Consider the following 576716-nt stretch of genomic DNA (forward strand, 5'->3'; position numbering starts at 1 on the left):
AGTCCCTCAAGCAGCTAGCCTATGAAAATTGGTGGTGACTGAATGCCTAACATAGTGAATGCTAGTGGAAATGGGGTGGGTTTAGAAGTTAAAATGTACTTAAAGAAGTTAGATATCTTCAAGTCACCAGAGCCTGATGAAATACATCCTAGAATACTCAAGGAGCTGATAGAGGATGTATCTGAGGAGCCATTAGCTATCATCTTTGAAAAGTCATGGAAGTCGGGAAAGATGTCAAAGACTGGAAAAGGGCAAATACAGTGCCCATCTATAAAAAGGGAAATAAGAACAAACCAGGAAACTACAGACCAAGTCAGCTTAACTTCTGTGCCAGGGAAGATAATGGACCAAGTAATTAAGGGATTCATCTGCAAACATCTGGAAGATAATAAGGTAATAGGTAACAACCAGCCCGGATTTGTAAAGAACAAATCACATCAAACCAACCCGATAGCTTTCTTTGAGAGGATGTCTTGTGGATAAGGAGGTAATGGCAGATGTGGCATACCTAGACTTTAATAAAGCATTTGATATAGTCTCACGTGACCTTCTTATCATTAAACTAGGGAAATACAACCTAGATGAGGCTACTATGAGGTGGGTGCATAACTGTCTGTATAACTATTCTCTGAGTAGTTATTAATGGTTCACAGTTATGCTGGAAGGGCATAACAAGTGAGGTTCTGTAGAAGTCTGTTTTAGGATCAGTTCTTCATCAACAATTTAAATAATTGCCTAGAGAGGGGACATGACAGTAGTTTGTATGATAGCCAATCTGAACCTCACCTGCGTTGTGTCTCATTTGGTGATCTACATTGGCAGTCACAATACTGCATCAAATAACATTTCATGGTTCCTGAAAACTTCAGGGAAGGGAGCTAAATGAGAGGACTATCTTGTGCCTTTCCTGTTTCTTAAGGAGGACAAGGAGAGAATACTAGAGGTGAACAGAGGCTAAGGATGTGGTATGGGTGGGTGAGGGATTTTTAGTGAACACTATGGTGCCTACTTCAAAAGAAGACTCCTACTACTAATTTAATTGATGTCTAGTTAGGGTAGGCAGGAGGGGTTTTCACTATAACTGAAAGATAGTGAATGAGGAGGGAGAGAATGCCCAAAGAGTCATTATTGCACAGTCACAACAAAGTTATGCTAAGCAAGAAGCTATGCTGCTGAGGAGGAGGGGTGTAAGCAGTGATTAGGGTGACCGGATGTCCCGATTTTATAGGGATCATCCTGATATTTGGGGCATTATCTTTCATAGATGTCTATTACCCCTCACCCTTTGTCCTGATTTTGCATACTCACTATCTGTTCACCCCAGCAGTGATTCAACATAACTTCCTCCTCTTCTGCCCTTTGTGCCCACCCCCTCCCTTATGGTGCAACTGCACTGAATAGCAAATATAATGAAGGGGAGGAGAGAAGCTAAACATAGTGTATGCTGCAAACATGAAGAAGTGCAGTGCTGTGCATTTTAACAAGAGGGTTTGCTGAACTATACAACGATTAAGCATTGATTGCTTCATTAGTGTATGATTTATGCAGCACATTGGTGTGCATGATGCTTTATATTCCTTGATTTGAAGACGTAAAGCACAGACCAAGGAGGAAATAAGGGATGCAATATAATAACTTCAATTTGTCCTAAGTAAAATTATCACTTGACTCAGTGTGAGTTCTCCCCGTTCATGCTGATGTTGGTAGCTGAAGGAGAGATTTGAGATAAGATGGTCTTAGGCTCCCTCGTGAGGATACCTTTGAAAATGACAACCTAATATACTCCAGCAATGCTCTTCACACATTTAAAAAGAGGGGGGGAACCCGTGGATGCTGCACATGAGAGCGGGGAACAAAACACACAGGTGGAAGGGATCCAGCTATGGAACCCACTTCCAGAGGAGAGAAAGATGATCGTTAGCAAAATGCTGCCAAAACGTCCTCCTCCTTTGCATCATAAGGATAAGAGGGGGAAAGACACAGCTCCTGTAGGTGTTCTGGGAACAGAGCATTGCTGCCCCTAGCGCCTCTCCTCCCTGTTCTCGAAGCAGGGAAGCTGGAGCCATGTGCCCTCCTCCCTCCCTGGTGCTCTGGGACTGGGGAGGCTCGGGCTGAGCAGTCTCCTTCCTCCGTGGGGATGGGAGGCTAGAGCTGCGCAGCCTCCATCCTCCCCAGTGCTCCGGGGCTAGGGAGGCTGGGGAATGCATGCACTCACCCCCTCCCTGTGGTGGTGGTGGTTGAATGCGCTTGGCCATGCTGCCCCACCTCCTCTTTAACCCAAACAAAAAAAGAGAGAGGAAATTAATAATCATAATAAATGAGTAATAACTTATCCCAAGCAGAGGGTTGATCCCCACAAGGAAAAGGAGCCAAATATGCTAAGAAATCCAGCAGGGAATGCCACAGTTCAGAGCAACTGTATGAAGTAAAATGCAGGACTATGTAGCACTTTAAAGACTAACAAGATGGTTTATTAGATGATGAGCTTTCGTGGGCCAGACCCACTTCCTCAGATCAAATAGTGGAAGAAAGTAGTCACAACCATATATACCAAAGGATACAATTAAAAAAATGAACACATATGAAAAGGACAAATCACATTTCAGAACAGAAGGGGGATGCGGGGGGGGGGGGGGAGGAAGGAAGGTAAGTATCTGTGAGTTAATGATATTAGAGGTGGGGATTAACTCACAGATACTTACCTTCCTTCCCTCCCCCCCCACCCCCCCCCCACCCCCCCCGCATCCCCCTTCTGTTCTGAAATTTGATTTGTCCTTTTCATATGTGTTCATTTTTTTAATTGTATCCTTTGGTATATATGGTTGTGACTATTTTCTTCCACTATTTGATCTGAGGAAGTGGGTCTGGCACACGAAAGCTCATCATCTAATAAACCATCTTGTTAGTCTTTAAAGTGCTACATTGTCCTGCGTTTTGCTTCAGCTACACCAGACTAACACGGCTACGTTTCTATTACAACTGTATGAACTGTATTATGTTCCCCCTTTGGGATCCTGTATTTTACTTTTATATGTTGTGTTTTAAAAAATCTTTAAGTCTCAAATATTTTAAATAGAGTAAAAAGACTGCAAACAAACAAACAAATAAATATTCCCTCTCTGTAGTTCCTCAAGGGCACCCACTCTATGCTCTTGGCTTCTCAACTGTCACCTCTCTTGCACAGAGACCCATGGCTGCACAGTTTTCTGGGTACACTGTGATATTCCCCAGCAAGCCAGGCTGTCTCAACAGGCCTGCCCCATCTCCACTTTGTTTTACCTAGAGACTACAAAGTAGTGCCTGTGTGGAGCAGCCATGGCCAACCAAGGGGCATGGGGACCGGGCGTGGATGGCACTATCTGGTGTATCAATAGTCATAAGTTACCACACAGCTCTTTATAAGCAAGCATGGCTATTCTTAAAGTGAAAATACTACAATGAAAACACTAAAACAATAAAAGAACCGACCAGCATGCTAAAAAGTTTTCCCGAGGCCACCCAACACCAACTTCAGATAGATGTTATTCTTTCAAAACCCAGTAAATGGATTTTCCTCTTGATTACAAATTAATAATTGTATCAGATTTGGAATCAGAACACCCATGAATAGGTTTCTCTTTCTTTACACACCTGGGACATTTGGCCTTAAAACCTTGGGGACAGATAATCAGCAGATAATGGTTCTATTTTCAAGGCATAGCTTCACAGGCTAGGTTTTTGCACAACCAAAAGTGGGAATTTGCATGTGCTTCCCCCAAGAGATTCATCAAACAGACCATATGACATTGTCCCAAACATCCACTCTTGACTGGCACAATTTAGTAAATTCATCTGAAGTTTATAACATATCCTGGGTTTACCTCCACAGATGCATACAATCCTGGCCCAAAATAATACATCAACTTTGCATTTAACACAATTTCTTTGATTTCTCACAGGGAGTTCATTCTGCCTTTTGATTTTACATGAAAGCTGGCCAGATACTGTGGGGATTGGGCATCATTATGAAACCTTGAGAAACAAGGTTGAGAAATAATTTAAACTACATAATCATAAACTGCCTATCATCCAAAAGCTATTCTATCTTTTGAAAATTACTGTGAAATGTATTAGAGGAAGCAGTTTTCTAATGCAATATTGTATGCTATTCATGGGCTCTGCATCCTAAGATTCCCAGAACATATTTCTGTCAATATACAAACATAAATCCCATTACAATTATTAGGATTCACATGCCGAGATTAGAATTCTGCTCCTAAATGCTACAGTGTTTGTGCTTCCTGTAACATATGCCTATGGGTGGAACCCAGCAAATCTGTGAATAGCTGCTTTGTATTGGATATCTGCATCTGGGGATGCAGATGTGGACATATGTGGACCATGTTTGCAGATGATGGATCAGATACAGATACATGGCATGAATTCCTGGCTCAGAGTCTTGCTCATCTGTTCAGAGGAAAATTTACCAAGCTGTGAAAGCTGGCACTTGGTAAAATAATTGCTTAATACCCACTATGACCCTATCCCCAGAGGACTAGCAAAGCTGAGATACCCATCTGTCTAGCTCATACCTGAGAGTTCATCTATAAAATTGGCCTGATTCTGTGGTCTGTATGGTCACTCTCATATATAAGGTAAAGACGCAGGCTAAGTCTACACTTTGAGCTGCAGATATGATTCTCAGTTCAAAGAGACATCCTCATGCTAGTGTAATCCACACACAGCTCTCATGAAGCTAACATCAAAAAGTGTAGACCTAGCAGAAGCAAGTGGAGGCACAGACTAGCTGCCCCAACTATGTACCTAAGGTCCAGTTGGCTTAGTACTCAGGGTTGCTAGCCCATGTCACTGCTTAGGCTACCTCAGCTATGTTACTATTTTAAGCATGCTAACTAGAAGGGACTAGCTAGCATTGGGCTAGAAGGGACAGTGGGGGTCACAGAGTCCAATCCTCTGCCAACATGCAAGGATTGGATGGTTTATACACAACATAGATCAGATGGCTATCCAGCCTCCTTTTGAAAACCTCCCATGAAGGAGCATCCACAACCACCCAAGGCAGTCTATTCCATTGTCCTACTATTTGTACAGCTAGGAAAAAATTTCCAGAGATTTCATTTAAATCTCCTTTGCCATAGTTTGAACATATCACCTCTTGTCATGCCCTCTGTGGAAAAGATGAATTTTTCTCCATCTTTTTCATAGCAGCCTTTCAAGTATCTGAAGACTGCTATCACATGCCCTTTGAATCTCCTCTTTTCCAAACTAAGCATACACAGTTGCTTCAGTCTTTACTCAGCATGGCTTGCATTCCACCCCTTTGATCGTATTTGTTGCTTGTTTGGGGATCTGTAACAGAAGGCAGGCCTCCCCACCAAGAGCACCTCCTCTCGGTCACCCAGCAAATTAGCTTTTTTGGTGCACTGGTCACCCATTGTTACTTGTTATTCTCCACCACTCTAGATCAGGGCCCACCTCTTTTCCAGACCATGGCACACTCCTACAAGGATACTGCCCCCACACTCTGGATACCTCACCCTCAATCCCCCTATTCCCACCTTGCCTCAGCGACCCACTGCCAGGCTTCATCTAGCCCCTGCTTTAGTCTGTAATGGCCACTCATGATTGGCTAAGGGGTACAGACCTGCTGTTTTTGCCTATCCTGGTTTCCTCCCCACAGCCCTAGTATGCTATGGCCTTGCTTCAGGCCCTGCAACCTGGGAGTTCACCTGGCTGGAGCTTCCCCAGCCCTGCTCTAAATCAGGACACCTCTGGCTTCCCTAACAGCTAGGTTATGTCTACACTGGCACGATCTTGCGCCAGAAATATGCAAATGAGGCTAAGCATGGAATATCGTTGAGCCTCATTTGCATATCTAATGAGCCACCATTTTTGCGGAAGAGGCTCTTGCGCAAGAAGGGGCAGCTACACTGCCCCTTCTTGCGCAAGAAAAACCCTCTTACGCTGATAATTTTCAGGAATAACGGCATTGTGCAACAACATTGCACAGGAAGGTTTATCTTGCACAAGAAGGAGCAGTGTAGACAGCTCCTTCTTGTGCAAGAGCCTCTTCCGCAAAAATGGCAGCTCATTAGATATGCAAATGAGGCTCAGCGATATTCCACACTTAGCCTCATTGCATAGCTCTGGCGCAAGATCGCACCAGTGTAGACCGTACTGGGTCAGACCAAAGGTCCTTCTAGCCCAGTATCCTGTCTACCGACAGTGGCCAGCACCAGGTGCCCCAGAGAGGGTGGACCGAAGACAATGATCGAGCAATTTGTCTCCTGCCATCTCTCTCCAGCCTCTGAAAAACAGAGGCCAAGGACACCATTTTATCCCCTGGCTAATAGCCTTTTATGGACCTAACCTCCATGAAATTATCTAGCTTCTCTTTAAACTCTATTATAGTCCTACCCTTCACAGCCTCCTCTGGCAAGGAGTTCCATAAGTTGACTACACACTGTGTGAAGAAGAACTTTCTTTTATTCGTTTTAAACCTGCTACCCATTAATTTCATTTGGTGTCCTCTAGTTCTTCTATTTAGGGAACTAATAAATAACTTTTCTTTATTAGCCCTCTCCACACCACTCATGATTTTATAAACCTCTATCATATCCCCCCTCAGTCTCCTCTTTTCTAAACTGAAAAGTCCCAGTCGCTTTAACCTCTCCTCATATGGGACCCGTTCCAAACCCCTAATCTTTATAGCAATGAAGGTAGGTTTAAAATTGGTGGAAAAAATGTTCCATTTTTTAAAGGGAAATCTTTTTAATGGTCTGATTCAAAATAAGCAAAATTAACTACAGTCTTTCTGGGCAATTTTTTCAGTCTCTGTACTTTTTTTCTGAAAGTTGTAAAGTCAGGTTGTTCTTAGCACATTCAAAGGTAAGAGAGTCTTAACTCACAAAATGGAAAGCAAATAGAGTAAGAGCAGTATTAATGGAACTGCAGACATTGCAAATACTAAGAGCATAGCTCGGTGAATATATATTTTTGCATTAATAGTTTATTTACCAAAAAAATGCAATTTCAATCAAACTGGAACTATTTGTGAATTTGATCTAGATGCCATTCACAAAGCAGAAGGAAGTGATAGTACCCTCTTGATAATTTTTAGCCAGGGCACTCCTCAGGGAGAGATGGATTTGAATGTAGATTTCCTACTTCATAAAACAATTCCCCCAACCACTGAGCTCTTCTACAACAGGACTTTTTCATTCTCTCCTGTTGAAGTTATTTCACTTTGTATAATTAATTAAATGCTCATTGGCACAGGAACTCACCTGCCCATCTGCTAAGTAAGTGGTCTAACCACTACCTTATACAATAATTTCACTTGCTTGGTCACAGATGAGTCAAGTGTTTAAACAAAGTGAAATCGCTTCAGCAGGAGAGATTCAGGGACCCCACATACACCTGCACTCCAGAATGTTACAGATGAGTAGTTAAGGCACACACCTGTGATACAAGACTCTGGGTTCATCTAACCCCAAAACATCCTTTTTTGATTCACTGAAAATTCTTCAAAATTTTCTGCATCAGTTTGACTCAAACCATTTTTCTTCCTGATGTTTTGGAATTGCCAGCTCTACCTAGGAAATTTACTTGGAGGAAAATTAACTCCAGAATAGGGGATCTTCAAAGCACCTCCATTTGGAGCTTACTAATTATCTCAATGTCTCTAACAGCCTCATCAGTATCACTCAAAAACTGACAAAAATCTCCTCTGAAGGAACGCAGATAAAATAATTAACAATTAAAGTAAAGTGAATTGTATTATAGGAGCAAGGTTGGGAAAGCACCTGCAAATGATTTGCATGAGTATAAAAATGGACCCCTTGCTTTTCTACATATTGTGAATCCAATAACCTTGAAGAACATAGTGGGAGTGTTTAGCACTGCAAGCTGGCTTAGGATTCTCAAACTTTTGGTTGGTTTGTCACAGAAGCAGCTACAGCTGGGAGCTGTTCCCAAGAGCAATGGTGCCCAACCTTGTACTGAGGTGAGTGTTTGTGAGGTTGCTATTGATTATGACTCTCTCTCTCTCTCTCTCATATATATATAATCTATATATATGGAGCAAGAGAGTATAAACTGTGTTAGTGTCCTGAATTTTCTCTTAAATTCTTAAGTATATGCCCCAAAAGTAGAACTTCAAGCACGCACTCATATTTATAAATTCTCTAACTTCAAGTGAAGCAATACTTGAACTGAAACATCTGCCTATACTTTCTCTTGCAGGTTATTCCTAATAGGGGTGTTAATCTCTGAAATATGGACTCAAGACAGGCCAGGTAACTAGATTTGACTTGCATTGAAAGGGGGGTAAATGGGTTTCAGCCCCCTCTGTAGCTTTTCAGTAAATAATGGTGGTCTGCTTCCTAGCACCATGGTCGTGCTAAGAGAAGGCATCTGGCTGCTATAAGTACTAGCCAGGTGTACGGCAGTCGTGCTTCTGACTCTTGTCTGTCAGCCTGCTCTAACATAGAAAAGCATGTCTCAAGGCACAAACTTATCTCTAGATAAATGTATATACTCAAAACTCCTGTAAAAATATGGCTATGCCTAGACTTGTGCATCAGCTTAAGGAGACATCCCTGCATTAATTCAGAATATGTACCCTAACTCTTTACCCCCTCTCCATATATCTCATCAAGCTGGGGATTACACCCCTAGCATGACTACCAAAATAGCCCCCCACATATGCCTATTTCCTCACTGGGGTCAAAGCAGTAGTATGCTCTGAGACTTCCTATTGGATCAGATCCTCTTTCTGGAGGAGGTAGTTATTTCATCCCACCCTCTAATATGAGGAAAAGCAAGGTTGGTTCTACTCCCAATGCAAGGATAGACTCTAATGGGGTCTCTACTTGTCTCAGTCTACACTGGCACATTCTCACGCAAAAACTCTCTTGCAGAAGAGCTCTTCAGAAACTCTTCCAGAAGAGAGCCTCTACAGTGGCATGTGCTTATGTGCAAGAGCATCCATGCCAATGTAGATGCTCTCTAGTGCAAGAAAGCTCTGATGGCCATTTTAACCATGGGGCTTTCTTGTGCAAGAAATTAATGTTGCCTGTCTACACTAGCCTTTTCTGGAAGAGCTCTTCCAGAAGAGGGCTTATTCCTGAGTGGAGCATCAGAGTTCTGGTGCAAGAAGCCCTGATTTTATACACTAGAATGTCAGCTTACTTGTTCAAGAACACATGGCCAGTGTAGACAGGCAGCAAGCTTTTGTGCAAGAGCGGCCACTCTTGCACAAGATCGTGCCAGTGTGTAGACAGCCCAAGAGTAGCTTTAAGAATCTTATGTGGGGTTACTTTAGGTGTTTCCTAGTGAAATACTAACCAAAGTGACACTGCTTCCAACTAATCCTATAGGAAATGGAATGCAGAGTGCCCTGATTAGCAAGCTATAGTGATTCTATCTAGCATCACAATCCCCTGCATCTTATTTGTCTGAGTGCGCTTACAACTTGCAGAAGACTAATGCCTCAGCCTTGCAAACAGCTATTTTTGTAACTGCATGTGAGTAGTTTGTGGCTATACACTTAATCCTATGTAAAAGTGAGTCTCACAGAGCAGAGTCTGTGGGACTGAGTCCCTAACTTACAATTGGTTTTGCTCCTAATAGGCCTCCTGACAAGCAGTGACCCTGTATTCACATCAAGGCCACAAGCTTAGTAACAATCACAGGTTGAGAGAACACAATGGCCTTGCAGGCTGAAAATAGAGGCACCCTAGCCCTCTAACTGTAAAGTGTTATCTGTGATATCCAGGGCCTTATCACTCATAGCGGTCCCCCCTCCCCCCAATAACTGATCCTTTGCTCACAAGAACTAGTCACCAGTCTCACCAAATGCTCCTGTAACACACAGCACTTCAGTGCCCTTATAAAACAAAGGAACCTGTGAAAATAGCATTAGAATCTATCAGGAGTGCCAATGCGATGCAGGGGAGCAATTGCCCTGGGTTGTGGCAATTTAAAGGACCAGGGTTGCCACTACTACGGTAGCAGGGGCTGGAGCCCTGGGTGGTGGTGAGAGTTGTGGGAGTAAAGGGTAGCCACATGCCCTGTCCAATGAAGTCTGTCACCAGCTCTGAATGATATGGCCTCCTCTTGACTTTAACAATGTACTCCTGACTCAAAACTAAACTTTCACCCAAAGTTTTCAGCTTGTCCATTAAGCCTGGTTGACTTTCCTTTTCATGAAGCAAATCCACTGCTAGGAGAAACTTAGAGCCCTGGAATCCTTCACCTTCTCTGCAACTTGAAATACACTGAACAGACCTTAGCTCTTCAAAACAGGGTTCCCTTCCCCTGTTAGTCACTGGTTCCTGTTTAATTTATTTAGGTAGTTATGGCAGATAAAACAATGCTTCAGTAAGGAGAGATCTAGACTATAAAACAGCTGTGGCATAAATAGGAGTAAGTTTCCTTCTGAAGGGTCTACCAACACTCAGACAAGTGATTGGCTTCTAACTACAGACTTGCAGAACATACACTAAAATGCATATAGATTATATACAGGGATTGTAACATGTTGCATGTCCCTTTCTAGTAAACTCATGAATCCCTGTGCCATCTACCAGTTAGTCTCAGGGGTCCTTACGACTTATATGGACTTTTGCTTTCTCTAACTTGGTGAAATTACAGGTGGCATGGTCTTAACATACTAATATGAGCTCCTGTTTAGCCCCAGAAGGGGAAGCTTTTCAGTAGTGAGGAGGGTGACTTAAAGCACTTTGTATCTTGCTTCCAAGTGACTCATTGTAACTAAGATGTCTTAACATCTCTCTAGGCTCCCTGAGTTCAGAGTGCCTGGGGAACCTCCTGCGGGTCATACTGCATTCAGAGTACTTTGAGGACAAGTATCTGACCTTTGCTGCTGTTGGTAAGATGACCCAGTGGCTTAAGGAAAGGCTGGGCAGGGAGGGAGGAGGCATACTTACTAGCTTTTAATAGCATACCCCACTTATCAACACCAAACTCTAGTCTACCTAACAATAACATGCATTGTGGCTTGAAGTCTGTCAATCTCTTTTTTTTATATATATATATATATATATATATATATATATATATATATATATATATATAAAAAGAGCATTTGCACTTGGTGTCTCTCTGTAAGACTGTATTCAGTAATTTCTAATGAGGCCACTTAGGGATTTGGGGCAAATTCATCAGGGATGGTACTTGGTCCTGCTGAGAAGGCAGGGGACTGGACTCTAGGACCTTTCAAGGTCCCTTCCAGTTCTAGGAGATAGGCAATCTCCATTAATTTAAAAAGGAAAAAACAAAGACTTGTTGATAGGGGAGCTCCTCTGAATTGGTCAGACTAGCTGGACTGACTTCTGTGGAAAATCCTCACTTGTAGTAGGAAGAATAGGTACAGTTACCATGACATCTGTGGATATGGTAAGTCTCCAAATCTGGGTTTATTAAGATAGGTCATGCTATACTTCATAGGTGAGATCCTAGGTAAATGTCAGGACTAATGTGTCTTTAACCTTACAACTCAGTTGTTGCCACTTGACTGCCTTCAAGACTGCAGAAGTATAACTGAATTCACTTTTTCACATCAAAGTGAATAACACTCCTAGCACTGTACTTCCTATGGATAGCCTGGTGGCAAAATGTGCAAGTAGGCCCTTTACACTTCTGACAACATGCAGAGGACCACAGCAAGATGGAAGCCATGAGTATATGTAACTCACCCTTGATTGCCACCAATCTGCTAGACTGCTGACTTGTGGGCTTCATGCTCAGTATAGTTCCTGAGTAGGAAATGAAAGGGTCAGGAGAAATTTAGACTCTATAGCACTAGTCTTACAGCTGTGATTCAGGGCCTTGAGTGCCAATGCAATCAGAAGTCTGATGTTGGTCATCAGCAATCAAGATGGACACCAAAGTAATGCTCACAGTAAGGTAACCTTGGAATGGCTCTGGATGACCTGGGTAACTGCATGGCAATGTTGAGGACCCAGAGTTGTTCTGACAGCTATAATCTAAAACTTTCAGATCAGTTTGGCATAGCCCAGGAGATTGATGAAACTCTAGCAGCACAGTGTGGCTACACCATAGAGTATAACTATTGGGGTAACATTGAATTCCGTGCTTCTATTCTAAGCTGCCACACTCATATTGAGGTAAGTCTCCTGGAATTAAAATCTAAAAGTAAAGCATGTTAAAGTCCAAGTTTTACAGAGTAAAGCAGTATATTGCTACATAACTATTTATTGGTGCCGATTAGAGCTGTGGGGAGAAGGGCACAGCAGTGGTCTTTCTACCACAGTATGCAAGCTAATATGCAAGCATGAAGATACTTTTTCTATAGAAGAAATAGTACCCCACCAATAGATGAACAGGCAACTCTACCTGCCCCACTTGCAGCAAGTAATCTTGCTCTGCAACTTGGTATCTGAGTAGCTATATTACTCAACCTAATCTAGACTTCCCTTATCCTTAAGTACCTGTTTTAATGTGATAACTGTTAGTTTGGTACCCTGACCCCTTTCCATCTATTTTAAACATCCTTAATGTGGGTTCATACCTAGTTCCTCTGTCTGAACACCGAGGACATAGCTGTAATGCCTAACCACTTCATTATGGAACAGCCTCTGTATCCCCATGGGGGTGGGTGGGAAGGAACTCATCAAGACTCAAGATACTTGAGTCAAAGCTGTCACTGTCTCTTCAGAGTGATGTATACACAGTAGCTATACAAATCCAAGCAGCCACTGATCCTGACATGAAAAATGCTGCAACTCACTTGAAGACTGTGCATTGCCCTTACGGTCCATGGCATTCAAGAGAGCTAGTATGTGAAACCAACTACATGGAGGTAAGCTCACCCACTGGTCTTCCATGGGGGGGGGGGGGGGAAGGGGAAGAAGGCACTTCTAAAAGTGTGATCTGGATGTCCCCTGGGATGGGAACCTGAACCATCTGGCTGGTAAAGCACTTACCACACGCAGTGCATTCTGCCTGTAACAGAAGTCCAATAGTCCATGGCCCCCCTGAAGACCATCTGATTCATGAGTATGGCCTGAAGAATCACTCCACCTGTGAAGTTGGGTGGCCAAATGTTGTTGTGCTCATCAATTTGGCTCTAAATGAGCTCCTTTCTCCTGGATACTGTTTTGAATCCTCAAATATGGGAGTCCACCATAAGGACAGGGAGAGGGGAATTAACACCAGTCTTTGGCTTCCTAACAAGAAATGTGAAGTAGAGGCACACCGCACTTGTGGTCCCTGAGTTGTACAGCTGCCCAGGGGAAGAGATGCCACATAGATGATCTAGCAAAGATCAACTAACATGTGTCCAGGTGCCCCCTGCTGCCTTGTAGCTACAAGGCTTCCATTTGCTGGTGCTACAGAGCAAGGTGCTGACACCCAGGTGTTCCTCCTCTTTCCACCTCTGTCCACCTAAGGTGGATGCAGGACCTGAAACAATCCTCATCCTCTGCCAAAGGCCTGCCCCTTTCTAACCTCTCCCCAAGCTACATAACCTGAGGATTGTAGAAGAATAGGTTGGGGTATGGGCACGCCTTCTCACAGTAGGAAGCAAAGTGCCGCTGCCTCCCTGGAGGGACGGGGCATAGCAGACCAGGACTGGCTCACTTGGCTTCCTGCAGATCCCACTGCCACTGAGGGCAGAGGTGGGTCCAGGGAATATGTTCCCCCAAACAGGCCCACAGATGGAAAGGCTATGCCTGTACACCTTTCTGCAGAGGAGGGGAGAGGGACTACTTGTTTCAGATGCTGCATCTGAGGACTGCAGTGTCAGGGTGGAAATTTTCTGAAAGATAGTACATGGTCTAGGGCAAGTGGCAGGAGAGAAACTGAATGTGCTGAATCTCCAGAGTGGGACTAGGCTTAGAGCAGGAAATTTAAATGACTCTCTTTGAAGAGGCTATACATATAGTATCTCAACTTCCCCAGCTCATACTTGCAGGAAGTACCAAGAAATAATACTATGCATGGTTGCTGTGATCTTGTTCTTGCAAAGTGTTTCAACAATGCATTGACTTATTTCTAAAACTTTGAATAGTGTATTTTAAATGCCTACCCTTTCCTGGCTAGTCAGATCCCTAAATTTCATAAATAGATGGAAAAATTAGAGGTGGCACTTCTGTCACTAGACTAAAATGGAAAGAGGGTATCTGGCTTCTCTACACCAGTCACCTAAAAGACTGGCAAATGAAGGACCAAAGATCAGACTCAAGGGAAGCTATTTTCACCAGGGGAATGTGACTACTTGTGGGGATTAAACAAGACATCAGTGTCACTAATGGCAGCTGTTCTCTTGGAAGGTGTCTGTCAAGAGGAATGTTCCACAGATAACAGACTTGCTCCAAGATGAACCTGAGGACTGGGCACTAGCCTTTCCAGAGGTAAGACTAACTAGACATGGCATTAAAGTAATGATGTACAATTATTCCAACAATGTATTACCCTGAAGTAAGCCTCCAACATGCAAGAAGTAAACAGAATTCCTGGTCTAAACCTGATGTCAAAATCTATTTTACATCAGACAAAGTATACCAGACCCCTTCTCTCCTTGACAATGGCACTTTTGAGGCAGGTGTAGACATGTATAGTCCTATTAGATATCACAAGGAAACAAGCTGATGCTAGCCAATATGGGGAGGGATAGTGAGTAATCAGCTACTTAACTCTTCCTTTCTAAGATAAGGTGGGGGGGGGGGGGGGGCTGGATCCCTTTCTGAAGGTGATACAATGCAAGACACTACCCCATACATCTGTCTCACCTAATGTCCTGGGACAAACCACTACAACACTAGTGCTACATAAGCATCTACTAAAGAGCACTTGCTTTCCAGGACTGCAAGATGAGCTCCTTGAAAGCTGCTTAAGGGTAGCTTTGTTCCAGGCTGGGTAGGGAGGATAGAGACTCTTGAAGCCTGACTTGTTTACAAGTCCAGTTGTGGCAAGGAATGTGGTACAGCCTGATATACTCCTGTGACTGGTAAAGACCTATGGCTTGAGCATTGCTCTGTCTCCCTTAGGCAACAGCTGGGGTAGTGTCCATTTGGCAAGTAGTATTTCATCTGCCCACTGGAAGGAAGGCTCTGTTAGCAAGTGATGCTCTGCATGCTGGCTATGGACTCAACACCACAGACACTAGGATTTTGCTGAGAGCTCCATTCAATGCTGCAGAAGCTCAGCTAGTCAAGGTTGGTGCACTTGCTTGTTACCTGTGGTGTCCTGTTGCATTGCACAGCTTGAACATCTACTCTTGCAGGTTCAAGGAGTGACATTCTCTGCAGTGAGAGCAAGTACATTCTACAAGCAGCGATGGATGATCTTGATGGTAGATACTGCTGTGGCCTGTCCCGTAGGTGAGACTCTCCTGATACCGATCTGATACTTAACACTCTTCAGCTGCATCTAGACTGGCATGATTTTGCAGAAATACTTTTAACAGAAAAATTTCCATTAAATATTTCCGCAAAAGAGCGTCTAGACTGGTATGAATGCTTTTGTACAGAAGCATCCATGCCCAGTATAGATGCGCTTTTGTGCAAGAAAGCTCCTATGGCCATTTTAGCCATCGGGCTTTCTTGAGCAAAAAAATAAGGGGCTTGTGTACACTGGCCCTCTTGCGCAAGAGGGCTTATCCCTGAGCAGGAGCATCAAAGTATTTGCACAAGAAGCACTGAGTTCTTAAATTAGAACATCGGTGCTCTCGCGCAGATTCAAGCGGCCAGTGTGGACAGCTGGCAAGTTTTTGTGCAAAAGTGGCTTTTTTTGCACACTCTTGCCAGTCTAGACACACCCTTCAGCTTTGAGAATTAGCGGATATTGATGGAAATGCCTGACTAATGCTATTCTTCTTAAGATGGGGTGGATTATACCAATGAGACCATTACATGGACCATTCCAAAAAACCTCCAACCCCTCTCTGCTGGGGCAACTATCTTCAGTGACTTGCTTGTTGAAATGGGTGTGGATCTTCACAAGCTTGCTGCCAGAGAAACTGCTTCCAGGAAATATGTGCTACTGAACAGTACAGACGCCATTACCATTCAGATACCCATAGGTGCAGAAGGTGGCTATTACAAGGTTAGTGGATGCCTTTTGGCCTGAGCTATAAGCGAAGGGGGAAATTTCCCCTTTCCCCCATAAATGAAAAGGGACTTTAGCAGATGAGGGGTCCTACTGAACATTGAAATAGGAGGCACGACTGAGTTTCCCAAGTCAGTGCTCCTAATACTGCACCTAGTCAGAGATTGGATCTTCCAATTGGCTGATGGCTGTCTAGCTTAATATCAGGCACTGGAACTACTGTACCTCTCTGAACCAATGAGGTTCCCCACTTGCTACTTAATGACTGACACTCCCCTTTTATACAAAGCCTGACTTGGGAGGGGCTTTCATTTGGAAGAACAGTCCTAGAAGTACAGGGAGTGAGCAGTCTCGAGTTGAGAGCTACCTGCCCCTTGAATTTCTGCTCCTGGGAAAGCTTTCCAGAACTGCAACAAAAGCCACAGTTGTGCCAACTAGTTATTAGGTCACTTAATGTAGCTTAAGCTGCATCTCCCCTGTCCTGGTGACTAATGCAGTGGGCTAAAATTTCTCTTGACCTTTCAGACCCACGTGAGTGAGGGACAACATGGGACAAAATACAACATTAACTTGTTTTTGGAACATCAGTGGGAAGACAACAGGTGGGGAGTGACCAAGCATACCATCATCAAGAAAATAGAAACTCCATTTAAACTTGTACCACCCACAATTACAAACTGTAAGTAGCTGGGATAGCTCAGTGGTTTGAGCATGGGCCTAGTTCAACCCAGGACTGTTAGTTCAATCTGAGAGGGGCCATTTAGGGATCTGGGGCAAAATCTGTCAGGGATGGTACTTGGTCCTGCCATGAGGGCAGGGACTGGACTCAATCTCTCAAAGTCCCTTCCACTTCTGAGAGGTATCTCCATCTTCCCTCAAGAATAAAGACTAACCTTTTGCCTCTCCTTCCTAGATACCAACTCCAGCATTAGGCTGGTCAATGTGACTGTAGGAATATTCCTGCCAGATGTGGAACTGGTCAACTTGACCATAGATGCTACAACTGTAACTGTCCCTGAAGCACTTCAATATGGATACAAAGTTTATGAAACAAGATACCCTAATGGAAGCAAAGGCTATGTAATAGAAACACCATTTGATGTGCCCCTCATTAAAAAAGAGGTGGGTCTGTATCTGTACCTAAAACACATGTTGAAACACTGTGTGCTGACTGGAGGATTTTAAATGTGACTGCTGTCTCTTTCAGTACTTAACAGAAGACACTAGACTATATACGCTGAATGTCACACTTGGCTTTGATGTACAGCCAACACATGAGACCTTCAGTGTCCCAGTCATAATCATCTCTCCTGTACAGGATGCAGGTAATAAGACCAAGATAATGTTCAAACCACTCCAGTGAGACTCGGGGCTAATGCAACTCCAGCAGAGCTAAACTGTCAGAACTGCTAATATGACTTTCATCAAACATTCCTTCATTACAGTGTTGCCTAGTGCAAGGGGATTCTGTGACAAAGAGAACCTGTATCTAACAGTTATTCGTGGCAACGTGGATCAAAACTGGCTGCCCTTCATTTCAAACTTGAGCCTGTCACCAGAGGCTGCTCAGAAGCACAACTACAGACTAGATGACAATGGCACACACTTCACCATTCGTGTTCCCCTCTATGCACCTCACATCCTATATGAGGTAAGGAAGACAAAATGAGCATGGTGTCTAGCCCCTAAAAGAGGGGGAAACCCTCCCACCAAGCAGCCTGGTCTTGGCATCTTCAGAGGGCTTAAGCTCAGCTGTGGGGCTACAGGCTCTCTACCAGAGAGCCTCTTCTGAAGGTACACAAATAAGGAAACATTTGTGTAGCTGTACAACAGGCTACAGACTCTTCTCACTAGTGAGGTCATATAAACTTCACAAAGATGGACTTGTACTGACCTATAGAATCTACCCTTAGATGTAGGCACAACTTAGCCATATTCTAAATCTGGCATAGAACACAGGTTGATTCTCATTGTCAAGTATAGAGACTCTAGTTGTATTAAGGAGGTGATGCTTGATAGCACATGAGCATGGACTCCTGCCTATTCAACCACTTCTCTAAAAGATTGAGCCTCTGTCCTACTAAATCATAGCCCTCGAGCCCAGGTATGAGGCTGTTAACTGAAGTTTGAGGTTCTAGTTTCCTTTCTGGAACCATCTTGGATCTGGTTTTTACCCACTACACTACTTCCACTTAAGAGATCAAGGCAGCACTGTACCTTCCTTACAGCTGCTTTCTGCAGGGTACAATTGGCTACTCTCCTCCTAAGTAGGTCTACAAGTTTGGCTTCCTGAAGGTCAGACAGGACCACAGTTCCTCATGATGCAATACTAGCATGTATCACCAAGCTACTTGCCAGTAAGTGCTAATCCTAGCTAGAAATTGTTAGTGGCCAATCCTATAGGCATCTAACTGAGCACAAAGCTTTGAAGGTCCTAAATTTTGGATTGGTGTACTTAAGTACAAACTCTCAGAGGGATTTTAAAATCATCATTGTAGAACTAAAGATGGCTGGGCTACTGGACATGGTAGCTGAATAAGAACAAATCTTGAAGTTCTCATGTGTGAACTAAATGCCTCAACCTCAAGTGTACACTACACTCATAATGGAGCCATCTCTTCTCTACTTCTGGATACTGGAGTCTAACAAGACTATCCCAACAGTACTCTACTAAACTTGGTAAAACAGACTGACAAAGAGCTCAAATATGCCATTATGTGGCTGCTTAGTTGCAGAAGTAGTAAATAGACTACACTACTCCAGGAGGATGGTGTCCTAGTTAACTAGTTTTGCAAAATAAGTAGCATCTCCTTTCAATGACTTGTGATCTGACTGACTTTCCAGCAAACATTTTCTACTATCCTGGGCAATAGGCTTAACCAGGTGAGCAAGGTTAGTCCATGGCATCCAAGCACTGCAAAGCCAAAATCTTCTCCTATTGGAGTGTCAGGGATGATACCTCTGGAGCACTGTCACCTAAGTGACATATACAAAACTCTGGTCCTGGTGAGGACATTGGTGACAAGACTATCTTTAGCATTAATTGACCTGGCATGGCAAGTCCAACTCCCAAGTGAGTCTAATCAATAGATTAAAATGTATTGTGATCTCTCTTAGGAAATTCATCCTTCTGGAATAAGAGCTTCTCTACATTTAACAATGAAGGATAATACTCTTGCTGATATGACAGACTTCTCAATCTCTTGCAGATTTTCACCTGAAGAACTAATAGGTAAAAATCCTTGTCAGCTTGAAATAACTAGCTAAAATGACCTAGATTGTTCCTGGCTTTCTCCTGGGGCTTGGAGAGGGGGGCAGGAAATGCTTGAGTATAATGAAACATGCTTGTTTTCAGAGTGTCTGCCAAATGGAACAATGTCTATCACTGCACTGAAGTTAGCAGGCATCGAAGACCTGGACACAAGCTTGTTTGTATTGAGAGACAGACAATGCAGGCCTGCTACTGTGACAGAGAAGAGTGCAACATTCATATTCAGTGTGAACACCTGTGGAACAAGTAGAAAGGTAAAGGAATCATACTGACGTGTCCAATGGCAGGAGCCATAGGACCTGTTCAGCAGAACATAGCTGTGAAACATTCATAGATGGCTTTCTAGATATTAGTGACACCTCCATCTAACAATATTGACCTTTTCTGATTCCTGCATTCTCTGGCTTATCAAATGTCTCAGGATTCTGATAAACAGAAGACAGCAATTTTTTTGGTTGCCTACATAGTTTGCTAAACATCTGGTTCTCTTTACCTGCCTCTGAGAAGCTGGTGGTAATGAATCTACTGTGGTGACCCAATGACAAACAGGAATGGCTGGCAGGAGAGCATTGACTACAATGCAAGTTGCTTCCTGTACCAAAGACTCCTATCTATAGATTACACAGGAATGAAACTTGTGTATAAACTACACTAACTTATGCACAGCATGTGTCTGTTAACTGAGCAAGACAGGTTGCACAGTGCAGCTGCTATTGTCACTAGGGACACTGGCCATACTGGATCACACTGACTTGTGACAAGTGGTCAAAGGCCCAGCTAGTCCAGTAACCAGTCTTTATGCCAGGTGCCCCAGAGGGAATGACCAGAACAGATAACTAAGTGGGCCACCCTGTCACCACACAGCCTAAAATACCCAGGACTTGCAGGCTTTTATGCTGTTTGGTCTGACTGAAGACTTGTGCAATGCACATCTGTATTGCAATATCAGGGGAGGGGAGGAGAGGGGTGAAGAAACAGCCACTCAACACTAGGATTGGCGAGTACTTATGATATTCCCCTTTAGCTATGCAGTCAATGTGGTATCCAACAGTAGCATTTGAAGCACTTGGGTACCTCCTAGCAGCTTAACTTTTTTTTATGGTCTCAAGCTAAATCCTGGCTTCTTTCAGTTTGAGAACACAGTTATGATCTATGAAAATGATGTTTCCTACTTCAGACCTGGCAGCACTACACCAATATACCAGTAAGTAGTGTATCCTTGGGGGGGGGGTGGATTCTCTGTATAAACAAAGTAGTCTAAACTTTACTTTCTGTCCCCACACAGATTAAAGTGCGAATGTCACTATATAATAAATGAGACCATTTTTGTCCAGTATGGCACCAAAAACAATCCAGCACCCAGTATAAATCCAGGCTTTGGCACTCTGGCTCTGATCTTGCAGCTGTACAGAGGTAAGGGGACAACACTGAGCTGGCTTTCCAGTGGAGTGGCTGGCTATTAGAGTAGCAGGAAGTGACTTGGTAGGATAGTGACTTGTGTTACAGCTACACTCAACATTCTTACCTTCCCCACACATGGGTTCCAAAAGGCACCCTCCCTCTGTCTACATGCAGGATAAATAAACCACTTCCAGGAGTGTCTTTGCCTTCTAGGATCCCATAAGGGATAGTTCTTCCCTGTCCCCCGTCCCCCCCCCCGTCCCCCAGTCAAAGTACTATGTCGCACCTTTGAGGGGACCCAGGTGGGGACTCTTCTAATCTTTCTCAGCCACCCATGTCCTTATAGTACTTAATAGTGAGTTTCAGCTCTGAGCCATTTAACCCTCTAGTATAAGGCAGTATCCCACTTGGTTAGATCTAGATGAGGGGTCTGAGCTGGAAAAATCCCACAGCCTTCTTCCCCCAGTCACTCAATTCCCATTCTCCAAAGATTGTTACTTTGTACCCATATAATATATCCTTAAATTGCCATTGTAGTGAAATGAAGGGTGATGTTTGTTTGGGTTGGTGAGGCCTTGAACCCTCAACACCCATGGCTGAGGGATTTCTTAATGCATCAATACTACATTCACTCTTCCAGATAAGTCTTATTCTGACTCCTACATGGAAACAGAGTATCCTGTGGTAAAATACTTGAAAGAGGCACTGTATTTTGAAGTGGAACTGCTCCAGTCAGAAGACCCACAATTAGAGCTATATCTAGAAGACTGCTGGTCTACCACTTCCCAGGACAGAGACAGCAGCCCACAGTGGTCTATCATTACAAACAGGTAACAATATCCTCCTCACCTGAGTCTCATGCCATACTCGCAGCTTGCAACAGAAGGGAAGATGCTGCCCTGCTATGGCTCCTGTCTTTCCTGCTGCCACAGGCTATGCTGCTTGTGACCTAGTAACAGGCCTCCTGATCTTCTGCTCAGTCTTCACTGAGTAGGGGGAGCAGGAGCTTCTCACTTGGAGTGATAGCTTTGGCAGCAGCTGCTGTACTGAAGTGCTCAAGCTCTTGAAGGCTCAGCTTAGACAGTACCACCACTCCAAGTATGGTGGTAACACTCTTCACCCCCACTCCATGTGCAATGCACATTCTAACTTATTTCCTTCTGAGATCATGAATTGCAGTACTGCTTGATCTGCATGTTGGCTTTAAGCATGAAACAATTCTTGGTGTTCAAAATGCTTAATCTATCCTGGCTGGAGTATTGACTTGTTTTTTTTGGTTTGGTCACTTAATCCTACATTCTAGAATAGTTGTACCTTGTATCCTTTTTTTGGGGGGGGGGATGCAGCAGGGATTGGCTTCCTCTAAACTTCAGCCACTGTATATGAACCCTTTAAACTCAAATTCTAACGTTAGAGCTATAGAACTGCAGCAGTGCTTTTGGGTCTGCAAACATTAAAACCTAGTGAAATCTAAGACACAGGCAGTAAATATCAGGAACACAAACTTGGTATTTGACTGTCAGGCTCAAATTTGTATATCAAGGTTTGAGTGTGTAAATTGCAATTTTGTTCCACTCAAATTTTAAGCATCTAAATCTGAAAGCCATTATCTTCCTCTCTAGAAACTGGTTGACTTAAGAGTACTGTAATGGTTATCCGCAGAAAACTGATACCCAGGGCCACTTAGAGAACTCTCAGGTGCCTAAAATTGCCCCCTAAATCTGAAAGGACACTCCTTGTTTCCCTGACATATTGACCAAAACTAGAGGGGAAATCTTGATTACTCTGCCCCTTCTGACTTTATTCCACGGGCACAAAGATTGTATAATACAAACCCTGCCTTGAAGAAACTTCATAAGGGCTTATCTATACCTATATATCTTTGTAGTGTGATAGACAGATACTAAAATTGCCTACTAGTTGATGTGGTTTTGTCTAGCTCATACTGTAGCAAGGCAACTAGTAAATCTCATGTAGCACTCTTTCTAACTAGCTTGCAATCTAAAGCCTCTAACTTCACTCTTGCTTCTCCAAGCTGTGAAAATGCAGAGGATGCCTATCAAACAACCTTCCACAAAGTAGATCGTAACTCAAGAGTGAAGTTTCCCACTCATCTGAAGAGATTTGAGGTGAAAATGTTCACTTTCATGCAAGATGGAAAAGCATTACTGGAGCAGGTGAGTAGCTGCCTTTAAGTACGAAGGCACTAATGAACCTGGAATACCTGTATAAAACAAGTACTGAACCAAAGGCTTAACCTGACTCCTACCCAACAAGCCTTCCTGGAAGCTGCAAGTGACCCTGTGTATTGGAACGCAAGATGAGAAATTAATCAAATGGCTGCTATACACAATGATCATTCCTTTCCAAGTCACTGAAATGGTAACCATGTTATAGCAACATCCTGTTTATATTTGGAACTATCTTGCAGATATACTTCCACTGCAGTGTGGTGATATGTGATGCTAGACGACCAGCTTCAGATGGTCTCTGTGCAAAGAGATGCATTCCTAGAAAACAAAGGTTTGGTAAGTAGATGACACTTAATCAGTACTCAGGATGTGAATATAGGCAGAGCTGATGGCACACTAGTGCCAAAAATATTGACTGCAGGTATAGATTCCCTCAGACCTGCTTATATTAAGCTTTTTCTAATTGTCTCAGGCTTCTGATCAGCCTACAGCAAGACTTTTTTTTTTTCTTCTCCCCTCCTACCCCCCTCTGTTCAGGTCGTAGTGTTGAGGCCTATCATATGCATGGGCATGTGTCTTCTGGAGCAGTCCTTATGGAAAGTAAAAAATGAACTTGCTGCTACAGTCAAGGTAAAACAAGGACTTTAACAGACTACAGTGCTACAGCAACCTATTCAACTACAGTGTAACACTTTCTTCATTATCTGCAAAATACTTGTATAGCTGATCTAAATGCACAAAAAAAATGAGCTAAAGCTGTCTGGCTTAGCCTTTTTCTGGAAACTTTAGATACAAATGCCAAATAACTAGTTAAGTTCTCAACTTTATTCTCCTCTTACCTGCTTGAGCTCTCACTTTAATAGTGGTGTTTCAGACGTAAGCACATACCAGAGCCTGGACAAGCTTCTGCTAGCCACCTCTTTGGTAACTCTATAGGAGGTGCAAGGAAGCAAGTCTCAACACAAATCAGTTGGATACATTATGTTTAAAGTTGCTTAAATGACTAACTGGGATATGCTACTATAACCAGAATCCTGGTGGGCCATACATTACTGAACCAAAATACATGTTCATGCTGCTACTGGGAAGGTTGACTCAAGAGGCTGTTTCCCTCGACTAAGGCCTTGTTTAGTATTCTGTTTTGAGCACTTTAAGTGTCAAACCTGCTCTGTCACTGGATTCAGTACCATTAAGCCACTGCTCCTTCATGCCTGTCACGTTCAAAACCATGCTGCTCTGAAGATAGAATTAAAAATTAGACACACAAAGCTAAGAATATAGATGAGCGCCTCTAATCAACTGTTCCTATTTCTATTCTCAACTTTTTTTCTACAGCTCACAGGTCAATAGGGCTGACATTAAATGTGTGCAAACTTGTAACTGGATCAAAAGATGTCAGCCCTACAAAGTGACAAGCACATTTGGACTGATTGCCTCCATCTTTCATTATGGAAGCTGCATATGTTAATAGCAAGGGTCTGTACTGACATGCAATGGCAAACACTGCAGCTTACTTGAGGTAAACACTACTCAAGGCAAGGTCTCAAACTATTAATCTCTATAGTACTTCAATCACAGTCTGTCACTTGATCTACAAGCTGTGCTTTCTCTAGGCACTTAGAATTAATCTGCTAGCCTCCAGCTAGCAAGTTCCATTAAATTTATAGAGGGGCTAATGTAGGACTAAAGTAGTCCTGAGCAAGTGGGTATCACAGAGTTGATGGGATAATACGTGACTGATATAGAAGGGTACAGCTTCCTCAAGATGGATAGGCAGGGGAAAAATGAGTTGCCTTGTATAGCAAATTTATACACTGAGTAACCAGGTTAGGCTAAAAGGGATTTAAAGAGGTGATGTCATGCTATGGGTCTACAAGCCCAAACAGGTACCTGAGGCTTTTAAATAAACAATTTGGAGTGCGGTATTTGGTAGTCTCCCAACTTGTCTAGTTAGGACTTCAACTAACACAGCAGGACACAGATATCTGAAATTTTTGAACTGCACTAGGGACAAACTTCTCTTTCATATTCAGAAGGTTGAGCAGCTGGGGGCAAGCTGTGTTCGATTTGACTTGAACAAATAGGGAGGAACTAGTTGAAAGTGAAAGGCAGCTTGGGTGAAAATGATTGTGAAATATAACTTTACCTGTTCCTTAGAACTGTGGAAGGGAGAACAACACACTAAAGCCAAAGGGCTTTCAGGCAAACAGATTTTAGTAAACTCAAATGCTGTGTCTACATTGGCCCCTAATCCATAATAGGGATGCAAATGTAGCACTCTGGAATAGGCAAATCTGCAGGGGATTTAAATATCCCCCGCAGCATTTGCATTAACATGGCTGCCACTTTCCAGCTTGTAGATAAGCCGGAGAAAAGCGCCAGTCTGGACACGATCCTCCAGAAAATAAGCTCTTTCAAGTAGGAATATTTTCCGGAGGATCACATCCACACTGGCACTTTTCTCCAGCTTATCTACAAGCTGGAAAAAAGCGGCAGCCATGTTAATGCAAATGCCGCAGGGGATATTTAAATCCCCCACAGATTTGCCTATTCCAAAGTGCTACATTTGCATCCCTATTACGGACTAGGGGCCAATGTAGACATAGCCAAAGAGCTGGTAGGTAAGGTCCCATGGGGGAACAAGACTAAGAGGAAAAACTGAAGACAGGTGGCAGTCTTAGGGCTATTAAGGGCCTACAGGAAAACATTTAATTGCATAGGAAAGAATAGCAGGAGCCCACCTCAAATCAACCAGGAGCTCTTACATGATCTAAAATTCAAAAAGGGGTCATAGTCAAGTGGAAGCTAGGCCAGATAACAAAGGATGAATAAAAGCAAACATAGGTATGCAGGGGCAAGATTAGAAAGGCAAAGTCACAAAACAAGCTAAATCGAGCTAGCACCAGAGTAGCATTAATATATTCTACAAGTGTATATTAGAAGTAAGAGGAAGACAAATGACCAAGTCATTCTATTGTTCAGTGATGAGGGAGAAATAACAGGAAACATGGAAATGGTAGTGGTGAAAATGAAAACACAAGTTCAATGGTAATGGAATAGCCACCATAGCAAATGCTAGTGGAAGTGGGGTGGGTTTAGAAGTTAACATTTAAAAAACACATTAAAATGACTTGGACTTTAGATGTCTTCAAGTCACCAGGGTTGGCTGGAATGCATCTTGGTATACTCAGGTAAGTGAGGCACCTGAGCCTGCAACATTTCTGGAAAATCATGGAAGTCAGATTCCAGAAGACTGGAAAAGGGTAAATATAGTGTCCATCTATAAGGCAATAAGAACAATCCAGGAAACTACAGCCTAGTCAGCTTAACTTGCTCCATTATTTACCGGACACAGCAGTTGTTCTGGAAATTAAGGGGGTCTGGGGGGGGGGGAGGGCGCGTTAGTCAGCATAGATTTCTAAAGAACAAATGTCAAACCAATCTGATATCCACAAATCTTGATAGCTTTAAGATAAGGGAGAAGTGGTGAACATGATCTACCTAGGCTTTAAGACGTGACAGTCTCACATGACCTATAAGTAAACTAAAGAAATACAACCTAGCTGGGGCTACTATAAGGTCAATACATAAATGGGTGGATAACTGTTAATGGCTCACAATCATGGTGGAAGGCCATAACAAATGGGGTTCGTCAGATCTATTGGGCAACTTTGTCTAAATACCTCTAGTTTAGATGGCATAGTACAATTAAGTTTGTAGATGATACCAAGCTGGAAAAGTTTGTAAGTGCTCTGGAGGCTAGGGTCATAATTTAAAATAGCTGGCCAGACTAGAGAAATGGTCAGAGGTAAACATTAAAACTTCATCCTAGGGTCAAATGCAGACTACTCCATGTAGAAGGAACAACTAGTTTCACACCCCCAGACTGGGAAGGAGTACTGCTGAAAGGGATTTAGGGGTCACAGGCCATAAGCTAACTAGTCAACAGTGTCACACTGCTGCAAAAGTAAACACGATTCTGGGATGCATTAACAGGGCTGTTGCGAGACAGAAGAACTCCGTCTCTTGTTCTACTCTGTACTAATTAAGCCTCAATTGGCATATTGTGCCCAGTTCTGGGCACCACAGTTGGAGAAAGTCTAGAGAAGAGCAACAAGAATGATTAAAGGTCTAGAAAACATGATCCATAAGGGAAGACTGAAAGAATTGGGCTTGGTTAGTTTGGAGAAAAGACATAACAGTCTTCAAGTATCTGAAAGGATGTTACAAGGACGAGGGGGGGAAATTGTTCTCTTTGGCCTCTGAGGATAGAAGAAACAATAGGCTTAAATTGCTGCAAGGGTGGCTTATCTAGCCTAAGGGCTCATCTAGAGCATGCTAAGTGTCAAAAGACTATTTCAAATTCACTTTTGAAAGTGGAACCTTCTTTTCAGCACCCCCTTTTTTTAAAGCAGCTTTTCAGAAAAGGGGGTGGAGGGTTGCAGAAAACAGCCTCCAGGCTACTTTCACTCAAGCTCCACTTTCAAAAGAAGATGCGTAAATTCTGGTGGCATTTGCATATCCCCTCACACTTCAGCATAGTCTAGACCAGTGGTCTCCAACTTTTTAACCAAATTGAAAAAGTGATTGTGTAAGATCTACTTCAAACCCAAATAGCCTTGCCTGGCTTCCTTCCCACCCCTTCTTTGAGGCCCCACCCCTGCTCCAGCCCTTCTCCGAGACCTCACCCTGCTCACTCACTCCCCGCTTCCTCCCCCATCCTCATTCACTTTAACCAGGCTGGGGTAGGGGGTTGGGGTGCAGGCTCTCGTCTTGGGCCGAAGGGTTTGGAACGAGGGAGGGGCTCTGAGCTTAGCCTAGGTTGGGGGATTGGGGTCCATGAGTGGTTTCAGGGTGCAAAGTCTGGGAAGGAGTTTGGCTGCAGGGGGACTTATGTCTGGGGCAGGAGGTTGGGTGTAGGAGGAGGCTCAGGGCTGGGATGGGTTCAGGAAGCAGCATCTGGCAGGGCACTGTTTAACTCAGATAGCTTCTGCGTGTTGGAGCAGTGGCGTTAAGGCAGGCTTTCTCCTGCTCTGGCCCTGCACCAATCCTGAAAGTGGTTGGCACGTATAGCAATGGCTCCCTGAAGCCATATGCTGCTGCTTATCCACTGAGCCCATACCTTCTTCAGCCATGGTTTGTTGTTGTTGATCAATGAGAGCAGCAGGAGCAGTGTCTGCAGGCAAGGACAGCATGTGGAGACCCCCTGCTCTGCCTTTCTCAGGGTCTTCTGGAACATGCCAGCCACTTCCAGGAGCAAGCAATTGCCTCAGGGAGAATGCCTAGCCTGACATGTCTGGAGTCATTTTAGAACTCACTACTCAAAGAATTAAATTTAAGCATAAGAGAAATTAAAATTATGAAATGCACAGACCAGTCAAAAAGCAAAAATACCACACTTTGCAAGTAATAACAGAAGTAACAACCCCCATGTGTGTTTTGGGTCGAGAGATGCAAGGGAAGGACAGTGCGTTTTTTGTGAGAATGACAGACACACACACACACAGTGTGTGACAGAGATTTGCATTGCCAACCTCCCTCCATGTCCTTCTCTCTGTGTGAAGACAGGGTACAGGAGTGGCAGGTAGGAGGGACATCCTGACATCAGCACATCCCAACCCCCCTTCTCCCTCTCACACCCTGCACAGCAAGCAGGAGGCTCCCGGGGGGCAGCTCCAAGGCAGAGGCCAGGAGCAGCAGGACAGTGAGTTGAGAGGCAACTGAAGTGCCAGTGCTTGATAGCTTCCTGGCCAAACCGGTCAAGATCGCCTGTCCAAGGCTCCAAGGTCTACTGGTAGATCCTGATCTACTGGTTGGTGACCACTGGTCTAGACAACACTCAGATTGGTGAAACACTGGACTAAATTGCCTTGGGAGGTTGAATCTCCATCACTGAAGATATCTCTGTAGCCTGCTCTTAAATATCTGTCAGGGATTATCTAGATGTTGCTTGGTCCTGCCGTGAGAGCAGGGGACTGGCTTTGATCTTCCATGGTCTCTTTCAGCTCTAGTGTTCTGAGATGAATTGTTAAACTATAGAAGGCTGGCTCTGAGTGTGGCTTTCTTGAATAGCATAGCTGGGATCACACAGTGATCCAGTTTTATTTACTTATTAGAATCAAGATGAAATTTTGACGTGATTAAACTAGTGAAGCAGTTCCTGCTGAAGGAAAAGAACCTTCTCCCATGGACTCTGCCATATTAATTCACAAGGGCAAGAAGGCAGGCTTTTGACTTGATAGTAAGAACTATCCTTGCACAAGTTATGTTTTGTGGCTTTTTTTTTAAGTCTTGAGGTATCAGGCTGTTCTAGGTTACTTCAGGCTTTGTGTAGCATAGGAGCCAAACTTTTTGAACTTCCACTGATTTCAATATCCCTTAAATAGAAGGAATTACAGATTTGAATTTCCCTGGTTCATTTACCCTCAATACCAGAGGAAGTGTGCATTGGCTCTGCTTCCAACAGGCTTGTCCCCATGAGTTGGGAGCAGGGGCGCAGCTCTTCCATTTTCCCTCAAGACTGTAGGGCTGTGTCTAGACTGGCATGATTTTCCAAAAATGCTTTAACGGAAAAGTTTTCCATTAAAAGCATTTTCAGAACAGAGCATCTAGATTGGCACGGACACTTTTCCGCAAAAGCACTTTCTGCGGAAAAGCGTCCGCGCCAATCTAGACGCGCTTTTCTGCAAAAAAGCCCCGATCGCCATTTTTGCGATCGGGGCTTTTTTGCAGAAAACAAATCTGAGCTGTCTACACTGGCCCTTTTGCCTGAATGGGAGCAGCATAGTATTTCTGCAAGAAGCACTGTTTTCTTACAGTAGGAAGTCAGTGCTTTTGCAGAAATTCAAGCAGCCAGTGTAGACAGCTGGCAAGTTTTTCCAGAAAAGTGGCTGATTTTCCAGAAAAACTGGCCACTCTAGACACAGCGTAGATGTAACTAGGAAGGGATGGCTTAACTCTAAACTATTAAAATCCCACATAGCCACAAGGCAAGTTCTAGAATCTGGTGGTACATTTAAAAAAAGATCCAGTCAATAGGTTTTTAGCTTAAATCAGATGAGTTTTCTATGTTCAAATGTGTATGAAACTGAATTTTTTTGTAGCTTACTAAAGTAGAAAATTTTAAGCTTAAACTTGGTGCTTTCCTGGGGCCTCTAGCTCTGTTAACCCAGGGCGAGTGGTGAAAGGACCAATCATTTAAACAAGTGAGCTCAACTACATTTTTCAGAGGTGGGGGTGGTGGTTCCCCTCCCTGGGAAGGAGTTAGAAGGATGGAGCACAAACAAATCGCTTTGCAATGAACAACTCTAAACAATTACACATTCTAACATATGTTAAGATGCAGCTAATTCTAGCGGTCTATCACTGGAGACAGTTGGTAACTAATTACCAAGAGCCTCATTGTAAAATGAGGCAACATCTTGCCCCCTACTTAATTCAAACAAACTAATCTGGGGGTCTAGCTATGTTTAGGCACTTGCTCAAGTGAGTTCTATGAATTATATCTCTGGCATATTTCTTTCAACTAGTCACTACTAATCAATGTGCTTATCTGAAATACCTTGCTAGCAAGCTGAACAAACAGTATCTGCTGTCTTGATTAGTCTGTATTACTACACTCCCTATCCCTCCCCAAACAGCTTAAATGAACATGATTGTTGTTCCTTTATCAACATTTCTGAAACTGTCCTTAAACTTGAGTAACAGACATCCACACACTCCTGTTCATGTGTTTTGAAGAGAGTAACATAATGTCGGAGTTAAGCCTTGTAAATAAGGATAAAGGTTCTGTGGAGGCTTGAGGGAAAACAAATCCTACTCAGGCCTCCAGGGATGACTAAATCATGTCAGTCACAAGCCACTAAGACTAAAAGTATCTGGGTGAAGTTGACCCTATATAAGAAGTCTTCAGACTTATGACAGACATGGTACCTGAAAATTGCATCATAAGTCAAGTTCATAACTCAGCTGCAATATACTCCATTGTAGGCTCGTGCATTGTAAAGTTGAAAGCAGTGTCATAAATACAAGCCAGGGTGCCAATTCAGAAGCAAGTGCTGTTTGTTAGCTGAACAAAGTTACGCTACCTGAATTTTGACTGAAGTTAAGGGCTTCAACCTTCCATAAGGTCTTGGCCTACCATTCCCTTGACCTTTTCTGATAGGTCATCACCTTTCTTTACAATTTGTCTGGCTTTAGCATCTGACTACTACTGCTTGGAGCTGATGAAAGATTCCCATATAGTGGGAGCCAAAGGTAATGACCTGCCTTCCCGCTGCCCCACTAGGGTTGCCAGATGGTTTCAACAAAAATACCGGATACACTTGACATTACATCACAATCTACATTACATCTTATTTAGAAAATAGTGGACATTTATATTTTCTCATTTATGTTTTCAATTTGTTTCCTGAACAGAAAGCTCAAATATTGGACTGCTGGTTCAAAACCAGACAGTGGCACCTCTATGCCACACTCCCACGTTCTTATTAAGATAGCATCATTGTAGCCAGGGGTAGTGCTGGTAGCAGTAGTGAAAGCAACTGTTAGACAGTGGCTGTCTACACTGGCATGATCGTGCGCAAAAGCAGCTGCTCTTGCGCAAAACCTTGCTGCCTGTCTACACTGGCCGCATGTTCTTGCGCAAGTAAACTGACATTATAATGTATGAAATCAGGGCTTCTTGAGCCAGAACTCTGGCGCTTCCACTCAGGAATAAGCACTTTTGTGCAACTGTTCTTGCGCAAGAGCCCAGCATAGACTGGCAAAATGAATTTCTTGCGCAAGAAAGCCCTATGGTTAAAACGGACATCAGAGCTTTCTTGCGCAGGAGAGCATCTACACTGGCATGGATGCTCTTGCGCAAAAGCATATGCCAATGTAGATGCTCTCTTCTGGAAGAGTTTTTGCACAAGAACTCTTCCGCAAAAGAGTTCTTGTGCAAGAAGCTGCCAGTGTAGACGTAGCCACTAGTGTGTATCTCTATAGGGTTCAGACAAGTATGTGGTCAATGTAGCTCAACTGTTTTCTGGCTGCCATGATCAGTGCTCTGTGCTCCTACACAGACAGCTAAGGGAATACTACCCTTAGCTCTTAATGTAGACAAACCATTGTCTGAATCTTAAGCCTTAAAACTACTTAAGGCACTCTGAAAAGCTGGAGGGTTACAATATCACTTTAAAAAGTGGGCATGAAAACTGTAACGCTTGTTATTGATCTAGCTGAAATCCATGTAGAGGTAAAATTGCCATTTTTATTGAAGCATGCCTGGCCTATAAATCAAAGGCATACATTAGCCAACCAAATGCCTGATTTGCAAGGTAGGCCATGTCTAGAGAATAAGGGATTAATTCATCTGACTAAAACTGTATGGCTATGGCTACACGCGCAGTTTCTTGCATGAGTAATATGCAAATGAGGCTAAGTGTGGAATATTGCCGAGCCTCTTTGCATACCTAATGAGCCACCATTTTTTTTCAGAAGAGGCTCTTGCGCAAGAAGGAGCATCTACACTGCCCCTTCTTGCACAAGAAAATTCCTCTTGCATAATGCCGTTACATCTATTACTTTTCAGGAAGAATGGCATTGCGCAAGAGTGTTTTTCTTGCGCAAGAAGGGACAGTGTAGACGCTTCTTCTTGCACAAGAGCCTCTTCTGAAAAAAATGGTGGCTCATTAGGTATGCAAATGAGGCTCAGCGATATTCCATGCTTAGCCTCATTTGCATATTACTTGCGCAAGAAGCCGCGAGTGTAGACATAGCCGATGTGTCGTGTTGGAAAGGTGCCCAGCTGGCCAATTCTGTGAGTGGCCTGTCACCATCCCTTAACACTGATAGTCCAAGTGCCAATTAGGGTTGAAAGGTTCATTGACTTTCATACAAATGAATGATAACATTGCATAGCATGGGCCCTAACAATTTCCTGTGGAACCCTACTAGAAACATGCCCTTGACTACTTGTATGGTTGGTACAGTGAAAATTATTCTAAGGCATGACTCATATCCATGCTGTTACCTTTTGAAATTGTATTTATAAGAATGAAAAGTGTTTTTCATACTGGACAAGAGTTTCGTAAACTGTCTAATGGTACAATTGTATTTCTATCAGTTGAATCATCTTTGCTCCAGCATTTTGCCTTGGCTGGATGCTGTTAGACATATAGTCATCTGGGTCATCCTTCTTGCCTTCTGAAGTGTAGGCATAACATACTCTGGAATGATCCCTGGTATTAAGACACTTACTTAAATGAATCTGTGGGCCAGAGGAAAATCTGCTCAACAACCTTTATGTTCTTGGGTGCAAGTTTAACTCTTTTTTTCTATTGCAATTTCCCTGGCTCCATCTGGCAATCGGCCTATCCTGTTATGAGTTCTTATTCTCATATTGCCTCAGACTAATAGTCCATCTAGCACATGCACTTGTAGGAAATAATTCAAAAAGAAGGAAGAGAACCAGGCAACTTCATGAGAGGACTGGTGTTCTCATCGACTACTGCCAGTCAGGTATGACACAGCCAGAACTGGACAGTGTGGTGGCATATCTGATGCTCTATGCAAGATGATTCATGTAACATCATTGGACAGATGACTTGCATATGACTGGGAGATACATATTCAGCATGTGACCTTTTTGTATTTGAAGTTGGGAATATTGACCTATGTTTCATATTCATATCTGTATTTGCTGCTTGGGGTCACTCCCACAGGCACTTTTTTGGGGCAACAAGGAGAGAGGCCACAGAGCTGATGCTCCATTCTCACAAATGAAATATAAAAACAGTCTTCAAGCATGTGGTACAGCCTGAGAGGAGTGGAAATGGGGCTCTACAGAACCATTTGACATGATAGTGAGCCTCTGGTTAAATTCTGTACGCTTCCAGGAGAAGCAGGTTGAGTCAAGTGAGGAAACAAGCCTTATACAATCCTAAAGACAGGTGGGGGGAGAAGAAACTACCTTACTGCCTTCAGCTAATTGCTGCAAACAACTGAGTGAACTGTAGGAAGGAACAGGGTCCAGGCAGAAATGGCTTCTGAAGAAGATTCAAGCAACATTCAGGATGTAGTTGCACTAAAATATTTAGGAGTCTTTACACTAAAACGAGCTATATGGATTTAGCTTAGACTGCTAAGTCTTGAAAGCAGGAATAAGGGATCTTCCGGAAAAGGGTTTATTTTCCGGAAAATCACATCTACACTGGCGCTTTTCTCCGGCATAACCCCAAGCTGGAAAAAAGCGGCAGCCATGTAAATGCAAATGCCGTGGGGATATTTAAATCCCCCACGGAATTTGCAATTCCGAAGTGTCATTAGCATCCCTTTTCCGGAAAGGGGTGCCAATGTAGACACAGCCAGGGGGAAAATGTCTAAAGTGTTACATAAAAATCACATCTTCCCCTTGTCCATTTTCATAAGCACTGTAGTGACAGTCTTCAGTATTTTCCCTATGGAAGCTGTTTCACGCTTCCAAATTGTTTTCCAATTCAAATATAATCACAACTGCATGTAGTAACCATGGTGTGTGGGTGGGTGTGGGTGGGTGTGGGTGTGGGGGTGGGTGTGGGTGGGTGTGGGTGTGGGGGGGGTGTGTGTGTGTGTGTGACACTTTATAATAGACATGGGAGAAAACTGTGGTTATCAGACTGTCCTACTTCCACTACCACTCAAAAAGTATTTCTCCTTTTTCTGGGGTACTGAATAAGTCAGTTCTCTTAACCCTTCTCTTCACTCGAGAATAGTCTTCTAAGTATGTCTTAGAGCAATAGTCAAAGCTTGGAACACTTGGTTCACTTTAATATTTTTGCAGCTCTTAACATCAGTTCAATCTAACTATATATCAACCCGTCTGAAATACTAGTTCTAGGAATATCTCTATTGTTTTAGCCTTCTCATATTATTCCATCTCATGATTAGACTTTCAAGGTTGCCATATACAACAATGACTCTTGTGGTTGAGTTAACACAGAGAAGCATCATCCTTTCTGGTAACAATCGGTAAGCTCAAATTGCTAGGGCTGTCTAACCTCTTGCTTGCTTGATCTGTCCTACTACATCAGTCTCTTACCAAATTAAAATGCTTTTAGTCTTTTTTGCTAGTTTCAGATATTAACGGAGACATAAAGAGGATTAAATATGCTTTCAGCAGGGGAAAAATTATTGCTGAGTAACCATCCAAGTGACTTGCAGTTGCACAAGATATACAAAGTGCATGCTATACAAATGACTACTGATCTTTACACTGAAAATTAAAGCAGAAATTTAGTGGATATGGAGGGGGGTTAATTAAAGCGGTAATGCAAAATTATGCCAGCTGTTAAAGCACAATTTTCTTTACTGTGCACTAGGTTGGTGATTACTCTTAGTAGGAACATCTGTAAACATGCAGAACTCCCTTAAAGCAGGCTACCTAACTTCCCATAACCACATCTTAAATCCAGTGCTGCTTTAAAAAAAAAAAAAAGTGCCAGTACTCCAGGGGAAAAGTTGTTGAGCTCTGACTGGAGGTGCAGTACCATAATAAAACAAAGCACTGCTTAAATCTATACAGGCAGTCCCCGAGTTACGCGGATCCGACTTACGTCGGATTCGCAGTTACGAACGGGGCTCTCCCTCTCCCTGGTCTCCAGCAGACCAGGGAGAGGAAGCAAAGCGGCGGACGCCAATTCCGACTTGCATACAGATTCAACTTAAGAACAAACCTACAGTCCCTATCTTGTACATAACCCGGGGACTGCCTGTACTTTATAGAAACAACCCTCTTTATATTTTCCTGCTAATTCATTTGTTAGCAGTAACTGAAACAGCATGACCATTGTCAAAGCAGCATGGTTCTTAGTACAAGTCTGTGTGGAAGGGTGGGTTCCCATCTAAGGGTCTATACTATAGCCATTTCCAATCACCCTTAACTCTTGATTTGTAAGGTGTTCCTACTTATTTTACAGTCACAATCGTATGGGAGAACTAGGAGCCATTGATCTAAAATATGTAAAATGACATATCTGCCCTCAGAAGGGACCATCAACTTTCATGCCTCTGAGCAGCTACCTATTGGCAATATTAATTTCTGAGAGTCAGATCATAGGAGATCTTGAACTATCAAAGGGATTTTGGAGTACTGCCTTTACAATCTTCCAGTAACGTGAGTGCTGCTGACTTCCCTTTCTGCTCTTCAAACTTTGTGCATTTATGGTGATAACCCTGGCAGGTAGAAACACAAATTAACATAGTCACTAGTCGACTTGCAGTAATCAGTCATGCTTCACTCAGCATTCTAGTGATCTTGGTCAAATAAAATGAGTCCCTATCAGAAGTATTACTATTTGTATTGCAATAGTGCCTGGGATTACTAATCAATATCTGTAATACAAATCCCTCTCTCAAACAGAGTGATATAAGTAAATCTCTTCAGCTCAGAGAACCTATCCACCTACTCTATCCTTTTCAACACAGCTAGTTCATTCTCTTACCACCTTTTAAGGTAGCAAAAAAGCAATAGAGAAGTTAACCCTAATATTACTTTAAAATAGAAGAGGTTTCCTCATCAATACAGATATCTATTGTTCCTTGTGAGGAAGGTAACTTCCAGGGTTAAACTATCATTGTAATTTGCAAAGGGGAGAGACAATAGATAGTGGTCCAAGTCAAATAGTGTGTGCTTATTCAGTATCATTGGCTTGGTTTTGTTCTTTAACATTTCCTTTAAAAACTGTTTATTTTATTAAAAATGGAAGTTTGGTGTAAAATTGGACAAGTTAAATATCTTCATATGAATTAGGTTTTATTTCATATCTTCAAGTCTGCAATAAAATTCCTATTAAATCAACTGGATTAAGATTCACTCTTAGCTGTAGCTAGTTGGAAAACCTTATATAGTTAGAATAAATTTATTTTAAAAAACAGTAAATCTTTCATCTCATTTTTCTTATAAAACTTCTCTCCCTCGGAGGTGCCTGTTTAATTTAAATTTCAGGAACTTCCTTGTCTTGTTTTAAATTTTAAAAACAGAAAAAAAACCCCACAAGTGTTAAATCAACACCTACCTGCCTTTCAAGTGGCCATTTTATGATCACATACTTTTCCCACTGGCAGTGGTATGTTATTTATGTCCCTTTTAACACAAGTTTGAAAGGAGATCAGTCTTCATTGTTTATGTTTAATGTCTACTGCACATTTCAACAGGTGAATGATAAAAGGCCAAGTGAAAAGAAAAATCTAGTGGTTATTTTGATAAGAAAATAAAAACATTAGCAGAAATGTGCCACAGTTATTACCACTTGAAATAAACTCTAAGTCACTACCTGTACTTCAAACAGTTTTATTTCAGTTTGTGGGTTGTGATATTGACTCATTATTTTTCATGTTTCTTAATGCTGAATTTAGCTTAGGGTAAACCTTTCAGAATGAATTATCCCTTTGGGAGGTGTGGTGGGTTTTTTAAAGAAGCTTTACTGCATTAGGAATCTTTTGGTATTTGGCACTGAACTATAATCAAATATTGCAATGAGGGCAGGGGAAACAGCTACATTTCTTCTTTCCCTCTTCCCCCTTTGCTTCCACACACTACAGAGCTCATTCTATACATTAAGATAGTAGGGTCTAGGGGTTAGGGTGCTAGCCTAGAACATGAAAGATCTGGGTTCCATTACCTGTCCTACTACAGAATTAGTGACTACGTGTATGGTGTTTGGCCTCTCTGTTTCTAGCGCTAATAAAGATACTAGAAGCACCTGCCTCACAAAGTTGATGTTAAATACAGAGGTGCTCAGATGCTAGTGGCATGGGGGCAGCATAAGTACTTTAGATAACTAGAGACTGCAAACCAGCTACAAAGGAGTACTGTGTTGAAGAAAATAGCCCTCTGCCTGGTGCCCCAAACATCAGTTACATAGAGGGTACATCTACACTATGTGTTTCCTCAGCAAAAAATATGCTAATGGAGGACTCATTTGCATGAGTTGCAATCTCATTTGCATATTTTCTGCCATCCGTTTTTGCCTAGGGGTTTTTGCGCAAATACAAGCAGCGTGGATGCTTTCTTTTTGCGCAAAAACCCCTTTTCCCACAAGATCCTTATGCCCCCAAAAAGGAGGTTTATCCATCGGGCGGGAAAGGGGTTTTTTGCGCAAAAAGAAAGCATCCACACTGCTTGTTTTTGCACAAAAACCCCTAGGCAAAAACAGATCAGCAGAAAATATGCAAATGAAATTGACTCATGCAAATGAGCCCCTCATTAGCATATTTTTTGCTGAGAAAACGTAGTATAGATGTAGCCAGAGTGTCTGTTACGCTAATGAAATAGAAAGTGTGCACACATGCCTCATAGCCAGAGAATATGCTGTAGCCTTATAGCCTTTCCTAGGTTTGAGATTATCCTCTTTAAAAGCAGTTACATATAGGCCAATTACATAATCATATCAATTGGATGTATGTTCAGAGCCTTTCAGCTTACACACTTAAAGTATATTACACATGCTAATTAAGTCAGTATCTAAACACAGCCGTAAAGGTCAGATAAATAGCCATTTTATATACAAACTGAAGTAAAGAATTTAAGTGAGTTGCTAAATGTGATTAGCTCCACTTAGGAAAAAGCCACCCATGATTCTGGTTCGTGAGACATGGGGGAAAGAACTCGGTCAATCCAAAAACCAGTAGCTCCTCCAGAAAACAGCAGTCATATAAAATAGCTGCAAACTAAGAGCAATTTTAGGGCAGTATCTATTGCTCTCCAGTCTAGTGGTTTATCTTTAGGTGCCGAACGTTGGTCTCAGTAAAGTTAGTGGTCAAATTTCCATTGGCACTTGGGAATTAGTATTAGTGCAGGTTTAGATCAATTAAATGGTTTGATATCCCCTGTCTGGTAGCACACTGACTTTCCCACACCAAATGTGGCCATTCTAGCCTCTGTTCGTGGTGCAATATGGGAAAATATGACTATCCAGAGGACAAAAAGTTGGACAATGGAATTGTGGGATACTTTTGTAGAACTTCCAGAACATGAGTCCAATGGAGCTGCATCTCTGCTACAAAGCAATAGGGGTGGAAGCTGGGGTCCTACCTTGACTGAGGCTTGGACCCTCCACCCCATGAGGAGCTGGAACTCCAGATCCAAGCCTTGGATTAGCATGATTTGTGTGTAGCTAGATGAGGATTTAGGCTTGACCTTGAGTTCAAACACCGGGCTTACATTGCAGTGTAGAAGTACCCTTTGGGCAGCAGTTCTCAAACCGTGGGGCAGGAGGAGCCCAAAGTGGGGTTGCCAGGGCTAGTTGACTTAGACTTGCTGGGGCCCAGAGCTAAAGCCAAAGCCCAAACCCCGCTAGTGCAGTAGCCTGTCTTCCAAAAGTGGCCAATGTCAGGTACCCCAGAAGAAATTAATAGAATGTGTAATCATCAAGTGATCCATCCCTCATTGTCCATCCTCAGCTTCTAGTAAATAGAGGCAGGTAGAGGTGGGCAAAAGGGCCTCCGTGGGTTGGATCTGGCCCTACAAGCAGGTTGAGCTGGCCCACAGAGGCTCTGCCACTCCCCTGCTTCCAGGCCAATTAGGGGTTAGGGGCAGGGGGAACATAAGCACATAATGAAAGAACATAAGAACGGCCATGCTGGGTCAGAGCAAAGGTCCATCTAGCCCAGTATCCTGTCTGCCGACAATGGCAAATAGCAGAGGGAAGGAACAGAACAGGTAATCCTCACATGATCCTTCCCCTATCACCCACCTCCAGAGAAACAGAGGCTCGGGACACCATTCCTACCCACCCCGGCTAATAGCCATCGATGGACCTAATCTCTGTGAATCTATCTAGCTCTTTTTTGAACCCCATTAAAGTTCTAGCCTTCACCACATCTTCTGGCAAGGAGTTCCAGAGATTGACTGTGAATTGAGTGAAGAAAAGCTTCCTTTTATTTGTTTTAAATCTGCTGCCTATTCATTTCATTTGGTGACCCCTAGTTCTTATAGTGTGGGAATAAGTAAATAAAACTTTTCCTTATTCACTTTTTCCACACCAGTCATGATTTCCATGCCCCCCTTAGTCTCCTCTTTTCTAAGCTGAAAAGTCCAAGTCTTTTTAAACTCGCTTCATATGAGACCCATTCCAAACCCCTTAGAATGCTATATACTCCTGGCAGGGTGGGAGGAGACTTTGTGTTCCCAGATTGGTGTGGGAGCAGCAGGGAGAGCGCGTGAAGCCTCCTCCCACCTCCAGGGGCATGGGCGTGTAGGGGACACCTGTGGGGGGGCAAAGGTGTTCCCCCAATTCAGACCAATCATGGTCTGTGGCTGGGGAAGCAGGGAAGTATCCTGGCCCCACCCCTTCTTGTGTGGCCCTGGGCCACTTCAAAAATTTCTGAAGTGGCTCTGGGCAAAAAATTATTGCCCACCGCTGTGCTAGGGAGACCATTATTGCTCATTCTGGCTAATAGCCATCCACCATGAACTTATCTAGCTCTTTTTAACCTTGTTATAGTTTGGGCCTTCACAACATCCTCTGGCGAGGAGTTCCACGGGTTGACTATGCAGTGTGTGTGATATATATTTTTCTCTGTTTGTTTTAAATCTGATGCCTATTAATTTAATTTGATGACTCTTTACTTTTTCTCCTAACAGAAGTAATAACATTTCCTTATTTTCTTCATACCAGTCATGATTGTATAGATCTTTATCATAGTCCTGTCCCATAGTAATCTCTTTTTCTAGCTGTAAAGTCCCAGTCTTATTAATTGCTTCTCATTTGGAAGCTGATTCATACCCTTTCTCATTTTTATTGTCCTTTTCTGACCCTTTTCCATTCCAATGTAGCTTTTTTTGAGATGGGGCAATCACATCCACACACAATCATCAAGACATGGGCATTCCATGGATTTCTATAGAGGCAATATAATGATTTCTGTCTTATCTATCCCTTCCTTAATGATTCCTAACTTTCTGTTCACTTTTTTCACTGCCACTGCACGTTGAGTTGATGGTTTCAAAGAACAGATATACCTTTAGAGACCCCAAAAAGGATTAGGGCACCTAAATCTTGGGTTTAAGTGCCCAAAGTCTTAGTTTTGGTGCCACTGATCTGCAAAACTCCTGCCAAACCCTGCAGGCACCTAAATTTACTCAGCACCTAAGTTTTTTTGAGTAAAAGATATCTAGGCATCTATAATCCTGTCTCAGAGCATTCACGCTGCTGCCTCACATTAGCCATCCAGATGCTGATGTCCTACATGAGCCTCAGAGGAACTCATGAACCAGGAGAAGACAGATGTTCAGCCACCTAAACCACATGTGAGGCCTGAGCTGCAGAGGCAGCCACTTTATAACTTTTAGTGTTGTGTTTATAACACTCATCTGGAATGTAGGAAGCCCACGTTCAAGTTTACCTCTTCTCTCTTGTTTCACCCAATTATTGTTCAAGTATTTATGAAGAGCAGAGTAGTTGCTGGGCAAAAGAGTATGAGCCTGTAGGCTGGAGAGCACCCACTTGTCCACAGTTTGCTCTTTCTGCCCCGTCATGCTTTCATTAGTCATCCCGCATGCAAGTGCTTTAAAAGGAGAAACTGAGGGAGCTCCACATAAAAATATCCCAGAGCTCAGTGCTCTCCTGAGAGGTGGGAGATTCCTGTTCAAATCCCTTTTTTCCTTATGGTGGGGGAAGGCGGGGACTTCTGCTCACCCACATCCCAGGTGAGTGTCCCAACCATTGGGCTTAAAGTTATATGATGGGCAGCTGCTCCTCCTTCCTACCCCCACTCCCTTTAAAGTGGCTTAGACACCTAACTGCCCTAAGTGCAGGTATCAGCTTTCTCATTGTGGCTTGCTAAAGTGCCACAGATATCTCCCTGCAGCAATGTTCCCTCTAATTTTGTTCACCCGTGTGTGGAATACATTTTGTTATGTGCACTGTGGTATGTGCATATGTGCACCACCTATAGAAACACATGCTGCCATCTGCGGGCACTGTGGGTGCTCTGCTAATTAACTGGGTGGCATTTGCATCTCTCCTGAGTGGCCACCCAAGCGCTCCGCTTACAGGAAATTCCAGACTGCAGAATGGATTGAGGTACCTCTCTCCAAAAGGAGTGTGTGCTAAGCATCTCTCACTGGCACCATATTGGGTGCACAGTCCAAGGTGCCCGGTTCGCCTCATTCATTTGCTAGGGAACCTTTTTTTTAAATGCTTAAATGCTATGCACCAAATTGTTCAGCATTACAATACTTACATCTCTTCATGGAACCCTCCCTTCAGTTATGTCTACACTGAAAAGTCTTGGTGATAATGTTGACATGCAGAAGTTGACAAAAAAAAGTTGCCAAAGCATGTTTACATTGGATCCCTCTGTTGACAGATCATGGACACATTTTTAGCTCTCCGATCGACAGATTGAGCAATGCATTGTGGGTATCCCACAGTGCCTACTGACATCTTCTTTCACTAGGCACTGTGGGAACATGATACCGAGCCCAGCACATCCTGGGAACATGAAAAATGTCCTGTCAGACACTGTTTTGTTTCTTAGCCCTCTAGAGGCTGCCAAATTCCTTTTGTGCCAGTCTTTGCTGTGCACGCCCACATCTGCTGTGAGAAATCATGGATCCCACACTTCTCTCCTAGACTGTATTGAGTGTCGCGAGGACATCATGTATTGCATCAAAGTTACTGCTGAAGTTACCAACGGAGGAAGAAGAGTGACAAGTGGATGACACTCTGGCTACGTCTACACTGGCATGATTTTCCAGAAATGCTTTTAACGGAAAAGTTTTCCGTTAAAAGCATTTTCGGAAAAGCGCGTCTAGATTGGCAGGACGCTTTTCCGCAAAAGCACTTTTTGTGGAAAAGCGTCCGTGGCCAATCTAGACGTGCTTTTCCGCAAAAAAGCCCCGATCGCCATTTTCGTGATCGGGGCTTTTTTGCGGAAAACAAATCTCTGCTGTCTACACTGGCCATTTTGCGCAAAAGTTTTTCGGAAAAAGCATAGTATTTCTGCAAAAGCACTGACAATCTTACATGAGATCGTCAGTGCTTTTGCAGAAATTAAAGTGGCCAGTGTAGACAGCTGGCAAGTTTTTCCGGAAAAGCTACTGCTTTTCCAGAAAAAGTGGCCAGTCTAGACACAGCCTCTGAGTAACATGGATAGCACCCTCCTGGAACTGCATTTGGCTGTCACACAGCACCTGTGCAGAGCAGTCCATTAATTTTGGGCTAGGGAAACCAACACTGAGCAATGGGATTGCATTGTGATGCAGGTGTGGGATGAAGAGCAGGGGCTACAGAACTTTAGGCTTTGCAAAGCAACCTTCCCAGAGTTGTGTGCTGAGCTGATCCCTGAAATGCGGTTCAAGGACACCCGAATCAGAGCTGTAGAGAAGCATGTGGCAATTGGAAGCTGGCGACTCCCAATTGTTATCAGTCTGTTACAAATCAGTTTGGTGCAGGGAAGTTTTCCACTGGGGCAGCATTTCTAAAAGTGTGCAGAATAGTGAACTACATTTTGCAGGGTAGAGCCCTGAGCAGATACAAAAATGTGGATTTGCATCTGCCAGGTTCAACTCCTCATCCAATTTGCAACCGGATTTTACTTTCATCTGCATCTGCACATGAAGCCATCTGGAGGGGGACAGAATAAGAGGGGGAGGGAAAGGGTTTCGCGGGGGAGAGGCAGGCAGCATGAGCGCAGGGACTCAGGATAAGGGGCAGTGCAGGGGCACGGTGAGGCTGAGGGACGGGGGAGGGGGAAGGGGAGAGAAAGGAGTAGATTTACATAATCTGTTGCTGTTCCTGGGGGCTTGTGAGACCCATCAACAGCAGGTTCTATCAGAACACAGCAAGGCAGAGGGGGAACTGATTTGGGGCCCTGCATGCTCCAATGCCCACAATTTTGGGGGGGGGGGGGAGCCAGCCAGTGCATAGGGTGCTGTCCTCGCAGCATCAGTCCAGCCACAGCCCTACTGAGCTGTGTCCTCTCCCCTTGGAGCAGGGCAGTTCTCTGATTTGCTGGGATCCCTTCTTCACTCCCAGAAATGAGTCACCTCACACGGGTGTGCTCCCAGCTGCACTAGCTGGCAGCACAGCATGTGGGGTGGCAGCATGTGTCCCTGAGCCAGATTAAGCAGGGGCTCCTGCAGGTGAGTGCTCATGAGGATGGGGGTGAGGAGAGGGAGGATGATCAGGGCTGGCCTTGTGCAGGCTTTTTCTAATTTAAGCTACTATTAATTTCTCTTTTAATTAAAGTCTAAGCCATGCACTCCAAAGGATCCTGACACTGTTACTACCCTTTTTATACCCAATTGAGCATGTTATAATTTTTCCAATTTTAAACCCCTTCCAAGGTTTTACTGCAAGCCCTCATTTAAGGTGCAATAAGGTAGGGGTTCACCACCTTTTTTCTTTCTGAGGCCTGCCTAACAAGCTATAAAAACTCTCCCACCCATCTATACCACAACAATATTTGGAGGGGTCTTCATATAAAAGCCAGGGCCAGTACTAGGGGGTAGTTAACAGAGCAATTACCCAGGTGCTCATGCCGCCAGCTCTTTCTCACTGAGAAGGTGCAAAGAGCACCACCAGCTTGACACCTTTGTTCTTATGTAGGGTCTGGTCACAAACTGCTCCTTGTGCAACTGTCAATGCTGCCACTGGCACTAGTCACCCCACATTGGGTTTGAAGGACAGTCAGCAAATAGGCCCATGGTATTGCTCTGTTTCATACCAGCCAGCAGAGGTGGCCCTGTGTAGTTCAGCAGGCCTTAGGCTGCAGCATTCCCTGGATCTGTGTGAGGTACTGAACATGAGTCACTCTCAACACCACTTGCAAGAGTTCATCCTGAAGCAGTGCCTCCCACACAGTCCCCAGTGAAACGGCACTGTGAAACTACAGCTTTTAAACTCCCTTGTGAAACATCTTCATTAACAAATGGGGAAACTGAGGCCCAAAATCTATATGACCTGACCAAGGTCACTTGGCTACATCTACACTGCACAGTTATTTTGGAATAAGCTATTCCAGAATAGTTATTCCGAAATAGCTTATTTCGAAATAACACATCTACACTGCAAGGAAGCCTCAAAATTAGTCTGAGGCAGGCTTCCCTAATGCAGACATACTATCTCGATTTAGAGCCCCAGGAGGAATAACTTAGAATGGCCCTGGTGAGGGGCTATTTCAAAATAGCAGAAGTGGAGCATCTACACGCGTTTTATTTTGAAATAGTTATTTTGGAATAGGTGTTATTCTTCATAGAATGAGGTTTACATAAGCTGGAATAAGCCATCTAATATTTTGAAATTATTTCGAAATAACAGAATGGCTGTGTAGATGCTCACACAGTTATTTCAGAATAACAGCTGTTATTCAGAAATAACTTTGCTGTGTGTGGACACACCCATACTGAGTCTAGCAGAGCTATCAATAAGAGCAGATGCTCTTACCTCCTATTCACAATTCTAATCACAAGGCCCTCCTTATCTCTAGTAGCATTGTTTTTCTTATTTTAGTTTGTGGGTATTAAAGAACTAGAGGTGAATCAAAATCACAGTACGGACTGTATCTCATCCAACTTTTAGGGTTTGTCAGGAACCAGCAGTCTCTGTATTTGCTACATCCTGGACATAGTGCACCAGTCGTACAAATTTATAGATAGGAATTATATAGAGTTAGTGAAGTACAGTTTCTCTGTGATCTCTGGGCCTTTGTTCTGCCTTGAAGTGGAATGGATTTGATCATCTTTTTTATTTGTGCTGTGATTACTGGTCTCTTAGGATGTAGCTGAGATCACTCAGCTTGTTTTACTGAATACACAAGTTGGGTTGGAAATCTAGGCTAAATTAAAATTGATTTAGAGCATATGGTATATTTTCACTTATCGCTTGTTATTGAAGTCAGAGAAATACATGGTCTCCTGCACAATATTGAACTCAGATATGTATTTATGCCACTATATGAATGATATGCTGCACATACAGATATGAAGGTACCAAGCTAATATAACATCTTATCAGATCAAGTCTAGCTTGAAAAACACATTACAAGGATAAATGTAACCTTCCCCCCCACACACACTGCCCCCCAAACAACAAGATAACTCAGAATATGCAAAAGACCAAGAAAAAAAGAGCTGAAAAATTTACAGTAAAGTAATAATCCCTTTAGTGATTAAATTGAATATATTATGTATCAAAAAACACAAAATTTGCATTCAACACAGTGAAACTCAGCTATTCACCCTTCCCATGCACACAATATGTATGTCCCCATAGTCTATGTAGAATGATGGGGCAGTCCTATGTATGTCTTATGTCCTATGGCACAGAAAGATTAACTTGCTTTGTTCTGCTTCACAATAGCTCAGACCTGCACTGGAAAAATGCACAAGCTCTTCCAGTCTTTCACTCCTCTCTGCATATTGCTAGCCACACAGTGAGGGTTATCTAAAGCAATGTGGAAGAAAATATATAACACAAACTTTTCTTTTTCCTGTATAATATGTTGTAGCCTGTGTTGTATCTATCACTGAAAGTCAAAGTAAGTTAAGATTTGAATTGTTTCCTGGCTTGACAGAAAGAAGAACTGTTCTTGACTGTGGGAAACTGCTGATCTTTACACATGATACCCTAGGTTTCATAAGCACCTAGAGTGTGAACCTTGCACAAGTCTGTAACCTGAAGTGATTCACTGAGATTAAACTTTTAGATTCTGCTCTGTTGAGTTGTTGGGAGAGAAAGAAGTGGGCTTGATCTAATCTAGCCCTCTGATAGAAGGCTGGGAGAATTTAATACAAATTTAACCAATCATGTCCTATGTATAATAAATATGTCTATAGAAATTAAAATTAAAACAAAGAGACTATCTTTATAGCATTCTAAATAACTCTATAGAATTTAATATCCCTGCTGTGAAAACTTGTAGGCTAAGCCTATAGTTTTATACAAGCTTCAGACAGGTAGCCAAGTTAGTCTGTAACTAGAAAAACTTTTTTAAAAAATGACTGTTTGATTAGTCTCTAAAGGAGCTACAATTCTATAAAATGTTATTCCCTGTTAAATTCTATAGGGATATAAAAACCAGTCATTACTGGAATATGCTTTTTTGTCAGAGATACAATACAAGATACTAAGTATGAAGCAGAGTGGTATTTTATTTGTTTTCAAAGACATTCTTAATATTACTTAAGTTTCTTCATTTTAGATACATAATTCTAGAAATGTGGATAAATAGCCTTATTTATTAGCAATACTTGAACTAAATATACATGCTATTTCGAATCCTAATATTAAAGTGCCTACAAACCATTATGCTTAATATTTTTGTATGTTTTTATATCTTTCAATAATTCACTTTAAACCCAATGATCTTTTTTAAACTGAGTAGATTGATTATTTGGCCAAATAATCAATATTTATTAAACAGAAAATAGGTCTGAATTATGGTGTATCAATCCTCACAGAACCTATTTGCCTTGCTCACTATTGAATCAGACTGATTTCAATGTATTTATAAACCAACCCAACAACCCATAACTCACATAATGTACAAGTAACTCAGGCAATGTACAAGTAACACATTCCCATGTGACTCAGAGCATTCTGAGATATGTACAGCAATGACTCCTCCATCCCTGCTCCTTTTGTTCTGTCTTCATTTTCTCAAGACACTTTGGATTTTTTTACAGGAAGAACTAACGCAAAGTTCCATTTGATATTTTTAAAGAAGGATTCTTTAGGAGAAGAGATCTCAAAGCTCCAGTGGCAGGTTTGTCAGGCAGGATGGGAATGGTGGTGTCTATGCCCGTTTGACACTGTTCAGCAGGTCTGTAAGTTCACTGATGTACTTGATGGTGTATTTCAGTGTCTGTATTTTGGTGAGAGGCTGGCCTCTTTGGCTGTAGACAGGAGGGAGGTAATTGCGCAAGGTGTGTAAAGCATCTGCCAGGGTCCTCATCCTGAGCTTCTCTCTCTCACTGGCTTTCCTTCTGCGCTGTGCTGACATCCTGGCCTTGGTGCCTTTCTGAGCTTTGGCCTGTCCAGCATTTTGTAAGTATGCAGAAGGAAAATCTATCAAGCTGTATCCGATCAGGCTGCTGCTGTTGCTGCTGCTGTTGTAGGGCATCTCAGTCACAGCTGGACAAGGGGAAGAAGAGTACGATTCAAAGGAAGGAGATGGAGATAAGCTGTGAGGGGAGGAGATCTGGTTCAGCTCATAGGCTCCTGCACTGCTTTTCCAGTCCCAGGAAGACAGAAAGACAGAATTATCAGCGCCCAGATCAGTTTCCATATTAGTCAAAGTCTCATGCAATTTATCCATCCTGGAAGAGCCGTTGTAAGAAGTAATTCCCTCAGCTAAGGAGCAATGGCTGAAGTCTCTATGCAGGGAGACCCTTTTATGACAGACTGGGAGAAGTGACAAAATAGGAAAGAGGATTTGGTGGGGGGAGTTCAAAGGAGATCCCAAGTGCTAAGATGGAAAATGAACTCCTGATGTGTTATTTTCTTCTCACTGATAATTATCAACCTTCAGCTAAAAAACCTTTAAACTAACAGGCAACAGTGAGAAGGAAAAAAGATTATCTTCTTGTAACTAACCAATTAAGACTGCACATCTACATTTAACATGGGAGTGGGGAATAATTGATTAAAGAGGCAAAAGAAAAAAAAACACATCTACAAATGTATTTGATTTTATTAACATGGAATCCAAACAAAAATTATATGCAGTGAAGTGATCACTAGGCTAGAAAAAAAAAGGTCATATAAAAGCATGTAGTGGTATTTTCTGTGTAGTTATTTCAAGTCATTGTATAATAGCAGTAATTAATTTTGGCCCACACTGTATGCTGGTGCAATATTAACTGATAATCTGTGTTCTATGCTTAAATCAGAAAGTTAGTTTTCAGTTTACACTTACAGCTTTACAAATTTCCTTTGACATTTGTGGTTATAACTTCTCTTTGAATCTCTTTGCTTTTATCAGTAGAACAAGAAGCATAAAGGCTTATTCCCTGCAGCCTAAACATTTATTAACCATTATAAATTGCCCAACTCAAAACAAAAATAATCTGTAACTGTAAACAATGCTGAAGTATTGTCAGTGAAAAATTACAAATGCAATTTTTTTAAATAGTGTATGAGCCCTATGCCCAGACAGTAAACCTTTACACAGAGGTTTCTAACTGAAACTCATTAGTACAGTGAACATACACAAAACAAAACTAAAACCTATTATGCTGTACTTCTAGAAATCCATCCCTTTTATGAAGAGAGAGACAATTTTCTTTCACTACATCCTTTGAAGTCACTTATAAACACCCAGTGAATTCAGTAGTGCATCACATCCATGTCCCTTAAATGGATGACAGGGACTGGATCACTTGATGATCATCTATGCTGTTCACTCCTGAAGCACCTTACATTGTCCACAGGTGGAAGACAAGATACCAGGCTAGATGGACCTTTGGCCTGACTCAGTATGGCCATTTTTATGTTCTTAATGTACTAATACTAAGTTCATAGATAGCACTTTTCATCTCTAAATCTCAAAGCATTTTTAAAGTGGGTAATCATCATTTAAGCTTTAACAGATGGAGGCCATCTACTAGGGCAGTAGCAGAGGTTGCAATAAAACCAAGAGCTTTTTACTCCACTATCCCGTGAATCATGTGGCCTCCAGTCACAACAGTAGTTAGTCATTGAAATGTCAGAGAGAATACATCTGCACTGCAGAGCTAAAGTCGGAATAAGATACACAACTTCAGCTACGTCAATTGTGTAACTGAAGTCAAAATAGCTTAACTCGGCTTTTGGTGCTGTCTACACAGCAAGAAGTTGATGGAAGAACACTCTTCCTTTGAGTTCCCTTACTCTTCATGAAATGAGGGTTACCGTGAGTCAGAGTAAGAAGTCCTCCAGCTCGACATTGTTTTGAAATAAAGGTTGGTAGTTTAAACATGCATTTTGTTAATTTGGAATAATGCCAGTTATTCCGAAATAACACTGCTGTGTAGATGTACCCAGAATGTGCAAGAAAAATAGAAGAAAGAGAATTTATAGATAGGAGGGAGAAAAAACAAGAGGCTCCCTCCCAAACTGCCCTCTTGCAGGTCCAAATGCAACTCTTACTGAAGTCAATGGCAATCCTCAGTCTAAATATAAAGGCAAAACTTCATCCTTAATTTGTAATCTAGAAAATAATACTATATTCCATGAAATTCTGCATGTTTTTTCTGAATTCTTTAAGTGGAGCTTTTGTCGGAGTCAACATCCATTTGGAAAAAGATGAAGGGGGTATGCCCAGGAATTGTATGCAGCTAGTGAATATTAAAACTTGATGGGAACATTCCATTTCTCTATGGTTATGAAACGTGCACTGGGTTCATTAAGAAAACTTATTTGTGTTCAATTAGCACCCAAACCAATGTCCACTGGAATCAGTAGACTTCCATTAACTTCAATGGATTTTGGTTCAATACATTGTATATAGGGCATTACACAATCGGTTCATGGGAGACATAGTATGATATTATTCTTATGCATGAGGTAAATGAGTGAGAACCACAAAGCAAAGGTGAACAATTCTGGCACTTTGAGTGGAGACTTGTTTAAGAATATTGACCATCAGCATACATAATGTTCTATCACATCACACCACAAGCAGGATTTTCTCCAGATTTTACCCTAAGTGTGCGCACTGCTAGGGTGTATGCAGGTTTGTTTCCTCATTAAGGAAACTCAATTTACTTAACCATGAGAAACATATCATGCAGCTGTCTGTGAACATTAAAAACCAAATGCTACAAACTGAGGGGAATTTACTGTGATTTCAACTTGTTGCATGTATGCAACTGGTAGCAGGAAAAAGAACAAGAAAGCAAGTGCTAAGCTACCATAAAATATGACCTTTTTTTGTCCTGATTAAAACTCCCCTCCCACGTCTTTTTGTTCCTGTTTCTCTCTTCTCGTGGTTCCTAATGACTGCCTCTCTTTCATATTTTATCTTCTTTATTTATCATTTTTCTATCATCTGATCTTTTTCTATAGTGTCTCTTAAAATAAGAACTAAAGTGGGTTAAAAAACAGAGGAGTATTTTTGAGGGGAAAAAATGGGAGTTAGGAGTGCTGGGTCAAGGAAGTTTCCAAAAAATTAAATTGTTCTTACCAATAATATTCAATTTGGGATCACATTTTGGAATCCTTAAAGTGAAATCAAAATTAGACTCACTGATTTTACACATTCTTACAATTTTCTTATTTTAAAGTAGTTGAAACCATCACTAACAAAACACATCAGCAGTTTGCATTATGTATGTATGTATGTATGTATTGTCGAAGCATTCTACAGTATGTATGTATGTTCACAGTTCATTTTTACAGAGAAATATCATGTACTAACAGCAGATATGAACACAGGAAGATTTAACATACATGTACCAAGTTTTGTAGTTATAAGTTTTGGCTGCATATGAACAGCTTTGTCTAGTGTACTATGCACATCATATTGAAGGGGATTAGGACAAGATATTTATGGGAGGATGGTAGAAAAATTAAGATTATCACATATCTGCGTGCTATGGGATTTCCTATACATTCCTCTAAAAGCATCTAGTGCTGTCTGCTGTCAGACAGGATACTAGATTAGGTGGACCACTGGTCTAATCCAGTATGGCCACCCCTAAAAAGATAAAGGACCAGATTCTGAGATGTGACCTCCTATTATTGACCTACAAAATTGGAGGTCAAGATGAGTTCCTTTCCAAGCCAAGGCATTGAATAATCTAAAGCCTCTTAAAGCAAATGAAAATAGTTACATGGTCTACAGTGGATTTTAGGCTAGGTACTGAGCCTCAGTGTGAAAGAAGTGGAATCACAAATAGATGGTCCATAAAAGGAATACTTTGTTGATACTTGCTGAACACGGTACAATGTTGTTTTGACACTAGAAAAAATAAGATTACAGGCAGTTCCCGAGTTACGCGGATCCGACTTATGTCGGATCCGCAGTTACGAACGGGGCCGTTCCTCTCCCTGGTCTCCAGCAGACCAGGGAGAGGAAGCAAAGCGGCGGAACACGTGGGCAGCGGACAGGGCTGTCCGCTGCCCACGCGCTCCGAGGCTTGGCTCTGCTTGGCTCTGCTTTGCCCCGTCCCCCCCCCGTCCCCCTGGTCTGCAGACCAGGAGGACGGGGGGAGGGGGGCAAAGCAGAGCCAAGCCGCGGAGCGCGCGATCAGCTGACAGCCCAGATCGCGCGCTCCGCTGCTTGGCTCTGCTTTACCCCCCCCCCCCGTCCCCCTGGTCTGCAGACCAGGGGGACGGGGGGGGGGGGGGCAAAGCAGAGCCAAGCAGAGCCAAGTCGCGGAGCGCGCGGTCAGCTGGCAGCTGTCAGCTGGCCGCGTCCTCCGCGGCTTGGCTCTGCTTTGCCCCCCCCCCCCCCCCATTCCCATGGTCTGCAGACCAGGGGAACGGGGGGGGCAAAGCAGAGCAAAGCCGCGGAGCACGCGGGCAGCGGACAGCCCAGACGCGTCTGGGCTGTCCGCTGCCCGCGTGTTCCGCCGCTTTGCTCCCCGTCCCCCTGGTCTGCAGACCAGGGGGACAGGGAGCAAAGCAGAGCAAAACCACGGAGCCCGAGGGCAGCGGGACAGCCATGGCGCGTCTGGGCTGTCCCGCTGCCCCCGTGCTCCGTGGCTTTGCTCCGGACACCTGTGGTACAGCAGCTGGGGCGCTGCCAGTTGGTCCCATAGCGCCGCTCTGGGCGCTACTGGACCAACCGGGCAGCACCCCAGCTGTTCTGCCCCAGGCGTTCTGATTCAGCCACTGCTGGTCAGATTCAGCAGCGGCTGAATCAGGACGCCTGGGGCAGAGCAGCTTGGGTGCTGCTGGGTTGGTCCAGTAGCGCCGAGGAGCGGCGGCGCTACTGGACCAACCTAGCAGCACCCCAGCTGCTCTGCCCCAGGCATCCCCAAGTCAGCCGCTGCTGAAACTGACCAGTGGCTGACTACAGGAAGCCCCTGCCCCGGGCTTCCTGGAATCAGCCGCTGATCAGTTTCAGCAGCAGCTGACGTGGGGATGCCTGGGGTTCTTAAGTTGAATCTGTATGTAAGTCAGAACTGGCGTCCAGATTCAGCCGCTGTTGAAACTGATCAGTTTCAGCAGCAGCTGAATCTGGACGCCAGTTCCGACTTACATACAGATTCAACTTAAGAACAAACCTACAGTCCCTATCTTGTACGTAACCCGGGGACTGCCTGTATTTAAAATGTGCTGCAAAGAGAAAAGGATTTACAAACAGTCCTCATTCTCCAGTTAAGTACTGGAATTATTTTTTCTGCACAATATAAAATATTTTATATTCTATCCTCTGCAAATCTTAAAAGAAAATCATAAAACATGGAAATTAAATTATTCTGGGCAGTGCATTCCCACAATTTTCCTTTGAGTAATTTACACACTGGGAATCTCGATTTCCCTCTCACATAAATGTAGGATTGTTCCTTTTTTTGTCTTGCCATGAATATTGATGGTTATTGAGTTATGAGTCTAATATCAGAAATACTCACTGACACGTAAACAATAAGGCATTTTCTGCATGACATTGTTTGTTTCAGTAATTTATTCAACAGTATAAAATCTAACATTTTGAACTCCATCTCCTTTAAAATGATCAGTTTCTTGATTATATTTCTGACTATAAGAGAAGGAAATGTATGAATATTTGCAGACAAAAGCAATCTTCTTAAATAACTAGAAAAGGCACTAGAAAAGAGTGTTAGATTTATGTGATAATATCCATGTTTAGAGTGAAAGATTTGCATTTAATATAACTTGTGTAAAGAAGCCCACAGACCTATCAGTATGGAAAATTTGTGCTAATGCATATTTATCCTTTGGGGAAATTTTCTACAAAAAATAAATATAACCAATAGTATATTTTTGGGGAATGGATTAACATATAATAGTATATAATAGGCAGGTTTAACATATAATAGTAAGAAGAGGCACAAAAGGAGAGGAAAAGTTGTAATTTGAGAAAAATATAGTAGCAGCAGATTTTAAATGAATTAACCTGCGTAAAGGTGTTTCAGGAGTAAAAAAGAGAAAGCACCGCTGTAATCTTTTAATATCTAATTTTATTTACAATTGGTACAAAATTTCTAGTGAGACCACCTCTGTTTATTCCAAAAGGATAGAAGATACATTATTATGAATTACTTGTCTTGCTTGTAGCACAATGGAATGTTGGCCTCCAGATGCTAAGAGCCACGTAAATATATAACACAGAAACAGTCCCTGCCCCAAGCTGCTTATATACCCAACCTTTTTTGCCTTGCAGATAACAATTCCCCAGAAACTTTACAAATGTTAACTGATTAACATCACTCATCCAGGAATTGTGAGTTTTATTTCCTGTTTTATAAACGCCTAAACTTATGCACAGACCAGTTAATTGCCTGAATTTCGAAAGTGCTGAGTGATCATACTTCAGTAAGAGTTCAGCACTTCTGAAAATTATCCCAGAGGGGTTTTGTCCTAGATCACACTCAGAGTAGTGACAAAGGACAGGCAGCATCCCAGATTCCAAATTTTCAATTTCATTCTAACAAATACACTATGCTTCCTCCCATGCTTGTCAGTAATTTGACTACTGGGTTTTTCAAACACTGAGAGACTTGTTCAGTAGGTCATGATCTCATTTTAGATAAATAAGAATTTTTTTAAGGGGACAATATTTTAAATAACATTGATGAATTGAAAATTACAATTCACTTGAAAAGAAAAGTCTTTAAGACAAAAAGGTGGTTGGGAATGACAGTGGACACAACTCTGTAGAATGTCAAGAGTCTTCAGTCAATGAGAGTTGTGTGAACATCTGAGGTTAGAACTTGGACAATAACTTACTTTAATCATTAGCAGAACATTTATGAAGAATTGGGGATGGGATTTTTAAAAAGCACTCTCAGTGCTGGCCTAATTCTGCTTTAATTAAGGTCAACTGGCATTTTACTATTCTAAGCACTTTTGAAAATGTGATCCTTAAACCTCAGACACTTCAATGTTCTTAAGACACATTTAAAAAAACAACAAAAAACACCTAAGTAGGACCCTGGTCCTACAAGAATATCATGCAGTCAAATACCATTGACTTCTGTAGGACTCCGTATGGTCACAAGAGTCACTCACAGAGTTCTCTGTGCAGGATCAGGGCCTACAGTTTGACTTTAAAACCTCAGATGTGAGTATTTGATCCACCAAAAAGTGGCAATCCCAACTGACTGAAAAGTGACAGCAGCTCCCCAATTCATTAAAACAACTGATCTCTAAGCAACTGGTTTCCTAGATGAAAAGACTTACGTGTGGAATTTACACCTACCCACCTTTTAAGTACAGATTTTATTACTTAGTGTTTTTCAACTGATATTTGGGAATGTCTTTTTAATACCCCTGTTAACAGAAGTTGAAAGGAGAATAGTCTATGTGGTTGGTCTTTAATGTCTGCTGGTCATTCCAATCAGAGGAAAAGGGCAAAGGGAGAAAAAATAGCCTAAATTGGCTTATTTTGCTCAGAAAATGGAAGACAATGGATGGTATCAAAATAATAAAGTTCTATTATAGCAGGAGAATGTCAGTGTCCAGTTCTATGGCCCTTTTATTTCAGCTGTTATTTCAGACACCTGCAGTGATATTACATCTCCTTAATTCAACTTGGTATATTTCAAAGCTAATGTTGATATTTTAAAAATGTTTAAATACCAACAGCAGTACCTATATCCCAATACAAGTCGAGATAAGTTATTTCCAAGGGAGTCTCATATTTTCTTCCTGAAAAGCCTGACCCTTTTTTGTTGATAACACTGTTATTGGGCTCACGTAGCACTTATTACTAAGGCTATGATTTTGTGATAGAACTTTAAAGTGACAGATTGAAATTCTCTTACCTGGAACTCTCTGGTCCAGCAACACCTGTGGTCCAGCAGGTTCACAGATGTTCCAGCACCAGAGAGTCCCAGTGGAGGGCTAGTGCCTCAGTAGAGGGGTTTCCCGGTAGGGTAATGGGTACCCCATGCACAGCAGAAGGGGCTTCCTGGCAGAGCTGCAGAAGCCCCAAGCATAGCAGCAGGAGCCTGGTGCACAGGCTGCAGGGCTGTCCAGAGCACCAGCAGGAGCCAGGCTCTATAGCAGGAACCCAGGGCACAGAAGCAATAGGGCTGCTGGGCACTGCAGCAGGAGCCCAGCGTGCGCACAGGCAGCGGGGCTGCCTATAGCAGCAGCAGGAGCTGGGCACAACAACTGGAGCTCAGTGCGCAGAGGTGGCAGGGCTGCCCTGTAGGGCAGCAAGGGCTGACAGGGCAGCAGGGCCAGTGAGAGGGAGGAACCAGTTGGGAGAGCAGTGAGCTGGAGGGGGCTGGCAGCAGGGGAGCCAGAAATGACCTCCCCGGATCTGGCAAAATCCCTCCTCTGGGACTGGTGAGGTCCTAAGGGTGCTGGATCAGAGAGGTCCAACCTGTACTGCAAGGCAGAGGTACAGGTAAAAGAATAATAAGCCACAGAAAGATCACAAAATTATTGTAGTTTTGTCTACATTAACACACACATGAAACTATACAAGAGAATGATGGGCAATCACTCGTTGTCAAGTATAATCATCTTCCATGGGAACTCTGGACCTTTCAGGTGGCTGATAAGGCCAATCCTGGAACAATAAGTTCTATTACAGTAAGAATAGATGTTTCCAGGTACAGCAGGAGGCTGTTGACGATGACTAGAAGCCAGTTCCTCTTCTCTTCTTCAGCATATCGGTGGGCAAATTCAAAATGCAGGGAGTCATTGCATAGGACTTCTCTCCATTTTGAGAGATCCTGGACGAGTGTGTCCCAAGTGCCAACATCAATGTTGCACTTCTTCAAGTTATCGTTTAGCAATTCCTTATAACTCTTCTGTTGTTCTCCCACATTACAGTAGCCTTCTTTCAGCTGAGAAAAACAAGACCCGTTTGGGAGGTGATGGTCTGGCAACCAAACAACATGACCAGTCCAGCAAAGTTGCTGACAGATGATCGTTTCAATTCTGGTGGTCTTTGCCTCTTCCAAAACACTGATGTTAATGCACCTGTCTTCCCATTTGATCTTCAAGGTCTTAGAAAGGCAGCATTGGTGATTCCACTCAAGGACTTTCAAGTAATGTCTGAAGGTTGTCCAGGTTTCTGACCCATACAATAGTGTTGGGAGAATGACGGCTTGATAGACAAGAAGTTTAGTGTCTGTTTAAATGTTGTGATCTTCAAAAACCCTGTGCTATAAACAAGGAAAGGCTGCACTGGCACAGCTCAGATGCTTTTGGATTTCTACATCAATATCTGCTTTGGATGAACGATAACTTCTAAGGTACAGAAAATTCTCCAGTGCTTCTCCATTGATTTTAATAGATGGGGCATACGGTACCTCATTTGGAAAGGGCTGATGGAGCACTTTGGTATTCTTGATGTTGAGGGTGAAACCAAGACATGCGTAAGCATTAGCAAACATGTTCAAGATAGTTTGAAGATTTTTCTTCAAATGGGCAAAAACTGCATTGTCATCAGCATACTGAAGCTCCACAACAGATGTGGTGGAAATCTTACTCTTAGCTTTCATTCTGTAGATGATTTCAACGCCAGCTAGGAGCTTCCTAGCAATTAGCTCAAAAATGGCTGTAATAAAGATGGCAAACATGGCTGGTGCAATGATACAGCCCTGTTTGACTTCTGTTTGTACTTTCAAAGGTTCAGTTTGAGAGCCAGTGATGCTCAGAACAATCATTTCCATGTTGTCATGAAGCAACTTTGGGACACTGATATATTTATCAGGATATCCAACCTTTAAAAGTATAGTCCAAAGGGCACAGTGATTGACTGAGTCAAAGGCTTTAGTTAGATCAATGGTCCCCAACCTTTCATGGCTGCCGGGCGCCCAGGGGCGGGGCCGCTCACGCGCTGTGCTTCTGGGGGTAGGGCTATGCATGCACACGTGCCCAGGAGTGGGGGCCAACCATGAGCTCTGAGCCCAGGGACGGCACCGCGCATGTACTATGCGCCCGGGGTAGGGGCCGCCCATGCGCCCGGGGCCAGCACTGCGCATGTGCCGTACACCAGGGGTAAGGGCCACTTATGTGCCCTGAGCCTAGGGCCAGCACCGCACATGTGCTGCGCGCCCAGGGCAGGGGCCGCCCATGCGCCACGCGCCCGGGCCCAGCACCACACATGTGCCGCACGCCGGGGACAGGGCCAGCCCAGATGTTTCGGCAGGCGCACATATATGTCCCGGTGGGCGCCATGGCACCTGCGGGCACCACGTTGTGGACCACTGAGTTAGATCAATAAAAGCCATGTACAATGGCCGGTTTTCCTCCTGACACTTCTCTTGCAGCTGCCGTGCAATGAGGATCATATCTGAAGTCCCGTGACATGGTCAGAAGCCATTCTGGTAAATTTCTTCTGACAGGACAGAAGATGGGTTGCAAGGACCTGTGTCAGAAGAAGAGGATATTAGGGGTGCTGAAAGATGAGGTCTTGGCACAGGGATTGGAGAATGAGCCTGGACTGCAGCAAACAGCTCTTGTCCTGCAGGAGCATTCCTCCTCACTCCAGGAATTGTGACCTATTGCACAAGATCATAGCACCACTCAGTTAACCTCATGTTCAGCTTGTCTGTCTCCCCTGTCCCATTTCCCCAGATTGAGAGAGAGGGACACACAGGCCAGACTGGAGTGGGACTGCAATGTATATGAGGATGAAACCAGTTTTTCCTGTAAGCTGTGCACTTATGCAGCCACACTGAGATTCAGATGCCACCTAGCTGATTAGCAGAGTGCCAACAGCTAGGGTTTTTTTATTTCCACAGGTGGTACACATTTGCACATGCCTCACTGCACATAAAATGTATTTTGCTCATGGGAGGAAAAAATCTGTATATGGATGGAAAAGATTAATTGGTTACACCACCATGTGTTTTAGAGCCTAATCAATTGTGTTTTTTAGAACCACTTCCAAAATTATTTACTCAAATTCATGATTTCTTTGATCTCTGTGACAAAATTGTAGCCCTTCTTTACTTATTTAAATTGTGGTGATGCCTGTAGACCCCTATCAGGAACCACAGCCCAATTGTGACAAGCAGGGCTCAACAAAGTATTGAATCTACTCGCCCATGGCGAGTAGATTTCAGCAGGGCACCCCATTCATTTGTGGCACGCGCATACGGAATGCGGGTCTTGCACATGCACAATGCGGGGCAGGCGAGCGGCTTTTGCCACTGTTCATCGAGCCCTGGTGATAAGGCATCATATAACAAGTAAAACATGAAACCCCCTCCCCCATTAAAACAGAACACAGTGCCTTGTATTTTGAATGAATAGTTTTCCAGAGTGATGACAATATTCATCAGGATGTTCAGAACCTCTCCGCAGACCTCACATCCACTTCTAGCAGTCAAAGAAAATCAAATTAAAAATAAAGAGCTATGCTTATTTCACGTCAATTTGTATATTCTTTAAATTCTACTTAATACTAACCTAAATGGCTATGAACAGGAGTGCAAATCAATTATCCATGCCAACTTTCAGCACTTAGTTCCATTCAGTTTCAAATGGAAAGAATCATCTTAATGTCCTAAAACTGATGCATAGCATTCCTGCATGCTACAGGTCAGTTGCCATATTTCATCCCAGAGGTGCCTTCATTTTAGTGCTGGCTGAAATGATCCCCTGTGGCATATCAATTTAATAGTTATAAAACTACCATATATTCTATGAAAAAAGGCAACAAAAATTTGAGATAATAAACACTAATAATAATTAGCCTTCATATAGATTGAATGTCAAAGAACTTTGCAAATATTAGGGCCCAGGTTCAATGTTATACATGAGCACATATTTAAGTCTAATTTTTTAAGCAAAGCACTTAATCCTAAAGTTACATTTACTTCAACTGCAACTATTTCAATTTTCTTAGCTCTTTAACTGCTATGGAAATTAAGCATATGTCTGAAGCGAAGCACATGTCCGTAAGTCCCTTGCTAAAATGAGGCCTAATAAATTAAACATGGCCACTATTGTGAAATAAATAGGTATGTTTTATCCCCATCTTACAGGTAGGTAAACCAAGACAAACTCTGGTGACTTGCTTGAGGCTACTCAATAAGTCAATAGCAGAGTTAGAACTAAACCCCAAATCTCTTGATTTCTGTTCCTAAGTTCTAACTAGAGAATGGCGCCTTTGCACATGGTATTGTGGGGCTCTTCCATGTTCCATGGTAAAATCAATACAAAGTGCAGGAAATGTTACGCTGTGAAGAACAGTGCCAAGTAATCCATAGAAAGGAATACCCTGTCTCATGAAGCCACTATACAAGCTGGATACTTGTGCTCATATTGTTTTTAGCATCTTGCACTTAGGTTGTATCTTATATTTTTCATCCTGACATTTTGTATTTTTGAAGGCTATGTTCACCATGGCAAAATTAATCAGAAATTTTTCTACAATGTAGCAAAAATGTGCACCAACTTTTTAATAATCAGATGCTAGTCATCTTTTGATTCTTTAAAGCTTTTAACCTTCTTTGGGTTTTAAGTTGTTGAATAATTTTTTTTTCAGATTTCCCACTATAGCGCTGATGATACAGGACTCCATTGTTTTTCCTCAGCACTGTCTGAATGGGTGGGATTCAGCTGAGGTTCTCCACACCCTCATTGATCTTGCATAAGCTGCTATTACGTGGAGAAGACGCTCAACGTAGTGGGTCCTTGTTCACATTTGCTACCTCTAGGTGCTACTGTAATACAAATAATAATTTAATAGAATGGAGACACTAGCAGCAAGCAGTTAAATCTAATCTGAATTGTCCTCCTGGTTGCTATAGAAATATTCTTTTAAAACTACCCAAGTTCCCTACCGAAACAATCTACAGAAGTACATATAGGCAAGTGGGACAGAAACAGAAGAACAAAGGGGAATCTTTAATTTCCCTAGCATTGACCTGCCCTGTTAAGCTTAGATTCATCAATCTAAGACTCTTGTCTGAGATCTGATGCTCACTGAAGGGCTGAATCTGAAATAACAGAGATAGCTATCAGCCTGTAGGAGATCAAATGTATTAGCATCTGAATTTTCTAGACATTTTATTAATACTTAATTCTCCTAAAAGCTGGCAGAATCATTTAATGGAGAAAACAGAAGAGGGGCTATAAAATCATATTAAAATATATGTTAAAATGTAAGTACATAATCAAAAAGCATCTTAGTACTTGTATAAACCCTTTTTATCTTAAAAGAACAAGAACTAATGCCCATAATACTGCTTTAAACTTCCTAAATATTCCGGGAGGCAGTGTGGGCGCACTGATATGGCAAGTGACTGGAAGTCAGGAGACATGTGGTCTGTTCCTAGTGGAGTATTTTGTTCTTTCTGTAGAATGATGCTTAGCTCCAAGATGAAAAACACCACAAAAAAGTATTAATTACCCATTTGTCCAGCTAGGAAAACTGAGGCAGCCACACTGTAACCAAGCCACAAAGGGAATCAATGTCAAGCCCAGGATTACATGAGTTCTTAGAATACAGTTCTCTGATTAGCCATTTAGACAGAAAGGTGAGGATATCTTCCATTGCATCAAATGATGAGAGAAAAGTTTCATGGTTCCTCTATTCAGCTGCAATCTAAATAAGTTCCCAATGTTTTGGATTTATTGTTCAAAAGAGCTGTTATGAATTTTAATGGAAATATCACTTACAAACTCCAGGTAACAAGCTTGATTTTACCTATCTGCACCAGGAGTGCAAACAAGTTCCCTGTTCATATATCTCTTTCTAGGCTTTCCTTTTTAGCCTAAAGAACTCAAAGGGGGTACGTCTACACAGCAACATTATTTTGAAATAAATTCTGTTATTTTGAAATAACTTAGTCCACATCTACACTGCTGGCAGTTATTTTGAAACAATGTCAAAATACTGTCAAGCTGGAGGGCTTCTTACTTTGACTCCTATAACCCTTATTGTATGAGGAGTAAGGGAAATCGAGGAAGAGTGCTCTGTTTCAAAGTAAGTGCTGTGTAGATGCTCCCATTTTCAAAATAAGCTATGCAATTGATGTAGCTCAATTTGCATAGCTTATTTTGAGTTAAGCCCTGCAGTGTAGATGCACCCAAAGTGACCACAAGCACCTATGTCTAAAAATGGATTGTATTGTTACATATAAGAATGATACCATTCAAAATACAGATAATTTGATCTAATCTTGACTTCAATGGGCATTGGCTTAAGCCCTATATTTCCTTTAAACTCTTCTAGGGGGATTTTTTTCCCTAGATAAAAATTTAACATCATGACTTTTGCCTTGTGTTATATACAAGGGTTAGACCACATGATCTAACCATGCTTCCTGACCTTACAAATCTACAATTATATGAATATTCACTTTTGCTGATGTATGTTTTTTAGGTTGTTTTTGCAACTAGTTTGTCACTTCACGATTTTCCACCTGGTACAATATAGTAGAGGAGAGGGGAGAAAAAAACAAGATCAAAAGGTCTATAAATGTGTCAAACTTTAAAATGCAAATCACCTGCCATAACCTTGCTGAGAACAAATCTTTCATTATCACCTTTCTGTGAAAGGCTCCAATTAGCCTGAAATAGTTTAAAAGAACAAGCAAAAGACAACACATGCATTTTCTTGTGAGTTTTATTAACTTTTAGAGTATTATGTCATTATATAAATAAATCTATTACTCAGAATTATTCCTTAATGAATTCTTCAGGCAATCTATGAATAAGTAGCAGTAATCACATAATGGTATCATTACAGCTAACTGATAGATACAGCAATGTTGCTTGAAGTGTTGATAGCTATGGAAAAGATTTATTTGCAATGCTAAATAAATCCTTATAAGCAGGATGCTCTCTATAATTATACTGTAGTTGAAATAATTGTACTAGACTAAATCAATATATAATGAAACTGGAAAATATAAAAATATTGAAGACTCTTGTGGTATCTTAAAGACTAACAGGTTTATTTGGGCATAAGTTTTTATGGGTAAAAACCACTTCATTAGATGCATGCTAAAGACTAAATCTGTTAGTCTTTAAGGTGCTACAGGACTCCTCATTGTTTTTTCAGATAAAGACTAACAGCTATGATTTATGGAGCCTTCCCTCTCTGAGGGTATGTCTACATTACAGAGTTTTGTAGGGAAAACAGCCATTTTTCCGACAAAACCTGAGTTACATCCATACTGCAATCACATTCTTCCAAAAGTAAATCAACAGAACAGAGGGTTTTTTCTAGCATCGGTAATCCTCTTTCTACGAGGAAGAAGTCTTTTCGCAAAAGAGCTCTTTCGGAAAAAGGTGTGTGGGGATGGGGAAGAGGAGTTCTTTCGCAAGAAGAGAAAGAGGAAAAAGCACAGATACTCTGGTGGCCATTCCGCCCATAGTAATCACAGCTTACATGCAAGATAGTGTCCACTCAGTGTGGGTGCTATCTGTCGAAAAAGCAGATCACCTTTTCAATGCACTTTCGCAGCGTGGATGCTCCCTTTTGGAAGAAGTTTTTTCAGAAGATCTCTTCTGAAAGAAGCCTACAGTCTAGACATAGCCTGAGTTACCAACTGAAATCCAACTAAGGTTTGTAGTGATATGACTGAATGTGATATCAATGGACTTTGTATTGTATAGGTATCCCTGTTACAAAAATCAGTATTCTAACTGGTGCAACTGGTAGTTTCAACAGAAAACTCAGGGTCATGGATGAAAACTGAATCATCCTTCTGCTTTTAGAGCTGGCCTATTTTAGGGGGGAAGCACATTTATGGGAGAGTGTTGGTAAACTTAATATGTCTGCTTCTTTTACTGTCCATCCTATACATAAACTAATGACATGTCTTTGCCTACAGTTGTCAGTCCATTCTAAGCACTATATTACATTCCTGAAAAAGTACTCCATCTTTGCTTTGTTATAGGTAGCTTTATTACTTCATATTTAACCTGAGTTGAAAAGTGCATGTGTAAATATTTGAATCTCTATAAAGCAAGCTCAAAGAAGCTGATATATTGTGCCCCAGATTTATCAGAATAGGGATGACTAGCAAGGCATTGTTTGTGAGCGATGTGAACACCGGAGATTATTCCTCCATGCTCTGTGATCTGTTGGAACTTGGATTTATTCTCTTCTGGGTAGGCTGCAAACCCCATTTTCTCATTCAGTTTTTGTGGAAAGGGTAGGTTGAGTATAAATATTGTACAGATTTATGATGGGGGTAGAGGTTATTTACAGTGTGTGTGTTAATTCATAGGATAGGCCTCCAAAGTGCAATATATTTTGTAAATATTGTAAAATTCCCCACTATACATAAAATATATATATAACATTGAATTATAGAGAGACTGTGACTTTTAAAAAAAATAAGACATTCTTTATCAAATAGATTAGTGAAAGGATTTTTTTTAACAAAGAAAAATAACTATGATGGTGTAAGTTCTTTGTTCATATTTTCAGCTTGACACATTGGAAACACGAGGTCAGCATGTCTGCTTGATTAGATTTCTCCTTCAACCATGGAAGGAGGGAATGCCTCATGGTATTATTTTAGAAGAACTACAGCTGGTCCCCGAGTTGTGAACGGTCAACTTACGACCGTTCGCAGTTATAAATGGCGGACCCCGAGTTACAATCACGATCCGTGCTTATGAAGAGCGTGGTCACGTGTAACTCAATGGGATCCGACTTACGAACGAACTGAGTTACAACCAATTGCTTGGTCCATAACTGGTTTGTAAGTTGGAGAGAGGCTATATGTGGGTTAAAGGTGTTAACATAATCCAGTCATTGTCCAATATTAAAACAGTTGTAAACATGGTTGAGGGTGTGATACAGAGAGACCTCAGCCTGCACAGCACTACAGCAAACACACCCTTAAATTCATTTTGACTGTTTATTAAAAGGTACAGAGAAGAGAGAAAAAGAGAGCACTTAAAATGTATTATATTAAATACAGTTTTCATTTTAATTTCCCTTTTTCTTCTTCTCCTTAGCTGGAGAGACTTATCAGTTCCTCCCTCCTTGTCCTCCCTCTCAGTGCCTCTGGGATCTGTGGCCTGAGCAGGGGCGGCCCGTGACTATAGGCCGACTCGGCCATCGCCTAGGGCGCTGCCTTAAACAGCGCCCGATGATGATGTCACCCCATTGACGGCCCATTGACGGCCATGCAGGCGGGGGTGCCAGCTGCTGCAGCCCGCCTCAGGCCGCTCCTCGGCCTGGGTCTTAGTGAAGCTTACATACCCTGATTCTGTGCAGCTCCTGGAGGCAGCCACCAGGGGCCTCAGCCCCTAGGAAAGGGTGGACAATAACTTCTGATGGGGGACCACTTCAAGAATTTGGAAAGTGGTTGAGAGCTGCACTCTTCCATATTAATGGAGGAGGTACAGGGTCCAGGATGGAGCTTGGATGGAGTAGGGAGCTTGGGGTAAGGGTTTGGGGTGCAGGAGGCCCTGTGAGGTCTGTGACGGGGGGAGGCAGTTGTGACCTAAGGCATGGGATAGGGGTGCAGGGGTTTGTGTTATGACCCAGGGCAGAAAGGGGTTGTGACCTAGGGCGGGGCACTGGGGTACAAGAAGGGGTGCAGGGGTTTGGGCTGTGACCTAGGGCAGGAGGGGATGTGATATGGGATTAGGGTGCCAGATCTGGGAGGGGATATGGGCTCTGTAGGGGGGGCAGAGGGTATGGCTTATGGACTAGGAGTGGGGGGGTGGAAAGCGGATTGGGGGGACAGAGGGGCTGGGATGCCAGAGGCAGTCTCTGGCCAGAAGATTTAGCTGGGTGACTCCCAGCCAGGACGCTTCTCAGGCAGCCTCCCTACCTGCCCCACCCCTGCACAGGCTGCAGGGGCCATGTGAATGTGTGAGTAAGAACCTGAAGAGAGGAGTGGTGCTTCATGTGTTACCTGTTCTTCAAACAGGCAACTCCCATTGCTTAGAAACCAGCCAATGAGTCTGTGCTGGGGGAGGGGTCAGCACATGAAGCCTCTCTCCCTGGTTTGGAAACACAAACAGCCCGGCAGCCACTTTCCTGAGCAATGTTGTAAGCTCTGGGGCAAGAAGTGAATCTGTCTGAGGCTCCCTATTGTGTCCATGAGCCAGATCCAGTGGCTTGGCAGGCTGGATCTGGCCCATGCGCCCTATTTTGCCCATCCCTGCCCTAGGCAGCCAGGGAGACTCTGTGTGTTCCCCCTGCCTGAGAATTGGCTCCATTGCTTCCATGACCAGGAACCATGACCAACAGGAGCAGTGGGGGTGAAGCCCACAGGTGTGATGCAGCACACAGCATCTCACTGGGCACCCATGTGCAAGAAGCTGGATGGACCTGGAGGCCGCGTCTTAGGAAGTGCGATAAATGCCACTGACACCCAAATCCCTTACCACACTCTAAAGTCATCATTCCTGCTGACTCCCCTCCCAAACCTCCTGCCTCAGCCCAGAGTCTCCTCCCTCACCCAAACTGCCTCCTGGATCCCACATCATCCCATGTACCCTAACTCTCTGCCCCAGCCTAGAGCACCCTCCTACACCTATAACCCCTCATCCCTGGCTCCACCTCAGAGCCTGAGCCCCCAGTTGGAGACCTCAATCTTTCTTGCAACTTAACACTCTGCCCCACCCTGGTAAAAAACTGAGGGAGGGTGGGAGACAGTGAGACACAGGAAAGGAGATTGAGTAAAAGGGGCCAGGGCCTCAGTGAGGGGACAGAGCTGTGGGGCCCTCAAAATTTTAAATCAAAATGGGAGAGGGGTTTCTAAAGTTTGAGAATGGCTGTCTATGATGGTATTAAGGATGGTAATAACTATCCTGTTGGGGAAAAGAGGCTATACTGGAGTGGTCACTGCTGCTGTTGGTAAGGTTCAGTCCCCATCTCATCCCAAGTGTTATTGGGGATTTAGCTGGAGCTGGCAGAGGTGACAATGTTGTTCCTCTCTCTGGCCTGAACATCTCTCAGGATCGTAATGAAGAAGGTCCTAAGAGAGGGTGAGGGTTGCGGCTATGATACCAAAGCTCACTGTAGTAGCCAACATTTCTCAAAAATATGTAAGGACCCAGAAAGAGGACAGTGAGAATAGCCCATCCCCTCATTATTTTGTCAACTAATTAGGCCTCGTTTCTGCTACACCAAGTTTAGTTCACTCATGTCTGGTTCTACATTTTTGTTATTTATCAAGAATGACCCTAAAATAATCCTCGGGTTACATCAGTAGGCCTTTCAGTTTGGAACAATTCAGGCTCTCTTTAGCATCTTTTCCCATAACATTTTTATCATAGTTTACTGTGGTATCTTATCAACTTGCATACTTTTTACAGTTGAGCTAACAATTAGGGTAAATTTATAGCCCCAATATTACAACCTTCCCCATCCTAGGACTTTACTGGTGCCCCCTTGCTAGAGCTCCACAGGGTTTTGGATGTATGGCTAGGCATGAGATTAGGCAGAACAGGGAACAAACTGTCCTCTGTGGCACCAGGTAGGCAGACTGGATGGACTACTCCAAGCAAATCAGCCCCAAGGATCCCCACCCATCACTGGCCCCCAGCAGCAGGGGATCCCAAGACGGGCTTCTCAGCAGCTGCTGGCCTTGTGCCAGGGCTCTTTGGTCCAGCAACATCCATGGTCTTACCATACCACGGATGTTGCCAGAGAGTCCCAGATTTGAGAGGCTGAACTGAAATATAGCCTGGATGCTAGAGTTAGCACGTCTATATCCAGAGTGCCGTGGAATCTTTAATGACCATATATTATCACTCCTTCACCTTACAGTTCCTCTGAAAGAACTGTACTTGAACTCCAATAGCATGGTGCCCCTTATACCATGTTAAGGAATTGTATCAGTAATGACTCTCCGGGAAAAGATCACCTACAGAATTTTCTGGAAGCAATGGTGTTTTCCCTGAAGATTTTTCACCCAAGTACTGACCAAATTCTACACTTTTTCAGTTTTGAGCTTAAGCCTGAGCTGGTGTTGCATTCATAGGGCCCCACCATCTCCCAGTAAAGGCAGCTCTCTCATTGGCTTCAGTTGTTCCTGCAAAATTATTGACCAAACTGGAGGTTCTACAGTTGAAAATAAAAATTACTGTTACCATGGGTGCCTTTCAGAAGCTCAGCTAAATAATGAAGCTTCAGGGGGAAACATGGGCTATGTAAAATGTCCCCTTCCCAAAAACAACCCTTAATTGCTTTGCCAGACTTTCACTATTGGCAGATAAAAACATTAAATATATATATTCTGATCCTAGCAATGGGATGAAAAGATGAACTCATCACAAATTCCCCTTTGAAACTATTATCAGTAAAAGATTCCTAATCTGAGTAGTCTCTGAGGGGTAGCTGTATTAGTCTGTAACTTTAAAAACAATGAGCAGTCCTGTGGCACCTTAGATAATATATGTTACTCTCTAAAGTACCACAGGACTGTTCTTTATTACTGAGTAGGGGATTATTGAATCAAGCCCTGAGAATTTGCAAAGGCTGGCTTTAGGCTACTGCTGTTAGGATGAGACAGAGAAAATCTCATGGTGAGAAAGATTAATGGGAGCTGTTATGTGAGACAAGATAAGATCTTGTCATGTCAAAGAAGGTGTTAAATCCCACTATATTACATCAGTAGATAAAAGGAAACTGCAGTTAGTAATATTACTGGAGCTTGTTGAGCCTAAGTGCTACTGACAGACTAGTAAAAGTAGTGGTGGATTTAGCACTCTCTCCTTCAGGAAACAAAGTATTTTGTGCTTTTTAAAACTGCTAAAATGTGTGACAGAAGCAGTACATACTACTGTTCACCCAGCTCTCAGGTTCAGATACTCTGCACACATGAGAAATTCAGTTTATCAACAGCTCACCTTTTAAATTTATTCATTACAATTAAGAAAGTGGGTAAAATTTTTAAAAGGGCCTGAATTATTTAGCACAAGTTCTCTTTTCAAATAAGATTTTAGGAAATTGGGTGTGGCAAACGTAGGCTCCTAAATGTCAAAAATTACATTTGAAAAGGGGACTTGAGTACTTTTGAAAATTTTATCCAGTAAAAATAGTTACTTACAATTTAGATCAGATTGATGGATTTTAGTCCATCTATTTTGGTTTAAATCACAAATAGAAAGTTAGTTAAGCAACATGATTTTAAACAAATTTAATTTTCATAGACACACATTTGTTAGCCTACTTGTGAGTGATAGAGCACCATTTATATTCCTTTGTATCTTAAATACAATGTGGTCAAATTTAGTAATTCCTGGATTCTAGCTAGAAATGATGGCCCAGTCCTAGCATTTGGGGACACCCCGAAGTGAGGAAAAAAGTTGAATGCTGATCCTGGGGCCAAGACCTGGTAACTGAATGGACAATCTTTTATATATATATATATATATATATATATATATATATATATATATATATATACACACACACACACACACACACACACACACGCACACACACACACACGCACACGCACAGTAATTAATTTGTTGTAATTTGTTGCTGCCTTCTCTCATGTTAGTGGTCTCTGTGTCAGTCGGAGTAGTTTCCTTGGAGATGGCAAGGTATCACTAATGAAGGCCACAGTGTGTTTGCTTGTACCATTTCCATGTTGGTTTGACACATACTGTACTACCATAAGTAGATCATCTTGAATGGCTTTTCATTTTGATTATCTAGCTGATTCATCTCATTTGCTTATATGTGCTGCTAAAGAAATGTAACCCTGTAGGAATTACCGTGAATTAGCATATATAACCCACACTCGTGTATAACCTGCGGCTTTTCCTGATTTGTGTAGAAAAAGTCTTGGATAACCCACAGACGAGTATAACCCGCGGGTTCTGTATGCTAATTCACGGTGATTGCACATACCAGCTGCTGGGGGTAATGGAGAGCACAGCGCAAGCGTGCTGGCCGGCTTGTGGGAGGGGAGCCGCAGTTGCCCCCAGGAGTCGCGCAGCCACAGCCAGGCGCAACTCACCCTCCTCTTGGCGGGGTAATAGAGAGTGCAGTGCAGGCTTGTGAGTAAAAATAAACGTGTATACCCTGCAGACATTTATATCCCACAGGTGGGGATGGGGTTTGTAAAAACGTGTATAACCTGCAGGTTATATACGCTAATTTACGGTATTTCTGCAGATGAAATTTGCTGCACTTCATATTACTTGGTGTTGATGGTTTATTTTAAGATATTCTTAAGGTGTAGAAGGGTGGTTGCAAAGAGCAAGTCTGTTAGAGAAATGATGGAAGTGCAGTACTTTTTGTGTGGTGTAGTGTTTTTCTTCATAAGATGAAGACTAAGTGCTGAAAACAGAGTAAAAAAAAATAATCAAGAAGCTCTTTTGCTTCCCTTTGTTAGTTTGCAGGTGGTTTGTGTTTTCATTGTCTATTTCTATTTTGAATAGCAAAGCAGACAGCTTAGGAACTATGAAAATAAACTGAGAGTGTAATGGGCCCAATTATATATGAAAATTAAAACACCAGAAAATTAAGAAAAATGCCTCCATTAGCAGTCTAGACAGAGCTGCTCAGGTGACTACACTGAATTTAAAAAAATAAGTGCACTAGCATTACACTTGCTAAAAGACCAAATTTGAAGTGGAATCTGGACATAAGAACTTAGGGTCAGACCAACAGTCCATCCAGCCCAATATCTTGTCTGCTGACAGTGGCCAATACCAGATGCCCCAAAGAGAGGAAACACAACAGGTAATCCTCTTGTGATACCTCCCCTGTCACTGGACATCACACTGGGGCTGACAGGAGCACACAGCACAATTAATGCTTCCCTCTAACAATTCAGAAGCACTTTCAGTTTTCTCCCTTCCCTCTAGAAAAAGGGCCCAGTTTCCACCCCTTATTTTGTTTTTAACACAGAAATAGGCCCCAACCAGGCAAAGCTCTTTAGCACAAGTACACTTAAGCCTAGACTAGTAATACTGAAGTGGCTAAGTCTCAGGTTTAGACTCTACCATGTTTCACAAACTTCTGCCAAACCCTGTAGGTTCTTAAACTCACTTGGTACCGAAGATTTTGCAATAAAAACATTCCTTATTATCTACATTTCTGCCTCTGGGCCCAGGCACTGCTGCTTCACTCTCTAGCATAAGGTTTCCCAACCTATGGGTCCGGACCCAAATATGGGTCACCATTACATTTCAAAAGGGTAGACAGATGTCTCCCCATGTGGCTCTTAAGAAGCCATTCACACATTTTTTTTAAATTGCTCTGGGTCACCAAGTCTTCCTGAATTGTCAAAATGGTTCCCCATCTGGAAAAGATTGGGAACCGCTGCTCTAGGAGATGGATACCTATTTCCTGTCTAAGCCCCAAAGAAATTCACAAACTGGGGAAGATAGGTGTTCACACACCTAACTGATGTGTGGGGCCAGATTCGATAGGTGTGCTCAGACCTGTCTAACATAGAGACCCTCAGGCAAGTTAACACAAAGCAGACCTTATGGGAGGAGGAGCTCCCTCATAACTTTTAGCCCTGTGGTTAGTGTACTTGCCTATAATGCGGGAGACTCCTCAGTTGATAAGAAGGGATTTGCACAGGGATCCACCACCTTGCAGGTGAATTGCTCTAGCCATTGGGCTTGGATAGGCTTGGCAGAATTTAAATTATTAGTCCTTGGTAGACATTGATTTCTTTGTGTAAGGTGAAATCAAGGGGAAAAAAATCATCCACTGATTGCTGCTGGCAAGTGCAGCCTTCCCCACACATTGCATCTGAAGGGATCCAACATCCCAATGCTGCAGCCATACTTGGAGCTCCCTGAAGTTTAACAAACTGAAAAATTCAAATTTTAAATTTAAATAAGAAAAAAAAAGGTTGAAAATAAACGTCAACATTATCTTTCAAATTTATTTACAAAAATCAGTTTCTGCCAAGTCTAGCTAATGGGTATTATTCTATGTGGGACTACCTCAGTTCTTCTTGTTGAAGCAATACCACTATGGATAAATAAAGAGAATCGCTGAGCCAGAGAGTGAGCAAGTACAAACATGGGAACAACGCTGTAGCATAAATTATTAAATACAGCTGTATAACCCTCTGACTTTCTCCCCTCTTGGAAGTTGCACTGTACAGAAAAGAGTGTAAACGTCTCTTCGCTACTTTAACACATTTTCCACAAAAATAAAAAAAAATCTAGAAAAAGGAGCCACATTAAGTTCAAATCATGAAGAGACTGTTTTGCCACAGATTATATTTAGCAATATATAATCAATTACATTTTCAAACTCTTAATTGCTTTTATCCACAACACTTTGTAGGTAATGAACTTTTTGAAAAAAACTAGCACAATACAGGTAAACACGTATGGTGGTCTTAAACACAACAGGTACAATTAGATACTTTTATGTGACAACATTTTTGTACATCTATATATCTTTAAAATCTAGCACTACCAAATCATTATTCAATGAGACAAAAGATTTACTGTCCCAAGTCTCCTAATTAGATACAGCATATTTAAAGCACAAGATGACAAAACAGAAAAGTAACATTTCTAAAATAGGTGAGTCTCTTCATTGGAAAGATGCAGTAAGCTTTACTTAAGATATGCACCAGCACAAGAATATATGATCTGTGCCAACTCATAGCAGTGATGAGCTAAACTATCATAGAACTATTTTCCTCTCACAATGGTCTATGTTTTCACCAAAGATGCCCTAATACTGGAGTTACGCAGGTGCAAACCTTGTGAAAAGTAGAGAAGAGTCCGGCTTTAAAAATTATCTATTTCCTGTTACACATACCTGGACCTGAATTGTAGGACTGAATGTGGTTCTTACAGGGATTCTAAGAACATACTGATTCCTAGCAATGCTGGAATCTTTAACAGATATACTTTTCATATCTGACCTCCAGCATCCAAGGAAGAGTAGGTTTAATAATTCTGACAATACTTACAATGTATCATAGACTCATAGGTTAGAGCTGGAAGAGACCTCAGGAAGTCATCTAGTCTAATCCCCTGCTCAAAGCAGAACCAACCCCAACCAAATCATTCCAGCCAGGGACTTGTCAAGCCTGGTTTTAAAAACCTCTAAGGATGGAGGTGGGATGTAAAATCCCATTTAAAAAAAATTAACCGGGCTGCTAAGGCCAGGCTGGGTAGGACCTGCCGCACCATGCCACAGGCTGGGGGCTGCTGGTTAGCCAGTTATCCTGTTAAGCATGCTAGTAAGGGGAATGCTTATCGGTTAACCAATTAACCCTTTACATCCCTAGATGAAGATTCTACCACCTCTCTAGACAACCCATTGCAATGCTTCACCACCCTCACAGTGACTAAGATTTTCCTAATAGCCAACCTAGAGGTATCATCCATCTATTCAGTTACATAAGACAAGTAAAATTTGTGACTAAAGTGGAATCTTTTCTGAGAAAACCTCTAATGTCTAATAATAATCCGGCCTGATATTTCAAGATGGAAAAAATAGAAAAACGATCACAAAATGGAAGACACACTTGTTTTAAATGCTAAAAAATTCCAAATCTTATTCCATCAGAGCAAAACAGTAAGCACTGCAGTTTTGTTTTTCTAGTTAGATAAAGTACAGTTCTTTTTCCAACACTGTCTCTGAAAACAATGGGCAGTTTTAGAAAAAAATAATTTCAAAAGATAAAATCATGACCAAGTAAAAAAGACAAAAACCACACAAAGAAATTGGTAGCTACCTACAACATTGGTCTCTCAAAATGAAGTAGCTCTGTTCTAGTCAACCATTGATTCCTACTCACCTTTTCTAGTAAGTAATTATGAAGCATTTCATGATTTTTATTATCACCTTTTCATATGTTGGTTAATGATTCTTTTGCTTCATTCATTAATTGTAACTGCATAACTGCTATCATCATCGGGAGTTTTAATCAAACTTTGTTTGACTCTCCTAAAAAGGTACCGATCTTAAGTTTTCTATTTCAATGTTTATCTTTTCTGTTCTATTTTATGTATTTATCACCTCCATTACTGTAATATCTAAACATCCCACACCAATTAGTTTATCTTCACAAACCCTTGTAAGGTAAGGAAATACTATTTGTCCCATTTTACAGAAGAGGAACTACTGGGAAGTTACCTTAAAGGAGCCATTTCTTCTCTTTACTGGGAAACATGCTGAAGGGAGCTGCTTAGCAAGAGGGAAGGGGAATGATTAATTGAGATTATAGGTTGCCCTTTTCACTAATTTGTACATATTCCATATACTGAACATTACTGCTTCTTGATCAAAAAGCCTTCTTCATTGGCTGCTAGCTACAATGAAGTCATGCATCATTTCACCTACAGCAGTGATTCCCAAACTTCTTGTTTTGGTGATATAGGTGACCTTCTTCACAAATAAAGTCTTGAGTAGGACCCTCCAACTTTGACATTAAACATTTAATTTAATTTAAAAGGGGCTTAGGTCTGTCAGCTCATGTTGAGGGGTCTCAGCTTCCAGCTTGAGAACTGCTGACCAACAACTATTGAGGAACTTAGTGGTGATCTGAGGAAAGACATATGCATTCTGGAATATGTAGTCCCAGTGAACTGGGACTCTGCATTAATGGGTGGGAACTATTGTGTTGCCTTTTTTAAAAGTCTAATTTCAATACAAACAATGATACATGATACTTATAAATGAAGTTGCAACAGCAAAATTAACCTCTTCTCTGCAATCGCCCAAAAAAACGACAAATCTTGCAGAGATCTCATTGTTTGGGTTCTGTAGCAAAAAAATTCCACCAGCTACAAGTATTAATTGAACATAATTATATTTATATAAAAGTTTAGAGACAACAATTACAGGAATAAAATAAGCCTAAAATGCTCACTTTGAGTTCATTCAATTGGCACTAACTTAAGTGGTTACTAATGCCCTTTTCTGGACCATGCATGAGTTCTAGTAGTTTATTATAGGCCATGTCAAAAAAAATCAACCTAACTACACTAGACAACCTCATCTCCTGAATTTAGCTGGTCATTTATTTAAAATATATGACCAACACCACTGGCAACCTAATATTTGTAAGCCTATTTAAGTTAACACTCAAACACAATGGGAAATTTCAATTATACAAAGCTGAATCAGTTTGTCTTCCTGAGAACATCTGAAAGCAGCATAGCACATTGTAACTATATTATGAAGTCCATCTTAATAATCCAAAATGCTAGTGCTTTGTTAAAAAAATATATCTTTTTCTGGAATACAATATCAATGTGGTATGTTATATTCCTGACTATGGTACTTGCGTTAAGAAAACACTATACAATTATAAATGGATTTCAGTGCATGTCAGAGGCACTCCAAGGACTGCATAATTTTGACAATGTTTACATTTCAAATTTCAGTACCAAGTAAGCAAGATTCACAATGCTTTTTATTAACTACGATTATGTCAATTTAGCAACAGTGTCTCTTGGGTTTGCATATACCAATGTTATAAAACTGAGGAGAGGAACTATGTAGAAACTAATGACGCTAAGTGAAATGTTTATATAATAATGTATTTTATAGACATCTGTATTTTTAGAAAATATATATATTAATGTATTTGTAATGAACTCCTAATTGCTTTTGACTTTAGTTTGAGCCTTTCAGACAGAGGCAGGGGACTATCTCCCCTCACATCACAGTCATCATTTTTGCTTTGCTGCAGAGAAGAACAGGAATCTAATCCTTTAAAAGATATTACTGGGTTTAGAAAACTATTAGCTTCTACTACAGCGGTATGTTTTGGAGATATTTCTGTTGACAAATAATTGCTAGTTATTTTTAAATTTGCGGCTCTCTCTTTCCATTTAATTGAAAGATTTGATCCTTTGTTACTCTTCTCCTTGGTAGCGTTGTCTTTCATCTGAGCTGGATTTGGTTGCCCCTGCTGTCTAATTCTATATGTCGGATTTTTATCCTTCACATACCCATCATCACTGTCCTCACTAGAAGAATGTCTCTCATAGCACACACTCTTTTTAATGGAAGTTTTCCAAGAAACTTGACTACAGAATTTTCTAACTTGACAGTCATCTGTGATCTTTGCTAATGTCCGTGATTCACCTTCAGAGTGCAAAGGCTCTTCTGCTTCACTGCTCAAATCCACAGAGTTTGAACAGCTTTGTTTGGGGTGTTTTTGCTCCATTTGTAACAGGTTTCCAGGTTTTTGGTATAGTTCCTCATAATTTTGTACACTACAGTCCTTCAAATAATTTTCTGATAACATTTTGATTTCCTTTGGGTTGTCACTTAATTGAACTGAAGGATAAATGGAAACAGTCCCAGGAATTGATGTTTTTTTCATTTGTTTCAACAACTGTAAAGGTTTCATTTGCACTACATTTAGAGACAGTGAAGTATCTTTATGCACGGATGTCTTCAGAAGGATCCGTTCTCTTAAAGGCAACTTCTGAAACTGTCCTACGAGGTCAGTAGAGTTTGAAACCAAATACTCTGCACTACTGCAAGGATCTTCATCAGACTGTGTAGCACCAGAATAGTTTGAATTTTCCCTTGTTTTGTGCTGAAGCGTACATGGTTGGCTTACACCACTATTAGATGTACCATGTTTAGACACTGAACAACAGGCAGAATCAACATGTTCTGGTACAATGCTGAAAGAGGTTCCTTCCCAGTCAATACCACTCAATTGTAGATCAGCTATCATAGAGGAAGTATAGGAAGATGATGCCTCAGAGAGTTCAGTAAATTGTGCTGATGAAATATGAGAGTCATCTAAAACACTCTGATATTGAGTACTGATTGAAGCAGGTAGTGGAAGGGTAGGTGCTGGGTTTTGTAATTGAACAATTACAGTGGACAAATCTGCAGCTAAAAGTGAATCATTAGATTTGGAAATATTTTTTTGTTTCATTTGACTATCAGGGAGAGTTTTAAAATCAGACTTGGAATCCTGTTCAGGAAAGCTTTCGCAGGTAGATTGCAAATTCATCAGAGACAGGAGATCAGCAACTTCACTGTTGATATCTGAATATTCTTTTTCTTTTGGTTTATTTTTCTTACCTAAAAAAACAGAGACCATACAGCATAATAGGTTTTTGTTGTTGTCAAAGTAATTTCAGTTGTTAAGAATGTATAGTGCTAGCAGAGATGAAAAGGAGCAGGGTGAGAAGAAATGGGATCTTAATGGGGACATAATCTTTCACTGAATAGGATATATGCACAGCTATACAAGAAATGATGCAGTCTATATTATTTGTATTATGTCAGTGCCCACAGAGTGGTAGGCATTGGTATGGTTTCCAACTTACTTCTCTGTTTCTTCTCCAAAATTTCCAACTTATAGAAGCCAACAATGTCAGGATAGGCAGCCTGAAACAATGATTCTTCCTCTACTGTAACCACAAAGGACTCTGTGGACTGATCATCTGCTGTAACATAATGCTCTAGAAAATTAACAGAGTCACATTAGGGCCGAGGACATGAAGGAAGGGAAAAGATCAGAGTAGGAACAATGCAGTTCCCTTGCCCTTAAGAAATTTTCAAATATTAATGTCAGTATCAGAAGATTAGAGGCCACACCCTGGTCACATCAAGACCTCTTTGCACCAAACTCTTGCAGGCACTTGAGATCCCCTCATCATGGGGGATTTTTTCACATAATGTCGTGCCAGCTTGGAATAGGGGATATGCTGGGGCCAAAAAGAAATAAAACTTAAGTCTAATGTGTAGTTGTGATCCCTAGTCATTGTAATGAACATCTTTGCCCTCCTCCAAATGTGCACCGAGTGCTTGTCTGACACACCTGAAGATTACCAAACACAAAATTCCCCTAAGGGTACAATGTATGCATTTTCAATCTGTTTAAGAACGTAATGGCCATATTCGGTCAGACCAAAGGTCCACCTAGCCCAATATCCCATCTTTTGCCTAGAGATGTGACAGTGTGTATGTTTCAATGGTCAACCAATGAGCCTGAGCTCATTGGTTAGCCTTCATGGTTACACGTAAGCTGCCTCCTCCTCTACCCTCCCCACGCTGCCTCTGTATCAGAGGCAGCAGGGCGTAGCACGTGGGAACTGGTGCTCTTGGGGAGCTGGCTTCCTGTGGGTACGAGCTTCTGTGGAATCACCTGCCTTGCTGAGGGGCTGCAGCAGTGTGAGATGGGTTAGGCAGCTCCACAGGAGCCGGTGTTTGTGGAGAGCCAGCTTAATAATTGGCTTCTCATGAGCACTGGCTCTCACTCTCCTCCCCCCAACTGCTGTCTCTGTTTCAGCAGTTACACATTTACAACAAACAAACAAACAATCCAAAACCAACACTTTTCATCATCTCTACTTTTGACAATGGCCAATATCAGGTGATTTAAAAAAATGTGTGTTTTCTGTATCTGTTCATAGAACAGTTGTCCAATCAGTACTAGAGGTCACTTGTGCATGCTGCTGGCTGCACATTTCCTTTAAAGGAGAGTTGTGTCAGAATAACCCATACGTGTATAAGAAAACACCAACCTGGCTTTTGCCATTCAATTTCAAAACAAGGAATTCCATTTTTAACACGAGTCCTGCTTATCCTGTGAAACAAAAACAGACATGGTAACAACTTCACTAAGTCATTTTCCTAAAGCAAGAAATATGAAAATATCACAAACCTATTCCAAAATGATAAATTTGTAATCCATGCAAATTAGAGGAAAAAGTCCTATTCCGCTAATGTAGTACAGATTCTAAAAACCAGAATGATTTGTTTTTAAGATTGCCACTTTTTCTTGCAGGTAAATAATAAACCTCTGTTCTTGTCTTTGACTATGTAAACAGACCATTAATGAACATACAGGTCATGAAAAGGCACCAGATGAGCATAACTGGGGAGTGAGGTTCCCTTCTCACAAGAGATACAAAAATCAATGATATTGAAAACTTCTCCTACTGCCCTATGACCTGAGATGCAGGCATGGTAACCAGTATTTGTATGGGTTCATTCACTTCTTTTGTATCTTTGATCAAACAAGAGAGCTTTGAGTCAGAGATGTACTGTGTAGTTTAGTTAGGCATTGCTGTGTGCGCGCATGTGCACACTGCTGATTTTTTTCGTTATATTGGTGGTTGCAACTGAGCAGCCACCAGGCAATAATTTTATTTTGCTACTGGCAGTGGATTTGAAACAACATAGAAGTAAAAGATTCTACCTTCTGCTATCACTCCTACATACCACCCAGGCCATATTTTCAATATTTCTTTGAAAAACAGAATTCTAAATTAAAACCACTGATCCTATAAAGGCTCACCTTCCCACATGTGCTATTTCACATGCTGTAAGCAGTCCCATAGTCTTCTGTATCTCCTTTTTTGCTGAATTGGTAATAGAATTTGATGATAATACTGATCTGAACCTTTAACAAGGTTAGACAATGATATTCAAGTCTAGACAAGAAAGTACAGTAGAATTCAGCACCAAGGAGACCATTCACTGTTAGCCCTAACAAGAAAGAAGCCAGTAGATCATCAGCTCCCCAGCTGTCAACTAAAATGTATAGGCCAGAGGCCTGGTTGTGTGTCAACCTCAATGAACAAAAACTCATGCCCATAACATGCCCCACTTATGTGGATAGGATTATGGCTAAAAGTGAGGATGTGAAGAATCATGCCCTGTAAACTAGCATTAAAGGAAACTTTTGCACACATTACCTTTGTGTAGCTGCTATTACAGAAAAATGACAGAAAAATGCAACACTGATTTAAGCTTTTACCATTTTCTAGAAGCAGCACATAGCTTAAGCATGAAGGCAAAAGTGGGAAGTATATTTTACTTCAATAATATTTCCTCCAGTGTCAAAAATGAACAAAAAATGGAGTGAATTCAAAGACTTCAAAAATTACGTTACCGTATTGCTTGCAGTTGCTCTGTATCTATCTGGCCCGATTTTCTTTTGATCATGTCATAGTGAGTCAACAGTGACAACATTTTCTGGCAAGCATAATGTTTGGTCCATTCCATCTTCTCAAAAGCAAATCTCTGTTAAGAAATGCAACCATAATACCTTCCTATTTTGTTGTTACAGAGTCCTAAACAGTTCTCTTAACGTACACTTTAAACATTATGTTTTATACATCCGTTTAATACCCACCTTGTGGTAAAACATTAAAGGTACATCTACATTGTGGGCTAAAGTCAAGTTAAGATACGCAAATTCAGGTACGTTAATTTTGTAGCTTAAGTTAAACCACTTCAACTCAGCTTTTGGCAGAGTTTTCCTCTTACTCCTACTTCTGTAACTCTCATCTCACGAAGAGTAAGAAGCCTGTTATTTTGATATTATTTCAAAATAACAGGCTTGCTGTGTAGACGTGCACTCTCTTATTTCAAAGTAAATGTGCAGTGTAGACATAGCCTAAATGACCTCTCCGTGCAAGATGGAAAATAATTATAGATTCATAAAATACTAGAACTGGAAGGGACCTCGAGAGGTCATCAGACAGGACCAAGCACCATCTAAATCAAACACATCCATAGCAGGATAGATCAAGCAGCCAGTTCAACTGAGTGTTAATGGAGCAGCTTTGTAGTGACAGCAGTAGGAATAGGAAGGCCACACTGAAAGCTAAACATTATCTCATCAGATTTTGATAATGTATATCTCTCATGCATGTACACCTACAGATATTTATCACATTCCATAGTCCATTCATTAGTGGCCCATCATCTGTACACCATTCATGTAAACAATGCCTTCAGTCTCAGAAAGTGGAACAGCAAAACAGATCTTCTCCCCTTTCAGGAAAGGTGAGCCTCAACATTAGCCTTGGTGATGACCTAACCAAGAAGTGTATTGTTTCCAACTTCCATATACCAGTCCCAAAACAAAATTCAGATAGCTAGTGTTAATGATGCATTGGTATCCCTCTCTCCTCATAGAATAGGCTGATAAAATCTATGCCCACTCACATAACATTTGGGGAACATGTAAGAGCATATCTTTGAATTTTTGGGATGATTGACTTTCCCAGAAAACATCTCCAAATTTGGTAGGTGGCAATTCCGAATTAATAAGTGAGGGCCATAAAAACCCAACAATTCAGTACAGGATGTGAAAAGGAACTTTGTACCCAGATAAAGCTGCAGTTTCTGTGAGTGATCCTGTTTTCCATTTTCTGTCATTACATTCCCCTCTTTTTACATCTCTCTCTACATTTACTAATCTATTCTCAGGACATAATTTCAGAATTCCAATCAAACATTAATATTAATATTGTTGCCAGTTTTTTTTATTGTTGTAACTGATAAAAGTTACTAATTATTAACATTAATAATGTTAGGGGTGTTCCATACTAACAAATGCAATATGGCAAAGAGCCGGATTTTCTATATATCATTTTGTACCTGAAAGGACAATAAATTTGGCCTCTGGCACTCCAGTATCCTGACCAGTTTGTTTTTGTTTACAAGAAATTCTTGGATAACCTTTAAAGAAATAAAAAATAGGACAGTTAGAAGAAAGTTGGCTGAAAATCCAATTTACTAATTCAAAATGAACCGTTGTTAGGCTTTTTAGTTACCTCAGAAAATGGAAAGCCCTCACAACCTCTAGCTTTTCTGCAAGTAAAACATATATATTAGGAACAGGATAGAAACGTGCGTGATGCAGGACTTGCATGCTCACCCTGCACCTGAAAACAATGAAGAATAGTTCATTTTGAAGACATTCCTACTTTCTAATATTGTCCTCTACTGCATTTGTCTGTTTTTCTCGCTCTGAACAATGCCATTCACAAGGGCAGCAGTACTGGTAGTCATGAGATTCACAGTATTTAACACTTCCACACAGTTTACATCCACTGAGCTTATGATCCTTACAAGAACCTATAGAAAAAGGAGAGGGAGAGAATGAGATGAACCATGTTTCCCAAACTACACAAGTGTGTTTCATGAATTTGAGCATACATGGATATATCACCAAAAGTTGCTATATACAAAACTAAGTACACTAGAAATATCGAGGAATAGTTACAATAAAAACCAGATTTTTCTTGTTAGTAAAAATGTTGCAAACTGTTATTCTGGAAAATTATTTCCCTAAAGACCCACAAACATCATGCATGTGAGACAATCTGACAAACCCGTTGAATGAATGACTTCTCTCGGTTCCCTCAAAAAAAAAAAAAAAAAAAGCCGGCTGCAAGCAGCATTAGATTTGAATTGAAGGTGACAGATTGATGGTCCGTGATATTGAATGCTATTTTAAATAAAACAGACAAAACAAGAAGAATAGCTGTGCAAATAATCTCTGCTAATATATCTCAATCCTGTCAATGGAGGGCCCACAAGCATGAATGAGTGCATAGTACAGTGTAAATGTCAGTTCAGTCTTTGCCTTCTTTATTGATACTGCCATCACAGTTGGCACCCTTTTGGCAATTAGTGATGAATTCTAATTAGACCCAGGCTAGACCTATATCACGTAACAGCCATTCAATAACAACATCTTCCACACAATACGAACAGGGCCCAGCTTGAAACAGTGGACTGCAGTTTTTTTTTTAAATAAATCCTTACTCCATTACCAATTCTCAAGAGAGACCTTTTCTATATTTTAAAGAAAGATAATTCAGAATTTGAAATCTGTATAAAAAGCAACTTTTAATGCAAGTCAAAACCAACAAAAATCTACCCATTTTCATACTGACCTGGATGATGACAAACAGAACAATGAGTCATCTTGTTAACACTTAGAGCAGGTGTATTACCACATTGAAGCTGTCCTTTCCATTGATCAAACCTAAAATTAAGATTAAGGTAATGCAGCTTTATAGGTTATTCATGCAAATTCTATCAGACCATCTAATTCACCCTCTTAAAACTATTCAGTTTTCCATCACACAATTTGTTTGCAGTAAATGTACTTTTCAGTATGTACAGTGATCAAGGAGATTTCTAGCTTTGAGAATCATTGTGGTAACAGAGCAATATTTATACCAGAGCTCATTAGGATCCAAAGACCTGATCCATAGCCCACTAAAATCAATGAGAGTTTTCCAATTACTTTTGGGGTTTGGGATCAGGTTCTTCTGATGACTCTGGTCCTGCAAATGAGTAGATATGTGTTACTATTTGCAGAAACAGAGACTAGGAATTAATGCAGTAACATTCTGTCTATTAGTGCATTGTTAGATTAGACAGCTGATCATCATGTAAGAAATGTAATATTTTATTTCTTTTAAAATTAAAACATGAGTAAAGTAGACTCAGGTTCAAAGTGCATCATAACACTGTCTTTCACCAAGACAGTTTAGAAGATTGAAATATTTCAGGATAAGACAAACTTAAAATTTACCTTTGTAGTAGACTTTGACCTTGTAAAGTCTCAATTAACTTTAAAGCTTGTTCTTTTCCAACTCCCGGCACTCCCTTTTAGAGAGAGGGAAACATGATACATATTAAAATTTAAACTAATGTAAAACATTGATATTTGTTAGGTCCAATACTAAGGTGTTTTGCAAGGTCTTTCACACAAACTGCATTTCAAATGCTTGAAAAACTGCATTCCAAATGCTTTACAGAATCTACACACAAAAAAAAAGAAAAATTCAGAGGTATAGGTAGGAGTACAAAATAGCATGTGTTGGACATTAGGAATGTAATAGTGTAGTCGATTAACCAATAAGCAAAAGCTTATAAGTTAATGCTATAGATTACACGCATTTCCCTCTCCCCACTTGCCAGTATATTTTTTAGCAGACTGGCCAGCTTGCGACAGGTCTGAGACCTACTCCTGCTGCAGCTCTGCATTTAAAGTGTATTAGGAGCTGGGCGGGCAGGCAGTGCAACTCAGTTTCAGCTCGCGCCACGTCCAGGAGCTTAGACTGCCCCCAGACAGGGGTTGCTGTCACTCCATGCTGCTGCCTCTTTATCAGAGGCTGCAGCACAGGGCGAGACACAGCCAGTCCACAAGCTCTGGACCAGCTCTCACCTGGCATCCTGCACTGCTGATACAGAGGCAGTAGTGTGGAGTGGCAGGGAGCTCCTCAGGAGTGAGGCCAGACCACGCTGGCTGCCGTCCCCACCCCCGGGAACTATAGAATAGCTGACTAACGAAAAGAATTCACAGGGTTACTCGACTATTCAATTAACCAATATTTAATATCCCTATTGGACATATCAGTGACAAGACCATACCATACACTGCTGGAAGCCTCTGGGCAGTGCTATGGCCCATTCAGCAGAATGGAGGAAGCTACAGATAAGATCAACCTGTGCCACAGCTTGAGAGGAGATTCTTGGAAAACGGCACTTACACTTTGGAGAGAGGATTCTATAGCATAACAAGGACTTTGAGAGCCGCTTTACAAACTTTGAGAGCCCCTTTCACCATGTGTAAAGGAGCCAGAACAGGAGTGAAGATATCAGCCTGGATATCTTTATTTTTTTTTAAAATTTAACAGAGGGATTAAAAAGCACAAAAAATGTTTTAGTCCAATTGCCAAACCAAAATAATTATCGTAAAGGGGAGTCACATTAAAGAACATTTAATTTTTATTAAGAAGAACAGGTATGTAACTCAATTCTGAAGACAATGACTACCATTCATTAGATCAGAAAGTCAACAAAACAGTTATGAAGACTGTCACCTTAAATAGGACCAGAAAACAAGTAGTTCTCTCACAATACTACCATCATTACAGTATTAAAGTAATAAAAGATTCAGTTAATTTAAAGATTAATTTCTCTAAAATGTAGCTATCAGTTTTGATTTTCAAGGCATCTTATAAATTGATATAGGCTAGGGGAACACTAAAAGAATGATGACACACACATATACATTTTCAAATCTCAAGTTGTCTAAGGATTCTCTCTTAAACTTTATATTCCCTGGGAGTGAGAAACACATTTGTTATTTTCTACCTAAACCTTTCCTGCAGAAAATGATTACATTAAATAGCAAAGCACTCCTACTATCTTGCAGAAATTATTATGCTGACGAAATAACTAAGCTCAGTGGGTATTACAAGCATTGGACATCTAGACAATCTTAACAAAAGCAAAAGGGAATATCTAAATTGGATGCAAAAAATCTGTATTAACAAGTGCTCTGGGTAAACAAAGAAAATGCTGCAAAGATAGCAATACGATATAAGTCTTTTGCAATATTCAGGATTCCATGAAACATTCTTAAAAATCCAGATGCAGATAGTGGTTGGTCCGTGGCAGTAACCCCTGTCTACGGGAAGGGGAGGAGGTTGAGCAACCTGCAGATAAAAGCTGCTCCACCTCCCATAGTTCTGCTGCAGATGGAGGTTGATCCAGCAGCAGTGTTCCCTCTAAACTGTGTGGCAGCACAGGTTCACAGGTGATTAATCAGCCCTGCCTAGTCAGTGGTTCAGGGCTCCGTGCATGGAGCTGACTTGGCAGGGATGATTAATCATCTGTGAAGCTATTCTGCAGCACAGCTTAGAGGGAACACTGTCCAATAGCAGTCTCTCTTTACAGGTGGCTGTTGCAGATCAGCCTCTGTCTTCGATGAGTCTGGGCTGCCTTCCCTCCCGCCGTGCTTCTGCTTCTGATAAAGGCAGTGGGGGGGGGGGGGGGGGGGAAGGGTAGAGAGGAGAAGGAGGCACCATGGAGCTGGTGCTAGGGGGAACAGGCTTTTAAATTAGCTCCCCCAAGCACCAGTGCCTGTCTACCCCCTGTTACTGCCTCTGTAGGAGGCAGCAAAGTGGGGGAGGAGGGGAAAGAGGGCAAGTGGGTTTGTGGAGCCAGCTCCCCATGTGCATTGGCTCCAGCCTCCCCCCTCACCCTCAGTGCTGCTGCCTCTCTATTAGAGGCAGCAGTGCGGGGAACAGGTGGATCCATTGTTTGTGGGGAGCCTGCTTAAAGCCAGCCCCCCTCGGGCACCAGCTCCTGCTTCCCACCACTGCCTCTGATACAGAGGCAGAAAGGGGGAGAGAGTGTATGCCGCTGATAAGATAAACCAATAAACCAAGGCTTATTGGTTAATCATGTAGTGTACTACACGTTGACATCCCTAGCAGAGACTAAGGAAGACACTGAAGCAAGACTCCCAGTACGAGGTACTTGAAACAAGTACGTGTAGAGCAGGCTCTTCAAGATAGAGATTGTATTTTTTTTAAATGTTTGTACACTGCCTATTAAAATAGGGCTCTGCTCCATGATGGGGGTCCTAAGTGCTACCTAGAGATGTTTATATGTGTTTATTTATGAGAGAGAAATAGCAACATGGGAGGTGAAGGAGGCAGGTGGAAGCCAGCTCCCTGCATATAGCAACTCCTCCGAGCCAACCCCCCCCCCCAGCTCTGATACAGAGGCAGCTGGGGGTGGGGGGGGAAGGAAATTCCTGTGTACCACAAGCCATTACATTTCTACCTATATTAATCCCAAAGTCTTTAAGCAGGCATCTAGAAAGATGATTCTCAGAACCACTGTAGATGGTTCAGATGGGACAGCAGGTTCCATCCCACTTGCTGTCCCATCTCCAGTTTGTTTCAAGTGTCTGTTGCTTCCAAGGAAGATGAAAAATACCCAGAATACATCTGCCAATTGAGTGAGGAATGGAAACAGAATTGAAATATATAATTCCTTTCTGAATGATAAGAAAGGATGAGAAAAATAGTTCTGACTTTTAAAAACCTGTAACATGGGAAAAATTCTGAAAGATGATAAAGCAAGAAATGTTTTCATACCTGAGCTCCATGACACAAGGAATTAAGCCTAAAAGTTGACATTCAAAGAGCAGGGTGACAGAATGGTCATTGTATTCCCAAAAAAATTCAATGATATTTTGGAGAGTACAGTGTATATTTTAGATATATTCTCAAGGCTTTGGCAAAATTAATGTAACAAATAGAAAAAAATCATCTCTCAGTGATTTTATTTACGTGTTTTCTCTGATGAGATAATACCTTAAGATGCTGCCAAGTTTCAAACTCCGAGATTATTCCTGGAAAGTTAACGCTGTGCTTTTCATTATATCTCTCATTAACTAGACCAACTACGGGACAGTTTCCAATCTGTATCACATGGGACAGTGATCACTAGCTAGGCAATTTTATTTAATAGTTACTGTTGCTCCTTCAATCCGCTTCCGCAACTTCCAGTCTGATAATGACTGCCAGTGTATTGGGTAAAAATAATTACTGAAAAATGTGTGGCAATACAATGTATAACTTAAATTAAGTATCTTGTTGGCACTACACTCACAAACTTTAGTGGGTGTATGTTTGTCTGACAGAAGTGTTCCATAAGAGCAAGTGATCACTGTAACTAAGCTTAATTTATGGTAATTAAGACTTTAAACAAAATAAAAACAGTTTACAAAAATGAAAACTCAGAATAGGTTCATGCCACTTATTAGCAAATAGTAGTCCTGGGGGTTCTGAGTTCAGATAAACCATAGAAGCATTTACTGACAAAGTAAATGAAACAATTATTGTTACTTTAATTTTGCTTTTTACTCTCCATTGTTCCTCAGGCAACACTGCCTTGCACGGCTTTATACAAAGCCCTTACTCTGAGGAGTTTACAATCTAAATACAAGAGCTAAATTGCATGGCTTGTATTTGCAATACAACATAAATTATATCACCACCATAATGAATAAATCAATAATTCAAGAGGATTGGGGAGAATTATAAAGTTGCAGATGAATAAATTGAATACATAACTGTATAGCTCAAACACACATTTTAAAATAAATTAGAAGTTTATCACTGGACCATGGCCAGCTACTTAGGCATCTAACTATAGCATGTTAATCTCTAACAACTTCTAAGGAATATATAATTTCAGAAGTAACTAACAAGAATATGGAAATAAATAGGTAGTCTTACTTCCTTTTAATACTCTATCAAGAAGTCAGTCCGGAAGATAACTAGTTACAATTTCTTAAGTTTTTAGAAGCTTCCTTTGAGAAACTAAACACTAAATATCCTTCAAGGGTTGAAGACAACAAGCATGAGATATTAAAAAGAATTTTAACCTCTGTTTTAGGTCTCGGGTATCTAATTAGTTTATCTCAGGTTTGGCCTGAAGGATCCGATTGTGCTTGGCTCCCAGCAGAGGTAAAGTTTTGTCTCTGTTGAGGTTACCATATCAGACTTGCTTTATGTGGCTCTTTCTTCCCATGTCTGGTCATGACATATTGCATTCTTTCAAGTAAGAGTGCTCCTCAAATATTATGGTCAGCATTTATGGCTTATATAGTCTCTGGATCTTCAGAAGTTAGTAAGTGGACAGCCTCCTTACCTCCCAGGAAGATTTTCTGAAATCATGTTTGGCTAGAGACAGTTTCCATTTAAATAAGAATACGTTGATTAATAACACTTTCCCTAATCTCTAACAGATTACAGACAAAAACTATGAGAAAGACAGGAGATCATTAAAGTGCCACTCTTATGATGCTTTAGCAATACCACCACAACAGCTGCCTCAGAACAAGATTGGAAAGTATCAATTATGATCACAGCAACCTAGTTAAAAGTACTGTCTGTAAGAATTAAGTGGTGTCCCTTTAGAGGGAACAGTATAAAAATATTATATTTTTTAAACAAATTATTTGGCTTACATATTAAAGTAACAAAGACAAAAGTTGCTATATGGACTCACTTCCTTCCTCACTTGCTTCATTCTAGTTTTCATTCTGGAGATTTACTTATTTTGTGATTTCTGTTTCCTTCTGTGGTCCTGCCACCTTTTTCTCAGATACTGTTCAAATTGTAGATGACTGCCACCCTTCTCCTGTGCAATTTAACACCAAACAGAGCCAAGTGGAGTTGGTTCACAAGCCTTTCATTGGGTTTCCAGACACTTTTTCAAGGCTAAACGATGTAATCCTTTGTTAATGCTATTATGTTAAAGATTAGATGCTAATCTTGCCTGACAAGCCATGACAATTTTGCTGTTTAACTCATAGCTTCAGAATCAGAGCAATTCTCTATAAATATGGATGTTATATTTTCACGATTCCTGACAATGAAAATAAAGTTCAGAACTCTACAATACATTGAAAACATAGGATAACATGAGTTTTATTTCTACTGACAAATGTGATGTGTACATCACAGATCAGTTACATAATCTGTTTTCAGATTTCTTTTCTTTGCTTATTAGAAATATCTCTTGCAGAAATAACCAAAGTAATACGTGTGTAGGAAAAAAGGGGAGTTGTAATTGCTTCTCTGCAACTCTGTTTGGCTGACAACTCAAGATGTTCAGTCATAAGAAGCCAGCCAGCAAGACACTGTAGAAAAAAAGTGAGACCTTTTCTGAAATGATGTTGTTTTCTTAGTTCTTTTTTGATACTCAAAGCCTATTCCCTCTTGTTTCTAAGTTAGGGTTACAGAAGTAGTAGCTAAGGGTCAGTAGTACAACACTTTCTGGGAGATGCTAAATTAATTCACTTTTACTGAGCTTCAATAATTCAACAACCTTGAGTATTACATAGCAAATACACTTTAGAATCACAAAAGAACCCAGTATGTCAGAAGCTCCCAGTCCATTGTACTAATTATTAAAATCAGAGAATCATGCATTGTCTTTGGTTTTATTTTTGCCTGAAAAGCACTTAATTTAAAAAAGGAAATCCTCTCCTGCATACTTCCTTCCAACAAACCCAAATACCCATGGCTTGGTTCTCAAATTCTTCATTCTACACATACACCAGTACATATAATGAAATATATTTTTTTAAAGGTCAAAGTTGCCCTGCAGATGATTGATGTTCCACAATTCAAAGCAGAGGCTCTCAACTAGTATGTGAGGTGTATCCATGTTTCTAGGCAGGGCACAGCAAACTTTCTCATTATGCAGTAATAGTAAAAGTGTGTGTGTGTAAAAGTGTGGGGGAAGAGAGACCCATGCACCATTTACCCCAAAGCCAATCACTCAAATATGGCCTGTCAAGACAGTCTGACCAGTTCTCTAAGCATGAGAGAGTGATGTTCTATCCTGTGGTACTTGACCTGCCACCAGTCTGAGCAAACAATGCCATCTCAACACTGGGTGCTGAGTGGCAGTACCCTTCTTGCTATTTTGGGAAGAAAGAGCTCTAAGCTTTTTTTTTTTTTTTTTTTTTTTTTAAAGGAGTACAGTGGGGTGATTCAGAAAAGGTTTAGAAGACCTGATTTAGAAAGACATCATCAACTTGAAACAAAAGTAATTTTCTTCGGGAAATGTTAAATCTGTTATAAATTATCCCTAAGGCTTGTTCTAGATTAGAAAGTAGCATCAGAAACACTTGTTTTAAAAAACATGCCAGAAGATTGGGAGTGTGGACAAAGAATCTCTCTATTTGACTTTTTTTGCTTTGGAACTAATCCTAAACCTCAGATATCAGTGGCAAAATCCCAACTACTTTGTTAATGGGATAAGTGAATATGTGCAAATTAAATTAAATTTTCCACTGCCAGTGACATCTCCTGTGTCTTACGCTAGGATAATGATGAATTCACTGTCATATGCTGCTTTGGGGCAATTGACAATATTTTTCCTTAGCAGGAGGGTATATACCGACAAAAGCAGCAGAAAAACAAACACAAATTGAAGAGGTAGATGGAGAGTGGAAGAGTGATAAACCCAAGCATATTTATTATTGCTTTTGGAGACACTCAAAATAAGCTTTCAAACACCAACATGGGAACAAACATCACTGATTTATTCTACTGTATTTCAATTAAATAGTATTTCAAGGCTGCATCAGAAAAGTAAATTATAAAGGTTTTAGAAATTAAGTTTGACTTAATAAAGTGTCTCTTTAAAACATTCTATACTCAAGGAATACTTACAGATGTAGGTCTCAGTACTAGTACTTAAAGCTTTTGTGAAAGGTATTGTAGGACAAATTACACTTCCTGGTTTTAATAATATACTTTTGCCATGTAACTCAGTACATTCTAATCTGCAATAGAGCTTCAGCTCCCGAATAGGATTATCTTGTGTATTTGAGAGACTAAGGTTTACAACAATTCAAGAGCCATTCTGGTTGAGTTGAAAGGAAAGTCACAAATAAGATGGGAAAACTGGATTTGGAACCACTGCAATTTACTTGTAATGAAGAAGTGAGATAGACTAAATATCATGAAAGCTTCATAATGAAGTGCTCATTGCCATAGCTTGCAAAAAGTGCTCAATCTCTAGTAGCAGCTTCCATTTCAGCTCATTTTTTCTAATCAAGAGCAGCAGTACTTGCACACTGAGACTATTATTTCCTCTCTATTTACCCAGCAGCACTTTCCAGTGAAACATCAGAACATGCAGTATCATGTGTGTCTGGTCACACTAGCCCATGGTCATCAACCAGTAGATCGCGATCTACCAGTAGATCTCAGGGGCTCTAAGTGTAGCTCTTGAGTCCTCTCTGAACTGCGCGCCTGTGCAGTACATTTACATTAGATTTCTTCATTTGAGGAGCAGCTACTCACCGAGCAAAAACACAGGTGAGTAGCTGCGAGGAATGGTGGGAGCTGGAAGGTCGGGAGGGCTGAAACACCCCAGCCAGCTGACTGTGGCTTTCAGCTGAAAGAGGCTGCCCCGCGCTCCATCTGATCGGCGGCTTCTCCTCTGCACCTGCCCACGTGGAGCTTGGTGTACCCTGGCTGAGCACCATGGCCAGCTGGCCGGGAAGCCACTTCTCTTCCCTCCAGCCCGGCTGCCCTGCACTCAGCCCAGGGAGGCTGTGTCTAGCTCCAGCTGTGCTGGAGCAAGCTTCCCAGGCTGAGCGCAGGGCAGCCGGGCGGGAGTGAAGAGAAGCGGCTTCCCGGCCAGCTGGCCATGGCGCTCAGCCAGGGTGCACCAAGCTCCACATGGGCAGGCGCAGAGGGGAAGCTGCCCGATCAGCTGGAGCGCGGTTCAGCCTCCTCCAGGCTGAAGGCCACAGCCAGCTGGCCAGGAAGCTTCTTCTCTGCACCAGCCCACGTGGAGCGTGGTGCACCCTCACTGAGCACCACTTCCAAATGTTGAAAAACCTCTTCCAAATGTTGGAAAAATCTTTTAAAAAAAGGATTGGGGATAGCAAGTGATGGAGAGGAGGAGATAGGGAGGGCGGGGCTTCGAGAAGGGGGCGGGGCTTCAAAGAAGGGGCGGGGCGGTAGATCTTGGCTTGTTCTGTCATTTAAAAAGTGATCTTGGGTGTAAAAAGGTTGGAGACCACTGCTTGACTAGACAAATACATCTGTCAGACATTTCTTTAAGTTCTGCCACAGAGGTGGTTAACTCCCCCATTTCTCATACAAATCCATGCTTTTTGAAATTACCCCTTTACAATTTGGTCTAGAATAGTGCTATCAACTACTTAGAAACAAACTTAAACAATAAATGGTCTTGTAGCACTTTATAAGTTTATCCTGTGCAGATTAACTCAGCTACCCCCTGAAGCTACTTAGAAACAGTTATTATTGATTTCTCTAAACACAGTGCACAAGGATTTTTTACTGGAAACAATGCTTTCCATAAATATACTATAGACTGCTCCATTTTCAAGTATGCTTATTACTAGCATAATTACAGCCAGAGTGAACAGACAACATAATCTAATGGACTAAGTGTGGGACTGGGAACTCAAAGTTCTAATAGGCTCCTACTCACATTTGCCAGCTCTCCCACATATTTGTTGCATGCCATCTAAACCTGTTTTAACTTCCTTATCTGTAAAATGAGCATAATACCTACCTATCTAACAGGGTTGCAAACAAATTTCAGTTCAAAGTATTATGAAAATGACTACACTATGAGTTGGGATGTAAAATCCCATTTAGTTAGTTAGCCGGTTAAATGTTAAATTTGACCGGTTAAATGATTAAAGGGGGCAGGCTGGAATGTCCTCTGAGCCATGGCCAGGAGCTTCCAACCCTGTGCTGGGATGCCGGCTTCCAGCCCATGTGGGCTGGCAGCCGGCAGGGGCCTGCTCCCAGGGAACGGTTAACCATTACCGGGTAAGCATCACTTGTTAAAGTAACCATTCAACCAGTTACCTGTTCAGAGTTCATATCCTTAGTTATCAGGTACTTTTCCTCAGCTAGATCTCTGTAGTCTACCATGCATTTCATGTTTTAATACATGCTCCAATCTTAATTGTTCCTGGGGATTACAGTGGAGGAGAAGCTGGATATGAGTCAACAGTGTGCCCTTGTAGCCAAAAGGGTAACAGCATATTGGGGTGCATTAGCAGGAGCATTGCCAGCAGATCTAGGGAAGTGAGTATTCCAATTTATTCAGCACTGGTGAGGCCAAATCTGGAGTATTACATCCAGTTCTGGGTCCCCCATTACAGAAAGTATGTAAACACATTGGAGAGTCTAGTGGAGGGTAAAAAAAAATTATGGGGCTGGAGCACATGACTTGCGAGGCAAGGCTTAGGTATTTGGACTTATTTAGTCTACAGAAAAGTGAGGAGGGATTTGATAGCAGCCTTCAACTTCCTGAAGGGGGAGCAGGGTACAAAGAAGATTGAGACAGGCTGTTCTCAGTAGTGACAGATGATAAAATGAGGAGCAATGGTCTCAGGTTACAGTGAGGGAGGTCTCAGTTGAATATTAGGAAAAACTATTTCACCAGGAGGGTGGTGAAGCACTGGAATGGGTACCTAGAGAGGTGGTGAAATCTCTACCCCGAAAAGTTTTGAAGTCCTGACTTGACAAAGCCCTGGCTTGGATGATTTAATTGGGATTGGTCCTGCTTTTAGCAGGGGGTTGGACTTGATGACCTTAGGTCTCTTCCAACCCTAAAGTTCTATGTCTGTTTATGAAAAATAAGTGACTGGAACATGATAAATAATTAGTTAGCTGCTTACTCACCTTAGGAAGATAGTCACAACCGAGAAGAATAGCTAGCCCAATCAGGGACTCTCTGTCACATCCTAGCTTCTCCTTAACAGAGGACATTGTGTAGCAGTCAACATGTGGGTCCTGCAAGAAAATATTACAGCTCTTAATAGTGTAGGCAGAACCACAGGCAACTAGCAAATTGATTTGTTGGTGACACAGGTTAATAGTAATGGGTCCTACTGTTGTTTAGAAACCATTTGTCCTTGTCGCACAAAACATGACTAATATAAATATTATCCTGTATTGAAGACTGACCACATGATTTTAAGAATTGCAGCTTTCAAAATCTACATATAGATGTAACTGCTTTTAAAGTAACGTAGTCAATCAAGGATTAGAAATGTTAGAAACCTCCTAGGCTTATAGAAAAAAGTGTAAAGCTGAAAAGGAAAAATCAATAAAAGGTCAGGGTTGACATCTATCAAAGGATCTGAACTTAAAAATAACTTAGGATATGTCTACACTAGCTTGTTAATTTGAGCTAGGTAGGCAAATGAGGCGACCAGAGTTGCAAATAAAGCCCGGGATATTAACGAGCTAGTGTAGACATACCCTTACAGTCTTCACTCCATTTGCAACCCCACTGGCTTGATGCCCTAAACATTAGGGATGTTAAAATGCATTTGAGGTAAACATGTTACCACTGAAATTTTCAGAGTTTACATGTTTACCCATGGGGGACCTGCCTCTCCATTGAATTGCTGCCTCTGCATCAGCAGGTGGAAGAGGGAACAGCAGGCAGCTTCACAGCAGCAGGTATGCACAGAGAGCTGGCCTGAAAGTTGGTTCCCTGCACATACCGGCTCCCACCTCACTCCCCCTGGGCTGCTGCCTCTGATACAGAGGCAGCAGCATGATAAGGGAAGGGGTCTCTGAGCATATGGGTACATGTTCACATCCCTACTAGATGCATCATAAAAGAAATATCTGTGTATACTGCAGCAGGGTGTGCAAGATAATTATTTGTTCTGTTTTCTCCACTGTGGTATCAACTAATGTATCCATAATTTTAACCAAGTCGTCTGTCATCTTAGATGCATTCATTTTTGGACTGGTCATACCATAACTTATTATTCAGACGTACAAGACATTTGAGAAGCAGCAGTCATTATCAAGTAGGAATGTAAAATCCTTGTTAATTGGTTGCCCTAACATTTAACCAGTTAACTGAATGAGTGGGATCTCACCCCTCCAGCATCCCAGATCGTGGGGCTCCCAGCTAACACTTCACGGTTGGGGCTGGCTTCCAGCTCCCAGTCCCAGCAAGGGGTCTGGGTCTGGATGCTGGTTTATATCCCTATTATAAAGTATGAGTGTTGACATTAAGATGTATGTGTAAGATGCAAGTAAGAGAATTTGCACTTATTTAATCCTAAAGACATGAGGCTCCTATAATTGTAATTGCAGGGCTGTGTCCAGTAGAAAATTTTCAGCTTTTAGTCGAATATGAATTAAGGTATTAGAAAACCCAAACAGGTTTTGTCATCTAAGAAGTGGATTGGGCTCATGAAAACTCATGATACTTTTTATATATATTTGTTACTCTCTAAGGGTATGTCTATATTGCATTCCTCTTTCGAGACAGAAATGCAAATGTAGACGAACGAAATTGCAAATGAATTGCAGATTTGAATTTCCCATGCTTCATTTGCATAATTGTGTCCGGGTGCTGTTTTGAAATACCATATTTTGAAAAAAGAAACGCTGTGTTGACACGGTTATTTCAAAAGAAAACCCTTCTTTCGAAATAACCCTTACTCCTTATAAAATGAGTCTTAAGGGTTATTTCAAAAGAAGGGTTTCTTTTGAAATAACCGCGTCTACACAGCGTTTCTTTTTTCAAAATAGGGTTTTTCAAAACAGCGCCCAGACGCGATTATGCAAATTCGAATCCACGCTTCATTTGCAATTTCGTTCATCTGCATTTGCATTCCTCTCTCGAAAGGAATACAATATAGACATGCCTTAAGGTGCTACAAGGCCATTGTTGTTTTTTAAAGTTTTTAGTGAATTTCATGTTTGTTATTCAACTCGGCTGTTTTCTTTATTCATTCAGTGCTTGAAAACTAATGAATCAAGTGAAGCAAGTTTGCTGTATAAAAACAGAGATTTTAAGCAAGATTAAATAAAGGAAGATAAACGAATGAAACTGTTAGTTATGTTAATATAGTACTTAGGCCTTTATATTTACCTGAGATAAAATTTTGGTTTTGTTTGCATGTTTGACTGATATTTTTACTAATTTTTATGAACAGAAGACAGATGTTGCATTTGCCCACAACCAGATGTTGTGTACAGCACAATCAGCCACGAAAGGAAGAGAGTTAAAGTGTTTTTGGTGTGTATTTCATATTTATCTGCCTCAATTCCTATTTCTAGGCAAGCTCAAACCACCTGTTGGAAAGGGTAAAGGAAGATGTAGGGGGAGGCACAAGAAACACTAGAAAGCCAAAGAAACCATGACCCTACCAAAACATGACTTGACTCCCTCACAATCCCACAGTAAGGGGTGGGACAAGAGGTATGCATTACAGATATATTTAAGCCCACAAAGAAGATGGGAAAAGGGATGGAGAAAAGCTCTGTGACACATGGAGCTATGGATAAGTTTGCTTGATTAACCCTAATAAACATCAAATTATCTGCACTTTGGACACTGGTCTTCTGTTTTTGGTCTGTCTGATAAGAACCAAGGGAGGGACAAAGGAGAAGCCCTAACAGATACCTAGTTCATTGTTCAAAATCTTTACGGTGCTTCACATTTATTTGAACAGTATAAGAAAAAAGTGAAGAAGTCAGAAGGAAATGATTCCAAAAATCTAACACTCTACCTTTGCATTCATGGTGAAATTCCTATAAACCGTTTGAGCTCCATACAAGAAAACATCTCCATCACTGGTGATACAGCCATCCACATATCCATTTGCATTCAGGTAAGCACACATTGCTTCTGCTTCACCAGCTGCTTGAACCCAAGGTAATCCTAAACACTCCAACATTTCAAGGCACTAAAGAAACAAAAATATTCAATCATCCCTTTTTATGATTACACACATTTTTTTCTAAATGATCCTCAGGATCAGGCTTATGTCTGCAGAGGCTATTATTAATTATTATTACATAATATCATCATTGTACCATATCACTTTGCAATACATGTAATATGGCAAAGAATAGATCTATGACTGAAATAACTTATAATTTATAGTAAGTAGTTATGTTCAGTTACACAGTACTAAACATACCCTGAGTGATTAGTGTTCATTCCTGTCAAAACACTTCACAGATCAAATATACTCATCAGATGTTTGAAGGAAAGAGGCCGGAGGATTGGCATACATTACTTAGGAGGCTTCTGGGCACCCACATGGCTATACAGTATGCCAACATTTTTATGGCCAACTTAGAACAATGTGTCTTCAGCTCTCATCCTTAAATGCTGATATCTGCATCATCTGGAACCATGGGAAAGAGACCTTTGAAGAATTCCACTGGAATTTCAATAATTCCCCCCACCACTTCTTCAAATTCAGCCTGGAACAGTCCACATAAGAGATCCACTTCCTGGACACTGCAGTGCAAATAAGTGATGGTCATCTCCCTATTCTATAAATTGACTGACCATTATAACTTACCTATATGCCTCCAGCTTCCCTCCAGGAAACATCACACGATCTATTGTTCAGCCAAACCCTATGTTACCCTAGAAAAGGGGGGCTGTATTATAGTTTAGTTTAGTGGGCTCCATTTTGAAAGAGACAGTTTCTTTTCTCTACATGATGGAGGTTTTTCCCGCTAACCTGTTGATTTGCACACGGCACTACCCTGTGCACCCCTCTCAAGCAGGCTGTGCACCCGTTACTATCTGGTGCACTCAGCACCAAAAGAGGTGCACTCAGCACCAAAACCACTGCACACAGCCCCTAAGAAGCTGCACTCAACCCCTAAGTTCATTAGCATATTTTTCTTGCCTCTGGGCCAATAAGAGCCCTGAGGTATCAGGGGCTTGGGTCCTTGGATTTTCCCCAGCCTTGGTTTTTTTTTTTTTGTGGTTGTTGTTGTTGTTGCTCCTTGTATGGTTTGCCTGAAGCTTGGATACCATCTATGTAATCAGAGGCCTGGACTTTTGAACTGTGCTACCCTTGTGTGGTAAATACCCACAAGGTTTTCCTGTCTGCACTGGTCACTGGAACTGGGACTCTCTTTCCTGTCATCTTTATTGGATTACTCACCTACTGGAGCAGACGGTGTTGTCGAAGGACAGATCAGACTGTGTCCAGAGGGAATTCCTTTCCAGATCGAGGATCCATATCGGGGTCGTCTCTTCACAGAGGACTCACTACCGTGGGATCTCCCTGCTTGTCCTCCCCAGAGGCTTACAAATAGCCCGAGGGTTGCAGGTCGCAGGCATCGATCGCCTCAGGCTTTGTATATACCTTATGTATTTAGGGAACTGTCCTATCTCCTTTCTTCGGGTTAGGGAGGGTTGGTTTGTTGAAAATTACTGTTAACTGTATATCTGTTCCATTATTTACTCAAAAATACATGGTTTGGCCCTAAATTGTGTATGCCTGATTTGTGGCTAAAGATCCACCGGTGATTAGATACGGCTCTCAGGACGGATCTCTCTTCTGTGTAGGGACTCCCTCTCCCCTTTTATATCCACTCCATCGGCCATTTTGATTTAATTGTTTGTCCACGTCCCTAGGGCAACAGATTGGCGACCGCGGCAGGACCTGAGGAGGATTTTTTTAGTCCTTGTCAGGCCCTGAAAAGGCCCACCTACATTTATATAGGTGGGGCCAAAGGAACAGATATACAGCGCGGGTTTCTGTCAGACCGATCCGTCGCGGACGTTCCCTACCCATTCTGCCCCCGTTGGGGTACGGAGAATGTAAAAGGTTTATGGTTCTCCAAGAGCCACAGGTTCCCAACCCTGTGGGCTGTAGCCATAGCTTGGCTGTCCCCGGTATCAGGTCGCAAAGCAAATTTTGGTTCTCTGGAGCAGTTGGTCTGCTGCCAGAGCCGCCCGATTTTAAACCCCTTTTGCAGTTTTTCTCTATACGCGCCGGTTAGCTTCCTGATACCAACTGTACTTCATTTATTATTATTTGGGGAAAATTTTGTAGTGAGGACCACAGGCAGGCGTGATACCATTCAGCCAAGCCTGTAACCTGGTCCCTCAGTTTCTCCTAGCCCGGGTTGATTGGTAAGCGACCCGTTACAGAAGATGACATCTGCCCAGCAGTTCGGTGTTGACGGCTGGAGACCAGTCAACAATAAAAATCCATTGGAACTGGCTGTTAATGATTTTGGTCGTGGGTCAAATCCTTGGGTGGAAGGAGTGTTTAAGGGAGAAAATGCATTTGATCAACTATGTGTTTTATGGGAAAAATATATTAGCACCAAGCCTCTCCCAAATAGAAAATCCAAGAAAAGAGCTTTATTGTATGGGCTTGCTATGGTTAGCACTGAGTTATCAGCCCAGGTAAAATCTGTAAATATTGTAAATAATCAGTTTATTACAAAGGTGAATACTCTAGAGACTCAATTAACTCAGAGTGTTACTGAAGTTGAGTCTAAAAATACTCTGATCCATAACCTAAATGTAAAGGTGTCCCAATTAGAAATGAAAATTACTGATTTAGAACATAAAAATGAAAATTCTGAGGAGGTGATCTTAGAACAAACCAGTCAGCTGAATGACACTCAAGCTACTGTGCGGCAACTGCTCAAAGAGGCTAGCAGCAATAAAAGGATGGTGGAAAACCACGCAGAGTGCTACCTAAAAATTGAAAAGTTGCAGCAACAGCTAAGGAAAGCCAAGGAAATGGTAGCAGCTATACAGCCACATTCCCAGCATATAGATTAGCTTGGGGAAAAAGATGAGCAACTGGCTTGTCAGCAAGGCTGTGATCCATCGGCTCCCCCTGCTTATTATAATCAAGGAGGGGAAATAGAGGCAATGGCACCTATTACCACTACTATGGTCCATTACCCTGACCAAGGTAGACCAGTGGTCAAGCGAGAGCAAAAGGTGTTCACCCCCGAGCAGGCAAGAGCTCTAGGCAAGACCTTGGGACCTTGCAACAAAGACCGAGCTCTGGATTGGTTAGCCCAATTAAGTGCTACTCCTAATTTAAGTGCTGAAGATATTGTCATGTTGCTGAAAGAGTGTATGTCATCCAGTGAATTTATTTCATTGCCTTACCCTGTAATTAATGATGTGAATATTGAGCATGTGTTAATTTATCAAGCTGTGTATCATTTGTATTTTCCCCATGATGACGTTTTGGGTATTTTGTATACAGACCGACAAAAACCCACTGAAAACCCGGATCAGTATTTAATAAGGAAAAAACTGTTGTACTGGTTAGCGGGAATAGGTGAGCAGAGAGGTGGTAGAGTCAAGTGTGACACTCCCCGTTTCAAAAAGATATGCTTCCAAGGTCTAACGCCTTCTTTGAAGCTGGCATTAGGGTCCTTTGATTATTTGACAGCTCCACTTGTAGACTTGGAAAATAAGTTGAGGGAGGTGTTTGAGTTGCAGCAGCTTGCTGGCATTGGCAGCCAACCATCAGTGCAGAAGGTTAATGCTTTAAAAGAGTCTGAGGTGCTGCCTAAAAAGGAAGCAAAGTCTCAGAAAAACCCTAACTTCACCCCGAGGACCTTGGTTGGGAAGCGAGATGAAATATTTGTCACTAGGAAGGTGCTGCTAAAGCGTTTGTCAAAATTTATGCCATGGGAAAAGATAAAATCATTAAACACAGATGAAATATTTAAAGAATTAATTTACTGGGAAAGTAAATCTAATCAGAGTAGAGAACCGCCATGTTGTGCTGTGAGAGACTGTACGGAACCGCCATCTTGTGATGCATCACAGAACCGCTGCCATCTTGGTTCGTCGCGTGAAGGCCGCCATTTTGATCATCACGGAGGCTGCCGTAATGACGTTCCTCGTGAGAACCAGCATCATGACGATACTGACCGTGGGAACCACCGCCATTTTGAAGAAGACCGTGGGAACCAGTACAATCATAATTGAAGATGCCGAGCTCCTTCGCCCCATCCCATGGAACCAATAGCCTTCTTATCATTTGATCTCTATGGAAGACCTATTACTACAATCAAATACCAAGGGGAGTTCGGAACCATCCAGCAACAAGCGTTAGTGGATACAGGGGCCTCCACCAGCTTGATTAATATTGATAAGCTACCAGCAATGACAAGAACATCAGTTGATTTTATAAAAACATTACAGTCCTATAATGGCAAATCATCTACAGTGCCATTTATAGACAATGTATTATGTGCAATAGGAAATTTAAAAACGAATAATGAGATAGGACTGCAAGATTTGCCTGATAATTTAGGTATTATAGGTATTGACTTAATCAAAAAACTAGGAATAGTTATTGATTTACCTAATCAATGCCTGTATAAAACCACTAACATCAAGGAAGCTGGCAAGACAATTCCATCCAGTCATCGTTTAGGAGCTATTAAAGGATGTCAAGAGTTTGTGATGCCAACCTGGGAATCAGAGGTTCAAAATTTGGTCAAACAATACCAAGAAGTATTTGCCAAACACAAGCTCAGTTGTGGAAAAACTAACCAAACCATTGTGGTGCAAGGTCCTGATCCAAAACCGATAAAACAATACCGGTTCCCAAAAGAGGCTGAAGAAGGAATAAAAGAGACTATAAATGCGTTGCTAACACAAGGAGTCCTAGTCAAGTGTAATAGTCCTTGTAACTCCCCCATCTGGCCTGTGAAAAAGGCAGACGGGACATCCTGGCGTTTAACCATCGACTTTCGAGAACTTAACAAGACTACGCCTCGAATGACACCAGTCGTGGCTAAATACCACGAGATCCTTGCACAAATCACCAATGGGGCTAGATGGTTTTCTGTGTTAGACTTGTCTAATGCATTCTTCTCTATACCTTTAGAACAAGCATCTTGGTACAAATTTGCATTCACATACAAGGACCAACAATATACATTCACCAGAGTACCCCAGGGCTTCCACAACGCACCGACCATCTGTCATCGAGCCGTGTCTGCATTATGGAAAACCCTGAAATATGCTTCAAATGTTATCAGCTATGTAGATGATGTCCTTATTGCCACCAAGGACCGAGATACACACCTGAAAGCACTTGAAGAGGTCCTAAGTACATTAAAACAAGCGGGATTTTTAGTTAACCCGTCCAAGGCCCAACTCCTCCAAAAAAGGGTTGTCTATCTTGGAGTAGAGTTGGGAGAAGAAGGCCGAAAACCCAACCATGAAAGGGTAAAATTAATAGCAGGGCTACCCGCCCCAACTGATGTCCATACACTACGTATGTTCCTCGGTCTACTAGGATTCAGCAGGGATTTTATTGAGGACTTCGGCTTAAAAGCAAAACCCCTCTACAAGTTGCTGAAAAAGTCTCAAGAATGGAGCTGGGGAGAAAAGGAACAGAAGGCCTTTGTCAGCCTGAAAACTGCACTGATGCAAGCACCTGCCTTAGCATATCCGGATCCTAGTAGGGAATTTCATCTTCAATTGTCTACTGGTCCTGAAGCAATAGGAGCTGTATTATTACAGAAGCACGGGACCTCTATTAAACCTATCACATACGGATCCCGAACAATTTCAGAAGTTGAACAACAATATAATAGCTGTGAAAAGGAGGTGTTGGCTCTAGTTTGGTCCCTACAACATTAGGAATATATCATTGGTATGGCCCCCGTGATATTAAAAACTTGTCATACGCCTGTGAGATATATATTATCAGGGAGAGCCAATAATGGACGCGTCAGCCATCCCAGAATTGCCCAGTGGACGCTGTCCTTAATGAATCACCCAGTTAAGATAGAACCATCGAAAACTTACAACCTAGCTCCAGCATTATTATGTCAACCTCTACCAGTAGAGAAAGACCATGAATGTCCTATACCCGATGTATCGATGCATTTAGAATCATCACCATTCATCCTATTAGAAAAGTATGAAGCTGTAAAAGAACACACTCCAGATCATATATGGGTGGTGGATGGAAGCTGCCATAGGAATGAAGGACAGCTTTCGGCAGGAGCAGCTGCCTTACATACAAAATCTCATAAAGAAATCTTACGGCCAATACAAGTCATATCTGCTCAAGCTGCGGAAATCATAGGAGTTATACTAGCCCTAGAGAACAGTGCACCCACAGAAGATATCACCATTTGCACAGATTCCGAATGGGTACTTCGTGCATTCGTGGACTGGATGTCAATCTGGAAGGAGAGAGGGATGTGCTCTACAAACGGAAAACCAGTAGCACACGGACATCTCTTGAATTATGCCTGGAACCTTGCCAAAAATCGCAGTGGGAAAGTATTCCTCTTTAAAGTACGAGCCCATAGGAAAAATCAAGCAGAAATTTCTCAATTAAGCAACTATGTTGATCAATTAGCGAAAAGAGCAGCTACTCTACCTTCCGATCAAATATGGAAGTCACCCCCTGTGCCCATATCTTTAATTAAGTCCACTGAAGCATCAGACATGCTAGATTTGCGACAGTTACAGTCTAAAGACCGAGAAGTTGAAAACCTAGCCCAACAAGGAAAATACAAGAATTACCTTATTATTCGACATAACAGTGGAATTATTATGGCCCAAAAACAAACCGACTTAGGATCATCCGAGATACCTGTTGTGGTCCTGCCTACAGTCCTCCGCTCCGAATTAATATCGTTAGCCCATGCACAAGGTCATTATGGAGCCGGAAAAACAACAGACCGATTGTCGAAGGTGGCATGGTGGCCTCAGATGGCCGCGGATGTAGATCATTTTGTACATAACTGTTTACGGTGTGCATTAAATAATCCGAAACAAGATATGCACAGTCGTCCTATTCGCCACCAGCCGGTCACAGGACCGTGGGAGAGACTGCAAATTGATTTTATTGGACCATTGCCCAAGACCTCGAAAGGAAATTTGTATTGTTTAGTTGCTGTGGACCCTTTTACAAAGTGGGTGGAAGCAATTCCCACTAAGAACTGCTCAGCAAAAACCACAGCAAGAGTACTCCTAAACGACATCTTTTCAAGGTTTGGTCTCCCCAAAGTTATAGATTCTGACCAAGGTACCCATTTCACAGGCGAGGTCACCCAGCAACTTTGTGTAGCCTTAGGAATTCGACAAAAGTTCCATATTCCTGGACACCCGCAGTCATCAGGTCTGGTAGAACGAACTAATAGAACTCTAAAAACTGCCTTAAGAAAAGTAGTGGAGTCATCTGGAAAAAAATGGGATGATCATCTACCCTTAATTTTAATGGCTGTGCGATCTACCATTAGTGCCAATGGATACTCACCTCATGAAGCGCTAGTGGGACGGCCCATGAGAACACCGGAGCTGTGGTGGATTGAAGGAGGGGTGCCACCTGATGGATTTAAACCAAGGCAAGCTACTGAAGAATATATCCATCAACTTGTACAGACTATATCCTTGATACAACAATCAGTGATTAAGAATTTAAAAAGGAACATGGCAAAAGTAGATCAGAGACTAGGTACACAGTTGCAGAATCAGGAATGGGAAGTAGGAGATCAACTCCTATATCGTTACTACAGTGAAAAATCACATCCATTAAGTCCTAGGTGGATGGGACCTTGCTATGTCACAAATAAGGCAGGTCCTACAGTGTATCAATTAGAACTTACTGTTGGAAAACGGAAATATAAGAAATGGTTCCACAGTTCTCAACTGAAAAGGTGGAAGAGTAGTGCAATCACTCAGATACAACCATCAACTACTGCTGCTTCGGATGTGCCAAAACCTCCATAGGAAAAAAAAAAAAAAAAAAAAAAAAAAAAAACTTCCAAGACACCTTGATTTGTATATAATACTTGTTTATGTTTGTTTTACTTACAGGAATATGAAGTTATCTACGTTGATTATTTTATTTGCTATCTGGTACTCAGAAAACGGATTGGAATTTGGTGAAAATGATATATGGAAATGTACCATCATCGATAGACCTTTACGGTTTTGGAACATTCCAAGAACGTCCATGATGATTGTCAACCCAGTGAAACGAAACCTTCGGGTGACGGAAGTTTTCAAATCACAGAACGTTTTCCTGTATGGATACGAATGGGATGGTAAATGTTATCACCAAATTACTGATGTGAATACAGGATATAAGGAATTAGTTTTTGTTGCCCCAAAACCACAAAGAGAGCAAGTAGTCATCGTTACTAAGAATTGGATGCCCATGAGTCTAAGACCGAATGGAAAATGTGATTGGAACATGGAATTAGATCCAACTTGTCATCTAAAAACCCCTCTCCGTTGTATAATAAACTGCAATAAACAGTTAGAAGGATGGACAGCAACCAAGTGTGTTTTCCTAGATGTATTGAGTCCTGTTATAATAAAACCTGGACCCCATGTGGCGATTATAAAACTCACACATCAGGAAGGAACAGTGAAGAGTATCCCAGTCACGATCCTCGGGCCACAAGAAAGAACACAAGAGATGCAAATTCCATGTGAGGTTCCTCGACAATCCGCACAGATCTCCACACATCAGAGTTCTCCATTCTGCCAGTTAGAAGACATCGATCAAATGGTAGGATATGGTTGTGTCGGAAGTTTTAAGATTAATGCTACCAAATCCGGGATGTGGGTAATCCAAGGTCCATATGGAGTGAAATATCAGTTAAACTTAACTGTAGCCCATCCGCCTGTTACTAAATTCATGGGTCCATATGTTATCAAAAGAGACGTCTCCAGAATGGTCCTAGTAGAACCTAAATACAGTGTTAAGCATATTAACATTCCTCTACATCTATCAACAGTCGGGATCAATCCAAAGTGCAGAGCGTTCGTTGGTCCTATGTTAGTAGGATGGAATAAATGGGTCCAAGTGATGAATACGTCTCCCATCCATTCTCGAGGCAGAAGAGCAAAAAGAGATGGAATAGCGAAAATTATGGGAGGCATAGGATCCAGTTTAGGACTCATTACTACAGCGAATCAATTGAATATGGCCCGAAGGATGTCTACACTGTCTACTAGCTTGTCAGACATGACTCATCCACTCAATAAAGCACTATTATCATTGAATAAGATTCAATTAGATGTCACTAAAGTGCTACCAGTATGGTTAGATATACAGGAACAAGACCATCGTACTATAATAGGCGTAATTGGATCGCTACAAGCCAACCTATCTTTGGCCATAACCTGTGTGCAAATACAAGCAGTGTTAATTGATCTCGCCAAAGACATCATACGTGATAGTTTATCAGGGAAGGTACCTGTAGAAATAACCAACTTACTAGAAGGGCACGTCAATGATTTCGAAAGAACACATACGGAATGGTGGTCCGTATTAGATTCACAATACAATCCCGAACAAGATGTGTTACAACTAGTGATTCTGACCATCCATGAAGCAATTGAAGAAAGAATTTATCCCATTATCCCATTAGGTTTGTTCCTTAATCACACCATCATGCTCCCAATACATGATCGCGTATGGGCTTACTTCCAAGACGACACTATCCGGACTGTAAATCTACAAGCCTGCGTCGAACAAAAAGGCCTGGGCTATACATGCACCACTGGATTGTGGGAAGAGACCCATTTATGTTTAAATTCAGAAGAAGGGGAATGTCACTATGACTTGCACCCCTCTACCACTGAGGTAAACCACTCTGTCATAGTACAAACCAGTGAAGGATGTATATGTGTGCGCAGTTTGTGTCCCACCTTCACTGTAAACCACTTTTATATTGTAAATGCCTCTGTAAAAGCTAATTTGTGTATATGTGGTGTATTTCATGTGCAGGGATGTGATGTCGAGTTGTCCTTATTTGAACCATCTCACGAGGATATCACTATAGACATTCATATGGTGCGAATAATCGAGCCCATACACATTGGTCCCGACCTTAACATCGTTCAATCCCTATTACATCACGAAAAATTAATTGGCATGGTCAAAGAAGTAGAAGACACAGGGTCAAAATTAGGGATAGTAATACAACACACTGTTCAAGGTATCAAAAACATTGGGAAAGCTATACAAGAGAATAGCCAAGCCAAATGGTAAGAGATAGATTTAAGTAATATATCTGTTTCATCTTTTCTTAGTCATCCGTTAATTCTGTGTATTATTATACAAGGATATCTCATCTTACATGTTTATATTTTAACATGTTGTATCTGTAAAAAATCTCAAGATGCGCACCAGCACAAGTTATATAAGTTTAACCTGCCTACACCAGAGGTGTAAACTATTTTGTAAATATAGTTTAATTGTTGTTAAATAGTGTTGAATCATGATAGTCTTGGTCCATCCTGTGTATGTACACCGACTATCAAGGAGGGGATATGTTACCCTAGAAAAGGGGGGCTGTATTATAGTTTAGTTTAGTGGGCTCCATTTTGAAAGAGACAGTTTCTTTTCTCTACATGATGGAGGTTTTTCCCGCTAACCTGTTGATTTGCACACGGCACTACCCTGTGCACCCCTCTCAAGCAGGCTGTGCACCCGTTACTATCTGGTGCACTCAGCACCAAAAGAGGTGCACTCAGCACCAAAACCACTGCACACAGCCCCTAAGAAGCTGCACTCAACCCCTAAGTTCATTAGCATATTTTTCTTGCCTCTGGGCCAATAAGAGCCCTGAGGTATCAGGGGCTTGGGTCCTTGGATTTTCCCCAGCCTTGGTTTTTTTTTTTTTGTGGTTGTTGTTGTTGTTGCTCCTTGTATGGTTTGCCTGAAGCTTGGATACCATCTATGTAATCAGAGGCCTGGACTTTTGAACTGTGCTACCCTTGTGTGGTAAATACCCACAAGGTTTTCCTGTCTGCACTGGTCACTGGAACTGGGACTCTCTTTCCTGTCATCTTTATTGGATTACTCACCTACTGGAGCAGACGGTGTTGTCGAAGGACAGATCAGACTGTGTCCAGAGGGAATTCCTTTCCAGATCGAGGATCCATATCGGGGTCGTCTCTTCACAGAGGACTCACTACCGTGGGATCTCCCTGCTTGTCCTCCCCAGAGGCTTACAAATAGCCCGAGGGTTGCAGGTCGCAGGCATCGATCGCCTCAGGCTTTGTATATACCTTATGTATTTAGGGAACTGTCCTATCTCCTTTCTTCGGGTTAGGGAGGGTTGGTTTGTTGAAAATTACTGTTAACTGTATATCTGTTCCATTATTTACTCAAAAATACATGGTTTGGCCCTAAATTGTGTATGCCTGATTTGTGGCTAAAGATCCACCGGTGATTAGATACGGCTCTCAGGACGGATCTCTCTTCTGTGTAGGGACTCCCTCTCCCCTTTTATATCCACTCCATCGGCCATTTTGATTTAATTGTTTGTCCACGTCCCTAGGGCAACAGATTGGCGACCGCGGCAGGACCTGAGGAGGATTTTTTTAGTCCTTGTCAGGCCCTGAAAAGGCCCACCTACATTTATATAGGTGGGGCCAAAGGAACAGATATACAGCGCGGGTTTCTGTCAGACCGATCCGTCGCGGACGTTCCCTACCCATTCTGCCCCCGTTGGGGTACGGAGAATGTAAAAGGTTTATGGTTCTCCAAGAGCCACAGGTTCCCAACCCTGTGGGCTGTAGCCATAGCTTGGCTGTCCCCGGTATCAGGTCGCAAAGCAAATTTTGGTTCTCTGGAGCAGTTGGTCTGCTGCCAGAGCCGCCCGATTTTAAACCCCTTTTGCAGTTTTTCTCTATACGCGCCGGTTAGCTTCCTGATACCAACTGTACTTCATTTATTATTATTTGGGGAAAATTTTGTAGTGAGGACCACAGGCAGGCGTGATACCATTCAGCCAAGCCTGTAACCTGGTCCCTCAGTTTCTCCTAGCCCGGGTTGATTGGTAAGCGACCCGTTACAGAAGATGACATCTGCCCAGCAGTTCGGTGTTGACGGCTGGAGACCAGTCAACAATAAAAATCCATTGGAACTGGCTGTTAATGATTTTGGTCGTGGGTCAAATCCTTGGGTGGAAGGAGTGTTTAAGGGAGAAAATGCATTTGATCAACTATGTGTTTTATGGGAAAAATATATTAGCACCAAGCCTCTCCCAAATAGAAAATCCAAGAAAAGAGCTTTATTGTATGGGCTTGCTATGGTTAGCACTGAGTTATCAGCCCAGGTAAAATCTGTAAATATTGTAAATAATCAGTTTATTACAAAGGTGAATACTCTAGAGACTCAATTAACTCAGAGTGTTACTGAAGTTGAGTCTAAAAATACTCTGATCCATAACCTAAATGTAAAGGTGTCCCAATTAGAAATGAAAATTACTGATTTAGAACATAAAAATGAAAATTCTGAGGAGGTGATCTTAGAACAAACCAGTCAGCTGAATGACACTCAAGCTACTGTGCGGCAACTGCTCAAAGAGGCTAGCAGCAATAAAAGGATGGTGGAAAACCACGCAGAGTGCTACCTAAAAATTGAAAAGTTGCAGCAACAGCTAAGGAAAGCCAAGGAAATGGTAGCAGCTATACAGCCACATTCCCAGCATATAGATTAGCTTGGGGAAAAAGATGAGCAACTGGCTTGTCAGCAAGGCTGTGATCCATCGGCTCCCCCTGCTTATTATAATCAAGGAGGGGAAATAGAGGCAATGGCACCTATTACCACTACTATGGTCCATTACCCTGACCAAGGTAGACCAGTGGTCAAGCGAGAGCAAAAGGTGTTCACCCCCGAGCAGGCAAGAGCTCTAGGCAAGACCTTGGGACCTTGCAACAAAGACCGAGCTCTGGATTGGTTAGCCCAATTAAGTGCTACTCCTAATTTAAGTGCTGAAGATATTGTCATGTTGCTGAAAGAGTGTATGTCATCCAGTGAATTTATTTCATTGCCTTACCCTGTAATTAATGATGTGAATATTGAGCATGTGTTAATTTATCAAGCTGTGTATCATTTGTATTTTCCCCATGATGACGTTTTGGGTATTTTGTATACAGACCGACAAAAACCCACTGAAAACCCGGATCAGTATTTAATAAGGAAAAAACTGTTGTACTGGTTAGCGGGAATAGGTGAGCAGAGAGGTGGTAGAGTCAAGTGTGACACTCCCCGTTTCAAAAAGATATGCTTCCAAGGTCTAACGCCTTCTTTGAAGCTGGCATTAGGGTCCTTTGATTATTTGACAGCTCCACTTGTAGACTTGGAAAATAAGTTGAGGGAGGTGTTTGAGTTGCAGCAGCTTGCTGGCATTGGCAGCCAACCATCAGTGCAGAAGGTTAATGCTTTAAAAGAGTCTGAGGTGCTGCCTAAAAAGGAAGCAAAGTCTCAGAAAAACCCTAACTTCACCCCGAGGACCTTGGTTGGGAAGCGAGATGAAATATTTGTCACTAGGAAGGTGCTGCTAAAGCGTTTGTCAAAATTTATGCCATGGGAAAAGATAAAATCATTAAACACAGATGAAATATTTAAAGAATTAATTTACTGGGAAAGTAAATCTAATCAGAGTAGAGAACCGCCATGTTGTGCTGTGAGAGACTGTACGGAACCGCCATCTTGTGATGCATCACAGAACCGCTGCCATCTTGGTTCGTCGCGTGAAGGCCGCCATTTTGATCATCACGGAGGCTGCCGTAATGACGTTCCTCGTGAGAACCAGCATCATGACGATACTGACCGTGGGAACCACCGCCATTTTGAAGAAGACCGTGGGAACCAGTACAATCATAATTGAAGATGCCGAGCTCCTTCGCCCCATCCCATGGAACCAATAGCCTTCTTATCATTTGATCTCTATGGAAGACCTATTACTACAATCAAATACCAAGGGGAGTTCGGAACCATCCAGCAACAAGCGTTAGTGGATACAGGGGCCTCCACCAGCTTGATTAATATTGATAAGCTACCAGCAATGACAAGAACATCAGTTGATTTTATAAAAACATTACAGTCCTATAATGGCAAATCATCTACAGTGCCATTTATAGACAATGTATTATGTGCAATAGGAAATTTAAAAACGAATAATGAGATAGGACTGCAAGATTTGCCTGATAATTTAGGTATTATAGGTATTGACTTAATCAAAAAACTAGGAATAGTTATTGATTTACCTAATCAATGCCTGTATAAAACCACTAACATCAAGGAAGCTGGCAAGACAATTCCATCCAGTCATCGTTTAGGAGCTATTAAAGGATGTCAAGAGTTTGTGATGCCAACCTGGGAATCAGAGGTTCAAAATTTGGTCAAACAATACCAAGAAGTATTTGCCAAACACAAGCTCAGTTGTGGAAAAACTAACCAAACCATTGTGGTGCAAGGTCCTGATCCAAAACCGATAAAACAATACCGGTTCCCAAAAGAGGCTGAAGAAGGAATAAAAGAGACTATAAATGCGTTGCTAACACAAGGAGTCCTAGTCAAGTGTAATAGTCCTTGTAACTCCCCCATCTGGCCTGTGAAAAAGGCAGACGGGACATCCTGGCGTTTAACCATCGACTTTCGAGAACTTAACAAGACTACGCCTCGAATGACACCAGTCGTGGCTAAATACCACGAGATCCTTGCACAAATCACCAATGGGGCTAGATGGTTTTCTGTGTTAGACTTGTCTAATGCATTCTTCTCTATACCTTTAGAACAAGCATCTTGGTACAAATTTGCATTCACATACAAGGACCAACAATATACATTCACCAGAGTACCCCAGGGCTTCCACAACGCACCGACCATCTGTCATCGAGCCGTGTCTGCATTATGGAAAACCCTGAAATATGCTTCAAATGTTATCAGCTATGTAGATGATGTCCTTATTGCCACCAAGGACCGAGATACACACCTGAAAGCACTTGAAGAGGTCCTAAGTACATTAAAACAAGCGGGATTTTTAGTTAACCCGTCCAAGGCCCAACTCCTCCAAAAAAGGGTTGTCTATCTTGGAGTAGAGTTGGGAGAAGAAGGCCGAAAACCCAACCATGAAAGGGTAAAATTAATAGCAGGGCTACCCGCCCCAACTGATGTCCATACACTACGTATGTTCCTCGGTCTACTAGGATTCAGCAGGGATTTTATTGAGGACTTCGGCTTAAAAGCAAAACCCCTCTACAAGTTGCTGAAAAAGTCTCAAGAATGGAGCTGGGGAGAAAAGGAACAGAAGGCCTTTGTCAGCCTGAAAACTGCACTGATGCAAGCACCTGCCTTAGCATATCCGGATCCTAGTAGGGAATTTCATCTTCAATTGTCTACTGGTCCTGAAGCAATAGGAGCTGTATTATTACAGAAGCACGGGACCTCTATTAAACCTATCACATACGGATCCCGAACAATTTCAGAAGTTGAACAACAATATAATAGCTGTGAAAAGGAGGTGTTGGCTCTAGTTTGGTCCCTACAACATTAGGAATATATCATTGGTATGGCCCCCGTGATATTAAAAACTTGTCATACGCCTGTGAGATATATATTATCAGGGAGAGCCAATAATGGACGCGTCAGCCATCCCAGAATTGCCCAGTGGACGCTGTCCTTAATGAATCACCCAGTTAAGATAGAACCATCGAAAACTTACAACCTAGCTCCAGCATTATTATGTCAACCTCTACCAGTAGAGAAAGACCATGAATGTCCTATACCCGATGTATCGATGCATTTAGAATCATCACCATTCATCCTATTAGAAAAGTATGAAGCTGTAAAAGAACACACTCCAGATCATATATGGGTGGTGGATGGAAGCTGCCATAGGAATGAAGGACAGCTTTCGGCAGGAGCAGCTGCCTTACATACAAAATCTCATAAAGAAATCTTACGGCCAATACAAGTCATATCTGCTCAAGCTGCGGAAATCATAGGAGTTATACTAGCCCTAGAGAACAGTGCACCCACAGAAGATATCACCATTTGCACAGATTCCGAATGGGTACTTCGTGCATTCGTGGACTGGATGTCAATCTGGAAGGAGAGAGGGATGTGCTCTACAAACGGAAAACCAGTAGCACACGGACATCTCTTGAATTATGCCTGGAACCTTGCCAAAAATCGCAGTGGGAAAGTATTCCTCTTTAAAGTACGAGCCCATAGGAAAAATCAAGCAGAAATTTCTCAATTAAGCAACTATGTTGATCAATTAGCGAAAAGAGCAGCTACTCTACCTTCCGATCAAATATGGAAGTCACCCCCTGTGCCCATATCTTTAATTAAGTCCACTGAAGCATCAGACATGCTAGATTTGCGACAGTTACAGTCTAAAGACCGAGAAGTTGAAAACCTAGCCCAACAAGGAAAATACAAGAATTACCTTATTATTCGACATAACAGTGGAATTATTATGGCCCAAAAACAAACCGACTTAGGATCATCCGAGATACCTGTTGTGGTCCTGCCTACAGTCCTCCGCTCCGAATTAATATCGTTAGCCCATGCACAAGGTCATTATGGAGCCGGAAAAACAACAGACCGATTGTCGAAGGTGGCATGGTGGCCTCAGATGGCCGCGGATGTAGATCATTTTGTACATAACTGTTTACGGTGTGCATTAAATAATCCGAAACAAGATATGCACAGTCGTCCTATTCGCCACCAGCCGGTCACAGGACCGTGGGAGAGACTGCAAATTGATTTTATTGGACCATTGCCCAAGACCTCGAAAGGAAATTTGTATTGTTTAGTTGCTGTGGACCCTTTTACAAAGTGGGTGGAAGCAATTCCCACTAAGAACTGCTCAGCAAAAACCACAGCAAGAGTACTCCTAAACGACATCTTTTCAAGGTTTGGTCTCCCCAAAGTTATAGATTCTGACCAAGGTACCCATTTCACAGGCGAGGTCACCCAGCAACTTTGTGTAGCCTTAGGAATTCGACAAAAGTTCCATATTCCTGGACACCCGCAGTCATCAGGTCTGGTAGAACGAACTAATAGAACTCTAAAAACTGCCTTAAGAAAAGTAGTGGAGTCATCTGGAAAAAAATGGGATGATCATCTACCCTTAATTTTAATGGCTGTGCGATCTACCATTAGTGCCAATGGATACTCACCTCATGAAGCGCTAGTGGGACGGCCCATGAGAACACCGGAGCTGTGGTGGATTGAAGGAGGGGTGCCACCTGATGGATTTAAACCAAGGCAAGCTACTGAAGAATATATCCATCAACTTGTACAGACTATATCCTTGATACAACAATCAGTGATTAAGAATTTAAAAAGGAACATGGCAAAAGTAGATCAGAGACTAGGTACACAGTTGCAGAATCAGGAATGGGAAGTAGGAGATCAACTCCTATATCGTTACTACAGTGAAAAATCACATCCATTAAGTCCTAGGTGGATGGGACCTTGCTATGTCACAAATAAGGCAGGTCCTACAGTGTATCAATTAGAACTTACTGTTGGAAAACGGAAATATAAGAAATGGTTCCACAGTTCTCAACTGAAAAGGTGGAAGAGTAGTGCAATCACTCAGATACAACCATCAACTACTGCTGCTTCGGATGTGCCAAAACCTCCATAGGAAAAAAAAAAAAAAAAAAAAAAAAAAAAAACTTCCAAGACACCTTGATTTGTATATAATACTTGTTTATGTTTGTTTTACTTACAGGAATATGAAGTTATCTACGTTGATTATTTTATTTGCTATCTGGTACTCAGAAAACGGATTGGAATTTGGTGAAAATGATATATGGAAATGTACCATCATCGATAGACCTTTACGGTTTTGGAACATTCCAAGAACGTCCATGATGATTGTCAACCCAGTGAAACGAAACCTTCGGGTGACGGAAGTTTTCAAATCACAGAACGTTTTCCTGTATGGATACGAATGGGATGGTAAATGTTATCACCAAATTACTGATGTGAATACAGGATATAAGGAATTAGTTTTTGTTGCCCCAAAACCACAAAGAGAACAAGTAGTCATCGTTACTAAGAATTGGATGCCCATGAGTCTAAGACCGAATGGAAAATGTGATTGGAACATGGAATTAGATCCAACTTGTCATCTAAAAACCCCTCTCCGTTGTATAATAAACTGCAATAAACAGTTAGAAGGATGGACAGCAACCAAGTGTGTTTTCCTAGATGTATTGAGTCCTGTTATAATAAAACCTGGACCCCATGTGGCGATTATAAAACTCACACATCAGGAAGGAACAGTGAAGAGTATCCCAGTCACGATCCTCGGGCCACAAGAAAGAACACAAGAGATGCAAATTCCATGTGAGGTTCCTCGACAATCCGCACAGATCTCCACACATCAGAGTTCTCCATTCTGCCAGTTAGAAGACATCGATCAAATGGTAGGATATGGTTGTGTCGGAAGTTTTAAGATTAATGCTACCAAATCCGGGATGTGGGTAATCCAAGGTCCATATGGAGTGAAATATCAGTTAAACTTAACTGTAGCCCATCCGCCTGTTACTAAATTCATGGGTCCATATGTTATCAAAAGAGACGTCTCCAGAATGGTCCTAGTAGAACCTAAATACAGTGTTAAGCATATTAACATTCCTCTACATCTATCAACAGTCGGGATCAATCCAAAGTGCAGAGCGTTCGTTGGTCCTATGTTAGTAGGATGGAATAAATGGGTCCAAGTGATGAATACGTCTCCCATCCATTCTCGAGGCAGAAGAGCAAAAAGAGATGGAATAGCGAAAATTATGGGAGGCATAGGATCCAGTTTAGGACTCATTACTACAGCGAATCAATTGAATATGGCCCGAAGGATGTCTACACTGTCTACTAGCTTGTCAGACATGACTCATCCACTCAATAAAGCACTATTATCATTGAATAAGATTCAATTAGATGTCACTAAAGTGCTACCAGTATGGTTAGATATACAGGAACAAGACCATCGTACTATAATAGGCGTAATTGGATCGCTACAAGCCAACCTATCTTTGGCCATAACCTGTGTGCAAATACAAGCAGTGTTAATTGATCTCGCCAAAGACATCATACGTGATAGTTTATCAGGGAAGGTACCTGTAGAAATAACCAACTTACTAGAAGGGCACGTCAATGATTTCGAAAGAACACATACGGAATGGTGGTCCGTATTAGATTCACAATACAATCCCGAACAAGATGTGTTACAACTAGTGATTCTGACCATCCATGAAGCAATTGAAGAAAGAATTTATCCCATTATCCCATTAGGTTTGTTCCTTAATCACACCATCATGCTCCCAATACATGATCGCGTATGGGCTTACTTCCAAGACGACACTATCCGGACTGTAAATCTACAAGCCTGCGTCGAACAAAAAGGCCTGGGCTATACATGCACCACTGGATTGTGGGAAGAGACCCATTTATGTTTAAATTCAGAAGAAGGGGAATGTCACTATGACTTGCACCCCTCTACCACTGAGGTAAACCACTCTGTCATAGTACAAACCAGTGAAGGATGTATATGTGTGCGCAGTTTGTGTCCCACCTTCACTGTAAACCACTTTTATATTGTAAATGCCTCTGTAAAAGCTAATTTGTGTATATGTGGTGTATTTCATGTGCAGGGATGTGATGTCGAGTTGTCCTTATTTGAACCATCTCACGAGGATATCACTATAGACATTCATATGGTGCGAATAATCGAGCCCATACACATTGGTCCCGACCTTAACATCGTTCAATCCCTATTACATCACGAAAAATTAATTGGCATGGTCAAAGAAGTAGAAGACACAGGGTCAAAATTAGGGATAGTAATACAACACACTGTTCAAGGTATCAAAAACATTGGGAAAGCTATACAAGAGAATAGCCAAGCCAAATGGTAAGAGATAGATTTAAGTAATATATCTGTTTCATCTTTTCTTAGTCATCCGTTAATTCTGTGTATTATTATACAAGGATATCTCATCTTACATGTTTATATTTTAACATGTTGTATCTGTAAAAAATCTCAAGATGCGCACCAGCACAAGTTATATAAGTTTAACCTGCCTACACCAGAGGTGTAAACTATTTTGTAAATATAGTTTAATTGTTGTTAAATAGTGTTGAATCATGATAGTCTTGGTCCATCCTGTGTATGTACACCGACTATCAAGGAGGGGATATGTTACCCTAGAAAAGGGGGGCTGTATTATAGTTTAGTTTAGTGGGCTCCATTTTGAAAGAGACAGTTTCTTTTCTCTACATGATGGAGGTTTTTCCCGCTAACCTGTTGATTTGCACACGGCACTACCCTGTGCACCCCTCTCAAGCAGGCTGTGCACCCGTTACTATCTGGTGCACTCAGCACCAAAAGAGGTGCACTCAGCACCAAAACCACTGCACACAGCCCCTAAGAAGCTGCACTCAACCCCTAAGTTCATTAGCATATTTTTCTTGCCTCTGGGCCAATAAGAGCCCTGAGGTATCAGGGGCTTGGGTCCTTGGATTTTCCCCAGCCTTGGTTTTTTTTTTTTTGTGGTTGTTGTTGTTGTTGCTCCTTGTATGGTTTGCCTGAAGCTTGGATACCATCTATGTAATCAGAGGCCTGGACTTTTGAACTGTGCTACCCTTGTGTGGTAAATACCCACAAGGTTTTCCTGTCTGCACTGGTCACTGGAACTGGGACTCTCTTTCCTGTCATCTTTATTGGATTACTCACCTACTGGAGCAGACGGTGTTGTCGAAGGACAGATCAGACTGTGTCCAGAGGGAATTCCTTTCCAGATCGAGGATCCATATCGGGGTCGTCTCTTCACAGAGGACTCACTACCGTGGGATCTCCCTGCTTGTCCTCCCCAGAGGCTTACAAATAGCCCGAGGGTTGCAGGTCGCAGGCATCGATCGCCTCAGGCTTTGTATATACCTTATGTATTTAGGGAACTGTCCTATCTCCTTTCTTCAGGTTAGGGAGGGTTGGTTTGTTGAAAATTACTAACAACTGTATATCTGTTCCATTATTTACTCAAAAATACATGGTTTGGCCCTAAATTGTGTATGCCTGATTTGTGGCTAAAGATCCACCGGTGATTAGATACGGCTCTCAGGACGGATCTCTCTTCTGTGTAGGGACTCCCTCTCCCCTTTTATATCCACTCCATCGGCCATTTTGATTTAATTGTTTGTCCACGTCCCTAGGGCAACACCTAAGATACAACTGCATTCTTTATCAAGCATTCCCAACCAATAGGAGCTTTGGGGGCAGTGCCTGCAGGCAAGGTTAGCAGGCAGAGCTTGGTAAATTTTGGCATCCAGAAACTCATTTGAAAGTAGACTTGAAATTCTGACCAAACATTTTCACAGCTAACTGAGTTAACATTATTATTTGCTTGGTTAGTAGACCTAGACTAGGAAAAAAGTCTACTATGTTATTTAGATAGTGAGTAAAAGTGTGCTGGATGCTTTAGAAATATATGCACAGGTATACATAATACTAATATGTTTATTAGGTAGATACTAAAAAATTTAAAAACAAAAAGGCTTAGGAGGAATTAGATGGCTTGAGAGATTGGTAATGATATACAGAGCCTTTTATCTCATAATCATTGATCAGAATCTAGCACAGATCAATAATGACCAGAGAGACCTGTCATGCAACAGCTGTTAGAAGCAGTGCTGGAATTTCAAGTCTACTTTCAAATGGGTGTCTTGATGCCAAAATCACCAAGAAAATAGTCTACCTTTTCACCACCACCAACAAAGGGATCAAGGAATGGAATAGAGTAACCGGAAGTGATTACTTCAGGTCAGGTTTAAGGCACATGAAAGGAATAGTGAAGAGAGCTTGCACCAATACTACCTATGTAATGCCTATTGTATGCATAACTGGAGAATAATCTCCAGCAATGTCAATCTAGAACTATTAACATGTATTATATTCACTTAGTATTCGTTGTCAATATCCATACTTCGGGATTTAATAGAAATGTATTGAGGAGACTATCAACTGTATATAGACTCGAGTGTGCATAATGATTTTACATGTACTAATTCAAATCATAATTCTGCATTTGACTGCCATCATTGTGTTCAGCGCTATGGAGTACATATGGGAACATGTTGTCCAAAGAAGTTTATGTAAACTTCACAAAAGAGTTAATAAAGTCTTATTACAGCAAATTTTAAAACTAATATTCAAATGTAAAAAGATGCAAATTTTGGGAGGACAAATTCTCAGAAATTACTCTATATAGATTTTGCATGTGTGTCAGATTTATTGTACATTCTTTCTTTTCCTATTTTTTTCTTCTCTCCATTCTCTAATACCAAAATTAATGAAATGTGTCTGTCACTCACCTCTTTTAAAACTGATTTAAAATAGGATCTCCCTGTTTTTGTAGACCTAGGTTTTTTTGAAGACCCATAGCGGAGCTCATTCCTCTTACTCATTGTGTCTGCTTTCAGTTTTGGGGCATCCCCTTCCATCACAAACACTAGTTTGATTTCCATTGAGGTTAAAAAAGAGAGTCGAAAAAATAGATTTCTGTATTAAAAAAGTAAATAAACATGGTCACTGAAAAGCTTAGTTATAAATTAAGCTCCATGACAACTAATGCATGTAATCTAAATGGAAATTTCAAGTTGGTCAGAACTACGTAATGAAACTTAGTTTCAAACCAGGAAACAAAAACAGCAAAAGAAGCACCTTAGAGACATGCAGATTACAGTTCTACCCCAATGCTCCTCCACCCACCCAAAAAGATTTGTTGCATAAATTGCAAGGTTTGTCCCCTGGAGGCTAGTCTAATTTGCCCACAGAAGAGAGTCACACTTTCAGGCTGGGTCCAACTCAATTTTATTGCTTGCAAGCAAGGTTCGGCTAAGAAGCTCAGTGTTCAAAGCAAAGCCGACCCTGGGCGTTGGCTAAGCATCCTTTTTTATAACTTTCTTGGACTTTCTTATCTAACTTGGTATGTTTTGATTTGTTAGCTTAGCTTCATGTTGCAGTGTAATTGGTTAGCATACTTCAACTTTATTCCACTCAGTAACGACCACCAGTATAGCTTACTTAAGCAATTAACAAATTTCCCTGACTCATATAGTACATGCAACCTAGTTTTTGAGAAATGGGTCTGAACAGCTAGTTCGTCTTTTTACTACAGCTTCTAAAACATGCGCAATCAGCTAAATGATACGTGCTGTTTCAAGCTTAAGCAATGCAAGGGGGAAGAAGCACACTTAGTTTTTACTACAGATTCTATAGCTGCCATTTGGAAAACATACATAAACATATCAGAAAACATTTCAAACACTTTGGATTGCAAGGCTTTGTATGGGTATAAACAGAAAGAGGTTCATTTTGCTATTGACTTATTACTGAGAAGAATTTTAATACTTTTTCATGAATTCTGCATTCTAGGAATTCATTTTTGTTCAGTCTTCCAAAAACTGGCTTGAAATTTACCAGCTCATGCACAAGATCTGACCTTACATGACCTCAATAATGCTGATAAAAGGGTATTAGATGGAGGGAAATGGACATTCTGTTAAATTAAATGTTAAAATATTGAGAATATCTTAAATGCTAAGATGATCAGGGTGGTACAAAACTCATACATAAGAAATACTGTGTTTTAAACTTACTGACATTTTTTTCTCGTGGACAAGAAGAATTTTACATCTTTTAGAACTATTATTTTGCATATGACAGTTGTACTGAGCAGGCACAACAAGCATACATTTTTACTATAATCTATTGATTAGACACTCAAAAGCAGTGGAATCAATATTCAAGTGTGTTAGATTAATCTGAAAAAATTACCCCTTTAAAGTATTTAATATATTGCCCAAACAGGGTGAGGAACTGGCATTTCTAGAGATAGAAGCCCTCCATTTAAGTATAGAACAAATATTGGTGCAAAGTATCCCTAAAATGGTTTAAAAATGTATTTCAGTCCTATTCCCATGAAAGCTTGTCAACACTGGTGAAATAATTTATTTTTCAGACTCAGGCAGCCTTTAATTACTCTGCTGAAAGTTCTTAGAAGGGTGCCAGTTAAGGTGATATGTGGCATGTAGGCATATCCTTTAGAAAACTGACTGATATTTCCACCCCACTGACACAGAGTAATAGCTTTCTGTTACTAACATGATTAGTAATTAAGATTTGACTCAACAATGCTAGCATTAACTGCTGATCAGCTAAGGCTATATTTTTGAAAGTGGTCAGCTATATTGGGTCCTTTGTATGAGATGTTTCAGGTGCTATCAGAAAATGTGTATCCAGAATTCCAAGTAAAGTCAATTGGAGCTATGGATTCTTACCATTTCAGAAAATCATCCATAAAGCTCTTGAGTTATGCACACAAAATCAGAGAGATTTAAAAGTCACCAGAGATGTAAAAAGTCAGTTAAAAATGTAACCGTGTAACCGGTGAAAATCTTAGTGGTTACACATGCTGTGATCTCTACAGTAGAAAGCTTAACGAAGCTTTCTGCAGAACCCACAGCGAATCCTCCCAGGGAGTCCTACTGGCTCCGCTCCTGGGAAGGAGGCTACTCTGTTGCAGCGAAGCCACCTCCTTAGGAGTGGAGCCAGCAAGAACTGCTGGTCCTGCTCCTATGGAGGAGACTTCTCTGCCCTAGTGAAGCTGCTGCCAGGGAGCCAGCCTGTAGCCGCGGGGGAGGGGGGGAGCTACCATGGACAGAGCAGCCCCTGCCTGCAGTAAGCCCTGCAGGTCTGGAATCATTAAGCATTACCAGTTTACAGCGATGCAAAAGTTAGCTGGGTAACTTTTCACATCCCACGGGTTACTTTTAAAAGTAAAATTCTAGTAGTCTATAGCTCCACATGTCCTTTTTTTCAGTCCTGGTTGCACAAGTCAGTACTTGGGAGTTAGTCACTTTGATTAATTAACAGATTGATTTGGGTGCAAGCTTTCGTAGGCAAAAACCCACCCAAATCTGTTAGCCTTGAAGGAGCCACAGGACTCCTCGTTTTTCTACATACAAACTAAAACAGTTACCCCTCTGATATTTGATTAGTTTGTTCTTTGAAAAAGCACCAGAATAATGTCAACCAAATATGTAAATACTTCTCAAGGCATTTATTATAGCTCATGCAAAATGATCAGCATACCTCAAATAAACAGTTAAAACTATACGATAATATGGTCTACCACAAATACCTTGGCATAAACCCTGGGAACAAAGCACCAAATGAGCAAACTATAATCTTACAGATTCAAACACCTATTGGTTACAAAAAAAAAAGTACCTAAGATGAGGCTTCCTGACTAGTCCAATCATCTTTTTAACAGACTGTGCTTCACACACCCATACGCTTAGATCAACAGCAAGGGTTTTTCCCCTGAGAGTGCTCAGATGAACGTATTCTTTCACAGGCTCCAGGATCTGCCATAGATTAGTCACTCCCATTGTTCTGAATTCCTTCTTGCCAACATGAGGGCATCAGCTGTAAAGACTAAACAACACAAAGTTTTACAGCTCAAAATATAGAATGTGACAATGGGGGGAAGAGGATAAGTGCTCTAAGTATTTCTAAAAATAAATGTTAATGAATAAGTGAATGACATAATCAAGCCATCTAAATATTTAAAGACTTCAGTTTATAGACCCCTTGTTTAATGGATGAGCTCCTTGTAGGACTTTTATTATAAACAGGCTACAGTGCTGCCTAAACAGAATGGTTCAGCTACAAGAACGCAGATGCATGATATTGTGTCTGTCTATTCCATAAGTGAGGGGGAAACTGCAGTTCATGCTCATTTTTTACTTCCTGAAGCTCCTATTTCCATTTATGAATGACTCTTACAGAAAGTAGTGTTTTTTGTCTATAATCAGAAAGACACTAGGACATAATATAGCAATGGTCATTTATACCAGCTGAATATATTGAGTGGGATACATTCCCTCGGTCTCCGCTTATGACTTTAAATTCTTCCTTTTATCAACAGGAAGGAATGGGGTAAGGTAGGGATGTAAGCGACTATCCAATAAACAAATCGGATAGTTAGCTAGTGACTAAGGATGGTAAGTATTGGGTAACTGAGTAATCAAATGGTCGATGCATTTTTGCATCGACTATTTGATTAGTCGATAGGACATCTTTATCTTTGAAGTACAGCAGCAGCCCTAGGGCTTCTGCTGTACTTCAAAGTTGAAAGCGCCAAAGCCCGGAGTCAGCTGGGGACTCCCTCGCTGACCCTGGGCTCTTTGCGGTGCTGCCACTTTGAAGTAGCCCCTTTTTCTCCCCCCATACCTTGCTGCTTGTATCTGATAGAGGCAGAAAGGGGTGGGGGGGAGAAGCAACTAGTCGACTATCCTGTCGACTATCCGATAAGCATTTGCTTATTGGATAGTCAACTAGTTCTTCACATCCCTTCTAGTGACTTGACTAGTCACTTTCCCCCTCCCCTTGCTGCCTCTATCATAGAAAGGCAGTAGGGGCGGGGAGCAGGATCCAGTGCTGGAGGAAGCTGGCTTAAAAGCCAGTTCCCCCCAGCACTGTCTCCATGGGGAGAAGGGGCAGGGGCACAGTGGGGAACTGGCGGGGCTTCCGCCTTTGAAATTTAAGAGCTCTGCTCTTGCTACATTTCAAAAGCAGAAGTGCTGCGGGAAGCCTGTGGCAAGCTGGGGACTCAAAACAGTCTCCTGTTGGCCCCACACAACCTGCTTTTGAAATGTACAAGAGCCACAGGAGACTGTTTGAGGGTGCGTCTAGACTACAGGCTTTTGTCGATAGAGGCAGATACTGTCGACAAAGCCTGTTGAAAAAGAGCATCTAGATTACAGCCAGTTCTGTCAACAAAGCAAGCCACTTTTTCAACAGACAGTCTAGATGCTCTCTTTTGAAAAAGCACAGTGCGGATGCAATAGCACCTTCTTTCCAACATAACTCTGTTGAAAAAAGGCATTATTCCTCATAGAATGAGGTTTACCACTGTCGACAAAACTGCCGCATTCTGTCGACAGAACACGGCAGTAGTGTAGACGCAGGTATAGTTTTGTCGACGAAAGTCCGCTTTTGTTGACAAAATCCTGAAGTGTAGACACACTCTGAGACCCCCGCTGGCCCCACACTCCCTGCTTTTGAAATGTACAAGAGCTGCGGTGGAAGGGGGGGAAGAGGCGCCCTTATTGATTAATCAAATAGTCGATGCAAAGAAATTACATTGACTATTTGATTAGCTGATTAATGTAAATGTACCATCCTTAGGGGAAAGGTTATCAGATTTCCTTTTCTTCCCTCTTTCTCCTCTTATTTCCTATCTTCAGCCCTGACTGAGATTCCTTTCCAGTGTTGTTCTCTCTTTCACCCTTTGCCATTCTTAAAATATCAGCCTTTTTCTCATGTCTATTTCTACACCTCAAGGCAAATCTATTCCTTCTGGGAGAAGAAGGAATACATTTTCCTTATGCTTATTTCTCCATTTCAATATGAAAAAGACTTAAATAGAAATGATATTTTAAAATTACTTTTGGTAATTGTTTATCAATGTTTATTTTACTTCCAAAATAAAAAACATCTCTTGTCGAAATGACACAGCAATCAGGTTATACTGTTGCAATAAAAAAATTGCTTATGCTTAGAATTTTGCACTACTTATGAGAGCAAAATGTGTCCCTGTTGGTCAGTAATTCTCAAACTGCGGTCCTTCCAGGTGGTCCACAGCTCAAGCTCAGACCTCCCCTTCACCCCCACAGCTGGGAATCCACACTGGTGCTCCAGCTTCCCTCTCCCTCCCCCATATGGTTGAAGCGACATCGCTGGCTTCCCACTGGGGCAGGAGTGGTGGGGGTGGGGAGAGAAAACCCCGAGCCTTGCTGCGTGATCTGGCTCATAGGGAGGAAGTGCTCCCTTTCCCCCCCTCCCCGGCTGAGGCAACAGCAGCATGCAGGTGTACTGCCTGGAGGCTTTCCCACTGCTCCTATTGGCTAGCATCTAGCCAATGGGAGCAGCAGGAGGCTACGCCTGGGAACAGCATGGGAGGCAAAGACAAGTGCCTCCCTACCTCCTCATGCCCAGAGCCCTGCACTCTCAGGCCCCTCATGCACCCTCCTCTGCCAAGACCTCACACTCCCAGCCTGCTCCTGCACGCTCCCCCATGGACAGACACCCTACTCCCAGCCTGCTCCTGCACCCACCCTTGCTTCTGCACCCAACCCCTTGTCCATACATCCTACTCACAGCCTGCTCCTTCACCCTACCTCCCAACCGGACCTCACTCCCTCCTGCACCCCACCTCCTGCCCACATCCTGCACCCCCATTCCTCTTGCTGGCAGCCCAGTTCTGCACACGGAACCCCTCATTTTTGTCCCAACCCCAGAACCTAGGGGGTTCCACAAAATCCACTAACCCTGGAACCCCAGAAGAGTAAATCTGGCCTTCATGGAGCCCAGAGCCTCAGTTCTCCCTGTCTCTCACTCTCCCCTGGTGGGGCTGGAGCACCAGAGGAGTGAAGTGTCTCAGTTGAGGGCCACATCAGTGAGAGGAGAGGGTTTTTAAAAAAAATTCTCACTTGTGCGATCCCCAACTGATTTTTCTGTGGGTCAGTGGCCCCTGATCCAAAAAGAGCTGCCCACCCCTGCGATAAAGAAAGAAAACATGGGAACCTTTTCCATTGAGCATAAATTAATATTTTACTTTATTTAAAATAAAGTTTGATTAACTTCCTCATGTTTGTTTAAGCACTTAATCTGTTTAATAATTTAAATTAATTCATTCTTTCTTACTGATTAAATTAAACTGTTCTCCCTAGCTGCCGCACTAGCAAAATGGCTCAGGCATAATTATGTTATTAACAGTGAATTTCCATTAGCAACTGATAGTCCACTGAAAGTTTTGCATGAAGCCAGGTGGACCATGGGCCAAAGTTTGAGAACCACAGCTCTACCTCAAAATCCAATTAACTAGGAAGACAATTGTGCAGAAGTTTGGATACAAATGAAGAATGCTGCCATCTAGTGGTCTCTTGAACACATGGCATTCACAGAAAAAGCATATCAGAAACCGTGCTAATGCAACACTGACACATGAATATAAAAGCCCATATTCAGGATTCAGTGAACTGTTCAGTCATTTTTTTGCTTTCATTGCATCTATTCTAAATTGTTCTAATTAAAAGGGTCACATTCTTCCAGTAGATGGTCCATAGCTCTGGAATTTGCAGTACCTAGATCTGTATGAATTCACTCTAATCAGTGGCTTGATTTTCAGAAGTGTAGAGTTCTCATTTTCCTTTGAACTGAAGCAGGTTTTTGGTGAAATCACTGAGTGTTCTGGATGATTAAACCCACTTTATCCCCTGCATCTCCCATCATGTTACTTAATTAGACTCCTACTTTTAAGTACTCAAGCTTAAAAATGCTACCTTGTTTGCTCTTAAGCAAAGGTTTTTTCTACCCACTTTTGAACTCAAAGAGCTGCTGTTTCTTTTCATAAATAGGAAGGTACCCAGTTGCTTTGCAGTGGGAGCCAATATAATTTATCAAACAGGCAAATTTAACAAGAGAAAAAGTACTTGCCTGCTAAATTGTAGTACTACATCTGGCAAGAAAACTATCCCCCTCAGCAACAATTTTAACAAGGACTTCAGAATTTCAGGAGACATAAGTTAAATAAATTGGCACTCTTCTGCAGTTTTGTATACCAAAATGGGCACAGAAAGAAGTGGCCCATCTGAGTGCAAATCTGGAAAAAAAATGTTGTGCTACCTCTTATACCAGGAAGGGGAACGTTAGGCCCAGGGACCACATGCAGCCCACAGCTTGTCTGGATCTGGCCCCCGAGACTTGGGCACTGGAGCACACACAATCTACTAGTCTGGGTCCCCGAAGGCTCTGGTGTGCAAGGGGAATGTGGGAAGTGTCTCTCTCCTTATTTGGGATCCACGTCAATAAGGATTTGGGGTTTTTTTTGCTTTTCACTTACATGCAGCCCCCGACTTATTTTTCTGTGGGTCAATAGCCCCCAACTCAAAAAAGGTTCCTCGTCCCTTCTTATACTTTAAAAAAACCTGATGTTGTGAACAACAAAAACAAGGATAGAAAAGGGAAGCTGATATATTTTGCCACTTGAGAAAGCACTTAGGGATGTTAAAAATCATAGGGAAGCCATGTACCACTGAAAATCTCAGTGGTTACATAGTTACCCACACTGCCAGCTCTGCAGTATAAACCGCAGGTTTATACTGCAGAGCCTACAGCAACATCTCTGCTCCCAGGCAGGCCAAGGCTTTGCTGTGTCTTGGTTCCCTGAGCCAAGGCTTCTCTGAGTCTAACCGACACTTAACTGATAAGCATCTGTTTTACTGGTAAAATGGTTAGTTCTTTACACTCAGACATCCCTGGTGAACACAGCTGAGCCAGCAACTGGAACTGCAGGGCAGGTTTATTGTAGACTTCAAGGCTGGGCTGGAACCCAAGCTCTGGGACCCTCCCAACTTGCAAGGTCCTGGCACCCAGACTCCAGCTCAAGCCCAGAAGTCTACACAGCAATGAAAGAATCCTGCAGCCCGAGACTGAATGGCTGGCATGGGGCAGTTGTGAGTGTCTAGTTGCTGTGTAGATATGGTCTTAGAGGCAACCATTTGCTAAGTAGTAGCTTCAACAGTACATACTTACTCAGAATAAAGATGTTTTAATACTACACAAAAATATTCTTATTTTTTGCCACCATAATATTACTATTTTCAACTGCTACCTTTAAAAGAAATCCTTGAATAGAACATTCTGTAGGGAGAAAATGAACCTTCTTATCTCGTAACTGGGACTTTCAGCTTTTCTGGGAAGTGAACAAGACAACGCTTAACAAAAAGGCCTTTTGATGTTACCATTTGGTGCCTATAAATCAGTCTATGTTTCTTATATTTCCTATAACCTTTGTGCCAATTGATTTATTAGTACCATGATGACATAGCACACCAGTATTAAAAGGGAGCATAAATGTGTCAAAATATTTCTAATTGCATACACATGAAAAAGTAGCTGACTACAAAATTGTGGCTAAGACAATTTACAAAATGAAAAAAAAAGTCAGCGCTTCTTAATGCCATAGTAAAATATTAATTTCTAACTTGGAAAGTGATTTTTCCTTTCCATGGCTTAAACAAAGTATATTTGTTGCTGAAGTAGGTAGATGTGCCATAATAATTTTTGGAGGTTTTTCTTTCTGTCACTCAAATGACTTAGGTGCTGATCCAGCTGGCAGAAAACTGTATGGGGCTCTTTGCAAAGACCCATCTGAATAAATTTTGTTTCTAGCCCAACGTTATCCCAATTCTTCCATTCCACCTTCTGTATCTTATGGAAGGTAAAAACCTTCCTAACTGAACCTTATTTTTCTCCACATTTGTAAATCATCCTAAAACACTGTTAATCTGATAACAACAACAAAAACAAAATAAAACAAACAAAAACCAACAAAACTTAGAGAGTTCAATTGGCTTTGGCAGAAGTTGCAATAAAGGTACTGACATCAGACCTAGCAGTTTTACTTGTGAACCAGCTTTTAAGATTAGAGACAGTAAGTCTACAAACAATGAATATTTTACATTATTAGAATTAATTCAATTAGAACAAATAAAGTGCTTAAAATAATAAGTAAACGCATTTACAGTTGATGAGAGTTAATGGTTTGCTTCAGATATCATCTGACTCTACACAAATATATCCAATAAACTTTGGTGAATGTGCCTCAGTCCTGCCCTACAGTTTCCCAGCCCTTCATATCAAGATCTCCAGATACAAGAGAGTTTTGCAATCACCTACCATGAACTACAACTCTCACTCTAATTCCCTCTGGGGCTCTTGTACATTTCAAAGGAGGAATGCAGAATTCCGTGTGCATCCACTGACTTCCAGCTGCATCCCCAGTGGTGATTCTTGTGCATTTCAAAGCCATGGAGTCAGGGTCCATGTTGCGCTGAATGCCACGCGGAGCTGACCCCGGGCTCCATGGCATTGCCCCTTTGAAACTGGGGTATCTGGGGAAATGCCATGCAGAACCCAGGGTCAGCTGGGGAGTTCCCAGCTGATTCTGGGTTCTGCTGAAATGCTGCGCATAGCCTGGGATCAGATGGGGAGTCCCCAGCTGACCCCAGCTCCACAGAGCTGCCCCTTTGAAACGCCAACATGGCATTTGAAAAGGGCAGTGGCTGTACAGCTGATCCCCAGCTAAGCTGTGCAGCGCTGCCCCTTTAAAATGCTGCCTCAGCATTTCAAAGGTGTGCGGCACCGGACAGAGGCATTTCAGTGAAACCTGGGATCAGCTGGGTTGTGGAGAAATGCCGCTTGGAACCCGGGGTTAGCTGGGGAGTCTACAGCTGACCCCAGGCTCTATGGCACTTCGGTGTTTTAAAGAGGCAGACCACACAGGTGAGCCATGGATCAGCTGTGTAGTGGCTGCCCCTTTGAAATGCTGCCTCAGGGTTTCAAAGCAGCAGTGCTGCACAGCTGATCTCCGGCTCAGCTGTATGGCGCTGCCACTTTGAAGTACCCCTTCTTCCCCCCCACCCTCTTTGCTGCCTCTATCAGAAAGAGGCAGCAAGGGAGGCAGGGAATCGATTAATCAATTAGTTGACTGACTATCCAATAACCATTTGCTTATCTGATAGTCAACTACTCCTTAACATCCTTAGTGGGAGAAAGAACCACTATGCAGCTTTTACCATAGTCAAGCTGTGGCTCCCTACAGCTGCCTTGGCTCCAGGTGCCAGCCTTAGGGGCAGGAAGTGCTGCGTGGCAGGAGGGAGGAGAGGATCCTGGTCAGGATCCATAGCAAAATTTGGTGGTCATGGCCCCATTTATTCCACTACCCCAGCGCAGGTATATGAGGTATGGGGAAAAATGCAGCCAGAACCTCAGCAGGATGTTCTTGAGGGACTGCAACCTGCTGACCACTGGCATAGAAAGTTCCAAACATTTGGGGGTCATTCCCCCCTTTCTTCTGTCCACCCTATAGGAGCCAGGATGGGGGGAGGAGACGACACACAACTGGGAAAAGGGGATGGGGACTGTGGCTGCAGATTAGGGATGAAAAATCCATGTAATTGCTTAACTGGTTACACACGATACCACAGAGGGTCGGATAGTTTAAAGTCACCAGGATACGACCGTGGGTGGAAGTAAATGTGGGATCCGGACCTGGGTGTGGGGGAGGGAAGCGGAGAGGGAAAGGAACAACCCGGGCGGGGAAGGAGCGGAAATGTGAACTTGAGTCTGGGGCAGGGAGTCCCCCTCCGAGGGACAAGAGATGGGGAAGCAGGAAAAGCCGGGGGGCGATAGAAGGGGTACCGAGAAAACCGGACTCGGGGATGAGAAGAGCGAACCGCGCAGGCGCGGTTTGGGGATAAGCGGACCAAAGCGGGGGGTGTGGAAGGAAGATGAGACGAGGGTCCAACCCAGGGGGCTGGGATCTGAACCCAGGTCCCAGAAGGAACAGACCAGAGCTGGGATCCCACCTGTACAGGCCACGGCAGCACCACGTCCCGCTCCACAAACTCTATCACTCCAGCCTTGAATTCGTATTTGGCGCGGGAGCCTCCCTCCCACCTTTGCTCCCGGAAGCGGCTCCGTCGCCGCAAGATGGCGGGCCGCGCATGCGCGCGCAGGAACGCTTTCTCTTTGCTGCCGCCACCTACGAGTGGCTTGCCGTTCAACCGCCGGGGCTGAGCAGCGCGGAATCGAACGCTGGGGCTCGGAGCGGGTTTAAAAGCTCAACGGGTCATAACGGTTCCTGCTGCGCCTCTCCTCCCTCCTGCCCGCGAGGTAAGGGGGTGGCCGGGGAGCCTCTGCTCCTCGCGCTGGGCGCGGGGCTTTGCAGCAGCGAGTGCCAGGCGGTCACCGTGTCCCTAGAATGGGGGAGGGGTCGCGCCGCTGCCGCGCAGCGCGTTAGGGTGATGTTCGTGGGGACCCCAGGGAAGCACCAGCGTGGCCTTGCTAGGGGCTGGGGCTGGATCAAAACTTGGTGCCTTGTACTTTTTCCGCAGCCAGCTAGATCCTGGGAGCCAAGGGCTCCATGGCGCTCAGTGCTGCCCAGCCTAGAGATGTAAAATCCCGTTTCTTAGTTAACTGGATACACGTTATGTTTGACTGGCCCCACGGGGCCGCAGCAGCCCCTTACCTTCGGGTAAGCTCCGTAACCACTAAGCATCACTGGTTAATCATTCTCACCGCTAGGGACTCCAGCCGTGGAGCAAGACAGGCCCCAAAGAGCCCACCAGGCGTGGGGTAGATGGATGTAGACCAGTGGCTCCAACTTTTTGAAGCATATGGACCCCTTTTCAATCTATTAGCATTTTATGGAAACCCACCCCCAGCAATGTAGCTGTGCCTGCAAGTCCCTCAGCCCTCTCAGGAAGCAGTGTGAGCTGAGGGACTTGCTGGCTGCCAGCGCATAAGTCCTTCAACCCCGTACTTACCACTTTGCGAGAAGCAGTGCAGGTTGAAGGACATGCTGGCTGGAAGAGGCTCCATGCATTTATTTTAATTTCTATTTTAAACTTTCCTTGGACCACCCCCGTCTCCTCCAAGGACAATCCCAGAATGCTGGACCACAGGTTGGGAGCCACTGATTTAGACAGACTCCTAGCTTCCAAGGCCAGGAACACATGACTGCCGAGTACTGGCTCCCATTGCAATTAGAGCACAGCTTTAGGGGAAAAAAACCCCAATCCTGACTTCAGAACGGTCTGCCATAGAGAATATTTTGTCAATGCCTGTGAAAGAGTCAACAGTGTTATGGCTCTCCTGGGATGAAGGGAGCTACAGATTGGGTCTGGCTGGGGAACAGTGAGGAGAAAATTTTTGCTTCTGGATTGACAGTGAAAGAAGGCAGTTTTCAAAATGTACTTAAAATGGGTAGTACTTGGGAAATTGTTCTAACATTTAATTAATTACTCTCCCAGTAATTTATACTTTATTTCCAGCTTAAATTAGTGTGGCTTCCATTCCATTGGATTGTATTATACCAGTTGTGGGCAACATGTGTCCCGCAACACCTTTTGTTTGCTGTTGCCCCTACATAGGGTTGTCAGACTTTGCCGATTTTCATCCGTAGTTTTTTTCCTACTGGTATTATTAAAGTGGAATGCATGTAAAGCAAGGGCATATGAAATGAGGTGTGTGATGATTGTACACAGCATTGAAAGCAATGTGCTCCCTCTGCATGCAATCAAAGTACTGCTCTGCTTCAGTTGGCACCTCTCACAAATTCTAGGTATGTAAGCACAGTTAGCAAAACTACCTTATCTCAGGAGACTTATCTTGTGGTTGTCATGGGGCCAACTGAGATGGAGGACCACTCACTTAGCAAGTGTCTTGATGGTCTACTGAGAGAACCACTTGTATGCACTTAGGATTTTACTTGTACATGTGCTGAGTAACTTCCCTTGCTGTGTTAACTTTGGATATGTTAAATTATTCTAAGAGTGGTAATTATGTATTTTTTTTAATCTAAAACTACTTATAATCTGCCATGACCTGTTTGTGTTCTAATCTGTTGGTATTTTTCAGTTCTCTAACTGGAACTTAGAATTTATCTTAAGTTTTTCCAGAACTTATGGGAAAGAGAAAAGAGGAAAGTTTTCCAAAACCTGGATACCATAAAAGGCCAAGACAAGAATATACAGATGAATCTGATGATGAGCTTGATGAAGAAGAATGTTCACAGTTGCAGTCTGACAGTAATCCAAGTTCTCAGTCGGTAAGATGTATGTCATGTTAGAAATGACTTTTTAAAAAGAGAAAGAAGAGAAATGGTATAAATATAGCACACTCGATGGTTCTGATATAGCATGAGTGTCTCTGTAGAAAGATGAATATGGAAATAAAGTTACCAGTGATGTTTCTGTCATTCCTTCTTCTGTTGTCCTCTGCTACATTTGAGCAAAATTCTGTTTTCTGGAATAATTTTTTTAGGATGCTATCACCATAACGATCTGTTCTTCGTATTCATTCACACGTGCTAGACAGTTGCTTCCAGCATTCAGTTTTGAGCCTTTTATAAGTTCCACAGCCTGTTGCAGTCCCTACTTCTCTTTTGGAAAAGACAGTAAAGATTGCTATTTTTAAATAAAGAAGTGGGCTGTGCCCACAAAAGCTCATGATATCATCAACGTGTTTTGTTAGTCTTTAAAGTGCTACCAGACTATTTGTTGTTTAAGTTTATCCTGTACAGACTAACTCGGCTACCCGCTGAAGCTTATTTTTTTTAAATGCAACTAATAATTTTGTGTAACACATACTAATCCTAACTAAACATTGTTTAAAATTAAAATCATAAGTTGTACTGGCAGCCACAATCAGTTGCATTATAGGGAATGACTACTGAGAACAAAAAATATAGGTAACCAGTTAAAGGAAATAAAATGTTTGGTTAATTATCCAAAACCTAAACCAAATATGTTGTGCAAGTTGTGATTTTATATTGCACAAGTTGCGGGGGGTGAGGGGAATATTTGAAAGACAGATGGGTGTCTCGGAAGGAGCAGTTGGAACACGGTAGCTTGTTAAATATATCCTAAATAATTTGTGAAACGGTCAAAATAGAATTGCTTTAGAAATATGTTTTTCTGTTTAGGTAGTAATTTAAAATATAATGAGGAGGAGGAATGGTATACTTATTGCTCTTTTAAATAGTTGAGTCCTAATGAGATCAATATTTTTTTCTTAAAATACCAGAAGAAATGCTCTTCAAATGTAGTGCTATCTGTTGGAAGAACATAAGTTCTAAAACAAAATATGTATCAACATTTTGCCAATGGATTAGCCCTTCTGTGTCTAAATTCAGCCCCTTCTTCCCAACTTTACATCAGAAGTTATTGAAAAAGAGGAAAGATTATTCTAAAAAAAAATTCCTTAGATTATATGAAGAATATTTTTGCCACATGAAAACCTAAATAATCAAAGCATGCTCATGTAAGATGTTTGACTGGATAACTTAAAGGCGAAAAACTAAGGCTATATCTACACTGCACACTTCCTTTTTGTACCTACATGCCATAATGAAAACCAGACTGCCTTCGCTCTGCTGTGTTTGGCCACGCATGTCCCCAGTAATGAGGAGGTGCTAGAGCCTTTCGCCAACTGTCTCCCTGCTGTCAGAGACTTTCCCTGGTATGGGGAAAGACTCCCAACCGCTGGACACTACACTGTTAAAAATGGCAGTATTCATGGGGAGGCACTACTTGGGCAAGTAGAGAGCCCTGTAGAGTACATATTCAGAGGATTAGGACCTACAAAGTCACTCACCATCTACACTGCTTTTTATATCTGTGCTAGAGGGATTTCTGTGATGTATATGTTCTACCTGCCATGGAAAGGAGTGTGCAGTGTAGATGTACTCTAAAACTGTCTTTGATAAATGATGCATTTGGATAATTATTTGCATTTAATACTACATTATGACTGTATTATGCAACCAAATTTAAAATTTCCATACAGGCAGTCCCCGACTTACGCGGATCCGACGTATGTTGGATCCGCAGTTACGAACGAGGCTTTTCTCGCCCCGGAGGACACGGACTGCGGGACCTCGTGGTCCCGCCGCCCGTGTACTCCGGGGCGATAAAAGCTGCTCCGCGTCTCCCTGGTCTGCAGACCAGGAAGACGCGGAGCAAAGACGCGGAGGGGCTCGGGCAGCCCAGGCGCGCCTGGGCTGTCCCGCTGCAGGCGTGCTCCAAGGCTTTGCTCCCCGTCTTGCTGTAGACCAGGGAGACGGGGAGCAAAGCCGCGGAGCACGCCCGCAGGGGGACAGCTCAAGCACGCCCGGGCTGTCCCGCTGCGGGCGTGCTCCAAGGCTTTGCTCCCCATCTCCCTGGTCTGACCAGCAGACCAGGGAGATGGGGAGCTAAGCCTCGGAGCACGCCAGCAGCGGGACAGTGCAACGCGCCTGGACTCTCCCGCTGCCCACGTGCTCTGCGGCTTTGCTCCGTGTCTCCCAGGTCAGCAGACCAGGGAGACGGAGCAAAGCCGTGGAGGACTTGGGCGTCCCCACCCCCGTCTCCCTGGTCTCCTGGGAGGGGGGGGAGTGCAGTTAGTGCACTCTCCTCCCCCAGCAGACCAGGCTTTTCTTGCCTACCCCTGGGGTAGAGCAGCTGGGGGCTGCCGAGTTGGTCCTGCAGCGCTGCTCCGGACCAACCCGGCAGCACCACAGCTGCTCTGCCCCAGGAGTCCTGATTCAGCCGCTGCTGGTCAGTTTCAGCAGCGGCTGAATCAGGTCGCCTGGGGCGGTGCTGCTGGGTTGCTCCAGTAGCGCCGAGGAGCCGCGCTACTGGAGCAACCCAGCAGCACCCCATCTGCTCTGCCCCAGGCGTCCCCAAGTCAGCCGCTGCTGAAACTGACCAGCGGCTGACTAAAGGAAGCCCGAGGCAGAGTTGCTCTGCCCCAGGCTTCCTGGAATCAGCCGCTGATCAGTTTCAGCAGCAGCTGACTTGGGGACGCCTGGGTTTCTTAAGTTGAATCTGTATGTAAATCAGAACTGGCATCCAGATTCAGCTGCGGTTGAAACTGATCAGTTCCAGCAGCAGCTGACGCCAGTTCAGACTTACATACAGATTCAACTTAAGAACAAACCTACAGTCCCTATCTTGTACGTAACCCGGGGACTGCCTGTATTGTTGTGTAGCGTATATTCATCATCAACTACAACCTTCTATCTGTTTGTTTTCCTGTTTTGACTGCAATAATATGTGTGCTTTTTGCTACCGTTGTCATTTAATCACCAGGTTCTCATATTTTTCATTAATTTTGAGTGTATGGTTTATGTAATTTTTATGATATTTCTGTAGACTTCTGGGGAAGTTGGGATAATTGAAAGCATCCAATTGAAGAACTTTATGTGCCATTCAATGTTGGGGCCCTTTCGGTTTGGATCCAATGTAAACTTTGTGGTTGGAAACAATGGAAGTAAGTATTAATTTGCTCTTTTCTCTAATTAGTATTTTTGGCGACTTATTCAAAAACTAAAACAAATACAGTAAAACTCTCTTGGTCCAGCATCCAATGCTCTGGCATTCCTGATGGTCTGGCACCATCGGGAACCCAGAAGTGCTCCAGGCAGGCGGACAATTGGAGCTGCTCTGTGCCCGGCTTCCCCGATTCAGGCGCTGTTGAAACTGACCAGCAGCTAATCGGGGAAGCCAGGGGCAGAGCAGCTAGGGTGCTGCCGGGTTAGTGTGGTAGTGCTGCCCCTCGGGGCTGCGGGATCAACCCGGCAGCATCCCAGCTGCTCTTGGGGACACCTGGGACAGAGCAGCTGGGGTGCTACTGGGTTCGTCCCACAGCACCAAGGAGCGGTGCTACGGGACCAACCCATCAGCACCCCATCTGCTCTGTCCCAGGCCTCCCTGACTCAGCCACTGCTGAAACTGACCAGTGGCTGATTCCGGGAAGTCCAGGGCAGAGCAGCTCTGCCCCGGGCTTCCTGGAGTCAGCTGCTGATCAGTTTCAGGAGCGGCTGACTTGGGGATACCTGGGGCAGAGCAGGTGGGGTGCTGCCGGGTTGGTCCTGCAGCGCCGAGGAGCAGTGCTATGAGACCAATCCAGCAGTACCCCAGCTGCTCTGTCCCAGGCGTCCCCAAAAGAAGCTGGGGTGCTGCCAGGTTGGTTTCGCAGTGCCGAGGGGCGGGGCTACTGGACCAGCCTGGCAGCACCCCAGATGTTCTGCCGCAGGCATCTCCGATTCACCCACTGTTGAAACTGACCAGCAGTGGCTGAATCAGGGATGCCTGGGGCACAGCTGGACTATTGGAAGGGGGGCCATGAGGGATTTGGGGTGGCATCCCCCCACCCCAGACCCCTCATAGCCCCCCCCCCTTCCGATAGTCCTGCATATTTGATAATCCAGCATGCCCTGGGTCCTAATGGGGCCGGATTATCGGAAGTTTACTGTATTTTTCTAAATATTTAGAGCCAAAGTTAATTGAAAAGTCTCTTTAACTACAGAAAAATTAAACAATTATTTATACATACATCTGCTTTTTCATTATCCTGTTTATCCCTAAGACAAATAGAGAGGTGACTGTATGTTGTGTTTTTAATTTAGTCATACAGTGTAATATTGATTAATGGTTACTTGTTATATGGTGATTTCAAAACAACTCAAAATTAGTTTTGATTAACGTTCTTTTTTGTATATGTGTTTCTTAGCTTTCAGACAAATTTTACTAGCATATAATAGTAATGTTTTAAATTAATATGTAATAGTATCTTTCTATTGTTTTTAAAGAAATAACATGATATTTTTACAGGGTGAAGTGCAGTAAATAAAGTGTATTTGCAGCTTTCTGTTCGTGTTTGTTTATTAGTACTTCGTATTAAGGATGTTAAAGAGCGGTTATTTGGCTAATTATGTAGTCGATACAATTTGTATTGACTACATGATGAGTCAATAAGGGGGCTGCTGCAGTGGGGATGAGCTCCAGGAGCTGGCTTGAGCTGGGACTGAGCAGTCCTGGCTTGCGCTGACTTTGGACTTCTGTGGTTCTACATTTTAAATGTAATAAGAGCCTGGTGGCTCTTGCTACATTTAAAATGCAGAGGCGAAGCAGTCCCGTACGTGTTTTGGCTGTGGCCTGGACTGGATGTGGACAGGGACCGCTGCTAGACTAGCCTCTGCCCGTGGCCAGCCCAGCCTGCCACGAACAGGAGCTGTTTGGCTCAGAAGCTTCCTTGAATGGGTGCTGCTTGGCTGCAGCAATCCCTGTCCGTGGTAGGGAGTGGGGCAGCTCCCCACTGGGACACTGGCAGATAGGGGCTGCTTCTGGAGCAGCCTCCCCTATCCCGGTGGAGGGGCAGGAGGGGCGGCAGGTGGCACTGCAGAGACGGTGCTTTGGGGAACTGGATTTTAAGCTGGTTCCCCCCAGCACCAGTGCCTGTTCCTCCCCTCTGCTTGCTCCCTCTCAAACAGGGGAAGTGAGTAGTTGCTTATGCTTATTGGCTAGTTGAGTAGTCAACTACTTGCTTCTATCCCTACTTTGCATCATTTGCCAGCTCAATAAATGTTATCAAAGCTCAAGAAAGAATCTTTCTGAATCTGTCAGATACTTGTGCATTCTGCCGTGGATCTGGCTTCATAGCCTGTTTGGAGTTTTGTTATCCATTCTGGATCTGCTGTAAGTTTTTATAGAATCATAGGACTGGAAGGGACCTCGAGAGGTCATCGAGTCCAGCCCCCCGCCCTCAAGGCAGGACCAAGCTCCGTCTACACCATCCCTGACAAATGTCTATCTAACCTGTTCTTAAATATCTCCAGAGAGGGAGATTCCACCACCTCCCTTGGCAATTTATTCCAATATTTGACCACCCTGACAGTTAGGAATTTTTTCCTAATGTCCAATCTAAACCTCCCTTGCTGCACTTTAAGCCCATTACTCCTTGTCCTGTCCTCAGAAACCAAGAGGAACAAAATTTTCTCCTTTCTCCTCGTGACACCCTTTTAGATATTTGGAAACCGCTATCATGTCGCCCCTTACTCTTCTTTTTTCCAAACTAAACAAGCCCAGTTCATGAAGCCTGGCTTCATAGGTCATGTTCTCTAGACCTTTAATCATTCTTGTCGCTCTTCTCTGTACCCTTTCCAATTTCTCCACTTCTTTCTTGAAATGTGGCGCCCAGAACTGGACACAGTACTCCAGCTGAGGCCTAACTAGTGCAGAGTAGAGCGGCAGAATGACTTCACGAGTTTTGCTTACAACACACCTGTTGATACAACCTAGAATCATATTTGCTGTTTTTGCAACAGCATCACACTGTTGACTCATATTCAACTTGTGGTCCACTATGACCCCTAGATCCCTTTCCGCCATGCTCCTTCCTAGACAGTCGCTTCCCATTTTGTATGTATGGAACTGATTGTTCCTTCCTAAGTGGAGCACTTTGCATTTCTCTTTATTAAACCTCATCCTGTTTACCTCTGACCATTTCTCTAACTTGCTACGGTCATTTTGAATTATGTCCCTATCGTCCAAAGAAGTTGCAACCCCACCCAGTTTGGTATCATCTGCAAACTTAATAAGCGTACTCTCTATCCCAATATCTACATCATTGATGAAGATATTGAACAGTACGGGTCCCAGAACAGACCCTTGCGGAACTCCACTTGTTATCCCTTTCCAGCAGGATTTAGCACCGTTAACAACAACTCTCTGACTATGGTTATCCAGCCAATTATGCACCCACCTTATCATGGCCCTATCTAAGTTATATTTGCCTAGTTTATCAATAAGAATATCATGCGAGACCGTATCAAATGCCTTACTAAAGTCTAGGTATATGACATCCATCACTTCTCCCTTATCCACAAGGCTTGTTATCCTATCAAAGAAAGTTATCAGATTAGTTTGGCATGACTTGTTCTTCACAAACCCATGCTGGCTATTCCCTATCACTGTATTACCTTCCAAGTGTTTGCATATGATTTCCTTAATTACCTGCTCCATTATCTTCCCTGGGACAGACGTTAAACTGACTGGTCTGTAGTTTCCTGGGTTGTTCTTATTCCCCTTTTTATAGATGGGCACAATATTTGCCCTTTTCCAGTCTTCTGGAATCTCCCCTGTCTGCCATGATTTTTCAAAAATCATAGCTAAAGGCTCAGATACCTCCTCTATCAGCTCCTTGAGTATCCTGGGATGCATTTCATCAGGACCTGGTGACTTGCTGACATCTAACTTTCCTAAGTGATTTTTAACTTGTTCTTTGTGTATCCTATCTTCTAAACTTACCCTCTCTCTGCTTGTATTCACTACGTTAGGCACACCTCCAGACTTCTCGGTGAAGACCGAAACGAAGTCATTGAGCATCTCTGCCATTTCCAAGTTTCCTGTTACTGCTTCTCCCTCCTCACTGAACAGTGGGCCTGCCCTGTCCTTGGTCTTCCTCTTGCTTCTAATGTATTTTATATAGTGTGATTATCTCTTTGATTGTTCTACTTTCACCCAGAGTTAGGCTGTTGCTAATTTTCTTCACCACATTTTCATAGAAAGCCTTCTCTTATTTGATAATTTGTGGAAATGTCTTATCTTCTGTTGTAGCGTTAACATATCAGTGTCTCTGCCCTCTGGGTTTAAACTGTCATTTGTCTCTCAGTTATCCAATTCTATCTAAGAAAAATCTTCTACATTGGTTAAATGTCTGTCCTAACTTTGCACTCTGTACCATGGTGAGATGGTCTGTTAGCATAATAATTGTGTATCAGGAGGACTTTATTTTTAAAATAAAGGGTGATTATGTGAGTTTAGGTGTTGATCTAGTGTTTAGAGCAGGGCTACTCAACACACGGCCCGTTTGTTTGCGGCTCGTGGTGCGGTTTGGGTTTACGTGGGGCTCAACATGCGGCTCACAGGTGGGATCTTTTGAACATGGCTTCTACTGGGAACATGCTCCACAATGGCGAGTCAATATAATGGTCTTCTGTTGATATACATTTTAGTAGTAAAATTCTGAGACTGTCATTGCTCATTAAAAGTGCTGTCATATGGGTGGAAATCGGGTAAATATTGCATTTTATTAATATCAGCAGAACTGTCTTAAATGGGTCTTGCATGTTTTGTTACCTTGCCCTTAATCTTTGTATTTATGCCTGTGAGTGTGAAAAAAACTATTTGCATGTATACTTGAATGTATATGCAACCACACTTAAGTTGTGGCCCTCAGGATGTTCTGGGAATATCATTGTGCCTCCCTGGGCTTCCAAAGTTGAGTAGACCTGGTCTCGAGGATTCATGGGGTTGTTTGTTTTATAGGTTTTGAGATTAGTGGTGATGTGTGGGAGCAATATACAGGTGTGAGTAATATTGATTCCTTTTGATTTAGTTTTTCATCATCATATGTGAATTGCATTGTTTGCTGCTTTCAGGCAGTACCTAAAGTGCAGGGCTTTTGTAGTTTTATTAGATGTAGGGATGAGACTGAGCTCCACCCTCTTGGTATTATTACTGGTATTTGTCTTCTATTTGTGTACAACTTAGTACAATAATAGGGCTGTTAACTGTAATTATGATAAGATATTAAGGATTAATTGCAGGTTTTATTGCACTGCTAATAAAATATCAGTTTCTTTATAGTGAAAGTGCAGCTTACAAATGTAGATTTTTTTTTAAATATAACTGGATGTAAAAACAGAACAGTGCAAGAGTTTAGAGCCTACAAGTCCCACTCAGTCCCACTTCTTGTTCAGCCAATCACAACGACAGACAAGTTTGTTTACATTTCTGGGAGATAATGCTTCCCACTTCTTATTTACAGTACCACCAGAAAGTGAGAACAGGCGTTCACGTGGGACCTTTGTAGCTGGCATTTTAAGATATTTGTGCCAGATGTGCTAAACATTCATATGCAGCTTCATGCTTTGGCCCCCATTCCAGGGGACAGGCTTCCATGCTGATGAAGTTCACTAAAAATGTGTTAACTAAATTTTGTGCATGAACTCCTTGAGAGAGAATTGTGTTTGTCTCAGACTCTGATTTACTCACATTCTGCCGTATGATTCATGGTACAGTAATCTCAATGATCACTCAGCACATATTATTCATTTTAAGAACATTTTCACTGCACATTTGACAAGATGCAGAGAAGATAACAATGTGAGATTTCTAAGGCTCTTGACTCAAGGTTTAAGAATCTGAAGTTCCTTCTAAATTTTGAGGGGGATCAGGCTAGGGGTGGAGATAGGGACAGCTATCTAATATATTTCAGAGAGTTTGTTTAGGTGTCTGTGTCTGTCCCCCAACCAGGGTATGTGCACCCTTCCCCAAGTTGTGCCCATTGTAGTTTCAGTGGCTCTGGACAGGCACTTCTCGCCTAGCCCTAAGCTGTTGTGGTGAGAGAGAGTTTGGGTAGTCCTCTCTTCCGCAGAACAACCTTCATATTGTACCCTCCATCCTCAACCCCACTGCAGAACAATAATTTACATGAAGGTAAAACAAAATTTATTTGAGTTAAGGACACGCGCAACACTAGGTAAATCTTTTAGTATTATATGTATAGGTCAGATGGTTAAAGCAGCTCATTAGAGTAAATACTGGTTATATGTTTTGTTACAATATTGCAATATTGATACCCACTGACCCTTTGATACATGTGCATAAGACCATACAAATTACCGCATGTATGTCAGCATAATACAAAAGTGCATAAGTGGCATTATACCGTAGAATAAATTGAGGGACACAGGCTAATGCAGTTACAATACATGATAAGTAGAGAGCTTTCATATACATATAGAGCTTTAGCTCACTGTTCCAGTATAACACTGATTTTGTAATTATGTGACCTTCAGAACTCATATAGTTATGGAAGAATGTTACAATACAGGCAGTCCCCGGGTTACGTACAAGATAGGGGCTGTAAGTTTGTTCTTAAGTTGAATTTGTATGTAAGTCAGAACTGGTACATATTGTAGGGGAAACTCTAGCCAAACATTTCTCCAGAGCTCAGTTTTATTCTCCCACACCTCACTTCCCTCAGTCCTTTATTCTCAAGCTGAGGTGTCTGCTGAGAGAAGCCGCTCTGTCTCTCCTTGGTCTGCTGGGCGGGGGCTGGGTGGGGGGGGGGGCGCTAGCTTGCATCTCCCTGGTCTGCTGGGGGGAAGCAGCTAGTGCGGGGTTACCTCACCCCGTTTGTAAGTAGGGATCCGATGTAAGTTGGATCCATGTAACCCGGGGACTGCCTGTATTACATATTGAAAAAGCATTTACCTCATCACACTAACTTTCTGTGAGTTGCTGGCCAGATAATCACAGAATGGAAGATCAATCACTCAGAGCTGTAGGTATCTAACCTTATTTAGAAGCATACCCAAGCATACTTTAAATAAAACAGGAAAGACCGTCTTAACATTTGATCTTTCAGTTCCCTGTGACTTATCTAAGTCCGTCTGATCTGTCTACTAGATCCCGTGTATACTGCTGCTACGTCTTGCTTTTTCTTCTTTTTTTCTACTTTGCTTTCCAATCTTCTGCTCTCCTTGATCTTCTACTTGGCTGCTTGTTGTCTTCTCCTATCTTCTAGTTCTCTCGTCACTTTGTCTCCCACACCACACCAAGTTTGTCTCAGCTGGCATTATATACAGATTCTGGCCTTCTTTGATTGGTTGACCAAGCTGAGTGCCCATACCCATGCTGCTTCCTGCATCTCTCATTGGCCAGGAATGGCAACTCTCAGCTAGTGGGGGAGTGCCTGTGAACTATCAATGTACAGGGTGTCCCTGCTATAAGTAACCCTAGTATACATCCATTCCGCACTAAAGACATTGACTCTTGTAGGAACTGATGTTATAAGTCCTCCAATTCGCCACTCTTAAGTCACGATTTGCACAAATAGAAGTCAGCGATGGGGAAAAAATTACCTGCTTTAAGTTGTTTTGCTAGAAGTCCAAGATTTTTGGAATGTATCTTGGACTTGCAGTGAAGACAGCCTGCTAAATAAAATGTCTTGCAGCCCGCCAGAGCACTACCCTAATGAACCACATGTTGCCCATCGCTGTTCTAGAGATAATCCTTAGTACTACTATGAGTGCAGGGGACTGAGTTAGATGACCTCTCAAGGACCTTTCTTTCCAGTCCTACTGTTCTTTGAGTCTATGGAACTCATTTCAAAAGTATGTCAAGTATGCCCTAAAATAAGTGTTCTTACATGTATAGAACACGACATATTTTATGTTTACCTTCTTCAAGTGGACAAAAGAATTGTTATAATACAAAAAATGGTACACAATTGGTCAGCTCACTATTTTCAGAATAAATCTGAAATTTACAAAAACTGAGAACTTTATCTGGTGCGTGCATTGTCTTAATTATTGTTCTCTAAAAATTGCATTGTGGTTAGAAGTAAAAAGTATGAACTAAACTCTTAAATATTAAGAAAATAATTCTTAAGCATATTTTTTATCTTCATTGGGTTAAAATTCATTATTTTTTTCTAATCAGTTCTTGAGTAAGGTATAATTTAAATGACTGGTGTTAAATTAAACATTTAAAATTGTCTTGTGCATTTCACTTGGACAAACATAAAAACTATTCACCTCTGCACGCATTTCAAATCACTTTTGCTCTCTGTGTGCGCTGTACTAGAGTAGCACTGCAATGTTTGGATTGCAGAAAAATCTCATATAACTTGAACCTCTTCAATCCAGCAATGCTGGTAAACAGGTTTTGCCAGATTAAAGATTTTGCTGGGCCAGCAGGAGAGTGAGGGGGAATGCTGGTACGGCACTTACCTGGTACACTACATTCCCTGCTGCTCCCAGGCACTGCCCCTTGCCGCTATGGGAATAGCAGGGGGAAATCCTGGGCAGAGCATGTCATTCTGCTGCCATTCCCAGAGTACGGAGGGTGTCGTGTACTTAAAATGATGATCTTTGAAAATTTGTTGTTGTTCTGTAAAATCTTTTACTATGATTTTGGAAAAAAAATACAGGAACACCTCCAGTACTTTCCCAATTCTGGAGATTGACTACTTGAACTTTACGTTACTTATTAACGTTGGGAGACAAAATTAGAGAGATTCTTTTCAACTCAATGTGAATAAATTCATAGAATCATAGGGCTGGAAGAGACGTCATGAGGTCATTGAGTCCAGCCCCCAGCCCAAAGCAGGGCCAATCCCAACTAAATCATCCGAGCCAGGGTTTTGTTAAGATGAGACTTAAAAACCTACGGACGGAGATTCCATCACCTCCCTAGGTAACCCATTCCAGTGCTTCACCACCCTTCTAGTGAAATAGTTTTTCCTAATATCCAATCTAGACCTCCCCCACTGTAACTTGAGACCATTGCTCCTTGTTCTGCCATCTGTCAATACTGAGCTCTGAAAGCTTTTAATGGAATAAAAACAGGAAAAGCAGTCAATATTTTGCCCACTTGGAATGAGTGGTGTGTATGCATATCATGTCTTTTACAATAAATATTCTTGAAGTTTATTTTCAGTTTTATTAGTCTTACTGAGATGTGCAAGTTTGGCTAAAATTATATACTCTGTAATTGAACTGTGTAGATAGAAGACAGAACTGTTTTATAACAACTGTTTATTTGCTTTTTCAGGTGGGAAGAGTGCTGTATTAACTGCTCTTATTGTTGGCCTGGGGGGAAAAGCTACCACAACTAACAGAGGATCTTCTTTGAAAGTATTTGTGAAAGATGGACAGACGTAAGTGAAACTGTGTATACATGAGTTTCAGAAGTTAGTTTGATGTTAAAGTTAGTTTGGTCCACTAAGTTAAAGTTCTTAGTTTTCCTTTTTGCTTTATTTGGCCTTTTATAGAACATCAGGATGAAAAACATTTTTAAAAGTATAGAAATATGTGGTTTTAAAATAACAAAAATTAGCAGGTTAGACTTCAGCGTGATATCTGAAATTACTATGTTTTTTAAATTAATTTGAAATGTAATCACTACAATTCCTACATCATTGCCAGTCTGCAGCCTATGCTTTTACATATATTTAGATTTTCTATTAACATTTGAAAAGGCTTTAAGTAATGTGTTATGTTTTACAATGATACTAGGGATGTTAGCATGTAGTCATTTGAATGATAAATTGATAAGCCTGGTATTATCAGTTAATCTTAATGACTACATGCACCCTCTCCCTTTGCTACCTCTGTAGCAAGTTAGCAAGGTTGGAGGCGGGAGCTGGTGCATGTGAGGAGTTGGCTCTCCGCACATGCCAGCTTCCGCGGAGCTGCCTTCCCCCGCATTGCTGCCTCTGATATAAGGATGTTAGAGTGGTTATTTGGTTAATCAAGTAGTTGATAGAATTTGTATCAACTACACAATTATTTGATAAGGGCTGCTCTGCAGATTTGTGGCGGGGGTAGCTCCTGGAGCTGACGTGAGCCAGGACTGAGCAGTCCTGGCTTGTGCCAGCTCTGGATCACTGTGGCTCTGCATTTTAAATGTAGTAGGAGCCATAATGATCCTGTACTAGGGTTGCCAGGAGTCTGGGTTTTACCGGGACAGTCCGGTAATTGTGTCTTCTGTCCAGTTTAAAAAAAAAAAAAAGATGATGATGATACTGGACATGCAAAATGTCCAGTATTTTCTTTTTTTCTCGGACGGAAGACCAGCGGGGAAATTTTTCCCCTGCCACGTCTGTTGCTTGTGGCCTAAACAGGAGTTGAAAATCTATTGTTGAAAGGTATATTTCTTTATCTTGAATGCCTCAAACTCCTTTTGAAGTTAATATTTATTTTAGTTCTGCAGATGTTTCAATAACATTAAGAAACCGAGGTAAAGATGCATTTAAACCAGATGTATATGGCAGTTCTATTACTGTGAATCAACACATTAACATGGATGGAAGTCGTAGTTATAAACTCAAAAGCAAAACAGGTTTGGCAATACTATATTTTCATTTTTATAAAATACTTTCATATCTATGCTGTCTTTCATTTGTTTGTGAAGGATTGGGTACTTCCCATGAGGCAATGAACTGGGGATGTTAAATATTGGTTAATTGAATAGTTAATTAACCTCATGAATTCTTATTGGTTACTCAACTATTCTATAGTCCCTTTATGTGGGGCCAGCAACCAGTGTGGGTCACATCCTGAGTGTCAGTATAACTGTTGCTTGCTAGCCGCACTGCACTCCATCCTTGGTTGCCGCTTGCAGGGAGACCTCAACACATTCCCAGTCATGAATTTTCACAAAAACATTTATTCTGCATTGTGTAGTCCTCTCCTGGATGGTTCAAATATCAGAGGTTTGTTGCTCTTGTAAGGGGCAGTTTGATTTTTAACTGGAATTACCCAAACAATTCATTTGAACCAAATCAGTAGATCAGTTTTGATTAAATAAACTTGCTTTATACTTTAACTGCAAAAAGTTGTTTGAAGACAGTACAAGTATAAGATGTTAGTCAGAAATTATTACAAAGGAAACACAGATAAAACAAGGGACTAGTAGTAACTAAGACTTAAACTAAACATTGTTCCAACCCTTCTAGGGTTGTTAGAGTTTTAACCTGTTAGGAGCTAAGGTTAAACTCTAGGAGATAAGGTGGTGCTTATTGGTTAATATTATCAGTTAAATTCTGCCCACTTGGGCAGTCAGCTCCATAAACACCCCTCTCCCCAGCCTCCCTCCCCCCATATCACCCCCCTTTTGCAGTTTTAGAAGCTGGAAGGCTCTGTCCCAGCTGCAGATCCCACAGCGAAACCTCCCCAGGAGCGGGGCCAGCAGCCCCTGCCAGCCTGGCTTCTGGGGAGGTGGCTTCACTGCAGCAGGGAAGCTACCTCCTTGGGAGTGGGGCCAGCAGAAGCTGGCATCTCTACTCATAGGGAGGCTTCATTGCAGGCTCTGCAGCATAAAGCTTAAATAAGCTTTATGCTGCAGAGCCTGAGCATGTAACTCCTAAGATTTTTAGCAGTTATGTGGTTACCTTTTTAACCAACTTCTTACATCCTTAATGCTTATCACAGGTTCTCAGCAACATAGCCCACCGAAATTTCGGGTCTGAACCCCTCCCAAAAGCTGGGTCCTTTGTCAACTTAAATAAAAGAGTGAGAAAGATAGATGGGGGGGGGGGGGGGGTCCTGAGGGAAGCAGAGGAAGGGGTATACTCCTCATTTTTGTAATCTGGTCACTCTATGAAATGCATTTATTGAGCATTACCCCTAGATAAAGTTCCTTTCCACTCTGAGGACAGAGACATAGAAGTCTTGATCGGGGTGGGGAACCTTTATTGGGTTGGGGGCCACTGACCCACAGAAAAATCAGTCAAGGGCCACACACAAGTGAGAAGCAAAAAACCAAACAAACCCACCCTCACTGACATGGCCCCTGAGTGAGAAGGAGAAAGACATTCGCCTCACAATGAGACTAGGGGGCCCAGGCTAGTAGATTTTGTGTGCTCCAGACCCATAGGGAGGCAGCTGTGGGGCTGGAAAATCAGCACGGGCTCCCCAGTGTTGGGGGGAGCCCTGAGCCTCCAGGCTGAATCTGGCCCCCAGGCCTGAGGTTCCCCACTCCTGCTCTTAGTGAAAGAGCATCCGTATTGTTTGTTGAAATGTATATTGTTCTCTTCCTGCTCCGCTGCATTACCAAAAAATGGCTACTTGACAGGTTATTGCTAATCAAATTTGACACCTGACCAGAGATGGCAGGTTGTCTTTTGTTTTGAGAAACTGATTGCCACTCGCCTGACCTGTCTGGTTGCACATTTCAGTCATATTTTCAGTTCAAATATACAATGTTGCCATATATGTTTCAGTGTCTTATTTTTGACTAGTGAGCTATTAGTTTTCAGGTGCTGTCTCACAAGGCATATTTTGTACGAAGATTCTGAATACAGTGGTTCGTTTAGTATAGCAGGATATTTTTTGTAATTACCTATAATTTTGAATATAAACTGATGTGAGCTTTTTATTTCATTTTATGCCTTTAGGGACATTAATTTCTTCTAAGAAAGAAGAACTCACTGCAATACTTGATCACTTTAATATACAGGTAATTGCTGAAATATTTGTTAGAGTTCATCATAATTTAATACTTTTGCTTGTAAGGCAAACTGAACATTTTTTTATAAAAAAGCATGACTGAGGGTATTAGTACTTTTATACTAATACAGTGCTGCATCAGTTGACATTCAATATCTTAATAGTAGTGGCTAGAAACTCAGGTTTGTAAAGGAAAAACAGAAAACTTTAATTCTCCTTTGAGTGGTGTTTCCGTGGATACTCCGCTCTGGGTGCTGGTGCGTCTTCATGCCGGTGACTGGAGACTTTTGTAGCAGTTTCTGCCGCGCACGTGCCATGGCGCCCCCTTGTGTCATTGGTGTTTGTTAGGTGCGCGCATGGGGTGCGGTCCCTCAATTCCTTCTCTGCTGTCCTCGGCAGCAGATAGAGCCTATCTCTCTCCACCTTCCTATCCCCCCGCCCCCCCCAAAAAAACCCAACCAGCAGAAAAACCTGTTATTGCCCTCAGTTACCTCACTTTTCCAAGTTTTAGGCCCCTACTCTGCTCCAGTATCCCTTCCCCCCAATTTTTTTTCTTCGCGGCCTGCCGCTTTTCACCGTGCCTCTTGCTGGGATACCCCAGCTTCAAAAGCTGTAAGTCGTGCTGGGATGCTATGCCTGCTTCTGACAGGCACTCAAAGTATGTAAAGTGCCTTGGGGAGTCACGCCAGACACAAAAATGCCCCCACTGCTCAAAATTGACTGCCAAAGCATGCCGTGACTGAGCCAATAGGCTGAAGACCTTATTGTATGAGAAGTCTCTCCAACCGTCTTCAGAGGACACCCCAGCAGGCCCAAAATCTGTTTCCCAGCCGAAAGGTATGGACATAATTCATCCCTCTACTTCTGGCGCGTGCTCTCAAAAACAGACCTGTCTCCAGCCCGATCTTTACCCTTGGCACTGACAGCCGCAAGGGTCAGCAATGTGGATAGGCCTGGCACATGGGGCACAGCACAGTCCAAGATGTCGGTACTGCATAAAAGAGCACACTCAGAGCCCAAGCAAAGGCAAGTGGCACTGTGGGTACCAACCACTCAACAAGGGGACCATAGGGACCGCTCGGCACTGAGATATCTTCAGTTGGCATCTGCATTGTTGCCTAAGAGGCCCCATGCCGAGATGCCATCTCCAGGTCAGACAGCGCCGCCAACACCATTGGCACCGAGCAAACCTCAGACCTTGGCACCGTCTCAAGAGCACTCACAACCTGAATCTCCAGCCAGGAGTCACACGCCAATGGCACCGATATCACCAGGATCCTCCATATAGTAGGTGCGCTCACGTAGATCATATAACCACTCACGTTCCCCATGCGAAGTGGGCACCGACTCTCGGAGTAGATTCTCCTCCCAACATTCCAGCCTTGCCCACAGACCTCCTTCTTGGCAGCCTGGGCAAGATTTTTGTACGTGCCACCGCCACCACTCCTACCATGGTATGTGCAACATTACAACTACCCGCCACTGCCATACGCTGGACAGTGGCAACCAGGATGGGGCTCACATCCCCCTAAGGAGAGGCACCACGCTGCTCCTTCCACACCATCCAGACCACCACTTGCTTCCCTTCAACTTATGACTTCAGCTACAGAACCTAATTCCCCTGCTCATTCTGACGTAGAGGACTCTCTGTCAGAAGGCGAGGACAGGTCCCCACCAATACCCCACCATCAGGGAATGACTCTAAAAAGTTCCAAGATCTTTTTAAAAGAGTAGCTCTGGCATAAGAGCGTGACCTACAAGAGGTACAGGAAAAACAGTACCGCCTTCTGTGAACACTACAGCTTCCTAACACTTTCAGAATACTACTCCCTCTGGACGAAGCTATTATGGACCCAGCAGATACCATTTGGCAGACCCCCACTTCCATTACTCCTACCAACAAAAGAGCTGACCACAAATATTTTATTCCACCAAAAAGAATGGACTTCCTTTTTACTTATCCCCCACCAAATTCACTGGTAGTTGATTCGGTCAGACACAAACCCAGACAGCCTAACATCAGGTCGACAGCATACGACAAGGATAATAAGAAAATTGACATTATGTATCATAAAGTATACTCCTCTGCTACCTTGCTCCTCAGAGCAGCAAATTACACCGCTGTCACAGACTGTGACCATTCCAGCTACTCAAAACTGCAAGAGCTTACGCAGCACCTACCAGAGCACAAAAGACCGGTACTTCTCAGCATCATGCAAGAGGACCATACAGTTTCTCGTACCACCCTTCAGTCCGCAATGGATGTAGTGGATAAGGTGGCATGGATCACAACATCAACTGTTGTGATGTGTAGAATATCATGGCTCCTGGCATCTGGGGTCCCGAGAGAACTACAGCAGAAAGTCGAGGATTTACCCTTTGATAAAACTAATCTATTCGCTGCAAAAATGGATGAAGTACTGCATTCCAAGAAGGACTCCCGCATCCTGAGAATATACTCCCCCATTTAAAAGAACCAGGTATAACAACTACCAAAGACCAAGAGAGCCATACAGACAACAACCCAGGTATGACTTCCACCAAAAACAAAGACCACATCGCAGACCACAGTGCCAGCAGCAACTACACTTGGCATCTACCCAACCACTGACATCCAAACAACAGATTTGAAGATTTGGTCTAGAGCCAAAAAGCCAAAGCCACCTCACTTACAATCACATTACCAACAAACTACCCACAATTCAACCACCGTCTCCGCCCTTTTTTCAGCAGTGGGCTCAAATAACATCGGACAAATGGGTCTTAGAACTCATTCAACATGGCTGTGCCATCCCCTTTACCTTTCTGCCTCCCACCCACCCTTCCACTCCGTCCCTTTTCAGGGACCCCTCTCACGAGACCCTCTTCGAGCAAGAGGTGCTTCATCTCCTACGATTGGGTGCCATAGAACAGGAACCAACAGAGTTTCAGGGTCGAGGGCTTTACTCAACCTATTTCCTAATGCAGAAAAGGAGTGGAGGATGGAGGCCTATACTGGATTTAAGAAAACTCAACAAATACATCGCTTACCACTGATTCAAGATGGTGACCGTGGCAACAATAATCCCTTCATTAGATCAAGGAGACTGGCTTTCAGCTCTCAGCCTCCAGGATGTGTACTTCCACATTACAATTCATCCCGCACACAGACGCTTTTTACGATTCATAGTGTGCCACCAATATTACCAATATAGAGTGCTCCCCTTTGGCCTTTCAACGGCCCTCAGAGTGTTCTCCAAAACTCTGTCAGTTGTAATGGCCTCACTATGGTGTCACAGGATCATGATATTTCCATACTTAGATGATTGCCTGATAAAGGGTGTGTCTTTCCAAGAAACGAAGAGCAGGATCAGTACTGCTACGAACTTCCTGCTCAATCTTGGGTTTCACATGAACTATGTTAAGTCCACGCTCCACTCAATGCAGAGGTTGGAGTTTATAGGAGCTCTCATCAACACTGTGGTGGCAAAGGCTACGCTACCCGCACAAAGGTTTGATTCCCTGTGCAACCTCATCGCAGTGGCACAGGTGACCCCGGCCATTACAGTTCGCAAATGGCTGAAATTTCTCAGACACATGGCATCCATAGTGTTCGTTGTCAGGCTAGAAAGGCTCCACATGAGATGCCTACAGTCTTGGCTAGCCACAACCTACATGCCATCCAGAGACACTCTCTCTAAGCTAGTTACCATTCCACCATGGGTCCTCAACTCCCTTCAGTGGTGGATGAATCCACACAATGTGCTAGCTGGAGTGCCATTCCAACAACCTACCCCCACACTTACTTTGAAGACCGATGCATCAGTCCTTGGTTGGGGAGCCCATTTGGGAACCATCACAGCCCAAGGCAAATGGTCCTGTACAGAGCAAATGTTTCATGTCAACCTTCTAGAACTACGAGTGGTACAGTTATGCATGCCAACACTTCCTACCCCATATAGTCCGCAAGTTCATCACCGTAATGACAGACAAAACCACGTGCATGTATTGCATCAATCGGCAGGGAGGTGCACGATCCCTGTCCCTATGTGTGGAGGCCCTCAACTTATGGAATTGGTGCCTGACTCACCAGGTTACCCCGATTGCGTCTTACCTTCCAGGTGTACTGGGGTACTCAGGGTTGTGGTAGATGCCCTAAGTCACAGGTTTTACAACCAGCACGAATGGGAGTTAGACAAGCATGCACTTAATCACGTATTTCGCCAATGGGGTCAGCCAGACATAGACCTCTTTGCCACCAGAAACATCCGGAAGTGTCACCTTTATTGTTCCAGAGCAGCTTTCTCCATCAGGTGGGATGCACACCTCCTCTATGCATTCCCACCCTTTCCAATCTCCACAAGGTCATCAGCAAGATCAGAAGAGACCAAGCTCGAGTGATACTTATTTCACCAGAGTGTTCCAGGCAAACATGGAATCCTTATCTCCACAGAATGACAATCGCAGATCCATGTGCCTTCCTGCCTCAGCGCAACCTCCTCTCCCAGAATCATGGGAAGAATCTCCATCCAGAACCCCACAAACTTCACCTCCACGCCTGGCTCCTTCATGGTTCCAAAATGCCAAAAACACCTGTTCAGAAAGAGTGAAGGAAATACTGATCAACAGTAGGAGACAATCCACCAGGAAAATGTACCTTTACAAATGGAAGAGATTCTCCCACTGGCTCAAACGATCTCACACTACATCCCCAGAGACTGTCCCTCTCCCCCTCCTACTAGACCTTTTTTACACCTTAAGCAATCGGGCCTCACTCGTAATACTATCCGAGTACATGCAGCTTCCATAGCAGCTTTCCATCGCACCGAAGAAGGTGCTTCTTTCCTCGCCAATCTGATCACCAGGAGATTCCTTAAAGGTCTACAAAATTCTTTTCCACCCGTTCGTCGACCAGTTCCTATCTGGGACCTGACTCACGTACTTAAGAGCTTGACAAAACCATCCTTTGAGCCGCTAGCGACTTGCTCCTGGTCATACCTATCGATGACCGTCTCCTTTCTGGTCGCAATAACCTCTAGCATGAGAGTGAGCGAGCTCACCGTCCTGATGGCAGATACGCTGTACACAGTATTCACCAAGGACAGAGTTACACTCTGACCCCACCCTAAGTTCCTCTCCAAAGTTCTTCCCCCTTCCACATCAACGAACCCATATACTTACCTGCCTTTTTTTCCCAAGATGCATGCTGATCCCATGGACGTTGCCTGGCACACCCTCGATGTCCGCAGAGCACTTGCATTCTACATCTACCGGACAAAAGCCTGGCAAACATCCCCTAGGCTCTTCCTGTCTTATGCAGAACGATCCCAGGAACAAGCAGTCTCTTCACAGAGAATCTGTAAGTGGATTTCCTTATGTATCCACACATGCTATACCCTCCATAATAAGTACCTACACGGAGTCATCAAAGCTTATTCCACCAGGGCAGTGTCTTCCACTATGACTTTCCTCAGCAATGTTCCCCCTCAGGACCTCTGTAACGCCACCATGTGGTCATTAGACCATAGATTTGCACAGCATTACACTCTCTCCTCTTCCATTGCATCATCTATGGCAGCAGGACATGTAGTACTATCCTCAGTAACCAACGCAGGGCTCCAAACCCACCTCCACGGGCCAACAACTGCTGTGTAGTCACCCAGAGTGGAGCACCCGGGGGGGGACACCACTCGAAGGAGAAGGAGTTACTCACCTTGTGCAGTAACGGTAATTCTTTGAGATGTGTGTCCTTGTGGGTGCTCCACTACCCTCCCTCTTTCCCCTGCTTTGGAGCCCCATGCTCTAACAGCATGAGTAGAGAAGGAACAGAGGGACCGCACTGCGCGCGTGTCTAACGGACACCAACAACACAGGGGGGTGCCACAGCACGTGCGCGGCGCGGTGGAAACTGCTAGAAAAGTCTCCGGTTGCCAGTGTGAGGACGCACCAGAACCCAGAGTGGAGCGTCTACAGGGACACACATCTCGAAGAACTACCATTGCTGCACGTAGTGAGTAACTCCTTCTTCTCAGAATACAAATTTGTCATGGATTTTGGATAAGCAAAATAAGCAAGCCACATGTGACCCGATGTTTAGGATTCAGGCATGCAGTTACGGGAATTCCCAGCTAACATGTTGATTTCTGTTATTTCATCCAGACTGTAGAACCTCTGAATTATGAACACTAGAGTTATGAACTGGTCAGTCAACCACACACCTCATTTAGACACATAACTATGCAATCAGGCACCAGCAGAAACAAGTAATCAAAAAGATGTACAGTACTATGTTAAACGTAAACTACTAAAGAAAATAAAAGGAAAATAGCATTTTTCTTCTGGATAATAAAGTATCAAAGCTGTGTTAAGTTAATGTTCAGTTGTAAACTTTTGAAAAAAATACCATATTGTTTTGTTCAGAGGTACAGACATTTCAAAGTCACAAACAACCTCCATTCCCAAGGTGTTAGTAATTCTGAGGTTCTAATGTAATTAGATTTCATTATAATATTTTGTTTAGTTTCATTATAATATTTTGTTTATTTAGGGTCTGAATATCATTCTGTTCTAGTAGAGACCTTTTTGTTTAATTTTCATCCTCTAAGTCAGCGGTTCCCAAACTTTTCCAGATGGGGACCCATTTTGACAATTCAGGAAGATTTGGTGACCCAAGGCAATTCAAAAATGGGGAGGAGGGAAGGTGGAGCCACCTGGGGAGACACCTGGCGACCCTTTTGAAATATAATGGTGACCCATATTTGGATCCTGACCCATAGGTTGGGAAACCCTGCTCTAAGTGATTCAGGAAAGAATTATATGTATTACTGTGCACTAAGGATGTTGAAATGCGGGTAAACCTGTAACTGCTGAAATTTTCAGTAGTCACACATTTACACATGGGGGCAGCTATGTAGGAGCTGATGCGCGGGGAGTTCTGGCTTTTAAGCTGACTCCCTGCATGTACCTGCTCCCGCCTGCACCTCAGCACTACTACCTCTGTATCTGAACGTTTAATGTATTAGAACAAAAATACCTTGCAATGGTGGCTATGAACGTGCCATGCAAACCGCTGTTCTCGCCTTCAGGTGGCATTGTAAATAAGATTCTGGAAGCATTATCTCTTGTAAATATAACAAACTTGTTTGTCTTAATGATTGGCTGAATAGGAAGTAGGACTCAGAGGACTTGTGGTTTCTAAAGTTTTGCATTGTTTTGTTTTTGAGTACAGTTATGTAACAAAAATTCTACATGTGTAAGTTTCGCTTTCATGATAAAGTGATTGCATCATGGTACTTGTAAAAGGCAAACTGAAAAATACGGTTTATTTTGTTTTACAGTGCAGATATTTGTTATAAAAATAATAAAGTGAGCACCATACACTTTACATTCTTTATTGTAACTGAAATCAATATACTGGAAAATGTAGAAAAACACCCAAAAATATTTCATAAATTTAATTTGGTATCCTGTTTAACAGTACAATTAAAACTGTGATTAATTGTAATTAATTTTTAAATCACAATTAATTTGAATTAATTGCATGCATTAACTGCAGTTAATTAGCAGCCTTAAACTTAACATAATAAATTTTGTACTGATTTTATTGGAATTTCCATGCCAAGAATAATTTTGGGGATGTGTTGTATGAGTCATGGACCTGAAAGTGTAGTCTTATCTCTACTTCTCTCATATAGAATTCTGGATAAATCATGACACTCCATAGCTGTTTAGTATAGTCTATTTAATTATACCAAACCATATATCTAACACCACCTCTTCACACGTACATTTTTACCTTCATTTCATTTCTTAGTAACCCAGTGTTCATGTCTTAAACCCTTCTTGCCACAGTGGTACTACTCTTTTACCTTAGTGTGTGCTGCCTTTAGAAGACTGCGCTATTAATTAATGATTTAATGACCAAGAAGACTGAACTCCTTTTTCTCCTTTGATGTGGCTCATCTAGATCATGACCTAATGCATTTATCAAAGGAATCTAGGAAAAATAGAGACTTCATTTCCCTTTTCTGTTGATGTGCTTTCATTAATATTAACTGAGTTTAAAATACTTATTTTGTTTATAAATTATTTGCTGTTATAGGTGGATAATCCTGTGTCTGTTTTAACGCAAGAAATGAGCAAGCACTTCTTACAGTCTAAAAATGAAGGTGACAAATACAAGGTAAGTTAAGCAGGATCTATGGCATTTGGATAAAATGTTGCAGAATACAGTTCCTGTTGTAATTTTTAGTTTTTAAAACTTGTGAAATTGTTGCATGCAATTGAGGGAAAGCAGCATTATAGTTAGAAAAATATGATTTAAGTATGTTTGTTTTAAATTTGTATAAAGAATTTACAAGTGGCATTTGAAATTTTTTTTGAAAAAGAGTTAGTCTGAATTTGACCGTCTCCAGAACTATTGCAAAGCTTACTTTTACTTCCGGTCCTGTGATGAGATGGCTATGGTAGGTCTGTGTAATGATGCTGTGGGGCTATGGAGACAGTATAGGGAGGTTAGTTTCTTTTTATAGTTATTTTATTTGTTGTGCTATTGCAGGGTTTTATGATTTGATGTGGTCTGTGGTGTTTAATGCAATATTTTAATGCTTACTGTTCAGGATGATCAGAATATTGTATGGGTGCATGTTTTAACAAATTAAAAAAAAATACGTACATACACTTTACACAGTCTTACAAAGCAGAAATTTGTATCTCTCTCTTCTTTGGTTTTAGTTCTTTATGAAAGCAACCCAGTTGGAGCAGATGAAAACTGATTATTCATACATTATGGAAACTAAGTCAAGAACTCATGACCAGATAGAACAAGGAGTAGGGGTATGTAAAGATTGCAGTTACTACACTCAAGGGCACTGAAATAATATAAGAAATACAGATATTACTCATTCTGAAATGCAGTTGCAGCGTAAATTAACTATCAACTTGTCACATGATTTAACTGGATTTCTTAAATTGATTATTCTGAGTCAATTTAAATTTTTAAAAATTATCCTTCTAAAATTCCAAATTAGAACAGTAGTTCTTCGTATACCCTTAACATTTGAATCTTTTCCTTTTTTTAGCTTCTTCAAGAACGTAGGCAGGACTTAGTCGAGAAAGAGGAACGTTACAAAAGTATTGCGTTCGTGAGTGAAATGCAAAACAATCTAGAGGATTTGAAACACAAAATGGCTTGGGCAGTGGTAAATTTCTTGTTAGAATATCTTTCTTGAACTAAAGTTCACTTAAATTAATTTATCTTCAAACTATCTTGAATGATGTGATACATACTTGACATTTTTTAACATTTTAGGTGAATGAAACTGAAAAAGAAATGAAACCAATCAAAGTCAGTATTGATAATGAGGAAGGACGTACTGATAAGCATGACCAGAAGCTAAAGGAATGGCAGGTATGGTTGTTTTAAACAACATGTTAATTTTATGTTTAATATGAGAGCGTATTGCAGTGAAATCTCATAATAAATAAAGCTGATAATCAATATTATTGAACTGCTGCTTTTTCGTTGATGGTGGAAAATTAACTCTTTGAATGTTACAAATGATTATAAATGAAAGGAGTGAGTCAAGTTGATTGGGTACCCTATCCTTAGTGTTAACTAATAAGACAGTACTGTTAATAAAGGGCCATAAGGTAACTTTGTGAGGATAGCATATTTGACATGCATGTGTTAATTTATAATTTAAAAAGCTGATTTTTTAAAAAAAAATTCTTATGTATATAATTTGTTCCAGGTTTATTGTTTGATACCATTGTGTTCAGGGATGAAAGGGCTTTTGAATATCCTTTCAACCCATTTCTTGATGACATTTTATCAAAATTTCTACCAGCAGAATACTTGAAGTTGGGAGGTAGATGGATGGACAGCAAGTCTCCCCGCCATGTCACAGAGAGTGACATCATTTAAATTCTGATTCTGTGTATTTTTACTAGTCAGTAGACTCCTTCCTTACTTTGCTGTTACAAGCATGCCCTTGAATTGCTCCCAGACTATTCGGTGTCTTTGTTCTAGAGGAGCTGGGAAATCAGTTTAATTACATTTATAAATGTCCATTGTTAAGTAGATTATCAGAGCTGTCTACTCAGTTTCTTCCTGTTGTAGCCTAAAGAGTCACATCTAAATAGCTATCGTTATTTATAGACTATTGATTAGCAGTCTGAATTTTCATGATCAGTTTAGTGCTTGTTGACCCTTCCAGTGTGTGTCAGTCCAGTTCATTGAGGACCAACACCAGGATGAGAAGATAGCAACCACACAGAACAAACTGAATCATAAAGTTTTTTGTTTTGTTGATTCACTCAATGACTTTCTAGGAGATTATGTAGATCACTGAGAACCAAATTAAGATATTCATCACTGGCCTATTCAAAATTGGTTATTTGAATGTTACATTTAATTTTCTTCTATGTAGATTCTTATACAATACTTATTACAATAGTATCGAGTGCCTTCCAGTAGTGTATTAAACAACGTGAATAACATTTGTCCGTTATGTTAAGTCAGCATAAGCAAATTGAGAGCCAGAGTCTGCTGATTAAAGGCATATTTATTTCACAGACAAATAATTCCTTGACTCATGTAGAGACTAAATTAATCTTTCATGACACTGGAACTTTCAGATGTGTCAAGAGAGGGACCTGATGAATCATCTTTTCAGATAATGCACATAGAAAATCTGTTCCATCCTGGATATGCAAAACATTGCTGGTTTTTGTGTGTGGTTATGGGTCCATTAAAATCCCTCATCTCTCCGCCCCCCAACACAGCAAAGCACTTCCTTATCACTGAAGATTACATATGAGCCAAATATACATTTTTTAAAAGGACAATTTTAGTTACTTTTTCACATGGAGTATTTCGGTAGTCTTAAAAGGCCGTCATCTTAATGTCATTTCTGTCTGTAATATTTTGTACACTTATCACGAATCTCAGAGGGTAGCCATATTAATCTTTATCTGAAAAAACAACAAGAACTTTTGTGGCACCTTAAAGACTAACCTTTTATGGGGGAAAAAATGTATCCGACAAAGTGATTTTTAACCACAAAACTTATGCCCAAATAAACCTTAGTCTTTAACATGCCACATAGCACTGCTCACTGTTATTACAGTAATTGGTTTGGTTTGTTTATTACCTTCCTCAGCACTTAGTGTTTGATCAGTTTCATGCACCTCTCCCAATGGGTCTTCTGTGCCACAGAGATGAGAACATATCCTAAAATTTTTAAAAAAAAGTAAAACCACAAGAACGAAGGGCACAGAAATAGATGTACTTGGAAACTACTTTTAGTAAGGCAACCACCATCTGGGACGTCTCTTATAGTAGACTGGGGCACAGTCGTTGCATCCATCTCCGTTTCCCCTTGTCTAGCTATTTAGGGTATGTCTTGACTACATGGTTTGTTTGTTTTTTGAAAAAAAGTGGCCTTTTTTTTGGGGGGGGGGGGGATTCCCCTCAGAGTCAATTCCCTGCCTGTGAGTCAATGAGCAGTTCCTTTTCTGCACTGGTTCCAAAGCAACACTCTTAGGCTGCCATCTGGGAAAATGACCAGGCTCATGACTTTTCTGCCCCAAACACAGTCCAAATCTCACTCCATTTCAATCTGTTCGCACTGGCTGTCTATGCGAGGAAGGTCATCAGGCTAGGATCCTTCCTGATTGTCAGGGAGCTTTCATCTGCCCCTCTCCTTGCTCATTCAGTGTGTACAGGCAGTCCCCGAGTTACGCGGATCCGACTTATGTCGGATCCGCAGTTACGAACGGGGCTTTTCTCGCCCCGGAGGACGGGAGCAGCGGGACACCCAGATGCGCTGCGGTCCGCCGCCCCCATCCTCCGGGGCGAGAAAAGCTGCTCCCCGTCTCCCTGGTCTGCAGGGAAACGGGGAGCAAAGCCTTGGAGCACGTCCGCAGCGGGACAGCCCGGGCACGCTTGAGCTGTCCCCCTGCAGGCGTGCTCTGCGGCTTTGCTCCCCGTCTCCCAACCAGCAGACCAGGGAGATGGGGAGCAAAGCCTCGGAGCACGCCCGCAGTGGGACAGCCGCGGAGTGCCTGGGCTGTCCCGCTGCGGGCGTGCTCTGCGGCTTTGCTCCCCGTCTCCCAGGTCAGCAGACCAGGGAGATGGAGCAAAGCCGTGGAGGACTTGGGCGGTTCCGCCACCCCGTCTCCCTGGTCTGCTGGGGGGGGGGGGGCAGCTAGTGCCCCCCCTCCCCCCCCCCAGCAGACCAGGCTTTTCTTGCCTACCCCTGGGGTAGAGCAGCTGGGGGCTGCCGGGTTGGTCCCGCAGCGCCGCTCCAGACCAACCCAGCAGCACCCCAGCTGCTCTGCCCCAGGCGTCCTGATTCAGCCGCTGCTGGTCAGTTTCAGCAGCGGCTGAATCAGGACGCCTGGGGCGGTGCTGCTGGGTTGCTCCAGTAGCGCCGAGGAGCCGCGCTACTGGAGCAACCCAGCAGCACCCTGGCTGCTCTTCCCCAGGCGTCCCCAAGTCAGCCGCTGCTGAAACTGACCAGCGGCTGACTACAGGAAGCCCAAGGCAGAGTTGCTCTGCCCCAGGCTTCCTGGAATCAGCTGCTGATCAGTTTCAGCAGCAGCTGACTTGGGGACGCCAGGGTTTCTTAAGTTGAATCTGTTTGTAAGTCAGAACTGGCGTCCAGATTCAGTCGCGGTTGAAACTGATCAGTTTCAGCAGCAGCTGACGCCAGTTCCGACTTACATACAGATTCAACTTAAGAACAAACCTACAGTCCCTATCTTGTACGTAACCCAGGGACTGCCTGTATTCTCAGGCAGTTCTTCTCTGCGTGTTTCCTTGCTTTTTTGAGGAAATTATCATTTCCTCCTCCCTATATTTATTTTATATGTCCCAGGTGCCTTCCTTTAACTTCAGCTGGGAGGCAGCTAATCAGTCACAAGTGCTCTAGACCCAGTTCTTTATTAAAGGAATTAGTTACCTTGTGAATCTACTTGAGAATCTACTACTTCTTTTTCTCAGAGTTTCTGGTTTCTAGTGTTAAGAATATGCAGAGCCCAATATACTTTCAATTTTCTCACAAACCCCATATTTGGTAACTCAAATGAAGTAAATTTTGTCAGCCTTCATTAAAAACAACAAAGCATTTTTTTTCAACTCAAAGGATAACTACTTTTTATATGCTCCATGGGTTAACTTATTTATATCTTCTGATCAGTGTTCCCTCTAAGCTGCAATGCAGCACAGCTTCATAGGTGATTAATCAGCCCTGTCCAGTCAGTCAGCTTCCTGCAGGGAGCCCTGAGCCTCAGACTGGGCGGAGCTGGTTAATCAGTCACCTGTGAAGCTGTGCTGCCATGAAGCTTAGCAGGCACACTGCTTCTGATGTCACTGTGAAATTTTTTTGTGGTGGTGGGGAAATCACCTCAAATAGCTAGCTTCAAGTTTGTGTCAGATTCTCCTGGTTAAAGAGTTGTGGAAATAAAATATTTTGTTTAATTATGTAAATCCATACATTCTCTCTGTTTTGCTATAAGGTCAAATTAAATGAAGCAGAAGAAAAGTACAAGGCAATCCAAGATAAGTTAGAGAAGATAAGTGAAGAAGCACAAGCATTGCAGCCCCAGTGTGTTTGTTTGAAAGCTGATGTACAAGCAAAAAGAAAAGCATACAACGAGGCTGAGGTTGGTGGAAAAGCACATTTTCTAAGCTTGTAGTGCTAACAGTGTTGTTTTGGAAGATATGTTGTAGTTCAGCTTACTTTGTGGAAGTTCTATAGCCTATGTATGTAGGTCATCAGATTTGATGATCACACTGATCCCTTCTGTTCTTAGAATTTATGAAAAAGTCCCTAGTTGTGCATTGAGCTCTGGCCAGGTGTTCTTCATCTATGCAGAGGCCCACTGAAATCATAGGGACTTCAATGCAAGTGCACTATGAGAGAGCGGAAGGAGTGAGAGGGCTTTCTGCCGGAGACTTGAAGCCTGAAGTAGGCTTGCTTAATGAGCTAACCAGATGCATCTGGCACAGTGTTCTCTCTAAGCTGCATGGCAGCACAGCTTCACAGATGATTAATCAGCCCTGCCCAGTCAGAGGCTCAGAGCTCTTTGCATGGAGCTGACTGATTGGGTAGGGCTGATTTAAACACCTGTGAAACTGGGCTACCTGATCTGGTATGGGGTGGGTATTGGAAGCAAATGGTTTCTCATGAGAGAACCGAATCAGTTGTTTGAGGGAGCTTAACTATAGGATGTCAGCTCTGAGTAGGACAGCTGCAAGCCAAGCCGCAGCTTGGTGACACGTAGGAAGTCATTTATAAAACAAAATTAAAATAAAATAAGACTAAAGGAAAGAACCCTTTGTGTCACCAAGCCTCTGAGGTAAGTGCTGTGCCTTATTTTCTGAATAAATCCACACTCCTATAGTGGTGGCAAATGGCTAAGGAAATATATGAAGTATCTTTAAAAGGGGTTTTCCAGTCAGAAGAAGTTGCATAGGGGCAAAACACTCATTCACATGGAAGCTTCCACCTGAATTGAGCCAGTTGTGGGATCAGGGCTGTAGTGTGAACATCTTTCATAACAGAACTAAAGACTGAATGGCTATTGGGGCCTCATTAACATAATTTAAAAAGGAACGATAAAATTATTAGTGTGAAATTCAAGCATTACTCTTCTGCTGCAATGTTGCAAAATGGTAAATCAGATATTAGTGTTTGTCTTCAGATAAATAGTAGCTGTGTAATTTATTCTTTCGTGAAGACCAAGTAAGCCAAAAATAAATAAGAATGAATATATTATATATTACTAATTTTCTTGATAGGCACGTTATAATCGTTCTAGAACAGAATTAAAGCAACTAGAAAAAGACGATGAACAGTTATGGAAACGAATTGAAGAACTGAAGACTAGGTGAGTGTGACCAGAGTGTTTGTAGTACAAATCTGAGTTATTGAAAGAATGAGCTCTTTAGACTTGGATGATCCAATATCTCCATTTACAAAAAATCTAGTTTCCAACTAGTAATGTTAAAATGCGAGTAATTAAGTAACTATATAACTGCTGAAAAATTTCAGTGGTTACATGCGGGACAGCAGATGCATCTGGGAAACCAGCTTTTTGAGGCTTCAGAGGCAGTAACGAGGGTCGGGGAGACTGTTCCCTGAGAGCTGGCTTTCCATGTTTTACTGGGAGCCTGCATCTAACTATGAAAGTTAACTGATGAGCCCAGGCTCAAACATAATTTGTTTTTTATTACTGCATAATCTTGCTTAAAATGCAAAATAGAAAAATATTGAAAATTTTGTTGTGATGTGTGTGTGTGTGTGTGTGTGTGTGTGTGTGTGTGTGTGTGTGTGGTAAAACACTTGAAAAAACGTGATCAGTTTCTACAGAAATAAAAATAGATAAATGCTTTGTTCTATATTGCACAGCTCAGTAGATAGCCATAATTGGCATTCTGAGTTTCTTAGACGTAGACCCTCCTGTGACAGGTTGGACTCCTTTGGGATGTCATTTGATGCTTTGAGATACCACTGAGTCATCCTGTTCTGCCAGCTGGGTCCACTTAACTTAGTTATGTTGGGCCCGACTCACGAGCCTCCCCCAGCCATGTACACAGGCAGAGCTACACCCAGCTTCAAAATGATATGGACACAGATCAGCTCTTGGAAGGCTCATCTTAAGGGACTTGTCACAGCACCAGATGTCCACCTTGCTTGGAGTACAAACTCAAAATAAGAAATTTGCCCTCTCCCTAAATATGGAGGTAAGTATGCACAACTTCTAGCCCCCTCCCAGATAGAAATGACATAAACTTGGTTATATTAAAAACAAGAAATAATTTTATTCAGTACAAAAGGTGTATTTTAAGTAGTTAGAGGTAGCAAACAGAACAAAGCAAATTCCTAAGAAAATAATTCAAAGCATTCAAACTAAGCTTGAGTCACTCAATACATCAGTTACAAATAATAATTCCTAACCCTACATGTTGTTTCAGGGTTTCAAACTTCTTCTCAGGCCAGAGTTATCTTGCTAGCCTGGGTCCAGAGTTCTTCCTTTTCTATTTGAGACTTTTTTGTTTTCATGTGTTTTCAAGTATCTGGAGAAGAAGCAAAGTGAAGAACTTTGTTCTCCTCCTGCCTTATATAAGATTTCCATAAGGTGGGAATCTTTTGTTTCATTTCCCCACCTCCTCCTGGAACAATTCAGCAGTTCAAGATAGAGGTTAGTATCAGATGACCTGGTCACCTGACTCTGTAGTTTCACCATGTCCATACGTTAGTCAATTTGGAGCCTCCAGAGGAAGGTCAAGACTTTTCACAGTTCATTGTCCTCACTTATGGATTTTCAATCCTGTCTGGCTTTCCAGTTGTTGTATCAGAAGTGTTAGCAGTGGGTGGTCTCCCAAATTAACACATATGAAATACAAATACAGTAATTAATATTTCTAACTTCAGATACAAAAATTATGCATGCAAACAGGTTTATCATATTCAGTAAATCAATACCTTTCTGATATTTATTTGGTCTAAAGTACATCTCAGTAGTCATATAAATAGTATCTTATTTTCATTAAGTATATGAAATGTAATGTCACATTCAGCTTAAGTTACCACTCCTCTGTGTCTAATTGCCTGCTTTTCTTAGTTTATTGTGGAACTGTTTAGTTTTGTTTTAGGTAAGGCAGCTGATATCAGCCAGATTTTGTGGTCATGATACCAAATGGATCTTGCATTTAGTTAGAAAGTGTCACATGCAGGCCAGACAATAGACAGGCTTTTCAGCTGTTGAATATTGTTGGATGTGCTTGCTTAATAAAACTTGTTAAATGCTAAAATGTATGTTTTAAACCATTGTACAGTATTTTTGTTCTTTTTATGGTTGTACATTCTTTGTGATTTTAAAATGCTGAATTGTTGTGTCTCTATTGTTGTAGCGCTGATCAAGTTTCAGAGTATGAAAAGTTGGAAAGACAGAAAAAAATAGCCCAGTTGAAAGAGCAATTAAGGATGGTCCATGATCAAGAGATCATGCTGGTTCAAGAGATGGATCAGTTTCAGCAGGCTATCTACAAATGCAAGGAAGATCATGGTAGACTTAAGTAAGTTTAACTTTGTATTTAACATTGTCCAAATTTCTTTCCTACTGGTGACAATAGATTGTGCTTCATTATTTATATTTCATAGTACTCCATGCAGCATTAATCTTAATTTATTTTGTGGTCCTAATTCTCAAAAAGCATCTTGTGATGTGGTATTTTTGTCTATTATCCACAGTGAGACTAAATTAGAAAATTCTCAGCACAAAGTACAAAATGTGATGGTATTAAAGGTGAAATGCAGTTCTACAATTAAAATCCGATTTACTCCAAAACAGTGAAGATTAAAACCATTGTTTTCACAAGACAATAAATTATATTAAAACTAAATTTTAAATTACAATGAAGTTTAAGGCCCAAACGATCTATAATTTACTAAAATCATGTAGTTTCATTCATTTAAAAAAATGAAACTACAGGTTGGAACTCTCTGGTCCAGCACCTTCGGGACATGACTAGGTCTGGATGAGGGATTTTTCCCATACAAGAGAAGGCCCTTTCTGTGCCGCTGCGCCCCGCCCTCCCCCCTCCCTCCCCCTGCCGGCTACCAGCTCATCTCACCTCCCACCCCCACCCCGCCAGCTCTGATGAAGTCCCTGGCCTCTCAACTGGCTCCCCCGACCCTCCAGCCCCCCTTTCAACTCCGTACTACTACCCCTTGCTTCCTACCAGGCAGTCCCACCACCTCCACAGGCTGGGTTTCCACTGCTGCACCATGCAGCCCTGCTTCTGCTGTGTGTCTGGCTCTTGCTGGCCTACTGGGCAACCCTAGTAGGGATGTTAAAATGTGTTTTTATTTTTGTAAATATGTAACCGCTGAAATTTTACATTTTCATTCAGGTTGAGGGAGCAGTTGGGATCTGGTTGTCCATGAGCACTAGCTCCTGCTTCCCTGTTCTCCCATCCCTGCTGCTGCCTTTGTATCGGATGTAGCAGTGCGGGGGAAGGTACCGGCATCCACAGGCACTGGCTCCATCCTGTCCCCTTCCTTCTCCTGCTGCTCCCTCTATGGGAGGCAGCACCCCAGGGACGGGTATGAGGCTCTGCAAGAGCTGGCATGTGCGGGGAGCTGACGCTCTGTGAGCACTGGCTTCACCTCTTTTCATCCCCCATTTTGCTGCCTCTGATACCGAGTAGGCATGTAAGTGTGTAGACTGCTACACAATTAACCAATAAGCCTAGGCTTATTGGTTAATCTTGTTGACTACATGTACAAATCCTCCTTGCTGCCTCTGATACAGAGGCAGCAAGTGGCGTGAGGTGGGAGCCAGTGCCATTGAGGAACCTGCAGAGTTGCCTTGCCCTCAACCCCTTGCCGCTTCCCACAGAGGTGGGGAGAGGGTGGCAGGTAGGGGCCAATGCTTGAGGGGAGCCAGCTTAAAAGCGGGAGGAGGAAGGGGAGACTGTACTGGGCCCTCATGGACAGGGGCTGCTGCTGCCCCCTCTGCTGCCTCTGTATCAATAGAGAGCAGCCCAGGGTGGCAGGGGCCTCCCTAGAAGTGGGACCAGAGCACACTGACTGCTGGCCCCACTCCCAGAGACTATCCAATAGTCATGTAACCGTTAAAATTTGATGAGGTTACAGGACTATTTAATTACATGTTATTTAACATCCCTAATTAATATTCCTTAATTCCCACTAGCTTACCTCTACATTACATTAAAATTTGTTTTTTTGTTGTTGTGTTATCTAGAATGTCATTTCTGGAGTACACTGAATTCCTAATTACGTTCACAACATGATTCACACTTGAATCCTACTGATATTTCCTATACAATTGTACATCATTTGTATATGTCTACCATTTATGAAATGGTGATGATCATAAAATAAAGGGTAGAACCATATTTATAAATTGTCTTGATCAAACTTCTTCTGATAAACTCACCTGTAGTCATGTTCATATTTTAGCTTACACTTTCTTGAGTTCACACAATATCTTACATTCACATTTCGGTAATTAATATTGAGTTAGTGAAATTTCTTTCCATAGTCACACTTCTGATATTACTACTTTGTATTGTTTGAAGTTAGCTTGGAAATCCTTCTGTTTTTATTATTGATTCTCTTGTTTGTGTTGTGTTGCTGCTCTTTGCATATCATCTTCATACAAACATAAATGTTCTTTTTCAAATCTATATATCAGCAATGAGGATAGTTCAGCAATACTCTTCATTTCTCATTTCAAATTTTTTGAAGATGAATTCCTTTTTCCATTTGTAACAAGTTTTGTTATAGTAACAACAAAGTTTGACCTTGCTAAATTAAGTTGTTATATTAATTAAAGTCAGTGTAGCTTTGTTACAAAATGAAATGTAACTTTTCATTTCCTCAGGAGAGAAGAAATTGATGTGAAACAAGCTTTGGATTCCAATCAAAGACTGCTAAAAGAACTGACAGACAGTAAAACAAATAGATTGAAAAGATTTGGACAACATGTGCCAGTCCTTATTGAAGCAATTGAAGATGCCCATAGAAAAGGACATTTTATACACAAACCTATTGGACCTCTAGGTAAGCTAGCCCTTTTGTAAAGAAACATAAGAAGTTTGCCTCTCTAGAGTCCTCCTATACGCAAGGTCACATGAACACAGAACCTGTTTGAAAAGTATTTGTCATTTAAAGAACATGATGTCCAATTCTCTTAAAATCTTCATTTCCTAGATCAAATGTATAAATACTCTGGCCAACTAACTGTCCCTCACTTTTGCTTTTTTTAACATACTAGTGCAGTCATTATGACTAGAGGTCATAGAACTAACCTTTACCAAGCTAATTAAGATAATATATAGTTTGAATAATGGAGGGTCAAGTTCCTGACAAAGACCCAGACACTTACGCAGTATGTATCGATGTATCTGTGAGTGGGCTGCCACCATCCCTCCTCCTCTATTTCAGAGTTTCATGCTAGGTTCTCTGCACTAGAGAAGGAACCAAAGCATGGTTGGTCATGCAGTGCTCTGTAGTCATATAAGACAGTGTGAGATGGTGCGTGTGCAACCCAACTGGGTACTGCTGTTACAGATCTCCGATTACAGGTGCAGGGTACACAGACACCTAAAGTGGAGAACCCATAGAAACAATAGTCTTGAAGAACCTCAGTAACTGCCAATGTGAGTAGAGTAACTCTTTTGCAAAAAAAAAAAAAAAAAAAAAAAAAGTGCCCTATAAGGAACTGTCAAAATGGGTTCCAGTTGCCAAGGATAAGAGTTCTTTGAAAGAAGTTGAGTACTTTTGAATTGAGATTTTGTGGGATTTGTTGAAGGTCCCAAGAAACTCTACTGTATATTGAAAGAAAGGCATGCTCCAATGAGGATTTAAGTGTTAAATTAGATCATTGGTTTGAGTGGTGAGGGTGAACACTATTTCCATACACCACAACAACTTGTGTGGTGATGGTGGAATGAGTTTAGATTTTGAAAAAAACTGCATTGAAAGTACTCTTACATTTGGCACCTAACAAATTTGAGGGACTATTTTTTATATTGAAAAGGCAAGTCCTCTTGCCTTTAAATCTTTCTTACAAATATGCATTTGGCAAACTTGCTCAAACCTCCTTTATTATGGTGGACTTCCCTGAAGAAAGCTAAGGTCAGTGAATTGACATGTTTATGAACACTTGATTGTTTTGCCTGAAGTCTGATCTGGTGGACTGCCATTAAATGAATTCCCTTGTTCCATTTAAGAACATAAAAATGGCCATAATTTGTCAGACCAGTGGTACATCTAGCCCGTTATCCTTTCTTCCTTTGGTGGCTAGTGCCAGGTGTTTCAAAAAAAATGAACAGAACAGTACAGGCAGTCCCCGAGTTACGCGGATCCGACTTATGTTGGATCCGCAGTTACGAATGGGGCTTTTCTCGCCCCGGAGGACGGGAGCGGCGGGATGCCCAGATGTGCCGCGGTCCGCCGCCCCCGTCCTCCAGGGCGAGAAAAGCTGCTCCCCGTCTCCCTGGTCTGCAGGGAGACGGGGAGCAAAGCCTTGGAGCATGCCCGCAGCGGGACAGCCCGGGCGCGCTTGAGCTGTCTCCCTGCGGGCGTGCTCCGTGGCTTTGCTCTCCGTCTCCCAACCAGCATACCAGGGAGATGGGGAGCAAAGCCTCGGAGCACGCCCACAGTGGGACAGCCGCGGCGCGCCTGGGCTGTCCTGCTGCGGGCGTGCTCTGCGACTTTGCTCCCCGTCTCCCTGGTCTGATTCAACTTAAGAACAAACCTACAGTCCCTATCTTGTACGTAACCCGGGGACTGTACGCTTGAGTGAGCCATCCACTGTTGACCAACTCTAGCTTTTGGCAGCACTAGATTTAGGGACACCCAGACATGTTGTTGTATCCCTGATAATCTTGACTAAAAGTCATTGATACACATATCCTCCCTGAATTCTGGGCAACTTCCAGGCAACAAGCCAGTAGGATAGAGCTATGAGGTCTTTTCAACTGCTTCAATTTAAAGGGCTTGGACCTGCCGGATGGCTGCCAGGCAATCCCTTTAAATAGAAGCAGTTGAAAGGGCTCACGTCACCGGCTCTGTAGCAACACATTAGAGGCTGGAGGAGCTGCAAGCCCTTTAAAGTGCTTCTATTAAAAGGGCTGGTGCTTTCTCTGCATCTGTCAGGCTATGTATTGCTTAGCAGCTGTGGGGACTTGAAGAGCCCTTTCAGTAGAAACAGCTGAAAGGGATCCCATGTCTCTGGCAATGTGCTAGAGGGGAGCTGCAAGCTCTTTGAGTTCTTGTTTTAAAGGGCTCTCCTGTTCCCTGCAGCTGCTAGGCAATACGTGGCCTGACAGGCACAGGGAAGGTGCCTTTAAATATAAATAACTTTTAAATATAAATAGCTGAAAGGGCTTGCACCTTCCCCATAGCTCCTAGCAGCCCCAGGGGACGGAGAACACTTTAAATAGAAACAGCTGTGAGGGCTTGCAGCTCCTGGTGCCTCTAGTGCATTGCCTGGGACTGTGATCCCTTTCAGCTGTTTCTGTTTAAAGGCCTCTCCTTTAAACAGAAATGCATTGCCTAGCAGCTGTGTGAAGGCATGAGCTGCAAGTCCTTTCAGCTGTTTCTATTTAAAGGGCTGGCCCTTTCCTCCTGCCTGTCAGGCAATGCATTGTCTAGCAGCTTCAGGGAACAGGAGAGCCCTTTAAATAGAAGCAGCTCAAAGGACTTGCAGCTCCCCTCTAGCACATTTCTAGGGAATCAGAGCTTTTTCTACTGTTTCTATTTAAAGGGCCTTGTGCCTTTTCCACGGCTGCTACCCAAGGTGTGGGGAAGATACGAGCCTTTTAAATAGAAGCAGTTAGAAGGGCTCATGCCTCTCTCCTGCTCTGAGGCAACAAGCTGGGGGTGGGGCCTGAAACTGCCTCGCGGGCCAGATCAAAGCCCTAGGCAGAACAGAGCCATCCCACTGAGAAGCTTTTGCCCACCCCTGAATTATATCCTTCCATTGTTATTTATTTTATAAGCAGTGTAATATCAGTCCTTGTAATCTCTCCTAATATTAAAACAGTTCTTCTTCGAGTGGCCCTGTGGGTGCTCCACTGTAGGTGTCGGGTCCTGTCCCGGTGCCGCGGCTCGGAGATTTCTCATAGCCGTGCTCTGCTGGCTCGCGCATGCGTGCTTCCCTAGCGAGGCATTTGCGCCTTTGATCAGCCGCACGTGAGCCAGCAACCGTCAGTTCCTCTCAACCGCTTCAGGTCGCGGTCGGAGCTCCCTGAATATTTCTCTTCAGAATGTTTTCAGTCAGTTTTTGCATCTGTAAATAGTTAAATTTGTTACTATTAGTCATGTTCCTGCTAATTGGTTCTCCTGTTCATAATAAAGTTAAAAAAGAAAACAGTTTTTTTTCCTCAAGCCGATTCTCTTAAAGCGCTGCGCAAAGCGCTAAAAGTGAAATTGACAAGGCTTCACACGGGGCTTATACAGGCATTTATTCTGTACTCATTTTGAAAGTACCAGGATCGACTGGTTTTAAAAAGTGTTTGACATGCCGTGAGCCCATGACAACGGCTGACGGCCATGACACCTGCCATAGGTGCATGGGGAAAGCTCATGTCCCCGAGAAGTGCTCTCACTGTAGAAAATTAGAATCGAGAGCCCGGAGGGAGCGGGAGATGAAGATAAGAATGCAGATGTTCGGGAAGGCATTACAGCCTGATCTGATCCCTCCCGCAGCCACAAAAGACCCTGAACAAAAACGCAGGGCGGCTTCCCCGGGACCAGCCGGCTCGAAGCGATTGAAGCCGTCCCCAGTGCAATCCCTCCCTTCAGCAGCTGCAACGGCTTCAGGGGCGTCCAAAATGACCCCTAAGGGGTCTGGACAATCTGCTGGGGCGGCCATCAGAGAGCCCCCACTGCTGAGAGCGAGAGTGGCTTCGGCGTCGGCATTGGGAGCGGTGCCGCAGCTAGCCGGCAAGTCTGCACCGGCCTCAGCTGTGTGCTATGTGAAATTGACGCCAGTGCCGCAATTGACCAGCCGCTCTGTACCAGCTTCAGTGGCATCGGCTATAACAGCACCTGCCTCACTGGCCCTGCTTTTGGCAATACCGTCCTCCACAGCACCGTCTCCTCTGGCACCGGGCTCCGAGGCAGAAGGTCTTGATGCCTCAACCCCGGCACCGCTGCTGAGTCCGGCACTGGACACTCTGCCAGCACCAGCATCTACGCAGCAACAGCTGCTTTCCCCAGCACTTCTCCACTGTTGTTTGGTGCCTGGCTGTTAGGGCAGAAGACACCTCCCTACATAGGAAGGCATTATCAAAGACTCATTATAGAGACAGATCCCTGTCTCCAGATTTTTTACCGTGAAGGTACGGTCGCTGTCGTGACTATAGTGTTTCTCCTACACGGGTCACGTATGGACGGCGTAATTATAGGGACACAGTGTATCTAGAAACACGTCGGTCCTGTTCAGTCCCACTCACCCAGTCGATCCTCAAGATACGAGCCTGGTAGACGCTCCCCATGCCGTGTCTATTATATCCAGCATGGTAGAGCACGCTCGTCATGCCACTCCTCCCTGTTGTGTTCTGAGCGCTATTATGACAGGTACCATAGATCATATGATCGTACCCAGTGTGATCGTACATCGTCCTCCGGTAGGGGATCCTCCTGCATTTGTCAACCATTGAGTGCAAAATACTTACCTCATCAATCACAGCACCTAGACTCACCTTCTCCATCTAAGAGTCCAACAATCCAACTAGACCAGTTCGAGCTGGAAGAGGGGCAGTTGTCTGAAGTTGAAGACCCCACACTGGAAACTTCTCCAGCAGACTGCTCCTCGTCATCTCCGGATGAGGCGATATTTCCAGCTGACGTCTCTCCACCGGATGATCTGAGACAATTCCAAGACCTCTTTAAACGTGTGGCGGGCACACAGGAAATACAGCCAATGGATATTCCGGTTAAAAAGCAACGTCTCTTGAAAAATCTTCATCCACAACAAAGTGCAAATATCGCCTTACCTATTGATGATGCGATCATGGAAGTGGCGGATGAGATATGGCAGACCCCAACATTGGTTACACCTATGAGTAAAAAGGCCAACAAAATATTTTGTATCGGTGAAAGGATTGGACTTCTTGTTCAATCATCCTCAGCCTAACTTGTTAGTAGTGGACGCAGCACAATGTAGGGCTAAAGCACCATAGTACAAAAATATGCTTCCGGACAAGAACAATAAAATATTGGACATTTTTGATAGGCAGGTCTACTCCTCAGCTACACTTCTACTGTGCATCGCAAATTATTCGGCCCATCTATCAAACCCTAATTTTGATAATTATTCCAAATTAGCGGAGTTACTTCATCATCTCCCGGACAACAAGAAGCCACTCTTGAAGGCAATAGTCCAAGAAGGTTTCGCATCATGTAGTACAGCACTGCAGATAGCCATGGATGTGGCTGACACAGCGGCTAGAGCTACTGCCACAGGTATTGCCATGAGGAGATCATCATGGCTGTCATCTGCAGGAGCCCCAAAGGAGATGCAAAGCAAGGTTGAGGACCTACTGTTTGACAAGCTTAAGCTTTTTGCAGCGAACACCGACGAAGTCCTCCACTCGGGAAAAGATTCATACACCACTCTACGTACACTTGGGATGTACACTCCCTCCTTCAAACGTAGACGTTATTTTCCTTATCAACGAAGATATGATTTTTATTTCTTCAGACAGCAGTCATGCCCTTCGACAATCAATGCCCTAGACAATGTCCTCAGCGCAAACAACCCCATAGGCCCGTTCGATCAATCAGTCGTCAACTAAGCAGCAAATTTGACTTGTCTGTCGAGGATGCAAGCCAGCTACCCGCAATCAGCATGGAAGACGAGACTATCCAACTTTTTCATCATCGCCTACGGTCATTTTACCATCGTTGGTCCGACATCACCATGGACAGATGGGTACTAGAAATAGTGTAGTCCGGCCTTTCCATTCCCTTTTTCTCTATTCCCCCTGCCACTCCCTCTGCCCCGTCCTTTTTCAGGGACCCCTCTCTCGAGCAACTGCTACAACAGGAAGTTTAATGTTTGCTCAACATTGGGTCATTAGAGAGAGCTCCCAAGCAGTTCTTGGGAAAAGGCTTTTATTCCCGATATTTTCTCACACCAAAAAAGTCGGGAGGCTGGAGACCCATTCTAGACCTTCGAAAGCTAAATCGACACCTTCAGAAGTTTCGCTTCAAGATGGTAACCTTAACAACTATCATTCCGTTGTTGAACAAAGGGGATTGGCTTGCAGTCCTCGACTTACGGGATGCTTTTTTCCACATAGCTGTCCACGTGGCTCACAGACATTTCCTCCGTTTTCAATTGGGGAATGAGCACTATCAATACAAAGCTCTGCCCTTCGGTCTGGCATGTGCTCCCAGGGTTTTCACCAAAACGTTGGTAATGGTTGTGGCCCATCTGCGCAGATTGGGAGTGACAATCTTCCCCTATTTGGACGATTGCCTCATCAGAGGCACGACGTTTTTGGAAACATGTCATATGGTTCACGTGCAACTGATCAAAGGCGTGAACGCCTTGCTAGGGAAGCACGCATGCGCGAGCCGGCGGAGCACGGCTATGAGAAATCTCCAAGCCGCGGCGCTAGGATGGGACCCGACACCTAGAGTGGAGCACCCACGGAGCACATCTCGAAGAACAATTGTTACTTCACAGAGTGAGTAACTTCCTCTTCCATACTGCTAATTGTTTTTGTTGCTCTTCACAGTACCTTTTTCAATTAAAATTTTTTTTGAGCTGGAATGACCCAAACTGCACGCAGTATTCAAGCCGTGGGTGTACCATGGATTTATATAGTGTCTTTATCTTTGTGGTCTTATTATTTAGCCATTTTCTAGTATTCATTTAACTTTCGATCTGCTTCTCAAAGTATTTGTGAAAAGATAAATTTGCATGTAAGAAAACTATTATTGCTTTGGAAACCTAACCTGATCTTAAAAATTTTAAATGTTTTCAAATGTTGGTTTAAAAAAAACAAAAGTAAAGAATAGTTACATTTTCACTGCGCTTGTATGTACCTCTGAAGTCTTATCTTTTGTGTATACTAGGTGCTTTCATTTGTCTCAAAGATGCTGAACTTACTTTGGCTGTTGAAACTTGTTTAAAAAGCCTACTGCAAGCATTTTGTTGTGATAATCATCGGGATGAGAGAACACTTCAGACACTGATGTCAAAGTTTTATACATCTGGATATCGGCCCCAAATAATTGTTAGTAGGTTTCGAAATGAAGTTTATGATGTCAAACACAGGTGAGCTCCAAGTTTTGAATAAAATTTCTGCTTTGGAATCTTGAACCAAATGGCTTAATAGTAATTCCAGTGTACAAAGCATTTTCTAACGTTTGGTCACATGAATTTGTAAAGCAGGTTCAATGGCTTAAATATGTACATTTCAGTTTTGTTTTGTTTTTTCTTGTAGGGCAGTTCACCATCCAGAATTCCCATCAGTCCTTACAGCTTTAGAAATAGATAATGCAGTGATTGCTAATTGTTTGATTGACATGAGGAGTATAGAAACAATCCTGCTAATTAAGGTAGGACAGAAATGCCATATTAGTTTGTTACAAATTTTCAAATGAATTAAGATACTAATGAGTTTTTTTGTAATCATAATAAAAAAAGCAACCTGATTGCTTCTTGCTGCCCCCAGTTACATATAGAAACAAGGTATTTTTTAATGGCTGCAGATGTATTCTATTTAATATTCTTAGATACACACCTGGTGAATGCATTGAAGCCAGAGAACTTTTTTAGCAGTGCCCTCTTCTGGTCCTCAGCCCCTCCTATGGCTACATAAAGGCTGCATCTCCCCAACCCTGCTTGCTTGCTTCATACAAGAGTCAGAGCTTCCCATGTGGTTTTTATCACGTATTTTTGACAATAGTTATTTGTAAAAAAATAGTACATGTTGAGCTTCTCCAGTCTGGCACCCTTAGAACCTGACTGGTGCTGTACCAGAGAATTCACTATGTCACATGCAGGTCTCTCCCCCTCCCCCTCCCCCTGTCTTTATCCCCATTAAAGGGTTTGTGGGGCCAGGACTATAGAAGAGGTACCACCAGAACGCAGGGAGAAGGGATGCTACTTAACTACTTCCTCACCATCAAGAAGTCAGGGTTGGAGACCGATCTTAGATCTCCGAAAACTCAACATTTCAAGTTCATTATCAACATTTCAATATGGTAATCCTAGCCACCATCATTCCTGCCTTGGAAAAAGGATGTATGCTCCCTACCCTCGGCCTTCAGGATGCATATTTTCACATCTCAATACATCCATCCCACAGATGGTTTCTGCAGTTTGCACTAGGAGATCTACGTTTCCAGTACAAAGTGTTGCCTTTCAGGCTCTCAGCAGCCCCAGTGGTCTTCTCAAAGGTACTGGCAGTGGTGACTACCCACCTAAGGAAAGGGGGCATCACAATATTCCCATACCTAGATGATTGGCTGCTAAAAGGCCCCATGGCATGTAACACAGAGCAGGCAGTTGCAGACAGCAGAACAATGTTCAACACTCAGGGCCTACAAATAAATCTGGGAAAGTGTGCCATCACGCCCACTCCGATGATAGAATTTATAGAGTGCACTTGGTCTGCAGGAAAGCAATAGCATCACTAGCAGAACACGGTTTTGCAGCTATCAAGGACCTGATATCCCTGGCACAAGCCAGCCCATCTGTAACATCATGTCACTGCCTACAACTTCTGGGATATGTGGCAGCAGCCATGTTTGTAGCTCCAGATACTCGGCTGCACATGAGACCCTTGCAGGCCTGGCTAAGGACAGTGTACAGGCCACACATACACCATATAAACAGACACCTCTCCATGCCAAACAAAATAAAGTCCACCCTCACATGGTGGACATTACACCACAATGTGTGCAGAGGGGTCCCTTTCCAGCATCCATCTGCAACATTAACAATTATGACAGATGCCTCTCTAATGGGCCGAGGAACCCATCTGGGCAAACACGTTATACAAGTCCAGTGGGAAAAGGAGAAGGCGAACAAACACATAAATCTACTCCATCTCAGGGCAGTGCACAATGTGTTTGTTCAGTTTTTGCCACTGATCCAGAACAAAATAGTCCAGATATTAATAGACAATGTCACAAACGTGTTATATGAATTGACAACGGGGAGCTTACTCTTACCAGTTATGTTGGCAAATGGTGAAACTGGAAATGGTGCATCCCGAGAAACAAGACTGATTGCAACCTACCTCCCAGGCAAGGACAAGGTCCTGGCAGACAGTCTCAGCAGAAACTTCCTGCACAGGCACAAGTGGGAGATCAACCCCACCATACTGAACCATCTGTTTCAGAATTGGGGATTTCCACTGGTAGACCTCTTTGCCACTCACAAAAACAAGAGGTGCCCGTATTATTGCTCCAGAATGGGCATGGGTCCCCAATCCTTGGAGGACATGTTCAGCATAAATTGGAAAGCACCCCTCTTATACACGTTCCCACCCTTTCTGCTGATTCAGCGCACTATTCTGAAAATCAAGCAGGACAAAGCCAAAGCCATACTCATAGCCCCAAGTTGTCCCAGGCAAATCTGGCATCCTTCCCTGCTGCAGATGAGTTTACATCCACCATCCTGCATTCCTCTGGTCTGATTTCTGCTTATACAACAGAAAGGGCAGATGCATCACCCAGATGTCCTCACATTCCATCTTCATGCATTGATGGTGATTGGTTGACACTAGCAGAAGTGGCATACCCCGAGGAAGTGCAGTAAATACTTGTGAACTGTTGCAGACCTGCAACCAGAAAAACATACAAACAAAAATGGCGTCACTTCACAGTTGGTGTTCAAAACAGAACTGCACTCCAATAGAGACTGGGGTTTCAGAAGTACTTACCTGCTAGAACTATACAATTCAGGACTGTCATTAAGTTCAGTTAAAGTACATCTCGCTGCCATAACGGCACTACATCTGCCAATACAGGGCTATTCTGTTTTCACTCATCCATCCATTAAGAGATTCCTCTGGGGCCTACACAACATGTTTCCACAGCAGAGAGACCCAATTCCAGCATGGGACCTCAACCTTGTCTTTAGGGCACTAATAGTTAAGTGCTTTGAGCCATTAGCCATCTGTTCCCTTCTAAATCTATCAGTGAAGGTCGCCTTTCTAGTTGCAGTTACCTTTGCAAGAAGAGTGGGCAAGCTAGGAGCACTAATGGCAGACCCTCTATACACAATATTTCATAGGGACAGAGTGGTCCTCTGTACTCACCCCAGATTCCTCCCCAGCTTTCCTGTCGTCTTCCCTAAAGCAAAGGGTGCTACACATCCTTAATGTCTGCAGGGCAGTCACCTTGTACTTACAAGTACCCTTTCGAAAATCTCTGTGACTATTTGTGTCATTTACAGAGAGATCAAAAGGGTTACCCATATCCAAACAAAGATTCTCTAAATGGATCTTGGACTGCATACACCTAGCGTACAACATATTCTAAAAGGAGTCTCTGTCAGCCATACGGGCTCACTCCACAAGAGCAATGGCAGCAACAACTGCTTTCCTCTAGGGCATACCAACAGAAGAAATCCGCAGAGCTGCCACATGAGGTTCAGCACATACCTTCGTGCAGCAATATGCTATCCAGTTGTTTTCAGATGCCGATATGCATTTTGGCCTAACAATACATGCAGTTATCAAGTTAAATTCACTGAAGCACTCACCACTGAACATGAATACTGCTTCGTAGTCGTCTCAAGGTGGCTCCTTGAAAAAGGGGGGAAGGTTACTTATCTTGTGCAGTAACTGGAGTTACCAAGTGAGTAACCTCCCCGTATAACCTGAAGAGAAATATATTCAACTTGTATTGTCCCAAAAATCTGTACTCATCTGGCACAAACTGCATTAATTTTACTGAAGGTGTGAATAAGGTGGTATGATGAAACTAGTACAACTTTCTGTATGTTGGTTATGGAGTATTTTTCCAAAAGTAGTAGTAGTGAGACTTGTGGGTACTTTTAAGGATCAGGCACATAGATAACATTTCTGTTTGTTAGCCATTGTGAGTATTTTTTATAAGAGGATACATTGTGTTTTTCAGAGTAATCAACAGGCTCGTCTAGTAATGCAGAAGAACAGGCCTCCAAAAAACTGTAGAGAAGCCTTTACTGCAGAGGGTGATCAAGTGTTTGAAAGACGTTATTATTCATCTGATAATACCAGGCCCAAATACCTAAGTAAAGATGTGGAAGCAGAAATAAGGTTAGTGTCATGTATTGCTTGAAATACAAAGTATTCTCTTTTAAGATGTTAGAAGTAATACCTTTTGCTCTTTGTCACTCTACTGCTTGAGGAGTTGGAGTGTTTTATAGCACAAAATATTAAAAATAAACTTCTCCTCTCTAGGATGTAAAGTCCTGTTTAATTAGTTAACTGGTTAAATGGAGGTAGGGCTGGCGCCCTCTGTGGCTTGAGTACCACCTGCCTGCAGTGGGCGGAGGACTGCTGCAGCCCCCAATGGATAACCATAACTAGTAAGCAGCTATAGCTTACTGGTTAACCTTTAACAATTCTACTCCCCTCTGTGTTGTAGAAAAAGATACCCCTCTCTTCAGTTGACCTCTCTTTTTCTATAGATTTAACTCCATGCCAGTGCCTGCATCACACTTCTTTCCTTGTGGGGAAAAAATTCTTATCCAATCTCATTAAATCAGGTATATATTTTCATAGAACCATAGAGCTGGAAGAGACCTCAGAAGGTCATCAAGTCCAGCCCCCTGCTCTAGGCAGGACCAATCCCAACTAAATCAACCTGGCCAGGGCTTTGTCAAGCCGAGACTTCAACACCTCTAGGGATTGAGACTTCACTACTTCCTTAGGTAACCCATTCCTTCCTTAGGTAACTACCTTCCTAGTGAAAAAGTTTTTCCTAATATCCAACGTGGACCTCTCCCACTACAACTTGAGACCATTGCTCCTTGTTCTGCCATCTGTCACTAATGAGAACAGCCTTTCTCCATCCTCTTTGGAACATCCCTTCAGGAAGTTGAAGGCTGCTATCAAATCCCCCCTCACTCTTCGCTTCACTCCCTCAGCCTCTCCTCATAGGTCATATGCTCCAGCCCCCTAATCATTTTTGGTTGCCCTCTGGGCCCTCTCCAATGCGTCCACATCCTTTTTGTAGTGGGGGGCCCAGAACTGGACACAGTACTCCAGATGTGGCCTCACTAGAGCCGAATAAAGGGGAATCTGCTGGCAATGCTCCTCTTAATGCAACCTAATATGCCATTAGCCGTCTTGGCTCATCCGCTGTAACCCCCTGGTCCTTTTCTGCAGAACTACTACTTAGCTGGTTGGTCCCCAGCCTGTAACAATGCTTGGGATTCTTCCATCCCAAGTGCAGGACTCTGCACTTGTCCTTGTTGAACCGCATCAGATTTCTTGTGGCCCAATCCTCCAATTTGTCTAAGTCACTCTGGATCGTATCTCTGCCCTCAAGCATATCTACTTCTCCCTGTACCTCTCCCCCTATCTTAGTGTCATCCACAAACTTGCTGAGGGTGCAATCCATCCCCTCATCCAGGTCATTAATAAAGATATTAAACAAAACCGGTCCTAGAACCGAACCTTTGGGCACTCCGCTAGAAACCGATCACCATCCTAACATCGAGCCGTTGATCACTACCCACTGGGCCTGGCCTTCTAGCCATCTTTCTATCCATCTTACTGTTCATTTATCCAATCCACATTCCCTTAACTTGCTGGCAAGAATATTGTGGAAGACAGTATCAAAAGCCTTGCTAAAGTCAAGGTATATCACATCCACTGACTTTCCCACGTCCACAGAGCCAGTTACCTCATCATAGAAGCTAATCAGATTGGTCAGGAGTATCTTGTATAATAGATTCATATTCTTGACTTCCTTCTTAATTGTTTTTGAGCTTGTGGCATGTGGATATGGCCCAGTTACATGGGATTTGCAGAGCCAGTATTCTATGAGAAATCTAGTTACCTTCCTTTCATTTTGCAATCTTGGTCAAAGAGCAAGCTGAAGGGTCTCTCAAAAAATACTGTGAAATTGCGTAATGCTTAGGTTGAAAATAAGATAACTTAGTGTTTCTATTCCAAATGCCCTATGTTAAAAGGGTTGTAGCTATTTTGTTAGGACATGTCTATACTACAAAATTAAGTCAAGCTAATTTATGTTGGCAAACAGCCACTGCAATAATTGCATTGACTATGCATGTTGTATTGTGTTAGTGGTGTACATCCTCATCAAGAGTACTTGTATCAATTGTACTGTCAGTATTGGGCATTTTGGGATAGCTTCTGAAAACCAATAATAGTCTATATAAGAGTAGTTTCTACACTGTTGCTGTGTCAACCTAACTACATCATCATTGACTGGATTTCTCAAAGTATACTGCCTCTGCAAATCCAATGTATTTGGGCCGTATCCACATGCCACAAGCGCAGAACAATTAAGAAGGAAGTAAAGAATATGAATCTATTATACAAGATACTTCTGGAAAATATGTATAGTAAAGCTCCGATGGTCCGGCGTCAGATGGTCCGGCACTCCTGATGGTCCGGCACCATCAGGAACCCGGAAGTGCTCTGGGCAGCTGGACCATTGGAGCTGATCTGCCCCTAGCTTCCCTGATTCAGCCACTGCTAAAACTGACCAGCGGCTGAATCGGGGAAGCCGGGGCAGAGCAGCTGGGGCGCTGCCCCTCCGGGCTGCGGGACTAACCCGGCAGCACCCCAGCGGTCCACGATGCAGCCGCTGCTGAAACTGATCAGCGGCTGACTCCAGGAAGCCCGAGGCAGAGCTGCTCTGCCTCGGGCTTCCTGGAATCAGCCCCTGATCAGTTTAAGCAGCGGCTGACTTGGGGACACCTGGGGTAGAGCAGCTGGCGTGCTGCCGGGTTGGTCTCGCAGCGCCAAGGGTTGGCGCTACCAGACCAACCCGTCAGCCCCTCAGCTGCTCTTCCCCTGGTGTCCTGATTCAGCTGCTGTTGAAACTGACCAGCGGCTGACTCTAGGAAGCCGGGGCAGAGCAGCTCTGCCTCGGGCTTCCTGGAGTCAGCCGCTGGTCAGTATCAGCAGCAGCTGACTTGGGACACCTGGGGCAGAGAAGCTAGGGTGCTGCCGGGTTGGTCCAGTAGCGCCGAGGAGCGGCGCTGCAGGACCAACCTGGCAGCATCCCAGCTGCTCTGCCCCAGGCGTCCCCAAGAGCAGCTGGGGTGCTGCCAGGTTTGTCTCGCCGCGCCAAGGGTCGGCGCTACCTGACCAACCCCGCAGTACTCCAGCTGCTCTGCCCCAGGCATCCCCGATTCAGCCGCTGCTGAAACTGACCAGCAGTGGCTGAATCAGGGACACCTGGGGCAGAGCTGGACTATCGGAAAGGGAGGCTATGAGGGGTCTGGAGTGGCATCCCTCCCCACCCCAGACCGCTCATAGCCCCCCCCCCCCCTTCCGATAGTCCGGCAAATCTGATAATCCGGGACCCACTGGGTCCTAAAGGTGCCGGATTATCGGAAGTTTACTGTACTTGATTTAATAAGATTGGATAAGAATTTTTTGGTAGGTCAATGTAAGCTGCCATGTGTTGACTTAAACTGTGGTGTTGGCCAGACCTCAGTTCCAAGCATTTGGCTGAGCTACAGGCAAATATATGTAGGCATCTTGATTATTCTGGAGAGTCTACTTTTTCAAAACAGCAAGCTTTAAAAGGAAACCAGCATTTACTCTTGAAAGATTTCAAAGGTGGTGGTGGTAACTTTTTTGACCACCCCAATTAATATCATTAAAATACTTTTATTTTTGGGACTAAGCTATAATGCAGATAGTGTTGAATTTAGAATGTATTTAAAAGAAGTCTCTTTAACTAATAACACAATGATATTTAACGGTTTTTGCATTCTAATAACTTTTTGCTCTTAAGATGGTGTTTAGTATTGGTATTTTTTCCGTTTAGATTATTAAAATAAACCAGTCACCTTCTCTTATTTTGATAGTCAGTTTCTAGTCCACCACTTCTTTCAAGTTTTCAGTTGTTACCAAAATACTACAATATTTTTGTTGCAAATTCTGAGAGTAGAGAGAGAGGTTTGTCTTTTAAAAGCCCAAGTCTCCTTTAAAATGTAATAGAAAGGATAAGTGTGTCATTTCATTTAGTCTTTTATGTTATAAAAATTGTTTTATTAGTTCTTATACTATAAACATTATTAAACATGATCTCAATATAAGGTTTAATCTGTTGTTTCTTTTAAATATGAACACTGAAGCCCATATTGAAATATGCATGCAGAAAGTGATTTTTGCTGTCAGCTGAGATGCTTCTGCTACAATTTCCAGTTACAAAAGCTATATATGAGTATTTGTCCACTATATATGAAGGTTATCCAGAATGTCTGGTTTTTTCCAAGTGAATTTACTGCTCGCTAAAGTGCTATATTGACTCTCCTAAGGACTGAAATTCTTCTTAAAAAAAACAAGTGTGGGAGGCGGAAAGCCAAGTTTCTCCATACTAACTAGTGACTATTTTAATTGATTTAGAACTTTGGTTGGAACAAAGTAACAATCTGGCCTTAAAGTGTGTTAGTTCAGGTACTTATTTTTTCTGCTAAGTCTGTAAAGAACAATTCTTAATAAGATGGTAGTTTAATTGACATGAGTGCAGTACCCACTAGGGACTGAACAGAGAATACAAAATAGCTGTCTGATGATAACCAATTATGAATTAGTGATAAAACACTCAATCTCTCATATTGGTCAGGAGAGCCAGTATCAGAATGCTAGTTTTATAGCTATTATTTGGTAGAATTTGTAATTGGAGAGTATATGATCTTATAATAAAGTTTGTTTTAGTCACTTGCAGAAAGAAGTTGAAAACAAAATGTCACAGTTATCATCATCTCAGCATTGTTTACGTGCCACTGAAAACGAGACAAGACAGAATGAAGAGTATCTTAATCACCATCGTAGAAAACAAAAAGAATTGCAGGTACAAATATTTAATAGTAAATGCTAAATTAAATGCAGCTGTTTTAGCCTATTGTATTAGTCACCATGCACTTTTAAACAAGTGATTTTCATTTTTTTTTTTCACAGAACGAAAGCATGCTTTTGTTTCAAAATGTGCAGAGTCTCAGGCTCTAGTGTCATTGCGTTATGAAGCTAGTATTCTCCCCTTGCAGTTTTATAAATGCTCACACCACCATATTTTTATGAGTTTTCCCGAGGTAAATTATTATTAAAAGTTAGGGTATTCACTTTCCTTGTGTGACCAATATAATAATTACTGTTTTCTAGAGTATGTATCTCTGATCCTTAATCTATTTTTTAAAAAATGTCATCACATTCAATCCTTGTTTGAAGAAATCATAAACATCTTTAAGTTCTCTTTCCTTCACTCTTTAATAATATTGTGACATTTTGTTGAGGGGCGCATCCCCCCTCTGCTTTGGGGCCACCTGTCCTGGCTCTCTGATTGGCTACTAACGCATACACGGCCCTTGCAGCCTAGTCATAAAGTTGTTCAGGTCCCTCTTTCGGGATAGACTGTCCTTGAGGCCTAGTCACCAGAAAAGCCTCTCCCAGCCAGGGGGTTGATTGTCCAGGAGAGGGAAAAGGGTGGTAGCTGGACCTGGGCCCTCCCTCTCCACTGGGTCCCAGCCCAGGGCCCTTTAGGTAGAAACTATGGCTCCTGCCTGCTCGGCAGGGAATCCAGCCGGTACACACCGAGCCACGCTATTAGTCCTCTGCCCTGGGCTGCTTCCTACCACACCCTGGTACCCCCACAGTCTTCTGGCTTCCCAGATTGGTCCTTACTGGGGCTGGCGTTGAGGCTGCAGGCACTCCTGCCTCCCAGGGGCTGGTGGTTTGTGACTTGGCTCCGGGGATGGCTTCAGGCGGCGACTCGGGTCTCAGCTGCTGCAGAAATACCTATTCCTTCCCCCAGCAGCCTTCCTCGCTGCAGGGCTCTCTGCCGTTATACTTGGGCTCTGCTGGGAGATGCCCAGCAGAGCTGGATGGGCCTCGGCTACTCCCCATCCTTCAGTGCGGGGTCTGTCTCTCCTATCACACACTTCTTAGGGTTATTCAGCGTTTTGAGGCACCTTGCTAACATCTATTTTTTAATGTGAGGAACCCTTCTCTGTACCTGCTAGGGTCAGCTCCTTGACTCCAAACTACAGGCGACACCCCCGCCCCCCTCTCCCCCCACACACACATATGCAGGCTCATGCAGCTGATAGTAGGCATACTCCAGTCCCCAAAACCTTCGACTAGTCCCATGCAATGTTGAGCCCCCCACATTGGGTATTCACATAATTACCAAACCTATTGTTCCCAAAGGAGCAGTACATTACAGCTTAACACAGAGATGCATAATGGACAGCACATAGATAGATACATAACAAAAGTCAAGTATACGTTTTATTTAATAAAAAAATAGAGAATCAAATGATAAACAAATATAGTATACCCGCACTTGTCATAATAGTATGGACTCTCATAATCAGGCATTAGGATAATCAAGAAAGTTTAATCTAATAAAAGAAAGTTCTTCTTCACACAGCGTGTAGTCAACCTGTGGAACTCCTTGCTGGAGGAGGCTGTGAAGGCTAGGACTATAATAGAGTTTAAAGAGAAGCTAGATAATTTCATGGAGGTTAGGTCCATAAAAGGCTATTAGCCAGGGGATAAAATGGTGTCCTTGGCCTCTGTTTGTCAGAGGCTGGAGAGGGATGGCAGGAGACAAATCGCTTGATCATTGTCTTTGGTCCACCCTCTCTGGGGCACCTGGTGCTGGCCATTGTCGGCAGACAGGATACTGGGCTAGATGGACCTTTGGTCTGACCCACTACAGCCATTCTTATGTTCTTATGTAAGAAGTCAAAAGCCGTTTATCCAGTCAGCAGTCGGATTGTCGTCCTCCAGAGCCATCTTCCTGGCGGTCCTAGTTAAAGGGGTGCTCTCCCATTACTCCAGACCCTGACTGGGACTGCAAAGGTCTCCCTGCAAGGCTGATAACATGTCTTTGCATGTTTAAGATACAGAGGGAAGCTGCAGACCTGTTGAGCCAGAGCAGAGCTCTCTAGCTAGGACCACAGCTTTCCTGCACTTTGTACTTCAAGGTGCTGGTGGGTGTCAACAGCTGTACAGCAGCACAAGAAGCCTTCTGCAGCTCTACTATCATGGTCCCAAAGCTTGCTCACTTCCATGACAGTAGGCTTCCTACACTCCCATTCAGCAGCAGGCTCTCTGCTATGTTATCTGAACCTCCACATTATCTGAATCCCTTCCTTGTCCTCCCTCAGGCTAAATGATGCATCCTATGGGACAAGGAAGGAATTCAAATAATGCAGCAGTTCTGATGATAGCATTTTGAATAAATGTGAGTATTCTGTATTGTAAACAAAGGGATACAAATAAAATAAAATCATGTGACACATACTAGTGCCTAACCAGGGGTGGGCAATAATTTTTAATGATTTTGGTAAATGGTTAAGGGCTGCACTTCTGTGGAGAGGGTCTGGGATGGAGGTTGGGTACAGAACGGGACTGGGGTGTAGGAGAGTGTGTGGAGTCTGAGACGAGTCTGGAGTTTGGGTGAAGGAGGAGGCTATGATCTGGAGCAGTGGCTTGGGGTGCTGGGTCCAGGAGGGGGTGTGGGTGCAGGAGAAGACTCTGACCTGGGAGAAGGCTATATGAGGGAGTGCAAGGTCTGGGAGGGAGTTGTGACCTGGAGAAAAGGGGGGAAAAGAGGTACAGAAGGTTTTGGGGGTGACCTGGGGCAGGGAAACAGAGTACGGAGTCAGGAAGGGTGCAAGAGAGGATTCTGGCCTGGGGTAGTATTTGAGTGGGTGTAGGGTCTCGGTGGGAGTTGTGACCTGGAGGAAGCAGGGAGAGGGCATACAGAGGGCTTGGGTGGTAACCTGGGGCAAGTAGTTGGGAGAGAAAAGGGGTGGGGTACCAGAGGCAGACTCTGGCTGGGAGGCACTTACCTATTTTTAGCTTCGCTTATGAATCTCTTTCCAATCAGTCATTTTTCTTCTTCTCTGAATGCCTCTTTATAGTAGGCTAGCATCTACAGTTCAGTTATATCGAGCAATGATGGTCCAGTTACCAAGTAAACAGTTGCTTATGTATGGAAGTATGTGTACTAAAGTGCACATAAGCAGTCATACGAGTTCATGGAACAAAATTAAACTATTGGATTTTTTAAAAGTAATATACAGAAGTTTTACTCAATTTTTTTTTCTCCCTCAAAAAAAAAATTTGGCTTCATTGTTGGGAGTGTGTTTGTTTTTTTTTTTTAAATGTATGTAATTTTCAGGGGTTGGAATAATATAAGATATCTCCTTCTCCTCCTTTTCCTTCTCTTTGGATCAAAATGTCCTTGTTGTAATATGGATTTTGTACCTGTAATGTGCTAAGAAAAAATTGTTTCCTTTTTCAGTTCAAAATAAGAAGACTAAACATAGAAATAACTGATCTTGAGAATGTAGAAGAACCCCAGTCAGTAGACATCTCTACATTAGTAAGAATGATTACTGTATTCTTTCTCACATTGATGTATAATACTATTCTTTAAATGCTAGTAATGATAATTTGTGTTTGGCTAAAGCACGTCTTCCACAAAAGAACATATCTTGATCTGGAGACTACGGATGCATCTACACTGCACCATAACTCAAATAAGATACTAAGATTGAGTTATGCAAACTGCTATCTTATTTCAATGCTATTTTGAAATAGCTTATTTAAGCATTTGGTACTGTCTACACAGTGCCAAATTTTGAAATAAAGCGGTATTCTGAAATGTTCCTTATTCTTCGTAGAATGAGGTTTACAGGGGTGTTGGAACAGTGAGCCTGAAATAACGGGCTTGCTGTTAAGACACGGGATAGCTATTTCAGGATACTTCACTATCCCAAAATAACTGTGCAGTTTAGATGTACCCAAAAAGAGAAAAAATCCACCTTTTCTCTTTGTTCCAATAATTAATCATCCTCGTCTAAAAAAATTAATATATTTAAAAATTGTGTCTGGCTTCTAGATTGTTTGTCTGGTTCAGTTTCCAGATATTGGTTCTTGTTACTTTTTTCTGTGCTAGATTAAAAAGCCTATTAGTACCCAATAGTTTCTTTGAATCACCCCTCAATCATATTTCTGATAAACTAAAAAGATTCAGCTCTTTAAGCCTCACAATACATTTTCTCTCACCTTCATATCATCTCTGTCACTTTTTTGTACGCTCTCCAATTTTTCAATATTCTTTTAAAAATGTGGATGCTTGAATTGTACACAGTGTCAGTTTCATGGTAACTTCATCTGTTTCTCTTCCTTGGTCCACCAACAGCACCCACCTTTTGGCTTTCAGCTCCAAGTGTCACTTCTCCTAGGCAGAGATGAACATCTCACACCCCACTGACCAGGAATGTTAAAGCTACATAGCTCCCTTATTTACACTGTGAAGCTTGCTTGCTTACTATGACTTTTAAATCTGACTGAGTTCTGGTTCTCAGTTGGCAGTCTCCCATTCTGTATTCTGCGTTCTTTGTTCCTTGGTGTATAACAACTTTTTACTACATTAAAATACATCTTATTTGTATAGACCCCAATTTAGTGGCGATCCATATTGCTTTGTAGGACTTTCCTGCCCTCATTATTTACCAGTCCCCTAATCTGTTTCATATGCAATTTATTATTTACTTTGAGATAATCACTGAAAATGTTGAAGAGTTTTTCTCCTGTGCCTGGGCAAATGAGGTAACTCATTTTGTCTAATGTTCTCTTTACAGACCAAGATGACTGTAAAGTCATCTTCATAATGACAGCATTCTTTTAAATTGTAACATGATAACATTGGCCCTAGTACCAATTACAGCAGAGCCCCACTAGAAATATATAGGGTTGCTAACCATCCAGGATTGGCCTAGAGTCTCCTGGAATTGGCATCAGTCTGCCAGTTACTATTGAAAACAATCCTGGAGATTTTAATAGACTATTTTAAGAAAATGACAGTAGATAATGTTGGGGAAAATATCTCCCGACATAGCTTTAGTCAGAGCTGGCAACCCTAGAAACATCCCATTTAATAATGATTCCCTGTTTCGAGTTACTTTTAAGATCTGCCAGTCTGTCCTTAATTTATCATGTAGTTTATAAATATTGTGTAGTGTGGTACTAAGTCAAATGCCTTACATAAATCTAAGTATATGACATCTGCCCAGTTACCTTGATCAGCTACATTTTTGTTTTTATTAAAGGTTTGTTTGACTAGTTATTTTCCACGAAAGCATGTTGACTAGCATTAAAGATATTATGCTTTTAATTGTTTATTAATTAAATGCATGCCAGCTTTTCCATTGTTTTGTTTATGACTTAGATCACTCTAACCTGCCTGTAGTTAACTGTGTCATTGTGTTTGCCCTTTTTAAGTATTGACACATTAGGATTCTTCCAGTCTTCTTGAATTTCCTTGGTATTTTAAGATTTATTAAAAATGAACATCAGTGCACTAGAAATCACTTCAGCCAGCTGATTTAGGCACTGTTGGTGCAAATTCCTTTCACCCATTTTAAGTTGTGGGTAGTGTGTAGTTTTTTATCTAATAGATATTCCTCTTCGTCTAATGGACTGGAAAAAAAGCTTCATCCCTCATGTGATACAAATACATCATTCTGCTTCTTTCCAGGACAGCACAGATATGTTTATGAATTTATGGCCATTCAATAAACTCTTCTTAAAGAATTATCACTTTTTTCACTTTTTTCCCCCCCTCCACATCAATGTCTCAACTTTTCTCAGCCCTTTTTGAAGCTGTGCATTTGTGTGTGTGTGTGTTAATATTACTGGTGGGGGCTGTTCTCTGTTTGCTCATATTGAATGTAATAGTTCACGATAACTAGTTTGTAGTCGATCACCAACATCCAGTGATTAACTCATTGGTATCCAGGAAATTATGTTCAGAATACTTACTTCATGTTTAGTGTAACAGTTTTTGTGCTAAATCTTTCATCTGATTTTTGAAACTCTGATGTTTTAACATTCATTGTATGAGACCTCAGCAAATGTCTCTTAAATTGAGTCCCTTGAAACAAAATTTTTCTTTCCATACCTTATAGATAGGTGCCTGAGGAGTAACTCAAGTTCTCATCTTTCATTTGGTGGTCTTCAACAACTCCCAGCAATATCCCCCTCCTGGGTGTGCTAACCTATTGATGCATATTCATTCTTATTATAGAGTTGAATACATTGTTGCATGTAATTTCACAGCCATAAAAGTAATTCTGAAATTAAAATCTTGTGCAGTGACCAAGAGTGGTATTTTTTTCACTTAATTTTCAAATCTGTATTTATATGCCAACAGGAAGATGAAGCTCAAGAGAACAGGCATAAGATGGAATCTGTTAAGCAGGATATGCAACAACAAAGGGGAAAAATGGAAGAATTGAAAAATATTCTACGAGTGGCAGAGCATAAACTTGAAGAAATTAAAGAAAAGCTTCACCAAGTAGAAGAAATAGCTAGTCCAGTTAAGGTACAAACTGTGCAAATATACAACTTTTAAAAACATACTTGTTTCATTTGTTGACAAAAATAGTACCAGTTTTTAAACAGGGGAACAAAGGACCTGGGCAATGATTCCAGTCTGCCTAAATTCTGTATCTGGAAAGATATTGGAACAAAGTATTAAATAATTAATTTGAAAGCACCTTGAGAATAATAGCATAAAAGCTAGTGTGTCAAGAACAAATCATGTCAAACCAACCCAATTTCTTTCTTTGATAGGTTACTGTCCTAGTTGATGCAGTGGGAGCTGTACTCATGATTTATCTTGATTTTTAACAAGGCTTTTGATACAGTCCTACATGTCATTCTCATGAGCAAACTAGGGAAATATGAATCTAGGTTATGTTACTATAAGAGCAATACCCAACTGGTTGACAGATCATAATCAGGATAATTATCCATGATTTGCTGTCAGACTGCGAGGATATATGTAGTGGACTCCTTCAGGGATCAGTCCTGGATCTAGTACTGTTCAGTATTGTCATTAATTACTTGAATAATGAAATAGAGTATATGTTTATAAAATTTGAATGTAACTTCCAGCTGGGACAGTTTGCAAGTGCTTTAAAGGTCAGTATGAGAGTTCAAAATCACCTTGATACATTCTGAAATCAAGAGGGTGAAATTCAATGAAGTGCAAGTACTACCCTTAGGAAATTAAAAAATAATAATAACTCAGAACTTCAAAATGAAACACAGCAGACTAGGTTAGTAATACTATTGAAAAGGGTCAGAGGGTCTGGTGTATCACAGATTGAATATTAGCCAACAATATGAAGATGTCAAAAAGACTAATATTCTGGTATTTAATGACAGAAACACTGTATGTAAGAAAATAGAGGTTATTGTTTTGTCCTATTTGGCCATTGGAAGGCTTCTGCTGGAGTAGTGTTTCTAGTTTCAGGCACCCCATTTCAAGAAATGTTAGGACAAACTGGATATAGTCCAGAGATAAGCAAAAAAAAAAAAAAAAAATGATGCACAAATGTAGAATAGCTTGCCTGGGAGGAAATGCTAAAAAATGGTTGTGTTCAGTTTTGAGAGAGGAAGACTGAGTGAGGAGCAGTGTGACAGTTGTCAAAATATGTTAAGGACTGCTAGAAAGAGAATTGTGATCAATTGTTTTTTCTCTGTCGGATAAAGGGCAAGAAATAATTGCCATAACCTTCATCAGAGGGAGATTTAGGTTAGATATTAGGAAAAGCTTTCTAACTATAAGGATAGATAGTTACTGTAATACGTTACCAAGGAAGGTTATGAAATCTCCACAGTACAAGGTTTTTAAGAGAAAGTTAGACAAACATCTTGTTAGCAGTGGTCTAAATATACCAGTGGTCCCCAACCTTTTGGGGCCGCTCACGTGTCCAGGGGCAGGAGCTGCCCATGTGCTCGGGGCCGGCACATGTGCCGCGCGCCCGAGGCAGGGGCCGCCCATACGCTGTACGCCCAGGGGCTAGCATCGCACATGTGCCACGCGCCCATGGCAGGGCCGACCCAGATCATTCAGTGGACGCATATAAATGCCCCTGCGGGCACTGCATTGGGGACCACTGAAATATACTTTGTTCTGTGTCAGTGTAGGGCAGGGATGGGCAAAATATAAACAATGGGTTGGACCCTGTCTGCTGCAGTCCTCGGCCACTCAAAGTGGTTGGCTGTTGGGGCATGTGCCTCTAAGGGCTGTGTTGTTTGTGTGCAGGAGAGATTTCGCTCACTTCCCCTGCCACCAGCACAGTCATCACACTTCCCATTGGCCGGAAAACTTAGAGATATTTTCATTTTCTGGAGCAGGGGAGCTCTGAATCCATGCAATGTCTAATAATTTGATCCTATTATGTTTGAAAGGCGGGAGATGGTTTACCAATTCTCATCAGTCTAAAGCCAAGGTGGGGTCTGTGGGGTCTTATCTGTTAGCAGCAAAGATGTATGGCGTAACAAAGAGATTCAATAATTTTCTAAGTTAGGAAAATGGAATCCTCCCAGAGAAAAGGGAGCTGTACTTTGTTCAAGACAATATAGGCCAAGGTTGAGCCAATAACGGCCCGCAAGCCAGATCCGGTATACCAGATTTATCTGCTAGCAGGCCCCCACACTACTGTATTTACCTGAGTCTCCACAAGTACAAGGGATCACAGCTCCTGTTGGCTGTGGAGCACTGTTCCTGTCCATTGGGAGGTGCGATTGCCCATACCTGCGAATACGTAGGTAAATATAGCGGCAGTGACCTAACCCTGGTGAACCACCACCATTTTGTTGCCTGCCCCTGGTCTAGGAAGGACAGAACCAGTCGTGCTGGTAGGAAAGTGGCATTATATGTGAAAGAAAGCATAGAATAAAATTGAGTAAAAATCTTAAATGAACAAAACTGTTTCATAGAATTTTTATGGATCATAATTCTGTGCTTTAATAATATGAATATAGCAGTAAGGATATATTACTGACCACCTGACAAAGATGGTGATAGTGATTGTGAAATGCCAAGGGAGATTAAAGAAGCTATGAAAATAAAATAAACATCAATAATAATGGGTGATTTCATCTGTCATATTGACGGTAAATGTCACTTCCGGGAGATGAAGTTTCTTCATACCTTAAATGACTACTTCTTGGAGCAGCTGGTTTTGGAACCCGCAAGAGGAGACACATTTCTTGATTTAATCCTAAGTGGAGCTCAGGATCTGGGTCAAGAGGTGTATACGCCTGTACCACTTGGAAATAGTGACTATAATATAAATAAATTTAACACCTCTGTAGCAGGAAAAATACCACAGCAACCCAACACTTTAATTTTAAGAAGGGGAACTATACAAAAATGAAGTTACATAAACAGAAATTAAAAGGTATAGTGCCAAAAGTGAGAACTCTGGATATAAATGTATATCCTAAACTGGAAAAAAAAAAAAAAAACAGTAGGAGAACAAAAAAGTGCTATTGAGGCTTTACAACCAAGCAAAAAATGTGTAAACTTGCATTAAAAAGTGAAAGTTAAATCCTAGAGGGTATGTCTATACTGCACACTTATTTTGAAATAAGCTGTTTCGGAATAACTATTCCAAAACAGCTTATTTCAAAATAGCATGTCTGCATAGCAGGTAAGCCTCAAAATTAGTCTGAAGCAGGCTTCCCTAATCTAAACGTGCTATCTCTATTTAGAGCTCCAGGAGACACTGGCAAAGAACAACTTAGAATGGTCCTGATGGGGAGCTATTTCAAAATAGCAGTAGTGGAGTGTCTACACACGCCTTATTTTGGAATAGGTGTTGTTCCTCGTGGAATGAGTTTTACATTTTGAAATTATTTCAAAATAATGGAATGGTTGTGTAGATGCTTGCATTATTTCGAAATAATGTTAGTTATCTCGAAATAACGGTGCAGTGTAGACGTACTCAGAGATGAAAATAGGAAGGAGCATAAACTTTCAAATGAAGTGTAAAAATATAATTTAGGGAGGCCAAAAAGGAATTTGAAGAACAACTAGCCAAAAATTCCAAAAAGTAATAGTAAAAAAAAATTTTAACATCAGAAACAGGAAATCTGCTAAACAACTAGTGGGAGCTACTGAATGGTTGAGATGCTTAAAGGAGCACTCAGAGATAAGGTCATTGCGGACAAACAAAATAAATTCTTAGCATTTGTCTTCACAGGTGATGATGTGAGAGAACCTGAACCATTTTTTTTAGATGACAAATCTGAGGAACTGTCCTAGAACTTTGTCCAGTTGCACAGCAAGAGCTTTAGCTACATGCATCTGACGAAGTGGGTCTTTGCCCACGAAAGCTTATGCTTCAACACTTCGGTTAGTCTATTAGGTGCCACAGGACTCCTCGCCGCTTTTACAAATGGTGTGTCTGTCTGTCTCTGTCTATGAGTACATTCGCTCAAGAATACATCTTGTCGGGGACTCGAACCCAGACGGCTTCGGTTCGTTGTCTGACTTCAAAGAGACAGGCAACACCAGCAAGGTCCAATCACAAGCTCTTTATTGAAGAGTGCACACAACAATAGAGAGCGGCCCGTCTCCAAAGAGAACCAGCCACGATTTCAGTAACAAGTAGGTTTATATAGACAGTTCCGTCACGTCATAAAACATTTGCCCAAGCAACCCACCCCCCTTAACTAGTTGGAAGCTTCTAGTGTTCATGCATACCTAGCCAACTATACATCGTGGCTTTAAGCAATTCATAATGCATCAGCAACTTTCTTATCAGCCCAGAAGACAGGTACCAGACAACAAGGAGACAGGGAGTTAGGAACAAATGGAGGGCAGAAACAGGGAGTTAAGACATTGAGGAGTCAGTTTAAGATCAGAGGGAGAACAGAAACAGGGAGTTACCTTATCAGTTCTCAAAACAAGCTGTTCCTCATCACAGCAGGTACAAGAATGCAGCTTTTCACTTATCTTACTTTTGCAACTTAAGCAAGTATGTAGGACGCACCCCTTGCTTGAACCATGTCTCTAGTTCTGCTCTGGGACTATTCAGAAACCTTTGTCAGCTTCCTTTTGATCTGTCTTAGCATAAATAAAATAAATAAATATTGGAGATTGCTTATCTCCTAGAACTGGAAGGTACCTTGAAAGGTCATCAAGTCCAGTCCCCTGCCTTCACAGCAGGACCAAGTATCATCCCTGACAAATTTTTGCCCCAAATCCGTAAGTGGCCTCCACAAGGATTAAACTCACAACCGTGGGTTTAGCGGGCCAATGCTCAAACCACTGAGCTATCCCTCCCCCCAACTGCACTGGGCCCAACTAGGCCCAATCTTCTAGGGCCTAACAATCTTATATATGATAAGAGCTAGGATCACCAAATTTGGTATTCAGCTCCCTCTTTTCATAGAGCAAGTAAGGGTTTTGTTGTCCCAGGACAACAGGATGTACATGGAATTCGATTGTTTCTCATAAAATGAAAAGGGAGGGGCTTCTCAAGAGGGAAAGTTATACTGCAGAATGACCACAGGGAGGCTAAGAGGAGGAATAAGAAGGCTACAACCCCATTAGGCGAGCAGGGACAGAGAAAGGCACATCTATCTACTGTGTTTTTCAGAGAGTTTGTCTGTGCATCTATCTCTGAGCTGTGCTCTGTGGGCCTCATGTAAACAAAAACCAACCTCCATCATTAAAATAGGGCTCAACTCCAAACCAATCCCCTTCTATCCAGGAGCTAGATTATGTGTGAGCGGCTAGGGGTCACCCAGGAAGGTGGGAGGCTATGTGGCTAAGGACAGAGGAGAACAGCAGGATGCAGTCTGATGTGCTAACACCACTGTCAGCCTGCATGAATATATATATATAGAGAGAGAGGGAGAGGTGAATGAATCTAGGTACATGTTGAACCTCTCTCATTCTTGTCCAGGACTCTGGTCTGGCAAGATCCCTGGTCCAGCAGGATCACAAATGTTACTAGACCACAGATCCCTGGCCCCAGTGGTTGAGAGTGATTGGGAGCAGAGCCTGTCTGATCAGTGGCAGGCTGCAGGGTCAGTGACCTGGGTGTAGATAGCCCTGAGAGCAGCTGGTGCTGCTCGGGACAGAGAAACCTGGGAGCAGCTGCCACTGTGTGGGGCTGGGAAAACCCTGGGAGCAGAGCCAGGCAGGTGAGCCAGAGAATGTCAGGCCTCTGGGTACCCCTGGAGGAACAGCCACGAGGGGAGCCCTGGGAGAGCCTGGACACCTGACCTCCCCATGTCCAGCAAATTCCCTTGTTCGGAACCACTCCAATCCTGAGGGTGCTGGACAAGGGAGGTTCAACCTGTATTAAAGTTTGACAACTTTTGGTAAAATTCAGCTAGGGAGCTGTCTGTGCCACTAATCTTTCCAACTTTTATTTCATTTAGAGTCATAGCCAATTCTGCAGTTTCTAAACTGACATCCAAAAATTCATTGAGCCATAGATGTGTCTATTGGAAAAAAAAGTTCTTAGGACATCTTTATTGATTCCCTCTTCAGCGAAATACAGTTTTGAAATAAACTGTTTAAATTGTTAATATCTGCCTATTGTATAATTTATTGCTATTTCAGAAGCCTCTCACTTAGTCATCCCTATTAAAGTTGCTTCGTTATTAAGTTTAAAGTTGTTCAGTGTTCTAACACCCACCACACAGCCTGAGTACATCTTGCCCACTAGTGAATCCTGATCAATACCTCTCCCTTCCTCTCCATGCCTCCTGCCTACCACAGTCAGCTGTTTCTGGCTTGTTAGGAGGCTGGGAGAGAGGGAGAAGGATTGAGGGTGCAGCACTTGGAGGAAGGGGCAAGAAGAGGCAGGGTAGGAATTGGGTCTTTAGGGGAAAGGGCTGGAGTGGGTGTAGGACCTGAAACAGAGCTGGGGGATCAAGCGCCACCTGGCAGTTTGAAAAGTTGTCACTCGTGGCCTCAGAAGTTATGGCTGTCTGCAACTCTGCAAGGATGTAGAGGTCCAGTGTCTGTGCATTGTGTGTCCCAAATGTACCATGCAGCCTGGCAGACTGGTTCTCTTAGGAGACAACTGGTCTCCCTTGCACCGTGGAGTATGAAGGGGCATTGAGTGACTAACTGGAGTAGGCATTCATGTGATCTGCTGCTCAGAGACTAGCAAAGATATCCCCATCTAGTGCGAGAGAAGGATGCAACATATGTGCTGTTGCTCTGCTTGGCTCCTGTGTCAAGCCCAAACCAACAGTGCACCCAGTGTAGCATGTTCAAGCTCCGTGTCCGCCCTGCCTTTGGACAGCCACCTCCAGCTTGGTGATGAATGGACCTGGCACCCTTGGGACATAGGACAGATAAGGGGGGCCCAGAATATAGGGAGCCACCACCAACTTGGTGATGGATGGACCAGGTATCACCAGCTTGGTGATGGATGAACCAGGGGACCACCCTATGGGCAGGTGGCGTATGTGTGCATTCAATGCAAGGAGCTCCTGGCCCTCAGAGACTGCATACGAGCTTTGGAGACCAGGGTGACTAATTGGAGGAGCTAAGGGAGGCAGAGAGGTATATAGATGAGGCTTTCCGGGTCACTGTATAACTGTCCCACCTCTAGTCAGACAGTCCCAGTGCTGTTAAGGAGGACGCAAGGTTCAGGGAAGGATAAGTGTCAACTGGAACACAGAGAAATGATCCTATAGTTGGGACCTTAGTTTTTAAACTAAGGGCTGGGGAAAACCAATGAGTGTGGAGGAGCACATGGATCGGACGGAGACATCTCTTAGCGAAGGGTCTATTAATAGAGATTCTCTGTGTTCTAGTCAGGAGGAGAGGATGGAAGTATGGGTCAGATCAGATGAGACAGTCAAATGAAAAAGAGTCTAATACATCAGGAAATGACAGATAGGTAAATAGTGACACATTTTTAAAGTGCTTATACGCAAACTCTAGAAGCCTAAATAATAAGATGGGTGAACTAGAGTGCCTAGTTGTAAAGGAGGATATTGATATAATAGGCATCACAGAAACTTGGTGGAATGAGAAAAATCAGTGAAACAGTCGTACAAAATATATTGAAAGGACAGAACAGGTCGTGCTGGTGGGACAGTGGTATTATATGTGAAAGAAAATTTAGAATCAAATAAATTAAAAATCTTAATGAGCCAAAATGTTCCATAGAATCTCTATGGATAGTAATTGCATGCTGCAATAATAAGAATATAGTAGTAGGAATGTATTATTGACCACCTGGTCAGGACAGAGAGAATGACTACAAAATGCTATCAAAATTAAAATCTCAATAATAGTTGGGGATTTCAGCTGTCCCCATATAGTTTGAGTACATATCACCTCAGGACAGGATGCAGAGAAAAATTTTTTGATACCTTAGACTGCTTCTTGGAGCACCTGGTTATGGAACCCACAAGGGGAGAGGCTATTCTTGATTTAGTCCTAAGTGGAGAGCAGGGGTCTAGTCCAAGTGGTAAATATAAGTTGTATTGCTTGGAAATAGTGACTGTAATGTAATAAAATTTACATCCCTGTGGTGGGAAAAACACCTCAGCAACTCAATACTGTGGCATTTAATTTCAGAAAGGGGAACTACACAAAAATGAGGAGGATAGTTAAACAGAAATTAAAAGGTACAGTGACAAAAGTAAAATCTCTGCAAGCTGCATGGAAACTTTTCAAAGACACCATAATAGAGGCCCAAATTAAATGTATACCCCAAATTAAAAATAACAGTAAGAGAACCAAAAAAGTACCGCTATGGCTTGGCTTAACCCAGTAAAAGAAGCAGAGACAGATAAAAAGACATTTTAAAAAGTGGAAGTTAAATGTAGTGATGAAACTAGGAGGATAAATTTTCTCAAATTAAGTATAAAAATATAATAAGAAAAGCCAAAAAAGTGAGTTTGAAGAACAGCTAGCCAAAAGTCAAAGTAATAGTAAAATGTTTTTTAAGTACATCAGAAGCAGGAAGCCTACTTAAACAACTAGTGGGGCCCTTGGGTGATCAAGATGCTAAAGGAGCACTCAAAGATGAACAAGTCATTGTGGAGAAGCTAAATGAATTCTTTGCTTCAGTTTTCATGGCTGAGGATATTGGGGAGATTCCCAAACCTTGAGCCATTCATTTTAGGTCACAAATCCGAGGAATTATCTTAGTTTGAGGTGTCATTAGAGGAGGTTTTGGAATAAATTGAGACACTTAACAGTAACAAGTTACTGGAACCAGATGGCATTCACCCAAGAGTTCTGAAAGAACTCAAATGTGAAATTGCAGAATTATTAACTGTGGTTTGTAACATTAGGGCATTTACTAAGGCTTATATAGTTTCTCTGGGGAATGTTTAGGATCTGTGCTGTAAAGACAAATGAAAGTTCTCCTGTTTTGAAACTTTCACCTTGTGTGTGTCACCACTCAAACACTCAGAGGGATAGGCGTGTTAGTCTGTAACTGAAAAACCTTAAAAATAACAAATGGCCCTGCAGCACCTTAGAGACTAGCAAAACTCGGAGTAGAAGACTCAGAACAAATTAACATATGGCTTCAGGGTTTGTAGACAGATGCCTGTTTTCAAGGGCTTGCAAATAAGGTTTCATCCTACAAAACAGTTAGCACACCCAGTACTTGCTACTTCTGACTCACAAGAGCCAGAATTCTGCCACATAGCAAAAACCTGGCCTTATTGCAATGTAATATACCATATTAGTAACATAGGATTTTAAAAAAATCATTAAGATCAGAATTTTAGATATCTGCAACACTCCAAAGAAATTGTGATAAGAATATTTTTCTTTCTTACCGTAAGCCATTAACACCCATGTAAACTTCGTTTGAACTGTAATAATGCAAATGTCCTCCTAGCAACACATACCCATACCCACCCCTCATGGAACCTGTTCTTTTCCCCACACACACACACCCGCCGTCTCCAATCCAGCCAGAGAGGACTGCAGCAAGTGAATCAGACACCCCAAACAAACTGCCCCCTGCCTCCACCTCCCTGCAGAAATGCCAGCACCCACTCACACCCTTTTTCTCCCACCATCCCCATGCAGTCAGCCCCTTATCTCTCCCTTCCCAGGAGGCTTGAGAGTGTTGAGTTTCTGCCTCTTTCTTCTCGTGCAGATGACTCTCCAAACTCCCTTTCCCTCTGACTCCACCTCATCCAATAGCTCCCTCTCCTCTTCCTCCCCCCAGCCACTTATTCCCTCCTTAGCTCCCCTTTTCACTTACTCTCCATTCATCTGCTTGCTTAGTGAGACAAAACCCTTCCCCCTACTGGTCAGCTGAGCTCCCTACCTTCACGGGAGCTTTGAACTTGTGAGCGGAGCTCAGAAAACAGCTGTGCAGGCACACAGCTTACAGGAAACTTAAGTTACTAATATCATAAAAAAAAGTCTAACAAAGCACCAGTCTGCAATAAAGCGTCACTATGAAAAAACGGTGGAGATGGATTGGGTACATTCTCAGAAAAGATGGAAGCTCCATCACAAAGTTTGCTGTGCACTGGACCTCTGAAGGCAAGTGGAAGTGAGGATGACCTAAGACAACATTGCGCTGGATCGTGGAAGTAGAAATGAAGAGCATGAATTGCACTTGGGGCAGTATTGAGAGGCTGGCCAGTAACAGACAGAAATGGAGGACCTTTGTTGCTGCCCTATACACCAGTGGGCGTAAAGGGCAATGATGATGATCAATAAAGCACCATCAAATAAAGAAGTGATATATAACAACTAATCAAATGATAGATTTTACTTTGGAACTCCTTTCTTGTGGGAGATGATTACACAGGAGAGTCACATAAACTGAAGCACAGCCTTGTGTGGGCCAAACAGCCTATTTTAATAAGATTTAAAATCACCTGCATTGATTTATATTTTAAATTCAACTTGTTTTGTGAGTATTTAGATAAGTTAGTTTTATGTGTGGTATTTTCTGTGTACATACTTGTGTAAACTAGAATGACACAAACATGACAACAAAATGCTAATGAAGCGGTTGTTAATATATTGTGTAGAGACAAGCCAAGAGTTTTACAAAATGCTGTACTGGGCTGTGTATGGCCCAGGAGTCATTGATTGGGCCCCCGAGTTAAGGCAAACGAAAGTAAATTAATCATAACCCTTCAACACCAATGGACCTGAGAGCTAGAGGGAGGAACTAACATATTTGTATCAACTAGCATCCTTTCATTTGTTTAGTCATATCAGTTCTGGAAAAGCAATACCTAATTCTTTATGGTTGTCTTTTGTGGTGAGGGAGGATTTCACAGGTTTTTGTGGTTATTTATTTGCCTCCTGAGGGAACTGAATGATACTATCTTCTCACCATTCATAAGAATGGCCATACTGGCTCAGACCAACGGTCCGTCCAGCCCAGTGTCTTGTCTGCCGAAAATAGTAACTGAAGATATCCCCCCATTTTAAGTCAGTAAACACTGGGGAAGTGTTCGTAGATCTTCCACAATGAGTTTAATTGTGACATTGTGTTTTGCTCCCAACAGGATGAATTAAACCAAGCTGACTTAGAAGTGGAAGAGAGTAAACGCCACTGGCAGCACTATGAAGAGAAACAGAAAAAGCTTTTGGCATCCATAAAAAAACTGAAAGAAGAACTAGCTGCTAAAGAAAAAGAATTAAAGGTATGAAGGTTTTGGATAATTTATAACAGACAAAGGTGTATTCAAGATCCATTTATTAATCAGCAGTTCCCTCTTTTAAGTGAAGTTTCTGTTATTTTAAAACAAGTGTCCTTGGTCTAACCCTGAGTAGTTAATACATCTATTTTGCATATTATTGTGCATATTTTAGTTGTCTTTAAGCATTGATGTCTACGTTAGGTAAAAATACCTTGAAGTGTATGGGGTCTGTTTTGTATATGATGTGTGTCTTAATGAAACATTACTGTTTTTTTAAACGTGCCAGTTAACTTAAGTCTTTCTGCAGCACATCATCTCCCACAGTTCTCCTCTCTCTGCCACTCATAGGCTATGTCTAGGTGTATGTCAACGGAGCCATGTAAAATAGTTTATTTGGCATAAGCAAAGAAGCGGGGATTTAAATAATCCCTGCTTCATTAAAATAAAAATGGCTGCCGCGCTGTGCCGATTATCAGCTGATCCGGCACAGCCCTGGCAGTCTAGACGCGCCACGGTCAACAAGGGAAGCCTTTAAGGGAAGCCTTTGTTGACAAAGGCTTCCCTTGTCAACCGCGGCATGTCTAGACTGCCCTGCTGTGCCAGATCAGCTGATCGTCGGCGCAGCGGCCATTTTTATTTTAATGAAGCGGGGATTACTTAATCCCCGCTTCCTTGCCTATGCCGAATAAACTATTTTATATGACTCCGTTGACGGAGCCATGTAGTCTAGTCATAGCTATAGAGGCAGGTTCAGCATTTTGGTACCACATGGTCTGGCCACACCTACTTTGTTCTTGCACACAGCCAGATGGTGGTGGTTTCTTGTGCTCCTGTCTTCCCTCCTACTTTAACTTTTCTGCCCTTTAACTTTCTGGTTTTTGGCAAGGGAGAACAGTCTTCTCCCTCTTTGGCATTCCTCCTTCTCCCTGTATCAGTTAATCCTTCAGGGTTTAACTCTCCCCAGACCTCCCATACAGCATCTTCCTATGGGCTCCACCACCATTTAGAGACGTGGCAGAGCAGAAAAGGAAGCAAGAAGTCAAATTAAAAAGCGTGTGTGTTAGAAGCAGGAAACTTGCTAAGCAGCCAGTGGGGCCAGTGGACGATCAAGGTACTAAAAGAGTACTCAAGGGCAATAAGGCCATTGAAGAGAAACCAAATGAATTCTTGGCATTGGTTTTCATGGCTGAGGATGTGAGAAATGCCCAAACCTGGGCAATTCTTTTCAGTTGACACATCTTAGGAAATGGCCCAGTTGAATCTCATTAAGGGAATTTGTGGAAGAAATTGCTAGCCAAAAGAGTAATAAGTCACCAGGACCAGATGGTGACCCAAGAGTTCTGAAGGAACTCAAATGTGAAATCACAGAATTGCTAACTGTGGTCATTAACCTATCATTTAAATCAACTTCAATATCAGAAGACTGGGCAGATTGCAACTAGCTTCATAGTAGCTTTAACAAAAAGCTCCAGAGGAAACCCTGGCAATTACAGGCTAGTAAGCCTAACCTCAGTATTGGGCAATTTGGTTGAAACTGTAATAAAGAACAGACTTGTACTCCTTGGGAAAGGGTCAATATCGTTTTTGTAAAGGGAAATCATGCCTCACTAATCTACTAGAGTTCTGTGAGGGAGTCAACTAGGATGTGGACAAAAGTGATCCAGTGGATATAGTTTACTTAGATTTTCAGAAAGCCTTTGGCAAGGTTCCTCACTAAAAGCTCTTAAGCAAACTAAACTGTCATGGGATAAGAGGGAAGGTCCTCTTACAGACTGATAACTAGTTAAAAGATAGGAAAAAAAGGGTAGAAATAAATTATCTGTTTTCACAATGAAGAGAGGTACATTAGTGTTCCCAAGGAGCCTACGTTGGAACTAGTACTATTCAGCATATTCACACATGCTCTAGAACAGATGTGGAGAGAGTAAATAAGGAAATATTATTTTTCTTCTCATAATAAAAGTTCTAAGGGTCAGGTCACCCAATGAAATTAATAGGCATCAAGTTTAAAACAAAAGAAGTATTTCTTGCACAGGTTGTGCATTGTATGAACTGTGTCAGGGGATGTTGTGAATGCTAAGATTATAACAGGGTTCAAAAAAGATCTAGATAAATTCATGGAGGATAGGTCCATCAATGGCTATTAGCTAGGATAGGCAGGTATGGCATACCTGGCTTTTTTGGGCCAGAGTCTGGAAGTGGGTGACAGAGAATAGATCACTGGAGGATTACCTGATTCGATTATTCCCTCTGAGGCATCTGGTGTTTGCTCATGTCAGAGGACAGGATGCTGCACTTTATGGACCTTTGATCTCTCTCGATATGGCTGTTCTTATTTAAATCCAAATCGTTGTGTATATATTAGGCAACCATCTCAGGCTCAGCAGATAGTGAGTTGTGTCCAGCTTGCATCCTTCTCTCTCTCCCTAATTCCATTAGGTCCAAAGGCTGTGAGTTGAACAGGCAGGTGGGATGGCCTAGCCACCAAAGCAGCTGTAACTCCTTCAGAGGATGACCAACTGCAGTGCAGAGCAGGTAGAAGCTCCAAAAGCAAGGAAGACCCTGATTGCACAATTCAGCGGGTAGTCCCACTCTCTTGCAGAACAAAGCGGGGAAACTTTCAGTGCTTCCTTAAGCCTGAAAATGAATCCCATGCACCCTGGAGAGAAAAACCAAATTTTTTTTCAGCCCCTTTCTCTCAAATTTATCACAAGGACTCTGAAAACTAGTTCCTTTGTCTCATACTCAGAAAGAATGTGTCCCAGTGAGAATGCATTTGACAGACCTCTTGAGGTCCTAGAGAAGGCAACCCACAGAAAAACCTCACCAAAATGACAGCACAGCTTGATTTAAAAATTGCAGGAGAATACACTGCAATCCTTGGTAAATTGTTCCTATGGTTAATTGCCCTCACTGTTAACAGTTTGTGCCTCATTTCTAGTCTGGCTTTGTCTAGCTTCAGATGGATAATATTTTGTCTTTCTCTGGGAGACTAAAGATCCCATTTTTAAACATTTGCTCCCCATGTAGGTGCTTATAGTCTGTAATCAGGTCACCCATTAACCTTCTCTTTGTTAATCTAAATAAACCCAACTCTTCAAGTCTGTCATTGTAAAGGCATGCTGTCTCATTCTTCAATCATTTCCATGACTTCTCTGAATCCTGTCCTATTTATCATCCTTCTTCTTGCGGTCACCAGGCCTGGACTCAATATTCCAGCAGCAATTGCAGCAGTGCCAGATAAGGAAGTAAAACAGCCTCTCTGCTCCTGCTCAAGATTCCCCTGTTCATGCACCCTGGGATCACATTAGCTTTTTTGGTCCTGGTGTCACACCATGAGCTTGTGTTCAGCCAATTTTCCTTCACAACCCTCAAAACTTTTTTAGAGTCAGTGCTTCCCAAACTATGACCTACATTTTTTATTCCTGGACATTTACATTTACTTTTGTCTGTATTAAAATGGATAGTGTTTGCTTGCATTCAATTTCCCAGTTGATCCAGTTTGGCCTGAATCAGTAACCTGTCCTCTTTATTACTTCTCCAGTTTTTGTCATCTGCCACTATCATTAATGTTTTTGTTTTCTTCCCAAGCCATTGATAAAAATGCTAAATAGCATTTGGGCCAAGAAACATTTCCAGTGGGATTCATTTGGAAACACTCATTTGATGACACATCCTCTTTCACAATCATGTTTTGAAGAGTAATTTTAATGTGCACCTCTCTAGAGTATCGTCTACACTTAAAGGTGCAGTACCTTCTTCAATTAAGAGTTGGTAGAAGCAGTTCCAACACCCGACAGATGAAGGGATTTTTATTCCAATTATTTCCATACCCAGAAGTGAACTGGGAGTTGGAGACTGATTTTCAGTCAATAAATTCATATTCAATGAATTCAGGATGGTTACCTTTGCCACAATTATACCAACTCTAGACAAGGGACTGCTTCTCAGTCCTTGATCGTCAAGATATGTATTTTCAGATTACAATTCACCCAGCACATAGATGCTTCCTCAATTTTATGATGGACTCCAAACACTGTCAGTAGAGAGTGTTATCATTTAGCCCTTTCACGCCTTCGTGAGTCTTAGAATTCATAGGAGCACTCCTAGATTCTATACTGTCCAATTTAGCCCCTGTGACATCATAAGAACCTGGCTCCAAATCCTGGGACAAATGGCAGTCACAACATGCCAGACTCCACCTGCATTGCCTCGAGAATTGGCTCTCTGCGGTATATACTCTTTCCTGTGACAGACTAAATAGAAGTGTTCTCGGTACCACAATATGTTGTCACCTCCCTGTATTGGTAGATGTAAACATAAAATGTTGCTACAGGGAGTCCCAACATGTGGTGTTACAGAAACCTCCTTCATGGGATGGAGAGCTTTTATGGGACAGCACACTTTTCAAGGCAAGTGATCCCTTCAAGAGCCTAAATCACACATGAATCTCAAAGCAATACACAATGCTTGTCACCACTTTTTATCACTTACACAAAACAAAACTGTATGAATTCTCTCTGAGAACAATGTGTGTATTTTCCATATCGACCTCCGGGGTGGAGCATGAGCTTATTACTTCTGCATGGAAGCCTTCAAACTATGGAATTGGTGTATCAAACACATTACACCTATGGCATCCTATCTACCAGGCTCTCATAACACCACAACAGACAAACTTAGCTGCCATTTCTCAGAGCTACAAGTGGGAGATGAACCCCACAGTCATTCAAACAATATTTCACAAGTGGTGATAACCACACATCATTCTCTTCGCAATTCACAAGAATCACAAATGTCATCAATTCTGCTCAAGAGCAAAATCTGACCACAGATCAGAGATGCCTGTCTTCTCATATGGCCTGCATCACTCCTATATGCCTCCTTTCCTACATACCACTAATTCACTGAGTAATTCAAAAGGTACATGAAGACCAACCACACATTCTCATAATACCAACCTGTCCCAGACAGAATTTGATTCCCTTACCTCAAGCACCTGCTGCTTCGCAGTCCTATATTACTACATTGACCAGATCTCCTGTCACAACACTACAGTTGCCACATCCAGTAGTGTTTCACCTCAAAGCTTGACTTGCTGTATGGTTTCCATCATGCTGAAAAATCCTGCTGCAACAGAGTAAAACGCATATTAATAAACAGCTCGCTGCCCCACAACCAGAAATGGAGGTGTTTCTCCACATTGTGCCAGCAACACCAAATGCCACCTACTACAGTGTCCCTCTCTGCAATACTTGAATATTGCATCACCTTAAGGAGTCGGATCTATCAGTTCTGTTACGCCCATCTATCTGCTGTAACAACATGCCACAAACCAATAGAGGGTTCTTCCTTTTTTTCCTACTCAGTTACTAAACATTTCATGACAGGGATCCAGAATATATACACATTAATATGGGACCTCATGCCTCCCTGGGACTTCAGCTTTCTTCTCAAAAGCCTTATAAGGGCCCCCTTTAAGCCACATGCTCTCTTCTACATATGTCTATGAAGGTGGTGTTTCTAATAGCAGTCAAGCTGGCCAGACAGGTAGGAGATATACTAGCCCTTATGGCAGATTCTCTCCCCCACCCCCACCCACACAGGAGGATAAAGTGACACTACATCCACATCCCAAATTCTTACCAAAAGTAGTTTCTACCTTCCATGATAATGAACACTTACCTGCTTTCTTTCTGAAGCTGCACATATAAAGACACTCTAAAGGCATACCTTCACACACTCAATGTCAGATGGGCCATCTCATTTTACCTCAAGGAGACCAAACTCTTTTGTAAATCCACAAATCTCTTTATATTCGTAGCTGAATGAAGTAAAGATGCAGCAAATTTCATCCCAGTGGATTTCCAAATGAATATCAAATTGCATACACAACTGCCACACACTGCATAATAAACAACCACTACAAAGAATAATGGCACATTCCCCATAGGCAGTAGCAGCCTCCACAGCATTCCTGAAAGATATCCCATTAGTGGACATATGCAGAGCCAGAACTTGGTCCTCTGAACCTTGTGCAATCACAAGCAACCCAATCTCCACTGCTACAGGAGGGCTTGCCGTCCTGTCCAGGACGCAGTCTCAAAGCCCATCACCATAACTCAGACACTACAGATGCTGATAGTGTAGCACAGAGGCAGTTGAAAAAGAAGTTACTCACATTGCTCAGTAACAGTGGTTCTTCGAGATGTGTGTCCTTATGGATGGGATGCTCCACTATGCACCTTCCTCCCCATAGCTTTGGAGTTCATCTATGGCAGTATTTTTTAAACTGTGTTCTGCGGCACACAGTGTGCCACAAGGCAGTCGGAGGTGTGCCGCGGAGAACAACCAAGTTCAAAATGGCTTCCCTTAAAGGGGCAGGTGACCACCTTTTTTTTGCCAATAATCCTTCCCACCCCCCCGACTTTGTTTCCCCCCCCTCAACAAAAAATCCATGGCGTTCTTCTTCGAGTGGTCCCCGTGGGTGCTCCACTCTAGGTGTCGGGCTCGTCCCGGCGCCGCTGATCGGAGGCTTTTCGTAGCCGTAACTGGCCGGACCGCGCATGCGCGGCAGGCTTCGCGCGGTTTCCTCAGTCACGCGGTCCGGCCCCCCCGCCAGTTCCTTTCAACCGTCCTAGGTTGCTGACGGACTTCAGATTCTCTCCTCAGAGACAGATCCTTAAGAGATAAACGTTAAAATTATTACAAGTTTTCCACAGTTTATTGTTAATTAGTTAGTTAGTTAGTCGTTTGTTCGTTTAAAAAAAAAAAAAAAATTTTTTTCGAAGTTCAGTAGATAGTTAGTTACGGGTTTTTTTCTCTATTATTCGTTATTGTTGTAAATATATATATATATATCATGCCCGGCTCTCCGGGGTTTAAGAAATGTGTTCGATGCAAGGACCCCATGCCAGCGTCAGATGGCCACGACGCGTGCATACGCTGCTTGGGAGAGTCCCATGTGCCGGGAAAATGTGCCCATTGCTCGAAGTTAACGGCCAGGGCACGTAAAGACAGAGACATGAGGCTGAAGCTTATCTTGTTTGATAAGGCTTTACAGCCCTCTGAAGCGCCTCAACGGGAGTCTTCCCGAACTCTTGAGAAAATTACATTGTTTCATGTTCCTCAGTCTTATAAAGTTTAAGAAACACTCCAGAAATGTAGGAATTCCAACCATTCTGTTCTTTCCCCAGGAAGGCACGAACCAAGGTCTTTAGTCCAATATCACTGCACATCAGGTGTCTGCTAATATTTTCCTTCTACTACTCTCCTGTGGCTCTCTGGCCAGACTCTGTCACACTATATAGGAGCTTTACTACGTGTTCCATGAGGACATCCTAATGGACAAAATCCTTTCTTCTCAGGGGAAATTCATCCTTCCGTGCTTCCTGAGAGGTTGTCCTTTCTTCGTTCTGCTCAATTGCAAAGATGTGATGAACCTTTGCCTTCAAAATATCTTTTGACTTCTTCCAGACTCTACAAGAAAATTGGTCTTCTAATTAATTTCCTTCCACTCAAAATGCCGTGGACTAGGAGCTTCCTAAATCCTCTGTCATTGGGTGGATTAGACTATGTGCTGTGGAAATCCACAGATCTCTCACACTTCTGCGTGGGCAAAGCAAATGCATCCATTTTGAGAATTTGCAAAGTGACCACTTGGTCTACGGTGAACATCTTAATTAAAACTACAAAGTGGACCTACTACTTGTAGTAGGAAGGTGCTGCAGGCAATAGCCCAAAAATCATAAACGTTTGAGCCAGATTACAAACATGGCAGGTTACTTCCCTTTTTTACCAGATTTCTCACGTTTCTCAGTCCTTCCTATATCTGTTCATTGCTGACTATTTCCCAGACATCCACAACTGTGGAAGATGGGACTTCAGAGCAGAAAAAAATCTTATTGCTTTCCTTCCTTTGTAGACGGAGCTTGATCCTGCCTTGAGGGTGGGGGGCTGGACTCGATGACCTCTCGAGGTCCCTTCCAGTCCTATTATTCTATGATTCTATGATTCTATGATTCCTGATACCAGGGTTTCCCATGGTTTTACTCACTGTGGATGACTGAGTAAACAGTTGGATATGAAGTGGAATCGTTACCAGATGACAATTTTCCTTCATCTAACATACATTGTTATTTCACTATGTCTAATATATGCATTAATGGTATACAGGCAGTCCCCGGGTTACATGGATCCGACTTACATCGGATCCCTACTTACAAACGGGGTGAGGCAACCCCGCACTAGCTGCTTTTCCACCTAGCAGACCAGGGAGACGCCAAGCTGGCGCCCCACCCAGCAGACTAGGGAGACGCAGAATGGCTTTTCTCAGCAGACACCTCAGCTTGAGAATAAAGTACTGAGGGAAGTGAGGTGTGGGAGAATAAAACTGAGCTCTGGAGAAATGTTTGGCTAGAGTTTCCCCTACAATATGTACCAGTTCCGACTTACATACAAATTCAACTTCAGAACAAACCTACAGTCCCTATCTTGTACGTAACCCGGGGACTGCCTGTATACAAGTTTTAAAGCTTGGGAATAACTCATCTGGCAGCAAACAGGAACAGACAGGCTATGGCCAGACTATGTGTCATCAAAACACACGTGAGAGAAGAGAGCAACTCATACGTCCAGAATTGTGGGAGATGCTGCTAGCAGAAAGGAAATTATTGGCAAAAACTTTTCCATTGGATAACTCAGGCTTATCATGCTAATAATGTTTCTATTGCACCAGTGAGGAGTGTGTGATGAAAATGTTCTTATCCAGTAAAATTTATACTTCTTTGTGACTAAAGAAAAATAGCACAATTTTTCTAAGCTTTGCCTCTGTTTTGGATGGTATTGTATCACTGGAAAAAATAGATAGTTCTTACAAAATAATCAATACGGTATTTAAACATGAATATAATTTTCTAGAGAGTTCTGATGAAAGTATTCAGGACTGAGGACAAAAGAGAGGCTATTTAGATGCTAAACTTCATAGGAATGTGTCTAGCAAATGGCAGGAACCGATAGGGACAGACACAAGCATTAGACTTTTGATCAGGTGGCTGCAACTTTATTACAATTTTGATCAGCAAACAATTGTTAAAGGTATTCTATCTTGGCAATGCAATGGCTGCTCTGAGCTGTTGGTATCCTGAAGGTTTGGAGCCTCCTTGTTGCACTAACTTGCAAGGAACCACAGATTTTGGAATTGAATATCTCATTAGGGCTGGTTAGTCTTTGGGCAGTTAGCTTACTCTAAAGTTGAGCATCGAGAAGTTGTGGTACATGCTGCATCCTACATGTCCCCTTTTCAGAGCTACCAGATTGACTTTAGAATTTCATTTTAAGTTACAAGTATGAAGGAAAAGTGACTAAAACAACACTAGATTGCTAAAGGTGTACAGTTTCACTCTTTTGTTAAAGTAATAGAAGGGAGAATTTTAGAAACTTACTGATTTAGATTATGTACCTAAAATATAGTTTATAATAGATAGATATAGACAAATTGCTGTAAATATGTAGGACCTTGCAGATACTCCTTTTTTGTATTAATTTATTACAACTACACATTTTAATTTTAATACCACCTAAGGACCCTAATCAACAGATCCATTGTATTCAATAGGGGGTGTGAAGGGTAACCAGTTAACTGAGTAGGGATGTGAATGGTTAACTATTACCTGGGAGTAACCCACCACCCGCAGCCCATTGAGGGGCGGGGGCGCTGACTGCTTCATCTCTGCAGGGGGTGCTGGCTCACACAGGGAAGGAGGCAGAGGTTGGCAGTGGTGGAGAGGGGAGGGCTGTCAGCTCACGCAGGATGAAAGCAGCAGCGGAGGGATGAGGGGGTTGCCAGCTCCCAGCCCTCATGCCTCCCCCGCTGCTGCCACTTCCACCCCCACCCCCTGTGTGAGGCTTCCAACTCCCACTCTATCACTCGCTCCTGGCCATGGCTGGCACTGTCCCTCCCTTCCATCCCCATTTAATCAGGTAACCAGTTAAATTTAACATTTAACGGGCTAACTAAACAGGATTTTACATCCCTGGTACTGAGTGCTATGTGCAAACAAGAAAAGACACACACTTTTATTGGAAAATTAATTTCTTGTTGCATAGCTTCTCTCAGAGAGTACTAATTACTCCTGTGGAATTTGGAGGCAGTCTAGTGTTGCTGGAGGCTCCAGAATTAAGCTCTGCTCTTCAACTCATTCCACCAGATTTTGTGTGTCTGGTGTTGGAACAAGTTGGCAGTTCTGTTTCTCCTGACCATTTTGTTTTATTTGTATTTATTTTCATGCAGTGGCAACTTCTTACCTTCTCTTCCCTTGGATTGGCAGTTTTTGGATTCAATGAACAGACTTGCCACTGTAGAACCTTCCTACCATATACCTGTGCCCCTTGCTCAGGCAAAGCAGAACTGTCTTATAAACCCCCTGATTTAAATCTAAGCAGTTTTCCTTATGTGAGGCAGTGTGTACAGGTTTACAGAAGTGAATTATGTCCTGCCTGATTCAGCTATCAAATCGTTGCACTGTCAGAATATAGGACTCAGTCAGATTAGCATGTCAGTTTCCCGTCCTGCCAGAGGAGCCATAATCTAAACACAAGCTATCTGTTCAACTCTGGGTAAATTCTTGTAACAGATTTGCCTGGAGAGGGAAAAGGCCTGAAAGGATCCAGAATCCCATTTCTTCCCTCTGTCCCAGATTCCTGAATATATTGAAGTAAGTCCTAGGGACGTCATCATATAGATGACTACACAATTAACTGGTAAGTCTAGGCTGCTGCCACCATATGCTGCTGCCTCTGTCTCAGAGGTAGCAGTGTGTGAAGGGAGTTGGTTTTTTAAACTCTCTCTTCTGGCAGACCAGCTCCCGCCTGCCATAGTGCGCTGCTACCTCTCATGCTACCCCATGCTTCTGCCTCTGTAAGGGTCTTCCCAAGACTGGGGCTGGGAGTGCACTGGCTACCAGCCCCACTCCCAGGGACTATTGAATAGTTGTATAACCACTAAGATTTCATGCTGTTTCATGACTATTCAATTACATGATCTCTAACATCCCTAGTAAATCCTTAGTTCCCTAGGGGAAAGAACTAGTGCTCTTACACAGTTCCCTTTCCTCCCACCATAAAACATGTGGTACCCATGAAGGGATGAATAATATATTACCCTTCCTTCTGTAAACAGCCAGGCGGAGAGGTACTATAAATACATCTCCAAAAGATAAGTAGAAACAAAAGACATTTCAAAGACAGGATTCCAGTCAGTAACTTGCAAAGAACTCATTGATATTCTTTCTTTTCAAGTATTATTAGATAGGCTTTCCTATTGATGAGGGCATCATAAAATTCAAATGAGGATATTTGATTAAGCCAAATGTTAAATTAAAATGCTTGTGTAAAACAGATTTAATAAATTTTGGGATCCTGAGATTGATGCAGCAGCAGTTCTACTAGTGAAATATAGTCAAACTTTCAAAGGGAACTTCTTTCTAGAAGACCCCATACATCGTAAAAGGTGTGACATACTGCACAGCATCTTCAAAACATCTATAGCCATTCAGACTAAAGATTTTAAGCAAAAGCTGATTGGATAGTTGACACACTAGTCGTCTGGTGGCTTCCCCCCCTTGCTGCCTCTATCAGAGGCAGAAAGGGAGGGGAAGTAGAGGGGGTGCTGGAGGGAGCCGGTTTAAAAGCCGGTTTCCCTCCTGCTCTGTGGGAGGGAGCAGGGGCGCAGTGGCCCCCTTATGATCCATTCATATATTTTTATTAGTTTCTAAAGTATCATAAGACTATTTTTAAGTTGTTTTTGAAGAAGGGAGTAGAAGCTTCCTAAGAAATCTAGATAAAATTTTCCTCAAACCACATCCTTACAGCTCATTTCAGCACCTCAATGGTCATGGTGGCTTTTTTCCTCTTATCTTTATAAAGAAAAAAATAAAACCTATGTTTCCCAATGGGATTAGATCAGTGGTTTAATGAGTTCATTATCCAGTCTGTAACCAGCTGCATTGGGCAAGGCACAAGAAACCACATAACTTATGATACTTGTAGGGGCAGTCTCCTCCTACCTCTTATTGGAGGTTAGCTTATAATTGAGACATTGAGTGTTTATATCTTCTCTTAAATCAGACATTAATCAGAGGTCAAAATCTTCTTCTTGATAATGAAGACAGTGTTCTGGATAGAGAATGTTTTGCTGCTTTTCAAGACACTTCACATAAAGAGTACAGGAAAGAGAAGTAGAGAGAGGTGTAGTGGTGGTCATACTTTTCTGGCCCAGAAAGCACTTTGGATTTCCAAGGTAGCCAAAGACCCCACATTATACCTATGAAGAAATATCTAGACAAAACTGAATCAGGGTGTATCCTCATTGATATAATCCAGTTTACTTCCCTGGTGTGAGAAGAAACCAAAAAATCTTTGGGGTAATTACTGCTTCTTTGTGCAGTCCCGAGCCTACTGGGTCCCTGACCTCTAGATGATTTGTCATAGAAATACAATAATAATCCCAAAGTTCTGATGTGATTTCAGGTGCACTAGAGTTTCTCCAGGAGGCTTGTTTGGAATCCCACAACCAAGCACTATAAAAATGTGGATAGCAATCAGAACAACATTTTTGTCACCAACTACTTGGAGTATCAGGTGTTATGTTCAAGCACATTATACCAGCTTGTGATTGGCCTTGCGAGTCATACTACCTCTGAAAGGCAAGTTTTGGAATTAATTCCCATGTCCATACAACATCTACATTGCATTTGTCATCAGGGAAAGGTTATACTTATAGCTTCATAAACCTTTCATTTCAAGATAAGTTCCCTTTCCACAATATTTGGGAAATTCCATTTTCTTTTAAGCAGTGGAAGATGTGATGTAAATGGGCATTCCTTGACTGCTAAAGATACCTGAAGAACGTATGTGGCGTTTCATCTCATTCTGTCCAAATGCTAAAACCTTACAATTTTTAGATTGCTACAGACAGAACGTAAAAATTGTGCACTAGATGGCTTGCTAGGCATCTAGGAAGACTATGCACAGAGGATCCTAAAATCAGAGGTTGTGGAGGTTGCAAGGCTCATTTGAGGAAGATTTGCAAAAACATTTTCATTCCTCTACAAAGGCATCCTTTGGAAAGAAGGTGCTCATGTGTTGATTCACACATAACCCCTTAGTTTACAGAGTTCTTGGTTTATATAAGGGCAACTTCCATCTAAATTACTCTGCTATCATAATTAAACTTAGCTTATTCTTTCTCTCCATACCTCTAGGATAACACTGCTTGTTACTTCCCATGAGTAATTAAAGAACAGAGAAACTTTACAGAATGATACTTTTCTTACCAGATAACTAACTTCCTTCCTCCCTCCCTCCCCTTCTCCCCCCGCCCCCATTTATTTGGCTAACTAGGTAAACATAGTGTTTAACCAGTTAACTGATTAAAGGAAGGTAAGTAGGAGGCTGCTCTGGCATCCTGGTCAGAGCAGTCCCTGCCTGCGGTATGCCCAAGCCTGCTGCAGACAGGCTGCTCCAGCTTGAACACCAAAGCAGCCCCTGCCTGCAAAGCGCCAGGGCCTGCTGCAGGCAAGGGCTGCGCTGGAGCAACCCTTATCCATGGTGGAACCCCCACAGCCTTACCAGTTAACCGGTTAAACCTTCACATCCTTATTTCTTTCAGCCGCTTCTCTATGAATTCCATTCACCCTGGTAGTCTGGTAAATGACCGGAATATAGCTTGAAATTTTTCTCTGAAGGATATTTAGACATAGACAATTTAATATGTTGCATTGGGTTGTCTTAATAGTAATAACTGGTAGCTGGAGTGTTTCTTACAACTTTGGACATTTTCTTTGGTAGCCTGAGAAAAGACAGAGCTTAGTCCTGAAGCCTCCAGTTATATCACTGGACCGTCTCTGGATTCCAGAGTGGAGAACTCTTTAATAATGAATTCAGAATTTCTTTCTTATTGCTTTTCACCATAGAAAGTATTAGCTACTAAGGGGAAAATACAAATTAACCAAAATGTATAGCATTTTTTAGCATTTCAAACTTCTCTTTAGGAAAGGATTGCACAAGCCACACAAATCTATCCTCAACGAATAGAAGTCAACAGAACTGTCAAGAGTCTTGACACTGAAATGAATCGCTTAAGGGACAAGATAAATTCAGAAAGAGATCATCATGGAAACAGAGAAGAAATACTAAAGTAAACAATGTCTGCCTTTTTGGTGGGTGGTGGGCAGAATGGTTGGTTCACTGGGATAATAGATTGTATTTTAATTGTATTTTAATTAGCGCTAAACTTATTTAAAAAGTCTAGTGTGATGAACAGGCACTTTTCTTAAAATACGGAGTAGTCATAGCCTTAAATATTTTGGCTGTTTGTTGTTTTATTTCAGCAATACCCAAATGTGCTGCTGTGTGCTCCAGAGATATTTAAGGCATGGTCCCTATCATAAATAGTTAGCAATTTATAATTGTATACACAATGTGACAAACAGGAAGAGTGGTGCTCTTTTGTTAGGACTCTGGCCACTTTACTTTGCATGGCATTTGTCTAAGGCAGGAGCCATCATAATCAATGAAGTAACTGGTGCCAGATGCTGTGGGTATTTGCATTTTTGAGTTAAGGTACTCGTGGATTAAAGCCAGAGGGACTGGGATGATATCTAGTCCAGTGGTTCTCAAACTTATTTGATTGGTTCCACTTCTTTGTGTCTGTAGTTGTTTGTGTACTCAACTGTTTCTCCACCCCTCCCAGCTTTGAAGCAGAATGTAGAACAGTGCTGTTGCTAGGTTGCCCAACTGTAAAGCCAGTGCTGTGCTAGTAGCAGCGCAGAAGTAAGTGTGGCAAAGTGAAAATTGATATTTATTAATAACACTTTTCATAGCAGACTTAGCACTCTATTGCCACTCTTTCTTCTGCGTTGCTGCTACCACTCCCAGTCTGATAGCTGAAGCCCAGCTGACTTCAGGTGAGTAGATTGAGGAAACCTTCATTTGTCCTCCCTACCCAGTCTCCTGGATGTGCATGACTCTTCTGCACATAACCCAGGCAGCTTGGGCTGACAGCCAGAGCTTTTAATTAAATAAATAAGGGTACATGGTTCATACCTCCCTTAATACATTCCCATGCTTCCCTTCTGAGGTCTGCCTCATAGTTTGAGAAATACTATTCTTATCTGATCTTTTGAATGACACTGAACTTCACCCAGTAATTCTTAAATCAAGTCCAATCATTTGTGATTGAACTAGTGCTCTTTTTTAGAAAAAGAAATCTATTCTTGATTTTATAGATTTTTAAGGCTAGAAGGTACCATTGTAGTCATTTAGTCTGATCGCTTGTATAACCTAGGCCATAGGACTTCACCAAAATAATTCTTAGAGCATATATTTTTAGAGAAACATCTAGACTGAATTTAAAAATTGTCAGTGATGGAGAGTTGACCATGGCCATTTATAAATTGTTTCCATGTTAATTGCTCTCCAAGTTAAAATGTTATGTCTGAATTTGTCTAGCTTCAATTTTTGGCCATTGGGGCATGTTGTTATAGCCCTCTCCTGGATTGACGACTTAATTATTAAGTATTTGTTCCCCATGTAGGTACATTTAGAGTATAATCAAGTCATCCATTAATTTTTTTTATTTATTTTTTTTTGTTAAGCTAAATAGATTGAACTTGAGTCTGTCACTTATAAGGCATGTTTTCTAATCCTTTAATCATTTTCACAACTCTTATCTGAATCTTCTTCAATTTATAAACATCCTTTGTTAATTGTGGCCACCAAAATTGGACAGAGTATTCCAGCAATGGTCACATAGTGCCAAATACAAATAAAAAATAAACTCTTTACTCTTGTTTAAGATTGTACTGTTCAGAACACTTAAAGAGAGCAAGAAAAGATAAAAAGTCATCTCACTCAGGCAGCTTCTCTTCTGCTGAGGAAAGGGACCTCTGAGGTTCTATTTCTGAGCAAGACATGGAGAAAATGCAGCCAAGGTTTTCACCCTGAAATATTCAGAAGCATGTGCGAAAAGATTTCATCCATAATCCAGATCCAACCTGAAAAAGAACACTAATACAAGCCCCAAAACAAATACTCGCCTTCCACATCCTCACCTGAGTAAGCAGTTCCCCTATACCCATTCTTTAAGGATGGGAAACCTTAGACAAGTGTGGAACATGGCCATTTTTAAATTGTTTCTATGGTTAATTGCTCTCAAAAGATTAGGTTGGACATTAGGAAAAACCTCCTAACTGTAAGGGTGGTTAAGCATTGGAATAAATTGCCTAGGGAGGTTGTGGAATCTCTACCACTAGAGCTGGTTGGATAGACATCTGTCAGGGATGATCTAGATGGTGCTTGGTCCTGCCATGAGGGCAGGGACTGGACTTGATGAAGTCTCGAGGTCCTTTCCAATTCTATGATTCTAAAGATTGATTCTGCAGTGATATGACTAGAAAAGATATGGTGGTCTCATCTGAAAGGGATTTCTCTCCCAAAGATCCAGCCAATACAAAAATGAAAACCAGCCTTAGAAAGGGCTTCAAAGCTTTTTCAGCTTCCCTTAAAGCATCCTGAGCAGCCATGAGGCATAAAGGAGCGATTGACAAAGGCTTACCCTGTTGACCGATCCACATCTTGACTGCCGTGTTGTCCTGACAATCAGCTGAGAAAAGCGAGAAAAGCGGCTGAATCTGGACGCCAGTTCCGACTTACATACAGATTCAACTTAAGAACAAACCTACAGTCCCTATCTTGTACGTAACCCGGGGACTGCCTGTATCCAGAATGGAAGGGTAGTAGAAGAGAAGGAAAATAGCTGATATGGGACATACTCATAGCAGAAAAGAAAATACCATTTAATAAACTTAACATTTTTCTCCCCCAACAGTAAACTTTATTTCATTAACAATAATTTCCCTTTCCCTGAGAAAATGTATACTATGTGCACGCATGTTAGTGTGAGGGGGTGGGATCACACGGCCGCTACCACTTGCCTTCCTGCTCTCGGGGACTTCTCACCACTCAGTCCTACTGGACCAGCTCAGACCCCAAGCTGAGATCACTGACAGGCGCCGCCGTCTCCCATAAACACCCTCCTCCCCCATGAGAAGCAGTACAGACACTAAACCTCTGCAAGTCTGAGGACAGAGCAGTTTAGGACCCAGCTTCCTGGGATACCACTCCCCAAAATGGGATAAAATTCTAAAGAATTAGGTAAGCCACCCATAACAATGTAACAACAAAAAGGGGGATGTGTGCACTGACTGCTTTCCCAGGTAATAATTGTTTACACTGGGTTTGATAGAAAATAAAGTGATTTTATTAGGTACAAGCAGTAGGCTCTAAGTGGTAATAAGGTGAGAACAGGCAGAGCAAAGTAGATTACAAATCAAAAGAAACAAAAACACTTAGCTAATTCTACACTGAAACCTCAGTACAGACTTTTAAATTCACCTCTTTTCCAGCTGCCCCTCCAAACCAGGGCTGTCATAGAATCATAGGGCTACAAGAGACTTCAGGAAGTCATCTAGGCTACGTCTAGACTACATGCCTCTGTCGGTAGAGGGATGTAAATGAAACACTTCAAAAGTGCAAATGAAGCCAGGATTTAAATATCCCATGCTTCATTTGCATAATCACGTAATGGTGCTCTTTAAACCCCAAAAAATGAGGTTTACAGAATCTTTCAAAAAAGGCTTCTATTTTTGAAAGAACCGCGTCTAGACTGTGGTTTTTACTATCGAAATAGCGCTTTTTCGAAAGAGCACCATGATGCGATTATGCAAATGAAGTGCAGGAAATTAAAATCCTGGCTTCATTTGCAATTTTGAAGTGCCTAATTTACCTCGCTCTGTTGAAAGAGGGATGTAGTCTAGACGTACCCCAAGTCCAGACCCCTGCCCAAAGCAGGATCAATCCCAACTAAATCATCCCAGCCAGGGCTTTGTCAAGCCGAGACTTAAAAACCTCTAGGGATGGAGATTCCATCACCTCTCTAGATAACCCGTTCCAGTATTTCACCACCATCCTGGTGAAATAGTTTTTCCTAATATTCAATCTAGACATCCCCCACTGTAATTTGAGACCATTGCTCCTTGTTCTGCCATCTGTCACTACTGAGAACAGCCTACTGAGAAAAGCCTTTCTCCATCCTCTTTGGAACCTCCCTTCAGGAAGTTGAAGGCTGCTAACAAACCCCCCTCCCCCCCAGGTTTAAAACGAATAAAAGAAAGTTCTTCTTCACACAGTGTGTAGTCAACCTGTGGAACTCCTTGCCAGAGGAAGCTGTGAAGGCTAGGACTATTATAGAGTTTAAAGAGAAGCTAGATAATTTCATGGAGGTTAGGTCCATAAAAGGCTATTAGCCAGGGGATAAAATGGTGTCCTTGGCCTCTGTTTGTCAGATGCTGGAGCGAGATGGCAGGAGACAAATCGCTCGATCATTGTCTTTGGTCCACCCTCTCTGGGGCACCTGGTGTTGGCCACTGTCGGTAGACAGGATACTGGGCTAGAAGGACCTTTGGTCTGACCCAGTACGGCCGTTCTTATGTTCTCTTCTGCAGACTAAATAAGCCCAAATCCCTTAGCCTTTCCTTATAGGTCATGTGCTCCAGCCCCGCTAACCATTGTGGTTGCCCTCCACTGGAACCTCTCCAGTGCGTCCACATCCTTTCTGTAGTGGGGGGCTCAGAACTGGATGCAATACTCCTGATTGCGTCTCCTCACCTTGGGGTCTTCAGCTCCTTCCCTCAGGTGCAGCCCAGCCAAAAGACCCAGACCCTCTTTCCTATTCTTTTTTAAAGAATTAAGGCCATTCCTTACCAAACACTGCTCAGACTTAAGGACAAAAGGGATTGTTTAACAGTTGTTCATTAAGACATTGAGGGTAACACCCTCTGTGCTTCATTCAGAGATTTAAAACCCACAAAGTATTCCCCACGCCATATGTCTAATTTTACACACAAAAATGATACATACATCAAAGTAAGATCAACAGAACCAGCAGATCGTGACATGAAGATTGATAGGTTACATGAAATAATTTGCTCAAAGCACATTTTAGTTATATGTATTCATGTCCATAAGTCCATTTCATAAAGCATGAGGAGGGAGGTCCATCACAGTTAGTTTTAGAGTGATGGTTTAATAGATTGTTTTCTGGGAAGAGAATTTTGGTTGTCAGCATAGATTTAAATTAAACATCGAGAATTTGCTTGGGTCCTAACAGTTTAACTAGACATTTATTAATTTTTTTAACTGATTAAATAGGCAGCTTCTTGAAGCAAGGGAGAAATATCATGATGCAGAAGGTAAAGTGAAGAATTTGAAGAAGTTTATTAAATTACTGGATCAAATAATGACACAGAGATACAAAATGTATCAACAGTTCAGAAGGTGAGTGTGATTTTCAATGTAGAGTTTAGTAATTCAAATGCATGTCATGTGGCAGATAAAAAGTACTTGTTAAATTCTATGGCTTTTGGAAATGTAGGCATTTCCCAGGGCCAGGCTGAAGAAATTTTGTATTCAACACATTTAAAACTCCTGTTTTAGGCCTCTATACCATATATGGGTTTTTTTCAATAATTCTAGCTAACCATTATCATCTTCTTATTCCTCTCTTAAAAATACCAAACAAAACTGAAATTGGAAAACGTACAGCAAAGTGTTTTAAAAAAAATCCAATATTTCCATCACAAAATTCTAGGAGAGAGTTCTATGTCTTGATGTTAACCAGAAGGCTATGTTTATCTTGCAAATGCGTTCTTTACTACTGAAAGTTCAGAAATCAGAATATGCTACTGAATGCACACCTGCTTTAAAATTAGAAGCGGCTGTCTTGTAGCAGACCTCTTGTCAAGTTGGTTGCAGCATCGACTCATTGTTCTTCAAGTGATTATCGATAAGGATTCCACTTTTTGTGTGCTTGTGCCCCAGGCACGTGAGACTAGATTATTTTGGCTTGCTGTGTCAGTTGGAGATTAAGAAGCTAGAGAAGCATGCCTCAATTTTTCTCCACAAAAGCTGAACAAATCACAGACACAGAAGGAAATCAGAGGTGTATCTGTCATCTGATAAGTATCTCCCTATGAGTGTACTGGTGAGCCAATATTTCACCCCAAGTTGCCAGCCCAATTCCAAGAGGCCCTAGTCATCCACAATAAAGTCAGTGTTCACTGATGGGTACAAAGGAACACTGCTCAAGGAAGAAGTAAGTGCAGATCATATTGTCTAATGCTCAGTGAGCCAAGAGACTAGTCATCAGACTTCCTGACTTTACTTGGCCAAAAGCATGACCAGACTCTTTTGGGAGACATGATACTGATTAGTTAGAGTGCCTTTGTTACATACTGAATGTGCAGATTCTTTCTCTTTTGATACTGTCCCTTCACTTCAACATCAGTCTCTGTACTTAATGTCTCGGTATCCAGAGATCCAGTATCTATCTTCTCTGCATCAGGCATCTTGGATCTATGTTCCTTGGTAGTGGCTAACTTCGTGCAAAAATATATATGGTGTGACAGGCTGCTGGCTACAGCCTGGTTGAAAAGATCAATTAGAAGCAGCTGTGGGCCTCATTAGCCAAAGGGCTACATAAAGTGGTCAGAAAAGAGCCAGGAGGGAGGAGCAAGGAGAGGAGTCAGGGTGTGGCTGAGTATGCTCCTCAAGCAAGAAGGAGAGGCTGGTGAGTTTGCTGCATCTAAAAAACTTTGTAAATAGAAGGTGGTGGGAAACTGACAATAAAAGAAATGGGTGACTGCACCAGAAGGGGTCTCCGGCTGATTTGTGGACCAGAAGCTGTTCCAGGGCAAGGAGCCTGAGCAAGGACCTTGCCATAAGTGGTGTCGGGGGGAATTCAGCATCAACAAATGTGGTTGGTGGCCCAGAGATGGAGGAGACCTTGCAGTGGCTCGTCAAGCAGCAAGAACAGGTGCAGCAGGGCCTGCAAAGTTTCCAGCAGTCCCACCAGGTGGAGGGACAGGACTTGCTAACCTGGCTGGCAGAGCAGCAGCAGAGCCTGACGGATTTTATTAAAGAGCAGAGCAAGGTGCAGCAGCAGCTCCTGCAAAAAAGTGATGAGTCCTGGGGGAGGGAATGATACCTGGACACCGGGCCTTGGATTGTGTAAAATGGGACCAGCAGATGACCCCAGATGCTTTTTTGGGGACATTTGAGCAGATAGCTTTGGCCACTGGATGAGAGAGGGCTACCTGGGCCTTGCGGCTGGCTCCCTACGTGGCAGGAGAGGCTCAAGCAGCCTACATGTCCTTGGGGGATGATCAAGTCCGCAACTATGAGGCAGTGAGAGTGACCATTTTGGACCAGGTGGATCTGTCCACGGAAAAGTACTGGCAGAAGTTTCGGCTAGCATGATGGACAGCAGCAGTGAGGCCTTGGGCATTTGCCCAAAAATTAATAGACTGGGCAGCCTGCTGGCTGAGGCCAGAGAAATGAATAGTGCAAGAAATAATGGACTTGCTCGTATTTGAGCAGTTGCTGCAAGCCCTTCCAGAGAATATCCGTGTGTGGGTCAGGCGCCACCAGCTTGACTCAATGGATGCAGCGGTCAGGCTGGCAGAGGAGTATACAGAGGCAGAGGTCCCCCAGACAGAAGGCTGACCCTACTGGGACAAGGAACAAGGGAGGAAGCTGGAGGAGTCCTTTCTGAGAGAGGCCCAGGAAGGAAGGAGGCATCCCAAGGAGCACCTGTGGGGGCTGGGCCAATGACCTACTGGCAATGTGGGAGGGCAGGGCATAGAAAGCGAGATTGCCCGGACAATATGGATTGTGGATACGTGGGGTTCTGTGGGTTGACTTGGGTGGGAGGACCTGACAAGAGGCAGAGTCTGCCCACTGTCACGATATGGGTGGGGAGAAAGGCCCGGTGAGGGTTAATGGACTCTGTGTCAGTCCACTCGCCAGTGCACAAGGGGCTAGTGAGGTGTGTAGCAGTGATGACACTAGAATGTGTCCATGGGAACAAGAGGTCCTACCCAGTAGCCCAGGTGTCGCTGAAAGTGAGGTGCAGATTCCAGTGAAAGTGGGTGGGGGTAGTAGACGAGCTACCATACCCTGTGGTTGTAGGTCAAGACTGGAACCAATCTGCCACGGAGAGCGAGAGGGGAGCCTCCGGGAAAGGTAAGAGATCCCCCCCGAGGGAGACAAGCGTAGCCGTTGGTGCTACGGGTGTGAGGAACAAGGGCATATAGTAGGGCGGTGTCCTCTAACTCTGTGGAGAAAGAAAGATGGGAATCGTGTCTGGGGGTAATGGGTAGTCCTAGTCCTTTCCAGAGAGGAGGCACATTGGATCACTTCCCAAAGCAGCCCCCAAAAAAGGAGACATCAGCCCTGGTTGAAATGAGGGAAACTGAAGCACAGATGGTGCTGCACAAAGTGGGGCGGGACCAACACCCTACTTCCCCCTCTTTCCCCCCTCCCCCCAGTGCTGATGGAAGCAATGTTGGAGGAAGGGACCTGACGGGGGTGCATTTGGTGTGAGGACCTGTGGGCCAATGCCTGAATTATATGGGCCAGTCCCTTTCCACTGTAATTTTTGTGCGGAGGGAACAAAGAGCCTCCTGAAAAAACCCTGAGGGGAAAGTCAGTGGATGTGATGTACCTTAACTTGAGCAAAGCTTTTGATATGGTCTCCCACAATATTCTTGACAGCAAGTTAAGGATGTATGGATTGGATATATGGACTGTAAGATGGATAGAAAGCTGGCTAGACTATCGGGCCCAACGGGTAGTGATTAATGGCTCAATGTCAGGTTGGTGGTTGGTTTCTAGCAGAGTGCCCCAAGGATCAGTTCTAGGGCCGATTTTGTTCAACATTTTCATTCAGTAACTGGATGAGGGGGTGGATGGCATCCTCAGCAAGTTTGCGGATGACAACAAGCTAGGGGGAGAGGTAGATATGTTGGAGGACAGGGAATAGGGTCCAGAGTGACCTAGACAGATTAAAGGATTGGGACAAAAGAAATCTGATGAGGTTCAACAAGGACAAGTGTAGAGTCCTGCACTTGGGATGGAAGAATCTCAAGCACTGTTACAGGTTGGGGACCGAATGGGTAAGTAGCAGTTTGACAGAAAAAGACCTGGGGATTACAGTGAATGAGAAGCTGGATATGAGTCAACAGTGCTCCCTTGTAGCCACGAAGGCTAATGGCATATTAGGGTGCATTAGGAGGAGCATTGCCAGCAGATCTAGAGAAGTGACTATTCCCCTTTATTTGGATCTGGTGAGGCCACATCTGGAGTATTGCAACCAGTTCTGGGGCCCCCATTAGAGAAAGGATGTGGATGCATTGGAGAGGATCCAGCAGAGGGCAACCAAAATGATTAGGGGGCTGAGAGCACATGACCTATAAGGAAAGGCTGAGGGATTTGGACTTATTTAGTTTGCAGAAGAGAAGAGTGAAGGAGGATTTGATAGCAGCCTTCAACTTCCTGAAGGGAGGTTTCAAAGAGGATGGAGAGAGGCTCTTCTCAGTACTGAGGGATGGCAGAACAAGGAGCAATGGTCTCAGATTACAGTGGGAGAGGTCTAGATTGGATATTAGGAAAAACTATTTCACTATGGGTGTGTCTAGACTGCAGGCTTCTTTTGAAAGAGGCTCTTTCGAAAGCATCTTTCGAAAGAGGCTCTTTCGAAAGAGAGCGTCTAGACTGCACGGAGAAATTTCGAAAAAGCGGCTTGCTTTTTCGAAAGAAAGCATCCAGTGAGTCTGGATGCTCTCTTTCGAAGAAGCCCTATTTACATTGAAGAACGCCTTCTTTCGAAAGAGGAACTTTCGAAAGAAGGCATTCTTCCTCGTGAAATGAGGTTTACCGCCATCGAAAGAAAAGCCGCGTTCTTTCGAATTAATTTCGAAAGGACGCGGCTTGAGTCTGGACGCAGGGGAAGTTTTTTCGAAAAAAGGCTACTTTTTTCGAAAAAACCCCTGAGTGTGGACACAGCCTATGAGGGTGGTGAAGCACTGGAATGGGTTACCTAGGGAGGTGGTGGACTCTCCATCCCTAAAGGTTTTTAAGTCTCAGCTTGACAAAGCCCTGGCTGGGATGATTTAATTGGGATTGGTCCTGCTTTGGGTAGAGTGCTGGACTTGATGACCTCCTGAAGTCTCTTGCAGCTTTATGATTCTATGACTCCCTTAGCAAGGACCAGAGTGGCCCTGGGAGGGACAACTCCCCAAGGAGGACCCCAAGAAAAAGAGGGACAAGTCACCCCAAAGCACAGAGAGTTTTAAAGACTGTCAGGCTGCCCTAAGCACTCAGCTGCAGGAGGCACTGAAGCGCCAGGGAAAGGGACCACAAGAGGGCCGGGGCAGTCCCGAACCTGGTGACTCATAAGTCTGGGTATGTCTACACTACCCTCCTAGTTCGAACTAGGGGGGGTAATGTAGTCATATGGAGTTGCAAATGAAGCCCGGGATTTGAATTTCCCGGGCTTCATTTGCATGAAGCCGGCCGGCGCCATTTTTAAATGCCGGCTAGTTCGGACCCCGTGCCCGCGGCTACATGCGGCACGAACTAGCTAGTAGGGGGTAGTGTAGACATACCCTATGTGATATACTGCTGGCTAAGCCAGAACTCTGCCACTACAGCCTGGCTGAAAAGAGAACCAGCTGAGCAAACCCAGGCCTGAAGGGCTATTAGAAGCAGCTTGGCTTCATTAACCAGAGGGCTATATAAGGCAGTGAAAAGGAGCAAGGAGAGGAGCCAGGGTGTGGCTGCTTGTGCTCCCAAACCAGCAGGAGAGGCTGGCTGAGTTTACTGCAGTCTACAACTCTGTAAATAGAAGGTGGTGGGAAGCTGACAATAAAAGGCATGGGTGATTGCACCAGAAGGGGTTCCAGCTGATTTGTTGACCAGAAGGTGTCCCAGGGCAAGGGGCTTGAATGAGGACCTTGCTACAATGGTAATAAATAACTTAGCTGTGGGCCCGATATTGGAGTCACCTCTCCTGGAGAGGCTAGGAGTGGCAATGTCTAAGTTACTAAATTATCAGTAAATCAAATTAAAGGAGAGTCTCTGGTATCCCCTTCCAATAAAACACTCTGAGTAAAATGACTCTTCTCGTAGAGGAATTTACTCCTTATCCTTGTTTAGATACAGTAGAGAGCCACCTCCCAAATCTTCTTCCCCTTCATGGATGGGTAGCACAATGGGAGTCAAGAATCAACTCTTGTAAGGATTCTGTCATGGTTGCACCAAAGATGTCCCTGTGCATCTTCCACCCTACAGTTTCCATCTTCCACTGGAAAGTAGATTAAATGCAATTGAGAGACTGACAACTGTAGGAGAAACTTTCTTTTTATAGTCTCCCTTTGGCACCTGCCTCTTATTTTCTGGAAGTCTGGACTTGGATCACCTGAGGCTATTGGCCCCTGGAAGCTATAAAGAAGGGCTGTTCTATCCACTTCCTTCCCTTTTCTTTCCTACTCTTCCTTCATGACTTTTCTTGTGAGAGAGACTACTACAACAAGAAGTTAATTCGTTTCTACCACTTAGAGCAGTGGAGGAGGTGCCTTTACAGTTCAGAGACAATGTTTTTTACTCTCAGGCTATGTCTACAGTGCCAGCTTTTGCCAGCAGAGAGTATGCTAATCAAGTGTTCATTAGCAACTTGTTACACTTCATTTGCATCATCTTTGCCCGAGGCTTTTTGCGCAATAGCTTTTTGTGCAAAAAACCCCTTTTGCACAAGATCCTTATTCCTCAAAAAAGGAGGCATACAGATCTTGCGCAAAAGGGGATTTTTGCAAAAACCTCTTGCGTAAAAAGCCTTGGGCAGAGATGATGCAAATGAAGTGTAACAAGTTGCTAATGAGCACTTCATTAGCATACTGTCTGCCAGCAAAAGCCAGCAGTATAGACATAGCCTCAGTGTTTTTTTTATCTCCTCCCCCCACACATTCAGGTTTCGAAAAATGGAGTAGTTGTTGCTGACATAACTGTTTAGAATTGCAAATTACCAAACTGTTGTTGTTTTGAAAAGTTATGCCATTTGATTCATGTCCCTTCCCTACTACAATGCTCCTTCCCTTCCCCCTTCAGCTGAGTCCTCACTTGATATCTCAGTACAAAGGCCTGCTCCTTTACCTCCAACCAGTACATCTTTTGCATGCAGATGAGGCTTAATCTTTGTTCCAAGGCTTAGTGGCAGAATTCTCTGATGAGCTAAAAGCTAACCAGTCCACCTGCAGAATGGAAGCAATTCCAGGTTGTTAATCTAAACACACAGACTCCATCTCCTCTTTCTTCCCTCTGATTTTACACTACACTTGAAACCTCAAGAGGTCAAAACTTTCATTCAGCTCCATTAAGATACGACTTGCAGTGAATACATCCTTCCACCACCAGGTAGACAAATACTTGATGTTTGCTCACCTGCTGATGCATAGATTCCTTAAGGGCACTGGGAATCTCTTCCCATGTGTGACACCATCCACGTGAGCTTGGAGTCTTAACCTAGTTCTCAGGGCTTTGACTAGACTGCCCTTTGAGTCCATGCCAACTTGTTTTTCATACATGTGTCTGTGATATACATGGATGAGAGATTATTAATTCCTTTTTTAAAGACAAATTAAGGCCATATCTTAAGTTTCTCCCTATTGTCTCTGCATTTTCCATATGAATCAATAGATCCATCTTCCTGGTTTGTACAAGTGAGCATGAGGTCATGGATCACCACAACATATTTTTTCATCCAACTACAAAGAGGTTCCTAAAAGGCCTCAACAATCTTTTTCCCCCTGTGAAGTCGGCTGTGCCGCCTTAGGATCTCAACCTCGTTCTCAACACATTAACCTGCCCACCTTTTGAGCCCATAGCAACATGTTCTGTGATGCACTTTCCACTAAAGTTGCTTTCTTACTAGCAATCACAACATCAAGGAGGGTCAGTGAATTGGCAGCACTCATGGCAAATCTGCCATTTACCACCTTCTACAAGGACAAAGTAGTCTTAATGCCACATCCCAAATTTCTCCGAAAAATAGTTTCACAATTCCACTTTAACGAGCCTATATAGTTACCTTTTTTTCTCACCAAAAACCTCATCCAATGCTAATGCAGGATAAATCCACTCCTTGTACATTCGATGGGCACTTGTCTTCTATATAGCACAAAACTGTTCAGGCACCCTCCTAGACTCTTTATTTCTATAGACGGCCACTTTAAAGATCATGTGATCTCAAAACAGATATTTTTGAAATGGATAGCAAACTGTATTAAAGAGTGCTACCATGCCAATAAGGTGCCATTACCAACTCATTTGTGGGCACCTTTCACCAGAGCAATAGCTACCTCTATGGCTTTCCTGCATAACATCCATCAAGGACATTTGTAGGGCAGCATCATGGGCCTCTGTCCACACATTTACAAAATGTTATGCTATAGACACACTTGACAGTGTACCACCTTCAGGGAAGTGGTCCTTGCAACTGTCCACCACTCAGGCCTGAAGCCCCTCCTTCCAAAAACTGAAGGTACTGCTCTGTAGTTAGTTACAGTGGAGCGGTCACGACGCTCCTCAAAGAAGAAAGAGAAGGTTATTCACCTTATGCAGTAACTGGTGTTCTTCGAGATGGGTGTCTGTGTGGGTGTTCCATGACCCGGCTTCCTCCCTTCTGCTTTGGAATTACAATATCTCTCCATGATAGAGAAGCAACGGATGGATGGTTGACGGTGCATTGTGTCAGCACATTTGCTACAGCGTGGGCAGTACTGAACATTCACGCCGACACCTAGGAATGGATACTGCTGTTAAAAAAAATTCCAATTCCAAGTGCAGGAGAGCCAAAACACCTACAGTGTTCGACAAATAATGCAGTCTGCTTGCCCGTGGTGAGTAGATTACAACCCGGAAGAGCCGGGTTCGGGCGATCTGCGCATGCACAGATCACCGGACAGTGTGGCTGGCGAGTGGGGCTCGCTGCGGTTTGGCGAGCCCTGCTCATAAGGAGACCCATCTCAAAGAACGCCAGTTACTGCATAAGTTGAGTAACTTTCCCTTTCTTCAAAACGTGTGTCCCTATGGGTGCTCCACAACCCGCTCTCCTCCTCTCTAGTTTGGAGTTTTATATAGGACTCTGTGGTAGAGAAGGATGTCGGGCTTTGGCCCGCACAGTGCTAGACAGTCTAGAGGCATATCACAAGGGAAAGCACATGTGCAGGTTCAACAGACACTGCTACCAAAAATCTCCGATTAGAGGTGCAGGGGCACACATACACCTACTGTGAAGCATCCATAGGGGGACACATCTTGAAGAACCATCATTATGGCACAAGGTAACTTCCTCTTTCTCAAAGAAAGGACCTTTTATGACACTTATTGCTCTATGGTTTTCATGCTAATCAGGATCCTCTATGAAATAGTTGCTGGCTTATTGAAAACTAGGCGCTCCATATAACTGCTGCAGCGTCTTTGATAAAGCTGTTGGTATTGTGTCAAGGATTTTGTTCTTTGTGAAATCAGACAGCCAGCACAAGAGCTCCTGAGCCTCATGAAAGCAGTCGCTATCAATCTCCTTTTGATAAACTGTTCAGCTGGCTTAAGAGTTTCTTTCCTAAACGAGCAAGAGAGCTTCACAGAAGGTAGGCTCTATGACAAAGAAACAGGAAATTTGATAATACTAGGCTCTTCATGAAAGTCCGTCCGGGCTTAGGAGCAGATATTGATCATAAAAGTAGTTATTCCTACATTGAGGAGCCTTTCTTAATCTAGAAAAGTAGAAAATTAATACCCAAAAGCTGTATGGTGTGTGAGTTGAGCGTGTGGGTTTTATATTCAATGCAAAACCACTAACACAAGCATTGAAAAGTTAAGAACTCCAGCAGTTGGTACTTTCTACTTCTCTATCCACAGTTCACAGCTGAAAACAAAAGACACTTCACAAAGCATCTGAACTTCAACTATGCCCCAATAGTAATGCCAACATTCTACCAAACCCTTCTCCAAATATTGTGAATGTGTTTTTTCCCCAAAATGGGTGTGTGGGGGGAGGAGTAGAAGAGGCATGTCCTTTTAGATATTACAATTTATTTCCTTGTTTTGTGGTTCTGTTAGGTATGTTATATATGCAACACCAACACATAGTACAAATGTATTATTGTGTATAGGTATTACATTTGTTAAAATGAAGCAGTAATTAAATGTTGATTAAGAGTCCATTCTTGATTTGGGAACTTGGACTCCTGTTTACCTTTATATGTACAGGCAGTCCCCGGGTTACGTACAAGATAGGGACTATAGGTTTGTTCTTAAGTTGAATTTGTATGTAAGTCGGAACTGGCTCCAGATTCAGCCGCTGCTGCTGAAACTGACCAGGGGCTGACTACAGGAAGCTGGAGGCAGAATTGCTCTGCCCCCAGCTTCCTGGAATCAGCCACTGATCAGTTTCAAAAGCGGCTGAATCTCGAGCCTGAGACAGAACAGCTGGGCTGCCAGGTAAGTCCCTGCAGGACCAACCCGCCAGCACCCCAGCTGCTCTACCCCAGGGTCCACAACAAAAGCCTGGTCTGCTGGGGAGGGGGGGTGCACCATCTGCGCCCCCCCCCCCAGCAGACCAGGGACACGGGGAGCAAAGCCACAGCGGCGGCGGGGTGCCGCGCCTCTGAGGCTTTGTTCTGGCAAAGCCTCAGAGGTGCGGGACCCCGCTGCCACTGCGGCTTTGCTCCCGGTGTCCCTGGTCTGCTGGAGACGGTCCCCAGCAGACCAGGGACACCCGGAGCAAAGCCGGGGAGGCGGAGGGGTCACGCGCCTCTGAGGCTTTGTTCCAGGTGTCCCTGGTCTGCTGGAGACGGTCCCCAGCAGACCAGGGGCACCCGGAGCAGCTTTTCTCGCCCCAGAAGTCGAGGTGGCGGGACCGCTGCACTCTGGGCGGTCCTACTGCCTGCGAGCTCCGGGGTGAGAGAGCCCCGTTCGTAAGTGCGGATCCGACATAAGTCGGATCCGCGTAACTCGGGGACTGCCTGTATATTGTTTTTAAAGAGCATTGATTTGTTTATTTGCATAATTTATCTGAAAAGGTGCCTTACTTTACGATGCAAGTTCTATTTTGACTTCTTACTGCGACAGCGATCTTACTCTGGAAAAATGAGTTTTGACCACAAGAATGAAACACTTGCAATAACAGTAAGTTACTTTTGCATTTTCTTCGTTATTGTATTTTCTCTATTATTCTTTATTTCTTTATTGTGCTTTCTTTAACTTTTGTGGAATTTTAAACCTTTGAAAAATTCAGTTCAAGAACATTTTATATTTCAGATAGTTGGCATTTTAAAAAACAGATTTTTACATGAAAATAAAATATCTGGTTTCTGTCAACTAACTTCACTATTTCCTGTTCTCCATCTGACGTCTTATAATCATCTAACATCGCAGTTAGTATGAATTGATTATCCTGTCAGAGGATTAGGACAGTGCAAGGGACTGAAGTAGATGACCTTGCAAGATCCCGTCCAGTCCTTTGATTCTATGTCTTCAGATGAAGAAAACAACAGGAGGAGCAGATGATTTATTACAGTAATAGATGTGTACATTTAATATATATTTAAAATGTAAAATATGAAGATTTAGTACATTTATAACTGCTCAGCATTGTTTCAGACCTACGTTCTAACTTTCCAAATGATGTCTAGGAAAATAACAAGAAAAGTAATATTACAGGAGTGTCCAGTAAATTCCACCTGATATTTATAATTAGTAATTTGTCATATGATGTTACTCACGATAGTGTGGTTAGGCTACTTAACTAGATTTACACAATTTTTAGATGTTCAAACAGTTGAAGACAAATTATAATTTTAAAAAAATTATATGAATTACTTGTAATGAAAATGTTTTTCTCTAGATGGGAGAAATATGGGATAAGCTATGAATCTTGTATAACATTTCAAATCCTGCAACATACAACACTATCTTTAAAAAGGAGTGGGAATACCATAGGGTATGTCTACACTACCCTCCTAATTCGAACTAGGAGGGTAATGTAGGCATACCGCACTTGCAAATGAACCCCGGGATTTGAATTTCCCGCGCTTCATTTGCATGAAGCCGGCCGGCGCCATTTTTAAATGCCGGCAGTTCGAACCCCGTGCCGCGCAGCTACACGCGGCACGGAGTTGCTAGTTCGGATTAGGCTTCCTAATCCGAACTAGCTGTACTCCTCGTGGAATGAGGAGTACAGCTAGTTCGGATTAGGAAGCCTAATCCGAACTAGCTACTCTGTGCCGCGTGTAGCCGCGCGGCACGGGGTTCGAACTGCCGGCATTTAAAAATGGTGCCGGCCGGCTTCATGCAAATGAAGCCCCGGAAATTCAAATCCCGGGCTTCATTTGCAAGTGCGGTATGCCTACATTACCCTCCTAGTTCGAATTAGGAGGGTAGTGTAGACATACCCTTATTTTCTGTAGCTTGGATGTCTTTTCTGGGCCCCTCTTGTTTAGATATCTGTGCAGTTGACATATTATGGAGAGTGCTTCAACATCTAAATTAGGGATGTAAGAGACTAGTGATGCGATTTTTTTTTTGCTCTCCCCTCCCCTTGCTGCCTCTATCAGAGAGAGGCAGCAAGGGGCAGGGACCAGGAGATGGTGCCTAGGGGGAGCCCGCTTAAAAGCCAGTTCCCCCAGCACTGTCTCCCTGTGGGGCAGGGGAGATAGAGGTACAGCAGGAAACAGCGTGAGTGGGGACTGAAGTAGTCTGTGCTCATACTGGTTTTGTTGTGATTCTGCTTTTGAAATCCACAAGAGCTCTTGTACATTTCAAAAGCAGAAGCCCTGCAGAGAGTGCAGGGCCAGAGTGGGACTCCCCTGATGGCCCCATGCTCCCTGTGGGGCTTCCTTTTGAAATGTACAAAGCTCTTGTATATTTCAAAGACTTAGGCGCTGCACTGCCAGTGGGTCCCCTGTTGGCCCCGCGCTTCCTGTGTAGCTTCCACTGTTGAACTATAGCAACTATAACCCCCGCAGGGCTCTTGCTACAATTCAAAGACAGAGACGCTCTTATCGACTAATTTAATAGTCGATGGAAATCCCATTGATTAGTTAGTCTAAAATTTAACATCCCTAATCTAAATTAGTCTTGAAAGGTAAAAAAGGGGAAAAAAAATTATAAAATAACATTTGTTTTAAAAAGTTGCCAGCAAACACATTTTATGTTTACCCACATATTTTGTTACAATATCTTTAATTAAAACAACATTTTTATTTTTTCAAGTACTTCAGAATAACCATTAAAATTAAAATGTAGATACCACAAGGTGTCACTGTAATCCAAGGAACAAAGGAATCTTGACCCCATTTCTTATATTTATACAGATTGGCTATTCCTTGTTAAAACACCAGTAGTGATGTAGTAAGCTGTGTTCTGGGATCATTGGTATTTGACAGAAGCATAACTACACTGATTGTCTATTTATATAACCGTTAAATTAAACAAACAAGAAGTCACAGGGTGATTTATTGGTTTCAATGAAATCGGTTTCATGTTTGAATGAAGGTATGGGATAGTTGAGTTGCAACTACCCCTTACCAAATTGTGAGTGAGTGAACTATTTTAATTTCATAAAGTTACATATACATTGAAATCAAAGTTCGTGTTGCTACATTGTTTGTGTGTGTATATTTAGGGATAGATTTTCATGTTAATGTTTAATATTTGAAAATTTTAAATCTTCAATCAAAAATTGCCACTTGTAATTTTGCAGGATTACAGTTTGCTTCTCATGATCTACTAATTAAATGAATGTCTTCATCTAATTGAAGGTCCAGCCTGGAGATATAAACAAGGCTGCTCTAAATGACATGAGATCTCTATCAGGAGGTGAACGTTCCTTCTCAACAGTTTGTTTCATTCTTTCTCTGTGGTCCATTGCTGAATCTCCTTTCAGATGCTTGGACGAGTTTGATGTCTTCATGGTAAGTAAATTTAAAGTACATCTTTCAGGTTTGCTGGATAAGCTTCCAAGATAATGAAGTGTAGCTCATTTGAAAGATGGTGATAGTTAATTTTGGTTGTAAACCTAATATTTTTCTTCCTTGATGCTAATTAGAGAATACATAAACTTACTCTCTGGTTTTCTAAGTTGGTAGTTAGAAATAAGGCACATACATGTCTGTGTAAGTAAGTCTGACTACTTCAAAATGAGAGTTGAATTAATGAAATAATTCAGAAATATTAATTCCATATAACTTATTATTCTGGCGCTTAACATTTTCTCCAGTCAATAACTTCCTGATAACAGGATTTGCTTAGACAAACTCTGGTCCTAGCTGGCACCCTCACTTGATCAGTGTACAGTTTTGCCTTCACTGGTAGAAGTAGTATAGCAAGTTAGCTTAGTGTTGCTTCTAGGAAATGTGAGGTAGGCTTACATCCCTCTCCATGCTTCTCCACCAGAGTTCTTTCAAAACTATTGAACCACAGATGAATTAGTGCCAGAATACCAATTCTCATTCTGAAATCCATGCTCTCGCTTGCCACAGACACATCTGCTTTAGATTGGGGGTCACAGCTCTGGGACCTCACCATGCAGAGAAGATGGATGGTGGATGAACTGTGACTCTACATCAATGTTTGTGAACTTAGGGCAGTCCGCTTCACATCTCGCTTTTCTGCCACATCTTTGAGGTAAGTGCATGGCAGTTGTGACAGAAATACAACTGCCATGTACTGTATCAACAAAGAGGATTGTGCCAAGTCATCTCTCCTCTGTCAGGAAACCCTTTGTTTATGGGATCTGCGCATAGGCCATACTATTCACCGGGAGGCTTCGTACCTCCTGGGAGCCCAGAATTTACTGGCAGATCACCTCAGCTGCTGTTTTTTCCCCCCACAAAGGGTCCATCAGGCCAGATGTTCTCCATACAGTTTTCTGGAAATGGGGGTTTCCCAAACTCAACCTCTTGGCCATGAGATCTTGGCCATGAGGACAGAAGTGTCCTTGCTTCTGCTCATTCTGGAATTTCATCCCAGGGTCAGTAGAAGATGCTTTCCTGATTCCATGTCATACTAGCCTTCTGTACACATTTCCCCCATTCCCATTATTCCACAAGATGCTTCTCAAGCTCTGCCGACGCAGGGCAAATGGTATCCTGATAGCCCCAGTGTGGGCTTGTCAGCACAGGTATCCCACTCTCTTGGAGCTGCCAATACAACCACCAATTCTGTTTCCTCTGCTCCCAGACTTCATCACTCAGGGTTGTGAGTGTCTTTGCCACCTAGAACTCTGCTCTCTTCACCTCACAGCTTGGCAGCTTTGTGTTTAAATCTGAATAAACTAGTCTGCTCAGAGCAAGTTCAACAGGTCCTCCTTAGCATCAGGAAGCCCTCTACTAGGCTCGCTTATTCTGCCAAGTGACAGCATATTTCGTGTTGTTGCCTGAGGTGTAGTTTGTACCTTCTATCTGCTTCTGTGCCTCAAGTTATAGAGTACCTGGTGTCCCTGAAGCAGCAAGGCTTAATGACTTCATTGCTTAAGGTGCACCTGTGGATCATCACCGTTTTTTCATCTGGCATAGGCTGATCACTCTGTATTCACAAGCCTACTTGTTGGGTGCTTCCTCAAGTGTATGGACAGAGTTCACCCTCTTCCTGCCTGGGTCCTTAACTTGGTCCTCTCAGCATTTACAGGTCTTCCCTTTGAGCTTCTGGCCACATGTTCCTTGGTTTTCCATTCCATTGAAGGCAGCCTTGCGGTTACCTCTGCTCAGCGAGTATCGGAGCTTTCCATCCTGACATCAGAACCCTTGTATACTGTCTTCCACAAGGACAAGGTTCAACGTTGCCCTCACCCAGCCTTCCTTCCAAAAGTAGTCTCCAGCCTTCCTTCCAAAAGTAGTCTCCTACACTGAGCAGGACATTTTTCTCCTCGTGTTCTACCCTAACTCTCACCAGAACTCACAGGATCAAAGACTGCAGGCATTCGCTTTCTACATCAATCGGTCCAAGTCATTTTGCAAGTCCTCACAGCCATTTGTGGCATGGTGGATCATGTGAAGGGATTTCCTCTCTTTTTGCAGCACATCTCATCTTGTATCACAGCGTCTATCCATGCATGTTATCATCTGGCTAAGGCAGAGGTGGGCAATAATTTTTTGCCAGGGGCCACTTTGGAAATTTTTGAAGTGGCCCTGGGCTGCACAAGAATGGGCAGGGCTAAGATATTTCTCCACTCCCAGACAATGATTGGTCTGGGGGTGAGGGAGTGCCTTAGCCCCCACCCCATGTTCCCCCAAGGTGCCCATGCCCCTTGCGTGGAGGTGACTTCCCTTGCTCCTCCTGCCTCTAGGCCAATTATGGCCTGTGGGTGGGGGAGCAGTAGGGCCTCCATGGGCAGGATCTACCCGCTTGGCAGCTTGTGGAGGCCCTTTTGCCCACCCCTGGGCTCAGGTCTCTTCACCACCTCTGACAGCATGCTCTACGTGATCCCTGGCTGCTTCTGCAGGTTTCCTGGCTCACATGCCTTTCCGGGAAATCTGCAGAGCCACGGCCTGATCCTTGATGCATACCTTCGTGTCTTGTCCAGAGCAAGCCCCTGTCTGCAATAGGATTGGGCACTCCGCAGACAGGGAATGGTCTGGTGTCTGGAGCAGCCTCTGTCTGTGGGGAGCCCAGGAACCCCACGGGGGCAGGGAGACTGCTCAGCAAAGAGCCCACAGAGGCAGTCCCAGTCCCCATATGGGGGCTGGGAGCCAGCAGAGGTAGTACAAGGAGTGGTCCTCAACCCAGATCCTGACTGTCAGTTAACTGGTTAAACATTAGGTGAACTTAATATTTAATTGATTAACTGGGATGTTACTGTGCATGCTGTATATAAGTGACTGCCAAGCACTCATAAGCATATGCTCAATGGTACGTGATAGCATAAGGTTCTATGCATGTATCCAAAGTGGTAGAAAAAGGTATGAGATATTAAAATACAGTATGTGATTTTGCAGTTGAAGACTGTATCATATTACACACATGCAAAGGGATAGTGTTTATGACCAGTACACAACCCCTGTTGACTTCCTGAATTGCTGTGCTTGACTGTATCCTTAATGTTTTCTTCATGTTGATTTTTTTTAATGGAATTTCAATGTGTTTTTGTTTTAGCAAAGTATCTTCAAGCTTAGTTTAGTCTTTATGGGTGGTTATATTAATAGCTTGTACAGTAATGCTAAATAATAAAATATGTTGCATATCAATAACTGGTCAATCATTTGTTCTCAGGACATGGTTAATAGAAGAATTTCAATGGACATGATGCTCAAGATGGCAGATTCTCAGCGTCATCGACAATTTATTTTGCTCACGCCTCAGAGCATGAGGTAATCATTTTCCCTTAAACTTCCTAGATTGTGTGCTAGAAATGTTAAATAGCTATGTAAGCAAGAAGGCAGTGGACCTTTTTTACAGTGTTTATTACCCCTAGGGTATCAGCATTGAAAGTATTCTTAAATGATTTGGGGAGTTTAAGTAGTGTTTGTTTGCCCTTCCCTACTTCACTCTCCTTCAACAATTTCAAGATACTATGATCACTCGTTCTTAACTGCTATTTTTAGAGAGCTGGCTCAGATGATAATTAGTGTATGTTTGTGAGAGCTGGGAATCACATCCTGTTTTGTAGTAACAGCACTGGTAGCACTAGCTGCCCTGAGTACAAACCTGCCTAAACCTCATGGTTGGAGTTACTATTTTGGATTCAGAAGCTGTTAATTCGTCCCTATTACAAATATTATAGACTGGATTTTATAGCTGCATATATTCTGTTCTCAGAAATTTTCATTTGATAACCAGTGCAATTGTAATTTGCTCCCACCTTGGTAATAAGGTTTCTTCCCTATAGTTCGAAGCTTAGGAATTACTCATCATTTTTGTGCCACCATGTATCAGAAATGCTTTTATGTCTCAGTGAGTCGATAGGTTTGCTTTTCAGTGATCAGTTCTCATGTGTCATTATGTAAAATTGTTTCAGAAAGAGTGGCTGTTGTATCTCCACTTCTAAGATTTGAGCTTGATTCTCATTATACACCTGGGAGTCCCTTTTGAAATTTTTGTTAGAGCATCCTCCTGAGCTTAGTCAAATCAGTCAGGTTAATTACAAACCACTCCTTATTTGGTGGTTACTAAGGATGTAACCAGTTAATCCGCACCTGACCTGGCTGGAGCAGCACCCCACCCACGGTGCGCCGTGGCAGGGGTCTGCTTCAGCCCGGCCAGGCCCACCACTCCACAGCAGGCTGGTTAAACATATAGTTTCAATAGTTAACATTTAAAGCAGTATTTTATGTCCCTAGTGGTTACTAGCCACACTGGTGTCAATAAAGATGTTTGCCCCTTATGTTCATGAACCATGAAGACTTGGGTTGGTGCTTAGCCCTTTTGTGAGAACCCAAGAGACAGGTATAGAATACTGCTTCTATCATCTCCCCTTAATGTATGCAGCTGTGTGAGGCAAGGCCCTATCTGTCCCTAATGATGAGGATAACATACTTGGGTCACTGGAAAATTAACAATTAAATACATGTTGGACATAATATTTTTTTTAATTCCTGCTTTGGGAAATGGAGAGTAGGATATCATATGAAATACAATTGACATCTGTCTGAGACTAGTGTCTGTCACTCTGAATAATGTGAGCAGAAATAAATGTTACATGATGTAGACAAAACAGGGAATGTTTTTTTTCCACAAGAATGTGCCTAAGGTGGAATACAGAGCAAGTTTGTTATAGATGTATCATAGCTGTTCTATCAAGCATTTGGTTTTCTTCAATGAGTTTTAGAAGTTTTTGTTTTGGTTGATCGGTTTTGTTTGTTTTAAAAAGTATTTAATATTTTAAAGTCCCCAATAAACCCAACTCAAGATAATACGGTCCATGTGGTAAAAAAGGAAATACTATAGTGTATATCTAAAAGGAGATCACAAACTTAATCTAATCAAATTAGGTAGCTATAAGAAAAATGTTGACATACCCATCAGGAAAACTTTGTGAGTGTTTTGTGGGTTATTGCCATAAATACAGGGGACTCTTTTTTCCTTGGTAAACAGTAGTTAGAAAAAGTAAAATCATATTATAAGAAGTCAAAATTAGTATTAATAAAGCCCTTAATGCTAATAACTTTTTTGGAATATGGAATGTGAACATGCTTTTCTAATATAAACACTTTAATTCTGACACTAAAACTTTCAAGTAATGTAGTACACAACAGTTCAATATGAGTTTAGTGACAAAACTATTTAACACACTGCCTTCAGTAAGTTACCAGAGGACACAGATGAAATTCAAGCCTTCACATTGAAATGTATTCATTATAGCTGCCTTATTATTAACCTAAAAGCAGACTACAATTATATTCCGTCATAATATTACTTTAAAAACTAATAAGTGTTTGTATAATTTGTGGAATTAGATAGGAATATAGGAATTTACCATTTGATTATATTATTCTAGGTACAGGCAGTCCCCGACTTACGCGGATCCGACTTATGTCGGATCCGCACTTACGAACGGGGCTTTTCTCGCCCCGGAGCTCACGGGGGGCAGGTCGCCACCCGTTTCCTCCGGGGCAAGAAAAGCTTCTCCCGGTCTCCCTGGTCTGCTCGGGGGGTCCAGCAAAGCCGCTGGACCCCCCCAGCAGACCAGGGACACCCGAGCAAAGCTGCCGCCTGGGCGGCTTTGCTCGTTTGCCCGGGAGCAAAGCTGCCCACGCAGCAGGACCCCCGCCGCCTGGGCGGCTTTGCTCCTGTCCCCCTGGTCTGCTGGGGGGGGTCCAGAAAAGCCGCTGGACCCCCCCCAGCAGACCAGGGGGACAGGAGCAAAGCCGCCCAGGCGGCAGGGGTCCCGCCGCCTGGGCAGCTTTGCTTGTGTCTCCCTGGTCTGCTGGGGGGGGAGGGGGCGCAGCTAGTGCGGGCCCCCCCAGCAGACCAGGCTTTTGTTGCGGGACGCCTCGGGTAGAGCAGCTGGGGTGCTGCCGGGTTGGTCCTGTGGGAACCTACCGGGCAGCGCCCCAGCTGTTCTGTCCCAGGCTCCAGATTCAGCAGCTGTTGAAACTGATCAGGCTCATTCCAGGAAGCTGGGGGCAGAGCAACTCTGCCTCCGGCTTCCTGTAGTCAGCCCCTGGTCAGTTTCAGTGGCAGCAGCTGAATCTGGAGCCAGTTCCGACTTACATACAAATTCAACTTAAGAACAAACCTATAGTCCCTATCTTGTACGTAACCCGGGGACTGCCTGTATATTGTTTCATATGTTTTTAAGTGAAGTTATAAAATGAGACTTCATATTATTTTTGTTAAAGTATATGAATTTAATTATAGTATGAATATTGGGGAACACTAATATAATGGAAACCAAAGTACAAAAAGTACAGTTAAGGATTTTGTGGAACAGCCTCTGGTCCACAATTTAAAGACTGGATTGTACATACGCATATGTGCATAACTGTACTTAAGTTGAATGTGACTGCAGCATCGGGATCTAAGGGACGTTTATACATTAAAGGGTGTTTGACAACTAATTTCATTTCTCTTAGAGTTTGTACTTTCAGTTTAAAATTCCATTTGTACAGCTCATGGAATCTTCTATATTTTAAAGTTTGGGGGATGGAATAAAAATGGTATTAATTGTGACATAAAATATAGAGAGTTCACTGCTCGAGGTAAAGATCATGGGTTACCATCTTGGACATATTGATATCTGTGGAAACTTTGCTATTCACTTCAATAGGGCCAGGATTTCACTCCATAGTACTGTTTTCTATGATCAAAGAATGAAGTGCTAGACAGTCATGTTGGCAGACACATTAACTCATTGATAAAGAGAATTGTTTAAATTGTGTGTTTTGTTTCTAGTTCCCTTCCTACGAGTAGCCTTATTCGGATCCTCCGAATGCAAGACCCTGAAAGAGGACAAACAACTCTAAATTTTCAGCATAGACATCAAGAAGAGGAAGAAGACTAAAATTAATAAATATTTTGTCACATTATGCTATTCCTAATGTTCAGATTTTTTTAGTATAAATGTATATAATTTATATGTCTGTAATATTAAGGGCTTATCTGTACATATGATGCAGCAGCATACATAGTGGGGGTAGGATTTCTAAAGCATACCAACATGTTGTGCACTAGTTGGTCTGCGTATACCCTACTGGTACACTAAAATTTCCCTAATGCACTTTGCTCCACAGTTCATTTAGCCAAACATGTATTTTCTTCTTATTTCAGGTTAGGAGAATTTAATTAAAAGATATTTCTAGTTGGAGGAGAAAGCTCCTTTATATTTTTATAGTGAAACAGTTTTGTAATACAAATGTAAATGACGTGTATAATTTTAGTAAAATTACAATTCAGTTTAAAAAAAGTTTGGTTCGCTGGAAAAAATTAAATGAAAATGTTCATTTTGTTAAACTTTCTTCTTTATCTGCCACATACTGGAGATTCAAAGATGAGATATACATTTTGGGCTTTTCTGAAAAATTGAAATATATTTTATATATAATTATGCTGGAGAAAAATCATTTAAAAATTCTTTTAAAACGGATATAAGTAGTAATGCATTTATAGATATTTAAAAATAAAAAGTGTTCAAGTACATATAAATTCTGCTAGGCTTTTATTTTTCAACACTGTTCAAGAAGATGTTAAAATGTAACTCAATATGTTCAGTTTTCAAGATTGGATTTTGCTTTATCAAGCATAGAACCATGGGGCATTCAAGCAGTTTCTGTGATTTGTTTTGAGTATATCAGCAGTGTTTACATATTTAACTGTGGGAATATTTGCAGTATCTTGCCTCGCTATTTTAAGAACAGAACTACTTATGTGTGAAAGTATAACAAAGAAATAGGTACTGAAATTTTTGCACAATTCTTTTAAAATTTGTCTTCTCACCCAAAATTACATAATGTTAGACATTTTATTAGGTAATACATTCAATTAAAATGTAAAATGTGTATGGTGTAATATCAGAAATATCCATACAAAAAATCTAACAGTATAGGCAGGACAACTTGCGCTTTCCAGTGGGGTGGTGGGGAGCAAGTGAGGGCAGCCAACTTCAGCAATGTTTCTGAGTATGTTCAGTACGAGACAAGAAGCAAATTGAGAGGAGGGAAGGACACAACTTTTCAGTGTACCGCCCAGGCATCACCTCTAACTATAGGTAGCTGTCATCCTAATGTTAAAAGGTCTGTACTGCTGTGTTTGCATGCTTTGTTGGTGCTATAGAATGGGAGAAAACACATTAGCTTAATTGCTGTAATGTCTGAGTTTCTGAACCAGGCAAGTTGTTGCCTAAATGGAAGGAAACCAAACTCTTCCTAACTTAACTGCCAAGTATATTTGAACACTTTTACTATATTTGTAAAAATCAGTTGGAACATACATGTACAGTTCTCAAATGGAAGTAGATTTGCTATATCTAGAACAAGATTCTTAAATTTCAGTATACATTCTCATTACTAAAAAGTGCAGAATTTGTTGACAAAATAATCTTTGACTGGAAAAATATGCTCCCAAGCGGTTCTCTTTATATACCATTTGAAGCGCTTGGAGCATCAGCATAATAAAACTAGCAACATCACCTTTTAGGACGTTAGATCCCTGATTCTATTTAAACAAAGCATGTACAGATTGAACCTCTGATCTGGATTTCTCATATCCAGTAACACCCTTGGTTTGGCGCTGTCGGTGACCTCACAGGTGCTCTGGGGCACTCTCAGGGAAAAAAACAGATGGCTGGGGCCAGGAACATTGCCAGACTAAGGAAGAACGGAGCCCCTAGACCTTAAATGACATATGCTCTATAGAATGTGAGAAAATATGCAAAATTAAAGACAGTTATGTTTACTAAAATGTATATCAGGATTAAGATCCATGTGCAATAGACTGTAAATTTACAGTAGTTTACTTTTTTTTGCTTTTGTACAGTTCTGCTTCTGATTTTGTACTATAAGTAAGAACAATAGTACAGTGTTAACACATGCAGGCATATTATACAATAACCTTACTGCTTTGCTTTTGCTGTTGCACAATGTAGAGGGAGGTGCTGCTTTAAAAATAAAAAAAGTTTTTGATTAGAAATTACTTAACGTTTTTCGAATAACCAGCTATTTTAATTATTTTTTTTCCATTTTGATGACAAATTTAAAATTTGTCCAGAAAAGCTATTTTACTTTATCTGACTTAGAATCATAGAGCTGGAAGAGACCTCAGGAGGTCATCTAGTCCAGTCCCCTGCCCCAAAGTAGGACTAGTCCCAACTAAATCATCCCATCCAGGGCTTTGTCAAACTGAGGCTTAAAAACCTCTTGGGATGGAGATTCCACCACCTCCCGAGGTAACCCATTCTAGTGCTTCACCACCCTCCTACTGAAACAGTTTTTCCTAATATCCAATCTAGACCTCCCGCACTGTAATTTAAGACCATTGCTCCTTGTTCTGCCATCCGTCACTTCTGAGAACAGCCTCTCTCTCCATGCTCTTTGGAACCTCCAGTCAGGAAGTTCAGTGGTCCAACTTTTCTTTAGCTTCAGGAGGGTGAGAGTTTCCCTATGGACTTATATTTCCATAGTGCTTTTGCATAAAGTATAGAAGTAACAAAGCAGTAGACAACTGAATTGATTCTGATCAGAAGGTGATGAAACTAATAGTGTGTTTCATGGGAAGATATTATGGTGAAGAATCTTCAACATATATAGACATGTAAATCCAATGTTTCCTGCCTTACTACTTGTTTGGAGATGTTTATGACTTCAAGCGTAGAGCCCATCTTGGGTTTTTTTTACTCCAGAAATGCAGAGATTATTTGCCTTGTTTTTTGAGGCATGATTTGCAGAATGACAGAACTGTAAAGGCACTAGAGCTTCGCTATCTTTTCCCAACTGGCAAACATGGCTAGTGTGCATGCATTGTATTTTTTTGTCGCTTCTGTAATCCTGTAAAGCATGTTAAAAGAAATCAAAGGCTAATAAACTTAAGAGGGTTTTAGTGAGCTGGACGAGTGAGATGTTACCTCTAGTCATTCCAAAAAGTTCCAGCCATATAATGAACATATTATATGACTGAGCTGCTTATCTACTTTCTCATTGATTTTCTACTATCCTCTTTGCTTATTTTTGTTTTATCTCATTGATATTACAATGCTATGTGGGGTAAACAAGGCAGAGTTAGGCCAGCTGTAGATCAAGAGAATGGGTGCTGCTTTGATTTAGAGAGCGCTTAGAAAATTATTTAAGTAAAAGAGGATTGATATTCTGGCTGACTAGAAATCTAAAATTATACTTTCAATTTCTGGGTGAAATGATGCAATACTTTAACAATTGTCAGAAAATAAAGCAATCCCTTTTCTTCCAATGTGTGTTTTGAATTAGTAGCTTTGAAAATGCTCACCTAATAATGCTTATAGTTGTTGAATCTTAAACTTCTAATGACTGTGTTGATGCTTCTCTCTGAGGAGTTAATTTTGAGTGAGAACCTTACCCATATTTGTATGTCAATTGTCAGTTTTCTCCTTCATAATCAAAACTTTTGAGGAAGTCTGTCTCCTATCATATTGCTGTTTTTTCTTCTGTGAATTATACTGTAGAAAGGAATATTTCAGCAAAAGGAGGATTTGCTGACAGTGCCACATATTAGGGAAACCAGATACAATGAAACCTTTGTTATCCGGCACACTGTTTACCAGAAAACTTTGTTAACCAGCATTGCCCCCAGCCATGATACTGTCACATCTTCAGGCGCACAGGCCTGGCTTGGTTTACCATGATTGGCTTAACAATGTATTTAAGAAGTACTAATCATCTTTAACTCAAAATAGAAATGTGAGACCAACTGCCTCACACTACAAAACTACCAACATTTAAAAACTTGAATTTTACTGTTATTGTACATTCATTTTTCCTAGGTTGATGGGACCCTCAGATAACTAGAATTTTTAGATAACCAGAACACCCTAATTCCCCTAGCATGCCAGATAACACAGGTTTTACTGTACTGGAATACCTGTGGATAAGGAAGAATTTTGTGGGTGAGCTCTCTTGTGTTCTTACCAGCTATTTTCTTTCTGACTTGTACAGATGAGAATCTGTCCCTACTGATGCATTTGAGAACCACAGTATTTGATTTCATATAAGACGATTAATCAAATAAGGCAGTTTGGATAAGAATTAAGTTCTATTTCCAGTTCAATTTACATTGTTTTCATAGTGAAGTATTTTCCAGCTTTGTAGTGGCAGATTCTTGTAGTGACTGAATCATATTTTTTTCCTACAATAGCAACATGCTAAAAATGTGAAATAAGAATTAGGGGGGGAAAGTCAAATGTTATAAATTTATTTTGGGACATATATTGCAACCTCTTCAGAAGCTTTTGAAAATTCAAGCAGAAATCATTCTACTTCCAATAAAACTTTTTTAAACTTCCAGTAAAACAATATTTTAAACGTATATATACTTTTTAATTAAGGGAACATTTTAGCAGGATTTACTTAACTTTGTTTATACTGCATTCCTCTGACATAGCTCTTTCCAGATTGAAAGGATGCAAATGAGGTAAGAATTAAGGCAAACCTAAAAGGCATGCAAATGAATTACATTTATATTCACTGACAATACAAGCACATGTGTGGATCAGACTCGTGAACTGAGGAACTTTTGCCTCTGTCTGTCCAGTACTACTTTACAGCAGAATGGTGACATGGTTTATAATCAACAGTTACATTACCATGGGAAGTCAGTGCCACTAACATTACTCAGGCTAGGAGACACATAGCTAGCATCAGTAAAACGAACAATCAATAGTATAATTTCACTGCAGCACGGTACTGCTGCACAGGCTTCAGAGGAATAGGACTGTTATGAAATGACATTGCACACATCACATTGTGGCAGTTTATTTTTATAATATATACTTTTAAAATTCTTTAGCAAATGACATTCTCATGCACACAAGTGTTTCAAACACAAGAAGCAAGTCCATTTATAGGTAGTCCAAGCAATTTTTGTGTGTGGAAATAGCTGCAAACTGAATGGAACATCTAAACTTCTGTGCAGTCCATAATGCATTTTACATTAGCTCATTTTTGAATGTCACACTGCAGGAGTAATACAATGGAAGGATCACTCTTTGCAGCTTCTTTGAATTCATCCAGTGTGATCTGGTCATCTTTGTTCTTATCCATCTTGCTGAAAATCTTGTCTACTCGTTGCTCTGGCGTGAGACCATCCTCATTCATTTTCATCATTATCACAGTACCCACCATCTTGTAAATGGCCTTTGGAAAGAAAGCAAAGGAAAATAATTTTTAAAAATCAAAATTTGGAGTAAGTATAATTAAGTGGCATTAGTACATAGTTCTAGGTGTCATGATTATATGCAGACATGATTTTCTAGTTTGAGAATGTGATTATACCTTAAATTTAGTTTTTAAAAATCCCAAATACATTTTCTTCTGACAAGGAATAACAACCTTCTAAATATTTCAATTAAATTGATATACTGTATATACAATTTTCTTAAAAAATGCTTATTCCATTTGGTACATTAGAACTAATTTGATTCTTCAAGCAACTGAACAGCAAATTTATGATTTTCTGAGTAAGCGAGTTTCCAGTTACAAGTGGATGCATAGTTCTATTTACGACAATCCAATAGACATGTTGTTATGTAGTATTCAAAAAAACTAGAACACAACTGCAGTTCAGATGATCTATACTCTGGATCAGATGTATATGCATTTCTGGAATTTGAGGTTAACAACAAACATCAGCTCTTTGAAACATTTTAAACAGTATTTGACTGATCCGTTTCCTATAATCATGTGTTAGGGTTTCTTTTCTTTTGTTTGTTTTTGGTACAAGATTCATCTTGGTCTTGTAAGAAATTACATAGTAATTTGTTAAACACTTGACCAAGAATGAAAAGATTTTTCCATCAGGTAAAGATTTAAGCTTGTTTTAGAACTCTGAGTTTTAGAATTACTATTTTGAGGGCCTAGAGGTGTTCAGCTGTACTGTTTCACAGACAGAAAATTATCAAATGTACCTTTGTTAAAATTTAAATACACACAGGTGTGCACACTGCATAACCCTCAGAAATCATAGAAACTTTTTTTAAAATCAGTATGCTAATTGCTTTGAAAAACAACACTAAATGATGGCTCTGCATTACATCTTTATTAAAATGGAGGTCAACTGAAAGTCTGGATAAGTGTCGGGATATTCCAGTGTCCATGAAATACCTATTTTAGATTATGGAAAGTTTTGTTCAACTGGAAATACTACAGTTTTGAGTCTCCGAATAAGCTACTATATGTACTAACATTTCAAAGTTGATATTCTACACCTCAGTAATCACTAATTTGGCAACATTTTAAAGCTACTTTGACTACACATTTTTATGATGGAGGCACCTAGTTACTAATAGAATTAGCACTCAGTGTTGGATAGATACGTTCTAACTATATAATGTGTTTTGAGATGCAAACTCTTTGGTGAAAGAAATTGTTTAACGCTAGGTTAGATTTCAGTATTATCAGCCCAGCTTGTATAGAAATAGAAGTTTTTTGTGCATATGCTATGTTTTTTGCGCAATCTTCTGATGAGCTAGCACACCAACCATTGCGTGTTTGTATCAGGAAGTGTTTGTGTAATGCCTTATGGAAAACATTTGCACAAATTGTTTGTAATATGTCTTACCTCTATAATTTCCAGCATCTCCACTCTTGTAATTTTACCATCTCCATCTAAATCATACATATTAAAGGCCCAGTTTAATTTCTGTTCAAAACTACCCCTTGAGGTGATGGACAATGCACAGATGAACTCTCTGAAGTCAATGGTTCCATCGCCGTTCTTATCAAAGGTTCTGAAGGCATGTTGGGCAAATTTTGAAGCATCTCCATATGGAAAAAACTGCAAAATGAAATATAAATGTAGTTATGGGATGGTCATGGGAAAATGTTCATACAAAAATATTAAAATGAAAATATAAAATTATTTGAAAATCACAGTAAGTGTTCATAAATGCTTCAATGTATCAGAAATAATCCAGTATAAAGGCTTACTACTTAAAAATGATTCCTAGTAAAGCATCGAGCACTTCTCATAAAAAGAAAAAAAAAAGTTTACCACAAGGATGTGTTACTGCTATTTTATCCCAATCCAATACCCATCTTCAAAGATAACTTTTAACCTTATCATTCTTAAAGTGCAGCTATACACTGAGAAGTGATTTGTAAATAAAAATGATGGCACTAAGGGAGCTATCATTCCATGTTTGTGGCAGCAACTTACACAGGAAATTTTCTTAGTTTACATGTAAAGAGATGTTTACTATCTTCCAGCTTTGCAAATGTAACTTGTCATCTGAAACCAAAGTTGAGTTCTTTCTGGATCTCAGTAATATTCTGCAATTGAAAAATGTACCATAATCTGATTCGAGATTAAGTCAATAAGGGTTTTGTCATCAAATGCAGCATTCAGCCATTAGTTAACAATTCTGTTGCTGGTGGATTCTATTCTAGCTTTAATAATTCCAATTCTCGTGGTGGTGAATAGCAATGAATACCTGACATTTGTGAGAGGGGCAAGTAAACATCTTTGACTTGAATAAAATATGATAGGGTGATATTTTAGAGATTCTTTCTGGTCATAACTGCCTTTTACAGTGAGTGCCTTTAAATGGAGTATGGCTCATCAGTAAAAGGAAGAAGGAATTATTGTAACAGTTGCAATAAATACCACAAGTTCAGATGAACAGTACTCTATATTTAAATTGAGTATTTTTGCTGTTAAAAAGCAGTCATTTTTGTTTTTTATTATAACAAATTCCACACGTGCAGTGCAAAATCAAGAACATATGTTTCCTTATGCTGAGTCCTGGGGTGGGGATTCCAGTAACTTTCATGTCCTACTCACTGGAATTCTCTCCCTCATAGGCTCAGTGCAAGAAAATATTCATAAAGGATGTTTTCAAACTCAAGTTCCATTGTTCTCAATGGGATTTCAACTAAGTGCTTCCTGGCTCTGGACATCCCAGAAACCTTTTCCATTTGTAAATACAGGGAGCAGTGGCTTTTGGCCCCACAGTGAGCTCCCTGTAGCTCTCAAACTCACTACTGGGGCTGTGAGCTGTTATGAGCTTTCTGCAGCTCCCAGCCTCCACCACCTGCCTCCCTCTATGCAGGATAGGTGACCTGCAAATAGTGATTCCGCAAATCGCAAGGGTCTCTAGGTTCCTGCATCCCAGTACGTTAGGATCCAGTTGAGATCTCTGGATACTGCCATGATATAAGTCCACAAAGGGGATGGGGAGAAGACCCTTTCAGTGTTTCATCTTAACTAATGTTGAATATGAGCTGGTCATTTTGGAACCAGCACTCCTATTGCAGCCTGGGAATAGCTTTAAATCCTGATCCTGAGCCTTAAACCACAAGACCAACCCCTGAATGCAACTGTAGCATATATATATATAATGTGGTACAAGTTGTATGGGGCTATATACTCTGCCTGTGCCCTCTAGAACAGAGCTAGTGACAAACACTACATTCAAAAGCATGAAAGGGTTGTGGGACTGAGCAAGGCAGGCCTTGGATCTAGAGGCCTAACATCCTGCTGTGCACATCCTATCAGCAATTTCTCCCTTTCTGGAGATACTACAGTCCTCCAGATCCAGTTACAGGGGTGAAGCAGAGAGGGCCACAACAGGATTCCTTATAACCTTTGTCCTGCTGCCAGCACAACCCCGCTACTTAGTGTACTGGGATTAGGCTGTACCCCTCACTGAACAGAGAGCATGTTAAAAGATTCTTGTTGGCATGTGTGAATAGCCATTTTTATCACTTGAAAGTGGGCCCTTCATCAGGTAAATAACTTGCATAATTTCAGGCTAAAGCTACCATTACAAAGTACAATATATTTTAATCATTCACATTCCAAAAGCTGCACTAATAAAGTACGTCCACACTGCACCTGGGAGTGAGCCTCCCAGCATTGCCACCACAGACTTACATTAGCAGGGCTCTCATTAAAGCCAACTGGTTAGAGACTACATAGGCGTTATTCAGTCCTGGAGGTCTTGAGAAGCTGGGCACCACCTCCAGTCCCAACAGCTACACAGCTATTTTAACATGAGCACCACTATCACAAGTCAGTGTACCTGAACTGGGGGTTTTCTCCCAGATGCAGTGTAGACATTGTTGTACAAGTCCTGTTCTCTGTTTTCCAAATGGCTGCATTTTACACAGACCTTGCATAGGTGTAAGTGGCTATGCAAGGTTTAAGTGGAGCATTGGGCTTGAAATCTTCAGCCATATATGCAGTTAAGCCTCAAGCAGGCATCTTGTCAGAGCTAGATGAAAAAATTCAGTGTGATTATCTTGATGCCCTATTTTTATTCTGACCTCTACATGCACTTTGCTGTAGTGCTGAATGAGCTGATGAACAATGTTGCTTTCCTTGTGTTTGCCTAAAGGATATTTGTATAGCAGGCTGTTTTCCAACTTGTCAAATATTCATGGTGCATGGCATTACAGTCTCCCACCAATAATGACAGCAGCAATGTTAGGAACAAAACGAACTCAACAACATGTTGCCTGTGATATGTGTTGCCATGGAATAGTGCAGTGGTCCCAAACTATTCAGGGTTGTCTCTTGCCACTGAGTGCAAGGCAGTCAGTCACAGGCATTGGGCTGGGAAACCAGCTAGAGCCAGGCGCAATCTACTGTCAGCGGGGCCAACAGTGGGCCCCCAGACATAGCTCCATGTCCCTGAATGGGGCGGGGCCAGAGCTGCCAGCTCTCTGTGCCACCCGGAACATGGCGTTTGCCTCCCTCAACCCTCAGAGCAGCGTAGAGCACATGATACAGCACTCCAGCAGCAATTTAAAGGGCCAACGGCTCCGCCTGCCATTGCTGCTGCAGCAACGCAATTGCCTCTCCACCATCCGTCGGCAGGCCTGTATGGGAACAGTTTTCCAGTTAGTTATGAATATACCCCATATAGTTGTTCCATTTAGGAGTTTGTGAAGAAAACTAGATTCTCATAGAAATCTAGCATCTGAGGCTTTAAGAAAAACACCAGCTATTGAGAACCAAGATACAATTGTACAAAATGGCAAAACTGTACCAAGTTGTATAAACATGGGGGGGAAGGGATCTAGGGGCAATGAAAACTCAGAGCCAGCCCCAATGTCAATTCCACACAAGTTCTGCAAACCACATCAGCACAAATATTCTAATATTAAATATATTACAGTCACGCTGTTTCACGTTGATTGTTTCAACAAGAGCATGGTGATGAGTCAACCCCTGGAGACAATTAGAATGAGCCTAATTCTACCTCGGCTGGAGTCTCTGGGAGCAAAGTTAAACTCACATGAAATGCTTTTGAAAAACTCACCCATCATCCTACTGGCTGGCCTACTGCAGAGTGAGTCAGGGACATTGTTATGGTTACTATAGTGCATGGCTTTGCAAGGCAGCATGTAGAGTGAGAGAGAGAGAGAGAGAGAGTGTGTGTGTGTTTTTAGGATATGAAACTTCACAAAATCATGCTGTCTTACAAAGTTCATGTTTAGGTCGAGAAACCTGCTTGCTGTCGAGGAGTTGGGGACTGATAACCAGTTGGCAGATCTCTGTTACTTTCCCTGGGGATTCTCTATAAATATTGTAGGAGAAAAACAAAGACACGTGCAAAAAACAAATTTCTTTTTGGTCCCTAATGTAACTAGAGAAGCTCACAAGTGTGCTTCACAATTCTACTCCCAGCAAACATCCTTAGTGTAAAGTACAAGTCCCTGGGCTCCCAGGCATTCCTTAGGGCAGGGGTCAACAACCTTTTCAAACCAAACAGCCAAACTACATCAAAATTCAGAACAAGTGATCAACGAAGAGCTGCATAAGAATGTCCATTTGCATGACAAAATATGCAATATGTCAATTATCAATAATATGAATAGCATAAATGAAATGTACTGACAGACTTCATTTAGTGGGACTTCTGCTGCTGCATCTTTTCACACATTTCTTTGAAACGTTTACATCATACTGGTCAAACGCAGCTTCATGTTCACATTCAGGCTGTCCTGTCAATCTGATGGCAGGGGACGGGATTTGTAGGTGCAGGAGTCAGAATTGGAGTGTATCAGGCTCAGGATTCAGGTGTATGAGGGGCTCAGGGCAGGGTGCTGGAGGTGGGAAATGGAGTTTTTCGGGGGGGGGGGGGTGCTGGGGCTGGATTACCTTACCTGGCCAGGACTGGGCTGCTACATCGTGGCTACCTGTGCTGCAGCAGGAGGGAGAGGCTAGGGACAGGACACTGAAGCCAGATGGGGGCTAGGCACCGATTTGGGCCTTGTTGGTCAGGCTGCAATAGAAGCAGCTGCCCAGCAACCCCAGCCCTAGCTCCGGCACACAGGGATACCCACCCTGGCAGCATCTGGGCAGCCATGATGTAGCCTGCCTGGGCAGCAGCTCCAGCCCTGAGGAAGGCTCGACTCCAGCTCCAGCACACAGGGCAGCCAAATTTGGCCAAAAGAGCCATATTTGGCTCCAGAGCTATAGGTTGCCATCCCGGGACTGCCTGCAGACTGACATCAGTGGAGGGACTGGACTGCCTTCAGCAGAATGAGGAAATGGTCTCTTGTTTCATCAGTCACTCATGTGTGCAGTGATGCTCCCCTGTACTGCTGCCAACACTGGTGTTGCCCTTAGGCACAGAGCATCCCTTTAGCCCATAGAGCAAATGCTACACAGTAAATGATGGGAGACGTAGGAAATGGGTTAGGAAGATACTGGGAGCATGGACCACTGAGGAAAGCAGAGAAGAAGATCAGCTGCTAATGCTAGAGCCCTATCAATTTCACAACCATGGATTTGAAAATCAGTAAATTTCAGGTTTTTAGCTGTTTAAATCTGAAATGTTGTGGTATTGCAACTGTGAGGGTCCCAACCTAAAAGTGGATTGTGGATGGTGGTTGCAAATGTAAGCCCATTGTAGGTAGGGTTGCCAAATGGCTGAAACAAAAATACCGAACCCCTCCCCCCGCCAAAAAAAAAAAGCCACCAGGAAAAATTTTTGTTGAAGAAAAAAAAGTGTGTGTGTGTGGGGAGGGGGGGGGGGGCAAAGTTGTTGAGCAAAAAAAAAAAACCCCTCCAAGAACCTGGATCATTGCTAGGGGTTACCAGGTAGCCATTTAAAAACAAAAAAACAGACACTCTTTGTGGGGTGGGGTGGGGTGGGGAAGCAGGGGAGGACCAGCCATGAAGGGAGCGGTCCTGGCCAGGAAGGGGGGGGCCTGGGAACAGCTAACGGGAGGAGGGGAATGGAGCTGGCCTGAGGAGATGGGGGGAGGGCAACGGGAAGCAGGGCATGTCGTGGGAGGGGGGGGTCGGGCGGAACGGGGCTGGCCACGGGATTTCAGTGGAGGGGGGACCAACCGGGAGGGGGCAAGGCGGGAAGCACAGCTGGGGGGTATCTGGGGCCGTGAGGATGGCCAGGAGGAAGAGGGCAGGAAGCAGAACTGGCGGGGGGGGGGGGGGTGCAGCACCACTGGCCAGGGGAGATCAGGAAAAGGAATGGGCCACTGGGAAGTAGAGCTGGGGCGGGAGTTGGGGGCCATGCGGCTGGCTGGGAGGAAGGGGAAGCGGGAAGCACAGCTAGCGGGGAGGGGGGAGGTGCAGCGGCGCTGGCCAGGAGGAAGGGGGGGCTGGGATGAAGGGGGGGCGGGAAGCAGAGCCTGGCGAGAGTGGGGAGATCAGGACGAGGAACGGGCCAGCGGGAAGCAGAGCTGGTGAAGGGTACAGGGGGGCCAAGGGGCTGGCCGGGAGGAAGGGGGGCAGGAAGCAGAGCTGGGAGGGTGCAGGGGGGCTGGCCGGGGAAGATCAGGAGGGGAAGTGGGGGAGAACCAGCCGGCCGGGAAAGAGGGGGTGAGCAAATTGGCTGGCGGGGAGCGGGACTGACCTGGGCACTTGCTGCCTGTCCTGCACAGGCTTCTGGCAACGCACGAGCGAGGAGGAGGCTTCCCTCCTCCTCACACTCTACCAACTGAGGGCTCCCGGCGGCAATCACAGCCCTGCCTCCCAGCTGTGACTCCCAGCCGCTCCACCCACACCAGGCTTCCGTCCGGTGTGCAGCCGGAAAAATCAGAAAATACCAGACACTGCACATGTCCAGTATTTTCTGATTTTTTTTACCGGACAGAGCGCGCAAATACAGGACTGTCTGGAACAATGCCGGACACCTGGCAGCCCTACCATTTGTAGGTGGTCGTGAGACTGGCACCCTTGCTTATGCCTTCAGAGACAGATTGTCCCTCCCCTGCCCAGCTGGAGCTAGGAGCCCCCTTTGCTGAGGCACTCCCAGGAGTACAGGGAAGATCAGACACAACTCCATAAGCCGCTTCCAGCTGCAGGACCTTCTGAGGCTGCTGGCCAGTCATACAGAGCAACCTGTAGCAGGGGCAGATGGGTCTGGAAATTGGTAGAGCCCTATTAAGGAAACTATGCATCTACCCTCCTATCAGAAACCCTGAGCCCAACAGCAGGCCTCAACCCTACAATTGAGGTGGATGGGCTAGAATGGACTCTGGGTAGCAGGGTACACAAAGAATAAAGAGGGGTCTTTCTAAAGTTGTTCTGGGTGAACCATCTATGTATCAGTCTGTCTCTAATTAACATGAGTGTGTGAACAGGACTGCCACTAATCTGTGTTATGCCTATGCTACTGGGAATTGAATATTCTATGACAGTTCGTCAAGGCCAAGAACTTGATGTTTCTCTTCAGGGCAAACGTGAAAGCATTTAAGATACTCCAAATTGGAGTACTGAGAGGAATGGGTAAGCACCATGCTTCTTGTTCTGATTGGCAGCAAATACAACAGCAGGTCTTTGAATCACTGAATTGGAGTTCTCTTGCTGGCTAGGAACTGGAACTTGTAATTGATTCTTGAAAGACGTGGAGGAAAGTCCTTAAACCTGCATCTACCGATTTCTATTACTCTTGCTTCAGACAAGCCAAAAATGCTTAAAGAAAAAAGACATGAGTAATATTTCCTTTGTGTGGCTTCCTGCTCTGAGAAGATTTTCATATAAGAAATGGAGCCAAGCACCTATTTAAAAGAAAGTTGGCACCTGGCCCCTCTTTGGCTTATTTTAAAAAGTATTCTTTTGTGCTCTTCTCTTCCAAACTAAGGTACATTTAAAAGGCTTTGTTACAATTGGCCTAGAGATGCAGAAAGGAGAACAAGAACACTTCCAGAGAATGCTTTATTCCCAGCTGAAACTGAACCTCACTGATCTGTTCCCAGCAACCAGAACATTAAATTACCTACATGGGAAAGTTACTTGATTTTTACTACAATGGAGAATCTGCAGCAGAGGGTGAAGAGGAAGAGAGTTTATTCACATCCACCCAATAAAAGGCAAAGTTGCTAACTCCACCTTTACTGCTTTTTAGAAATTAGACATTAAGCATTTATTTTTACTTTCAGTAGATCAAGAGTACCTGTCTCTAAATAGAATGTGAACAATGTCATGGGGACTTAAAGGAATTAAGCGTTATTATTATTGAAATCACTGGGTAAGAGAACAAAAACTTTTTTGTTTAGTATTTTTTTATTTTTGAAAAGTCCTATATAAATTAGTCTGAAACCAAGAGGCCTGTGCAGACCTCATACAATTATGCAGCTAGTTAAAGACTATAGAAATTTTTTTGTTCTCTCAAATGGCATTGGACTTTTTCATAGGGTGTACAGCATGTTACTTTAAAAATAGATGTAAAAATAATGTCCAAATTAAAAGGAAATGATCCCTAGAATGCCTATAAATGGATCTGGAGAAAATTGAATTCACCAGTCAGGCAATCTGCCATAGGTCCAATACCTGATGTTTCAGAAACAGACAAGGAACCAAGGCAGGGATTTTCAAAAAAGATTTAGAGAATTAGGGGCCCATATACATTGAAATTCCTAATTCCCTTAGACTTCTTTGAAAAACCCTAATGCAAGCCCTGGCCAACCTACAATGCATTATGTCAAAAGGAACATACACCAGGGAGAATGAGACTGATTTACTTCTATTAATATTGGATCCCACTTTCACTATGCATGTTAGTGACCATAAAATCAGCCATTTATAAACTCAAAGCAAGGTATGTCTTTATGACCTTGTGCAACATTGAATTCCATGGCTGACCAGCCACAGGCTATCCAAAGGGCAGGTGGGAAGTTAAATTTAACATTTCTTGTATTTCTGCCTGTCAAGTCTCATCTCTTTTCTAACCCACACCTTGGAGTAAAGCAACTGCTTAACATCTGCATCGCTCCTTTCCAGTGCTAGGAATGTGCTAACTATTAGAACAATGTAGCAATTTTAATTGGGTGGTGGGATCAATATGATCTTTGTGTATCTATATTACCTTATAAGAAATTCTGTTTTTAAAATGTGAAAGAATCATGTAGGGAAAATATTCTCAAAAATACAGCACTCTGGTACAGTGTTCAGGTTAAATTCTCACTTCCACCAACAAAGGCATATTGAGTTTGATACCAACACTCAAAATCGTATTTGAATTCATGTTTGAGAAGGGGCTAGATTTAAGGCAGTTATTTGCTCAGCACTGTTTGAACTTTGAATGCTTAGATGATTATAAACTGGAAGCCTTTTGAAACGCCTTTGCTAAAACACTGCACGGTATGCATGTAAAACATTTTCTGGAGAGGGATAGAATTTCAACCACAACTTTTTATCCCTAACTTCAGATATTAATGTTGATAGATTGATCTGAATTAGACACACAGCAAAAGACACGTAATCTGCATACACCAATAGCACAAAGCTGTTTGAACCTGCAGTACATTAATAACATGGATATTTTTATCCGGAAAGCTGAAATCAATGGTACAAGCACTACATGAAACACTCCTGATCCTGCTTCAGGACAGGCCTGTTCTCAGGGGGCACTGACAGCCTTTGCAGACCCCTGGAAAAGGTATGGGGAGGGGGGCTTGGCTCTGCACTCCTGGAAGGGGTAGGGCCTTGGGCACAAGAGGTGGGGCAAGGGCAGGCAACCTTCAGTGCTGCTGTGACTACAGATCACTACAGGTCTGCCGTAGTGAGCTCTGTTCACAGTTCAGATTTATATGATACGGGGGGCCTGATGGGAGCCGATGTTAACCCACTTCCTAGCATCAGTCTATTATGCAGTTGGAAGCTCACTCTGTATGCAACTGATGCTTACAGGACTTTCCCCAGATTCGCAGCCCAGTTCTATGGAGAATTTCACAACCATTCTAATAACTGTAAGAAGGTTCCAGGGAATAGACATTGTAAAACACTACAGTTCTGCTCCACCAGCTGGTTAAGTTTGTGAGCGTGAAGTTGTAGGAATCCACATTTAATTGCAGGGCCCCTGACAAACATAATCATTATTAGTCAAAAGAATCTCCACACATTTGAATAAATATTTTCACTGGGTTGTGTTTATACTCCTTTTAAAATCTTTGGATCACTACACTGCAGTCAGACGGGCTTCCATCTTACTGTGCAAGCTTCATATCTGTAGCCACAGGAACAGTAAGATTATCAAATGCACTGATGACATTTACATTGGCTCACCTTCGGGACTTCAGCAGGAAATGATAGAATAGTCATTGTTGAGAATGTAATTTTCATCTGTCTTAAGTTAATGCAGTTAGTTCAAGTAGGAGGAGATGCCATTTCTGTGTTACAGCCATGTTCCTTCTCCAACTGACTTGATCGGCAACAGAATCAGGACCTGGGGTCACGTCCCCCTCCCCGCACCTTACTCCAATCATTCCACCTTTGCAGAAAAGCTGTGAAATCCTCAAAGGTACATCTGCCAGGGTATTCCCCAAAGCTAATACAGTACACACGTCTCTGATGGATAACATGGAGAAAGACGGCTCTATTATGGCTCTCATGCCAGCACCTCTACGGTGCAAAGGGGTCATAAAGCTGCTAGAAGAGAGCAAATGCGGTGACACGGCTTCAGTGCACTACTGCAATAATCCTTGGCTACTGTCCTTTGATGGCAATTGCAAAAGATGCAAACTAGAGCAGCCCTGAGATATATAGGCACTTTCTCCTCCCCAATCCAAGCCTTCCTGGGCCCTGCAGACTGAAAGATCTGGTTTTATGTTCATTGGTGAAATCTGAAACCTGATATTCAGAGTGAATGCAATGGGCTCCATATAAACTGAACTTGGTTTAAAGGTGCTGGGTGCTTAGTAAGGAACTGAAATTATCATTACTTCAGTATTACAATCAGCTGTTAGTGTCATCACCACATTGCATTGCAGAAGATAGCAGAGTTTCTGCTATAAGCTAATACAAATACATAACAGAAATGAAATGTTTACTCCGATGCAAGAAAGCTTAATAATGTGGAGAAATGGCTTAGAAAAAAGATATAAGAAACAGTAAGTATTATTAAAAATGACCTGTACTAGAAAGGCAAGAAAGAGATTTTATTAAACCTCCTCCCCTTTCCCCCTGCTGAGTTGGTTTTGTCCTTAGATCTATTTTGTACACAAACTTCCAGTGATCTACGTGAACTTGTTTCATAAAATTGGTAGTTATTTCAGGGCAAGTTGCTGTGTGATGATTTTTGTCCTCTCACAGCCTGAGTTTTATACTGCACCATTGGTTGTTATGGTGCATGGTTGCGTCTAGACCAACTGTTAGATCAAATGAAATACTGGCTCCAATGAAGTCAATGTGAGTTTTGTCATTATCTTCAGTGATGACTTCACACAACTCTAGTCTTCCCTTGGAAGACCAGAGAACTGGAACACTAGTTTTCTCAGTCCTTGATAGAGGGACTTTTGATAAAAAGATTTTTGTCTTGTGATTCTATTATATATGTGAGTTTAAATGGCCAACAGTCATCAACAAATATCTACGGACTCCCAAAGGAGTCACGGATGCTCATCACCGCTGAATTATTAAGCATCCTGAGAAAAGATTCTTGCTGAGCCTGGAGGTATTGGGGAGACTCATTAGTGCATTATCTTTGAATTATTTGCAGTGTGGGACTCTTAGGTTTTAGTACACCATTCACCACAAAGATATTAGTGGACCTGAAGACTTGTTCTTTGTGGAAAGTTTGGTGTTACTTCACGTGGACATTACTTATTATGCTTACCATAGAAACAGCAGATGGAAAAGATGTATTAGGTTATCTGATCTATACTTCTGCACATTCAGAACTGAAATATGTGATAGCTTCTCCCAGATGTAATATCTGTTGCCCTGTTTGTTGTGAGGTCGTCTTAATATTTAACAAAGTCAACATGTATTATGTGATTATTAAGTATAATCTAATTTCCTTCTTTGATGGAAAAGAAGCAGTAGATATGATCAAGCTTGACTTTATTAAGGCTTTTGACAAAGTTCCATGACATTCTTATAAACAAACTTGGGAAACTGGATCTAGATCAAATGACTACAGGTTGGACCTCCCTGGAGAAGCACCCTCACGACCTAACCAGTCCCAGATGAGGGATTTTGCCGGACACGGGGAGGTCATATCTTGCTCCCCTGCTACCAGCTTCTCCCAGCTGTGGACCAGCTGCAGGCCTCCTGGCTGACCCCCCCTTACCACCATCCTTGCTGCCCTACCAGTCCCCCCACCTCCTTCCCTGATATGCTGGTCAGCCCAGCTGCAACCCAGCTCCCTGCGCACCAGGCTCCTGGCTCCTCTGGGCAGCCCCGCTATGCTCCTGGCCCCACTGGGCAGCCCTGCGACCCTCCTGGCCCCCTTGGGCAGCCCCTGCCAGTAGGGTTCTTGCTACATTTCAAAGGCAGAGGTGCCTTCATTGACTAATCCAATAGTCAATGCAAACTGTGTCAACTATTTGTTTAGCTGATTAATCTAAATTTAACATTCTTTCTAAATACACCCTTTTTTGAAGATTGATTGGAGCCTCTGCAGATAAAGTGGATAAGATACAGAAATCCAAATAGGAAACAGCTGGAGAAGACATTTTCACCCTGCAACAGGGAGACATCAAGTTACCTGCTGTTTATCACGCATCCCATGTGAAGGATGTACCATTTAAAAGCTTTCAATTGGGAGAATTAATCTCTTTATTCACAGTGGTGGAGCATTAGTCATTAACTAGGAGGAAGTGAATTGATTTTCAATCGCTGTGTTTCTGTAATTAGATTTAAACAATGAGAAACTTAATACAGCCTCAGTAATGCTACAAGCCAATATACTTTCAGATCAGTTATTGCCCACTGCAAACAATCAATCTCAGAGAATGATTGCTAGGACAATTAGTATGACTAGTGCATTATGCCAGGACGGGGACTGATTAAATGCTATTTCATTTTATTCTTCCCCGTGTGAGTGAAAGCAGTAGAGCATTTCATTGCTTCATTTTAATTTGGGCATGGTTTACACTACCCAAGGTCAGTCACAATACAGCGATTCAATAGTAGCAGAGTCCAGCTGTGCGGTAGCTGTAGCCCAGTATAATTACAATATCCCTTTGTTTGACACCACAGGAATCAGGGAACGCAACCTGCAGAATGCACCAATCCAGAGCAGATCTGTCCCTTAAAGAATGCCGCTGACTTCTTTTCCCTTCCGAAAAGCACTATTTTCCCAATGACCCTGGAAGGGTCAGAGCATTAATTCTAATGTCATGCCTGCACCCTCCCTCCTAGCCAGATACACTACCCCCAATCTGCTCCTGCTCCCACCTCCTGGAGTGCCCATGCGGCACTGGGCCCCCCAAGCCCTGGCCCAGGCTGGGCGGAGGATGCAGCTAGGTGGAACAGTGAAAACTTATTCTTTTTTCATTCTTTTTTTATATGCGTTTATATTTTGGGATTGCAAAAAACAGTACTAAAAAAAACAGGTTCCAACTAAAGTAAAAAGTTTAGGAAACATTGGTCTAGCCAGCTTTCTATCCAACTTACAATCCATTTATCTAATCCATATTCCCTTAACTTGCTGGCAAGAATATTGTGGGTGACTGTATGAAAAGCTTTGCTAAAGCTGTCACGGAGGGTTTTGGGAGGACCAGAAACAACTTGTTTGCATATTCATCATTTGCTTAATGATATGCAAATATGCAAATGAATGTCACCAGTCCTCCAAAAGCTCATGAATGGATTTACTGGTCCCCGTGTCAAAAAGTTTGGGAACCCCTGCTCTAAAGTCAACCAGGAGCTTCCTGCAAGCAGACCTCTAGGACAACTCACCTAGAAATCATTCTGCTGGAACCACACCCGGACCCAGCTAATTGTATATCCTTGTTGTGGGTCCATTTTTGTTCTCTTAAAGGCACAATCTATTACTATGAGGATAAAGCTTGCTAACTGAAGATTGCTGAGCTCAAAAACCAAGTATAATGGAAATGCTGATGTATTACTGGATATTGATTTTTATAATCCAACCTAGACAGAATGCCACACTCCCCCATGATGCCAACAGGCCAGATACAGCTCTTTGCTCACACTACAAGTATTAGCTGAGACCTGACAAGCCTGCAGCTGCAAACCAGCCCAGGTCACCTATATGTTACTTTTGCCTGAAATAGGTATTAGTCTCATAGTAATGTACAGGCAGTCCCCGGGTTACATACAAGATAGGGACTGTAGGTTTGTTCTTAAGTTGAATTTGTATGTAAGTCGGAACATATTATAGAGGAAACTCTAGCCAAACATTTCTCCAGAGCTCAGTTTTATTCTCCCACACCTCACTTCCCTCAGTCCTTTATTCTCAAGCTGAGGTATCTGCTGAGAAAAGCCGCTCCGCGTCTCCCTGGTCTGCTGGGGGGGGGGGGGGGGCGGGGGGGCTCTAGCTTCGCATCTCCCTGGTCTGCTGGGGGGAAGCAGCTAGTGCGGGGTTGCCTCACCCCGTTTGTAAGTAGGGATCCGATGTAAGTCGGATCCATGTAACCCGGGGACTGCCTGTATTTCATGTTTAGATTCTATGAACTGCTCATAAATTGCTGCCTGCATTAAGCTCATTTGTGAAGTATGTATTTCCTTTTTTTCCAACAATGCCCTTTAAAGGAGGGTTACCCTATCGACATGAGCCTTCAATGCTGGGTCTGCACCAATCCAAAAACACAGAGAAAAAATGCTAGTATAGAATGTCCAAAAGTATTCAATTAGAAATAGCCGCACGATCTCAGAAAGTAACCTCACAGCTGGCAAAGCTGCCTTGAAGTCAAACTTGGTAATGAAACTCCAACTACATTTTTTCAGGTTTCCTCTGAAGGAAGAGTCATCCATCTATAACTCTGTTTTTACATAGAACGACAAAACATGAGAGCGCTTTTCAAAATACTTATGGGTCAATAATTTCTACACACCTTCTTAAATATCTAAGGATGCTGGGGGGAATTATTAAGGTTGGCAGGCCCAAAGTTATACAAGCGTTTGAAATTTCAGCTATGAATTAAAGAAAAAAATAATAGGCTAAAACACACTTGGTCAGGTGAAGCTCTCATTAAAATAAATGATTTAAAACTCTTTGGACAGGGACAGTATTTTTATTTGTTTAATAAAGTGGTATGCACACCTATGATATTTTTTATTCCAGATCAACTTAATCTCCATCTTGACAGGATTACTGGTTTCGTGGAGAGAGAGGAAGCCGTAGGGGCTAGTATCAGTATCTTAATTTTAGTAAGCCTTTTTACATTCTCAGAAGTAAAACAAAAGTGCCAACCACCAAATGGGAGAGAAGTGCTTGGATGGTAGTACTGCTGAAAAGGACCTGGGTGTTATAGTGGATCGCAAAATGAATACAAGTTAATAGGATGATGCAGTTACAACAAAGGCTAGTATCACTGTGCACTTTTAATTTTCCTTGATTCATTTCAGTTGCACTTGTATGTACAACCCAGGAGGCACCATACTCTCGGAGATAGAACATAAGAGGGGGAGTTAGGAGACCTAGGTTCCCTGCCTCTGGCTGGCTGTGTCGCTTTAGACAACTCATCCTCTGTGCTTCATTTTCCCTTTCTATAAAAGGGAAGGTGCCATTCTCCTGCATTTGCAAAGTGCTTTGAGTTCTAAAAGACGAAAAGTGTTCTATTATTATCAAAAGGCACAGATAATTAATGTACAGAAAAGAGCATTAATTACATTATATATATATATATATATATATATATATATATATATATATATATATATATATATAGGGAGAGAGAGAGAAAGAGAGAGAGATTTTCAAAATAAATAGACTCTAGATTATACACGAATTAGCCTAGACTTTGAGACAAGGAACTACAACACCAGGCCAGATATTATCCCATAGGTGCAGAGCTTTGTCTCTATAAATGCATCTGCCTCTGACTACTGCTTCCATGGCACTTCTCACTGATGACCCAACTAGGAGTCCCAGATGGTTGAAACAAAAATACTGAGAACCCCCCTCCAAAAAAAAAAAACCAGGAAAAAAAACTGTTGAAGGGGAAAAAAAGGGGGGGAGGGGCAAAGTTGTTAAGCAAAATAAATAAATAAATAAAGGCCTCGGGTGGGGGGCAGTGCTGAGTCTTTGTAGGGTTGCCAAGTGCCTGGCATTTTCACCTCCTGGCAGGGGAAAAATTCAGAAAATACTGGACATTTTAGGTGTCTGGTATTCTCTGATTTTTTTTTTTTACCGGACAGGAGCCGAAAATACCAGACTATCCGAGTGAATACCGGACACCTGGCAACTCTAGACCCAACAGTTTCTGTGGATCCAGAAACCTGAGTTTCGGGGTGGGCCACTAGACGATGGGAAGATGATAGCGGGGTGGTAGCCAGAAAGTGCAGAGAGTCTACACTGGCCAGTCTTGGCAAGAACATATGCAAATGAGGCGCAAGAGGGGATTTTTGCGCAAGAAAGAGCAGTGTAAAAGCCCCTTAAACAAAATGGCGGTTCATTAAGTATGCAAATGAGGTGCAGCGATATTCATTGCTGCACCTCATTTGCATATGTTCTTGTGCAAGACGTAGCCAGGATGCATTAACTTTTGCATGAAGCTCCCACTGATAAGGAAGGACTCCGGGGGCTACCATGTGTATGGTGGAGTCTGGCAGGAGTGCTCCAATGCAATCAGTGTGCATGGAAATGAAAAGGGAAGACAGGCGGATCTGCAGCCAGGATGGAGGCACATGACCTTGGTATGGACATTCCTGTGTGTCACAAATTTCAATGAGCCACGAGGACAGAATCAAAGCCCCATACTCATCCCATAGAAAAGAAAATCCCAACCCTATAACACGATGTGGGGAAAACTTAGTGAAGAGAACACAGTCGCTCCTTAGAATTCCAGATACACATTTTCATTTCCTTAGTACACAGGTAACCACTGATTTTTCCCATAATCCACATTCATGCTGTGATTTTTCCCTTCCCGATAAAAACTACCTACATGCCTGGAGCTCAAACTGGGCATCTAATGTCTATTTGCCAGAAGGAAGCTACAGGGCAGCGGTCTATTTATAGGCAAGGCAAAACACAGAGAGACTCTTCAAGATCATTGTTTCCCTTTAATAAGCACTACCTAAGCATGGAAAATTCAGTCTGATGCAATTCAACCTGCCCTACAGTATAATTAGTGTGCACTGAGGGAACCACTGATGTTTTTCCACACAGAATAATGAGCAATTGGTTGCAAATTGTTCCTCAAATATTCAGGCAAACATGATGAGTGAGTGACGTGTGTGTTTGAGGAGAGAGGTATAGGAAAATATACATCATCTTGCATTTAGATTTGAATAAATGGCAACAGATACCTAGTGCTTAATGTGCAGATAGTAAAAAACTAGGGGGCTCAGTATTCATGGGTGTGACAGGGTGCGGTCACAGAAGACCCCACTGCCGCTCGCCTTCCTGTTCTCTGGGGCTCCTCACCACCCAATCTCGCTGAACCAGCTCCCTGGTCTCCCCAGCCAAGACCCTGAGCTGAGATCCCTGCTCCCACCGAGAAGCAGTACAGACACTGAACCTCTTCAGGTCCAAGGAGAGTGCAGTTTAGGGCCCAGCTTCCTGGGATACCGCTCCTCAGATGGGATCAAACCCAAAGAATTAGGTAAGCCACCTTTAACAATGAAAGGGGGATTGTGCACACTCTTTGCTCCCCCAGGTAATAATTGCTTACACTGGGTTTGATAGAAGATAAAAGTCACTTTATTAAGTACAAGCAGTAGGATTTAAGTGGTAGTAAGTGAGAACAGGCAGAGCAAAGTAGATTACAAATCAAAAGAAACAAAACTTGGCTAATTCTACATGGAAACCTCAGTACAAACTCTTCACACTCACCCTAAAACCTCTTTTCAAGCTGCCCCTCCAAACCAGGACTCTCTCCCCAACCCTGGGTCTTCTCTTCCTCTCTTCAGGTGCAGCTAAGCCGAAAGACGCCTCCCTTCCTATTCTTTTTAAAGAATTCCCTCATTGTATGGGGAGTCACCTGGTCACTCCCTACCAACCACTGCTAAGACTTAAGGACAAAAGTCTATTTGCACATGTTTGCCCAGACACCAAGGCTTCCCCTGATGACTTTCATTCACACATTTAAAAATCATAAAGTATTCCCCTTTCTATATGTCTAATTTTACACACAAGAATGATATACACATCAAAATAAGATCAACAGAACTAGCGGATTGTGACATGAAGATTGATGGGTTACATGAAATAATTTGCTCAAAGCATCTTTGAGTTATGCGTATTCCTGTCCATGGAGGGAGGGGAGGTCCATCACAATGGGTATGATCTGAAAGGCAGGGCTGGCCATGCTAGTCTTGGACAGAAAAGATCCTATTGAGCATTACATACAAAAGCTGAGAGAATAAAAAGAAATTCAGAAAAAACAGCTTCCCCCCCCCCCCCCCATAAGTGAGAATCCATGGGCCAAAGCTGAATTTGAACTAGTGTGTAAATAATTCAGGCAGAATGTTCTTTTAGATGACAGGAACAAATTGTCAGTGTCCTCAATAAAAGCCATTTGTGTAACCTTGCTCAAGAGGAAGCTGGATGCAGTGTTGAAAAGGAAACAATTGGGAGGGTAAAAGCCTTTGAATACCACTGCTCAGCATGATAAGATACATTTTCTAAGAATTCCCCAGCCGACAATATCATCTTTGATGTTGGTGCGTTCCAAACTAAGTGATGATAAACAAAATGCAACATAGGCAGAAATAGCGGGACTATAAACTACAGTAATCATGGCAGACCTAGTATTTGGCTTTAGGTGAGTAAAGCAAATATAAGACGTTAGGCTACACGTAATTGTTATGAAGAAACTACAACTTATATCAAGTTTACAACCGACTTTCTTTGTAAAAGGTATTTCCTCTTGGGAATATGTCAAGGTGAACGTTATCTCCACCTTTCTCCCAAACTTTTCGCTATTCCAAATGTGGAGTTCAGTTCCAAAGAAGGTGCTCAGTGAGTGATGCAAGTGTTTGAGGAGAGAGGTAGAGGGAAAATGAAAAGAGGTTTCCTGTTAAACAAAAAGAGAAGAGAAACCTCTAACATGCCTCAGCCAGAACACAGGTAAAGACAGAAAAATCCTAAAGGATTGGGGAACACTAGTTACCACCAAGGATTCTGTCAAAACATGAAGACGCTTATAGTCTGGGCCACACAGTGCCGAGGCACCAACAGGAACAGGCACAGCCAAGGAGTTTTCAAGGCCCAAGGGGCATGCTGTGGTTGGCTGTGCCATATGGCCAGGCAGCTGCCAGTCAGGGCAGTGAGCGAGAGGCTGGGCGGGCGCCAAGCAGTGTGGGGCCCAAGGCAAGTACCCTGCTAGCCTTGCTCTAAGGCCTGGCCTGAACAGAAAACAGTCCATTGGAGTTTCATCCTATAGTGAAAGGGGCTCATATGACCTGTGGGTCTTCTGCAGTGGCAGAATTGTCAGCTCTACCTCAAATGCCTTGGTAGCAGTCCAGAACCCAGCGAGCAGCTTGAGAGAGACTGTATGATCATAAGCCTACAGTTGTACCATCTCTCTCAAGTTTTAATTCTGTGAACACTAAACCAGACAAATATTATTATGCTGCCTGACACTGACAGACAGGAAGAGGATTATAAATGCAGCACAAACTAAAAGAAGCCAAGAGATATTGTTTTTCCCTGATTTGAGTCTGGTCATGAACATGTCAGGAAGTGTCCCCGTTCCCCCCCCCCCCCCCTTTCGTGTAGCTTAGCCAACAGGCTCTTGAAAAATAAACACGTATCCAAGAGTCCTCAGGGGAATTAAGAGAGCACAGGGGTGCTTAAGCTGTTACCCCCTTTGGAAGAGGTGGATCATAAAGCTATTGATGTCCACCTGTCTGGCATTCTTCAGCTAGTTAGATTTACCTATGTGGGACACCTCTGCCTGGAGGACTGTTGCAAAAGACGTGGCTAGCATATTAAACAGCAAGAGAGGAAAGAGTTATACTTTCCTCAACAATACTCTAGGTTATCTCTGAAAAAAGTCCTACATCCACTTCACCTTAGCTCGGCTGGGAAAAAAAATCTTAGTGAATGTGTCAAGCTATTTTTAGGTCTCCATAAAAGAGGATTTAATTGTTTCCCCTTTCAAAGACTGTTTGGCTCCTACTTCTTTTATTTGCCATAGTTACTAGCTATGGAGGATTTGCTGCCTATTCTGAACTGGAATGACATTCTTTTTGTAACGTTCATAATTATTTTAGCACTATTTAGCTAGCATTGCACTTGGTGAAAGAAACTTGAAGCACAAGCACCTATGATTGGAAGAATTTTTGTGGGTCACAATATTTAATGTTTAATCTCAATAATTCCATAGCTGACCTCTTTTACTTCAGACAATAGGTCGCTTTCTGGGCAAGAAAGTTTCTTTACAGCCAGGCCCTAAGATACAACCAGCTTTGTTCCAATACCACAGACAGAGACAAACACCTACAGGATTTATATAAAGCATTCTTAAAACAGAAATACCCACCCAGAGAAGTGAAAAAACAGATTGACAGAGCCAGATGAGTACCCAGACATCAGCTACTTCAAGATAGGCCCTACTACAGGACACCACTTGTCATCACCTAGGCTATGTCTACACTCGCGGCTTCTTACGCAAGTATGGCCGTTCTTGCGCAAGAATCTGCAAAGCGTCTACACTGCCCGCCTGCTCTTGCACAAGTAAATTTACAGTACGGCATGGTAAGAGGGGGCTCCTTGCGCAAGATCTACGCTCATTTTTGACAGGTGTAAGCCCTTTTGCACAGGAGCTCTTGTGCAAGAGGGCAGTGTGGACACTCTGAAGGGATTTCTTGCGCAAGAAAGCCCTATGGCTAAAATGGCTGTCGGAGCTTTCTTGCGCAAGAGAACGTCCACACTGCCATGGGAGCTCTTGCGCAAAAGCACTGTTGTGACTTGACTCTCTATTCCGCTTTCTAACCCAGTGTAGTATGTTGAGTTTTTTTCTCCTAAAAGCAACAAAATACATGGAAAAAAAAAACAAATAAACCCCTTGCTCCAAAAAAACCACAACTGCAGTATCCCTAAACATGCAAACTTTTTCAGATAGGGGTGTGGGCATAACCGTCCTTACACATACAAAGAATATGCAGCTGCATAGGGCACCTGAAAATTTGGGGCACCGCTGGGTCTTAATGTCCACCCACCTGCCTCTTCTTATCCCTGTTCTGTGACTCTGCTCCCTCCACAGAATAGCTAGTCAACTTAAAAGCGAAAATGCCTGCCTGACCTGTTAGCAGAACACTGAACCTATGAAAGAGCCATACAAGTGGTAATGAAGCCATTTAACAGACATTTGCCAACCACAGGAATATACTCTCACTTTCTGAATTTACTGTGTTAGTCAACAGGACTTTAATGAAATATTTGTAAAGCAAATTTTAAACTAGAGTGTTGCTAAAGATTATAAAATCACATATCTAAAAAACTGTCATACCTCTCCACCCCAGGCTGCCACTGGGCATAGGGATACCTGTTTAATATTACTCTGTAGGGCTAAATCCTAAGGATGTCCCTGGTTGAAGGGTTTGAAAATTGAATAGAAACCCCTAGTAAAGGCCAATTGCACTAGTATATACCTCTGAGGTGAAATTCACCCGTGTATTTCCAAGATAGGGCACAAACAGAAAGGCTTATGCAGTGCCAATGCCGTGTGTTGACCTCCTACACAAGGGTGAATTTCATCCTTGGCAAACATTTTCCACAAGCAACTGACTGTGATTGACTGAACAAATAACAACTCAAATATCAACACAACAAATGAAAGCACCATTCTTCTAGCAACATCTCTCATGAAATAACAGGTGCTAGCATGGTTATGTTGGTTATCTGATTTGTTTTACCCAAGTGAATAATATAAACTGAACACAGGTGCTATAGTTCAAAGAACAGGATTCCTACAATCAGGCAAAAATCTAAGCTGTTATTTTCCTCTTCAAACCTTCTTTCATGTTGTCATTAACCATGGACATGGTATCTGCAATCCCTCCTGGAAACTTACAAATGAACTGGAAAGCCCTTCTGAATTCTCAGTAAAATCCACAGTGTGTATGGCACATAATTCTAAAAACTATGAGATGACAGCAGGCAGCAGTGATAGCATGTGACTGATGTTTGAATGGGAGGCAAGTTTGAGGTCACACTGTCACATGGCTGAGACAGGTCATTAGGGAGAAATGTAAATAAAACTGCTTTTGCAATAATGTTCAAAACAGTTTAGTGTGACAACAAATTGTTCAAAATCCAGAACTGCAACATCAAAGAAATCTGGGTTTTTCCTATAACCGTTACTTAAGTACGAAAGGATCCCGAACCACTCTTGTCCTATAACCACACTCCCTTTGAGATGTCAGCCTGAAATCAGAATAGTCCCGTGCTATATTTATGCAAAGATAGATTTAGAATGGCAGAACGTAATTTTTGGGAGAGGAACATATTGGGGAATCTTTCTCTTGCTGCACTGACTCTGATCATGTTTCACATAATAAGGCAATGAATGTTCTCCAGTCACAGCAAACTCTGTGCTTTTCCTTTCCACAGACAGACAACAAAGCTGTCTCTGCCTCAGGAGAGCTGACAACCTGTGTATTTTGCCGGCCTTACTAATTTATAATAAGTGTGGTAATAAAAGATTTTCTATTTTCATACTTCTTCCCCCACATATTTTCTGATGAAAGTTTCTCCAAAGGCTTTACCGTCTTGTCATCTCAGTTCCACAGACTATCCTACATGACTGGACTTCCACCCCTGTGCAGAGCTCCACTGTCTTCAGTGAAACTCTGTGTGGGATGCCCTCCCCTGAGAGCATGGGGGTCCTGTCAGCTAGAGCAGTTTGAAGGATCAGGGCCTGGATATGGACAAACATCACCCCCGGCATCAGTTCCATCTGGCGTGGAGCTCAGAGCACCCAGAGCTCAGTATACTACACAACAGTGAGGTAAGGGAATGGGCAATGGGCACAGGGCACAAGATAGAGGCCTGCGCATCAGAAAAATGCCTTGAGTAGTGAGTTAGGGTCAGGTCCTCAGCTGGTGCAAACTGCAGAAGTTCCTGTGAAGTTCATTGAGCTATACTGATTTATGCCAGTCCAACCCCTGGCCCTAAGCTTTTTGGCAAGAGCAATAGAAAACAGAGGCAAACAGTTTAGCACAGGCACAGCTGCAGCTGCTGAATTGTGGGAATGGCGCCACTGCACACAGCTGAAGGAATGAAAAAGAAACTTGAGAGGGAAACAGGAAGGTTTCTACTCCGAATAATGGTAAGAAAGACTTCAGGTAACAGCACAGGAACAGACCCTAACCGAGTTCTTTTCTCCCCATGGGATTTAACTTTCTGTACATTGGTAAATGGAAATCTACTCCACTATGATGAGCCAGTGGGATTGCAGTTAACTGAGGTGAATAACTTTCCATTTGAGAGTTGGAAGTACCTACACAGAAGCATTCTACCAACCCCTAGATGTTACTAAGTCAGCTTTCAGTTCCCTGCAGCATTTCAGACATTTGCCACCTGTAAGAACCAAGACAGTGCATGGCTATGGAATGGAAGAGGTGGAGTGGGAGCTCTGAATGGGTTATTTCTTGTGCTTTTAAATTGTGGCTACCGTCCTAAAAATTTGATTTGGACACCACAGAGGAAATACATTTAGAATCCCCTCAAAGTTGCCTTTGCAAACATTTCTCTGTTTAAAACAACAAATTGCGTGAAAGTCGATGTGTCCAAGCGCTGGGGTGAAATAGCTGGTATTGCTGTACAGGGAAGTGGGAGTTGGCAGAAGTAGTAAAACACTGCCCACTGGTGTAAATGGATGGGGTTTACAGCTTCGGAATAGAACAGAAAGTGTCAAGCTGCAATTCGGGACAGGTGCTTTCTTTTGTGTAACAGCTATTTCCAAAGGAAGAATGAAATAATGATTTTGAATACAAGTTCACATTGCAAATTCAAGCCAGCCTATGAAAACAGGCTGGGCTCTTTCTAGCTCCTTGCATTATAAGGCATGCTAATAAGGTTATGTGGTTGCTACTCTAATATACATAGTGGCTATAATGGGAGTTGGATGAGTCACCCAGACAGAGGGAGCTGAGAGCAGGAAGTATCTTCAAGGAGACTCCCCACACCATGCAGAATCTGTCTCATTTTGACTATCCATTAGAAAAAATAAAATCCAGTTCAATCTTCTATTGACTTGCATGGCAGCAAGATTAAATTCTTGTTTTGTCAGTGCAATAAATATCTGATATTCAAACATAGTTAGCAGGCATAGTGAATAAGCAGGGGACATTTTTACCCAGTGGTTTGGTAACCATAGCTACATGTGTAATTGCTGTGTAGAGGTCTAGGTGAAGATCACTGATTAATGTTTGTGCCACTCATCATTTTACTACATAAGGTTATTAAATAATCCTTTTAGAATTTGTATGCATATGTTGAGTCCTCAAAAATGACAAACAGAACACTTGCCTCAAACATAATTCACCAGGCTTGAAATTATGGTAGCATGTAGCATTACTACTGTGATTTTTCACAAAATGTCTATGGTTATTTCATCTGCTCAGTAAAACATATATAATAAACATGCAAAAAAAGTGGTTGTCATTTGTTGTCCAAAATAATTTCCTCTTAAAGCTCTTCCACTTATACCTGGAATGACAAGTGATATATTAATGGAGTATTTGGGGGGTTGTGCTATCAGCAGCCTCTTTAATTTTTTTTTAATATGCTATTATCTTGTATATTCATTTTAGATCTGACCTTCTGGGTCACCTTCGTTAAGGTTATGTCACTGGTTAATAAACAAGGATAGGCCCAACAAATAAATTAAAATTTTCAATTTGTTTACCTACCAGTCATGAATATATTCTTGATTGGGAAGTAAATAATCTGATATTATTAAAGTATGAGTCCTACAGGTGAAATTTTCTACTTCTATGTGTGATTCTGCTAATATTTCTTATCTATCTATGCAAGATCACAATTTTACCAGTAGATGGTAGTATTGCTTATCACACTTATATTACGTATTTTGCCTGCCTTTGTCAGAACCAGTCTATTCTTGGAGAAAAATGAAAATATTGGCCAAATATACAAACCTCTGCTTTGATATAACTCAAACAACATTCTTGCTTATTCTAGATTTGGAAGCAACCAACAGCCTTAACAGACAACAGACCCCTGGGTCACAAAAATATCATACCAAAGTTTTAAAACGCTGGAAAATACATGCATGTATAATTATAAAGATCTATAGAGATGTAAAGTGTTAATCAGATAACTGGTTACCAGTAAGCATACATCTTACTGGCATGCTTACTGGGGTCACTGGTAAAGTGGTAGGGGATTCAGCCCTGCCTTCCTGGAGCAGCCTATGGCACCATGCAACATCATGGATGAGGGATGTTCCAGTTCATAAAGGCCAAATGCATCGCAGGATCATGGTTAATTGGTTAAACATTCCTGGTTACCTTTTCAACCAGGACTTTACATCTCTAATGCCCACTGTAATATTATTGAACTTTTCAGAGCTTGTATGAAAACAAAAGAAAATTCAAGAGTTTCTTTAGATTTCACTTAAAATAACAAAGTCCTATCGCATTACTGTGCAGCTTCTTAACCATGTCAAGCTCCATTCTTCGTTGTGGAAATACAGTAATTCCTCATTTAACAGTGTAGATATGTTTCAGAAAATGATCGTGTTAAGTGAAAACGTTATTGTGGAGTCAATTTTCCCACTGAAAATAATGGAAAAGGTGGGGGTTGCGTTTCAAGCGGTGGTGTCTGTTGGGACTGGGACATAAGGTTGGGGGAGAAAGGGGACTGGGTAACAGCAGAGAGGGGAGGTGTTTGGCTCTGGTGAAGGGAAGAGGAGGAGAGGGGAGGGGGATTGGGTTGGGAGTATGCCCCCGTGATGGGTCTGCCAGGACCTGCACTGCATCCGGCGAGGGAGGGTCGCGGGGGAACAGTGCAGCGAGCGGCGAACCCTCTGCCGCTTTGCAGGGGAAGCCCCGCGCAGTCACCGGCGACGGGCCGGCTGGGGAAATCGTGTTCTGGGATGATTCTGGGGACAGTCATGTAATTCAAAAACATTCCCTAAAAAAAAAATCGTGCTATTGTGAAAACGTGTTAAGCGGGCACGTGATAAATGAGGAATTACTGTATCCGCTTTACCTCTTACAGAAATGCACACTTTCAGAAATAGAGGGCACTAAAGGAAACATCTGAGGCTTCTCCTTCTGAAGGGACCATGTGCATGGTACAGCTTCCAGATACTGACAGTACGGACAAAAAGTCAGCCCCCCAATATGGGTGATAGAGAATAAGACAGAGTATATCTTATTGCCTCTATATAAATCCATGGTATGCCCACATCTTGAATATTGCATACAGATGTGGTTGCCTCATCTAAAAAAAGATATATTGGCATTGGGAAAGGTTCAGAAAAGGGCAACAAAAATTAGGGGTTTGGATTGAGTCCTATATGAGGAGATTAAAAAGACTGAGACTAAGGGTACGTCTAGACTACATGCCTCTGTCGCCAGGCTACCAGACATAGTAATGAGGTATACCTGGGTGGTCGACAAATACCTTTGATGTCGCCACCCACGCGCCCAGACTATCGCGCTGAGCCGACAAACAGCTGATCAGCTGTTTGTCGGCTCAGCGCGGCAGCCATGTAAATTTAAATGAAGCGGCGATTATTTAAATCGCCGCTTCATTTTACTATGTCTGGTAGCCTAATCTACATGCCTCTGGCGACAGAGGCATGTAGTCTAGACATACCCTAAGAGGGGATACGATAGAGGTCTATCAAATCATTACTGGCATGGAAAAAGTGAATAAGGAAAAGTTATTTACTTGTTCTCATACAATAAGAACTAGGGGTCACCAAATGAAATTAATAGATAGCAGGTTTAAAACACATAAAAGGAAGTTTTCTTCATGTAGTGCACAGTCAACTTGTGGAACTCCTTGTCAGAGGATAAAGAAAAGAAAAGAAAAGAAAAGAAAAGAAAAGAAAAGAAAAGAAAAGAAAAGAAAAGAAAAGAAAAGAAAAGAAAAGAAAAGAAAAGAGAGGATTATTTTGATGATCTAACATAAGAAAAAATGATTTGGGAAGATTTACAAATGGGGAGGTATGTAAAGGCTTGGACACCGATTGGCAAATGCTGCAGAAAGCATAGTCAACTCTCCTCTGGAAAATGCCTCAGTCACATTAATTTAAGACTGACAAAGAGATGTGATGATTAGTGATGAAATTGTTAGGCTCTTGCTCTAATAAAGCATTGCTATATTATAGCTAGGCACATATTTCCCTCAGCCATAATTTTAGCAGAATTCATTTTACAATGTCATGGTCATTATGACTAATATATTGCCCTGCATCATAGCAATTATATTCTAATACAAACTGTGCAGTTCACAGATATTGGATTTGTTATGATGTTTGCAATGGGGATTGTAGAGTGATGCCACTGGATTTCCTCGGTTGGAAAAAAAATGGAATGATGTCTGAAAGATTACACTATTCATTCCTGCAGACAGAGGAATAAACTATAGGGAAGAGTATATACATGGCCTTTAATAATACTCCCAATATTTGTGGACATTTCAGTAAACTCTGATGGCCGAGTGTGGCTTTACTTTGATTTATAATGCACTCCCTCTTCCCATTTTATAGGTCCAAGAAGATGTGAGATGCTTCACAATTAACTGAGCTTGAAAAAATTCTGTTGCAGCTTAGCCTGAGGACTAAGTCAACCACTCCAGGTAGGTCAACAAAGGTTATCCAGCTGTTTGTCACAGCAGCTAAAAGACTGGATTAAAATACTAAATCTGTTATGTATTACACAGCAAATAAGAAATAAAATCCAGTACAACCTATATTACAATCTAGTTGTCAATGGGATGCATCCAGGGCTGGGACCCAGGAACTCCTGATATTTGAATGCTTCTATGGGCTTTACATCCCTGCCGTTGTCTGGTACTTCTTTTGCAAGGAGTAAGGGAAGCTGATGGAACATTTGCTCCTGTCAACCTCCCAATGTGTGGACACCGCCAAGACTTGGCTTAAGGTAAGCTGACTCCAGCTACGCATTTTGCGTAGCTGAAGTTGCATACCTTAAGCCAACTAGTGTAGACCAGGCCTTAGTGTGGCATAGAAATGTGTAAGGGATGTAATTCATAAAGTCAAAATGGCTGAAAACTTTAAAATTGGATGGTAACAATTTATGAAACCTGGTGAGTCAAAGCTGAACAAGGAGTCCTGAACCACGCGTGAAGCTCTTTTAATCACTTCATACAGACTCAAACATTTTAGGTTTCAGAGCAGCACACACAGTTACAATCCTGGAGCAAGAATATTGACAAAGCTTTCCCCATTGAAACAATCTGGATGTGTTAGGTAGGCACAAATCAAAGTTGTATTCCTATTTAAATTAGAGTTGTGCATACACGTCCAAACCAGAACTATGTTAGGCATTACACAAAGAGAGACAGACACAGCATATCTCCCAAGAGCATGCAATGAACAAGCTCTGTTCATGTGTGTTTTTCTAACTGGTCAGTTGATGAACAACTGGTACTTCTGGTAGGGAAGTCAGTTTGTTTACTTAATACCAATTATCTGAGCCTGGGTTTCCTTTGCAAAGCCACAGATGATATGTTAAAGACAAAGAGCTTACTCTTCATCCATTCATTCTAGACCCTTCTTTTAGCCAAAACAGACAGAATAGGGTTCTCTCACAATTATAACGAAAAGAATAACATCAAAATTGGCACTGAGGCGCCTGAAAGATCAAACAAAACCGAGCAAGCACTCTGCGCAGTGAACTGTAAAAACACAGCATGATGTGTAGTAGCACCATAGCTCAGGCATGATTTATTGATCACAGACATCACATGGTGGGCCCTCAGCACAACAAAATAACAACCATACATTCCTTGTTGCATAACATAGCAGGGGAGCAGGCCATAGCTACATAGCAAAAAGTCTGCTCCCTGGGAAAACTGTTTTCACCAGCACAATGTGTAATGGCAAAGCGAATGTTGTTGGTACATGAGTTTGTTGGTTTGGTTTGATTTTTTTATGAGAGACCAGGACAAATCAATAATATAAAAGGAAAGTTTGTAAAGTATAAAAGAAGGCAAGTGTGCACAGTTTGGAAGGTTGCTTTGAATATGTATGCAAACCTCCAACTATTTTCTGGCCACCTCTCCCCTTTCAGGACTCCTTGTCTTTCTCTCTCCCCCTAGAACTGTCCATCTATCTATGAATTTCCTGCCTTTGGTTTAGACCAGGGTGGGAAATAATTTTTGATGGTGGCTACTTCAAGACTTTGATAAGTGGTCAAGGTCTGCACTCTTCCATGATATCGACAGAGGAAATGCAGGTCTGAAGTTGGGTGTAAAAGGGAGTTCAAGCTAGGGGATTGGAGTCTGGGAGGGAGTTTGGGTGAAAGAGGGGGTTGTGACCTGGGGCAGAGGATGGGGGTGCAGGAAAGGGTGCAGGGTCTGGGACGGGCATGGTTAGAGCCAGCAGCAGCCAGGGTCAGGTTCAAAATCTAGGGATTCCTCTCCATCCATCCAACACAGAACTGGCTCAAGCCCCCACCCAGTAACCTTGGAAATTCACACACCACCCCTTGGCACTTCTGAGAGGCAATACTTCACCACTCGCAAGCACAGAGTCTGAGTTTAGAAAAGAAACTTTTAATAAAAAGGGAGGGAAATTATGTGGCATTAATTTGGGAAAATACCACAAACTGGGTTCATAAACGAAACCATGAGTACAAGTCCCACCCCAAGTAGATTGGGCCATGTCATTTTCTTCTCAAGTTCTTAAGTCCAGCAATCTAAATGCCCCCTTCACATGCCCAACCTTTCTCTGCACTCCACTCACAATTGCTGCCGTTGGTCAGTGCACACCAAAGGGAAATCTATACTTCCTGGAAGATTGACGCTCCAGAAATCGATCTTCTGGTTTTCAATATAGTGGGTCTAATACAGACCCCTAAATCAAATGCTGAGGGCAACTCCCTCCAATATCCGGTACTTCTCCATTTGCATTTTGCTTAGGCCTACCTTTTTGGTCTAATATAGACCAGGCTCCAGAGTTCAGAGGTGTATCCAGAGTTCACCTCCCATCCTGAGTGGGGGGGAAGTAAAGAGGCATCTTATTCATTTCACTGGTCTATCCTTTTCTCCTCACAGAACCCTCGCAGTGGCCACCCCAAGGTCCTTTAAATTGACAGTGTCTCTCTCTTTTTTAAATGGGTTAAACGCAGTCTGTCTTTTTTGTATTCCCACAATAATTGCAAGCACCAATGATCATATTTCGAAATTCCTGTATTTAGTATTAGCATAATTTGTAACCCCACAACAATCAATTGATTACAACGAGCAACATACCACTCCATCAGCTGAATATCTAACAAATCTAAGCAAAGCAGGAGCAACTGTATTTACATAGACAGACCCAGGGTCTCTCCCCACTTCCAGCTAGCTGTAAGGGACACATTCCATCGGAGCCTGCTTATATGCGTATGGGTCCAGGAGACGATTCTGACCTGGAGGAGGAATGTAGGAGGGGGTGCAGGTTTTAGGAGAGCGTTGTAAGCTGGGGCGGGAGGGCAGGGGGTTGGGTTGTGACTTAGGGCAGGAGGTGTGTGTGACCTGGGGCAAGGGATTGGAGTGCAGGGTCTGAGAGGGGATATGGATGCAGGAAGAGGGGTGCATAGGTTTGAGTCGAGACCTGGAGCAAGGGAGCAGGAAGGGGAGCAGAGTGTTGGGGGAAGGGAGGGGCTGGAGTGTCAGATTCAGGCTCCGGCCAGGAGGTATTTACCTAGGTGGCTCCTGGCAGCTCAGGAGGACTCTCAGGCAGGCTTTCAGCTTGCTGTGCTCCCACATGCTGCTCAGAGCAGAGGGGGAGGAACGTGTTATCTGTGCCCCATGTGTCCCTGTGGAATGGGGCACTTCACACACTGCCTGCACCCTCAGTACAATTCTGCAGCTCCCATTGGCTGGTTTCTGGTCAATGGAAGCTGCAAGACTGTGCTGAGGGTGAGGGCAGCATGCAGAGACAACCTCGCCGCAGCATGCAACATGCAGAGAACACATGGCCCCAGCAACTGGCTGCTTTGAGCAGTGTATGGGGCGCAGAAGTCAGAGAGTCTGCCTGGGGCTCTCACTGGGCTGTGAGCCAGATCCAGTGGTTTGGCAGGCCGAATGCAGCCTGCAGGCCATACTTTGCCCACTCCTTGTTTAGGCTGTATCTATTTTGTCCATAAGGAACAGGGAAGATGGTAACATCCTCTGCCCGGAGGAGCCCTGCTTTCCCCACTTGACTGGAGGAGCCCCCAGCCAGCTTCAGCCATGCCTCCCCTCAGGGGCAGATGACCGTTTTGCGGGGCCCCGGGCAGCATAATTTTGCGGGCCCCCCCTTTGCCACGGCGCATACGCGGTGACGCCATGCACAGTGGCGCCACGGCGCATGCGGGGGGCTTTTTGAAGCGCGGGGCCCGGGGCGGCCACCCCGTTCGCCCTGCCTATATCTGCCCCTGCCTCCCCTCCTCTTCCCAGACCCAAGCCACCTTAGGGAAAATTGCTTCTTCAAACACACTTTTGATATGCCCCGTGCAGATTCGGGGGAGCTGAAGAGCTGGGATGTGTTATTCAGCCTGCTGGGCTCCTCTGTAATCTCCATGCTGTCCCAGACATAGTAGGGAGGAGAGCACACACATTAGAGCCCCTGGCCTCCCTGGGTCACCCAAGATTTGTGGGGCATGGAGTTGCATTCTTAATCATTTTTCAGGGGGGCATGGACCCCCCGCCTTCTATTCACCCAGCCCCTCAGTGGGACCACAGACATGAAAAGGAAACTTTCTGAGTTTATTATTCATGGCTTTCCTGACATAAGAGATGACATGACCCTTTATTTGTGGTACATACTTCTTGTTGTTTAAATGCTTACTCTTATCACACACATAAAGTTCCCTCAGGACACATTAGCTAAATTTCAATCGGTTAGGTTATAAACACTACAGCATGTGAGGGTTTTAATGGAATGGCCAGCATAGTCTTAACTACAATCGCACAAATGGTAATAAGATTCTTTGGAGGCTTAGTTTTATTCCTAGGGCTTTTCTCTATGGGTGTCAGAGATAGAATCTCTTTATTCCAAGCATTTATATTAGCTCCTTCAGATTGTGTCATTCAAAGAGTAATAAGACCTCTTACAAATCATAATACACAAGAGAAAAGGAAAAAAGTAGCATTTTTCCTTGAGCTATCAATTACTTTTCAGAATGAGATATTCAAATGCTCACTGCTCTTTCTTACACCTTTACATATATTCCCTGTTGAGAAATGTTATAAAGATGTGAAGGTTGAGAATACGTTGCCCTTTAGTATTATATACTTGGTTTATATTAAGTATAATATGTTTTATACTTAATATAACCAAAGTACTATGAACCACAGACTCCCAGAAAATTTACCTGTAAAGTTTCTAAAGCACTAACATTAAGTCTACATATAATCCTGTAGGCTGTGTCTACACTGGCATCCCTTCCGGAAATGGAATAAGGAATAAGAAAAGGAATAAGAAATCCTCCGGAAAAGGCTTTATTTTCCGGAGAATAATGTCTAGACTGGCGCTTTTCTCCAGCTTTTCCCCAAGCCGGAATAAAGCGGCAGCCATGTAAATGCAAATCCCGCGGGGGATATTTAAATCCCCCACGGAATTTGCAATTGCGATGTGTTACATTAGCATCCCTTTTCCGGAAGGGATGCCAGTGTAGACACAGCCGTAGTGTAATGAGCCTCACTAATCGCCACACCAAATTTAAGCCTCCTCTGATGAGAAGGTTAATTTCAAACGATGTGGTCTTTAATTGTACAGTGATGTAAGGTGTGATTATATGTCCATGTGTATATCTGTTGCCACAATGCTGTCAGAGTAGAATAAGTATAGATCCTACTTTTTTTTGCTTACACTGAATTGGTCTCCAATGATGGGTTCTAAATTAACTATTACCATTCCAGAAATGGATCGTAGATAATTCTCTGAAAACCTCTACTCAGTGTACAGCATGAGTCAAATAGCTAACAGTATGTTAGGAACTATTAGGCAAGAGATACAAAAAAAGACAGCAAATATCATAATGTCATGCTTTAAATCCATGGCGCACCAATATCTTGAGTACTGTACCCAGTTCTGGTTGCCCCATATCAAAAGGGATATAATTAAACTGGAAAAGATTCAATGAAGAGCAAAGATCACCAAGGGTATGAAACAGTTGCCATATAAGGAGAGACTGAAAAGATTAGGGCTGTTCACTTGAGAAAAGAGATAATGGGGGGAACAGATGACTATAAAATCATGAAGGGCATAGAAAAAAAATTAATAGAGAAGTATTATTCACCTTTTCACACAATACAAAAACTAAGGATCACCTTATGAAATTAATAGGCAGCAGACAAGAGGAAGTATTCCTTCACATAATACATGCTTAACCTGTGGAACTTATTGCCATGGGAAGTTGTGATGGCCAGAAGTGCGACACAATGGATAAATTCATGGACGATGGATCTACTGCACATTATTTTAAAGTTCTGCAAAATGACACTATATAATCATGCCAGTTTCAATTAGCGTGGCAATTTATTTCAAAACTGCCCCTCCCCCACAGAGCCCATCCAAAGGGCCGGAGGCTTGCACCTCTCCCCACATAGCACAGAGGATGAAAAAACAAACTCATAATAGATGTGAGTTACTTTGTTTAACACACAACTTGAAGGCACTCAGATACAGGTTGGTCCTCCCTGGTCCAGCACCCTCGAGACCTAAATGGTCCCTAACCAGGGAGTTTCCGGACCAGGAGAGGTCGAGGCTCCTCTCTCACCTATCAGCCCTTTTGGGGTGCCAGTCCTGGCCATTGGGCTCCACTCCCAGCCTGTCTAGGGATGCATGCCCTGCTGTGCTGGCCCCGCTGTCACCAGCCCCAGCTGGATTTCAGAGGTTCAGCTATTGTGATGAGCAGTATGAGAACTGGAAAGTCAAGTCTACACAGATTTCTACAGGGTGGTGAAAAAATCAGCAACTCCAGCACTTCCCTTCATAAGTGAGTGTTGTATTTTGTACCTCTGCAGATGCTCAAATATAGCCAGTGTATTCATCAAGTCTGCAGGATGCCATGGAATGTCTGAGGAGCACTGTGAGCACAGTGTATTCCTATGAATCTAGACCTATTTAATAGGCGTTAATGAATAAGACACAATAACTGGAAAGCAGTCTTAGTAGTGATGATGTTGACAAGGAAAACATTCATAGTGAATATTGTGCCTTTCCAAATAGAGTGTGATTAGATGGAACAATTGCTTTAATCTGGCTATTGCTTTCTGTTCTTTTCATAAATACTTGTCAAACTGCTTTCTAACAAATATATGACTAGAGATTAATTATTCAAAGATAAAAATGCAAATTCTCCCAGCTTCTGTTGTGCATGTAGAAACATCCTGTTTATCCTTCCTCCCATTCTTTTCTTCTACTGAAAATCTGTTGCTGACAGGTCCCCTCAACTCTCTCTCCGCCCCCTCCCCCTCCCCGCCCATGGTGATCATATTACTTGGTGAGAGGGAAAGTTCAGACAGTAAATGAGGTCTTCAGTCAATCAGTCTGGCTAGCTCTATACTAGGGGATTAATTTGAATTAAGATACGCAACTCCGGGTACATTAATTATTTAGCTGGAGTCAAAGTACTGTATCTTAAATTGAATTTTGGCACCATCCACACAGTGAGAAGTCAACAGGAGCACACTCTTTTGTTGACTTTCCTTACTCCTCTTAGAAGCAGGATTATTGGCACTGATGGGAGCAACCTCTCAGTTCAAATTACGGACGTTAAGTATCAGTTAATTGAATAGTCGAGTAATTTCATGAATTTTTATGGGTTAGTTGACTACTCTATAGTTCTCGGGGGTGGGGCCAGCAGCCACTGTATCAGAGGCAGCAGCGCAGGGTGCAAGGTGGGACCTGGTCCACAGAGGGAGCCAGTTCAAAAACTAGCCCCCTTTGTGGACCAGCTGCCTGTCATCTAGTGCTGCTGCCTCAGATAAAGAGGCAGCAGTGCAGGGTGGCAGCAGCCCCTATCTAAGCAGAGGTCTGAGCTCCTTCACCCAGTGCAAGCCAGAACTGAGCTGGGCTGTCTACCTACCTGGCTCCTAATACACATTAAATGCAGAGCAGCAGCAGGGATACAACCCAGAACTGAGCAGAGCTGCTGGCTGGGCTGCTAAAATATTTACTGGCAAGGGGAGGGAAATGTGTGTATTCTATAGCATTAACCTATAAACTTTTTCTTATTGGTTAATCAGCTACACTATTAAATCCCTAGTTCGAATTAGTGTGTCTTCACTAGACCCGCTAATTCGAATCCCTGAAGATCAACTGCGGCAGCTTTGATATCCTCTCTAGTGTTGACATGGCCTTTGAAAGCAGAAGGGCAACTAAGGTGTGTTATAATTTTACTTATTCAATACTTGAATGTTTTAGCCAAAATGTCAACTCAAATAACTTCAACTACCTTTACAAGCATTAAGAAAACGAATCCTCTGGCTCATTAAAGAGCAGATAATATGTGCAAAAGTGGTGTTTATCTTATAACTCAAATTCCTCATTGAAATTATTTCTGTGAAAAACAAGACCACTAAAAAGAACAGTGCAGATCCATTTTGACTAGCCACGTTTAAAATGGCCTTTTAGGACTTTATGTTCCCATGAGGTTGGCTGCCATGGAGTGCAGGAAATATTAACAATTTACTATGAAACTTCCCTGAAACTTTCAGGCAGTATCTAACAGTTGCCATCTGGCACATTGCCATACTGAATTACTACTAAAACAAGAGAGTGTATTAAAGGGTTGAAGAAGGTCTGCAAAAAGAAAAGTGGGGGAGAAGTCAATGGGAGAAAAAAAGGAGTATGTAAACAAGAGACTGACTTTGGGTCATCCCTCTGACTAGATCCAAACAGTTCTTTCTGCATCTTGTATGTCAGTAATATCAGGTCTTTTTTCTCTGTACAAATAGCTTAAAGTTTCATCCTCGGTTCTTAGCATTTTTGGTTTTCACAACTTCCTTCTCTGTTTCTTTAAAAATCCCAGCTTGTCCCATTTTGTACCATTTAAAATGCTGCAAACATTACCTCCCTGGCTTATCACTTCAATCACATTCCTCCACCTCTCTCTTTTTTACATCCCCACTGACTTCCCTTTCTCCACCACTTCAAACACAAACTATTTGCCTTTATTTCCAAGACCTTTCCTGGCCTATCCCTACCATCCCCTATCACTTCTTGGATAAAACAACAAGGAGTCCTGCTGACTTCCACCTTTGATCGATCAATAATGCCACCCTTGATTGCTCTTGTGTCAAATTTATGGATAAGCAGCATCATGAGTCTTTCTATGTTGTCCCTTATATATGGAATTTGCTCCCTGTCAAAGTCTACAAGGCTACCGCATCCTTCTCCTTTAAATCTCTTCTTAAAACTCACCTACATGGTGATGCCTACAAAACACCTGACACTGATTAGGCAGCTGGTGTCCTGTGATTTCAGGGACTACTCCATTGTTCTGAACTGTCACTGTTCATTTTTGGCCCCAATCTATTTGTCATACTCACTTGTTATCACTATACTTTACATTTAGAGTGTAAATTCTTTTGGGCAGAGATTATTTGTTATATGATTGTACACACAGTATCATAATACAAACCATCCTCGTCAAATACGCATGATTCCCTGCAAACACAATGCTAAAACACAAATCCACGATACATTAATGCTGCTTTTACAGATTTGCAGATTTACAGATTTGCAGCCCATTTGTAAACAATAGAGCATGGGGGACTCCCGACAGACAGGCATGAAAAAGATTCATTTCCTGACCCTCAACTTCACATCATAATATGTAAAAGAGGCCCAAGTTACATGTGAATGAGTTTAGTATTGCCTAGGGCTGCCAGGTGTCTGGTTTTTGACTAGAACGCCTCATTAAAAAGAAACCCTGGCGGCACTGGCCAGCAGTGCTAACTGGGCTGCTACAAGTCCAGTTGGCAGCCCAGCAGCACTAAGGCAGGCTCCCTTCCTACCCTGGCTCCACTTGGCTCACAAAAGTGGCTGGTCCATTCAGCTCTTAGACACAGGGGCAGCCAGAGGTCTCCGCGCACTGCCCCCACACCACGCATCAGCTCGGGAACCACAGGGACAGTGAGAACAGCGTCTGTGAGCGCAGGCAGCTCACATTTCACCCTAGCCCTCCATCTAAGAGCTGGAAATGCTGCTTCTGGGCACTGCCTGAAGTAAGCACTAACTGGCCAGAGCTCACACCTTGAACCCTGTCCCGTACCCCAACCTCCTGCCAAGGTTGAAACTCCCTCCCGGCACCTGAACTCCCTCCTAAAACCCACACCACCCACACCCCAACTCCTGCCCCAGTCCTGAACTCCCTTCCCTCCCCACACCCAAGTTCCCTCCTGGAAACTGTACTCCTGGCCCCCTCCTGTATCCCAACCCCCTATCCAGCCCTGACCATCCTCCTGCTTCTCAAACACCTCATCCCCAGCCTGAATCCAGAGCCCATCTCCTCTCGCACTCTAGCCCCTGCCTCAACCTGGAACCCTCTCCTGCACTCCAACTCCCCCCATTCTCAAACCCACCCCAGAGCCCACTCCCCCTGCCTCAGTCCTGAGCTCCTTCCGAATCCTTCAGCCCCAACCTGGAGGGGCCTCAGTCTGCTCCCGACACCCCTCATCTCCCTCCCCATCTCAGCCCACACCCTCAGCTGGAGCCATCACTTCCTCCTACACCTCTACACTCTGCCCCCAGACTGGTGAAAGTGAATGAGGGCTGGGGACAGCAAACGACAGAGGGAGGGGATGGAATGAGCAAGATGTGAGACTTCAGAGAAGGAGTGGAGTGGGGTTGGAGCCTTGGAGAAGTGGCAGTGCACGGGTATTCAATGCTGTGCAATTAGAAAGCATCTCTGGGGTCACCATCAGTTCTAACAGAGAATCCATGGTTTTCAGCTATCTGCAATGGATTTCAGTTGCTTAAAGTCTCTGTCTAAACCAACTTGGGGCAAAAAATTTCAAAGATGATTCCCCCTTTCAAAAAAACCCCACCAGTGTATAAAGAAGCGATGAAAAATGTTCGTATGAAAGTGGACCAAGTCCTTGTGAAGCAACTAACTCAAACAAACTCTGTTTGCACTCAAATGCAAACACTCCTTCCTCTGCAAAAGCAAAGCCAAAAACCTCTATGGCAAAAAATACAAATCAAGCATGTTCTGAAATCCTTTTGTTGTTCATTACATATGTAATGTATTCCTTGATTCCTCTTGGAAATACTGGTACCTAACACTGTATGTGGACAGCTGTTCGTCACACAGCCAAGTAGTAGCATTTATCAATTCAAATAACTGTCTGAACATCATTTAATTTTGTTTTCAGCATGAAGAGCCTAAACATAATGAATAAACTTGCTCTCAAATTTTCAACCCATTTTCAAACATTATTTTACCTTTAAAAACACCACTATAACATAATGATATTCTCTCTGCCTTCCGTTTCAGAAACAGACATTTTTATTCTAACCATATTACACATCTATCCACTCCACCCTCCTTTTTCCAGCCCTGGGATTTAAATCCCACATTTGACAGGTAACTCAGCTCGTTGCTAAGCAGCTATTTGGTTCACATGTAAATGCAATAATAGAAATTCTCACAATTTTAGAAGTGGAAGGCTCTTGTCTGTAAAAAGCAGATGTTTATAAATCAGCATGAAACTGAGTAAGTAGCAATATTTGATTAGCAAAATTCTTTCCAACCAAAAAGCAATCTTTAATCCTCAATTATCCAACTTACTACCCGTATAATATAGAGAACATGGATATGGAGACAATAATCAGTATTTAATTATGACAACTGTAGTGAAATCATCTCTGTAGTAACTAGACCCCCAAATGGTTACCAATAAAATAGATTCTCTTCCATCATATGTAATGGGTGTGTGATTCTGGATGAATGCTATTGCCAAGATTGCAGACATTAGCTAAGAACTGACAAACTCACGGTGAGTGACCTGTCCAGTTCACCTGTTAGTTTTGCTCAAAATGGATATTAATCTAGTAAGAATGTATTTATTGCTTAGCCTCTAGGACATGCTTGTTAATTGCTGCCTGCATTAATCTCACTTTTAAGGTGTGTATTCCATGCTGTAGCATGTACATTTTGTTTTAGAACTTGGCAAAGGTTTGCTCTAAACAGTCCCACCCCCACCCATCTAGAACTATCAAAATCTAAGTGGGCCATTATAAGACATGCTTTGTTAGTTGCCCCATCCACCCATGCAGAAGTACGTGCAGAAAGCCTTGTCCCATTGCTTTTAATGCTGGAAGATAGAAACAAAAATAGTGGATGTGAATAGTTTTCCTCTCTCTGTTATTTGAACTCCCACAGGGTCAAAGAACTGAAACAGAAGTCAGAGATCCCTTGGAATTCTTCCTGGGTATACCCTGAAAGATACTTTGAACTGACATCCCTACAACTCTGTCCCTCCTAAAATCTAGATTGTAACTCATCTGTGTCTATGTTTGCTTGCTTTAATCTGTAAAAAATACTCCCAGTTAATAAACCTTTATTACAGCCACTGTCTTTGATTTAAGATGTAAGGTACCAATCAGTCAGGGGTAAGTGATGGTTTCCTGGGACTGGAAGCAAAATGAATTTGGTGTGACTTTTTGGGAGGAGCAGGGTGTAAGCGACAAAGTCCAGTTTACCTGGGTGGCAAGATAGACTGGAGAGTAAAGAGACTGTCACTCCATCATAAGACTCATATTTGTTCCCATCTTGATGAAATCTAATTATAGGACACACCACCAGTTTGGGTTGTCTGTCCTGTTTTTGGGTCTGCCCTGGGGTAGCCAGTCATGGTCATGCTCCTGAGCCACCCTGGACAGCATGACAGGATACAGTTTTGGCCTAACTGAAGTCAAAATTCCCATTGATTTCAACAGGTTTTTTTTAAAGTATATATTTATACAAGCATCAAAACATGTCTATGTGTTAATTCTGAGCCATCAAAACTTGTGTATGTACAGTAACTCCTCACTTCATGTCCTCCCGCTTAGCGTTGTTCCCATGTTACGTCCCAGCTCCATTATAGAACATGCCTGTTTAAAGTTGTGCAATGCTCCTTTATAACGCTGTTGCTCTGTCCATTGCTAGCAGACCAGAGACTTTATAAGGGAGCACTGCACAACTTGTAACAATGGGGGAGAAGGGCTGGCAGCCCTCCCCCACCCCACGCCATCAGCTTCTCTGCATCCCCAATGCCTCCCAGTTGACGGCGGATCCCACGAATCAGCACTTCTCTCTTTCCCCCTCACCCCGCCTCAGCAATCAGGGACTCTGGGGGGGATGGAGTGGGGGTAGGAAGAGGCAGGCCTGGGGTGGAGCAGGGCAGGGGTTGAGCACTCCCCAGCAAAGTCAGCAGCTGAGCCTGTTCTTATGCAGGGAAGTTGTGGCTACTGCTGCTGCAGGCACTTCCTAGCTTCTTTGTCCACCTCATTGTGTGCAGCAGGCTGTGTCTGTGTGGGGTGAGACGGGGCACCTCTCAGCTAAAGTGCATTTGTAAACACAGCACAATACCCATCCACCCTCGGGTGATTCACAGTTGCTTTTTCGCCTGGCTCCCACCCGCCTCTCTGTTCAGGAACAGAGCACTATACCAAGTGCTTGGGAGACCATTAGCCCAGCTGAGGGGGCTGGGCAGCGGTGACCCTGCCTTACTGTCTTGCAGCTGAATACGGTTCTGTACACAATACTCCAGTCCCTCCCCCCACTCTTTACTGGAGGGGGGTAAGAACACATGGGGCAGCAGTACACACAAAGCAAGTTACAATAGCGGAAAGAGGAGCTCCCTAATTAGGGTTGCCAGATGGTTTCAACAAAAATACCGGACACACTTGACAATCTACATTACATCTTATTTAGGAAATACCGGACATTTATATTTTCTCATTTATATTTTCAAATTTTTTTTCCTGGACAGAAAGCTCAAATACCAGACACCTGGCAACCCTAGTTCCCTTGCCCAGCTACATGAAGTGACTCGTCAATGGGCAGCTCTCTGGGTTACTGATTTCTGCAGGCTTCGGCTGGCCGCTAGTCCAGGACCCTGAGATGGGGAAGCTCACCAGGGCTGGATTCAAAGTAGCACCTTAATCCATATGCTTCCTCCAAGCAGCCAAAGCTTCAAAGCCAAGCTGGGGATACCCTCTCCTCTTGCACAGTGATATCGCTGGGGTGGTGCCTATGCGTGGTGATGCCCACACACCCAGAGATTGCTGGAGGCATAGCCGAAAAAGCATCTCCCCTGACTGGGTAAGGAGCAGGGCATGGCACTTAGAATCCTAGAATCCTAGGGCTGGAAGAGACCTCAGGAGGTCATCAAGTCCAGCCTCCTGCCCAAAGCAGGACCAACCTGGACCAACCTGCATCTGAGGAGCTTCCACTAGGCTCAGCTGAGTGTATCCTGCACCAAGAACCGTCTGCTACTGCTGCAGAAATGGGGCACCATGACCCTCTTCCATTCTTCTCCATGCTGCTTCCCCTGGGGCCCCACACTCTGGGGTGTCCAGCAGCAAGGGTGTGGCTTTTCAGGTGCTGTATGCCTCTCATGGGCCAAGTTCCTTCCTGGTGCAGCTCTCTCAGCCAGATGCATACAGCAGAGAGGGGCACAGCCCTGCAGGTAATGTTATTTCCCTTTTCTTGCTGCATTATATTGTTTGTTTAAAACGGTGTTAAACTTATACTTGTATTAAATTACTCCATTCAAACGTATACTGTTCATGTATATAATGTCTTCTATTTGTCAAAAAAAAAAATCCTTGGAACTTAAATGCCCCCATTTACATCTCCCCCTCCCCCACACCCGTAGAAGCTCCCCTCCCCGCACAATTTGAAAAAAAGTCTTGTATACCCTGCAGGTTATACTTATGCGTGGGGGATACAAGATTTTTTTTTACTCAAACTTCAAAAACTACAGGGTATATTCAGGTGTGGGGTATATTCGCTACAAGATGGTAACAAATTTTTCTATTCCCAACATTTTGTAGCAGATTTTATCTTTTATAATTGGACAAAATTAATTAATGATTTTTTTCTTTCTAAAGTTATGTTTTGTCAACTTTTGTTGCTTTTTATCTACATTCCATCAGCTACATCACCTAATCACAGAGAAGTATTTCCTTTTAGTAGCAAATCTCTTTACCTCACTGTTCTCTTGTTTATTCACATTGTAAACTCTTTGACATTGATGTAATACAAACAATTGCTAGAAGTGGGTTTGCCAGGCTAATGCCAACCCATATAGTCTACCAGTTTGTTGTGGAGAAGTTTAACAATATAATGAAGATTCAAGTGGAAGAGAGGAAGAAGAGAGCCAATATAAAGAAAAATCAGCCAGCTGAACTTCAGAGATTGTGCAATACCATTCTCTCTCTCTCCTCCTCCTCCTCCTTCTCCTTATCATACCTGAACATCCAGGTTTTATGGTTATTAGAATTATTTCAGAGAAAAATCACTTGCAAATTATTTTTCCCCGTAGTAGGCTATAAATCAGTTCCATGACTTAATGTTGATTTTCAAAAAAAAAGCTGTGTGTGTGATTTTATTAACTTTTATGATAATTACAATAATTACTTTATAAGATACTAACCCTGAAAATCTTAATAAGACAAAATAATTACAATACATAGCCAAAATAATGCTTCCTTACATCCCTCCCTTTTTGTTATTCTAGAGCTTGATTACATAATGTTTGTACAGAAATTTAAGATGAAAAACACTATGTAAATGATAAGCATTGTATTTTCTCATTGTTAGAGGCTGCAGTGTCACTGAAGATCTCGTATACAATCCTTAAAAATTCAGGCAGTTTTAAAACAGATTTGTTCATGTAAAATAATATTTACTTTTATTTGTTAAGAGCTGGGATTGGGAAGGAGTGTGGCTCAATTGTAACATTACCCTGGTGGGCATCCAGATGATCTGATGATTAGTGGGAAGCAAAGGGGTGAAACACTATTAAGTCAGTGGGCCAGCACCTATTTGCACTGGTAACGAATTTGAGCCCCATATATTTGGTCATTCATAGTAGTTTTAGAGAAATGAAACACATCTTACATTTGTGAAAACTCTCTGTTGTTCACACACAAAGCAAAGATTAAAAAATATATATATTTCACTTTTGAGGGACATGTTGATTTACCTGGATCTTCCCCTTTTCCTGCCCTCTTATTTTTTGCTTTCAGCTCCACCTCTTCCTAAAGTGCTGTGGAGCTGCTGACGTATCTAAAAATTCAGCTTAGTCTTATTTGAAAGAAAATAAGACTTTTATCTGAACATTTAAAGCATTTGTTCTTTTCTGAAGGCATGCTTACACAGTAGGGCTAATGTCAAAATAAGCTACGCAACTTGAGCTATGTCAATTGCGTATCTTAAGTCGAAATAGCATATTTCAGCTTTTGGCGCTGTCTACACAGCAGGAAGTCCAAGAAAAAGCACTCTTCCTCTGATTTCCCTTATTCCTCGTAAACTGGAGTAAGAAGTCCTCCAGTTTGACATTATTTTGACATTATGGCTACGTCTAGATTACAGGCTTCTTTCGGAAGAAGCTTTTTTCGGAAGAGAAGTTCTTCTGAAAGAGAATGTCCACACTGCAAAAGTGCATCGAAAAAGCGATCTGCTTTTTCAAAAGGGCACATCCAGACTGAATGGGCGCTCTCTTGCATGTAAGCTGTGATTGCTATGGACGGAATGGCCACCAGGGCACCTGTGCCTTTTCCTCTTTCCTCTTCTTCTGAAATAACTCCGTCTTTTCCATCCACACATGCCTTTTTGCGAAAGAGCTCTTTTGCAAAAAGGCTTCTTCCTCACAGAATGAGGATTACCAATGCCAGAAAAACCCTCTGTTCTTTCGATTTTCTTGCGGAAGAACGCAATTGCAGTGTGGACGTTCCTCAAGTTTTGTCGGAAAAATGGCTATTTTTCCAACAAAACTCTGTAACGTAGACAATTAAATAACTTCTTGTAGTGTAGACACACACTATAATATTTCAGAATAACATCAGTGAAACATTATTTCTGAAATAACACTAGTGTGTAAATGTATCCCAAGAAAACTAGAAGGCATGTCAAGCGGAAAGTGAATCTGGGAAAAGTACTGTACAGTGGGTCAGAATCTTCTTTCAGTTATATACTGGTTTTACACCAGAATAACATCACTAATTCCTGATATAAATTGCTATGAAAGGAATATCAGGCCCACTGGATATACCAGTTGTGATAGCTATCATCCTCCTCTTATGTACAAAAACTCCCAAAGGGAGATTTAAAAAGTAAACGTGGAATACACACCTGTCACTGTAGCAGATACTAACATGAGTAGTCCCACCAATCACTGTATTCTTACAACTTTAATCTAGAACCACCAATTCTCAGGTTTTTCTTGTTACATACAATATTTCGACTCTAGCACAAAAATGATGCATTGGTTGGCTGGTTTATGCTAGTAGTATTCTGCAAAATCTTTATAATTAGGGTGCATTAACATTTCTTTTTTAACCTCTCATTTGAAGATACTTATCCTTCATCAACAAATATTTGCTTTAAATATTCAAAACTTTAAAGGGCCAGTCAACATAATTAGGAAGAGTTGTTTGAGGTTCCAGCCACAGGATTCTTACTTAATTATATGAGATATAGTAACTCTGAAAATTAACCCTTGTCAGGTCAAGTGTTATTTTATTTGTTTTCATTTTCTTTAAATTAGATATTATTTTTATTAAAATATTTAAGATAAGGGGACCGAATATTGGAATCTATGATATTTTAATTCTATAAAATACAGAGCATCACAAAGTTCCCTTCTGGTCAGTGCAAGGCAGTTAGGGGTGTAGTTGGGCAGAGTGGCTGACCACTGACCTGGAAGGGGAAGAGCCCTTTTGGGCAGAGCCTGACCCTACCCCATCACCTGACCGGAAGTCAGGAGGCATGGCCAGGACTATAAAAGACCAGCCCAGGAGCTCAGTAGGGGCCCAGCCAGCAGAGGAGGCAGACACCTTCCATGTGCTCCCAGGCTGGGAGGCTGAGCACTGGCCTGAACCCCCCTGTCTGCCAGAGGCTGAGGATTAGCCTGGATCAGCAACTTGCCAGAGCTGACAAGCCCCAATCACTCAGCGGACCTGTCAAAGACCCAGGTATCCATGGAGGGGGGAACAGAAGTAGCCCAGGGATAGCCAGCCACAATTTACCTGGACCACAGCAGCGGTCAGCGTGTTGTGGTCCCGATCCCTTCTGACCCAGCAGCAGACTGCTCTGCTGCTGTTAGGGCCCTGGGTTGGGACATAGTGGAGTGGGTGGGCCTGTGTCCCCCCGCCAGCCAGTCCTTGGGTGGCAGTCTCCCTCCTTCGCCACCTCAGACTTACTTGATCTGCCTACTTGCCCTGGATCTCTGCCCAAACCAGGAGACCTGAGTGTGTTTGTTTTCTGCCCTGCCCTGAACCAGGACCAGGGTGATTGAACTCTGAAATTGTTTGTTTGCTACCCTGCCCTGAACTAGGGCCTGGAGAACTGAACTATATACAGTACACTTCCGATAATCCGGCACCTTTTGGACCTAGGTGGTGCCGGATTATCAGATCTGCTGGAGAATCGGGAGGTCCGGTACAGCTGCACGGCTTAACAGCTGGCCAGAACACAATCTCCCTCCCTCTCCCCTCCCCTTTCCTCTTTGCATCTTCTCCTCCCTGCTGTAACCTGATCCTCCTCCCCCACCCCTCCCCTTTCCCCTTTGCTGAAGCAAAACGCTCTTCTCCATACTGTAACATGATCCCACTCCTCCTCTCCACCCAACCTTATGATCAGTCTGGTTACAGCCAGCCTAGTTCGAACTACCTAGTTCGTGCCCCGTGTAGCCGCACTGCACGGGGTTCGAACCAGCGGGGTTTTAAAAATGGCGGCGCCCCGCTTATGCAAATGAAGCCCGGGAAATTCAAATCCCGGGCTTCATTTGCAAGTGCGGTATGCCTACATTACCATCCTAGTTCGAACTAGCGGGGTAGTGTAGACATACCCTTATAGTCCTAGCCTTCACAGCCTCCTCTGGCAAGGAGTTCCACAGGTTGACTACACGCTGTGTGAAGAAGAACTTTCTTTTATTAGTTTTAAACCTGCTACCCATTAATTTCATTTGGTGTCCTCTAGTTCTTCTATTTAGGGAACTAATAAATAACTTTTCTTTATCGGCCCTCTCCACACCACTCATGATTTTATAGACCTCTATCATATCCCCCCTCAGTCTCCTTTTTTCTAAACCAGTCGCTTTAACTTTATTGTTGTTCAGATTAAAGCCTATAACAAAAGGCATGCCTAATCTAGCACCCAATTTTTGTACTATGCTACAGAAAAGCCTGCAGATGGGATCGAACCTGTAACCTTAAGGATTAAAACCATCTGCCTCTACTACATGAGCTAAAAGCCAGCTGGCACTCAGCTAAGGCTGTGGAATAGACTTTGCTCTTCCTTGCCATTGGTCTCAGTGCCTCTGGGTTACATAGGCGTAGCTGTTCATTATCAACCTACCTTCCCACAAGAATGTCCACCCGAGTGATATATGGGTACTGCACAAAAAAGAACAAAGTCACCACATATTTCCTACTTATTCTCCTGAAACACTCTTCTCTCTCTCCAATCCTGAAGGAAAGCTAACTCGAAGAACAGTTTCACAATTCACATGGAAAATGGTGAGATTTGTGGTTATTATAATGTTCTCCAGTCAGCAAATTCCACAATCTAGGTCATTTTGCTAAGAATGCCCTGCCTCCAGCTCTTACTACTATTACCCTTGGCTCTGAAGTTTCATTGTCCTCAAGAATCACAGTTCTCAGAGGAGACCATCACTCCATTGAGAAATATCTCCCCACCTCTAATATCATCAATTCACAGACACTTACCTTCCTTCCTTCCCCCTCTCCCCCGCATCCCCCTCCTGTTCTGAAATGTGATTTGTCCTTTTCATATGTGTTCATTTTTTTTAATTGTACTCTTTGGTATATATAGTTGTGACTATTTTCTTCCACTATTTGATCTGAGGAAGTGGGTCTGGCCCACGAAAGCTCATCATCTAATAAACCATCTTGTTAGTCTTTAAAGTGCTACATTGTCCTGCATTTTGCTTCAGCTATCCCAGACTAACACGGCTACATTTCTATCACTATTCCAATGAGAAAGGCACTCTTGGTAGTATTTTGGATAAATTCTGTAGGGTATCTTGAAGATCTGAGACCTTCAATCTGATCCAGTATTTTATGGAGAGCAGGCATAGTAAGCAGAGCAGTAATTTGAGCTATGCCATCAAATGCCAGCAATGCCCCACTGCTATGTATACTGGACAGACTGGACAGTCCCTACGAGAAAGAATCAATGGACATAAATCAGATATACATAAAGGGAACATACACAAACCTGTTGGACAGCACTTAAGTTTACCTAATCACTCTTTAAAAGATCTCCAGGTGTCTGTCTTATCACAAACAAACTCTACCAGCCAAATACACAGAGAAGTGTTGAAATTACAGTTCATCTGCAAGTTCAATTCTCATGCTAACTGACTCAGTCTGGATGAGGGGTGGCTGGGCCATTACCAACCTAACAGTCAATGAAGGTGCAAACAGATGTTGGTGTAGATTCCTTTGATAGTAACCCCTCCCTCCCCCCATCTATTGACTTTGATCCTTATCTGCTTAGTTTTAACTGGCCAATCTTCAGGTGCTTACTGATGACCCTTCTGCCTTCCTGTTTTTCCCTTTGATTTTTTCATAACTTCTGCTCCTTGTTTCCCGCCCTCCCTCCTTTTCTTTTCTTCCCTCTTCTCCCCTATTTATTTTGGGGACCCAGTTGTGGCAGTAAGACGGGGCTCCTACTTTGCCAGTGTTTTTTTCTTTTCATTCTCTGATACTAGATTTTAACCATCGCTTTCTCCTTTGCAGCTGCAACGCTCCTTTCCTTCTGTTTTCTCCTCCAGGGAAATCATAACCTGTACATATGTATTCGCAGGGTTTTGCCATGGTTTTATGACATTCCAAATTCAGCATTACGAGCTTCCTGAGGATCTAACACATGGGTGGGGAACCTTAGGCCTGGGGCATGGATGCAGCTTCTGGCTTACCTGGATCCAGCCCCTGAGGCTCAGGACTCCTTCTCCCAGCACTGGGGAGCCTGCACTGGCCCTCCAGCCCCCCCCCCCCTGCTGCCCCACTGTGGGGATGGAACACACAAAATTTGCTAGCCAACCCCCACCCCCACCCCAAGTGCTGGAGTGTGAGGGGAATGTGGGGAGTGTCTTTCTCCTTCTCAGTCAGGGGCCATGTCAGTGAGGGGTTTGGGTTTTTTTCTTTTGATTCTCATTTGTATGTGACCCTGACTGATTTATCTAACAAATAATAAAGGTGAACTGTAATGGAACAAAACCCTTTATAAATAGTACACAATCCCTTTTGTAATTAGAAAAAAAATGTACAAAAAGAAATCTTCAGAGAGATTCAAAATTGGAATGAATTTATATATAATGATGTATCAGGAGAATTTTCCTAGCACAGCTTTTCCTCATTAAGATCTTTTGGAACATAACGTGTGCATGGATGTGTCTGCCTTTTAAATGCTCTGAGTAGGATTATCCTTCTACTATCTAAACAAGTTTTTTAGGTTGCCCATCACTATGGTATCTTAGTGCTTTTCACGTAAAAAAAAATCAACACAAAGATACGGTAGCCTTTAAATTCTATGGGTTACCACAGAAATTTTCTACTTTATGACTATGTCTACACTACAAGATTTTTGTGCAAAAATGGCTGGTTTTGTACAAGAACCGGCAGAGCAGCCACACCTCAAATCCGTTTTTGCGCAAGAAAATTGACAGAACGCAAGGCTTTTGCCAGTAGAGTTATTCCTCTCCCCACGAGGAATAAATCCTTTTTGTGCTACAGCTCTTGCAAAATATGCAACTCTAGCTATGTGAATTGCGTAACTGGAGTCGATGTATCTTGCATTGATTTTTCTGAGGGGGTTCCACAGCGGGAGTTCAACAGGAGAAACTCACCTGTCAATAGCCCTTACTCCTCTACTGCAAGGAGTTCTGGGGCCGATGGGGGCACCCTCAGCATTTGATTTAGCGGGTTCTTGCCAGACCTGCTAAATTGAACACTGGAAGATCGACGGTCAGAGCATCGATCTTCATGGAAGTGTAAAAGTGCCTCTATAGAAGGAAGAAGAGGTACAAAAACAGCAGTTATGGGAAATTGTGGTAAGACAGTTAGACTCTTGTCATTGCCAGGAATACATTCTTTATGTCAACTAGCTCTGTACTACAAGTAATGTTCTCTTTTCATAGTTTCTCAGAAACCTATTTAATACAACATTAAGTTGCCAAATATACATTTCATACTGAAAAAAACCACTACACTATGATAATTCTATGTCCCACTGTGCCTCTATTTATGCTTTTTGTGTGCGCGTTACAGGTTTTTTTTGTTAAACACATTGTATATATTTATCTTTAAACAAGATACATTTATTTTGCAGAAGTTTGAGTCTATATCAAGTATTTCTTACAAATTACTTCATTTTTGTAATCAAAAGTTTATTTAGTACCTAGGGAATACATGTAACATATTTTCTGTCTATTTGAAGTATCCAACAATTTCCCCCCTATGCAAAACAGCCAAACAGCATAAATAATGGTATTCTTTCTTCTCCCGAAACTGGTCCCCATTAGCATTTTTATCGGTCTGTTGCATCTAGTCATCTAGATACAGAAATCTTTGGTGGCAGGGCCTGTTTTTTTGGGGGTTTTTTTGGGGGGGGGAGACATGTTCATGAATAGCCTCCTGCCAGAATAAACAATTATAATAATAAATTAATAGTAAAACCAATAATAATTAATAGCTTCTTAAACCATTCCTATTTTAAAAGCTCATTAAATAATAATATTAATTATCATCTTCATGGACCCTCGAGTCATATTTATAAATATAAATATGATTTATGACTACATCGTGTTAGGTGTGTACATGCTGCTGGTAAAAACCATACAGTATATCCTACCAAATGCACTGCCCTATTGTCAAGGAAGTTTCTCAGAATTTCAGGAGTGATCTTTACATATCGCTGAATAGTTTTTGAATGCTTATATCCATGAAGGACAGACTTCCCTGAAAAAAGTGGTATGCACATCTACACCTGCTCCACCTCCTCCAGAGAAAACTGTTTCATTGTCCCACATTGGTATACTCATCTATTTCCCTTTAATACTACCCTTGAGTTTACTGTATAGCTGAAATGGTTGTCTAGCTGAATAAAAATATTGTTATTTTTACAGTAGTGTGTAGATTCCCCAACTGTGATCATCCCCTATTGTGCTAGACACTGTGCAAACCTTGAGTTCCAGCCCTAACAAACATACAGTCTAAAAATAAAACACAGATAAAGACTGGGAGACATCTAAAATTCCGTAATCCTGGTAGCCCTAATCCTGGAACACCTGTGGTACAGTCCCTAGCAGGGGAAGGAGGAAGTGGCTCTGAGTGGTGCCACTCTCCCACCCTCACAGCTGGAGGAATAACGGCGCAGTGAAATGCTTCTCCTGAGGTTCCCTCCACCCCACCCCATAGTAGCAGGGAGCAGTGCTTGGCAGCAGTGGGTGGCATAGAGCCATGTGTGCCCCCGGGAGTGGTGAGCTAGGTAAACGCCCCAATTCCATCTCCCTCATGCCCAGACCCTGCACATCCTACCCCCATGCATCTTCCCTCCCACCCCCAGTGTGCTACTGCACCCTCCTTTCCCAGACCCTGTATGTATTGCTGTGAAATAAAAATTCCATACTTGACACAATGTTTTTACTTTCACCTTCAAAACAAAAAGTTTTGAACTTTTTGAGGCACTGAGATATTAAATGACTTACAAGGTTCTATAGGGACCTGTTTAGGGCAGATTGAGGAATTGACCCTAGACCTTTAAAACCCTATTCCATGCATTCACCCCATGAGAAACATCCTTCCTCATTATACAAGTTATCTAGATGTCAAGATGGGCAATTGTTCCCAATAGTTTTACCCTCATTTTGTTCAAACTACTACAGCAATCCCTGGCTGTGTCTACACTGGCACCTTTTTCCGGAAATGCTTAAAATGGAACAGTTTTCGTTATAAGTATTTCCGGAAAAGGAGCGTCTACATTGGCAAGCTGCTTTTCCAGAAAAGCCCTTTTTCCAGAATAGCGTCCATGGCCAATATAGACGCGCTTTTCCGGAAAAGAGCCACGAGCGTCATTTTTGCGATCGGGGCTTTTTTCCGGAAAAGACTACTGGGCTGTCTACACTGGCCCTTTTCTGGAACAGTGTTCTGGAATAAGGACTTATGCCCGAGCGGGAGCAGAATAGTTTTTCCGGAATAGCGGCTGATTTTGTACAGTAGATCGTCGTTGCTTTTCCAGAAAGCGGCCAGTGTAGACAGCTCGCAGCTTATTCCGGAAAAGCGGCTGCTTTTCCGGAATAAGTGGCCCAGTGTAGACACAGCCCTGTGTATACATTTGAATGTCTTACTCCAAAGACCCTACAAAGATGTCAGTGACTGGACAAATATTTTTAATTAATATTTTGCGGAGCTACAAATTTGGCATATAATGGAATTTGGGGTGGATGTGAGGGCTGGAATATAGATCCACCTACCTAATTTTTAATAAATATTTGAGAATAGAACCTATTTTGTTCTATGCATTCTTAACATGGGAGAATAGAATTCAGTTGAATTTCAGTAAGGGAATATGCCACAAACATATTATTTGACTAAATAATCAAGTGATATTGTATTTTCCAGAGCAATTTAAATTTAAGATGAATAATATGGCCTATTAAAATATATAAGAGAAATTCATAAAACTTTACACCCAATTTATTATTTAATACTATCCTATGGTGCATTACATCATCCTAACTCTGAATATTTCCTTTCCATTTGAAGGATTATTGGCATTTACTTTCACTGTTAACCCAGAGTATGTGCTTGCCAAGTTCAAGTTGTATGACATCATAGCAGTCTATTTTCCACTTAGTACACACACAACTCCTGTTATCATCAATGCCCATCATGCATTCCTGCACAGTATGGGGCATGTTCATCCTTGAAGTAATCCTGCTGAAGTCAAGATTTAAAATAAAATGAAATTGGCCTTTTAAATCAAAATAACATGTTTTGAATCACAACACGAACCCAGAAATCCCATGTTTGTTTGATTTAACTCAGGTTCCCGATATTATTTGAATGTATTTTTATAAATTAACTCCTTATGATGAATACACTACAAACACAATAAATATAACCCTCCAATAAATGTGCTACTAAAACTATTCAGTAGCATTCAGCTCATTCATCTATGTGGGCATGAGGGATATAAATCCCGTTTAAAATGTTAACCAGTTAAACTATATGTTTAACAAATTAACTGGCCTGATGTACTGGAAACCGCTCTCTGGCGCACCATGCCATGGGCAAGTGGCCAGCCAGGACTGCCACACGACAGGCTTCTCTGACCAGGCCGGACCAAGCCCGCCGCACCACACTGCGAGTGGGAAGGCTGCTCTAACCCAGCAAGGAGAGCCTGCCACACTACACTGAAAGCAGGGGCTGTTCCAGTTGGGTCAGGCACTGGTTAACCAGTTACCCTGGTAAGCATGCTGATAAGGTTAATGTTTACCAGGTAATCCATTATCCGGTTAACCCTTTACATCCCTAGTAGGCACAAAGTCTGGGGTCTAATCTAGGGATGTAATAGTATAGTCAATTAACTATAAGCAAAAGCATATAAGTTAATGCTATAGACTGCACACATCCACTCCCTCGCCTCCCACCAGTATACGTTTTAGCAGGCTGGTCAGCAGTCTGGCTCAGTCCTGGCTTGCACAGGGTCTGGGACCAACCCCTGCTGCAGCTCTGCATTTGAAGTGTATTAGGAGCTGGGTGGGCAGCCAGCCCAGCTCAGTTCTGGCTCACACTGGGTTTGGGAGCTCAGACCCACCCCGACAGGGGCTGTTGCTACCCTGCACTGCTGCCCTTGTATCAGAGGCAGCAGCACAGGGCAACAGGCAGGCAGTCTGCGAGGGGAGCAGGTTTTTAAACTGGCTCCCCTCATGGACCAGTTTCCACCTGGTACACTGTGCTGCTGCCTCTGACACAGAGGAAGCAGCACAGAGTGGCCGGAGCCTCTCGGGCATGGGGCCAGAGCACATTGGCTGCTGGCCCCACCCCCAGGAACTACAGAATCGTCGAGGAACCTATAAGAATTCATAAGGTTAATCAACTATTCAATTAACCAATATTTAACATCCCTAGTCTAATCTTGATAGCCATGACACCAAATGAGTCAAAATCGCAACAATAACTATACCTGTAGGTAATCTTAAATATTTGACTACAAGATGCTCTATTAAATGGTCTACATTTGTATGTAGAGACATATCACATTCATACAGCACTCTGAAAACAAGTTCTGTAAACAAAGAAAATCCAGTTGTATGAGCACTACTCGACTTAAGTTTGCACAGTGAGGATTATAGAACGAATCCCAGGAGCAATGAATTCCAAGCTGACCCAAATCATAACGCAGGTGAAAAATAAGGCATAACGACTGGTGCCACCTCAACAAAGCAGAAAACACTCTTGTCTACCAGAAATCCTTCTAAAAACAAAAGCGAAAATCAAATGAAAACAAGTAACTCACAGTCTCTGTGTAACCACTGAAGCCTAAGTAACAATTACTACAATTTTGCAGAGTATTGTAAAAAAGAACGAAGTCACCAGACCGCAAAACTCTGCAAAATTGGTCATTTATATTAATATCACAAGAACATATTATTTCTTGTGATAGTAAAATTTGTAGATGTTTTCCATTGGCTATGTGCAGGAGGAGTCTTTTTCCTTAGATCAGTGTTTTGCCATTAACATGCAAATATCATTCCTTGCTCAAACATGTCTAAGTGCACAACACAAATCCCATGAGAGCAACAGATGATGACATCTAAGAGAAAATGTAACACTGAAGTGAATGTAAAACTTGTAATCATCATCCTAATAAAATATTTATGGAAACATTCTTGGCTAAAATCCAACATATTCAACTTGTGAACTTCTCTCCTAAGTGGAAGCTCACACTCAACTTAAAGAAATCAATAAAGAAATCAACATAAATGTTAGATGTTTTTACTCTTAATATGCATGTCAGAGAACTGGAATGCAGAAAATCCAATAACAATGTCTTGTGACTTATTGTGGTAACCTATGCTGCAAAAATTAATTGTCAAATCTGGATTTATTTTATTTTATGTTTTTGTGGTAAGAAGCAAATAATGAAGGAGTGTTCCAAGTATCAAGATTCAACCTCCATGAGAACATGGGGAATAAGAGTATCTCAGAGAGTCAGGAAATGACATGTTAGATGCATTGACAGTGAAGCTGAAGAGTTGAGAATGGAGGCTGTTCATAACTCTGAAATGTTCGTAACTCTGAACAAAACATTATGATTGTTCTTTCAAAAGTCTATAACTAAAGATTGACTTTTCACTGTGTTATCAAAGTTGTCATCCTGTTAAGCAACACTGAACTCTCATGTTCTGTGATTTATACTTTGCACCATCGCTAAGTAACAATGGAACTAAATTTTATTACTGGGCTATTTCCCCCTAGGCTAAAGCACCTTATTGGAGTCTACAATGACTTCTAGAGATGACTCAGAAACACTTTTGGAAAGGAGAGGTACTCACGACTCAGAGATGACATCATAAACTGTCTCTTCCACACATACAATCCCCCACCGATACTTATTTAAACTTTATTCTCTCCTATTTATTTGTAATTTAGCAAACAGGAAGCAATGGTTCCACAACAGTAAAACACTTTATATATATATACACACACACATATTTTGCAAACCTTTATTTACTTTTCCTACAAACATGCATGACAAATAAGATGCAAGGCAATGTAGGACACACACCATACATTATCCAAAATGGAGGCAGTCAACAATCACTCACCACAAAACATAGCACTCAAAAGCTGTAAGAACAGGAGTCTCACAAAATAACAACTATGGCATCACAGTCATCTATAAGATATGACTTTTCAGGACACTGTTTCAATGTACAGATTTTAAAGTGCACAGATGTGGGATTAATTCATGTATGCTGTAGATGGCAGTGTTTGTACAGTAACCTCCACTGGCTGCAGGAAGGGGGCTGCTTATAATATTTGTGGGGATGGTGTGGTTCAGGGCTGGGGAAAGGCAAGAAAGAGAGACTGCAGCTTCTATTTCAGATAAATACGAATAGCCCTTGCCTACAGAGATCATTATTGAGTTCCAGGCCATCAAAGCACTGATAAAACTGACTGCTGGCATTTTTATTGTTCTTCACCCTAACACTGTAATTTTCTGAACCACCGGTTCATCACCTCTAGTCAATAATTTTCTTCCTTAAAATTACTTTGAAGCCCCTGACCTTCAGGCAGTTGTTCCATTTTGAATGATTTTTTTGTAATATAAATCTGAGTCTCACAATGTCCACAATGCTTCTCCCGTTACAGAATAAATACATAGTACAATACAAGAAGACAGAGTCCATGATAAATTAATGATTATTAAAAAGAAGGTAGCCAGTTGTCCTACCTATCCTCTCTCATACTCCAAGGACAAGGGGATTAATTAAAAGGAAAGGCAATACATTTAAAACATACAAAAAGAAACTTTTTCTTCTTCTTTTTTTACACAATGCATAGTCTATAGAACCCACTGCTACAAGACTTCACTGCGGCTAATACAAGCCTGGGAATCCAAAGAAAAATAGATCGTTCGATAGTAATGAGAACATCCACATTTTAGAAACCAATAGCACTGCATAAATTACAGGGATTTGGCAAAATGGATCATCTTGCAAGAGTGGGCCATAACCCCTCAACCTTTGGGGCATAAAGCAACCCTGAGTTGACAAGATGGAGGAAGAATCTTCCCCTTTGGGAAAATTATATCCTTCCTCTTGGCACTGATCACTCTTGGAGACAGGATACTGATCTATTTGGACCACTGTTCTGATCGTTATAGCAGTTTCTACATACATGTCTGGCTGCTCCTTGTCAGTATTCACTTTAATCTGAATCAAAAAAATTTGTTGTACACATATTGAAGCATCACTCTGATACTCTTTTTGTGGCTGTGGAATAGGAAGCTAATAAATAACATACCTTTACATAAAGCTGCTGAAATTCGTCAAGGTTCAGTCTACCACTAGGACAGTCCTTTAGAAATCCTTTGTACCACTGTTTGAGTTCATGTTCGTTAAACTCCGTGCTCTTCACCAGATCCTCCATCACTTCAGGGGCCAGTTTGCTATTTTGTTTCCCCATTCTGCCTTAAGAAAAGCAAATTAATACAATTAGCCAAGTTGCTGTGACTGTTTTAAAACTTGATTAGCAACCAAGATGGTATATGCTACTGACAACCTTGTTTTGTGCTGACGCTTTCGGCCAAGCCCTAGCCCATGCTCTCCCTACTCATTTGGAAGCCAAACTGTATTTAAATAAGTGTCAAGTTGAATTAGGGGAAAAACTAAGAAATTCATCTTTCAGTTAAAGGTCTTAAGTCCTTCAGAGAGACTGCTGAGTTTGCTTTCCAAATATGAGAATTTCCTTAATATGTTTATCTTTAATAATAATTTAATATAAAAATTCTACTCTTCTTTTCTTTTCTCTCCCAGGATACTGGAGAGGCCTAAAGGGCAGGAAGACAGGTGTCAGCTCACCAGGTGAAAATTCCAAGTAAACTTATGTGATCCAGCCCATCAAATTCATAAAATCATTTCCCTTCATCTCTCCTTGTGGACCACATATTCTAAACAGCAGTACTTTTATTTTGTTTTATATTATATTGTCTACACTATTTTGCTAACTGGTTGTTTAAAATTTCGTGTGGTACTTAGTTGTGTCCTGTGCACAGAAAGGTGTTTGCGGGACCAATAGCTAGCATTTATATTTCTACAGTCCAGTTGAGCACTGTTTGGTGTCTGTTCCACTTTTCACACCCACATTCAGTTTACAGTCACCTGCCAACTCTTCCCTCCTTCCCCACTCAAAATGTTTATTTCCTGCAAAATTGCTGTTAAACAAACTTTTCCCCGTTTTTATACTTAGTTTTTTTCTCATTGAGTGAACTACTCTTTAGTGTTCATTTCCACCATGTCCTCACAGCCTCCTTTGTTTGCACAGGCTCCCATAGTGTTAGCCAGCCTTCCTAGCTTTGCATCATTGGTGGCTGTGATAGGTGTATCCTTTTGTGTAAGTGTATTGAGTGACACTTGGCATGGCATTAAAGCCTATTCATCTCTGCTCTTCCCAAGTGCTAATAATTTTTCTTTACAGCCCTTCCCATTCTGGCTATGTCTAGACTACAGGGGTTTTCCAGGTATCCCAAAAAAACTCCACCGCGTCCAGGGAATGCATCTGCTCTTCTGCTTTTTTTTGCGGAAGAGCAGACACACTCTTTTGGAAGCCCTGTCTTCGTCCTCCCTCAAGGAAGAAGGGCTCCTCCAAAATAGGGTTTTTTTCCGAAATTTAGCAATTTGCGTACCTTTTCCCAATAAAGCCACATAGTGTAGACATAGCCCATGTCATGTAAACCATCCCATAATAATCTTACCCAAGCCATCTTGTCCCAGGGGTAAGTCATAGCTGTTGGCAAGTCACTTTGCCAAGCCAGCACATGTTTCAGCAAAAAGCACAGATTTGAACACCCAGAAAAAGGGGCACATTTTCAAGAGATTTACTGGGTAGGAAATAAATGCTGCAAGGATGGCCATGTAAAATAGTGTAACCTATAGAACTAAAGTATTATCAGCCAGTAATAATCCAAAGACTCAGGAACCAATTCTGTCTTCTGTCACACAACCACGTTCTGGTGCTGCATAGATGTAACTGAAGGCACATCTGGGCGCATAATTTCTTTAGGTATTGCCAGTATCTAGCAGACAAACCTGGTAACACGTGCTCTGCATTTGCTTCCTATATAAAAATCATTAGCATACCAAAGAAGTCCATTTTCAATCTCTTATTTTCTTTGTGAATTATAATAGCCGTTATGTAGAACAGTAATCCATTTTTAGTAGAACCCACAAATATGTAGGAAAAAAACTGCCCTAGTGCCTTTGCTTTCACTCTCATTCAAAACAGCCTCAATCATTAAGATCAATGAAGTTACGCCAGTTTAAACATGCGTAAGGGAGAAACAGTCACTCTAAATGTTTGTCACAGTGAGACATATGCGTTCAGACTGTGTGCCTACCATACATTGTACAGTAGAAAGAGTTATTAACACCTCAGGAACCGAGGTTGTTGGTAACTCTTAAATGTTCATAACTCTGAACAAAATATTATGGTTTTTTCAAATGTTTACAACTGGACATTGACTTAATGCAGCTTTGAAACTTTATTATGCAGAAGAAAAATGCTATTTTTAAAATCTTAATTTAAATTGACAAAGCACAATAGTTTCCTTACCTTGTGAAATTTCTTTTTTAACCCCCCCCCCCTTTTTTTAGTAGTTTATATTTAACACAGTACTATACCGTATTTGTGGTCATGGAGGGTTTGGGGTTTTATTTAATGTAATTTATTTATTTCCTTAATTAGTCTATTCTGCTACCTGATTACATGCTTCTGGTACCAAATGAGACATGTGGCTGGTAGGACATTTCGTAACTCTGCTGTTTATAACTCTTGAGGTTCTACTGTATTTGGCAAAGTTAATATACACACCTGCATTTGTGGAAAGTTGACAACAGTCCTGCTGATGGGGAGAGCAAAGGGTGCAACTGCCCCGGGCCCAGCAATTCTAAAGGGTCCAGGTGATGGCACCCAGAGCCCTGAGCCCCTTAAATTGCTACCAGAGTGCTGCTGGAGGGCATAGTGCACTCCAAGCGACGCTGAGGCTGGCTACACTGGCCCCGCCCCTTCTATCTCCAGCACCACCCCTTCCAGGAGTGTAGAGCCCCCTCGCACCAACCTTGCCCAGGGCCCAGTGTAGCTGTTGGCTCCCCTGGCTGACAATGTATATATTCTAAATGCTTTACAGGCAGTCCCCGGGTTACGTACAAGATAGGGACTGTAGGTTTGTTCTTAAGTTGAATCTGTATGTAAGTCGGAACTGGCGTCCAGATTCAGACACTGCTGAAACTGACCGCCAGTTCTGACTTACATAGAGAATCAACTTAAGAACCCCAGGCGTCCCCAAGTCAGCTGCTGCTGAAACTGATCAGCAGCTGATTCCAGGAAGCCCGGGGCAGAGCAACTCTGCCTCGGGCTTCCTGTAGTCAGCGCTGGTCAGTTTCAGCAGAAGCTGACTTGGGGACGCCTGGGGCAGAGCAGCTGGGGTGCTACTGGACCAACAAAGCAGCACCCCATCTGCTCTGCCCCAGACGTCCTGATTCAGCCGCTGCTGAAACTGACCAGCAGCGGCTGAATCAGGACCTGGGGCAGAGCAGCTGGGGTGCTGCCGGGTTGGTCCAGTAGTGCCCACGGGCGCTGCAGGACCAATCGGCAGCGCCCCAGCTGCTCTGCCCCAGAGTCCAAAACAAAAGCCTGGTCTGCCGGGGGGGGGGGGGGCACACTAGCTGCGCCCCCCCCCCCACAGCAGACCAGGGACAGGGGGAGCAGAGCCGCAGCGGCAGCGGGGTCCCGCGCCTCTGAGGCTTTGCCAGAGCAAAGCCTCAGAGGCGCGGGGAACCGCCGCTGCTGCCGCTCCAGTCTGGGTGCCTGTGGTCTGCTGGGGACGGTCCCCAGCAGACCACAGGCACCCTGACTGAAGCCGCAGCCGCGGGGGGGTCCCGCGCCTCTGAGGCTTTGCCAGAGCAAAGCCTCAGAGGCGCGGGGAACCGCCGCTGCTGCCGCTCCAGTCTGGGTGCCTGTGGTCTGCTGGGGACCGTCCCCAGCAGACCACAGGCACCCAGACTGGAGTGGCAGCAGCGGCGGTTCCCCGTGCCTCTGAGGCTTTGCTCTGGCAAAGCCTCAGAGGCGCGGGACCCCCCCGCGGCTGCGGCTTCAGTCAGGGTGCCTGTGGTCTGCTGGGGACCGTCCCCAGCAGACCACAGGCACCCAGACTGGAGCGGCAGCAGCGGCGGTTCCCCGCGCCTCTGAGGCTTTGCCAGAGCAAAGCCTCAGAAGCGTGGGAACCCCCGCTGCTGCCGCATGAGACCCGGTGCCTGTGGTCTGCTGGGGACCGTCCCCAGCAGACCACAGGCACCGGGTCTCATGCGGCAGCAGCGGGGGTTCCCGCGCTTCTGAGGCTTTGCTCTGGCAAAGCCTCAGAAGCGCGGGAACCTGCCCGCTGCTGCCGCTTGGGTCCCGGTGCCTGTGGTCTGCTGGGGACGGTCCCCAGCAGACCACAGGCACCGGCACCCAAGTGGCAGCAGCAGCGGTTCCCGCGCTTCCGAGGCTTTGCTCTGGCAAAGCCTCAGAAGCGCGGGAACCCGCCCGGTGCCCCTGGTCTGCTGGAGACGGTTTCCAGCAGACCAGGGGCACCGGAGCAGCTTACGAACGGGGCTCTCTCGCCCCGACTTCCGGGGCGAGAAAGCTCCGTTCGTAAGTGCGGATCCGACGTAAGTCGGATCCGCGTAAGTCGGGGACTGCCTGTACTAGGGCAGGGCTGAACATTTTAGGTTGTTCTGGATTTATACCAGAGTATTTGAGCAAACTATTGGCCCAACATATCTATCTATAATCTCTTCTCTCATCATAGTCAGAGAAATGAGACACTTCTTTTCTGTCTTTTTCTGTGATACCTGATCCTAGTATTTGCTCACCTGTTTGTTCCACTACAGATTGTCTGATCTGCCTCAAATGCTTTTCAGCAGCCTTTGATGCATCCTGCCATATATATAATATAAACCTCTCTGTGTATTGTATTAGTGCTAATTGCAATGAACAGTTTAACAGAAACCTTTCATAAATGATGCTTTTGTGAAACATCACCAACAAGTAAGGAAGGGATAATTTGGGACTGCAATTGTGGGTATTCTCATTTATTTGTTAAACATAGTTCATTATCAGCCTTGCTCGGTTTGATGCAGGGAACTGAATGAGTTGATCAGTCCTGTCTGGTATAATCCTCTACTGTAATTATATCAGTTCATTTTTTCCATTTCTTTTCAACCTCCAGCTCTTTTGTTAGCAAAATAGATACGAATTACAATCTGCAGTAAGGCTCAACAATGTCATATGACCATCAAGGAGTGCTGAGGCATCTCATTGCTGTAGATCCAATTATTTTTGGCAGGAAATATGTTATTCATAGATTTTTCTAGTTAACCGTGAGGTTTAGTTCAGTCTTCTAGGGTTTCTTCGCATCTTTTATTATTATGCAATAGGTATAATCTGTCCTTAGCAATGAATGTACTAGCTGCCAACATGCATTTAATTTTCTAAAATTAAAACATTTTACAATAAACTATAATAATAGTGTTTAACACAACATGCTCCCCCCCCCCTCAGAAAATCCATTAATATGTATTAGGCAGAAACAGGACAGCTACATAACTTCTAAGTTCTTCAAGTAGGCAGGTCACTCACTAACTATCAGAATCTTTTTGTGGAGAAAAATTTTTGTTCAATCGATTCGTTTGCATCCAAATAATTTGAGTATATGAATAGTCAAGCATTGTTGTTCAAGTGTTGTATATTCTGAAGCACCAGCCTAAAAAATGTTTAGTTTCTAAGCAACATGCCTTAAACAAATATTTTTTGAAACTTCTGTGCCAGCAAAATAAAAAGTCTATTAAATACAGCCAGGGCAAAATCAAGACAATCACTAAGACACTGACTGAAACTACTAGCAATATACACTGAAATTCTTCGTGTTGAAACCTCTATGAAAAGTAATTGTAATTTCAGTCAAGATTTAATATTGCAAATATAGAACAGCGATGAGCAACCTAGGTTAATGAGTGGGCTGCATGAGTGGCTCTCCATCTAAGTGGGCCACAAGATTGCTGTAACCAAGATGGTCTCCCAGAATAGGGGAGTTTTGCTACTTGAGATTGCATACCTAGAATTTGCAGGGTGAGTCAACTGAACCAGAGCAGAGCTTTGAATGCAAAGGGAGCACACTGCTTTCACAGTTAATGTTGTGTGCAGTTAGCACGCACCTCACTTCACAAGCCCTTATCTTATGTACATGTCACCTTAGTAATACTAGTGGGAAAAAATATGCAGATGGAAAGCAATGGAATCGTGGGCAACAGTAAACAAGATGTCTCATGGGCCACACATATAACCCCAATGTGCCGCATGCGGACAAAGGTACTACTGAGGAGGAGTAAAGGCACTGATATCTGTGTCAGTGAGATTCCTCATGTAAAAATGTGCTCACCTCTCCTGCACACTTGTTCTAGCCCAGTGGTCCCCAACCTTTTCAGGTTGTCGGGCGCCAGGGGGCGTGGCCATTCGCCCACCGGGCGCCAGGGGGCGGGGACACTTGCCCGCCCGGGGGCGGCCTCCCCCAGCCGCATGCCCGGGGGCGGGGCCCCCCCCATAGCCACGCGCCCGGGGGCGGGGCCCCCCCCATAGCCACGCGCCCGGGGGCGGGGCCCCCCCCATAGCCATGCGCCCGGGGGCGGGGCCCCCCGGCAAGCGCCATGCGCCCGGGGCCAGTGCTCCCCCCGTAAGCGCCGCGCGCCCGGAGGCGGGGCCAAGGCCGGGGCCGGGGCCAGGGCATGCGCGGCGCTCCCGGGGGTGGGGCCGGGGCCAAGGCCGGGGCCGGGGCCGGGGGTCAGGGTCGGCACCGGCACGCGCAGCGCACCCGGGGCCGGGACCGGCCATGCGCCCGGGGCTGGCACCTGCCGCACGCCCAGGGGCAGGGCCAGCCCAGATTGCTCCGCGGGCGCATGTAAAGAGCCGGGCAGGCGCCATGGCGCCCGCGAGCACCGGGTTGGAGACCACAGTTCTAGCCTAATCAATATGTAGCCAAAGTCACAATCCTGTTCCATAAGCACTAGGCAGAAGCATCAAACTTTTTCATATAAAATGTCACTTTCTCTCACTATGGTCTGTACTTTGCAATTCTTCTTGTGTTGGTGAGCACTACCCTACATGATGAACCCCATTAGGACAGATACTGATGCCTTTTCTCCTCCTGAGTAGTACTTTACTCCTTGAGCCATGCCTTGGTGCCAAATTGCAAACCTGTAGCAGAAACTCAGATGAGTATCACCATTGCTCCCTGAATGAGGCTGTCACAGTCTAGTCCAGGGGTTCCCAAACTTTTTGACACGGGGACCAGTAAATCCATTCATGAGCTCTTGGAGGACCAGTAACATTCATTTGCATATTTGCATATTCATTAAGCAAATGATGAATATTAAAATAAGTTGTTTCTGGTCCTCTCAAAGCCCCCAGTGCCAGTGTTAGCAAAGCTTTTGATACAGTCACCCACAATATTCTTGCCAGCATGTTAAAGGAATATGGATTGGATAAATGGATTGTAAGATGGCTAGAAAGCTGGCTAGATCAGGGTTTCCCAAACTTTTTACTTTAGTTAGAACCCGGTTTTTTTTCAGTACTGTTTCAGCCCAAAAATATAAACGCATATTAAAAAAAGAATGAAAAATGAATAAATTGTCAGTGTTTTGCCCAGCTGCATCCTCCGCCCAGCCTGGGCCAGGGTTTGGGGGACCCAGCGCTGCATGGGTATTCCAGGAGGCGGGAGCAGGAGCAGATTGGGGGTAGGGTATCTTGCTAAGAGGGAGGGTGCAAGAAGGGGTAGGGTTGCCAGGTGTCCGGTTTTGTACTGGACAGTCCAGTATTTCAGGGTTTTGTCTGGGAAACAAATTGAGAAATTACCAGACTTATAAAATGTCCAGTATTTTCTAATTAGGTAAGTTTTATTATAATTAGGTATATCAGTTCTTAGCTACGAACTGCCTGGCTGGTAGATGTGCTCACACTGCCTGAATGTGTCTACCTTCCAGGCAGTTCGCAACTACTCGAGGGAGGGTATGTGGGAAGAAGGGGGGCAAAATGGAATTAGCGGCCGGATTAACTCGTCTGCCAGGGTCTGCATGTGCCCGGGTCAGTCCCGCTTCCCCCCCTTCTCCTCCCAATCTCCCCAGTCCAGCCCTGCTACCCCTGTCCAGCCCTGCTTTCGGCAGCCGGTTCCCCCCGCCCTCCACCAATCTCCCTCGACAACCCTCCTGACCAGCCCCGCTGCCCCATCCAGCCCTGCTTCCAGCAGCTGGTTCTCCCGTGCTTCTCCTCCTGATCTCCCCCGGCCAGCCCTGGTTCTGCTGCCCACCTGCCCCAGTCTCCGTGGGACAGCTCCGCTACCCCCAACCCCGCTTCTGCCACCTGCCCCCCCATCTCTGCCGGACAGCCCCGCTGCCTCCAACCCTGCTTCCACCGCCCACCCGCCCATCCAAATCTCCACGGGACAGCCCTGCTGCCCCCAACCATGCTTCCGCCGGCCGCCCACCTGCCTCTCCCCATCTCCACTGGACAGTCCTGCTGCCCCCAATTCTGCTTCTCGGTGGCCCGTTTCCCCCACACACACACCTCCTCCCAGCCCGCACAGCTCTGCTCCCCTCCCGACAGCCACACTGAGGCCTGGTATTTTTTTCCAGCGGCCCGGTATCGGGCCGCGGCCCATAGTTTGGGAAACACTGGTCTAATCCTTTGATATTCATATAAGTTAGGGTATGTCTACACTACAAAGTTAATTCGAACTAACAGACATTAGTTCGAAATAACTTTGATAGGCATTACACATGCAAACCGCTAGTTCAAACTTAATTCGAACTAGCGGTGCACTTAATTCGAACTAGGTAAACCTCATTCCACGAGGACTAACGCCTAGTTCGAATTAAGGGCTGTGTAGCCACTTAATTCGAACTAGGGGGAGGCTAGCCCTCCCCAGCTTGCCCTGGTGGCCACTCTGGGCACCACCAGGGAAACTCGTCTGCCCCCCTCCCGGCCCCGGAGCCCTTCAAGGGGCACGGGCTGGCTACGGTGCCCGTGCCAGGTGCAAACCGGCCAGCACCCAGCCAGCAGACCCTGCACCTGGCACGGCTCGAGCCAGCCACCCGCTGCCACCCAGCCCTCCGCCTCTTCCCGGGACCAGGCTGGCGGCTCCCGGGAGCCTGCCCAGGTCCGCAAGAGGCGGGCGCCCACCAGGTTTAGTGAGGACATCGTGGACCTCATCCACGACCTCCGCACTAGGCACAGGAAAGTGGCAGGCTTGGGCAGGAGAGCTGCCAGCCTGGACACCCAGGAGCAGGTGTGCATGAAAATTAAGGTGGTCCACTGAGACCCCCGACCCTGAGCTTACAATGGCCATCCTGGGTCAGACCAAAGGTCCATCTAACCCAGTAGCCTGTCTGCCGACAGTGGCCAACACTAGGGGCCCTGGAAGGGATGGTCCGAAGACAATGACTAAGCCATTTGTCTCGCGCCATCCATCTCCAGCCTTCCACAAACAGAGGCCAGGGACACCATTTCTACCCCCTGCTAATAGCACTCCATGGACCCAACCTCCATGACTTTATCTCACTTCTCTTTAAACTCTGTTCTAGTTCTAGCCTTCACAGCCTCCTGCAGCAAGGAGTTCCACAGGTTGACTATTTGCTTTGTGAAGAACAACTTTCTGTTACTAGTTTGAAGCCTGCTACCCATTCCTTTCCTTTGGTGTCCTCTAGTCCTTCTTTATGGGAACTAATGAAGAACTTTTTTTTATGCACCCTCTCCACACCACTTGTGCTTTTATAGACCTCTATCATATCCCCCCTCCATCTCCTCTTTTCTAAGCTGAAAAATCCCAGTCTCTTTAGCCTCTCGTCATATGGGACCTGTTCCAAACCCTGATCATTTTAGTTGCCCTACCCTCTCCCACGTCCTTTTCCCCGAGTTTTGTTCAATTAAGAGAGTTTCTATTTTTGAACACACGTGTCCTTTATTTTGTACATCAGGAAGGGGGGGTTAGAGAGGAGTAAGTGGAAGGAGGTGAGGGAGGAATGGGGTACGAGCCCCCCATGGGGAGGACTGGGCTGGCTCCTCGGGGTGGAAGCTCTCCTGCAGCCCCCTGATTGATCCCCCCCCCCCCCGGATGGCAGCCTGCGGAAAGTGCAGCCAGGCTGATGGCCGAGTGTTGTGATGTGCCAAGTGTGGGCACTCAGGGCACTCCAGGCCAGGACTGCTTGCAAGCGGGGAACCCCTGAGAACTGTCTGTCCAGGGTAGGGGTCGGGTCCCTTTAAGCACAGCCCTCAGCTAGCCTGAGACAGCAGCTGCACTCTCTAAGTCCTAATCTGATGCCCTGCCGGCACTGCTTCCGGCCATCCTTAACCTCGGTTCAGGGTCCACTCAATGTGGACATGCTAGTTCGAATTAGCAAAATGCTAATTCGAACTAGTTTTTAGGTCTAGATTCACTAGTTCGAATTAGCTTAGTTCAAATTAACTAATTCGAATTAAGTTAGTTCAAATTAGTGTTGTAGTGTAGACATACCCTCAGGTACTAGTTGTTCTTCCCTTGCACACATGCCGTATCATATATAATGGAAAATTACAGAAATCAAAAACACTAGGCAAGTACAGAACTGTGGGTGTAATCTGAAATAACACACCAATTTTCTTGTTATTTTTTTCACAAGGCTGTTCAACAAATTCCCTGCCGTGCTCTGGTAATAACTACAACTCCTGACCAATCTCAGCATTGTTTCTTTCTCCTCAGGCTACTTCCGACACTGCCTTTCCTCTTACTAACGTCAGCATGAAGAATAGTTGGAAGCAGAACAGGGTTGTGAAACCAGCCTGGTGATTCATCCTTTCAAATACATTTCTTGTTCCACAGAAAAAAATAGAACCCTAGTGCCAGAACCTACCACTCACACATCAAGGCCAAAAATCTACTCCAAAGAACCCAGGCTCAGGAAGTTGCTAGGGGGTTCTGTGAGTTGAATGTGAGAGGAGTTCACCCACCAGAATTCAGTGGGAGTCTATGAATGGAGTGACTGGCTCTGGCCACAGCCCTCTCCCCTAAGCACCACTGCACAACACTTTCAGAGCTAGGTTACACAAAAGGGGCAGGCACCTCCAGAATGGCCTCCCCAAACCTTGTCCCATGCCTGGTACATCAAAGTGGTTCTACTCCCCAAAGGTCCCCTGCACCCACAGAGGAGCAGAAAGGATTTGCGCCATCATGGCCCAGAAGGGGAAGATTCATCAGAACTATGCAGCTTTGTGGAATGCAAGAATATGCTGTATTCTTCCCTTTGGAAGAGAGGAAGGAACCTGATTTGCCAGCTTTTCCTTCACACAACACTTTGCACACCATGGTATTGATTTTAGCCACACTCTTGCTGCCATTTGTGCCACACAATGAAACAGAGGCGATAGCCCTTACAGAAAAATAAATGCATGGGGATTTTCAGTGTAACACTGAAGTTAATCACAATTAGGCACCACATTTATTACTAACAAAATACACATACACACATGGTCAGGTGTGACAGATTCTGGTCTCTGGAACACAAGAGTAAATAAGTGCAACTATACTGATTTTATGCAGTTACTCTGGATTGGTATTAGTTTTAGCTGAGATCAGATCCTGGTTCAATACAGGCAGTCCCCGGGTTACGTACAAGATAGGGACTGTAGGTTTGTTCTTAAGTTGAATCTGTATGTAAGTCGGAACTGGCGTCCAGATTCAGCCGCTGCTGAAACTGACCGCCAGTTCTGACTTACATACAGAATCAACTTAAGAACCCCAGGCGTCCCCAAGTCAGCTGCTGCTGAAACTGATCAGCAGCTGATTCCAGGAAGCCCGGGGCAGAGCAACTCTGCCTCGGGCTTCCTGTAGTCAGCGCTGGTCAGTTTCAGCAGAAGCTGACTTGGGGACGCCTGGGGCAGAGCAGCTGGGGTGCTGCTGGGTTGCTCCAGTAGCGCCGCTCCTCGGTGCTACTGGACCAACCCAGCAGCACCCCATCTAAACATGGACCGTCCCCAGCAGACCACAGGCACCGGGACTGAAGCGGCAGCAGCGGCGGTTCCCCGCGCTTCTGAGGCTTTGCTCTGGCAAAGCCTCAGAAGCGCGGGAACCCGCCCGGTGCCCCTGGTCTGCTGGAGACGGTCTCCAGCAGACCAGGGGCACCGGAGCAGCTTACGAACGGGGCTTTCTCGCCCCGGAGCTCACAGGTAGCAATCCGCCACCTCGACCTCCAGGGCGAGAAAGCCCCGTTCGTAAGTGCAGATCCGACATAAGTCGGATCCGCGTAAGTCGGGGACTGCCTGTACTTCTATCCACAATGGATACTCTACTTGTGGGGAAAATGGAGAATACTGACATTATACAGTACAGTCATACAAATGTATTCTTAACTCCTTAAAGGAGTTAAATGATGCCATTATTAGGTTGTTAAATAATAAACACAGAGGGAGAGAGAAAGTAAGAGGTTTAGGAAAGTTGAAAGAGAGATGGTTTCAGACACTACTGGAAATTAGATGCACACTTGACTAGGTATTGAGATGTAAAGCTGGATGTTCTAAAAGGCAAAATTTGCAGGGGAGAAAGCTCTCACAGAAGAAGTGGCCAGATTGAGTGCCCTGATGCCTTTTTTGCTCTTGTGCTCACACTTGACTAGTCCTCCCCCCCCCCCCCACCTCCACACCCACACTTCTGGTTTTCTGTTTCCTCTCCTCTTTTGGACAGAGGTTGGCACATATGAAAGTTTAGGGGCATAAAACTGGAAGTATGAAAGGGATAGATGTGTTTTGTTTTGCCAATGCTGAAAGAAAATAATCATCCCAGTATAAGACACAAGCTGATCAGTGGCCTCATTTCTCCACTGCCTACCCATTATCATCTGCAGTCATCAGGTTGATCGGAGTTTTAAGAATAGAAATATTTTATCAGGTTAAAGATGACTATTTCCTTATTTGGAATATTCTCCTCATCTCTGTCCTCATATATAGTAAGTGAAAACAGAACTTCAAAACATTTCCACCACCTATTGCTGTAACATGGGATTTATTCATATGCTAAAAAAATATTCAGCTAAACTTCAGCAATCATTAATCTGATTATTCAGACATACTCTCGGTGCTCATTCAGTTTGACCATGGTAACAAGTTTGCAACATGTTTTATGGCAAAGCTGTCAGTTCCCAGCAGGTTTTTGATTGCAAGTCCACAGTCTCCTGAATATACCAAGTTCAACTTGGGCCCGTAAGCAGGTTCGGTGGCTCTAATTCCAGTACTGATAGCATTTCAAAGACTTGCTTTCCAAGAGCACAAACTGCATTGTTTTCAAATGTTAAGAGAGTCACCCCCAATTCAAAATACCATTTCAGGATGCTGAAATATGTGCTAAGTTGGAGAAGTTGAGCACCTCCAGCTACATCTGAACACAAGTTCCAAGCTCAGTGGGCTCCACTGTGGGTTCCAGCCTTCTTTGGAATTGAGACAGTCTTTATCAGTCTTTACTATTTAGATCCTGGTCACCTCTGCATTTTGGTCATACTGCACATTTGTATGATCACTGAGAGCTTGTCTACACCATGGAGAAGATCAACCCTCCAGAGGTCAATTTTCTAGCGTTTGATTTACCGGCTCTAGTGTAAACCCCCAAATCAAATGCTGAGGGCATCCCGCGATGGTGTCCTGTATTCTTCATTCTGTGAGGAGGGAGGGAAGCTGACAGGAGCATGTGCTCCTGTTGGTATCCTGTGGTAGACACTGCGGTGGGCTCAGCTTAAGGTAAGCTACATCCAGCGATGCATTTTGCATGGCTGAATGGCATACTTTAAGCTGACTTGCCTGGTCTAGTGTAGAACAGGCCTGAGAGATTAGATATGTGATAACTTTCAAAGATCTATTCCCATGTTTAGCCCCCTTATTAAAATTATTTCACAATACAGGATAGAGCACCTTCAATGCGCTGATGTCTCACAACTGTATCATTCTTGCTCTGGGTTGCCTGCACATTTAGTCTTTACTGTGAAGAAATGTTTGGATGCATCCGAAACACCTTTTCCTCCCTGAATGAAATCAAATTCTTGTCAGTAGTTAGAGGTCCTGGTTACAAAGATGCTCTTTTTGATAAGTGACCTGAATATTGAAGGTACATAATTGGCGATAGTGAGCCAGATTTAAAAAACATCTATGCAAAGTACATGTGTCACAAAAGGGATTTTTTTTTCTCTACTACTTGTGCTCTTACAATGGCTGCTGTGTTTTCTAATCTGTGAACATAAGAACAGCCATACGGGACCAGAGCAAAGATCCAACTACATAAGAATATAAGAATAGCCATATTCGGTCAGACCAAAGGTCCATCTAACCCAGTATCCTGTTTACTGACAGTGTCCAATGCTAGATGTCCCAGAGGGAGGGAACACAACAGGTAATCATCAAGTAATCCCTCTCCTGTCATCCATTTCCAGACAAACAGAGGCTAAGGACACCATTCCAACCCATCCTGGCTAAAAATCATTGAGGGACCTAACCTCCATGCACTTATCTAGCTCTTTTCAAACCCTGTTAAAGTCCTAAATCATTTGGCAATGAGTTCCACAGGTTGACTGTACGCTGCATGAAGAAAACTTCCTTTTGTTTGTTTTAAACCTGCTACCTATTAATTTCATTCGGTTCTTATATTATGGGAACAAGTAAATAACTTTTCCTTATTCACTTTTTCCATGCCAGTCATGATTTTATAGACCTCTATCATATCCCCCCTTAGTCTCCTCTTTTCTTGGAATTTTCAGCTTAGAAAAGAGGAGACTAAGGGGGGATATGATAGAGGTCTATAAAATCATGACTGATGTAGAAAAAGTGAGTAAGGAAAAGTTATCTACTTGTTCCCATAATATAAGAAATAGGGGTCACCAAATGAAATCAATAGCCCAGTATCCTGTCTTCCAACAGTGGCCAATGCCAGATGCCCCAGAGGAAGTGAACAGGGAATCTTCAAGCAGTCCCTCTCCTGTCACCCATTCCCAGCTTCTGACAGAGGCTAGGGACACCATGTCTACCCATCCTGGCTAATAGCCATTGATGGACCTAGGCTCCATGTATGTATCTAGTTCTTTCTTGAACCCTGTGGTTACATAACGTCACACAAAAACAACACAAGCTGTCATGTCCACCAGGTTTGATTGTTGCAATTTCTTTTCAATAGGAATCCCAGCAGTTCATCTGAATTGCTTGCATCATGCTTACTCACTGTTTGAACAATCCTGATTATTCCTGTGCTCTTTCTACTTGATGTATACAAAATAGCTAAATTACTTTAAATTGGCACTGTTGGTATGAACAGTTTAGATCTTGGCCACATTCAAGACTTCCTCTTTTAGCCTAATCCTGGCAGGTGTTTATACTCAAACACTGTATGACTTCTTATGACTATGCCTTTGAGTCTTAAATGAGTGAATTCTGCTGTGATGAACCCTACAGTGCAGGTTTCACTTCTTCTTTACATCCATATCAGGCCCTTCATCATGACTTTTAAGCAATTTTAACCCTGTGTCCTATAAATGTTCACTCTTCTGGATTCACATTTATTATCTTCCTCTTCAGGGTTTTGTTTTGTTGGTACAAAAATTAAAAATGGGGAGCTTTATTAACCAAATATTTTATTGTGTTAATGATTTACAGTGTCCAGAGCATTTTTGCAGGAGGGAAAATAGGTGCCAAAGCACTAAAGCTACCCTATGATTATTATTTGTGTAACTACTTATTCTTCTTTTAATCAGTCTACTGACAAAGTGCAGATTTCATAGAATTAGAGAATACTAGAACTGGAAGGGACCTCAAGACATGAAAAAGACCCAGTCCCCTGCCCTCATAGCAAGACCAAGCACCATCTAAATCATTCCTGATAGATGTCTGTCTAACCGGCTCTTAAATATCTCCAATGATAGAGATTCCACAATCTCCCTAGGCAATTTATTCATGTGTTTAACCACCCTGACAGGAAGTTTTTCTAATGTCCAACCTAAACCTCCCTTGCTGTAATTTAAGCTCATTGTTTCTTGTCCTATCATCAGAGGTTAAGGAGAACAATTTTTCTCCCTCCTTCTTGTAATACCCATTTGGGTACTTGAAAACTGCTATCATGTTCCCATGTTTCCTTAAAGACAATCACAGAACACACAATATAAATCATTAACAGGATTTCAGGCTGTCATGAATTAGTATACACTGTGTTCCTGACACTGGTGGTTAATTTAGTAACCAAATATTTTGCTAGGTCCTACTTACTAAAGTATAATCTTGCCTCCCTTAGGGTACAAATACACTACAGCATTATTTCAAAATAGCTAATAATATCTTATTTCGAAATAATGCGTCTATACACAAAATGCATTTTGAAATAGTGCGTCCACACTGATTGGATGCTGAATCGCATTTAAGGCCAGCTGAAACCAGTTCCAGCAGGGCATCAGGTCAGGAGTTAGCCTCAGGCAGCAGCCACACAAAGTATCTGAGGCCTGTGCTTAAAGGGACCCCCTGGACAGCCAGTTCTCAGGTTTCCCTGCTTGCTTACCTCGCAAAGCATTTTTTCTCTGCGTGCTCTGGTTGCCCTCACTTGGGACACCACAGCACTCTGCACCATGGAGCACTCTGGTGCTTCTTTTGGATGTGTTGCTGCAAGCTTGGCAGCACTTTCTGGAGGCTGCCTTGCAGCTTCTGCTGCAGCCCAACCCCCAAGCCGTCATCCGGACCCTCTTGGGGTATGTGGAGGAGCAGCTGCAGCTCCTGGATGCCAGCGTGCCCCGCCACATCTGGCGTCTGGACACCAGCAGTGACTGGTGGGACCATATCGTCCTGAAGCGCTGGGGAGACCAACAATGGACCCAGAACTTTAGGACGAAGAAGGATACCTTCCTGTCGCTCTGGGAGTGGCTGGCCCCTGATCTGCAGTGACAGGACACGCACATGAGGCCTGCCATTCCCCTCCAGAAGCATGTGGCCATCTCCGTCTGGAAGCTCTCCACGCCAGATAGCTACCGATCCATGGAGAACCAGTTCGGCGTGGGGAGATCCACCGTTGGAGCAGTGCTCATGCCATGCAGGTATGGCAGTCTCCGGCCACTGTGCCAGGACGGAGGGTGCAAGGAGGGGATGGGCTGTCCTAGGGAAAAGGGGGGAAGGTGGTGCAAGTCCCCTCTACGGGAGGGTTTGTTCTGTCCCACCCGCACTAAGGACTGCCCACGGTGGCCAGGATTGCAGGGGGGTTGCTCCTGGAGTGGGGCGCAGGGCAGTGGCAAGGAAGAACTGTCAGCCACCCTGGCACCTCATCGACTCTCAGTTTTGTGTGTCCCTCTACAGGTGGTCAAGGCCATCAACAGAGTGCTGCTCTGCAGAGTCATCTGCCTTGCCACTGTTGACACAGTCATCGAGGGGTTTGGTGCCCTGGGCTTCCCCAACTGTGGGGAGCTATCGATGGGACACACATCCCCCTCCTTGCCTCGGAACACCAGGCCTCCCTCTATATCAACCGCAAAGGATACTATTCCATCATCCTGCAGGCTGTGTCTGGGGCCACTTTGTGGACTTCAATATGGGCTGGTCCGGCAAAGCACACGACACATGTGTGTACCACAAGTCCTCCATTTAGGGGGGGGAGGGATAGCTCAGTGGTTTGAGCATTGGCCTGCTAAACCCAGGGTTGTGAGTTCAATCCTTGTGGAGGCCATTTAGGGATTTGGGGCAAAAATTCATCAGGGATGGTACTTGGTCCTGCTGTGAAGGCAGGGGACTGGACTTGATGACCTTTCAAGGTCCCTTCCAGCTCTAGGAGATAGGCAATCTCCATAAATTTCATAGGCTGCATGCTGGGACTTTCTTCCCTGATCGCCACATCAGGGTCAGGGAGGCGGACATGCCTGTGTGCCTGGTGGGCGATGCAGCCTATCTCCTACAACCCTGGCTCATGAAGCCCTACCCAGGACACCTCAACCCTGCCAGACAGGCCTTTAATGCCAGGCTTGGCAAGGCCCGCATCATGGTGGAGGCCTCCTCATCCGTCTGGACCTCTCGGAGAGTAATATTCCACACGTGGTGGCAACGTACTGCGTACTGTGTGCTGCACAATTTGTGCAAGAGGAAGGGGGAGGCTTTCCTGCCAGTCTGGATGACAAAGGCCAAACACACTTGGCCGGCCTCTATATGCAGCCCCACACGGCTGCCAGCCAGGAGGCCCATCGGGGGGCTGTCCGCATCTGAGAGGCCCTGCGGGAGAGCTTCTACCCGGAGGAGGACTAAAGTCTCCCTGGTGTACTCCACTGGGGGCTTGTGCCTCATTCCACTCATGTCCTTCATGTCCTTCCACTTACCCGTCCCTAACCCCCCTTCATGATGTACAATAAAAAGACACGTGTTGAAGAAAACAAACTCTCTTTATTGAACAAAACTGGTGTGTGAGGGGGAATGAAAGTGGGAGAGAGGAAGCAAGAGGGTGGGAGAGGGGAGGGTTAAACCTGGGAGGAGGGAGCTGGAAGGGGGAGGCAAGGAGAGGGAGCTGGAAGGGGGAGGCAAGGAGAGGAAGGGCAAGGAAAAGCTCAGGGTTGGGGGTCTTGCCGACCCACCTGTCTCCCAGCACTGCAGGTGCAGGGGCCTTGGCATCCCCACAGGAGGGGGGGAGCAGGGGAAGGAAGAAGCGGGAGGGGGAACAGGCGTGGGAGGAGGAGCAACAGATGGGGCGGCAGCAGGGGCTGGAGCGGCAGGAGGCACCAATCTCTGCACCAGGGTCTGCAGGTGGTTGCAGATGGCACGGCCCTGGGCAAGCAGCTCCCGCCCACTCTCCAGCCGGAGCTGCAGGTCTTCGTGCATCCAGCAGTCCAGGGTGCGGTGCAAGCCTCACAGTACCCCCAGGTGCTGCCGCTGGTACTCCTCCTGGTTATGGGTCAGCTTGCTGAGTGCCCAGGTGCAGGAGGATGTCTTGGGGGAGCGGGGGGTGGTACAACTGTGGAGAAACAAAAGAGATAGTCAGTTCTCCCTGGGGACACAGTGGGTGAAGCCCAGTTCCCCCTCTGCAAAGCAAGGACGACAGGTCTCCGTACCATCAGAGCCAATGTGCTAGCACAGGGGCCATGTTTGGGATGTCCTGCTATCCCTGGGAGTGGGAACTGGCCTGGAAGTGCACCCATGACCCTGTGCTGTATGTGGTGTGGGTTTGGGGGAGGAGGGAAAATAGATGTCCCCTGCCTCTGTGTAGAGGGGACTTGTGGAAGGAGGGTGTCCTGCTGTGTTCCACCCACATGAACACGTCATGTGCCTTCCTATATACACGCATGTGGGTAACAGGCCACCGCCCCTGTGTGGCGGCCAGCTGGGGCCACGTGCCCAGGGGTGGCATGGCACATGCACAGGTTGCTGCGTGAGCCATGGCCAGCAAGGCCCACGCGAGTGGTCCCTGGTCTCCCTCCCCTCCCGCCCCCGCATAAGGGGACAGTGATGGCACTCACATGTTGTTGCCTCCCCGGCCTCGGACGACACCAGCGACAGGCTCACTGGCCCTCCTCGTCCTCCTCCTCCTCTGTGCCTTGGACAGGGCCCTCTGCCCCAGGGTCGATGACCACCTGGGGGGCACGGACTATCCCGCCCCCCAGGATGCAGTCCAGGGTGTCAAAATAGGGGCAGGTGTCTGGGTCTGCCCCATTTGGGAGCTGACCCCTGTGGCCCTGGCGTACACCTGCCGCAGCTCCTTGGTTTTCATCGGAACCTGCTCCTGGGTTCGGGTGTGGCCTTTGGTGGCCAAGCTGGCAGCCATGTGGCTGTAGACGGCCGCATTCCTCTGTCTAGTGCGGAGATCATGGACATTGCAGGCCTCCCTCCAAACCTCAATGAGGTCCCTGATCTCTGCACTGGACCAGGCAGGCACCCGCCTTTTCCAGCCCCTGGCAGGCTCCTGGGAGCTGGCAAACTGGTCCTGGGGAGCAGTTGAGAGCTGGATGCCAGTAGCTTGTTGGCTCATGCTGTGGCCTGGCTCAGGGGTAGCAGCAGAGTGGCTCTGGGCTGGCAGGCCTGATGCTAGCCACAAAAGACTGTAGCCAGACTCTACCCCTTTAAGGGCTCTGGGTATGGGGGCAGGGAGAGAAGTTTTCCTGTTTGTGCCCATAGTGGCCACCAGGGCACCCTGGGAAGGGCTAGTGGCCACCTATTTCAAAATAAGGGTCTACATGATGCTTATTTTGAAATAGCAATTTCAAAATAGGCCCTATTCCTCATGGAATGAGGTTTACCAATTTTGAAATAAGCCCTCCATTATTTTGAATTAATTTCGAAATAGCGATTGGCTTGTGTAGAGGCTAGTACAGTTATTTTGAAATAACTTTCCTGTGTAGACATACCCTTATAGATCAATATTTCTCTACATTAGAAACTTAATTCAGATATTGCTAGGTGTCACAGAGGACTTTCTTAAACTGCACAGGTTCTTGCTTATGAGACTGTTATTTACTTCAGCCAAGAAAGGAGATGCATTAATAGGCAAATCTTGCCCCTATCTTCTGGGTGTGGAGGTTCCCCCTGATGAAGAACTAATGCAGTTATGGTGCACAAAGGAGGAGAAGACAGAGGATGAGGAGTGCATGGGAGTGCAAACTTCCTAAACTGTGTGAAGCCCACTGCAAAGTAAGCGCCCTCAAAAGAGGTGGGAGAGGGCAGGAAATGGGCATGCTATCCAGGACAGAGAGCCCCCAGAGCATCCCTCACACAGGATGGGGAGCTGTACAGGAGTCTTAGGAGGCTCCTCCAGCCACTGTGATGGAGTAACTCAGAGGTTTCAATCTAGAGAGGAAGATTCCTCCTATTTTATGTACCTGTCTACCACCTAAGGCCAGAGGCTGAGTTCAGGTGCTAGGCGCAAGAGACTTAAATTATTTATGAGAAAAATCTAGGATACCATCTTAAAATAATGAAGACAGATTCTATTAGTATGTGTCATGAAATTCTGGCAACATGCCAATTAGATTATGCATAGTAGGATTTTTTAAAAGCATAAGATATGAACCAAAAGGTGCTCCATGTGGAATTATTCCCTAAATATACCCTTATCCATGCTGTCAAGGCAGTATATTTGTGCATTTATATGCTAGGTATAATGGCCTCACACATGACTTCCCTCATGCAGGGGAGGACTCCTGCAAGGAGGACAAATATTCTGTGTGTTGACATGTACTTAGGTTGCATTACTAGGCTTCCAGGAGGACACATCCTGCAGCTGTCAGTGCTCACTCATTTCATGCTACCTCATTAGGAATTTGCCTCAATGCCAATGTCAGTAGAAACAAAACACAGACCTTAAAAGTTGATCACAGTAAATAGAGTGGAATCTTCTATTTTGATTCCTCCCCTCTTTGCATCCTTTCACTAGTTCCGCCTTTTCCCGTGAATCCAACTACTGTACTTGGTATTCATCATTAAAGCCCTTCACAGCCTATCCCTGATCTAGCTATCACCTCATACACAATATTGAGAGGTTGATTCCCACCTTAGTTCTTTAAATGAATCTATTTGCAATTGCTCGTGTTCAATTTTTCCAATATGCACCTTTGCACTTTCTCCCACTCTGTCTTTCATGAATGACAGGAGCTCCCCATAAATCTCTACAAAACCACTCTGTTGTCCTCCCTTCATATTCCTTCTAAAACTCTTCCCTGCCATGATGCATGCAAAAAACAAACAAACAGAAACTGCCCTTAACAGTGGTAGGCAGCTAGCTGAGACCAGTGATTTTCTTGCTCACCTTGGTCACCCCCCAGTATCATCTCATTATTTTCCTGGGCTCTCCAATTGGTTTTGTCCACATACAGGATTATGTGTAGGTTGCAAGCGCTTTAGGGACAAGGACTGTCTCTTTAGTTTGAGGAGTGCCTAGCTTAATGGGACTTTGGTCTCTAAGTGCAACAATGATAATGTGGATCAATAATATTCCACAATAAAGTCACTATGAACACTCTCATTAGAATAGGAAATGCTCAGTCGGGCAACACATTCTTCTCCTCCCATGATGCAGCATCAGGGAATCCGCTCAGTGCAGTTACAGAGGGAGGGCACAAGCGGCTATGCACATTGCTTTAAGGCAGTGGTCCCCAACCATTGGAGGTTGCCGGGCGCCAGGGGGCGTGGCCGTTCACCCACCGGGCACCAGAGGGTGGGGACACTTGCGTGCCCGGGGCCGGCGCCCCGCCCCCCCCAGCACCACGCGCCCGGGGCCGGTGCCCACCAAGTGCCACACGCCCGGGGCCAGCGCCCCCTCCAAGCGTCGCGCACCTGGGGCCAGAACCCCTTCCAAGCGCTGCGCACCCAGGGCCGGCGCCCCTCCAAGCACCGCTCGCCCAGAGCGCGGGCGGCCAATCCGCGGCGCTCCCGGGGCCGGCGCTCACCATGCGTCATGCGCCCGGGGCATGCGCCACGTGCCCAGGGCCAGGCCGGCCCCGAGCACTTGGCGGGCGCACACAAATGCCCCCGCGGGTGCCATGGCGCCCGCGGGCACCGTGTTGGGGACTACTGCTTTAAGGTCTCTGCTAGGCAATATTTAAAGCCACCGTGGAAAGCAGGTGTAGCAAGACAAGTCTTGCTCCTCTCACTTTCTGCTGGGAGCAGCTATAGCAAAATTAGGAATAGGGATTTGCTCTTACTCTCATCTCCAGTCACAGAATACTGATAAGTTTTCTCCCCCCCTCCTCCTCTGCTTTGTGATGAGATCTTTGCCTAATAAAGGAGTGAGTTAAAAAAGTGAGCAAGGATGTCAGGGTTTGTCTCAATAAACAGTTTCCCCATAACTGTAATGATAATAAGCAGGTTCCACTATTTTTGGTCTTGTATTTACATTCAATTATTGCATAAAAGAAAGAAAAATAACACTGACCTTTGTAGGATTAGCTGTCTTTGGGTCAAATTTATCACTGGTGTAACTGAGCGGATTTCAACTGATGATTTTGACCCTTTGTGCTAAACAACCACACTAATGAAAACCACATCATGAATGTAAAAGCAGCAGCTGTTAATGGAAGTGGCTAGTGTGACTATAGATTAAGGCTTATTTTTCTACTAAAACCATTTAAATCTGAATACAGCATCTGCGTTATTATGGCTATTGCTCCCTCAGTACAAAACCCATCCCACACTCATTATAGCTCAGTCATCAGAACTTTCCCCTGTGGCTACTTTTGATGGTACTCGATTAAATTCAGAGAAAAAACATTAACCGAGAATACAAATCCTAATTCTGCAGGATGAAATGAGTGGCTTTATGCTTTAAAGACAAACATAGAGAGATGGTCAAAGTTTTTACTCAGCTAAGCAAGTCAACAAATGAATCATGCAGAACTATTTATAACTCAAAAAGAAAAAAATCCAAAGGTTTAAGTTCCTGCAACATTAAGTAGAGAAGAAAAATTGAAGAAAGGCCTGAAAACTTGTCTTTTTCATGGAGAAAGATGGACAAAAAAATTGCTTGCTGGGGGCTGCATAGCTCTTGTACTGGTAATAAAAGAGAAAGGTTTTCAGTTCCAGGTTACTACATCACATTCCATCCAAGCTGATTGTGACTGACAGTTATGATCATTTGTCAGCTGTTTGATGGCCTACGTTATAAGTTGTTTGCTTGGTCCAATTCTAAATGGGAAGGTAGGTAACCATTTCATATTAAAGGATGGGTCTGTGTTTAAGGAACTGGATACAAATCTGGGTTTTTGAAATCTTTCTTCTGCTAGAGATTTACTGTGGTACCTGAAGCAAGTCAATTAATCTTTTAGGACTCAGTTTCCCATCTGTAAAATGGGAGTAATAATAGTTTGTCTTTCTTGTCTATTTAGAGCTTTTAAGGACAGGGCTGTCTCTTACTCTGTGTATGCACAGTTACCAGCACAACAGAGCCCATATCTTGGTTAAGGTCTCTAATCTTAAATAATAATAATTACTGCACTAATTGGAACTTTACGGGACATCTGGGCAAAGAGGCCAATGTTTGAATGCGCACGGAAACTTGATGAGCTTTTCATTGGTTCCCTATACTTCAGAACTGGGGCACACTGTTGGGGAAGCTTTCACTAGTTGTGCCCATGCTACACCTTTTACATAGATACTGAGCAGACTCCATTTTCTAGAACTACCGTGTGGGTGAGGTATCATCTTTTACTGGACCAACTTCTGCTGGGGAGAGAGATTAAAAAAAAGAGTCATGGTGCCTTAACCACCATGTAAAAGAAGCAGTGAGGGACAAAACGTGATAGAAATGTAGCGTGTTAGTCTGGTGTAGCTAAAACAAAAAACTATGTAGCACTTTAAAGACTAACAAGATGGTTTATTAGGTGATGAGCTTTCGTGGGCCAAACCCACTTCCTCAGATCAAATAGTGGAAGAAAATTGTCACAACCATATACAAAAGGATACAATTAAAAAAACAAACACATATGAAAAGGACAAATTAAAAGGACACATATGAAAAGGGACAACAAGGCATATTTCAAGAAGTGGCAGTCCAATCCTAGTGATATAAATAGAAAGGAACATAAACACTGTCAAATCAAGTGTAAAAATGTAGTAAGAAAACCAAAAAAAGATTTTGAGGAACAGCTAGCCAAAAACTCAAAAAGAAATAGCAAAATGTTTTTTTAAGTACATTAGAAGCAGGAGGGCTGCTAAAAATCCACTGGGTCCCCTAGACAATAGAGATATAAAAGGAGCCATCAAGGACGATAAAGCCATTGTGGAGAAGCTAAATGAGTTCTTTGCTTCACGGCTGAGGATATTGGGGAGCTTCCCAAACCTGCACCGTCCTTTGTGGGAGATGAATCTGAGGAGCTGTCCTGGAGTGAAGTGTCATTAGAGGAGGTTTTGGAACAAACAGAAAAACTTAACGTTAACAAATCACCGGGACTGGATGGCATTCATCCAAGGGTTCTAAAAGAACTCAAATGGGAAACTGCTGAACTATTATCTGTGGTTTGTAACCTATCCTTTAAATTGGCTTCCGTACCTAATGACTGGAAGGTAGCTAAAGTGACACCGATATTTAAAAAGGGCTTTAGAGGTGAGCCTGGCAATTACAGACCAGTAAGTCTAACTTCAGTACCAGGCAAATTAGTCGAAACAATAGTAAAGAATAAAATTGTCAGGCACGTAGAAGAACATAATTTGTTGGACAAAAGTCAACATGGTTTCTGTAAAGGGCAATCATGTCTTACTAATCTATTAGAACTCTTTGAAGGGGTTAACAAACATGCAGATAAGGGGGATCCTGTAGATATAGTATACTTAGATTTTCAGAAAGCCTTTGACAAGGTCCCTCACCAAAGGCTCTTGTGTAAATTACATTGTCATGGGATAAGAGGGAAGGTCCTTTCATGGATTGAGAACTGGTTAAAAGACAGGAAACAAAAGGTAGGAATAAATGGTAAATTTTCAAAATGGAGAGAGGTAACTAGTGGTGTCCCCCAAGGGTCAGTCCTGGGACCAATCCTGTTCAACTTATTCATAAATGATCTGGAGAAATGGGTAAGCAGCGAGGTGGTAAAGTTTGCGGATGATACTAAACTGTTTAAGATAGTCAAGACAGAAGCAGACTGTGAAGAACTTCAAAAAGATCTGATCAAACTGAGTGATTGGGCAACAAAATGGCAAATGAAATTTAATGTGGATAAGTGTAAAGTAATGCACATTGGGAAAAATAACCTCAACTATACGTACAGTAAGATGGGGGATAATTTGGCTACAACAAATTAGGAAAAAGATCTTGGAGTTATTGTGGATAGTTCTCTGAAAACTTTCACACAGTGTGCAGCAGCGGTCAAAAAGGCAAATAGGATGTTAGGATTTACAGGCAGTCCCCGACTTACGCGGATCCGACTTATGTCGGATCCGCACTTACGAACGGGGCTTTCTCGCCCCGGAGGTCGAGGTAGCGGATTGCTACCTGCGAGCTCTGGGGCGAGAAAGCCCTGTTCGTAAGCTGCTCCGGTGCCCCTGGTCTGCTGGAGACCGTCTCCAGCAGACCAGGGGCACCGGGCGGGTTCCCGCGCTTCTGAGGCTTTGCCAGAGCAAAGCCTCAGAAGCGCGGGGAACCGCCGCTGCTGCCGCTTCAGTCCCGGTGCCTGTGGTCTGCTGGGGACCGTCCCCAGAAGACCACAGGCACCGGGACTGAAGCCGCAGCCGCGGGGGTTCCGCGCCTCTGAGGCTTTGCCAGAGCAAAGCCTCAGAGGCGCGGCACCCCGCTGCCGCTGCAGCTCTGCTCCCTGTGTCCCTGGTCTGCTGGGGGGGGGGCGTGGCTAGTGTGCCCCCCCCCCCAGCAGACCAGGCTTTTGTTTTGGACCCTGGAGCAGAGCAGCTGGGGCGCTGCCGATTGGTCCTGCAGCGCCACTCTGGGCACTACTGGACCAACCCGGCAGTACCCGCACCCCAGCTGCTCTGCCCCAAGTCCTGATTCAGCTGCTGCTGGTCAGTTTCAGCAGTGGCTGAATCAGGATGCCTGGGGCAGAGCAGCTGGGGTGCTGCTGGGTTGGTCCAGTAGCCCGAGGAGCAGTGCTACTGGAGCAACCCAGCTGCTCTGCCCCAGGCGTCCCCAAGTCAGCCACTGCTGAAACTGACCAGCGCTGACTACAGGAAGCCCAAGGCAGAGTTGCTCTGCCCCAGGCTTCCGGGAATCAGCTGCTGATCAGTTTCAGCAGCAGCTGACTTGGGGAAGCTTGGGGTTCTTAAGTTGAATCTGTATGTAAGTCAGAACTGGCGGTCAGTTTCAGCAGCGGCTGAATCTGGACGCCAGTTCTGACTTACATACAGATTCAACTTAAGAACAAACCTACAGTCCCTATCTTGTACGTAACCCGGGGACTGCCTGTATTAAGAAAGGGATAGAAAATAAGACCCAGAATATCTTACTGCCCCTGTATAAAACTATGGTACTCCCACATCTTGAATACTGTATACAGATGTGGTCTCCTCACCTCAAAAAAGATACATGAGCCTTAGAAAGAGTTCAAAAAAGGGCAACTAAAATGATTAGGGGTTTGGAACGGGTCCCATATGAGGAGAGGCTAAAGAGACTGCGACTTTTCAGTTTAGAAAATAGGAGACTGAGGGGGGATATGATAGAGGTCTATAAAATCATGAGTGGTGTGGAGAGGGCTGATAAAGAAAAGTTCTTCATTAGTTCCCATAATAGAAGAACTAGAGGACACCAAATGAAATTAATGGGTAGCAGGTTTAAAACTAATAAAAGAAAGTTCTTCTTCACACAGCGTGTTGTCAACCTGTGGAACTCCTTGCCAGAGGAGGCTGTGAAGGCTAGGAGTATAACAGAGTTTAAAGAGAAGCTAGATAATTTCATAGAGGTTAGGTCCATAAAAGGCTATTAGCCAGGGGATAGAAATGGTGTGTCTGGCCTCTGTTTGTCAGAGGCTGGAGAAGGATGGCAGGAGACAAATCGCTTTAGTTCACCCTCTCTGGGGCACCTGGTGTTGGTCACTGTCGGCAGACAGGCTACTGGGCTAGATGGACCTTTGGTCTGACCCAATACGGCCATTCTTATAAGTTTTCAAGCTACACTGAACTCTTTCTCAGTCCTGAGAAAGGCACTTTTACCTGATCTACACTACTGGGTTAGATGAACAAAAAATGAGTTTTACAGGATCTGTCGAAAAAGGGTTTATTTTCACAGATACACATCTAGACTGCCATTTTTTTCCCGAAAAAGCTCTTTAAAAAAAAAAAGCATGTTTATAGTAATGAAGCACAGGATATTTAAATATCTGCTTCATTAGCAATTTCAACGTGCCTAATCTATACCTCTCTGTCAACAGAGAGGTGTACTCTAGACACCAGCCAGAACGTATCCAGATTAATATTGATAAAAAAGGGCAAAAAAGCTAGAGCAAAAGAAGAGCACTCTCTGGAAGGAGATTTTGTTAATGAAAAAGGAACTTCTTTATTATTTTATGCCCTTCTTAGCAGGCCCATAAGCCCTCATAATGCCCTTCATAGCCTAAGGGTGTGTCTATACTGCACCCTTAGCTTGAAATAAGATATGCAATTTGCATTATGCAAATTGCGTATATTATTTTAATTCTATTTCAAAATAGGCTATTTCAAAATTTGGCACGTCTACACAGCACCAAATTTTGAAATAATACACTATTTTGAGACATCCCTTATCCCCTGTGGAACAAGGTTTACAGGGATGCCAAAACAGCGGGTCTGCTATATTTCACAATAGCGGACATGTTCAAGACACAAAGTAGCTATTTTAGGATACTTCTGGAAATTGTTAGGTATATCCAATACCAATATCAGCATTTTTAAATTAACTCTGGATTGAAGAGGATATGGAAAATAATGATACATTTTCTCAAAATATAAATAATACAAGTGATTTGGCCAAAAAAAAAATCCCAGATATAGTCAGAACAAATTTGTTTTTATCCTGAAAGATTGTATGTTATAACTTCAATACATAGCAAATAACTGGCAAAATGAGCTTTCAATGGTCTTCACTGAACGTTGCACTTGAACAATTTTTTTTAACAAAGTTAGCTTCTGTCATTGTGGTAATACAACACCATAATATCTACACACCCACATCTAGGAGTCAATGTACTAATATTTTAGTAAATTATACAACTGCAAAACAAGATTCAGCCAATGACTGAAGGGATAGGCACAGGAAGGGGGCAAGAGAAACTACAGAAATAATCTAGTACCACAGGACACCACACACTGCAGCCACTACCACATCAAAATTATTTGCTTCATCCTGCAGGGATGAATAGTCAGAAAACAATTGTCACCCCCAAGGAGATTACCTAGATTCCTGGGGCTCTGTCTGTTGGCAGCTCGGGGAGAGGCACACTGTCCCTGGTAGGGAGGGGGAGCCAAGGCAAACTCAGAGTCTGCCTGGCAACCAATAGGTAGTGAGATGCCCCTCCCGGGCATGTTCCCTTCTGGTGAGGAGCTGCCTTTGAAGCCAGCTGAAGACCATCATTATTTGCTCCCCATCTCTTAAATAAAATTTCTCCAGGGCAGAAAATGTTTGTTCAATTCTCCCTCTTCCCCTCTGTCCCAGAGTACAAAATTCAAGATGGATTCTAGCAGCAGGTCACCTATCTTTGTAGGATCATCCACAGTTCAGGCTTACAGGAAAAACAAAACTATTTACAAAAACTGCAGCAAAAATACACAATAATTGTAAGAGCTATTATTGCATTCGATAGGAGATTGGAACTACTAATAAATCAAATAAGACACCATGGGGTACTGGGAGCAGGCAAGGAACCATTTGACCTGATTATATTTGTAGTACTATTTTTGTTAAAATTATTGACAGAAGTTTGTGTGTACAGAGACCTGTTATAGAAAATCCTCTGGAACTGAACAAGGAAAAGCTTCTAAACGATGCTCTTTGATTTCCTCACTTTCCAATCTCATGGACAAAGAGACAATATGAAAACAAATGAAATCTATAAAAGTTGTTGTTTGAAAGGGGGGAAGCCTGGGCCGGGCAAAAAGAATTTACAGGAGCCAGGAAACAATTTCTAGAAGAAACAGAAGTCTTATTTCATCAGTTTCTAAAATTTACATTATCCTTCCAAGACTTTGTGAGCGCCACATAATCTGTGCACCAACGAAGGCAAAGTTCCAGCAGAAAAACCCCCAGCATGAAATCATGTAAACCAAATAAAGGTTGCACAGATACAATTAATTTAACATTTCCTATCTTTTCAGTGCTTGACTTCGCAACTTAGTCATGTTCTTTTAGCTTAGGTTTTGTGGGTAATTTTGTAGGTTTTAAAAAAAAAGCAAACTCATTAATTTCATCTTGTGGTATCATGACATCATCAGGAGGGATGACACCTTTAACTCCATAGTAAAGACCTCAGCCATTTGAGTTAGCCATGGAGGGGGATGGCAAAATCTTTTGACAGTGGGGTTCACAGATACTAGCAGCAGTGGTAAGCTGTGACTCAGGAACTTTGGGTTCCATTTCAGGCTCTGGGGGAGGGAGAGTGCTTGAGTGGGCATAAACTCTTTCACCCGTTCCACTGCAAATTTATCCCCTTCTGTCTTGTCCCTCTCACAACTCTTTTTGTCCCAGTCGTGTCTTTTTCCCATCCCTAACAACTTATCCCATTCCCATTTTTCTCACCTACTCATTTCAAGTCTCCTCTTCTCACATTTTTCATCCCACTCCCTGCCTCTCTCCCTCTTCTGTTCCTAGACCCATTCTCCTTGCCCAGCCATTCCCAGTCCCCTCTCCCCACCATGAATTTCTTTTTTCAACCAATCCCAGTCTTCCCCCTTCCCCACTCCCAGTGCTCTTCTTTTGCCATCCCAATTCCCCTAACATCTGAACTCCTCATCCAGATGGTCCCCCCAAGCAGTCCACAGTTGCACCCTTCTCATTCCCTGCCTCGTCTATGTCTCACAGGTTCCAACTCTCTCTCTCCAGGCTATCTATCCAATTTCCATCACAGCACCAGAAGTACCACAATGCTGGCTATTTATCCCAATCTCTTCCCCCATCCACAGTACATTCTCCCCTCATAGAGCTTTCTCCCTTCCTTCAAAATGCAGGACAATGTAGCACTTTAAAGACTAACAAAATGGTTTATTAGATGATGAGCTTTCGTGGGCCAGACCCACTTCCTCAGATCAAATAGTGGAAGAAAGTAGTCACAACCATATATACCAAAGGATACAATTAAAAAAAATGAACAAATATGAAAAGGACAAATCACAATGCAGAACAGAAGGGGGATGCGGGGGGTGGGAAGGGGGAGGAAGGAAGGTAAGTGTCTGTGAATTGCTGATATTAAAGGTAGGGAGAGTGGGATGTTTGTGAGTTAATGGTATTACAGGTGATAATTGGGGAAACTGTCTTGGTAATGGGTGAGAAAGTTCAAATTCTTGTTAAGTCCTTGTTGGCAAGTGTCGAATTTTAACATGAATGACAGTTCAGAGGATTCCCTTTCAAGTGCAGATGTAAAAGGTCTTTGTAGCAGAATGCAGGTGGCTAAGTCATTTAGAGAGTGTCCTTTCTGGTTAAAGTGGCAAGAAACTGTTTTCTCTTTGTGATCTTGTCTGATATCTGTTTTGTGGGCATTAATTCTTTGGCGAAGTGTCTGAGATGTTTGTCCAATGTACATAGCAGACTGACACTTTCGGCACATGATAGCATAGATTATATTTCTGGATGCGCAGGAATATGTGTTCTTGATCTTATAACTCACTTGGTTAGGTCCAATAATGGTATCAGCAGAATGAATATGTGGACAAAGCTGGCAACGGGGTTTGTTGCAAGGGAAGGTACCAGGGTTGGTATTAGTGTGGTATGTCCTGTGGTGGTTGGTAAGAATCATCTTGAGGTTAGGTGGTTGTCTATAGGAGACTATGGGTCTGTCTCCCAGAGCCTCTTTGAGTATGGTATCCTGTTCTTTAAAGTGCTACATTGTCCTGCATTTTGCTTCAACTACCCCAGACTAACACGGCTACATTTCTATCACTATTCTCCCTTCCTTCAGTGACTGACTTTGCAGGAGTAGAAAGACACACTGATTTCATAATGCCTGAGGCACAGCCTGATGCATCCCCCAGAAAAAAAAAACAGATAGGAGGTAGACTTGCTTAAACTGCAAAGGAATGCACATTTACTAACCTATTTTTTGAAATCTGTACAACTTCATCTACACATTTAATTTGGAAACCAATAGAAAATGTATACAGAAAATGTAAAAGACTGCCTGTTTTGCCTGTAGATGATCTATTTGTTTACAAAAACTAACTGCCCTTGTGAAGAATTCACACCTAATCAATAGCTTTTTTTATGTGCCAATCTTTATTTAGTCTTCTTTTCTCTTTTTACTTCTGTCTCTCTCCAAGTAAATCAAAATGTTTGAATTGAACAGGCTGGAAAAGGCAAGAGGAGTTGAAAACTGAAAATACAGCCAAGTGATGAAAAGTCTCAGGGTATGTCAGTCGTTATTTCAAATTAACTTTAATAGCATCTATACATGCAAACCGCTATTTCAAAATAGCGGAGTGCTTAATTCGAATTTGGTAAACCTCATTCTACAAGGAGTAACGTCAAATTCGAAATAGCTATTTCAAACCAAGTGCTGTGTAGACACTTAATTCGAAATAGGGGGCCTCCAACCCTTCCGTTGGAACCCAAGTGGCCACTCTGGGCACAACCAGGAAAACTTACTCTCCCCTCCCCGAGCCCCTGACCCAGTGGCCCCAAAACATGAACCAGCAAGCCACTGACAGCCAGCCTTCCACCGCTCCCCAGGAGCACTCTGCCAGCTCCCAGGAGACTGACAGGGGCTGGAGAAGGCGGGTGCCTTCCTGGTCCAGGGTAGAGATCATGGACCTTATTCAGGTTTGGGGGGGGGGGATACCCCCAACATCCATGATCTCCACACTAGACAGAGGAATTCGGCCGTCTACGGCAGGATAGATGCCAGCCTGGCTACCAAAGGCCACATGCGAACCCAGGAGTAGGTTTGCATGAAAATCAAGTTGGTCCGGTGAGACCCTCAAGCCTGGGCCCTGAGCTTCTCCTCCCCCTTCTTCCCTTTGCTTCCCCCTTCCACATCCCTCCTCTCAGGTTTCCCCCTCCCCTCTCCCACCCTCTCTCTTTCCCCTCTCCCACCTCCTTTTCCCAGTCTCCCCAGAGGTTCACCGCCCCCCCAGTTTTGTTCAATAAACCCAGTTTCTATTTTTGAACATACGTGTCTTTTGTTTGACATCAGGAAGGGGGGCTAGGGAGAGGTAAGTGGAAGGACATGAGGGAGGAATGGGGCACGAGCCCCCAGTGGGGAGGACCGGGGTAGCTCTAAGGGCTCCTCGGGGTGGACGCTCTCCCGCAGGGCCTCCTGGATCCTGACAGCCCCCCCTCCCCCGATGAACCCCCGGATGGCAGCCTGCAGCAAGTGCAGCCGGGCTGATGGCAACAACCCCACGAGATGCACCGGCGTGCCCAGGGGCAGCTCTGGCTCCATATGGCCAAGTGCTGTGATGTCCCAAGTGTGGGCACTCAGGGCACTCCAAGACCAGACTTCTTTGCTGTCCCTCATCAAGGTAGACAAGCAAGCGGGGAACCCTGAGAACTGTCTATCCACAGTGGGGGTAGGGTCCCTTTAAGCACAGAGCTCAGTTAGCCTCAGGCAGCAGCCCCACACACTAAGTCCTAACCTGATTCCCTGCCAGTCTTAACTTCGGTTCAGGGTCCACTCAGTGTGGACGCGCTATTTCGAAACAGCAAAATGCTTTTTCAAAATAGGTTTTGTGTGTAGATGCGTTAATTTGAATTATCTTAGTTCGAATTAACTAATTCGAATTGAGTTAGTTCGAATTAGTGCTGTAGTGTAGACATACTCAATCCTAAGTTGATTATATTGAATTTGCAAATGAACTGCAGGGGCTATAGCCCTGATTTACCTTAGCAGTAGTAGACACAGAGGATGAGGGGGCGACACTGCAAACTACTACCAGCAGTAACTGCCAGCACATTCCTTGTTTACACAAGGGCATAAAATCATAGAATCATAGAATAATAGGACTGGAAGGGACCTCGAGAGGTCATCGAGTCCAGCCCCCCGCCCTCAAGGCAGGACCAAGCTCCGTCTACACCATCCCTGACAGATGTCTATCTAACCTGTTCTTAAATATCTCCAGAGAGAGAGATTCCACCACCTCCCTTGGCAATTTATTCCAATATTTGACCACCCTGACAGTTAGGAATTTTTTCCTAATGTCCAATCTAAACCTCCCCTGCTGCACTTTAAGCCCATTACTCCTTGTCCTGTCCTCAGTAACCAAGAGGAACAAATTTTCTCCTTCCTCCTTGTGACACCCTTTTAGATATTTGAAAACCGCTATCATGTCCCCCCTTAATCTTCTTTTTTCCAAACTAAACAAGCCCAGTTCATGAAGCCTGGCTTCATAGGTCATGTTCTCTAAACTTTTAATCATTCTTGTCGCTCTTCTCTGTACCCTTTCCAATTTCTCCACATCCTTCTTGAAATGTGGTGCCCAGAACTGGACACAGTACTCCAGCTGAGGCCTAACTAGTGCAGAGTAGAGCGGCAGAATGACTTCACGAGTTTTGCTTACAACACACCTGTTGATACAACCTAGAATCATATTTGCTTTTTTTGCAGCAGCATCACACTGTTGACTCATATTCAACTTGTGGTCCACTATGTCTGTTTCAGGTTTAATATTTCCTGAGGGTCCTGCAAAGGAGGGTGAAATATCACACAAACATGGGCAAGCGCTTTAAAAGTACAACCTAGTTTACTGTTAACCAAGAGCCTAGATTTGGTCTGATTCTATTGGAATCCCCATTCTTGGAGGTTTCTAAGAAATGGTTAGATAAGCGGGTATCAAACTGTGGGTGGGACCCTGAAATGGATTGCAACCTCATTTTAACGGGGTCCCCAGGGCTGGCATTAGACTTGCTGGGGCCCAGAGCTGACGTTCAAGGCCCACTAGCCAGGACCAAAGCCTGAGCCCATTGCCTTGGGCTGAAGGCAAGGCTGAGGCCTACCACCCAGGGTTGAAACTGAAGCTCAAGGGCTTTAAGCTCTTGGTAGTGGGGCTCAGATTACAGGTCCTCAGGCCCAGGGCAGGGCTCTTGGGCTGCGACTTTGACCCCCCTGGCCTGGGATGGTAAGGCTCAGATTTTCACCACTTTCACCTACCCTGATTGGAGGGACTCAAGTGGACTTAGATTTCAGGGCTCCCCCCACACCTTCTTAGGGCCATCCAGTAATTTTTGTTGTCAGAAAGGCAGAGTGACCATATGCTGAACACATGAACTATGCTGAACACAGGACAAATTACTGTGTATTGGTAAAATTACTAGTATTACTAGTGACCCTCTCATATCTCTCTCATACCAATCGCACTGACAGCTCCCTGCCTGATGCTCTCCACCCTCCACTCCTGGCTCAGCCTTCGGGGACAGACCTGCCTTTCCCAGTACCTGGCACTGTGACTTTCCTAGGCAACACATGTGGGGGGGGGGGATACATGGAGTCACATGGCACCCCATATTTCTGCCAGATTTCACACCAGAATGTGGCCAGCCAGCAGCCTTTCAGCACTATGGGAAGAAAGGGTTGGGAGCTTCTTCCAGCCAGAAGGGTGGAAGGAAGAATGGATGACCTGGCCTGTGTCTTTGCAGAGCTCATCTCTTCTTGCCTGCACAGTGCAGAATGGCAACTAACATCTCCAGGCTGCTGCTGCTGAACACCAACATAACCCAGCCACCTCCTGTCCCCTGGCTACAGAATGGGCAGGCGGGGATTAAGCCCTAAGGAGGCATTGTACATGAGGAACTTGGGAACCTGATTGCAGGGGTATTAGTGGCCAGAGAGCCTGGCCTGAGAGGTGGCTTAGCACGGAAAGGTGCCTAGGGGATGGAACAGTTTCATGCTCCCTGGGAGCAGGACTGTGAAGGTGCAGAGGAGGAAGTGCCTAGCTCCTGTCTAGGGGCCTGTGTGGAGGAGGAACAGGCTGGAAATCATTATGCCACTCCCATTCCAGAGCGGAGCTGGGCAGAGAGGCTGCCCTATTCCAGTTTTCCATGGGACTTTGGCACACATAGGGCTTGGTTCCTCCTGGCCAACACCCTGGGTCAGACAGTCTTGGGCTTTTCTGGGGCTCCATCCCAGCCAGAGGCAGTAAGGGAAGGAAGGAGCCTACTGGCTAGGTTGCTGGTGAGCGGAGCACTCCAACCATGCTGGTTCTCTGCACAGCACTAGGAGCAGGCTGTGCCCTGCCAGCGGAGATATGGAGGAGCAGGAGGGCAAGGAGGGGTGAAGCAGCAAACCAGGAAGAGGACAGCGAGAAGGAGAACATGTAAAGGGCTGATGAGTGGGCAGCAGAGTTGTCACATGACCAGCTGCCACCTGGCACCTGCATACACTCACCAGCCACCACAGCTCACAGCTAGTGCCTGTAAGAAACTGAACAGGGTGACCCTGCTGACAGCTGGCACGCAATGTGGGCTGCACTGACGGACCAGAAAGGGCAACAGCCAGCCCATTGCATCTTTGCCCTGCCACCAGCTATACACAACCCCCATTGTCAGACAGATAGCTAGTGAGCAGGGATCTTGCCAGCAGCAGGACCTGCTGGTACTGATAGGAGTGGGATACAGAAAATATGGGACAGTCTGTTAAGAGGGCTTAAATATGGGACTGTCCCTTTAAAAACAGCCACCCTATGAAAGGCAGTTTGAGAACTCCTGGGTTAGAAAAACATGTGTCAGGGATGGTCTCAATATATTCAATCCTGAATTAATGCAGTGAGCTGGATTAGATCTCTTAGAGCCATTATTTTATGACTTTAGTGGAGTTACTCCAGGTTTACATTGGCATGAGTGACAGGAGAATTGGGCCTCAAAGGAGTTTATGTCTATGTTCTTTGTTTGCATACGTAACAGATATGCCACTTCTAAATCCACCACAAGTTAGTGAATTGTTACAGAAGACAGAAGAAAGATGCAATAAGATAAAGGAGCCTGAAGAGATGTCAAGTTGTCAAGTTGTTTGTCACCCTGTGGTACTCTCCAAAATTAGGGCAGAGTTGCCTCATTGCTGAGTCCAGTTGATTTTGTAAGTAAAGAGACAATTATGTCAGAGGCCATCACTACCAAAACACCTGTGAATTTCACCATTTACAGGGACCGTACTACCAGGCTTTACAATTTGTTAGTCCAGGTTGATCTAGTCTCATTTCAAAAGGGCAACATCAAAGCAAAGAAATGAACTGTAATGTGAGGAAGCTGGGGGCCACAAGGTTGCCATGACCATAGCATCAGATTATCTATTATTTTTTAATATGACCATGCTGTAAATTATGCATAATTTTACCATTAAAAATATCCATACTCATTGGGGTGCAGCTCAACACAGAACCTGACCTGCTAAATATCCAAATACCAGTGCAGCTGGTGCTTTTCAAATGGCATTTATCTTTAAATGTGCTGGCTTTAGATATGGCATTAAACATGGAAGAGAGAAGTAACCATCATAATGGTAATATCACAGAAAGATCTTAAGTTCTTTGAAACAAATACAACAATATAACGTTATGAAAAGAAAAATGTTCTAGAAGACATAAAATCTGGTGCAGAGTAAGGGACAAATAGATGGACAGCCCATGGTGGGTAAAGAACAGGTTAGGAACTATTTAGAAAAGCTAAACGTACATAAGTCCATGGGTCCGGACTTAGTGCATCCGAGGGTACTGAGGAAGTTGGCAAATGTCATTGTGGAGCCTTTGGCTATTATCTTTGAAAAGTCATGGAGATCGGGAGAAATCCCGGATGACTGGAAAAAGACAAATGTAGTGCCCATCTTCAAAAAAGGGAAGAAGGATGATCCAGGGAACTATAGGCCGGTCAGTATTACCTCGGTTCCTGGAAAAATCATGGAAGGGATCCTTAAGGAATCCATATTGAGGCACTTGGATGAGAGGAAAGTGATTAGGAATAGTCAGCATGGATTCACAAAGGGCAAGTCGTGCCTGACCAATCTGATTAGCTTCTATGATGAGGTAACTGGCTCGGTGGACATGGGGAAGTCAGTGGATGTTATATACCCTGACTTTAGCAAGGCTTTTGATACGGTCTCCCACAATATTCTTGCCAGCAAGTTAAGGGATTGTGGATTGGATAAATGGATGGTAAGATGGATAGAAAGATGGCTAGAAGGCCGGACCCAGCGGGTAGTGATCAATGGCTCGATGTCAGGATGGCGGTCGGTTTCTAGTGGAGTGCCCCAAGGTTCGGTTCTAGGACCGGTTTTGTTCAATATCTTTATTAATGATGATCTGGATGAGGGGATGGATTGCACCCTCGGCAAGTTTGCGGATGACACTAAGCTGGGGGGAGAGGTAGATACGCTTAAGGGCAGAGATAGGGTACAGAATGACTTAGACAAATTGGAGGATTGGGCCACAAGAAATCTGATGAGGTTCAACAAGGAGAAGTGTAGAGTCCTGCACCTGGGACGGAAGAATCCCAAGCATAGTTACAAGCTGGGGACCAACCGGTTAAGTAGTAGTTCTGCAGAAAAGGACCTGGGGGTTACAGTGGATGAGAAGCTAGATAGGAGTCAACAGTGTGCCCTTGTAGCCAAGAAGGCTAATGGCATATTAGGTTGCATTAAGAGGAGCATTGTCAGCAGATCCAGAGATGTCATCATTCCCCTTTATTCGGCTTTGGTGAGGCCGCATCTGGAGTATTGTGTCCAGTTCTGGGACCCCCACTACAAAAAGGATGTGGACGCATTGGAGAGGGTCCAGCGGAGGGCAACCAAAATGATTAGGGGGCTGGAGCATATGACTTATGAGGAGATGCTGAGGGTCTTGGGTCTGTTTAGTCTGCAGAAGCGAAGAGTGAGGGGGGGATTTGATAGCAGCCTTCAACTTCCTGAAGGGAGGTTCCAAAGAGGATGGAGAGAGGCTGTTCTCAGTAGTGATAGATGGCAGAACAAGGAGCAATGGTCTCAAGTTGTGGTGGGAGAGGTCCAGGTTGGATATTAGGAAAAACTATTTCACTAGAAGGGTGGTGAAGCACTGGAATGGGTTACCTAGGGAAGTAGTGGAGTCTCCATCCCTAGAGGTGTTTAAGTCTCGGCTTGACAAAGCCCTGGACGGGTTGATTTAGTTGGAATTGGTCCTGCCTAGAGCAGGAGGCTGGACTTGATGACCTTCTGAGGTCTCTTCCAGTTCTATAATTCTATGATTCTATGAAATGATACATTTTGTATAAGGAAAAACCAAAATACAACCAGGAATGGTAAGAGAAGGAGGCTCATTCATCACTGTGTTTGAGCTTCAAATTTATACCAGGGTAACTATGGAGCTACACTGGCATTAAATTGAAACCATTCAGCAGAGAAATCAGGGCCATTGGTTTTAAAAAGTCTAGAAGTAAAATTGTCTGATTTAACTTCTACACTTTGGACAGCAGCATTTTAGGAAATAACTGTATGAGATGGTTTTATGGTCTATTCATATACCCAAATCAGCATACTACGCAGTAGCTCTGACAAATTTTTTTTTCAAAATATGTATGACATGCCTTTAACCAAAGACGTTATCAATTAACTCAGTACAACTGTCTATATTTTCGATGTACTCATTTTGTATGAATTTTAGTCATGAAAAAGCCAGATAATAAAATAGACTGCAATTTATTGTATTACAAATGGAATTAGTTGTATAACTCATCCTTAGAGCTTGTGCATTTAATTTCCCATGCACCACATCATAAAATAATCCCAAACACTGAGCTTGACTTCACTCATAATTACACTATAATTAATCCAGGAAAACGCCTTTGGAGTTTTAATCTGGATTTATTCCAGATTAATCAAGATTAGAATCTGACTCAAGGTCTCCAGATTAATAAATATTTTCATCTCATGTTTCAGGATACATTTCTTTAGATTTAGATTTTTTAGATTTCTTACTCAGTCTTCATATCAAAATGGTCATTCATGTGCTTTTAACTCCAGATTTATTTAAACTTTTTTTTATTTGTCTTCAGCCATGAGTAATCCTTATTTTGTCCTTAAATTTGTTCTCTAAAACCGTTTGTAATGCTAGAAAAAGGAACTAATTTATATTATGTATATAAAAAAGCCTATCACACATGTCACTGAAAGGCACAATACCAAGGTTGCAAGACCTAAAATTAGACTTTTGAGCTCTGCTGTCATTGGCAGTGGTGTGTGTGCGTATGCCTTGCATCAGCCCTTTGCTCTGCCTCTTCCATTCTTGTGAAATGAACTCTACAAAGCCTGTGTTTCTTGGAAAATGCAGTAAGTTAAAGTTAGCAAATATGCCTAATACTCTGTTTTACTGGCCCTGGTGAACAGATTCTCCTTCCCAAAACCTACCCATCCAGTGTTTTAACATCGCAAATGTAAATTCGTGCTCTTCCATAAGTCGTGAAAAAGCACATGGCAAAAATTACTTAAGAACTATACATACTGTGCTTTTAATACATATGCTAAAAGCAAACAAAGCAAGTGAAACTGTTCCACAATGGTGCCTGAAGTAATTCTGACCTTTGCAAGTTCCCTCGTCACCTGAAAGGCCATTTAAGATTTATATTTTTCTCTTTTTTAAAAGAAGCTAATAATGAGTATCCATCTATCATATGGCAGTGGTAACAGTAAATGGTACTTATTAACAGCGAAGTGTAATGGAGCTACTCTTGTGCCCCTCGTAGTAGCTGTGTGTGCTACTGCAGTTCTTTGTGGGTCTTCAGCATCTTAGCCTTCAACCTGAGTAACAAAATCTGAATTAATCCCCCTCAGGGGTGGTAAAGAATTCACTGTCTGCCCTCACCAGCTCTTGGGGGTCTTTAAAAATCAGTCCTTCGCTCAAGCTTCTAAACAACCCTTGTCCCTTTCCCACAGCTTAGATCACTTTTCCAGCAGGGGAATCCAAGCCCACCCCACTACTCCAGGTTCCAACCCTGGGACCCTATAAAACAGCAGCCCATTTACTGCTTCCTTCAATTAGTTTCTGCTATTTCCCTGGGCGTCTTCCCACATGGCCCCTCTACCTTCACTCCTGACCTTAGGGTTAAAATTTTCAGGTCCTCTTTCCCTTCACCTCGCCCTCCCCCAAACCAGCTCAGCCTGGCCAGGCATTGATCTCCTAAGATTTTGCCACTACTTTCACCTGAATCAGCTGGGCTCTCATGGGCTGCATCCATTGAGGTTCTCTAGGGAGGCTAACAGACCCACCACTGCTGCTTCTTTCCTGAGTGTAGCAGGAATGCAGGGTCTCTAATAGGGGCACCAGAGGCTTGGTGTACATGAAGTAACAGGGACAACTTCATCATAGTTGGGCTCTATGACAAATATTGCAACCACATGCAATATCTTTGGGGACCATATTGCATTAACTACCACTGAGGGCCAGGGATTATATACATCTGCAAGAGGAAGAGTTGCCATTGCTCCTCCAATAAGGTGATTAGGGTGAAACGTTTAGCTCAGAGGTCCCTCGACTGTAGGGCTCACCCCAATAGGGGGTAGAGAGGACGCTTCAGGGGCGCTGCAGGCTGCAAGACAGGAGAAGGGAGCGTCATCCAACCCCTCCCTGCCCTCAGCTCTGCTCCAGTCCTGCCCGCAGTTGTGTCCCCACCTCCTGTCCCCACCCTACTGTTACACCTAAAAGTATGATAAGTATGATTAGGCTTTAATGTTTAGTTATTCTTTCAAAATGGAGTATGAGGGGATGCCATTTTAGATTTCTGTCAAGAAGGGATTCCCGCCAAAGGTTTCCCACCTTGCTTTCCACTCACCACAGATTTGCACTCAGTGCTTACGTGTTTCTTTGCACCCTGCTCAGGATTGCACTCTGTCCCCTTTTGCACCCAGCACTGTTATGCACTCAGCCCTCAAACATCTTTTCCCGCTTTACGGTTGATAAAACCCCCTGTTGAAGCCCAGTTCGGATCCTTGCCTTTCGGTCTGCCTTCAGGTTCGTTCGTTCTAAACCTGTCCTTAGGGTTAGGATCTGAGTGAATGCTTTGTCTGTCATCCCTGTTTGCCATGTGTGAATGAGAGATTGGATTAGTGTCGTTGTGAGCTACAGGCTCTCTTCGAGTTAGCTGCTTGTGGAGAAGTCCCTTGTCAGTGATTCTACTGAGATAGTGAAGATCTGGGTACACTGGATTACAAGTGGAGAACGGAAGGTCCTTCACCTCAAAGTCCAGGAGCCACTGCCCACTGGAAATCTTCATTGACCAGACCAGAGTGGAAAGCCTGTAATCTGCTGTCGTGGGATCTCCTCACTGCTCCTCTGCCACGGCTTACAACTAGCCAAAGCACTGAGGTCGTGAGCACCGGCTGCCTACATTCAATCTATTGTAATTTATATACCTTACACATTGGGGATTTACTGTCTTCTTTCGCTTAGAGAGGGATCTGTATTGTTTAACATTGATATCTTACTGGCTGTTATTTCAAATTATTTACAATATATGGTTTGTCCCCATATTTCGAGTCCGGCTGTTATTTACTGCTAAAAATCACCAGTGATAGATACAGCTGCCCCGGACGATCTCTTCTTCTGGGACTTAGGACATTTTAGATCTCAGAAAGTCAGAGCGGGCCCCTTTAAATTCTAATTAGGAGACTAAATTTAATCGTTACTGCGTCCCAGGGTAACACTACCCCCAGCAGCTGGCCACAGCTCTGCTCCTGGCGCAGAACCATGGCTGGGGAAAGGAGTGGGGTTGAGAGCAAAGCTTCATCTGTCCACACACTAGGCTGCCAGCCTCCTTCGCAACCCAGCTGCAGCTGCAGCTCTGCTCCTGCTACTGGTCCCATCCCATGCCTCAGCCCATAGGTGGTTCTCCCTCCCTGCCCCTGGCTCCTGACCCCAGACTCACCCCCAGCTGCTGCTCCAGTTTCAGCTCCTTTACCCCTGTCCACATGCTCCCCAAACCACACCCTCTCCTGACCCCAGCTCCCAGGGTCAGGAACAAAAGTAAGGGGGGATGTAACCCTCAAAAGTTTGGAGATCACTGTATTAGCTTGTAAACATCACTAGGAAGGTCCCACCCCTGGAAAGGCTTGCATGCTCTGGATCCAGGTAGGTTTTCCAGAAAACAACAGCTAGAAGAAAAGTCTTTTGATATAAACAGAAGGGTTTAAACTAACTCAGGGTCTTCAACAGGACGTTCTGTCCAAGGTGGTGGGAGATGTGGGGGCTAGATGATGTGGAGAACACTTCCATAAGTGTTGGAAAGACCTTAAGCTGCTCAAGTCCACTGAGATTGACCACTGGTGAGCTTTTAGCACACGTACGGGAATTGTTATTGGTTTTAATATGCTTTGTCTGCAATGCTTTTACCAGAAAAACAAAGGTGTGGTAATATGTAACTGCTGGCAGTACACTAATTGCAGCTCTTGGAGAGAGAGTAATGCACAGGAGTTGGTTGTTAGGTAGAGTCTTGTTGGGGATATCACACACACATTATATGCCTGGGTTGGAAAGGAGTGGACAAGGATCCCTGCCCAAGTCAGGTGATGGCTGAGACTTGATAGCTGACTGGATACTCCCAGAATACACCATGGAGTGGGTCACAGGTGCAATTACCCTAAAATTGTGACAAGTAGGATTCTGATCTCAGTTGCTTCCAAGCAACCCCTGCAGTAACTAACAGGATGGGGGGGTCTGCATAGGTGCTACTAGAGCAGAAATTGTCATAGAAGGCCAAATTTAGACCAAACTAGATTTCGGAACAAAGACAGTCATAATAATGCTACAAAAGCAGAGTTTCTATTTGTTCCCTATGCAGAATGCTCCATGTAAAATACATGTAATCTCTGTGAGAAATGGGATGGCTGAAGCCAGAGAATTTCACACCAAATCTGCTGATGTTGCCACCAACAATAAGCCTCTCCACAGCTTCTAACATGGACAATTTGCAGAATAGAACAAAGGCATGACAGGCCTCTGGGCAAGGTGGGGTGGAAGGGGGCCTCCACACTCCCAAAAAGGGCATGGCCCTGGACAGAAGGGGCAAGGCTGGGGCAGCCAGCGCTCAGCACAGGCTGGAACATGCCACACTGCCCCTTCCTGGTCTTTACAGTCATCCAGAATGCTTTGCACAAAGCTCCAGTGACAATTTAGGATACAGGGCTTAAGGAACCACCGCGGACACAGTAGCGGCAGCTGAAGCCTCAGACCCTTTTTAATGATAGAATATTAGAACTAGAAGGGTTGAGAGATCTTCAAATCTAGTCCCCTGTCCTCATGACAGGACCAAGCACAATCTAGATCATCCTGATAGATGTCTGTCTAATCTGCTCTTAAATATCTCCAGAGATGGAGATTCCACAACCTCCCTAGGCAAGTTATTCCAGTGTTTAACCATCCTCATAGTTAGGAAGTTTTTCCTAATGTCCAACCTAAACTTCCCTTGCTGCAATTTAAGCCCTTTGCTTCTTGTCCTATCATCAGAGGCCAAGGGTAACAATTTTTCTCCCTCCTCCTTGTAACACACTCTTTAGGTACTTGAAAACTGCTAGCATGTACCCTCTCAGTCTTCTCTTTTCGAAACTAAACAAGCCCAATTCTTTCACTCTTCCCTCATAGTTCAAGTTTTCTAGACCTTTAATCATTTTTGTTGCTCTTCTCTGGACCTTCTCCAATTTCTCCACATTTTCTTGAAATATGGTGCCCTGAACTAGGCACAATACTCCAACGGAGGCCTAATAAGTGCAGAGTCTTCTTAAACCCTTGTACTCCGAGTGGAGAAGAAGAATTACTTCTTGCGTCTTGCTTACCACAATCCTGTTAATGCATCCTAGAATCATGTTTGCCTTTTTTCAACAACGTCACATTGCTGACTCATATTTAGCTTGTGGTTCACTATGACTCCTAGGTTTCTCTCTGTAGTACTTCTTCCTAGGCAGTCACTTCCCATTCTATAAATGTGAAAATGATTGTTCCTTCCTAAGTTGAGTGCTTTGCATTTGTCCTTATTAAACTTCATTCTATATACCTCAGACCATTTCTCTAGTTTGTCCAGATCATTTTGAATTATGACCCTATCCACCAAAGCACTTGCAACCCCTCCCAGATTGGTATCATTTGCAAACTTAATAAGCGTAATCTCTATGCCAATATCTAAATAGTCGATAAAGATATTGAACAGAACAGATCTCAGAACAGACCCCTGCAGAACCGCACTTGTTATGCTTTTCCAGAATGATTATGAACCATTAATAACTATTTTCTGAGAATGGTTATCCAGCCAGTTATGCACCCACCTTATAGTAGCCCCTTCTAGGTTGTACTTCCCTAGTTTATTGATAAGCAGGTCACACAAGACCACATCAAATGCTTTACTAAAGTCTAGGTATATCATATCCACCACGTCTCCCTTATCTACAAGACATGTTATCCTATCAAAGAAAGCTATCAGATTGGTTTGACATGATTTGTTCTTTACAAATCCATGCTGGCTGTTACCTATCATTTTATTATTGTCCAGATGTTTGCAGATGAAATCCTTAATTATTTGCTCCATTATCTTCCCTGGCACAAAAGTTAAGCTGACTGGTCTATAGTTTCATATTTCCCTTTTTATAGATGTGCACTATATTTGCCCTTTTTCAGTTTTCTGGAATTTCCCCCACTTTTCATGACTGATCACAGATGATAGCTAAAGGCTCAGATACTCTATCAGTTACTTGAGTATTCTAGGATGTACTTCATCAGGCCCTGGTGACTTGAAGATATCTAACCTTTCTAAATAATTTTGCATTTGTTCTTTTATTTTAACTTCTAAATCTACCCCATTTTCACTAGCATTCACTATGTTAGGTATCCCGTCACCATTAATCTTGTTGGTGAAAATGAAACAAAGCATCTCTGCCATTTCCATATTTCCTGTTATTGCTTCTCCCTCTTCACTGAGCAGTAGGCCTACCCTGTCCTTGGTCTTCATCTTGCTTTTCATGTATTTGTAGAATGTTTTCTTCTTACCCTTTAGGTCTCTAGCTAGATTGAGCTTATTTTGTGCCTTTCCTTTTCTAATCTTGCCCCTGCATACCGGTGTTATTTGCTTTTATTCATCCTTTGTAAGTTGGTCTAGTTTTCACATGTAAATTCCCCTGGGTAAGCCACGGTGGTCTCTTGCCATCTTTCCTTCGCAGTGGAATAGTTTGCTTTTGGGCCCTTAATAATGTCCCTTTTAAGAACTGCCAACTTTCTTCAATTGTTTTTCCTTTTAGTCTTGCTTCCCATGAGACCTTTCCTTCTAGCTCTCTAAGTTTGCTAAAATCTGCCTTTCTGAAATCCATTGTCTTTATTTTGCTATTCTCCCTTCTACTATTCTTCAGTATAATGAATTCTATGATTTCATGGTCACTTTCTCCCAAGCTTTCAAATTTTCAACCAGTTCCCCCCTCTTTGTTAAAAATCAAATCTAGAACAGCTTCCTCCCAGTAGTTTTCTCAGCCTTCTGAAATAAAAAAATTGTCCCCAATGCAGTTCAAGAACTTGGTGGATAATCTATGCCCTGCTGTGTTAGTTTCCCAACAGATGTCTGGATAGTTGAAGTCCCGCATCACCACCAAATCCTGCACTTTGGATTATTTTGTTAGTTATTTTAAAAAAGGCTCATCTACCTCTTCTGGCTGGGTAGGTGGTGTGTAATAGACGCCTAACATTACATTACCCTTGTTTTTTAACCCTTTTAACCTAACTGGGAGACTCTCAACAAGTCTGTCTCCTATGTCCATCTCGGCCTCAGTCAAAGTGATATTCTTAATATATAAGGTGAAACCTCTTCCACTTCCCCCACCTATCCTTCCTGTACAAGCTGTACCCTTCTATGCCAATATTCCAATAATGTGAATTATCCCACCAAGTCTCTGTGTTATCAACTATGTCATAATTGTGTTTATTTATTAGCACTTCAAGTTCTTCCTGCTTATTCCCCATACTTCTTGCATTTGTATATAGTCATCTAATTCACTGATGCCTCCCCCTCCCTCCCCCAGTTCTGCCTTGTCCATCACTAGGCCCTCAGGCATTTGTTTCCCTTGTCCCCCCCCCCCCCCCCCGCCATCAGCGGGCCTAAGCAAAGGTTATGGGGAAGCCCCAATTTCACTGGAAAACTGAACTCAATTTGGCAGCCTCTCCTACCCATGCACTGGCGCACAATAGAAAAGAAGCCTGAATTTAGCCCATTATTCACACAGAAGGGGATATTAGTAATTAACTTTGAGCTGAAAAGCAAAAACACTGGGTTGAACACCGTCTGTTGTCTTGTGGTTGTCATGTTCCCCTCCTTGTAGAAAGAAGTCCTAAGCTCACTGTGCGATACAGTTTAGTTGCCTGAAGTGTGAAGAAACATTTATAATTTTATAATGTGTCTGTTCCCCTTCAATATGACGGTAGAGCCACTGTATTTGGTTTCCCTGAATCCTGTTGTAGTTTTTCTAACTGTGCCGTATTCTTCAGCAAATCTATAAAGAGCGTTCAAGTGACTGTAACACTAGCTACTGCCCTAAAGAAAACTTAAGCATTTGCTTGTGTCACCTTTTGGTATGGTCGCCAACCCTCCTGGTTTGGCTAGGAATCAGGCTGTACTTTCCAAAGACTACTACAGCCAATCCAGGAGGTTTTCAACTGCTAAAAGTCAGGCAGTGCTTGTACCCAGACCAAGCACCAACTCTGCAGCTCCTATTGGCTAGGAAGTGCGGCCAGTCAGATCTGTGGGGGCCTTGCTTGCAGGCACGGACAGTGTGCAGAGCTTCCTTCCCCTCCACCTCCACCCAGGGAAGTAGGGTGTAGCCAGTTGCGTCTGTAGGGACAGAGCAGGCAGGGAGTCTGTCAGTCCCACTGCACCACCAACAGGGAACTGCCCACCCAGCCATACCCTACACTCCATACCCCCTCCTGTACCTATCATGACTTGCCCCAGCTCTGAACTTCCTCCTGCTCCCAAACTCCCTCCCAGAGCTCACATCCCTTACCCCTCTCACACTCCAACCTTCTACCCAATCGCAGAGCTCCCTCCCACACCTAAACACCCTACCATTGCCTGCACCCCGCACTCCATTCTGCAACCCCCTGCCCAGCCCGCAGGCAGCCAGCACTCCTCACCCTCTCCTACACCTCAATCCCAAGCTCCATCCTAAACTCCCTCCTGCACCCAAATTCTTTACCAGAGCTTGCATCTCTCACCCCCTCCACCATTCCAATCCCCACCCCAGCCTTGAGCCTTAGCCCAAAGTCCAAATGCCAAACCTCTTCCTGCACCACAACCACCTATCCCAGACCTGGGTCTTCTCTAGCATCCAAACACCCTCTCAGAGCCCGCACCCCAGATCCCCTCCTGCACGTCAACCCTTGCCCTAGCTTGGTGAAAAGTGAGTGAAAATGGGGGAGAGCAAGCAACAGAGGGAGCAGGGATGGAGTGAGCATGATGGGGCCTTGGAGAAGGAGTGGGGCAGGGGCTCAGGGAATGGGTGGGAGAGGGAGTGTGGCAAGATTGTTTGGTTTGTGTGATTAGACAATTGGCAGTCCTATCTTGTGGTGTTTCAGGGTAATACATGAAATTGGAAGTGAACTCTGGAAGTTCTCCAGTTGCAAGCTCAACTGTTGTGAGTTGCTTCATGGATATTAAGGATACAGATTTAGATTACCTATAGCACAGTTACTTAATGTCTGAATAGCACTATACTATATATAAATGCTATAAATACTAAATGCCATATCTAGGACCTGGTACCATGGCAACCAAGTGCTCTTTAAATACCTAGCAAGCTAAAATTAGATTAGCTAAAAATGCTCAGTAGCATTTTGTCACTATACTTAAATTTATACTATAAGGAATAGGCATAAGTAATGCAGCAATTATTTACCTATCCTAAAATGTCAGACTGGATCTCCAGTGTACATTTTGCACTGCTGTTGAAGACCTTGTTATGGTCTTGGGCACTGAATCAAATAGTGATTCTTTCTGTCAGAGGACTGTGGCAAAGAAAATTCCTATTTCTATTTGACTAAACAAAGAGATGAATAGTTGTTAGTAGACATAGTGAGAAGGTACCAATGAAAATTGAGAAATTGCTGGTCCCAAAACTCAATTCAAGGTACATCAGTGGACAGCCTGCAGCCTATTCCCTGTATAGAAATACCCTTCCTGGTCCAACAATCATCCCACATGCTCTGTACATGTGCTTTACCAAGCAGTAATGTCCTCAGGCCATATAGGGTGTGTCTAGACTACAGTGTTTTGTCGATAAAACTATACCTGCGTCTACACTACCATTGTGTTATGGACAGTAAGTCGACAGAATGTGGTAGTTTTGTCGATAGTGGTAAACCTCATTCTATGAAGTATAACGACTTTTGTCGACAGAGTTATGTCGACAAGAGGCATTATTGCATCCACACTGTGCTTTTTCAAAAGAGAACGTCTACACTCACTGTCAAAAAGGCGGCTTGCTTTGTCCACATAACTGGCTGTAGTCTAGACGCTCTTTGTCGACAGAGGCTTTGACGACAGTATCTGTCGACAAAAGCCTGTAGTCTAGACGTAGCCATAGTGTGCAGAAGACAATTTGCAGCTTTCAGAGAAAGAACTCAGGGAGGGAGAATAACTCAACTTAATATAACCCAAAATTTAAATAGACATACAGGCTGTTTCCTGATTCACCTCAGTTCTGAGTGCAAAATTATCCCATCCTTTCAAAACAAATAAACAGCATCCACAGAGACTTTCAAAATCAGTGTGCACTATTTTACGAAGGAATACATGCTTAGTAAGGAAGCTGATTTGAAGATTTTTTCTTAAGTAGTGTATCACTCCCCTCAAACCTCTGCTACCACTCTTAGGGTGCGTCTAGATAGTACCCTTCTGTTGGAATAAGCTGAGCAATTTGTTCTATGCAAATTGCGTAGCTTATTCTGAGTCTAGGTTGAAAGAGCCTATTCAGAAACTTGGCGCTGTTTACAGAAGAAGGCACAATTCCGACAAATCCTGTAATGTTAAAGGGACGCCAGAATAGCGGGCCTGCTATTTTGGGAAATAGCGGGAGTGTTTAAAGACATGCCGTCACCATTTCAGGATACTTCTGGTATCCCAAAATAGCACCGCAATCTAGACATACCCTTAAGGAATCTGCCTTAAGCGCAAAAGGAAAAGACAAACTTTCTCTTGTGCACTTCAGATATCAAAAACTGTAGGGCCACTGTCCTCTTTATAGACAGCTGATAGAAAAGAAACAAACAATGAGTTTTATCTCCTAAATGCTTTAGCTATAGAACTGTTGGAATAGAAAAATGTTGCTTGAGAAGTCCAAATAGAAAGGAGCAGCTGTTTATGAATGGGGTAGAAATGATTTGAACTTTCTGGCTTCTAGATAAATTGCATGACCATCAAAGTGGTCTCCTGGACCTCTGGCTGTTTGTCTTCCTTCAATGGCCTTGCACTTGGAGACAGGGGACCCATTGTTGGATCACAGGTCACCAATAGTGATTGTAGGTTCAATAGGCTTGACAGTACTGATAGTTTTCTTAGACAAACTGCTCTAGGACCACTGCTCCACAAGCTCCTTGCAGAAGAATGCTAGTATTTGCCATTTGCTTGCTGGAGTTAACTCCCTTTCTAGCATGACCTGGTTTAGCTATCTACTAGCCAAGTGAAGCAAAGGCTTGAGAAATTCCATTCTGGGAAGCACGGTGCAGGACTGTCCCAAACTGCAAAACCGGCAGAGGTTTTTATCCATGTGCTCTGTCAACAAAGAGCTGGGAAGGAGCTAGTTTTCTATTTAGTCTTCTCTGTTGATCTGCTATGCTTGGATCAATCAGAGACTGTAAGGTCATGTGCAGGCACGTGCTGCTGCAGTGTCTCAGGAAAAATGGGAGTCAAGTGACTCAGCCCCTTTGTACAGCCAAATGGTTTGATTCAATTCCAGCCAAATTAAAATCCATTTCCACTAGAAACATAACTTTTAGGCTTTTATTTAGTTTAGAACAGTTTGAGATCCAAAGAACCTACAAACTGCAACAGGGAGGCCTGTGACTATGGAAAAGAACAAAACAGGCAGGCTCTTCTCGTCATAAAGAATGTACTTTTTAATCGATCAGCTCTAGAAACTTATCTGTTAAAATGTCTTTTAAATGGTTCAGCCATTCTTCCATTGTCACACCCATTCCCTCCTGAAACAAGCAGGAGCAGATAATAGCACCTAAACTATTGTATTACAGTGACAAATCTCAGGCACTCCCCATGGATTAGCCAGAAGGTGACTAACTGTGCCTGTTTATTGAACTGCATTCTGAAATGTTCCTTGCTTATGATTTCCCTTTCCTTTACTCATGCTCAAACAGACCACTTAATAAATCTTTTACCCTACCCCAGGGGAGGATTATTTGTAAAGTATGACTTTCCACAAAGCCTGCATGCCATGCCATCCAGCTATACTCTGCAGGAGAGTTCTGCTATGTATGTATTCTACCATGAAGAACATAAATGTGAGCAGACTTGTTGCTGGTTTTCCCCCACAGATGGCTACTGTGTTCAAACTCAAATGAGAAAATAACCTGGGACTTCATTGTTCCTCCACTGTACATTAGAAACCATTGGTATAGGGACAATTTTAATCTAGAAATAATTTGCTGAGGTAATCTTCCTCATTGGATCAATTTCTCTTGGTGAGGGAGACAAGCTTTCAAGCCTGAAGAAGTCTCTCTGTAGGGCTGCCAACCTTCCAGGATTGTCCTGATGTCTCCAGGAATTAAAGATTAATATTTAATTAAAAATTATGTCATGTGATGAAGCCTCCAGGGAGATGGCCAGCCAAAATTGGAAAAATCATTCCAATTTTGCCTAAATTGGCAAAACTTACATTATGTAAATGCAAAATCTTGTCTCTCTCACCAACAGAATTTGGTCCAACAAAAGATATTACCTCATCCACTTTGACAATCTCTCTAATAGCCTGGGATCAACATAGCTACAGCAACATTGCATACAATTTTAATCCAACCATTTGTGAGTGATAAACTCTGCATTTATTATATCATTGTAACATAGGCCTAACTAGGGAAAAAAACAAAAGGAATTTCAAAACAAAAAACAGCAAAACGAATATATAGACAGGCTAGTGTCTGAGGTACATGGACAGCTTTATTAACATTTAGAGATAAGAAGAATAGCTACCTCGCCTCAGGGCTGCCGACAGACTTTGCTGAGCCCTGGGCAAGGAGGGGGGGTGGCTCCAATCCCCCAGAGAGCAGCAGAAATTGGAGTGGTCTGGCACCCTGCTCGACTCTGCCAGCCCACCGCACTTCTCCACAGCAACAGGAAGCAGAGCATCCTGGTATCGAGGTGCTCTTCTTCCTACTATCACGGAGAAGCCGTGTGCAGCAGGCTGGGACAGGGTAGCAAGGTGGAGCAGATTGCCAGGTAGCTCCAGCTCCTGCTGCTATGATGGGAGGGGTTGGGGATGAGCCCTGCTGCTGCCCAGCACCAGGACCATACATAGGATGGTTGAGGTGGCCTCCGCCAGGCCTCCCAAAGTGTGGGACCATCCTGAACCATCCTATGGAAGACTCCAGGGTATCTTTCTGGCAACACATTTCACTTCCAGTTCATAATTTCATACCATAACATTTTCTTAAACCGCTTCTATAAGGAATCCAAATAACAAGTCTGTGTTGCAAATATATTAAGACATTGTGTATTTGTTCTTGGGGTCACTAATGACTTTGACTGCTCCAGGGAGAGGTTAAAGAAAACATATTAGAAAGGCTATTTCGTTATCACCACCCTGTGTATTTCAGATTTCAAAGTGTAGGTTTAAGTTAGCCATTTCCTTCTATATATTTTTTTCTCTTCAATATTATCTAAAAAAGTTACTACAAATACTTTTTTTTCTATTTACAAAAGAAATTAACAACATCACAGTCCCAATTCTTTAAACTCCAAGTATAAGATGCTTAGAATTTCCACTTTTTTCATTTATATGAACTACCCCCAGAATTAGCTGTATGGGACTAGTCTTCTTGGTAAAGATGTACCAGATTAGGTCCCTAGTAGCTAACAAATAAAATAGTGTTCTAATTTCAATTACTTTATTCTTTGATTTCAAATACATTGATTCATATTTTTTTCAAAGCATGTTGAAATCCCCCCACAAAAGGTTGTCACCAATTCAGGATATCTGCACCTGTAGGTATTCTTCCTTCCATGCTCCACTTGAGGAATGCCCACTCAGGTCTCAGGACTCCATCTGTCACCAGTCTCTGCGGAAGGATCTTTATACAGCTCCCTTCTGACCAGTGTACAGGGCACCTCTGCCTTACAATGTGATATCCCCAGGAAGACCATCTGCCCAAAGACCAGTGCCTGTGCTTACCCTTACTCCCAGGGCTACACCGGTTTCCACAAAGCTCTTTCTAAACAAGCACATTTATTTTTAAGGTACAAGCATTACAATAAAAATAATAAATGTTCCAAGACACATACTACAAGTTTACCAATGGTCATCAGTCTTAAGTGGCCCTAGTAGCCCAAAGTCTTTCCAAACTTTTGCGAGGGTTTTAGCCCTTGGACAGACTGTCTTGTCAGTTTGCTGGATCAGGAAGAGGGCCACAAGTCAGCTCAGGCTCCTCCTTTTATATCAAAAGCCTCTTCATTGTCTCTGGAGATTTTTTTTTGTTTAGTCTCAGTCATTCACCCTAATCATCCCCCACTATCTTTTAGTTCCTAGAAGAGCTGAAGTAATCCTCCCCTCTAGCATAAAGCAGAATCACACATAACTTATCTATTAATTTGTAACAATGATCCTCAAAGATACTGGATGGGGCTGTTATACCTGTCTTGCAATACCTGGCAATGTGGTGCACTGGGAGGGCCCTAGTTTGGAAGCCAGGAGACTTGGATTCAATGCCCAAACTTTACCACTGATTGCATGTGAGCCCTTGGGTCAGTCACTTTGCTTTTCTGGGTGCCAGTTTCCTTATCTCTGAAAAGGGACTACTACTATTCACTCTCCTTTATAAAGCAGTTTTATTTGCAGATCTCAACATTTCATAGGAGATTGAACTATAAATGCAAAATATCATTATTAAGACCTAAAATCTATAATTGTATTTCCACATTAGCCCTAAAATACAACTAATTAGGACTACCTGCCATTAGTCTTTATAAAAATTACCAATACATTCAAATATCTTTATGGGGTATGGCCTGGGAATAATTATATGAAACTGAAAGGAATTAATTTTTTCTAATTACTTTCCCAGCTGTACTTGTTCCTTCTGAGTGCCTCTCAGTTTCCAACCTACTCACACACTGCACATGTCAACTAGCAATACTGCTTTCTCCTTCTTTGCTTAGTATCTACCCCAACCCATAAGACACCACTACTTGTGGAAAATAGGTGCATTACTTCAGGCTTAGGCACCAGGGTTTTACTTCTGAAAGATAGCATTGGCAAATCGGAAGGCAAGAAACCCAGAAAAAAAACAAATCTGGATTTTAATGTTGCTTCTCTTTTGACCTCAAATTGAAAGGAAGTTTCTTCACGCCTGTGACAAGCCAATTTTACAGCCCAGAGGTTTTACTCTTCCATTTTCTGATTTTGCCTGAATTATAATTTCTATCTAAGTTTTAAGCAGAGATGCTTGAAACTTAGCTGGAAATTGAAATTCAAATGCTGTCTCAAGGTAAGAAAGTCAAGCTGAGTTTGATGTTATCTGCTCATACACAGCACTGTCATCTTGGATTTTATGTCAAGATGAGGATGCTGTGAATAAGATCATGTCAAGTTGTAGAAATGTACCAGAAATACTACAGGTGCATTATCCTGCTTGTAAATGACATGAGCAATGAGGCATAAACAACAAAAAGTACATTCAAATCCAACAGGGTCAGAACTGTGTATTATTTAAATTCTTCAAAATTATGATCCCATCAGAAAGGGGGTTATACTGCTATAAAAGCAAGACTGTAAGAATATAAACAATCATATGATCAAAGAATCATAGGACTTACTGAAGGCAAAGACTATACAGACTGTTCAATGCAGCGTTGTTCCCCACAGTGTATTCTTCAGCCCATTTCCAAGTCATGGAACTCAGGTCAGGTCTACACTAGGGAGCAATATGGAACTAAGGTATGCAACTCCAGCTACGTGAATAGCATAGCTGGAATTGACATATCTTAGATCTAGTTATCATGGCATCTCCTCTGCTGGGAGTCAACAGGATAAACTCTCCCATTGACTCTCCTTATGGTTCTTGATATGGTGTAGTACAAGAGTTGAAAGAGCATGATCAATGGTAGATTTAGCGTGTCTTTACTAGACCTACTAAATAGATCAATCCCTACAGTGCTGATCTTCTGGTAAGTGCAGACAAGGCATTACACAGTTCAATACATGGGTATGGACCTAATCATGTAAGGTCCTTCAAAAAACAAAAAATCTCCTGGATTCACACAGAACTCAAGTCACTAAACGGGAGCCTCTGTATGGAAATGTGTCCTGACATTCAAGCAAAACATAACTCAGCTAACATTCCTGGACCCTTTGTACCACCTTCATTTCCCTCCATCTACTCCACTCTACATTTTTCATTTATTTGTAAATGTTCATGTTATTCACAGAAGGGACACACACGTTTGAACATGATTTACCTAACTAGTTACTGTAATCGTTCCACATAAATCAGTTAATCCTCTCAGCCTCGAATCAATTCATGTCTCTCCTCTGGTAACAACTGGCATTAATCTGACATTTAAGAAAACTGATTCAATGGGGAGAAGCTGTTCAATTGGAAATGACAAGTATAAGCTGCCCCTTTACTAACGTTCCATTTCCTAGTACCTATTTTGAGACTCCTTAGATTTAGTCTTCTTCTGTTCTAACAATTATTTTCTCTACAAATCTTCAAAATTCATCTTATCTCTGTCTCTCTATTGTAAAATGCATTTCTATGCTCTGGTAACTTTCTACCACAAACGAGTCTAACTTTCTCTTTTTCAGCCTCCTTATCGCTCCTCTTTTTCCTTCATTCTGTTCAGAATGCTTTGACCCAAATGATCTTCCTTTCCTTTCATCCTCATTATATCCTCATCCTGTAGCGCTTGTGCTTCAAAGCAGCATCCTGGAACCGCCACATTCACCACTGTCATATAATTATGATATGTTTTGTATAAAGTGTGTTTTGTGAGGTATCATTTTAAAAGTCTTGGTCTGTTGAACATTAATATCCTGTTAATTATATGTGCTATCATTGTATGAGAAGTTATGAAATTTTGGTGTGTGTATGTCAATGGGAATACAGGCTCCGATCCTGACATCAGCTTTCTACACATGCAGACCCTTGCACTCCTGAAGCCCCACAAGATTGCACACAAGTCTTGGGACTGCACACAAGTGCAAGGCTTGGAGGAACAGAGCTTCTGAATGTAGTTCAATATTAGCAATGGGGCCCCTGAACTAGCTATAGATAGAGCCCGCAAAAATGAGCACAGATATCTGCATCCATATCTGCAGATGAGGATTTAAAACAGATAGTTGCAGTTTTGCAAGCTGCAGTTTTGCAAGGTTCTCGATACAGAATTTGTATCTGCATCCATATCCATCAAAACGAGTGGCAGATATCTGTGTCCATATCCACAGATGAAGATATTCATGACATAAAGCAAATATCCATAGATTTGCAGAGCTCTATAGATAGAGCAGATAGACAGAACTCAGCAGTACCTGAACTTCTGACATTGTACTCTGTTTCAGAAGCAGCCCTTCTGAAGACAATAGCAATATGCAGAAACAATTTGTAAAAAGTAAAAACAAACACACAAAAAAGAAAAGAAAAAAAAACTAACAACAACTAAAACCAGCTCCTGAAATATATTTTAGTTACACAGAAGCTGGATTCAATCACTGCTACCAAATATGGATTGTTCTAATATAATTTCAGGGAATCCTTGGATATAGTTTTCTTTTTATACTATTAATAACTATGATTATATATCATGTTATGTAATGAATATTTATGTAGCACCATATGTTCTGTAACATACCATACTATGTTACAGAACATATAAACCATCAAGATACCTGATCCAAACAGAGTATAGTCTTAAAGTTTGCAGTAAAGACAGGTAGGAAGGAAAAGGAGCTGTTGAGAGAAGAAATGCAGATGAATATACAGATTAAAAGGGAATGAGATGAAGCAAAGGCAGGCCTGACAATTTCAAATTACATGTTAATGTAACTATGCAGGAATCTTGAATGAGTAATGTTAATTTCTTAACCATGTAGAATTTAGTATTCACGTATCTGCATTCCAGTAGCACTTGTCATGTGCTAGGTATTGTCCACACACACACAAAAGCACAGTCCTTGGCCCCGCAAATCAGTTTAAAATTAAGAAAAAGCTTAGGCTAAATAGCCAAATTCTTGTCTCATGTACTCAGAGCACATCCCCATGTATCTAGATGCTTCTCATGTAAACTTTAATGAAAAAAATACAGGTAAGTGATGATCCATTCACAATATCTGAGGAAGAAGATGAAACCTTATCATTACTTCTTTCGGGCACTTGTATATTACACTGAAACTGTTATGAACATTAGAAATACCCTAGAGAGAAAATGTGTGTCAGTTGTTTTCTACCTTTTTTTATATTGGAACCTCCGTCTCATCTAGCTGGGATCAATCAGGATGCACTTTCCATTCAGTAATATGGTAAAGAGGTTGCCACCCTTTGACAACTGATCCCCTGGTTGAGAATTCATGAGACAAACTTTAAAAAAAAAAAAAAAAGATAAAAAAAGATATAGATCGGGGGCTGAAAGTGTGCATTAAATCACATGCACACTATGTCATACACCCTACATGCATGCTAGGGGCCTGATCCCAAGCCCACTGAAGTCAATGGGAGGCTTTCCTTTGACTTCAACAGCCACTGGATTTTGCCCAAGGACAATGATGCATCCAGACAGATGCCAAAGCATGTGCATCTGATAACTTGGCCCCATCTATCTAAAAATGTTTTACTTCAAATGAACAAAAAATAAATTGTATCCCTTTTGTTCTCCTTGTAAAAATAAATCATAGCACCTTAAATTTTAGTTCTCAAACTACGTTCTATTTCCAGACATCCATGGTTTTGCATTTAATTGAGATCTGTACAAGCCTTTTTAAAGAGAGGGGAATAAAGCTCCAAAGAGTTACTTAACATTTCTACTTATGTATTTATGGAGAATATGCATATAAAATTAATTTTTGATACCACTTATCAAAATACAGCATATGTTCTGCTGTAATGAAACATTATCCAATCAGATATGTGCTGGTTAGTTAAAAAATACTTATAAAAATAAGTTTGGGGGCAATGCTAGCCATAATGAATATTTAGTAGCTATTGATACTAGTGACGCAGATTTGAGATGGTCCAATGTTATAGTTTATTAATTCTTCCAATTACATCATGACCAAATTAGTCTCCTTTTACATGTCACATTCCATCAAAACCATGTGCAATAATCCCTAAAAGCCTCCTATGTTAAACAGTATCTCCTATTTCATTCTTTATAAGCCTTTCAGAAGCTTACTATTTCTTCTAAACTATAACTAATACAAAGAATACAAATATACTTCTGCTCTGAACTATCAACTTTTATCAACAAGATGTTCTAATTTTAAATTACTCATGATTAAATGCATAGATAGTCTCAACATCCATAAAGAAGATATCCTTTAAATTGTATTCAATACTATTTTATTTTGAATGATTTAACTTTTTTTTTGGATTAAAAATGTTTGTATTAAGTATGTAGAACTGATCCTTTATTAAATGATTCATTTCCAGTAGCACGCTATCATAGTGTAATTACTTCTTAAAACATTGAAATCCAGTTACAGATGCTTTACAGAGATTGTGTTAAATAAGTGGCCTGGTTAAGTTTAATTTAAAAAAATTACTTTGGGGACTGGCTGGAAATACAAAACCTAGAAATAAGATATAATTTTTAACAGTAAAGGTAATTAAGCCATGGCACAGTTTGCTAACAGATGTGGTAAATTCTTCAACATTTGGAGTCTTTAAACCGAGACTGGATTTTTTTTCTAAAATATTCGCTCTAATTCCACCACAAGTTATTGGGCTAGATATAGGAATAATTAAGCGAAATTCTATTTTTTTTATGTAGCTGATCAGAATGATTATTTTAGTCCATTTTAACTTTAACAAACTTATGACTCAAAAACATTTTCTCTCTAGCTCGCTACTTAAAATCCATCCATAAATCAGTAGTGATTGAAAATATATATTATCAAAAGGATGAGCAGTACTCCTATATAAACCAATTAAAGTCACCCTTATATCTGACGTCCTTACTGGCAGTTAAAGGAACTGCATGGAGTTTAAAACTTCAACTGATGAAGCAGAAAAGATACGCTTAGGTTAATTCCAATGATTGATATTACACCGATTGATTTATCTAATGCAAACAGTGCCTACACTTACAGTCACATAGTCTGGCCTTGGTTACACTAAAGAGTTTTGTCAGTGCAAGTTATGCCTACAGTCAAAAACTGGTATAATTACATAGCTTGTGCATGTTCGCACAACACTCCTGTTAGCAGAGCCTATCCACAGTTGGCACTCTAATACTGACAAAGAGCAGTGCACTGTAGGTAGCTATCCCGCTCTGCTACTTGCCACCTTCTGCAGCTAAGGCCTGGTGTACAGTAGATGTTTAGATCGAGTTTAACTGCATATGGTTGATTTTCTAAACAATGAGTCCACACTACCAAAGACATCCCATCGACTTTAAAGGCTGCTAAAGTCTATTTTGGAACTCCTACTTTTCATGAGGAGTAATGCAAAATTCAACCTTGCATGATCAAATTCACTATAGTGTAGAACCAGCATTGAGAAAGTTGATGTTCTTGATCCCACAGTGGCCTGCTGTGACCACTCTGGCCAGAACTTGTGCCTCTACTGCTCTCCAGGTTAACAGGAAAAGCCCTGGGAAAGTTTGAATTTCATTTCCCATATGGTCAGCGTTGCGAGCACACCTCAGAGCAGGCAGCACAACTGAGCATCACACATGTCCTTGAGTTCAAGTTCCATAAACTCCAGTTCCCAGGGGCATAAAATAGTGCCAGCATGGAGTGTGCAGGAGATCTTGGACCTCATTGAGCTGTGGAGAGAAGACTCCAATATCTATGTAAAGTGCCAATATCTATGTAAAGATAACAAAGTGCTTGGTGGAGAAAGGATACTCCAGGGACTCCCAGCAGTGCCATGTTTTTAAAATAAAGTTGCTGGGACAGATCACAATCACAAGACAAAGGAGGCAAACAGTCTGGTGCATCACTGCAAACATGCCACTTCTGTGACCAGCTGCATGCAATCATGGGGGGAGAGGATTCAACCAGCTTCCCAAGCCAGACTGTGGAGTCCGCTCAAACCAGTCAGGGCAGCAGCATAGAGGACAGTATGGTGATTGAGGGGAGGAGGAAGAGCTGGAAAAGAAAAATGGCCAGCTAGCCGTCAGTGAGAGCCAAGAACTTTTCATCAAAGCTGTAATCGAGTGCATGGCAGCAATCCTAGAGAGGACCCCCCGCACACACACACCTTCTGCAGAATAACTTTCCCTCCTCATATAGTTCCACAGATTCTACCTCAGGAGCCACAGGATGTGGGAGGTGGGCAACTCAAGGGCAGCCTCACAACTCCCCTCACCTTTTCACGTCCCATCATGGACTTCTTTTCTGACTCTGCTGTCTTCCATAAATAAAAATATATGATCTCTGAACAACAGTTTTTTTATTGCTTGTATTGCAGGGGTGGGATAGGGGATTACAGGCAAATACACTGAATGCAGGGGAGCCAGTTGAGAGCAATGTGCATGACTGTCAAAACTGGCCATTCATGAAACTTTCTTTCAAAGCCTCTCTGATTTGGAACTGAGTATTGCGGCATTTTTAATTATCTCTGTTTACTGTGCAGCCACCATCTCTGTTTGAAAGGATGGATTCTGCGTTGCTCTCTACTGTTCTGATTATTGTTATGAACAAATCACAACTGATCATGCAATATATCATGAACACCCAATCTAAACAGGAATCAGAAGATGTATGACCTGCTGTGTACCTTGGAAAGAAACAGCATCAGATTACTTTTGACATTCACAGTGCAGCTGCGCATAGTGGACCATTGCTTTTAGACTCAGGAAACAAGCATCGAATTATAGGATCGGGATCCCATCATTATGCAAATCTGGGATGATGAGCGGCGACTGTAAAACTTTTGGATGTTGAGAGCCACCTTTGTGGAACTGTGAGCAGAACCTGTTCCAACACAGCACTGCAAGGACACCAAAATGAGAGCTGCCTTCCTGATACAGAAGCATGCGGCAATCACAATGTGAAAGCTGACAACTCCAGACTGTTACTAGATGGTTGTAAATCAGTGTGGAGTTAGCAAGTCCACTATAGAGGTTATGCTAACAAAAATGTACAGGGCCATTAATTGCATCCTGCTATGAAGGACTGTGACTCTTGACAATATGAATGAAACAGTAGATGGGCTAGCAGTGATAGGATTCCCCTGAGAAGGAGCAATAGCTGACACGCATATTTCAATTTTGGCTCCAGACCATCTTGTGATGCAGTACATGAACAGAAATGGGTACTTCTCTAGAGTATTGCAGGTGCTTGTGGAACACCATGTCCATTTCACTGGCATCAAGGCACAGTGGTGTGGGAAAGTGTATGATGCACACATATTCGAGAAAGCTGACCTGTACGGAAAGCTTCAAGCAAGGACTTTCTTTACAGACCAGAAGATTCCAATGGGGGATACTGAAATGCACATCACGGTCCTGGGAGACCCAGAATACTCCTTACTCCCATGGTTCACGAAGCCTTACATAGGAAATCTGGACAGCAGCAACGAACGCTTCAACAATAAGCTAAGGATGTGAAGAATGACTGGAGATATGTGCCTTTGGGGCATTAAAAAGCACCCTTTATGGCAGGCTAGACTTAATAAGGAAAATATTCCTGTGATCGTAGCAGTGAGCTCCATAATATTTGTGAGGCTGAAGGTGAGAAAAGTTTCCCTCAGGTGGAGTATAGGTGGTGGATTTCCTGATGGTTGATTTTGAGCAGCTAGATACAAGGACTATTAGAGAAGCAAAATGTGGGGCAATTCGAATCAAGGAAGCTTTAAGGCACTATTTTGACAATAAACTCCAATAACGTTCGTTTCTATAAAGCATACTGCCATGCTTTGTTAAGTTGCCATGTTGTATGAAAACGTTGTTGATTCCTGACCACGATTTGTATTCATCAAATGATCATATTGTCATTGTGTATTAATTTTGGCAGCAACCACCGCGTGCAGGAGACTAAGACCGATTATCTTGCAGAGAGTTGTAGGTTTTTTTTTTATTAAATACCAATTAATAACACACACAAAGGCTTGGTGGAAAGAGAGATATCAATGAAGGGCAGTGTGGGCGCTATAGCGGTCTGTAAATCCAGCTATCATTTTGGAAGCTGTTCAAGGGGATGGAGGAAATGGGGTACTAAGGCTAGGAAGTTACAAGGAAGATGTGGGAGGAGTTTGGGGAGGACATGGAAAGCAGTTCTGTATTGGCTGCAGGTTGTATGGAACAAGCATAAATTCTGCCTGCAGTGTGATTAGGGACTTCAAATCTCTGTTTGCTCCCCCATCACTTATCATCTACTCTTGGCCCATTCTTTTGAAGTCTGTCTCCACTCCCTGTGTTCTTGTCTTTCAGCCTCCAAGAACTGCAGTACCTCTCAAAACATGTCCTCCTAACTCCTCATTGGCTGCTTCCTTATCTGGCAGAGGTACTCCACCATTGCGTTGGGGGTTCCCCTGAATACCACATCTGCAGAAGCACAAGAAACAAGAAACAGAAGCATATACCACAGCAAATCATTATAGTCAAATATATCTGTTAAAAAATACAAATCAGTTTCTCACTGTCTTTCAACAAGCCCGCAGCTCAGCAAATGCCCTAAGCAGAAATCAGATATTGAAAATGAGAACACACAGACACCTGTTGGGGAACATTTTAACTTGCCTGGGCACTCATTAACTGATTTAAAAGAGACAATACTATTACAAAGCAATTTCAAAAACCAGCTGGAGAAAGAAGCTGCAGAACTTGCCTTCATTTGCAAATTTGATACTTTTAATCTTTTAACCAAAGACACGAACTGGGTGGGCTGCTACATTCAACACCCAAATGATATCCAAAGCTAAGTATCAGACACTTACAATCCACTCTGTTAGCCTCATTTATCACAGACACAGTAATTGACAGGATTATTTTTCCTTCTCTTTCTCTATCCATCCCCTCTTTTTCTACTATTTATTTGTACCTCTTGCTCCATTCTTCTGGAGAAGTAGGTTGTACCACTATGTATATTTATTTTTAGTCTCTAAGGTGCTGCAGGGCCATTTATTAAGTTTTTTCAGTTACAGACTAACACAGCTAAGGCCCTAAACATGGGGTACAATTAGACTACAAGTTATTGTCAGAAAAAGGAATGCAAAATGCATAGCACATTTTGCACGTCTTTTTCAGATTCTTTTGTCGGAAGAGGCTTTTCTGACATTTGGCCTGTCTAGACTGGGTCAAATGTCAGAAAAAAAAAACCTCTTTCAGAAGCCTCCTTCTTCCTAGTAGAACGAGGAATACAGGGGCTTCTGAAAGAGCGCATTTGCTCTTCTGCAAAAAAATGTGGAAGAGCAAACCTGTTCCCTGGGCATGGTGAAGTTTTTCGGGATACCTCTGGTATCCCAAAAGCCTCCCGCAGTCTAGTCGTACCCAGAGTGAGTTCAGCAAGGCTGTGTCTGTCAAGATGGGGCAAAGAGTCTTGGTGTTTTTTTAAGGCAGTGGTCTCCAACGTGGTACCCGCGGGCGCCATGGCGCCCACCGGGGCATTTATGTGCACCCGCCGAATCATCTGGGCTGGCCCCGCCCCCAGCACGCGGCACATGGGTGGTCCCTGCCCCAGGAGCACAGCACATGTGCAGTGCCGGCCGAGGACGCGTGGGCGAGCCCTGGCCCAGGCGCATGGCACATACGTGGTGTCGGCCCCGAGTGCAGGGCGTGTGGGCGGCCCCTGCCCGGGCGCGCAGCACATGTGCGGTGCCGGGCCCGGGCACGTGGGCGGCCCCGCCCCCGGACACCCAGTGCGTGAGTGGCTCCTCCCACAGGCACCCAGCAGCCCCGAACAGTTAGGGACCACTGTTTTAAGGGAACCACTGTAGTCAACTAGGCACAATATTGTAAATTCTGTCACAGGCAGCAATCACTGAAGCCAATATTTCACTTCTCAGGGTAAACAAGACAGCAAGGTTGCATCTCCTGACTCCTTCATGAATGCAGCTTCAGACCCAGTCCCTATGTCGCTCACCTGTGCGTTGCTTTGGTCCCTGCACAAATGATTGCGGATTGGTGCAGGAATATTTCCTAAAATGGGGGAAGGAACAAAATCAAGGAACCTTCAACAGAGGATTGGCAAGTATGTCCAGGAAAGTTTCCTAGAGATTTCTCTGAAGGATTTCTGTGAAATTATAGTATGCATTACATACTGTTCCACAGCACTGCTTAGATACACAGCAGAATGTGAAAGACACACAAACACAACTAGTTTTGTACATACATCCTTTCACCCACTTCTAGAATATACAAGGCAATGGACAGTGCTGTGGCATAAAACCGAGCAGCATGAGCTCAAAAAGATTACTTACCAAAGCTCTCCTGTATCATGTAGGCTTCTGGGACTGGGCTAAACTCCCCACCCTCCAATGTAGAAAAGAAGTGTTAACTTGCCACACCATCGGATGACCCTGCTGTGTGCGCCACATCATTCTTCAACTCAACATCTTGTCTGCGACTTCGTCCTTGGTTGATTCTTCTGACTGATGTCTCCAGTCTGCCAAAGTACCCACCAAGGATGGTATCCAGCTCTTAGTAGAAGCAGTGGGTCTTTGGCATAGCACTAGAGTGATGGCTTGACTCCCTTGCCTTCTGGTACCCCTTCCACATCTCCTGTTATCTTTGCAGGACACTTTTGTTTGTCCCTTTCATAGCCCTTATCAAACATACTATAAGCCATGTGACTGTAGTTATTGAAGTTCCTATGGCTGGAGAGGAGTTGAGATTGCACAGCCTCCTCTCCCTAAAATACAAGCAGCTCCAACATCTTAGGTATGCTCCAAGTGGGAGACCATGTGCTGCACTCAGCCACCATGGGGTCAGCTGAAAAGATGGAATGTGAGCTGTCCATGTCAAGCAAACAAGAGGTGGAATTTCAAAAATGTCCAGGCCTTTAAAGGGAGAGGGACAGCAGCCTGTGTACCTGGGTACGGTTAGGATGGGCATGGTGGGACATCTCCTGGAGGCCATTTACAGTGACATAACCAAGGTTGGTGTCCACAGTGACACTGTCACTATAATTTTGCTGCAAAAAGCTATACAGTTGTTGGGGTACTTTTGTGTCAGCAAAAGGAGAGATTTGCTACTTCCAGTGACATTGCACTATGTACATCTCCACGGTTTTGTCTATGACAGTTGACTTTTGTCATCAAAACTGTAGAGTAGAAAAGCCTCTACTACTCTCTAATGCTCACCATTTATCCTTGCCAGTATGGAAGCATGTTGCTGGAGCATTATGAGAGCTATGCAGTGCCACTGATCATGTCTCACAATGGCTTTTTGGGTATATGAAGGACTTTAGTTTCTAGGTCTATCAAGTATATTTGAAAAGCACTAAATTCATGTAAAAGGAAAATGTACAACCATATTTTGGTTTTTATGAGTTTTGGGGAGGTAGGGTGGGAAGACATTTCTAATTACAACTGTCTGACAACTAAGAGAACAGTTATAATTAGATAAGGCAAGGTGTCAAAATGTAGGTTCACGTAACCATACACTATAGTTCACTGTGATTTGGTCTTTTTGCCACAAGAGGACACAATCACTGTTATTTGAATGAGAATGACATGTTGGGATATGTAAACATGAATAGGGGTCACACCAGGCATTGCCCTTTAAACAAGTTTTTCCCTTTTGTCCTAGCAGCCTCAAAAGATGGTTGCACTGAACTGTGTCTTTGTTTTGTCTTCGCACTTGTTCTGTAAAAACACTTTCAGGGTCAGAATTCTTTCCCCCTCCTTATAACTTGTTGATTAAGACAGTATGTAATGCTGATTTAACTAAAAAACAGTAAACTATAAACAGGAGTGGGTATAATTGTATTTATCATCCGCTTATTAATAATATTAATTATATGGGAGTTAACATTACTAAATAAGGTTTAAGGAAAGTAGTAATAAATGTGTAAATTAACATACTAAAATAAATAAAAGGGTGTAATTGGTGCCAAATTGTTGCCACTCAAAATGTTGTGTCGGGGGGGGGGGAACGTGGGGAGGGGGTCCAAAGTTAATGTGCATGGGCAATAAAGCAGTTCCGTTTACCCCATCCGCTCCTGGGTTCCCTGTTTCTTCTCTAACAAGATGATATGCAGTCCTGCTCCCATTAAAATGAATGGGAAATCTCCCACTGAGTTTAATGAGAACAGACGGGCAAGCATGAAGAAATTAATAGTGAACCTTTCATAGGACCCCAATATTTAGTGAACTATATAGTGGAACTATGAAAACACTGATAATGTTTTGAATTAATCATCCATTAAAAACAGCATAGTAACACTAACTCACATCACAGAAACTGCTTTCAAAAGAGCTAGGTGTTTTAAAGTGCATTTTTTTTCCTTGAAGGAAATTATTCAGATACCATTACCTCAATAAATTACATCAGCTAAAGTGTAACAAAATCTTGTTTCTGCAAATGCCTGAACAAACTTAGCACAAATTCTTCTGTTTGTTCTGTATAGTCTTGGCTCCACAAAGTTACTGACATGGGATGTGTTGTGGGTAGAATTGCTTAATTTATGGTCAAACACATTCAGACAGGATATGACTGTCTCCTATGTTTCTGGTGCCCGAATTTGAGACAGTATTATTTTTAGCACAGTACACTTACTTATTTATAATTAGTTATGTGAAAATTATTTACTTGAAGTCAATTGTAAATTTCTTATTTTAACTAGAATAATCTGTTCTCTAGCCTCCTCAGAAAATTAGCTATTAGAAAGATTGTTGGATGGATACCTTTATATACTTACATATAAATGTATGTTAGTTTAAAAGTCAGTGCAAAACATCATATCAGGCCTACCCTTGCCACAACTTTTCCCTTCTCAGTGAGCAAAATACCTCTCTTCCAACTCCCTCCTTAAACATCATTTATTTTGCTAAGTCTTCCAGTTATGAGATCACCACTGACAATTTGCTTCATTCCTATTTTTATTCATTTTATTTTTTTCCCATTTTCTATTATCCTATGGATCATATTAATAGGAAATAGACTAAAATGTCCTCAAGATAGTCTCTGCTATAAAATTTTTAAATCATAATTATTAAGATGCACCAATGTAAAATAAATAATGTCAACTAGCACAACTAATATGGATTTGCAACACTGTCTAAAGAATTTGGATCCGATAAACAAGAACAGTGATTTCAGTAGTTGGTGCAGCCATGTTTTTGCTCCCATAATTTCATTCTGTTTAAAGTGCACTGCACCCTCAGACTCTGACATTTTTCAGCACTTTGACATTTCACAAGATAATAAGCATTTTTCTACATGAATGAGTCTGAACTAAAATGGCAACATGAGTGTTCTCCCATACCTTGATGGTGGTTGCATCCTACCCAGATCCTTAACTTTGCAGCTCTTCCTATATTCACAGTATTTCCCCAATTTACAATATCTTTTCACCATGTTGCTGCTCTAGTACTCCTAGAGTAATGCCAACTGCAGAAGTTACAGCACAGGGCATGGATTTTCAACATGATGGAAAATAAACAGTGAAGAATGCAGTAGAGAGTGTATGTGGAAAAGCAAACAGAACTGATTCAAGCAAAATCTGGAAGGGAAAGAACTGAGCTACAGTGGAAAGTGGGAAAAGAAATAAACTGAATATGAAATAGTATGAATGCAGAAGTAACAGACACACATAAAAGGTGCAGATGCAATAGTCTGATGGCACCATAATAAACTACAGAACAAAATTTGGATTGAGGAGCTCTGCAGAGGGATCGTTCTGTTCTGTAACCTTAAACAAAAATTGAAAGAACCAGGGAGAATAAAGTTACCATGATGAAAGACCTCTACAATAGGAATCCTCTAAAAAGGAAGAGGAAAGAAGACATTTGGTCCAGTCTCCTGCTACAAAATGACAAAGTATAACAAGGGAGTTTAAAAGCCATGCTCTAGTTGTTTTAAAACACCTCCAGGTAAGAGACAGAACAAAATGGAAAGAAGAGAATTTCAACCTTTCATGATGTGTGACCAATATTTACAATTCTAATTATGTTTAAAACAAGCTTACCCATTAAATTTAATTTCTAATTGCCCAGCTTCCTTAATTAAATCAAAGGTAATGTATGTTGTTATTTCAATCATGGTTATAGGCTGATCTTGCATTCTTGGCACATCCAGCACACCTGTTATTATCAATGGGACTTTCACCTGCTTAAGGCATCCAGAATTGGGTCCATTATTAGGAATGTGAGAAAAAAGCTATATAAAATATGCAGTATGTATAACTATTTTTCTCCACTTTATACATATAATTTGATTTCAATAAGGGATTAAAAATAACAAAATTAGAATCTCAATATAAAAAATAACAGTGAAAATTTGATAACTGGAGCTGCAATATCAGAAATAGTAACATAGACAAATGAAAAACGGGAAATTCAAAGACAATCTGTTTAAAAACAATAATGTTATTATCCAGAAATATTGTCTATGAAAGTTTTATAATTTAATTTTATTTAGGTTTACTAACCTAAAATGATAAGGAAGCAAAATTTCTGCACATAGAGAGCATATGGGCTTAGATCTAGGTCCTGACCACTGTTATTCTGGGGGTGAAACTGGTACAGAAAACAAGCAGGAGGGAAATATCACTCCAAAGCACTTAAAGCAAAAGAAAGAAAGATGAGATGTCACTTCTGCAGGTGATGCAACCTACATACCAGGCCCTCAAGAGGAAGTGGGCTTCTAGTAAGAAGGCACATCTAGTGTATGTGCTACAGATGCAGGATGTTGTATCCAGGGGTGCTTCCAGCTCTTTTGAGCAACCAAAGTGAGCCCTGTGGTGATTCCTCTACACCTATTTACAGGAATTCCACCCTAGCCAGCAGGATTTCAACACAGCCAACTCATTTGCTACTGTCTGTACCCATCCACCTAGGTAGCTTGCCTTGCATTTTTGGTCAGAATAGAATTTGACTTCTTGTTTGTATTACATTATCAATAAGATGTCAAGTTGTAGCTTTTTTTCTTGATTGATTTATACAAACAGATTGGGGGTGGGGAAGAGGTAATGAAAACATTTCTGACATTTGCTTTTTCAGTACTGCAGTTATGTAACCCTGTGACAAACTAAACACACAAAAAGGCTAAATAGCATGACAAATTACTACAGTGCCAGACTTTGAATCTGCTTATCAAACTAAAGAACATCTTAATAGATTCATAAGCAACATACCAGTAAAGAGTCAAGACATTCTGATGTTTCTTTTATAATTATCTATTCCAGTCATTAAATATATTATGATGCATATGTGGGACCCATGTATACTGACTTACATCTGCACAAACAAAATCTGAGCAGCGAAAATCTACTTGAATTACCTCAATACTCCCCTTTGCCTGACACACATATGCACAGACTACTTCTAAAAATCAAAGAGAAAAATGAAAGATGCAGTTAGATGTCATGGCATGCATATATGTTTAAAGATCTGATCATTTATAAGAACAATTATACAAACCTGCTCCTGTATAATTACTGGGAGTAGGGGCATGCCTTTTTTAAAAATGTGAACATAGTGCAATAAAAATTAAAGACTTTAAACTTTTTTCTTGATATTGACAGCAACTCAGACTACTTTATTAATTTATGTATTTACTAGGAGAGTTAGGAATGGAAGGGGAAAAGTAATAAACGTATGAATTAAAACTACTCAGCCTCCAAAATTAAAATGGATAATTTGGAAGGCTTTTCAATTGAACTAATATTGCTAAATTGTGTTCTTTACAAACATATACTGTTAAAGAAGCCATAGTACAAATATTTGTATATAGCAAAGAGCTTGCCATAGAAACAAACTGATGTTTTTGGGGGACTGGTGAGAATAAATTTTACAAAGATCAAGGTTGTTTTCACACCTTTCTGTTACTCTCGTTTGTGAAGATTTTGTTGTATACAATATTCTGCCTAATAAATCAATTGCCTTTACTACTTAGTCTTCTGCATAAAGGCCACTGAAGGTCCTTCTAGATCAGCAATGAAATTATAAAAACAGAATTAATATCTGCAAAAATGTTTGCTGTGTTACCATCGTGGCTATTGAAATCATTGGGAAAGAGCCTCTCTAAATATCTACTACCCAAACATCTTGGCAAGGGCATAGATAGCATTTATGCATCAATGCAGTATTTCACTCACTAGCAATATCACAAGCTCGAAAATAATCACATTTCATTTGTAATTAAAAACGGGTAGATCTTTCTGAACTGTTCCCCTAAAAAATGTTATACTGTTATCTACAAGATTTCTTCTTCATTAAAAAAGATTATATTGCCTGATGTCCTTAATTCCTCCAATAGCCTTACTGTAAAATCTTTAGATTCTACATTAATTTGGAATTGGATACCTTTATATTACCTCTCTGTAGCAGATGAGCTCTTGAGTCTCCTTGGAGAGGGGAGAAGATTTTTAGGGGGGTGGGTTGCAGCTGCTGGAGGGGTTTACATACTAGCAGCTGCCAAAAGTAGAGCTGCTGCTTCTGGGTGCCTCATTTGCAGGCTGCCCCTCAGGCCAGACTAGCTGTTTTCTGCAGTGTGAAAGGGCTTTCCAGAAGGGCAAGGAGAGTCGCACGACCGGTAGGAAGTCCCTACACGGCTAAGATTCACAAACCTGCCAAGGCCCCACCTCAACCTGCCTCTAGGAGCGCAGAGCACATGGCGAGGGTGGTGCTGCGCACGGTGTGGGTGTAGGCCCACAACACACCCAGCTGCGGCTGTTTTCACGTGACCCCCACGCTCTGACTTTCAATAAACTTTGAGGGAGACACACAGCTGGGTCAGCCGCTGGCGCTTGTGCTGCATCCCACCACTAGCCCCGGCCCCGCGTCCGCGGGGGGCAGAAAGGCGCATGAGTCCCCTTCGCGCCCTGCACTCGGGAGCACGTTCCGCAGGGTCACACCCCCGGCCGCCTAGGAGTCAGTTGTCGTGAGGCTCAGGGACAAAGCAGGGAAGCGCATTGGGAAGAGCAGAGAGAAAGGGCTCGTGTCAGAGGAGGGAAGGGCGAGGACTCTGCGGGGGGCAGGGAACGGCGGCAGGGTCTCATTTCTGCAGCTCCAGACAGTGTGCTATGCGTGTGCAAGGGAGGCGCGGGGAGATCTCGCGTGGAAGGCTGCAGGGGGCTCCGATGTGTGCAGAGAAGGGGACGCAAGGGGATCTGTTGTGCGCAGAGACGGAGCCGCGGGGATCCAGTCTGTGCAGAGGACTGCACCAGTCCGGTGTATACGGAGAGGGGATTGTAGGGGGGGTCAGGTGAGAGAAGAGGGGGAGCTGCACGGGCAATCTGTACCAGGAGCTGTGATGGGGAGGGGGACCACTATGCAGAGAGGAGGTGCTGGTGGGGAAGCTGATGGTGCAAAGAGGGGGCTGCTGGGTTCGGGTAAAGAGATGAGGGTGGTCTGGTAGGTGCAGAGAGAAGGTTGCGGGGAGATCCGGTATCTGCAGAATGAAGGAGGGGTATGCAGCCGGATCTGCAGAGGCAATAAAAAGAAGGTCAAGTTGAAGGGCTTCTTGGGGTTTTACTAAGGGGCTGCAGGCGGGCCGTATGGGTACAGAAAGGAGTTTGGGGATTTGGGAGAATCGCTAAGGGCTGTGGCATGTATTTCTAGCAGCACCTTTTAAAATATTGAGGCGGGAGTATCTTGTTAGGAAATGTGGGGTTTCCAGGAGTGTTCAGTGTTCTACCACCACGCCGCCCCCTTTTGCCCATTATTCTGGATAGTTTAACATAGGCACGAACACGGTTTTTTTAAATCGACAGCAACTGCACTGAGCACACCCAGTTGTCCATGTGTTAAACTCCAGTTGCAATATCAGGATCTGCCTCTTAATAGTTTGGCCAAATACCTGGGAAGAGGAGAAGGGAACTTTCCACTTTGAAGTATACCCCCATGTTTCCCCTCTAGTTGTCTACATCATTAATTTAAAACATGTTATTCTTAACATGTTCCTCTTGCTGCTCTTGGCACATTCTTCCTTGTATGTACTACCGGCATGGAGACAGTCTACTTACGTGTTCTTAGGGACTGACCTGTCCCTTAGCGATAAAACATGCTGGATGTCTTCAGAGCACGGCAGTCAGCCACAGCAGCTTTTATGAAACATTCTTTCTTAACGCCTCGGTTCCCACGCGAGTTCTACTGATCTGCCTCAACTTGCCTTTGTTTTGATCTCTTAAAATGAAATTCTACTTTCGTCTCCTCTCCCTCCTTCTCACGTCTTCCTGGGAAATGGCTTGGATTGCACACCAGCTTTTATTATCTCCACCCACCTCCATTTTCACCTAGTCCTATTCCCAAGTAAATAGAAGTGCAGCACATCCACCGTGCAGCAATTTACCACATTCGAGGAGTGAGATGAGCGCGCTTACTCCAAAGCTCATATCTTGCATATGCACAAAAGGACGGTCCATTTAAGAGAAACATCTGTCACAAAAACCAAGAACATCAAGGAAGTAATCGCAAGGATCTCTAACAATTTGCTTTTTCTCAGTAGGTTTGATGACCTTGCAGGAATCTTCCTCTTAATTTTCGCCTGGGCTGTTTGCACAGGAAAACACAATGACCTTTTCTCTATTGCTTTTCAAATGTTCAGAAATGTCAAAGGCTTCGGGCTATCAGCAAAGCATGCCCAAACACAAATTAATAAACGAGCGATCAATGCCTGCTTCTGATATTGTTGGTATTTATATCCTAATCAATATAGCGTCCAGACTCATCTTAAAACAGATCAAGGCAGATTGTTGTGGATACAGTTTCCCTCCATTTGGTCAATAAAACACCACCACACACAAAGTATATACAAAAGGTAAAGAAATGTTACTCAACTTTGGTCGTTAGGATTATTTGTACGCGCTCAAAAGAGGCAGAGATGAACATATTGCTTTAAGCTTTTAAGTAGCAGCATATGGCACAGAAGCCTGCATCTATTTCCATCCCATGCAGTGCATCCACTTTCACTAGCAAACACCTCTGCCACTTTTCCTGGGCAAAAGAAATCTGCACCGACAGTTTGACAATTTACACCCTTCTTATTTTATCTTCCACTTCTGTCAGCAACACAACTTCGCCATCTGCATCAAGCGATGTATGTATGTAGGAAAAGGTTTCTATTTATAGTTTTGAAAATCATATGCAGTTATATTCCCCTCCCTTCCCACTGTTCTCCTCCTAAAGGACTTTAAAAAGTAATCCTAATCTTTAAATATTGTGTAGGCAAACACTTCGCAATTCGCTTTCTCTTTTCACCATCACAAAATGTTCGCCCCCTCATCCTTTATTGCTACCAAATAGCAGGATGATGCAAAGCCCTCAGCACTTTATTGTAGCCATGCATTTCGCCGCATCCATGCAGAAGACACATCGGTGCAAGAAATTCCAAACCCATTATGAACCCAAAATGAGCATCCGAGAGTAAAGGGAACACTTACACTTTGCGCTGTCTGCTGTCACCTGACGCAAAGGCTCAGACTCAAAAGGGTAGATTTTTATTTAGAGAGAGTATTTAATTCAGATCGGTGAATCGGTCCCTGCCTCTCTCGCTCTCTGCGGCTTAAATCCCCTTTAGAGAGCGCCTGCGAGCCCAGCAGCTGCTTCCACACGTTTCTCTGCTTTGCTCTGCACTGCAGATCGGGAATCCCAGAGAAAGTCAAGCCTTCCTTACTGGATGGAGCTGCCTGCGCACGCGCTGCGACTTCCCCGAGCCGACGGAGTGTCAGATTTTTTTTCCTCCAGAGATAAGAGCATGCGCATTCCCAACAACGAGGTCGCTGCCCTTGCTTCTGTTCCCACCTGCCAGCAGAGATCGGATCCATGAGCCAAACAGAGTGTGGGGGTAGGGGAAAGGAAAAGAACAAAAAGGTGTGTGTGGCGGGGGAGGAATTGAGAAGTAAAACAGGCAGAAAGAGTAAAGAAGCAAAAACAGGGTGAAGAGATCTGGAAAACGGAGAGAGACAAAAGGGGGGAGGAGCAATTACATTTAGAGAGGAAACAGCAGGAAAGCTAAAACAGTGAGGAGCGAGAAGAGAGGGATAAATGCGAAAAGACCAACAAAAATGAGGAGGACAAACGCAGGGGACAAAAACAGGGAGTGAAGCACAAATGTGTTGGGGAAGAGCAAACATTTAGGAGAGGGGCAAGTGACCAAAAGCACGGTGAAAAAATGGAAAGGAGAAAAAAAAAAGCAGGAGGAGGGTACTGGAAAGCATATCTGCAGAGGGGACAGAAGAACAGAAACAGGGAAGGCAGGTACTAACAAAGAGTCTTTTTCTTTTTTTTTTTTTTGTTTTGTTAGGAACATCACCTTTTCCAGCTTTCTGTAACTTACATTTTCCTTCGTCTTCAGGTTACCTTTACTAAGTTGTCAAATGCTTCACACCGTTAAGTTGCCCATTAATCAACATTGAAATGGGTGGAAAATATAGTCTGTTTTGTCCCTGAATTCTTTCAGTGGTGAGATAACTATATTGGGGCAATATGTTGCTTTGCACAAAAGTGCCCTCTTTTTCCATGTCTAGTATAGATATATAGATAATGTGTTTTATACTAGGGATGTAAGCGACTAGTTGACTAATCAACTATCGATAAGCATAAGCTTATCGGATAATCGACTAGTCCCTTCCTCCCCTTTCAGAGGCAGCCTATAGAGGCAGCAAGGGTGGAGGAGCAGGAGCCAGTGCTGGAAGAATCTTTTAAGATGGTTCCCCCCAGCACCGTCTCCGTGGGAGACAGGGGGTAGCGGGGAATCTGCTGATTTCCAGCTTGCATCCAGTCCCAGATGCTGTGCCTCTGCTTTTTAAATGTATTAAGAGCCGGCATAAATTAAATTAATATATTTAAAAAGCAGAGCTGCAATGGGGTTAGACTAATCTACTAGTTGATGGAAATTCCATCAACTAGTTCATAAATCATAGAACCATAGAACTGGAAGAGACCTCAGAAGGTCATCAAATCCAGCCCTCTGCTCTAGGCAGGACCAATTCCAACTAAATCAACCTGGCCAGGGCTTTGTCAAGCCGAGACTTAAACACCTCTAGGGACGGAGACTCCACTACTTCCCTAGGTAACCCATTCCAGTGCTTCACCACCCTCCTAGTGAAATAGTTTTTCCTAATATCCAACCTGGACCTCTCCCACCACAACTTGAGACCATTGCTCCTTGTTCTGCCATCTGTCACGACTGAGAACAGCCTCTCTCCATCCTCTTTGGAACCTCCCTTCAGGAAGTTGAAGGCTGCTATCAAATCCCCCCTCAGTCTTTGCTTCTGCAGACTAAACAGACCCAAATCTCTCAGCCTCTCCTCATAAGTCATATGCTCAAGCCCCCTAATCATTTTGGTTGCCCTCCGCTGGACCCTCTCCAATGCTTCCACATCCTTTTTGTAGTGCTGATTTCCAGCTTGCGTCCAGTCTCAGATGCTGTGCCTCTGCTCTTTCAATGTATTAAGAGCCGGCATTGATTAAACATTGATTAAACTAAATTTAACATCCCTATTTTAAACACAACCTAACATATTTTAACTGAAACATAAGAACAGCCATACTGAGTCAGACCAAAGTTCCATCTAGCCCAGTATTACTGTCCTCTGACAGTGGCCAATGCCAGGTGCTCCAGAAGGATTCAACAAAACAGGTAATCAAGAAGTGATCCTTCACCTGTCACCCATTCCCAGCTTCCTGCCCATTTTGGCTAATAGCCATTGATGCACCTGTCCTCTATGATTTATCTAGTTCTTTTTTGAATCCTGTTAAAGTCCTGGTCTTCATAACATCCTCTGGCAAAGAGTTCCACAGGTTTACTGTGTATTGCATGAAGAAATACTTCTGTTTGTTTTAAACCTGCTACCTATTAATTTCAAAAACAGTTTTGAACTAGACTTTGTGTAAAGGGTAGATTAGTCTAACCCCATTGCAGCTCTGCTTTTTAAATATATTTTCATAGATGAAAATGGCAAAACATCTGTTGACTTAAATATGTGAATAATTGTGGGGTTGAGAGCTGGCATGCAACTGTTTCAGTAACCAATAAGCTCACAGTTAACTGTTTAAATTGCAATACTAATACATCCCAGTGCTGATGTACACCAGAGTAATGAGAACTTTAATGAGTAGCATTGTAAAGTGCACTAACTGGACCATGTAGAGCCTGCTGGCATGGATTAAACTCACAACAGATAACTTTTTCTGGGTGCCACTAAGATGTACTGCCAATTGGATCTCAACACATTGGTGCATACTGGAATTCACACCCCTCTGCTGCACATTGCTGCACTATGTAGACATGCCTTTAGCAAATTTAAAACATGCGTTTTAAACTAAGGACTACAGTGATCAGAGTGGATCTATAGCAATGGTCCCCAACGCGGTGCTCGCGGGCACCATGGCACCCACCGGGGCATTAGTGCACGCCCACCGACAACCTGGGCCGGCCTGCCCAGGCGTGCGGCGCACGGGAGGCACCGGCCCCAGGCGCGCGGTGCACGGGAGGCGCCGGCCCCAGGCGCATGACATGCACCGGCGCCGGGTGCACGGCGCTCGGGCGGCCCCAGCCCCGGGGCACATGCGGGCGCGCGGTGCTCGAGCGGTGCCGGTGCTGGCCCCTGGTGCGCGGCTCGGGCGGCGGTGCCAGCTTCGGGCCCACGGCACAAGGCGCTTGGGCGGCCTCGGCCCCGGGCGCAAGGCGCTCGGGCGGCCCCAACCCCGGCCCTGGGGCACATGCCAGCGCCGGGTGCAAGGGCATCCCGTCCCCTGGCGTGCCCCTGTACGCGCGGCCCCGCCCCGGCGCATGAGTGGCCCCACCCCCCGGAAGCCTCTAACGGTTGGGGACCACTTATAGTAATTAGGCCAGGATCTGATTCAGAATTTCCATATTTAGCATAAATTAGAATTTCTCATAGAACAGGAATGTGTAGGGAGAGCAGCATAAATATAAGACCAGATGCATATTACTTATTTATCTTAGGATTTATATGACTCTGTTGAGTGGCAGCTGGCCTACAGAGGTGTCTCAAACTTACTCACTTGATTGAGTGGCCTACCAGCCACCAAGTACTATTATCCCAATTTTATAGATAGTATATAATCTCAGAAAGACAGAGTGATAAGATCACTGAGGACATTTGTGGTGGAGCAGCACACGGAACCTGTGTCTCTAGAGTCACAGGGTAATAGCTTCAGCACTAGACTCTCCTTTCTCACTTTTCACTTCAACATTCTTTCTAAACACAATATTGATAAATTATACTATTATATGACATCATTCACAAAAATTACTCATGTTTAGAATTGTTTACATCATGGCAGGGCCATCCCTAGAGGAATGCAGGCCCCAGGCAACCTCCCCACCATCCCAGAGCCTGCTCCCACCCTGCCTCTGCTTTACCCAGCCCCCACACCACCCCTTTCCCAAAGCCCCACCCTACTTGCCCCCTGCACTGCCTCTTTCCATCCCTGCTCCACCCTACCTCCACTCCACCCCTTCCCCAAGTCCCACTCGTTCTCAGCTCTGCCTCTTCCCACCCCTTATCCCTCCCACCCACATTGCAGCTCTTCCCTCAAACCCTCTCCCCCAAGCTATGTGACCCATGTGGAGGGCGGGAACTGGAATGACCCAGCCCACTCCTTTCCTCCAACTCAGCTTCTAGCTGCTTTGTTTGGGGTAGGGGAGTGGGCTAGGGACGGGCCATTTTGCTTTCTGCTGCTGCAGTGAAGCAGAGTGACCTCGCTGGGAGATGGCAGAGCAGAGCAGGCTGTGTCTGGTTTGCTCTGTTCCCATAGTTCCTGCTGCCAGTGGTAAATGGGGGGCTGGGCGCAACCTCTGCTGCCAACACCAGGCCTCCAGGAAATCCTCCACATCTCCTGGGCCCTGCATGGCCTCCACGGGGTGACTGTATCAAACCATCCAATGGACGGGACCACTTTGCTTCAGGGGTCCTCAAACTTCATTGCACCGTGACCCCTTTCTGACAAAAGAATTACTACCTGGCTCCAGGATGAGTTACTGAAGCCTGAGCCTGCCCAAGCCCCAATGCTCTGAGTGACGGGGCCAAAGCCAAAGTCCAAGCCCCACCACCCTGAGGAGGGGGCCTATAGTGAGTATCTAAACATCCAGGCTGAAACTTCCTGGGCTTTGGCCTTGAGTGGTGGGGCTCAGGCCTTGGCCTCAGATGCCAGAAAGTCTAGGCGAGATCTGGCAACCGTATTAAAATGGGTTCATGACCCACAGTTTGAGAACTGTTGGTTTAGATTCTCTAAGTAAGATGTAAAATCTAATACATTAAACGGTTATGACTTTAAACAGCTGAAACAGAATTGTCTCTTCATTTGGAAGAAAGTAGTTTTTCCTGATTGTCAAAAAAAGAGGACTGGTGTCAGAAGCCATATCTGCTGACACAGAAGTGTGTCAGAAATTGCGTTCCCCTCATCTATCCAATGTACTGCACCAGAAGATGTAACATCTGACATTGTTCTCTAGCCTCTGTAACAAATTGCACCCCCTTCACCAATGCTGGGAGCAGGTGAGGAGATTCAATTTCTGGCACAGCTCTCTTATTACCATTATTATTACAGTAGCACATAGGTCAGTAAAAGGCCCCTTTATGCTAGGCACTGTACACACATACAATAACAGGCAATCTCTGCCCTCTATTAGCTGTGAGAAATTGTACCTTTGGATTTTGAATTTTTTTGAAGGAGGAGAAAAATAAAAGGTGTTTGATGTCAGAATGCTCAAAGGAGCCAAGTCTGATAGGAATACATGCTTCTACCTTCCCCTCCTCCCCACTTCAACACACAGAGCAACTGCAAGGAACAGAGACTTCAGCCATTAAGAGCTAAATTCATGAGTTTTCCAAGAGGATCTTTAGGGAGTCAGTCACTCAGCTGGTAGCTTGTAGTTAATGAGCTGTTTTGCTTTGTTTTGTTTTTACTGAATCCTCCTGTTTTAACAGACCCATATAATTGCAAAGCACTTTAAAGTGGTTGCATTTCCAGCTCAGTTATGTATTGAGCATTGGCAAGCCCATCTGCACAGATGTACTGTATAGGAAGTAATAACATTAAATATAGCTAGAAGGAATATGTGTATTTCCTAATATTCTCAAATGCATGTGATGCAGTCTTAATAGTGATTTTCCTTACTTTTACTCCTTTGGCCCCTCTTCCTTGGCAGCAGTTTTTAAGCACAAGATTTACTTACCTGTTGTGCAGCAAATTGAAAGCAGCAATGTAACTATGCAGATTTCTAGGAAAAGGCTGCTTCTGGGCTTTTTGACTAACCAAGCCTGCTGCACACTTCAAGGGGGTGAAACCATTGATGCTGTGGGGAAAGGGAGGCGTGTGTGACCAGTATTATCAATTTGATTACATATAATTGAATCAAGAATCAACACAAATTGCATTTGATTACATAATTAAATTTTACATACATCTGTGTATTTATTATTACACACACATAATTATGAAATCTTCAAATCCCTCCTAAGGATTTGCTTTTTTCTCAATGACCATAAGAACTGAGGAAAAATAAATAAAATTAATACTAATCATCTAAATTCTTCCCACTTAGGCTCTATTCTCAGCAGCTTTACCCTATCCTTGTTGCATAGCTTTGGTCAGGTCACATAAGCTTTCTATGTTTGAGTTTTCCTGTCAGTAAGTTAGGATAATAATACTTAACCTATTACATTTTTTCTGATGCCATGGAGAAACCAATTACTTTCACTTGATGAACACTCACTATGCCTGAGAATTATGTGCAAATAGAGCAAGAAGTTCTGTCTTTGGAATTTGAAAGTTCCATACCTTGCTGTATAGTGGACATTTTACCTTGCTGATGGATCATCAATTTCAGCTCATTCCTATACTATTCAATTCCTTAAAGGGGCTCAGCATGACAATGCCGATGGGCTGTTGTGCCTGGCATGCCCAAGCTCCAGTCAACCAAACAGACTTGGATGAAGTGTTTTATCTCAATTTGATAGATAGGTTACCCATTACTAACAAAGATATCAACAAAGAAACTGCTAAGCATGATGCACTTTCTCTTGTGGAAGGAATGGCACTACAAGGTATAATGTTGGATCATAAGAACCCCCAGTTTACAGAGTTTGTGTTTTACATCTACGTTAATTATCTGCAAATCAAGGTAGCATCTTATGAGGAATGCAAGTTATCATTCCAAAATCACTTCAAGTCTCAGGTTTTAGAAGCTTAAGAAGGCCATTTTGTCATTGGATGAAGGCCATAGCCTAGAGATCTGGGGCCAGGGATAGACAAAAACATTGAGAGGAAGGCAAAGTGCTGTACTAAACACTGCACACGAGTGGTATGGCAATGCCACAGCAAACAAATAACCTGCATTTCACAGAAGGATACACAAAAAATTCAAAACAATTTCGGCTGACCCTTTAGAGGTCTGTGATTAATGCAGACACTGAAGATAGATCTTTAACTTCTACTCCTTTCCCTTTATCCTGACCTCTTTTATCTACTTTGTGTATTATGATGAATCTTGAATTTTAATATATTTGTTATATTTTAAAAAAATAATAAAAATGATATATCCTTATTTCCAGCCTGAATTTATGTAGTTTCAGTATCTAGCCCTTGGATTGTTTATTCTTTTCTCTGCTAGATGGAAGCATCCATTATGAAATATTTGTGCCCTACGTATCTACTTTTAGGCCAGGGGTGGGCAATAATTTTTGAAGGGGGACCACTTTACAAATTTCTGAAGAGGTCATGGGCCACCCTGGAAGGAAAAGGGCCTTGGGTGGAAGAGGTGGAGCCAGCAGGCTTCCTGTGCTCTTCCACCCACAGACTCTTTTTGGGCTGGGGTGGAGGAGTGTATGAAGTCTTTGCCCTCCACCCCTGGCACCGAGAGAGAACCAAACAGCTGGCAGTTCGCTCTAGGCACCATGCGCTGCTGAGGGCAGTAGGAGACTTTGTGTGCTACCCCTGCCTCCAGGTCAATCAAGGCCCGGGGACGTGGGAGCACATAAAGTCTTTCACCCCCTTCCCCTGCCTGCTAGGGGTTCATGGTGCCTAGAGGAACTAGCCAGCTGTTTTGAACAGGCAGTTACTGCAGGTGCCATACACCCCTGGTGGGGGGAGGAGACTTCGCACACTCCCCTATCCCCAGGTCTCAACTGGCCTGAGGGCATTGTAGCAGCAGGGCAGTTGCAGGCCAGCTCAACCGCTTGGTGGGCCAGATCCAGTCCACAGAAAGTGCCTTGCCCATCCTTGTTATAGTCAAGGATCAAATCTGATCCTCCTCTTTGTCAAACTAAATAGATTGAGCTCATTGACTCTATCACTATAAGAAATGTTTTCTAGTCCTTCAATCATTCTCATGGCTTTTCTCTGAACCCTCACCAATTTATCTACATCCCATTTGAATTGTGGGCACTAGTATTCCAGCACTGGTCATACCAGTGCCAGCTACATAGGTAAAATATTATCTCTACTTCAGCTTGAGATTTCCCAAAAAGTAGTTATGCAAACAAAGATTTTGTTAGCCTTTTCGGCCACTGGGAGCTCATATTCAGCTGGTTTTCTATCACAATCCTCAAATCTTTTCTGGTGTTACTACTTCCCAGGATAGAGTCCCCCCATCCTCTATATACAGCCTACATTCTTTGCTTCAAGTTGAAGACATTTACATTTAGCTCTATTAAAATGCACAGTGTTTGCTTGAGCCTAACTTAAAAAGTAAACCACATTGCTCCATATCAGTGACCAATCATCTTCATTATTTACCACTCTCCCAAATTAGTAGTATTTGCAAACTTTATCAGCGATATTTTTTTATTTACTTACATGTCAGTACTAAAAATGTTAAATAATACAGGAACAAGAACTGATACCTGCACGATCTCTCTAGCAAAACATCCATTTGGTGATGATTCCCTGTACACAGTTCCATTTGTGATCTATCAGTTAGCCAAGTTTTAATCCATTTAATAGATGCCATGCTAATGTATGTTTTTTGAGATTTTTTAATCAAAATTTCATGCAGTACCAGGTCAAATGCCTTGAAGAACTCTAAGTTTATTTCTTCAATATCTGTACCAAACACATTCGTAATATTATTAGAAAGATATCATGTTAATCTGAAAGGATTTATTTTTTCATAAATCCATGTTTGGCGGGCCCTCCCACCTGCCCTCTTAAGTCCAAGGCCCTCTGGCCTAAGTCCGCAACACAGTTCAAAGCTGGCCTTTTAAGACAAGGCCAAGGCCCTTCGGCCTGAGTCCATAACACTGTTCAGAGTTGTAGCGGGGACGCACCTCAGGAAGGGGGACCCAGGCCCACCTAATCCATCAGGTCCCAGCCCGGGGCCCTGTGAGTGACTGGGTAGCGGGTCACTCCCTCGGCGGGGCAATCCGGCCAAAACACGACAAGATTCTCTGGGCGGGAGAGGCAGCTCCCGCTCCCGCTCCTGCCCTGGGCCACTTCCATCTGGTTCCCTGGGACTTCTTCCCCTGTCCTCACCCAGCTTGTTGCAACCTCCAGGCTGGCATCTCCTTGGCAGGCAGTCCCTGGGTCGCATCAGGTCACCTCTGCGTCTCCTCCAGCCTCTCCTGGAGCCTCTGGCCGCCACCACCATCCAGGAGCCCCCTTCACAGGTCCTTCTTCTCCGGCTGTCTCCCCTGACTGAGTCCTTCCCCAGGCTTTTATAGTGGAGCTACAGCCCGGGCATGCTCGGTAGGGTTGTGGAGGAGGGGCCTCTGCAGCCAGGTAACCCTGGCTGGGCCCTGCAGGTTCAGTGCGGGACTGCCTTGCCCCGTCACACCATGTTGAATAGCATTAATTATATTGAAACAAAATACAGGACTATGTAGCACTTTAAAGACTAACAAGATGGTTTATTAGATGATGAGCTTTCGTGGGCCAGACCCGGGTCTGGCCCACAAAAGCTCATCATCTAATAAACCATCTTGTTAGTCTTTAAAGTGCTACATAGTCCTGTATTTTGTTTCAGCTACACCAGACTAACATGGCTACATTTCTATAATTAATTATATTATCCTTCTTTAATTCTTTACCAGTTTAGTGCCATATCAACTATTCAATTATCTTGCCCTACCTCTATGTCAGAATGACAGTTCTATAATTATTTGGATCACTCCTTTACCCTTTGTAAATATTGGCACCTTAGTTTTCTTTCAGTCTTTCATAACTTCTGATTATTCCAATACTTTTAGTGCTGTGATTATTTCTTCTTTATTTATTAGTGAAAGGTCTAACATAGAATTCCATTAGGCTGGCTGTAACACTTCTTGAATTAGGAAACTGTCGCTTATAATGTTTAGAAATATAAAGGATATTTTAATATTGGCAGCATGTAATATCTAACATATGTCACTAAATATAAGTCTTGTGTGGGGAACTTTTTGTGGTCATGGATCATTGACCCACAAAAAAAATCAGTCAAGAGCCACACACAAGTAAAAGCAAAAAAACCACCCTCATTCACCTTCTCCCCAATGAAATGAAATGCATGACCTTCAATTTTGCACTGTTGAAATTCGTCCCGTTTTTACTACTACAGCTTACAAGGTCACCAGATCATCTTATATAGTATTCTGATCTTCCTTCCTATTGGCAATACCTCGCAACATGTTGTCATTGGCAATTTGTATTAGCTCACCCCCACTTTTTGTGCTGAGGTCAGTAAAAAAATGTTAAATAAGATTGGTCACAAGAACAATACCTGATGAACTCCACTAGTAACTTCACTTCTGCCTGACAGTTTACCTTTCTCTATGACCTGTTGCAGCCTCCCCTTTAACTAGTCCCTTATTTACCTTTCAATTCTCTTATTAATTCCAATGTAACTAAAAATTTGCCATGTGGAATTGTATCAAATGTGTTACTGAAATCCAGGTGGGTTAGATCAGTGGTTCCCAACCTTTTTTTATACTGTAGACTGGCTAACTCATTCAAAAACTTGTAGCGGACTGGTATACAAACATTTGCATATTTGTTATGATAATTAATTTATTTGCATATTTACATATTCATTATGGTAATCAATTTTAAGCAGACACATGTTATTTTACATTGGATCTGTATGCACACAATAAGGGAACTGGAGGAAGATGGAGAAGAAGGGCAGATAAAAGGAAGAAGGGGGCAAGGAGTGTGAGCAAAAGGGGACCAAGCCAAGGAGAGACTGGGCTGAAAGCGGCAGGGCACTGACTCTGGCTCAGAGGGCTTCTCCCACCTTGTCTCCTCACCCCACCCCAGCCTCCTGGATAGTGGCAGCCCCTGCTCAACCCCAGCCACCCTGCCCAGGGGCCCCCAAGCCAGCCCCCAGGGCTCAGCACAGCCAGGAAGTGGTAGGTCCCTGTGTGTTCATGCTGGCTGGCCTGGGAGCAGCTGGAGGCCAGGGGGAACCTCCTGCTGAGCGGGGAGGGAAGAGGGAACTGCCCGGCCATGCCAGCGTGGGCGGGAGGAGAGTGGGCTCTTGGGGTGGCTGGTTCCTCAGTCTCTCCTCCTGCATGAGAAGTGGGGTGGTGGACTAGCCTGGGGACACCCAGGAGCACCTCCTCTAACTGCAGTTGCCCTCTATGCAGCATTGTCCCTGGCCACTGGAACAGCCTCCCTTCACATGGCTCCCGCCCCGGCCACTGGAGCAGCAGCCCGCCCTCCACACGGCCCTACCTGCCAGGCCACGTACTAGCCGCTGGAGCTGGAACTGGGGCCCCAGTGAGGCTGTCCCCAGCAGCCGCAGCACACCAGCTCAATTAGCAGCTGCACGGCCACGATGCCACACCACTTACAGGGAGCCAATCATCAAGCCATGGGGGCATGGTCTAGCAGTGTGCCAGGGCCCAGCAGCCAGCGGTTCGTGGCCCAGCACCAATCCATGAACCAGTAGTTGGGAACAACTGGGTTAGATCTAATTCACTTTTTGTGTCTAAAAAATCCATTATCTCTTCAAAGCGGATCAAGTTGGAATGATTTAACTTTTGTTACACCATGTTGTATTTTATCCCAATTGCCATTCACCTGTATGTCCTTAGGTGCTTTCTTTTAAAAAATTTTTTTCCAATACACAGCCTACAATTGAGGTCAAACTAATGGGCCTGCAGTTTCCTGGATCATTTTTTTCCCCTTTCTTAAACATGGGAATGAGGATATAGATGTAGAAATTACTACATCGAAGTGGAAGTCAAACTCAAAGGATATGTCTACACTACCACCCTATTCGAACTAGGGTGGTAGTGTAGACATACCCAAACAGCTTAATGGAACTAAACTAGGTGGTGAGGGGAGGGGATTCAAGGACCTAGATGCAGCATTTATGTCCATCATTGCTGAGGATCACATGGGGCTATGCATGCAGTAGCTGCTTATTTCATCTATTTGGAGAGGTAAGCAAAGATGCTGGAGCTAGAGGGGTTCGGGATGCTGCAGCTCCCCCTGGTGTGAAATGTCTTCCATCAGATTCAGGGTCTACAATTTGGTTCAATGGCTCTCAGGACCTCCGCTATACAAAATGGTTCCAACACCACTGGAGAATCAGGGATTGCATGCCAAAACATAATATTTCTTTAGATCCATTAGTATTAACATACTGATTTGAACAACAGATATATTTAAAGCCAGGAAATAAGTGAATATAAATATTATTGTGACAAACTACACAACACATAGAAACAATGTAATAAACTAATGTTGTATCCTTTATTTGGGAAGACAGGCAATTAAGTAGATTGCAGAGGTCACTGAGCTATGTCTAGACTGCGGGGAAGGAGAGGGTGTTTCGAAAAAAGGTAGACAAATTGCACTCCACAATTTGCATATTTTTTTCGGATTATTTTTTTTTTCAGAAGAGCCCTTCTTCCTCTTCTTCCCTGCCAGGGGAGTACGGCTAGGGTAGAAGACCAGAAGAAATATGTCCTGGTTAATGTAAAACTGCGACATGACCTTCATGAGGGAAGCAGGATGAGGTCTTAGCTACACCTTGTCTTTATTGAACAGTGTAAAGGAGCTCTGACACTGGGTCTTAATTTCAGATACCTTCCTGGCTAAGGTTATGGCTACCAGAAACGCCACCTTGTTTGACAAGTAAAGCAGGGAATTTGATATTTTTTAAACTTTCATTCACTTTATACAATTGAGCTTACAATTAAGTTAAATGTTTATGTCCAACTATCACAACAGACCCTGTAAATCCCTGCTAACTCCCCTCTCTCTAAAACCCCACACAATCACTCATGTCACCTCAAACTCCATCCACTCTGCCTTACATCTGTATACCCATTCTGCCATTCAACTGCATCTTTTTCCACTGAGTCTGTTATGCTCTTCGCTGCCAAACCTGCCTCCCTCATCTCTGCATTAAACAAGGATTATGACTCAAAGAAGCAGTTTTGTACCAGAAAACAAAAGTAATTGATGAATCTGGGCAGTTCATTCTAATTGAATGAAGTCATGCTAAATAAGAGAAATACTGTTTACGTGTTAAATTTTAAATGTTCAAAAATAACTTAAGGTTAAGATATGATCACACTGTGTGTGTGTATGTGAGTTTTAAAATTTTCTCACATTCTGTCTGACTTGCTTATAATTAAATAAAGAGTAAACTAAAAAGGAAGGAAAAGAGTCTTATATGACTGCTCTGAATAAACAATATTGTAACAATACAATTTATTAACATTATTAATAGTAATAATTAACACAGAGGAATAAAATAATGTTTAAGTCGAATTACTTCATATACTTCATACAAATGAAGTAGGTGAATTATAAAATAGAAGTGTTAAATACTTACATTTCTTTCTGTCAGTAAACTACCACATCCCCTCACTATGTTTAGGATCCTAACTCTGTGTGAGATAGACGTGAAAGTCACAACACTGGATCTCACATTCACTAGAAAATACTGTACAACCTGCAAAGTTTATTTTGTAATCGCTTTCATCTTCACCCCAGATACATTCAATTATACAATACTGTATATCTATTATCCAAAGATAGGCTATGTTTAGACTGCCACTTTTTATTGGAAAAAGGTACACAAATTGTGCTCCACAATTTCTGTACCTCTTTCCGATATTTTTGTCAGAAGATGCTTTTCCAAAATTTGGCCCATCTACACTGGGCCAAATTTTGGAAAAAGCTCCTCTTTTGGAAGAGCTCTTCTTCCTTGTGGAACGAGAAAGACAGGGCTTCCAAAAGAGTGTGTCTGCTCTTCTGCAAAAAATGTTGGAAGAGCAGACTAGTTCCCTGGATGCAGTTGAGTCTAGATATAGCCATAAGATCTGCTGAACAGCTTGTCTTCCTACTAACTCATTCAAATTATTTCTTGATCACCAATTTTGTGCATATGAATATAATTTACATGGTGGCTGAAAGTATGAGAGAAATCTACCCAGATTCTCAAATTGTTCAGCATGTTTGTAGTCATTGTCAGTTTCTATTTTATTCAGCATTGAATCCATAAGTTTCTGGCAAGTTAACTCAAAATTATGGATTGGATTTTAAATTTAATTTAAAAACAACTAATTGGACAAGAACCATGCTTCTAGCTCATTAAAATATGACTGCAGATTGCTGCTAACTCAGGGCAAATATAATACTGTATGTAATATAATATTGTATCCTTGACATACATATGCACAGAAAAGAAAGCACATTGGGTTGGAAGATTGTTAATAAAAATAAGAAACTAATAGAGGCCTAAAGATATTTAACCCACTCTTGCATTCCTTTTTTAGCTGAACTAACATCTCTTATGCAAATGTTGAATATATTATACCATATGTAACTTTACAGTTGCTCTTCTAAACCTAATAGTTCTGAGTTTTTGAGCAGTTATAAATGTTTTAGTAAATTAAAAAAATAGATTAATAACTAACAAATACCGCTGTAATTTGACCCTCATTCATTGCCTTAAATATATCAATGATGCTTTAAGGAACACTTTATTAGCAAAGTGACTACAGTAGTTTTAAAGCCTGGTGGTACTGAAGTCAAAAAATCTAGTCATTGCAGTTAGAAATCTGTAACTATACAACATTTTCACATAATTGTTACAGTATATTCACTCAGATTCTTTTTTTTAAGCAGCAGACACCTCCATAACAGAATAAACAGATCCAGATTCGAATCATCCCTGGGGTGGGTTCTGGCGTGGCCTAAGGGATAGGGCATTTGCTTGAGTGGCAGGTTTGAGTCCTGGGTGTCGTCCCCCCCCACCCCCCAGCAAGAGGCAAGATAAAGGGCGCCCTGAGAGAAAGGGTGAAGCAAAGGGCAGTTTCCTTTTCTCTTCCATCCTTAACCAGAAGCAGGCTGGGAGCTCATGTGGAAGTGTAGTTCTGGCCTTCTGCTAAGAATTTCCACACCACATCCTGGGTGATAATTGTCTTAAAAGGAGAAGCATGAGCTAGGATGCCTGGACCCAGATCCCTATGCAATAGACTGAAGAGTAGTTCAGTTACAAAGCAGGAAATGTGCTGCATCCCCTCCATAGGTAGTGGATGTAGATGGCTCAGTCTGAATTTCTTGTGAGAGCATAAATCTCAGTGTAATTCATTTCTACCCTTATTGAGCTACTAAGGCAGAATTTTTCATAGTGAAAATTCAATAGAAAAGAATGTTATTAATCATTGACTTAACTATTAATGGACCAAAGTATTTAAGGAATTTTGGGTCTAAATAATTTGTCCCATCGCTTTGACTCAGACATGTTTGAAGATGTGCTTTATAACTTCTCTGTAAGTAACTGGTGAGCAATTACATGCATGGAGGTTCATTATTAATGGACTGATCAGAGAAAATATATTTCTGATCAATTAAATCATGATTAGTGACAACTATATCAGTGGACAAAATACTTTAACTGCTGGGCTTTCCGTTGATTTAGATCGTTATGTTTTGTGACTCCTGTCCAAAATTTCTCTTGTGCAAATATAGAAACAGATGTCCTAAAACACAAAATGGCCCAACTTTTCACATAAAAAAAATCCTTTGAGCCTAATAACCTTGCCTACTAGTACTCCATGTACAATTTTACCTTTTAGGTAGGTTGACTGAGTATATGATGATGCGTCAATTCCAGCCTTACTTCAAACATTCAGATATCTTGAGATCTCAACACACCTGTATATAAGTTAAAGATAGTGTTAATTACATTGATGGCTCTAGACAAAGGACAATGCTAGCTATAAAACAAGAATGTCCAGAATTTGGAATTGGATTTTGTCCCTCAATGAGTGCAGCCATGGTTGCAGTTTCTCAGAGAGCTGTGATGCTGCAGATTCCAGTGCACATTGTCCTTGCAGGAAATCTAGTCCCATGTCCCTCTACATGAGGACTTTTGACCTAGCCCAATTCCTTTCTACCACTGCCTCCTTTCCAGAGAAGAGCAATCAAAATTAGAAGGGTCTATGAGGGAAGATTGAAAGAACTGGGTATGTTTAGTCTGGAAAAAAGAAAACTTAAAGTGGACATGATAACAGTTTTCAAGGACCTAACAGGTTGTTATAAGGAGGCGAGAGAAAAAATATTTTCCTTAATCTCTGAAGATAGGATAAGAAGCAATGGGCTTAAAATGAAGCAAGAGAGGTTTAGGTTGCTAGGCAGTTGGTACAGTAGGCAGTTGTTATGTCCCTTCTACTTTTGAATAATTTCAGAGTTAGGATTCTGACACTTCTCTTGAGAGATTACTCAAGAGAAGTTTAACAGGAGCTTAACAGGCCTGGCTGGGAATTTTTAAAATATATAATACGTCTCAATTTGCCTTTGCTCATCTTCATTCCATTACTCCTACTTACAAGACTATCTGAGCAATACAAGTTTTTCTCTCAAAAACGCCTTCTAATATTTGTAGGCTATGAACAAATCACTTCTCAGCTGTTCTTTAGGGAGGCCATGTTTAATTCTAACCTCTCTTGCAGGTAAGTCCCTTCCAATCATCTGTCTGTATTTTTCCATAACATCTATCACCATGGTACCTGAGCTAACTTATAGATAGATGATAACTCATCTTCCCCCGACATACCCCATTTCTATGTGCCCTCTAGTTATACTTTTTCATTTTCTTTGAAAAAGTGCAAAAAATTCTAGTGAAAATTTTACTGATATCTTGCAAATCCAGAATTGCATATGGGAATGAGAGTGATAATTTTACTGACCTCTTTCTTCTATGTGTAGAAATGCCAGTGATCTTCCCAGATCATATGATGTTCATGTTGATAATTCAGCAGGTTTACATTTGAGGCAAAGCAGGGGTTGGACACTGACAAATTTAGCATTTGTTGACAGGACTAAAACAAAATCCCATATATTTAGGGAAACTGTTTCTAGGGCGTTTATGGATGCCTCATTCATACTCTCAACAAATAAAAATTAAAAATCTGCATTGACTGGTAGCCCCATTTCCTTTTCATAGAATCATAGGACTGGAAGGATCTTTGAGCAGCCATCAAGTCCAGTCCCCTACACTCATGATAGAACCAAGCTCCCACAACCACAGCTCATGGCAGAGCTAAAATTCCACAACCACCCCAAGGCAATCTAATATATAAAGGAGAATGTTTGTATGTTTGTGCTCTAATAACTTGGACACTATAAGACCCACCGAAACCAAACTTTCCACGGGATAACCTTTCCTCCAGGAGAAGATTTTTAGGTACTTTTGGACCCCATCGGGCCCAATCTCAACCTGTAAAAATAAAAATAACCCCACCCACCCTCGGTCACATGCCCACTGCCTGTGGCCCGAAAGCTCCATCCGGGACTCGCCACACCCCCACGTGCACAACGGCTCGGGCATCTGTCCTGCCCCGCCCCCCACGGCTACGGTTACCAGGTAATCTATAAAAAAACCAGCCACACTTGATGGGGTGGGGGGAGGAACTGTCTGGGAGGGGAGCGGGGCTGGCCGGGAGGAAGGGGGGGGCCAGGAAGCAGCGCTGGTCAGGGGTAGCAGGCTGGCCGGAGGCAATCGGAGGGGGCGGCCAACGGGAAGCAGAGCTGGTTGGGGCGAGGGGGGGTGCGTCGGGGGCAGCAGGGCTGGCTGGGGGAGATCAGAGGAGGGGCGGCCGGTGTGAAGCAGAGCTGGTGGGTATTTTTTCTCTTTTCCAGACTAAACACACTCAATTCTTTCAATTTTCCCTCATAGATCATGTTTTCTGGACCCTTATCATGTTGGTTTCTCTTCTCTGGACTTTTTCCAATTTGTCCACATCTTTCCTGAAATGTGGTACCCAGAACTGAACATAATATTCCAGGTGAGGCCTAAATCAGCATGGAGTAGAGTGGAAGAATTACTTCTTGTGTCTTGAAAATACATCCCAGAATGATATTTGCTTATTTTCCTTTGCAACAGTGTCGTAATGCTGACTCATGTTTAGCTTGTGGTCCACTATGAGTCCTTGATCCTATTCCACAGTCATTTCTCACTTTGTATGTGTGCTGCTGATTGATCCTTCCTAAATGGAGTACTTTACATTTTTCATTATTGAATTTCATCCTATTTACCTCAGACCATTTTCCCATTTTATCCAGATCATTTTGAATTATAATCTTATCCTCCAAAACACTTATGACCCCTCCCAGCGTGATATCATCTACAAACTTCATGAGTGTATTCTCTCTGCCATTATCTAAATCTTTGATGAAGTTATTGAAGAGAACTGGACACAGTACTGATCCCTGCAGAACCCACTTGATATGCCCTCCTAGGATGACTCTGAACATTGATAAGTACTCGCTGAGAATGGTTATTCAACCCGTTATGCACCGTAGGGTTGTATTTTCCTAGTTTGTTAATGAGAAGGTCATGCAAGATTGTATCAAAAGTCTTACTAAAGTCTAGATATACCACATCTACTGCTTCCCCCTATCAGCCAGCTAGAAGGAGGGGTGGGTGTGCTCTCTACAATTGTTTAGCTCTGCAAGGTAATTAACTGTTAACTGTTGATATGTAAATACAGCTCAAGAGAGAATAAGAGGTGTGGCTATGTAAATCCCATTCAGCCAGGGTTGATGGAGGGTCAGTGTTGGAATGGAATGTGGAGAATTGTAAATAATTTGGGACTGTTGTGGGGGTCACTAATAATGCTACCCCTAAATGTGGGAATTGTAAAACATGCCACCAGTGCTTGCAGGAGAGACACCACCATCATGGTTAGAGGTCTCGGAGGAACAAGCCTCCCTCCTTCCACAGTTGAGTGAACTGAGCTGGGGGGAAGGGTTAAAGGGCTTGAGTCAGCCTGCTTCACACCTGCCAGGTGTGAGCTGTGAGACTGGCCCAACCTGCTCCTTTTCCCCCTTTGTTTTAAGGACAGACCTAAAGCAGACTCCCTGAGGAGTCTTTTCTTTTGCTAGTCCAGTGGAAGCAGGATTCCTTTGCCAGTCCAGCTGGTGGCTAAAGAATTGAAATCACTAAGAGCTAAAACCACTGGTTTGGCTGAGAGCCAGACCCACTGCAGCCAGTGAAGTGGTGGTGACCAGCAGAGTGGCTGATGGGAATCACTGGCTGGTGGCGTAACGTGGCCAGTAGGAGCAGCGGCAGGCGAGGAGCAGCGACCAGTGGCGTGGTGTGGAGCGGCGACCAGCGGCAGGGCGTGGAGCGGCGGCAGGCGAGGAGGGTGACCAGTGGCGGCAGCAGGCGAGGATTGGCGGCAGGCAACCAGCCGAGCATCCGGTGGCATGGGACAAGACAGCTAGTGGAGCGTGGTGGAGTGTCGTAAGGTGCCCCCTATCTATCCTCCCACCCCCATTTCTACCCAGGTTGGGAGATGAAACCCTGCGTGTGAATGTTGGGACTCTAGGTGGCATGGACCAGGGACAGAGAATTTTGGGGTATTGGACTCTTTGGACTTCAGGTGATTCTTGGCTGGGGGGGAGGCTTAGCTCATGTTTGGGTTATAACCTCTGTTTGTGGTGTTTTCCCCAAGTTAATGCCGTATGACTTCTCTCTCTGTTTCATTAAATGTTTCTTTCCTACACTCAGACTCAGTGCTTGTGAGTGCAGAAGCATTGCCTCTCAGAGGCACCCAGGGGTGTGTGAATTTCCCATATTACTGTGTGGGGGCTCGAGCCGGTTCTGTGTGAGATGGACCCCAAGATATTGAACCCAGCCCTGGTTACTGCCAGGCCTACCCAGCAGAAGCGTTACATTACTATTATGAGAGTTCTGCTGAAAATTGTAGAGTTACTGCCTAGCAAGTTTTTTTTTATACTAGTCATATTTGTGTAAAAATTCTGACCATTGCTAAGAAGTGTTAACTGTGAAAGGATTGGTCTTTTAGACAGGGTGCTGGTGACCGCCAGCATTTTTACTTTCTTTACAACTAAAATCTTTTGCAACTCACACCACAATATGTACTTTTTCTGTTTTTGCACTGTTTTACAGAAGTATAAATGCTCCTTTACTTTTAATGTTTGCTATTTTAGATGTAAAAGATTTTAAGTATAAAAGTGCAATTCAGTAAGTTCAAAATTAATTTGCTATATTATTTTACTTCCACTGGGTTTCATTTTAGAAAAACTGCATAACTTATGCTGAGTGTTATTATTTGTCCTTCCAAAAACAGTGTCAATTGTGCTTCTTCTAGGTGAAAAATATTTGGAGCTTTGGCTATAGATCATAAAAATACCTATAATTTACTTTTTTTCCTCAGGTGGTGGCAAAGGTATCTCTGCAAATTCAAGCAAATTTCAGTTTTGCCAGTACAGTTGTTCACAGCATTCATCTTAGTCATCATTTTGAATGTAGGACACAATGTATTCACATTAAGCTAGAAATTAATTCTAGTTAATTCCATAAAATACATTAAAATACTATTTTGAAAAGTCCAGTGATATAAATAATCTTGCAAAGAGTAAGGTTGCAACACCCTGCAAATTCCTAATTATTTATTGCTGGATATATCCCAAGCAAGAAGCACCAAAGAAAACTAAAGTATTTTGCTTTAAATATCTAGAGTAGCTGGATCACATAACTATGCTCCCTTTGTTTTATAATGTTTTTCAAGCTTACTATAATGTGTATAAACTGTAATTTCTGACTGAAGTTGGGGCTGAGAAGAGCAGTTTAAATTCTCATTCAGCAGATCTCTTTTTGAATGTTGTAAACCTAAAACAGGCATTTAAAAAAACATATTCAATGCTAACAGCCACACTATTTTGACACTTCATAAAATGAATAGCAGGTACCTAAGTTGTCCATATACTTGGTGACACACTTCAGCTATGACATTTTCTGCCTTTGCTGGCAAGAGTGAACCCCTCAGCTGCCATTTGATTCATGACTAAATAAGTAGGTCTTACACCCACATTTAGAAAGTTCACAAGTAAAGGAAGTATTGTTTATTTCTTCCAGAGTAGGGAAAACAAACTTTAGAGGGTGAGTCTATGACATCCTATGCTTAAGAAAATTTTTCAAAGATATGGGATTTGTTCCAGATGTGATATACAATTCTTTTCTTGATGATCAAGCTTACAAATGTTGTGTGCTTTAGTCTTCAATTGTTGGTCACTTTTTGGATTTCTATTTTTGCATTACTATTCTTTCAGCAATTATTAATGCACTGCTGAGCCAAAGTTTTTCAGATTTATCCAGTTTCCAACTAGTATCCATTAAGTTTAAAAATACATGTTTAGTTTGTAGCACAATTTTATTTGACAGGAAAAAGATAACCCCGCAGTTAAGTTCTGCCCAAACATAGGGATAAGACCAGTCTCAGAGCATAGAGGTTAAGATAGCACCTTCTGATTCACAGGGCCAAGATTAGTCTGACATAGTGGTACTTATCCTGAACAGTTGAATAGGAGTCCAATGTATCCTCTATAGCTGTGGTTCTCAACCCGTTTATAATTGTGGGCTGCACAGTATCTCCCACTTAAACTCCTCTACAAATCCCTATGCCCAGGGTCCTCCACCCAGAGACCTCTCCACAGAATGGAGTCAGGAGTAGAGTACCAAGCATGGGACAGATGGTGAGACCCTAACCTCAAACACCATTAGGTGGGGCCAAGAAGCAGCCAGGACCCCAGAACGCTGGATCCTGCTGTGTGGCTGATGTCATCTTGGATTCCAAAATTGCTGCTGTACAGGGCCAGGCCACAGTCTTGAGTCAACAGCTGAAGCTCACCACATGACAGACAGGATTCTGGACACACAGATCATTGGGCAGGGCTGGGCAACAGCTGACAGCCTGGAGCCTACTGCATGGCCTTTACTACATAGCTGAGGTGGGCTGCAGTTGTGTGCTAATTGGGTCACATGAAGCCTGCAGCTGTGGGTTGAGAACCACTCTGTAGGATTTTCTGCTAGATTAATCTGAAAAAAAAAAAAAAAGTCCAAGGAACAGTCTGAAGCACTGGCTAAAATTGTTTCAGCTGATTATCAGAAAATAATTGGCCTAGGTCTTCTTCACATTTGTTTTTTAAGGAGTCCATGTTTAATTCAAATTTGCTGGTCTACGGTGAGATAGTGTTGTCATGGGTCTTGACAAATGAGTTATACTTGGCATCAGGGCTAAATACTTAGAAGATGACATGTTTAAGGTGGATATAATACCACTCTTGGTCTCTAGACTGAACCTTTCTCTTGTAAAAAGGAAGAAGGTATTATTTTCAATAAACTGACTGATTCTCAAAAGCCCTTTCCTAATCTAATCTGGTGAAATGATGTGATTGCCTGCTATAGTGTTACTCCAGATTGAGGTTATGATATGTAGAAGGGGGTGAATTTTATATTTAGTGGATATTGCATGCCAAATATTTCTGGATGCCACCATAATTTATAATTGTTCCTTAGGGAATCAGTAGTTATTTGACTGCAGTGCATTGGAAAGGGGTAAAAGAGTAAGCAGACAGAGTCAAGCTGGAGCTCAGCAACATACATAGGATACTTGACTAAGAATTTTTGATGGACTGGAAAGTTAAATGTTGGGAAATGTAAAATCACTTGTTTCTTTAGGGATCTTTTGTAACCGCCACCAGATAGATTTGAACCTGGGACCTCAGGAGCTGACTATAGGAGTCTCTACCCTCTGAGCTAAAAGCCAGCTGTCACCTAGCCTATCCTGTAGAGGTCTCGTGATCTTAACTGTTTCTGTGTCTTGGTACCACTTGCATTGCTCAGTAACCACACTAGGGCTGTGTCTAGACTGACAAGTTTTTCTGCAAAAGCAGCTACTTTTGCAGAAAAACTTGCCAGCTGTCTACACTGGCCGCTTGAATTTCCACAAAAACACTGACTTCCTACTGTCTGAAATCAGTGCTTCTTGCAGAAGTACTATGCTGCTCCCGTTCGGGCAAAAGACCTTTTGCGCAAAAGGGCCAGTGTAGACAGCTCAGATTTGTTTTGCGCAAAAAAGCCCCGATCACGAAAATGGCAATTGGGGCTTTTTTGCGGAAAAGCGCGTCTAGATTGAAACGGACGCCTTTCCGCAAAAAGTGCTTTTGTGGAAAAGCGTCCATGCCAATCTAGATGCTCTTTTCCGCAAATGCTTTTAATGCATTTCAAATAAAAGCATTTGTGGAAAATCATGCTAGTCTAGATGTAGCCTACGTGTATGGGTTACACTAAAATCCTTTCAGTTTGCTGCCCACAAGAAAATCTTCTATTTTGGTAAAATAAAAGGGAGGACTATGGATAGGAAAGGAATTCACAATATAAAGGATTCTGAGGCCATTCATTTTTAATTATGTTTATTTTTCCTCTAAGAGAGAGAGGTAGTGCCTATCATCTATTTAAATTGTTAGCTAGCTACATGATTAATGGGGCTAAATTAACCATGTCTGTTTTTAATTTCTTTAGGGAACAGGATGCCAAGACATGTGAGGTTTGTCTGTTGCCATCTAAATGTCCCTCTAGGAGAGCCAGTTCCAACTAAATCTAACGAGATCTTATTTCTGCCAGCTTACTCCAATTTTCTTGTAGCAGGAGAATTTACCATACAAATAATAGATAACTTTGATATTTAGAATATATTGATCCAGATTTTAATAAATAGGAGCGTGTTGTCTGCATATAGAAATATTTTTGCCTACCAAGTCACTGATTTGATCCCTTGAATACCGTGGTGTTCCCACTAATTATTATTGCAAATGGTTCCAATGCAAGGGGGAAGAAGGGATATCACGCTAGTTCCTTGAAACAGATCAAAGAAGGGGGAATATTGTGCTGTTTGTTTAGGATATGAGAGCTGGGATTGAAATACCGCAGTTTTATCCATGAAAGAAAGGATTTCCCCAACCTAAATTTACCCAAGATGCAAAAACAGATATTGCCAGTTCACTCTGTCAAAGGTAAAATGGTTGAATAGGAATTTCTAAAGTGTTGATGGAATGCCATAGATTTAACTAACTGATGTGTGTTATCTGAACCAGGCCTTTCTAAAATAAATCCCACCTGATTGGCATGAACCATATCACTCATTACTTTATCAAGCATCTAAGCCAATATTTTTGAAAGTGTTTTTATCAATATTGATTAAAAATGGGTCTATAGCAGTTACACTTTTATGTATCCTTACCTGGTTTTAGTAGTGGAGTAATTAGGCTTCCCTCCTAGTAAGAGGTAATGTACTTTTCTTTAGGGCATTATTGTAAATGAGTAACAACTTAGGGGACAGACTTTTTTAGAATTCTATGAACATTATAGTTGGTAGGTTATCAGAGCTGAGCATTTTTCATGGACTCATTTCCTTTAGGGTCTTGATTATTTCCTGTAATTGCAAGAGAGAAGCTAACTGTCCTAGTGCGCTGAGATATGTTAGAACTTAAAAGTTTTTAAAATATCATTAAATTCTTCTGTGTCCAATTGTGAATCATTATTGAAAAGATCCTTATCGAATTTCAAAAAATGATCAGTGATCTCTTTTTGATTAGTAATAACCTGCCCTTGTTTTCATTTGAGCAATATTATTCGGGATCTTTGATCTTTCACTTTTAATCTGTTCTAAGAATTTTTCCCACTCTCTCCTCTGACGCTCACTATTTTTGTATAAGTTTAAACATAGCAAATTTTGGTTGTGCTGAAATACGTCTATTTACTTCATTCTGCAGGCTAATTCATTTTAAAAGATTTTCTTCAGTGAAGTAGTTTGTACATTCTAAATTCAAGTCTAGAAGTTGTTCAGTTAATTCCAGAAGCCATGCCTGGGTAGCTATCTACCATTGAATAGGAAATGATCCTATCCCTAAGGAAAAGCTTTTAGCCTGATTCACCTTATGGCATGGGTGACTGGTGCCTGTGGGGGAGGGAGTACAGAGAGGGCCACCCAGAGGAGCAGGGGAGGCATGTGGGGCATACCATTTAGTAATTAACATTTTGGCAGTGGTATTGGGAAACGGTGCACCTCCTGAGGGCTTCCACAAGTCACCTATGCCTTATGAGATACACTATCTTTGTGTGTCACTTTTTTAGAATCTCTTCAGTGACAAAGTTCTGAAAATGTTTATCTTTCAGGAAAGAGGAGTTCACTTTTATGAGTCCACATTGTCCATATTCAGGAGGGAAAAGTTTTTGTGTCACTGGTGCCTGATGAGAGATCATGATAGACTTCATCTCATTATTAATTATTAAAACTATCAGATTTGTAGAAATCAGTCAGAAATCAAGTCATTAATATGTGGAATGTGGGGAGGGGGCAAATAAAATCCTTTATTGTATGCCATACATACAATACATCTTTTAACTTAATTCTTCCTTGTAATCTCTTATTCATTCCAGTGGAATATAAAGTAATATGGAAAATATAGTTTTTAAATAAAGTTGGATCATCTTCTTTGGGTCCATATAAATTAATTAGGGTAGATAGAGTCAGCTCTTGGTATTCATTAGAACAAAAATATACCTTCCTCATCTTGATTTACATCTAGAATTTGTAAACTGAGTCCTTTATGAAATAACATTGCTACATCACTGGCTGTGGAAGAGAAACAGTTAAACAGTCCCCCAAACTCCCCCTCCTAAATTTGTTTGTCTCCAGCTCATTAAGGTAGATAGTGTCATTGCTTGGACCACTGTTAATTCCAGACGTAGGAAAAGTATATCTGGGTTCCCCCTTATTGCCTTGGGGGACACAAGGGAAAGGTGATAAGGCAGACCAGAAAAAGGAAAAAAGTTAAGAAAACTGAGAAAAAGAAATGAAGTGATTCAAATTGACTAAGATCTCTTTAAGAACACAACTGTTATCCAAACTGAATTAGGGCTTAATTGCAGAAAGTTTACAAGGGGATGGTTTTGTCACTCACTTTCCCAACCTCTAAAACACCCAGTTGGGGGAATAACTGGATTCCTCTTAACCTTCTAAAAGGGAGTCACAAGGAGGAGGGAGAAAAATTGTTCTTCTTGGCCTCTGAGGATAGGATAAGAAGCAATGGGCGTAAACTGCAGCAAGGGAAGTTTAGGTTGGACATTAGGAAAAACTTCCTAACTGTCAGGGTGGTTAAATACTGGAATAAATTGCCTATGGGGATTGTGGAATCTCCACCACTGGAGATATTTAAAAGCAGGTTAGACAGACACCTGTCAGGGATGATCTAGACTTGGTCCTGCCGTGAGGGCAGGGGACTAGACTTGATGACTTCTTGAGGTCCCTTCCAGTTCTAGGATTTTATGATTCTATGAATTGTGACCAACAGAGAGAGACAAGCATTCTGGCAGCACGGCGAATAAAAATTCCACAGCCCCTCTTCATAGATCCACATTTCTCAGATTTTTCCTCTTTGATCTTTTCTTATGATCATTAACTTTCTCCTGTAATGCTTTATCAGTTATTTCCTGTTGCTGTAAGGGTACATTCATAATACTCGTGTCTTCTTCCATGAAGAAATTCTCTTCTCAGCTTTTCTAGTTTGAATTCTACACCCTTCAAATTAGTTTGATAGTTACTAGTAATATATTTGAATTGTTATATCTTTAAATATTTTTCTCAAGATGATCTGTTCATTTGAGATTTGCTTTAGCCAGTGCATAATTTTACCTAGCCTCAGAGAGGCAACCTTTCTTTGGCCAACCATCTTGGCTGCAAGAAGTCTGTCTGACAAGTCTGGAGATAAAGCAGCAACTGTAATGGTATTTAATTAAAAGAAAAGAGTTGTACAATAATAACTGATAAATATTAGATAAAAAAAGACATTCAGTTGCTGATGGTTGTAGATTTTAAGAGGCAGGGAAGGGAGCTGTAAAGCTATGTCACTATCATTGCCCCTTGTGGCTCCTGGAAACAGGTATAAGTCTTAATTGGCTGAATTAAATCACTAATCATAGTCAAGTTAACCAAAAGGAAAGCTTAATTACCAGGTACCAGGATGTAGTTAAAATCCTTGGCGACTCTGAAGAAGAGAAGTATATCCATGCTAACCCCAAAGGCATATCACTTTTCATAGGAAAAACTTAAAAAACAACTAATAGCCTAGCTGCACCTTAAAGACTAACAAAATATGTAGATAGTATCATGAACCTCCGTGGGTACAACCCACTTCTTCAGAGTATTAGAAGTATAGGTAATTGAAGATATCCTTGACCCTGTTCAACTTGACACTGGGGCTACGTCTACACTGGCCCCTTTTCCGGAAGGGGCATGTAAATTTCACCAGTCGTAGTAGGGAAATGCGCGGGGGATTTAAATATCCCCCGCGGCATTTAAATAAAAATGTCCGCCGCTTTTTTCCGGCTTTTAAAAAAGCCGGAAAAGAGCGTCTACACTGGCCCCGATCCTCCGGAAAAAGCGCCCTTCAAAGTAGGAATAAGAGCCTCCGGAAAAGGGCGCTTTTTCCGGAGGATCGGGGCCAGTGTAGACGCTCTTTTCCGGCTTTTTTAAAAGCCGGAAAAAAGCGGCGGACATTTTTATTTAAATGCCACGGGGGATATTTAAATCCCCCGCGCATTTCCCTACTACGACTGGTGAAATTTACATGCCCCTTCCGGAAAAGGGGCCAGTGTAGACGTAGCCTGGAAGTTAACATGCAATAATTTGAGAAAAAAAGATTTAGCCGAAAGGTAGCATTCTGTGAACCGAGTTAATTACTTGTTATAGAACTATGAATGAAAGCTGCATTCTGATTGTCTTTGGATACATGTGACCCAGATACAGCAGCATTGCACCCACACAGAACAAAGGAGTCTTGAACTGTTTGGCAGGCAATTCTATCTTCACCATCTATCTTATGAAAAAGATGTATAATGGCAGATAAAATTGTAAGAGGAGTTCTTAAATCTCTGCACAGTAAGCCTCCCTGTATAAAAATTACAGTTTCTGTTTTCTTCTGTTCCACATCAAATCTACAAACAAGGTGTTTTATCGGAAAAAATAGGATATCTTTTGGTACATACAGAGAATTCATATGAAAGGTGATGACATAATCATAGCAGCAGAGACAGCAGAACAGCATGATCAAATTCTACATCAGGTGATGGGAACAGTACATGCCAAAAAGATCAAATTCAATTAAGAACATGTTTGATTCAAAGTGACAACTGTCAAATATACAGGGCACATTGTAATGGCGGAAGGAGATGGAAAAAAGATAAGGGTCAGAGAAAGATATGATTCACTCAGAGTTTAAAGAAGTCTGTCCTACATACTTAAGTATGATCCAGCATTTGTATACTGTATACCTAAAGAAGCAAAACTAACTCTGAGACCAGTATTGGGGTAGAAACGATTAGTATTAATTGCATCAGGCAATCTTCACTGATCTCTAATCAGCACTGTACCAGGCAGCAATGGTAGACTAGGGCAGTGGAATGGAGTCAGGGTGGGATGCATACTGCATTTTTTCAAAGGTTGTAGCAAAGAACAGCTTTGGCCTGCATTTCTTCAGGACTCTGTATGATATGTGCCAAGGAAAGAATGCCTCTGAGATGTCCCAGTAGGACAGTGCAACTCTGTATACTTTTTCCTTTTACAAGATTGGAAGGGATCTTCTAAGTCATCAAGTCCTGTCCCCTGTTTTTGTAGTCAGCTCCTTCACATAAACCTGTACATAAATTTGTCAAGCTTCAATTTTTAAGTAGTTCATTTGCCCCTACTTTTCCTATTGAAAAGCTGCTTCAGGACCTCACTTTTCTGATGGTCAGCAACTTTCTTCTAATATATTTTTATACTGTTTATATCCATTTGTTCTTGTCCCAACATTGTCTTTTCTTTAAGAATAATTTTCCCTCTCCCTAGTGTTTTTCCCCTGGTAGTTAAAAAAAATCACACATATCCTTTCTCAGCCCTCATTTTCCTAGGCTAAATAAGCCACAGTCCTTTATCTCCTTTCATAAGATAGGCTGTTTATTATTCCCAAATCAACCTAATCCCCTATTCTCTCCATTGTGATTGGCCACATTTCTTTTATATTAAAGTTTTTGAGAAATATTTTTCTTCAATACAGTGCAAATGATTTTTTTCATAGCACTGCAATTCCTGGTGTCTAAATTTCACAAGGAGTTTTGCACAAGAAAAAGTTCAAACAGCTCTTCAGTTTTGGTTTAAAAAGGGGTTATTTTATACTAGTCATTTTAACCAAATCAATATTTAAAAACAAACAAACAAACCCTTTTCATTAAAATTGAAGACTTATATGAGCTGTCCTGTTCATTGTAGCTATGAGAAACATTCATATGTTGGTCATCAAGAGTTGTCAGCACCATAACATTCCTGGCCAATGTTTCCTCATTGCAAATCAAGAAAGATGCAAGGTAACTTGAAAGCAAAATGGTAAGCTACTCTTTCAGTATGGCTCTTTAAACCCAGCAAATATGTTGCCATTAGGGATGCAGGGCCTCCTATTGTCTCTGTCCCTTGCAAAGGGAATTGTCATTATCAATACTTCTTAACAAAGCTCTTCCTTTAAGAGCTACACGGGGACTGGATTTTATTTTAGATTAAATATTTACCCTAAAATATGATACACGGAAGGAACACCACTATTTTTGAATGGCATCATATTGTGAAATAAAACTATGGGTAAAAAACCCAAATCTGTCACTGACCCTTCAAAGGTATTCTTCATCCACAGACTGAGCTGCTCTGTAGAAGCACCAGCAACTCTTTTAGCATCTGTGGCAGCTGCCTAGTGCTTGGCCAGCAGCTCAAGGTGAGCTCTATTGTTCCAGATGAGGGCTGCCTCTTGCCTGAGCCCATGGCCTTCCTGAAGTCCTCTGGCCACTCCTGACTCACCTGGGGAGCAATTTCAAATTTTGGTGGGGATAGGGGAATGCAGTTTTAACTGTGATTCCAGGGGATACTTAGGCACCTGAAAACTCTCCTGTTTTTTTTTCTTTTGCAAATAACTTAGAAATTAGTTGTTGATTTTACTATACAGGCAGTCCCCAGGTTACATGGATCTGACTTACATCGGATCCCTACTTACAAACGGGGTGAGGCAACCCCGCACTAGCTGCTTCCCCCCAGCAGACCAGGGAGACACGAAGCTAGCGCCCCCCCAGCAGACCAGGGAGACGCGGAGCGGCTTTTCTCAGCAGACACCTCAGCTTGAGAATAAAGGACTGAGCTCTGGAGAAATGTTTGGCTAGAGTTTCCCCTACAATATGTACCAGTTCCGACTTACATACAAATTCAACTTAAGAACAAACCTACAGTCCCTATCTTGTATGTAACCCGGGGATTGCCTGTACACACAAATCCTGAATTAGTTCTATCAGTAATAATTAAATTATTTATCGATTAGCAAAGCAAGAAAAATGTGTCTTGAGAACTTGTTAGTGTCAAAATTCAGTGATATAAACTTCTGAATCAGGCTTGTTACAAATTGACTAGTGAACGAATAGTTAAATCAACAAATCATTTTTTGGTTTTAGGATATTTATTTTATATATCTTGATATGTAATATTGACGCTTACTTGGTAGTTGTTGTTTTGTTGTAGTCATGTTGGTACCAAGACGAGAGTCATAAGATAGGTGAAATAATATCTTCAATTGGATCAACTTTGGTTGGTGAAAGAACAAGCTCTTAAATTCCACAGAACGCTTCTCCAGCTAAATTTGATCCAAAACCAAAAAAGATATTACTTCACCCATCTTATCTCTCTGTTTCTGTTTTAACAGATTTAAAACTTAAATTTCTTGAATCTCATCTTCTACTATCATTAAATATTATCTGACCTCTCTCCATAATTTCCTAAAACTGTGAAAATTAAAAATTATAAAAAGACAAAAACAACTTCTTTTACATATCAGAGTTATAAAATATAAAAAGTGCATTCTACCAAGCCTATTTATAAGCCAGAGATGCAGGGGTGAAGCATTGGGGTTAGAGGTTGGGACAGAATCTATAATCTTACCAGATTTCTCTCTCAGTTCAAGTGCCTGATTGAAAATATGTCAGGGTATGTCTACACTACAGCACTAATTCGAACTAACTTAGTTCGAATTAGTTAATTCGAATTAGCGCATCTAGACTTTAAAACTAGTTTTGCTAGTATGTCCACACTGAGTGGACCCTGAACCAAGGTTGAGGATGAACCGGAAGCAGTGCCGGTAGGGCATCAGATTAGGACTTAGAGCGTGGAGCTGCTGTCTTAGGCTAGCCAAGGGCTGTGCTTAAAGGGACCCAACCCCCACCCCGGACAGACAGTTCTCAGGGGTTCCCCGCTTACAAAGCTTACTTGCCGCAGGCTGCCGTCCGGAGGAGGGGTCAAACAAGGGGCTTCAGGAGAGCTTCCACCCCAAGGAGCCCGCAGAGACAGCCCAGTCCTCCCCATCGGGGGCTCGTACCCCATTCCTCCTTCACTTCCTTCCACTTACCACTCCCTAGCCCCCCTTCCTGATGTACAAAATAAAGGACATGTGTGTTAAAAAATAGAAACTCTCTTTATTGAACAAAACTTGGGGAGACTGGGAAAAGGAAGTGGGAGAGGGAAAGAGAGAGGCTGGGAGAGGGGAGGGCAACTAAAATGATCAGGGGTCCCATATGAAGAGAGGCTAAAGAGACTGGGACTTTTCAGCTTAGAAAAGAGGAAACTGAGGGGGGATATGATAGAGGTCTATAAAAGCATGAGTGGTGTGGAGAGGGTGCATAAAGAAAAGTTCTTCATTAGTTCCCATAATAAAAGCACTAGAGGACACCAAATGAAATGAATGGGTAGCAGGCTTCGAACTAACAACAGAAAGTTGTTCTTCGCGAAGCAAAGAGTCAACCTGTGGAACTCCTTGCTGCAGGAGGCTGTGAAGGCTAGAACTATAGCAGAGTTTAAAGAGAAGTTAGATAAAGTCATGGAGGTTGGGTCCATGGAGTGCTATTAGCCAGGGGGTAGGAATGGTGTCCCTGGCCTCTGTTTGTGGAAGGCTGGAGATGGATGGCATGAGACAAATGGCTTGGTCGTTGTCTTTGGTGCATCCCCTCCAGGGTATCTAGTGCTGGCCGCTGTCAGCAGACTGGCTACTGGGCTAGATGGACCTTTGTTCTGGCCCAGTACGGCCATTCTTATGTTTTTATGTTCTAAGATCAGGGCTCAGGGTCGGGGTCTCACTTGACCACCTTGATTTTCATGCAAACCTGCTCCTGGGTTCGCATGTGGCCTTTGGTGGCCAGGCTGGCAGCTATCCTGCCCTAGACGGCCACTTTCCTGTGCCTAGTGCGGAGGTCGTGGATGTTGGAGGCTTCCCCCCAAACCTGGATGAGGTCCACAAAGTCCGCACTAGACCAGGCGGGTGCCCGCCTCTTGCAGCCCCGGGCAGGCTCCCGGGAGCCGCCAGCCTGGTCCCGGGCAGAGGTGGAGGGCTGGGTGGCAGCGGGTGGCTGGCTCATCCCGTGCCAGGTGCAGGGTCTGCTGGCTGGGTGCTGGCAGGCTTGCACCTGGCACGGGCGCCATAGCCAGACCGTGGCCCTTTAAGGGTTCCGGGGCCGGGAGGGGGGCAGACGAGTTTCCCTGGTGGTGCCCAGAGTGGCCACCAGGGCAAGCTGGGGAGGGCTAGCCTCCCACTAGTTCGAATTAAGTGGCTACACAGCCCTTAATTTGAACTACTTAATTTGAACTAGGTGTTAGTCCTCGTAGAATGAGGTTTACCTAGTTCGAATTAAGCGCTCTGCTAGTTCTAATTAAGTTCGAACTAGCGGTTTGTATGTGTAGCACCTATCAAAGTTAATTCGAACTAACGGCTGTTAGTTCGAATTAACTTTGTATTGTAGACATACCCTCACAAAAATTACACCTTATCTTCAGTTCCTCACACAAACAGCAGGAACCTCAGTGACCTCCAGAGGAGGAATGAAGGATATGGGATTAATATGGGACTAAAGAAAGTTTCCTTTGTTTTCATCTTGATGCAGTATAAAAATGTACACAAAACTGTGCCCAACAGTTTAGGCAAGGCCTCCTGCCCCAAGGAATTTCAGTATACTGTCAAGAATAACATGTCGCGAAAATAGAAATAGTTAAAAAATGAAATCCTGACAATATGGATAAGTAATCAGGGATTGAAATGAAAGGTAAATGGGTTTCAGGCAAGCAAGCATTCCCCAATATGGCCCCCATTCCCATTCCTGTTCAGAGGAGGAAGAGGCACATGGGAGAGCTGATTTCAGTCACACTCATTTATCTCCTTAACCACCTGCATTCTGCTACAAAGACCTTTTACATCTGCACTTGAAAGGGAATCCTCTGAACTGTCATTCATGTTAAAATTTGACACTTTCCAAAAAGGACTCAACAAACATTTGAACTATCTCACCCATTATCAAGATAGTTTCTCCAATTATCACCTCTAATACCATTAACTCCCAAACATCCCACTCTCCCTACCTCTAATATCATCAATTCACAGACACTTACCTTCCTTCCTCCCCCCCCCCCCCTGCATTCCCCTCCTGTTCTGCAATGTGATTTGTCCTTTTCATATTTGTTCATTTTTTTAAATTGTATCCTTTGGTATATATGGTTGTGACTACTTTCTTCCACTATTTGATCTGAGGAAGTGGGTCTGGCCCACGAAAGCTCATCATCTAATAAACCATCTTGTTAGTCTTTAAAGTGCTACATTGTCCTGCATTTTGCTTCAGCTACCCCAGACTAACACGGCTACATCTCTATCACTATTCATTTATCTCCTGTATACCCACCTGACTCACTTTGGGGAGGCAGGAGCAGCCCCCTTGGAACCAAGTGAGTGAAGACTCTGAGCCAGGGGAAAAGGGAGGACAGGACCTTCAGCAGGGGGCACAATGTAAAGCTTGAGTGTCAGACTCCACCTCCCCAGCTGGCAGCCCAGTTCCCATATGGGAAAGTAGGGAAGTGTTCCTTTCTTCCCTACCTAATCTCTCCTGGCAGAGCTGAAGAAGTAGCAGCAGCCCTTCCCTCCTCCCAACCTCTCCCATCCTGGTCCCAGACTGCATCCAGCAAGAAGCAGGGCTGGGAGAGGTAAAGAGCTGAGCAGGCAAACCCTGGCAGAAAACTGTGTGGTGTGGGTGGGGGGGACGGGGAGTGTGATATTTCCAGTGCATTTCCACATGCATCACCTCTGTAAGGAAGAAATGAGATGGACGGGATGGGAGCAAGCTGGCTGCAGCAGCCCCCTGGGTTACCAACTGCTGAAAATGATTTTTATGGACAGTATAGAAAAAAATTGTGAACAACCAAATTTAGAATGGACACATTGTTACATAAGTATAACTATGGCTCAAAGAGACAAAAGTGAACAATAGTCAATGTTTTTATTCATACATCGAAACACTACTGCCTCTCAGATAAGCTGACTGTGATGGCTCCTAAACCCATCTGGGTAGCAGGCAGGCAGCTGGGGCAAGAGGGGAGCCCACAAGACAGGCAACTGTCCCTGCAGCATATTGGCCAGGCATACCGACACAATCTTATTCCTATTACAGTCCTTCTCCTGGCCCAAACCATCCCCCTTTTGTGCCCTCCTCCCACACTCTGACTTACTGGTTCAGAACCTGTGGGCTGCTCCTATTCCTGCTGTCCCCTGTCCTCTCTCTCCTCAGATGCAGGGAGCATGGCAGGGGTGGGTGCTGCATGCATTCCGCCAAAAGTTGCTTCTATGCTGATCCTAGTGATGCCAAAGAAGAGTTCAAAGCCATAGGTGGGGAAGAGCAGCCCCTGCCAGCTAGTAGCAGGCTGGAGAAGGTCCTACAAGGAGAATTTCTCTCCACTTGACCCCATGAATTCTCTATGGTACTGCAGGCTCTGGTGAACCACAGGGGAGTGCCCAGAAATTAACAATGACTGGTTGGGGAAGGTGCATGACACCCACATCTTCAGGGAGAGGCTGAACAGCTGGCTAGGGCTTATGAGCAGCCAGGTACCAGTGCCATCTGGAGAGTACATTGGGGCTGTGCTCATCCAGGAGGGAGAGTTTCAGCCAACGCGATCTGTGAGACTCCCTCCCGGGCCTCTCCACAAGGGGTCCCTGCATTGCTCCTGTGTGCCTTTCCTTCCCCACCCCTCCCTTCTGCCACCCTCTCTTCCCGCCTCCCCTGCAGAGTAAATAAATAAGCCTTTTTTTTTTTGGTTAATAAACAATTGTCTTATGTGGGGGGATATGAAATAGGGGAGGAACTGGGGAAATAACCTGGAATAGGAGAGGGGGGAGGATCAGGGATGAGGCTGGGATTGGCATCTGTCTTGGGTAGGTTGGGAGGCTTTAGCTGCCTGAGAGGTCCCACTGCCATGTGTTTTTGAGGGGTTAGAAGGGAAAGCTGGGAAGGATGGAGGTTGGGAGGTAGCTGGTGGCCTTCTCCATGCACATGGACTGAGATCACAGAAGACCTCATGGGGATTGGACTTTATGACCTCTCGAGGTCCCTTACAGTTCTAATATACTATGATTTTATGATAATTAGAAATATATCATATTCTATATATTAAGACCCATGCAACTTTTCAGTTTGCTGCCAGGGAAAAAGCTGTACTTATGTTAAGAATTACAAATTTAATATGATATATGTTGCACCTTTTCTGGAAGATCTCTTCCAGAAAAGCTTATTCCAAAAGAAGCTTGCAGTTTAGACCTAGCCTTTGAGGCCCCATTTGTTAGAGGCTTTGGAAATATGAGATTCTTGTCTCAAAGCATTTACAATAAGGGGAAAAATATATATGGGTACGTCTAGACTACATGGCTCCGTCGACGGAGCCATGTAGATTTGTTGTTTTGGCAAAGGCAAATGAAGCCACGATTTAAATGATCGCGGCTTCATTTACATTTACATGGCTGCCGCACGAGGAATAACGGGGCTGCCGACAAAGGGCTTTGATGTCGGCAGGGGAGCGTCCAGACTAGCGCGCTGAGCGGACAAACAGCTAATCAGCTGTTTGTCGGCTCAGCGTGGCAGCCATATAAATGTAAATGAAGCCGCGATCATTTAAATCGCGCCTTCATTTGCCTTTGCCTATGTGTCTAATCTACATGCCTCTGCCGACAGAGGCATGTAGTCTAGACACAGTCTATGAGGAGAAGGGGGAAGTGTATTAAGATAGTAGTTAGGTGATCAGCTGATTTTATATATATATAATTAGCTTCAGTCTCTTTGTGTTTTGCAACACTTTGTACTGTTGTCATTATTTTTTGTCAATTTCACTTGACAAGAAGGTATTGTGACTAACCACCATTAGGGGAGTTAAATCAACTACAAGTGTTAAAACCAGGCCTTTTTATTTAAAAAATGAAAGAAAAAGAAAAACAGCAGCAGGAACAACAAAATTCCTCCTGTATATTATTACCAAGAGTAATGTCTATGGAACTGTTTATAAAAGTTGAACAGGTGAATTGAAATAATGTAGCTCTTCTGTCAGGTTTGTTAATGTAGTTGTTAATCTGACTGTTTAACTTTTGTCTTACTCAACAAAAATTAAAACTTCTTTATCTACAAATCTTTTAATTATCATGCTCCATTTAATTTACATTATCCATAGGAGGCTATTTCATGGTAACATGATTTCTTACTTGTATGTCTGGAATTTAACTTGAATGCTTGTTGAAATCATATTCCTAGTCTATTATGCAAGTACTTTACATATTCCTAGTATATTATGCAAGTACTATTACAGAAGTCAACAAGAGATTATATACAAATTATATTGAGCGTAATTTAATCTCATAAGCATCTAAATTACAACTTTTGTGATTACATTTATGGAAATTATTACAAAAATATTTAAAATGATGCCTTTGCAACGTACAATTACACTCATAATCCTTCAATGTCTTAAATATTTTTAGGATGCTTTTCAGTGCTTCTGGTAAAATATAGAATTATATTGCACTGGGAAGATGCCAGGTCCTCTAGATTATCACTGTGGCAGACAATAAATAATACTCTTTCAGGAAACCACCTATGAAATCCAAGATTGATGGTCAGAGTGCCAACTAATATGGACTCCTTTCATGGAAAATATCACATTACATAGTCAGGCACCAATAAGAACTTCCCTTGTTAAGTTCTAAATGTACCCATATTGGGGGGGGGGGGGGGGGGGGGCACAGTTAGTATCACTAACTGTGCATTTGCCCTATAGCAACTTCTGGTAACAAGGAGATATGAATATACAACTTTCACTCCCAAAGCTGATTTCATTGTAACTTTGAAAACAGAGTATAATTTAGTGTTTAATTTCCTTTACTGAATTGTTAGAAATTTTCAGTATATGGGGTTTACAATTACTCCCATATAAACAGAAAAGCTGTGTTAAGAGTTTTAGAAATGACATCCATATCTGATTTTTATCTGTCTTATTAGTGATATGTTTTGGAGCAGCACCCTGAGGACCCAAATAGATGTGAGCTATGAGCTGTAATTTTAAAAGGAAAGCAAGAGAGCTGGTCTCCCATGTCTCAAATATGGTTCCTTTAAATATTCTAGCTATGGGGTTTGGGTAACATTTTAAGCCAATTTTATATCTTTTTTAGTAAAACTATATCTATTTTTACTGAACCATTTTTAAAACAAACCATAATGTCCTCCATGTACTTCACAGTACATTATGTACATTAGCAGAGACAGTTTCTGGTGTCAAAGCCACTAACTGTATGTTATGGGCAGAGGGCTCAGTATGTTATGGTTGTGAGGGAGTAGGGGATGGTCTTTTGTGGCCCTATATGTCACTATTTAAAAAAAAAAAAAAACTTTACAGACATCCAAGAGCTAGTTAGGCTCCTGAAAAACCTTGGATTTTATGTATTTAAAAAGTAAAATTTGGTTACTGGGTCAGTATTTTGCTGTAATTTAAAATGTATTTAAAGGATGAAGACTCTCCAGTCTGCAGCTATTCCACTACTTATCACTGCATAACTTTGTGCATAATATGGCCTTCTTGATAACAACTTGGGAGCCCTTGAAAATCCTTGGTAGGAATGTTCCCTATGTCCCATTCCCTCAGGAGCTCTGGGTCCCATTATCAGGGGGGCAGTTTCTAGCACAGTATGATAAGGGTATTATTTTTATTATATTTTCTATTCTGGAGAGATTGGCCCCAAGGCAAACTCATTTTGAAGGCATCTAGACTGATCGTTGTTAGATTTGGGGCTCCCCTTAGCTTTCCTAATCCTGCCATCTATGGGCTTGAAACTGACATCCTTGTGGACACAAATCCCAACCCACTTTGTCCTCTCTCCGGTGTGGCTTTGTGATGGGTCTCTCATCCCCCTCAGAGATAAGAGTGGCTGGACTCCCTTTTCATGAATGACTCCAAAATCTAAGTTTAGTATTGGGCAGGGATGAACCCACACAGATGATATATAGACTAATTCCATCCTTTCCAGGATGAAGAGGAGTTGGGACTTTCCTTCATCCGGTTGGTTCTTTTTGCTTCCCTGATTTGTCTAGTTCCTCAGTGGTCAAGGAAGTACAAGTCATTAGGGCTATGACCCAGCACAGACTGGTCCCAGATCTAGTGTGGACGGTAGTGCCATTTGACTCACATAGCACGTTTCCTGCCAAAGCAGTCTATCTTCTGGGCTTACATTAGAGTCCAGGGCACAGGAAAAGCAGGTGTTGCTTGAGAGAGAGGCAGGTAGCTTCCCTGAGGGGAAAACTGCCTCAGAGAGGGGACAGAGGGGCAGGCAGCCTCCATGAGGGGGGAAATGCCTCAGAGAGGGAAGTGGGGGAGAGGGGGAGGCAGCCTCCATGAAGGGGGAAACTGCCTAAGAGAGGGGCAAACAAGAGGGAAACCACCTCAGAGAGGGGAGAGATGGGTGGGAAGCCTCCATGCGGGGGAAATGGTCGGAGAGAGGGGCAAGTAGCCACTTAGCAGAGAACTGATTTAGAGGGCTGAGAGGGGGGTGGGCTGCCTCTTTGAGAGGGAAACTGCCTCGAGAGAGGAGGGAGGGACAGGTACTGCCATGATGGGGAAGCCACCTCAAAGAGGAGAGAGAAGGGCAGGCAGCCTCTGAGGAGGAAGCTGCTTCAGAGAAGAGAGATGGGGTGGGCACCTCTGTGAGAGGGAAATCACCTCAGGGAGGGGGAGGGGAGTTGCACAGCCTCTGAGGGGAAGCTGCCTGCCAGAGGGGAGAGAGGGCGGGCAGACTCTGTGAGGGAGAAACTGCCTCAGAGAGGGGAGAGGTGGAAGCAGCCTCCCTGAGGGGGGAAACCGCCTTAGAGGGGTGAGAGATGGGCGGGCACCTCTGTGAGGGGGAAACCGCCTCAGAGAGGGGAGAGAGTGGCGGGCACCTCTGTGAGGGGGAAGTGCCTCAGGGAGTAGACAGAGGGGAGCGAAAGGCAGGCTGTGTCCCTAATGGGCACTACTACCTCACTGTACAGAGGGATAGGACTTAGTTGCTCCTGCCCACACAGGGTAAATACTCTCCTACCTCAGAGCCATGGGGGCCTCTTCCATTCCTTGACAAGCTTGAGACCTTGTACCTCTCCCCATGGCCGTTGAGGTAGGAGATCTGCCCTCACCGGTGTCCTCGTGGTCTTTGAATCGGGGGGAATGGCACACTCCATAAGGCACACTTTCAATCACACTTTCACTGGCATGCTTAGGGAAAGCCCTGCCCATACACATAGTCCCCAAGTGACCCTGGAAATTGGAGACTTGCTGGAAAGTTGCATTCTGCATCTGAAGAACTCAATATTAAGGGCTATTTGAAGAAAAAAAAGAGAATACTTTGATTTTTGGCAAAATTCAGTCTGATAATATGGTTAATATTTCAAACTTGATATTCTCCTGACACAATGGAGACAGCTCTTTCCATTTTGAGATCATGTGCATCTTGGATTTGTAATGAATAGATAAATTCTGTCTAATTAGCTTTGACTTAAACATATGGTGGATACAGAGCAAATATGAATATGGCAAAATTGCTATAACTTCCTTATAATAGCAAGGTGGTAATATCATGAATAAATGTTTTTGGCTTATTAGAGAAATAGAGAAATAGAGAAATAGTTCTTATTTTTGTATTCTGTACAGTATTAAAATTATTTAAAACTATGATTTATTTTTAATAATTGAAAACTTATTTTCATTTCAGGACTGTCATATCAAGCAAATACCAGATATCTGTGAGGATGAAAAGTTTATGGTACCAGACATTTTCATCCATGTCATCAGATGAAGCTGAAGGCTACCCATATCCAAAACGAATTAAAATAGAAAACAATACAAGTGTAGCAAAAGAAAAGCAACAGCAGTTAGAACAAAAGACATACTCTATAGATGAATATAGAAAGTCACCAAATAAATCTATATATATATCCAAAGAATCACTTAACTTCAGTCAAAATACATGGAGAGTAGAAAAGGAAAACAATGGTAGAGAAAGAAAAAATAGCATGTGTGAGTTTATAGATTTTAAACCCCGGATTAATGAAAAATTAAAATGCAGGTTATTAGAAAACAGACTGTCCACTAAAATATGGAATCTTGAAAATGTAGAGCAAAATGTTATGAGCGATAACTGTTTACTGAATGCAAATGAACATTCTTCTGAAGAAGGATTATACAACATATGGAATGTAAACAAAAATGGCAAAAATACATATGAATTAAAGCAAGTCTGTGAACAGCACAGCACAAATATAGCAGAAAATAATAAAAATAGCAATCATAATGAACTTCAATTAAATGCTTCACTTTCATCGTTAAACAGAGATTTGTTTCAGGAGAAAACATCAAGTCAGAAAATTGGCACTGATGATAAGTGGAAAGAACACCAGCTTTTAGATGTTCCATTTTTATGTGGCATTAATTCTACATTTTGTGAAATAAAGAATAAGGACAAAAATAACTGGTTTAATATATTATCCACTGAAGAAAACAAAGATAATTATGGTAATCAGAGTGACTCCATTGAACAAATAGGTAATAAAGAAAAAAATGCTACATTGAATACATCAGCTACATTAAATTTGTTTGAAAAAATACAAACATTCAGAATCCCCCAAACTGATTTTTTTGTGAAAGGGAACATAATTAAATGTCCTAATGCTTCAAATACATTAAATAGCAACATAACAACTAATTTAAAGGAGATAGAACAGAAGAATTTTAAACATCAAACATATGTAAAGCAATCTGAAAAGGCTTACTGTTCCCCAAACATATCTATAGTAGGGAAACAAAAGTTTCAAAATGGTAAAAGTATTGTGAATGCTGTTAGTAATTGTTCTGAATGTATTGAAAGTAACCATCAGTCTGTTAGCAAGCAAAAGACTTGGGATTTAGCAGAAAAAGGAGAAAAAGCATCTGAGACTAATTTCAGGAACATCATCGACAGCGTCAAGTGCAATCAGATGTTTTCTAAAAAGAATGTCAACAAGAAAGAGCCAGAAAATGGAGAGGAAGACCAGGAATCAAGTATATACCTAAGTATTTACACATACTTTGGTTCTAGAAGACCTCAAAGTGGTAAATGTAGCAACTCTACCAATATTTTGAAAAGAACATGGGGAAAAGTCAGTTATAAGGATGTGACATTTAATATACAAGAAACAATTGTTGCATTGATATCAGAAGTACTAAGGAACCGAAATTTAAACATACAATACAGCATTACAGAGCTAATAACCAGTATTAATAACAATAGTACACATATTTATTTGCAAGATGCTATTTCAGAACAGCAAAATGTGAACATGATAAAATCATACCTTGCTTCTTTTTCCTATAATATACATTTTTTGCTTCCAGCTGAAAAAAAAAATAAACCAATAGAGAAAAATCCTTTATGTTACAGAAAACAAATTCAGGTAAACTCACACATAAATAATAGTTTGAAAGGAAACACAGAATTGCAGCAAAAATATATAACTTATATGGGTATGTATAAGGAAATTATAAACCCTAGATTAGTAAAAAAAGTTGGTTTTCAATTACATCGTAAATGCCAAAAAATTCATTATTCTAGCACTACAGCTGAAAATAAAGAAGCGATTTTTCTAGACAAAATAGTACTGTTTCATAACCAACAAAAAGTATCACCTGAAGATAGATGTGCCAAACTTTCCTGCTTATCCAGATGTAGCATAGGAATTAATAGTGTTGTTTCAGTATTTGACAGTGAAGAAAAAGATACTAAAATGCAACTTTTACTTGCTAATAGACTAATTTTATCAAGAAAGAATTTTGATTGTTCTTCCTTGTGGAAAATAAATTGGTGCAGTACCAACAAAATATTGACAGAAACAAACGTTGGACTTCTGAATTATTTGTTTTCAATTTCAAAAATGAAATTTAAAAATTTAAATAATAAATGTTCAAATCTGAAAATTCAGGTAGCTATAGTAAAACAAAAGAAGAAGAAACAAATCAAAATACGTAACACTATTTTTCTTAAAGAAAAGTTTAAAATTCTGCATGCTGTTTTACGTGAAAATAAAAAACATAGAAGCAGGGGAGTCACAAATAGTGTGAACTTTGCATGTGACGCCACAAATGTTATTCCAAAATATCCAAGAACCTTTATCAAAGTAAACTTTGACAAAAATAAGTATGGCAACAGTAGAGAATTTAAAAAAGAATCCTTTAGCAGTCTTCCAAAAATACCATTTCTTTCTATTTTTGACACATATGAAAAAATTCCTCTCAGTGCTGATTCTGAGGAAATGGACCAGATCCCACTTATAAGGCAAATTAATTCTAATAATGAAAAATGCATTGAAGAAAGTACAGTCGCTAGTATAAAAAATGTTCACAATGTCCTTTCTACGTCAAATATTTGTGATTTGCCTGAATTTTCAACATCTATAGTGAATTGTAAATCTGAGTTACTACCAGACAGTAGAAGAAACAGATATTTCAAAGAAATAAATACCTATAGTCAACCCTTAGAAAATGAAAGAATATATGTATGCTATTCAAATACTGGTTCCAATTCTGGAAACATATTTCATTGCTTCTTAGATAATGGCCAGTGTCCCACTTCACCATTCTATTGTGGTCCTTTTATACATAAAAATGTAGTACTAAAAGCTGAAGAGGGACATTGCAGGAGTTCCTTGAGTAATGACACAGAAAAACAATGTGAAGAAATGGATAACATTCTACAATACCAAACTGTAAGAAGTTCTGAAGTATCTAATAACAATATGCATTTTAAGGTTCAGAAAGAAGAAACAATGACTTTTGCTCTGTGTGAAAATGTTCAGACAGATAGAAAGTTTTGCACACTGAATTCAAAGCCAATGATTATAAAACAAAATCTTGAAGATTTACAAGAGGTGGGAGAAATAAGTGCCAGGCAAAATTATATAACTAACAAAAATAAAAATCAGATGATGTTGCATGGAAGTATATCAACTAGTTTAATTTTGCAATATTCAAAAGATGAATCTGGAGTAGCCATTGCTTCAGGAGACAAATTAACACCACATTTATCCATAATGGACAATGGTAAAAGCATATCTGAATTTGAACTGAAGAGCAAATTTGATTTAGTGTTAGAAGAGCTTTGTATGTTTCATGAAATTAGCAAGGAATATGAAAATAAGCTACCCAAAGTAGAAACAAACACAATACAAGAAAATCCTCTTGAATTGAATAATTCTGAAGCCATAGATGAAAATTTAAAAAATGTTTCTCAAACAAAAGTATGCATTTCCTTTCCAATCTTTAGTACTACAGCAGGACAAAATATAACTAAAAATAACCAAAGTTCATTTAAAGGAAAAATATTAAATAGACATGCAAAGCAAGAAGCACCTCATGAGTACTGTCCCTCAAGTATGTCGGATGAAGAATTGCTCTATTCACCTCCTGGAGAAGGTAAGCAAACAGAATTACTTTAAAATATCATCTAATATGGTAATGAATAAATAAATACTTGGAATTAAATTTTCTGCTCTACTCCATGGGTATGCTACAGAGGATTTGGTGTGCAGAGTGTTCTACTAAGACATGATGTCTGGGTACCACCGAGTTACTCTTATCCAAATAGTAGCAGCACAGGATTCTTGATTATGAGCAATTTTTTGTTCCCTCTGTAAAGTTCAAGTATTAAATTATTTTTGCTAGGGATGTTAAAAAGCAAGTATTTGGGTAACTGTGCAATTGCTGAAAATCTCAGCGGTTACATAGTTACATGCACCCATAGTGCTGAGTGGCAACCAGCTCCCTGGGAGCTGGTGTGCATTGGGAGCTGGCTTTTACCCTGGCTCCCAGCATGCACTGGCTCCCACCTGCTACCCTGTTCCTGGTGCACACTGGCTGCCATTCTGTGCTGCTGCCACTGTACCAGAGGCAGCAGTGTGGGGCCACAGCTAGCTCCCCACGAGTGGGTTGGGAACCTGTGTATAATCCAAGCTTATCAGTTTACCATTTAAATTATTATACTTTTAAATCCCCAAATTAATGCATACTTTTGGCATTAATCTCTTCATGCTTCTGCTGTCTACCTGTGTAATGATGTTATAACAGGCCTTCACCTCATAGAGATTTGGTGAAGATACATTAATTAATGTTTCTGAAGCACTCAGTGAGAATAATGATGAGTGCCGTGAGTAAATTAATAATTCTGTCTTCACAGTAGTGTTTGAATAGTGTGCAGTTGATAATGTCTAGAGGAGGGGTGGGAACCTATATCGCTTGCCTGGATCCAGCCCCTGAGACTCGGGGATCTCCCCAGCATCAGGGAGCTGGTGCTGGCACGCCAGTCCTGAGGCCTCTGTACCCCACCCATGGGTATTGAATAGCTCCTCGTTACTTGAGCATTATCCATCCTGTGCATAGAATGGAGACTATGGAAAAACAGTAATTTATCATGAAATTAAAGACTGTGTCATAATATATTTGCACAAGGGAGATGAATTAAGGTTGCAATCTTCATTCTGGCATTTCTTAACTTTTGAGTGCTTGACTTTGCAATCATAATAATGTTCTTTTAATATGGCTTTTTTGTGTGTAATAATATTTAGGGGGTAAAAATTAAGGAGAATGACCCATAAAATTGTCTTTTTATATAAGTGTCTTATTGAAAAAGAATGCGGGTGTGTCTAGACTACATAGTTCTTCCGGAAAAACATACTCAAATTGTGAACCGCAATTTGCGTAGCTTTTTCCACTTCCTTTTTTGGAAGAGACTTTTCTGACATTTGGCCCATCTACACTGGGCCAAATGTCAGAAAAAATTTTTTTTCAGAACATCCCTTCTTCCTTGTAGAACGAGCTTTACAGGGATGCCAAAAAAAGCATCTGCTCTTCCAAAAAAAATTTCAGAAGAGCAGACATGTTCTGCAGTCTAGAAATACCCTGAGTTACAAGAACTACAGAAAGTGAATGATGTATATGCAGAGCTGTATATTTATGTAAGCAGAATTTTGTAATTATATGTTATGCATATATGTAACATTTTTATTCTTCACTCAATCAGTACAAATTGCTACTTTGAATTGTCTGTATATAGCAATTTAAAAGTTGAATGTGAAATTTTTCCTTTTGTTTTAAGATTCAAATTGTAAAAATCGATTTCCATGGAACCCTGCTTTTTTGTCTCATTCATTTATGAAGGAAAGAAGTAACAGTTTACAGAAAGAAAGAGGTAAAAATAAAGTTATTTTAATTAAGAAGAACATTCCAGTGTTATCAAGATTTTTAGAAGTATGTTATTTATTTCTTTTCCATTGACTTCAGCACAGCAATTTTCATATACAGGCAGTCCCCGAGTTACGCGGATCCGACTTATGTCGGATCCGCAGTTACGAACGAGGCATTCCTCTCCCTGGTCTCCAGCAGACCAGGGAGAGGAAGCAAAGCGGCGGAACACGTGGGCAGCAGACAGGGCTGTCCGCTGCCCACACGCTCCGAGGCTTGGCTCTGCTTTGCCCCCCCTCCGTCCCCCTGGTCTGCAGACCAGGGGGACGGGGGGGAGGCAAGGCAGAGCCAAGCCGCGGAGCGCCCGGCCAGCTGACAGCCCAGACGCGTCTGGGCTGTCAGCTGGCCGTGTCCTCCGCGGCTTGGCTCTGCTTTGCCCCCCCCCATCCCTCTGGTCTGCAGACCAGGGGGACGGGGAACAAAGCAGAGCAAAGCCACGGAGCCCGAGGGCAGCAAGACAGCCACGGCGCGTCTGGGCTGTCCCGCTGCCCCCGTGCTCCATGGCTTTGCTCCGGACACCTGTGGTACAGCAGCTGGGGCGCTGCCAGTTGGTCCTGTAGCGCCGCTCTGGGCGCTACTGGACCAACCGGGCAGCACCCCAGCTGTTCTGCCCCAGGCATCCTGATTCAGCCACTGCTGGTCAGATTCAGCAATGGCTGAATCAGGACGCCTGGGGCAGAGCAGCTTGGGTGCTGCTGGGTTGCTCCAGTAGCGCCGAGGAGCGGCGGCGCTACTGGACCAACCCAGCAGCACCCCAGCTGCTCTTCCCCAGGCGTCCCCAAGTCAGCCGCTGCTGAAACTGACCAGTGGCTGACTACAGGAAGCCCCTGCCCCGGGCTTCCTCGAATCAGCCGCTGATCAGTTTCAGCAGCAGCTGACTTGGGGATGCCTGGGGTTCTTAAGTTGAATCTGTATGTAAGTCAGAACTGGCGTCCAGATTCAGCCGCTGTTGAAACTGATCTGTTTCAGCAGAGGCTGAATCTGGATGCCAGTTCCGACTTACATACAGATTCAACTTAAGAACAAACCTACAGTCCCTATCTTGTACGTAACCCGGGGACTGCCTGTATTAATTGTTGGTTAGCATGGGGATATCCTGTCATTTACACATTATCTTTGAGTTTAGAACATGCAGGCATATCATAACCTCCTATTCTATATGTAGTGGCTAAAAACCTCAAAGATGCTGAGTGGGGTGAGATGCAGAAAGAGGAAGGAGCATTTTCTCTACTGTATTTGCCCTTTGTTTCCAGTATTGTGGAAGTCCTTAATAACATACAAACATTCTCCTTTATATATTAGATAAATTGGTCCAAATTATGGGTACAGACAAAACTATATATACATTTTTGTCTATGTATCTTCTATAGTATCCATCTCTATAGTATTTAGGCTATGTCTAGACTGCAGGCTTCTTTCGGAAGAAGCTCTTCTGGAAAAGCTCTTCTGAAAAAACTTCTTCCGAAAAAAAGCATCTACACAGCAGAAGTGCATTGAAAAAGCAATCTGCTTTTTCGAAAGATAGCATCCACACTGAATAGACATTATCTCACAATTAAGCTGTGATTACTGTGGATGGAGTGGCCACCAAGGCACCTGTGCTCTTTCCTCTTCTTTCGAAAGTACTCCCTCTCCTGCATCCACACACGCCTTTTTCCAAAAGAGCTCTTTCAGAAATAGGTTTCTTCCTCATAGAAAGAGGTTTACCAATGTCAGAAAAACCCCTCTGTTTTTTCGATTTTTTTTGAAAGAACTCAATTGCAGTGTGAACATAAGTGAAGTTTTTTTGGAAAAATGGCCATTTTTCTGAAAAAACTCTGCAGTGTAGACATACCCTGACTGTTGAGTGTCAAGTATGGTACCCATGATTGATTTCTATGTCTTAAAGAAATGTGATTTATATGTACATGTTACAAAAATATGGTTTTGCTTTCATCATTGATTTCTTCTCTTTTGTTTATATATTTAGGAAACTTTTTGTCACATGAAATTATAAGACTGCAGCCTCTTAAAACATGCAGTGGCCCTATCAGGATTGGGCTGTCCAGAAAAGCTAAGCCCAAAAAGCTTCACCCATATCTGAAATAATTTACTAACACTGAAGCCAAATATATAATTGGACTATAGTATCACAACTCACTTTGTCTGAAAATTGTTGAACTGTTTTTTAAATTTAATATAGATAGTTTATGTTTACTGTTTCTAGGTTTTTCCACATTAATATTGTATTACTGTTTGGTGATTTATTTGGGACTACTTTTATGAATATTTGATACTAAAGCATTTTAAAGATGAATATTCATTAATAAAAATGTTGCTATAAAATAATACACTATTAAAGTTTATCTAATATTAATAGAATCTGATGTGTATAATAAGTATCAATTTTCATAATAAATTAACAATATTAAATATTTGTGTTTTATGCAACAAAATATTAACATAGTCTGTATGATTTACATGATATGTAGAACACATTTAAAATAATTTGATCAATTGTTATTATAAGCAAACCTCTAATAATCATGATCGTGATCATGATCTGTTACATCATACGTTTTTCCTACAGCTACCAATTATGGGCTGTGTCTAGACTAGCAAGTTTTTCTGCAAAAACACCCGCTTTTGTGCAAAAACTTGCCAACTGTCTACACGGGCTGCTTGACTTTGCACAAAAGCACTGACGTTCTACTGTCCGAAATCAGTGCTTCTTGCGCAAATGCTTTGACGTTCCCGTTCGGGCAAAAGCCCTTTTCCAGAAATGTTTTTGCGCAAGAGGGCCAGTGTAGACAGCTAAAAACTGTTTTGTGCAAAAAAGCCCTGATGGCAAAAATGGTGATCGGGGCTTTCTTGCACAAAACCGCGTCTAGATTGGTACAGATGCTTTTCCGCAAAAAGTACTTTTGCGGAAAAGCATCCATGCCAATCTAGATGCTCTTTTCCGCAAATGCTTTTAACGGAAAAACTTTTCTGTTAAAAGCATTTGCGGAAAATCATGCCAGTCTAGATGTAGCCATGATGTCCACAAAAAGAGGATTGTGATTTAAAGCAGAGATGGGCAATAATTTTTGTTGGGGGGCATTCCAAGAATTTGTTAAGTGATCAAGGGCTGCATTCTTCTATTATATTAATGAAGGAAGTGCAGAGTCTGACATGGACGTTGAGTGAAAAAGGGAGTTTGGGTAAGGGACTGGCTGATTCCCAGCCACTGGGAGCAATGGTGGAACACTTCCTCCCCCCTGCCAGGCATAGCCCAAAGGCCAGGTCAAGTCCCAGCTTGCCTCATGGCTCATCCCCTCCACATTTTGGAGCCAGTGCTGTTGCTGCAGCTTTGGTGTTCCCGCATGTGAGGCTGGAGAATCAGTGCCTGCTTGCACCCCTGCAGGGAGAGTGAGACCTGAGCCCCATGGACTAGATCAGTAGTCCCCAACCATTTGAGGTTGCCGGGCACCAGCGGGCGTGGCCAGGGGGTGGGGACATTTGTGTGCCCGGGGGTGGGGCTCCCCCATAGCCGTGCGCCCGGGGGCAGGGCCCCCCCATAGCCACGCGCCCGGGGCTGGTGCCCCCTCTAAGGGCTGCGCGCCTGGGGCCGGTGCCCCCTTCAAGGGCTGCGAGCCTGGGGCCAGCGCTCCCACCTGCAAGTGCCATGCGCCCGGGGCCGGCGCTCCCCCCTGCAAGTGCTGCGTGCCCAGCGCCGGCGCCCCCCCCGCAAGCGCCGCGCGCCCGGGGCTAGCGCTCCCCCCGCCAAGCGCCGCGCACCCGGGGCCGACGCTCCCCCCGCCAAGTGCCGCGCGCCCAGGGCCGGCGCTCCCCCCGCCAAGCACGGGCGGCCAATCTGTGGCGCTCCCGGGGCCGGCGCTCAACGTGCACCATGTGCCCGGGGCCGGCTCCGGCACCATGCATGCGCCACGTGCCCGGGGCCAGGCCAGCCCCGAGCACTTGGCGGGCGCACACAAATACCCCCACGAGCGCCATGGCGCCCGCGGGCACCGTTTTGGGGACCACGGGACTAGATGATCTGGCCTATGGGCTATAGGTTCTCCATCCCTGCTCTAAGTAGTCTTAGTACACTAGATGGGACAGAACACCACACACAGGAGGCATATAGGTTTCATATCTATAAAATTGGGACTCAACAATTATTTTGTACCATAATTCTAAATGTACCTCATGAAAAATCAAGGTATCTATTAACATACTACTATTTGTTTTATTAATTTTGCTGCTATACTTTGTTTCCAAATTCAAATCAATTAGTCTCTGGGGGTATGTCTACACTAGAAAGTTAGTTCGAACTAACGGACGTTAGTTCGAACTAACTTTCCTATGCGCTACACTAGCGCTCCGCTAGTTCGAATTTGAATCGAACTAGCGGAGCGCTTAGTTCGAACTAGGTAAACCTCATTTTACGAGGACTAACGCCTAGTTCGAACTAGCTAGTTCGAACTAAGGGCTGTGTAGCCCTTTAGTTCGAACTAGTGGGAGGCTAGCCCTCCCCAGGTTTCCCTGGTGGCCACTCTGGCCAACACCAGGGAAACTCTATGCCCCCCTCCCGGCCCCGGACCCCTTAAAGGGGCACGGGCTGGCTACGGTGCCCGTGCCAGGTGCAAGCCTGCCAGCACCCAGCTAGCAGACCCTGCACCTGGCACGGCACAGAGCCACCCACCCGATGCCCCCCAGCCCACCCCCTCTTGCCGGGACCAGGCTGGCGGCTCCCGGGAGCTTGCCCTGGACCGCAAGAGGCGGGCACCTTCCTGGGCTAGTGCGGACATCGTGGACCTCGTCCACGATCTCCGCACTAGGCACAGGAAAGTGGCCGGCTAGGGCAGGAGAGCTGCCAGCCTGGCCACCCAGGACCAGGTGTGCATGAAAATCAAGGGGGTCCACTGAGACCCCCGACCCTGAGCCCTGAGCTTACAATGGCCGTCCTGGGTCAGACCAAAGGTCCATCTAGCCCAGTAGCCTGTCTGCCGACAGCGGCCAACCCTAGGGACCCTGGAGGGGATGGACCGAAGACAATGACCAAGCCATTTGTCTCGTGCCATCCCTCTCCAGCCTTCCACAAACTTTGGGCAGGGACACCACTCCTACCCTCTGGCTAATAGGACTCCATGGACCCAACCTCCATCACTTGATCTCACTTCCCTTTAAACTCTGTTCTAGTTCTAGCCTTCACAGCCTCCTGCAGCAAGGAGTTCCACAGGTTAACTATTTGCCTTGTCAAGAACAACTTTCTCTTACTAGTTTGAAGCCTGCTACCCATTCCTTTCCTTTGGTGTCCTCTAGTCCTTCTTTATGGGAACTCAGGAAGAACTTTTCTGAATGCACCCTCTCCACCCAACCCCTGCTTTTAGAGACCTCTATCCTGTCCCCCCTCCGTCTCCTCTTTTCTAAGCTGAACAGTCCCAGTCTCTGTAGCCTCTCTTCATCTGGGACCTGTTCCCAACCCCTGATCATGTTAGTTGCCCTCCCCTCTCCCAGCCTTTCTCTTCCCCTCTCCCACCTCCTTTTCCCAGTCTCCCCCAGTTTTTTTCAATAAAGACAGAGTCAATGTTGGAAGAAACGTTATCTTTATTTTGTACATCAATAAGAAGGGGGGCTAGGGAAGGGCAAGTGGAAGGAGGTGAGGGAGGAATGGGGTACGAGCCCCCGATGGGGAGGACTGGGCTGGCTCTGCGGGCTTCTGGGGGTGGAAGCTCTCCTGCAGCCCCCCAATTACTCCCTCTCCCCAGATGGCAGCCTGCGGCAAGTGCAGCCGGGCTGATGGCCGAGTGGTGTGATGTGCCCAGTGTGGGCACTCAGGGCACTCCAAGCCAGAACTTCTTTGCAAGCGGGGCACCCCTTAGAACTGTGTGTCCGGGGTGGGGGTCGGGACCCTTTAAGCACAGCCCTCGGCTAGCCTGAGACAGTATCTCCATGCTCTAAGTCCTCCTTTTATGCCCTGCCGGCACTGCTTCCGGCCATCATTAAGCCCTGTTCAGAGTCCACTCAATGTGGACTTACTAGTTCGAACTAGCAAAACGCTAGTTCGAACTAGTTTTTAGTTCTAGATGCGTTAGTTCGAACTAGCTTAGTTCGAATTAACTAATTCGAACTAAGTTAGTTCGAACTAGCGCTGTAGTGTAGACGTACCCTGGGTGATATGTAAGACATCTGGAATTGATCTTCTAGAGGAGCATAAAAATGCAATTTATAAAATATTATTTTGCTGGCCACTGATAATTGCATTGCTAGAAAACTATGGCAATGCATAAAATTGGGAAACATCATTCATTATTGGAACAATGCTGATATTTAAATGAGATTCAAGTATATTTAATAGTATGTTCACTTACTTAGTTTAGAGAGCAAATGATAAAGTAGAAGTAAAATTATGATTTATAATACCTCATGTAATGTTCAGTTGTTCAATGTTTCCAAACAGAAATCCTCTCCTAAATGCCTCCCCAATAGATCTCAAACTGGGTGAAGCTATTGTCTAACTTAGTACTCATGTCCCAATCTCTTTGCCCAACCTGTCTCAACTTCTCCCCCAGCTTCCAAAAGCCAGTGTCTCTTCCCTCCTCAGGCACAGTGCCACTCAGGTATTTCTCCGATATTTCCAGTTCCTATTCTCCAAGTACCCACAAAATTCTTCAAATATACCTATTTTTTACTTTCTACAGTTTGACATTTTCAAGTTATAGGTGATCAAAAAGATCACGAGACTCAGAATATGAACTTTTTTGTCAATTGTTACTTGATTAGAACTGGGAAACTACTTAACTTATTTCTTCGTCCATATCAGAAAATTCCAGTTTTATGTAAAGACTATATGCCGAAGTTTTAATCAGATAGAGTGTGTTAAAACAAAGAGGGAATTGCTACTTTAGTCGCAACATAGAATGAACCTATGCTCCACCATAATAATATGTTATATCTTGCTATTACAATTCTTTCCTTGTTAAGTGAGGTCCCAAGTTTTCCACAATTTTTTACTCTTTATCTTAACATGAATCTTGTGATCTGCATGGATGAGATACTGTATTTCTAACAGAAATGAACAGCAACAAAGCAAAAGGGGAGAGCAATAGCTCAGTGGTCTGAGCATTGGCTTGCTAAACCCAGGGTTGCAAATTCAATCTTTGAGGGGGTCATTTAGGAATCTGGGGCAAATATGTCAGGGATGATACTTGGTCTTGTGGTAAAGACAGCAGACTAGATTCAATGACCTCTTAAGGTCCCTTCCAGCTCTATGAGATTGGTATATCTCTGTGTATTATAATGGAGATTCTGGTGATCCCAGCTGAGATGGTGAATTAGGTAGGAATCTGCTTGTTTCTCCTCTGCAACACTGATTTTACTCCTATGAATATCTATGGTTGGCAGTGCCACCATCTGGACAGGCCTTACATACCGTTGTAGTTCTTTTGGAGGTTACAAACACCAGGGGAAACTCACTCTTTCCTTAATTGGCTGTAAGACCAATTCAGATCTGCTGTACAACTTTTGCTCTCAGTATGTACCTGTGGAAGATTCCATAAACTAGGGCTCTTAAGCTGTCAGCTATAGTGTAGTCTTGCTCCTGGACATGTGTCTTCATCCTTGTCAACTCAACACCAGACTCTCACATGTTCTCTTGAGTCAAACCCCAAAAGCAGCAGTAGCTCTTTGTTCCACTTTTCTGCCCACCAAATTGAGATCCTCAATCCCCTGCAGTATTCTACGATCCGGGAAGTTCAGTTCAGTCCCAGAGTGCAGCCACTAGTGCAATCTTTCAGTGTATATACTATGAAGAGACCTGTCAAATCAAGATACCTCTAAAAGGATTCAGAGGTTCCTCAAATGTGTGCCAATGCTCCCATTAGCATAATTTACTCTTAAACAGAAGAGATTGGGAAAAATCTGGAACTATCTAGTTTTGTTCTCTTTTCTACTAATCAGACCAATACTTGGAAACTGAGAGCAGGTCTACAATTAAAATGCTGAAGCTCTAGAGCAGTTCTCAACCTTCAGTGCACTACAACCACCTTCTGACAATATAAATTACTACATGATTGAGGTGGCAGGTGGGGAGTAAAGCCTGGGGGGTTAGGGTGGTATACTTGTAACTCATGGATGTGGATTTTTCACATCTCTGAATGACAGTTCTTCTTTGAGTGATGTCCTTGTGTGTGCTCCACTGTAGGTGCTGGGCTTGCCCTGGTGCTGCAGGATGGAGATTTTTCAAAGCTGTAGTCGGCCGGACCGCACATGCACTGGGGCATCTCGCAGCGTTTGCGCTCTCCCATGCTGTGAGATCCAGTTCTAACCAGTTCCTCTCAACCGCCTCAGGCTGCAGATGGAGTGAATTCTCTCTCTCTCTTTGACAGCAGTTTGTGAGACAAAATTAGTTTTTTTCCTCTCATTATACTTCTTATTGCTTCTTCCTCTTGTTACTATTAAACCCGTTTTACTTACCACCCAGTTTAAAAAAAAAGAGAGAAAAAATAGTCAAAGTCCTCCTTCTTTCCCTTTTTCTATCATTATTGTTCTTCTTCTCGTTGTACATAGTTCACCCTCGTTCCTACATATTTAAAAAAAATACCTGGATCTCCAGGGTTTAAAAAATGCTTCATATGCCACGATGCCGTGCCTGTCTCAGATGGCCATGTGGCATGTATCCGCTGCCTTGGCGAGGGACATGTACCACTGAACTGTGTACATTGTTCAAAACTCACAGCTAGAGTCCGCCGTGATAGAGAAATGAGGCATTGTATGATCCTCTTTAACAAGGCACTCCAGCCTGAAGGATCAGCCTCTCCCCCTCAAGCCCATCAGCAAGCTCAAAAGAGAAGAGCCTCCTCGCCGACTACGGCACCACCAAGAAAGCCTAAGCCCTCTCCTACTAGATCTCTGCCTTTAACTTCTCATGGCAGGATTAGCACAGGGTCCAAGCCAGGCACTTCAGGTATGACTGCACATGCCACCTCAATTTCGACCTCCTGAGCCAAAAAGATTGACCCGCTTGCACTTTGCGCCGTTTGGCCGCATCTTCCACAGTAGTGGGACTGGAGGTTTCTGTTCCAAAGCCATCGGCACCGTCTGTTGCAGCAGAGGCACCGATATGTGTTGCTTCCACATCTTCAGAGTCATGCTTGGCACCGGAGAGATTGCCGCCTGAATGAGCAGCACCGACCTCAGCATGGGAGCGAGCGGCACCGACCTCGCCACAGGAACAAGCGGCACCATCCTTGGTGCCGGAGTGGGCGGCACCAGCAAAGGCACGCACTAAGAAGCACCGTTACCACAATCCATCCCCCAGTTCTCCACCTTTGACATTCTCACTGGCACCATCGCCTTCTCCACCCCCATCATCCAGCAGAAGATCACCTTGGTTGTCTAGGAGGTACACATCTCTGCATAGGCTTCCATCTCCTTTCCTAACTCCGCCAAGGGATACCCGCAGATACTACCATCAATTCTTGGCTTCTCCATCACCACCTCGGAGAAGATCCTACTCTCCTTCCCCTTCTTTATGTTCACCAAGATCATCTTCTCGACATGACTACAGAAGACATCATACCTACAGGCGTTCCCCTTCACAATCTTCATACTATCATCATGATCATTATAAGCGCCATGACTACCGTAGGGATTATTCACCTCACCGCCACTATTCCTATTATTTGCCAAGATCTCCACCAAGATCTACTGCAGGCTATTCTCCATCGAGACCACAGTGGACCAAAGATGGGAACTTATTGTCAGGGACTCCATTTCATCGACCGCAACCTCGTTGCCATATTACCACAGATGCCTCCCTCACATGGGCAAACTCTCCATCCAAGGCAGATGGTCACCCCAAGAGGCTTTACTTCACATAAATCTCTTGGAGATGAGAGCAGTCGCCAATGATTACAGACATTTCCATGCCCAGATCCACAACTGCACAGTGATCATTCTCATGGACAACATAGCAACTATGTATTATATAAATTGTCTGGGAGGTGCATGCTTCCGATCTCTATGTATGGAGGCAACCCGACTATGGAACTGGTGCATTGCCAATGGCAAAACTCTTGTGGCATCTTATTTACCTGGCATCAGCAATGTGATGGCGGATTCCCTCAGCAGGAATTTCTCACTAGACCACAAATGGGAGATCCACTGCGGAGTCCTCCTTTCCCTCTTTCACTCGTGGGGTACGCCTCAGATAGACCTGTTCGCCATGATGACAACAAGAAATGTCACTGTTATTGTTCCAGAGCAGGCCTCGGTTGCAATTCTTTAGGAGACGCCAGGTGGTCCACTCATGTACGCTCTTCCACCCATACTTTTTATCTCGAGAATCCTGTAGAAAATCAAACTTGACAGGGCCAAAATAATATTTATTGACACCTGCATGGGCACGACAACACTGGTATCCACTCTTCCTACGCTTAGCAGTGTACCCCCTGTATCTGCTCCCACTGATCCCGAACTTGCTAACTCAGAACCAAGGCTCTTTCCTGCATCCACAACTGCGCACCCTTCACCTCATTGTGTGGTATCTAGTTGGCTAAGCACCTCTGAAACTCTGTGCTCTGATCAGGTCAAGAACGTCCTAATTCACAGTAGGAGACAAAGTACAAGATCTGCTTATCTTGCTAAATGGCGCAGATTCTTTCCTTGGTGCTTCAAACACCATATGGATCCTCAGACAGCCCTGATCCATACCTTCCTGGATTATATGATGCACCTGAAACAAACAGGATTAGCCTTAGCATCCCTAAGAGTCCATCTTACAGCAATGACAGCTTTTTGACAGCCAATTGATGGCATTTCTTTATTTGCTCACCCTCTCACAGAGAGATTTCTCAAGGGGCTAATAAACCTGAGCCCTCCCCTTCACATTCCTTCTCCATTGTAGAGCTTGGACTTAGTACTTGGAACTCTTATGGCACCACCCTTTGAACCATTAGCCACAATACCTCTCCAGACATTGATGATGAAGTCCTCTTATCGCCATCACCTCAGAACATAGAGCGAGTGAGATATCAGCACTTATGGCGGTACCCCCGTAGACCATTTTCAGCAAGGACAGCGTTATCCTTAGGGACCATCCAGCCTTTATCCCTAAGGTCTGTTCGGATTTCCACCTTAACGAACCAGTGGTTCTACCCACAAAACCACATGCTTCACCACGTGAGACAGCTCTCCACACGCTAGATGTCCACAGAGCCCTAGACTTCTATATAGAATGCACTAAGTCCTTTAGGAAGACAGACCAATTACTAGTCTCCCTCGCTGAGCACTCCAAGGGTGAGCCTATATCATTCCAGAGAATAGCAAACATTATTGTTTCTTGCATAACTCAGTGCTATGCTATACGTAATGTATCACTTCCACAACATTCTAGAGCCCACTCTACCAGAGCCATGGCAGCTTCCACTGCATTCCTTAGAGGTGTTCCCCTTTCCGATATCTGTAGGGCAGCCAGCTGGGCCTCTTACCACACATTTGCCAAGCACTATGCTATTCAGCGTAGATGGCTTCCGGATACTTCCGTAGCATCTGTAGTGCTTTCATCCATGAATAGGTAAAGGCCTCCGAATCCCACCTTCCTTTCCATGGGTGGGTACTGCTCACTCTGTCACCTACAGTGGAGAACCCACGGGGACATCACTCAAAGAAGAAAGCGAAGTTATTCACCTTGGTGTAGTAACTGTCATTCTTCAAGATGTGTGTCCCGTGGGTACTCCACTACCCACCTACCTCCCCACTTTGGAGTCTGTTTTCTGTCTTTTTCAGATTCTGAGGCGGGTTCGAGGAACTGGTTAGAACTGGATCGCACAGCATGGGAGAGTGCGAATGCTGCGAGACACCCCCGTGCATGAACAGTCCGACCAACTACAGCTTTGAAAAATCTCCATCCTGTGGCACCGGGGCAAGCCCAGCACCTATAATGGAGCACCCACAGAGACACATATCTCGAAGAATGACAGTTACTGCATCAAGGTGAGTAACTTCGCTTTATACTTATAAAATGCATAGTATAGACCAGGCCTGAGATTAAATTGTAGGCATTAGTTTCAGGGTAGGAGTAGAATGAGACTATGTTTCTTCATTATTTCTTCCCCCTCAGCTCTCTGATCACATACTCCATTTCTTTAAATCAAGAGGAACATTGGCTTAGGAGAAACTACTCAGGCTGTGTTTCACTTTGAGAGTGCCCATTCACTTACATCTTGGGAATCCCCAGGTAGCTGATTATGCCAACTAAAAGCAAATTGGAGCCAGAATATTCCCCAATAGGTAAAATAGTCAACAGATAATCTTATTTACCATCTTAGAAAAGTGTTTTGAGAGCAACTGATGAAAAGTGCTAGATGACAGGTAGTTATTTATTAATTATTATTTATTTAATGTAAAATGGCAAGAGCTAGGTAACTGTTTACATTATAAGGGCTTAAAATCAGAATAATAATCATATAAAATTATGTTAAAGGAACATAAACACAGTGAAGTGAAGCATTCATAAATTACAAAAAGTGCAGTATTAAAGTTCTATATTGAAAGGAAGTTGTTGCTCCAGTTCACATAAGAGCAATGATATCCCACCAAGGGAAACTCCTCTTGATGTAGTTAAAACTTTACTCTGTGAATAAAGGTCTTCATTCTCCATAGCTATCAAAATAATAAGCAGTATAAAATAAAATATACAATAAACTCCCTTTATAATATTACCATGTGTCTGGTATTCTGATATGAAAAGCTTACTCCAGTGTTTGAGTGAAAAATGCAAACATAGTCCATTTGATTCAGAATAATGAATGAAATCCTGTCTCACTGAAATCAATGGCAAACTTTTTATTGATTTTAAAAGCAAAAATCAGCAAAAGTGTCCAGGGAAAATACATAGAGAACATAAGTCTGTGCTGCTCGCCTGCTCAACCAACCAACCAAACAGTGCAGACAAGTTGCACTACAACTTTCATGCTCCACTGGTCACAGGGTATGTCTACACTACAGCGCTAATTCGAACTAACTTAGTTCGAATTAGTTAATTCGAACTAAGGGTATGTCTACACTACCCTCCTAGTTCGAACTAGGAGGGTAATGTATGCATACCGCACTTGCTAATGAAGCCCAGGATTTGAATTTCCCGGGCTTCATTAGCATAAGCGGGGAGCCGCCATTTTTAAATCCCCGCTGCTTCGAACCCCGTGCAGCGCGGCTACACGGGGCTCGAACTAGGTAGTTCGGACTAGGGTGCCTATTCCGAACTACCGGTACAACTCGTTTCACGAGGAGTAACGGTAGTTCGGAATAGGCACCTAGTCCGAACTACCTAGTTCGAGCCCCGTGTAGCCGCGCTGCACGGGGTTCGAAGCAGCGGGGATTTAAAAATGGCGGCTCCCCGCTTATGCTAATGAAGCCCGGGAAATTCAAATCCCGGGGTTCATTAGCAAGTGCGGTATGCATACATTACCCCGCTAGTTCGAACTAGCGGGGTAGTGTAGACATACCCTAAGCTAATTCGAACTAACGCATCCAGACTAAAAAACTAGTTCGAATTAGCATTTTGCTAATTAGAATTAGCATGTTCACACAGAGTGGACCCTGAACTGCGGTAAAGGATGGCTGGAAGCAGTGCCGGCAGGGCATGAGATGAGGACTTAGAGCGTGGAGCTGCTGTCTCAGGCTAGCCGAGGGCTGTGCTTAAAGGGACCCGACCCCCACCCCGGACAGACAGTTCTCAGGGGTGCCCTGCTTGCAAAGCAGTCCTGGCTTGGATTGCCCACACTGGGCACATCACAGCACTCGGCCACCAGACCGGCTGCACTTGCCGCAGGCTGCCATCTGGGGAAAAGGGGCATTGGGGGGGCTGCAGGAGAGCTTCCACCCCCAGAAACCCGCAGAGCCACCCCAGTCCTCCTCATCGGGGGCTCATACCCCATTCCTCCCTCACCTCCTTCCACTTACCCTTCGCTAGCCCCCCTTCCTGATGTACAAAATAAAGGACAATTGTGTTCAAAAATGGAATCTGTCTTTATTGAACAAAACTGGGGGAGACTGGGAAAAGGAGGTGGGAGAGGGGAAGAGAGAGGCTGGGAGAGGGGAGGGCAACTAAAATGATCAGGGGTTGGGAACAGGTCCCATATGAAGAGAGGCTAAAGAGACTGGGACTTTTCAGCTTAGAAAAGAGGAGACTCAGGGGGGATATGATAGAGGTCTATAAAAGCATGAGTGGGGTGGAGAGGGTGCATACAGAAAAGTTCTTCATTAGTTCCCATAATAGAAGGACTAGAGGACTCCAAAGGAAAGGAATGGGTAGCAGGCTTCAAATTAGTAACAGAAAGTTGTTCTTCGCGAAGCAAAGAGTCAACCTGTGGAACTCCTTGCTGCAGGAGGCTGTGAAGGCTAGAACTAGAACAGAGTTTAAAGAGAAGTGAGATAAAGTGATGGAGGTTGGGTCCATGGAGTGCTATTAGCCAGGGGGTAGGAGTGGTGTCCCTGCCCAAAGTTTGTGGCAGGCTGGAGAGGGATGGCGCGAGACAAATGGCTTGGTCACTGTCTTCGGTCCATCCCCTCCAGGGTCCCCAGGGTTGGTCACTGTCAGCAGACAGGCTACTGGGCTAGGTGGACTTTTGGTCTGACCTAGTACGGCCATTGTAAACTCAGGGCTCAGGGTCGGGGGTCTCAGTGGACCACCTTGATTTTCATGCACACCTGCTCCTGGGTGGCCAGGCTGGCAGCTATCCTGCCCTAGACGGCCACTTTCCTGTGCCTAGTGCGGAGGTTGTGGACGAGGTCCACGATGTCCGTACTAGCCCAGGCGGGTGCCTGCCTCTTGCGGTCCCGGGCAAGCTCCCGGGAGCCGCCAGCCTGGTCCCGGGAAGAGGGGGAGGGCTGGGGGGCATCGGGTGGCTGGCTTGAGCCGTGCCAGGTGCAGGGTCTGCTAGCTGGGTGCTGGCAGGCTTGCACCTGGCACGGGCACCGTAGCCAGCCCATGCCCCTTTAAGGGGTCTGGGGCCGGGAGGGGGGCAGACCAGTTTCCCTGGTGTTGGCCAGAGTGGCCACCAGGGAAAGTTGGGGAGGGCTAGCCTCCCACTAGTTCTAATTAAGGGTCTACACACCCCTTAATTCGAACTAGTAAGTTCGAACTAGGCTTAGTCCTTGTAGAATGAGGTTTACCTAGTTCGAACTAAGCGCTCCGCTAGTTCGAATTAAGTTCGAACTAGCGGAGTGCTTGTGTAGCACCTATCAAAGTTAATTCGAACTAACGTCCGTTAGTTCGAATTAACTTTGTAGTGTAGACATACCCAGGGCTATAAGTAGCAACTCTCTGGCCAGGCTCCCACTTTTTGGAAGACAGGAGGAATTTTGGCAGAGATACTACACTGGTCCTAGATCACTTTGAAATTCCCCATCCATCTACACCTGGAGAATCCCCGAGTAGCTGTTTATGCTGACCAAATGCAAGTGTAGTTAGGCCAAGAATGTTGTCCCTTGGGTAAAAATTGGGATAGTTCCATTGTCTTCAATGGAGTTGTTATGATAAATAGTAATGCCAGATCCTCAGCTGGTATTTTACATATTTTATCTAAGTATAGCAAACTTTTAATCTTAAGTATTGGTCACAGTATCAGGTATACATTTTTAAAATTAGCATTATTTCTAATTTTAGTTATTTTTAGTAGATATTTAATAGAAGTTATATTTATATTTTAATATTTATATATTAAAGATTATATATAATTTCTGTAGGATTTTTAAGTAAATTCCTATGCCAGTGGGTATGAACATGATCTATTTAATGCAAATGGATATTCTTAGAATATAATGGAAATTCTTGAATCATATTACATATTTGGACATGCATTGTTTTTAAACAAACAACAATTTAATGTTTCATTTCTGTCAGCCTTATGAATTATTGAATTATGTGATTTCAAAGCCAGCAGCACTCTTCTGAATTCCATTTGGATAAATGCATGTGACTAATAAATGGGTGAATCCAAAACTGACAAAATATAACGTAAATATTAACAGATAAATGTAACTGGTTTGTCCTGAAGGGTATAGCACTGGCAAATGTGACAAAGCTTTGTCACTGCTTCCAGCAACTGCAAGAAACAGTCACTACAGAGAGTGCAATGTACTGCTAGGGGCAAGAGACAAAGGAACCACTAAAAGTGATAAAAGGTTTTTTTCCCCCAGCAGCTTTAGTACATTCAGCTACCCCGTCAGGAGAAACAAACCACATGGACCTTCTTCTTTACAGCCTGGAACTGGCTGCCCTTATCCTTTAGCAAGCTTTGGCTACTACCCTTGCTCCCCATGCAGACCAGAGGTGCCGACTACGTGGCTGGTCCAGGGCTGGAGCACCCATAGAAAAAAAATTTGCTCAGGGCTTCTCTCACCTTCCAGAATCCCCTGCCTACTGGTAGCTCCATCAATCAGCTCCTCTCCCTCCCTCTCTATTTCTTTCCCTCCTAGCCCTTTCACCTGCTGTAGCAGTAGGCACTAGGGGGAGATGTAGAAGCAGGGGCAGGAAGAGGAGGGGGAAGGGGTTGGGAAGAGGAGGAGTGAGGGTGGGGGCTTGGAGGAAGAAAGTGGAGTGCGAGCAGGGCTGGGGAGGGTGGAGTGGGGATCAAGCACTCCATAGGATCTGATGGTATGTCTACACTACAGCACTAATTCGAACTAACTTAATTCGAATTAGTTAATTCGAACTAAGATAATTCGAACTAGTGCATCTAGACCTAAAAACTAGTTCGAATTAGCATTTTGCTAATTTGAACTAGCATGTCCACATTGAGTGGACCCTGAACCGAGGTTAAGGATGGCCGGAAGCAGTGCCGACAGGGCATCAGATTAGGACTTAGAGCGTGGAGCTGCTGTCTCAGGCTAGCCGAGGGCTGTGCTTAAAGGGACCCGACCCCCCACCCCAGACAGACAGTTCTCAGGGGTTCCCCGTTCGCTTGTCTAACTCGATGAGGGACAACAAAGCAGTCCTGGCTTGGAGTGCCCTGAATGCCCACACTCGGCACATCACAGCACTTGGCCATGCGGGGGGGGGGGGTGTCAATCGGGGAGGCTGCAGGAGAGCTTCTACCCTGAGGAGCCCGCAGAGCCACCCCAGTCCTCCTCATCGGGGGCTCGTACCCCATTCCTCCCTCACCTCCTTCCACTTACCCCTCCCTAGCCCCCCTTCCTGATGTACAAAATAAAGGACACGTGTGTTCAAAAATAGAAACTCTCTTTATTGAACAAAATTCGGGGAGACTGGAAAAAGAAGGTGGGAGAGGGGAAGAGAGAGGGTGGGAGAGGGGAGGAGGAAACCTGGGAGGAGGGAGCTGGAAGGGGAAAGCCAGGGGAAGAAGGAGGAGGGGAAGTATCAAACTATGGTACGCCATATCTTCAGTATTGTGTACAGATGTGATCTCCTCACCCCAGAAAAGATATTTTGGCGTTGGAAAAGGTTCAGAAAAGGGCAACTAAAATGATCAGGGGTTTGGAACAGGTCCCATATGAAGAGAGGCTAAAGGGACTGGGACTTTTCAGCTTAGAAAAGAGGAGACTCAGGGGGGATATGATAGAGGTCTATAAAAGCATGAGTGGTGTGGAGAGGGTGCATAAAGAAAAGTTCTTCATTAGTTCCCATAATAGAAGGACTAGAGGACACCAAATGAAATGAATGGGTAGCAGGCTTCAAACTAATAACAGAAAGTTCTTCTTCACAAAGCAAATAGTCAACCTGTGGAACTCCTTGCCGCAGGAGGCTGTGAAGGCTAGAACTAGAACAGAGTTTAAAGAGAAGTTAGATAAATTCATGGAGGTTGGGTCCATGGAGTGCTATTAGCCAGGAGGTAGAAATGGTGTCCCTGGCCTCTGTTTGTGGAAGGCTGGAGATGGATGGCATGACACAAATGGCTTGGTCATTGTCTTCGGTCCATCCCCTCCAGGGTCCCTAGGGTTGGCCGCTGTCGGCAGACAGGCTACCGGGCTAGATGAATCTTTGGTCTGACCCAGTATGGCCATTCTTATGTTCTTATGTTCTAAGCTCAGGGCTCAGGGTCAGGGGTCTCACTGGACCACCTTGATTTTCATGCAAACCTGCTCCTGGGTGGCCAGGCTGGTAGCTATCCTGCCCTAGACGGCCACTTTCCTGTGCCTCGTGCGGAGGTCGTGGATGTTGGAGGCTTCCCCCCAAACCTGGATGAGGTCCACGATGTCCGCACTAGACTAGGCGGGCGCCCGCCTCTTGCGGCCCCAGGCAGGCTCCTGGGAGCTGCCAGCCTGGTCCCGGGAAGAGGGGGAGGGCTGGGCGGCAGCGGGTGGCTGGTTCGTGCCGTGCCAGGTGCAGGGTCTACTGGCTGGGTGCCGGCAGGCTTGCACCTGGCACGGGCACCGTAGCCAGACCGTGCCCCTTTAAGGGCTCCGTGGCCGGGAGGGGGGCAGACAAGTTTCCCTGGTGGTGCTCAGAGTGGCCACCAGGGCAAGCTGGGGAGGGCTAGCCTCCCACTAGTTCAAATTAAGTGGCTACACAGCCCTTAATTCGAACTAGTTAATTCGAACTTAGCGTTAGTCCTCGTAGAATGAAGTTTACTTAGTTCGAATTAAGCGCTCCGCTAGTTCGAATTAAGTTCGAACTAGCGGTTTGTATGTGTAGCACCTATTAAAGTTAATTCGAACTAACGTCTGTTAGTTCGAATTAACTTTGTAGTATAGACATACCCTGAGTAAGTTAGCACCTATGATGCAGAACACCCACTTTGCTTCCCCTTTTGTCTCTGCTCTCTATGCAGAGCACACTTCCTAACTCTGATACCCTGACTTGCTGTGCTCCCTGTGCAGAGCACCTATCCCAACTTCCCGCGACATCCCAACTTCTCCCTTGCATTAACTGAAATGGAATAATGTGTCCCAAATAGATGTATTAACATAACCTTGAAACTGTCCAACATTAAACAATGTTAAATACTGGTATACCGATCCTAAGATTCCTTAGTACCACGGCAAACACAGTATTACAAATCCTTTAAAATCTTTAATTAATGTTACATAAATGACAGAAACACAGTTAAAGCATTTGAAATATAAGGTATTAAATAAGGCTTTCATTTTAACAATATTCCTTGCTACCTTTCCTGTTAGCTGAAAAGCACCTTTAGAATGAACCCTCCTTGTTTAACAGTTTCTTAGATGGTATTAAAGATAGTAATAAGTGCTCTTTTGAGGAAGAGAGATGAAGCTATATAGTTCTAGCGCATCTAGGTCCAATTGTCATTGTTTTTGTTGTCAAAGTTCAACCTTATTTCCTAGAAGTCAAAACAGAACAAACACACACAAAAGGAGAAAGACAAGAATAGCAAATATATTTTTCCATAGGTGATGACTTCTGGTTTTGCTGCTGAGTGCCCAGTCTTGGCTCTGCTCCTTACCCCAATGCCCTGCTCCCACTCAACCTCTTCTTGTCGCTGCTCTGTCCACTCCCCTTAGGCCCTGTCACTGAATGCCTCCTGCCTGCTTCTTTCTGCCCCCTCCTCACTTAAGAGTGAGGAGCACATGTTGAGAGAGGGAGCGCTGCCAATTGGATGGGGAGGCTATTTTCAGCATATTTACACACTTCTTTCATGTTCTAGTTATTGACTGTCTGCCTAGCATCATCAGTATCTCCTCTTCTTGATGTTTCCTTATTCTTGCTCTCCATCTGTGTCTCTTTTCCTATCTCTCTCTGCTCCGCAGCTCCAGGTGGCTCTGTCTGACACCTGCTCCTACTCACACATTCAAAGCAGCTCTGCCTCCCCACAATCCCACCCCCTACAGCCAGTCTGGAAACTGCCCATCCTGACAGAGAGAGAAATTCAATTCAACAATCCAGCACAGAAATGGCCCATTCATTCATCCTGCTGTGTTGCTCCAGCTCTTCTCATTCCTCAGGACTGCACCCCCTCCTTTGATGCAGTGACACCCTCACAGACTCTGCAACTTTGTAGGAGAGAATCAGCTGGTGAAACCGTGGCCAAAGGCGATGGGGAGAAGTGCTTCCTTCAGTAGGCTGCTGCAGCCCAGCATCCTGAAGCAAGGCTTCTCTTAGCTTGAATCTGATACCAGGGAGAGAGGTGTGGATGCTGTGAAAGAAATTCCTGGGGGGTGGGAGAGGATGGATCCAGGGGAAGGGAATCAGTCTTTCATGATACAGGGAGAAGGGGGAGCTGATGTGAGCAGGGGTCTGAAATAAACGTCCTCTCTGGGAGGACAAGCCCTCAAACAGGCTTGATCTGCAGTGTCTGGGACATGGGGGAAGGGATGACTCTGGGCAAGCATTACAGTCCCAGGCATGACAATGGGAGAGCCCGCAGGGAGGATGTGGTCAGAAGTACCCCAGGGTATGTCTACACTACCACCCTAGTTCGAACTAGGGTGGTAATGTAGGCATACCGCACTTGCAAATGAAGCCCGGGATTTGAATTTCCCGGGCTTCATTTGCATAAGCCGGCCGGCGCCATTTTTAAATGCCGGCTCGTTCAAACCCCGTGCCGCGCGGCTACACGCGGCACGGGCTAGATAGTTCGAACTAGCAAGCCATTCCGCACTATCCGTACACCTCGTTCCACAAGGCGTACAGATAGTGCGGAATGGCTTGCTAGTTCGAACTATCTTGCCCGTGCTGCGTGTAGGCGCGCGGCATGGGGTTCGAACGACCCGGCATTTAAAAATGGCGCCGGCTGGCTTGTGCAAATGAAGCCCGGGAAATTCAAATCCCGGGCTTCATTTGCAAGTGCGGTATGCCTACATTACCCCGCTAGTTCGAACTAGCGGGGTAGTGTAGACATACCCCCTGTGTGTAGCCCACTCATGTCCCCTCACATATGGGAAAAGGGATAGCTGGGGAGCCCTGGGTTCCAATCTGAACTGGGACCTGGATAAGAACTGTGGGGAATGAGATTAGGTGGGAGCTCTAGAACTTGTATGAGAGGAGTGTAGGTATGGGCAGGATTCAGGCTAGGAGAGGAGGCAGAGAGTAGCTGATTGTTTGCATCTGGGGCCAGGTTGCAGTGAAACTGCAAGTTCACTCAGACACAAATGCAACTTTTCTTAAGGAGATACGTCCTTTGTCCCTGCCCTCCAGGCAGCCCTAAGTGGTCCACAGCTGGTAACTCTTAGTTGGAGACAGGCACAAGTCCTGAGAGAGATGCTAGGGTGGGCTGAGAATGGCTAGCTTGGTTCTCGAGAAACACCCTGGGTGTTTGTACTCCCACCAGCAGCCAGCTAAGAAGCTGCCCACCCTATCTCCCCCTCTCTCCCACAGCCCTTGGGCCTGTGGCCAGTCGAATAGCTGTCAGACTGTCTCCTCCCAGCCTCTGCTGCCAGCTGGGAAGCTACCCACCCCAGTCCATATAGGCTTGTGTTTTTCAGCAAAACACATTTCATCGGATGAACTGGAATGGAAATAAGAGAAGCCAAGATACACACACACGGTTTGTCTGTAGGGGTACGTCTACACTACAGCGTTAATTCGAATCAACTTAGTTCGAATTAGTTAATTCGAACTAAGCTAATTCGAACTAATGCATCTAGAACTAAAAACTAGTTGGAATTAGCGTTTTGCTAATTCGAACTAGCATGTCCACATTAATTGGACCCTGAACCAGGCTTAAGGATGGCCGGAAGCAGTGCCGGCAGGGCATCAGAGGAGGACTTAGAGCGTGGAGATGCTGTCTCAGGCTAGCCGAGGGCTGTGCTTAAAGGGTCCCAACCCCCACCCCGGACAGACAGTTCTCAGGGGTGCCCCGCTTGAAAACCAGTCCTGGCTTGGAGTGCCCTGAGTGCCCACACTGGGCACATCACAGCACTTGGCCATCAGACCGGCTGCACTTGCCGCAGGCTGCCATCTGGGGAGAGGGAGCAATTGGGGGGCTGCAGGAGAGCTTCCACCCCCAGAAGCCCGCAGAGCCAGCCCAGTCCTCCCCATCGGGGGTGCGTACCCCATTCCTCCCTCACCTCCTTCCACTTACCCTTCCCTAGCCCCTCTTCTTGATGTACAAAATAAAGGACAATTGTGTTCAAAACTGGAATCTGTCTTTATTGAACAAAACTGGGAGAGACTGGGAAAAGGAGGTGGGAGAGGGGAAGAGAGAGGCTGGGAGAGGGGAGGGCTACTAAAATGATCAGGGGTTGGGAACAGGTCCCATATGAAAAGAGGCTAAAGAGACTGGGACTTTTCAGCTTAGAAAAGAGGAGACGGAGGGGGGACAGGATAGAGGTTTCTAAAAGCAGGAGTTTGGTGGAGAGGGTGCATACAGAAAGGACACCAAAGGAAAGGAATGGGTAGCAGGCTTCAAACTAGTAACAGAAAGTTGTTCTTCACAAAGCAAAGAGTCAACCTGTGGAACTCCTTGCTGCAGGAGGCGGTGAAGGCTAGAACTAGAACAGAGTTTAAAGGAAAGTGAGATCAATTCATGGAGGTTGGGTCCATGGAGTGCTATTAGCCAGGGGGTAGGAGTGGTGTCCCTGGCCAATGTTTGTGGAAGGCTGGAGAGGGATGGCACGAGACAAATGGTTTGGTCACTGTCTTCGGTCCATCCCCTCCAGGGTCCCTAGGCTTGGCCACTGTCGGCAGACAGGCTACTGGGCTAGATGGACCTTTGGTCTGACCCAGGATGGCCATTGTAAGCTCAGGGCTCAGGGTCGGGGGTCTCAGTGGACCCCCTTGATTCTCTTGCACACCTGCTCCTGGGTGGCCAGGCTGGCAGCTCTCCTGCCCTAGCCGGCCACTTTCCTGTGCCTAGTGCGGAGATCGTGGACGAGGTCCACGATGTCTGCACTAGCCCAGGCGGGTGCCCGCCTCTTGCGGTCCCGGGCAAGCTCCCGGGAGCCCCCAGGCTGGTCCCAGGAAGACCCAGGAAGACGTGCCAGGTGCAGGGTCTGCTGGCTGGGTGCCCCTTTAAGGGGTCCGGTAGCCAGCCCGTGCCCCATTAAGGGGTCCGGGGCCGGGAGGGGGGCAGACCAGTTTCCCTGGTGTTGGCCAGAGTGGCCACCAGGGAAACCTGGGGAGGGCTAGCCTCCCACTAGTTCAAATGAAGGGGCTACACACTCCTTAATTCGAACTAGCTAGTTCGAACTAGGCTTAATCCTCGTAAAATGAGGTTTTCCTAGTTCGAACTAAGCGCTCCGCTAATTCGATTTAAATTCGAACTAACGTCCGTTAGTTCAAACTAACTTTGTAGTGTAGACATACTCTAGGTGAGGACTGGCCTATCTTCCAAGGTCTGTGAGAGTGAGGGTTCATTTTTTAGGATAGCTTGTAGAATGTCAATGATGTGCTGGAAGGGTTTAAGCTGGGGGCTGTAGGTGATGACCAGTGGTATTATGTTATTTTCCTTGTTAGACCTGCCTTAAAGTAGTTGATTTCTGGGTACTTGTATAGCTCTGTCAATCTGTTTCCTCACTTCCCCAGGTGAGTATTTACATTTTAAGAATGCCTGATAAAAATCTTGTAGGTGTTTGTCTCTGTCTGTTTGTCTCTGTCCATGTGGAGTGGCAGCAAATCCGGGTGTATCTTAGAGTTTGGTTGTAGACAAGTGATCATGTGATGTGTCCTGGATGAAAGCTAGAGGCATGTAGGTAAGAATAGAGGTCAGTAGGTTTCATGCATAGGGTGGTTTTTATGTGACCATCATTTATTGTACTATAGTGTCAAGGAAGTGGATATGAGTTTTGCTCACAAAAGCTCATGATACTACAGGTTGAACCTCCCTGGTCCAGCAACTTTGGGACTTGAGTGGTCCCGAACAAGGGAATTTGCTGGACCAGGGGAGATCAGGCATTCGGGTTCTCCCGGGGCTCCCCTCCTGGCTGCCACCCTGGAAGAACCCGGAGGCCTGACCTCCTCTCTCCCACCTGTCTGGTTCTGCTGCCCTCAGCCTGCTCACAGGGCTCTGCTACCTGCCCCAGCCCCGGATGGAGAAGCAGCTGCTCCAGGGGTTTCCCAGTTCCGTGTGGAGTGGCAGCTGCTCCCCTGCTCCACGTGAGGCAGCAGCTGCTCTCGGGATTCCCCTGCCCCAGTCCCTATGCAGGGCAGGAGTGCTCCCGTGCTTCCTCCAGCCCTGCGCAAGGCTGCAGCTGCTCCCGGGTTCCCCCAGCCCCACGTGGGGTAGCAGCTGCTCCTGGATTCCCCCATCCCTGCATGGAGTGGCAACTGCTCCCGGGGTTCCCTACCCCCCCGCCACCTGGCCCCGCGCAAAGCAGCAGCCACTCTTGGGGCTCTCTGCTCCTGTCCCCCGTGGGGTGGCAGTGTCTCCAGGAGCTTTCTGCCCCCAGGTCATTGGTTCTGTGGGCTGCCACTGACCAGACTGGCTGTCACTCTCAGCATCTTTGGCTGGGGCTCTCTGGTCTAGCAATATCTGTGGTCTTGCTGGACCATGGATGTTGCCAGACCACAAAGTCCCAGGCGGCAGAAGTTCAACCTGTATATATTTTTGTTAGTCTCTAAAGTGCAACAGGACTACTCATTGTTTTTAAAGTTACAGACTAACATGGCACATCACAGCACTCGACCATCAGCCCGGCTGCACTTGCCGCAGGCTGCCATCCGGAGGGGGGGGTCAATCAAAGGGGTTCAGGAGAGCTTCCATCCCGAGGAGCCCGCAGAGCCACCCCAGTCCTCCCCATCGGGGGCTCGTACCCCATTCCTCCCTCACCTTCTTCCACTTATCCCTCCCTAGCCCCCCTTCCTGATGTACAAAATAAAGGACATGTGTGTTCAAAAATAGAAACTCTCTTTATTGAACAAAACTCGGGGAGACTGGGAAAAGGAGGTAGGAGAGGGGAAGAGAGAGGGTGGGACAGGGGAGGGCAACTACAATATCAGGGGTTTGGAACAGGTCCCATATGAAGAGAAGCTAAAGAGACTGGGACTTTTCAGCTTAGAAAAGAGGAGACTGAGGGGGGATATGATAGAGGTCTATAAAATCATGAGTGGTGTGGAGAGGGTGCATAAAGAAAAGTTCTTCATTAGTTCCCATAATAGAAGGACTAGAGGACACCAAATGAAATGAATGGGTAGCAGGCTTCAAACTAATAACAGAAAGTTCTTCTTCACAAAGCAAATAGTCAACCTGTGGAACTCCTTGCTGCAGGAGGCTGTGAAGTCTAGAACTAGAACAGAGTTTAAAGAGAAGTGAGATAAAGTCATGGAGGTTGGGTCCATGGAGTGCTATTAGCCAGGGGTAGAAATGGTGTCCCTGGCCTCTGTTTGTGGCAGGCTGGAGATGGATGGCACGAGACAAATGGCTTAGTCATTGTCTTCGGTCCATCCCCTCCAGGGTATCTAGTGTTGGCCACTGTTGACAGACAGGCAACTGGGCTAGATGGACCTTTGGTCTGACCCAGTACGGCCATTGTAAGCTCAGGGCTCAGGGTCGGGGGTCTCAGCGGATCACCTTGATTTTCATGTCAACCTGTTCCTGGGTGGCCAGGCTGGTAGCTATCCTGCCCTAGACAGCCACTTTCCTGTGCCTAGGAAGTAGGAATAAGGGATCCTCCGGAAAAGGGCTTATTTTCTGGAAAATCGCGTCTAGACTGGTGCTTTTCTCCGGCAAAAACCCCGAGCCGGAAAAAAGCGGCAGCCATGTAATGCAAATGCCGTGGGGGATATTTAAATCCCCCGCGAATTTGCAATTCCGAAGTGTCTAATCTGCATCCCTTTTCCGGAAAAGGGGTGCAGTGTAGACACAGCCCACGTTTGCGGATAGTGAGAGTGAGCCTCCTCTTCCCCCTCCTTTCAGAGTAGGCTAAAGCAATTAAAGCCATTTGTGCTCATTACCATGTGGTCCCAATCACTGTTAGGCCAAGGTTAGTTGAACGCTTTCAACAGCTGCCTTCTACTTCCATTGCTGTGCTTCAAGTGGGTAATGCTGAGATACCCCACACTGACTTCATCTGGTGTTAGTGTGATTCTTGCTGCTGCTGCTGAGCAGCCACCTACTTCTCTTGTTGATGATGATGTGCTTCCAAACATTTCTCCTGCTGGTAGTGATATGCTTCTGATGTTCATATTAGGCCGCAACTACATCTTGCTTGTACTGCTGTGCTTCAAGCTGGCAGTTTTGTTGCCTGCTGCTTGCCCAACTGGCATTGCTGAATAAGTGATTCGTGGTAGCCCTTGGGAGGAGCGCCACCCCAGTGTGCCCCCACCAAAATGTTAAATGATAAATGGGATGCCCCTCTGAGTGGCTTTCCCTGCACCTCCTTCCCCCACCGGCACTAGTTGCCTGTGCATGGTGGTACTTCCTGCTGCTGATGCTGGACCGCCAATTACTTCTCAAGCTGGCCAGCTTTACCTCTTGTTGGCACTCTTGTGTGGTCTAGTTTTGCTGGCTTCAGACACGCTGCTCAAGTCTGTTGCTCTTCCTGAGCTGTAGCATGGTGCTGCAGATCTGCTGTGCTAATGTGAACAGCTGCAGGTTTTTGTACCATGATGTTTCCTCACACTATATAAAAGACACTCACAGTCCCTGAGGGTATGTCTACACTACAGAGTTTTGTTGGAAAAATAAATGTTTTTCCAACAAAACTTGAGGAACGTCCACACTGCAATTGCGCTCTTCTGCAAGAACGGAGGGTTTTTTCCGGCATTGGAAATCCTCATTCTACAGGGAAGAAACCTTTTTGTGAAAGAGCTCTTTCACAAAAAGGCGTGTGTGGACAGGGAAGAGGGAGTTCTTTCAAAAGAAGAGGAAAGAGGAAAAAGTGCAGGTGCCCTTGTGGCCATTCCGTCCATTGCAATCACTGCTTACATGCGAGATAGCGTCCATCTAGTTTGGACGCTCTCTTTCAAAAAAGCAGATAGCTTTTTTGATGCACTTTTGCAGTGTGGATTCGGAAGAAGTTTTTCCGGAAGATCTCTTCTGAAAAAAAGCTTCTTTTGAAAGAAGCGTGTAGTCTAGACGCAGCCTCAGTGATCAGAGGAAGCTCCTGTTCACGGTGAACCTGAGAGCTATGGCATTGGCCCGGAATAAAGGCAGCAACTGGATGTGGTTTTGGAAACAGTCTATTGCCTTCCTAAACTACCTACTTCTCTTTAAAAGGTGCAGAGGAGTAGTCGTGTTAGTCTGTAACTGAAAAAAACAAACAAAAAACCCCTTAAAAAACAGCAAATGGTCCTGCAACACCTTAGAGACTAACCCAAAATGTAGACAGTATCATGAGCTTTAAAGTCCCTTTTAATCCCTCTTCAGTGAACTCCTCTGAGGAAAGGCCTGCCTCCCTGCATTCATTGTTGGGTGAAACTATGTGTGATGGGTTCTCCCTGGGGTGCCACTTAGAATTGGGATACCAATGAGGCCTCTGAGCCACAAGCCTGGGTGCTCTCTCACGCTGTTCTGCCTGTGACAAGGTGAAAAGCCACCCAACCTGCATTTTCACCAGCACATATACAAGTAGGCACCCACCCCGTTGCAGTTACATACAAGCAGGCTCTCTGACAAGCCGCTGCATAAGAAGGCTACAACTCAGGCAACTCCCAGCATATCAGGCATGCAAAGACAGTGGCAGATTTAGAGCTAGTGGGGCCCTGTGCTCAGCTTTAGTTTTGGCCTCCCTCCTCCCAGGGACCCAGACAAGAAAAAGAACATTTACTCTTCCTGCCCTTTCCATTGTTCATTCTTTTTTCTTTATCCTCTTCCTGTATTATAAGTAATAAGAAGTAAATGAAAACAAAGTGAGGTACATTGATTGTTTTCGTAGTCTAACTTCTTTCACAGACCACTTGAAAATTGCCGAGGATCTCAGTGGACCACTTAATGATCTTTCCAAATACTGTTTGTACCATTAGCTAACTATTGTAAAGTGCTTTGCATAAGAGCAATTTATATATAAAAAAACACAATAACCTTTTCTCATCCACTGAATGGAGATCTCAGAGCACAGTTTGAGCACTTCTGGTCTAGATGAAAGCTTGTATTTCCATTAAGCTAACATGTAAAATGTGTAAAAATAAAACGTGTACATGACACATGAATGGAAAAATAAAAGTTAACTTCTTCTGAAGAAACTTATTCAACTTATCTACCTGAAGGAGAGGAGGGAGGTCACAGTTCCATCAGCCATCTGACCTCCCCACCCCCCCACTACCTAAGATCTCCATCCCTCATCGACTGTCCCCCTCACCTGCAAGCAGCAGCCATTCACCAGGTGGCAGCCAACAGCAGCGCAACATTACAGAGGCTGGAGGATTGAGGAGGAGAGGGCAGTGCAGCCAGCTGCAGGAGAGAAGTGGTGTATTTCCACTTCAAAGTGTGGCTTTTTCCTGACGGCTGTGTAGTTTGCAGGCTCTCCACTCACTGGCCGCACCCACCCTTGGCACAGCCAGCTGCCCTCCTACCCCGTGGGCAGCCACCACTCATCAGGAGGCAGCCAGCAGCGTGAAAATGGGCTGGAAGGCTTTAGAGGAGCCTTGGGCAACTGCATAGTCTATAGCCAGAGAGAAGTGGCGCTTTCCCACTTCAGAGCACTGCTTTTCTCTGGCCAACTCTGTGGCTGTCCTGTGCTCTTCTGAAGTCTTGCACCCTGTGTTCACGCTGCTCACCATCCCCTGCTGGCTGTCCTGAGGCTGCAGCCTGGAGGTGAGCCTCCCTGCTCTCCTGCCCCAGTCTTACAGCCCTCTGCAGAGGGACTGCCCCCCTTCCCACAGAGTGGCCGCAATCTGTATGAGGGGTGGGGTGTGCCGGACCCGGTGCTGGACTGCCTGGCCCTGGGGGACCCATGTCATTGGGGGGTTCCATGCAGGGCATGGTATGTTTCATTGTAAATCTGCCCCTGCACAAAGGGAACTGTGCGGTGTAAGCTTCTCAATCAGAAGGCTATAATTGCTCGGAGATGGCCAAAGGACAGGGATTTTAGCTGCTGCATTTGATTCCTTCTTCACATGGCCTTAAAGGGCAGTTAAGGTACAAAAATGTTCTGTAGTTCATCAGTCTGTGGATTTGTAACTTCACTGAAATCATCCATATGAAGTCACATGTTGATAACAATAAAATAACAGCATTTGGATCAACAGCACTGTTTAGCAAGTGGAATTAATTGGTAGCTGACTAAAGTGGAATGTGATTGCACCTGACATGACTTGCTTCCCCACTAGAATAAAACATTCCTGAGTCACAAATAGATGTAATTTCTCTCTTCAGTTTGGTATATGCTTTGTTGGAATCCTTCATTTCATCCTTTTGCAGAAGTGTAAATTAACGGCCTGATTCTCTTCTTTCTTATACTAGTGAAACATCATTTTATAGATGTGAACACAGACTCAAATCTCATGTATTGTGTTGTATTTTTTCCATGAAAAGTTTTGCTGAAAATATTTTTTCTTCATTTTCACAATATGTTCTTCAAAATTCTTTGTACTTACATCAAACTGAAATTCTATTTTAAAACTTTTTTTTGTGTGTGCAGCATTTTCCATTTAATCAAGAAAAGTTATTTCCCATGGAAAAATGACAGAGAACATTTTGATGAGTTCTACCTTATGCTCCTAAGAATTAATGATTGAGGATACATTCTAAAGGATAAGAGGGACTGTTTGAAAACTAGGCTATGTCTACACTTCAGTGCTATTTTGGGATACCTAAGCATCCCAAAATAGCTATCCCGCATTTTCACAGCAAGATCTTTATTTCGGGCTTGCTATTCTGAGGTCCCTGTAAACCTCATTCTATAAGAAGTAAGGGATAGTGCTTTATTTTGAAATTTGGTGCTGTGTAGACAGCTCCAAATGACAAAATAAGCTATTTCAAAATAGCATTGAAATAAGATACGCAATTTGCATAGCTCAAATTGCATATCTGATTTCGAGTTATGCTACAGTGTAGGCATACCCTAGAAGTCCTCAGTGCCACTGTCATTTAAGTGTGTGGTAATAGTGGAAATGGTCAGGTCACCTGATTTACACTCTAAGCTGTGTTTTAGACAAAAAATAGAAACATATACAACAATAGTCACACATCCAATTTCATTTTATTAATGTACCTAAGCTGCTATAATTGCTGTTAGGATGGAAACTTGCTTTAAACTTAACCAAAGAAAGAGATTGAGGTGAGAAACAGACAAGCATACAGTCTGGTGTGACATTTCCTTGAAGACAAAGAGTATACATTTGAACTTTATATCCAAAGAAAAACATAAGGCAGTGGAAGAAATAAATGATAAGTGAGGTGTGGTCAGGAGAGCTGAATGGTGGTGGTAGCATTCTGCAAAGTCTGGGTGAAAAAAAGACATGAGAGGGGGAGGCAGCAGTAGGAAATTGCACAAAACAAGGCAGAAGAAGACTAGAAATGTAAAAAATGAGACACTTAAAATCATGAGTCACTTTTAAAAATCTTGCTCTTTTTGACAGATAAATCCCGAGGTTACTATAATTGAAAAAATATGTACAGGTTTAACCGTTGTGGTCTGGCACCTTTAGGACCTGATCAGTCCCAAACCAGGGAATTTTCTATACCAGGGGAGGTCAATGATGGCCTAGGGGCTGCACTGCAACCAAGATCTCTGCTTTCCGCTGGCTGACATGCTGTTCCACTTTGCCTCAGAGGCTGGGGTCTCTGCTTTTCCTGGATGGCTGCTTTCCCCAGTTAGGGGAAAACTGACTAACTGAAAATGACCCTTATAGATAATTAGGGACATGTCTACAGTGCAGTGTTATTGCAGAATAAATACCGTTAATTCGAAATAATAGGCTTCTGATTCTGGAGTAATAAACTTTCTTTTAACGAGGAATAACGCCTATTCCAAAATAGTTATTTTGAAATAGGGTGTGTGTGTATGGGGCAGCTGTGGTTATTTTGAAATAATTGGCCTCCAGGGCTTCTGACAACTGCCCTGGTGGCCACTCTGTCCACAACCCTCAGAACTCTTTAGCTTCCCTTCCCCTGCAGCCTTAAAAGCTGCAGCCACAGAGGAAAGTGCTAGTGGCACAAGGAGTGCCCTGCTAGCACCATGTCATACACCAGCAACCTTCACTACTTTTCCTGCTTCTATGGCAGACTCCAGCACTTCCACCGAGCCCCCCACTGCTGCAAGTGAGCTGGAAGCCAGCTCTGAAGTCCTGGCCCAGGGGAAGAGGACGGTCCCTTTCTGGTCTGGTGTGGAGATCCTGGATCTCATTGAGGTCTGGGGTGAGGAGGATAACCTCCAGGATCTTTGTACCAGATGCAGGAATACCAATGTCTACGGCCAAATGGCCGCCAGCCTTCGTCAGAAGGGCCACGTGAGCATCCAGGAGCAAGTTTGCATGAAAATAAAATTGCTGAGGCAGGCCTACACCAGAGCAAAGGAGTGAGTTTCCAATCAGGGGCGGAACCCCACTCGTGCCACTATTATGAGCAGCTGCACCTCATCCTGGAAGTGGGGTTGGTCCCTTCACACACACACACACCCCTTTGTCTTGGAATCTGGCCTGGGGGTGTCCATTGTCAGCCTTCTGGTGAGAAGACCCATGGATGAGGAGGAGGATGATATGGAAGAGGAGGAGGCCAGTACTGACACCATGACTGCCAGCCAGCCAGGAAGTCATTCTGCCCCTGGAGCTGGTACCCCTCTCACAGTATGTTGCCCAGGGTGCAGCCAAAGCCAGGGAAGGCCCATCAGATGAGTTTCATTACTTTCTCTGCACACATGTGGTGGGAGGCAGGAGGCAGCAGGCAGCAGGCAGCGAGGGGCTGTGCACTCCTTGCTTGGCCTTCTCGGCCTGGGGAATCACACAGCAGCCTGTGCACATGGCTGCACATGAAGCGCCAGTCCAGAGCAGACAGCTGCATGAGGCTGCCACAAAGGAATCAGTCACTCTTTCCCACAAAACCCCTCCACAGGTCTGCATGGCTCCCAAGTCCATGGAGGGACATCTTCCCACCACAAGCCACCACTAAGGATGGGGTCAAGGAAACACACAGCAGTGCCGCACATGGCACATAGTCATGTCTACACTCTTGGGGCAGCATCTGATCCCGGCCAAGTAGAGCTAGACAGAGGACACTGAGCCCCTGCATGGGAATCTGCTAGGAGGAAGAAAGTGGAGGGGCCCCAGCAACGCCCTTCCCAGCAACACCTCCCCACTCTCTTCCAGTGGCTTGTGGGATGCCACCACTGCCAGATCCGGCACGTGTGCAGCACAGATGGAAGCCAAGCTTCCCTGTCACCCCCTCCTGTCTGCAGGCTCCCGTTGCAGGGGTAGTGAGGCTCCCCTGGGATGTCCGTACCCCTGCAGGACAGTGCCTGCTGTTTAGGCCACAGATGGCCTTGCTCAAAGCACATCACTATCGTCTGACCCGAGACCTTTCAGTGCTGGCTCACACATTAGGGCCAGGCTTTGTGCATAGTGTCTCCTGTGATGGTTGCCCTTGTCACTTTTCTTCACAGCTGGACCAGCTGAGTGAGGAGTGTACACTGCCTCTCACACCATCCCGAGTCCGTGACAGCCGCTGCTGCAGATGACCCCACAAGAACCTGGAGTAGGAACAGATTGCATGCCTGCCACGGTCTCTTGAGTGCAAGAACAGAAGTTGGATGCTGACCTGGAGGAATGCTGTGCTGACAGGGAGCTGCGACACACCATCTGGCAGGAGCTGTCCCAGGAGACCTGGAGCATATGTTTGGCATACACCACCATTGTTGACCACCTGGTCTCCTCGATTGAGCAGTCCAGCAGCTGCCTCCCACCACCCCTCCTTCCCAAGTTCCTCCCACTTATGCTCCTGCCCCCGTGCCACCCCTGCCCTTTCCCTTGTCCCTCCAGCTTCTCCTCCTGGCTCCCCTGTGGCCACAAAGGAGCCCGATTATGAGATGGTGGGACCACCTCAGGCAGGCGCCTGTCCCAGCACCATCCCTGAGCCTTTCCTCCCCTTTCCACCTCCTTCCTCTTCCTTCCCAGGTTCTTTCCCCAGTCCCTCCCCAGTTGTGTATACCCCAAATTAAAAAAAAGTGTATTGGTTCAAAACAAAAAAAATCTGTTTTATTTGGTCTGCAGGGGAGGGGAGGGATGTGGGAGGAAAAACATAGAGGGGCCCTTATGGGGAAACCCAGAGAAGAGTGTAACAGCTGGCCTTGGCTGAAACATTCCCTCAGAGCCTCGTGGATGTGCACAGCCCCCTGATGGGCTTGCTGGATGGAAGGGGTGAATGGTTGCTCAAGGAGACTTCTGAGCTGCTCAGCCTCTGCCCCTGACCCTGGGAGGAATGTCTCCCCCTTGTTCTCACACAGGTTGTGCAGGACACAGCAGGCCAACACCCCCTGTTGGAGGTTCTGGTTGTGGAGGTCCAGCCAGGTTAGGAGACAGTGGAACCTCCCTTTAAAATGGCCAAAGGAGCCCTCTCCCATGATACTGGCCCTGCTGAGTCTTGAAACTTCCCTTGGTGGGGTGCAGGTGTCCCATGTAGGGCTTCATCAGCCACAGGTAGGCTGTGTTCCTCATGTTGAACACTATCATGTCCACGTCCCCAACCCTGATGGTGCGGTTGCGGAAAAAAGTGCCAGTGTGCATCTTCTGGAAGAGTCTGGAATTCCTAAACACGCATGCACCTTTCCAGACCATGCAATGATGATGTCAATGAACTGGCCTTGGTGGTCAACAAGGGCCTGCAGGACAATTGAAAAGTAACCCTTCCAGTTGATATAATTGGAGGCCCAGTGGTGGGGGCCTGGATGGGGATATGAGTGCTGGCAATGGCTCCCTGCAGTTGGGGTAGCTCATGGCACCAAAGCCGGCGACGATGGGGTCCACATCACCCAAGATGCAGCAGGATGCTGTTGATGACCCTCACCATCTGGAAAAGGATACAAACATAAAATCAGAGGATTGCCAGAGCCCTCAGGAATTCCCCGAGCCCAAGCCCCTTCCCACAGGAAGAGCAACCCCAATTAACCCCATCTCCAGCAGGGCTTTGTGAAAGTGGGACTGTAGAACCTCTAGGGAGACAGATTCTACTCCTCTTTCCCTAGGGAACCCATTCCAGTGCTTCACCACCCTCCTAGGACAAGAGTAAGAGAGTCAGACCTGCAGGAGCAAGGCCCTGATGGTCGATCTCCCCATGCCGAACTGGTTCCCGATGGAGAGGTAGCTGTCTGACTTGGCGAACTTCCAAAGTGTGATGGTGACACACTTCTGGAGGGGGATGGCAGGTCTTATGCAGGTGTCCTGTCACCTGAGGGCAGGGGCGAGCCACTTGTGCAGCTCCAGGAAGGTATTCTTTCATATGTGGAAGTTCTGGAGCTATTGCCGGTCTTCCCACCTCTCCATGATGATCCAGTCCCACCAGTTATAACTGGTGTCCTGGCGCCAGAAGCAGAAGTGCAGAATGTGCAAGGAAGGGTGGGAGAACATGGAGTGAGGTGAGGACTTGTCCCAGAGTGAGCTGTGGGTCCTGGTCCTGCAGTGCTACATGGGCAGCATGGCTGCAGTAACTTAACCAGGAGGTGCAGCATGAGGCGTAAGAGCCGGCGAATGCTTTGCAGAAGGTCCAGCTCCATGGCAGGAGTGCCGTGGTGTCCGTAAGGGCAATCACAACACACACAGAGATGAATTTGCTGTCCCTCAAGGAGGTAAACAAATTGAGGAGCCTGAGACATGACTGTAGAGGGAAGCCCTTTTAAGCACAAGCCTCAGATAGCTTCAGGCAGCAACTATAGGAAGTGATTGATGTCCTGATGCCCTGTCTGGAGTGCTTCGGGGGGGGGGGGGGGGGGAATGCTTAAATGTGATTCAGGTTCCAATCAGTGTGGACACACTATTTCAATATACCTCTGTGCTATTTCAATAGGGATTTATAGGGTAGATGTGCTGTTTCAAAATAGCTAGTTCAGGAGTTATTATTCCAAAATAGCTTATTTTGAAATAAGTACATAGCGTAGACATACCTTAGGGGAGCAGACAAACGATTATAAATATCTGAAATTTATATTTTTTTAAATTAAGAATTCAGAGCATACTATTTATGAGTATCTATGAGAGTCATTTTTTAGATTGGATATTTAAAAAAACAAAGAAAAACACATTGGCATTGTTTCTTTTAGAGAAAGCCATATGACACAGAGAGAAAGATACAAGAGTAAACAAAAAAAGTGACCTGAAAAACTGTATCACCTTTAGGCTACATCTACACTACATGCTTCTTGCGCAAGAAGCCTTTTGCGCAAGCATTTTTGCGCAAAAACTTCTTGCGCAAAAGCACGTCCACAACTCAAAGCACATAGCAAAAGTGATGTGCTTTTGCACAAGAGAGCGTCCACACTTCATGGATGCTCTTGCACAAGAATGCTGATGGCCATTCACAGAATGGCCATCAGAGCACCTGTGCTTTTTCCCATAGGAAAAAAAAGTGTGCAGCATCCACACTTGCCTTTTTGCGCAAGAACTCTTGCACAAAAGGGAGTTATGCCTTGTAAAAGGAGGTTTACCTACAGCAGAAAAAGCCTTCTGTTCTGCTGTTTTACTCTTGATTTCCTTGCACAAAAGTGCATTTGAGGTGTGGACACTCCACGGGTTTTTGCGCAAAAACAGCTGGTAGACGTAGACCTTTGAGACTCACTGACACTGAGGTAAACAAGAGGATTTACTGTCTTCTCTGTAATCCTATAGTCACAGGCTCCAGTATTTTCAGTAATTCTATGCAGTGAGTAATTTCAATACATTTCCAGAACTAGTCCTTTTTTTGCAACACTTAATATATATGGAGATAAAACAATTATTTTATTTAGAGAAATGACAATCAGAACAGCTTTGTCAACATAGGAACGCAACTCATCAAAATGTTCATTTACCAAATTCTTTAACATTGTCAAAATCTCCATAATCATGCAAACAAATTCTTAAATGTTGCATCTTGATTAATCTGCTTAACCAACTGATTTTCCTATTCATCCACAATTGTGGCAGACACTTATACATAGCATCTCATTATGGGTCTGATCTAAAGACTAGTAAAGTCAATAGAAAGACTCCCATGGACTTGAGTGGGCTTTGGATCAGACCCATATTTGTCTAGGGTACATCAACAGGTGGTAGGTGCGAGGGAGAGGAAGGAATTAATCCGTGGAGGTCTGTGGTGGACAGGAGGTGCTGGGGAATGTGAAGGGGAAGCTGATTGCTGGTTGGTGCTAAGCACCAGCTAGTTTTTTGTGTGGATGCTCTTGGGCTAGAGCACTCCCAGAGTAAATGTCTGTGCCTACTCCTTCCATTTGTTACCAAAGTCAATTTTACTTTCAGTCATATTATTTTTCAGCTACTCAAGGTAGCAACAATACCAATTGTCTTCTTCAGATCAGAATCATCATAAGAAAAGTTGCAGTCTGTATCCAAACAGCTGGCTGAAGTCCTCATCACAGACAGAAGATTTGATGAGATGATCAAGAGGTGAGCTTTCTACCCTTTGTTTGGAGATAGGCTAGTCCATTTTATTAGTGCTTGGAGTTGCATTATTTTGGACCAGTGGGTTCTAGAAATTAGAGAAGAAAGCTATGCCATATAATTCAAGAAAATACCCTAATCCAATTGCCCTTCCTTTTTCAGATATCCTTCCCATGAGAATACAAAAATTGCTTGTGATGCAGCAGTCAAGAAGGTACCAGAACATCTCCAAAGTTGGACGTTTTGTTCTTGGATCTTTCTGGTACAGAAGAAAGATGGGAGTTTTGTCCAGTCATGGATTTAAGGTACATTCAGAAGTTTTGGTTCCAAATGTTTACTTAGGCCTCCATAATCCTTTCATGGATGTGTTCATGACTGTTGATTTAAAGCATGTATATTTTCTTATTTCAATTTGTCACATTAATTACAAATAACCTCAATTAGTGGTGGCAGGAATCCATTTTCAGTACAAGATGCAGTCATTTGGCGTCTCAGCAGTGCCAACAGTTTGGAACCCTAGCTTTACATTTAATCAAAAAGGTAGCACCTTCAACAGCAGAATGCTCCCTACCTCCTATGCCTGAGTTAGTTCAATAATCTCCCACTCAAGAATGAATGTGATCTAATCTGAAAATCTCACAGGACCATAACAAAATGTGGCACAGCTGCATCTCCTAGTTCTATGTAAACTAAAATAGATAAATAGATAAGGCTTAGGATAAACTTTCTATTTATTAGCAATCAGAGTGCACCAGCACAGCATAATTTGTATGGTTTATATTTAGTCAGAGCTACCTGGCCATAGGACCCTCCCTGACCTGAAAATGTCAGATAATCTCTGTTTTTCCTATGAACCCATCCCTTTTAGCGGCAGTGTGGCCTAGCAGATGGTGTGCTGGAGTAAGAGTCAAGAGATCAGGGCTATGTCTTCTTGCTTTTCAATGGCTTGAGCGTGACCTTGTGCAAGTCACTTCACCTCTGTGGCCTCAGTTTCCTCATCTGTAAAATGAGGAAAATGATACTGCCTTCCTTTATACTGTACTTTAAGATCTACAAGTGAAAAGTTATATGCAAGAGGAAGGTATTAATAATGTGTTTGTACAACTGGGCTACAATCCTGATTGGACAGCTTGGGTGATACTGCATTATACATAATAAAGTAATAATTTTCAGAACTAGGTATCTATTCCTTTCCCGCGTGAGAATATGAATAATCTGACTAAAGTTCATATAAATACCATTCTTGTATGAGTCATATACTATTCAATCTGAGTAAGGGTGGTAGAACTTCTGCAATTATTGCATATCTGAGGAAATAAAGTAGAAAACACATATTTTGTCTGGGAATGCAAGTTAAGATAAAACTATATATTTACATTTATAAATCTAAAAGAAAGATTAAATTAGGCAGGATAGATCAGATTCAGATAATGCCTCACCTTTCCCAAGACACAAATATGTTTAAGGACAAATAGTCTCTCATGCTGGACTTTATGAACAAATGAAATTGTTTATCCCCTCTTCCACAGTCTTCCAAGCTCTACTTCTTTTGCATTCCACAGACAAAGTGCTATACAGGCAGTCCCCGGGTTACGTACAAGATAGGGACGGTAGGTTTGTTCTTAAGCTGAATTTGTATGTAAGTCGGAACTGGTACATATTGTAGGGGAAACTCTAGCCAAACATTTCTCCAGAGCTCAGTTTTATTCTCCCACACCTCACTTCCCTCAGTCCTTTATTCTCAAGCTGAGGTGTCTGCTGAGAAAAGCCGCTCCGCGTCTCCCTGGTCTGCTGGGGGGGCGCTAGCTTCGCGTCTCCCTGGTCTGCTGGGGGGAAGCAGCTAATGCGGCGTTGCCTCACCCCGTTTGTAAGTAGGGATGCGATGTAAGTCGGATCCATGTAACCCGGGGACTGCCTGTAGTCTGTTACTTTGATGCAAGTGAAATCAATGTAAAATAAATATTGAATTTTTACATAGTCTGTAAAATATAGTTATTCCACCGTATAAAGGAATTTAATTGGATTTTTAAAAATGTTTGGGTATCATTACCTTTTAAACATGTAATACTGTAGCATATACAGGTAGGTTACAATAAGCCGGCATGAGCCAACTCACAGAATTCATTAAGGAAATCACTAAAGTTAACCCAGTCGAGCAAGGGTGCTATTGATATTAAAATTCTGAACAGCAACACAAATATTAAAAAATGAAGTCTCTCATATCACTAAACACAATCTATTATTGAATTATAATATATTAAGAATCTGCTTAATGTGAAGCTAGGTGAGAATAGTATTGAAAACTGAAGCACATACTCAAATCTAGTGGAGTGGAAAAATGAGGGAAAAACTAATTATCTGATAGTCATGCTTGCAATAAGTGTGTGTTTCTAAAATTCTGTATACTGAGAAGTGTTATGCCAAATACTATACAGATAATGGATTCTATTTCTCTAATTTATTAAAAAACCCAACAACAATGACAAAACCCCTTCAGTTAAAATCATTATACTCCACTGGCAGTCTGCAATTCAAATCAACTGGGGACATAAGTTTAAGCAGAGCTAAAAAAATAGAAGAAAGTGAAAAAACTGTCACAAAAGAGTAATTTATTTTAATGTTTGAATTCAGATATTTTTCAGAAGGTAATTGCTCAAACTAAAGCTATCCCCAGAGCCTAAACATCTTTTAACTTGCACGAACAGCAATAAAACAGACATTAGCCATAAGCCTCGTCATCATTACAGAAACAATTGTGACATAAGAACTGTTCATTAATAAGTGTTAGGCACCAACAGGATATTCTTCTGCTTCAGGTATGCATGACTTCTTGTTACTATTTTTTCATCTTCAATAAACATTTAGCATGGCTAGTTAGAAGTAACACACCACTCTACAATTATGTTTGAGTATTCTTATGTCTTTCCTACATTATAATTATCTCAAAGAAATGAAACAGAAAAATAACTTGTATTAAACTCATGTCTGGTTTTCGGCTCACTCTTCAAACATTTCAAAGCCAAGGAACACCTGATAGAGCTCATTGAAATCCAGTACCAGTCTATTCAGTTTCATCCATTTACTATGTCATGGAGATTTAGACATACTCTGTTGCCTAAAAGGTATTATAATGGTATTCCCTCTGTTCTTGGTGTTATGACTAATTTCTTTTAGAAGCCTGTTTTTATCCTTGCCATCATATGTATGGCAAAAATTCAACAGTACATTTTGAAATTATCTGGTATGAATGTGGATAATCTTTGAGAACTCAAGTGATGTGTGTAATTACAAGTATGTGAATAACTGATTTTTTTATTCAAAGGCTATACCAAAAAAAAGTTCCAGGTCAATCCAAAATGAAAAAAAACCCAATATTTTAATGAACCAAAATGTAAAAAAAATAAAAATAAAAAAATGTTTTCAGTAAGGTAAACAATTTTGTTCAGTCCAAAATGAAACATGTAATTTAAACTGAATGTATTTTTCCTTTACATTCTTTCAAAATAAAAGTGAACTATTTTTAAAAAGAAAGTTATTTATATTGAAAAAGTAAAAGGTTTCATTCTAAAAGATGTCAAAAAGAAATTGATTTTTTAATTTTTTTTTCAGCAGAAACAATTTGGTGAATTTCACACAAATTCACAAAGTTTTGGTCAATTAGAATCTTCAAATTTTGATTAAAAAGTTTCAGCCAAATTTTTAACACAGCTCTAATGGTAACAAATGAAAATGAGTATGCTGGCTTTGTAGTATGCTCAGCCCATTGTACCATTTGAGCTCAGGCACAAAACTGTGGGGGACCTGAGCTAACATACTTTGAACATCTGACTTTAGGAAGGGGTTAGAGCATTGGCAAAGAAAAATGAGGAAGTCAGGAAGTAAAAATAGACTTAATTGGGCCCTTTTTTTCTGACCATTATTCCCCATCTATTTTTCCAATGTCACTGACAGACTCCCCACTATTGCAGGCAAATCTTTATATTCCTGAATGTGAACTGGGACTTTTTTTGGAAATCTGACCTTCTCATAACTTTGGGCAAAGCCAATTACCTCAGTATCCCACATTCACTCTTACCCTCTAGAGCACTGTATTTGAATCCAATATGTTTGGGATACCCAAGTCTGCTCATCCTTGGCTTTCAGTAGTGGTCAAGTTACTGGCAAAGACAAGATGAACACAGTCAATGATGTTATTTATCAGCTTTTCTATGGCAGTTGCCATTCTAGTAGCTGAACATCTCATATACATTCATAATTTAGCCTCACAACATCCTTGTGATGTAGAAAAGATTATCCCCATTTTATAGATGAAGAAGGGAGGCACAAGAAATTTAAGGTCCTGATCCAGCAAAAACACTTAAAGACATGCTTAGCTTGATGAATGTGAATGGTTACAGACCACATGAGTAGCCTCTTAATTAAGCATATGCTTTAACACTTTGCTAGATCAGCAACTAAGGCCCAGACACTTAAAAATATTGAAACCAATGGGAGTTAGTTGCCTAAGTATCTTTGAGGAACTGGGTGGTAACTTTCTAAAAGTCTCCAACAGCCATGGCCAATGCCCTCAATGCATCAACACAATGGTAAATTCAACTTTCCTTTCTCCTCTTCCTTCTCTCTACTCCCTTACTCTACCTGCTTGATGATTCACAAGAATAGAGAATGTGGTCATATTAGGAGATTAGCATCACATGCATTGGGCAACATTCTGAGTTCTCGTCACTGCTGAATTCAATAAATGAATAGCATAAAGTGACAGTTATTAAGAGTGGATAGTGAGGACACACAAGACATATGGGACCTGATTCTGATTTCACACCTATGTAAATCAGGATCAAATCGATGGAACTGGGTGAAACTAAGGGTGAGGAGAATCAAATCTCTGCAGTCTATAGATGTAGTTAAAAAAAGAGTTGTTTTGTCCATTCATGAAATAAGACTTTAAAAAAATCTGTCCTGGTTGTATTAAGTGGTTTCTGTAATTTCATAGGTTGAGAAATATTTCTTACTGTCTAAAAACTGCAAATTGATTTTGTAATTAAAATTCTCTGTAATGTGCACATTTTGGATCCTGCTGTTGCAAACAGCTAAATTTTTGAAAGGTGGTATCATGTGTGAAACAAGCAATATTGTGCTAAAGTCAGACATCCATTGACAATCTACGACCCGTTTGTGCTGTCTATCAGGGTGAGCCACTGCTTGATTCAAATGCTGCTTTTTTTGTAGAATGGAGACTGAAAATTTATCTTTGTTTTCTTGGAAAACAGCTCTGATCTCTAGGGGTATGTCTACACTACCCCGCTAGTTCGAACTAGCGGGGTAATGTAGGCATACCGCAATTGCAAATGAAGCCCGGGATTTGAATTTTCCGGGCTTCATTTGCATAAGTGGGGCGCCGCCATTTTTAAATCCCCGCTCGTTTGAACCCCGTGCGGGGGGGGGATTTAAAACGAGCGGGGATTTAAAAATGGCGGCACCCCGCTTATGCAAATGAAGCCCGGGAAATTCAAATCCCGGGCTTCATTTGCAATTGCGGTATGACTACATTACCCCACTAGTTCGAACTAGCGGGGTAGTGTAGACATACCCTAGGTTAGTTATTTAAGATCACTTGAAACCTATCTTTCTGTAGTTAATGAACCTGTTTTATATTTTAGCTAAAACAGTGTATTTTGGTTGAAGTGCTTGGGCAATCTCAGTTCAGTTTACAAAGGCTAGTGTGTGTCCTCTCCATATCAAAAGAGGTGCACACTGGGTAGTGAACTTATGCTGGTCAGGCTTTTCACCTGAGCAAGACAGCATAGTTTGGGGAGCTGAGGGCAATTTGCTGGATTCACTCTATTGTTGGCTTATGAATGTCTGGGGAATGCACATGGATGTCTGTGTAAGTGCAGCACCTGTTAGAGGTTTGTGGTTTAGCAATAGCAACACACTATGAAAGGGATACCCTAGATTGGTGAGGCAGATGGCACAACAGTCCCACTGTCCCAGTGGCATCCCAAGGACTCCATTACACTGTATTAGCACTTCTCTAGCACTTGCACTTGACACTACGAAGTTCTTTGTTATGTTGGAAAGCAAAGCTTTCATGTTGAGAAGAAGGGTGGATAGATCTCTTAATAGGAGGTAAAAAGTTTCCCTAAACTCCATTAAAACCAACAAAAAGGCTCAGGATGGGAGCCCTAAGGAGGAGAGGAAGGATAATAGTTCATATCTGAGAACCATTATGGGTAGTAGAGGCCCATGACAAATGAAAAATGTAAGCAAAGTGTAGTAAAAGTTGGACCTTTGATTAATTTGAGCCTTTCAATAAGTGTTTCTAATACATATGATGATATCATTTCAATTTAGTTCTCTTAAGAAGGCTGATGTCTGAAGTTAATCATGTTCTATAACTGAGCTGGGAAAGAAAGTGAAACAAAGTTTGATATGAGTTCAAGAGACTCATGTATGAGGTAAGTTCTGCTTTCCAGTAAACTGATGTAAATCAGGAATAATTTAAGTACACTTGTGCAGTGGAAAGCAGAATTTGGCCTTGTAAATGTTGCTCTAGAAAGAGGAAATAAACTGTGAAGGGACTTTATGGCCTTTTCTTTGTTCCTAATTTTTATGCCCTAAGGTCAAATCCCACCTTAATATTCAACTAACACTACAGCCTGCGAGAGCTGAGTACATGTAGCTGATGGCAAAGAGGAGTGTGTGTTGTTAAATTCATCTCATGCACTGAATCAGATCCTTTTTGTGATTGTATTGCTAAATAGAGATTCCAGTTAAAATTATGCAGTGTTTTAATTAAGAACAATATAGTTTATTTGGAGAAAACAGTATGAGATGAATATTATAGCACTATTGCGAATTCAAGGACATTAAAAATGTTTATTTTTGAAATCAGCAATCTTCCCTACTTGTCATATGGCTCTTAACATAAAGCTGCAGAGGTATATGCCTGCATCATCATTTATGTACATAGTTCAGAAGTTACTACATTTTACAAGATTACAGGGGAGCTGACAAGATTGCCAACCTTTCGGCAATGTGAGGTGGGGGCTGACTTTATACTCGCAGAAGGAATGGAGCCTTGGGTGAAACGGCATGGCTGGAGCAGCCTCTAGTGCAGCCAGGATGATGTGGCATTTCCCTCCCCACACATTGTCAAGGTGCCCCGCATATATTCTGAAGGGCTAGAGGCTCCAGCCCCTGCTGCTGCCTCAATAGTTGCCTTTTTCACACTTGTCAGCATAGTTCCTATTGAGGCACTGTAAGTGACACAAGGAGATATTACTTACCCAGTTCCATAGAAATTAGTAGGTTCAAGAACTAAAATAGGTAAAGTCCGATCTCACAGACTTCACCACTACATGCATACCAAGAAATTAGCCAGCCACAATACTGGCCACTCTCATAGTACACATGTATTGTCAATCACTAATTATTTGTGCTGAGCAGTGATAGTATGCTAGGTGCACTAACACAGGCATCATCTATGCCACAGGGAGCCTATAGTATAGAATCCCGATAAGAGGTGATCCAGATGGTCGTGCTCTCTCAGAATGGGTTTAATTTAATTTTTCATTTAATTTTATGAGTGGGTGAGGCAATGGGATCATATTGACATAAATTAGTGTTTGTGAGCCATGGAAAGAAGTGACCTTTCAGGCAGATTTTGAATGAAAAAGAAGTGGGAGCTTGATACAGGGCACAGTATGGAAGAAGGTAGGAAAATAACAGCAGGACAAGGAAATAAAAGGAACAGAGAGACTGGAATTATCTGCAGAGAGAAGGAGATGTAGCAGAACAATGTTGTACAGTGCCTTGAAAGCAAGGACAAGAATCTTAACTTTGAGTCAGAAAGCATAGGGGCCTTAGCAGGATGGATTTGAACTAAAGAGGAACATGTTCTGAGTGACGATTAAGAAAAATTATTATGCTGTTGGGAAAGGAAGGATGAACACAGCCTTGAGGAATGCTGCTGCAGACAGACAGGGAAAGAGAAAGAACCATTGAAAAGGAAATAGAAAGAGCAGTTGGAAAACCAACAGGAGAATATTCAGAAATCATAGTTACAGAAGCCAAGATGAGGGGAACTTTAGAAGGGTTTAATTAAGTGATTAATTGTGATTAACTTTTTAAATTACTTGACAGCCCTACTGCAGATATTCCCTCAAAGATGTTTACCAGTTCATAGATGAGAGATGATATTGAAGAAGACCTCTTAGGCCATGTCTATGTAACCCACACACCTAGTGGATGTGGTTCACTGTCCCATGTAGTGGCACTTAGGCCACTTACAGTGAGCGATAAGCACAAGGGAGCTCTACAGCCTAATCTGACAGCCAGCTGGATTTATAGCTCAAGCTATAGAGGCTCCTATACTAAACTCCCAAATTTCAGGGTTCAAATGTGCCCTGTGGGGGCTCATCAAGGATCTCAGCTGGTTCTCTGATGCTCCGGACATGCTTCCTCTGCTAGAGGAACCCACACCTAGTGGGTGAGGTTTACTATCCCATAAAGTAGCACTTAGACTACTTACAGCAAGAGCTAAGCACAAGGGAGCTCTACTGCCTACAGTGAGAACCAGCTTGCTCTATAGCTCAAGCCTGCAGCAGCTCCTCCACTAAGCCTGGGAGATTCCAGGTTCAAATCTGCTGTTTGGTGGTTACATCTACAGTAAATAGAAAATCAACCTTACTGTGGATGATAGTCAAATATGGTTAAGATGTTCTAAGTCAAATTCAGAGAGTGCAAGGAGTAAGGGAAACCAACAGGAGCATTTTCTCCTATGTGGAGAGCAGGAAAATGCAAAAGAAGATATGTTGACTCTAGTTATGTAATTAACTTAGCTGGATTTGTGTATCGTCATTCAATGTACCCTATGAGGTTACGTCTAGACTATAGGCTTCTTGCACAAGAAGCTTTTTTTGGAAGAGAGCTTCTGAAAAAAGTTCTTGCGCAAGAGAGCATCCACACTGCAAAAGCGCATTGAAAAAGCAATGCGTTTTTTTGAAACATAGCGTCCAGACTGCCTGGATGCTATCTCGCATGTAAACAATGATTGCTATGGACAGAATGACCACCAGGGCACCTGTGCATTTTCCTCTTCCCTCTTCTTCCAAAAAAGCTCCCTCTTCTCCATCCACACATGCCTTTTTGCGAAAGAGCTCTTTTGCAAAAAGGCTTCTTCCTCATTGACAGAGGATTACTAACTGTGCAAAAACTCCTCTGTTCTTTTGATTTACTTTAGAAAGAACATGCTTGGAGTGTGGACGTTCTGTGAGTTTTGTCGGAAAAACGGCCATTTTTCCGACAAAACTCTGTAGTCTAGACATACCTTGAGTGTAAAACTGGCCTTAGATTTAATCAGGAAGAGGCTTTTGTACTGTGCTAAGTTCATTTTTGGTAAAGGAGATATCAGAAACAAAACTGAAGGAAACCTCAAAGGAGCCAGGGAGAAGGAAGATGGCAGACAGGGTCATGGGATTGTTTTTAAAATTGAGGCATACTAGATCATGTTTGAATGCTGAGTGGAAGTAATGATTAATTTTCTAGTCATGAAACTAGTTCCTTCACAATATGTACATCTGCTGTAATTAAAGCCCTACGGTATGTCTACACTGCCACCCTAGTTCGAACTAGGGTGGCTAATGTAGGCATTCAAACTTGCAAATGAAGCCCGGGATTTAAATATCCTGGGCTTCATTTGCATGTTCCCAGGCTCCACCATTTTTAAGTGCCCCATAGTTCAAACTACCTGCCTGCGGCTACATGCGGCACGGACTAGGTAGTTCGAATTAAAGCTCCCAATTCGAACTACCGTTATTCCTCCTGCAAAGAGTGCACTGAGAGCGGGCCCTGTTGGTCTTGTAACTCAGAAGAGGTTTGCTTTGCTTTTCACACACAGACTGATTACATGTAACTTGGCCAGAGGGTTCAGTTACCAAAGACCCACCACAAAAAAGGAGAGAGAGAGAGAGAGAGACTGCAGGTGCCCATCTCAGTGAGAGGGGAAAAGTTTAGGACACACCTCTGTCATTGGCATCTTCCATGTATCAGCTTACGCAGCTCACCACTGAGCCTGCTGGCTTCTAAGGTGCTTCTCTCTCTCTCCCCATTTATTGTACAGGGAGCCTATAAAGCCTACCTCAGGCTTTGTGGGTTACAGTGTTGTTTCGTGTGATTTTAATTGTAATGCTTAAATTCCTTTGAGGCTTCAGCCCTTAGGCTGCACGTACACTGCAGGGGTTTTGCGCAAGAAGTCTTTCGTGGAAGAGTTCTTGCACAAAAACTTCTTGCGCAAAAACACGTCCACACATCAAAGCGCATCACTTTTGCGATGCACTTTTGATTATGCACTATTGATTTACTTGCGCAAAAGCGCGCTTGAGTAGTGGATGCTCCGTGGGTTTTTGTGCAAAAAAGTCTGTTTTTGTGCAAAAACCCTGCAGTATAGGCATAGCCTTAGTGACACAATGTGAAGGTGCACCAGCATTTAGACTGTAAAAGGAGAGAAGAAGCAGAGGGAAAGAAAGCTACTATAACATAAGTTTGTGTCCTCTCTTCTTCCAGCTGATCGAAGCTGGGGAGGACTTGAGCTGTTGCCCAGTAGTTGTTGATTTGTTTTGACTCTGAGGCTGCATCTAGAGAGCATCTATACTGGCATGTGCCTTTGTGCAAAATATTTGCTTTTGCGCAAAAGCATCCGTGGCAGTGTAGACGCTCTTTTGTGCAAGAAAGCTCCGATGGCCCTTTTAGCCATCGGGCTTTCTTGCGCAATAAATTAACTTGCCTGTCTACACTGGTCTTCTTGCGCAAGAATTCTTGCGCAAGAGGGCTTATCCCTGAGCAGGAGCATTGGAGTATTTGCGCAAGAACCACTGATTTTGTACAGTACAAAGTCAGTGTTCTTGCACAAATACTCGCGGCCAGTGTAGACAGGCGGCAAGATTTTGCGCAAAGCAATTGCTTTTGCGCAAAATCTTGCCAGTCCAGAGTTTGTTAGAGATAAAAGCAAGCCCAGAAGAAAGGCTGTGAAGTATCTGGGGCTTTATTGTACCCTGGCTGGAGAGTCTGGCTTAAATTGCAAGTCTCATCTTAAAATAATAAACACTTTGGAGCAGCATTAATGCTCAGCATACGTCTCTTCAGAACTATTTTTGATTGTAGAATATATAGACATTTATTATTACAGCCATTTATAAAATCCCTCATTAATGGGATATTGACCTTTAATATTAAAATGAAGACAAATGGCATAGAGAACTGTCAAATTATTTATTAGTTCAATTAAATCCCAATACACATAGGAGTGGCTTTGACATTGCCTATGTGGGCTTAATAAGATAACTAACTCAGGACAATTGCTCACACGATTTTGTTCATAAATGACCATTATAAAAGTATGGGTCAGCTGCACTTTATCTGCATGGTGTGAAAACTGATACCAGAATAAATACAATTGGTGCAATGTTATTCAGTTTATCCACATGCATCACTTTTATTGTGTTGGTGCCATGAGAAATAAATAAAGTCTATATACATTATTCTGTAGTTCACCTACTTTATAGAATCCTTCTTTGCATAAATATATAATAATTTTAACTGAGGATACTTTATGAGCATATATATAAAACAGAATGTTACTAAGCCCACCTCCCCCCAGTCCTGAAGTATTAATACAGATAAATCCCTCTGACTTCAATGGGAATTTTGCCAGCCAACGGACTGCAGGAATTGGCCATTCAATATTTGTCTGTCTTAAGCTGAAAATCATATAACATCACATAGGGTATGTCTGCACTACAGCGCTATTTCGAATTAGTTAATTCGAAATAAGCTAATTTGAAATAACACATCTAGACACAAAAACTAAATCAAAATAGTGTTTTTCTAATTTGAAATAGTGTGTCCACATTGAGTGGACCCTGAATCGAAAGTAAGGCTGGCCGGAACCAGTACCAGGGCATCAAGGTCAGACTTAGTGTGTGGGGCTGTTGCCTCAGGCTATCTGAGGTCTGTGCTTAAAGGGACCCGACCCCCCCATCTCGGACAGACAGTTCTCAAGTTTCTCTGCTTGCTGGTCTACCTCGCTGAGGCACAGCAAAACATTTGTGTCTCGGAGTGCTCTGCTTGTCCTCACTCAGGACACCATGGCCCTCAGCTGGGAGAATAGCAGCACACAGACGTACTGCTGGGAGGCTTTCTCTGCTGCTCCCATTGGCCAGAGTCGCAGTGAAAGGGAACAGTGGGAGGTAGTGCCTAGGGTGCACTGCCTGGGAGCAGTGGGGGGGTGGAAAGCCAGGTAAGTGCTCCTTACCCTCTTCCCTCTCCACCAAGACTCCATACCCCCAGTCTGCTCCTGCACCCTCCCTTGCTCCTGCCCCCTCCCTCCTGGCCAAACCTCATATCCTTACTACTTCCTGCATCCAAACTTCTGGCCAAATCCCTACTTCCAGCCAGCTCCAGCAACCTACCTCCCACCTAGACCCCCCTCCTGCACTCCCATCTCTATCCCACTCTCTGACAGTCCCCTCACACACACTGAACCCCTCATTTTGGCCCCACACCAGAGTCTTGCTAACTCTGGGACCCCAGCAGAGCTAATCTGGCCCATGGAAAGTCCTGAACTTGGTACTCCCTTCCGTCTGTCCTCCCTTCATTCTTCACCCCCTCTGTGAGGCAGGAGCACCAGGGAATTAAGGTGTGTCAGTTGGGGGCCCATATCAGTGGGGGTTGGGGGATTGCCTTTCATTTTTGTGGTCCTGACCTGTGTGAGTCTTGGTGGCTCCTGTGCAGGAGGCTGTAGCACCCAACCATTTTCCTGCTTGGTCATCTCAGACCAAGCTGAGTTGCTCCCTTTTGAACACCCACTTCACTGGGACTGGGAGCATGCCCAGGAGTGGTGAGAGGGCCTTACTTTCTGTGTAACTCCATAACTCACACCCCCTTATCAGTGTGAGGCTAGTACACCATGTCACACTGCAATGAATAACCATCCTAACCGTGAAACAAAAGTAAATATTAATTTCCCAAATTGAGAGAAATGAAAAATGAAATATTAATTTCCCAAAGTGAGAGAAATGAAAAAGAAAGCAAACAGAAAAAATAGTGGCTATAAAATTAGATTTTAAATAATTCCATTTTAATTAGAGATGGACAGAAGTAAGAAATGAGTCTGAATAACTTTGAATTCCAGAGGAAAGTTCAGATTTAAATCCCTGGATTCAAATTCACCCCTATGGTATTGCTTCCCAGGTCAGTTCAAAATGGAAAGGGTCCTGTTTTCCAGTTCTGGTTTGGACAAAACCGGAATATTAAAAAAGTATCAGATCTCATGAGATTTGAACTAAGGAAACCTCATGTGAATAAACTCCCTGCTTTTTAATGCCAAGTCTTTTATCCTAACTCTGATTTGATCTTGATCTTAAATATTAAAATCTTAGCACCAAGCTCCACATGCAGCCTCTTTGGTCCAGCCCTGTTATTAATTAATATTATAAAATAGTTTTGGTAGCATAGCTATTTTTTTTCTAAACATCACACTTAAATAGGACTTAAAAATAATGAAAGATTTTTAAAATGGAAAGCTCTTGGATGTGAGCTTTTGTGTATTGAATTGATGTTGGACAAAAAGGTACTGCCGCATTACATAATATTACTAATGGGATGAGTACGATTGACAACAATGAGAAGGCAGAATCAAGGATAGTATTCATCTCCTTCTCTGAAAAAGAAAATTAACATTGATCCTGTGAATAAATAAATGAATCAGACAACTGACATATTAGAAGGTTTTAGGCAGATGTAACACCAGAAAAAGCAATTTGCTGATGAGCTGTTCTGAAATCCTAAAGCAGGTATTCAGGCATAATTATATGTACAAAACCTGGAAAAGAATGTAACAAAGGAGCCAAGAAAGTAGAATTAAACAGGTCAAATTTAGTACAAAACCATCCTGTTCAAAACAACAGTACAATACAATACAATACAATACAATACAATACAATACAATACAATACAACATAGAATCAAATTGATACTTATAGGGCAAACTGAAATATTCTGTGAGATTTACGTCAAACATTTTTAACAGGGTCAAATTAGTCTACAATTTATACTGTAAATACAACTTCATTTTAACTATGCCGTATAGGGTGCTTGTTCAGGGTGTTGCCTTGCATCGTAGACTAAATTAGTGTGAGAGGATTTACAAACCCCACACTAAGGTCAAGGCAGGAGACAGGATGGAGAGGACAAGACAAAGTGTGTTCCTAGAAAGGAGCTGTGTAAAGGGAACTCTAGCAACCCAGGCAATGGAGAGGAGAGATGTTGTCTTCAGGAGGAGCATTGGTCTGCAACAGTAGGAGAAGAAGCTCTTACTGAGGAGGTCTGTCAGTGTCTTTTTTTGAGAACAGTGTGTGAGGGGACCAGAGGGTTGCCTGCATCAGCCCTGAAACCCTAAGGTTTGGAGCAAAGTATTATGATTAAATGGAAGCCAGGCCCCAAACTGAAGAAGTGGCCCAAGGAAAGTGAGTGAGAAGTGGGTTGAGCATAGACTATCCTGTGTAGTTACACTTCAGGGCTTTAGACCAGGACCAATGGAATAGCATGGCCTGATCCCTAAACCCACCACAGATTTCCCTATGCCTAGGGGGCAGGTGTAGGGAGTTACTGACAAGGAATCTAAACTCTGCTTAAGGAAATCTGGATACTTTGAATTTAGAGACTGAAGCAGCAGATCCTGCCCCTGAGGCTAGCTTACTACACGGACAACCCTACAAATTAGGATATTGATTAATAATGGAACATGACTATTTATAATCTGTTGGTGGGCTGTGAGACATTTTGTTTACGTTCATCTGAAGGAATGATCCCCCACAGCTCTGATGGTCAACATAAATAAAATGTCTACACCTTGCCCGCGTTTCATCCTGAAGATGACTCAGTCTTTCTAATGAAATCCAGAATCAGCATCTTTCTGCACAATGGCAGGGAGAATGATTGAGATGTACCTAGATAACCCTAACAAGTGATCTGCACCCACATACTGCAGGGAAAGGTGTAACCCCCCACCAAGGTCACAGCCAATCTGTCTAGGTGGAAATTCCTTCCTGACCCTACATATGGTGATCAATTAAACTCTGAGCATGTGAGCAAGCACCTGAGACAACAGCATGAATGAGGTTACGATCTGGACAGTTCAGGTAAGCTACCTTTAGAGAGAGTGTAGAACAGAACGGTGGCAGCGGGGGGTGCAGAGGCGATTCTGTTGCCTATAGAAAACTCAGTTCCTTCTAGCAGAGTGAGAGAGCAGGCATGAAACATGCAAAGTACAGTTACTCAGGCTTTGGCAGGGGCACAAAACTTGTGGCGCCTAGAATGATGAAATTTTCCACTTAAAATAAGAAAGGAATAATCTAAATCATATATATGACTGTGTGCAGTTTATTACATGTTTTTTACTTTGCAGAACTATGTAATCCCCACTGACTAAATCTTTGACCCACATTGATGAAAGCTAAGAAAAATGTGAAGAATTGAGTTGTAATGGAAATGCTAACAGACAATTTATTGTTTATGGTTTTGCCTTTCATGGTATTCTGCTACGGCAATTTATAGTTTATGGACAAATACCTCCCAAGAAATTTCCAAGGGCAGTTGAAACAGTTTAATGTGCAGAGCATAGCAATGATTTATCTGCAGTGAAAATGTGATGTCCACATTGCATCCCTCATTTCAGTGGTTTTGACTTGTCTCATCGCTCATTCTGAGGAACTGACACCCACATTCAGGGCGGTCACAGACTTTATCAGGCTCTGAGCAATGGGGGGGGCAGAGTTGGGGACTTAGCTGTGGACCTCCAGAAGGGGCAGGATCTTGGGCAGAAGTGGCAAGCAGGTGGCAGCCAGCCCTCAGTGCCACCTGGGCTATGGCACACCTCCCCCAAGTCAGTCCTCATCACCCTCGTCACTGCCAGGACCGTGCTGAGTGGATCTCTGGCAGCGATTTAAAGGGTCAAGGACTCTGGCCGCTGCTACTGCCATGGCAGCGTCAGTGGTGGCACAGAGCTCTGGGCCCTTTAAATTGCCAGGCTATGGGGAAACTGCCCTCTTTGTCTCTTCCCGCCCCCCGTTGGTGATCCTGCCTGCATTACTACGTCAAAAAACTGGTAAGTCTGACCAAAATGTTGGTGGGCATGGCAACATATCTGTATAATTATTAGGGGATTATACACGGATATTTTCTGTATACTATTTAATATTTAAATGCAAAGCGCATGTATTAGATTGATAGCAAGTCAAAGGGTTAGCTTTGGAATGAGAACGTTGTGTCTCCCCTTATTGGTAAAGGTTGACACTGTGACATAGCCAAGGCTACCTGTGAAATGAGCATATGTGGCCTCACCAATGGCCACATCATTTACTTTTCTGAATAGATTTCACAGAAATTGATTTGTGATTCACAAATCTACTCCCCCCAAAACCAAACCCAGCCCTTTGCCCTTCAGTTCCTGAGCTTGGACACTTATTTCATTTTGTCTTCCTTCCCTGTGTCTTTCTTGATTTTTTCATGGGTGGGTGTTCAGTATGTTTTCTGCTCCTGTACTTCTGCCTTTGAAGGGATTGAATCAGAGCCACAGGGAGGGAGGCCTTCTTCATTCAGAACAGCAATAAGGGGTGGTACTGGAATTAGATGTGTTGAGGGTGCAGTCACATCCGCTGTCTTGAAATGCTTTCCATTGCATGCAGGATTTACAGTTTGGTTCAGTGGCTCCCAGTACACCCACTATACAAATTGTTCCAGTGCCTCTGTAAGGGGAAGTAATCTACCATATCATTCCTTGCCCCACAAGAATGGAGGCAAAAGAGCTTTAATTAAGGCAGGCACTGTTTCAGAACTGGCTGCTGTCTGTGGCTCCACTCCTGAACTGCTCCATTAAGCCACCTTTTCATAATGCAGCATCCCTATCACTTCAGCCACTGAACATTGAGCTATATATTACCCAGTGCAGTTATGTGGCTATCTAACAGAACTCTTAATTTACTTGAGGGGCACACAGGTACTCTTGCTGAGCTCCCAAACTTTCACTTGAACTTCTATATTATGTATATAGGGGGGTTGGACTTGATGACCTCCTGAGATCTCTTTCAACCCTATGATTCTATGATATACACATACACCACCCCAATATATTCTTTCCTTAACTTCTGAATCACACTTTCTGGTTTTTACTCAAATTCATTCATGATACATTTCTGTGCAGTATTGCACTATTAGAATAATGTCAGTAAAAGGGAAAGGCGTAAAAAGACTTCAAGATCAATTAACATTGCTTCATCATCCCCAGTTGGCTGCATAATTCACATAACAAAGGAGATTTTGCTGCATAATATAGCTTTAATGTGCTGCATCTTACAAAGGACCCCAGTTAGTAGAATAATGAAAGTTTCTAAAAGCTTCTACAATGTTGGAAGCTGATGTATAATACTGCTTTGAACACAAATAAAAAGAGCAACTTCTAAACATGACAAATCCATTTTAAAAAAGAGAAAACAACACTAGAAAGCTCTGCATACATGATTTAATTCTTCAAAATGCAGGCATCTTCCAGACTATCCTATAAACAAGGGCTGGACCCTGAATGGGGATGGACTTAGTTTGAATTGCTGTTTTACTGCCACGTGTAGCCGCGGGCAGTTACTTCAGACTAGTGGAATTTAAAAATGGTGACCAGATGGGAACATGCAAATAAAGCCCGGGATATTTAAATCCCGGGCTTCATTTGCAACTTCGAATGCCTACATTAGCCACCCTAGTTCGAACTAGGGGGCTAGTGTAGACATATCCTTACTGCTTTCTTCTGGACACTACCATCCTCTATGACAACTCTTCCCCCACATGCTTCTCTTCCCCCCGTGATCTTTCTTTTCCTTCACTCTTCCACACTCCTAATGTTCTTTCTCCCTCTTCTTGTCTCAATTTCTTGTGTCAGTCTGTCTCTCTTACCCTCAGTGAGTAGCACTTACTCATGCAGATAGCTCCACTGAACTCACAAGTGGGTTCTGTGGTTTTAGGGACTGCAACTGTAAGGACTGAGCTTCTCAGAGTGCAAATGTGGGTGTGGAGCTGTGAAGCTCTTGTTATGCTCAGACAGTTAGAACTGGATACTGAATAAAGCAGGGCTTTTCCGAGCTTCTTCTACAATGTGCAGTCACTGAACTCTGTAGGACTTTTGATTGTAAGCTGAACAGGGCAACAAATCCTGCTTTCTTGAATTATAACATTTCTTGCAAGTAATAAATAATAATTTTCCCCATATCACCATCATCTGCTTAGGATTGCCAAGGACTCTCTGGTCCGGCAACTTCCATGGTCCGGCAACACCAAGGATGTTCCTGGACCACAGAGCCTAGGTTGGACTGTGGGGCAGGAGTGCAGTGGGTGACATCATTGACTCACCACCTGTGTGGGTGGGGGAGGAGAGGGGTGGGTGATGCAGTGAAGAGTTCTGCTTCCTGTGCCCAGGAGGTAGCAAGGGTTGGCAGCGGCTGTGGAGCTCCAGTCCCAGCTGCAGAGCTTGGGGTCCGGCAGCAACTGCGGAGCTCTGGCTATGGAGTTCGGGGTCAGGCAGTGGCAGCTACGGATTTCCAGCGTGGGGACCCATAGCTGGGCAGGCAGCAGCAGTGTTGGGCTGGAGCCCTAGCAGGGGTCAAGAGTTCAGCATGGGCCATGTTGGGAGAGACCTCCCCTGGTCCAGCAAATCTCCTCGTTCAGGACCCGAGGGTGCCGGACGAGGGAGGTCCAACATGTATTTCTAAAATAGAGAAAGCAAAAACCTGCAACATGACTATAAAATGAACCTGAAGAATCAGTTCAGCTCAAGCTTCAAAAGACTACAGAATGGCTTTGCAGTTATCAGTATATCTGGGCCTGAGCCTGCTGCAGGAAAAGACAAAATTAGAAGCCCAGTAGGCTATAAAATGTGAACACAATTCTCAGGATGACAGAGTAAGTGGTTGTTTTGTGGGCAGGTTAGCCCTGCAGTCTCAGCATCTAGACAAATATGAACCAATTACTTATGATTGTTTACTGTTAAGTGCTTATCCTAACTTGTCTCCTCCTCCCACCCCAAATAGTCAAATGTTGTTGGTTGGCACTTGTATCATGTGGTATACAGACTTCATGCTGAACACGGAGGGGGTAATGAGAGCGTGTGAGTTCTGTCAGCCGCGCTGCCATTACACCTGTGAATGATGTCAAGCCTGGTGGGAGGAGTTAAAAGGGGAAAAGCTTAACTGAGGGTATGTCTACACTACAGCACTAATTCGAACTAACTTAGTTCGAATTAGTTAATTCGAACTAAGCTAATTCGAATTAGCGCATCTAGACTTTTGCTAATTTGAACTAGCATGTCCAAACTGAGTGGACCCTGAACCGAGGTTAAGGATGGCCGGAAGCCGTGCCGGCAGGGCATCAGGTTAGGACTTAGAGCGTGGAGCTGCTGTCTTAGGCTAGCCGAGGGCTGTGCTTAAAGGGTCCCGACCCCCACCCCAGACAGACAGTTCTCAGGGGTTCCCCACTTGCAAAGCAGTCCTGGCTTGGAGTGCCCTGACTGCCCAGACTGGGCACATCACAGCACTCGGCCATCAGCCCGGCTGCACTTGCCGCAGGCTGCCATCCGGAGGGGGGGATCAATCAAGGGGCTTCAGGAGAGCTTCCACCCCGAGGAGCCCGCAGAGCCAGCCCAGTCCTCCCCATCAGGGGCTCGTACCCCATTCCTCCCTCACCTCCTTCCACTTACCCATCCCTAGCGCCCCTTCCTGGTGTACAAAATAAAGGACACGTGTGTTCAAAAATAGAAACTCTCTTTATTGAACAAAACTGGGGGAGACTGGGAAAAGGAGGTGGGAGAGGGGAAGAGAGAGGGTGGGAGAGGGGAGGGCAACTAAAATGATCAGGGTTTGGGAACAGGTCCCATATGAAGAGAGGCTAAAGAGACTGGGACTTTTCAGCTTAGAAAAGAGGAGACGGAGGGGGGACAGGATAGAGGTCTCCAAAATCAGGAGTTGGGTGGAGAGGGTGCATACAGAAAAGTTCTTCATTAGTTCCCATAAAGAAGGACTAGAGGACACCAAAGGAAAGGAATGGGTTGCAGGCTTCAAACTAGTAACAGAGAGTTGTTCTTCACAAAGCAAAGAATCAACCTGTGGAACTCCTTGCTGCAGGAGGCTGTGAAGGCTAGAACTAGAACAGAGTTTAAAGGGAAGTGAGATCAAGTCATGGAGGCTGGGTCTATGGAGTGCTATTAGCCAGGGGGTAGGAGTGGTGTCCCTGCCCAAGGTTTGTGGAAGGCTGGAGAGGGATGGCACGAGACAAATGGCTTGGTCACTGTCTTCGGTCCATCCCCTCCAGGGTCCCTAGGGTTGGCCGCTGTCGGCAGACAGGCGACTGGGCTAGATGGACCTTTGGTCTGACCCAGGATGGCCATTGTAAGCTCAGGGCTCAGGTCGGGGGTCTCAGTGGACCACCTTGATTTTCATGCACACCTGCTCCTGGGTGGCCAGGCTGGCAGCTCTCCTGTCCTAGATGGCCACTTTCCTGTGCCTAATGCGGAGGTCGTGGACGAGGTCCATGATGTCCGCACTAGCCCAGGCGGGTGCCCGCCTCTTGTGGTCCCGGGCAAGCTCCTGGGAGCCACCAGCCTGGTCCCAGGAAGAGGGGGAGGGCTGGGGGACATCGGGTGGCTGGCTCATGGCATGCCAGGTGCAGGGTCTTCTGGCTGGGTGCTGGCAGGCTTGCACCTGTCACGGGCACCGTAGCCAGCCCGTGCCCCTTTAAGGGGTCCGGGGCCGGGAGGGGGGCAGACAAGTTTCCCTGGTGTTGGCCAGAGTGGCCACCAGGGAAAGCTGGGGAGGGCTAGCCTCCCACTAGTTTGAATTAAGGGGCTGCACACCCCTTAATTCGAACTAGCTAGTTCGAACTAGGCTTAATCCTCGTGGAATGAGGATTACCTAGTTCGAACTAAGCGCTCAGTTAGTTCGAATTAAATTCGAACTAACGGAGCGCTAGTGTAGCGCCTATGAAAGTTAGTTCAAACTAACGTCCGTTAGTTCGAACTAACTTTGTAGTGTAGACATACCCTTAGTCTTCCTTCTCTCAGCTGGCAGGAGAAATAGTTGTTTTGTCTCTTTCTTTGTTTTCCTACTCAAATATGTGTGAGAGGAGTGTGCTGTCTTTGCATGAAGAAATTATTATGGGAAAGAGAAGTGAATGAAATGACTCTGTCATTTAAGACTAATAAATGACCAGAATTGACTAATTAATACACTAATAAGTATACTAATTCAGCAGCAGAATGTCAAACATTTAAAATAATCACTTTAGTAAATCCAGAATGCTAGAGGGTGCAGAGGATATAGGCAAATACAGCATCCTTTCCTATCCTTAAATACCGTTGTACATCTTTTTACTACACTTCAAACTTTATGCAACAAGCATACTGAGTTCTGTTCACCAATAAAAAGGAAAGGAGGAATGCACATCTAAGGAATGAAACTCTCCCTACTAGCTGCTTTTACTAAAGACTTGAAGAAATGTTGTTTCTTCCTCTTTTTCTGTCTGGGTTGCGTGTAAGGGAAACCCAGCAAAGGGCTACTCTTCCAATACCCTAAGGTTCATGGATCAGCCAGTGATGTTTCCTGGAATACAATAATACTTGTAGCTCCTCATGCTAAATTCTTAGGTGGGTAGAAGTCTTTGTTAATTTTTTTTTAAATGGTCTCCTTTGCTTTTGCAATAGAGAACCAACTTTCACAATAAAATGTATGTTGTTATTCCAGTTAGACTTCCAGGCTCCTAGATACCACTCCATAAACAAAGAATAAGATCCTTGTTTTCATGAGTGTAAAACAAAAAGATTTATTGTTATCTCATTTTGAACATCTGGTCTCCCAGTACATGAGAGACTGGGTGGTGAAAACTTTTTAAAACTTGTATTCTTAATATTGACAATGGGGCAGAATGTTTGCAGTGGAAGTCAATTTTGAAGCTCTCTGGTTCTCAGGACAGCTCTACATTGTTCCTGGGAGAGGTGTAATCTACAGCTGCCTTTGGGCTGCTGTAAACTGTGTCTGTAAACTGATGGCAGCATGTTCACTAGCTGATGCTAACAGGAGTTCTGTGTAGCACATAGTCATGCTGATGTTATGCCAACAAAAGGTCACAAGTATCTTACCTTGTTGCTAAATATGAGGATGGTGCTGATTGGCTGAAAGGGGGCTCCAAACAGGATTACCTGTATGGAGGTAGCACTCATCAACTTATCAACTCATCAACCTGTAATCACTGCTCTTGTTTTGTTCAGCCTTTCCTTCAGAAAGCTACAGGGTACATGTTACTGAATACCTCCTGAACAGCTGATCCATGTGGAAATTGGAGAATGGCAGATAGAAGAATAAAATATAGCATAGCTATGAACATGCAGATTGTGTGCCTCTTTAGAGTTGAACTTAACATTTAAAAAAGCCAACAAAACCCTGAAAATGGGGACACCCCACAGAAAGCAGCAACAAAGTCTTTTTGGCCAAGTATATTATTGAACAGAGGTCCTGGAACTAGGTGTGCTGGGGGAATGTCAATACTCCCTGACCTGAAGTGGTTTCCATCCTGTACATGTTTTCATTATGATTCAATGGCTCTCAACATTCCCACCATTGAATAGCATGTAAAATAGGATTTAAACTGCAACAAAGCTCTAGATGGCACGTTTACCAGCACATTGCCTTCTAATACCATATTGGAGCAAAATGAAAATACCAGGTACTGAATTTACTCCATTTCCAGTGCAAGTGCTTGACCCCACTAGATCCTATTTAATTTTATCAATGACAGTTTGTTTATTGTAGGTACTTAGTATCTGAGTGTCTCACAATCTTAAATGCATTTGCTTTCTCAACAGCCTTATGTAGGGAAGCACTACTATCCCTATTTTACACATATGGTGCTTAAACACAAAGAAGCTAAAGCGTTCAAGAAGTCTGTAGAGGAACAGGACTTAAAACGTACTCTCCCAATTCCTAATGCATTAACTACTGGAAACGTATTTTTCTCGGACTAGAAACCTGTTAAGCAGTCATGAATAATGATTATTTTTATCTATTTGATGGCTAGGAAAAAAAGTTATAATTAAATCTGGATTTCTGTTCTTGTCGAGATGGTAGGGATATCCAATATTTCTCAAGTAGCATATCCTAAAGAAATTCCTCTAAAACAAAGCTAAAGAAACATTGTGGGTTGAGCTGCTCACACCAACAACTGTTCTTATAGATAAAACAGGAAGAAAAAAAACCTTAAAATATTTCCTGATGGTAATTTTTGCCATACTCAAATACAACATAATTTACTTACCTGTAAAAGGCAGTGGGTTAGAGTATGATACCTTTAAATCAGGTTGAATGCTACTTTAGTATGCTAGTGATGTTGTTGAAATTACTGGAACTTCTTGTTCAGTAAGGATTTACTCAATATAAAAAAGGTCTTTCCCAAAGTAAGAGCTGCAAAGTAAACATTATACCATTTGTCTTACAATTTGAGAAGCCAGAAACTTCTGAGTTGTATATCTGACTCTGACTTGATGCATAAGTTATTTTGGTTAAAACTCTGTTTCCAATATTGAAGCACCTAAGTGAAAGTTGAAGGCAATGAGAGCTGTGAGTAGCCAGAGTTTCTGAAAATGAGACAAAATCTTTTAGATGCCTGAAGTATGATTTCACTCTAGGTGGTTAACTTTACATATTCAAGCTTCATAATTTTGGCTTAAACCTGTAATTCCATGTTCCTGTTCCCATGGGAATAATAGTACTTCACAGGATTGTTTCTGCAGATTGCTTAATATCTGTACAACCCTCTGCAGATGTACTGTATTGCTAAGTAAAAATTCTAACTGTTTATAGAAAGCTCCTATTTAAAAACAAAAACAAACCAGAACAAAAAAACCCTTTTCTATTAGGCCTGTCTACACCAGGAAACTATTTCAAAATTACGAAATTCAGTTTAAGAACTCCTCATTTATCATATTTGAGATAGCTTGTCCCCACTACGGGGAAGCATCAACATTAATTCAAATTAGTCCAAAATAGCATGTCCACATTGAACGGAGCCTGCCTCAGACTTAGAGCCCCCAGAAACACGCTGGGGAGTGCACCAGGAGCGCAGATACTTCCTGTGGCTGCTTAGTCTGGCAAGCTGTGATACGTGCTTACAGGGGCGCATCTTTATAGCCACATCTCACAAGTCACTCCTCCACTGCCTCCTCTCTCATGGGACACAAAAGGGATGCAGTGGGCACAAGCTTTCTTGAGCTCTGGTTGCCCTTGCAGACACCACAGCACTCACACCATCTAGCCAGAGCTGCTGCAAAGCAGTGCCAGGCTCACGGGCCTTGTGCTACGCCTAATGGCACAGTATTTCCAAACTGCTCGCACATTGCTCCAGCAGGATGAGGAGGACGAACTCCAGCATGTCACGCAGGCCCTGCCCACCCAGGTCCTGGCACTCCTGCTACTGAGCATGTCCCTCAATCCCCCTAGACACTGTGGAATGCTGCTTCTGGTGGAGGGAGACCAGTTCCGACTGGTGTGACTGCATCATCCTACAACGATGCGATGATCAGCAGTGGCTGCAGAACTTTCACATGTGGAAGGATTCCTCCCTGGAGCCTTGTGATTGGCTCACCCCTGCCCTCAGTGACAGGATGCCTGCATGAGACCCGTCATCCCCATGCAGAAGACCGTAGCCATCGCCCTGTGGAAGCTCACCAAGCTGGACGGTTACTGCTCAGTTGGGAACCAGTTCAGTGTGGGGAAATCCACAGGTGCGGCTGTGCTCATATAAGTAGCCAAGGCCATCAACCACATGCTGCTATGTAGGGTCATCCCTCTGGGAAATGTGGACACCATCATGGATGTCTTTGTTGCCATGAGCTTCCCCAACTGCTGGGGCGGAGGGGAGGGAGTTGGGGGGAGGGCATAGATAGCATACACATCCCCTTCCTGGCCCCAATCAACAGGAAGGGGTGCTTCTTCATGGTGCTGCAGGCCCTCATGGTTCAAGGGATGCTTCATTGACATCAGCGTGGGATGGTTGGGAAAGGCACACAATACCTGCATTTTCTGGAACTCCTGCCTCTTCTGAAAGATGCATGCCGGCGCTTTTTCCCCTGACCACACCATCAGAGTTGGGGAGGAAGACATTTCCATAGGGATTCTGGGTGACCTTGCTCCTCTGACTCACAAAGCCCTACACGGGCAGCCTGGACCCGAACAAGGAGCACTTCAACGCCAGGCTGAGCAGGTCCCACATGGATGTGGAATGTGCTTTCAGTCATTTAAAGAGAAGGCCCAGGATTCTCCTCACCTGCCTGGACCTCAGCAAGTGCAACATCCACTTCATGGTGATGGCATGTTGTGTGCTCCACAGCCTGTGTGAAAGCAAGGGGAGACTTTTCTGCCAGATGGGGAGGGTGATGGCACTGAGGCTGAAAGTCTGACTAGGGATTTCCAGCAACTGGACACCAATGCGATCAGGAGAGCACAGGAAGGGGATATGTTCATCAGAGAGGTCTTGTAAAAGAGTTTCATGCAAGGCCAGTTCTGAGACTCTCCCCCATGCCTCTCCACAAGAGACCCCTGCATTCCCTTGGAGTGACTTTCATCTCCCACCTCTCCCTTCCCCCCTCCTCTCCTGCAGAGCCAACAACATAGACATCTTTTGTGAAAAAAACAGGACTTGTTATTGGGGGGAACATACAACGGGGGAGGGACTGGGAAAAGACCCTGGAATAGGGGAAGGGGGCTCAAAGATGAGGCTGAGAGTGGTGCCTGCCTCCAGCTGGTCTGGAGGCTTTGGCTGCCCTAGAAGTCCTATAGCCTGTGGTCTGAGGCCCCAGCGGACTCTGGGGATCACTGGAGGGGAAGCCATGGTGGGGTCGGGAGGTGGCTGGTAGCCCATTCCATACATGATGCCATGTGCTTCATCACCAAGGTGAGGGTGGAGAACATGGCATCATGCTGGCTCACCAGCTGGTTGCAGGCAGCCTTCTGCTCTACCCAGACAGCTTGGCCTTCCTCCCAGTCAGTGGCCCACTCCTGGTGCTTATCCTTGAGTCCCTGGACAAGGGACTGCAGGCAGGACATCTAGTCTGCATGAGTTCCTCCTGGGTGCATTTCTGCCTGTGGATTCTGCTCAGTCAGGCATGAAAGGTGCGGGAGGACCTTCTGCAGCTGGCCCAGCTATGAAGAAAAGTTACAAGGGCTGTCATCACAGGAGACATTGTGTATGATGCCTAGCCCTAATCTCTGAGCCAACACTGAAGGTCTCAGTTCAGACAATGGTGATATGCTTCAAGCAAGGCCATATGTTGCCTAGACAGGCACTTTCCAGCAGGTACACAGGCATCCCATGAAAGCATCGCAACACCCATGGCCCAAGGAAAAGCAGACATGGGAAGGTGCCAGCCAGGCCAGGAGCCTGTGAGTGGGAGGAGGGGGAAAGGGTGGCTCGGCTTCCTCCCATGTCTCCAACTCATCAGGTCTGGCACTGGCGGCATCCCACAGAGAGAGAACTTCTATCCCAGCCTGCTGGAGGGGGGAGGGTGTGTTGGGAGAGGTGTGTGTGAGTGGCAGATGCCACTTGCCAGAAAGAATGCAAATGGTTCACCTCCACGCCCTCTCCCCTCCATGCACAAGATCAGTCTTCTCCACATCACTATGCTTGACCAGGAGTGGATGCTGATGGAGTGCTGGAATGACCCATGTGAGGCACCTCTGTGTATTTCCATGACCCCAGACTTAGTGGCGGCCTGTTGTGGGAAGGTGTCCCACCATGAAGGCCAGAATAAGGCAGGCATCTCTAGGAGCCTTATGAGAAGGACCAATGGGTTTGTGTGTGAGAGAATCATGGAGCTGAGTACTTCGGACTGGCGCTCCATGTGCACACACATGAACAGGCTGTTGTGCAACCCCCATGGTGAGTAGGCCCAAAGAGGAGTGAGCAGCCCTTCACAGCCTGTCGCCTGCCCTTGCTTGTAGATAGGGAAAGTTAGAGAACTCACCTGAAGAAGGTGTTCCTCGGAAGGCTGGGAGGTGTCCTGGGATGGGGGAACCATCTCCAAAGTGAAGAGCAGCTCCTGGGTTGTGGGTATGATCACCTGGATGGTCGCCGCTGCCACACCTTCCTCCTCATAGTTGTCCCCCTCTGCCACCTCACCCTTTTGTAGGCTGATGCTGGGTGTGTCTTGGCTCAATTCAACTACAATGGTGAGGGAGATGACCAGCCCCCTCTCCCAGGATGGCATCGAACTGCTCATAGTAGTTGCAGGTGTGTGGTACTGGCCCCAAACATCCACTCTGCTCTCAGGCCTCGTGGTAGGCCTGCTGCAGCTCTTATTTTCAGGTGGCACTGGTCCAGGGTCCTGGTGTGCCAGTACTCAGCCAGGCTGGTGGGGATCCTGCTGTAGATGTTTGTGTTCCTTTTCTAGGTGCGGAGATCCTGGAGGTTGGAGTCCTCCACCCACACCTCAATGAGGTCCAGTATCTCTGTACCAGTCAAGGCCTGAGCTCTCCTGCAACCCTGTGCAGTGGAGGCCAAGGGAGCAGCAGAAGTGCCAGCATCCATCAGAGGGTATGAGGGAGCTTTGGGGTCACTCTTCTCTGCCTCGAGTCCTGGTCTCTCCCAGGGCTTGCAAAGCTGGCCATGTGTGAGACGCCCTTCTCCTCTTGCCAGGATGTTTAGAGCTCTGCAGTAGGAAGAGAGCAGTGGAGATACCAGGTGTGGCCAGAGCAGTCAGAGCTGCAGCTGCAAGACGATTCTGGAGGCCAATTATTTTGAAATAGTGGCACTGGTGTGTCCACACTACCACTATTTTGAAATCACTATTTTGGAATTAGCATTACTCCTGATGAAAAGCAGGAGTACAGATTTTGAATTATATGGCTCGTTATTTCAAAATAGCAGGTTTGGTAGCGTAGACGCTCCACTTATAAATTCAACCTTGGGTGGAAGGTTATTTCAAACTAAAGTCCTAGTGTAGATCAGAGCTCAGGCAGTAATTTATTAGAGTTGCCCTATATAGGAATTTATTTAACAGTAGTCTCTAATCAAAATGAGAATAATGCTTAACTCTGTTCTTTCTAAAGTGCTTATGAATATTAACTAATAGTCCAAAGGAAAAATCAGAAAGAAATAAATAGCTGGCACTGAAAATTTCTCTGATATTTATCCTTTTGGCTGTCTTTGCTTAAAGGAAATTGTAATGCAATTCCATTATTCCAAAGTGAGAATGTTAAAGTCCGAAAAATTAAAAGCTTCCCATAAACATTGTGCCTGCGAGTGGCTTCCCATAAACATTGTGCCTGATTAGCTGTTTGTCGGCTCAACGCGGCAGCCATGTAAATTTAAATGAAGCGGCGATTATTTAAATCGCCCCTTCATTTTACTATGTCTGGTAGCCTAATCTACATGCCTCTGGCAACAGAGGCATGTAGTCTAGACGTACCCTTAGCCTTTAAGGTGCTGCAGGACTATTATTTGTCTTTTATGTTTTTTTCATGGGAGAAGGGTTAAGTCTTAGAGAACTGGAGAAGTGAAAACATAATACTGATCTTGGAAAAGGGGAAAAGAAAACCTGGGGATTATAGTTCAGTCATCTTAATTTTGATACCTGAAGAGATACTGAAACAAATTATGAAATCAATTTGTAATCACCTACAGGATAGTTGAATAATTAGTAATAGCCATCATGATTTTGTGAAGGAAATTCTGCCAAACCAATTGATTTTCTTCCTTTAACAGAATTGTTGAGTTAGTGGATAGCGGAGAAGTTATAGACTTGACATATCCTGATTTTTATTAAATCTTTTGACATGGTTGCACATGATATACTCATAAACAAGAGACATTTAGCGAGTTCATATAGACTATGAGGTGAGTGCAAAACTGGACCTACTGGAAAAGTAGCTATCAAACTGGGTGCTGAAAAAGTTACTGTCAAACTGGGAGGATATATCTGTTGGGGTCTTGCAGGAGACTGTCCTGGATTCAGTACTATTCTACACTTTTGATGTTGGAGTGGAGAGGACCCACAAAACTCATGCATGACACCAAGCTGAGAGGGGTTAAATTAAAAAACAAACCCTGAGTCCTGATGAGTCTCATCAACAAGATGAAATTCAGTAAAGACAAGTGCAAGGTACTGCTCAAAGGACAATAATTTCCTAGGCAGTAGTACTGCAGAAAAGAACCTGTGGTTACAGTGGATCTCAAAATGAATGAGTCATCAATGTGATGCCATTGCAAAAAAAGCTATTATCGTTCTGGGGTATATTAACAGGAGTGATATGTGTAGGATATAGGAGATAATTGTCCCTTTCTGCCTGCAGTGATGATGCCTTAGCTGAAATATTGTGTCCAGTGATGAGTGCCTTACTTTAGGAAAGTTGTGGATATAGCAACTCCAGAGGAGAGAAGAGGTGGAGTTGTGGGAAATATGGGAACAGTCTTTAAATATGTTAAGGGCTGTTACTAAAAGCGAACAGTCTTCAATTTTTCTCCATATCCACTAGAGATGGAACAAGATGTAATAGGCTTAATCTGTAGCGAGAGTGATTAATATCAGATATTAGGAAAAGCTTTCTAACTACTGGTTGAACTTCTCTAAACTGGGAACCTCTGGTCTGGCCACATTCAGACCACAGTGGAGGGCTGGCAGGGCAGCAGGCAGGGGCGGGGTCACTCAGCAGGTGGGTGAGGGTAGGGCTGCCCAGCGGGTGGATGGTGGCAGGGGACTGAAAGGGCAGTGAATCTGGTGGCAGCAGGGGGTGGGACGGGCTGAGAAGCCAGCAGTTGGGCCAGGGCTGGGGAGGGCTGGTAGCAGGGGGCCAGATAAGACTTCCCTTAGTCTGGCAACATTCATCTTCCAGTCAGGTCCCAAGGATGCTGGACCAGGGAGGTCCCACCTGTAGTCTGATAGAGAAGCACTAGAAGGCAGGCTGTCCCAGTCATTGGAGGCTTTTAACAACAGGTTAGATGAACATGGATCAGGGATGGTCTAGGGCAGTGGTCCCCAACACGGTGCCCGCGGGTGCCATGGTGCCCACCAGGGCATTTATGTGCTCCCACCACATGATCTGGGCCGGACCCACCCCCGGCACGCGGTACATGCGTGGTGCCAGCCCCGGGCATGTAGCACATGGGTGGCCCCCGCTCTGGGCGCGTGGCACATGCATGGGTGCTGGGCCCAGGTGCATGGGCAGCCTCTACCCCGGGAGCGCGGCACATGAGCGGCCCTGCCTCTGGGTGCCCGGCAGCCCCAAAAGGTTGGGTACCACTGGTCTAGGGATACTTTGTTCTATGTTTTCATAAAAGGATGTATTCGATGACCTTTTGAGATCCCTTCCAGCCCTATGAGTCTGTTTAAAGGCCAGGAAGAAACTACAATCCTCTCATTCAAGAAAACAAGGACTGCTCCCCCATTATGCCCCATTGCACAAGATGACTCAGAGGACATAAGGAGGAATAGAGCGTATGTGGATCCATGCCTGTGCAAGGGTCTATGTGAGACTGCCTTGTCTGTAATATCCTGGAGCATGAGGCATTCCAAGCAAGGGCATGGGACAGGCAGACAGGAGATGGGTTTCTGTATCTACTCCACTCCCACACAGAAGGGGTGTGGACAGGAGGCTGGATCCCACAGTGGTAAACTAGCAAACACGTGGTGTGTAGTACCAAGGAAGTTCTGCCTCTTCTGGGCCTGCCCCCTTACTGCGGCACAATTGAGCCCTTAACTATTTGTCTATGGCAGCGGTCTCCAACCTTCTTAAGCAAAATATCACTTTTTGAATGTAAGTGCAATCCAGGATCTACCTCAAACCCAATATATTTGTCCTACCTCCTTCCCCACCTCTTCTCCAAAGCCCCACTCTTCTCCATCCATCCTCCCTGCCTCCCTCTCCATCCTCACTGACTTGCACCAGACTGGGGCAGGAGGCTGGGGTCCAGGCTCTGGTCTTGGGCTGAGGTGTTTGGTGTATGGGAGGGGCTCTGAGACTGAGGAAGGTGATTGGGGTACAGGAGGGGTTCAGTGCTGTGGAATCAGGTACAGGAATGGGACATGGGGGACACCCTGACATCAGTACCCCCCTTCTCTGTCTCCTGTCCCCTGCACAGCAAGCTGGAGGCTCCCAGGGGTCAGCTTCAATACAGAGGACAGGGGTAGCACAGCAATGCAGGAAGGAGCAGCTGGAATGCTGGCACTTGATAGTCTTCTGGCCAAACCAGTTGGTATCACCTGTCAGTAGCTCTAGGAGCCACTGGTTGGGCTATGGCATGCTGCAAACTTTCTGAAACCTCATACTTGCTTTTTGAGATCCTACAATGAGTGCATAGCACAGAAGCGCAAGTATCATGTAGCTGGTGGTGATTTCATGTGGCATTTGCAGTGAAGACACAGAATAAAATGAGACAATAGCTTTATTGTGCTCCTGTGCATGTACTGCTCATGTACAATAGCACAGATTCTATGTAGTGTGACCTGTTGATTGATATGGAGGAGCTGGTGATAGCTCTATCACTAGGGTTGAGCATTTAAAGCAGGAATTCAGCCGCTCATGGCTGGAGAATACTGTGAATCATCTCTCAACTTGCAGTACTTATTCTTTGGCTTTGTCTACACTGCAGGGTTTTTGTGCAAGAAGCTTTTTGCGGAAGAGTTCTTGCGCAAAAGCATGTCCAGACCTCAAAGTGCATTGCAAAAGTGATGTGCTTTTGCACAAGAGAGTGTCCACACTGCAGGGACACTCTTGCACAAGAAAGCTCTGATAGCCATTCTGTGAATGGCCATCAGACACCTGTGTTTTTTCTGATAGGGGTTTCTTGCGCAAAAACCGCTCCGGAGCATCTACACCTGCCTTTTTGTGCAAGAGCTGTAGTGCAAAAAGGAGTTATTCCTCATGGGGAGAGGAATAACTCTACCGGCAAAAGCTCTTTGTTCTGTTGATTTTCTTGCACAAAAACGTGCTTGCGGTGTGGACGCTCCGCCGGTTTTTGCTTGTGCAAAAACCTTGTAGTGCAGACATAATCTTTGAGTACATAGGGGATTTTGAGAGTGCCTATGTAAATCTGTGGATGAGTTTGAGTGTAATAGGAGTCCCTTTAAAAAAATAGACTGTCATTGGCAAGACTCTATTATCCTAGATCTTAATACGCAGATCAAAGGCTCTTCCAATTTCCTGATTTGAAGAAAGTGTGTTTCAATGAAGTTTAATTATTTGGTAGCACAGCTAATTGTTCTGGTTATAGGCTAGCAGACAGTGCCAGGCCAATAGCTCATGTCATTCTTAAGTGTGCCATTGTAACATAAATTCAACCAATCATCATCTCTCATCACCAGCTACTTTGCGTGCTGTAGTTCTGTCACATGAAACAATCAAGGACATGAGGTGGACTGTGCAACTTTGGATCAACTGGAGACCTGGCCCAATATTAACATTTTTAGCTTGTTCCCACAGCTCAGACACTACCACAACCACGAAGCAACTGAGAATCTGGAAGAGCATTTTGCTTTGGCAACCTATCCTAGTGAAGGTGATTTCGCAAGAAAGACAAATGCATCCTTTCTACAGGAAATCTTGATAGTGAAGGATGGGACTGACCTGGGTCTGGGGAAGGAAGGACAGTGGGGCTTATTGCAAGGCCTAGAAGGATGAAACTTACTATTCCTCTTAGCTCTGACTGAGATTTGTCTTCTCCAAGCACCGACCTCACTTGGTGCCAACTAACCCTGGCTGCTAATGCCATCACCTTACAGCAAACAGCATCCCCTTGGGGACACAGAACATGTGGTGACATGTTAGCTAAACATACCATGACATTCATTTATCATCAAATTCCCAGTTGTACCAATGTAGAGTTTTGATTATAAACTGAGCTCATTGCTGTATTTTTTCAATCAGTCCCTTGTTGTTTTTACACGTATGCCTGGTGTTTCTATTGAGGAGTTGTGGTTGAAGTTGTGATTGACGTGATAGAAACTGCTTCTGATAGTTACTATGCAAACAGTCTCACTGAAATCAATGAAGCTGTTTAAAGGACACAAGCCTATATGTCGACAAGAGGACTTTTTACTTCAGTGGGCCTTCAGTCAAGTCCATAATCCTATACTGCTCTATGTGAGCAAGTATATCCTGTATGGCTTATAGTATTTAAAAGTTCTTAAGGAGAGATTATAGTAATTCATGTCCATTAAATTGAAATTTGACATTTAAGTGAATAGCAATGTACACTTCATATTTAATTTCACAGGCAAGGTGGACAAAAATAATTCCATCTTGCTAGACCCTCTATCCACCAAGCTCTTGCCAAGTTACATGCATTACGTCTCATAAGTGGCTCATGCCTTGTGACTAGCTGTGGGTGGTAATAGTTGACCTTTAAAAAGGATGGTGTGGTTTAAGTGAGATGTGTCATATACAAACTTATTTATACAAATAACACTTCTGCCTCCTACCTCAGTATTAAAAATGTATTAATTATTATGCCTTCTTATTTGAATCTTTCATGGTTTGATAACTGTTCCAAACTTTCTATCAATGTCTCATAACAGTTGTAAAATATTTGATTGATCATAATAGGTAATGGCACAATGTCACCCATTATTATAGCATTCCTGCCAGTGAAGTATAATTAATTCTATTCATCATAGAATAAGAAATTTTACATTTCCTCCATGCTTTGTTTTAAGAAATCAGAGAGCTAAACAAAGTGACATGCAAAACAGTCAGAGCCACTGTATTGCCTTCTTATAGTAATGCCATTAATATAGAAGCAGAACTCTACATATGTATCATCAGCTTTGGAAAATTCTGTTTACAAATGAACACCCTGGTATGGCTCCCAAACACTGAGTATGTTTCTACTAAAAATTAATGTATTTGTTTGCAAAAGTCTCAGACATTTACTTTAACAAACCCTCATTCAGATGTGTATGCGGAGTATTGACTGTAGTCCTCGCTTATTATACATTCACCTCAACACCCAAATAGCTGGAATGTCCAGGAACAACTTCTGCAATTAAAAAAAATTGTTTCCAGCAGTCACATTGGGTATATCTAAACTATGCTCTATTTTTGAAAAAGGATATGCAAATCCCCGCGGAAAAAAAACCCTTTTTCGAAACCCCCCCGCATAAACCTCATTTTTTAAGGAAGAGGGGTTTTTACAAAAGGGTTTTTTTTTTCCAAAAAAAAAAAAAATGCATCCAGACTACTTTCACTTTCGAAAGCAGAGCTTTCAAAAGTGAGATTGGAAGAAGATATGCAAATTCCCATGGAGTTTGCATAGTCGCTTTCAAAAATTGAGCATAGTCTACCCATAGCCCTTATGTTTATCTTACATAGGAGCAGGGATAGCTCAGTGGTTTGAGCATTAGCCTGTTAAACCAGCTCAATCCTTGAGCTCAATCCTTGAGGGGACCATTTAGGGATCAGGGACAAATCTGTCAGGGATGGTACTTGGTCCTGCTGTGAGGGTAGGGGACTGGACTTGATGACCTCTTAAGGTCCCTTCAAGCTCTATGAGATAGTATATCTCCAAATATACTTCTCCCTTTTTGCTGTAGTATATCATCATCGCATCACTGTTAATTTTGCTAATCTTCACAACACCCTTTCAAAGTAAGGAAGTGCTAGTTATCCCTATTTTACTGATGGGGAAATCAGAGGTTGAGACCAGATTTGTAAAAATAGCGCTCAGTTCCCACTAAAATTGATGGGAGATGGGAGTCTAACTACTATTTTTTTTTAAAACTGACCCTGAGGCCATGTCTACACTGGGAAATTATTTCGAAAGAATAAATTGTCTTATTTTGAATTTGTATAATCAGGAGTTAGCACACCCCCACAATGGGGAGGCCTCGAAATTAGTCTGAGTCAGCCTCCATTAATTCGGACATGCCACCTCAACTTAAGCCCTAAGAAGCACTGGGGAGTAATGACTATTTCAAAATTAGTGTTTTTCCCCGAGGAAAACGGGAGTACAGAATTTGAAATAGGTGGCCTGTTATATATATAGTAGCCCAGTGTCTGTGAGTCTGTAACGCTGAAATGCTGGCTGTTCCCTCTGGGCAGCCTGCGCTGCATGGGGAATGTGGGGCCCAAACGGCCGCTGGCGCCACTTGCTCCCCTGCGGTGGCCCGGCTGAGCGGCACAGAAGTCAGCCGAGTGCTACGGTGGGAGGCGAAAGGGGGTGGGGCGGTGACGTGCGGCATGACTGGGGCTCCAGGTCCTGCCCCTTGGCCGTGAACATCATTGGCCTGCCCCCCTTCACCTCCCACCGTGGCACTTGGCTGACTTCTGCGCTGCTCAGGCAGGCTGCCGCATGGGAGCAAGCGGTGCAAGAAACCGTTTGGGCTCCACGCCCCCCATGCAGCATGGGGAGTGTGGAGCCCAAACAGCCATTTGGGCTCCATGGTCCCCTGAGTGAAAGGCAGGAGGGGGAGGAGAGCAGAGAGAGAGAGAAAGGTGGAGGAAGTAGGAGGAGGAGAGAGAGAGAGATGGAACGAGAGACTGGAGGCTCAGGAGAGAAGACCGACGTGGAGGAGAGACCTGAAAATCCTGTCTTATGATGGGCTAATTGGCTAGTTTTGAAATAATGGGCTTGGTATTGTGGGCGCTCCGCTTATAAATTCAACATAAAGAGGGTTATATTGAAATAATGCCAGAGTGTAGATCAGGCTAAGTGACTTTGGAGGAACAGGAACTTAAACCTACATTTTCCAAGACCTAGGCAACAGTTCTAATTGCTGTTTAGTCTCACTGACAAACACTTAACCTGACACATGGAGTCTCAGTAGCAAATAAATAGACTTTAAGGCAGTACTGTATGTATTGTAGTATTCAAACGCTCACGTACTACTTACCAGCCTGACCCTGTACTAATGAAGTTAATGAAGGTGTCTCACTGACCTCAGTGGATGTAGGATGAAGCCCATAACCCCAAGGTAAATAAATTTTATGTCATAGATGACAAATAATTTTGGTCACAAAATTCAGACTTATGGTTTCTTGAGCCCCTTTAACATAGCCTCCTTGCAAGTGCTTGGGGTACCAGTTAACAAATGGCCTGCTAGCAAACAATTCCACAGCATGGCTGAAAAGAGATTTATACCACAATAAAAAAGCAGAGGGACATATTTTCAGAATGGATAGTGTAAGGGACAATGTAGCGAATGCTTCTGCTATTTTCAGGGCTAAGTCTTATAAGGCATTTATCACATAAATAGTCTTCAGTGAGGCTTTGTCTACACTTAAAGGTTTAAAGCACAACTATGGCAGTGTTGTAACATAGCCATGGCAGGAGTGCTGGGAAAGAGCTCTCCCAGCTGTTGTATCTTGCAAGAAAGGTACTAACAAACTTCAACAGGCCTTTATTTAACAAAGGTGAAACCTCTTTACAAAGCTGCTGTTGCACCCCTCTGTAGCTCTCACTCAGCCCTGGCTCATCTCCTTCCCCCTCCTTCCTGTGCTTCGAGACTTCCAACAGCCAGTGTTCTCAGTTCTAATAATTACAAGCAGCATCTAAAACACCACACCAGTGCTCTAGGTAAACAACCTCCATGAGGGGAGCAGATAACTGAACTGGGAGTATGGCTCTCAGCACTATCACCCAGTTTACACTAGTGCTTTACACAGCTGCAGCTTTCTGTCTCAAGAATGTGAAAACATACGCACACATGTTGCAGCACTATAAAGAGTCAGCATAGATTTAGCCTGGGTTGACTAATCCCACTGACTTTAATATAAAGCCATATCCATCATTTTTCAAAACGAATAGGTGGATGAGGGTTTTCAGTACTGGGCCTTTTATTGGTCTAGCCCTGTTAATTCTGCTGTGGATTTTCTTTCTATGGGTTGGTCTGAATTTTAATGACAGATTTAGATTAAGGCTGCTATTCGAGCAGTCTTTAGGCTTGGATTCAGTGGAAGGTGCTCATGCAGGAAAGCAGCCAAGCACTTGCTGAACTTTAAGCACTTGCTTAATCTCCTTTGGGACTTGAGAGCTTTTCCGAATTGTAGCCTGCATCTCTCAGGAGTAATTTGGACTGCTTGTCTGGGGTACTTACTTTGGAGTTGTCTGCAACTGACATGCAGGGCTATGGAATTCTACGTGCTATACCCAGTAGCCAGAATATTTTGGGTAGGGCTGTGATCATTTGTTTATTTCACAACAGAAGGGAGGGGCGATACTGGCCATGTCCCCTGGTATTGATGAACTCACTCATAACTTGAGTCAGTGCCACTCCTCTCACTTTTCTCCATGATGTTTTTTTTTAATTCTGGAGCAAATCCTCTCTGTTGGTTTGGATGGACCAGCCTATCACAGAACTAGTGTGGTCCCAAGCATGGGGAGAGTAGGGTGGGACTGAAGGTAGAATCTGACTGTGGAGCCCTCAACATTGCTGCTCAGTGGCATAGAAGCAAGCTGTTTTTAATTCAGTATATAGCCCATACTGGGGGCAGTGTTTAGAACTGTTAGGTTATTCAGCTTTCTCCTCAGGGCGTGAGCCTGTATTGGGATCTGCTAGCATGGAAGCCTGACTTCCAGTGGAATGTTCAGGGGTCCATGCTAGCAAACCCTAATACCATAACAGGGCCTTGGCTTGGAATTAGCTGGGCACTAGTATATGCTACATTTCTGTGCATGGGTGGGGGGTTAATATTTTTTGTTAAAATGCATAGAAGAATCCAAAAGAATATTTACAACAGAAAAAAAATGAAATAGTAACTTCCTGCTGTATAAACCATTGCTAAATTATGGATGATTTCTCACCACTTGCTTTCCAAAGCAACTTGAAGGAACAGCAGCATTTAGTGTGATAAGTGTTAATCAGTCCAGGGAATTAAAATGAATGGTTAGGGTTAATGAAGTTTCATCTCTCCCAACCTTGCATGTAGCTGAGGTGAAATCTTGGGACTTGTTTAGTATCACATAGTCAAGGGACCAGCACAGTTCTTTTTAGAATCGTTCACGTCTCTTGGGCAAAATGCTAATCCAGCATGCTATTTATTAGACACATCAGAATGAGTGAAAACCAATTAATAAAGTAATTAATTAAAATTCATATCTACTTAAGCCTTATAAAAAACTGCATAGTTAAAATATGTTGAGGTAAGTGACTATGTGGAAATCTCCAATTACAATGTGTATTAAATAAACACATACTATTTACCCTGGTCAGATTTGGGGAAGTGTGTGTGTGTGGGGGGGGGAGGGGGGGTGTCATTGTAGTACCACAAAACTTATTCAGCTATCTCAGACCATTACAATGAGGATCACATGACAAGTTAGTGCACATTTATGTCACTCTCCAGGACCAGATATGTGGGGTGAAACTGCTACTACTTGTGACTGATGCTATCAATAGCTGTTTTTCTATTCCATGTAGGTTCTTGCACTGCAGTATCTGAAAATCTTCCAGTAGTGCATTAAGTGACATGACTAATGACTGTCAGCTGTCACTGGTTAATGCTACCCCCAGCAGAGGTTTTAGCTTTTGCATTTAAAATAGTCTGGGTCCTTTCCTGAGGCCATCTGTCACTAATTTAGATGACAGTTTCTTGTTTCTGCTTAGGACATTGTGGCCTTATGCCCTTAAATGAAAGTTACCAGCATTCTCCAATGGTAAAATACTTGAAATGGCAGCCAGAAAGAAGATCCTCCCCCACCCCCACACCAAAAAAAAAAAAAAAAAAAAAAAAAAAAAAAGCAACAACAACAAAAAACAACAAAGCAGCCAGCACTGAGAACTGACAGGCCAATACATACTGATGCACAGAAGACAGCCCTCTCAGTGTTTTTATTTACCTTCTGTGGACTAGCAGGTCAGGTGGTCTGTCAACAGGTGCCATTGCTATCTTGCTCCATGTGCATAGTCAGCCCATGATGTATTGGGTCAAACTTGCTCTGCTCTTGGGATATGGCTTTATTAACAAGTACTGCTAAGTTATCTCTCCAGGTCTGAAGCCCTTAGGATCTCACACCCTAATTTCCTCTGCCCTAAGGGCCATTTCTTATATTCAGAGCAGAGTTAGCCAGCTACACCTGACAGTGATGTTAGGGCTACACTACAGTCTTCTATCAGGAAAAGCTACGCAAATTGAGCTCTAAAATTTGCGTAGCTTTTTCTGATCGCTTTTGCAGAAGATGCTTTTCCGCCCTTTGGCCCAGGCTAGATGGGGTCAAATGGTGGAAAAACCTCCTCTTTCAGCTGAGCCCTTATGCCTCGTGAAACAAGGTATACAGGGCTCCCTGAAAGAGCACATTTGCTCTTCTGCGAAAAAAAGCGGAAGAGCAAACACATTCCTTGGATGCAGCAGGGTTTTTGCAGGATACCTCCGCAAAAACCCCATAGTCTAGACTTGGCCTGAGTCTGTAAGACCCCACTGCAATGTTCCGACAACAGCTAGGAATTAGGCTTTCAACAGCAGAGCCCCGTTTTGAGATCTTACTTGTGTCTTTCCTCTGCAGTTAATGAACATGGGATTTGTTTGTCTTCATTGTAGAACTGGATTGCTTTGCTACTATTCTGTTTTTGTCTAGTTTTGTCGGAGTCCCCAAAGTAAAGAAAGAAGAAATTGTTCAAATGTGATTTACAGATTTATTCCAAGTGAATCATATGGCAGTTACAAGGGAGTGAACTTGCATTACTCTTTGAATAAGTTAAAAGGCCTTGTAAGTACAACGTGACTTGACTGAACCTAAATTCATGTTCAGACTCGATACCAGTGTTCCCACTAACATAACATTTTCTATCCTTGGGCGGGTTGAATTTTCTTAAGTGCACCACCAATAGAGATACATTAAAACCTGTATTAGCCGGCATGCCTGGGGATTAGGGTGTGCCGGTAACCTAAAAATTTTGAGTATCTGGGGGTGGGCATGGGAGCTGTGTGGAGGCCAGGATATAGCCTACGGGGGGGGCCATGAGCCATGGGGGGGGACGGGATGTGGCCTGATGAGGGAGAGTGGAAGCCACAAGTTATCTGGCCTGCCAGGGATGCCAGGAGCCGAGATGGTTGCTGCTTGCTTCTGGTTGCTGTTCGCCCCTCCCCTAGGTACGGGCTGCATGCTCATCTGAGGAGCGACTTAAAGGGCCAGTTTCCTTTTTTTTTTTTTTTTTTTTGCTCTTCCTGGTGTCAGAAATTTGCCAGTTTTTACCGTTTTCCGGATAGCGCAGGTTTTACTGTAGCGTGTTAATGTGCACCACCAATACAAACAACACATACACACCATAGATACATATATTTTAAGCAGTCCATATGTGTGTAATGAAATATATTGAAACAAGACACCTGTGTCTAGTTGCTGTGAGGTACCCTTAATGACTACAAAGGTGCTGTACAAAGGTAGGGAATTAGCTTTCTTACATCAGAGGAAGAATAGAAGCCCCAGAACAAATTAACACATGGCTTCAGGGTTTGTAGACATTTGCATGCTTCAAAGAGCTTGCAAATATGGTTTCATCCTACAAAACAATTAGCATCACACTTGCTACTTCTGACTCATAAAAGCCAGAACGCTACCAGAGAGCAAATATGTGGCCTTAATGAAACACAATTTACCATTTATTAATTAGTAACACAGGATTTTAAAAATATATTAAGTTCAGAATTCAGATATCTGCCACACTCCAAAAAAAAATCTGTTAACAGAATTAAAAAGCAAGCAATAATCCTCCATAACCTTAGGACTATTCACTGTTTTTTACATTTTTTTTCAGCTACAAATTAACAAGGCTATCCCTTTGAAACTGTGAAAAGAATCTTTTCTTTTTTATCTTAAGCTATTAACATCTATATGCAAACTTTGTTTGAAATGTAATCATACAAATGTCCTCCTACCAGGCTTTTCTCCTCCCTCCAAACCAGTGTAACAGAGGGGACTCTAGTGAGTCAGACCCCCCAAACAAACTGCCCCCTGCCTTCACCTCACTGCACAAATGTCAACACTCAGTCACTCCCTCTTTTTCCCCCCACCTACACAATGCAGTCAGCCCCTTTATCTACCTGTTCCCAGCTCAGGATTGAAATGACTGCTCTTTTTCTACCTCAGCCCAGCTCACTCTCTGGGTGTGTCTAGACTACATGCCTCCGTCGACGGAGGCATGTAGATTAGCCAGATCTGCAGAGGGAAATGAAGCCGCGATTAAAATAATCGCGGCTTCATTTAAATTTAAATGGCTGCCCCGCTCTGCCGATCAGCTGTTTGTCGGCAGATCGGGGCAGTCTGGACGCGACGCGCCAACAAAGAAGCCTTTCTTGATCGGCACAGGTAAACCTGGTTTCACGAGGCATACCTGTGCCGATCAAGCAAGGCTTCTTTGTCAGCGCGGCGCGTCCAGACTGCCCCGATCTGCCGACAAACAGCTGATCGGCAGAGCGGGGCAGCCATTTAAATTTAAATGAAGCCGCGATTATTTTAATCGCGGCTTCATTTCCCTCTGCCGATCTGGCTAATCTACATGCCTCCGTCGACGGAGGCATGTAGTTTAGACGTACCCTCTGTGTCTTTCTTCTCCAGCAGATAGGATCTTCCCCCAAGCCAATTAATTACTCCCTCCCTCCCTCTCTCCCTCCCTCCTCCTCCTCATTCCCTGCTTATCTCAGCAGGGGGGTTTAGCTGCTATTTACAGAGGCCCAGTCCCCACAAATAAGCCTGGAGCTTTGAACCTCTGTGCAGGTCTAAGAACATAGCTGTACTGCTTCTTAGCTATGAAGCTTAGAGGGAACTTTGCTCAATAGGTGATTTCTTTTAAATGTCAAGGGAAGTCATTTTTAATAATTTCTCCTTTTGAGGTTTCCAAAGCATTGTTCTATACTGACCAAATTGTATAGCAAAGTTTGTGAGGTGACTGGATGACTCAATATGCCAAAAATCCATTCTTTACACATTGAACACTCTTGCCCTGGGTAAATCAGGTACTATGCCCTTAGTTATCTGAAATGTGTAGTGACCTTAGAGCACTGAGGATATTTTAGATCAATATAGATCTTAGTTCACCTGAAGGTTTTATCACTTCTGCTATGTTGCTGATATACTGTGTGCCATTTTCAATAGGTGTAGAAATACCTCTTCGTTGCTAGATTGCCAGTTGCTTTTTCAGTGACTCTATGGCCACGTCTAGACTGGCATGATTTTCCGCAAATGCTTTTAACAGAAAACGTTTTCCGATAAAAGCATTTGTGGAAAAGAGCATCTAGATTGGCACGGACGCTTTTCCGCAAAAACACTTTTTGCGGAAAAGAGTCTATGCCAATCTAGACACGGTTTTGCGCAAGAAAGCCCCAATTGCCATTTTTGCGATCGGGGCTTTTTGTGCAAAACAATACCACGTTGTCTACACTGGCCCTCTTGTGCAAAAGCATTTGCGCAAGACGGCTTTTGCCCGAACGGGAGCAGCATTGCATTTCCACAAGAAGCACTGATTTCAGACAGTAGGAAGTCAGTGTTCTTGTGGAAATTCAAGCGGCCAGTGTAGACAGCTGGCAAGTTTTTCCGCAAAAGCAGGTGCTTTTGCAGAAAAACTTGCCAGTCTAGACACAGTCTACCTGCCCTAACAAAACCATTTCCATTGTCTCTCATGGGCTACATGTAGCAGGCAGTGGGATGAGTGGATCTGTTCCTATTTTCAGCTTCTCTTCTAGGCATCCAGGTACTTGAAGTTTTGCACTACTCTTATATAAAACCATTCAAGGCCAAAGCAGAATGCTCTCCCTTTTCTCACTTTGAGGCTATTCTGGTAATGGTCTTTGTTCAGATCCAGCACTTGCACAACCCTGCTGCCCACTAAAAGAGGGGTCACTCCTGTGCATTAACGACTGTAAACTCCAAGCAGGAGGCAGTAGAAAGTGCGATTTATGTTTGTCCCACAATTGTGACTGGTCCAGGAACTCATAGTGACTGCTAATTGTCTCAACATGAGACCTCAGTGTTCTGACAGCTGATTACAGTTTTATAGCCCTGAAGGTAGTGTTCTGTTAAACCAAGGAACAATGCAGCTTCAGCAAAACAGGTGGTTTAATGTAGGCTTGAAATGAATATTTATATTGTCTTTAAAACGATCAAACTGTCTGGTACCCATTAAATTATTTGGATTAGGATTCTGGATGCCTTCTTGGCAGTGTTTGTTCCATTCTAAAATAGCTCAGATAACTAGCTATGTTGCTTTTCTCTCTTGAATCCAAATCCCCTTTTAAAATTAGAAATGAGCCTGATGAGAACCTCAAATCTCTATGGGTATGTCTACACTACCACCCTAGTTCGAACTAGGGTGGTTAATGTAGGCAACCGGAGTTGCAAATGAAGCCCGGGATTTGAATTTCCTGGGCTTCATTTGCATATTGCCGGGCGCCGCCATTTTTAAATGTCTGCTAGTTCGGACTCCGTGCCCGTGGCTACACGCGGCACGAACTAGGTAGTTCGGATTAGGCTTCCTATTCTGAACTACCGGTACACCTCGTTCCTTGAGGAGTAACGGTAGTTCAGAATAGGAAGACTAATCTGAACTACCTAGTTCGTGCCGCGTGTAGCCACGGGCACGGAGTCCGAACTAGCAGACATTTAAAAATGGCGGTGCCCGGCAATATGCAAATGAAGCCCGGGAAATTCAAATCCCAGGCTTCATTTGCAACTCCGGTTGCCTGCATTACCCTCCCTAGTTCAAACTAGGGTGGTAGTGTAGACATACCCTATCTCTTCAATTTCAGGCTGGGTGGCTGGTTTTGAATAATCAAAACTGACCAGATAATTTTGATTTCATGTATCAGAGGGGTAGCTGTGTCGGTCTGAATCTGCATAAACGAGAAGTCCTGTAGCACCTTATAGACTAACAGATTTATTGGAGCATAAGCTTTCATGGGCAAAGCGGAACTTTCAAAAGTGAAAGTAGTCTGGATTTTTTTTTCAGGAAAAAACCCTTTTTCGAAAAAAACGTGTAAACCTCATTTTTTAAGGAAGAACGTTTTTTTCGAAAAAGGTTTTTTTTTAAAGGTGTCCAGATTACTTTCACTTTTGAAAGCTCCGCATTTGGAAGTGAGATTGGAAGAAGATATGCATCCTCTTTTGAAAATAGAGCATAGTCTAGAAATAGCCTATGGTGCTACAGGACTTTGATTTTATGTTGACTCCAAACCAGAAGGAGCCTATTTTTCCCCTTTGGTTTGGATATGGCCCAAACTGGTGAAAATTTTCACAAGAAAAATTATAAGAGGGTGCCCTAAAACCTGCTCTATACCTAGAACCAGATTATCAGACAGTTTCCTTGCCACACATTCAGCTAAACCCTTGAAAAGAATGAGTCATTTCAGAGGACTGATAATTGGATACTTTTTTACTGTTTACTTCTATGTAGAGCTGAGAGAATAACTGGCTCTTTTTTTTCTTCAGTTCACTGGCAATTCGGGGGGGGGGGGGGGGGGAGGGAGAAGATTCTGTTTGACCTGACAGGAAGAAATTTGATTTTTTTAATTTGAAAAAAGTGACAGTTTCACTGAACATGCACACACACGGACTTCCTTATTGCGCTACAGTAATGAAAAACATGACGTGTGCTTAAAATGATTGTATAGATCATGCTGGGGGTAGCAATTTCCCTCTCTCCCTTCACCACACTGCTTGCCAGCACAGTAAGTGAAATGGGTATACTTTGTATAATCAGCATTTTAGAATTATGTGATTTTAGAATTATGTGTCTTGACACTGGTTAATATGATACAATAATCAACTAACTTTTCATAGCCTGCATTTTATGGACCCATTTATATGTGAGACTCAGATGGAAGGGTAAGCACCTAATTTATCACTGTTTCTCCAGCATATGATGCTGCAACACTAGTGTGACATCATTTTTTCCACAGTGGCATTACACTGAAGTTATGCTGGGCGAACCAAGCCTCGTCTGTCATTCTGAAAGTACTAATCTCCATAAGACAGTGCACCTATGAAGAAAAATGGCTCATCCTATCTAGAATTAAAATCCTCTGTGGATAAGGAAAAGATAATACTGCTGATATTTGTGTTCCCTAGCTGCGCTATATGGTGGAGACGACATACTGGTGCTTTATGAAACAAACTAGATAAATGGACTTTCATTATAGGGTTTCTCTAGAAGATAATACGACCTTTTGAAGGTAGTGTGTGGCGCATTCACACAATGAGGAAGAAGGCAACACAAAGATTCTCAAAGGACATATGGGATAGATATTTAGCTTATTTTTGTAATTAGGAAGAAGCAGCAATGGGGCACAATGGGATTTAATATAGCTAGGAATTAAAGAGCTTGAAGACAAGTTACCATACAGCATGCACAAACATCAACAGAAATCTACTTTAAACAATCACAAAAACAAACACATCAAGGCAGAAAAACTAATTTTCATAGTGTAATGAAGGCCCAATTCACTGAGAATGAACTAATGTAGTTAAATGGTTCACCTCTCTCCTTCAGTAGAACACATCTGGCTTGCAATCTGTGTAATCAAACTTAATGGGAGGTACAAAGTGGCCACTGTTTAATTCTCATTGTAACTGGGACAATCTGATCCAAAGTTCAGGGAATTCAATTGAGTTGAAGTGCCATTTTGAGGGGTTTGGAGAGGGGGAGGAGTCAGGAAGAGATTGATATTAACCCTTCCACAGTTGTTCCTGTGCATCAGCTGGAATAAGAACTGCTACAGTTCTTCCCTACATTATGTGGTATGTTAGTACCAGTGGATCTGCATGAATGAACATCAGAAAGGGGTTTTGTGTGCAAGCAGGATCTGAAGGAATGTTGTTTCCTTTAAAGCTAGTTGGAAGGGGACAGAGACCCTGGGAGTGTCTATGTAAATACAGAAAAAAACAACAAATGGTCTGGTAGCACTTTATATGCTACCAGACCATTTGTTGTTATTTTCTGCAACAGACTATCTTGGCTACCCCCTGAAGCTATGTAAATACAGTTTGCTCCTGCTTTGCTTGGATTTGTTATATATACAGAATATGTCATGATATTTTGTTCAGCGTAATCAACTTAATTCGTGACCCAACACCAGTAATGTTTCTATTAAATGCAGGGATAGCTAAAATATGGTTACCAATGTTTGTAGATTTGTGGGAATACAGAAAAGTGAGATGGTGCTGAATTGTTCCAAAGTAAAGGGCTCACAGTCAGCAGAAAGAACCTTGCTATACAGGGGCTTGACTTTCAGAGCTCTAAGAAGGCCGTTGGGGAGTGGGAGTCATGCCATGCTGGTCAAGAGATGGCATACCCTCCCTTGCCTGGACTGGTTTGACCTGTAGCCAACCCCCACATCAAAGAAGACTGCTAAATAGACATAATTAAAAACCTCCTTTATTATGTTAATTGTGTTGGAGTTGTGTTTCTTCTATTCTGCTTGCCAAAGGCATGCTACACAGCAGGGCTAAACTTGAAATAAGCCATGCAAACTATAAAATTAGCTATGCTAATTGCATAGTTTAAGTCAAAATAGCTTATTTCAATTTCTGGCACTGTCTACACAGCAATGATTTTGAGAGAAAATTCTTCCTCCGACTTCTCTTGCCCCTCATAAAATGAGGGTTATAGGAGTTGGAGTAAGAAGTCCTCCATCTGGACATTATTTTGACATGTCGAAATACCTGCTTGTCGTGTAGACACGGACATCAGTTATTCCAAAATAATGCTGCTGTGTACACATAGGCTAACAGTGAAATCACTGGGAGCTGAAATCATTTGAGATTGATGGGCAAAAGTCACAGCCAAAAGGTGGATGGAAGCAGAAGGTGACTGATTGCCACCAGGGTAGCGGTGGAGTGATGTGATGAGGGGCCACCAGAGTGGTGGAGGAGAAGTATGACAAGTGGCCAGCAGATCAGTAGCAGGGAACAAGCAACCAGAGGGTGGAGGATGCAGGCAGAGAGCACAGAGCAGGCGAATGAAGAGTGACTATCAGTATAGTGAGTAAGATACCTCTTTACTTCCCCTACTCAGGATAGGAGGTGAACTCTGTGGATGTACATCTGAGCTCTGGGTCTGCCGTGACCATGGGTAACAACTGTGAGTGGGCTGTGAGAGAAAGGTTGGGCATGTGAAGGGGACATTAAATTGCTGGACTTATAAATCCAAGGGGAAAACAATGGGTAGGTCTGTGACACCTCAGACTAACTAAAATATAATAAATATGTAAAATAATAAAATGTTACCCATGATTCTATATATTCTAAAGTGCCACAGGACTATCTGTGGTTTTTAAAGATACAGGCTACCATAGCTATCCCTCTGAGATTTTCTGAGGGGAAAAAAGGACACTGCCCACCATGTCTGGAGTGGGACTTTTATTCATGGCTTATGTTATGAATCCTTTGTGTGGTGTTTTCCGAAATAAATGCTAAGTTATATCCCTCCCTTTTTATTAAAAGTTTCTTTTCTACACTCAAGTTATGTCTACACTGCACAGTTTTTCCAGAAAAACAGTTGCTTTTCCGGAAAAACTACACTTATGTCCACACTGTAATTGCGTTTTTTTGACAGAAAGTCGAAAGAATGCAGGGGTTTTTCTGAAAGCGGTAAACATCTTTCTACGAAGAAGAAGCCAAGGCATGTGTGAACAGGGAAGAGGGATTTTTTTTGAAAGAAGAGGCCTCCAGGAAAAAGCACAGGTGTCCTGGTGGCCACTCCGTCCATTGTTATCACAACTTAAATGCGAGATAGTGTCCAGTCAATAGGGACTGAGCACTTTTGCTGTGTGGACGCTCTCTTTCCAAAAAAGTTTGGAAGATCTCTTCCAGAAAAGCTTCTTCCAAAAGAAGCCTTCAGTCTTGATATAGCCTCAGACTCTGTGATTGCGAGTGGGTGTTATGGGGCAGCTCCTATTCTGCTTCCCACTGCTGGTCCTGCTGCTCCAGAGAATTCTGGAGGCCACGCCAGTAGGTGACATGTCCTCCAGGTCCTCATGGGCTCATCTGCGGTGGTGGCTCTTACAGGGCCCGCAGGCTGGAGTGGGAGTGTTGCAGGCACCTCACTTGCAGCTGGGACAGCTGTGGAGAACAAAGAGAAGGGCAGTCATCTGAGGAGACACTGTGCATGAAGCCCAGCCCTCATCTCTGAGCTGACACCAAAAGGTCTCAGGTCAGACGAAGATGATGTGCTTGGAGCAGGCCATCAGTGGCCTACACAGCAGGGGCACAGATGTCTCAGGGGAGCCTCACTACCCCCATGTACAAGGGGCAAACAGGCATGGGAAGGTGCCAGCCAGGCCAGGAGCCTGTGGCGGGAGGAGGGTAATGGGGAGGCTCAGCTTCCCTCCATGTCATGCACACACTGAGTCTGGCAATGGGGCATCCTGTAGGGAGAGGACTTCTACCCCTGCCCACTGGAGGGGGTGGGAGAGGTTTGTGTGAGCGGCAGACACTGCTTGCCAGGGAGGGTGACACTGGGGTGCCCTCCACTTCCTTTCCCTCCCAGCAGGCTCCCCTACCAGGAGCTTGGCGTCCTTCACCTCGCCATGCTTGCCCAGGAGCGGACGCTGCCGTAAGAGCCTGGGACTGACCATGTGACATGTACGGCACTGCGGTGTGTGTGTGTCCATGACCCTATCTTCCTAAGCGGTGGCCACAGGGTTGGGAGTAAGGCAGGCCTCTCCAGACCCCTTGTGAGCAGGAGCACAAGGGTCTTCTGTGGCAGCCTCCTGGGACTGTGTGCTCCAGACTCGCTCTCCACATCACCCATGTGCAGAAGCTGCTCTGTGATACCCAGGCAGAGAAGGCTGAGTGAGGAGCAGGCAGCCCCTCACCACCCATTGCCTCCCCCCATGTGTGTCTAGGAAAAGCAATGGAACTCACCTGACAGGCCTTCCCCGCTTTGTCCAAACCCTGGGTGACCTTCTGGGAAGGGGGTACTGACTCCAGGGACAGGCTGAGCTCCCGGTTGGTGGGCATCATGGTTTCAGTGACCTAGTCCTGCTCCTCCTCCTGCTCCTCCTCCTCTGCCACAGGCCTGCCCTCCAGGAGGGTGACAATGGGCATGTCCAGCCCAGAGTCCACAACAAGGGGAGAGGAGGGACTGACCTCCCTTCTCAGGATGTGGTGGGACTGGTCAAAATAGAGGCACGTTTGGGGTGCTGCCCCTGAGCAGGAGCTGTGTTCCCTGGCTTTGGTGTAGGCCTTCCTGAGTTCTTTCACTTTCATGCACACCTGCTTCTGGGTGCACTGAGGCTGTCGGCCATCCGGCCATAGACATTAGTATTCCTGCACCTGGTGCACGGATCCTGGAGGTTTGCCTCCTCTCCCTAGACCTCAGTGAAATCCAGGATCTCCACACCAGTCCAGGATAGGGCTTGCCTTTTCTGCCCCCAGGCAGGGGCTTGGGAGCTGCCTGCAGCTGTGATAGCAGCCATGGGGAGCTCAGGTGGAGTGCTGGGGTCTGCCATGGCAGCAGGGAAGGCAGAGCTGGGCACCGCTGTGTGGCACGGTGCTAGCAGGGCTTGCAACATGCCACAAACTCTTTCCTCTGTGGCTTCAGCTTTAAAGACTGCAGGGGAAGGGGGACAATAGAGTTCTGGTGAGTGCAGAAAGAGTGGCCACCAGGGCACCTGTGAGAAGCCCTGGAAGCCAATTATTTCAAAATAACCTCAGCTGCCCCATCTACATATGCCCTATTACTTCAAAATAGGCGTTATTCCTCCTGAAATAAGGGTTAGAGATTTCAAAATAAAAAGCCTGTTATTTTGAAATTATTTTGAAGTAACAGGCTTGCTGTGTAGATGCTCACCGAGTTATTTCAAAATAACTCCTGTTACTTTGAAATAACGCTGCTGTGTTGACGTGCCCTTAGTCCATCCTGCCTTGTCAGGCCCACAATATGCGCAGGCGCTGCACTGTGAATGTTTGATTATTTTGCTCCAGCTGCTTTGTCAGTATCCATGTTTCATAATCATAACATCAAGTGGGAACACTAATCATTGTATATAATGTGGGATTTTAGCTGTCATGGACACTGACTGGAGGTTCCAAGCACTCTTAATCAGGCATGCAAACATTCTTTTGGCAGTAGCTATCTGCTTGTCAATGTCATCTTCAAAGCTCTTGCCATATGTTAACATGGAACCAAGCAATGGAAACTGTCTAGTTGTCTGTCTATATCATTGACAAGGTTAGCCTAGTGTGTGCGTGTGCGTCTTTTGTTGCCATTAATTTATTTTTTAATCCTTATTCTCTAGCTGTTGTATACCAATTAGTTGCTGCTTCTTGATTGTATTTCTACAGGCGTGCCTATGATGTGCATTACTTAGGGGCAATGTAATGTCTCTTAGGGTACATCTACACTGCACTCTAAAATCTAAATAAGTTACGCAATTTGCGTTATGCAAACTGTGTATCTTATTTCGACTTTACTTAGAAATAGGCTATTTCGAAATCTGGCGCATCTACATAGCATCAAATTTTGAAATAAAGCACTATTTTGAGGCATTCCTTATTCCTCATGGAATGAGGTTTACAGAGATGCCGAAATAGTGTATCCGTTATTTTGAAAATTATTTAAAAATAGCAGACACATTCCTTGGATGCCTTGAAGTCTAGATGTACCCTTAGTTCATTCAGAAATGCATTCAATGTAGATTTGTTCAGTTGTTAACATGGTAGCTGCGTCTAAACTGGCAAGTTTTTCCGCAAAAGCAGCTGCCATGTTTCCGCAAAAGCAGCTGCTTTTGCGGAAAACTTGCCAGCTGTCTACACTGGCTGCTTGAATTTCTGCAAGAACACTCACTTCCTACTGTCTGAAATCAGTGCTTCTTGTGGAAATGCTATGCTGCTCCCGTTCGGGCAAAAGCCCTCTTGTGCAAATGCTTTTGCGCAAGAGGGCCAGTGTAGACAACGCAGTATTGTTTTGCGCAAAAAAGCCCCGATAGCGAAAATGGCGATCGGGGCTTTCTTGTGCAAAACCGCGTGTAGATTGGCACGGACACTTTTCCGCAAAAAGTGCTTTTGCGGAAAAGCGTCTGTGCCAATCTAGACGCTCTTTTCCGCAAATGCTTTTATTGGAAAACGTTTTCCGTTAAAAGCATTTGCAGAAAATCATGCCAGTCTAGACATAGCCATAGTGTTCCTTGTACTGTCCATTTACAAGAGAAGTAACTATGTTGTCGGGAAGAAACCATAATGTGCTATTTTTCTGTTAACTCGCTCTGCTAAAATGTATTGAAAGTTTCTGCAAAAGATGAAGTGATCCTTACAAACTCAGTGGATCCCTTACTCCAACCCATCCCAAAAGATCGTTACCTGTGTCATTGTTAATCCCAAAACATGTGCTGGGATTATCAAACGTCTTTTGTAGTAGTAATAAAAATAATTCCATTAATGTCAGTGACGCTGAGGATACTGTGTTAGCTTCATCATAGTGATACTGTCTTCAGCTCACCATGAGATGGATGAAGGAAGAACTTCCAAAGTTTCCTGTAACAGCTGTTTTTTTTATCAGCTTCTGTAATTCCAGATATCTATTTTTCTTTCCCTTTCCACAAATGGTATTTGTGCTGGTCATTATATTCTTGTAATGTACCTCTCAGGAAGTCTCAGTCTGGCAATAAGTCACTTTTTCTTTGGAGTTATTGTAGTGTAGCTTTTTGCTTATGGTCTAACATATCATTTTAATTGGACTCAAATGAATTTGCAGTAAGCAAAGAGACCATAGCAGGTTTGAGCTCTGGCTTCCTAAATATTTGCAGAGTCATGTGCTTTCATGAACAAAAGTAAAGAACAATATCTTGTGGTATTTTATGTACTGGTTTGGTTTAATTTTATGTGCAATTTTTTACAATATTTTAAAAATTATTAAACATAAACATGGTGCCATATTTTAATATCCAGTAGTCTTTTGGGGGTTCTTAGCGCTATTGGCATAAAAGTAGTCCTAGGGAAATGGCTCTACAAGCATCCTAATAAAGAATGGGGCAGCAGAATATCATTTTACAGATTTCTTCATTTGAAACATACTCCCATTATACTAATTCTGAGCAGTTGTTTCCAGCAAGAAAGTCAGAATATGAATCTTCACAATAGCTTGTGTTTTCTACTAAGTATAATGAAATCAGTGAGACTGATGAAATGTCATTTTATTTCTTTGTTTTGGGGATAATTGAATCATTAATTGTTAGATCAGTGTAATGCATTATTTATCCCTAATCTCCATTAACGCAGCATGACAAAAATACACCGATGTGTAGAATTGAATGAACATCCCTCTTCAAAATAAATTAAATAAATCAACCTGAATTCTGAACTTTACAGTCTGTGGCTTAGTGTTGTCAATGGAAACACATTGGGATCTCTGTCTTTGCCAGTGTGTGAATCAGATAAAAATGTGCACAGATGAGAAAGGCTGTTTGGTCCAGACTTTTTTCAAATGCAGGTAAGCATTATCCTCAGTATTGCATGGCCTAACTGATTGTGAAGCCTAAATTCCATTTAAATAAGGGATTTAGGCACGGCGGAGTCAAAGGAATTGATAGCAAAGTACTTACATCCATTCTGAAAACAAGGAAAAGCTCTGCATCAGCTCAAAAGCTTGTCCCTTTCACCAACAGAAGTTGGTTCAGTATAAGATATTTCCTCACCCACATTGTGCCTTTTCAAAATGACATTGTAGGCTGTTAAATCATAGAAGTGTTGCAAAGCTGAGTGCAGCAAAACTTAACAATCTGACACCATTGCCTTTGCAGTATGTATTTGAATATTGTTGTATCTGATGGGAAAGAAATCCAGGTGAACTCAGAGAAATTGATCCAACTCCATTATACCAGCAGAGCTTCAGCACACAGCTCTCTGCACGCTGCTTCATATTTTTCAACTCTGTGTGAGAGAGAAACCAGGAGCCAAACCCAGGGGACTAACAGGGTGAGTGCTAAACAGGGAGTTTAGAGAGGGAGTTCTCCAGGTAAAGGAGAAGCAGATACAGGACTCTTGAGGGAAGTGTGTGTTGTGTTTGGGGCTTTCTTGCTGTATGCTGAGCTTGTGTTTGTGAGTGAGGGTTAGTGTGTGTTCTTTTTTTGTTTTGTTTGTTTTTTCCCCCTGTGTTTGTGAGTGAGGATTTTTTTTTTCTTTCACTTCCCCTTTGCCCTCCCCCTCCCCTTCATGGAGTGTGTGCTGTGATTGGCAGGTGGAAACTGTTGGCTTCTAATTAAAGTTTGAATTCTAGACGCCTCTGCTGATTGGCTGAGCCTTGGTAGGGGGAGGGAGGGACTTTCAGGCACTCCAGGGCTTTATAAGGCAGTGGGCAAGCGACCAAGGAGCTTGTGAACAGGTGAGTGCTAACAGGGAGTTTAGAGAGGGAGTTGGGAAGGGGGCGAGGTTCTCTTGCTTTGCTTTTTAAATCCCTTCTCCAGGACAGCAGCGATGGATGGTGATAGGTCTGCTGTTGTTACCTGCACGGCGTGTGCTATGTTTGTTTTCCTCCCAGAAGAAAGAACGGATTTCATCTGCACAAAGTGCAAGCTGGTCAACATTTTAGAAGAAATAATTAAAGGACTGGAGGCCTATGTGTCGACCCTACGCTCGATCAGAGAGGATGAAGACTTCCTCAATGGAAGACAGCGTTTAATGCTTAAGCATGGCAGGCAGAGGAGCCAGAGAGGGCAGTACATGACCAGGAAGAGAACTGGCAGCATATAACTTCTAGAAGGGGGAAAAGGCCAGCATGGGAATCCCCCCAATGCTACAGAGGTAAGTAATCACTTTCAGGCTCTCTCCACAGGCTCTGCAGTGGTGAATGCTCTAGAAGGGATCTCACAAGGAAGAAACCGGAAGGGAACACCATCAACTGGAAGGCATGGGACGCGTAAGAAGATGATGGGGGGTGGTGGTCAGGGACTCCCTCCTAAGAGGGACTGAGCCATCCATCTGTGGTCCAGACCTGGAATCTCGAGAGGTGTGCTGCTTACTGGGAGCTTGCATTCGGGATGTGACTGAGAGGCTTACCAAACTGATCAAACCTTCGGATCGCTACCCCTTCCTGCTTCTTCACGTGGGAACTAACGATACAGCCAAGAATGACCTTGAGCAGGTTAGTGCAGATTATGTAGTGCTGGGAAGAAGGATCCAAGAATTTGGAGCACAAGTGGTGTTCTCGTCCATCCTCCCTGTTGAAGGGAAAGGACTGGGCAGGGATTGTTGAATTGAGGATGTAAATGTGTGGTTGAGCAGGTGGTGTCACAGAGAGGGCTTTGGTTTCTTTGACCATGGGACTCTGTTTCGGGCACAAGGATTGTTAGGAAGAGATGGGATCCACCTAACCAAGAGAGGAAGGAACATCTTTGCAGGCAGGCTTGCAAACCTAGTGAGGAGGGCTTTAAACTAGGTTCATCGGAGGATGGTGACCAAAACCCTGAGGGGAGTGGAAAATTCGGATACCGGGAAGAAATGCAGAGAGGAATGAGCAAGAAAGGAGGACCCCTGATTTGAATGGAGAAGATAGGGCGATCAGCTGGTTACCTGAGGTGTTTGTACACTAATGCGAGAAGCCTGGGAAACAAACAGGAAGAACTGGAGGCCCTGGCCCAGTCCAAGAAATATGATTTAAATGGGATAACAGAGACTTGGTGGGATGCCTCGCATGACTGGAGCGCGATCATGGAAGGGTATAGACTGTTCAGGAAGAACAGGCAGGGGAGAAAAGGAGGAGGAGTTGCACTATATGTAAGAGAGCACTATTATTGCTCTGAACTCCAGTAGAAAGAGGGAGAAAACCCTGTTGAGAGTCTATGGATTAAGTTTAAAGGAGCAAACAACAGCAGTGATGTTGTGGTTGGTGTCTGCTACAGGCCACTGAATCAGGTGGATGAGGTAGATGAGGCTTTCTTTGGACAACTAAGAGAAGCTTCCAGATTGCAGGCCCTGGTTCTTGTGGGGGACTCTAATCACCCTGACATCTGTTGGGAAACCAATACGGCAGTACACAGGCAATCCAGGAAGTTGTTGGGGATAACTTCCTGCACAAGTGCTGAATGATCTGACATGGGGCTGTGCGCAGCTTGACCTTCTGCTCACAAACAGGGAGGAACTAATAGGGGAAGTAGAGGTGGGTGACAACCTGGGAAGCAGTGATCATGAGATGGTAGATTTCAGGATCCTGACCAAAGGAAGAAAAGAGAGTAGTAAAATACACACCTTGGACTTCAAAAAAGCAGACTTTGACTCCTTCAGAGATCCGATGGGCAGAATCCCCTGGGATGTTAACATGAAGGGGAAAGGAGTCCAGGACAGCTGTCAGTATTTTAAAGAAGCCTTACTGAAGGCACAGAAAGAAACCATCCTGACGCATAGCAAGAGAGGCAAACATGGTAGAAGACCGGATTGGCTTACAGGGGAAATCCTTGGTGAACTTAAGCACAAAAAGGAAGCTTACAAAAAGTGGAAACTTGGACAAATGACCAGGGAGGGGTTTAAATGTATAGCTCAAGAATGCCAGGGGGTTATCAGGAAGGCGAAAGCGCAAATGGAATTGCGACTGGCTAAGGATGTGAAGGATAACAAGAAAGGTTTCTACAGGCATGTTAACAAGAAGGTGGTGATCAGAGAAGGTGTGCGGCCCCTACTGGATGAAGGAGGCAACCTTGGGTATGTCTACACTACCCTCCCTAGTTCGAACTGGGGGGGGGGGGGGTAATGTAGTCATACGGAGTTGCAAATGAAGCCCGGGATTTGAATTTCCCGGGATTCATTTGCAACTCCGTATGACTACATTACCCCCCCCCCCCCATAGTTCAAACCAGGGGGGTAGTGTAGACATACCCCTAGTGACAGATGATGTGGAGAAAGCTGAAGTACTCAATGCTTTCTTTGCCTCTGTATTCACGGACAAGGTGGGCTCCTGGACTAATGCGCTAAGTGACGCAAGATGGGATGAAGATGGACAGCCCTTGGTGGGTAAAGAACAGGTTAGGAACTATTTAGAAAAGCTAAATGTACACAAATCCATGAGTCTGGACTTAATGCATCCGAGGGTACTGAGTGAGTTGGCAAATGTCATTGAGGAGCCTTTGGCCATTATCTTTGAAAAGTTGTGGAGATTGGGAGAAATCCTGGATGATTGGAAAAAGGCAAATGTAGTGCCCATCTTCAAAAAAGGGAAGAAGGATGATCCAGGGAACTATAGACCGGTCAGTCTTACCTCGGTTCCTGGAAAAATCATGGAAGGGATCCTTAAGGAATCCATTTTGAGGCAGTTGGAAGAGAGGAAAGTGATTAGGAATAGTCAGCATGGATTCACAAAGGGCAAGTCATGCCTGACCAATCTGATTAGCTTCTATGATGAGGTAACTGGTTCTGTGGACGTGGGAAAGTCAGGGGATGTGATATACCTTGCTTTATCAAGGCTTTTGATACGGTCTCCCACAATATTTTTGCCAGTAAGTTAAGGGAATGTGGACTGGATAAATGGACAGTAAGATGTCTAGAAAGATGGCTAGAAGGCCATGCCTAGCGGGTAGTGATCAACGGCTCGATGTCAGGATGGCGGTCAGTTTCTAGTTGAGTGCCCCAAGGTTTCAACCGCCCGAAGGTGCACTTGACTTGTTTGCGGGCCTGGTTGAGGCGATCATTGAACCGGGCCCAGTTGTGGTCTAGCCGCCCTGTGTAGGGCCGCATTAGCCAGGGAAGCAGGGGGTAGGCCGCGTCCCCCACAACACAGGTGGGCATGGGCACATCCCCGACAGTAAATTCCCGCTGGAGGAAGTAAGTGCCTGCCTCCAGCCTGTGAAACAGGCCAGAGTTGCGTAGGATGCAGGCATCATGTGCCCTGCCGGACCAGCCCGCATAATGTCCAGGAAACGGCCACGGTGGTCCACGAGGGCCTGGAGTACAATTGACAAGTACCCCTTTCTGTTAATAAAATGGGCTGGTCGATGCTCCGGGGCACAGACAGGGATGTGGGTTGCATGCAGGGCTCCCCCGCAGTTGGGGAACCTGAGGGCAGCGAAGCCGGCCACCGTAGCCTCCATGTCGCGCAGGCAGATGACTCTTGGGGGCAGGATGTCGTTGATGGCGTGGACGACCTGCAGAAGGGTGCAGAGAAACACAGGGGAACACATCACATAAGGCAGGGTGAGTGTGTGCTCCCTTGCCCCCCCCATGATGCCCTCTGTCCTCACGCACACACACCAGGATTCCCTTCACCCTATGACCCTCCCCCCCACCAGCAGCCCTGTGCAAGGGAAGGACGGCCCAAATCCCTGGGTGACCCAGCCTGGAGTCTTGCCTGCCCCTGGGCATGGAGTGCAGCACCCTCCCCCCACCCCACTCCCCCTGGGACTGACGTCTATCACGAAGGCGCTGACAGTCGATCTGCCCACCCCGAACTGGTGTGCCACCGATTGGTAGCTGTCTGAGGTGGCCAGCTTCCACAGCGTGATGGCAATCCTCTTGTCGATGGGGATGGGTGCCCGAAGCTGGGTGGTGGTTCTCTGGAGCGCAGGGGCGAGCCAGGCACACAGCTGCAGGAACGTCTGTTTTTGCATGCGAAAGTTCTGGAGCCATTGCTGGTCGTCCCATTGCCCCAGGACCAGCCGGTCCCACCAGTTGGTACTGGTATCCGGTCTCCACAGTGGCCTCTCCATGGTGGGGTGGGGATGCCACAGGGATGCCATGGCCTCCCTGGTGAGGGAGTCCAGAGAGATCTGCGCCTCCAGGACCTGGACAAGGAGCGCAGCACCCTGGAGCACCAGCTGCAGGCACTCCAAAATGGCTGGAAGGGGCCAGAGCAGGCACATGGCCACCCCTGGCTCCATGGCACAAAAAACAAGGTAGATGAAAAAACATCAGCCAAAGACACTAACAGGCACAAGGCAGTGGTGTCCAAAAAGGCAGAGGGCAACCACAAAAATTGTTATGGCTGTCAGTCCCAGCAAGAGGTCCTATAGCACGCAGCAGGAGAGAAACGGCTGTCCAGGAAAATCCCTTTAAGCATGTGTCTCAAAGGAGCTCCAGCCCCTACCCCTGGAAAGGGCTGGTGCCCTTTTGCCCTCTTCAAAATGGTTCCGGGCTTCTGCTTTTGCACAAAAGTGTCCCGCCAATGTAGATGCGCTTTTGTGCAAAAGTGCATTGTTCTAACGATGACTCCGGGATCAATCTAGACGCTTTCTTGCACAAACACTTTTAACAGAAAAACTTTTCCGTTAAAAGTATTTGCGCAAAATCATGCCAGTCTAGACGTAGCCCCACAGTATCCCCAAAGTTAGTATCAGACACTGCTTCTGTTTTCCTGCTTTTGTGTAAGCTGATGGGGAAGTTTAGCAGCCAGAACACTGTGGAGACAAAGGGTATGTTAAACTGAGCACCAAGAATTTTTATCCCCCAAATTACTAAAAATGTGTAATCTGGAAAAACAGGAAATGGCAGATCCAAATACTAATTCTCTCTCCATGCAAATTCAGGAGTGTGACTATTTTAATTTTGACATGAATTAAAAGACACCATAATTAAAAACAGCAAAATAATTACTACTGTTAAAGAGAAAATAGTTTAAAAAACCAATGGTTACTCTTGGTAGACCTACAGAAAAGACTGTGGAGATCTTAGACAAGGGGTGGAGAACCTCAGGCCTGGAGGCCACATCTGGCCCCCGGCTTGCCTGGATCTAGCTACTGAGGCTCAGCATTGGGGAGCCCATGCTGGTGCTCCAGTTCTCATGCTACCCACCTGCAGGGCTAGAGCACACAATCTTCTAGCCTAGGTCCCCCTAGACCAGGCATGTCCAAAGTCTGGCCCGCGGGCCAATTGCGGCCCATGTTCCGGTTTAATACGGCCCCACAGGTAATTTGGCAATATCTATCTTTTATGGCCCCCAACGAATCCATATGTATTGAGATGAATACATTGTAAAATCTCAGTTAATGTCAGTTGGTCTAAATCAGTTATAAATATATTTGGACACAACATGTATACTTGGTGTTATGTTCCTGTTCATATTTTTTTGAACTTAAAAGTTGACAGACAGCCTTTATTACCAATAATATGTAATGTACTTTACAATGTTCCTGACCTATATTTCAGCTTCCTGGATTTTTTTTTTCCATCTGGCCTTCAGATATGAAAGGCAGAGTGATTTAACACCTGTTTAGATTTGTCATCCATGTGACGAAATGAAAAGTATGCAGTTTGCAATAAACTTTGCATAAAATAGTTAATTTGCATTTAATTTTAATGGTTCAAAGAATGTCAGGCAAAATGGTCGGCCCTCATGCATGTTCACTTCATCAAACCTGGCCCTCTTTGAAAAAAGTTTGGACACCCCTGCCCTAGACCAATGTTTCTTAAACTGTGTTTCACGGCACACCGGTGTGCCACGGAGAAGAACAGATTTAAAAATGGCTGCCCTTAAAGGGGCAGGAGACCTTTTTTCTCAATAACTTTTCCCCTGACCCTTTTTCCCCTCGAACTTTTTTTCTCAACAAAAAAATCCTCAGTGTTCCTCATTAAAAAAAATTATTATTTGGTGTTCCTCGATCTTAGAAAGTGTAAGAAACACTGCTCTAGGCTCTGGTGTGCAAGAGGAATGTGAAGAGTGTCTTTCTGTTTCTCAGTCAGAGGCTTCTCACTTTGCTTCTCACTTATGTGCAGCCCCTGACTGATTTTCCTGCAGGTCAGTAGCTCCCAACCCCAAAAGTTTTCCCGCCCCTGTCTTAGAGCTCTCCCTTTGATTGAGTGAGATTACACCTTTAACAGCTGGCTTCTCTTGGAAGGCACCAAAATACCTTATTCCCTAAATTAGTAGTGAATCCTGTGTCAGAATATCATACATAAAGAAAACTTTATAGATACAGGGAAAAGAACATCATGAGCAGGTGAAATCCTGTTTGGTTTATCATGAATAACTTAAACCATTTATGATTACGCAATGGTGAATAATTTTAAGATAATTTTTAGCTCTTACAAAAACAGGAGGTCATAGTGTATAATTAAAATGTTTTCTAGCCCCTGAATTTCTTCAGTGTCTCTGATCATGCTCATGGTTCTATAGCTAAACCAAAGAGTAACAGTGATAAAGGAGTCCCTTGTCTTGTTCCTTTGTGTAATGGTATTGACTCAGACTTTGAAATAATTCTCCAATATTATGCTTTAGGATTTTTGTAGATTATTTTAACCCTCTTTGGAAGGAGTGCCCCCCCAAACCCATATTTCTCCAGCATTCTAAATAAAGAAGGGCATTCTACTGAACTGAGAGACTGCTCTACAGCCATAGGGTACGTCTAGACTACAGCATTAATTCAAGTTAACTTGTTCGAAATAGTTAATTCGAATTAAGCTAATTTGAATTAACGCATATACACACAAAACCTATTTTGAAATAGCATTTTGCTGTTTCAAAATAGCGCGTCCACACTGAATGGACCCTGAACTGAAGTTAAGGCTGGCCGGGACAAGTTTCGGCAGGGGATTGGGTTAGGACTTTGTGTGCCTGAGGCTAACTGAGCTCCATGCTTAAAGGAACCCTATTCCCACCTGGACAGACAGTTCTCAGGGTTCCCTGCTTGCTTGTCTACCTCGATGAGGGACAGCAAAGAAGTCTTGTCTTGGAGTGCCCTGAGTGCCCGCACTCGGGACACCACAGCACTTGGCCACATAGAACCAGAGCTGCCCCTGGGCACACTGGTGCTTCTCGTGGGGTCGTTGCCATCAGCCCAGCTGCACTTGCTGCAGGGTGCCATCCGGGGGTCCATTGGGGGGCTGTCAGGATCCAGGAGGCCCTGCAGGAGAGCATCCACTCCTCAGAGCCACCCCAGTCCTCCCCACCAGAGGCTCATGCCCCACTCCTCCCTCACACTCCTCCCTAGCCCCCCTTCCTGATGTCAAACAAAAGACATGTATGTTCAAAAATAGAAACTGGGTTTATTGAACAAAACTGGGGTGGGGGATGAACCTCTGGGGAGACTGGGGAAAAGGAGGTGGGAGAGGGTGGGAGGGAGGGGGTAACCTGGGAGGAGGGAGCTGGAAAGAGGAAGCAAGTTGAAGAAGGGGGAGGGGAACCTCAGGGCCCAGAGTTCGGGGTCTTGCCAGACCAACTTGATTGTCATGCAGACCTGCTCCTGGGTTCGCATGTGGCCTTTGGAGGCCAGGCTGGCAGCTATCCTGCCATAGACGGCCACATTCCTCTGTCTAGTGCGGAGATCATGGATGTTGGGGGCATCCCCCCCAACCTGAATAAGGTCCATGATCTCCACACAGGACCAGGAAGGCGCCCACTTTCTCCAGCCCCTGTCAGGCTCCTGGGAGCTGGCAGACTGCTCCTGGGGAGCGGTGGAGGGCTGGCTGTCAGTGGCTTGCTGGCTCATGTTTTGGGGCCACTGGGTCAGGAGCCCTGGTGACCACTGCTGGCTCTGGGCTGGCAGGCTTGGAGCTGGCACAGGCACTGTGGCCATTGTCTACCCCTTTAATGGCTCCGGGACTGGGGGAAAGAGGGTAAATTTTCCTGGTTGTGTCCAGAGTGGCCACCAGGGCTCCCTGGGAAAGGCTGGAGGCCCCCTATTTCAAATTAAGTGTCTACTCAGCATTTAATTCGAAATAGCTATTTTGAATTTGGCGTTACTCCTTGTAGAATGAGGTTTACCAAATTTGAATTAAGCACTCTGCTATTTCGAATTAATTTCAAAATAGCGGTTTGCATGTATAGACGCTATTAAAGTTAATTTGAAATAACGGCTGTTATTTCGAATTAAGTTTGCAGTGTAGACATACCCATAGGTAGCATTACTGGTGCGCTTGCAATGCTGTACCACCAGATGAAGTTTTCTTATTTTGCCTCTTCCTTTTTGTGAAGTCATTTCACTTTGGTGTACTAATTTAAGCATGATATCTAAATTGGATGTTAGTCTTTTAGTTAAAATGTCACTATATTATTGTTTGACCAGCTTGTATGATGCTGTATCTGATAAGTTTTTAAGTGGTTTAGGTATTTACCTCTGCTTGATAAGTAATTTAATATGCATTCCATTGCCCAAGAAGGTTGAAATATATTAATTTACAAGGGAATCCGTGGTTTTTAAACATTTTATAGAATTCAGAGATGCATCCATCTGGTTCAAGACTTACCTTAATTGTAATGATGATATTATCACTGTATGTCTTCTGTGGTGCTGGACCATTTCATGATACTTTTATTTCATGATACTGGTTTCACGAGGCATACCTGTGCCGGTCGACAGAGGCTTCCTTGTCGACCACAGCGCGTCCAGACTGCCCCGATCTGCCACCAAACAGCTGATCATCAGCTGGTTGGCAGAGCGCGGCAGCCATTTAAATTTAAATGAAGCCGCGATTATTTAAATCACGGCTTCATTTCCCTCTGCCGATCAGCCTAATCTACATGGCTCCATCGATGGAGCCATGTAGTTTAGACACACCCAGTATCTTAATTTTATTTTGTCCTGTAGTATAGACATACCCTAAGTTCCCACATTACAGGTTTTAAGGCTTTCCATCTGGTTCTTGGAGATATATCCTGTAGGAGTATTCTTTATTAATATGGCCCTCCCTCCCTTTGATTCAAAGTCTGTTTTACAATATATTCTTAAGTATCTTCCTTTTTCTGTTTGTCATTAGACAGACAGCTACATGGTTCAAGATATGTATTACATGAAATTCTGCTTAGAATTGGATTAAAATCTTTTGATGTCAAAATGATCTATCCTAGTATATGTTCCCTCAGTTTTGGAGGGAAAAAGATGAATTCCAGAGCCCTAAAGAGAGATTATCTCCAAATGTTTCATGACCTGTTTTCTTTGAATTTCTTTTCATGGCGCTTCTTTGCCTATTTGGTAGTCTGTCCCACATCAGGTTAGGGATTCTTAAACTTCATTGCACCACAACCCACTTCTGACAACCAAAATTACTTCATGCTGTCAAGAGGGGGGACTGAAGCCTGAGCACCACTGCCCTGGATGAGTGGGCTGAAACATGAGCCCATAACCCTGGCAAGGGGCCAAAGCTGATGATCAAGGCTTCAGCCCCAGGCAAGGAGCCTCTCTCCTGCTTAAGCATTTGGACTTTGACTTTGGTCCTGGGCAGTAAGGCTCCTCAAGTCTAAACCTGCTCTGGTGACCCCAATCAAAGGAGGTTGCTACCCTCTTTGGCGTCCAGACCCACAGTTTGAGAACCACTAGGTTAAGACATTAAAATCATCTGCAACAATTACACTGCTCTACAGCCAAAATGCTTCTGAAATAAATGTAGTCAAACTTTACTAATTCTGGGTCACTGAGAACGAAAATGATGCTTAAAATTGTTGATTCAAGATATGCTATTGGGTCAGTATATACGACCTTTGACTTGCGAATGGCGGAGGATAAGTGAGTTACAAAGGGAAGGGATCTCAATTTAAACCAGAAATGACTAAAATACATATTTGACTGGATCTATGAATAAATCTGACTGGATTTGGATAGTACTTGCTTTTTAGGCAAAACAATGAATGATGCAATCTGAAGCTGGTATTGCATCATACATTATATGAATTGCATCACGTTATTCCTAGAAGTCATGGATGTTTTGCTGCATAATGGCAATGTTTTGCCATCAATTCCAGTTGGTCATGCAGTCCATATGAAGGAAACCTATGACAACATGAAACAACTTTTGAGGTGCATAATCTATGACCAACATCAGGGGCAGCTTTGTGGAAATTTGAAGGTTGTTGCTCTCTTGCTTGGTCTGCAGACTGGATACACAAAGTACTGCTGTTTTCTCTGCGAATGGGATAGTCGTGCAAGAGATTCCCCCTACATCAAGATAGATTGGCCACTCCGACAGTCATTGGAGCCTGGGAGGAAAAGTGTTCAGCATCCACCAGTTGTTGAATCAAGGAAGATTTTGTTACCACCCTTACACATCAAGCTGGGTCTGATGAAGAACTTTGTCGAGGCCATGGACAAAACACAAGCAGCTTTCAAGTACCTCTGTGGAAAATTTCCAAGGTTAAGTGAAGCTAAGATAAAGGAAGGTGTCTTTGTTGGTCCTCAGATTCGTGAGCTTCTTCGAGATGATGCATTTGACCATGCACTGCGTGGCAAGGAAAAGATGGCATGGAAAGCCTTCTAGTTAGTGGCAATAAATTTTCTTGGAAACAACAAGGCAGACAACTACAGGTTGTTGGTGGAAAACCTCAAGGCATGCAAAAGCCTTGGTTGCAACATGTCACTAAAGGTACATTTTTTGCACTCTCATCTAGATTTTTTTCCACCGAACTGTGGAGCAGTGAGCGACGAGCACGGTGAGCGATTTCACCATGACATTGCAACAATGGAAAAACACTATCAGGGCAAATGGAGCCCATCAATGCTTGCAGACTATTGCTGGACAGACACAAGAGATGCTCCATTTAATGAATACAAGAGACAAGCCAAGAAGCGCCAAGTAGACGCTGAATAGGACTAAACTATGTACATAATAGTTTTTTGCCTTTTGTTTCATAATTTTTATTTATATAACCCTTTTGCTGATTTTTAAAGTGTTACATAAACAGGACAGGTGAAATATTATCATGTAATGCAACCATAAACACATGAAAAGACCTAGGTTTACAATTTATGATTAAAACTCTACTATCTACACAATATACATAGACGTAAAATGTAAAAACTTAAATATCTTGGAAACAGTAGCCAATCAGTTGTTTTAATTGTCATATTTGAATTCAGCACATCAAAATACATACTAAATAGCACATTTTATCTCTGAAGCAGACGACTTCTAAAAAATTGTAGACCAGTGTTACCTGTGAATTCTGGACTGTTCATATTATTGGAATGCTGACCCAAGAACTATCCTCCTCATTTGTGGTTTAGTTGTAAAAGGTTTTCCTTCTGTACATGCCTGCACCAAAATCCACCTGGCCTCTACTTTGATACTTTTACATTTCCATACCACTTATTAGTATATCCATCCCTCTTTGGGAACTGAAATGAGTTCCATATACATGAGATGCCCATTCCCTTTTAAATTTGATTACTCTGATTTTGAGAAATTTCTTGAAACATAACCAGTTATATTATCTCCATTTTGAAGTGGACAGTATATATTTTATTCATTTTATTTGAGTGGCTTAGTCTCAAACACACCAAGGGCACCAGATTATTCTTGATTCTTTTTTATCCGTTTCTTCAAACTATGTTGTGGTTATTACCAGTGTTCCCTCTAAGATTTTCCATCCATGAGTGGAGTGAGTTTTGTCTTGTGCACCAATATTGAGGTTGTGTGCACTTGTTTGGATGTTTGCCACTGTGCCACCCAACTTATAAACCTCTCCCTTTTCCCCTCTGCTGCTATGTCTCCCATCCATCCCCACCCTCCTCTGCTGTCCTGGCTCCTGCCCTTCTCATTCCCCTCAGCCCTCCTGGGACTTGCCCCACCTCCCCATCCTCTCTGATCCCTGCACCTGCCCTTCCCTTCTCCTCTGTGCTCACCCCTTCTCTAGCCCCCCTCCCTATCCCCTCTCCTAACACCTTCCTCTACCCACCTGCCCTGCCTTTCTCCTCTTCCCTCTGGTGCTCATCCCTCCCCCCACTCTCCTCCCCATGTCTGCCCTTCTGCTTCACCCCCACAGTCCTCCTGGTGCCTTCACCTTCCCTTACCCCCTGCAGTCTCATGATGCCTCCCCCTTCCCTCACTGCCCCTGCCCACCCAACACCTGCCCCTCTTGCCCTCTTCCTTCCTGGTGCCCACTCTCTTACCACCCTCTGCCCCAGTTCTCTTCACACCTTTCTGCTCCCTCACACATGACTTGCTCCATCCTCTGCCTTCCTCCTGCCCACCCCTCCTCTGTGTGGGTGGGAATGAAATTTTTGGTGCATGCCCACCCAGGCGCACACTTTATAGGGAACCCTGGTCGTTACCATGTTGTGCCTTCTCCCTCCTCTTTCACACATAGCTCTCAAATAGCTGTATCTACATAGTATGTATCATCTTCCCTGCATTTATATTCAAATATATTCATTTACCAAACTTAAACAGTGCATTACATATTCTATTCATTTTCCCATTTTCTTTAACATTTTGATATCTTTAATATTTAAAAACTTTCCTAACCTGTACTTCTGTTCATAACCTTTTTGAAAATGACTTAAAATACCTAATAAATTTCACTTAAATGTAACCCTCTAAAGATTTCTGCCACTGAAATAGTATTTTCCAGTTGTTTTCTTGCATTTAAATTTATCTCAGTTCCCCTTTCTGATACTTTTGATGTAGTTTTAACCTGAATTTCATTGGTTCCCTCTTCTGCAGTTGGTTCTGTTACCATGTTCAAGAATTTTTGTGCTTTTCCTGGAACTGAAGAGGTGAGTTTGAGCTGTCATAGTTTCAGGATTGCTGGGGAAATCAAAGCAGTTTGCAGACTTCTGTAAATTCATCCCCTTTCTTCTCTAAACCTACAGAACAATTTTGATAGAAGGACACTGTTGCTCAGTACTCTCTTTTCTTTCATCTTCCTGGCTGTATCAAGAATCAAAAGCTGGACTCTGAACTTGTGTAGCAGGACAAAGTCAAGTCAAAGTTCTATAGTTGGTACTAGGGATGTTAAATATTGGTTAATTGAAGTCAATCAACCTCATGAACTCTTATTGGTTAATTGACTATTCTATAGTCCCCAGGAAGCCCTTGTCTGGGGGGGAGGAGTCTGAGCTCCCTGATCTAGCACAAGCCAGAACTGAGCTGGGCTGCCTGCCTGCCTGGCTCCTAATACACTTTAAATGTAGAGCTGCAGCATGGGTAGGTCCAGGATCCAGTGCAATCTGGGACTGAGCTGGGCTGCTGGCCACCCTGCTAAAAAATTTACTGGCAAGGAGGAATGTGCTTTTGCTTATCGGTTAATCGACTACGATATTACATCCCTAGTTGGTACCCTGAACCGGCATGCTCTTTCAAATTTAATTTTATCTTGTTTGCCCAACAGACAGGGCTTTTCTACAACTCCCATTTGTCCTGTGGCCCTTCTATTCCATATCTTCCAGTTCTTCACTCAGTGGTCTAACCAGCAATTCTAGGCCTTCAAGTCTCTCCTCTTGACTCTGCATCTCCTCTTCAGTGCTAGTAATTTGAGTGTCTGTTTCTGGAACAGCAGCTGCTAGCTCATTTGACTTAGTCCTTGTGTCCAGTTTGTCACTTGATTTTCTTCAAGCTTCCTGAAACAGGTTTTCAGCATGACAGCTGAACTGGCTATTTTATTAGCCACCCCCATTGCCTCCAGCTCCTTAGTGAGCGTGGGTCTTTTTGTTTCTCTCCTTGCCTCTTCTTTGTTTTTGTTTGTTTGTTTCTGTTTTTTGTCCAGACTTGTCAAACATTGGCCACTTTTCCGTGAGAGATGGATTGACTATAAAACCACCCGCTATACCCCTCTGTCTTGCCTTGTATTCTGTTACAACCACTGCTTTCTGTGAGCATCCAGGAGGAGACAGAGAGGCAGCCTTCTAGTGACTGTTGCAGTACCAAAGTATTTAGGATGAAAAAGCGGGAGAGGCTGCCTTCATCCCATAACTTTCCTACTCTTTACAGGCCATTTTAAGGGGACAATGAAGGGCCCATCTGTTAATTTCTAGCTTTGGCTTCCCAGCAAACACTGAGATCTTGTCTCTTGTTACTGCCTTTTCAGGGAATCCAAGGAAGGAGGGATTTGGGTGTGTGGATGAAGCCACTGCCTTTCTCCATGTCCCAACGAAGCACAGATGACAATGTTGCTCCATTAGGTCAGTAGAGAAGAGGGGGAAGGCCTCCAGCTTACTGTCCCTTCCACTCTATCCTCACATGACACCTGCTCTCCTGGACTCCCCAGGTCTAATTAAACATGTTGGGTCTCAGTGGAAGGTTCTTCTTAAAATTTTGCTGAAAATTAGGGAAGGGGTAGTTTGGAGCTCATCAAGTTTGCTGCCTCACAACTGTTATACTATTTCCTTTAAGTCTTGTGCAGCCAAAGTATTAATGTCAGGTCCTTCAAAAGAGGACACTCAAAGTACTGTTCTGTGACTAGCAAGCTAATAGGTCTCCAGAAATACATTGTTTAAACAATTTTTGGTGTTTAAATTACTGTTTTAAATTACAATAGTTTCTCAGTCAGCTAAAGGCTATAGAATAATGACCAAAAATTGAATGAAATTCCTTGGCAATGTATTACAGCTTCATCTCATAAAGGCATGTTGAAGTCTTGGTGGTGATGTTCTTAAGCAAAGTAAGCCATCACAGGATAAGAGGGAAGGTCTTCCTATGGACTGATAACTGGTTAAAATATAGGGGAAAAAGTTTAGGAATAAATGGTTCATTCTCAGATTGTGAGGAGGTAACTAGTAGAGTCCCTCAGGGATCCATACTGGGACCCGTCCTACTCAAACTGTTCATAAAAGATCTGGAAAAACATATAAACAAGGAGGTGGCAATATTTGTAGATATAAAACTGCTCAAGATAGTATAATTAAAGCAGACTGTGAAGAGCTTCTAAAGGATCTCACAAAACTGGGCGACTGGGCAACAAAATGGCAGATGAAATTCAGTGCTGATAAATGCAAAGTAATGCATATGCGAAAACATCATCCCAACTATACATATGGAATCCCTGCAATCACATAAAGGACAATCACCTTGCTAATGTCCCCTGATTTTATATCCCACTTGCACATTGTAATGATATCTATTGTGATGACACATAGACCTCCATACCAATAGAAGAGGGACACGTGATTGGTTTCTTAACAAACAGCCCACGTGCGTTGCAAGTCCAGAAACAAATGGCAGAGACTTCTCTGTATAAGTGATTGTCAGATCATATTGCATGCAGAGAGGCAGCATATGGAAATTAATTGGCAAAAAGTCAAATAATTTCTTGCTCTAGTCATCTGGCACTGAATGCTCTGTTCCTATATCTTTCCTCTGTTGAAGCATGTTCCCCACAATGCAACATTGTATACGCACAGCTGTGATTATACAATAGTGCACAGAAGAGAAGCTATTTTTCTTCCTTGCAGTTTGTGACAGTAGCAAAAAAACAATCACTTTCTTTTAACTCTGAACAAGGAACTATTTGAACAAGGAGGACTGCATTACCTTTAAAGATTTGTGCTCTGTACTTCACTGCAGAGATTCAGCCTATAATTTTTCCCAGTTTCCCTGCAGTCTGGATTTCTTTAAAAGATGCATAAAGAAACACGTAGATATTTTCACAATTTATTATGTATATCCCCGGCAGCAGTTTCAAAAACCCCAACAACATCTTAACCCTATTATTGGTGTTTAAATTGTACTCTTTAAACCATTCTCCAATGAAATGGAGAAACACACTAAAAAGTTATGACATTGATTTTACAGAACAAAGCAGTGTTTTATGAAGGAATAAGTAGCGTCTGCTAATGCTAGAAGTTTAGGATATGTCTACAGTATGAGATTAGGTCGAATTTATTAAGGTTGAATATTTTAGCATCTGGTTTTGTAAAGCCTAAAGCACATGTCCTCATGGGATGAATAAGGTCGATAGAGTGCATCTGCAGTAGGGTGGCTACCTTCAATTCTGACAGTGATGCACTGTGGGTAGTGTAGACTAAACGGATAAACTGCTTGTTTGCTTATAGAATTATTATTTCCTTATGGTTTTGATTATATGTTTATTATAATTTACAGTACGTTTATACTGGCAGTTTGGCTGTAAGACAAGGAACATACAGGCCACATCCTGTATGCTGAGCTAAAGCAAAGGTAACATGCACATGCCTGGGACCTTTCCCCCAAATGGTAAAGTCAATGCTCATATATTTGGGAATTTTCACCTAGATAAAGCAACCTTCCATGGGATAGGGACTTCCAAGAATACCCTCAAACTTAGCAGGTACATCATTACTTGGAAAAACCTGAAATAACCAGTTAAGATCAGACTGGATAACCGTGTAAGACAGAAATAACAAATGTGATAGACAACCACAAAAGATCCATGGTAACGAATTGACATATGACAAAAAGTTGAGATGAATGATGTACTGACATAAAGGAAAAAAGGCCCTTCACCATTAGTAAGGTGAAGAAATACAAATAAGGAGAAAAGGAATCATCCCCTACTGAATATGTATCAAACATAACAACATCAGCGTAACATACTATAAAAGTGGCATCACAGTCTAGCGGTGGTAGGAGAAAGAGATGTAGTCCTTGAGAAATGCCAGAATGATGGCCACTGGTGATGATGGGGAAGGCGAAGGTGATGAGGAAGATGATGGCTAACACCTCAGTTTGGATGGCAAATCATGGATAACTCTTCTTTCAGGGGTCATCTATACTGCAGAGCTTAACTCGAAATAAGCTACGCAAATTGAGCTACGTCAATTGTGTATCTTATTTTGAAATAGAGCACTCTTTCTCCAACTTCCCTTATTCCTTGTACAATGAGGGTTACAGGAGTCGGAGTAAGAAGTCCTCCAGGTTGACAGTATTTTGACACTATTTCAAAATAACTGCCTGCTGTGTAGAATCATAGAATAATAGGACTGGAAGGGACCTCAAGAGGTCATCGAGTCCAGCCCCCCGCCCTCAAGGCAGGACCACGCTCCATCTACACCATCCCTGACAGATGTCTATCTAACCTGTTCTTAAATATCTCCAGAGAGGGAGATTCCACCACCTCCCTTGGCAATTTATTCCAATATTTGACCACCCTGACAGTTAGGAAATTTTTTCCTAATGTCCAATCTAAACCTCCTCTGCTGCACTTTAAGCCCATTACTCCTTGTCCTGTCCTCAGAAACCAAGAGGAACAAATTTTCTCCTTCCTCCTTGTGACACCCTTTTAGATATTTGAAAACCACTATCATGTCCCCCCTTAATCTTCTTTTGTCCAAACTAAACAAGCCCAGTTCATGAAGCCTGGCTTCATAGGTCACATTCTCTAGACCTTTAATCATTCTTGTTGCTCTTCTCTGTACCCTTTCCAATTTCTCCACATCTTTCTTGAAATGTGGCGCCCAGAACTGGACACAGTACTCCAGCTGAGGCCTAACTAGTGCAGAGTAGAGCGGCAGAATGACTTCACGAGTTTTGCTTACAACACACCTGTTGATACAACCTAGAATCATATTTGCTTTTTTTGCAATAGCATCACACTGACTCATATTCAACTTGTGGTCCATTATGACCCCTAGATCCCTTTCCGCCATGCTCCTTCCTAGACAGTCGCTTCCCATCTTGTATGTATGGAACTGATTGTTCCTTCCTAAGTGGAGCACTTTGCATTTCTCTTTATTAAACCTCATCCTGTTTACCTCTGACCATTTCTCTAACTTGCTAAGGTCATTTTGAATTATGTCCCTATCCTCCAAGAAGTTGCAACCCCACCCAGTTTGGTATCATCTGCAAACTTAAGCGTACTCTCTATCCCAATATCTACATCATTGATGTAGATGCAGACTAATTTATTTCGGAATAGCGCTAGTTATTTTGAAATAGTGTTGCAGTGTAGACATGCCCACAGTATGGTCTCTTAACAAGTTATGCACCCATCCTATAATAATTTAGTCTAGACTATATTTTCTTAGTTTGCTTTTGAAGCTGGAACCAATGTAAAAAATACTAAAATCAAGATATATCTAGTCTTCTGGTTTTTCCTATCCACAAAGTGAGTCAGTATATTAAAAGAAATTGGGTTGGTTTTGTATGATTGACAAATACATGTGGTCTATTATTTTATTACCCTACATGTAGTATTCAGGCATGCAGGATTATCTTTTTAAAAGGGAGAGATTATTTGACACTTTGTTAATCCTTCATTTTTCTCAGAGAAAATAAACACAGATAACTTTATAATGATACCTTAAATTAACAGACCTCAAAGCACTTTACAAACCTTAATATCTTAAAATATTCCACCCCTCTCTGCAAGGAAATTAGCACATAGGAATTGTAGAAGAGAAAAGGTCATTTAAAACTGAGTGCCAAATATCTCAAGAGCTACTGAAAGTGTGCAGTCTATAAAAACAACAAATCACAGGCTAAATCTTCCTTATTTGTGTTTCAATGCCAATTTAGGAATATGGTTCCCACTGTTGTAGTCATAGGTGCCATTTTATCATGTTTTAGGGAACAACATGAATTCAAACAAGCAAAAAATCAGAATAGTTGACTAATTCTCTCTACCCACATATCTATGCAAACAAATTCATGGAGCCAACAACATAAGCTACCAAATCAGGGGATCATTCAACTTCACATCCAGTAATTTGATCTATGTGATCAAATGCCAGCAATGCCCCACTGCTATATATATTGGACAAACTGGATAGTCCCTACGGGAAAGAATCAATGGACATAAATCAAATATCCATAAAGAGAACATACAGAAACCTGTTGGGGAACACTTCAATCTACCTAATCACTCTTTAAAAGATCTCCAGGTGGCTGTCTTGTCTCAAATCAGTTCTACTAGTCAAATGCACAGAGAGACATTGGAATTACAATTCATCCACAAATTCAATTCTCACTCTGATCATCTCCTCTATCGGAACAATGGATGGCTGGGACATTACCAACCTAACAGTCAATGAAGGTGACAACAGCTCTCTGTGTGGATTCTTGTGTTAGTTCCCTTTGATCCTTATTTGCTTCTTTTTAACTATGCAATCTTCAGGTGCTTATAGACACCAGCTCTGCCTACTTGTTTTTCCCTTTGATACTTTCATTCCCTCTGCTCCTTTTTTTCTCCGTCCCCTTCTCTTTATCCTCCCCTCCCCCCGCCCATTCCTTCTCCCCTATTTATTTTGGGTCTGTACATCCTAAACTCAAAACTCCAGTCATCTGAAGAAGTGGGCTGTACCCACGAAAGCTCATGATACCATTTTTCCCCATCCCCTTCTCTTTATCCTCCCCTCCCCCGCCCATTCCTTCTCCCCTATTTATTTTGGGTCTGTACATCCTAAACTCAAAACTCCAGTCATCTGAAGAAGTGGGCTGTACCCACAAAAGCTCATGATACCATCTACATGTTTTGTTAGTCTATAAAGTGCTATTAGACCTTTTGTTGTTTTTTAAGTTTATCCTGTACAGACTAATTCAGCTACCCCCTGAAGCTTCAATTACAATCTCTTCCATATATCTCTGTGGAGAGCTTTCAACAGAGATTATATCTGTGAAAGTGAGTCTGCCCTGGTTGGAGACATTGTTCTTTAGGTAAGATCAGAGCTAAGTGTATCATTCCCCAAATTAGTTACAAATCCTGTCTCAGAAGTAGAGAAGACTGTTTATCAATAGGCAAAGGAATTCCAGCAAAAGACTTATTTTACTTCTGATGGAGCAGGCAAATTAATGATTATTAAGAATCTTGTATTTTAATACAATTCCACTATTTCTATTTACCACAATTAGTTTATGCTCCTTTCTAGGAATACAATCTGAATAATTTGGTGTTTAACAAGAAAAATAATTAGCATATTTAAATTTAAAATAGCATTTCAATATCACATTACATTACTATAAGAAAAAAATAAATCTAATCCTTTAGCTGCAATTTTGTAAACCATCTCACCAATGATACTGATATATCTATTATATCACAACATTTCAGAGGCTGTAAGGTTGCTGGTTTTTGATACTACATTGTGGTTTCTTTTCTTTTAGCTGTGTGGCTTCCTAACATAATTCAGAAAGATATATACTCCTTTCTATAATCTCTCTGAAGGTGGAACACAGATCTTCCAGGGGTTTGGTCAGATTCAGCTATCAGCCACTGTCACCTTTCATTTCCTTAATGACTTTGTAAGATAGTCTTCTTACTTTATTCAGTTGATGAATATGTAATCTCCCTACTGCATATGCAGCAGGGTTGTAATTGCTTTTGTCCTTGTGGCTAGAAACATTCAGTACATCTTTAGAATTGGATTAACTTTTTCTTATTTGGTCCATTTTCTGAGATTCCTTTAGTTCCATTAAGGTTTAGGAATTGAAATTCTTTTTCTAATGATCTAAGGACTCCTAATTCTTTCAGCTCTGAAATGTTTTAACCTTTAATAGTCAAAGTCATTGTCTTTCCTTTTTTATCAGTCCTTGGAGAGGTGATTTCTGTCTTTTGGAGTTTGCCATGGAGTTACTTGAGCATTGCTAGATTAAAATATTGATATTAATTGGGAAATCATTTATGTTCCAATGGCTTATTACATTAGTAACCAACTATAGCATAAAGTGATCTTGCTATATTTGGTGTCAAGTATCAGAGGGGTAGCCGTGTTAGTCGAATCTGCAAAAGCGGCGAGGAGTCCTGTGGCACCTTATAAATTAACTGAAGTGTAGGAGCATAAACTTTCGTGGGCAAAGACCCACTTCGTCAGATGCTCCTACACTTCAGTTAGTCTATAAGGTGCCACAGGACTCCTCGCCGCTCTTGCTATATTTGTACATAAAAATCTGATCATATAACAATGGTATAAGGAAGTTGTTATATGAAGGCTTGTATTTAGATACAAATATTTGCAAATGTACTTAAAAAAACCCAAAGCTTATCAACATGAGCATTTGAGTGATAAATTTTCCACCTTTAAGTGAAAACATGAATTAGAAGTAACAAATATCTTCCATAAAACATTTCCCAACCATAAATGTTCTCTGAGAAGTGTAAAGAACAAAGACTTGAACGTTTGAAGAAATCAGTTTAGATAACTTTATTTCTTTATCATGAGGTTTCTTGAGAAACACCAACTTTATCTGTGGGTTTTACCCACAAAAGCTTATGATCTAATATATTTGTTAGTCTCTCTAAGGAGCCACAGAACTACTCATTGTTATTAAAGATATAGATTAACACAACTACCCCTCTGAGACTATATATTTCTAGAATCCTTATGTGGAATAAAACTAATAGGTTATTTTTTTATCTTTATTACATCCCTAAATATTTCTATTTTTGGTCTTGAGTAGAGAGCCTCCTTGCATTCTTTTACATATTTTACAAAGTGTGTTTGCTTGACATAGAAATCTTCTCAATATTAGCATTCTGTTTTAGATAAAGGAATGTGATCTGGTCTTTGAGAAGACCTTCTTATGGGGGCTTGCCTTTTTGATGAAATAGTTCCTGGATTTACACTCTACCATTAGCAGAACATTTATAGTTTGCAACTTAAGTTGCCTCTTTTATAAAAAAGCACAAAGTGAAGTGCAGTGGAAACACTTCAATGGCATACTAAAAGTTCACTTAAAAAGGGAGGCAGCAACCCAACAAACAGGGAGGACTTGGTGTGGAACAGAACACACAGGCCACAGATCATTTTAAAGAAAACAGACATGCTACTGACACAGAAGCAACAATGAAGGAAAGAAAGAGCACAATAGTCCAGCCAACTTGTCACCTCCAAGATAACATTTGTTATTTTGGATGTGTCTAGACTACACAGTTCTATTGGAAAAAGATATGCAAATTGTGAACTGCAATTTGCAAATCTTTTTCCGATTCTTTTTTTGGAAGAGGCTTTTATGACATTGGCCAGTCTACATGGGACCAAATGTCAGAAAAAAAAACCTTTTTTTGGAACATGTCCTCTTCCTCATAAAACGAGGTTTACTGGGATGCTGAAAAATGCATCTGCTTTTCCGAAATTTTTTTTGGAAATGCAGATTTGTTCCTTGGATGCGGCGTTACTGGAGGTATTCTGGAAAAACTCTACAGTCTAGACGTATCCTTTCTTGGGAAAATCTTCAGGGCATGAATTGGGCTCCTCAGCTACCTAAAAACTAACCAATGAACTCCCTTTCAGACATTATCCTTGTATTCAGGTTAAAAGAAGAGAAAAAGCACAAAATACAACAATTAGTGTTTTATATACATATTCCAAAACAGTTTAAAAATAAAGCAGAATGGTAAATAATAAGGCTGCATTCCAGATTGTGTTTACACACACGGATGATTTTTTTTAAATTAAGGAGGTATAATCTTCCATAACTAGAAGGCTTAACATGTTCACAAAGTAGAAATATCCTAGGAATTTCCTTAGGTTGAATATCTTGAGACATTAAAACTAACATATAAGCTATAACACTTCAAACACCCATATGTATGAAAATACCTCTCTCAAATTCAGTAAAGGCAACTCTGTAACACTCTAACATTGTATAAATAAATTAACCTTTCTTTGCATAAATTTTGGGGCCTAACCTCTAATGGAGACTGGTAGAGAAAATTGGAAAATGGAAGGGGAATGTTTTTGTCTATGAACACATGAAAAATATATGACAAAACAGGGATCAGCACCCAGAAGTTCTGAAACACAACCTTTTACTATAATTACAGGAGTATTTTCCATGTTAGCTCTGTCTCAGGCTAGAATACATCTCTCTTTCGAAAGAAGGATGTAAATTAGACAGATCAAAACTGCAAATGAAGCTGGGATTTGAATTTCCCGCAATTCATTTGCATAATGGCAGCCACACATTGTTTCGAAAACGGGTATTTCGAAAGTGAAACTGCCATCTAGAAGCGGTTCTTTAAAAAGAAAAACCCTTTTTTGAAAGATCTTGTACGCCTCAAAAAATGAGGCATGGACCACTGCTCATTTCTTCTGTACTGAGAACTGAATTTTTTTTGTATTATGGGAGTACCTGAGTTTTTGTGTATAAACATATAACTATCAATTGCTTCCCCCAAATAATTTACAGTAGGTATAAAATGAGACAAACAGCAGGAAACAGAGGGAATGCAAGGCAACAATGAGATGATCCATGTGATAAATAATGACCACCAGCTGTCTAACCATATGTATCTTGATCAGCCTCAACCATGCAAAATGTCAATTACCATTGATATTGTCCAGTATATTTTCTCATCCAAATTGATCAAGACAAAAAACTTCAGTTTTCATATAAAAGAGAAGCTTTCCATTTCATTCTGATTATTAAATTAGAAAGCTTAAGGACAATTTGATTTGGTACCTCTTAACATCACATCCTTAAAGAGGAAAACTTAGAATAAAGATATACTCACAGGTTGGTAGTGTGATCTGAGGACCAAGAAGCAGGTGTGAGTTAAGATTATGTGAGTAACAGTACACAGTAGCACATATTTGGAGATAAGCCATGCAATTTGAGCTATGCAAATTATGTGACTTCTTTCCAAATAACTTATTTTGAAATTAGAAACTGTGTACACAGCACTAATTTTGAAATAAATTACTATTCTGGCGTCTTCCTTAATCCTTGTGCAGTGAGGTTTACAGGAAGCCAGAATAAGAAGCCTGTTATTTTGAATGTATTTCAAAATAACGGACATACTGTTAAGATGCGCAGCATGCTATTTTGGGATAATGAATGTTATCCTGAAATAGCACCACTGTGTAGACATACTCGTCTAACTGATATGAAGGTTGCCATTTGACACTTTAGTTGTAGAATTCACTGAAAGAATCAGATGCATCTCTTGGTCAAACTATGCCCCAATGGTCTTGAAGCTTGAGTACTTAGAGTGCTATTAACTTATACATTATCCCCCACAACTGAAATCTAGCACTGGTACCCAGAACTATTGCTACTGACTTTTCTTGTCATGGCATTTGGGAAGAAATTTTTCTGCTCTAATGTTCAGGTCTTAGTGAGGAGTAGAATTTCTGGAAATCTAGAGAAAACATGTCAGTGGCTACAATAATATACTCCTTTTTTTTAAGCACATCTAGTGATCTTTTTCAAGGTCAATTGGGGAATAATAAGGGGATGAAATCTTCTCTGACTACTGGGGCAGTAGGTTTAGAGTAAAATTGCCATAGGTAAATAGACATTCAGCCCTGGAGAGTTACCATCTTATACTGTGTAGAAGTCATGGTCTGGATGTCAGATCTTTGGTGAGTGACTAGCTAGTCAGATCTTATAAAACTGGATACAGCTAGCAGATACATATAATCACTAGAGACTTTTTTTCTCATTTATCTGAACAGGCTGAGAGCCACTCAAAACAGCCCATCCTTCTGGGGAATCTGGATGATCAACAGTGTCAATCCTCCACTATGTACAGCCCCAGTGCATATTCTGCAATAGGTCAAGAAATACAAGGGCAATATCAAGCAATATTTTGCCTAGGTTCTTACTATTTATTTTTGGCATAAATGAATTGTGAGCTATTATGAGCTTGCATCACTAATTTATCACCTTGCATGCATCATTTTCAAAAGTCAAGTCTTGTCACCTGCCAACTGTCAGTATGACGGTAGTGTCTATCATTACACCTATTATTTTCTAAACTAGTTCATCCATTTGTTACAATGTAGATACAGAGAGACCTAGGTGATATGTTATAGCATGGGAAATTAAATAAAATGTCCATATAATATGTTCTCATTGATATTCTGTAGAATCGTTCATCCATCAAATTCAGCATTAACTTTTACCTGTTATCAGTAATTTCCTTGGTTTGCTTTACTTTGATCTTTAATAGGGTGCTTGTATGGGAAATAGTGCTGCTTGCTGCTTTTCACAAGGTGTTAGCCTTCCTTAATTATTTCCACTGATATTTACACTCTGAGAAGGTGATACAAAGAATATTATAGGGAATTTACCAATAGGTGGTGCTGCTATAACTAAAGTCTGATGGGATGCATATGCAAATTTAACTAAGGATTTCTGTGGGTTTCCATTTATATATACGTCTAAAAATAATAGTTGCTTTTATTAACATTAATACGTCTTTGTAATTTAGGATGCTGGGACAGAATTTCAGACAATGAGCTAGTTAAGAAGATTACTAACTATAACCAAACAGCCTAATCTTAGGAGCATTGTGTACAGAAGTCATAACTTCAAGAGATACTGGATTTTAACAGTTTACAATGCATAATATATTAAAAAGGCTGAGATTGTCATGATATGGCTGATTAGCACTGCTCCCATAGTTTATTTTAGAGTATGACTTTTTAAAACCATCTCAAAGTTGGGCTAGCTTTGTTTCCACTGAAGGCAATAAGAGATTAATCAAACTGAGGACTTTTGAAACTCCACCCTCAATAGACTCAGATCTGGAAGCAAATACAGTGAAAGTTTTGTTATCTGGCACTTGCTAACTAGAAAACTTTGCTAATCCACTTTGCACCACTGCCAGCTGATGTCATCAGCAGGCCTCTCCTTTCCCATCAGCCTGCCTCTGGCACTGATGGATGACATCATCAACAGGTGCATCCTTCCCCTTAGGCTGTCTTAAACTTCCAGGAGACTGATTTGCAGGTAAGGGGCAGGAGCAAAGCAATAAGCTTTGTTATTCGGCACATTCAATTAATTGGCAACCCCCATTTCCCATGAGTTGCAGATAATAAAGCTTTCAATGTATTTCTATTATATCTTAATTATTTGCAGAGCGAGGGTAAAATTAAATTAATCCCCAAATGGGGCATGCACATACTATTTTTTTGAAATGCTTGAACACCAATATATCAACAGACATTACAAAATGTAATCAGGGTAAGAAACTAATTGTAAAAGTCAACATGATTGCAATATGTTATAAGTTGTGCAGACAAATATATGTTGGATTGTTGTAATCTGCACAGGCACAGATTATGACTGCACCATAGTATAAAAAAAACCTAGTCCCAGAAGGTTCTGAACACCTGTTATGAGGAACTGAGGGTATGTCTACACTACAAAGTTAATTTGAACTAAAGGACGTTAGTTTGAATTAACTTTGATAGGTGCTACACTAGCGCTCCGCTAGTTCGAACTTAATTCGAACTAGTGGAGCGCTTATTTTGAACTAGGTGAACCTCATTCTATGAGGACTAAGCCTAGTTCGAACTTACTAGTTCGAATTAAGGGGTATGTAGCCCCTTAATTCGAACTAGTGGGAGGCTAGCCCTCCCCAGCTTTCCCTGGTGGCCACTCTGGCCAACACCAGGGAAACTCTATTGCCCTCCTCCCGGCCCCGGATCCCTTAAAGAGGCACGGGCTGGATACGATGCCCGTGCCAGGTGCAAGCCTGCCAGCACCCAGCCAGCGGACCCTGCACCTGGCACGACACGAGCCAGCCACCCGATGCCCCCTAGCCCTCACCCTCTTCCCGGGACAAGGCTGGCGGCTCCCGGGAGCTTGCCCAGGACCGCAAGAGGCGGGCACCCGCCTAGTCTAGTGAGGACATCGTGGACCTCATCCACGACCTCCACACTAGGCACAGGAAAGTGGCCGTCTAGGGCACGAGAGCTGCCAGCCTGGCCACTCAAGAACAGGTGTGCATGAAAATCAAGGTGGTCCACTGAGACCCCCAACCCTGAGCCCTGAGCTTACAATGGCCGTACTGGGTCAGACCAAAGATCCATCTAGCCCAGTAGCCTGTCTGCCGACAGCGGCCAACCCTAGGGATCCTGGAGGGGATGGACTGAAGACAGTGACCAAGCCATTTGTCTCGTGCCATCCCTCTCCAGCCTTCCACAAACTTTGGGCAGGGACACCACTCCTACCCCCTGGCTAATACCACTCTATGGACCCAACCTCCATCACTTTATCTCACTTCTCTTTAAACTCTGTTCTAGTTGTAGCCTTCACAGCCTCCTGCAGCAAGGAGTTCCACAGGTTGACTCTTTGCTTTGTGAAGAACAATTTTCTGTTACTAGTTTGAAGCCTGCTACCCATTCCTTTCCTTTGGTGTCCTCTACTCCTTCTATTATGGGAACTAATGAAGAACTTTTCTTGATGCACCCTCTCCATCCCACTCATGCTTTTAGAGACCTCTATCCTATCCCCCCCAGTCTCCTCTTTTCTAAACTGAAAAGTCCCAGTCTCTTTAGCCTCTGTTCATATGGGACCTCTTCCAAACCTCTGATCATTGTAGTTGCCCTCTCCTCGCCCACCCTCTCTCTTCCCCTCTCCCACCTCCTTTTCCCAGTCTCCCTAAATTTTGTTCAATCAAGAGAGATTCTATTTTTGACCACACGTTTTCTTTATTTTGTACATCAGGAAGGGGGGCTAGGGAAGAGTAAGTGGAAGGAGGTGAGGGAGGAATGGGGTACGAACCCCCGATGGGGAGGACTGGGCTGGCTCTGTGGGCTTTTGGGGGTGGAAGCTCTCCTGCAGCCCCCCCAATTGCCCCCTCTCCCCAGATGGCAGCCTGCGGCAAGTGCAGCCGGTCTGATGGCCAAGTGCTGTGATGTGCCCAGTGTGGGCACTCAGGGCACTCCAAGCCAGGACTGCTTTGCAAGCGGGGCACCCCTGAGAACTGTCTGTCCGGAGTGGGGGTCGGGTCCCTTTAAGCACAATCCTCGGCTAGCCTGAGGCAGCAGCTCCACGCTCTAAGTCCTCATCTGATGCCCTGCCAGCACTGCTTCCGGCCATCCTTAACCCTGGTTCAGGGTCCACTTAATGTGGACATGCTATTTTGAATTAGCAAAATGCGTATTCGAACTAGTTTTTAGTTCTAGATGCGTTAGTTCGAATTGGCTTAGTTCGAATTAACTAATGCAAAGGAAACTTGGAAATGGCGGAGATGCTCAATGACTTCTTTGTTTCGGTCTTCACTGAGAAGTCTAGAGGTATGCCTAACATAGTGAATACAAGCAGAGAGAGAGGGTAAGTTTAGAAGATAGGATACACAAAGAACAAGTTAAAAATCACTTAGGAAAGTTAGATGTCAGCAAGTCACCAGGTCCTGATGAAATGCATCCCAGGATACTCAAGGAGCTGATAGAGGAGGTATCTGAGCCTTTAGCTATGATCTTTGAAAAATCATGGCAGACAGGGGAGATTCCAGAAGACTGGAAAAGGGCAAATATTGTGCCCATCTATAAAAAGGGGAATAAGAACAACCCAGGAAACTACAGACCGGTCAGTTTAACGTCTGTCCCAGGGAAGATAATGGAGCAGGTAATTAAGGAAATCATATGCAAACACTTGGAAGGTAATAAAGTGATAGGGAATAGCCAGCATGGGTTTGTGAAGAACAAGTCATGCCAAACTAATCTGATAGCTTTCTTTGATAGGATAACGAGCCTTGTGGATAAGGGAGAAGCGGTGGATGTCATATACCTAGACTTTAGTAAGGCATTTGATACGGTCTCGCATGATATTCTTATTGATAAACTAGGCAAATATAACTTAGATAGGGCCACGATAAGGTGGGTGCATAATTGGCTGGATAACAATAGTCAGAGAGTTGTTGTTAACGGTGCTAAATCCTACTGGAAAGGGATAACAAGTGGAGTTCCGCAAGGGTCTGTTTTGGGACCCGTACTGTTCAATATCTTCATCAATGATGTAGATATTGGGATAGAGAGTACGCTTATTAAGTTTGTAGATGATACCAAACTGGGTGGGGTTGCAACTTCTTTGGAGGATAGGGACATAATTTAAAATGACCTTGGGAAGTTAGAGAAATGGTCAGAGGTAAACAGGATGAAGTTTAATAAAGAGAAATGCAAAGTGCTCCACTTAGGAAGGAACAATCAGTTCCATACATACAAGATGGGAAGTGACTGTCTAGGAAGGAGCATGGTGGAAAGGGATCTAGGGGTCATTGTGGACCACAAGTTGAATATGAGTCAACAGTGTGATGCTGTTGCAAAAAAAGCAAATATGATTCTAGGTTGTATCAACAAGTGTGTTGTAAGCAAAACTCGTGAAGTCATTCTGCCACTCTACTCTGCACTAGTTAGGCCTCAGCTGGAGTACTGTGTCCAATTCTGGGCGCCACATTTCAAGAAAGAAGTGGAGAAATTGGAAAGGGTACAGAGAAGAGCGACAAGAATGATTAAAGGTCTAGAGAACATGACCTATGAAGCCAGGCTTCATGAACTGGGCTTGTTTAGTTTGGAAAAAAGAAGATTAAGGGGGGACATGATAGCGGTTTTCAAATATCTAAAAGGGTGTCACAAGGAGGAAGGAGAAAATTTGTTCCTCTTGGTTTCTGAGGACAGGACAAGGAGTAATGGGCTTAAAGTGCAGCAAGGGAGGTTTAGATTGGACATTAGGAAAAAATTCCTATCTGTCAGGGTGGTCAAATATTGGAATAAATTGTCAAGGGAGGTGGTGGAATCTCCCTCTCTAGAGATATTTAAGAACAGGTTAGATAGACATCTGTCGGGGATGGTGTAGACAGAGCTTGGTCCTGCCTTGAGGGCGGGGGGGCTGGACTCGATGACCTCTCGAGGTCCCTTCCAGTCCTGTGATTTTATGAATTAGCGCTGTAGTGTAGACATACCCTGAGTGCCCACATCCCAGTGACTTCAATGAGACTTGAGGACAGTCAACATAACAGCCCATTAGAAAATGGGTTGGTCTCTTCCCTCTAATAGAAAACTGAGGTTTGGGTGGCTAGGTCTCACCACACATAGCTACATATTTCTATTCCGCACTTGTAATATAGTTGTAATTCAGATGCCTCATACTCCCATCTTCTTCAATAGAGTGCACTTCCTGCTTTGGTTAAATATCTCATGATGCAGCATGGCCCCTCTTTCATTTGGAGAGGCAGTGTATCTTGTAAATTGCATGGCCATAGCATAACAGGGGAGATAAAGTCTGATTGGGAAATCAACCATACAGATGAGAATGGGGGCATGTTGGACCTGAGCTACAACTGTCAGGAAAGGCGCCATGGCAACATTTTGGATATGATATGAAATATTTTTGTTTTCAGCCAAATGTGGGGTGTTCAGTTTCTGTAAAAATTCCAAAGAAAGCAGATATTGTTGGAAAAGTTTCATCCACCTGTCATGTTACTGAATTTGAGGGAAGCAGCCAGATCACTGCTGCACCCATATGTGGGGGTGTTGGCCCCAAAAATGGTATAAAAGGGGGCCATGTGGGGCGTTGAATAGAAGCTTACTGTCTGCTAATCCTATGTATGCTAGTCATGTGATTGTATAATGTCTGTGTGTGGAGTTAGGAATCTGTAATCTGTGTGGATACTGAATATTTCTCTGAATGTGGTTGAGCATTGGGCAGAGCCCGCCTATGGACATGCTGTTTAGCGAGGCCCTGTGGGACAATGGCACTCAATGGGCCAAGGACACATCTAAAGAATGAGGGCTGACACCTAAGGGCTGCCAGCAAGGAACACAGGGATAGGCTTCTGGCCAGGTGACCTGCTGCAGCCAAGAAGAGACCAGGAAGGATGTATAATGAGGCCATGTGGATGACTCCATCTTGGTACTCAACTCAGAGTATCAACTCAGTATCCCAGAGGCAGCAGTGCAGGGATCGAAGGGCCAGAAAGAACTGTGGACCCATCCTGATCTAGGATGCACAACAAGGACTTTTAGCCAGCAGCTGTAACATCTCTGCTTGAGCCTGCATCGAGAACTGGGAGATTCGATGCGTGTAATGTATGATACTTTAGCAACCTTACTCTCATGCTTTTCTTTCTTGTGGTAATAAACCTTTAGATGGTAGATTCTAAAGGATTGGTTCAGCATGATTTGTGGGTAATATCCAGAGGGTAAATTGATCAGGGATCTGTGGCTGGTTTCTTGGAACCGGACAGAACTCATTCGGGGTAGGTGGGATTGGGTGCTAAGACTCCCTACATGTGCATGTGGCCCGGGGCCATCTAGGGCACAGATATTGCTGGAGTGTCGGAGGGGTTTTGCTCGTGAGGCTTCAGGCAGGCTGCTGAAGTGCTCTGTGAGACTGGTTTGTGGCCTGTTTGGAGAGGTCATCAGTCAGGGGGCTGTAAGGAGCCCCAAAGTTGAGCAATTTGCCCTGAGCGGACGCCCTCAGCTGTGCCCAGACTCGGCCTGGTCCGTCACATCACCTCTAGTCAGTATCTCATAGCATCAGGCTCTAAGTGCTTGAAAGGTGTATCTGGAATTTTTAAGTAGCCAGATAATCGATGTTAATTATTGTTGACATTTGCAATCTGGGCAAGATGGGGCTCTGCTCAGAAAAATGTGAAAGATGACACTGTACACTGAGATAGGACTTATTGTATGACATCTTGCAAAACATATTGCCAGATGTTTTACAGAGTTAGACAAGTTACAGGATTAAAATAACAAGTAAGGAACACAAGGGAAAGAAATGAAGATGAAAGAAAAGATATATTGTCATATGAGATTTGGAGAGACACACAGAGAGAGTATGTCAAATATGGCTGAAAAATGTAGGAAGGTTTGCTCCAAATGTCAGGAGCTTCAGTGGGAAAAGACTCTAAAAACAGAAAGTGTCTTGATTTGAATGATATATTATACTCAGCTGTCCAAAGTATTTAACAATATGTGAATACAGTGAAAGTTCCAGAAACATATGTGCTAAGTAAAAATATCTAATTTAGGTTAGATGATTAGCAATATCAACTTTTGCATGCGATAGACATTCTGTAGTAAATGTACAGCTAGCATCTATAAAGGTATGTCTACACTACCCCCGTAGTTCAAACTGGGGGGGGGGGGGGTAATGTAGTCATACAGAGTTGCAAATGAAGCCCGGGATTTGAATTTCCCGGGCTTCATTTGCATGAAGCCGGCCGGCGCCATTTTTAAATGCCGGCTAGTACGGACTGCGTGACGCATGGCTACACGCGGCACGAACTAGCTAGTTCGGATTAGGCTTCCTATCCGAACTAGCTGTACGCCTCATTCCACGACCAGCTTCATGCAAATGAAAAGCGCCGGCCAGCTTCATGCAAATGAAGCCCGGGAAATTCAAATCCCGGGCTTCATTTGCAACTCCGTATGACTACATTACCCCCCCTAGTTCGAACTAGGGGGGTAGTGCAGACATACCCTAATATACTAGAAGATTTACCTAGTGTTGCTTGGGTCCTTAACTCAGTTTTTGTTTTTTTTGGAATCATTTGAATCGTTGCTCGGGGGTGGGGTTGGGGATGAGAGGTTCAATATGCAGGCTGCCCCAAGGAGAGGGGACTACTTTTAGCCCTGTTCAGGTTCATCTGTCCCTAGCACTCCCCAGCTAGAGCGAGGAGTGCAGCAATCTGTGCAGTTTCCCCTTGCTTCCTGATAAAGGGGAACAGCCAGCAATGTTCCCATATGAGTCAGAAGGGGAGGCTGTGTCCCCTGCTTCTGCCCTCCCTAAAGGATGCCTGCAGTTTGGAGGCTCAGGACTGGGAGAGTTCCAGATGGGAGGGGGGGAGGCATTCCTCCAGCCAACCCCTTTCACCTTCCTGATGATTCTGTCTCTTTTCTGTATTGTTTTGAGAAGCAATCTCTTTTCAGTCTCATCCCATTTTCCTGGCACAACCAAACCCTGATCTTACTTTAAGTTATGATATGAGAAAGCTATCTATCAAATTTGGTGGGCTTAGTTCTTCAGGAAGAGTTCTTGGATGGACGGTCAGACAGACTATCTCAAATATATAGTAGATTACAAGGCTAATATCAGCCCCTTAGTACCTTAAAGTGATGGAGCATTTGTTTAAACACTAATGTAATATGGACACCGAAACCACACAGTTAATGGTGCTGGATGCAAACTTCTGTTATGAAAATTCTCTTATGTGAATCATCTCTTCTGAATTATATAAGAAACTTGTATATTACATAGCTCCAGATAGGAGGCTAGTTTCTCATAATGCAAACGGATGGTTGTAGAAAAAGCCTAAAATGATGCACTTACTGAAATTCTGTTGGATACATTTATATTTTATGTTTTGACTTTCTGTAGTTCAAGGCAAGTACATGAACAGAACACAAATGCTGGCTCCTGAATTTGTGTAGGCACAATATATGCTCACTAACGAGCTGCACATGTATCCTATCCTAGTACAGTTTGCTTTGCTGTCATAATCTTTCTCATGTAGTTGACATTCACAGATACTTATTCACAAGTCCAGAATAAAGTTCTTTAGAACCTAATTTCATGGTCCATAAAAGGCTATTAGCCAGGGCATAGAAATGGTGTCGCTGGCCTCTGTTTGTCAGAGGCTGGAGAAGGATGGCAGGAGACAAATCACTTGATCATTGTCTTCAGGCCACCCTTTCTGGGGCACCTGGTGCTGGCCAATGTCAGCAGACAGGCTACTGGGCTAGATGGACCTTTGGTCTGACCCAGTACGGCCGTTCTTATGTTCTTATATTCTAACTGAGAGGCAGCACCAATTCCTTTCATACTCAACACCACAAGGTTCAGAGGCTACCTCCTACAGCACATTCTTACTCCTTCAAATCACTTTGCCCAATATTCCACATAGGTAAAGGAGAAAATCTCCAGTAACGCAGCATTCAATGACTAACCTACAAAAATTAGGATGGTCAGGTCATTAAAAAATTAAATGGCATTATTTTAAATCACTATTATTCAGATATTTTGTATGTTTTCCATCTTTTCAAATATATTGGTTTCATTTACAACACAGAATGTAAAGTTCATAGTTTGAATTACAAATATTTGCATTGTAAAAAAAAGTCAAACTTTAGAGCGTATAAATTCATTTAGTCCTACTTCTTGTTAAGCCAGTCACTCAGACATACAAGCTTATTTATGTTTTCAGGAAATAATGCTGAGTGTTTCTTGTTTTCAATGTCCCCAGAAGTATGCTCATTCATGCTTCAATCACTATTCCAGAGGACATGCATCCATGGTGATGATGGGTTTTGCTTGCTTATGATCTAAGCAATGTGGATTAATGTAAGTTCCACCAGCAGAATTTATTTATTTTTTTTGTGAGGGTTATGTAGCTTTCACTTTGAAGTGTTGCTCTTTTAAGACCCAAAGCATGCTCCACCCTCTTCCTGCTCAGATTTTATAAGGCATTTCAGATTCTTAAACCTTGGATCGACTGCAATAGCTATCTTTAGATATTTCACAGTGGTACCTTCTTTGTTTTGTCAAATCTGTAGTGAAAGTGTTCCTAAAATGAACAACATTTGTAGGGTCATCATCCGAGACTCCCATAACATGAAATAAATGGCAAAATATGGGTAAACCAGTTGACTTACAATCTTCCCCAGTGGAGTTCACTCATAAATTTAACTAGTGCATTATTTTTTTTAACAAAAGTCATCATCATGAAAGCATGTCCTTTGAAATGCTGGCCGAAGCATAAAGGGGCATGTGAATATTTAGCATATCTGGAACATAAATATGTTGCTTTCAGGTGACATTGTAAATAAAAAGTGGGCAACATTATTTTCTAGAAATGTAAACAAATTTGTTTGTGTTAACTATTGTCTGAGCAGGAAATAACACTGAGTGGACTTTTGTAGCTTCTAAAGTTTTACATCGTTTTAATTCTGAGTACGATTATGTAAAGTTTACCTTTGTAAATTGCACTTTCATAAAAAAGAGATTGCAGTAGAATGTTTGTATGAGGTCAATTGGAAAATCTTATTTGGGGTTATTATTGTTACAGAGCAAATATATATATTTACAGTATATCTGAGAGAGTCTCTCTCTCTCTCTCTGTCTGTTCAAGAACTCCTCCTAAACAGTAAGAGCTAGGACCACCAAATTTGGTATACAGTTGTCTCTTATCATAACTTAAAACAAGGTAAGGGTTTGGTTGTCCTAGGAAAATGAGATGTGCTTAGAATGGAATTGCCTCTTATAAATCCATAAATGAAAAGAGATAAAATCACCAGGCAAGTAAAAAGGGGTACCTGGGGGGCATTGCCCCCGGTTCTGCTCCAGCCCCAGGTCTTCCATCACTTTAGGCATCTTTTAGTGAGAGCAGGGGAACAGGGTGGGGAGAGCTTCAGTCCCCTCCCCACCAATTCATTTAGATTTTCAGATTTCTCAAGCAGCATAAGAGAAGTTCAGTGTTGTCATCTGGCGCTGCCACAAAAATTCAGGTGTTACAAAGATGCTATGAAGAACAAAGCATTGAATATTATTTCTTTTGTCTCCTTATACTAATAAAACAAAAAAACTCACATGAAAATCCTGTTTTCAGTGTTGCTGACCCTTCATCACTCTTCTCTTTTTTTTTTCTTCAGTCTGGCTATGTCTACACTACAGGCTTGCAAAAAGTTCTTGTGCAAGAGCGCGTCCACACTGCCATGTGCTTTTGCACAAGAGAGTGTCCACACTGTCACAGATGCTCTTTTGCAAGAAAGCTCTGATGGCCATTCACAGAATGGGCATCAGAGCACCCGTGCTTTTTCCTATAGGGGATTCTTGCACAAGAAACCCCTGTTGTCCGTCCACACACACCTTTTTGTGTGTTAGCCAGTGTAGACAGCTGGCAAGTTTCTGTGCAAAAGCAGGTGCTTTTGCGCAAAATCTTGCCAGTCTAGACGCACCCAATATCTTTAGCACCTTTCTCTCCTACAGCTGACCTTCATGTTTTCCATAAAAAAATGAAACTTTTAAGCCACTTTTAACTTTTAGGTGCCCCTAGTCATGTGCCTACTGTCACAAGACAGTGTCAGAAGTTGACTCACTTTGAACCAACATACTTAAGGGAGAGGGAGGTGTTTAAGATGTTGTGACACCTTTCACCAGACTTTAAGCCAACAGAATAGTCAGTCTGTCTGGAACACATCATCAGATCCCAAACCAGGAAGCTTAATACCGTGGCAAAGTGCAAGTCATGCAATTAGGAGCAAGATTGAATCTACATGGTGGTAATTCCAAGATCGTCAACTGTCTGTGCGTCCTGCTTAAATCTAGTTTCAACTAAGTGTGAAGTGACAGAAACAGGCTGAGAGATCTTTTTGTTCAGCATTTCACTAGGTTCAGTTATTGCTGGGATTCAGTCTGTTACTACCCAATTTAAGTTCACAGCTATAGGCATGTACCTATGCCAGGTCAACAGTCCTAGTCCATTGTGAAATCAGAGGTAACTCAGCCAGTCATCATCCTTACACTAGACTAGAGATAACTTGCATTTAGTTGTTTCACTGGGTGTATGAGGGAAATTGCACAGATCTTGGAACAGGTGGCTTTCTTGTCATAGTTCTTCAAAACTCTTATACAACAATCTCAAACACACACTGCCCTTCACCACAGCGCACACACCCCATTTCCTCCCTGCACAAATCATCATTAAGCCCCCAAACTGAATGTGTACCTGCCCCCACCCCACTCACCTAAGTCATCAGTTTACAGATACCAAGGGTATAGGGCACCTCAGAGAAATTCCTACCCTGGAAACTGATTGCCCCATACTTCAACACAACCAACATATTCAATACCCCAAATATACACAGCCATAAAATGAACACACATATACATAAAATCATAAGCTTGAGCAGCAAAGCAGCGGGTCAGCACTATTTCTGTATAAACCATTTGTCTTCACCAAGAGAGAACATCAAAATAATTAGAGCTCCTTAGGCAGAAACGTGGCAGGTGTGAGAAGAGAAAACACAGGAGAAATAATAATTTTTATCCTGTATGTGCTTAGCTATTAGAAGCACATACAGGGTAGACATTCAGGGTGTATGTGTCAGATCAAAGGAAACTCCAGGAATAGTAGGTAGCGTCTGTTTCCTAAAATAGACTCATAGGACTGAAAATGTCTGGAAATGGATGACAGGGGAGGGATCATGTAAGGATTACCATACCTGTTGTGTTCCCTCCCTCTGGGGCATCTGGTATTGGCCACTGTCAGCAGACAGGATACTGGGCTAGATGGACCATTGGTCTGACCCAGTATGGCCGTTCTTATGTTCTTATGAAAGGGACCATGAGAGGTCATCTAGTTAGATCCCCTGCACTCACGGAGGGACTAACTATTATCTGGACCATCCCTAATAGTTGTTTATCTAACCTGCTCTTAAAAATCTCCAAGTATGGAGATTCCACAACCTCCCTAGGCAATTTATTCCGGTGCTTAACCACCCTGACAGTAAAGAAGATTTTCCTAATATCCAGTCGAAACTGCCCTTGCTGCTATTTAAGCCCATTGCTTCTTGTCTACTCCTCAGAGATTAAGAACATTTCTTTTCCCTTTTCCTCGTACCAACCTTTTTTGTACTTAAAAACTCTCAATTTTCTCTTTTTCAATCTAAACAAACCCATTTTTTTCAATCTTTCCTCATAACATTTTAATCATTATTGTTGCTCTTCTCTCTGGCCTCTTTCCTGAAATGTGGCACTTGGAATTGAACAGAAAACTCCAGCTCAGGCCTAATCAGTGTGGAGTAGAGTGGAAGAATTACTTTCCATATCTCAGTTGTAACACTCCTCCTAATACAACTAAGAAAGATTGCTGGGATTTTTTTCAATCGATGTTACACCACTGACTCAAATTTAGCCTGTGGTCCACTATGAACCCTAGATCTCTTACTGCAGTACTTGTTCCCAGACAGACATTTTCCATTTTGCATGGGTAGAACTGATGATTCCTTCCTAAGTATTCACTTTGCATTTGCCCATATTGAATTTTATCCTATTTACCTCAGACCGTTTCTCCAGTTTGGCCAGATAATCTGTAAGCTTTATAAGTGAACTCTCTATGTCATTATCTAAATCATTGACAAAGATATTGAACAGAACCAGAACTGATTGCTGCAGGACCCAACACATTGTGCCCTTCCAGCATGACTGTGAACTATTGATAATCGCTGGGAATGATTTTCCAACAAGTTATGCTCCCACCTTATAGTAACTTCATCTAGGTTAAACTTGAAAAACAATAAACGGTCTGGTAGCACTTTATAGACTCACAAAACATTATCATGAGCTTTCGTGGGTGAAGAAGTGGGCCACAAGAAAGCTCATGGTACCATCTACATGTTTTGTGAGTCTATAAAGTGCTACCAGACCATTTGTTGTTTTCTAAGTTTATCCTGTACAGACTAACTCGGCTACCCCCTGAAGCTTCATCTAGGTTGTATTTCTCTAATTTATATATGAAGATTTCATGTGAAGCAACATCAAAAGCCTTACAAAAGTCAAGATATACCACAGCTATCACTTCCCCTCACCTACAAGGCTTATAAGCCTGTCAAAGAAAGCTATCCGGCTTGATTGGCACTATATGTTCTTGATAAATCCATGCTGACTGTTGCTTATCTCCTTATTATTTCTGCTTACAAACAGTATTCATTGACAGCGCTACGTTGTTAACCTCAACATTTGCAAAACTGTTGTTAAATTTATAATTGAGCTAAGGAGGAGGCTGATTTTTAAAGAAATTTTTAGTGAGATGGTAGTTCAGCTAGGCTGCAACACCAGGGAGCCATGATGTTCACTATTCTCTGTTGAGAAGTCCTAAACCTATAGAAAAGGAGCCTATGCCTTTGTGATTTGATCATCTATGTACATCAGCTGGGCAAAACTTCCTCACAGCTAGCAGTTGATCAGGTCTGAATGAATAGTGTAGTTGGAAACTCCTCTGCATATATTAGCCTGAGTTCTTATTTACACCAACATCTGCCAGAGTGGTGTAAAGAAGTCTTCAGTGTAAATGAGAATTTGACATACTATTTGCTATTAATATTCATGTGAAAGCTTATTTATAAAGGAAAGTGGCTGGGTGGGGGGGGGGCGGGGGAAGGATCAGGAGATGTGATGGGCACTTCAGTTGATGTGTACTGTTTCTTTAACAGTGAAGAAGGAAATCAGTTGAAAGAACTGTGGAATGTTCTTGGTCCAGCGAAGAAGGGAGAGAGACAAAGGAACTAGTTAATCTTGTGATATAGCTCCTTCTGAATTCTTACAAGAAATCAACTCCTTAATTTTTTTACCTTTTTTGTGTGAGGGAGATATGGTTATGATAGAAGCAGAAGACTGGAATAATAGAGTAATCTAAATTAGCATCTGAGATCATTTATCTCTGACAAAGGAAGTCTTATGTGTCAAGCATGTAATTATGTCCAAAGCGTAACTTCAGTAGTACCTCATTTCTTTGGCACTATTGTTTGATAGTAGAAAAGCAGAATCGCTGTTGTAATTCCTGGTTTAGTTGACTGTAGTGAGATTCTTTCCATATGTATAAACAGAATGAGTTGTGTGTTTTCAGATTTGTTCATTTTGGATGCAATGCAATTGTCAGACAGAAAACATTACCCAGTGACCCAATGTCCTGTCACCTTCACAGAGCTAAGTATTTGACCACTGATCCATAAAACTTTGCTTATCTCAGTCAAGAGCCCATCTGTTTGCTCCAGATTGCTGTGATGCTGGAATCTACAGTTTATGAAACTGTTCTTTCTTAAAAGTCCTGTGCAAAAGTCTACCATAGAAGTAGAACATAGGATCATAAGTTCAACTATCCTCCTCTGTGCCAGAAACAGCACACTGGGGACTGTGGGAAGGGACATGGTGAAAAAGTCACCAAGCCAGTAACAAGGAATTAATTGAGGGGAAAATGGCCTGTTTATTGGACCTTTGACTTCCTAACAGCCTTAAAAGGCCTTAGAGGTTTATCCACAGGGAAACCTTTTTATTGCTCTGACTTATAGATGTAAGAAGGAGCTGAATGAGCTCTCCTAGACTTCAAGAGCAAACTGTATTTACATGAACACACTTATTCTGCCAAGATGTCCAGCCGATTGGGCTGAGTAGCTCAAAGTGATCAACTTTGGTTGGTGGTGGGCCGCAAATCACTTTAGTACTGAATGCCAGGGCAGTGAAATGTTGTTATTACAGGTTGGACCTTCCTGGTCCGACACCCTCGGGAACTGAGCAGTCCTGGACCAGGGAATTTGATCGAACAGGGATGGTCAAGGCTCCCCTGCTGGTTGCCCCGCTGACAGCTCCTCTCCCTGGGGTTCCCAGGACTGGGGCTCCCCACCCAGCACTGCCCAGCCTAGGTTCCTTGCCCTGCTGACCACTGGCTGCTCTGGGAGTTTCCAGGGGCTCCCCAGCCAGAGCTTCCTGGCTGCCACCAGCCCCACTACCTCTGGTGGTTCCTCGAGGTTTCCAGGCCCCAGGCCTCTCTGGCCACCTAACTCCACTGACACTGGGGGTTCCCTGGTTGGGGTGGAGGCTCCCCAATGATGCCTGGCCCCACTGATGATGGGGCTCCCCTGCAGGGGCCAGGACTCCCTGCCTGCCGCCTGGCCTCACTTCTAGGGTTTCCCAGCCGGAGCTCCCAAGCTGTTGCCTGGCCCTGCTGCCACAGGGGGTTTCCTGCCTAGCCATCCCAGCACTGCTACTTCTGGGGAGTTCCCGGGTTCCCCGGCTGTCACCGGCCCCACTACCAGGGTCTCTCCAGCCACCTGACCCTACTGACACCAGGGTTCCCCAGCAGGAAGGAGACTCCCCAGTCCCACTTGGTTCCCCTTCCTAGCTGCTGCTGGCCCAGCCGGGACTCTGCAAACCCCATGTTCTCATGGCTGGCTCCCGCTCATGGGCTCTTTGGTCCAGCAACATCCGTGCCAGACCATGGATGTTGCCAGACCAGAGAATCCCAGATTTGGGAGGTTCAACCTGTACTATTATCTTTATTGTACGAATAAAGGGGAGCAGAACTGTGCTTTACCTGTTCCAAATGAGGGGTCACCATGAGCTGAAAGGATCTTGTTAAACTCATGGCTTGAAGGCCAGATGCCTCTGAAAGTAAGAGAGGTGGAGACAGGTGTCTCAGCTAGGAGATGTGGACTATCCCTAAGGGTCCCCAGTCTAGTTTAGTCTGCTCCTCCCCACTGCTGAAAGACAGAGCTAAGTAGACTTCATTAGGAGCCTTTTGCTATTTCTAGTACTCAGTAACACCTGAAATCTCTTGATAGGGCAGTGTTTCTGCCCAGCCCTGCAGAGAGCTAAAAATCACTAACCTGCAGAGGTTATAGCACAGAGGAAGTATCAGCAGAAGTATATGATGGATGGCTGATGAAAGTGGCAAACAAGTGGAAGTGGAAGTATATCCCACACACCTAGGTTACGTCTAGACTATCTTTTTTGAAAGATTCTTTTGAAAAAGAGTGTCTAGACTACAACCAGTACTTTCGAAAAAACAAGCCACTTTTTCGAAAGAGAGCACCCATGCAGTCTGGATGTTCTCTTTCGAAAAAGCACAGTTTGCATTACATAGCACCTTTTTTCAAAAGAGCACTGTCAAAAAAAGTGTCATTTCTCGTAAAACGAGGTTTACCGCGATTGAAAGAACTGCTGCGTTCTTTCAATTTACTTTCTAAAGAACGCAGGAGCAGTCTAGACGCAGGGGAAGTTTTTTTGAAAAAGACCCTGTAGTATAGACACACCCCTAGTGTGGTTGTGGTTCACTGTCCCATGCAGTGGCAGTTATATTCTTATCTGTTGCTGTGGTCTGAGACCTCAACAGCCTAGACTGAAAGGCAGCTGGCTTTTAGCTCAAGCAGTAGGGGCTCTATGCTAAACTCCAGAGATCCCAGGTTCAAATCTTCTTTCTGGCAGTTACAGATGCAGTTGGTGGAATAGGCAGGTGGTGAGGAACAGAGGCTGGTGAAGCAGCTGGGAAATGTCTGGTAGGGAATCCAGGCATTGAGGAACAGCAGCTAGCAGGAAGGTGAGCAAGTGCTCAGATGGTGGAGAAAACAAAGGTGCCTCCTTCTCCAGGTAGGAGGTGAACTCACATAGCTGCACCTCTGAAACTTGGGTCCTCACTGACCAATAACGGTGAAGGGACATAGAAAAGGAACTTTTGGTTGCAAAACTCAAGAACGCGAGGCAGAAGGCCCCATGTACTCTGGGGGGGGTGTCCTCTTCACAGTTTTATGTTTATGAATCCTGCTTGCGGCATTTTCCCTAGCTAATGTCGGCTGACTTCTCTCTTTTCATTAAAAGTTTCTTTTCCACACTCAGACTCTGTGCATGCAAGTATGGAAATATTGCCTCTCAGAGGTACTCAGGTTACTGGGTGGGTGCTCGAGCGGGTTCTATGTTGAAAAGGAATCCCTAGATATTGAATCTGGCCCTGGTTGCTGCTGTCTCTGTCTGACAGAAGGGATACATGTATTTTTGTATGGTCTCTCTCCTGGCAACCACTCAATATTTCCATAGTCTTCTTTTTGTACACAAGTGAGCTGGAAACAGGGCCAGATTTAGACAATCCAGGGTTCTAAATACACTATAGCATTAGGACCTCTGTGGCCCTCTTTCCACACAATAGTTCCTGCCCCTTACTTAGAATGGCAGAGGTTCCCCTCAGGAGCAAAAGGGATGACAGCTTACGTCAGGTTTCTTTTTTTCTCACCCCTGGAGGAAGGAGTGGCTAAAGGTGGGCTCCTAATACATAGCCCCATCAGCTGGAATACATGCCTGGGTGAGTGGACACTCTTCTGCCACATACTCCTTTTTCTGTTTGGGCCATTTAGCCATGCAGGTATTGAGATAATGTCCCATTGAGATGCATGCAGTAGTTCATACCGATCAGCGCTTTTGTTTAAAGTGTCTGAAGATACAGGCTGGCTCCACGGCATTTTTTGTACTCTGTTCATGTTTTCAAACTTCTCTTCACAACCATAGAATCATAGGACTGGAAGGGACCTTGAGAGGTCATCGAGTCCAGCCCCCCCGCCCTCAAGGCAGGACCAAGCTCCGTCTACACCATCCCTGACAGATGTCTATCTAACCTGTTCTTAAATATCTCCAGAGAGGGAGATTCCACCACCTCCCTTAAGGAATTCAAACCATAAGGATTCAAAAAAATAAAAATAAAAACTCAGGTTCTGAAGTAACCAGGCATTAGGAGCTGGTATCCTATGCTTTAATACTACCCAGGCTGGGAGTGTAGGGTTTGATTTCACTAATACCAATCCAAAAATCTGGGTCATGGGCAGGGGGACCAGCTGTGTTAATTTAGATCAGGACCCAGGCTCTGATTCTTTCTCCAGGCACCAAAATCTCATAGGAATTTGGAAACGTGGTTTTAGTTTTAATCTAAGCATGTTATTTGTTCAGCACTGAAGCTTCTCAGGATGCTTCACAAGAAGGCATAATATCATGTGTAATGTGATAAAGTAAAATTCACTGTAATTACTAAAATCATAATGAAAACAGGAAAGATTTTAGATTGATTTAGAAAATGAGAGGAACTGGATGGATGACCTCAGTTTAATGTGATTTAAACATGAAAAGTACCATCCATGGAATTGATTTTTTTCCCCAAATGATTGTAGTTTAACAGCCTGCAAACCTGGGTCATTATAAACCCTGATAAGGGCAGTTTTCGGTGTTCTGGCTGTTTAAATGTAACCAGATGGGAATTAATGCAAGAAGGGGGATGGATGGGCTTAAGAGAACATAACTACATTAGGACTAGATGTTTTTATGGTCAAGGGAAAAGATGGGAGGATTATTTGAGTGAAAGATTTACTTTTTTCAAAACCAAAAACTTTGACTCAAACAGAATATTTACTCTCAAAATGGGGAAAGTGCTAGAGTTAGTGAAATCCCTTTGAATTTTATGATTGCTATTTATGTGGAAGAGGCTCACATGCTTTGGTGATGGATGGCAGTATAAAATACTAAGATGGTTAGATTTAAAAATATTCTGACATGTGAGTGGAAGAATGTTTTGTGCAAGGAGAGGAGAGTGGGTGTTAAAATGACGATGTAATCCTAAAGTATAAAGGAGCATTAATAAAAACTGCAATACTATGGACTCAAATGCAGTTTGAAAGAAACAATGTCGGCTAGAGATCTACTGTTTTTCAACATTAGCTGTTCACTACATTAGTTTGAAAGGTCTAAGATACTGGATCAGATTCAGTCCTGATGTAAGTGTGTGTAGTTCCCTTTAAGTACAATTCTAAAACCAAGAGAACTAAAAAGTTGCCTCTGAGTTATGATTACCTATCTTTGATTGTTTTGAACTTTGTGAATGTGAAGCTGACTGATGAATTCTGGTATTCAAAATAGTATCTACAGTTTGATATTGTAATCAAGACTCGGCGTCTTCTGTTTTGAGACTTGTCTGTTGTTTGATCACCCAGTGCATTATGAGCATGTTTTGTATATATTATGGTCTTGTTTCAGCAAGGCACTTCGGCACATACTTAACTTGGAGCACATAAGAAGTACCACTGAAGTCAATGGACCTACTTTCCCACGTACAGTTGAACATGGACTTTAATGCTTGGTGGGATTCGGGCATAAGAGATTGGTTTGTTTTGTCTGGGTTTGTCCTGAAGAGTTCTTGTGAGGTGCTGACTGTTTTCAACTTCCAGTCAAGCAATGTAAAGGACTGAATTCGGAGACTGTAAGACCCCAATGGCCAGACAATAGGTAATAGTCCAGGTGATAATAATTAACCAGAAAACAGCAATGTTTTTCTTATGTTATATAATGGTGTCTCAGCTCTATAGTTAAAATTGTATTGACTTGCACTGAAAGCAGGGATTATATCACTTTGTTACTTGCTAATATTACAGTATCTCTTCAAATAAAAATTCACAACACTTACTCTGAAAGTATGGCATTATTTTACTGGATAATTGACAAGGAAATCTACAATTCATTACAGAGTAATTTAAAAATGGATTTTCAGATGTTTTGTGTTTCTCTAGCTTTTTTTCCCTCCGTAGCAGTGATTCCCACATCATGGTCTATGGACCACCAGTGATCTCTGGAGAACTAGGTGCTGGTCTTCAGCAAGTCTGCTGGCCATATGGTGCTAGTTCTGTCTTATTCCCAGCTAAGATGCTACATTAAAAGACAGCCTTAGATACATGGAAGTCAGTGGAAGTGCAGCAAGGATAAATTTATCCCTTATTGGCAAAAAGTATAAAAAATGGCATTGTTTGAGGGTCAGAGAAGTACACTCATATTACTTTTCTCCTTTATAATGAGTGCTTTGTTTTGATACACAGTGACAATGGATTTTACACGACTTGCACAATTTTTGTCTTCTAAATCAAAATGGATGTTTTTATATACAGCAATAATAGATGTTGTATAGACAGCAATAGAGAAGCCTTTATTCTTTCAGATTTTTAATCTGTTTCAAAAATCTTCCCTATGCTAATAAATACGTTTATAGCAAGTGTCATATACAGAGCAAAGAGCTCGAGTCAAAAATAGCTGCTGAAGCAAGGCTTATGATAGAAAATTTTACATACAGGTGTAAGTTTTCAAAATTGTGCATATTTAACTGGTGGATAAAATGTGTGTGTGCGCAAGCCAGGAAAGCTTGGGTTCATAACTTTACATGTGTGCAAATACTTTATTTGAATGCACTAGATACAGTTAAAAACAGAATTATGTTAAAACCCCAGGGAACATCAATGCTGTAAACTTGGCTGTTGTATATTGCTCATTGCAGAAAACATTAAGGAATGTCATATTAATTTAAGTGACCATGGACTTATTTATGAGTCAAACAATTCCTGTAACTTAAAAAAAGTTCATAGCTACCTAGAATTTAAATGGATTTTTTTTCTATAATCTTAAATGTTTTTATAAATTATTTTGATTGGAAGTGGAAATGCTGAAGGGCTGCAAGAAAAACCATTCTTGCATCTAGACATTCTTGAATCTAGACATTCTTGCAACTAGAAGGGTACATCTACACAGCTGTGTTATTTCGGAAAAATTGTCATTATTCTGAAATAACATAGTCTGCATATACACTACAAGTAGTTATTTTGACATAATGTTAAAAAACTGTTGAGTGGGAAGACTCCTGTAACTCTCCTTTTATGAAGAGTAATGGAAGTTGGGGGAAGAGTGCTCTTCCTCATACTTTCTGCTGCACAGTCAGCACCAAAAGCTGAAATAAGCTATTTCGACTTATTTGATGCAATTGTCATAGCTCAAGTTGTGTAGCTTATTTTGGATTTAGCCCTGTTGTGTAAATGGCCTGATGTGTGAGTGCTTGAAATATGTTGTAAACATCTGTTTTTGTGAGACTTTCAGAAATCTCTCGTTAGGATCTATGGGGCCCTACGCAAGATTATAAAATGGTTCCCCACTAACCCCAGTGTGTCAAGGGACACAACCCCTGGACAAAACTTGTGCGGGGGCTGGATTGCTGTACACTAGCCTGCCCGCTCACCTGCCCCATAGGCAGAGTCCATTGGCTGCTGACTACAGCAAGTCCCCCACAGCATGTGTGGAGAATAAGGCCAGGTAAGCAGAGCAAACCCATCCTGACTCACAGCCATGCTCCTATCCCTTCTGGCCTAGTTTGGCTCCTCCACCCACCACTGCTGCCAGCTGATTTTTACAGGGATGGCGCTGCTCATGCCTGGCTTGGATTGGGGATCAGGAAGGGGAAAGGCAACTGGCAACACACACACAGACGGGCCTGCTCCCTCTCCTGTGCCCCTAATTCCTGCACCGCCTCCCCTGCACCCACATGGGGAAACTGAGCTGGATGCACAAAGCAGCTGGCACTGCTGTTCACTCCCTCCCTGTGGGACTGCCACTCCTCTGTCCCACACATCTGTGAGGTGGGAGTGAGGAGCAACATCAGAGTGCCCTGCGTCCAGGTTGGTTTCTCTGCCTAGGCTGCATAAGGAAAAGGCACAAGAGCAGCAACTCCTGAAGCCTTGGTTGTGACCTTGGTTGCAGGGAGCCCTGGAGTGAGGGTTGGGGAGGAGGAGCTGTGTGAGGGAGACAGTGTGTGTGTGTGTGTGTGTGTGTGTGTGTGTGTGTGTGTGTGTGTGTGTGTGTGTAAAAAAACAGCTAACAAAAGCCAAAGCTGGGCAAACACCAGCTATGTGCTTCATTCACTAAAAGAGAACTATCACACTGTTTTATCCTTCACATTGCTCAGAGCTACTACCAGGGCTAGAATTAAATATTTGTATGGAATTGGGGCAAATGTAAAAACCATTTAAAACATTTTAAAAATAAAAATATAATTTTTTTACATTTCATTTACCGTGTCTTTATTTATACTTGGTAGTTCTTCCCCCCTAAGCAGAGATACAGAGGGTTTAGCGTCAGGACCAGATGTACCCCAAAAGACCAGGCCAACCCTCCAAACTGAAACAGACCACAGGGGCACTGGTGATGGTGAGGGATGGGGCAGAAGGAAATGGTAGAGGCACAGTCTCTCCCATGGATGCTGGTGAGAGGAGGACGGGTCAGAGGAACTGCAGGTGTCCTCCAGTAATGCTGTTGAGGGGGGGGGGAGGATGGCTGTTGATACGGAAACTGAAGGTTTCCCCCAAGGGTGTTACTGAGAGGATAAAGATGGGTCAGGGAGAACATGGGGGCTCCCCCCAGGGGTGCTGCTGACAGGGGAAGGTTGGGGTAGGGGGAACCAGGAGTCTCCTCTCAGAGGTGCTGCTGAAGTGAGAAGGATGGGGCAGGGAAATGGATCTCACATGGTCTGTTGGGCCCAGGCCTAAGGGGCTTACTTGGAGCCGGTAGCACCCACTGATCACGGTGTCTGTCCACAGTGTGCCGGTGCTATTCCTGCCCTCATATGGTCTGGGGCCCTGCCCCCTGCCTGGTCCCAGAGGGTGGGGAGGGCGCCTGAATGTGCAGCACCCTCTACCAGCACTGCCCTAAGCCCAGCAGCATCCTCAGAGAGCAGGGAAGATATGAGGGCTGCTGCATCATGGGGAGATCTGCTGTCTGTGATGTATAGCAGCCAGACCCCCTAGGTCCTGCCATCGAGCTTCCTCTTCTCCCCTCACACCACCAAGTGTTATTAACTCTCTGGGGGGAGCAGGTGGGGACACAGAGATTGAGCAGGGCTCTTCTCTACTCCAGCCTGGCTGAGAGGAGTGAGGTGGGGGAATGGAAGAGGGATGGAAGGGGGGCAGCATAACAAAAGCCAGTCTTCCCCCTTCCCTCAGGGTATGTCTACACTAGCCCCCCAGTTCGAACTAGGGTGGGTAATGTAGGAATTCGAACTTGCAAATGAAGCCCGGGATATTTAAATGCATGTTTCCGGGCGGGTGCCACTTTTAAATCCCCTTAGTTCGAACTGACTGCCCATGGCTACACGGGACTTAGTTCAGATTAACTGTTACACCTCATTGCAGGAGGAGTAACAGTTAATCCGAACTAAGGACTTAGTTTGGATTAACTTCTGACTGCTGCGTGTAGCCGTGGGCAGTTAGTTCGAACTAAGGGGATTTAAAAATGTCGACCTCCCGGGAACATTCAAATGAAGCCTGGGATATTTAAATCCTGGGCTTCATTTGCAAGTTCAAATGCCTACATTAGCCACCCTAGTTTGAACTAGGGGGCTAGTGTAGACAAACCCTCAGAGAGGGACTGTCATGAAGTTGTTAAGGGAGCAATCCTGCCTTAGCCCTTTTCTCAGGAGCTGCAAAATAAAATTCCTTTCTCTCCCCGGATCTGCCCACAAGTGCTGCTCCCTCCCCTGCTCCAGTCTCTCCATCTCTTGCATGTGTGGTGGGGCAGTGATGAGTGGGCCCAGAGCAGTTTCTTAACCCCCTGATGCCCAGTATGCCTAAGTGTAGTTTGTCCTACGAATAACAAGACAGGATTAATATTTCCATTACTTCACATACTCGTCTGCAGATTTTCCTGCTGAGAACAGATTTATTGCTTTTTATCAAGGTCCAGAAGCTGGGTGAAACACATCTGATATGATTTTGACAATGCCTTTGGAAATGTTGTGTGCACAATCCATTCCTAGCCATGATGACTGGAAGGGATCCGAATTTGTATTTCATGGGATGTGCAGACCACATGGCACATGAGGTTGCCTGTCATGTTGCTGCTATTTTTTCCATGAAATATCTGTTTCTTTGATGTAGAAGTAATCGCAGATGATATCTGCAGCTGGATTTTTCCACAAAGCAGAACCTTCATGTCGAGTCTTTCAAAGATCAATCACAAGAAGGTGATTTATGGCCACATATTTCTCAGCAAAATTGTTTGGTTTGTTGCTAATAGTAAAAAAGGCTATTGGAATATGAGGCAATAAGTGTGGATTTCCTAACTATATCATTCATTGACTGGGGCTTTTGTGATTTATGATCAGTCTGCAGCAAATTTCTCTCTACCTAGTTTCATGTACTTGATTTTCTCATTTCAAGAGGTGGACTTAGTACTTATTGACATATTTTGTTCAATGATAGTGTTCATTAACAGTCATCAGTATTCACTTAAGTAATTCAAGCAAAACTCATGATTAGGTACAATATAGTGTGGAGGTGAGGAAATCATTCACTTCTGAGATCATATAAAAACAGCTGCTATCTGTTGCAGTTAGTCAATTTACTGGCATTGTGTTATTTCTGACTGTCTTCTATTTTGGCAATGGTAGGGTAGGACTACACTACACGCCTTTTTCGAAAGAAGTATCTTTCAAAAAAGCCTCTTTCGAAAAGGAGCATCTAGATTGCACTAAACGGATCGAAAAAGCGATCTGCTTTTTTGAAAAAGAGCGTCCAGACTGCCTGGATGCTTTGTCGAAAAAGGCCACCTGGAAGCACTTCTGCCAGGACATGGGGGCAGCCTTTACTTCTGGGTCCTGCTGCATGCTCTTTGCAGAGACGCATGCTTTAAGGTAGGGGTTCCCAACCTTTTTCGGTCTCCGTACCCCCTTGGCTTTTAGTAAACCTTCCCGTACTCCCTATTCAATATGAAAGGAAATAAATTCTAGACTCTAGAATCCACAACTTTTTTCACTAACACTGCTACTTTTGGAATATTTTAATTAGGATAATCTAGTTATTTACCAAATATTCCCCATACCCCCTTGACAAGCTTCTCGTATGCATACCCCAGGTTGGGAACCCCTGCTTTAATGGATGCTCTTGAACAGCCGTTGCTCTGCTCCTGCAGCTGGCTTGCCTACTTCCTTGAGGGACAGAAAAGCTTCTGCAGTGCTTGCTTTGAGTGCCCTGCTTTCTAGGACACACAGCATTTTTTTTCCTGCTTCTGTTTTGTGGTTTGAATTGTTTTTTTGCCATGGAGCCAGAGCTGCCCCTGGAGAGGCAATGGCCTCACACGGTAGTGCTTCAAGTGCTGCTGCAACTCCATGAGAACTTCATGGTGTTCATGCCAGGTCTGGATTCTGAACCCAGTCTTGAGCCCATGCTTGGGCTGCAGCAACACTGTTCTTGCCACTAAACTTCTTCTATGAGAAGCGATTTTGGAGGCTGGAGACAAGTTCAGACTGGTGGGCCCAGCTCATAATGGAGCAGTGGGATGACCAATCTTGGCTCCGAAACTTCAGGATGCAGAAGTCCACCTTCCAGGAGCTGTGTACCTGGCTCACCCCCGCCCTGCAACTACAGGACACCCACCTGGGCCCTGCCATCCCACTGGAAAAAAGGGTGGCTATTGACCTGTGGAAGCTGGCCACCCCTGACAGCTACTGGTCAGTGGGACTACAGTTTGGCATGGGGAGATCTACTGTTGGCATTGTGTGGATGGAGGTAAGTCCCTCTGGGGGGCAGTCCATGAGGGGTAGGGGGACTGTAACAGGAAAGGGCGGGGGGCGCAATGGAGGGGAGGTGGTGGAGGGCTGCTGGTCTCACTCCGTCCTACTGCTGGGAGTGGCCGCCGGGGGGTGGGTGGGGAGTTTTGGGGTCTTGGGAAGTCTTGGGTGGGGGGAACCTCCCAAGGAGTCGGGCAACCCCTCTAAGTTCCTATTCTGTGTGTTTGTATGTGTCTATTTCTGCAGGTGGTGAGGGCCATCAACTTGGAGCTTCTGAACAGGATTGTCCACCTCGGAGACCTAGACACCATGGGTATGTCTACACTACCCTCCTAGTTCGAACTAGGAGGGTAATGTAGGCATACCGCACTTGCAAATGAAGCCCGGGATTTGAATTTCCCGGGCTTCATTTGCATAAGCGGGGAGCCGCCATTTTTAAAACCCCGCTGGTTCGAACCCCGTGCAGCGTGGCTACACGGGGCACGAACTAGGTAGTTCGAACTACCGTTACTCCTCGTGAAATGAGTAACGGTAGTTCGTGCCCCGTGTAGCCGTGCTGCACGGGGTTCGAACCAGCGGGGTTTTAAAAATGGCGGCTCCCCGCTTATGCAAATGAAGCCCGGGAAATTCAAATCCCGGGCTTCATTTGCAAGTGCGGTATGCCTACATTACCCCGCTAGTTCGAACTAGCAGGGTAGTGTAGACATACCCCATCATGGCCAGTTTTGCTGGGCTGGGATTCCCAAACTGAGGAGGAGTGCTCGATGGAACTCATATTTCCATCCATGCACCGCCACATCGAGCAGCCCGGTATAACAACATAAAAGGGTGCTTCTCCATGGTGCTGCAGGCCCTGGTTAACCACTATGGACTATTCACTGACATTTGTGTGGGGTGGTCAGGCCGGGCACATTATGCTCGAGTCTTCCGCAATTCACACCTTTACCAAATGCTGCAGGCTGGAACCTTCTTCCCCCAGCGAAACTTTGCTCTTGGGGACATGGAGATGCCACTCTGCATTGTGGCTGATGCGGCCCACTCCCTCATGTATGGCTCATGAAGCCATACTCTGGGCATCTGAACCTGAGCAGGGAACTCTTTAATGCGCACCTGACATGGGCGTGCTTGCAGGTGGAATGCACCTTTGGCTGGCTGAAGGGAAGGTTTAGGTGCCTGTTTACTCACCTCAACATGGGGGAACATAATATCCCAGAGGTGGCTGCATGTTGCGTCCTCCACAACCTGGTGGAGAGCAAAGGGGAGGCCTTCCTCCCAGGCTGGGGGGAAGGGCTGAAGTGGAGGGGAGGCAGTTCGCACAGCTCCAAACAGCTGCCGTTCACCAAGCCCATCAGGTGGGGGTCCGCATCCAGGAGGCTCTGCGTGGATCTGCGTGGGGGTCCGCATCCAGCAGGAGCTCCCAGCCCCCCAGCCCAAAACCTGTCCTCCCACAACCCATCCCTGCACCAGTCTCTGGACAGTGAACACAAAACAGACCAGGCTAAATATCAAAAACAGAATGTTTATTAACAATGTACGTGCAACTAACTGTAAAAAATTAAACTGTGTGAAATGTATTAAAAATAAACTTTCTTGTGAAACTATCAAACTGTTTTTAAAACTGGGGAGGGGGGATGTCAACCTGGAAGAGTGAGGGAGGGAAGGCGGGCTGTTTAAGGACGATGAGGGTCTCGTCTGGGCCGCAAAACTCTGCCGCCTCAGGTCTGTGCACCTAACCGTCCTTGGGGACGAGTGGGACCTGGGACAGTGTGAGTGTGTGTGTGGGGGGGGCTGCAGCTGGCTCTGCCCTAGTGGGGGGGGAAGAGAGGGTGGCAGGGTTGGAGGGAGAGGAAGGGGTCAAGTGCGGGCTGGAGCAGGTTGAGCGGGAGGAGTGGCAATGGGGACAGGACCTGGCACAGCCAGGGCCTCTCACACACTTGCACACATTCCAATCCACTGGGGGAGGAAATCCTCCAGCAACCTATTATGCCAGCGAGCCTCCTCACTTGCCCTTTCGGCCATGGTCTCATCGATCCTCTCCAGGGCCTCCACATACCTCCTCAGGAGCTCATTATACACCCGCCAATGCCTGTGGGTTCCATTGGACCGGGTGGGTGGTGGTATGGATGTTGCAGGGTGTCTGTGCCTTTAAAACATGGCTACAGACAGGAACAATAGAGGTTTTCCCTGCAGATGGACTATCCACCAAGGGTTTTCCCTGGAGGTCTGTTTAAAAAAGAAAAAAAATCCCTCCATCCCCATACACACCTTTTTTCGACAGAACACTGTCAAAAAAGGCATTATTTCTCATAAAATGAGGTTTACCACTGTCAACAAAACTGCTGCATTCTTTTAATGTACTGTCGAAAGAATGCAGCAGTACCGTAGACTCGGCTGAAGTTTTTTCGAAAAAAGCCAACTTTTTTCGAAAAAACTGTGTAGTCTAGACACACCCATAGAGTGTTAAAGGATTGTGTAATCTTTAATTTCTTACTAGGCAGCACATAAACTGAATCCAGCAGTCAGGCCTGCTGATGGAGGGGTGGAGGGAGGGCAGGCAAAGGGGGCAATTGCCCTCATCTGTCTGGCTGCCCTCATCCTTGCCTCTTCCACCCTCAGCCCCATACCGTCAGGGAATGCCAAACCATGTCCCCGCATTTTGCTCAGCAGCCTGCAGAGTCTATTGGCTCCACTGCCAGGAGTGATTTAGTATGTATATGTCAAAAGGAAATACAAAGGCCTGTTTGTGAATGGGGTAAAGACATTTTATAAACACCAAATTATATGTATGTAAACTTGTGGAAGATCCATTTATTGGTCCTTTCCTTAGCTGCTTTGTGGCAAAAAGTCCCAGTCAAAGCAAAGTGAATTAAAGACCTAATATTATACTGTTTTGAACTGTATGTTGTAAAATATATCAGTTTTACTCTTCTTAAAGGTTGCTTAACGTTGCTTCAGAGCAATGCTGATGAGCAGAATTTTCACTTCAGTAGGTTTCTAGATAGGATATCTTTACATTAGCTTCATATTTCAGCTAAAAGACCAACCAAATTACTAATATAATCCACTTGACAAAATGGGCAAGCAAGGCAGAACAATATAGAAGTTCAGCAAGGAACAGTCTAATATACCCCAGTGAACAATTCATATAACAATTTAAAATAACAAGATCTCTATTATAGGTTTAAAGCTTACTTGGATTTTTCAGTCTGCAATAATTGTAAAACCAGTGAAATCTTATTATCCTCATAACCTCAGTCAACTTCAAAAGTAGCCTATATTAAAAGTTTTTAGATACTAGTCTATGACTAGAGTATATTGTGACCTCATTATTTTATAGTAATGAATTTTAATAATGAATTTTGTTGTAAGATACTTCCTCGGCCATTAAAGTTACAAATGGTTGTCACCTTCTTATGGGCTGACTAGCTTGACAATATCTGCCAAATACAATTATTACTCCTGAATGTGTTACATGCTATTAGAAACTAATGTCAACAGAAGTCTATGAATAAGCATGCTAAAGGAGAACCAGACACATTATAAAATAAAGTCATATAATAGAAGTGAAGTACTAAACAAATGAGTGAGAGTTGCCCTATATCTATGACTACTGAAGTTGCCCTATATCTATGACTACCAAATCCACAGTTCTGTTTTGGTCAATTTCATGGTCATAGGATTTTTAAACTTGTAAATTTCATGATTTCAGATATTTAAATCTGAAATTCATAGTGTTGTAATTGTGGGGGTCCTGACCCAAAAAAGAGTTCTGTGGTGGGGGTTCCCAGGTTATTGTAGGAGTGGGGGATTATGGTACTGCTGCCCTTACTTCTGCTGGTAGCGACACTGCCTTCATAGCTGGGCTCCTGGCCAGCAGTGGCTGCTCTCCAGCTGCCCATTTCTACTGGAAGACCTGCCACCAACAGCAACCCAGAAGTAAGAATGGTGTGGTATTGCCACTTTGACATCTGCACTGCTGCCTTCAGAGCTGGGGCCTTGGCCAGCAGCTGCCACTCTCTGGCCATCCAGCTGTGAGGGCAAAAGAACAGAAGTAAGGGTGGTATGGTGTGGTATTGCCCCCTTGTGTCTCTGCTACTGCTACTTAGGTGCCTCCTTCAGAGCTGTGTGCCTGGCTAACAGCCACTGCTCCCTGGCTGCCTAGATTTGACCTTTTGGGTCAGATGGACCCCCAATTATAGAAATACTGGTCTCCCCCATGAAATCTGTACAGTTAGGGTAAAATCACACAAAACACCAGATTGCACAATTTGTGTTGTATTATTCATGGTTATGAATTTGGTAGAGCTGTACCTGAGTACATGAAAATAATGTCAGAATCCTCTATGCTTTAAATCGGCTGTAAATGGGGTCCTTTCACTATCTGTGTTCCACAAATGATGTTCTTTAACACAGTAAATTCTTAACTAGGTGAGTTATATCAGAAACACTTCAACGTAATGCACAAATATCACTTTCTGGAAGCATTTACCATGTTTTTTTCCCTTTCGCCCTTGGTCCCAAATCTGGAAGAACATGTATTATATTTCCCCTACATAACTTATGCATATTGACTCTTATCTGATACTTAGATTGACGCTCTTCAGCTCATATATTTGTCATGTCTGTATACTGGACTTAGCACAATAGGGCACTAATTGTTTGTTGGTGCCTTTTAGACACTACTGTAGTACAAATAAATAATAATATTCAAGCTCTCTGTTTCTTATCGGTATGGGACAAAATATTTTCTTTCAATTCAAGTACAATATTTAAAAAAAATACTGTAAAAACCCTGTCATGATCCTCATCTACACAAAGACTGGCAAATAGTTTAAAAATATGTAGCCCACACCAATCTACCCAAGAAGTTATCAGCCGGAATTCTCTGACAATAGCCAGAATAGTTTTGACTCTAGACCTAGAACTCTAATCTCTGAACTGCTGTTATCTTAATAAAATTAGGGAACATTAGAACTCTGTGATTCATTTAAAATGTTGTGTGCTCTTGCTTAACAAAGTAAATAATACAGACAAGGTTAGTTGGAAAATGGCAATTTTAAAATGTCCTTCATAATTGCACCATTTTTTTATTTGGAGCCATAGTGTTGGAAACTTGGTCTTCCTGATCATCTACTTAAGTTAGATCACCAACTGGGCCATTAATCATCCAATATAGATTATTTATTTGCAGCATCTTTTGGACTGGATGGTAGTGGAAAGCTTTTATCAATGGAAAGGGAAATAATTCTCAGGTGCTTCAAATGCTTCATAAGAGTAGAATAAAAGCAAATTAATTTTCCTATTAACTTTTAGAAAATGGCAGGCATTCAGTAGCTCTTACAAACCATATATGTGAATATTTTGTTAGCATTCTCCAAGAGTTCCAGTTTCCATCTCACCTGAACGGGATATCTCTCTTGAGGGAAATTACAATGGTGATAGACTAGAAGCTGAAATCGCTGAAGTTCAGACTAGAAATAACAGAGAAAATTTGAACAGTGAGAGTAACCACTGGAACAACTCCACAAGGGATCTAGTAAATGTTCTGTCACTGGTAGTCTTTAAATCAAGATTAATTGTTTTTCTAAAATCCATGCTATAATTTGAGTAGAAGCAATGGAGCATGATGCAAGAGTCACACACTGAAATTCTATGCCTTCTGTGATGGTTAGAAAAATTCTTAATAGCAAATATCCCCATGGATCTTCAAATGTATGAGCCTGATTCTCATTTACACTAAGGTTCCTTTACACCACAGTCACAGTGAAGATATGGCTGTAAGAGTCTTTGATTCCATGTAATCCCTGTCCCTCTGATCAACACTGGTTGGTGTGTATGCAAGAAGTACACTGGTAGGCCCACAGCAGGCAGCTCATTTCCAATCCACACAGGGTTAATACACAAAAACTATTTATGGAGATGAGCAGTTCTTAATAAGTGAAGATTGTACCAAAAGCACAAGACAATAGTGTACAATTATTCTACTTGTGAGGTATACATACTGACACAGACTGCTGGCTAAGCCAGAGCTCTGCCGTTACAGCCTGGCTGAAAAGGCCAATTGCAGACAGCTGAGCAAGCCCAGGCCTGAAGGGCTAATGGAAACAGCTGTGAGCCTTATTAGCCAGAGGGCTATATAAGGCAACCTGAGGAGGTGGCTGAGTGTGCTCCAGGGGTTGCTGCAAATCAAAGCTCTGTAACGTGAAGGGGGTGGGAAACTGACAATAAAAGGCTCTCTGGCAGATTTGTGAACAAAGAAGGTGTCCCAGGGTGAGGGGGCTGAGCAAGGACGTTGGTACAGTACTCATGTATGTATATTAATACATTCACAAACACCATCAGCCTGAAGCATATGTAGATCTTTGGGGTAGGTTATGAATAGTGACAATCAGCAATATAAGGGGCAGAGTTAAAGTTCTGGGTGGCTAACTGCATAACATTATTGCAGAATACATTTGCAATGAGATATTTACTAAAGATGAATGTTATTTCAAAATAGGTGCAAATATGATGGATATAAGTACTTCTACAAACCAGGAAATGCAGAGGTAGAATACTGGGTCAGTGCAGCGCATGCTGGGATAATACCAGATAGATGGATCTATCCTATTTGAGATTGATTCATTGATGCTTTCTGACCTTGTTGGAGTACCTCTATGCTTAAACACTTTCATAAATAAAGCATATTGAGGCTTTAGGCAGCCTTAGTAGTTAAAGGAAGTTGTGATGAAATGTTTTACAACCTAATCTGAGGAGACCATGTAACCACTAAGGAATCTAGTGAAGAATCTAAGGGGTTACACAGGAGACAATGTAGAACATGGGATGAATGGCAGAAAGGTTTCTGTTTTAGGGCCCTCTCTCACATTGATAAGGACTAGGCTGCTGCTGGAATTTTTCTGTTAAGTGAAAGTAAAATACTGTTTTTCATTTTTTTCCGATAAAATATGAACAGAGGACAGATATTTTTGGCATAAAGTTCATGCAGTAGACTAGGATGGAAATTAGAAGGAGGTGTCTAACCATTAGGGGAGGGAGGCTCTGAAACAGCTTCTCAGGAGGAGCAGTAGAAACTGTAAGATGGTGCTTGATAAATTTGTGAATGGGAATATATGAAGGGGTTGCTAGTGGCAGTAGGGGAGTGGATTTGATGAACCCAGGTAATTCAAGAGTTAGGCAAAATTACACGATAGGTGCCAAGGCCTATATGTCTTTGGTTCTGAATCCAGTAAATTTTAATTATTTTCATAATCTTAGCTCTTCAGTGAACATTGCATCAGTATCTAACAATATAAAATGATGTGCACAGCCAGCTAGGCAAGCACTCCCTTTCGTGACTGACTCCTCCTCCTTTTCTTACTGTTAACCAAGATGGTGAGTGCTCTGCAGTAGGGACTGCACTTCTACTACTTGTTTGTAATGCACCTGGTACAATGAGATATGGTAGAGGGGGAAACACTTAAAAAACAACAAATAGTTCTGCAGCACCTTAGAGACTAACAAAACATGTAGATGGCATCATGAGCTTTGGTGGGCACACCCCGCTTCATCTGAAGAAGGTACTGCTTAACTATTTGCTGTTTAAGATTTTTCTGTTACTAACACAGCTACCCCTCTGAAACTACATAGAGAAGAGTAAATGTATTTACTTACCAATTCTGTGCTTCAGAATTCTTCCTGCTGACTTAGAATATTGGTATGGATCATTGTCATAACCTTGTGAGAGATTACAGCTGGATTCTTCTAAAGAAACTCTCTAAATAGTAAATGTGGAAAAAACTGGATTTTCTTTCTCTCTGAGGAATCTCAGGCAGGCATACCAGTCTAACATTTTTTGTTACTGCACAGCACTGTAAAGATAAACTGTTACAGAACAGTAGGTACAATGAGCCTACAGCTAGACTAACATCCCTTAATAGAGATTTATCATTTTCCTTTAAATGAAAAATATAATAGGATGCAACTCTACATATGTGCATTTAAACCTCACAAAATAATTTCCAGGGTTGGTATATTTGACAATCTGCTTTCTAGCCTCCAGTTATGCAAACAGGCAGCCTTTGGGAGCTCTGCTCCAACAAATGGACTTTCTGTTTGCTGATCACCTTTCACATGAAGCCAAACTTAAAGATCCAAGATATGGAAATGGAATGATGGGGTGCATCTGGTTCTGAATTTGAGAAAGTTATGAACTTTTAACCAGGGGACAATCCAGTTGTGGTTTTGAAGGACAGACACATACTAGAACCCGAAGTTGGAGTTGGAGTGACCCCTACTAAGCTTTTTAGCACGTGTGTAGATTTCTTTATTTTGTTATGATTTTTTTCTGTAATGCATTAACCTTAAGAAAAACTGCTTGCTTATAAGGAGTGTGTAACAAATTGTAACTGCTGGCAATTACAGTGGTTCATTGCCTATGGAGTGAAAACTAAGTATGGATGTTGGCCTGTTCAGGCAGTCTGTCTTGCCGGTGATATCACGATGTGGGCAGGGAACTTTGCAGCCTGAAAAATCTCTTCAGAAAGGGAATGATGCCGGTCTTCCCCACAAGATGTATGATGGCTGGGAGTCTAGAGTGGGATGTCCTGGCTGGTTCATGAGGGTGCCCTAAACATGACACATGCATTGTCCCAAAAGTCTTCACTTGTCTGGCACAATTTCAACATGATCTTTAAACTTCCAGGTCTTACATCTGTCACATCTCCCCTGTGGAGAGATTACATACAAGCTCAACATAAATGCATACATTTACTACAGTAAAGTCTTTCAAGGGTATTCCAGGAAATTACTGTATCTGTCACATCTCCCAGTTGCAGAAGTGGGCATTACTAGCATGCTTGACTGGCATCCATGGGGAGCCCAATGATTTATTTCCTGGAAAGGTTTATTCCCTGGATGGTGTTTCTGCCATGGCCTTCAATAATTTCACATTTCAACTATTTAAATAATAAATATTCTGCTAGCAAGCCAGCACACATTTAAAAATCTGTTCATATCCATTAACAGTTCTATATCATTTCTCTCTTTAGAACATATGGTCTGAGCTCTCACATGTCCTCCTGACCTTTATTGCTCCGTAGCCTTTAGGTGTGAACTTGATGTGGTCCCCTCACTCCCATCCAGTTTCAGAGACTGTCCATTTGTACCTCAAATGATCAGTTGCCCCAGCAATAGGTTAATCTTCCCCACTTGCCCTGGAAATATTATTAGCAACAGTTCTTTGGACTAATGGGAGAAATAAGTCAGGACTGCATCCCTTTGAAGCAGCTCTCTATCCTACACTATTTTCAACAACCCATGGTCAGACAAAACTTACCCATAGCTACATTCCTTTGTCTGCCCCCTCCCCCTCAGAGATTGGGCCAGGGGACTCCTGGTGCAAAACTTAGCTTCTTTAGTGGAAGCAGGGGGAAGAACTGGTCTCTCACCCCACTGCAGTGGCTGTATGCTCCCCCACATAGAATCAAGGCGAGCAGAACTTCCTCTCCCAACTGACTCTGTGCTGCAACTGAAACAGCAATGGGATCAACTCAAGCAGTATCAGAAAATGATCACTTGGAATCTGGAAAGAGAGAGAGAGATGTGGCCCAGCAGCTACTGAGAGATGGCAAGAAAGAGTAAGTGAGGAGCTGCAGCTTTTGATCAGTGGAAGAGTGTGAAGGTCTGAGATGGCAGAGGAGACAGTGTCCTTGCAATACAAAAGAATCTTTGTTGTTCCAAACATCTGGAGTAAAGTTACCAGGAAATGTTACTGAAGCATAGAATATAAATGAGTTGAGGGGACAAACAGGGCTGCTTCCACTCTACTCTGCACTGATTAGGCCTCAGTTGGAATATTGTATCCAGTTCTGGGCACCACATTTCAAGAAAGATGTGGAGAAATTTGAGAAGATCCAGAGAAGAGCAACACAAATGATTAAAGATCTAGAAAACATGACCTATGAGGGAAGGCTGAAGAATGGCCATCAGAGGACCTGTGCTTTTTCTGATAGGGGTTCTTGCACAAGAAAACCCTGTTGTCCAGCCACACACGCCTTTTTGAGCAAGAGCTCTTCGTAGAAAGAGGAATAACTCTTGCGCAAAAGCCCTGTCTTCTGACAATCTCCTGTACTTTTTCCTGCACATAAATGCGCTTATAGTGTGGATGCTCCACGAGTTTTTATGCAAAAACTCTGCAGTATAGACATAGCCTTAGTCAGAGACCCAAGTTTGTTTCCTTCCTGACCAGGGTTTTTCTAGGCTGCACAATTCCTTGCTTGCACTCAGTTTGCCACAGTGGGTAAGCATAATCTGTTCATTATGCTTTCTTCAGAAGGGATAAACAGTGCTATTGCTCACAGTTATAAATTATCATACAACTCTTTTTAAGCAAGCACATTGATTCTTAAGGTAAAAGCATTACGGAGAAAACATTAAAAAAATAAAAAGGGCCTACACATATGCTAATAAACTTATCAGAGATCATCCACAAAACTCAGTAAGGGCTCAGATAGAAGTCAGTACTTCAAACCCTTGTAAAGGGCTTTTCTGTGGTTCCATATTTGCAATAGCTTCAGTTCAGAACAAGTGCTCCACTGTCTGTGGTTTAAGGGTCTCGGGGTACGTCTAGACTACATGCCTCTGTCGCCAGAGGCATGTAGATTAGGCTACCAGACATAGGAAAATGAAGCGGCGATTTAAATAATCTCCGCTTCATTTAAATTTACATGGCTGCCGCACTGAGCCGACAAACAGCTGATCAGCGCGATATTCTGGACGCGCGGGGGTCGACATCAAAGGAATTTGTCAACCACCCAGGTATACCTCATCCCAGGAGGTATACCTGGGTGGTCGACAAATGCCTTTGATGTCGACACCCGCACGTCCAGACTATCGCGCTGAGCCGACAAACAGCTGATCAGCTGTTTGTCGGCTCAGCGCAGCAGCCATGTAAATTTCGACATCAAAGGCATTTGTCGACCACCCAGGTATACCTCCGGGGATGAGGTATACCTGGGTGGTTGACAAATGCCTTTGATGTCGACCCCCGCGTGTCCAGACTATCGCGCTGAGCCGACAAACAGCTGATCAGCTGTTTGTCGGCTCAGTGCGGCAGCCATGTAAATTTAAATGAAGCGGCGATTATTTAAATCGCCACTTTATTTTCCTATGTCTGGTAGCCTAATCTACATGCCTCTGGTGACAGAAGCATGTAGTCTAGACAGAAGAGTTAGAAGCCTCATGGAACTTGATTGGCTCCTCACCCTAGATAAACCAAAGGGACATTACAGGAAGTGTAGAGGCATTAGTGTGCATTTTCTGGAGCCAGTGGTAACTGCTGGGGAAGGATACAAGAAGGGCACTAGCCATGTGACTTCCCTCCTGCATAACTCCTCCCCGCACCACTCCTAGTGAGGGCCATCTCTAGAATAGTGCAGGACCTGGGACAACTGCCCCCACCATCCCAGACCCTGACTCTTCTTGTCCCTGCTCCACCCTCACTCCATCCCTTTTTACCCTTCCCCAAGCAACATAGCCCAGGGGACTAGTGGGGTGGCTGGTGCTAGCAGCAGGGTCACCCTCTCCACCCCATACTCACTGATGGTGGCAGTGAGAAATGTAACAACCTGGTCTCAAACTGGCTCCCAGCCATGTCACTCCATTTCCTGCCAATGGTGAGTGTGGGAGAGGGCAGCTCCACCTCTTCCCACAAGCCCTTTCCCCTGAGCAAAGTGACTAGGAGATGGGGGAACATCTGATATGTATTTTGGTTTCTGTTATTTCTACTCCAATTCACCTGATGAAGTGGGTTTTACTCATGAAAGCTCATGATTATATATATATATATATATATTTGTTAGTTTCAAGGTGCCACAGGACTACACATTTTCTGAAAGTTACAGACTAATATGGATACCCCACATTGTTTTTTTTGGACCCAGTTATACTTTTGGTCTGCACAACATACCCTGCTAACAAATTCCACAAATTAATTGTTCATTATGTGAAAAATGTTTCCTTATGTATGTTTTAAATTTGCTGACTGTTAATTTTATTAGATAACCCTTGGTTCTTGTGTTGCAAAGGGAAAAATAACACTTCCATATTCATTGTCTCCATACCATTCATAAATATGTTGACATCTATCATACTCTCTCTTAATTGCCTCTTTTCTAGGCTAAACAGCTTCACTATGTCTTTCCTCATATGGATGCTAATAATTTTTGCTGCCTCTCTGTAGTTTTCCAATTCTCATATTGTTTTTGAGCTGCGGTGACAAGACCTTCACTCAGTCTGGACATACGATGGATTTATATTGACATAATGATAATTTCTGTTTTATTTTCTGTTTCTTTATTATAGTTTCTGAACAGTTAGTTATTTTCCGTATTGTTGTGCATTTAGCAGATGTTTTCAGAGACATATACACTATAGCTGCAAGATCACTTTCCTGAGTGGCAACAGTTAATTTAATATTTATATACATATATAGTTAGAGTTAGTTATATAGTTATTTATGGTAATGTTTTTCAGCATGTATTACTTCGCATTTAGCAACACTGAATTTCATCTGCTATTTTGTTGTCCAGTCACCAGTTCTTCTGAGATCCTTTTGTAACTTTTTGCAATCCTCTTTGGACTTAACAATCTGAGTAATTGTTGGTCTGGTAAAATGGTAAAAAGTGGAATGGCAAAGAAAACAGACAATGGAAAATTACTCAGATTGTTCAGTCCAAAGAGCTATGAAGCTATGCAGCAGCCTATTCGGTGGTACACAGGTGCTCACAGGTGCCATGGTCAGGGGATGAGTGGCCCAAACCCTGCCCCAGCCCAGACTTGCTACAGCTTGGGTGCCTCTACCCCAGGCCCAACTCTGCACAGTCCAGACCAGCTGGGGCATCCATCACCTGGCCTGAACCCAGTTGCGGCCTGGACCTGCTGGAGGAGGGTTACCAATCCAGTGGCTGCCATTGCAGGGTGAGGTGCCTCTCCCCACTCAAGCCCAGATACCACTGTGGGAAGAGTGCACCCTAAGCCCTTCACACTCAGCCCTATCACAGAGCCCCCTCCCCAACCCTCTGCCCCAGCCCTCAACCCCCTCCTACACTCTGACTCCCTCAGCCCCACTCTGACCACATGAATTTTATGTGCACAGATATAAAGGTGATGTGTCCCATATCACCACCATATTGGTGCACATAACAAAATTCATTCCACACATGGAACTCCACAATGGAATGCCACCTGTGTTACATAGCTGTCTATTATTCTGTAAGCAAACTTTCTGCCTTCTATAGGTGTCTACAGTAGAATT

General features: G+C 43.2%; 6 protein-coding genes across 13 annotated transcripts; 3 read left to right on the forward strand and 3 right to left on the reverse strand.

Annotated features, from left to right (window-relative positions):
* Positions 1–7854: 7854 nt before the first annotated feature.
* Positions 7855–25048, forward strand: LOC102446806 (uncharacterized). 2 transcript variants are annotated; one of them, XM_075923450.2, is made up of 22 exons: positions 7855–8005; positions 8245–8297; positions 10802–10894; positions 12025–12152; positions 12704–12847; positions 14319–14399; positions 15036–15203; positions 15272–15368; positions 15869–16092; positions 16621–16774; positions 17009–17217; positions 17303–17420; positions 17541–17746; positions 19213–19327; positions 19451–19620; positions 20497–20570; positions 20652–20779; positions 21408–21597; positions 22803–22944; positions 23199–23295; positions 23497–23589; positions 24295–25048. In XM_075923450.2, exons 1-21 carry the CDS (start codon positions 7983–7985, stop codon positions 23568–23570), a joined length of 2688 nt encoding a protein of 895 aa, XP_075779565.2. In that variant the 5' UTR covers positions 7855–7982; the 3' UTR covers positions 23571–23589; positions 24295–25048. The 2 variants fall into 2 exon arrangements, with proteins under 2 accessions (XP_075779565.2, XP_075779564.2); XM_075923449.2 differs by lacking the exon at positions 24295–25048 and having other exon boundaries at positions 23497–23708.
* Positions 25049–45995: 20947 nt separating this feature from the next.
* Positions 45996–48307, reverse strand: MSGN1 (mesogenin 1). The gene has a single exon (XM_089776908.1). The coding sequence runs from the start codon at positions 48241–48243 to the stop codon at positions 47722–47724; it is 522 nt and encodes a 173-aa protein (XP_089633034.1). The 5' UTR covers positions 48244–48307; the 3' UTR covers positions 45996–47721.
* A 23471-nt stretch (positions 48308–71778) lies between these two features.
* Positions 71779–130243, reverse strand: GEN1 (GEN1 structure-specific endonuclease). The gene is made up of 14 exons (XM_075923454.2): positions 130109–130243; positions 121902–122108; positions 118982–119168; positions 96587–96763; positions 93726–93836; positions 83258–83331; positions 82611–82702; positions 81636–81786; positions 81483–81519; positions 81307–81387; positions 79811–79941; positions 78438–78499; positions 77238–77372; positions 71779–76989 (listed from the first exon to the last, which is right to left on the reverse strand). Exons 2-14 carry the CDS (start codon positions 122060–122062, stop codon positions 75518–75520), a joined length of 2871 nt encoding a protein of 956 aa, XP_075779569.1. The 5' UTR covers positions 122063–122108; positions 130109–130243; the 3' UTR covers positions 71779–75517.
* A 3-nt stretch (positions 130244–130246) lies between these two features.
* Positions 130247–248259, forward strand: SMC6 (structural maintenance of chromosomes 6). Of its 2 annotated transcripts, none has more exons than XM_075923451.2 (27): positions 130247–130415; positions 132194–132351; positions 135437–135554; positions 144689–144794; positions 145842–145978; positions 148035–148096; positions 156167–156247; positions 156799–156900; positions 157146–157265; positions 157376–157474; positions 161587–161733; positions 162872–162960; positions 164987–165151; positions 167485–167663; positions 174699–174900; positions 175070–175184; positions 178719–178879; positions 183491–183626; positions 187086–187166; positions 190002–190172; positions 201125–201262; positions 215311–215456; positions 220529–220654; positions 231295–231400; positions 234034–234186; positions 237482–237579; positions 241103–248259. In XM_075923451.2, exons 1-27 carry the CDS (start codon positions 130247–130249, stop codon positions 241209–241211), a joined length of 3474 nt encoding a protein of 1157 aa, XP_075779566.1. In that variant the 3' UTR covers positions 241212–248259. The 2 variants fall into 2 exon arrangements, with proteins under 2 accessions (XP_075779566.1, XP_075779567.1); XM_075923452.2 differs by having other exon boundaries at positions 130284–130415; positions 132162–132351.
* On the reverse strand, positions 246328–383155 carry VSNL1 (visinin like 1). 6 transcript variants are annotated; one of them, XM_006137590.5, is made up of 6 exons: positions 383138–383155; positions 377373–377733; positions 366279–366373; positions 304132–304298; positions 247949–248164; positions 246328–246525 (listed from the first exon to the last, which is right to left on the reverse strand). In XM_006137590.5, exons 4-6 carry the CDS (start codon positions 304291–304293, stop codon positions 246328–246330), a joined length of 576 nt encoding a protein of 191 aa, XP_006137652.1. In that variant the 5' UTR covers positions 304294–304298; positions 366279–366373; positions 377373–377733; positions 383138–383155. The 6 variants fall into 6 exon arrangements, with proteins under 6 accessions (XP_006137652.1, XP_006137650.1, XP_089633168.1 ...); XM_006137588.5 differs by lacking the exons at positions 366279–366373; positions 383138–383155 and having other exon boundaries at positions 304132–304294; XM_089777042.1 differs by lacking the exons at positions 366279–366373; positions 383138–383155.
* Positions 383156–417361: 34206 nt separating this feature from the next.
* On the forward strand, positions 417362–425316 carry RAD51AP2 (RAD51 associated protein 2). Its single transcript, XM_025178747.3, has 3 exons — positions 417362–421088; positions 422767–422859; positions 424882–425316. Exons 1-3 carry the CDS (start codon positions 417395–417397, stop codon positions 424998–425000), a joined length of 3906 nt encoding a protein of 1301 aa, XP_025034532.2. The 5' UTR covers positions 417362–417394; the 3' UTR covers positions 425001–425316.
* The last annotated feature ends 151400 nt before the right edge of the window (positions 425317–576716 follow it).

Source organism: Pelodiscus sinensis, chromosome 3 (genome assembly GCF_052426305.1).
Source record: "Pelodiscus sinensis isolate ZL-2025 chromosome 3, ASM5242630v1, whole genome shotgun sequence".
NCBI lineage: Eukaryota > Metazoa > Chordata > Testudines > Trionychidae > Pelodiscus > Pelodiscus sinensis.

Bases quoted from the DNA above. Each gene is read 5' to 3' on its own strand.
- RAD51AP2 (XM_025178747.3), top strand. From the start codon at position 417,395: ATGAAAAGTTTATGGTACCAGACATTTTCATCCATGTCATCAGATGAA. The intron at 421,089-422,766 runs GTAAGCAAACAG...TTTTGTTTTAAG, and splicing joins CTATTCACCTCCTGGAGAAG to ATTCAAATTGTAAAAATCGA. The intron at 422,860-424,881 runs GTAAAAATAAAG...TTATATATTTAG, and splicing joins CAGTTTACAGAAAGAAAGAG to GAAACTTTTTGTCACATGAA.
- MSGN1 (XM_089776908.1), bottom strand. From the start codon at position 48,243: ATGGATAAATTGCATGAGACTTTGACTAATATGGAAACTGATCTGGGC.
- LOC102446806 (XM_075923450.2), top strand. From the start codon at position 7,983: ATGGTGCCCAACCTTGTACTGAG. The intron at 12,153-12,703 runs GTAAGTCTCCTG...CTGTCTCTTCAG, and splicing joins GCTGCCACACTCATATTGAG to AGTGATGTATACACAGTAGC. The intron at 17,421-17,540 runs GTAATAAGACCA...CCTTCATTACAG, and splicing joins CTCTCCTGTACAGGATGCAG to TGTTGCCTAGTGCAAGGGGA.
- VSNL1 (XM_006137590.5), bottom strand. From the start codon at position 304,293: ATGGGGAAACAAAATAGCAAACTGGCCCCTGAAGTGATGGAGGATCTG. The intron at 248,165-304,131 runs GTATGTTATTTA...TTCATTTTGCAG, and splicing joins TTCAGCAGCTTTATGTAAAG to TTTTTTCCATATGGAGATGC. The intron at 246,526-247,948 runs GTAAGACATATT...TTCTTTCCAAAG, and splicing joins AGATGCTGGAAATTATAGAG to GCCATTTACAAGATGGTGGG.
- SMC6 (XM_075923451.2), top strand. From the start codon at position 130,247: ATGCGCGCGCAGGAACGCTTTCTCTTTGCTGCCGCCACCTACGAGTGG. The intron at 201,263-215,310 runs GTATGAAGGTTT...ACTTCTCTTTAG, and splicing joins CTAAAGAAAAAGAATTAAAG to GAAAGGATTGCACAAGCCAC. The intron at 234,187-237,481 runs GTAAGTAAATTT...ATTTGTTCTCAG, and splicing joins ACGAGTTTGATGTCTTCATG to GACATGGTTAATAGAAGAAT.
- GEN1 (XM_075923454.2), bottom strand. From the start codon at position 122,062: ATGGGAGTGACTAATCTATGGCAGATCCTGGAGCCTGTGAAAGAATAC. The intron at 119,169-121,901 runs GTACTTTTTTTT...TTTTTAATACAG, and splicing joins GTCAGGAAGCCTCATCTTAG to AAATCTATTTTTTCGACTCT. The intron at 81,520-81,635 runs GTAGGAATGTCT...TTTTACTTGCAG, and splicing joins GTAGAGGACAATATTAGAAA to AAAAGCTAGAGGTTGTGAGG.